Source organism: Trachypithecus francoisi, unplaced genomic scaffold (genome assembly GCF_009764315.1).
Source record: "Trachypithecus francoisi isolate TF-2019V2 unplaced genomic scaffold, Tfra_2.0 Lachesis_group2, whole genome shotgun sequence".
Classification (NCBI taxonomy): domain Eukaryota; kingdom Metazoa; phylum Chordata; class Mammalia; order Primates; family Cercopithecidae; genus Trachypithecus; species Trachypithecus francoisi.
Genome location: NW_022681465.1, coordinates 71644810 through 72221525, shown reverse-complemented (window position 1 = coordinate 72221525; position 576716 = coordinate 71644810). Strand labels below are relative to the sequence as shown.

The 576716-nt window shown below is 40.4% G+C and overlaps 3 protein-coding genes, 1 long non-coding RNA gene, 2 other non-coding genes and 2 pseudogenes across 11 annotated transcripts; 6 read left to right on the top strand and 2 right to left on the bottom strand.

The window, feature by feature from the left end:
- Window positions 1–63058: 63058 nt before the first annotated feature.
- Window positions 63059–79112, bottom strand: LOC117065040. Of its 3 annotated transcripts, XR_004429803.1 has the most exons (9): window positions 77287–79112; window positions 75962–77097; window positions 75229–75399; window positions 73877–74067; window positions 73356–73437; window positions 70193–70311; window positions 66381–67685; window positions 64587–64746; window positions 63059–64170 (listed from the first exon to the last, which is right to left on the bottom strand). It is a non-coding gene; the product is annotated as an uncharacterized LOC117065040 (long non-coding RNA). The 3 variants fall into 3 exon arrangements; XR_004429802.1 differs by having other exon boundaries at window positions 75962–79112; XR_004429804.1 differs by having other exon boundaries at window positions 66381–66494; window positions 75962–79112.
- Window positions 79113–100648: 21536 nt separating this feature from the next.
- GDNF (glial cell derived neurotrophic factor) lies at window positions 100649–128269 on the top strand. 2 transcript variants are annotated; one of them, XM_033179397.1, is made up of 3 exons: window positions 100649–101180; window positions 105875–106051; window positions 124832–128269. In XM_033179397.1, the coding sequence occupies exons 2-3, from the start codon at window positions 105901–105903 to the stop codon at window positions 125314–125316; spliced, it is 636 nt and encodes a 211-aa protein (XP_033035288.1). In that variant the 5' UTR covers window positions 100649–101180; window positions 105875–105900; the 3' UTR covers window positions 125317–128269. The 2 variants fall into 2 exon arrangements, with proteins under 2 accessions (XP_033035288.1, XP_033035289.1); XM_033179398.1 differs by having other exon boundaries at window positions 101098–101180; window positions 105875–105973; window positions 124832–126834.
- Window positions 128270–184550: 56281 nt separating this feature from the next.
- WDR70 (WD repeat domain 70) lies at window positions 184551–570690 on the bottom strand. Of its 3 annotated transcripts, none has more exons than XM_033179392.1 (18): window positions 570524–570690; window positions 570362–570427; window positions 568270–568353; window positions 555597–555714; window positions 550532–550724; window positions 510322–510381; window positions 504888–505021; window positions 470034–470187; window positions 425588–425664; window positions 332602–332776; window positions 241077–241176; window positions 237769–237853; window positions 235882–236020; window positions 217591–217691; window positions 215870–215949; window positions 213786–213902; window positions 211800–211962; window positions 184551–184741 (listed from the first exon to the last, which is right to left on the bottom strand). In XM_033179392.1, exons 1-18 carry the CDS (start codon window positions 570546–570548, stop codon window positions 184654–184656), a joined length of 1959 nt encoding a protein of 652 aa, XP_033035283.1. In that variant the 5' UTR covers window positions 570549–570690; the 3' UTR covers window positions 184551–184653. The 3 variants fall into 3 exon arrangements, with proteins under 3 accessions (XP_033035283.1, XP_033035284.1, XP_033035285.1); XM_033179393.1 differs by having other exon boundaries at window positions 555597–555711; window positions 570524–570664; XM_033179394.1 differs by lacking the exons at window positions 235882–236020; window positions 237769–237853; window positions 241077–241176.
- On the top strand, window positions 238458–238561 carry LOC117066160. The gene has a single exon (XR_004430160.1). It is a non-coding gene; the product is annotated as a U6 spliceosomal RNA (small nuclear RNA).
- LOC117065038 (replication protein A 14 kDa subunit-like) lies at window positions 281524–282187 on the top strand. Its single transcript, XM_033179396.1, has one exon. It carries the CDS (start codon window positions 281535–281537, stop codon window positions 281898–281900), a length of 366 nt encoding a protein of 121 aa, XP_033035287.1. The 5' UTR covers window positions 281524–281534; the 3' UTR covers window positions 281901–282187.
- LOC117066144 lies at window positions 317560–317663 on the top strand. The gene has a single exon (XR_004430146.1). It is a non-coding gene; the product is annotated as a U6 spliceosomal RNA (small nuclear RNA).
- On the top strand, window positions 441156–442613 carry LOC117065036 (annotated as a pseudogene).
- On the top strand, window positions 493181–493768 carry LOC117065037 (annotated as a pseudogene).
- Window positions 570691–576716: the final 6026 nt, after the last annotated feature.

The window sequence follows — 576716 nt, the reverse complement described above, 5'->3', positions numbered from 1 at the left end:
GAACCAGAGAGACGGCATCTGAAAAAGACTCAGTCAGCCTTTGCTGGCTTTGAAGATGAAAAGGGGCTATCAGCCAAGGAATTCAGGCAGCCACTAGAAGCCAGCAAATGCAAGGAAATGGATTCTCCCCTAGAGCCTCCAGAAAGGAATTTTGTCCAGTCAACACGTTGATTTTAGCCCAGTGAGACCCATTTTGGACTTCTGCCCTCCTCCGGAACTGTAGAATAATAAATTTGTGTTGTTTTAAACCACAGAGTTTGTGGTAATTTGTTTCAGCAGTAATTGAAAACGAATATACCTGGAAATCTGCTAAAAAGGTAAATTATCTGGCTGCACCCCAGACCCACTGAATCAGAAAATCTGAGGGTGGAGCCCAGCAGTCTGTCTTGAAACAAGCCCACGGGGCGATTCTTATGCCTGCAAAAGTTTGAGAACCACTCACTAGACTAAGCAATCACAGTTATTCCCCTGAAGCAAACACATTCAGACACAGATGGCCAAGAAAACTCAACACTGACAGTTAATGACTTGATTAACCATGATAAAATCTATCAGGCCCATGTCCTGCCTTGACAAGCACACAGTAGGAAACCAACCAAGTCACTGGTGATTCAGACTCCTCTGGGCTTAGGGTCCTTGCTGAGAACATCAGTGGTGAGTATGCCCTAGTCCCAAAACCTATTCTGGAAGCTCCTTTTTGAACTCCTATCTGATTCCAGCTAGACTTTTGGCAATGGGAGTCGTTTGCCTCTTTCTCACTAAACTTGAGTAGCAGGAGAAATGTGAGTAGGTGAGGGTCCAAGTAAATCAGAGATTTCTGATGGCCCATTCCAGAAAGGAGAGGCAGAGTTGACTTTATAGACTCAGACATGGAGGGTAAGAGTTCTCATAGATCATAAACTGGTTCCCCTATCTCGCATGTGGGTCCTGCTCGCCCCCACCACTGCAGCATTGCCACCAAGTGGTGAGTCAGCCTCAGGTTGAGTCTCTCCAAGAATGAGGACCTCACTACCTCCAGTGGTAAACTGTTCCATTTTGAGAGGGCTCCAATTATTAGACCTGAGGTCCCTTCATTGGGCATCTGGTTTTCTTTGGTGCTCATGCTTAATTTCCTTCTGGCCTCTGCTGACTTCTCCGAAGTCTCAGGTGCACACTCACATGCAAGACTGAGATACGACAAGGTTGCAGCCTCTACTACCACTACATGTACTCACTTGTTTTCTCAGCACTATTAGCCTCCACTGACCTCAAAGGGAAGCATGTGTATAAGCTGGGCAGGAGGTAGGCATGGGCCCTGTTAAAGGCAAAGTGCTTTAAAAGCCTTTGATGAAAGGCATTAAGGCTTGAAAGGGTTGTTTCTGAAATACTACACCTCCCTTTTAAGAACTCTTAAGATCTGGAGGGTGATACTCTCTCACCCCAGAAGAATTCAAGCATGAATGTTCTTAGAGCATCCAATTAGGAATCCAATTCCATCTCCCCAGATGCTCATTTCCACCAAAATTACCTAGTTGAATCTGCATTTTTGTTTTTTCCAAGGAACAGACCAAGCTATGCTAAACAATTTCTCAGAGTTAAATAGTTAAATAACCATTGGTGGTATTGAAAAGTAAGACATAAAGCCCAATAGCTCCACTTAATACACATAGCCATAAATAGAAAGAAAACTCCAAGGCACTCTTTTAGTACATAATAATATAGTAATCCAATTATTTTGTGCATCTACTATGTGCCAGGCACTAAGCTAAATACCAGAGAGCATGATGAAGAACTAGAAAGACATAGTAGCTACCCTCCTGGGGCCTAGAGATTTCTTTTAAACATCAACTTGCCTGTATTTATAGGCTCTTGTGGCTTCAAACATTTGTAAAATAATTTACGGAAATTTGTTTGTTGGATTGGAATTCACCTGGATCCCTGATTCAGATGGCTAAGTGATGTATGTATTTTTAGAGAATGAAGCTGGAAATCCAAGACAAAATATTCCCTGGATTTTCAGACATTGCATATTAAACATATAAAATAATCTTATTCATTGATATATTGGGTTTTTTATGGAAACAACTGAACTGGTGTGCAAGAAGGGATTTTTTAATCGAATGCATGGGGGGTTATTTTTTCTTACTCTATGTCTTGATGTTTATTTCATCCAGAGTTCAAACTTGGTGGCCAGTGTCACTTGGCTAGCAGCAGTGATTTGTGAGCCTATAGTATTCCCTATAACTTCCACCAACCATGAGAAACTGGCTCCCTCATTCCACTTATTAGCAAAAAAGAATGAACTACCCACTGCTGTCATCATCACCACCCAAATAGTTTAGATTTTACCGAAAATTCAAGACCTTTATATATATTCAACAAGAAAATGAAGAAAAGCTATGACTTGCATCATGTTACACCCTAAAGTGGAATCCAGGCTAAGAGAAATAATGGCTGAACCCCTCAATCAAACTGTCATGTAATGAAGACACTCAATAGCCCTGTGGGGAAGCCTACATGGAGAGAGGCCCACATAGAGAGGAAGGAACTTGCCAGCCCTTGCCAGCCCCACCTTGCCAGCCAAGTGAGTAAGCTACTTTGGCAGTAGATCCTACAGCTTCAGTCAAGCCTTCAGATGAGACCTCAGATATTGTGGAGCAAAGACAAGCAACCCAAATGTCCCTTCTCTGAATTCCTGACCCACAAACACTATAAGATAATAAGTGATCATTGTCGTTTTAAGCTACTAAGGCTTAATTTGTTAACATCATAATTACCACATATATATTACCACATACATCTATGTGAAAATAACTCTTTTTTAAGAAAAAATGATGAGATTCAGGATAGTGGTTACTTCCACCAAGGAAGCAAAAGGATAAGATGACACAAATAATTATTAAGTAATTGATAAAGATCTATTCTTGGTTGAATGGTATGTTCACTAAGAAAGATAGATAGATAGATAGATAGATAGATAGATAGACAGACAGACCGACCTTGCCTGTTTCACTGATGATAGTGTGTCTAGAGCCAAGGGTTGCATTTAATGTAATTGGATTGTGTTAATCCAATTCTAAGCACATGACATCAAATAAATAGGGAGTTAGTTATTACCTGGTAAAATTTGAACATGTTCCCACTCTTTACCCAGCATGTCTACTCCTGAGTGTAAACCTTAGAGAAGTTCTTACACCAGAAGACAGGTACACTATTAACAGAAGTATTTTATTGGAGTAAAAAAAAGTATTTTGTTGAAGTAAAAAAGACAGGTACACTATTAACAGAAGTATTTTGTTGGAGAAGTATTTTGTTGGAGTAACAGAAGTATTTTGTTGGAGTATGTTGTTGGTTATTTAACTCTGAGAAATTGTTTAGCATAGCTTGGTCTATTCCTTGAAAAAAACAAAAATGTAGATTCAACTAGGTAATTTTGGTGGAAATGAGCATCTGGGGAGATAGAATTGGATTCCTAATCGGATGCTCTAATGGTATATTTGGATATACCAAATATACAGCAATGATAAAATGAATAAATGCATTGTGGTTATTCAAACAGTAGAACATTATACAGCAATACATGCTAATGATCAACATCATGATAAATCTCCACTGAACATCACAGACAAATATCTAGAGGTATGCAGCCCAACGGAACTTTCTACAATGATAGAAATGTTCTAGAATATGAAGTTGACCAAAAGAAGCAAGATAAGTGATTCCATTTCTGTGAAGTTAAATACAGACAAAACTAAACAACAGATTGATTAGAGATGCAGATATGGCGTTAAAACTATTGTGAAAAGCAAATATATATACATGCAAAATTATCATAGTGGCTAGAGGAGGCAAGAGGATTTAATAGGACCAGGGCACACACAGGGATGTTCAATATTATTGGAAATATTGTCATTCTTCAGAAGGGTGGGGGTAGATACATGGATGTTCATGCTTTTATTCTTAAACTGTACACCGATGTTGTCCACACTCTTTAATATGTACAAAAAGTATAAAACATTATGAGTACAAACCAACAAAAATGAAACATCACTATTATATGAAAGAATTTCTTGTCCTCTCAATGTCCCCAGAATCAGGTCTACAAGAAAACTCCCCATCCTAGGTTTCATCTTTCCCTCCTCTGTATATAAAAACACATACTGACTAAATATTCTGTAGCTTTACAATAGCAGCACCATACTAAACCTTCACACCAGCAGTTCTCCAGCTCAGACTTGTGGACTGTTTGTCAGTTCACTATTTAATACCACATAGTGCCGTGAACACAGTGTTGGATTGAACAGCAGCATCCATGATTCTGGGGGCTGCTGAATCACTCCCTAGGCAAATCATTTCATCCTCTTTTCTCAACTACTTCAGAAGAACCACTGGGGTTAACCACAGCTGCTCCATTTTCTAATGACTTTATGTTGGACTTTTTCATTTGGTTTCTTTTTGAAGCAAAGCTTCCACTGCTTTAAAAAGGAAAAAAAAAAGAAAACACTTCAAAGACCTCTGGGCCAGATGATGACTAAGAATTTTTTTTCTGTAACATTTTAGAATTCTGTTTTGTGAAAGCTATGTTGCTGGGCCTGGAATATTACTAGATGGGTCAATTAAAAAGGACTTAAAACTAGATCACAAACTTGGCATCTTATAGGAAAAGTCTAAAAGTGTATTATCAAGAATAACAGATTATTCTAGAAGTCCTCTAGCAAAACAACTCAGATTTTCCTTCTTTGCTCCTACTTCAGAACCCACCTAGGAATCTGATGATATTTCTGACTAACGCATTTAATCACTATTAAAGAGAAATCGCGGAAGAGGGGCTGTGGTCAGGGGCATTTTCTGCAAGGGGCAGAATCAGAAGGTAACTTTCACAAAAGCTCCTGGTGGCCCACAACTCCCTCCTCTGACCCTGCTAGTCCTCCTGTGTGTCTAAAACTCAGGGGAGGGTTGCCCAGTCTCTCGGTCATGCTGTCCCCAGGGTCTTTCTCCTCTGCCCTCCACTCATTCTACTTGGGTTTCTCTTGCACTCTGCTTGGTCAATTATATTTCAAGTGTTCTAGATCAAACATCATCATGAAATCCCTATCTCCTGAGCATGAAGAATTCCAGGCACCAGGTAGAGTTGCCTGCATGGCACAACCTTCTGTCTATCTGTATATAAAGTCACCCTTGCCTGTGGTCACTGAGCCTGTTACACTCAGGACTGCCTGACAGGACAGCTTGAGAGATCCATCCTGTGGCCAAGATCTTAACGTTACTGCCTTAAAGAATTAGTCATTGAATCTTCATCACACTTTGGGGCAAAAGAAGCCCCACTTTGGGCTTTGCTCCCTGCCTCAACTCATTCTAATTTTCAAATAAAACATGTCAATTGCTGCTCTGAAGAATAATAGAAGAAAATAGTAATTTTAAAAATATATGTAGGCTTGATCAAACTGATCATACTAATGAGAAACTTAAGATTCAAAATCACAAAGAGTTCTGCAAGGTGCGATTCTGATGTGCACTCATGATGAGTGCACTACTGAAATTAAAGCTGTCATTCTTTTGTATCTTTTCCCTCCTGTACTTCATCTAGGGGATCTGAACTCCCAAGAGAATCACACAGTCACATGTCAATTTCCAGCTATTCATACTGAGTTTGAAATGAGAATATTTTTAAAGTATTGTCAGTAAAGGTAAGTAATATTCTCCTTGGGGGATAAAATCACCATAGGAGGATGCAAACTGTTTTGCATTAGCCAGCCCAGAAATAAGCAGTTTCTTCAAATCACACAAATAATTTCACTCCATTTGTTCCTATTGCAAAAAGCTTTTTTTTTTTTTATTTTTTTTTATTTTTTATGGGATGGCTACTAAACATACTGGCTTGTCCCACCCATTGTCTGGAAAATAATTCTCCCGAAATTTTAAAGACAAAATTGAGTGAAAGAGGCTCAAAGCAATCCTCTCTCTCTCACGGAAGTTATACTCAGGCCCTAAACTCCAGGATGCATGAACTCAGTGGCCAAAGAATTCAAGCTAATCCATCCCATTCTTGCCAGCTGGGTCTGGTGATCCAGATGCACATGCTCAGATTTGAAGGAAACGAGCACCATCCCATTAGAGAGCTGGGTCTACACAGAGTGGAAGACTTCCATTTATCATGTTACCTTTTTTAAAAAAGAAAAGAAAGCAACAAGCAGTATTTGATGTTTCTAATTATATGGAGAACTTCAGCCCGTTCTCCTTCAACCAGCATTCCACACTCTTAAAGCAGACCTTAGCCATCCAGCCTGATCTCCCACTGCCCCCGAGGCATTTTGCCAGGATTAAGATGTTTTTAACCTCTAACTCCAAGTGCATTTTGTGCATAACGCTGACCCTGAGAACCCTCAGAAATCCTCAAATTTAAGATTACCCAAGATGACTTTATCCATATAAACCCAAAGGGCAGAGAAGCAGCAGAACTGTCCCTCCCATCTACCAATATCTTCAGAATCCAAGGCTAGACCATACTTGATTTGCAGATGTTCAATGAGTGGCCCAGTCTCATACACCTCCTTGATGGCTCTCAAATTTGTTGCTTCATATGCCAAACAATGAATAATCTATATCCACTTAATGAGTAGACAATCAATAAGTGGTGCCTATGATTATTACCTAATTTTTTTCTTTGCTCTTTTAATCAGAAGCAGGGCTGATTAAAAATGATTTTGGACTCGGATGAGATCCTCAAGATTCAAGTTTTCCAATACCCAGCATGGATATATGCCAAAGACATAGCCAAAGGTATAAAATATAGATGGATATCAATATATTTATCAATAGATATCAATAGAAAGTTGCTATCTCTGTTCTTAGAAAATTACTAATTTTTATATTAAAATATTTTTCTCTTAATAAAACATTAGTCGTAGGGGATAGTAGCCATTGACTTATTTGACAAAATAAGAAGTCTGGAAGGCCTATATCAGTCTTCAAAATTATTTGAAAATGCACTCACCCATGAAATTCAAAGTCTAGGAACCACTGACTGGAGATGGGAGACCTCACCAACTTCAGCACTGCATGACATCCTCTCTTGCCCTTTCTATTCATTCATTCATACCTTTCTTTTTTTAAACCATCATTTATGGAAGCACTGATTCAGTGCCTGGCACTATGCCAGAGACTGGAATTACAGGCGTGGAATATAATCTTGGTCCTCAGGGAGCCCACAGTCTGGGAATCGGTAGACAGGCCAATAGTTGTTCTACAAAAAGTCATTGTTTTTATGTTCTAACCATGATAGATTCTAGAAAAGGAATGTCTGCTCCTCCAGAACTCAACCTCTCATCCTTTTAAAGGGCTCTTTCTATATACAAGGCATTTCTCACATTTTTTATATTCTAGAAGCCTTAAAAAACTAGAATTGGCCTTGACCTCTCTCCGCCTCTGAGAGGTTCTCTTTGGATGCTCAATAAACAAGTGTTCCAGGCTCATTTTGACCTTTCAGTTGTTTCCTTCAGACCCAGTTAACATTCAATAAACCAAAACATGTCTTCCTTGGTGTCCCACGATTCACCCTGGCATATGTTAATTTTAATTGTGGTACGTTGTTCCTAAAATATTTCTCTTATTATAAAACACATCATCTTTCCCAAAGGGGAAGGAAACAATTACAGGGTTATTTAAACAAGAAATACATGGCAGGTCATAATCACAAATTAAAGTCATAAAAAGAATCATAAAATTTAATGAAGACAAAAGGTAAAAACAATAAAAGCACTTCTTGTCCACACAGGAGGTAAGAAGTTCTTCCACTTCAATTTCCAACTCACACCCCGCACCCTGTGGCTGGTGAAATTTGTTTGTGACACTTCACTTTGACACTTTATAGCCCATGAGGAGTTAGTGCAGTGACATATTGGTAAGCTCGCTCTCTGAATTAAAAAGAAAGCTCTGATTTGTGGTATTTACCAATTTCCAAGGGGACAAATATTCTCACAATGAATAATTTCAAATGACCAACAGCTTAATGACCAACTTACAAAATTTCTGAATATTTAACTACCAGTTCTCATAAGCCCATGGGAGGTAGCTCCTGCACACCAGTGGATGACTGGAATTTGCGAGGCGACAGCTCCTATCCTAGATCTCCATTAGGAAGTGAGTAAGGACCAAGGGTTTTTAATGGGGCTAGGTAACTCCTTGAATTAGATGAAGGAAGCTAGCACATTAGCAGTGGTGTATTTATACATGATTGTGATGAATCCAGTCAAAGGCTTTGGGGCTAGAGTCAAGGAAAGATTGACAGTTCAAGGAGGAAATGGGGGAGGAGAGGATTGTCCAGACATTGGTGGGTATAGAAGGGCTGATTACAGCAAGCTGAAGGAGCAAAAGGGCATGTCGGGGGGCCTTAGGGAAGAGAGAAGGGGAGGGCCTGAGGGGAGAGCTGAGAGAAAGATGGCACCCAGAGAGGAGGCAGTTACAAAATTGGCCCAATTCCCAACGGTACCTTCAACTGCTACGTGTTTGCAGAAGAGAGTCCCCTGAAAATTTCCACTTGATTTCCAAGGAAAATTGCCATAAATATTTTGTTTTCTGTCCTGTGGTTTGTCCCCCCAGGAATGTGATCACGAGAATGTGAACTCAAGTTGATAGCTCCTTGATACACATATGGAACAGCTTTGGGACGGGAAAAGACTTTTGTAAACTGAAAAACAAATCCCTGAAGAGCAACTTGGCTTTTGGTTAATAGGTCTGATGATTTAAGGGGAATGAGAAGTGTGGCAAAAGGAGGTTTTTGAAAAACTAAGTGGCTCTTTCTTTAGAGCAGGGCTTTATCATTCTGTAGCCAGAGCACACACCTCCCATCCCCCTTCTTTCCCTAGGCTCCAGGAGCTGGGCTCTGCTTCCCCAAAGGCCCTCTTCAGAAAAGCTAGACTCCTGATTTCTTCCCAAGTGACTGTGTCCAAAATATGCACACATATCTCTTGTTTTTTTAAAGAGGTTTACTGAATAAGAACAGAAGCATTGCTAAAAACAGGCATTGAGAAGGTTGCAGAAAATATTTTTTAATTATGGAAATATGATATATATTTGTTATATATTTATAATTATAGAAATATATATTATATATTAATTTCTGTAATTAAAAATATATAAACAGAAAGAGATTTTTTTTTTTTTAATTATCCCTAGGAACCCTCATGTTTGCTCTTATGGCCTTCAACTGATTAGATGAGGTCCACCCACATTATCAAGAGTAATCTTCTTTACTTAAAGTGAAGTGATTGTATACATTAAGTACATCTACAAAAATATCTTCACAGCAACATCTGGACTGGTGTTTGCCCTAACAACTGGAACTGGGCACCATAGCCAGGATGAGACATAAAATTAGCCACTCCAGGTAGAACCCTAGCTCACCCTCTCTGACCCAAGGCTGAAATTTCTTCTGCAACACTTCTGTAGTCTTCCCCTGGGTCCTACCCCAGAGTCTGCAGTTAGTCGTGTGGTCATTACCACTTTGGCCCACATCAAGTCTGTTCCCTGTGGCTTCTGGGAACCCACTATTACCCTTGGGTTACCTTCTTTCTGGTGGGTTCTATTGTGAACAATTGCTCTAGCCTCTTTTGAAGCTCAGTCTCTTCCATCTTTTGTCTTGAATTAATATTTGGGTCCACAGGACCAAATACCATTACCAGAGTGCCCATCTATATCAAGTCAGCTCCCTGTAAGAACCCACAAGTATATGCTGCCTCCTTCAAAGGAAAGGTGTCTCTTACAGGTCAGTTATGGACTCTGGTCTGTGTCATCCTTGCTCTGGGACCCAAAGATGTCTGCCACCTCTGGGGCCTTACCAAACACAGTGGCAGAGGGAACATGGGAAGCCCTGTACCAGCTCTTAAAGCTTCTACTTAAGAGTGATGCACTTCCACTCACACTGCACTGGCCAGAACATGCCACAAGGCCATACAAACCACAAGGCAGCCAGGAGCCACCACCCTACCATGTGCCTGGAAGTAGATCTGGAATATTTGGTGACCAGCACTGACTGTCACCACACGTTCTCTCAGCTTACCTGCACAGCTGAGGGGCATGCCTCAAGCCCAGTGAGCTGTCAGTCCCTCTTGAATCAGACCCCCAGGCCCCTTCTCCCACCTCCCAGGTCCTTGTGGGTCTCCATCAGGCACTCCCACAACCTTCCTTCTCTGTTCCTTTCTGTTTCTTTGCCTTTCCCACCCTGCCCACACTCAGAAATGACCTTCCAAAATCAATGCTGGAATTTTATCATGGAAACATGCGTTGCACAAACAGTGTTAATTTTTTTCTAGATTTTATTTTCTTTAAGTAATAACATTAATCTTTTAATTTAAAATTTGATTTATTAAATAGACTAGATTTGCCTCAGTCCACTAAAGAGAAAAAGGATGATTTCCACACAGGTTTCCTGATCCAGTACCCTGACTCCATGCTACAAACCCATGCAAGACCAGGGCCTACCTGCCCTCTACTTACCATGCTCCTGTGTTTCTAAAAATATATAATAACAAGAGAGAATTCTTACGAGATAACATGTAAGCAAGACAATTTCTGTAATACAGAATAATCCCAATATTTTGAAAAATACATATTCATATGTGTAACTTTTAATACGTCTAAAAAGCACTTCAAAATATTAGAAGATTGTTTCTGGAATGTGGAAGGAGAATTGACTGATATTTTCTTATATTTTCAAAATAGAACTGTATGTATATTCTTCTAATTAGGAAAAAAATTTTTTTTTTTTTTTGAGATTTTTTGAGACAGAGCCTCGCTCTGTTGCCCAGGCTGGAGTGCAGTGGTGCAATCTCAGCTAATTGCAACCTCTGCCTTCTGGGTTCAAGCAGTTCTTCTGCCTCAGCCTCCTGAGTAGCTGGGATTACAGGCACATGCCACCATGCCTGGCTAAGGAAAACTATTTTTTTTTAAAGGTTCTAAAGTCATGGAGACTTTTCAGCCTCTCATTACCTTTTAGTCACTTTTATAGACAAGAACATTTCCTTACATGTAATTACACTCTTTTATGTGGTCACATAAATCTGTTTCACCCTTTTAGGGTAATTGAGGGGAGAAAAATGTCCGGGTTAGGGATGGGCTAAGAGATGTAAAATGTTCATTTAGATTACAGGAACAAACCTAGAAAATTAGCCAGGCTCATTGCCTCCATTCCCGTCTCCTCCTTTGGTTGCACAGAATCCACCCAGAGGAAGTGTTCTGCTCCTCTCCTCCCTGGGGGACCATCATCGTGCCTCTCCAAGCTTCAGTGGCACTGGGAGGTGGGGGCAGGCTAGAATGGAATAGACACAGCACAAACAATAAGCCCACCTGAGAGAAGAAGCCTCCTCAGCACCCAGGCGCTGTCACAGGTCAGCCACCCAAGGTCCCACCAGGGCTCCTGCATGTTCACAACTCTTGATTTATCCTGTCATATGCGAGGCCTCAGGCTCAGTGGGGAGTGTGGCTAGTGAGACTGTGCAGGGAGAGAACCCATCAGAGGTTTACCAAGGTCAGCAGGTATAGTGCACATTAGTACAGCTACTATATGCTCTAGGATATTTTTTTTCTAAATTTAGCTAAGAATATAAGCCCTCGGGTTCTTCTCACTTTCTATAGCCCCAGAGAAGGAGCACGAGGAGAAACAACCAATACAAAAAAGTGGAGGACACAGCAGCTTATAATGAATAATAAAAGCTAACACTTACTGAACACTTAGTCTGTGTCAAACCCGTTCTACATGCTATCCCAATACATCCCTCGGCAACCCCATGCAGCAAGGGTTATTATAACATGCATTTCTCAGATGAGGAAATGAACAGGCTGCAAGCTCAAGTGCAATAGGAAAGTGTAGTGATTGTGGTTAAGCCATGGACACAGAGGCCAGACTGCAGGAAGGAATCTGAATACTGGTTCTGCCATTTATTAGGGTCTGGCTTTTGCATGTTATGTAATCTCCTCTGCCTCAGTTTCTTTTTCAGTAAATGGAGGCAATACTCCACCTTCCTTAGAGTTGATTTTGAGGACTAGACAAGTTATTCTATGTAAAGGGCTTTGCAAATCTGTCAAGTGTTGGTTCCTATTAAGTCATTTGCCTGAGGTCACAGTCAGGAAGTGGCGATGGTAAGATTAGAAGGCCCATGGTCTAGCTCCAGAGTCCCCACACACTTCACATCTACTTTCCTCTGGACAGTGTGGCTGATCTTGCTCCCAAAGAGCAGTCTCCCTTGGCTGGCCCTTGTTACATGACTTAAAGGCATCCTACTTGGAATGGAAGGGTGCCACTGGGCAGTCATTGAAGCAACATTATATTTTCAGCAATTCTGCTTTCAACACGCAATCTAAAATAGATAGGTAGCAAAGTTTTAAGTCTCTGGTGTATCACCCATGCACAGGAAGACGAGAGAACTGTCCATGTGGAGAAGGAAAGAAACACAGAATCAAACTGTGCTCACCCCCTCTCAAGACAACCACACTGCTTGCCAGGGTCTGACTCCCCACTCCTGGGACCACTCTCCACTGGGTTTGGCTTGAGTGTCCAGCTACAGACACGTGTCAATGGGTACAGCCTGGCCACCCCCATAACCTTGACATTGGCCTATCAAGCAGCCTCAAGCAGCTACAAACATGTTAAACAGACACCCAAGGTTTCAGGCCTCACCTTGGATTGTGATGTATGTCCAAATTGGAAGCTTAGCTTAAGATAAAAAAGTCAACCGTTCCTACTGACACCCAGCTGAATAAAGGAAGTGCAGGGCCTGTGAGCACTAGCCCAGACATGAACTTCCTTTTCTTTGCTCAGCCTGGTCCTAAACTCAGAGACCTAATTACTGCCATTCACATTCCAAGGGCCTTAACTTCAATGCTGCCTCAAGCAGCAGATGGAGCCAAACTATCTTCTCTGTGTAGTTTAATAAACCCCAAGGTGCAGTGGCGGAACTGGAGATTAAGCCCCTAATCCCTCAGCTGCCGGCTGGCTGACATGGGCAAGAAGGTTCAGTTTCTTCCTCTGTAAAATGGGGATAAAACCCACCTCATAGTATTGCTGGGAAGAGTAAACCAGGACTTGGTACAGGTGAAAAGCCTCTCAGAATTTTCTAGTCCAGTCTCTATAGAAATAAGTTTTTGTATTAATCATGTTTCTTATTATCTGTATTTTATGATGCTTTGATATCTTAGGGACCTTGCTGGCTGGGGGGAGACTGCCCCTCTCAGGATTAGCTAATTCCTACAGATACCAAACAACTTGTCTTGGAGCACACGTTTATTGTGCAAACCAAGAAATCCAAAGTCCATATTCCCATCCATCTACTTTATCCAACTCTCACACACAAAGCCAATCTTTCACTGCCCTAAATCACCCCAGGGCCAGGTACCAGATAACTAGACACCACCAAAACTATAGCTCAGAACCAGCCAATCCTAAATACTCTGCCTTGCCTGCCTTGCCTGCAGAAACCATGATAAAGGCTGTGCTCATGCTTTCTGCCTCCTGACTGACCCTGGTACTTCCCCAGGTGGCTCTGTATGGCAGAGTGTGTCCTCTCCTCCTGGAAACTGAAAATAATAAACTCTTCTTTCAACGGCATCGACCCGTCTGTGTTGTCACCCAGTCACCTCTATAAATTAAGCCCCTGTACCATTGAAACACCCTTGCTATCTGAACTCTACCAAAACACAGGAAACAACTTTAGAAAATTTGCTGTTCAAACCAGGATCTAAATGATCTAAAAATGAGCAAAGGATTGTTGTATTACATATTCTGGTTCCTTAATACCCTCAGAATCAAAGATGCTGTTGGTCACTAACAGCTGTTTCACCAAAGAAGTGGCACAAATTGGGTCAGATAACAGAGCTGGAAATGTGTGAAGCTCCACACTAGATGCCTGCCCAAAGTATATAAGCCCCACTCTGTCTTCAAAAAACATATAAACTGATTGTGCAAATGACATTCAACTTCCCCAAATATGTACATGTATTATATTAAATATAATAATACATGAAAAATACCAAATGCATGTTATACACTATCAAAGTTCAGAGTAGAAAGAATGCACAAATAATGCAAATAAAAGTCAATGGAGTGGCAAGAATAACAGTTAAAAGGAAATGAGAATTTTCTAGGGCCAAGCCCAACTCTGAAGGTCATATCAACCAGGAAGCCATCCCTTGAGATGCTCTCTCAAAACTTACTCCCTCCACACATGGGAAAACCCTCTATGGGGCACTTAGTGGCATGCAGCCACTTATCTCTCAGGCTGCTATTCCCTCCGTCTTGGAAGCTCTCTCTAGCCTGAGTACCAGCCCCTTAGTGGAGGTTTTTCCTTCAATGGGTCACGGTACTCAAAGCTATAGTTCCATGAGGCTTACAGTATGTCTTCATTCCACTGTCAGTCTACTTCAACCCATCATCTAACAGCTGCCTAAGGACCCAGCTGACACACTCTTGAGGAAATATGTTCTGAGAATGCCATACCAGGCTAGAGGCTGGACTGTGTGACCATGCCTTTTCATTGATTGTTAGTACATGTTCAGAAATGTCACCAAGGAAATGGCTCCAGAAGTCAGCCACACCAACCAGAACAGGGCCGAACAGGCAATGCTCTGAAATTGACTTCTGTACTGGGCCACAGATGGGATTCTCACTGAACACACAGCATGAGACTGGCTTTTCCTTAAGAACTGAAAAGTTATCCAAAGGATTCTCCATTTCCCATTACATCCTAAAAATGTTTCCAATTTTTTTATTCACTTACTTGACACTCAGATTTGTTTGATGCTTGTTTAGTTGTCCAGTACAAGGTTTAGGACAGGTATGTCTGCATGGATGGGAACCTCCTCGCAGACAGCACATACTTCATCTGTTACTCCCAGGGCAGCACGTAGCGGAATGAGTGTGAGCAGAAGAATCAGAACTACTTGGTTGGTGACTGATTCTGTTTCTCACCAGTGGTGTGACATTGAGAAAGTCACCTCAACCCTTCTGAGCTTCTTTCTCTGTCAGTAAAATGGGAATCATGCCTACCCATAGGGTTGTTGAGGATTAAATAACATGAGTAAAATCCTTAGTACAGTGCCAGGCACATTGCAGGTGTCCAAAAATATTTTTTCTAGCATTGTACTAACAAATATTTTAAGTGCCTAATCTAAAAAGAAATGTAATAATATTGCCTTGACCTCAAAGAAATGGTAAACTGCTATTATTAAGAGATAGGGTAATGACTATGTGGAAGTATGTTTGTCAGGATAGATTAGGAGATTAGGTTATACTGCAGTAATAAACAATCTCAACATCTCAATAGCTTAAAACAATAAAGATTTGTTTCTTGCTCATATTATATGTCCATCATGCACAGGTTGGGGATTCTGCTCAACTTCATCCACATCTGGAGACACAGGCTAACAGAGACTCCATTACATAGAATGTAACTGATTATCTTGGAAGATGGCAGAAGAAATGGAGAATTGCACTCCCACTTATAAGTATGCTTCAGCACAACAACTCCACTTATTTTTTGCTGGCCAGATAAAGCCACATGGCTATACATAATTTCAAAGAGACAAAAAAGTATGATCTTCCTGCATACCCAAAAGTAGAGTGAAACCAGAGATTGATGAAAGTACTTATGATAAAAGTACTTAAGGAGGTACAAAATGTGTAATAAGATTATAAAGAAAGGAAAGCCTAAGGTTGCCTCAAGTGTCCAGAAGAACCTCTTTCAGGAAAGTAACTCGTGATAAAATTTTTAAAATGAATAGTAACTTGTCAGGCAAAGGAACAGGAAGGTGTCCCAGGCAGAGGGACTCTAGCATATGCAAAGGCTTACAGTCCTAATAAATTATAGCACTCTCTGTGAACAGATTATTCAGTGCTAATCAGTGTTAACAGGAAAAGAAAATATATCAGGTGAGTTGGGAAGAAGTAGAAAATGAAGTTGGACCAGTGCTAGATCATGTCATGATAGAGTTCAGCTTTTATTAAACAGGTGATGAGGGAGGGGGAGTAAAAGCACTGAAAGGTCGCAAGTAAGAAAGCGACAGGGTCAGATTTATTTGGTCATCTATTTAGTAGACAAATATTTATTGAGGGCCCACTGATACGGTTTGGCTGTGTCACCACTCAAATCTCATCTTGAATTGTAATAATCGCCACGTGTCAAGGGTGGGGCCAGGTGGAGATAATTGAATCATGGGGGCAGTTTCCCCCATACTTTTCTCATATGTGAATAAGTCTCACAAGATTTGAAGGTTTTATAAATGGGAGTTCCCCTGCACAGGCTCTCTTGCCTGCCTCCACGTAAGACGTGACTTTGCTCCTCATTCACCTTCTGCCACGATTTTGAGGCCTCCCCAGCCATATGGAACTGTGAATCAATTAAACCTCTTTCCTTTATATATTATCCAGTCTTGGGTATGTCTTTATTAGCACTGTGAGAACACAGTAATATGCCTACTAAGAGCAAAGCACTGTTTTAGGAGTTGGAGATATATTGGTGAATAAAGACAAAATTCCTGCCCTCATGGAGTTCAAATACTAATGTCAGGAAAGGCACTGTGGAAAAGTATGGAGAATGGGTTAGAAGAGATTGGTTGAGAGGAGAAGCAAAGAAATTAGGAAAGAAATTATTGCAATTGTATAGATGAGTAATAATACAGAACTAAACCACACAGTGAGAGTGAAGAGGAAGGGACAGATAAAAGAGGCATTTGAAAGAATCAACAGAACTTGGAGAGAATTCAGTGTGAGAGTAAAGAAACAAGAGAAGTTAAAAATGACTCCTTGTTTTTTCTGCCACTTACTGAGACTGATAACTCAGAAGGAAGAAGGGGGTAAGTAGAGATGACGCATTTTGTCATTGATGTAATTACTTAGAGGTAGTGTTTTTCCCACAGGAATTTTGATGTATCTGGAATTTAAGAGCTGGTTATACACGGAAAAAATAAACTTGGGAATAAACAGAGGGAGCAGAAACCATGGGAGAGATTCTAGGTTGATGGCAAGTATACGTCTCCTCTCCCTCCCAAGACCACACCAGCATAATACTAAGGTATTTAATAAGATGTGAACACACAACAACCAAAAGTAGATAGCAGTGAACAACACATTCAGAAGAAAGTGGCTGAGGGAAAACTGATTTTTAAATGAAAAGGCTCAATATAAAGTGCTTGCAGAGGAGCTGACCTGGCCCCCCAAAGAAACACTTAAAAAACTAAAATGCTCTTGGAAATTAAAAATGATAACTAATAAAACAATCAATAGGAAAGAAGTACAGTGATGTTGAAGAAATCTTCTAGAAAGTGTAGCAAAAGTCAGACGGAAAACAAGAACGGAAAGGTTAAAGACTTGGCCAATCAATCCTGGAGATCAAACTGCAGGCTAATAGGAATTCTAGAAACAAAACAGGGTAAGAGGATGAAGGAACTTATCAAGAGATAATATCCCCCCAAAATGTTCCAGAATTGCAGAACCAGTTTTCGGATTGAAAAAACCCTCCAAGTATGTACCCAGTGACCAAATCCTGACCTATATCAAAGCATGTAAGAGTGAAATTTTAAAACACCTAGATTAGGTTAAACACACAACCACAATCTCTTGGGAGGGGACAATGCACTTCATATACAAAGGAATGAAAATAATAATGATATCAGAAGGTGGATTATAGACCTAAATATAAAAGTAATAAAATAAGGATTCCAGAGGAAAACATAAAATATCTTTGTGACTTTGACATAACCAAAGATTTCTTAAACAGAGCACCAAATGCACTCAATATCATAAAAATGAATAAACTGGACTTAGGTAAAATTAAATTCACCACTAACAAAGTGAATAAGCAAATCATAGCCTATGAGAGGATAATCTCCACACATATATCAAAATGACTTGCATCCCAAATATATACGAAAAGTTCTTTCAAATTAATAAGGAAAACAAGTCAATATTTTTAGTGGGCAAAACACTTGAATAGGCACTTCACAAAAGAGGATAACTTCCCAGTAAACATATAAAAAGTGTTTAACATGATTACGCATTAGGAAAATGCAAATGACAACTTAAGTGAGACATCACTACTCACCCACAAGAATGGCTAAAATTAAACAGGCTGGTGATACCACATGTTGGGAGGAAATGGAGCAACCGGAACTCTAATACATTGTGAAAAGTGGCTCATCTACTTTGAGAAACTGCCCAACTCTCTCATAGTATCTCTGACTCTAGTATATAGCAATTCCACTCCCAGGTACTTACTTGAGAGAAATGAGTGTGTGTCTTCCAAAAAACATGTACAAAGGTGTTCATAGCTGCTGTATTCATAGTAGCCAAAACCAGGAAACAACCCAAACGTCCATCAACAGAAGAACAGATAAACTCTAGAATGGTACATGGTAAAAGAACAAATGAACAGCTAATACACACAATGATATGAATAAATCTCATAGGTACTTTATGGAGCAGAAGAAGTCAGGCACAAAAGAGTATGGCTCCACAGTTGAAGTTCAAGAACAGGTAAAGCTAATCTGTGGTGATAGAAGTCAGAGAGGTGGTTATCTCTAGGATGGGGGTGGGGTGATATTGACAGGAAACAGGCACAAAGGAACCTTCTGGGTTGCTGATCTGAATGGGGTTACATGGGCAAATACATCTGTAAAAGTCCATCAAGTTATAATTTAATATTAATTGCTTTACATTTTGACCTTTTTAAAAAGATTATGCCTTTTTTAAAAAAGAGAAATAAGAAAAAAAACAAAGAGCTGCATTAGACTTGTTAAGTGCCACACTGGAACCTAAAACACCATGAAGGAATGCTTTGAAAATTCCAAGAAAAAAATGGCTTTGATTCTAGAATTTCAGACCCATCCAAACTTCCAATCAATTATGAAAGCAAATTAAAGACATTTTCAGCCGAACAGGACTCAAAGAATTTTAACTCCCGTGCACCTTTTCTTTGGAAGCTTTCAGACGGTATTCTTTACCAAACGTGGGAATACTCTTGCCAATGGATTCTGAGAACAAGGGATCTGGCCAGAGTAAGAGAAGGGAGGGCTATGGCGAAAGGGACTGAGGAAAAAGGGAAGAACTGAAATATAAACAGATATGAGCAACCATTTAGAAAAAACTACTGATAGGTTTGTGACAGATATTATGCAGCATTCAGAAAAAAAAAGAGGAATAATGAATAACTACCTTGAAGAATCCATGAGAATTAGAAGTGACTATTGATTGACTCCAGGAGACATAAAAAAGATACTGGAAAGTAAATATTATCATAGTCCTCTACTTGAATTTAAAGTGAATAGTATGAATATAGTTGTGATATTATAAATGCTGATATTTGGTTAACAAAAATATAAGCATCTTGGGGTATCAGGGAGGGAAGTGCTGGGAGATCCAAGACAGTGAAATCCGAATCTACGTTAGAAGAATTTTGTTAATTTCAGAAGTTGTCTGAAATTGATAAATAAAAAATTCACAGTAGAAAATATTATATAAATAAAGAGACAAACTATCAAAAGAAACAACCAAAATAATTAAAAATCATTGTCTCCACTGAGTGAGAATGGACACAGGATAGGAGTAGTTGGTGTAGGAGATTGGTTTTCACATTTTAAGTCTTTCAGGACTATATTTAATAGAGTTTTTTAAGAAACAGGAAAAAACATAGACAAGATTATACAGGGAGGGGAAGAGTGAGAAGAGAAGAGAAGAGAGAGAAGAGAAGAGAAGAGAAGAAGAGAAGAGAAGGATACTAAGAATTCTGAGGAACATCAACATTTAAAAGGGAAATGAAGAGAAGCCTGCAAAGAAGACCGCAAAGGTAATACCAAAGTAGTAGCAGGAGAAGCAGAGAAGAGCATTGCATGGAAACCAGGGAGGGGGTGTTTACTGAGTTCTTGTTTGCAGTGGACTCAAATGTGCGTGGAGACTTTAATTATAATTGAATTATAACACAAGCTTATATCCATCTGTCCTTTACACAGGTAAGCCAAGACCTAAAGGTGGTTCTGGAATGATTCAATATTGGGCAGTTGGTAAGTACACACCTTGCCTTTGGAACATGGCTTGAGCCAACAAGGTCTCAGAAATTACTCACTGCATCACCCATTCACTGACCACCTGCACTATATCTGCCTTGCCGCTCCTACCCTGTAGGCAGTGACCTTGGGCTCCTGTTTCAAGGGTACAGTTCTGGGACTCTACTTCCTGGCTTTCTGTGGCTTCCATTCAGATGTCCTAATGCTTACTTAATCCTGAGCCTCTGGCCTTTCTTTGCCTCTTGGACTGGATCTGACATTCTCTAGGTGGTTGTCCAGGTGCCCTCCACCTGGTCCTAGGGTTGCTAACGTGTACTGCTCCCACCTCCTGTCGTAAGTGACAGGAATAGTTCACGAAGCATATGTGGCTTCACCTTTCCTGAGAGAATACCAGTCCAACACTTGTAGGGCTTGTCAATTAGCAGTCTCTAATTAAACTGCTTTACAGCTAAATAACATGGCCATGGGTATGTTTGTAAATAGGTTAATTGTCTAATTAGAAATTAAAAACCCTTAATTCTTTAGAATAGGAAGGAAGGTGATGAGATAGTCCATGACAGTACTTCCAGGCTGTTACTGAATGAACCAGAAAGTTCTGGAAGTACAGAAAGAGTGTCACTCAAGGAAAATGCCATCATATAGCACTTACAAAATGAAGAAGATGACCATATGGATGATCCAACCCAATAGATGATTTGAACAGACGTGTAATTATCTTGGAGAAGCAGATAGTACTGGGAGAGTCATTGATGATCAAGGGAATCTGTTTAAATGTAGGTATGGTGGGATAGTATAATCATAATGATATTTGTTGAGTGCTTGCTATGTGTTGGGTTGTAAAACCTTTACCTTTATTGGCTTACTTAATCCCTACAAAAACCCTGCAAGATCAGCAGTATTATTACTGTTCTTATTTTACAGATGAGGAAACTGGAGCAAGGAGAGGATTTTGCTCCAAAGTCTAATGGCTAACAGAGCTGAGGTTTGAACCCAGGCAGTAGTCACCAGAGCTGCACTCACAAGCTCAAACTGTAGTGTGAGGAAGGTGGATCACATGCTTTGGAAGTATTTTAGGCTGGGAATTCTTCCAGTTTCTGTAAGAAAGATATGATAAAACCCATAACAGAGGATATGGGAGCTGACCAAGGAAGTGAAGCCATACACATGTTCCCAGCTTCTACAGAGGACCAAATCCCGATAGGAAATTCTTTACGTGTGTATGTGTGTGCATGTGTGTGTAATTTTAAGTTCTGGGATACATGTGCAGTATATGCAGTTTTGTTACATAGGTAAACATGTGCCATGGTGGTTTGCTGCACCTCTGATAGGAAATTATGTAGCCACACACACAAGTATAGACATGGCTACTGAGTAAGACTTATGAAAAGCTAACTCTTAGCACAATTGTAAGCACAGAATGAATTTAGCAAAACTGTTCCACATCTCTGCAGACAGAGCCCTAGGTTTTTAGTACAGACAACCTGAAAGGTTACTTATCCCAATGTCAGGTGTAGCCTTGAGAAGTCCAATGATCCAACGTTCAGGAAGAAAATGTGTGAAATGTATCTCAACAAATTGAACCTGCCATTTAGGAGGCTTTGCATCCATTTTTAAGGAAAATTATTCATAACTACTCAAACCCAAGCATGCAAGTCTGTAGCTAAAGAATTCCAAGGGCAAAGGGCTCTCCAGGTGAAGCCAAATGTAACCTTTAGATAATTCAGAGTAACAATATCACAGAAAAAGAACTTCAAGCTTTGCTGCTATTGTTCAGTGTCAGCATGAAAGTTTTCATCCTGAATTGCTCTTAAATCCTGATTCATTTGAAAATCAATCCAAATGTCTTCCCACCAGCTCTTCTTCCTTCTGGTAAATTTTATTAAGCAATAAATTCACATCAAACATTATTTATTGGGAAACATCAGATGAAACCATTCAAATTTTACTATACAGTAGATACACCAAAGAAGTCAGCATTCCCCCCTCAAATTTTTTCATGAGGAGGGCCACTGAGATCTTTTCTCCTCAAGACATGACTCCCAGGAAGGGGTCTTGGCACCAATATGGAGGAGGATGCTTGCAGAGCTGGGACTTTGGCATTTTAAAAGCCACGTGGCTCTAGGCGTGCTCCAAGTGTTCCTAGCTCAAGTCTTATAGTTAAGTCCAGATTTCTCAGCTGAAGTCACTGAGCTGCAACCTTCCTTGCCAAAGGCCCAAAGCAGTAAGCAGAAGGTGCTTCCTGGCCCTGACTCAACTGGTGCAGAAGGACACTCTATTGATGGTGATGCAGAAGTAGCTCTGAGCCTTCTCTGAGTGCTCCGGAAAGCATTATCCTACCCAAAGGGGAGGAAAGTCTCTTTGAAAACATTTCTCCTAGCCTGCTCAGAGATGAAGACAAAAACCATAATGGGAAGGTCAATATCCTAAACATCACGAATATTATCTGGGTGTTCTGCTTGCAAAAACATTTTGCTTATAAAAGGAAAATGTGATCCCATCACTAACTGTCCCTAGAGCAAGTCATCTGCCCTTTCATGGTCTCAAGGGGCTCAACTGTAAAATGAAGAGATGAACTAAATGATGGTTGAGGTTCCATACTGTCTAGTAATAACAACTGTCAAAAGTGGTCACATACTGTCAATTTCATATGGTATGATGCACACACATGCACACTCACTGTGCATACACCCTCACAAACATTTATTCATTCAGTAAGTATTGCTACTATACACCAAGCATTCTTCTAGGCACTGAAGATATAGCAGCAAGCAAAGCAAAGCCCTGCTCACTTGGAGCTTATGTTCTAGGAGTGGTAAAAGCAAAAAAAAAAAAAAAAAAAAAAAGCAAATTAACTAGTATGGCCAAGGGGGTGAAAGGGGAAAGGGAGAGAGTGAGAGAGAGACACCAAGTGGGGACAGTAGGAGATAGAATCAGAAGGATCACCAGGGTCTGGTAAAGCCTTGCTTTTACTCTGAGTGAGATGGGAAGGCATTGGAGGGTTCTGAGCAACATAATAGGATACACATGCTTAAAAAAATGATCCTCACTGCTCTCTGTGGCAGACAGACTTGCAGGGACAAGAGTAGAAACAGGGAGACCAGTCAGGAGGCCGTTGCTATCACCCAGATGAGGGATGACAGTGGCTTGGACCCAGTGGCAACGGTGGAACTGAAAGTCCTGGCTGTTCTGTATTCTGAAGGCAAAGTCAGTAGGATTTGCTACTGGACAGCATGTGGAGCATGAGTGAAAGATGACACCAAGATTTTTCACTGGAATAAATGGGAGGATGAAGTTCTCATTTACTGATCTGGTAAAGACTATGGAAGGAACGTATTTGGAGCTGGGGGGAGATAGGAATCTGGATGTTTGATTTTAAGCATGAAATATTTGAACTGGCTTTTAGATACTTTATGAAAGTGTGATGTTAATACCACAGGCATCCAGAATCTTCTTTGGAGAAAAATTTTAAATACAATCCATCATAAAAACACTCATATCTTTTATTTGGGCACTCCCCAGAGAATACCTGTGACATGTGGTATGGTGGTAAACATTTAACAACATGTTCTTCAAGGAGGAAAAAAAATCCTGAATTAGTAGCATTTGCTGATTTCCGTGCTGTCAATACTCACACCATGGCCAACTTCAGGCTACCAGTGTGAAGTCACTGAGGGGAAGAGGCGCTGTCCCAAACCAGCCTGAGCAGCAGTTCCAGTATGTCCCACAGCAACCTCTCCCCAAGCCCCCCACTTTCCCCTCAACAGAGAAATAGGGGGAATCAGGAACAATCCTAGAAGGGGGGGGCGGTGTGTGTGACGACCTTAGTTGTTATCCTTTAGACACCTTCGCAGGAGTTTGAAAAAACAGGTTGTATGAGAAAGCCTGAGCCGTTTCTATTATAAACAGCTGCTTATTGTAACAACTAGATCCAGGATCTGACATTAATTATTGCTAATATAAAACAAATTTACTCTCAAATTTCAGTGGGGGTAGAGCAGGACACAGGAGGATGGATCTCTAGCCCTCCTGATGGTCCTCCAAGTCACTTTTGAACAAAAGGAAAACCTCTGTATTTCTGTTGGGTTTCTGAGCCCCATGTTCCTTTCTAAATTAGTCGGAGAATATTTGAATCACTTGCAAACCTGGAGTAAGAAAAACAATGCCTGCTTTAGGCTTTAACATGCCCCTGGAGAGAACTGTCTTCTCAGGTCAAGCAATGACATTAGGTTTGCCTTAGCAAACTCTGTTGTCCAGTCAGCAAATTAAGAATTCTTAGGAAAGTCTCTATTTCCTCCTCCACACTGGAACAAGGGTTCTTAATCCTTTCTGCATTTTAGAATTAGATCACAAAGTTGTTTAAGATATTCATACTGGGGCCCCACACCCAGAGACTCAGGTTCTGGAGTGATACCTGGGCGTGAGTATGTTTGAAACACTCCCCTGCTGATTCTAATGCATAGCCTGGGTTGAGAACCACTGCACCAGAAATTCAGACTACGTGGTTAGAATCAACCCAATCAATTTGGTGGTGGTTAAAGGAATACTCACATACACAGAAAGTGGTTCAGTGAAGAAGAAATAGCACAGGGCTAAAAATGAACAAGTCCAGGGTTCTAGTCCTACTTCTGCCATTTGGCATACATCATCAGAAAAGCCATTGAACAATCTGGACATCAGAGGGTTAGAACAGATGGCCTCTGGGCTCATTCATCCCCCTGACATTCTGAGTCTACTAAAATAGGGGAGCTATGTCATAGGATTTTCATTTTGGCACCCAGTAAGGAAACCACCTGTAGGGCCTGAGGGTGTGTTTTCATAAGAATGGCAGCATGACTGTTGTTGCTTGCAACTAACCAAAGAGCTGGTAAATATCTTGATAAGGAATGCCTAAGCAAAACAAGACTGGGCCAAATGATTTGCCCAAAATAAAGCCTGTGTCTGGGATGGTCAGGTTGATACGTAATCCTAGCCTTTTCCAGCTCTCCCACCTGATTTCAGCTTCCTGATTTTCTCACCTCACAATAATGCAGCAGAACTAATGTTCTTTAAAACCCTGAGATTTCTCACGGTTCCTGACAAAACAATAAAGCAATCAAAGGTCATTTAAGAAGTGTATTCTAAAATCAGCTGGGAGTGGTGGCTCACTCCTGTAATCCCAGCACTTTGGGAGGCTGAGGCAGGTGGATCACCTGAGGTCAAGGATTCCAGGCCAGCCTGGCCAACATGATGAAACCCCGTCTCTACTAAAAATCCAAAAATTAGCTGGGTGTGGTGGTGCATGCTTGTAATCCCAGCTACTCAGGAGGCTGAGGCACAAGAATCACTTGAACTCGGGAGGCAGAGGTTGCAGTGAGCTAAGATCACACCACTGTACTCCAGCTTGGGCAACAGAGTGAGACTCTGTCTCAAAAAATAAATAAATAAAAAGTATTTTAAAATCAAATAATGCTTAACTGCCTGATCTTTTGAGTTATTAACAGTAGGGGTACCTACCAAGAAGACTGACAATTAGTGGTCAGTGGCATCAAAACTCTCATTATATTGTAAATCTATATTTTCTTCCTGTCCAGGCCCCCAATCCCAAACAACCCCATCCTCTCCCTCTGACCCCCACCTCACTCTCTACTCACACACAGACACCAGATCAGAGATCCAAAGGAACAGAGATAACACAATGGAAAACAATACATCGTGGATGGAGAATGGATGGCGTGGGCTGGCGGTCCAAGGGGGAAAAAAAAGCCCAGAAAATGTCTGTCCTTCCAAAGAGAACACATTGACAGAAAAATCTTCCCAAAGAGCAAAGCCGAGACAAGAGTTCATCCTAATGGACCTCAAGGGGCAAGGCCACTAAAGGAATCAGAACTGGCTCCGGAGGCAATCGCGATCTCCGTGGATTGCACAAGAGACACTTCCAGCCCATCTCCCATCTCCAAGTGTGCCTCTGGGGGAAACTGGAGAGGAAGAAATGTGGAACTGCCAGTGACAGCAGAGGCTTTTGATTAAGGAAAACAAATGAAGTGGAAACTTTGTCTTTCACATTCCCCAAAACAGTTTTCCAAAAGAATAATGTATATTAAAAAAAAAAAAAAAAAGGAGTAGAAATGTTTAGTGCTTCAGCCTGGAAGGCCAGATGGGGAAGGCAAATAAATCAGTGCTTTCAACAAGAAAGGCAGTGCTGCCAAGCTAGACAAGGAATGGGATTCGCTATTGTCCTTATCTCTTCTCATCCAATGACATAAGTTACGAACTGTATGGAAATAGATGGTAGAATGAATCAATTACTTCCACTTGTTAACCCTTTTCCAAATACATACCATAGCTGGTTTAGCAAATCTGGTCTCTTGCCTATGCTGGTGCCATCTGATAAGCGCCTTCCTGTACCCCAGGGTCCAGTCCAAATGCCCCCTCCTCTGTGAGGCCTCCCTGGACTCCCCCAGGTAGTGCCTACAGCCCCTTCTCCCTTGTTCCCATGGCCTTCATCCATACTCTCCAAAGACTTAGTGTCATATTGTCATCTAGTTGTGTATCTGTCTCAAGTAAACTGGAACTCCTGGAAGGTAAAAGCCAGATCTTGCTGATTTTCTCATCTGTAGTACCTAAAAAAATGCCTACAAGGAAACAGGTGGATGGACAGATGCACAGATGCCAGGGGGAGCCAGAGGGGCCACTGTTCTGAAAAGGAATCTTTGTCAACAAGAGAGCTGCCCACCCATGAGACAGACTCCTATAGGCAGAGTCATCCTTTCTGGAAGTTTGGAAGGGCTGTCAGCAAGATCTCTGCCAGTCTCCTCTGTGTCTCTATTTATACCTTGGGGCCAGGAGACAGGATGAGGCTGTCTGAACTCAAGGATAATGATCAGCAAATAATACCCCCTCCATTTATTCTTGGCAAAGATCCCCAGAGGTTAGGTTTCCTCTAGAAAGTAGCCACTGACAGAGGGAAATTCTACTTTTTAAATTCTGTTATTTTCAAAGAAATTGACAGAAGCTTTAAATATCTTCTTGGTAGTCTTTAAGTTTCCAAAACTCACCCATAAGCAAAAGGACTACAGGCACTGCAAAAGCTGCTGACTCAAAAAATTTCAGGAGGTTAATGGAAAGGAAACACCAAAACAAAAAGAAAAACTAAAGGGGTACAAGAGCGTGCATTTTTTTTTAATCAGGAGAGAGGATGTAAAATCATCAGCCTATTCAAATATTTTATTTTTTGCAGGGATTTTGCTTTGTGTTTTAATTTCTAATTTTTGTGGGTATATAGGTGTATATATATTTATGGTGTACGTGAGATGTTTTGATACAGGATTACAATGTCTAATAATCACATCATGAAAGATGAGGTATCCATTCCCTTAAGCATTTATCCTTGTGTTACAAACAATCCAATTATACTTTGTTATTTTTAAATGTGCAATTAAATTTTTGACTAGTCACCCTGTTGTGCTATCTAATACTAGGCCTTATTCAATTATTTTGTACCCATTAACCATCCTGCCCACCCCCACCAACTACCCTGCCCAGTCTCTGGTAACCATGCTTCTACTCTCTATCTCCACGGGTTCAATTATTTTGATTTTTAGATGCCACAAATAAGTGAGAACATGCGACATTTGTCTTTCTGTGCCTGACTTGTTTACTTAATATAATGATCTCCATTTCCATCCATGTTGTTGCAAATGACTGAATAGCCTTCTTTTTTATGGCTGAATAGTATTCCATTGTGCATAAGTATATTTTCTTTATCCATTCACCTGTGGATGGACACTTAGGTGGCTTCCAAATCTTGGCTATTATGAACAATGCTGCAACAAACATGGGAGTGCAAATCTCTCTTCAATATATTGATTTCCTTTCTTTTGGGTATATAGACAGCAGTAGGTTTGCTGGATCATATGGTAGCTCTATTTTTGGTTTTTTTGAGGAATCTCCAAACTGTTCTTCATAGTGGTTGTACTATTTACATTCCCACCAACAGTATATGAGGGTTCCCTTCTATCCACATCCTCACCAGCATTTATTATTGCCTGTCTTTTGGATAAAAGCCGTTTTAAGTGGGGTGAAATGATATCTCATTGCAGTTTTGATCCGGAGCCAGTTCTGACTCCTTTAGTGGCCTTGCTCCTTGAGGTCCATCAGGATGAACCCTTGTCTGGGCTTTGCTCTTTGGTAAGATTTTTCTGTAAACGTGTTCTCTTTGGAAGGACAGACATTTTCTGGGTTTTCTTTTTCCCCTGGACCACCAGCCCACGCCATCTCATTTCTCTGATGATCAGTGATGTGCAGCATCTTTTCATATGCCTGTTTGCTATTTGCATGTCTTTTGAGAAACGTCTATTCAAATCTTTTGCCAATGTTTTAATCAGATTATTAGATTTTTTTCTATAGAGTTGTTTGAGCTCCTTATATATCCTGGTTACTAATCCTTGTCAGACGGGTAGTTTGCAAACATTTTCTCCCATTCTGTGGGTTGTCTCTTCACTTTGTTGATTGTTTTCTTTGCAGTGCAGGGTTTTTTATTTTTTAACATGATATGATCCCTTTTGTTCATTTTTGCTTTGGTTCCCTATGTTTTTGGGATATTACTCAAGAAATCTTTGCCCAGACCAATGTCCTGGTGAGTTTCCCCAATATTTCGTATAGTAGTTTCATAGTTTGAGGTCTTAGATTTAATTATTTAATCCATTTTATTTGATTTTTTTGTATATGGTAGAGATAGGAGTCTAGTTTCATTCTTCTGCATATGGATATTACATTTTCCCAGTGCTATTTATTGAAGAAACTGTCTTTTCCCCAGTGTATGTTCTTGGCACCTTTGTGAAAAATGATTTCACTGTAAGTGGGTGGATTTGTTTCAATGTTCTCTACTCTGTTTCTTCCGTCTATGTGTCTCTTTTTATGCCTGTACCATGCTGTTTTGGTTACTGTAGCTCTGTTCAAGTATTTTAATTCTGTGATGGGGCAAGTAAAAAAAAGTTTAGTAAATACTTGGGCTTATATTTAATGGATCTAAATACACACACACACACACACACACACACACACACACACAGTATAAAGCAGCTATTAACCTAAATTGCTAAAACCTCAATATGCTCCCTTTTGGGAAAAGAAGCAAAAGCTCCAATAATTAAGAGCACATGTCAGACAGACCTGAATTGATTTGCACTCCACAGCCTGCTAACTGTGAGACCCTGAGCAAGTTACTCAGCCTCTCTGAGCTTCAGTTTCTTTAGCAATAAAAGGGGTTGTTGTGAGGCTTACTGAGGTGCTGCATGCAAAAGATCTCAGCACAGTGCCAGGCACGGAGAAGACATTTAGTGGTGTCAGTGTTAGTAGTTGAAGTCTTCAAATTCATGATCATCCTCCTCACCATAATAGGAAAGCAAATGGATATCAGGAATTTACGAAGAAAGGAGAAAGTCCCAGTTGCATGAAGAATCTCCTTTCTTCTATAGCTTCATCTTCTGTTTATCAGATGTATTGGTCTTTCTTTCTATAGGATCCTCAATAATAAAGATCCAAGTGTGGTCACGGAATTTACCAGCAAGGGTAACACATTTGATCAAGCTTTTCAACCAAATGGTTGAGACAGGGTTTCTCTTTCAAGTGTCAGTTGCCAGTAAAAACCCCAAACTCTAGTAGGAGCTCGGTTCTGCAAGGTTAAATTGTTCATTGGCTTCAGGAGGCCTGAGAGACTGCTTACTCACAAGTTTCTTTCCAGAAGTCACATCAGAGTTCCCACTTGTTATGTCTCCTACAGTCTGGAGGAACAGAATACACACCCCAAAAGGAGACCTTTTTTGGCATTAAAAATGAAGTGCCAACCTCAATCACAGCCCCAGTTCATGGACTTAGTAGAATCCCTCACAATACTCTGCCACCAGAGAAAACAGCCTCCTCAATTTTGTTATAGGTTTTCAAGGGCTAAAAAATCACACATTTAAACACAGTGTATAGTGTGTGTGTGTGCATGTGTGTGTGTGTCTTTGTGTGTGTGTCTGTGTGTGTGTGTGTATGCAGACACACACAGCAAAAGTGGGTATGAGGATTATAAGCCATGACCCACACCTGGCTCTGCCTGTTAGGTCAAGGATACTCCCAACTTGCCCAAGTCAGTTCATCTATGCCAGGGAAAAAAACCAACAAGAAGAATGAAACCCAGCCAACTTACAAGTATTAGTACCAATTTTCAAGGATATGCAAATAAACCAAATGACACATTTCTACAACCTTTGTTTTTATCTGACTTTAAAATGAATAACATAGGTTGACATTGGGGTCAGTTGTTTTTGTTCTTTCCTTTCACAATTAATCAATTTTTAGCACTTTGTGGGGTAGAGGAGTAAATGACAATTACAATATAATTGCATTTCATAAGCACAGATCAACTGATGATTGCCAAATTATACTTGGTAAGAAAAAGGAGCCATTCTCAGGTGAAAAACATGTTGGATAAAAAGAGTGGATAATGGTAGATAATTGGGAGTTGGCTTCTGTCTCCATATTACACATGTGAATGTATATATACATATAAACACGTTTATGTAGCAAAGGAACTCCAATATTATGTGTGTCTAGGTATAACATTCATGTGTTAATATAAGAGTGATCTATAATGTCTATGTACAAGGAGGTTGTGTTAGTCTGTCTGTGTTGCTACATAAATATCTGAAGCTGGGTAATTTGTAAAGGAAGGTGGTTTATTTGGCTCATGGTTCTGCAGGCTGTACAAGCATGGCACTCCTATCTGCTTGGCTTCTGGCGAGGCCTCAGGAAGCTCACAACCATGGAAGCAGCAGAAGGGGAAGTCAGCATATCACATGGCGGGAGAGGGAGCAAGAGAGAAAGTGAGGAGGTGCCAGGCTCTTCTAAACAACCAGATCTCATGTGAACTCACAGAGAGCTCACTCATGACCTTGAGGATAGCACCAAGCCATTCATGAGGGATCCTCTCACAACACCCAGACACCTCCCACCAGGCACCATATTGGAAGTCACATTCAATTTCAACATACGATTTGAAGGGAACAAAACATCCAAACCATATTAGATGTATCCGTGTGGCCCTGTGCATGTCTGTGGACACGGAGCAGTTCATGTGTGTGAACGGTACATGCATGTACTCTTGGGAAGCTTCATCCTCACAAAAGAATTTGTCTCATGAGCCCTATGTGCTGCTGACATATAGCCTTGTCTTAAGAAACATGTTTTCCATTTATATGGTTTATTATCCCCTTGTTTCCTTTCTCAAGTAAAGAAATGCTAAACCTTCAGCTCCTTCCCCATTCCCCACCAGATTACCTGCCATTGCTGGGAAAGGGCAGTCCTTCTGACACTTGCAGAACCATGACTCAAACCATCCTCCTCTGGAGACATCCAAAGGCAGCCCTGTCCCAGGCCTGCATGACTGTCTCTATGGATCCGAATCCTTTCTCCTGAGGGCCTTTCTCTGCCCTAGTAGAGGGGAGATTTTGGTGGGAAGTCTCACGCAGGCAGCCTCCATGGGACGTGTGACATCTGGATCCAACAATGCCTTGTAATAAAGTACCTCCTGCAGCCAGGGATCAAGTCACAGCCCCTGTATTCATGGTGGAAGTCATCTGTCTCCCTACATTACTGAGTCTCTTAAGAGGATATGGATTTAAGGTCTGACTTTTCTATAAGCAAGGCCCTGCTGCCCTTGAGAAAATGTGGGGAATTCTGCATCTGGTGACGGATTTGTGTCCTCTATATGCCCACTCTCCTGAAGCCAGGTGTGCAGTCTGTGTTGCTCTGATTCTCCATCTCTCCTTAGCCTACAGAAGCTCTCCTGAGCACAGGGCAGAATGTTCTCTCCACCCTCTGCTTCCTTGGTTTCTTGAGAGACAAAGGGAAGAATGACTTTCCCACTGACAGTGCCACCACCTCTTTCCCAGCCATACTGAGTAAACATCAGCAGGGTACACTCTAGTCATGCCCTAGGTGGTTGTTCTTAAATGTCTCCACTGTTCCAGCTGCACTCCTGAATTTCTCCTAGGGCCCTCCCTCACACACTTAATCTCCCAACTTCAGCCCAGAGGCACTCCCTATGCTCAGTGGAGCCCCATCATCATGAATTCTCCTGAAATCTTCTCTACTCTCACCACACACGCCAGTCTTTTGAGTCCTGTGTCCCTAGAGGTGATGGGCAATGATATGTGGCTCAGTTAATGTAATTATCACCTGATGCATTTGCTAGCTAAAAGGTTACCCTTTATCAAAAGTAAAACCCAAACAAGGTAAAATTAGAGGTGAGGTTCTAAGAATTCAGTGTAGGCCAAAAAGGAGCCATTATAGGGTACAGTAATATTTCGGTTGTCTTATGCTATCCTGTGCAAAGAGTCACCAACTCCCTCCCCAACAAAGCAGGGGGGATAGATGACCACAGGGCCATGCTTCTCCAAAAAGGTTGAGTGTTCCTGATCTTCACCCCAACCCCTGACCCCGCTCAAAACCACACATGGAGCCTCTCTCACTCCCACATGGAGGGTGGCCTTCCTCACCCTGTGGTCAGGGAGTCCAGCAGACAAACAGCACTCCAGGGGCCAGCAAGCCTCATGTGCTTCCCCCAGGGCACCACCAAGGAGTCAGGGTACAGGAACTTGGAGGCCAAGCAATCAAAAACACTTTTGGCAGCAATACAAGGGCCACCAGGAAGCTAATTTAGATCCCGCCTGGCTGAATAGGGTCTGGAAGGAACAGAGAACAAGAAAATTATGCAGTGAATTGTCAGAAGGCAGCAAAGACCTGAGGCCTTGGTCTTAATCATATTCCATGTAAAGAAGTTCTGGCATGGTGCATGCATGAGACCTGCCAAATCTTGAGTAATGGGAACAACAAGGAAGGAAAGAAAAGGAGGGCTGAGATCAACTGATGGGGAGAGGGAAGTCAGTGTCTAGGTGGCGCCAAACATCTGGGTAAACTGCAAAATGTTTAAGCCAATAACCAGCCATTTTGTCTGTAGAACAGAAAATGTCTAGGTCACATCATTGTGATTTTGTTTTATTTTGTTCTTCAGTGTTTGTGCAGATGTTTGAACTTTCCTTGAGGGCATAACCAGGTTTGTTTATTTTCAGGTGTCTCCATCTTCCAGCACTTACTACATCTCGGGTCCCTAGTATGTACTCTACATATGTTTAAGGAAGGAAGAGAGGGAGGGGAAAGCCACATACAGATTATGGCAAACTCTTATATGATGACCAAAAAATTTATTATCTAAACTGGGACAACCTTGAGAGTCAAAGGGAGTGCTAATATTGGCCCAGGACAACCAGGTCAAATGGTCACCCTTCTTAATGACCAACTATGTATGAAGGAAGGAGGCATTAGAAAGGAAATTTCCTTGTTATTTTCTAAACACTGTAAGTTAGATAAGCTTAGAGTGCAGATGGAACAGTAAGAAGGTCAATGCGGCTAGAGCAGAGAGAAGAAGGTAGAGAGTGGGAAAATGAAGTAAAAGGGTCAACAGGAACTTGGACTTCTTTCTAGGTGTGATGTGGAACCATTAGGGTGTGGGGGGTTAACTGGGTGAGTGACAAATCTGATTTATATTTTACACTTGATCTTAGCCAAAAGGCCGAGAAGCGATGATTTATATTTTAAAAGATCTGTCTGGGCCACACATGGTGCCTCACGCCTGTAATCCTAGGACTTTGGAAGGCCGAGGCATGTGGATTACCTGAGGTCAGGAGTTCAAGATCAGCCTGACCAACATGGTGAAACCCCATCTCCACTAAAAATACAAAAAAATTAGCTGGGCGTGGTGGTGCACACCTGTAATCCCAGCTACTCAGGAGGCTGAGGCAGGAGAATTGCTTGAATCCGGGAGGCGGAGGTTGCGGTGAGCCGAGATCATCCCATTGCACTCTAGCCTGGGCAACAAGAGTGAGACTCTGTCTCAACAACAAATAAATATGTCTGGCTACAGTGTGGAGAATGAGTTGGAGGGACAAGGGTAGCATCAAACCATGTGGTTGTCCAAGTGAGAGAGGATGGTGACTTGGGCTGATGGGTAGCAGGGAGAGTGTTGCAGAGGAGGTGGAATGAAGGGGATGGTTTCGCAATAATTGGTCTAGGTTGAGTGGCAGATCTTTGTTCAGGCAATGGACATAGGTGGTAAGGTAAAGACAGGCATCGAGGATGAGTCCTAGGTTTAGAGCCTGAGCCACCAGCTAGGTAGAAGGCGGTATCTCTTACCTACCTGGGAAAACCATGGGAGGTTGATAAGCCGGGGAGGCCTTTACTGACCTTCTTCTAAAAAAGAATTGTAGAGTTGTAACACTATCTACAAGAGCTCTGCAGAATCATGCTTTGTGTCATGGGTTAAGCCATGTCCAAAGGAAAGTCCCTGAAAGCCAGGACAGAGACCAGAGTCACAGCTTGACTCTCATGGTCCAGATGTACTGCTTGCTGATGGCTCCACTCTGTTGTTTCTCCAAACCTTGGATCCTAAACCCTGTGTCATGTCTAAAGACTAGGACTCCTATTTTGCTCCACCTTCCTATATTCTGGACTTTTGGCTGCCAGTCTCTGGCCATACTCTGCCTCTGTCCCTTGCCTGACACAGACCTTCATCTACTGCAGGCCTATGGAATCAAAGAAACCCAACCTTCACAAGTCTACCAGCTCCTTCCTGTTTACATTTTTCTCCACCTTCCCAAATGTGCAGCTTGTAACCTACCTTAGGCCCTCTCTTGACCTTTCTTAGGCTAGTTTGAATCTAGAGTTTCTTCTCATGGAACTCCTGTACCAAGGTTCTGTTGGAAGTTTGGTAAGCAGCCACACTGGTGACTGTTTTCTCTGCCAAACACATTCTCTTGGTTCCTCTGCTGCTCCTACAGCTATTATTATCCGCCCATAAGGTCTATGCAGGCCACTCCATTTACAATTTCAACCTCCTTAAAGCCATCCAATCCCCTGAATCTTGCCCTTTTGTTTTCTAAATGACATTCTAACTACTATATCATATATTCATCTAGTATACTATTTCTTTATTTCTGCCTCCTCCAATAGAATTTAACTTCTAAGAAAGCAGGAATTTTGCCTGTCTTGTGTTTTTGATCACTCCTCAATGCCTGGAACAGTGTCTGACACATAATATTATTGAATGGATCAATTAATTAATAAGAAATTCATTGGTAGTTAAGAATCTAGTCTGTGGTCTTAGTACTAGGTTTGAATTTCACCTTCACCTTTTACTAGCTATGTGACTTAGAGCAAGTTTATTAACTTTTTATACCTCATTTCTATCTGTAAAAACAGAAAAAAATGGCAACTACTTCACAGGATTGTGGATGAGAAAATGCATGGAATGTGCTTAGCATAGTAGCTAGAATACAGAAAGTACTGTGTGGATGGCATCTATTACCTTCAACCTTGGTGGATGAATTAGACTTTGAAATAATCAAAAAGCCTCCTGGACCAAAAACTGGTAAATAAAGTGGTTGTAATATGAATGATTCTCTTCTGTGGTTCATAGACCAGCTTTACAAAAACAATTCTGGAAAGAAAAAAAATAGCTACATTTATGTTTTAATCCATTCCAACATGGCCACCTGGACGGGCAACACCCACTTGGCAGCATAAATTGACATATTTGTTAAACCAATAGAGTCCCAGTAGTAGAGATAAAAAGCCCTTGGAAGTCCTCTGCTGGACCTCCTGTTTTACCAACTCACTTTGTTGCTTTTCTGCCAAGAAGAACCAAGTATTCTCTGAGTATCTGGGTCAAGAGCCTCTGGAGAGAGTATTGAAGAGGCTTTACAGAGAGGATGTCTCAGAAAGTGATACCCTGAACCAGACCATGCAGTAACCTGAGCGTCATGAAGGTCTAGAAACCCAACCTGGGGAGTAGCAATCAGACACGGGACAGCTCATTTGCAGAACAGACTTTCTGGGGCCCGGAGGAGGAGGAAGGGCAGATTCACCCTGGATGGGCTGACCACCAGCCACCACATTGGACCTCTGCGGCCTTAATTCCTCTCCCCTCTCCTTTGACACTTCAGGGAAGAGAGGGTGAGGCTAAAGCAAGGCCCAGAGTGACACATTCTACCCTACCACCCTGAAAAGATACAAAGCGCAGGATTCTTCCATTCTAGTTGTGCCCACTGTCCTTCTCCAGGGCCAAGAATATTCTTCAAACTGTATTAGAGGATCAAAAAGGGACTTGGAGACTGTCCTTCCTCATTTTAGAGGAAGGGAGATGAAGCCCAGAAAGAAGGGTGTAGGGTGGCCCACCCATATCCCCTCAACTCACCCAGAGGCCTCCTGCAGACAGTTCTCATACCCACCAACGACCTCCTGCACCCTCTGCCTGAGGGTGTTCTCTGGCCCCGCCAGCATGTTCAGCTTACAGGCAGAACAGGCCAGATGTGCCTGAGAGTTAATACCCCAGAAGTGACCCTCAATCTACCAGGGAGATAATTTAAGATCCATTCCACAGAGTTTCTTAGAGGGTCCCAGCAGGACTGAGTCATAGTTTTCTGCACAAGCAAATCTGCACAGTTACATCCCCTTCATCAGCCTTCCTCCCTTCCCTTGCCCACCTCCCCACTCCTTCACCAGTCTATCATTTGGCTATCGCCACAACATGCTATATAACCAGGGGTATGCTGGAGCCAGCAGAGACCACACTCAAGAGTCAATTGTTTAAAAAGCCAATTTTATGAGCCTGTTAAGCACAGCTCCTATTAAAAATTAAATTCTATAAACTTACAAATTATATTTAAAACAAAGATACTCACTTATCACATCCTAATTATATTTTTCTGTTGTTTATGCTTTTTATGTCATTTACGTGTCTTGTGTTATGTAGGTCAAGCATCCCTAATCTGAAAATCCAAAATCCAAAATGTGCCAAGGTTCAAAACTTTTTGGAACTGGGAAGAGATGCTCCTCAGTATACAATGCTTCCATCATATACAATTCCACATTCTGTGACATCACAGTGGTAGCCAGAAGTCACCTATAGTGGGAATACTATCACCATTTACACCATAGAAATCAGCGTCAGGGCTTGAGATACTGCCGCGTTAGACTTAAAGTGATGGACACAATATTAGTAACATAGATTAAACTTTGTGTCGTGTTTATAATCCTTACATTATAAATACCACAATGTAATAGGAAAATATTTTTTCAGTTTGTAAAAACTGTTATCTGATTCTGCAAAGAAGTCACTCACATGATTGACAAATACATCTTAGTTGTTTCATTTTCATCATACTTGTTAACAAAAATAGCAATGAACATTTATGTCAGCCAGGAGGTTCTGCTGATTTGGGCCAGGCTTGGCTGATCTGTGCTGGACTGGTCATGCATCTGTGCTCAGCTGGTGGGTCTGTGCCAGCAGGGTCAGCTGGGAGTAAAAGCGTCTAGAATGGGCTCGCCAAGGTTGACTGGTTCCCCTCTAGGTGGCCTCTCACATCCACTTGTCTCCCATCTCCCTCCATCAGGCCAGCCTGGGCATATTGTCAGGGAACTCTCTAAGTACCAAGAGAGGAATCAAAAACATACAAGTGCCAGCAACTACTCCCTCCATTTGGTGCAACAAGGAAATTGTAAAAACAATAAGATATTATCTGTCACTTGTTGAGGACTTACTACATACCAAGCACAGTGCTAAGCAGTTTAAACATTTAACAGGAGATTAATTCGGGAATTTTCTGACCTAGTTCAGGCACCAAATTTTAAAATAATAGGGAGAAATATCTTCCTATTCCAAAGAGAACTGCTAAACCAGAGGCTGTAATCATGTTTGTTTCCTTGAACCCCTTTGGCAATTTAGTGAAGACTGGGGACCTCTTCTCAGGATAATTATTTTTAATGCACACAACAAAACACATAGGATTATAAAGGACATTAAATATGTTGAAGATCATTATTAAAATAATTTAATGTTGCAATATCATAATATGCAGACTTATTAGCACAATAAAAAGATCTAAGGAAGAATCTCACAACTACCATAATGTTAACGTTGTGATGAGCATAAATAATAGTCTCTGCAACAAGTGATATGAAAATGTGTGTGACTTCTGTTGTTGACAAAGTCACAGGCACTGCTAATACCGTGGTTTATTCCCTACATTCATAATTAAAGGAAATGGTAAGATTCAGTTAGAAGTTAGAAAAAGTAAACATGTAATTTATGTCCCATCCAAGCTTGCAGATCCCCTGAATTTTATGCAATCTTTGGGGTCTGTAAACACCAGACAGATTAAGTACCCTTATGCTAGAATATTGAGGTGAGGTTTGCTAACAGGTGACTCAAAACTGGTTTAAGAGATCCTTAGTATTTTCCTTCCCTTCCTAAACAATTCAGCCCTAACATCATTAGCTGGGGTAGAGCAAGTTAAGTTCTGCAGTGGGGATGGAGGAACCCACAGGGGCTCAGGGTGGGGCATCAGATTTCATGCAGAGTGAAGAAGGTGGCCCTGTAGAAGAGCCGGTGGCACCAGATATATACAAGGGCACTGATGAAATCAATATATTAGGAATAATGGAAGCCAGGTTTCTCACTGTTGGAAAAGAGAATTACAAATACAGAAAGGGGGTGATACATCATAATTTGTGATCCTAATGTCTTTTTTTTTTTTTTTTTTAGACGGAGTTTCACTCTTACTGCTTAGGCTGGAGTGCAATGGCGTGATCTCAGCTCACCACAACCTCTGCCTCTCGGGTTCAAGCAATTCTCCTGCCTCAATCTCCCAAGTAGCTGGGATTACAGGCATGCACCACCATGCCTGAGTAATTTTGTGTTTTTAGTAGAGGCAGGATTTTTCCATGTTGGTCATGCTGGTCTCAAAATCCTGACCTCAGGTGATCCACCTGCCTCAGCCTCCCAAAGTGCTGGGATTACAAACGTAAGCCGTACTGTACCCGGTCCCTAATGTCTTAAAATGGAGTCACTCATGTCAAGTAACATTGAGCCAAAAGTAAAGCTGCCCCCTTCAAAGTGATAAACATATATGTAATAGACTGAAGTGATAACACCTGCTGCTGCACAATACCACCCAAGACCTGCAGCGAACAAATAGGAAGTGAAAGGTGGCTGAGATCATGAGAACAGACCCATCTGGAAGGATCATAAAAGCAGCCAGGACCCAGCTTTCTTTAAGACATCCTTGCAGGCTCTTCCTGTGAGAACACTGAGGCCTTCTCCTGACTAGAAGCTGCCAACAGAGGCTCTGCGATAGGGATGATAGGGTAGAGAGAGAGAAAAACAACAAAGCCACACCCATGTCCCCCTCCAACCCCCACCCATCCCACCTCACTCTACCCCTACACCATGACTAGCATCCAAAAGGACCTCCAGACCCACTTGACTTGTCTGTTAGTGTGGTGGTCTCCCAAGCCATCGCTTTTCTTCATTACCCCCCTTTTACTACTGCCTATGTGAGTATTAACTACATGATTGATGGGCCTCACAATGTACCATGAATTTGAGCATATATAATTGGGTACTGTGTCACTGTGAAACTTCACTGACTTCTATGAGAGTTAACACACCTAAGCAGAGCCAAACTAATTAACATAACAGGGAAAAGGCTCAATGGGCCCTGGGGTTGGATTAGAACTGGAGACTTGTGTGAACTCAAGGTTTTCGATAGAGAAGTTAACACATGTGTATATATACATGTATATATACACACACACACATACATCCCCTAGCTCTGACCATTGAATGAGCCCAAGAACAGCGACAGCTCACTAGCAACAAGCACACCTAGCACTCAAATATTGGCTCCTAAATACTACTTTCTACTAAAACAGACCAGGGCTCCTTGGAGAAATGGCTGATTCAAGGGCTGGAGTACAGAAAGTACACATGAGCTTAGAGCCTCTTATTGTGCCAGAAAGGCAGGAAATGCTCATAAAATGATGGGGTTCATATTCACACAAAAGGAATACAGAAGCCAGCTTGAATGGGATCCCACTGGCCAAAACATTGACAAATTTGAGCATCAAAATAATAAGAATTTAAATTCATTCAGTATAATAGGAAAACATGAGTCTGAACAGACATAAATAAATAGATAAGTTGAATGTTTGATACAGAATGAGATGTTTATAGAGTTTCAAAATACCTCCCCATGAAATACATATCAATTACACAGGGAAAGAGTAGCTTTACAGTGGGAAAACCTAGAAGATACCAGCTTAATCAAGTAATCAAAGCTAACACCACCAGCAGTGGCATACAGAGACATTTGTACCACTTGATAGGATGCAATGAAAAGAACATTACCTAACCTCTCTGATAATCACTGCCAAAAATGCATAATCTGAACATAACCATGAGGAAACATCAGACAAATCTAAACTGAGGGATGTGCTACAAAATAATCGGCCTGTAAACTTCAAAGAGTCAAGGTGATAAAAATCAAAGAATGTTTCAGACTGAAGGATACCTAAGAGACATGACATCTTAATACAGTAGGTGATTCTGGAATATATCCTTTGTGCTCCAAGGATGTTATTAGGACAATTTTGCAAAACTTGAATGGGGTAGTAAGGATGAGATGACAGCAAGGTGTCAATGTTAATTTCCTGATTTTGATGATTATATGGTGGTTACACAGGAAATACCCTATACTCCCTACAGTGTTCTAGGGTGATAGAATACAGGTTAGAAATTTACTCTCAGAAGGTACAGGGGGAAACAGTTCTTTGTACTGTTCTTCCATATTTTTTTTTTTTCAAGTTTGGGATTATTTCAAAGGCTGTTTCTGTGACCTATGGTCTATCACTTACTTTTAGCCAATAAATAAGGGGAAAAAATTTGAGGAAAAATTGGGGAATAAATATTTCTCCAAAGAGAATTGTGAGCTGGTATTTAGAGAATCCTGCTCATTTCAGTTGAGAGCAGGGATGCACATCCCCACCTGCACACAAGCCTAGAGAATGGGTGTATCTGCCTGAAAGAGAGAGTGACATATTGCCCCCAAGCTCGATGCCCGTGAAGGAGCAGAAACTTATACAACCACTTAGCACTGCAACCAGAGCAGGGCATATAAAGCTTTGAGCACAGCCTGCCTTCCAGAGTGGGGTGAACAGAGATACAAAATACCTCCCAGAACAGTGGGCACCATGAAAGACAGCTATACTTGGGTCACCTTGAAAGGATTCAATCCCAAAGAATTTTCTGGTGGGCAAAGTAACCCCAGCAGCAAGAAGCATGGGGTGCAGGATGGTGGGATGAGAAGCAGGGAGAGGAGAATTGTAAGTGGTCAGCAGGAGACTGTACCCCACTCCCCCAAGTCAGGGAACAGGGCAGTGGGCAGTGCCTGACATTCCTTTCAGGAAACGTGATATTCTAAAAACCTATGAAAGCGCCCCAAGAGAAAGAAAGCCCGCGTTTGGCTATTTGAAACCCAGGGGGTACCAGCACTAGAGAACAAATGCTGTACCATCAGACCAAAACCATGGAGAACCCGCAGCAGCAGCACAGTCATGGGCAGAAGAGGAACAAAGGAGCAAGGAAGAGAAAGCGTAGGACAAAGCACACCCTACCCTCGCCCATAGCAAGTCCCAAGCCTGGAAGTTTTGAGTTGGAAGACAACTCCAAATTTTAATTCATATCAGTTTTTTTTAAAACCTTAAAGCATAACTAAAATGGCTGAAAGTCACCAGACACCTGTGGACTATGCCAGGAATAGGAAAAGAGCCTGTTTAAAAAGTCATGCTGAAGAAGAATGTGACTTTCTGATTTTTCCCACCCCCTCCGGCTCATTTGATGCCCTGGTTGCACATGCATTGTCCTGTTTATTCCTCACAACATCCTAGAAATTTGGCCCCCACCATGAGTCTCTTTCATTCAGACTCATGGTGCAAGGCTATCAGCTCCCAGTCACAGCACCCAGGGTGCTGGCCTTCCAGAACAAGGCATTGCTTCTCCCCTAGCTTCACTTGGGTGGTAAACAAGTGGAGGCCCACAGGAAAGCCACTAGGTGGGCAGCAGAAACCAATAGAGGGTAATGCAAAGCACAGTTGCAGGGAATTTGTTTTGCTTGTCGTGGCTTCACGGGAAAAACACAGCTATAGGGAGGATTAGCAATCAGAGGAGGGTGGTTCTTCCGTGCAGAGGCATTGGCAGAGAACACACTGGGAAAGCGAAAAGCCCAACAAAGAAAATGCTCACACCAGGATATTCAAAAACTAAGATTCTGTTCATGCACCCATTGCAGTGGTCCTTAACCTTGGCTGCACACACCTAGGACTTTTTAAAAATTCTCGTGTGTGGGCCCCAACCTCAGTGATTGCAGGCACAGGGATTTTTTTTTTTTCCAAGTTCCCTAGATGACTCAAATGTAGCCCAGGTAGAGAACCATAGCTTCACTCAAGGAACTTTGCTCCCTATCAGTTTGGGGACAAAAAAAAAATAAAAATATTCTGTATAAATTACAAATATCAACTCCAGAATAGGTTTGACTGAGCATGAGCCTCAACCCTGAAAAGTAACTAGTATGAAATTTAAACACACTAATGAATATTCAAGCATAGCCTCATTTGCTAGATATAAGTATAGCTATACAGATATAGACACAGAGATAATAATGTAGCCATATACCTTGTGCTAGTGGTAAGATATGCATTTAAACATGTTTTTCCTGCAGTAGAGATGATCACCAGTCCATCTTATCTACACTTACTTACCTGGTCCTCCTTGCAAACATACACTCGGGATTTAAGAAGTCACAGAAAAGAGCAAAGCCATTCGACTCACCAGAAGATTGAAATGGCAGGGGCGGGGCTGGGGGGTGTGGATGGGGTTATTTCGTGTAAACCGTTCTTGAGTCAAATGAATCCCCACACTAACCGCATTTCCATCCACTCATTGACAACACTGTTTCAATAAACGTAGAAAGCAAGCAAGCAGACAAGGATTCCTTCATTTACAAGACTTTCACATTATGTAACTCTGATGGCACTTTCAACTTTCATCCCTGTTTTCAGATTATTTTTAATATTTTCCCATTACTCACATGAAAAGAAAAAGATCTGATCCCTCTGCTTGGAAGTCAGGGTCCATCACAATCTGTTTCCATCCTTTTACCCTTATTTCCCTCTCTCCACGCCTCTCTAGAACAAATTATCTTTCACTAAGCTAGGAAGTCCACTCACCATCCCAAAACTTTCTAAAGCCACCGTTTTTTCTTCCATACCTTTTTTCTTCATTAAAAAGTATTCATTCAGGCCAGGTGTGGTGGCTCACGCCTGTAATTTCAGCACTTTGGGAGGCCGAGGTGGGTGGATCACAGGGTCAAAAGATTGAAACTATCCTGGCCAACATGGTGAAACCCCCTCTACTAAAAATACAAAAATTAGCTGGGCATGGTGGCACGTGCCTGTAGTCCCAGCTACTTGGGAGGCTAAGGCAGGAGAATCGGTTGAACCCAGGAGGTAGAGGTTGCAGTGAGCCAAGATCATGCCACTGCACTCCAGCCTGGTGACAGAGTGACACTCCATCTCAAAAAAAAAAAAAAGTATTCATTCAAAAAGTATTTATTTTTCCTAGTTGGGACAATACTTAGTATTTAGTCCTCATTAAAACAATAATATATTTAAATAAACACATATAATTGTCTTTTCTACAAATAAAAAGAAAATGCCACCCATATCATCAAGTACCATGATAGACAGATGACACCAATGGTTCCAATCTTTTATCCCTCTCTGGATCCTCAGGCTTTATAATGTGACTTGGCAACTTCACCTATCAAAACGTAGGGTATCTATCGCCACTCTTTCACTCTCAGTTTGCAACTTGCTTTGACCAGTGGGCAAGTTCGACAGAAGCCAAAGCATAAAAGGAAGCACTCAAGTGTTTCTACTTTTGCTCGTCTGTGATTGCTACGTGAACATGCCCAAGCTAGCCCACTGGAGGATGAGCAACACATGGCCCAGTGACTCTGCCCCACTCATCAGCCAGTCAACTGCCAGACTCATTTGAAGCCAGAAGAACCTCCAGCTGAGTCCATCCTAATTCAGCCAATCCTGGCGACTATCAGGCATACTAATGGGCCCAATGAAGACCAGAAGAACTTCCTAGACAGGCCAACCTAAAGTGCTCTCCTGAGACCATGGCCTTAGTAAATACTCATTGCTTTCAGTCACTGCATTTCTGGGTGGTTTGTTACACAGTATTATTGTGGTAATAGATAAATGATACAAGTGCTAAAATAACTGTATAGCAATAATTTAGATGAGGTAAAAACAACTGGACAAAGACTAGACTACAAAGTCTAGCAGTAGGACAGAAACTATGTTGGGTGATTCACGACTGTGTCCCCTTTGCACAGCACAGGGACAGTCACAGGTGCTCAATAACATACACTGCCGGATGAAGGAAACATCTGGTCATGACAGATCCTGGGCTGTAACAGTCCTCAGAATGGATCATTAAATCATTAACTTCCAAACTTTTACAAATATAACTGACAGACTGCTATCATTTACTTACCTTTTTTCTTTTCCAAGTCAAAATCCTTAGCCAGTACACATAAACCACACAAGGAAAAAAATATTTCTGTAAATGGCTTCCCCAAACACTCAGATGGCTCTTTGCCCCCTCACAGAAAGCCATTTCTCTGCAGCTGCCAGGTTACTTCTGCAAGAGCTCAAGCCTAGCCAGTTACAGTAGCTGGTGTAAAAGCTAATCTTAGAAAACACACATCATTTCTCCAACCCGGTAATTAAGACCAGAAATCTGTAACTGAGACATTCATAAAACTGGGGTTTCCAAGTGCCAGCTTTCCCTTAGAGTTCTCCAGAATGGGTCAGACTGGGAGAAGCCTGCCCAAAACAATTTGATGGGCAGGAGAATGGGTTCTGGATGGGCAAAGGCCAGTGGGAACAGGCCCAATCCAGTACCTTTCAAAGTCTCCTCTCCTCTCCTTCTTGCCTCTGCTTCATGCCTCAGTACTTCTCTGTCCACCTTTGACCGCTATTTAAGTGCCAGAGCTAACCAACCATTAACAAATCTACAGTAAAAGAACAAAATTCTGTGTTCAAGATTAGTAATGTGTTGGTATTTTGGAGTTCTGCCTTTATTAATGTCTCCACCGGCCAGTTGTAAACAAGAAGGCTTTTAACTTCTCAGAAGGACATTTCTATTTCCCCCATTTTATCTTTCACAGAAGGGACCAGTTTCAACCAACTTTTTCCAGTCCTGACACTTGGATTCAAGTCAGAGACAGTTATTAAACTCATTTAGACACTGCTTATTACTGAGTCCTGATTTATTCAAGTGCTTATTTACACATAGGACCGGGAACGTACAGCCTCTCCTTTTCAAAAAGCAAACTTTACTTCCGACTCCAGGCCTTGCAATTTATCTGGACGAAGTGCTGATATTGGCAGGGTACCCTTGAATACACTTTAGGAGTCTGTTTCTTTGATATAGCCAGGAGGGTAAAACTGCCATATCCACAGATGTCTTCAATTGCTGGGATATTCTCTTCCCACCGTGGAGACTTTTTCAATCTCTTTAATACTAGGGAGGAGCCAGGTTGCTATTTTGGGTTTAACTATGAAATATTTATTGGGCTCTAATTTACCAAGAGTTATTTGAAACTCCGGAACCTTAGGAATTCGATTTTATTTTTTTACAATAAAAATGAGGCTAGAAACTGATCAAGTAATGGTAGTAGAAAGAGCAAAGGCCAATCTGATTTGAAAAGGATTGGCAGACCAAGAGACTTGGATTATAAACACCTAGAGGACAGGAAGGACACCTTTGAGTGTTGCAAATACTTCTGTGGGTACAGAATGAGAATGCTACACAATACCTTACAGATCATATATTGCAAACTTTGCACTTTATATGAGGAAGCTGAGGTCCAGAGAGTGTAAGTGACCTACCTGAGATCACACAGCTAGTCAACAGCAGAATCAGAATTGATTTCTGTTTTCACTCTTTTGGAAGTTACAGGAAACGACCATGAACACCATCTGTAATGACAGGGCAGTATAAAGAACTTGGTGGTATATCTACACACACGTCAGAGGGAAGGGTCTCAGATCTTCCTGCCTCCACTCCAGGTCCAAGCTCAGCACACTCACATCAGTAACATTTCCCATTGTACATAAGCTCTCAAAAGTGGAGAATCTACTGTTTAGAGAAAGCTTTCTAAACCTCAGAACTATTGACATTTTGGTGCAGGAAGTTCTTTGTTGGGGGATTCTTTTTTCACAGAATTCTTGTTTCCTACACACTAGGTGCCAGTAGCATCTAGTTGGTTCTCCAGACATTGCCAAATGTCCCTGGGTTGCAAAATTACCCTAGTTTAGAACATTGACTTAAAGCAAAGTTCATCTGATACCAGCTCAAGACTCTACATAAGCATCATTGAGCTGCATGATTATTTGTCATAACGGTGAGAAAGGTGGAAGACTTAGCGATTTAAAGAGAAATAATTGATATCTGTTTAATTCATTGTTGTATTCTCTAGCACCTAGCACATTCATTAGTACAAAAAAAGTTGCCCTCTATCTTCTTAGAAATTAACATAACTAAAACATCCTTTATTACTAATAAGTGTTAATTTATTAATTCATAAAACTTTGAATGCTTTGGGTTTGCAATCAAATAACTTTCTTTCATGTTTATTCTAGTATACAGTAGGTATTCTTTCCCTAATGATCATTGTAGTCCTTTTAAAAATTCACAGCCTGAAGAGTACACAAAGGACACAAATGTAGAATAAAAAGAACTCCCCCAAATAAAAAAGTTAATTTTAAAAAACAAACCTCATTCACATTTGATGCTTTACCAAATTTAAATTCATCCTGATGAATGCACAAACATCCCAAGGTGGATTCGCCTGGATTAGCACAATCAGATTGCTTTCCTAGCACCCAGCAGTGGCTAGTGGAGAAGAAAGTGTTTCGGTGGGGTAGACAGGAGCAATAGGCCCTCAGTGCTCAGCAATCCCAGTTTCATTTCATGGCAAACTCTCATTCTGAAGTAATTCCAAAGGTCTAGGGAATGTAGCAATTTGTAATTTTGGTAAGGTACCAGGTTCCATTGTTCTCTACTTGCCGAAGATGTGTACAAAGTAGCTCTGACAAATTATTTGTTGTTGTTGTTGTTATTGTTGTTGTCTTTGAGACAGAGTCTTGCCCAGGCTAGAGTGCAGTGGTGTGATTTCAGCTCACTGCAACCTCTACCTCCCAGGTTCAAGTGATTCTCGTGCCTCAAGCCTCCCAAGTAGCTGGGATTACAGGCACGCACCATAATGCCCAGCTGATTTTTGTATTTTTAGTAGACACAGGGTTTCACCATGTTTGCCAGGCTGGTCTCAAACTCCTGGCCTCAAGTGATCTGCCCACCTTGGCCTCCCAAAGTGCTGGGATCACAGGCATGAACCACCATGACTGGCCTGACAAATGATCTTTTAAAATTTGTTTCTGTGTAAAAAAATAGCCATCAAATGAGGGATAAAACTTCAGGGGAAGTTGGAAAGGTAGTGAACTGTAGTTAATGAGCAAAATGAGGGTAAACACAGAAGCATTCAACTCAGTGGAAATGTGAATTAGGAGGAAACAAGAACTCATGCATACATTCTCTTATTCTTTATTCTCAAGTCTTGGAGGGGTCAGAAAGATCTGAAAAGTACAGTCTTCTGGGATGTCAAAATTCTATTGTAAACTCTTGCTTATTCAGAAACATATCCAGGAAGGGGTCTGCTGAGTGAGGGTCTAGAGCAAGGGAATTTTGAGCAGCCTGAGGCTACAGGCTTGGGGAGGAAAGTGGGAAGAAGTAGAAGCCAGGGAAGGTTCAGGGCTGCCTTCCCAGGTGGCTTTCATTTAACTTCAGAGCAGGCTCCTGCCACACTGAGCTCACTCTGGGGTGGTAGGTATAAAAGAGCAGCCTAGGGTCAGAGTTGGACCTCAGGACCTCTGCCTCCTCTCAGACCTGTCGGAGTACATTGGCTATAGAAGGATGCTAAAATGTCAGGAAAACAGATCAGGCCCGGGGAGGCCCAGGCAGTGCCCTTCCAGGGGACTGCAGGAAGCTGAAAGATACCTGTTCTCCTGCAGAGTCACTGGCTGGGGGAATGGGTGTGTTTTCCGAGACTCACCAAGCTGCTCTCATTGTCTTCCCTGCTAGAGCCACCATCAACGCCCAAAGAACCCAGACCCAGTAATGCCTTCGGCTATGCAGTTTCCTGTCACATGGCCCTTCCCTAAAACCTGGCTGAAAAGACCAGCTGTATATCTTATTTCAAAGGGTGCCTGGGGGGTGGATCGCCTGCTTGGCTACACTCCCAGCAGCCCCAAATCTCTGACTAACCATGACTCTGACTATCCAGCAGAAAGGTACTCACACTTGGTTCTACAACCATCCACTAAGCTGGAGAGAATCCTACAACTACCCTTCTTCAGAAAGAGTCATTGTCCCATTATGTGCCAGGTGCTTTACACAGCTTTATTTAGACTTTGTAACAACCTTCCTCATAATAACATAGCAAAGTGCATATTTACAAATGAGGAAACTAGGGTTTGGAGAAGTTAAGTAATTTGCCCAATGTTGCACAATCTGTAAGTGATCTGGCTGGAAGAGAATCCTGTGTTGTCTCTATGACAGCAAGGGATATCCAAAACCCAAGAAAGATACAATATTTAGGCCAAGTCCAAACAAGAGGCTCCTCTTCTGCCTGAGTTGTTACTTGGTCGGACCTGGCAAGCTTTGCCAAGGCTGTATCTCTTCATCCGCCCGCCATATTGACACTTGGGATTCTGTGGCATCCTGAGAGCATCCCTGCAAGTGCCTGTGAGCACTCCTGCCCCTGAATCTGAACTTCCTGCTACATCCAACCTAGGACCTTCTGAGATTCAGTGCAGCCAATCTCTCAAAGAAGTCAGTCCCCACATCCCAACCCAGGACCTCAGGTACAGAGACAGCAGGACACTTCTTGGAGTTGGAGACAAATGGCTAGTCTTGGTCTGACTACAGGTCCAGAGCTTCATTTACTAGTTTCCTGGGGCAATTACAACAAATTCACGAATTTAGTGGCTTAAACCAACACAAATGTATTATCTCTCAATTCTGTAGGTTAGAAATCTGACAAGGTTCCTGTTGGGCTAGAATCAAGGGGTCAGCAGGGGGGCGTTCCTTGCTGGAGGCTCTAGTAGAGAATCCATTTCCTTGCCTTTCCAGCTCCTAGAGGCCACCTGCATTCCTTCCTCTTGGCCCCCTCCCTCTATCTCCAGAGGCAGTTATAGCAGGTTGAATCTTGCAGGCATCACTCTTTGTCCATAGTTCCATCTTCCTCCCACTGTCTTCTGCCTCCTTTTCCACTTTTCAGAACCCTTGTGATTCACGGGATCCTCGCAGATAATCCAGCATGAACAACCCATCTCAAGGTCCCTAACTTAATCCATCTGCAAAACTCCTTTTGCCATGACAAGTAACGTAATCAGAAGTTCTAGGAATTAAGATGTGAACAACTTTGGAGGGGGTTGGGGGGCACACCCCATAAGGCCAAAAACTTTCCTCAGATCATTCTTGCACACAGAAGCACAGGCATTTTCCAGCTCTAGCCTGGAGCTGTCTTGGACTGTGAGCAAGCTGAGGGCAGGACCTCCCCTGTCTTCTTAACAAATGTCTGACGCATGGCAGGCAGTCAGTGGGAAGTGACAAATGAATATGTGGTCAAGAAATGGGCCTCTCCCAACTGTCTTGAACTCAGTGACCTGAGATTACTCACATCTGCCTTCTGCCTGATGGTTTACTCTCAAACATAACCCTCCTGGTCACGAGTTTCCACTCTTTATACCCACCCTCAGCATAGAGCATGAGCTGCCTTTACTCACCACATTGTTCCTTGGCCTTCAGCAGGTGGTGATGAGTTTGCAAGTATGGAGCTATTGCCATGGAAGACTCTGGAAAAGCCCGAGGGATGTGACTGTGCTGACCAACCCCCTCATGCCAGGAGTTGAAACCTACAGAAGTATCAGGTTGGTGCAAAAGTAATTGAGGTCTTTTTGTTTGTTTTGAGACAGAGTCTCACTCTGTCGTCCAGGCTGGAGTCCAGTGGCGCAATCTTGGCTCACTACAAACTCTGCCTCCCAGGTTTATGCCATTCTCCTGCCTCAGCCTCCCAAGTAGTTGAGACTACAGGCACCCACCACCATGCCCGGCTAATTTTTTTGTATTTTTAGTACAGACAGGGTTTCACCATGTTAGCCAGGATGGTCTCGATCTCCTGACCTTGTGATCCGCCCGCCTCGGGCTCCCAAAGTGCTGGGATTATAGGCATGAGCCACCACGCCTGGCCGAGGTTTTTGCAATTGAAAGTAGATTTCCTTTGCAGAAACTGCAATTACTACTGCACCAACCTAATATCTCCCTACTCTGTGAAGCATTTGGGTGACTCCACATGTGGACGTTCTTAGAGTAAAATTCAAACTGTTCAAAATACAAAATAACTGTGGCTGACGGTTTTGTAAAGGGAGGTATATGATGCCCCTCAACATCTGGCTCCTGCCCACCTCTCTAGCATCCTCTGTAGCACATGCCCCTGCCTTCTGGTTTTAAGGAACAATGACATCACACCCTCACCTTCAACATTTGGTACAACCCTCTGTGGCGTTTACCCCAATTTTGAGATGAGCAAGAGTAGATAAAGAACTTGCCCAGCGTCACAGAGCTCATACACGGGAGAGCCAAGTTTTAATCCAGCCTCTTAAAAATGAAGTACTTTCAGCCTCACTACACAGCCTCCCAAAGAGTGCAATGACACAGTCCCAGGACCTTACCAGGTGACCAGAAGTGTCTACTAAACACAGGGCTGCCTGGGCCCAGCTAATGGGATGTTAATTCTGGGCAGCCCTTTCCGTCCTATTTCCCGTTCTTTCTATGAACTTTGGGATCAAAAACTCTGTGATGAAAGTTATCATGTCTAGGACAGATTTCCCTCTAGATTTGCACATACAGTAAAAGGGATTTAGGTTAGACAGTTGGAGAACTTGCCCACACATTAAGGATTGGCTTAAATAATTGGATTAAATTTCCCAAACATAAGAAGAATGAGACACTGGAGCAGGGTTATTGAATTGTCTTTCCTAAGAATATTTCACAATGCAGGCTGCAGACCCAGTAATTAACTAATGTTATTCACAGACTTCTCTAGAAATTAAAAAGAAAAAAAGAAAAAAAAAAAAAAGCCGGGTCTCTCCAGTAGCTGGAAGTACAGGTGTGCGCCACCACATCTGGCATTTTTTATTTATTTTTATTTTTTGTAGAGACAGGATCTTGCCATGTTGCCCACGCCAGTCTCAAGCTCCTGGGCTCAGGCAGTCCTCCCGCCCTAACCTCCCAAAGTGCTGGGATTACAGGCATGACACACCACGCCCAGCCAGCCTGTGTCTTTTGCAATGACAGCACCATCATAGCGCTTTGCAGACCCGCAAGCCCCGGGTGCCTGGAAAGGAGGAGAGCAGAGGGAGTTCAGGCTGCCACCTTTCAGAGGGAACCAAATCCCAGAGTTCACTCTGGATTTGGCTCTCAAACTTTTATGGGCATCAGAGTCATCAGGAAGGCTAATGAAAACACAGATTGCGGGCCCCAGCCCGAGTTTCTGATTCAGTAGGTCTGGGGTAGGATCTGAGAATTTGCATTTCTAACAAGTTCCCATGTGATGCTGATGCTGCTGGTCTAAACTTTAGTGGCCTCAGTCCCATCTAAACACTAGGATTTAGAAGGGATCTGGGTTTCCTCCCTTCCCATAGCCTGTGAAGTGCCCCCAGGGTTGCAGGACAGCCACGTGTTTTTAGAACATTGTCTCAAGATCTTGCTGGGGCTGTGATATTTCACAAAAGAGGAGTTAGCCCTCTCTCCCCAGCACAGCTCAGATTAAGTCTTTTCTCTGAAAAGACACTAATCCTGAGCATTCACCAAGGATGGGAGCCATCTGCTTACCAAGCTGCCACCAGCTTGGCACCAATATTTGCTTAACCTCTGCTCAGCCGTCTTCTGAGGATTTTCTTGTCCCGCCCTTGGTGGGGCTCATGTTTTTCAAGTTCAGTCCTGAGAAGCCTCTTACTTACCAGTGTGAGGAATCTGGGTTTTCTTCCTGCACGTGCTCCTTCTGGATCCCCTACTTGGGCTGTTTGCCATCTCACAGCCTGGCCAGACTAGGGGATGGGGACGGCCCAAACCATCTGCCCCAGCAGGGAGGGGTAGTTTATCACTGACCGTTGGTACATGGTGATAATAAAAAGCATTTTGTTTTACTTTATTTTATTAGTATTTTTAAATGCAGCCTGCACCTGGGTCAGACAGCTCCTCCCCACCCCCACCTTGGTTCTCCAAGGCCACACAAGGTTACTATTCTAGAGGCCTTTAAGTTAAGTACCATTCCCAAAAGGGGCATAGCCACAGGGTCTCCTGGGAGCAGGATTCAGAGTCTAGAGAATACCCCCCAGTTGTCCTAAAAGACTTCAGGCTGCAGAAGGCTTCCTCCCACCACCTGCCCACCGCCTCCCAGTCTCCAAGCCCCAGCATCACTCTCCTGTGTGCTCACTGTTCCCTTCTCCACCCATTAATCAAAACCTGCCCAGCCTCCTCCCTCAACAGATCAATGATCCATCAAAATCATTCTCCTTAAGGTCTTCATGGAAGAGCAAGACTTCTCCCAGACCTTGCTGCACCTAAAAAATCAGGGCTCCTAGATTGTCTATTTGCAAAAGATCATATTGCTAATGGTGGCAATGCAGCCATTTCAGGCCCCAAAAGTGGTCAATTTGGAATAGGTAGCTTCTGACCTCTTGGATCCCCCTCTGTAGGTGAACCCTGAATATTCTATGACACCAGCCTTCTTTTAATAACCAAACAAAATGGCCCAAGCCCGTGTATTAGGTCATTCTTGCATTGTTATAAATACCTGAGAGTCAGTAATTTATAAAGAAAAGTTTCAGGCTCACAGTGCTGCAAGCTGTACAAGAAGCATGGTGCCGGCATCTGCTTAGCTTCTAGGGAGGCCTCAGGGAGCTTTCACTTATGGCAGAAGGCAAAATGGGAGCTTGCACATCACATGGTGAAACCAAGAGCAAGACAGAGACGGGTGGGGGCAGGTGCCACACACTACTAAATGGCCAGATCTTCTGTGAATTCAGAGCCAGAGTTCACTTATCACCAAGGGGAGCGCCCAAGCCATTCATGAGGGATCCACCCCCATGATCCCAACACCTTCCATCAGGCCCCACCTCCAACATTAGGGATTACATTCAACAAGGGTGGGGACATCCAAACCATATCAGCCCCTATCCCACGGGAGTACAGTGTCCTCCTGGAGAGTCCTTAGGGAAGGCAAGAGGTGGGGGGGACATATGGTCTCCTGGGACAGGAAATCTCTTAAAATTGAGTATTAGTTATCAGTGTTCTTCAAGTTGCTATTGTGGCCTCATCTCTTCCAACCTCTTTAGCTGGCTCTTTCCCTTCTCATCTTCTTCCAGTTCTCCAGCCTCTGAATCTCTGTTTCTCCCTTCCATCCCCAAATTGCTGAGGGAAAATGGAAATCTTCTGTGCTTTATTATACAAAGACGTTTAAGTCTGAACTCTCCTCTTTCCAGAGGCTTCAGGGCCTCTTTTACTCATCTGCTTAATAGGTTTTCCTTAACAAAGAACTAACATCCTTGGCATGAATTTCTTGCTTCCAGTGCACAGTGGAACTGCAACAGTCATTTTTGGTTTGAAATAGCAATTTTTCCTTCCTTGCTACCTAGGCAATTTCCTCTTTTGCCTATAAGCCTTACTTTGATTCCTAAACCATAAGAAACTTCTCTTAGGGCCAGTTCATTTTTTTCAATTATTTATGCATATGCATATATATATACACACATATATATAATTTTCTTCCATAATGTTGTAAAACCATTTCAAACATTACTGAAAAACAAAAAACATGATTCCATCACTCTAACAACCACTTGCATTTTCAAATGCTCCATTCTAGTCTCTGTCCACCCACATATATATTTTAAGGCATCTATGTTTTCCTCTTCTGCTTTTTGATTTTACATGACACAACAAACAACTTCCCATGTCTTCATTGCTACTGCTTTAATAGCTGTATAACACTCCATTGAATTATTGCCCCATAGTTTAGCTACCCATTCTCCATCACAAAAGCAGGGATCTTTGTCTCTCTTATTCAGTGATGTACCCCAAACAGTGAGATACAGTGCCTGGCACACAATAGGACTTCAAAAAATATTTGTTAAATTGGCTGAATGAATGAGACACTTAGATTGTTTCTAATTTCTCACTGCTATAGACAGGATGCAATACACATTTTTATGCATATAACTTTTTTGGCTTTTTTCCCTGATATAAATTCCCAGGACTAGATTAATAAAAACAGCAGCAGCAGCAATGATGGTGATAGCTAACATATATGAGCAGATACGACATTCCAGGCTATGTGCTGAGCACTCTACAACCATTATATCTTTGACTCTTCACAGCATCCCTATGAGAAAAGTACTAATTATCCCCATTTTACAGATGAAGAAACAAAGAACTGGTTATTTGCCCAAGGTTACACAGTTTGTACAGGGCAGAGATGGCCTTTGAATTAAGGTTTATACCAGTCCAGATTCTAAGTTCTTTATTATTATTATTATTTTTTTTTTTGAGACGGAATCTCACTCTGTCACCCAGGATGGAATGCAATGGTGCGATCTCTGCTCACTGCAACCTCTGCCTCCCGGGTTCAAGTGATTCTCCCACCTCAGCCCCCTGAGTAGGTGGGATTACAGGTGCACGCCACCACACCCAGCCAATTTTTTGTATTTTTAGTAGACATGGGGTTTCACCGTGTTAGCCAGGATGGTCTCTATCTCCTGACCTTGTGATCTGCCCGCCTCAGCCTCCCAAAGTGCTGGGATTACAGGCATGAGCCACCGCGCCTGGCCTCTGGCTCTAAAATATTAATGGCTCCTGTTGTCCTCAAAGGAGCTCAATCTAGTACAAGCAAGTGAATCACTTGATATCCAAATTCTGATGGCCATCAGTGTAGGGACACAACCTGAGCACAGGCTGATGGCAGAGATAGCCTCAAACTCAGCTCCTGCCATACACAAAGCTCAGCCTGCCTCGTGTTGGCCTCCCAGCCCCAGAAAGACACTCTTTCTGATAAATAAAGCCAGGCTTCCATGATCTGACCTAAAGTGCTCATCCTTGAAGAGAATACCTTTACACATGATATAGTAACCTTTAATTATTCATTGGAATAGAGGGTATCTAAATATCTCTTATTCTTGGCCTTTGATCAGTGGTTTAATATTTATATTTGAGATGATCTCAAAACTTATAAGCATAAAATAAAACCATGTTGCAAATTGCTGGAGCAAAAAAGGTCTTGAAAATAGCCAAAGACCTTCCTCAGCCTTCCTTCCTTCCTCCCTCTCTTCATCCTACAACAAATATATCCAGACTTTGGGGTTGGGTACCAATTGCATAAGACCCCAGGGTATCTGTGCATGCACATCAGCAGTAAAGTACTCCAGGAATTCCTAAAAATTACCTCCCTAGCATCTCATTTGTGACCAAGGACACAAATAATGAGAATGGAAAACATCCTTGGCCAGGGAAGTCAGCTGTTTCTGTTCCCTGATTTTGAATCTGTGAGCAAAGCTTTGCTGTCTTGTCTGGAATCAGAAAGGTCAGTTTAAGGTTAAGCCTGAGTGAACGGTCCATCATGAAGTAAACACAGCACAACCCAGGGCTATGTGCAATGTTATTCTTTCACCTTCTTCCTGGAATTTCAGAGGTTGTACAAATGGAACACAAAAGTGAACAAAATAATGTAACAGTGCAAAACAATGTCAGTGGAGAAATGTTTACTTGAGGATTCAAAAAGGAAACAAAACATACTTTAACTATGAATGTGCCTATCTCTCCTCCCAGCTCCCTAAGTCCCTCTTTCCTCAAAAGAAAAAATTATCTTTTCTTTCTTTCTACAAGACTATATTGTTTACAAAACCCTTTCTTTCTCCCTCTCTCTCCTAAATACACAAAGAGTAAAAACAGGACAATGGAAGTGGATGGGAAAGCTGAAAACTCAGCAAACTCAGTGCTTTTCAAACTTTTTTAAACCAAAAAATCTGATTATGGACAAAACTTATTTGTAAGCTGTATTAGACAGCTATAGCTGTGTAACAAAACACAACAGCTCATGGCAGCATGTGTTCTTGTACTAACAGATCAACAGGTTGACTATAAGTGGATCTAGGCTGGCCTCGGCTCTGTTTCAGGCTACAGGTTGCATTTAGGTCTGTTCTATACCCCTCCCCTTCTCCTTGGACCAGTGGCTCCCTACAGCATATTCTCACAGTAAACAGAAGAGTACGAGAGGTAGGCCAAACAATGCAAGTACATTTAAAGCTTCTATTCACATCCCATCCTCCCACATTTCATTGGCCAAAGTTAGTCACATAGCCAAGCCCAAAGTCAGTAGAACAAGGGAGTTATGGTTTGCTCCAAGAGGAAGAAGGAAGGGAGTAATTTTTATTGCTGACCAACAATCCAATCTATCATAGAAACCAAATATATAACACGGAATAAGTGGCTTTTTGCTAGTTGAATGAGGGATGAGGCCCTCTAGACACATGCTCTTCCCCATCCCCAAATTCCCAATGAGTCCTCTGGCAACCCCACAGGGCATCAAAGAACACAGAATGAAATGCAAGGCAACCTTCCCACTTTACAGATAAGAAAACTGAGGTGCAAATCATCCCAATAACTCATCCACCATCTGAAAAGCATCAGGTGTGAGGCCACAAGTAAGGAGATCCTTTCTATGCTTTTCCGAATGTAATGACAACTGGTCATTTTCCAGTCTCTAGTCATAGTTACAGGGATTATAATGGATACAGAGTTTACAGTTTGTGTAAATTGTTTGCAGCTGGAGAAAATGTTCACAAACCAGGTAGCATAGTAAATAAAGAAAAGGAGGAAGTGAAGAATATCATTCTGACTACTGACTGAATCTCAAACTACTCATTTCACAGTAAATAAGTGAGAACTAACTACTTCAGTCCCTGCCACCCAACTGTGATTCCATGTAAGTTACAGCAGTGACTGACAAAATAGGAAAGAATACAGTAGAGTTAAATTCTAAATGCATATCTGATGAGGAAAATTGTCAAATGAAAGAGTAAGAATAGCATCGATCACAATTCTATTTGTGGATAAATGAAGACTTCAGAAGCCAGAGAACCAGGAAGAGGGCAGAAACTGTCGCAAGGTGGCACTTTGTCAGCACTAGAGGCACTAGGGGAGCCCCCTGGTCTAAGGAGGTTAGTCACCAGGGAGACCTGAGAAGTCAAGCTGGATAATGTAGCAGGCAGATATTAGAAACAGAGAGTAGGGTCAACACTATGAAAGACAGCCACTTGAAGAGGCACCAAAGTGAGACTAGGGTCCCAAAGATGGCCAAATGTTTCAGCCTTACTCAGCCCATGATTCCAAAGTCAAGGATTGGCAGAAGAGAGGGTCCCTTTCAGTGGTTAGAGGTTAGAGGGGGAGACCAAGGTACTCCAGCATCCAGGGATGAGATGAAATGGCGAGGCTATTCCCTGACTTGAGAGTGCCAAGTTCTTCCTTGTCCAGTTCCCTGACGTGGCCCTCAGCTCAGATCTTGTCCCCCTTGCCTCTCCAGGCTTGAAATGCCAGAGTGAGTAGACAGCACAGGCCACTACAGGTGCTGAAGCTTTTCCAATCCACATGGGGACCCCTCAGCAGTGACTTGTGCTGTGCCACCAGAACTAAGCAGGAACCACATTTCCCAGAGTTCCTTCCTCTACGGTTCCAGATTAAAGCTGGCAACAAGAGAAATCTGTGAGAGGATTGGAAGGCAGAAGGGAAGCAGTAGCCATTCCACTCAGGAGGTTTAATTAGGGACCCGGCGCAGCGGCAGCTCACACATATCTCAGACCTGCTGCCTCACCTTGACGGAGCAGGGCTCCAGGATCTCTGACTCCCTGGGTCTCCTCCAGCCCAGAGTCCTGAGCCAGGTGCATGTCCAGCCCTGTGATGAGAGGCATCGGCTTTTCCTGTAGGTCACTGTGTTACCACTGCAGGAGTCAGAGACATGGTACAGTTCATTCTTGCTCTCCTGCTTCCATCCAGCTTTCTGTCCCATCTGCAAGCCCTGCTGACCTGAAGAAATGTCAAACTCAACTCCAGATACAGAGGCAATAGCCTTGCCTAGACATTTTTACTAGTTTTCATAATGGGTAAGTCTAATCCCTATGATTAATCCCTTATTCCATGTCATACACAGTAGCTCTGATTTCCTGATCAAACGCTAATTGATACAAGTTACTCCCATGGCCTTAGCAAATGCAAAGACCTTCTATCTCTGCTTCCCATGTGGTTCCTCTGATCAGAACACTGATGCTTCCTCCAGCCTTCTGCTTTCTTGACTGAACTTTTACCACTAAACCACTGCCACCATCACCACCACTGCCACCAAATCATTATAGTCATTACTACAACCACCCAACTGTCATATTCACCACCACCAAACCACCATCATTACCATCATCACTACCATTACTGCTATCACCAGTATCATCACCACCACCACCACAGTCACCATTACAACTACCACCACCATCATCACCACCACCCCTATCACTATAGCCATCACCTGCCACCAAAATCAGCACTACCACCACATCAATACCCTCATCTCACCTCAACACTGCCATTGCCATTATCATCATTCTCATTATCACCATCACTCCTAGTCATTCTCACCAGGCCACCACTACCACACCATCACCCCTCCTTTATCTCGTTCATCTTCACAGCAGTCTCACCCAGGTCAGATTATTCCTAGCTGACAAATGAGGAGAGGTTAAGTAACTTGTCAGCAATCAAGGAGAGAGTTAAACCCAGGTCCAACCTCAAATTCCCTATTCTTTCACTACACTACACAGCCTCCAAAACTATGTTTGACAGAGCAAAGGGCAGTCAATAGTTAGTGGAAAAAAGGACTGAAAGCAGCAGAACTGTGCTGATCAAGAAAGGAGGGGCAGAAGAATAGTAGCTAGAAGGCAAAGAAGGAATGGATTCAGACAAGATCCCCCAGAGCAGAGGGGCAGAAGGGGGTTCCACATGGGTGGCAGTTCGGGCCCAAAGCCTGTGTCTAGGATTCAGAGAGGAAGTGGCCTTGCTCCTGCAGACCTCAAGGCAAGCCCCAGAGGAAAGCTCACCCACTGCATGAAGGGCAGAAATCAGAGTCCGACGGGCCAGTGAGTTAAAAGGGGCGAGTCAGAAACTACCAAGGGAAGCACCTGCAATGCCACTGAATGTCTTAGCCAGGGTGGTTCTCAGTCCTGGCTGCACAATAGAAGCAGCTGGAGAGTTAAAAAATATACTAATACCCAAGCCCCACACACAACACTTCTATGATTTTTGTAATGCTTCTCAATTCATTCTAATGTGCAGGAAGGGTTGAGAAGTAATGCTTTAACCCAATGAAACTCTGGAATCATGCTTTCCTTCCACCTGAGCCCTCAGAATTCCCTCACACTCCAGTACAAGCTAGCTGGCCTCTTGAACCAAGTGTCTCCGAGTGCTAGATGGTGGTAAAATAGAAGGGAGAAACGGATCCTTCCTAGGATAGGGAAAAGATGAGTCTAATTTTAGACCAAGGAATCTACCTTTTATTTTTGGGTCACAAAATTAGATAATTAATCTATAAGTTGAAACAATAAGAAAAAGAAGGTAAGCTGAAGGAGACTCTCACAGTTTGGGTAAGGGGCTATTCCTCTCCCCAGCCTGGAGGTGAACTTGCCTTATTTTCTACTATATTCATATACTTAATAGAACAAGAGAAATTATAAACAACAAGAGCCACTGTTAGCACTTGCTGAATACTTATTGTGTGCTGGGCACTGGGTTAAATCATATAATTCTCAAGGTAACCCTATGTGGTGGATGCTAACATATTCCTCATTATACAGATGAAGAAACAAAAGCCTGGGGAGGCTGAAGAATTTGCCCAAGCTCACACCAGCAGCAGAGCTGGGATATGCACTGGTATATGCCTCCAGGGTCCACACTCCCAACTCCACACCACACAGCATCCCAATTGCCATGGGTTCTGGGATAAGTATTACTGTCCCTATTTTACAGGTGGGGAGACTGAGGCTGCTGCATCTCACTAGCACAGTCTGAATTTGGAACCTCCACAAGTAGAATATACCAGAAGAGCTGAGCAGCAGTTTGGCCTACAGGCAGAGAGGTTTCTAAATGCCCAGTTCTTCCCGTCCACCACTCCACCCTTTATGCTCACAGGCTACACAGAAATCACATGGCATGACCTTTCAAAATAACTGCATTTTTAAAAATCGACTCAAGACCCAAACCAGTATTGGTATGTGAGCCGAGTCTGAAAATGACACATAAATAGATGGAAAGGGCGAATCCAACCGCGCTGTAGGTTGGGCAAAACATCTCAAATTATTTGTTTCAAATATTTTGCAATTGGCAAGACCCAAACCACATTTTTCCAAGCATTCCCTTCTCCACCCCACCCCCACACTACCCAGTTTTACATTGTAAGCCCATGTGTATTTCCCAAAAAATGTAATCCATATGTCTCTGAGCCGTTTACACTTAACTCATCAAATTATTGTTTGCTAAAAGTTGTTTGCTGCCCATGAAGCCTTCTGAGACTGTCTGTGAGGCCTTCAAAAGCCCCTTTCTGCCTCTTTTCTTAGAAACAGGAAGCTGCATTTAGCCAAGGGCAAATGAAATTGAACATGTTGGCACTGGGAGGGAAGAGGTTCCAGGGCCAAAAAGTTTGTTCTTGTTCTCAACATGGCAGAATATCAAGGAAGGTCCCTCTGAGGTGGTATTTCAAGGCCCAGAAAACCTCTTCTCAGTGGAATACCAAGCTCGAGATTGAGTCCAGTTTTGTTTACAGCCCTGTTCACCATCCCTCTATCTGCCATGGTCCCTGTGATGGTTCAAGAAAGTCATAGAAAGCAAGCAACAAATCCGTGACCTGCTGGTGAGACCGATGATATCAACTGCTATGGTGGAAGTAATACCGGGTTTCCACCTCGGCAGCTAAAGGTCTTGCAAGTTCTGCTTTTCTATCTGCCTTTTAAAAAAGCATGCATGTATATAGGCAACAAACCAAACACTTCTCAAAACAAACCATTCCATCTGATATGGTTTAACTCATCCATGTTTTTTGGCTTTAGCAAAAGGTTTTAGTTTTTTTTTTTTTTAATTGCTTAAGTTCAGCTAACTTATGTCTCTTGGGAAAACTGATCTATGTAAACGTGATTTAACTAAAGGGGTTTGAGCCACTCACATGTGTTTTACATTTTCTAATCATCCTGAGCTCTGTATATGGTGAGCAGACTGAAAAATGATGGTGGTCTTATTTCAACATCAATTTTTATCCATTCTATCTCCCAAGAATGCCAAATGATGGCTGAAGAGAATCTCACTTCTTGTTTCCAGACAATCAGAAGCTGGTATTTATGAAAAGTTAGAAGTGTGTGAAGTCGATTGCATGGCTAGAAGATCCAAAGGAAGATGGCAATTCTTTAAGATATCTACATTCATTAAATTGGCAAAAACTTTAGAAGATATTCCTTTTAAATATTATATTTCCCTGATTAAAGTAAGTTCAGCAAACATTTAAGATGCCTACTGTATTAGGCATTGTTGCATAACAAATTACCACAACCTTACCGGCTTAAAGTAATATACATTTGTTATCTCAGTTTCCACAAATCAGGAGTTCAGGAGTCCAGGCATGGCTGAAGCAGGTCCCCTGCTCAACTGTTCATATGTTACAGTTAAGGTGTTTGTCTGGAGGCTTGACTATGGAAAAAATCCACTTCCAAGCTCATTTGGATTGTTGGTAGAATTCACTTCCTTGTGGCTATGTGGCTGAACCACCTGTTTTCTCACTAGCCGGTGGCTGGGAACTGCTGTCAACTTCTAAAGGCCACCCTCAGGTCCTTGCCACATGGGCCCCTCCATAGGCCCCCTTAAAACACAGCTACTTACTGCTTCAAAGCCAGCAGTGGACTGTCTTCCTTCAGGAAGGGCATAGTCCTCTTTTTAACGGCTTTTCCCTGATTAAGGTAGGGCCACCCAGTATAATCACCTTTGTGAGTAACTCAAGATCAACTGATCTGGGACCTTAATTATATCTGCAGAATTCATTCACCTTAGCCATATAATGTAATCTAATCAGAGAGTGACGGCCATCATATTCATAGGTCCCATTCATATTTAAGAAGAGATTTTCTAGGATATGGATGCCAGAGGGGTTGGGGATCTTGAGAGTGATCTTAGAATTCTGCATACCATACCTTCTATGTGCTAGGACATGGCAATACATTAGTTATGAATCCTACCTACAAGAAACTACCAGGCTTTAAGCCAGGAGTGATAATGTGTGCCTATAGTCCCAGCTACTCCAGAGACTGAGGCAGGAGGAGCGCTTGAGCCTGAGAAATCGAGGCTGCAGTGAGCTATGATCATACCATTGCACTTCAGCCTGGGTGACAGACTGACACCAAAAAAAAAAAAAAGAAAGAAAGAAAGAAAGAAAGAAAGAAAGAAAGAAAGAAAGAAAAGAAAAGAAAAAGAGAGAGAGAAGGAAGGAAGGAGAGGGAGAGGGAGAGAGAGGGAGAAGGAAAGAAGGAAGGAAGGAGAGGGAGAGGGAGAAGGAGAGGGAGAGGGAGAAGGAAAGAAGGAAGGAAGGAAACAAAAAGAAAGAAAGAAAGAAAGCTCACTCACAGCCTAACAAGGGCAGTGGATATGTGATAATAACTATTCCATGAGATATGTTCTACAATAGAGGTACATTTAATGTTCAGAAATAGCACAAAAGTAGTAACATAAACACTGATCTTTGTAACATAAATAGGAGTTCACGAAGGAGGCAAGCATGAGGAAGATGGAGGATGGGTTAAGTAGGATTGGCTCAAAACAGGTATAGTGTGATTAACAAATTACTAGTAATTTGATTTTGCTAAGATTTCAGCAAATGTGCTGAGCATTTTTATCTGCTGAATCTTGACTTGTCTTCTTCATTAAAACAAAGAAAGAAAAGAAATCTAGTTGTCCTAAGGACCGGTCGATGGACCTCATGTATGTGTGTGAAAATGTTGTCCATGACTCATCCATTTACAACATGATGATAATGCTGAGGGGAAAGACATATAGTCAGTTAATGCTTCAGGCCTATGAGAAAATGTGCTCCCAGTTTCCTTCTGAATGTGTGGACCTTTTACAATGAGAAGCTTTCCTTGAAATAATGTTTCATTCCAGAATGCTAGAAATGAGTCCATACCTACAGACATAACAACAGCAAAAGCTACGGCAATTGCAGAATTCCTGAGCATGAAGAACAGCAACCAAAGTTGGATGAAGCCAGGGAAATCACAGCGCCTGCGGTGACACATGCTGAGAGCTGCACCCCACAGGGTGGTGCTTTCGTAAGTTGCAATAAGATTCACTTTTGAAGCTTGAAGTCTTCTGACTCTTCTACCACAATATGTAAATACAAGCCAGAAAGCAAAAAGCCTCTAAAAATTACAGTAGCCTTCATGTCAACTCCAAAATACCTCTTGAGCCAAGAGGAAGATGACAACATTGCAAATGAAAATGCAACCATCTTGCACGCGGTTCAGCTCTGAGTGTTCCACTCCCACTGCCAACAGTCTGATGTGGGATTGTTTCTGGTTACTCAGACCTGCTCGAGTTAGTTTACCTCCCTGTGGCCTTCCTGACAAGCCATATGGATAGGAACTACAAAGTACTGGGAGACCCGGATAACAGTCTCAGTTCAATTCGTTCTTTCATTTATCCAGAATTGTTGGAGGACAAGTGAGTTTTCCACTTATTGGATAAATAAGTTTTCCAAACAACTGAAAATTTTGGCTAGCCACAAGATTTTTGCACTTTTATTGTTTAAATAGGGGAAATTCTCCTAAGATATGGAATATATTAAAAGCATGGTCCCTGGACCCTGAATACCTGGGTTTGAATCTCAGCTCCAACGCATGCTTGCAGTGTGATGTTGGGCAAGGGACTGAACTTCTCTCTGCTTCCAGGGATAATGATAGTCCCTGCTTCAGAAAGTAGAAAGAGTAAATAAATTAACCACACAAAACAGAACAGTACCTAGCACATAAAAATTGTTTCAGTAAGTATTATTGTTATTACTGTAAACAGAATGACTAACAGAAAATATGAGGCTTTTCTTCTCAGAATCATCACTATAACCACTAAGCAAAATATTGTATGTGTACATATGTATATTGTTTACATATATAATATATATTTATAAGTATACAAATATTTTATGTATTTATGTATACACATACTTTATACAACCACACACTCACTAAATATATATATATACACATATATATTTATGCATCCATCCATACATATATATGTATACACACACACTCTCTTTCTAGATGTAAATATATAAAATCATGCCCTCATAACCCACTGGAATACATTAAGGAACTACATTTACCTTAAATGACCTCAGAAGTTTTAGCTTCTAGTTTTTCACACCTTGTGTTTGCCTGTTTTAAACATTCTGGTCTCGTCTTTCATTGGCAGAACTGCTAGTAGCCGTGTCTGGCTATGTCTGACTTCTTCCTGCCCTGAGTTGTTCTTCTATTCTTCCGTGACTGAGAAACCAGATTGCAAAGCTTATTAGAATTGTGGCTAACATAAGAGCACAGAGTTCTGAATGAGAATCTCAGAGGCTCCTCTATGAAGAAAATGGATGGGCTTTAATATTTGTACACCGGATCACCTGCTATGGCTGATCTGATCACCGTGTTTAGCTTGCTTTCTGATTCTTGAACCTGTTCTTAATCTGTGCTCTTCAGCTGTGCTCACAGGACCTTCAGGCCGTGTGAGCAGATTTCAGGGGCTACCATGGTGTAGAAAGGGGTGGCCAAGGTGGGGTTTAATCTAGGAAGGCTCCAAGCCCTCCATTTTTGCTTCAACCAGAGAAGCTCTGAGATGTTTTATATAATGGGCTTCTGCATAGGATGTCATTTGCAAAAAGGCTTCCACTGTTATATTAATAAATAAAGTTGGCAACTACTGTTCTACAGAGTTATGTTTGCTAGATAAATGACATCTGGACATACACTCTTTTATGTATGTTTGAAATATTTCAAATAAAAAATGAGAGTCATAAGCCAAACCAACACTAGGGATTAAACGTAACAAAAATTCATATGTAATAAATGAGACTGGGCATCTACAGAAAACATTTCCAAATAAACCACCGTAACTATGATCTGTAAATTTTGTAATGATGTTAGGTTAACCCCACATCCCACCACAGAGCCACCATGTTAAAAGTCAATAAATGTAAAATAAGTATAATTTTAAGAAGTCTAAAATGTTAATGATGGCTACAAATAGACGGGGCTTGAGTTACATGATTGGGAAAAGGGGAATTTTAAGAATGGTTTGTCAGGGTTTTTCCAGAACTCATGAAAAGAGATTCTAATAGTTGATACTAGGTTTCTAGTCAGTAACATCCATACACTGGAAATGGACATATGAGCATGATGGAAACAATCTTCCAGCAACATTAAGCTCCCTCTTGTTCTAACTAACTCCATCTTACTAACTGTATCAGTTAGAATTGTTTTGTCTGCAAGAAACAAACAAAAACCCCCACAAAAACAGCAGTGGTTTAAACAAGACCAAAATTTATTTAGTTAGTTAGTTAGTTGTTTGTTTTTTGAGATGGAGTCTTGCTCTGTATCCTAGGCTGGAGTGCAGTGGCACGATCTCAGCTTACTGCAACCTCCGCCTCCCAGGTTCAAGCAATTCTCCTACCTCAGCCTCCCGAGTAGCTGGGATTACAGGCGTGTGCCACCACACCCAGCTAATTTTTGCATTTCTAGTAGAGACAGGGTTTCGCCATACCGGCCAGGCTGGTCTTGAACTTCTGACCTCAAGTGATCCACCTGCCTTGACCTCCCAAAGTGCTGGGAATACAGGTGTGAGCCACCACTCCCAGCCAAGATCAAAATTTATATTTATCAGTTGAGAAGCCTTGAGGGAGGTAGTCCAGGTCTGCCATGGCACTCGGTGGTGTCAGGGCCCCAGACCTGCTCTACTTTATTGCTCTGTTATGAGCATCTGCCATTCTCAAGGTCTCTTCTGGTTCAAAATGGCTGCCAGAGCTCCAGACATTGCAGCCACTTTCCAGACAACAGGGAACAGGAAGAAGAAAAGGAAATCCCTCTTCCTTCAAGGAGACTTTTAAGAAGTTTTACAGACCCCTTCTGCTTACCTCATATTGACAACAACTTAGTCACATGGCCACACAGAACTGCACAGAAGGCTGGGAATTATAGTCTGTATTCCAGACAGTTCTGTGCCCAGCCAAAACTCGGGTATTCTAGTCCTAAGAAAGAAGGAAAAATAGATATTGAATGACAACAGAAGTCTCTACCATGCCAAATTATCTCCTGATTCCTATTTCCACTTCCTGAGTGAACCCACTCACCAAGAATAGAGTGGTATCCCATTGTCTGCTTTTCTCCCAATTATATTCTTAAAAATTAATTTTCAAATCAATGTAAAGCCACAAACACTTGTTAGGTGCCTATTATGATTTATACAATGGAATACTATTCAGCAATGAAATGTAGCAAACTATTAATATATAGAACTTCAATGAATCTTGAGAAAATTATGCTGAGTAAAAACAGCCAGAAAGAAAAACAGAGTACATGTTGTATGATTCCATTTATATAAAATTCCAGAAAAACACAAACTCATCTGTAGTGACAGGAAGCAGAATAGTGGTTGTTTGAGAACAATGGGAAGAAGGGGGGCGACTTGCAAAGGGACATAAGAAACTTTAGGGATGATGAATGTGTTCATTATCTTGATTGCAGTGACGGTTTCATGGGTATAGACATATATCAAAACTCATCAAGTGGAAAACTTGAAACACATGCAGTTGATCCTACATCATGTATGCCTTGATAAAGCTGTAAAATACTTTTTTAAAAAGAACTTATTACATGCCTGGTGCTATACTAGGCATGGGAGGCACAAGATAAAGGTATAAGGTCCTGTCCTCAAAGGTCTCACAGCCCAGTAAGTCATCCTGATTAATGAATTAGGCTTGTGAGTATAGATAGGGTGAATAGATCCTGAGTCCCAACACACTAAGAAGGCACTCAGCCTACAGACCGAGGGTCAGACTTTGTCCCATAAGTACCCCCAGCCCCCAAACCCAGCCTGAAACAGGCTTCAGTATTTGACAATGAGGAGCACCATGTATACATGCACTGCTCTTTCAACCTACTTCTACTAAAGCTCTGGATACACATGGTGAACAATATGCTAATATCTTAAACATCCCACGGTAAATTGTATATTTTCCACTCTTAGAAATGGAATCCAATGACATGTTCTCTTCACTTTCCACATCTGTGTTGCAGAGCCAGGAAGGATCCATGACAAAGAAGTAGTTGGCACAAATGAATCTTCTGATGGAACAGTCTAGTGATACAGCTACTTGGAATCTGCTGTTTCCAGTGACCAATATCACTCACGTTTGACATCTCTTGGTATTGCTCCTGCGCTGTGTGCAACAGTGCAAGGGTGCAGTGTTAAGCTCTGAAGACTCCAGATGGCAACTCAGGGGGAAAATACTATAGAGCAAATTATTTTCTCTATTTCCTCCTCAATCTTTCCCCCCTAGTTCCTAGGGCTTATGAAGGTCCACAGAATGTATCCTTAGAACTGAAAGCTGTTGCTCCCACCTTTTCCACCTTGAGAAAAAAATATCATTAGTTGCAGTGCAGATAGTTTCATCACAAAAAAGTAACAAAATTGATCAACTGAAAATCCTTGCGGAAGAAGAGATTTTTTTGTTATCTCCCTTAAGCCCTTTCCATGTTGGTCTGTGGAGCCTGAACATCACTGAGTAGGGAATGTCATACAGGATTGCATTAAGTGCTCCCCACAACCCAAAATACCTCCCCTTTAGCCTAATACAACATCTGACACCCTTGCATGAATCCTTTTAGACTAAGATGCTGAGGCTGAATTGTGCTCTGAGAAAAGAAAGCAAAAACCCAACTGGCCTACATCACTGAGGAGACCTTGAAAGATTGATGTAAGATAGCCCCTGATGGAAGAGAATGGGCAGGGCCCACAAGGATGACCTGCAGAATCACTGTGGACCTGCTGGGGGGGGTGACAAAGGACAATGGGAGAAGGAGGAGGTAGTGAAAATAAACTTTAGTTGTGCCAAATTTTCTGAAGAGCCAGCACTTCTTACTGTGAAAAACTGATCTGGAGTGAAGTGATGAATTATCCCATCCAAAATTACCAATTCTTTTCAAGCACTCCTTTCACTTTTATTCAATCCCCTAATAAAAGCAGACTTGCTGTCCTCATTAAGCCCAACGTATTGGCATCTGAAGTGTACTGATGTACTACTCATATGTTATTTCCCTAATTACACTGGAACTTGCAATGCCCAAGAACTCTGTTGATGAAAATAATCTTTCTGTAATATTTCCTTTTTGACTGGGCACCTCTGGGCATTAAAAACACATTATCAATGAAAACTAGGAAGGGCTTTCTTAGTTCTTATCACATTAATCTTGTCATCTAAACTTTTCTACTGGAAAGCTAGCTTCTTCTATAAATCCTTTTCTCAAATTATTTTGGAAGTAACCTGAGATACTACATCAATGAGAAGGCCCAGAGCAGATGTGGGAGGAAAGAAAGAGGAATTAATGACAACCTTCAGCATTTATTCTTTAAAGACTAGCAGCTTAAACCCCCTAAATAGAACATGTGAATAATCAACTCACTCCTGAAGCTGAAGGGAATAGTTTTATCTGAAACAGAAGTCCCTCATTATAATATGGTTTTCATGATCAGATATTTCCAAAGGGGCAGAGAGGTAGGGGACAGGGAGACATCAAAATATATCCATCCAAACCCAACATTGAAAAGCCCACAAAACACATTTAGCTACAAGTTGGAGTCAGTTCTAATTCCCAGTATGTCACACAGGCATCTCACAGCATTCACCACAACACCCCTGTGACTGTCCCAAGCACATCCACATCTTGCCCTTGGACAAGTCACACCTTGTCTCTGAGTCTCATTTCTCACCCACACAAAGGAAAGGTTTGCCTAAGGGACCTCTGCAGTATCTCAAAATCCATCCTATAATGGATATAGGATATATCCTATAGTGGAATTACACTGATGCTCTCCTAGTGGCCCTGCTGTGTCTTAATTTTTTGGTGCCTTAAGTCCTTACAGCATGACACTTCTCAAGACTACCCAAGGAAGCACACCTTCAGTGTTTTGCAATACCACATGTTATTGTTTGGCTGTATCCCCACCCAAATCTCATCCTGAATTGTAGCTCGCACAATTCCCATGTGTCATGGGAGGGACCCAGTGGGAGGTGACTGAATCATGGGGGCAGGACTTTCCCATGTTGTTCTCATGATAGTGAATAAGTCTCATGAGATCTGACGATTTGATAAAGGGGAGTTCTCCTGCACAAGCTGTCTTGCCTGCTGCCATGTAAGATGTCCCTTTGCTCTTCCTTCATCTTCTGCCACAATTGTGAGGCCTCCCAAGCCATGCGGAACTGTGAGTCTGTTAAATCTCTTTCCTTTATAAATTACCCAGTCTCGGGTATGTCTTTATTAGCAGCATGAGAACAGACTAATGCACCGCATCCAAAATGCCAAGAGAGAACCTCTTTGGGTGCATATTCAGAGTGGTTCATGGAAAAGCTACCAATGGAGGCCTACTGCCTGCTGAATGGACCTTCTAAGCACTACCAATGCAGAATAGCCCAGAACTAAGGGAGATTTGGCCCCTCAGGAGACATCTGGCAAAATCTGGAGACAATTTTGGTTGTTACAACTTAGAGGGAAGGGGTTGCTCCTGGCATCTAGTGAGTAGAAACCACAGGTGCTGCTAAACATCCTACAATACACAGGACAGCCACCAATAACCAACAACCATTCTGCCCAAAATGTCAATAGTCCTGAGGTTGAGAAACCAGGCCTAAGTCCACAGAACCAGCGGTGCGGGGCAGCCAGCTCTTACCAGTGCATGAGAGTTAAATGTGTTCATCTCCTTCCAGTTCCACATTCATGAGGTCACTCTGGCAAGAAGAAATCTGCCATGGTGGGAGGATTTACACCACAGAAATCAGCAAATCAGCTCTACAAATCAAAGCAATTTTATGTCTGCGAGCAAGTTGTTAAACATTTATCAACACACGCTAATCCAAACTTCTAAAGTAACTCGGAAGCCCAAAGTTCTTTCAGCAAGAAGGCTATAATGTAGTGAGATGACTTTACCTACGGGCAAGAAGTGGGACTTCCTAACATTACCACAACAACCATGACAACAAGGAAGGACACAGAATGAGGGACATCGTGGGCAGGTATTGGAAGAGTCTCCTGTTCTTTGGTTCCATTTGCTTACTTATATATATGCACTGCCTTCTTCCAAAGAGCACTTGAGGGGACAATTAGGAAATACACAACAGGCTTGTTTACTAAACTGCTCAGAGGAAAAGCATAATGGAAAAATAATAATTCAATACATTTAATTTTGAAAAATTGACATACAAAAATAAAGATCAACACACAACAGGTGCCAAGACCGAGGAGCAGGCAAGCTGATCCTTCCGCCCCTAGCCCAGCTGCCTGAAAGACACATTTCCTAGTGGGTCCTGGATGCTGGTAAAGCTGGACTCTACCAGACCCCCCACGAGGAACCGCAGGGCCCCCTCTTGCCTTCCAGGGCTCCGCACGGAGGATGGAATGCCCTACAGAAACTCAAGCCACATTGTAGGGAAACCCTTTTCCAGCTTGCTCTTTATTGCTGTCTTGATATTTGCCTCTGGTTGCTATGGCAAAATCTGGCATTGGAATTTTTCTGGGAACAAATAGGAAATAGTTGTGGGGGAAGTTCAAGATCCTACATACATTTAGGTTTGGTTATAAACACTCATAGTAAAATAAAGTGTTGACTCATTAAACCCAAAATAAACCAAAAAAGGATTTTTTAAAATCCTCTTTCAAAGACTCTTACTTTGTTGCAAAGGTGACCAGCTAGAAAGTTCTTTGCCCTTAGGGACAAGATCATCAGCAAAATGAACTAACAGGGTAGAGAACCGATCAGTTGGGAAACCGGTCACCCCATGCCAAGTCACACTCTGCCTTTAGCATGTTTCATTTCTGGAGCTGGAAGTGCTCACCCTACACAGAAGAAATTTTCCATTTGCAGGAGTGGATTATTTTGTCCAGTCTCACTGAGGAATATGCCAGGACTGCAGCCATTCGAACTCTGGCACCAAGGGTCTGGAAAAGCTTAGGAGGACATGCAGGCCTGTGGCACACCTTGAACCCAGATGGACCAGGTATCGCTTTGTTAGTGTCTAGTGATATAGTTTGGATGTGTGTCCCCACCCAGATCTCATGGTGAATTGTAATCCCTAATGCTGGAGGAGGGGCCTGGTGGGAAGTGTTTGGATCACGGGAGCAGATCCCTCACGGCTTGGTGCCATATTCACAATAGTGAGTGAGATGTTATGAGACCTGCTCATTTAAAAGTCTGTAACACCTACCCCTATCCCCAATCTCCCTTGCTTGCTCCTGCTTTCAATTTGTGGCATGCCTTTTCCCCATTCCCCTTCCGCCATGTTAAAAGCTCCCTGAGGTTTCACCAGAAGCTGAGCAGATGCCAGCACTATGCTTCCTGTATAGCCTATAGAACTATGAGCCAATTTAACCTCTTTTCTTTATAAATTACCCAGTCTCAGGTATTTCTTTATAGCAATGTAAGAATGGTCTAATACATCTATCTTTCCCTAAGGCCACTATATCTGAAGAGTTCCTGAATCTCCACTTTTCACCTAAGCCCCAACTGTTCTCTCAGTTCACATCCACAGCTCATATACCCTGACTTGTCTCCTAGGGCCAGCCATATATGTGGGAAGAAACATTGCCACCCATACACAGTGAATTGAAGAGGGTGAAAGTCCTCTCCACCCTGAATGGGCTAGCCGGTGTGGTGTCCCTAGCATTCAAGGCTATCATCAAAATACGAAGCCTCCTAAGAGATGTATGGAGAGGTATCACATCATAGACTTTACCAAACATTTCAAAGGGGAGATTCTTCAAGTGCCATCTGTCTCCAACCTATCTTTTTCCCATCCCATCTCCTAATGTTCCCCCAAAAACCTAGCTCGGCTCCAGCCAAGCTCATACCTTACTATCTCTTGCATCTACCATAGATGCATCAGAAATAATGAAAAAATATGTTACTGCATACAGCAATCTTTACTTATCAGAGTATCTCTAAAAGACAACATATTTATTTGGAGTAAATACTTAGGTAAGCCATTTGGGAAGGAGAGGAGAGATCTCAAAGTTGTGTTCAAATAGCAAACAGTGGTCAGTGAAGTATTATTTATAAAATAAGGGAGGAAAGAAAAAGCAACAGGTAACAGGAGGCAGGGCCTGTGTGGGAGGGGACTAAACATGTAAGAACAACTATTTTTCTAGAAGTCACCACCACCTGACAGCGTTCCAACTTCTTTATATGAATCAACTCATTCAACTCTTACTACAATCGGATGAAGTAGTTAGTAATATTATCTCCATTGCACAGGTGGGGAAACAAAGCCCCTGAACCCTTCAGTAACTTGCCCAAGGTTACCTGGCTTGAGAATGGTGGAGATATAGCGAGTGATGGTCGGACTCCAGACTGTACTTTCCTCAGTGGGGAAGCCTCTGCTTGCAGTTGAGGAAGGACTGCAAAGCAGTAGACTTAAAAGATTTTAACAAATATAAGAAGTCACCAACATAAGACACACCATTGTCTTATGTATTGTTACCAAAGGAAACGTGCTGACAATTAGACTATGACATACCAACACAGCAAGACAGAGTCTGGTTTCCAAGATATCAAATACTCAACTAGGAAAAACGTACATATTGGAAATGATGAACACAGTATCAAAGCAGAATATGAATCTGTTTCTTGTGGGAGTTACAGTGAAACCTCCATCATCTTCCCTTTGAAACCCCACAGTAAACTCCACATTTCTCACAAATGCTTTCGTGAGCATTGATTCTTGAGAGGAGGTGGTGGCAAAGAAGAACTCCTAGAAGTGTCATTTGTGTGTGTGCGCGGGTGCCCACATGTGTGCAGAGGCAGAGCAAAGACAATTTTAGCAAATTCAAAATGTACTTACCCTATATTTAGTTACGCAAAGAAAATGTACCTCCATTATTTTCTATAATTGATCAAATCTTTCTCCAGAGTCCTTCACTTTACTAAGTAAAGAAGGAAAATTACATGTCATCTAGTCCAATAATTTTAAATGCCTTCTGGATATTTTGGTATTGCAGCACCTCGTCCCCTACCACGCTCCACTTTCCCATTTTTCTCCAAGATGACCCCTGGGGGAAGGGTCTGCTTCATGTTGGTAGGAAAGGGGAGGAAGGTCCTTGGCCCACATGATTCATATGTGCAGGTTCCTGGTCTGTCCTCCAGTTCATCTAGTTCCCACCCTAGAAGGTCTCAATACTGAAGTCTGTGGCTGATCAATGCCTGCTGTGTGCTCACCAGGGCCATGCTGACTCAGCTCCACTTAGGTCCTCACAGGAGCTGCATATCCTTCTGAGGTCTGGCTATGTCTCCCATTCTATCTCCATCCTGGGCAGTCCCCCCACTGGCAACCCCCTGATAAGCTCATCAGCTGGGACTACTTACTCATGGCACTCATGGCATGCTTGTTCAATGAGCTTGGGTGTGACTTCCAGTTCCTTCCAATCGCAGCTCCTTGCCAGCCACTACACTGAGGCTGTCATATTAAAGAAGCTAATTGCCATCCTAGATATACCAGTGATCTCCTGAGAGGCTCACCTATTGGCAGCTACCTGTGCCCAGGAGACAACAGTCACCTGAAGGGGAAACACAAACATTATACAATGTTGCAATTAGTGTTAATGGAATAAAGATCAAGATCACCTACTGAGCACATTAGCATGCAGATAGCATGTTCTAGTCCTAGTGGATACTCAGTATATTTTCAGCTTAGTCCATGATTTCAGACTGGAGTTCCATGAAGACAGAGACAATGCTTATCTTGCTCATCATTGTATTTACATGCATAATGGACACTGAATATTTGTCAGATGCAAGCTAAAGTTTAAAAAGGAAAGAATAGCAAGTCATTTACATTAAAGGATAATGTTGTCTAGGCCAGTGGTTCTTAAGTGGAGATAACTTTATCCCCCAGAAGACATTTGGCAACATCTGGAGACATTTTTGGTTGTCACAACCAGGGAGGGGACGCTACTAGCATCCAGAGATGCTGCTCAACATTCCACTATGCATGTGACACCCCCCAAAAAGCAAAGAATTATTTGGCCTAAAATGTGAATAGTGCTAGAACTGAGAAACTCTGATCTAAGGATTTGAGAGCTACAGATCATGGTGTGCTGGTAAATGTTAACAACAGGCTCTCTGGGTAAGGGAGGGACTCCTGATTCATAATGTTTACCAATTTACATGAAATAAATACTACATCCATGGCTGATTTCAAGCTCCAACAAGACATCATGAAACACACAGTTGGGAAAAGGACATAGCAGAGCACACTGTTATATATTTCCACCCTGCAGGTACAATAGACAAAAATAACCCCAACAGCATAGACAATAGTAACATATAGTAAAACAATTTGAAAGTAATGAATTTCGAGTATCATTATTACTAACTTTGTTTTTAATGAAATTTCTTTAAATGTAAGTTTAGGCCATTTCACTTTTATAATGGCTGTATTTAATAAGTGGCTCACAACTCTCCTGAAATTTTAACATTGGCCCTTTGTGAGTCCGTATGAGCAACATACCTAGTTAGGGATAATGCAAATGGGAAGAGATAAGTTGAAGCGTTGAAGGGAGGCAAGAGGACAAGCTGCAAACATCAAACAGTGCCCTTGGCCCGTGTAGCAAGAGGAGGCTGAAGAGCAACTGGGGAGACATCCTGAAGCACGGAGCACCTTGTGAGATGTGAACATGGGAGCCGCTCAGAGGAGAAAAGGTGTTGGGATGTGTTACCTAATGGGTGACCCCAGTTGCTCTACTATGAAACATTAAAAATCCAGCTTCCAGCTGGTTGCGGTGGCTCACACCTGTAATCCCAGCACTTTGAGAGGCTGATGCAGAAAGATCACTTAAGGTCAGCAGTTCAATATCAGCCTGGACAATGTAGCAAGACCCCACCTGTCTCTACAAAATAAAAATTAAACAAATTAGTCAGTCACAGTGGTGTGTATCTATAGTTCCAGCGACTCAGGAGGCTGAGGCTGGAGGATCGTTTGAGCCTAGGAGTTTGAGGCTTGCAGTGAGCTATGATTGTGCCACTGTACTCCGGCCTGGGTGACAGAGGGAGATCCTGTCTCAAAAAAAAAACAACTTACAAAATCCTCTCTCATATATCTATCTATAGATAGATTAGATAGGTAGATAGATAATATAGATGGATAGATAATAGATAGATAGATAGATAGATAGATATGGATATAGGTGATATAGATACAGATGTAGATACAGATATATTAATAGATATACCCTAGTGGTTCTGAGTAACACCATATTAAAAGCAAAAGCAAATGAAAACAGCATTCCTCAGTACCTCCCCTAACACAGAGAGAGAAGTGAATAGAATTTAAAGGAAGGGAAATGTATCTACACTTTCCTATTTTCTTAAGAATAAAACATCGAGGACTGTCTCCCATAGTGTTCTATCACATTGTGCAGGCTTAATAAATAAAGAATTTAAACCACCTACCTTCCCCAAGGGAGACAGGCAAATGCACACTGGCATGAGAACGTACTGCTCAGGTTGGAGGGCTTCTGTCCGCTCCCCCAGGAGAATCTGGCCCAGTAAAGGAAGCACTGCTTTCGTGTGTGCTTTAGACGTCTATCCAGAGCTGCCGTCCTCATGGTTGGAGAAGTGAACAGCAAGCAGAGCTGATCCTGCTAAACTGCAGCCACTTCCTGAGGTTTGGGATGAACCCATCAAGGTCTCAAGACAGAGGGCCAGGACAGCATAGCTTCTCCCTCTGTAGACTAGGGCTGCTGAATGCAGGGAAGTCCATGTAGCCCCAGAGAGCCCAGCAGGTCTCTCCACAGTCCCATCCTCCACTTTCGGTGACACCTACCATCTGCCCACCTCAGTGGACCTGCTCTCTGTTCAACAAGTAGAGTGTTTGAATTCCACATTTTCCTTTATAAAAATCCTCAGAAGGCCAAATCTCAAAAAAATATCTACATGTGAAAGTGGGATTTGGAAGAGAAAATAGAATGGGGAGGGTTATTCTTAGGCCCAGGAAAGGGGGGCCCCTAGTATTCCTCTGGTTGTGCCCTTTCTATGGGGTGAAGAGTTCAGGGGCACAGAGATGTACCCACCTGGAGCCTGCAGCCTGCATCTCCTCTTTCGGACTATGTCTTGGGTACCAGAGACCCTGAATCCCCTGTCCAAGTGATCTTAATTCCACTTCCAGAGCTTTCTCCAGGCCTTTTCTCTCCAAGGCAAGTCACACCACCAGTGCACACACCCCTAAGCTAAGGGGTGCTGTTTGTGGGGATACAGCTTGGATGTGTAGGCTAGGATGTCCACGCACATATGTGTAGCACCCCCTTATGTGGGACTGCCAGGGTGGGAAGAGATGAGGGACAGGCCACAGGCCATGGGCTAGGTGTTCACACCCTCTGAGCCACCACATACCTGCATGGTGCTCCAAGACCCCACAGATTCTCAGTGCACAGCAGCCCTTGTGCACAAGTGTCTTTATCAAGGCAGGAGGATGGAGCATCTTTTATTTAACACTTTGCCAGCTTGATTTATCACTTTCAAATATTGAGGTATGGTATATGAGCCTCTGTTTTTACACTTGCAGGGCCCCACAAAAGTTAGGAAAGGACCTGGGGAAGGAAAAACGTTTAAGGGAGGGATGGGGGATTATCAGGATCGAAAAGGACCAAAATTGTTTCTTTGCTATGTGGTGCTTAAAATAGTGCCCAGAACATAGTAAGTATTCAAATCTTTGTTGAAACGGGAAAAGTTGGAGGGGGAAGGGAGAGAGAAAAAGAGAATTCAAATCCTGTCTTTACCATTTCACTTGTGCATCTTTGGGCAAGTATTTCAACATCTCTGATCCTCAATGTCCTCATCTGGAAAAATGAGAAGCCACGCTTATCATATAGAAGAACAAATTAGTGTTAACTGCTTACACTGTTCTCAATACCATCACCATTTTCATTAAATGCTCCACCCCCTCAATCCCATTTAATTTATAAGATGTAATCTGAGTATTGATTTATTTCAAATAACCTCAGGGAGGCTATTTCTACTGACATGCCCAATGCAGAGAGAGAAATATTTCATGATAAGCCCCACCAACATCCTCAAATGCCCCCCTACCACCATAGCAGGTACTGCTGGTGTCCACCCATACCCTTAGGCACTCATCACTTCAGTACTCAGTAGTCTGACTTCCAGTTGCCAAACCAGCATTTTTTTTTTGCATAAAGGCATCCCCAGACCTCCAGAGCCCACTTAGCCACTTGCATGGCAGGACTGCCTTCAACCAGTGATGGGCAGGAGTTGGTAGGAATACCCTGGCTCTCTCACTCCTAGAGTAAGATAACTCTGCTGTGCATGTTCTACACTGAATCCCAGCAGGATCATGTTCTAGTTACCCTTAGTGATAACTTGCTTGATAATAGACACTTTGGTTGCTACACAACAAGTATGCCTGAGTATGGCCATGCCAGTTGCTACGGCCAGTATTCCTTCTAATTGCTCAGTGCTCATGCCTTATCACTTGTTAAATATTTTCCAAATCACCCCTTCACATTTAACCAACAAGTTGTTCCCCCAAGTGATTCTTAAGAAACATGAATATTGTATAAAACTAGATCCAATAGCAATTTCACCTAATAAACTACTATTTATTAGTCTCCCCTTTGTTTCTGTGATGTATGGCATTAAAAGGCAATAGTTAAACGAAGAAGAAATGGACAATAAAAGATCATTCAGTGCTTCCAGCAAACACCACAGATTTTTTGTTGCTGTTGGCAACCTTCCCACATGTGTGAGTGAAATGCCATGACTACACACAGTGTATCAAATAGGCATCTGCTCTCAAGTGCTTTTGTACTTGGCAGTGACCTCAGGGCTTGACAAATATGTTGTCTCTGTGTTTTTATTTATTATCTCATAATCCTTTGGATGGTGACAAATTCTAAGATTATAACAAATACATTACGATACCAATATGAATGTAATGTAACAAAAAGATGACCTAGATCTATGGTAGGTGAATGCCAACCCAAACAGTGGCTAAACTGAGCAGCTGTTCGCAATTAGGTCCAATTAACAAGTTTTAAACACGGCATCACTGGGAACCTCTTTGAAGTGTGTTGCTCCATGAAGGTTTTGCTTGAAAGGGGTTTCCCAATGGGAACCAGTCAAAACCCTCAGCTGAATAGCTTCACTTCCTCTTTAGACTTTAGAGCCATGTAGAGTTCACACTTTTAATACATCTTCCCCAGTTTTGTGTATAAATATATCAGACATATAAAGAAATGTCTGGAAAAGCATCTTTGCTGAAAAGGACATTGTGAAACCAGGAAGGAGGAAAGCAGGGGGCAGGGCTCCTGGGCTCTATTTGGCAATCTGTTGAAACGATGATCCCTACAGAAAAGGAAATTACAAAACAACATCTAGGTATTCAATAGGCATATGAGAGCATCGTCTACTCTGAAATAGAAGCTCCATGAGGGCAAGAACTTGGTCTGGCTCATCATTGTATCCCTAGTACCTACTAACTAGAATGGCACACAGCAGACCTACTATAGATATTAGATGAATGAATGAATGGCTCTTTACTGAATGAATAAACAAATGCTTGAATGAACTAATAAAATAAATAAAGTATATACATACGCTTGGAAAACACAGCTATTTTATAAAATCTAACTCACATGAGTACGTGTGACACAAAAGCACACAGAAGCACATATACAACACACACACACACACACACACACACACACACACACAGAAAAAGCCAGAAATTTGTCTTGATTCTCCTAATTATTTTGCTGGTCCTGCCTATTTGGTGATCATTTGGGACTTACATTTCAGCTTCATTTTTCGTATCTGACAAAAAGAAGAGAAATGCAAGGTTGGACAGAATGCACCTAGAGTGGTGTCTGGCACATGGTAAGCACATAATAAATATTTGAGGACTAATGCAAGAAAAAACTACATGGTGCTCCACCATCCCTGGCCAGAAGAGGCTCTGATATCTCTGTGTTTCACTCCTTGTGCATTTCCTAAGTCTTGTTCACTGGCTTTCCTGCAAGTCCCTCTCATTCGAGGACAACAGGCCCAGCTCCAAAAGAGAGTTTTGGAAGAAGAGACAGGGAGCCACCTTCCTTCTCTCCAGGCCTTGTGGAGACAGTGGAGTCAGTGGCTTTGTTGTAGGTGAAGTGAGATGCTTATTTAGGAGATGCTCTGCAGACAGTGAGAGATCTGCCAGGAGGTAGGACTTCAAAACCTGGGTTGCCTGTTACAATGCTGATTCCTGGGTCCCAGCCTAAAAGGCTCACACTCAGTGGGTCTCGGGCATAAACCAAGAATCTGCACAATAACAACGACCCTGGTGATTCTGATGCAGACGATAAACTACTAGAGCCACTGGGCTAGAAGGAAAGCCTTCCAGAAGGAGAAAGATGTTCATCCCAGAGTGCCTACATCTGGTGGGTTGGTGCCATCCTGAGGCATCCTTCAGGGAAGTCCTCAAGCATTCTCTAAACATGACTTTAACTGACATTAAAAGAGAAAGAACACACATTCTTTCTTTACTGTGATGGTAGGGGACACACACAATTCAGCAGCCAAAAGGTTTCAGTTCCCCAAAAGCCTAAAAGCACACTAATAAAGAAAGGGCCCTGGAGTGCACTAGCGAAGACAGGCACGCTTCCCAAGCAAAAGATCCACTTTTCCCTTAAGGGAAAATCCCAGGTTTGAAAGTATCAAAGAAACAAAAAGAAAGACAACTAGAAAACAGGAGTTGGAAATGTTGATCCTAATGAAAAGCAAGGAAGTGGGGCAGAGACACCGACATCTGAATTACCCATGTGACAAAGTCTCAGGACAGAGGGAGGGCTGACACAGAGCTAGACTCCATTAAAGTGTTAGAATGACAAGTTCCTGCAACAGGATAATTTAGAGACTTGTAATATATCTGTCCACACAATAGCTAATTTCAGAGTCAATGGTGTACTCCTTGAAGACAATCTGGAAACCTGGAAAATCCAAGACAAATGGTCTGTTAGCATAAAGGATCTCAATGGTTTAAAGCCTCTATATATCATGGCTGCATGAAAGGATTCCTCTGTAAACAGGGGAGCAAGACCACACTGCCTTATATCAAGACATTTTCAGCTTGTTTAAAAGGGGGCATTATTTTCCACTGGCAAATAGTTTCCTCACAATCTCTTCTCTCTCTCTCTCTCTCTCTCTCTCACACACACACACACACACACACACACACACACACAGAAAAAGCCAGAAATTTGTCTTGATTCTCCTAATTATTTTGCTGGTCCTGCCTATTTGGTGATCATTTGGGACTTACATTTCAGCTTCATTTTTCGTATCTGACAAAAAGAAGAGAAATGCAAGGTTGGACAGAATGCACCTAGAGTGGTGTCTGGCACATGGTAAGCACATAATAAATATTTGAGGACTAATGCAAGAAAAAACTACATGGTGCTCCACCATCCCTGGCCAGAAGAGGCTCTGATATCTCTGTGTTTCACTCCTTGTGCATTTCCTAAGTCTTGTTCACTGGCTTTCCTGCAAGTCCCTCTCATTCGAGGACAACAGGCCCAGCTCCAAAAGAGAGTTTTGGAAGAAGAGACAGGGAGCCACCTTCCTTCTCTCCAGGCCTTGTGGAGACAGTGGAGTCAGTGGCTTTGTTGTAGGTGAAGTGAGATGCTTATTTAGGAGATGCTCTGCAGACAGTGAGAGATCTGCCAGGAGGTAGGACTTCAAAACCTGGGTTGCCTGTTACAATGCTGATTCCTGGGTCCCAGCCTAAAAGGCTCACACTCAGTGGGTCTCGGGCATAAACCAAGAATCTGCACAATAACAACGACCCTGGTGATTCTGATGCAGACGATAAACTACTAGAGCCACTGGGCTAGAAGGAAAGCCTTCCAGAAGGAGAAAGATGTTCATCCCAGAGTGCCTACATCTGGTGGGTTGGTGCCATCCTGAGGCATCCTTCAGGGAAGTCCTCAAGCATTCTCTAAACATGACTTTAACTGACATTAAAAGAGAAAGAACACACATTCTTTCTTTACTGTGATGGTAGGGGACACACACAATTCAGCAGCCAAAAGGTTTCAGTTCCCCAAAAGCCTAAAAGCACACTAATAAAGAAAGGGCCCTGGAGTGCACTAGCGAAGACAGGCACGCTTCCCAAGCAAAAGATCCACTTTTCCCTTAAGGGAAAATCCCAGGTTTGAAAGTATCAAAGAAACAAAAAGAAAGACAACTAGAAAACAGGAGTTGGAAATGTTGATCCTAATGAAAAGCAAGGAAGTGGGGCAGAGACACCGACATCTGAATTACCCATGTGACAAAGTCTCAGGACAGAGGGAGGGCTGACACAGAGCTAGACTCCATTAAAGTGTTAGAATGACAAGTTCCTGCAACAGGATAATTTAGAGACTTGTAATATATCTGTCCACACAATAGCTAATTTCAGAGTCAATGGTGTACTCCTTGAAGACAATCTGGAAACCTGGAAAATCCAAGACAAATGGTCTGTTAGCATAAAGGATCTCAATGGTTTAAAGCCTCTATATATCATGGCTGCATGAAAGGATTCCTCTGTAAACAGGGGAGCAAGACCACACTGCCTTATATCAAGACATTTTCAGCTTGTTTAAAAGGGGGCATTATTTTCCACTGGCAAATAGTTTCCTCACAATCTCTTTCTCTCTCTCTCTCTCTCTCTCTCTCACACACACACACACACACATACACACACACACACTGCCTATCTGTGCACATGGAGGAAAACTCTTTTGACAGGTTTTTAAGTTATAAAGGCCTAAGCCTTTTTGTCCTACTTTGGGAAGCTTAAAGCTACAGACTAGACCAGCTACAGCCCAGCCTGGTGAGACATCAGTCTCTGTGAGCTGGCCAGCATCACCTACTCCCTGCCCCCTGCCTTCCTGTCCTGCAACCAACAGTCTAATTGCTTTTGTACCTTTCTGAATAAACAAAAGTAGTTATTTTTTGTTTAATGTCATATATAGTTTATAAAATTAAGTGGTAAGTGTAGATAATAAGCATTTTATGTCAGCTATGTAATATATGAGCTTCAAGTCTATTTCTGTTGACTCTCAACCATCAGGTTCATGGCAAAGTCTTTATGACTATAGGATAGATAGGGGTGTGTTAGCCACATACGTTGGGAGGAAGGGAAACAGGAGAAGGAATAACAGTCAGAACAGGCTGGCTTGTGCTGAGGTAATAACCATTCTCAAAATCTCAATGGCAAAAAAAAAAAAAAAAGGCATCTTTCTCACTCTACTACATATCCATCTCAGGTCAGTGGGGGGTGAGATGGCGGGTGGGACCACTCCTTACTCCTCACTCCAAAACCCAGGCTGAGAAAGTGGCCACCAGTTCCTACATTGCCAGGCATATGGCGGAGGGAAAGAAAGTTCTGCACAGCCTTGAACTGGCAATTAAATGCTTGATCTAATGGTGACACACAGCATCTCCACTCATATCTTATTGCCCTGAACTGGTCACACAGCCCAGTCACCAGTCACCCAATGACAAGGGGGCCAGGAAGTGAAATCCTACTCTGTGCCTGAAAGTCAAAGATCCAGAAAGATTTAGAGAACAGTACTAATGACTACCAAGAAGGGAGGATGGGAGAAGACCTACCAACTGACTACTGCTGACAAAGACACACTGAAAAATCCTACTACTGTCACTGACTGTACCCAGATCCTGACTCAACAGCATCTACCAATGCCTGTAAAACCTGCAAAGTAGAGGGCATGTCCCAAAAGATAATCCAGCTTTCATCCCGACATCTAAAGAAATAATCATGCACTTCTATTAAGATTGAATTTTGGCAACAGACAGGTGATAGGTGTTGCTTTGTAATTTTAAAACATAAGGATATTTTTGTTAACTATACAATATTTTCAAAATGTTTTCATTTCCCATGAAATAGGCATTCTCATATATTAATTTTAAGAACAAAGTTGGTTGGGCTTTTCTGAAATGTTATTGGCTAGGTGGCAAAGAACATTTAAAACATTCATCACCCTTTGACTCGGAAATTCTACACCTAGAAATTAATCCTAAGAAAATAAGCAGAAATGCAAATAAAGGCTTATGTAAAAGCATATCGTCTTTCTTTTTTTTTTTTTAAGAAAAGGGTCTTGCTCTGTAGGCCAAGCTGCAGTGCTGTAGCCTGATGACAACTTAGCAGCCTCAACCTCCTAGGCTCCAGCGTAGCCCACTTCAGCCTCTCAAGTAGCTGGGACTACAGGTGCCTGCCACCACACCTGGCTAATTTTTGTATTTTTTTTGTAGAGATGGAGTTTTGCCATGTTGACCCAGGATACTCCCAAACTCCTGGGCTCCAATAATCCTCCTGCCTCAGACTTCCAAAGTACAGCGATTACAGGAGTGAGCCACCATCCCCAGCCTAAAATGTTTTTATGTTTTATAGATGTTTTCTGTAGCATTATTATTAATACTCCAAACAGGAAGTAACATAAATGTCTAATAAAAGGGAATGGGTCAAATAAATATGGCTACCTTCATACAACAGAATATTGCAGATTGGTTTGGTGAAATGGCTCAGCAGGCTGGCGTGATAATACAATGAAGTACTCTATTGCCATTAGGAATCACAATTAGGGTTATCTAGAAATATGGAAAGAACTACATGAAGTAATAATAACAAGACAAAGTAGAACTCAATAATAAACATATTAAAATTCTATATGATATAAATCAGTTCTACATTAAATTCAGAAAAGATTAGGGCATATATCGATGTTCCAGAAATTTGTGTTTTTCTGATGATTTCATATGTGTTCAGATGTTTTGTTAAACTCTTGTTCAGCTGATGAAAGAAGAACAAGGAAGAAGAAATGAAAAGGGAGGGGAAGAGAAAAAGAAGAGAGAAAAAAGGAAGAAGGGGAAAGTAGAAATAGAAAGTAGAAAGGGGACCAGAAAGACAGAAAAATTTAGAAAGTTTATTGTAGCAACTACCATAACATCTCCATGCTGTCCATCCCAGGCAAAGTCCTGAGTAGGCTTTTCCTCTGTGAGCTACAAAAGAACAATGTGATTTTAGTTTACCAAAATGTAAGAATTTTTGCTGTTCATTAAAAACATGGGAAGTATAGGAAAGATCTTCAATACCTCTACATCACATTCAGATACATTTGCCACTTAGGAGAATTGAGCTTTGGCCTCTAAGCAGTGGCCTCTAAACCACCTGGGAGGTTTAATAAATACCCAGTGAACTGGCTGGGTGTTTCTGGGCTATGTGGTACTTGGTCTGACTAATTCCAATTGGTAGCATAGACCAGGAAGGCTGAGTGACAAGACTGGGTCTGGGTTTAGTCAAACTTTGTGCAGCCCTCCTTGAGGGTGAAACAGAGGACCTAGAAGCTATTATTAGAAATCTTCAAATAAACAAGAAACTTTTTTCAACTCAGTAGGCTACCAACAATGAGATACCATCAAACACCCACCACAGTGGATAAAATTAAAAAGACTGACAATATTAAGCACTGGTGAGGATGTAAGCAACTGGGCCCCTCATACACTGCTGGTGAGAGTACAGAATGGTACAACCACTTTGGAAAACCGTTTGGCCCCTTTTAATGTAATTCCACTCCTAGGTTAATACTTGAAGAAAATGAATGCATAGGTCCACAAAAAAAAGACTTGTTCAAGAATGTTCATGGTGACATCAGTCATAATAGTTCAGATTTGTTCCATGTCTCTTTTCTCTAAGATGAGTGACTTCCCAGGACATGGTTGAGTCCAGGAGCACCAAAGGGCAGAAGAAACTTGCTTTGTCTATTGAAGTCTCACTCAGAACTGACACACAGTCACTTCCATCCTTCCTATTGATCAAAGCAAGACACATGGCAAAGCACTTACTGAGCATTTACTGCAAGCGTGGCTCTTCTCATGCATTTTAATCTTCATAACAATACAGTGAGAGGGGTACAATTATTATCCTCTTTTATAGATGATAAAACTGTAAATAATTTTTCCAGTCACAAGACTAGTAAATAGCAGGGATTTGAGTGCAGAGAATTACACTCCAAAGCCCCGATACTGAACGTAGAGTTAGAAGATCCTAGATACAGAGTTTACTTATACAGCCATCACAAAAGTCTATGGAGTGAATTGGGACATAAATTTTTAAGTGGCTTGAACAAGTCACTTAACCTATTTGGCTTTCAATTTCTTCTTGTGTAAAATGAGAGTTATACTAGATTGACCTCTAAGCTCAATTCCACTTATAAATTTAATGCCAAGATTCTGTGAACTCAATGGAACATTTACCATTAACCTGATAACAAATGTAAATGGATAATTTGCTAATCACAAGTGAGCCCCAACTACCCCGATTTCAATATAAGCAACTATATTCAGGGAAGTCACAATGAGATGATTAAGTCTATATAGAACAGATACTAATTTAAATCCCATTTAAAAAAATGAATTTTGCTTTTTGGTTAATCCTAAAAGCACTAGAAAAAAAGTAATTCATTGTCAAATTAAACAAATTCCTTTGTTAATGCAAGATTTTTCTTCATTTTTTTAATGGCAAATTGCAGTTCCCATGGAAGCATGGTTATGCTGCTAGCACCTGAGTCTTATCTTCTACACTCTGCACCTTTCTCATGGGGAAAAAGTAGAGTGAGGTCGATGCGCAGGAGAGCTGCAAATCCCATTCCCATAAGAAGAAGAGCAACTGCTGAAATTGCCTCACATCTACTGTTACTTAAAATAACTTCTGAACATTTTCTAAGAATTTTTTTACCAGTGTACTTCTCTAGTCTTTCCAAATGGACTTACAGACTTAGAAAACACAGATGATTTCTATTTGTTTGCATCTTTATGATCACTTGGTACTGTACTGTTTTGTAAAACTGGATGGATGGATGGGTGGATGGATGGATGGATGGATGCACAGATGCACAGATGCATGGATGGACGGATGGATGGACGAGTGGGCTACCACACACACTGTACCTCTCTTAGGAATGCTCTTTCCAATTCACTTAGACTGTTTCACCTAATTAACTCCTATTCATATGTTGGCTCTCAGTTCAAGCATTGCTTCCTCAGAGAAGCTTTCTCTGATCCCTAGTCAAGATCAGGTTCCTTCATTATGTCCTTACCTAGTGTAGTGTTCCTTTCTTCAGATCACTAAGCTACATGGGGTTATGTATTCATCAGTATGATTACACACAAGTTTAATGTTCATCTCTTCTAGGCCATAAATTCCATGAGAGTGGGATCACATATGGGCTTTAAAAATGAATGAACAAATAAATGAATAGGTGAATGAATGAACTGTGAGCTATGAGCCTGGAACTTGGATATAAAGATAATTCTACCATAATCATAAAGTTGTAGTATTTAAGAAAAGCAGGAAACTTCAAGGTCAAATGGCACTTACATAATAAAAGAATCTTAGAGCTTTGAGGGACCTTTGGTTCAATATCCCACACAATGTGGGAATATGCACACTGAATATTTGACCTGTATGAACAAAGTGTATAATTTGTGTATGACTTGATTTTTGGAATAGGCATTTAATTCCTTGGGAAATGTCATTTGCTATGGTACCCTAAAACTCAGATGTTTAATTAAGTTCATATTAGTGTAAATTTTATTCTAAAGGATTATTTTATTCATGATTTTTCAATTAATCAATTTACAGGTCTACCTAACTCAATACAATGCAATAGGTGTGGGCGTGTGTGTGTATACACACACGGTAAATAAACTAAATTATATGGAAATCATATATTCATCAATGAAATCATTTAAACTATACCAATTATGTCACTATTTAAACACATGTTAAGATAAATTATTTAATAAAATGAATAATAGTTTAAACTTCAGACTATTTGACCTCTAATCTGTGTTTTGCAAGTCTAGATTTTTAATCCGAACTTTCTGAAAATGAGACCCACCTATATAGGCACCTACAGTTCTGGATTTTACAATGACGAGATTCCCCAGAAAAATGACTGTGGAGCATGTTATCATCATGTGTAATAGTTGAGGATTAAACTGGTTCTCTCTAGTATGTTCCAGAAGCCACATGCAGATGACCTTCAGATTCCTCCCTTCTTCTGCTTCCTTCTGAGATGGGTACTGGTTGATTGTCAATTCCATCCTGATGCAGCCTCAACTCGCAGCCTGACCCTGCCAGCCGACTAGCATGGTCTTTGCCTATTAGGTGCCCATGTGGACACCTTGTATGGCACCTGGAGTATTCACAGAAAATTAGCTTATCAACTCTTCACCCAACCTGATGCCAGACATACAATTTGTAATGGGAGAAAAAATAATAATATGATGGCCGGGCGCGGTGGCTCAAGCCTGTAATCCCAGCACTTTGGGAGGCCGAGACGGGCGGATCACGAGGTCAGGAGATCGAGACCATCCTGGCTAACATGGTGAAACCCCGTCTCTACTAAAAAATACAAAAAAAAACTAGCCGGGCGACATGGCGGGCGCCTGTAGTCCCAGCTGCTTGGGAGGCTGAGGCAGGAGAATGGCGCAAACCCAGGAGGCGGAGCTTGCAGTGAGCTGAGACCCGGCCACTGCACTCCAGCCTGGGCGGCAGAGCGAGACTCCGTCTCAAAAAAAAAAAAATAATAATAATAATAATAATAATATGATGACACTATTAGTTTCTCCTCCCTCTTCCTCACAAGCAGAACCCCGACTGTCCAGGCAGCATTGTACCCCAGTCCCAGAAGCTGATTCATGGTTAGTCTACAAGCCAGGCACATCAATCCTCCTTCCTTTCACCAGTGATTGGTCTAGGACAGGTACATGAACCAGTTTTGACCACTGAGATGTGAAGGGAAGGCTACTAGGGGGATGCTAGGAAAGACTTTCCTATCTGATTAAAGAGAGGCCTAGGCTGGGCTTGGTGGCTCACGCCTGTAATCCCAGTGCTTTGGGAGGCCGAGGCAGGTGGATCATGAGGTCAGGAGATCAAGACCATCCTGGCTAACACGGTGAAACCCTGTCTCCACTAAAAATACAAAAAAAATAGCCAGCCAGTAGTCCCAGCTACTCCGGAAGCTGAGGCAGGAGAATGGCACGAACCCAGGAGGCAGAGCTTGCAATAAGCTGAGATCATGCCACTGCACTCCAGCCTGGGCGACAGAGTGAGACTCGGTCTCAAAAAAAAAAAAAAAGAGAGAGGCCTGGAAGGAGATCTCTTTTCACTCCATTCCCTGCTTCCTTCTTGTTTGGGACATTGTACTGCAAGCACATGACTCTTGAGAGTTATGACATCCATCTTGCACCATGAAAAGAGGCATCACCAACACAGAGACATCAGTAGAATGTAAAGAGCAAGTGTCAGGTCTTTAATGACATCATCAAGCCACTACACTAACCCTAGGAACTGGTACATCCAGGTAGGTTAACTACAAATGTCTTTACGGCTTAAGCCATTGTTAATCGAGCTCTGGGCTACTTATACCAAACACATTCCTGACACAAATAATAATATAACCAATATCTTATGTCAGCATGGCACTTCATATTCTTCAAAATACTTTTAAATCCATTACTTTATGTAATCCTGCCAACAATCCAGGAAAGAGATAGTGCAACTATTATTATCCGTCATTTTTACAAATACAGAAACAGATTTAGAAAGAATCAATCGCATGTAAAAAAAAAAAAAAAAATCAAAAGAACCAGACCTAGCACTGATTCAAGACTCTTTGCTTTAGTCCAGGAGTTGGCAAACTATGGTCCAAATGTGCAGCGGTGAACTAAGAACATGTTTGGCATTTTTTAAATAGCTAAAAATATATTAAAAGAGCACTATTTCATGACACATAAAAATGTCAAATTCAAATTTTAGTGTCCATAAGTAAAGAGGTACTGGAATACAGCTATGCTCATTTGTTCATATATTGTCTATGACTGCTTTAGTGCTGAAATTACAGCACTATTTGACCTCTAATCTGTGTTTTGCAAGTCTAGATTTTTAATCCGACCTTTCTGAAAATGAGACCCACCTATACAGGTGCTGCAATGATAGCACTAAAGCAGTCAGTAGCTGTTCATGCTACCATATGGCCTACAAAGCCTAAAATAGCTACTATTTGCCCCTTTGCAGAAAAAGTTTGCCAACCTCTGCCTTAGTCCTATCACACCCACTCATAAAAACTTACGCTCCAATAAAAAACTACACAGAATGGTTAGAACACCGTATTTTACACCCTAGCTTGGTGATCTGAGGTTTAGTTGCTGTTTGTCATTTTTTTCCATTGTCTGACTATAACCTACTGACAGCTTCATAATCTCCAGACTACCCAGATAGGAGCAGGGAAATGGCTTGACTAACTGCTAATTAATCAGTCTGGCTTGAATTCTCCCTTCAGTAAACACTAGAACACATCTGTTTGAAACAATGTTTTGATGAAACAGTCCCTCAATCAAAAAGAAAAAAACTCACATCCCATGCATGCTCTGCTGCAGTTTTTCTTCTCTGAGATTTGCCATCATCTGAATGTAAATGAATCATGCTAAATCTGGTATCAAACCCACAAAAGACATCTAGGGAGATTATGAGCAACCATGTTACACAAACTAAGATTATGCAAACCATGTAGCAGATATAAAACAAGTCATTCCATATCTTAATCATTTTCTTGCTTTGATCTTTGTAACATAATATTTAATGAACACTACATTTCACTAGATGAGAAAATATATATGTGAATATTTAATAGAGTACCTAGTACATATTTTGCGCTTGTTAAAAATTAGTTGAACCTGAAATTCAATGAACCGTGAGGAAGAATATTTTTAAACCACTTAATTGTCGAAAAGAATAAAGTATGCATCTTTAGCACATAAATTCTAGGAGTCGGCAGTCTATGAAGATTTATCTCGAAATAAATTTTTTCTTGTTCTTGTGGCTTTGGTTTAAACCATTTCATAGAATCCCCAAAACACGCCTTAAAAGGTACAATGCCAGCTTTATTCCGGAGCAGGCCAACATGGTTTCACCGATTTATAAATCTTTGCATTGTTGTAAAACAGAAACAACATGCCAGTCTGCAAAGATTCTTTCACAAGTCTTAAATTTAAGTTATACTCACCCACTATAGTCATCAAATAGAGGGCCTGAGTTCTCCATGATAGAGTTTTTTTCTAGGGGTTCAGAACTCCTGTTCCCTGTCACCTGGAGAGCCCAATGTTTCAAGTTTATCTGCTCCCTCTGCTGCCCGGCTCTGTGGTAATTACCAGGCTCCCAGGGCTGGCCTAACAGCTCATGATAGAAGTACACAGGCAAAGAAACAAACAGCTGCATGAATTCTAGCAGCATTCAAACCTTAAACAACCTGAGAAAAGTTGTTGAATCAAAAATGGAATCTAAAAAAGTCAAACTCATATGAGTTGAATTTCTAGAATGGTGGTTACCAGGGGCCAGGGTGGGAGGGGTAGCAGGGGGAGGGAGGAAAAAGGTGGGAAAGGGGAGATGTTGGTCAAAGCACTCAAAGTTTTAGTTGGACCTAAGGAATAGATTCTGGTGATCTATTACACAGCATGGTGACTACCATTAATAATAATGATGTATTGTAGATTTCAAAATAGCTAAAAGAACTATTTTAAATGCTCTCATCACAAAGAAATGGTAAGTATCTGAGGTGATGGGCATGTTATTTAGCCTAATTTGATCAGTCTACAATGTATACATGTATCAAAACATCATGTTGTACCCCACAGATACATACAATTATCATTTGTCGATTAAAAGTAAAAAAAAATTTTTTGTTGAGGAACAAACTCGGGGAAACAGCACTCAAAACATTCTAGCAAAAAACATAAGAGCTACATCCAATTGGCCCAGCCTCCAAAAGAAAAGGAATTGTAAAATGTGCAAACTTATTAAGAAGTAATGGCTGAAAATGTTATTTCTTTCCTAGACAAAAGCTTTATTTTAATGATTACACATTCTCTGGGAGAATTGATAAGACACTGGTAATTGTGTTACCAGAGAAGTGAATGGCTTAAAGATGGCATGAGAGAAAGAATCACTTATCAATGAAAATACCTTTGCACCTTTTGAAAGGTATAATGTGCATATATAATCTCGTCAAGTAATTGCATTAAGTTTTTAAGATTACATATTACACACCCAACACATATCATGAGTAGACCAAAGTTACTAAAAGCACACAATGCAAGATGTGACTTCCAATGAGAGTCTTCATTCTTTCATTCATTTAACAAGTAGTTATGTGCTAGATACTAAGGAGATGAACATTTAAAATGTGGTTCCTACCCTTACAGAACATTTGGTCTAATGTAGCCATGGCTATGCATACAAGCGATTCATACAATAAGTATGAACTGCAGTAGAACAGAGAAAGGATGCCCAATAAACATTGAGACATTTATTTCTTCAAACATACGTTACAGCCTCCTGGTAGTCACCTGGAGACACCAATCACTTAGTCCAGAAATGTTGTGATTGTTTAGCATTGAGAGTTCCTCTTCTGGAATCAGTTTAAAAGCTGTATGAGTGATCTACTGCCATGACGATGCTGCATAACAACCACAAAATCCCACGGGTATACAATAAGCCTTCCTTGTTTATTCCAGACTGGTTGGAAAAGTAGTGCTGTTGATCTTTACAGGCTCATTTACATGTCTGGGGATGAAGAGTGGAGGGGAAATCAGTTGGCTCTCAGTTCATCTAAACTGACCTTGCCTGTGACAAATGGAGCAATACTGCTCTGTTCCACACGCCTCTCATCCTCCAGCAAGCTAGCCCAGGCATGTTCTCCTGGCAATGGCATAGCTTTGAAAGAGGAAGCAGAAACATGTTTACCTTGTGAGTCTTGGCTCAAAACTGGCACACTCTCACTACCATTGCATTCTACTGCCCAAGACAAGTCACGATGCCACTTCAGATTCAGATGATGGGGAAACAGACACCATCACTTTAGCAAGAGGAACTGCAGAGTCACATAGCAAAGAGCATAGATACAGAGAAGGGTGAAGAACTGAGGCCATGATTGCAATTTATCACTGAGCCATGAACAGTCTCTAAATTACCTTCTCTTGGTTTTAACACTCCTCTTTCACTAGAATTGATTTCAGATGGTTTGATCTTTGCTCAAAATTCAACCCACCCTCAAAACCCAGAAAACTGCCATCCCTGAATACAGAGATGCTGTCTCATGACTTGTTTTTGTTCCTCAGCAAGTGCCAACACAGGGCCTTATGAAGGGAGATGCCTAAATGATATTTGTCGGATGGATGAACAATTGTGTTTGCAGGTTATAAAAGTGTTTCAAGGGATAGGTGCACATTAGGATATACAGATAGTCTTCTCAGATGACCACTTTGAAACAGATGCCACATTCTAATATGTTGGTGTCCCTGAGTTTGTATAAAAAATTGACCCATTAGATTTAGGTCACATTCCTACTATTCAAGATTGTAAAGCAGATACTTATTACATTTATCTTAACTTTAGCTTTTGTTTCTTACTCAGATTTCTAAAATGTACCTCCCAATCTTTCATCCATTATTTTTCAAATAGTGAAGTCATTCTACAAATAGGTATTCCCTACTCTCATGCTGGGTATATTATCTGCTGACTTACCATTGGCTAGAGAATGCCTCTAGAAAGGATAATAATGACCTACCTTACAGGCCTCTTCTGGGAAGTTACATGATAAACTGCTCGAAGAAAGGTCTGCAAATTCGCCTTGTGTAATATTAATTCTTTACATTTCTAGAGCTGCCTTTCTCTCAAAGAATTCCAAGTGCTTCACATATGGTCCACCAGATCCTCTTAGAGTGTAAATTATGCCCCAGGAGTAAGTTAATTGCTTGCAGGGAGGCATTTAACTCTTTCAGGTCACTAGGGTTCCATTTACAGCACTGTAGGAGGGCAGTAATTTACCAAATAATACCCCAGTGACCAGAAAGTATTTGTGCAATATAAATTATTCCCAAGGAGTAACTTATGAACTCAGAAAATCTGGTTTATTATCTCATCTATTCACATAGATTCCCAGGGAGGGAGAGAAGGAGCAAGAAAAGAAAAATGGGTAGAAAAATAGGTGAGGCTACAAGTTTCCCAAGCTCCCACAGCTTTCACTGGCATGCCTTCCTCTCAACTCAAGGCTGTGGGACTTGGGGGTGTCAACCTGAAGTTTCTGCTAATCAGGGCCAGGACTAGAGTGAGGTGAGAGAGGTGCCTCGGTGGCTTCACCTGAGTCCTGGCCCTGCTGCTACATCAGTGAGATATGTATTAGCTTGAAACACTCAAGGGACCATAAAATCCACACTCACATTCACTGCTTGCTTCTATTAAATCCATAAATAATTGTTGAGGATTCATGAATTGATTGATTAGTGTTCCCATATGGAGGAAAAATGGAGACGGCAATGGAGGAGGCGGTGTAAGAGTAAAGAGGAATGGGTGTCATGTTGCTCTGTTGCCATTCTTGGAAATAGTCAAACAATTCATGTATTTTAGGTAAGAGCAGAAGAGACTAGACTGAAGTTTGTTTATTATGTAATTAATATATGGCATGGAGGTCTCTCGGAAAATTTTGGCTTAAAGATCCAAATACTGGCCAGAGGCAGCAGCTCATGTCTGTTATCCCAGCACTTTGGGAGACCAGGTGGAAAGATAGCTTGAGCCCAGGAGTTCCAGACCAGCCTAGGCAATACAGGGAGACTACATCTCTATTTTCTTTTTGCTCTTTTTTTTCCTTTTTTTTTTTTTTTTTTTGAGATGGAGTCTCACTCTGTCACCCAGGCTGGAGTGCAGTGGCACGATCTCAGCTCACTGCAACCTCCACCTTCCTAGTTCAAGCAATTCCCCTGTCTCAGCCTCCCGAGTACCTGGGATTACAGCTGCACGCCATCACGTGCGGCTAATTGTTTTGTATTTTCAGTAGAGACGGGGTTTCACCATGTTGGCCAGGCTGGTCTCAAACTCCTGACCTCAGGCAATTCACCTGCCTCGGCCTCCCAAGGTGCTGGGATTACAGGTATAAGCCACCATATCCAGCCTATTTTCTTTACAAAAATAAATAAATAAATAAAGGTCCAAATACTGAGTCCTTGTCAGAGTCAACTGACCACTGTGAATTCCCATTCTTTAGGAAGGTTCCAAAAGTGTACAACAGGAACTAGGCAGTCCACAAAAGAATTAGGATACTGGTATCTCGACTCCCCACTCAAATCTCTCTCTTCCGCCCAACCCCCACCTATCTCTGTGCCTTTGTGATGGCTGTCTAAAAGCCAATTACAAAAATATAATGGCCTCTTAAAGGGAAAAAAAAAATGTATTTAGTGCTCTGCTCTCTGCCTGGGAGTTTTGCTGTTCCAAAAGGCAGCAATCAACTTCTTTTCAAAATTCTGCTACCCATTCAGCCTGACATTAACCTCTGCCCCCAATAGAGATCCCAGTTGATTTACCTGAATTTTGACTCACTTCTTGCCTCAATAAAATATACTAAATCACAATTTGAAAGGTGACAGAACACTCCCTGTGTGCCCACTTCCATACACATACACACACACACACACACACACACACACACATACAAAACCAGTGAAATAACTGTACAGCACACTTACTTGGATGGTAAGACTGTCAAAGAGTGGCACTGGGGAGCCACTTAACCACTCTCTGCCTCCATTTTCTCCCCTTGTAAGATGAGGAGCTTGGACTAGAAGTCTCAGGTCCCTTCCAATTCTGGAGCTGATAAGTCTCATCAAAGTGATAACTTTAACCTATACTGGAGTCGGCAAATCATAGCCCTTGGGTCATATCTTATCCACTGCCTGCTTTTGTATGGTCCATGAGCTAAGAATGGTTTTTACATTTAAAAATCAAAAAAGTATTTCATGACATGGAAAAAATTATACTATCATTTACATATCATCTGTGGGTGCTCTTGCAACACAAGGCTAGAGTTGAGAAGTTGCAACAGAGACAGTATGCCTGCAAAGCCTAAAATATTTAGTATCTTCACAGAAAATATTTGCTAACCCCAGACCTAAGCCATCAGACCATTTGCATAGTAAGAAAGTCTGCTGCAACACTCTCACCTGACTGAAGTTTTATCTCTGGAAAAGAGGAATCTCACAAAGTAATTTCAAGATCCAAAAACAATATTAGTGGACAATTAGAAAATTTGATCCTTATGAAAGAAACTGCTGGAAATCACCAATAAATCTCCAACATCAGGATTGATTTCTTATGAGAAACGATTTACTCCAAAGAATTTGTCACTTCCCACTACTTGCAAAAAGGCCATTACAGTGAATTTTTCCCCTTTCCTTTTTTTTTTCTTTTCACTTTTTTTAAGTGGTGTGAAGGCAAATCTATCTTTCCTTCATGAGTAATAGGATCATTGGTGAAAATGGCTGTTAAAAGCAAGCAAGCATGGAACAAATCGCGGTCCAATAAAGCAGTGACTTTGAAAAGGAAATTTCCCTGCTTAAGTGATGGATTCTGTTTCAATCCTCACGACCCAAGTTATGAGGCAGTCCAGGGACCCGGGTCCTGGCCCTTATAGTCAAAGCAGCTGCAAAGCCCCACTGGGAACTGGCCAAGGACTCTGTGAATGGCCAAAAGCTAACCCACCCACCCCACCACTTCTTTTTTTTTTTTTTTTGAGACGGAGTCTCGCTCTGCCGCCCGGGCTGGAGTGCAGTGGCGCGATCTCGGCTCACTGCAAGCTCCGCCTCCCGGGTTTATGCCATTCTCCTGCCTCAGCCTCCCGAGTAGCTGGGACTACAGGCGCCCGCCACCTCGCCCGGCTAGTTTTTTTGTATTTTTTAGTAGAGACGGGGTTTCACCGTGTAGACCAGGATGGTCTCGATCTCCTGACCTCGTGATCCACCCGTCTCGGCCTCCCAAAGTGCTGGGATTACAGGCTTGAGCCACCGCGCCCGGCCCCACCCCACCACTTCTACAGGTTGCAGGGCTACAGGGCTACAGATGCTGAGCAAGAATGTGGCAGCACCTAGCATCCAGTCTCCTCCAGCGACCCTTTCAGCCAGCCTGGAGTGTCCCCTCACCCCTGCCTTCTCTCTGCTTACTTACTCCAATCAAGGCCTACTTTGAGTTCCATAACCTTATAATACCCTGTATTATTTTTCATCATTTTATGATTATGTTTTCTCTTCCCAAGGACTGTAAGATCCTTGAGCACAAATTGCACCCATCATTTAGACAACTTTCAGTTAGAGACAAGAAATCCTGGTGAAGAGGACGATAGCAATGAAACCGGAGATTGCAGGGCTTCGAACCTTTTTTCTCAAAGAGGAGATGGGAGGCTTGAACAATGTTTGCTCTCTCTGATTCTCAGGAATGGTTTCCTAGATAAAAAGCTGAGATCTGGGGACAACGTGAGAATCCTTAGCAGTATGCTGCTGTTGTTGCTTTATCAGAAGATGTCCTGCCTATTGAGAGCAGAGTCGGTGCTGCAAATTCTTCCCTTCTGGACTTCGCTGAGGAACAGCTTCAAATCAAACTGTTGCATTTCCTTCAGAATAGAGAAGATGGAGCCTCAAAGCTGTGGGGCTCCCTACTTTCAGCTTATGGGGGCATGAGACGGCGACATCAGGCCATCCCCTTGTTCCCAAGACACCAAATGTTTGCTTCCCATCTTAACTCTATTCAAGGCAGTCACTTCAGAAAGAACGTTTGCCGAATTCGTCTGTATGCTGTAGCCATGTAAATAAATGTTCTTTCAAAATTAGAAATATCTGCTTTAATTCTAAATAAATGTAACAGTTTCCTTTATATTACTATTTTAAGATACTTTGTATTTTGAAAGGAATTTGATGTTTTAGAGGAGTCTTAGTCCTAGAACCTATCAAAGCAGGGCTTCTTCATTTTGGTTTCAAAAAGAATCATAAGATGATTGTAACCACTGGGAAAAGATAAAGCCAATTCATTAACCTGGAAGTATCTAAAAAATCAACCGCTGAGCTCCACCCCTCAAGAGATTCTGATTTAATTGCCCTGAATGGGGCCTAAGTGTGGGACTTTTTTTTTTTTTTTTTTGAGACAGAGTCTCACTCCGTCATCCAGGCTGGAGTACAGTGGTGCAATCACTACTCACTGGAATCTCCACCTCCCAAGTTCAAGCAATTCTCATGCCTCAGCCTCCCAAGTAGCTGAGATTACAGGTGCCCACCACCACAACCAGCTCATTTTTCTATTTTTAGTAGAGACTGGGTTTCGCCATGTTGGCCAGGCTGATCTCAAACTCCTGACCCCAAGTGATCCACCCGCCTCAGCCTCCCAAAGTGCTGGGATTACAGGTGTGAGCTACCACGCCTAGCCTACAGGTCTTGGTATTTTTTGAAATCTCCCCAGTGTTTCACTGGCCATGTGAAAATCAGACTCCAGGACATGAGTTTCATACATACTTCTGTTGGAGTATTTATCACTTTATACCATCAATACTCATGTGCATATCTCCCTCTCTGTAGTGATAGTTTCTGAAGGGCTGGGAGAGGACTGTCAAAACCCAAAGTGCCTACCATTAACCCAGATCCTTCTGAAGGACCATTTGCTGTGGAGGGAAGGTGGGGAGGAACTCTAGGAAGTATCTCAAGCAAAGGTGGCCAGGCTCTTTGCCAACAACCTGGACACGTGATGCCAACAACCTGGACACGGATGATTGGCCCAGGATAGGCACCTGCCCCCAGGTCTGCGGTTATACAGGGTGTTTTGCAACCTGTAAGGAGCCTGATTCAAAGGCTCAGTCCAACTCTTACCCCTGGTGAATCCCCAGCGGGGCCAACTAGATCCTTTCACTAAAGGAGTTTAAATGTGAGATCAACTGAGAGCTGAGCAGTTGGTAGCAGGAGCAGAAGCCAAAGGACACCCAGGGAAAAACAGCGAGAGAGGAGCTGAATCACCTTGGCGGCTAAGCCTATTAGTAGGGATCGGCAGATGACTGCTGCTGAGGGGGCAGCGAGATAACCCAGTCACAGAGCTGTATCCTGAATGACCTTCCAGTTCCTGAACTTCAATCCAGTTTTCGTGAGGCCTGGCTGGGTGGCCTTTCCGGAAGGCTTTTCGGAGACACGTGGCTGAATGGTGGAGATTCCGGTCAGCCTTCCTTCCACAGTAAACTCCCATTACTTAGGGTAAACTCAGTGGTATCTGTTCCTTGCAACCCCCCCCACCCTGCCCCCCAAAAAAGTCCAATCAGCACAATGCCCAGGGTCTAGCACTTTGCCTGGCACACAGCAAGTGCTAAATATTTGCAGGTGCTTGGACGGCCTGATCATCCCCAGCAAAAAGCCTTCTGAAAATAAAGAAATCATTCAGAATAAGAATACTGATGAGGATCGTCTTCAAATTCCGAAAACAATGCTAAAAGGCAATAAAAAATTAAGCTTATTCTGCCCTCCAATTTCTGAATCTATCTACATTTCTACCATAAATCTATCAAAGAGGGAAATGTCATTTTCTGCAGAACTGCAAAGAGCATCCTAATTTCAGCTAAGGTATGTTTGGATGACTTGATTTTCACTTCGCTTAATCTTAAATCACAGCAACATTAGTAAGAACAATTTTCCTCCCACACTCGCTTCACTGACAAACCTGCAAAGTAGCTGATCTTTGACTTTTAAGAAGTTTAATAATACATGATCTTCCCCTCCACACTGCCACACGCATTTCCCCTGCCTATTGTCTGTATCAGCTACTTGAAGAATACATACTCCCCAACACCCGGATGAGTCATAAAATAAGAGGTACATGGAAGTAAACTGAGCCTGTTTACACTTTCCCTGGCCCCAGCTAATAAAATAAAAGAGGTCCCACTGAATTCAGGTCCACTGGCTTCCGGAAAGCAGGTTTCTGCTTAGCAAAGACATGCCCTATTTAGTACATTATTTTAGAGGTAGAGCCAATTCCATGCCCCATGTGAATGAAATGTATTTACGGTTATAACCATGCACAGGGTGTGTAAGGACTTGCCCTCCTCCTGTCCTCTACAAAAGAAGGTTCAGGCAGCTTCTGGTGGTGAGCTAACCAACAAAAGGAATGCCTAGAAGGTCTCACCTCTCCCATCCACAGAGCTCTGGAATGGAGGCCGGACCCCTGGTCGCTGGAAACTTAGCACCCAAGGGGGTGCTTGCTGAAGTTTCCCATCTGCATTTTTGAAAATCTGGATAAAGGCAGGTTTAGCTCAACCTCCCCTGACCCGTTCCCGATAAAGTGATCTTATGCCTCTGGAATTGAGATTTTGAATGTATGTGCCTACCCCATGTCTGGTGTTAGATTACAACAGCATGAAAATGGAGCCTAGGACTGAGGAACCGGCCAGCCTCAGAAGCCTTCTTCATTGCCTGCCATGTAATACATGATATGCAAAGCCTCTGACTTCAGCCAGCAGATATTTGGAGACCGTGTTGGCCTTAGCATGGGGACCAAACTAATATGTGTTTAGGTCAGAAAGCGAATCAGAAAAGCCACTGGAGGGCACGTCACGGAGTGAGAGCTCTATAAATTCATCCCCACTCGCAGCGTCTCCTGGCAAACACTCGGCTTCCCTCACCCGGCCGCTCCGCGCCTCTCCTTCTCGGTGCTAGAACTCCAGCTGCCCGGCAGCTCCTTTTCTCGCCGCTGACTCCTGCCCTGCGGAGAAGCGAGAGGACGAGACAACCGAGCGGGAAGGCCGGCCTTCGACAGGCGCGAGGAAAGCCCGGCGCGGCGCTGCACCGGCAGAGCGCCTCCCTCCCAGTGCGGCGCGCGGGGGCGAAGCCCGGCGCGGGCGCCGCGGTCAAGTTCGGATTGCCCCCTTCGGCTAGCCCGCGCAGAGCGGCGCACATTCCTGCCGATTTTTGATCCACCCGGAGGAGAAGGCGCAAGCCCCGCGGCGTCTCCACGCTCTCAGCGCTATCCCTGCAGCCCAGGGAGGGGCGCCTTGCGTAGCCCACTCCCACCCCGGACCTCGGCCTCGGGAACTCCAGCGCCTCCTCGCTGCTGGCCTCACCTCCCACACAGCCCGGCCCAGCCGACGCCTCCCGACCCCTCCCTCCCGGGGGCCCTGCGCCTCCCCTCCCCCACCCCGGCTCCCGGCCCCCCAGCCCGGGCTCTAGAAGACCAGCCTGCGCTCCTGGCGCCCTCATGTCTTCACGGGACTCCCCGCACCGGTTGACGTGGTGTCTCATTCGGATCTCCAGGCAAGACCTCAGCTCCCGCGGCAGCATCAGACAAGCCCGTCTTGTGCTCCCAGGCAGTGCGCCCAGAGGAGGCGCAGAGCGCCGCAGCTGCAGCTGAGCAGCCCGCAGCGCCCCGGGCCCGCGCAGCCCCAGCCAAGAGCGCGGCGCGCGCAGCCCTGTCACCTCCCCCCCACCCAAAGCAGCGGCGGCTGCTCGGACCTCGGCTTCTGGGGGTGCGGGGGGCAGGCGAGAGAGTTGACGGCAGCCCTCGCGCTGTTCGCGGCGACCGAGGCGGGAGTCTTGGCTGCCGCCTCCAGGGCGCTCTTGCTGCCCCGCGCGACCCCAGGATTGCGAACTCTTGTCCCTGACCTGTTGGGCGGGGCTCCGCGCTCCAGCCATCAGCCCGGATGGGTCTCCTGGCTGGGACTTGGGGCACCTGAAATTAATGTCCAACCTGGGGTCTGCGGAGATCCGATCCGAGGTAAGTGAGGGAGCGGGCCGGGAAGGAGGGAGAGGGTGGTGTCTGCGTCGCGGGCGGGTGCGGCTGGCTGAAGGGTGCCCTAGTCAGAGGGGTGCGTCTGGACCCCAGAGCAAGGGGTGAGAGTAGAAAGTGGAAAGACTAGAGGGAGCCTAAGCTATGCGAGGAGAGAGAAAAGTAGAACTGGAGAGAGGCCGGCCTTTCGGAAGAGTATGTTGCCCTTTCCACGTGGGCAAAGATCTCTGGAGCCCCAGATGCCCCTGGACCCCGAATGCCCAAGAGAGGCAGTTTCCTTCCCGGACTCGGCGAGGCGCTCTTCCGTCAAGTCACAGAACGATTCAGGGCTTGGGTCATCTTCGAACCCACCGCCGTCGAAAAGTATCCTCTCTGGACCAGCAGAGATACTATCATTGCCAAGGGTGCGACTTACTATTGAGCTTGTTTTGATCTGTTCGAAGGCAAAGCGCAGGCCCGGGGAGGGGCTGCTACAAAGGTGCTGAGAACCTAAAAATGGAGGTCTCACCTCCTCCGGGCGAGGTCGGGCAAAGCTACATTCCTCACCTGGCTGCCTGCACGTTCCTAACGCCCTCCACCCCAACTAACCATCCCCGTCGAGGTTAGGAGAAGGGCTTTCTTGGCAGTACTGGACTCAAATCTCAGTCCCGAACATATTCTTGAGACTCCACTAGGCCACTGAGGTTATTATTTTAATGACTCCTTCTTCTCCTGTACTCTGTGCCGCCTTCCAATAACACCCCACCACCACTGCCACTACTTTACACCATCTCGAGGCTAATTCCGCGCTGGTGGTTTGTTTCCTGCCCCAACTAAGAAAAACCAACCCTCTTCGGGCTGGAAATGGACTTCCGCGGGTTCCCGCCAGCCTCCTGGCGCCCAGCTAGTTTCGGCTTTGGTAGAATCAGCCGCCAGGACTGATGTGCGCGTCTCCGAGGGCTTACCCATCCATGAGCTCGCAACACTTTTGCTCATAGGCGGGGACAAAAGTCTTCCGGCCCCTGCTGCGATGTTAGAACGCGCTCGACTCTTGCTCAGCATTTGGAATATACGCTTAAGTATTTCAAGGAAGAGATGTTTCTTCCATCCTCTCTCACGCACCAGATCCCGCAAAGCCGTCAAAGCCGGCCTCTACCAAACTCTTACTGTTTCGCTGCGCCTTCGCTTTGGCAGGGAAGGTGGCGCCTTTTCAACAAGCAACAAGTGTCCGATCTCTGGGAAGTCCGCCGTGTCCCTAGCCCTCTCCTGCTAGCAATTCGGGTGCTCTCGGACCTGGAATTCGCATTTTAAACAGTCAGACCCCCTTCCCAGTTGGCCTGCGAGAAGTGTCCCAAATTCTTTTTCCCTCCCTCATCTTGGGCCCCGCAGTTATGGGGGATTAAGGGGAGAATAAGTCCTCTGTCAGTGAAGGACACGAAGCATAGTTAAGAAAAGCAATAGATCTTCCAGCAATTTCTGTCTCTACCTCCCCACGCCAAAAAAAAAAAAAAAAAAAAAAAAAACCCTCGAGTTTATAGCAAACCCGTCTCCCCGCCCCACCGCCTCCTCTTTCTCTCTCTGAGACCTGGATCTTGAAGGCAAAGCCCAAACAAACCTCCCAGCCTGCCAGGCACAAGAAGGTGCGGGGGCACTGACGGCGGGAGCGCTGCCTCCTGCGAAGCTGTCACGGTGACGCGGGGAAGGGTGGGGGATGGTCTAAAAGCAGGTTGCCAAGAAACCCGCTCAGGTGAAGTGGGGAGAGGAAAACCAGCGAGAATCGAGGGGTGGGAGCCTGAAAAGCAGAGATGCCGGTAAGGACCTTCACAGGTCCCCGGGCTAATAGGATTTCGGGAGGCTTGTAGAGGGAGTGATGGTTCTCCGGTTTTATAACTAAAATGATAACACAGCCTCTGGGCCGCGTGGGCGTGACGCGGCTCAGATGGTTTCTGGTGCCCCCTGCTGCGGGGAACTCAGAAATGCCTCGCGGCGAGCGGCTGCTTTTGGGAGCACTTCTGTGGCTTTCCTGGGCGTCCTTGCCTCCCCAGGCCCGGGGACCCACCAGGTGCCGGCGCCCGCGGCCTGCTGCTTTTGCCCTGCCGGAGCGTGGTGGTCCCGGACCCAGAAGGGGACCAGCCTGCCAGGCACGAGAAACGGTGCGGGGTTACCTGGCAAAGCAGAGCCCCCATCACTTCAGGAGCAGAGCTTGGTTCTCGCACGTGGCGGCGCGTGAAGCAGTTCGCACCGCGGGCAAAGGCCCATGGTTGAGGAGAAACGCGTCGGGCAGATGTAGATGTGTTCTGGGAAAGCGATAGAGAGACAAACTGAGAAGCCGAGGGGTGGAGCCCACACAGACTCTGAGAAACACGTCCTAGTAGACGCTGTGTGTCGAGTCCCTAGAACCTCCCCCGTTTTCCCCCGCCCAGCAAATACCGGGAACTAAAGAGCTGCTCGGACTGGAGCCGGTCCCGGCGGCGCTCAGAGGGAAGAATGCGCCCTCCCTGTCCGGGGGGAAGAGGGGGAGCTCGATCGTGGCGCTGGCGGCGCTCGGCCGAGGGCGGGAACCGCTGCCGGGAGCCTCTGGCGAGGCGGGGAGTTTTCCACTGTGTCGTCTTTTGCCAACTTCGCCACACTTCTAATTGAGGATCTCCACGTCCAATTTAAAAAGCCCTCCGTCGGCCAGGCAGGAAAAAAGGGAAAACCCTCTTAAGACGGAAGGGAAATCTGGTGCCTCTGTGGCTTCCTGCTGGCGGGCACCGCGATTTGGAATGGCGCGTTAACCCCGCGCCTCCATGCTCCTGCGGTCTGACCGCCAGCCATTTCGCACGCACCCGGGAGCTGGCACCGGCGAGGGTGTTGGGGGGGGGGCGGCTCGCGTTCCTCGGGTCGTAGCTGCCAAAGTACCTTTCTGGGCTCATTTTGCACGGCCTGGTGTAGTTTTCCTGTGTCTGCGCGTCGCGACCCGGAACCTAGCTTTTTCCCGAGTTTGCAGACCAGCCCACGAGGCAAGAGGCGCTGGGTGCTGCAAGTCACTAGGAGTTTCTAGTCCCTACACCCTCTCGAGCCCAACAGCTGTATAGCGAACAAACAGACGCTCAGGGGATGAAAAATGCATTCATCTCTGCAGAGGTGGGAGGTGGCGGCTGAATTAAAGGCTTCCCCGGGTTGCCTACACCGGGACAGGGGCTGGGGTTCCGGGTAGAGATGAGGACTGGAACCCTGGAATGGAGGCGGGGGTGCCTATGAACTAGTGGCTAGGAAAGGCACAGAGGTTTTTGCATTTACCTGGTTTCTACATTTCTCTCTCGCATGGGAAAAAAAATCGAGTTTTTCCTAAGAATCCGTTTTATGGAGCGGGTCGAGGGGAAAGGATAATCGACTGCATGAATCTCGCAGATTCCACTTGAGGAGATTCTCTCTAGGTCACTAGTCCCCTGGAGACTGGAATCCTAGGATTAGGAAGGCACTGGATAACACTGCGCCCCAAGATGCCTCGGTTCTTTCCTGTCTCATTGGTTGGAACTGTCCCCCGAATTTACAGCCCCCTTTTCTCCCCCACCCTCAGCCACGCGGCCCTCCTTTGTAGGGGAGTGAGGATTGAAAAGCCAAACAGAGCCCACCTCGGGCTGAAAAGAGCTGAACCCCCTACTCTGCGCCATACCACGGTCTAGGCCTTCTAATGCCAGAGCACCTCCAAAGCGTCGGAGACTGGGTACAGTCGTCCAGGCGTGACGGGAGCGCGGGGAGCCAGCGACTCCTCTGGGAGGGGAAGGGATTACGGGCAGAATCTCATCTCTCAAAGGTGCAAAAATCCAATCAAGAAAGGGTTTTCGAGTATACCACGGAGGATTAAAACTTTCAAGACAAATGCAGTCTTTGCCTAACAGCAATGGTAAAGCATTTATTGAGCTCTTACTACATGTTCCGCTAGCGCTTTCCATGCGTGATTTAATGTTCATAACCTTAAGAGGTGGGACGAGTATTTTAAATAGAATCAGTGCTTCGGAAAGTTAAGTAACTTAACTCAGATATCCCATACTGGCCAAAAGTCTCCAAGTCCCCGCTAATCTTGCTCTGGCAACAGAATACCTATTTAGGTGGGAAAAATGAGGCGTGGGCGGCAGGCGGAGTGAGTGGTACCCCCGAGCCTACCCTCGAGTAGCCAGAAGCCCGGTCGGGACCCGAGGCAGGGGAGTGCGCTTGATATTATTCCCAAAGAGAAAGACCGGTCACTGCTTGGGCAGAGGACTGGTTCCGGGGCCTATAGGAGCTACCTGGACAAGAAGGGGAGATCTCTGGTTGGGGTGGAGGACGCAGGGTGGGAACTACCCGATTGCCCCTCAGGAATGGGGGATTTTGCGCACCAGTAGAGGGCACCGGACAGGAATCGTGGTGGTGGGGATGGGGGGTTAACTGGAGGGACAGCAGCCCTGCTTGAGACTCTGGGTGACCCCTAAGACCGGGTGGTGGAGAAGGGCAGCTGCAACCTGAACCAGGAGTGCGAGCTGCTCCTGGGGCGCACTGAGGAGGGCGAAGCGAACTGGGGACTTGCAAGGAGGGCAGGAGTGCCCGGGAAGCCTCTGGCCTGCAGCGGTGCCGGAGGAGGGCGGTGATGAGGTTGGAGAGGGGCTCAGGGACCCGCGGGGAGCCCAGACTTAACGTGCTATTCTGCGGTTCTCTTCCCCACCTCCCGCCTGCCCGCGCAGGTGCCGCCGCCGGACGGGACTTTAAGATGAAGTTATGGGATGTCGTGGCTGTCTGCCTGGTGCTGCTCCACACCGCGTCCGCCTTCCCGCTGCCCGCCGGTAAGAGGCCTCCCGAGGCGCCCGCCGAAGACCGCTCCCTCGGCCGCCGCCGCGCGCCCTTCGCGCTGAGCAGTGACTGTAAGAACCGTTCCGTCCCCGCGGGGGGGGCCGCCGGCGGACCCCCTCGCACCCCCACACGCCCGCACGTACCCCAAGCCAGCCCGATGACTGTGTGGCCTACCGACCCGAGGGCAAGCAGTGCGGATGCTGAAGCCCCCAGGGGTGCCTGGCTGCCCACTGTTGCCCACACGCCTTGCGTGAAAGTGACACGCGCTGGTTTGCCCAGCACAGAGGGGATGGAATTTTTATGCTGCTCCTTTAGCATTCTGATGAACAAATATGCTCCCCACCAGCACCACCACCTCAGAAACACACACACAGCTGTCCCCTTTTCTGTTTCCTCATCTATACACACTCCAGTTTTTCTTTTATTCCAAAGCCCTTTATCTGTGTGACTGTGCCTGGCTGTGCTTAATTCTGAAAACTATTGCACTTTCATCCTAAACTGCGGCTGCAAGGCGAGGGCCGACTTTTCACAAAAGCAAGCCAGAGGCAGAGAAAACACCGAAGGGCCTCCGTTTCCAGAACAAGCGTTTGGGTAATGTCAAATCTGTTCAGAAGAGTTCCTCTGTTCTGTAAAGTTCCGGTTCTAGAAAGACTTAACCATAAATAGTGCTGGCTGGGACTAGGGACAAAGATTGTAGCTCACTCCACGTGTGACAATGCTAACTCTTGAGAAAAAAAACCCAGGTTATTCTTATTAGAAAATAAGTCTGTGATTTACCTCTCAAAAGTTAACATGTTTTAGAAGCAAGTCAATTAGGGCGTATGGGCTGTGATGTGATCTCGTTTTCCCTCGCTCCTCAGAAGCTTGTTGCATGAAGTGAGAGATGCTACATTACATGTGATAGAGGCTGTTGCAGAGGCATAATGTCAACAAAGATAGCAATAGAAAATTTCACACAACCCCAAAATAAAGCAGGAATGAGCTGTATGTAACTAGGATACCACCCTGGCTACTCTTCCCTCCCTAACCCCACCCCCAGAATTATCCCTCTAGTTACTTTGCGCTTGAAACTTACTATGGTCATAACCACAGTAGTAGTCCGGCAATAGTCAGCTGTGCACTCAGCCCCCCAAAGCCAGTGGCCTTGGCTAGGAAACAACCTAGTAAATGCAATATGTTTATTTTATGCTTAATTATAACAACAAAAGCACTTCTTCCACAAGTCCCAAGAAAGACAGAAAGTGGAGTTTTTTTAAAGGCAAATTAAGACTTCAGAAGTAAGTTAGGGAGCATGGTTAATCCTTTGAAACTAAAGTACCTGTTCCAAGAGTGTCTATCAATTAGCTGTATAAACCTACTTTAGAGGCTTTTATTTCCATCACAAATTTAGTGTATATAAATGTTCCTCCAACAGAAACTTAAAAATGCCCCTTAGTGCCAGGTCTTCCAAAATTGGCTATTCATTCACTGAAACGGTCTAGACGAGAGGGACAGGGACACAGTGGCAGATAATAGTTCTCTAACCCAGACATTGCCAAGAGAAAAACGACTGTGCCTGATTACAAAGCTGATTAATTCATGGAGGTTTAATTGCCATATTAGTGCCCTGTTTAACTAGGTTCATTTAATTCTGGCTCGGGCTCCTGGCTCTGCTTTCAAGTAACTCTGTGACTTTCGGGCAAGTTACTTTAGAGCTCAATGAATAGTCTGTAACTGTACCATAAAAAGAGGCCTTTCTACTCCACAATGCCAGTGGCTATAAGATTTGCCCCTTGGCCTTTATGCTTGTCCTAAAGTCCTTTGGGAAGTCTCCTAAGAAGAGATTGGAGTCACCTAGGCAACTTTAAAGAATACTGATGCTAGGTCTCACCCCAGGAGATTCTGATTTGCTTGGTTTGGGGTGTGGCCCAGGACCTGAGTTTTTAGGTGTTCCCCAGATGAGTCTAACGTGCAAGCAGACTTGAGCCACTACAGCTTGATAATACCCAAGAAAATCTTTGGTTCATATAAGGTACAAATAGTCACAAAGCAAGTGAGTTAGCACAGATTGCAGGGGCGAGGGCATGTTGTGGGGAAGAAGGATTGCTTCCCTTTTCCAAAATTGATGCTATGCCATCAGTCAACAAGATTCTCACTACTCTATTTACATTTGAACAGCAGAACACACCCCATTGTGTTTTGTCTAGAGAAGATCTAATAGATCCTAGAGGAAACCTGAAAAAGAAACATTCCCAAAGAGAAACTGAGCTGCATTCTAAGCCAAATTGACTTCTTTCCAGGTATGTTTGATTCGGTAGCAAGCTGTCAGTGCAGGGAAGGCAAAATAATGACAGTATGCAGACTTTGAACACTGAACCAGTGTCAACACGCCCCTGTCACAGTGCTGACATTTATATCCTGCACTGTACATGGTGCAACTGGTTAAGGCTTATGTAGAAAAACATTAAGTCACCACATTTCATTTAAAAATAGAAAGTATCGTAAATTCTGATTCCTCTAGTTCCATCCAAATACTTATAACTTAATGATTGAGCAAAAGAACTTTCATGCCACATTAACAGTCATCCTGTGCTTTTCACAGGAGGACCAGGATATATAGTTTGCACACTCACCTTTGAGATTGCATGTGTTCTGCTGGTTCCAATGTAAATGAAACATCCAGAATTCTATTCCTAGTATGACCTCAGTGTGAGATAACTGAATAGAATTCATAATTGGCCAATGGGTTTGCCTAGAGGCCGGTTGTAAAGTAAATGGCCCAGGACTGCTTCCTGTAGCAACTTCTAGCCTGTCTAAACTCAAGGACTTGTGACTTGACTTTTGGGCTACCCAAGACTTTTCTCTTTGGCTGTCTTTGTTCGTTTATTTTGCTTTTTGCCAGTATTTTGCTTTTTGCCAGTTTCCAAAGGGCAATTAGAGCGGGCATGAGGAATCTGCAAGTTGAAACTTGCAAATGTCATAGCATTTTCAAGCTGAAAGGAAACCCCTCTAGTCCTGAAACCTAAAGAAGCAAAGCAACTCGTCTATAATGTGCCACAGTTCCATGATCACAGGAGGCAGGTCTGAAGCTGGGAACAGAGTTTCCCCCAAACTACTGAAATGTACTTTATATGGGAAGGGGGGGATACTTTGTATAGGAGGAAGGTCTTGAACTAATGACTTAGACCATGGTGCACAAGCTTGTTTGAATTTATTGAAGGTTAGTTCATCATAGTCATATTCCCTATCTTAACTCTAAATGTATTTAATAAGTAAAAGCATGAAATACATGTGGTTTTAAAAATTTGCATCTAAATGCACATATATATTCACCAAATAGTTACATGTGTGCCTGTCTATGCCAGGCACTGTCCTAAGTGCTAGGGATACCTTGATACACCTAATAAACAAAAGTCACTGCCCTCATGGAACATACCTTCTAGTAAATGTCCATGCATGGTGGTTTGAAAAAAATTAACGTGAAAGAACCTCAGTCCAGTAAGGTGGGCTGAATTTTTTGTGTGACTGGAAACCAACTAAAATGACATTGAGCATTGTTAAGTTGTAATCACAAGTAATTCCCAATTTAGTATAATATAATGGGATTATATTCTACCAGTTTGATAGCAGTTCACAAAATTTCCTATGGGAACAATTTTTTAAATTAAGCTATCAAGTTTTCAGGCTAGCCCACAAAAGCCTATGTAAACCACAATATAACTGAACTGTCATTCACAATATTACTAAGTGAGAGTCTCTGCCCTGGGGGCCATATCCTATAATCTGCAAAAGGAGGGCACAGAACAAATCAGGGAGGTTTCAGCAGGCAAGAGCTCAAGGTAACACATTCAGACCAGACTAGGATTTGGACCCCAGCCTTGCCACTTCACTGAGATATTGAGCTGTTACTTAACATCCCTTAAGCTTCGGTTTTCTCCCCTGTAAAACAGGCATAATAGTAAACCAGTCTCATGGGCTGATGTGAGGGTATTGCTTTGTAAAGCCTCTGCTCCATAAATAGGGATCATAGTTGTCATTTGCCACCCTCCTACTTACAATGGCCCCTCCTTGGGCACCCAGTGAACTCCCTTCTTCCGCTGTGACATCTGCCAGGATGCTGCTCTAAATAGTGGGATTTCAGCAGCACAACAGAGTACGGAGAGTGAAAGAAATGCAGGCCTTGTGGGCAGGCTATTTTGGGCCCTATTATTGGTTGGCCAGCACGTAGGCAGGCCAGGCTTGCCTGGGATTCTGCCCCTGGGTCAGCTGCCCCTGAGTCTTCCCAGGTTTCACAGCTCCGTCGCTTCCCCAGTTTCCAAGCCCACATATTTCCAGTGGAATTTTTCTGACCAAACTCCCGTGGTTATGTTAGGGAGACCTCTTCCCTCATGGGAAGGAGGGAGGCAAGGCAAGGTAGGATCTTTCTGTGTAAGTGATAAGAGGGTTGTGAGTTGGAGGCTACCTGTATAGAGATGGAGCGTATCTTTGTAAATGATCCCAGCTGGATATTTAATTTAAGATGTTTCATAACCCTAGCAAAAAAACTTAGTAAACTGTGAGACCACCTCTATAGAGCCAAGCAAGCTTCTAGTACAACAAACTGGGTAAATGTTAAGCTTTCAAATCTAATGTTATGAAATATAGAATTTAGAATAAACAAGCACCATGTATCTATTGTGTCTTATTGCTTAGGTACTGTATGACTGGACAATACTTTAACAAAGTAACTACCTAAGCTGGAAAGGCGCTCTGCCACTTGGGAAGGGTCTCTTGGAATCAAAAAATTGCACATCAGACTCTTGTAGGAGGCACTGATTCTTTACTTGAGATCTGAGACCAACATTCTCATTCTGGTCCCAGTCTGGAAACCTATTTCAAACTGTTGCTGTTTAGAGACATCTATTTAAGGCTTAAATTGATTTTGCCAGTCTTAGGATCTCAGGCTGACCCAGGGCGTAAGCAATGTACTCAACAGGTTCTTCTTCAACAGATATAAAAATTAAAGCTCCCTGATATTTTCCCCTGCTAACATCTCTTTGTTCTTTGTTTATTTAGCGCTTGTGACCCATAGCACCTTCATTTGATTAAAATACTTGTTTTTTAGTTAATCACTTGAGCTCAATCAGGAAACAAATACTAAATATCTTTCATGTGCTGGGTGCCATGCAGTCTCAAAAAGGCTAAATTTGCAAATAAAGTTGCTGGTGATCTAGTTGTAAACTATTGCTAGGTGGATGGGCAGATGGCTGGATGGGTGAATAGAATGTCACTCAGATAGATATGTCTATTGCGTAGGGTTTAGGTGAGCTGTACGCATGCGTGGTAAAAATTCCTAGCAGTGAGCTCACTGGGATTTGGGGATCACAGCAGGGACGACTTCAGGGAAGAGGGAGGATTTGACCTGGCACTTGAAAGATGGGTGTTGGGAAAGGAAGGGAAAAGGAAAGGGGGACCTTCCATACTAGAGAGTAGCATGGGAAAATTTGTGACCATGATGTGGGGTAGGGACAAGGAGGAGGACAGACCAGTCTCCAAGTTCTAGAAAGAGGTGCTAAGAAGTGGTGGGAAATTGAAGATGTCTTGATAGGTGATTGCAGATTGTGTGACGCTAAAAAATTCAGGAAAAGGTATTTGCTCTGTTTTTGATAGCAGTGAGTCACCCATGGAGCAGGCAGGTGACTGCAGAGGGGGGGTATTGCTTCAAAGCTGTCTTGCAGCAGAAGTTACCTAAATACCCAGACTGCTTTTGAGTGGGGCCTATGCCATAAGCATGTCTTTCATTTTGAGGTATTGTGCTCTTATTTTTTAAAATGTTCTAGACATAGGCACAATTGAATCAAACTATTAGCCCCAAGTAAGTGAATAGCTGCAAATAAACACTTAATATAAAAGTTAATGACCTAGCACCTTTTAACTATCCACATGATGAACATGAACACAGTTCTTGTCCTGAAATCAAGTAAGTTTGAGCTCTACAATACAAGAGGAGATATTATTATCCCCATTTGACAGGTGAAGAAAGGAGACCTAGAGCGTTGTTCCAGGTCACAAACCTAGTAAGTGGTGAAACCAGAATTTAAACCTCAGCGTTTTGGTCCAAAACCCAATATGTCTTGACTTTACACAGACTGTGTGTGCACATTAGTGGATTAAGAAAATACAGACATTTGGCTTGCTTAAAAATGCACTCGCTAACCCTGAAACACAGATTTTCAGGAAAATTAAGCAAGCAAAGAGAAAGGAAAAGCAGAGACTATCAAATTTCCTTTAGGCCCTTTTAAATTTTCCATTTGGGCTGTGGTAGGCTTAAGCCTGTATTACTAATGACTACTTCAAAGTCCAGATCAGGATGTTTTAAGAAGAGAAACATGAATTTATCTAAGTATTCCTATAATATTGATGCTTTTTGCAATGAGAGAAGCTCCCTAACTCTTTGCAACAAAGCAAGGTCTCCTCAAGTGCTTGGTAGGCAGACAGCATTCGGGAAGCCTTGCGGGAGACTCTAGTTCTCAGATCACTCCCATACTGCCCAGCGAGGGGATGGCATCCACATGGGAACCTAGTGTGACTGCACAAGTGTCAGAGCGACAGCCTCAGTGGGAACAGGAGTATGCGTAAGTAGACTTAGGTCACCACTGGGAAACAACTGATTAGCTCAGTAGAGGCAAAACCCACTTTTGCATAACTTTGATAACATAATTGAAGCAGAAAGGCATGGTTTTAAAACAATATGTTTTTGCCTGCAATTTTTTTGCCTGCAAACCTGCAAATAAGAATGTTGAAAAACGATTATCTACTTTGAAGCTTTCTAAAATTTTTCATCATAGGTTTAAATAATTATACTAGATGTCATTTCTAGCCCTTTCAGGAACTGAATATATGCTTTAAATATTCTTTTGGCAAAACTTTGCACCTGTATATGTAGCTTATTCAGTTCATGGAAAACGATCAAACTAATCAGCCCAAATCAATTGGCTTTTTGGTCAGGAAAGGTCTGACTCCATTTTCAATTCAAATGTACATGTTAACATACACCCCATGACAACTGTCATATTTCTGGATCCCAATTGTAAGGTAAAGAGATGGATAGGTGAACAGTCAGACAAGCAGAGAAGGCACTGAGGCTTCCGAAGGGGCCTGACCAGGAGGAAATATGGAGCAGCTTGCTTCAGGATTTCTTGGTTTATTCACAAAATTATCTCCCTTTGGAAGTGGTTGTAGTACAATGAACACCCATATATCCTTCAATAAGATTAACCTCTTTTTTAGCATTTTGCCTCATTTTTTTCTGAACCACTTGAGAATTTGTTGCAAACATCAGAATGTTAAATATTTCAGTATGTACCTTCTAAGAACAAGGACAATATCTTATATAGCCACAATTCATTTATCAGTCTCAGGAAATTTAACATGGATATAATACTGTTATCCAACAGATAGTCCGTGTTCATATGTCCCCACTTGTAGCAATTATGTCCTTTATGTTTTGTTTTTTTAAAAAAAAAAAAACCCAGGACCATAAATTGCATTTGACTGTCTGGTATCTTTATACTTCCTTAATCTAAAATGATTCACGAGTCTTTTTTTCCACATGACATTGACATTTATGAAAACTCTGGGCCCTTTTGCCAGCTGTTTCCCGGACTGCCCTTCAGTTTAGATCTGTCTGATTATTTCCACATGATTAGGTAAACATCCTTGGAATATCATATTCATGGCACTGTGTCCTCACATCAGGAGGCACCCAATATCAGTTTGTCCCAAGGAGCCATTCATGCATGAATGCCTTTGTATGGCACCTGAAGGTGTTTATCCCCGGGACAGGCCCCACGATAGAATGGCAAGATGGGTGAGAAGCACACCATCTCTCAGTAAGGACAAAGGAGGATTGGAAAAGGGGACATGGGCAAGGAGAACCACAGCAGAAACATCCGCAGACAGACCAGACGTTTTAGGACACGGCGCGTGTGGAAATTGAGGAAATGGACACGGATTCCCTTTCAACCACCCATAGGCACTGCAGAAAGTCTTCATGTGCCCCCAGAGGGCCAGTTGCCTCAGTTTGAAGACACTGCTCTAAGCCATAGTGGACACAAAGATATCCCTCACGGGCTCCGGAGTCAGCTGACATTTGCGTGTTTAGTTGTCAGGCATTTTGAGGAGCACAGGAGAGCTTGCACAGCCTCCCAAGACAGGCCTGTGGCTTCTGCCCACAACCCACCATGCCAGGGGCTCCAGGCCCTGCACAGAAGTCTCTCCTCTGTAGAATATGCTAGACTAAGTAGGGACAAGTGTCTGGATCCCCTGTTGGGCAATCTTGCTTTGTCTAGAGACCGCAGAGTTGGCTTTGCGCTGCTGCCTTTTGTGCAAATATTGCTGAAGGAAGGTCCCAGATGCAGCAACCATATTGGCCTACATGAGGCACCATTTGTGAAATACTTTCTGTGGACCAGGAACTGACCTGAAATCTTTTCTTATGTTATCATATTAATTTTGACCTGAAGGTAAAGTTGTGACTAGCCCCATTTGAAAGATGGGGAAATTGAGACTTACAGGGTTAGCAACTTAGCCAGGGTCTGGACACAGGGCAGCCTGAGTCCAGCACTCACACTTGTCACCACTGCACAAGATCACTTCCTGCCAGCCCACAACACTCAGATGTCACTCTTCTGACTGCATCAAAAAGTCATCAAGGAAAAAAAATCTGGGAATGGGTTTGGCAGATAAAGTTGTTTTAGAATGATAACCATATCTCATTACCTGAAGAGTCTTTGAGATTCCCGTAAATTCACTCACTGTGAGTAGAAATTCCCTCCTTGTATCTGACCACAGGAATCTACCAAACAAATTCAAATGATAAAGAAGATTTCTTTCATCTTCTCTTAGTCCCTCCTTCTTGTTCAAATCACTGAGACCCTTACAGGCCTTTTACCCACTGCTCAGTGGGTCCCCTGGGAAGAGCTGAGGGACGCTGAGTGCAGAATCCTGCAGGGTCCTGCAGCCTCTCAGGCTGGGGGCAGGGCTTCGCTGAAAGAAGAAAGGGGAGACTCCACCACCCCCACAGCCACCTGCCTCTGATAACACCACAGGGATGATTTGCCCTAGTGGCTTTTTGTGCACTTAATTTTACAGGGTAACTTTCTCACCCTTCCCCGTTAAGTTTTTTATAAGGGCAGCAGCAGAGCTCCTGGTGTGTGCTCATTAGCTTGGGGTGTTTATTACTGACTCTGGAGTGCTTTTAGCTCACACCAGGTGTTCATGGATTAGCAACAAATGAACACCCTCTTGGGTGTTTTCCTGACTTAAAAGCTGAAGAATGGACACTTTCCACCCAGGGGCACCATGCTGTATTACTGTAAAATTATTAGCATAACTATAATAAAAGCATGGACCACATACATAGAAACCAGAGCAAGGTGATCAGAACCTGAGTAACAAAGGAATTTACTGTCTGTCTCTCCCTGAGTGGGGTTTTCTGGCTGTTTATATTCATGGAGTAATTTTCAGTCCATTTGTTACAAATTTTCTTAGTTGAGTTGTAGGATAACAGTTTAGGATATAGTACAAGTAGTATGTGCAGTGTCATTCAAAGCGGGTAGAGATAGTAAATAAGATGGCATTTTGATGGGCAAAGTGGCTTTTCAAAGTACAGCTCCTTTTTCTATATTCTAAGGTGTTTTGCATTCTGGTTGGTCTTTTTCTTCTGCCTTGAGAGAATCCAGAAATGCTTTTTTAAAACAACAAAACACTGGTGTTTTTACAACGCAAATACTTTTCAAATAAACTGATGTCATGCCTTTCTGTCAACAAACCACTGGTCCTAAAGAGAATGCACTGGTAGCTCTGGATATGGTCACAATGACTTAGTAAATTGCCTCAGCTGGTAATTGTTTTTAGGAAAAGAGATGCTGTGGACACTCCTGAAAGTTAACCCAACAGCAGCCTATGATCAGGACGGTCTATCAAACACTAGATGAATTCCGTGTCCAAAATAGGAAAGCACGGAAGGTCATTACATAATGTAAGATGCATCAGCATTCAGTGCTTACTGATCTATGGGCCTTTTTAAAAAAGTAGTTCAAATAAGTGGCAAAGACATCACTTTGAAATAGGAGCAGATGACAAAACTTTACAGAAGTTTTTCAGAGAACTGGAACATTCTCATGAACTCACAGTTAGAGTCCATTCTCATGGACTGCACATTTTAGAGGTTCCTGAAGGTCAAATAAGAACAAGAGTTGACAGTCCATAGATCGACTTCAAGGACAAGCTGATTGGCTCTCCAGATCCATTTTGTGCCACTTGCAGTGGGCAATTCTAGCCTTGGAGTCATAAGCCGGGGATGACCTAAGCATACTTGAAGCGGCAAAAAACAGAAATGAATAAAACTGGGGTTCGAAGAAGATGGTAATTTGAGTGTTTGACTTTTGGGTGATGGAGACTGAAGGAGTTGTAGCGTGTGGCTGTAGTGTGTCCTCTCAGGGGTCAGAGGGCCAATCTGTATTTTTACAGATGGAAACTGATGTTTAAGAATGCCTCGCAGGGCCGGGCGTGGTGGCTCAAGCCTGTAATCCCAGCACTTTGGGAGGCCGAGACGGGTGGATCACGAGGTCAGGAGATCGAGACCATCCTGGCTAACACGGTGAAACCCCGTCTCTACTAAAAAATACAAAAAACTAGCCGGGCAGGTGGCGGGCGCCTGTAGTCCCAGCTACTCGGGAGGCTGAGGCAGGAGAATGGCGTGAACCCAGGAGGCGGAGCTTGCAGTGAGCTGAGATCCAGCCACTGCACTCCAGCCTGGGCGCCAGAGCCAGACTCCATCTCAAAAAAAAAAAAAAAAAAAAGAATGCCTCGCAGTAGAATCTGGATGCTTTCAGGTGCAGATACAGGGTCCTTTCTACACATCTTCTACCTCTCTTAAATAGGGCACAGGAAGATGACTTGATGATTTAAGAGAAGACTGATGACGATCATTTCAAATGTAGCCGAGACATTGAGCCAAGAGGTAGAAGAGGTCCAGCACTGCAGAGTTCTGAAATACCGCCTGTGGGGTTTCCTGGACCCCCCGAGGGTACTGGCTGAGCTGAACGCTGCTGGAGTGTCAGCCAGAGGTGGTCTTCTCCCTGGCAGAGGTGACTGAAAAACCCGTGTCTGGCCACGTGTTCCAGCCAAGACTTAGACTCTCCACACTTTAGCACTGTGGAGCTGGAAAGGGCCCCAGAGAGCATTGAGTTGACCTCAGAAGGGTTAAGCGACTGCTTCCAGGGTCACGCGGCTGGTCAGGGACTGACCCGGGACTGGAATCCGGGCCTCTGTTCTCTCCAGCTCTGCAGCAAGGGCCTGGTCATTTGGTGCCAGCGTGAGTTGGAGGAGCTTCCGGAGATGGGGCCTCTCTGTCTGGATCTGCTGCCTTGCTGGCTGCGGCTTTTCCGGTTTTAACTGGGAAATCGCCAGAGCTGCCTTAGCGTGATATGCAAGAACCAGGACATGGGAGAGATGCCCCTGAGTGGCATGGCTTTTCCTTTCTTGGAGACAATTTACTGTATTTTGTGGCCCATGGCAGCCTAACGTTAGGATCTACTTAGCGTTCATACTGAATTTTTCAACAGAAAGTGTGTTTCTCACCTCCTGTGCTGACTTTGGTAAATGTGTACAGGTGAAACCAGCATGTCTTGCTCTTGTCTCAGAGTAAATTCCCATCTGCCACAAGACTTGAAGTGCTCAGTGATAGCAGAGTTTTTACTTTAAAATGAAAAGACAACAAGTTGAACTTTGAAACTGAATCACCAAGTCCACATTTGTTAGTCCTGTGGCCTTCACCAAATATTTGCCTTCTCTGAGCCTCAGCTTCCCGAGCTGTAAAGTGGAGATAGTATTCAATTTAGCCTTGAATGGAGGTTGTCAGGTTTAAAGTTAATGTTGTGTGAAAGTAGGCAATATTCCACCTTTATGTTGGTCATGTTTTTTAAGTGCTTCAAGGAAGCCCTTATCTAAGTTATAGCCTGATGAAATTTTGTAATGCAAAAAGTTTTAAGGTTAAACTCAGCCATGTGATTCTTGTAATGATATTCCAATATTAGTGAAAGAAAATCATGTTTGTATCATATAGAAAGATAAAAATAACTTATTCCAAAACAATGACATTTGTTGGGACTCTTCTTGAGAAGTTATATCAATTTTAAGTTGATCTTTTCATATATGTTTGTGTGTGTCTCTGTGTGTAGACACATATGTATGCATGCATGTGTATGTGTATGTGTTTATAGACAGAGAGAGATCTCTATATTTTTCAGACACTTGGCCTATAGAGCAATTTGCATCTTACCTGCAGTATAGGTAGGCAAAGGATACCAGATTCAATGTCTCCCACCATTAGGGGGTTTTCCATTTTCCTCCTGTCTGAAGACAGCCTTTCATAGGAAGCTCTACATGTCAGGATGGATGGCACTGCACCTCGACAGCCACAGGTGCAGCATCCTGTGGCCTCATCCTCAGCTTCCTGCCCCATCCCAAAACTGGGCCCTACCATCTGGCACTGGTTCCTGATGTATCTCTCACTTGTGTGGCCTTGGCTTAGGCAGCAGCTCACCCCGTGAGCCTCTTTAGCCCTCACCCTTCCAGGCACAGAAGCTGGACCCTTTATAGTAAAGTGGCAAGGCTGTTCTCCCCACAGCAAGAAACCCCTGAGCCTTCTCTCTGGGGCCCCTGCATCAGCCAAGCCCGGCTCATGCAGATCTCAAGCCTGGCCTTGGAAGACCTCTCCTCCTGGACAGGACCACTGTGGGTACTGAGGTCAGGGCCCCTCTCTCCTGGGTCCTTCTGAGCCTCAAAGACCTTCCCTCCACCCTCTGGATAAGGAGTTGTGTCCTCACCACTTTGTCCCTCATAGACAACTTTGTGCCACCTCCCTCTCAGGCCCACGGGTTGGGGACTTAGGATGACTTAGAATGAAAGTCAGCTTAGACTCCCTGCCTGACCAAGCTGAGGAGGGGACAACCAGCTACAAGTATTAAAATGACCCTTTGATTAAAATACGGTTAACCTGTACTGTTTTTAGACAAATATGGCATTTTAGGAAAAGACTTTGTCCACTATTGCCAGCTTAACCAATATAATGTTTTAGATTATGTAATTTTGAGTTCAGCTATTACAGGGAGGACTTGGAGCTCTCAGCCTTGTTCCTATTAAAATTCAGTTGACTTTACAAAATAGTCACTATCTCAGTCCTTTGTTCCTGAGGTGGCATTACTATTTTTTTCCCCATAATCGAGGGCAGCAAAGTCTTTGCAATGAATTGTTTGTTCCCAGAGTAGTGCCCCAGTATAAGGTTTCATTTGTTTAAGTAACACTATTTATACAAAGAACACATCAAAATTAAAATATTTTAAATAGAATAATACCAAAATATTTGGTTGCACTCTGAAGGATAGCTTAAATGCATTTGAGCATTTTGGATTTCCAAAAACTTTATCTTTTAGATGGACATGTTTTCCAAGATATATCCTCCAAGCAGGTCTGGGAAATGAGCAAAGATATGACCTATTGTTTTTTTAATGATGCTCCTCTTTTGTGGTTTGCAAGTATTTCACAATTAAAGTTAATAAATGAGGGTCATTTGCGTATCTGACATTCTGCCAAGGCTTTTATGGGATGAAGACAGAGATGCGCCAGTAAGTCTTAATTTCGGGAATGAATCCAAACTCAGACCCCTCTTCTTTTCCCTCAGCTCAGTGAATTCCTGGAAAATAGAGGCAGCTGTGGGCATCTCAGCTTCTCACCAGGAGTTTCTTGTCTGGGCTGGGTGAGAGACCTCTGCAGAAGAGTTAAGGACAGGCTCAGTGAGGCTGCCCAGCACCCTCTGCAGAGGAGTATGGCTCCTAATGTCCCCAAGTGCCTTGCATGGATAAATTGAGACTGGCTCTAAGAATGAACTCATGTAGTCGGAACAGGCAGGCCTATTTGCCCTGCAGTTTGAAAAATACAATGTTGCCCTTTCCTGCCTTCCAGAATTCATATCCATGTAAATTTCTCAGCATAAATATTTGTTGTTTGTTCTACTTTTCATGAATATGAAGGAAAACAAAACTTCAGCTAAATAAGAGTTGCCTATGGCCTGAACTTGGGGCTTAAATAATATTTCCACATTAGCAACAAAGGGTGAAGGAGACTTTCCATCAAAGGAAGGAGTTTTCATTAGCCACATGCCAGGAAGTCTTTTGTTTAAAAAAATAAATAATAGACTTTATTTTTTAGAGCAGTTTTAGGTTCACAGCAAAATTGAAAGGAAGGCAGAGAGTTCCCATATACTCGCTACCCCTACACATGCATAGCCTCCTCCACTGTCAACATCTGCCACCAGAATGGTACATTTATTATAACTGATGAACCTACACTGACACATCAATATCTCTGAAAGTCCATAGTTGACATTGTGGTTCACTCGTGGTGCTGTACATACCATGGGTTTGGACAAATTTGCTATGACGTGTATTCACTCTTTACCTGAAATTCAAATCAGGCTTTCTGTATTTTACCTGGCAAACAAAGCCTGTGACAAAACCATGCAGTCAAAATATCTTAAAAAAGGAGGAAAAATGTTTTTCAAGATCTTCCAAGTATCGAGGGCTAAGAAAAAACACTATAAGCGCCGCTTCAAATCCTTATTACTATAACTCTAGTAATACAAATTATATAACATATAGATTAATGAGTCTCTAAACCAGAATAATTTTAACTTCTGTGACTCTAATGTTTTCCCATTAGCTTATATTAAAATTTTAGTAATGTTTTACCCTCATTTCTGATTAATCTTCAGTTAATTGTTAATTGAACTTAACTTTCTATATGCCCAGGTTCCTAAATTAATGTTAATGACCTATTTAGAATTCTTGAATAGAGCCTGTGATGTGAGTCCTTTTGTAAAACAGTCTTTTTTTTAATTTGAAGACTCTTCTGTATTTTGATTAGTCTCTCCTAATATATCTGTTTTATAAGTTCCAATTTATATACAAGCATTTTTTTTTTGAAACTGGGCACATCTGTATTTATCTCCTCTTTACTAGCTTATTGTTGAAAGAAATTACTAATAGCTAAAACAGCTCATTTAAAAAAAAAAAGTCAATTGTTTCTGTCAAAGTGATTTAAAGTTGTTGTTTTCTTTTCTTTTCTTTTCTTTTGAAAGAACACTTCCTAAAGGAAGTTCAGTGAGAAAGCAGTACAAAGGAAAGGACAAATTAAGAGCACTCTTGGCCGGGCGCAGTTGTTCACACCTGTAATCCCAGCACTTTGGGAGGCTGTGGCAGATGAATCACCTGAGGTCAGGAGTTCAAAACCAGCCTGGCCAACATGGTGAAATCTCATCTCTACTAAACATATAAAAATTAGCCAGGTGTGGTGGCGGGCACCTGTAATTGCAGCTATGTGGGAGGCCAAGGCAGGAGAATCGCATGAACCCAGGAATTGGAGGTTGCAGTGAGATGAGACCATGCCATTGCACTCCAGCCTGGGCAACAAGAGCAAAACTCTGTCTCGAAAGAAAGAAAGAGAGAAAGAGAGAGAGAAAAGAAAGAGGGAAAGAGGGAAAGAGAGAAAAGAGAAAGAAAAGAGCGCTTTCCCAGGCCCCCTTAAGAAAGCATTACTCAGGGAGCAGAGAGCTTTGGGAGACTCAGGGGAGGTGGGCGCTGAGAATTAATGCTGCTGCGAAACTGCAGAAAGCTGAGGAGGAAAGGCAGTTTGGAGCTCTCTGGTGGGCAATGACTGTGCCACTCATGGCAGAGTGGCTTTCCTGAGTAATGTGGGCTGTTTATTTTGGAGCATTTCATTTCATAATGATGCAGTTTCCAGCTGAAGTCCCAGTGTCCCCTTGAAAAATTAAGAACTCTCTTTCCCCCTAGTAAAATGACCCAACTCATTCAGCCAGCAGTTACCGTAGGCCTCCACAGCCTACTCAAGCACTTGGAGATCCATCAGTGAATAAGCAGGACAGAGTTCCTGCCTCTTGGAGTTGACATTCTTTTAGAGAAGACAGACTATAAATAACAACCCTAAGAAATCAGTTAGATGGTGTGTTAGAATGTATCTAGAATTATGGTGCAGGGGGAGGCACAGGGCAGGGGTACCTGGATTAGGGGTTGAGGAGGAATCTTGTTTTAAACAGGGAGGTCAGGTGGGACTCATGGACAGTGACATTTGAGCAAAGACTTGAAGGAGATGTGGGAGTGGCCACAGGGTGGGAGACATGTAGTCTAATATTCTTTGCCTACCTATATTGCAGGTAAAATACAAATTGCTCTATAGGCCAAGGGACCAGGTGGAGAGGGGACAGCCAGCACAAAGTCCCTGAGTTCCTGACTGTTTGAGCTGTAGTTCTCAAGGGATGGTGTTGCCCCTAGGGGACATTTGCAATATCCAGTCATGACCTTGATCTGTCATGACTAGGATGGGGGATGCTACAGGCCTTATTTTAGTCCATTTTCTTACTGCTATGAAGAAATACCTGAGACTGGGTAATTTATAAAGGAAAGAGATTTAATGGACTTACAGTTCCACATGGCTGGGGAGGCCTCACAGTCATGGCAGAAGGCAAAGGAGGAGCAAAGTCACATTTTGACATGGTGGCAGGCAAGAGAGCATGGGCAGGCAGGGGAACTGCACTTCATAAGACCATCAAATCTCATGAGACTTATTCACTATTACCAGAGTAGCACAGGAAAAACCTGCCCCCACAATTCAATTACCTACCACCAGGCCCCCTCCCATGACATGTGGGGATTATGGGAGCTAAAATTCAAGATGAGACTTGGCTGGGGACACAACCAAACCGTATCAGGCCTCTCCTGGGTGGAGGCCAGGGGTGCTGCCAAACATCCTACAGTGCACAGGACAGTCTCCCACAATGAAGAATGACCCAGCCCAAAAGGTCAGTGGTGCTGACACTGAGCCCCGTGTTTGAGGAATGGTAAGGAAGCCAGGGTAGCTAGATGGGAGGGAGTAAGAGGAGAAGCAGGAGAGGAGGTCAGAGTTACGTAGTAAAGGCTAGAGGAGAGGGGCAGCCAGGTCAGGTAGGGCCTTTAGAGCCAGTGTGGATATGGGCTTTTTCTCCAAGAGTAATGGAGAGCCATTGGAAGGTTTTGAGCAGAGGGGTTTATGTTCTGCGTTTACAGTATCTCTCTGGGGGCTGGGTAGAAAATAGATCGAAGGTGGGTAAGAGTAGAATGAAGGAGCCCAGTTCAGGGGCCACTGCAGTTATCCAGGCAAGAGGTGACAGGGCTTCAGCCAGTGTGGAAACAGCTCTGTGACTTCTGTGCAGCCGATCCAGCCAATGCTAAATTTCAGAGAGCAACCAGGCATTCTATGGCTTCCAGTCACCAGTCTTTTCATTGTTATATATCGTATGTTTTACATATTACACACACACACACACTACACACATACGTGGTTAAGTTGCCTTTGCTAGATTTTGTTCTATAGGAATGGATACCTGATATTTTAACAATTAAATAGGTTAGGTTTATGACAAGACAATTTGACATGGGTTAGACATAATGTAATCTTTCTGTGCTTTAACACAATCTTGGCAAAAAACATTTACTCTTGCTGACAACTCTTCTGTGGTATATTTCTTTAAGCCACTTATAATCCTAAACATAATAAATGACCTGAAAAATGAGGTGAGGGAGACATAAAAGGCCTAATACCTAAGAAATAGGTGTTTGAATTTATTTCCCCTGTTTAGAAATTTATTACATTGTTCCATTAGTTACTTTTCTCTTCTTACTTGATCCGCTAAAGCAAACACTGAAATCCGGCAGAAAGCACGGAGAAACTGCTGATTCATACTTTCACCAAAGGTCTCAGACATCTTAGTGTCCCCGCATCCTTCCTCCATGTGATCTCCCTAATAGGCCTCTTGTCCTGCTTGCAGCCAGACCGTGGGAGCCATGTGACAGCCTGCAGCTGAGGCTGGACCTCACCCTTGGGGGCAGGGCTGCTTCTATCCACAGACAGCATCTCATTTCTTTTGTTGCTTTGATACATAAATGCCATTTTACTCTATCACTGGACTTTTTTGTTAAAGTCATGCTGTTCAAAGGAAGCGTAAATTAGTCTCTTTGTTAGTAAAATATAAACTGTTTTCCTGTTCCTTAGTGATTTTTAAGGAAGTTTTAAACTATAGTTGCATTCCTGAGCTCTTCATTTGTTCTGTCAGAATGGTTCTTGTCCCACTCAGCCACACAGAATCAAAGCAAGTTTCAGGGAGGAGCACTCAGTATTCCAGATAAAGGTAGCCATATTGGAAAACCTCACTTTTTTCGCCCTCTAAGATGGTGTCTCTCAAAGTTTGGTGCGTGGATCTTTGACATTAGAATTCCTTGGGGCTTGTTAGAAATGCAGATTCCTTGGCCCCTCCCCAGACCAACTGACTCATTGTCTTCAAGGGTAAGGCCAATAATCTGCATTCTAGTCAATATCCAGGATATTTTCCTGCACACTCACATTTGAGAACCACTACTCTAGGTTGTGTGACTAGGCAGGAAAAATGCCCCTAGAGGATTGGCCAGCTCACAGCGAGCCCTGTATGGACTTGTTAAAAATGGTGGATGTTATTCAAATGAAAACTATGCTTCTAAGGATTTGTTTTCTTCGAGGAAGTATGTCACCACCACGGTAGTCTCCTCTTCCAAATAAATCATCTTTCTTCTGTGCATTTTTGCCTCTGTTCTTGGGGATTACAACAGTCCCGTAGCTTAATCGACTAATAGTTTTGCTGTGGGTCCAATTTTTGCTGACTTTAGGGGGGCACTTTGATCTTGAAGACGGCTTGAAACGAACACGTTGTCTCATGTGCCATTTTCTCTTTTCTTGTTGAACAGCAAATATGCCAGAGGATTATCCTGATCAGTTTGATGATGTCATGGATTTTATTCAAGCCACCATTAAAAGACTGAAAAGGTCACCAGATAAACAAATGGCAGTGCTTCCTAGAAGAGAGCGGAATCGGCAGGCTGCAGCTGCCAACCCAGAGAATTCCAAAGGAAAAGGTCGGAAAGGCCAGAGGGGCAAAAGCCGGGGTTGTGTCTTAACTGCAATACATTTAAATGTCACTGACTTGGGTTTGGGCTACGAAACCAAGGAGGAACTGATTTTTAGGTACTGCAGCGGCTCTTGCGATGCAGCTGAGACAACATATGACAAAATATTAAAAAACTTATCCAGAAATAGAAGGCTGGTGAGTGACAAAGTAGGGCAGGCATGTTGCAGACCCACCGCCTTTGATGATGACCTGTCGTTTTTAGATGATAACCTGGTTTACCATATTCTAAGAAAGCATTCCGCTAAAAGGTGTGGATGTATCTGACTCCGGCTCCAGAGACTGCTGTGTATTGCATTCCTGCTACAGTGCAAAGAAAGGGACCAAGGTTCCCAGGAAATGTTTGCCCAGAATGGAAGATGAGGACCAAGGAAGCGGAGGAGGAGGAGGAAGAAGAAGAAGAGGAGGAGGAGGAAGGCAGCCATCATGGGAGCCTGGTAGAGGAAGATCGAGCTACAGACAACTGGACAGGAGAGAGAGAAAACAGCCCTCTGGATTCTCCAGGATGGCAGCCGATGTTCCTGGTTGGCTGTTGCCACCGTTTCAGCTGATACGGTCCACTATCACTGATCACCAGTGCGGCTGCGGATGCACTTGAACCAAACCAGTGTATCTCCTGTGATTTGTTTTCATGTGTCTGAAGACACCAGGGAAACAGGGATCCTGGTGTTGTTCCTTGTCATTACGTTTTACTGCTGAAAGTAAGAGGTTTATTTTTCTGTCACTCAGTGGAGACATACCCTGGAAAGGAGAGGGAAAAAAAAAAGCAAAGATACAAGAGATAATCACCTTTGCATTTGAAAGTCGAGGCCCGAGGTTTACTACAACCAGCATTTTTGCCAACAGTTGGTGATTGATTTCCATCACCGTGTGTGGGGTGGGAAGAAGTTGGCTAGGAACCAAAAAGGCTGTGCTCATGATTAAACACAAACCTGAAGGTATTTCCTTTATGTCCTTCGAAACAGGAAATGAGTTGTGGTTTTCGCCAGCATTCTTGTAGGAGAGAATCGGGGAAGGCCCCCAACTGCCTCTGGGCAGGGAGAGCACTTCGGGCCTGTTGGTTTACAGAGAGACAGATGTTACATACCCAGCTCCACTGATGCGTGGTCACCAGTGACCAGAGAAGCTACTCGATGCAATGCATCTGTTTCAGATACAGAAATATAGAGAAGATATTTATTGAGATTTAAGTTATTGTTATTTATTACCGTTCACTAATGAGTTTCTCTTTTTTCCCTTATTTATTAAAGTTTCTTTTCAAAGGTGCCAAAGTATATGTGCTCGCAAAATGTAAAGAAAGGTGACAAAAGGAAATTCGAATTGGGAACAAGGGTCCATGCTTTTCAAAGTATTAAAAAGTTTTTTGCTAGGCAAAAATCACTTACTTTACCTGTTTAAGAAAATGTCTCATTAATTTTCCCCAGCTTTCAGCATTTTCCCCAGTTTTTATTTTTAGCTTCTCAGGCAAGCCCCCTTTCCTGGAGCAGCGTTCAAAGACCACCGGCGCTTGATTTTATTTCTTCCTTGCTCCATCGCTGAACAGATACGTTGTGGGCTCCACTTCCTGTTATATTTAAGCTCTTAGTCCCCTCCATGTATACCTAGCTATACTAGGCATAACCATATATAGAAAAGGTTCAGTTCCTTTTAACAGGTAGTCCTGGATTTAATGCTGACCTAAAAGTAATGTCAACAATGCTGTCAGGTAGCTACCATTTTACCGACTCCCTCCATCCCTGCTCACCCACGGCCCTCCCGAGAATATGCCAGCTGCCCAGTGCAGCATGGGAGACACAGGGGCCTTCCAGAGGTAAGGTCTACCAGGTCCTGTACAACTCCTGGGCTGTCACCAGGGGTCAACAGCTGCTGCTGCTATATACCCAAACACCTGACAGTTCCCTGGGGAGCAGATGGCTGAGAAGGGTGCTGAGGAAGCCATGTCTGGGCCAGCCACAGCCACACACACGGAGCCTCATACTTAAGAGTGTGCTGCCTTTAAATGAAGGCAATCGGGGCCAGTGCAGCGGCTCACACCCATAATCCCAACACTTTGGAAAGCCAAGGTGGGAGGATCTCTTGAATCCAGGAGTTTGAGACCAGCTTGGGCAACATAGGGAGACCCTGTCTCTACAGAAACTTTAAAAATTAGCCAGGCGTGATGGTGCACGCCTGTGGTCCCAGCTACTCAGGAGGCTGAGGAAGGAGGATCACTTGAGTCCAGTAAGTCGAGGCTGCAGTGAGTTGTGATCATGCCACTGCCCTCCAGCCTAAGTGACAGTGCAGTACGCTGTCTCAAAAAAAAAAAAAAAAAAAAAAACAGAGGTTGGAGTGGGAGGAAGCATCGGGTGGGAACAGCCACCCCCTCCATGCCCTAGATTGTGAATTTGTCAGGCAGCCAACACACGTATGACACACTAGGCCCTATATTAGAGCTTGTTGCACATTTCATAAAAGGGATTTTCATCAAGGAGATAATCTATTACTACCTTAATGGCTATTAGTCATAAAACTATGACAGATTTAGCAATTAAATGAAATACTGGCCTCCATCAAGTAATCATGTCAGTTTTACAAAGTAACAAGAAGCAGCAGTTACCAGATATCCCGTCCCCTTCCCTGAAAATACCCAAATTCTTCACGGTTCTGCCCTTCTCTGTCTTTTCTGCTCCCCTTGCCTGCCTGGGAAATGGAGGAAAGGCCTTCTCTCTCACCTTCTCTTGGGATCTTGCTGAGAATTCAGACTGCTCGAAACAGTGACAAACTCCAGCCATCCAGTCATTCATGGAGTGCAATTTGGATGTGGCCCCAGGGGCATCTGTCCCATTCAGAGAACCCTGGCAGGTGCGATGGCCACTGTTCCCAGGCTTCAACCTCAGTGACTGTCCCACACCCACACCAGCTCCCCATGGAGAGTCCCTGCCCAAAAAAGCTGTAATATCCAATGGGTGTTGACAGCTCGTTCCCGGCATCACCTACACACCACAAGCAGGTTTTAATGGAAGCAAATTGCTCTACCAAATCCACAAAAGGGTAAAGTTTGTGATTTTTCTTTATCATTGCGATCGCCCTCTGATACAGTAAGGAGTGCACTTGTTTGAAAGTTCTGACTTCTCTGATCTGTCTCGGTCGTTTGTGTTATACAACCAAAGTTCTCTACAGACTTTATTTTTGTACAATATCATTTTGTAACTTTTTACAAATAAAAACTCATTTCTATCGCTCTCTGTACTTCTGTACTTCCTTGCATGCACTGGGCCAGGCAGGCATCCACAAGCATTTATTAGGAATCACCGCCTTCTTACCACACAGCCCACTGGATGGTTAGTGGCCTTGCCCATCAACTCCCAGCAACCAATCACCACTCAGGAGGGAAAAAACTTGCAAAATTGTTCTTCTTCATTCAGCAAACCCTTATGGTGTGCCTACACTGTGCCAGGCACTGTTCCTGGTACCAGGGCTCTAATGGTGACCAAAGCAAAAACCTCTGCCCTCCTGGAGTTATTTTATTTGGAGAGAGACAGACAACATTCAAAAAAGTAAATTATGTACCAATCCATGTGTTGAGAAATGCTAAAAGAATACAAACAGGATCCTATAATATAGACACTAACAGGGGAGCTTGCTTTAATTAGAAATGACGTTAAGACTGAAGTTAAGAAACAGATCAGGAGCGTCCCAGGCGGAGGATGCAGCTTGTATGAAACTGAGTCACGTCAGGCGACCTTGCATGGTGCTCTATGGCTCTTCTGCATAGCCCCAGCCCGGGCTGCCCCATGGACGGCATTTGTGCCGCACTAGCCTTTGCCTGAAATGCCCCCTCTTCCCAATGCACGCCATCCCTGTGTGGAGACTTAGTGGATTCACAGGTACAACTTGTGGGTTCAGACATTCAGAGTCCTTCTGCCAGAACTGGCTGGAAGAGGCTCCAGGGCGGTGCTGAGGCCAGCTGCATTTCCTCCAAGCCAAAATTCCAGTCCAAAGTCAGTGACTTGGAGTGGGAACACATGATGGTAAAACTCCTGCTTACCTCCGCTCCCTTTTTAGAGCTATTTTCCCAAAGTGTGTCCAGGATTACTTACACAGTGAGATGCTCCTCAAATTTAAAAAAAAAAAAAAAAAAAAGGGAGGAGGACATGATGGTTCTCTGATCAAATAACTTTGGAAAATATTGAGTTAAATAGCATCAACCCATGCTTTAAAGTTTAATATATAATTGTAGAGCTTATCAGAGTCTTTATTGGGCCAATGTGTTTCACAGTCCGGTGGGGGGGGTGTCATGTGCAGAATTCCCCATGTAGACGTGACCATGGGTTCGTTGTTTTATCTTCCTTCTCATCACACCTGGTGACCACCATGGAAACTATTTTTGGCCATTGTGCCTGTTCCTGTGAGCTTCATGGTGAGTCAGGAGCTGGACTAGAGATTAATAAGAGGCAGAAACTACTGGGCAGCTCCCTACTAGGAGGGCAACCCTCCCCAAACACACACACACACACACACACACACACAGTATTTGGACCCTGGTTTCTTGCTCAGCATGAATAACAAAACAATTAACCAGTGGTCAACTTTAGCAACTTCCTTCAACCAAGAAAAGGAGAATGTGCTGAGAGCTGGGAAGTCCCCAGCAACCTGGGGGCACCTGCACCGTGTTCCCCTGTTCTTCTTGGGCTGGTGCTTTGCTGGTCTGCAACCTTGAGTGTATGTCACCTCTCACTGCGATCCCCAGAGGGAAGGCCACACTTGCTGGCCTCCAGCTCTGAAATCCGCGATGCAGAGAAAGGTGGAAGAGCACTGGGTGAGGAGCCTGGATACTGGTCCCGACTGCCTTAGGTGGCTTGTGCCCACGAGATCATCTCAGGCCAGCTTTCTGCTGTGTTAAGGAGGTGCTCTGAGGGACCATGAGTGTGGAGTGAAGTAGGTTAAAGTGAACTTTTAAAATATCAATCCACTCCCGAGATAGAGGTGGAAAATCAGAATTTCCTGAACCTAAGTCTCAAAAAACAAAGATCTTCCCTTCGAACACAAGATCCTACTTGGGTCACGGCCGATGTACTATCAGACACCCGAATCCTTGGGAGGTGGACACCTGTCACCTCCACTCATAGTCCACCCAAGGAGGGGGCACGGGTTTCAGCTGAGGGTCTCTGGCTTTTTTCCATCAGGTAATGAAATGTCTGAGCCCCAAGGGACTTCTTGGGACACACATTTGTTAACAGAAGCGCTGCTAGAATCCCAGGCAATAGTTAACCCATCTTTAGTCTCAGCCTCACAACATCCTGAATGAAATTAAAACCAAATGCTGCCAAGTCATCCCTGAAAATAGACAGTTGGGGAAACGAAGGGCAAGCACACATTTACTCATGTAAGACAAGGAATACACTGCCACGTCCCTGGCCACGGCAGCTGAGTGGGATGAAGATAGGACTGCAGATGCGGGGAGGAGTCCGTGATACCCCAAAAGCAAGACGTGCAGGGAGAGGTGTGGAGAGAGCGCTAGAATGCCTCAGAGAGAGCCGCAGGTGGGATGAAGAGCCGGAGGGAATATGAATCAGAAACAGCTACAGATTAGTGTTGCCTGAGAAAATACAGGACACCTAGTTAAATCTGAATTTCAGATAAGCAGGCACAATTTCTTAGTACAAGCATGTTTCATGCAACATGTGGGACATGCGACATGTGGAACACACTCATGCTTGTTGTAACAAATAATACATATCTGTAATTTGTCTGAAGTTCAAATGTAAGTGGGCATGCTGTATTTTAATTTGCTAAATTTGGCGAAAGTTACGTTGGAGCTGGACCTTGCATATATGTAGGAATCTGTCACGTCGGTCAGGTCAACACAGGCTGGGATGGATGATAGACAGATATTCCAAGCAGGAGGAACAGTGCAACCCAAAGTGTCCAAAGGGCAGGGTGGTGGGCTCAGAGTGGAATCAGCTATTAGACACAGCAAACGCAGTGCCTAGGGACCCAAACATGTTTTAAACATTTTTTAAAAGAAAAATAAATATAACAATAATGCATATATAATAATTAACCCAGTTTAGATTGTACTTGCCTATAGCAATGCAGTTGTGTATTTTAATGGAGAAGGGCCCCACAGAGACAAAAATGCCCAGAGCCCATGAAGAGTCACCATGCAGCCCTGCGTGCACTGCTAACAGCAAATTTTCTGTGTCCTCTGCTTCCAGTTTCCTTCTAGTTTTCTCTTTTTCATGAATTATTAAAGCCAACCTTGTCCTTAAAAAAAAAAATCCCAGCACTTTGGGAGGCTGAGGCAGATGGATCACCTGAGGTCAGGAGTTCAAGACCAGCCTGGCCAACATGGTGAAACCTCGTCTCTACTAAAAATACAAAAATTAGCCAGGCATAGTGGCACACACCTGTAGTCCCAGCCACTCGCCGGGCTGAGGCACAAGAATCGCTCGAACCCAGGAGGCGGAGGTTGCAGTGAGCCTAGATCGTGCCACCGCCCTCCAGCCTGGGCGACAGAGCGAGATGGAAAAACAACCCTTCTTTCCATTCTTCAAGTTAGATTGTTTTCTCAAGATATTTGCATTTACTTCCTACTTAGCGAAGCATAAACTTAAGGCCATGCCATTGATAGTCCAAGGCTCATTCATGATTTCTGACAAGCGACAATAAGAATCAGTGGCCCAAGGGCATGACAACAGAGGGAAGAGCAGGTCAGATGGAAGGTGGACGGGATGGGCAGACCATGAGAGGGGTAGAGAGAAGACTTCAGCCTCCAGGAAACCAGAGAACCATAGAGCTGAGCAATGGCGAAGAAGGATGAGGTTTCAGAACATGTGGAATCGATTGTTTTAACTTGGGAAACTCTTCAAAGTGATACATGTAGGGGATTTTAACCCACTCCCTGCTCGCCTGCTCGGGGCCTGGGTCTCATTCATTCAATTAATTATTGAGCAGCTATCTCCTGCCAGGGGAGGATGTAAGATACAGAGACAATGCTGCAAGGGGCTTCCAGATTAGAGGGACAGAAATGGAGCATGAGAACGTGGGGGAGGGGCAGCAATGAAGGGTGTCATGGAGCTCCCTGGAGGGACAGAGAATCCTGCTGAGCCTGGGGAGCAGGGGAGGAGAGTGGGGTGGTCTGGGCGGCGTGATGCTATCAGGGACCACCTCCTGGAAGTGACTGCCAATTAAAGGATGAGTAGGAATTGCCCAGAGAGGGCATGAGGGAGGGGAGGGCATTCCAGGCTGAAGGGACACCGAGAGCTCAGCCATGACACCGAGACACAGCCTGGGGTGCTGTTGGCTTGGGAAGCTGGAGATGGGGAGAGGACAGAGCTCTGGATCGCAGAGTGGCTAAGCTTCACTGGGCTTAGCGAAGCCAGAATGAGAGAGGAGAGAGGCCTCTCGTGGGGAAAGGCAGCCGTGAGGTGGGGGAGCAGGGAGCTCTGCTCTGCCAGGCTCCAGGCTCCAGGCTCCTTGGGAAAAGGATCACTTTGGATCTTCACACCCACCCCTCCCTTTCAGACCCACTGCCTCTGCAGCCCCTCTTGAGCCCACACTTTCAAGGCCTTGTCTGCACTGATCTCATTCTCCCACAGACTCACCTCCTGGGAACATTTGCTTCCCACAGGAGACTCAGTAGGACTGCAAGGCTTCCAGACCAGCATTTCCCAAGCTGCCCAGTGGAACCCTAGGAAGCATCCATGGAGACTGGGATTCCTTGATCTTAAACATGCGAGAAATGTTACATACTTCAGTCTCCTCTCATGCAGCAGCAGCAACATCACACATTCCATATGAAGCAAGGATCTGAGAAGGCCTGTGGAGGGAAGCCCCGTTTAATCTTGTCTAACACAACATTTCGCAATCTTATTTGACCAAGGAGCACCTGTTGGCATCTAACAGAAGTGTTCTGCTAGACAAAATCTGGAAAATGCTATTCTAGAGCCAATGGAATGAATCTCTAATGGAAGAATTACACACATCAGAATTATTTCTGGCCAGGGGGATCTTCCCAGCCCACCATTTGTGGAAAGGCACACTTGGCAAGAACGACTCAACAAATGGCCACCAAGTTTTCTTTCACACATCTTTTCTTTCACACATCACACATCAGACTTGGCCAGTGAGCGTTAAACACAGCCATGTCCACATTACTTTTTTTTTTTAAACATTTTTTAATTCTTAATTTTTGTGGATATATAGTAAGTGTATATATGCATAAGGTATATGAGAGTCTTTGATACAGACACACAATGTGTAATAATCACATCATAGGTTATCCATCCCCTCAAGCACTTATCCTTTGTGTTACAAACATTCCAATTATACGATTTCAGTTTTGTTTTTAAATGTACAATTAAATTATTATTGACTATAATCACCCTATTGTGCTATCAAATAGTAGGTCTTATTCATTCTTTCTAACTACTTTTCATGCCCATTAACCATCTCCACATCTCTCCCACCATGTTCTCATCTCCCCCTGAGCTTGAGCTGAGATGACCAACCCTCCTCCCTCAGCCTCACTCTCCACCATCCTCTACCCTCACTCCACCTGGCTGACCCTGCCATGGTGCAGTTGTGGTCATCATTAGTGCAGTTCACAATTACAGATCCTGTCCACTTCTGGGCACATAGTAAGATTGTACGTTTCAGTTCCCTTGTGACTGACTGAGGTCAGTGACTGGCCAAAGAGGATGAGCAGAAGTGACCAGTGAAATGGACATTATGAGACCCTCCAGGGCCTCTTTTCCTCTGAGACAGCAGCTGGCAACATTCAAGATGGCGGCAGTTCTGTCTACTTCAAGTGCTGATGACAAACAGAGCCCCTCTGCCAACCCACAACAGGTGCAGCACAACGTGGTAACTGAGAAATAAACCTTTGTTATTTTGAGCCACTGAGATTTGGAGGTTGGTTGTCACTGCAGCCTATATTAGCCTATTCTGACAGGCACAAGCTTCTATTGTGAAGAAGTGCATTATGGGCCATGAAGAGGAGAGCAGTCCCGTAGAGATGTGGAAAAACCCAAACAGACAGGCCCAAAGCGATGGTGGAGCAGGAAGAAATAAAGCTGAAAAGGCAGCCAAGATCATGTAGAGTCTTTTGGGCCGTGGTAGCAATTTAGGATTTCATTCTGAATCAGACAGGAAGCCGTCAGAAGGTTTTAAGAAAAAGGGAGACAGGATCTGAGTGTGTTTTTAAAGGATTATTCTAGCTGCTTTGTTGAGGACAGACTGTACAGCGGCAAAAGCAGAAGCATGGAGACCAGCTAGGAGGCCCAAGTAAGAATCCACGTGGGTGATAATGGTAACTTGGACTGGGGTGTAGTGATGGCAGTGCTGACATGATGTGGCCAAAGATCAGGCATGAGGAGGACAGGAGAGAAGAAGAGAGAAGGAAAGCATCATCAGAACAGCACCAAGGCTGACGCCAGTGCAGTGACATCTCTACAAGGTGAAGTAGGGAGGGTTGGTGTCTCATCCTGGACGTTTTCTGCTGGGAAGGTAAGAAAACAGACGCTCTCTCCGGACATCCTAAGTCAGGGTAAGGCAGGAGCCAGTGCAGGGCAAGGATCTGAGGGAGCCTGCCAGCCCAAGGTCTGGAATGCCATTTAAAGTGCATGCCCGGTGCGTTGGCTCACATTCCAGGATGAATCTGCCACCACTCCCTCTGACAATGTTTAGCATGAAATAAAAAGTATGGCTTTCAAATGATACCACGAGGAAGATTCTTGAGCAAATATGGCCAAAGTTTCTCTGCAGAATGTTCTTGGAGGCTGGGATTCCATCCACTTCCAGCCTTCTTTTTCCATCCAGTCCTTCCCAGTCCTGCAGTAAGGTTTGATCAGACCATGGCATTGGCCTCCTCACAGAGTTACCTGATCTTGCTGCCAATCAAATCACTCAGACTGCCAATCAGAACCTTCACAATCTGCTCCAAACAAAACTTTTCTCTAGTTCTTGTTTGGTTTTTGTCCCTGAAATCTTCCTTTTACACCTAAACTCAACCCTTCAGTCACTATGAATGTCCTACAGAATTTCAGAATACATGTTGAGCTTGTAATTTCTCACTGTTATACCCTTGCCCCAGGCATTTCCTCTGCTGGAAATACTGTCGCTCATATCTTCTGTGCTCCAAATACTCCCGTGGTGGTATTTATCACTCACTTAACTGTGATTCTATAGCTAAAGTGCTTTATGTGTGGGTCAGACTGATGACACGAGAACTTTTTCTTGTAGATTTTTTTTTAGATGTATAAATAAGTTATGCACTGATCTTATGATCTCTGCTAAGTTGAGGGCTCCTTGAGTGCAGGACGCCTCTAAATCCTGAAGAGCCCTGGGCACTAGCCTCACAGGTCACAGATGCTCAAAAAGCATCTGTATTTGTCAGGACTTTGGCTTACAGCAGTAGTCTCCAGACTTTTTGGCACCGGGGACTGGTTTCATGGAAGATGATTTTTCCATGGACCAGTACTGGTCTGTGGCCTGACAGGTGGGGACCCCTGGCTTACAGGTAACAGTAACTCAACTCAAAGTGCCTGAGACAATGAAAGGAAATTGACTGGTTTGTGTAATGGAAAAGTCCTGGGTTGGATCTGGCTTCAGAAAAAGCTAGATACCAATGATCAGTTGATGTTATGAAGAATAGTCATGTCTTCCTCACTGCCACTTTCCTGTTTGCCTCTGTTGTTGGCTTCATTCTCAGACTGTCTTTCCCCACATGGTAGCAAAGAGGTGCAGTGGAAGCTATAGGCTTAGAAACCCACTTTCTAGAAGAATTGAGTTTCTTATTTGACAATTCCAGCAAAAATCTTTTGGGAACTCTGATTGGTCAACTAAGGCCAAATGCCAATTTCTTGACCAATCAATATGGTGTAGGGGATGGATAGTTCTGTCCTAGGCACATGCTCACCTCTGGTGCCAACAGGTGGAATGACCTCACCCAAACTGCATGGACTAAGAACATGAAAGGTGAGATACTGAAAAGGAAATGTGGGTGCTGTGACCTAAAGAAGGGATGAGGGATGCCAGGCAAGCAAGAACAACAGATGTCCCTAACAGAGTCCTTTTTCTGTGACGGCACACTACAGAAAAACAAATTGGCACCTCTTGTTACAGGTCGACCTTTACAACCATCTGCTCAAAGAAATTAATGTTCCCATTTTGGCCAACTTGTTTGGCCATAACAGCAAGTTCATATAACAATTCAAACAGAGCAGTAGGGAGTAGGTAGTATGGTTAGGCATAATTGGAAGAAATATGAATATTGGCACCTCAGTTTTATTTTACAAAGGAAAGCAGCATTGGATGAATGGGTGGATGGATGTCTGGATGGGTGATTGGAGAGATGGATGAATGAAGCAGTGTTCTATTTATTTAATTGTGCCATTATATTTAGATTAAAATCGTGTTACAGTGGACTGCATTATAAAGACAGTTCAAAGAAGGCTCAATTAATAGGAAATCCTACTGTAGCGGCTTAATGAGGGTTTACTTTTTCACATAATTAAACATTTACTAACATACACCTGGTATATGTCACAGAAATAATTTTTGCAGGTAGATCTGCCACTATGTGTTAAAATTAGTGGGCAAATGTTTGAGGAGAAGAGGATATTTGCATAATATCAAAATAGCTCCCCTAAGATACTTATTAATCACAAAGGGAAAAATCATAACTTTACTGTGGAGAAACCCAACAGGCACCACCTTAACCAAGTGATCATTGCTAAGATCACCAGTAATAAAATATGTTGATATCATGTTCCCTGATATAATGATGCACTGAGAAGGGCACAACATCACTCCTGTGTTATTTTTACCCAAAATGCAAAACCTTAAACTAGCCTTGAGAAAATATCAGACAAACTCAAATTAAGAGACATTCTGCAAAATAACTGACCAGTACTGAAGTATATGAGAGACAAGACAAGACAAAAGAAATGTTCCTAGATTGGGGGAAACTACAGAAACACGACAATTACTGGATCCCAGAGGAGGAAAATAACATGTCTTAATCCTTGGGCTACTCTAGCAAAATACAGTAGGTGACTTATAAACAACAAAAATGTATTTCTCACAGTTCTGGAGGTTGGGAAGTCTAAGGTCATGGCATTGGAAGATTCAGTGTCCAGTGAGGACCCACTTTTTGGTTCACAGAATAGAATGGTGCCTTTTCACTGTGTCCTCCCTTAGTGGAAGGGGCAAGGCAGCTCCCTGGGGTCTCTTTTATAAGGGCACTAATCCCATTCATGAGGACTCTACCCTCATGATCTAATCACCTCCCAAAGGGCTCCCTCCTAATACCATCAATTTGGGGGCTAGGATTTTAACATATGAATTTGGGAGGACACAAACATTCAGACCATAGCAAACATTAGTGGAAAAATGGTGAAATCTCTCTCTCTCTCTTTTTTTTTTTTTTAATATGAGATGGAGTCTTGCTGTGTAGCCCAGGCTGGAGTGCAGTGGCACAATCTCTGCTCACTGCAACCTCCACCTCGCAGATTCAAGTGATTCTCCTGGCTCAGCCTCCTGAGTAGCTGGAATTACAAGTGCCCACCACGCTGCCCAGCTAATTTTTTGTATTTTTACTAGAGACAGGGTTTCACCATTTTGGCCAGGCTGGTCTCAAACTCCTGTCCTCAAGTGATCCACCTACCTCAGCTCCCAAAGTGCTAGGATTATAGGTGGGAGTCACTGTGCCTGGCCAAAAATGGTAAAATTGTAATTAAGTCTGCAGTTTAGTTAATAACATTGATCCAAAGTTAATTTCCTGGTTGTATTCATTGTACCATCATTATGAAAGATATTAACAGAGGAAGCTGTGTGAAAGGTATATGGAAACTCTTCTCTTATTGATTTTACAACTTTTCTGTCAGTCTAAAATTATTTCAAAATTAAAACTTAAAGAATAAAACCATTGTGTAGGTCCTTAGATAGTTATGAACCATTGTATTGCCACCACAAATCAAAGGTTCCTAGGATTTAGTGCCTAGATAGGTGCAGACAAATGTTTTTGGAATTTAGAGGAAGGAGGGAGCTGTGCATCCTTGGTACCTTTGATGTCTCTGGGAAGAACTTCGGGCCAAATGATGTGGCTACAGCTAGAACTTCAGCTAGTCCCCTACTCCATAGGGGATCCCAACTGAGCAAAGATACAGAAATGTGAATGATGATCATGGCACGTTCTAAAAGCTGTCCAAACTTCTTTGCCAGTCAGTAAGAAGGACTCTGGGCTCTGACCTGGTCTAGAATTCTGGAATTTCAGGCTTCGTGTGGAAGTAGAAAAGGCAAAAGACTGGCTGTGGGACCTGAAATATGGGGAAATAAAGACAGCATCTTGGAAGAAATAGGTTATGGAAGAATAAGTACTGGATAAATATTTGTCTTCAGAAAGACACGAAAATATGAATGAAGTCTGAAAATGAAAGCCAGAGCACACATTAGGAGAGAGCTTTTAAGGGCACCAAGCTGATGTAGACCTTAATACCCTGGAGTGAATATTAATTTGGAAGTATAATGAGTAATATAGGATCAGCTAAGAAGCTGTACTTTTCTCAGTTGATAATGCCAAGCAGACCTCCTTCAACTTCAATGTGCATACAAAGCACCCAGGGATCTTTTTAAAATGCAGATTCTGTTTCAGCAAGTCTAGGATGGAGCCTCAGATTCTGCATTTCTAACAAGTTCCCAGATGATGCTTGTGCTGCTGTCCTTAAACCATGATTTGGGTAGTAAGGATGCAGTCCATTGGAGATGTTTGAACAGAAGGAAGACGGTGAAAGCAACAGAAGAACCCTCATCCAGAAATATGTTTAATAAGGTGGCACTGGTTCCAAATACCTTCCTGGCCTGAGCATGAGGCTAAATAGTCAAGCACAGAGTTAATACTGAAGGCTGAATACTTTGTATGCAAAGCCCTATCAGGCAAGTAAAACTGGTTAGAAGAGCAGACAGTGGCTGCCCTCTGGGAACAGATAATCCAGAGGTGACACTGCCTTGTGTCTGTAACACCAAGTAAGGGTTCCCTGATCACAATCTCACTGCCAAAAATGCCTTTGGCCTGGCCCATTTACACTGCAAGTTCATTCAAGCTGAGCTCTTCCCAGTTCTTTTCACCTGTTATCACATAGCAGGTCTCCTTTATTTCTAACTCAAACATCCCTGTTATTCAAGAAAAGATCTTCCAAGCTTCACACCAAGATACATTAAAATGCCAAAAAAATACTCATAACAAAATGTGTGCAAAATGCAGGAGATGAAAGGAAAGAAAAAAAGAGAAGACCCTTTGACCTCTCCTAATGACTAAGTCCCTCCTCCTCTAGAGGATGGATGTTAGTTCTTCTTTCTCTCTCCACCAGACAAGTCAGGAATGCCATTTCTAGAAATCCACTGGGAAGATATTTTCATTTTCTGTGGTATCTGGAAGGCAGGCCTTTTCCCTACATGATCAGATTCTATTCTCCCAAATGAGCAGAGTGGATTCTTTCTGCTGTACCATGTGATGACTAAGACACAGCCTTTGCCCTCAAGATGCTCCCAGTCTACTGGGAAAGAATGCATGGCTGCTTATTCAAATACAAGATAAAACTGAAGCAGATACCAAAGACTGAAGGAACCCCAAGGAGATAATGTCCTGTGGACTCCATCAACATTTCCAGTTAGAATCTTTGGGGAGTAGGAGTTGGAGTAGAAGTTGGAGAGATTCACCCTGAGTTAGGGAGTCTGGTGGCCCCCTCCCCAGTCCAGCCTCTGGTATAACACAGCCTTAGTGTCTGCCATCTCCCTATGGGCTGGCAACACCATGGCTGGTGGAGCTCCCCCACTTTTAGGTGGAAACTCTATGCTGGACCCCACAGACAATTCATTTCATTGTCATAAGGCACACTGTCTTGTGTTTCCCCATGGTTGGTGCCTTTTTCTTACAACTGACTGTTTCTAAATCATGGCCATAAAATCCTCCAAACCCATGGTTTGTCTCCTGTGGCCCTTTGCTCTGAGTCTTACTGTTCACTCCCTACCCTGGCTTCAGGGACATCCCTTGATCATGGATCACACACCATGGCAGCCACAGAACCTTGTCCTCTCCTCCTCCCTCCTCTCCACTCTACCCCTTTCTGAGCAAGGAAGACAAGAGTCCCCCCATTTCCACCCCACCTGCCATCTCCATCTTCCTGGTATTTGCTTCACCCTCTGCTCATACTGTGTATTGCTTGGGAACACTTTTCTCCTTTCCTATACAAATCCTAGTATTTCAGGCCTGTGTTCACTGACATAGCTTTGGAGATAAACTGTTAGAAGATTGTTTTCTACAAGCCCAAACTCATCCCTAGGTTTCTGATAGAGGTGCCAGTATCAAGACACAGACAATAACTTATTTTTGGGAAAATGTAATAATAAAGAAATTCAAACAAATTCTAAAGAGACAAAATTTGAGCTTTGTTACATTTCTCTCAAATTCTCATCTCCTTTTGTTATTTTTTTTTAAATTGTGGTGAAATTCACATAACATACAATTAACCATTTTAAAGTGTGTGATTTAATGGCATCTAGTGCAATCACAATGTTGTGCAACCACCACTTCTCTCTAGTTTTAGAACTCTTTCATCATTGCAGAAAAACACGCCTAATCCATTAATTATTCCCTAGTCCCCCTGCCCTCAATCTTCTGGTAAAAACAAATCTGCAGCTGGGCACAGTGGCTCATGCCTGTGATCTCAACACTTTAGGAGGCTGAGGTAGGTGGATCATGATGTCAGGAGTTTGAGACCAGCCTGACCAACATGATGAAACCCCATCTCTACTAAAAATACAAAAATTAGCTGGGCATGATGCTGCATGCCTCTAATCCCAGCTACTTGGGAGGCTGAGGCAGGAGAATCACTTGAACCCAGGAGGTGGAGGTTGCAGTGAGCCGAGATGGCACCACTGCACTCCAGACTGGGCAACAGAGTGAGACTCCGTCTCAAAAGAAAAAAAAATCTGCTTTCTATCTCTACAGATTTGCCTATTCTGATGTTTCATATAAAAATAATCATACATGTGACTTTTTGTGTCTGGCTTCTTTCACTTAATATGTTTTTATATTTATATCTATATTGTAGCATGTATCAAGACTTTGTTTCTTTTTATGACTAAGTAATATTCCTTTGTATAGATATATCACAATTTGTTTTATTCATTCATCTATTGATGGACATCTTGGTTGTTTCAATTTTTTGGCTATCGCAAATAATACTACTGCAAACAATTGTGTACAAGTGTCCATGTGGACATACGTTTTCATTTCTCCTGGTAAATACCTTGGAGTATAATTTCTGAGTTATGTGGCAATTTTAACTGTTTGAGGAACTACCAAGCTGTTTTCCCCAGCATATCTGTTGAGTTCCTTACGCATGGTGATAGAGAGTAAAATGTTGCACCATTTTACTCTTTCTTATCACCATCACCATTACCATTATTACAGCAGCTCATATTAACTGAGCCAGGCACAATGTTTCAAAGCAATCATTTTGTTGAGCCCATGCATAACCTCCATCCCTGCCACCATAGCCATTTTGCTCATGGGCCCACTGGGCGATGACAGGGGTGGCTGGGGAAAGAGGCTGAGTAGTTTCCACAGAATGAGTCATCCTATCCACTTGATTATTAAAATCCCCCTCTGCTGAGGTCACCCGTTGGTGAGCACCCACATGGGATACAAATATCTTCACAGTTTTTGACCACTCAGAGAGGTTCATCCACATACCTCTTCCCCAAATTTCCTTGTCATCAATTTTCCAATCATGCTTCTTCCAAGTCCCTGACCATCCAGCCAAACCATTGGCTACAGCCCTTGAATCAATATATAATTGGACATCTTGTCATTTCTCTTTCCATGTGAAGTACACAACCAGGTACACCGCTTGAAGTTCTGCCCACTGGGAAGATTTCTCTTTCCCTTCACCACTGTCCTTCAGGGATGTCCTAGAAAGGGGCTGGAGTGCTGCAGCTATCCACTTTTGGGTGGTGCCTGCATATCGTGCAGACCATCTGTGAACCAGGCCCTTGTCTTCTCTTCCTCTGTAAACTGATCATAGACAACTCCCAATGAGGCCATTGATGCAGGCCGAGGGTGAGAAGGCAGGGTGGCAGGAGTGGAGACCATGGGTATTTGAGCCACTTCCTCGTGTAACTTACTTGTGCCTTGAGGACATGCTGGAGCCCAATCACTTATACACCACTTCCATTTGATGATGGAATGCTGCTGTGCATGACCCACTTTATGGCTAGATAGGTCAGAAAGCACCCAGTTCATGATAGGCAGTTCAAGTTGCATGGTGACTTGATGACCCATAGTCAAATGTTCAGTTTCCACCAAACCCAGTAACAGGCCAAGAGCTGTCTCTCAAAAGGTGAGTAGTTATCTGCAGAAGATGGCAGGGCCTTGCTCCAAAATCCAAGGTCTCCACTGTGAATCACTTATGGGGGCCTGCCAAAGGCTCCAAACAGCATCCCTATCTGCCACTGACACCTAAAGCACTATCGGATCTACTGAGTCATATGGCCCAAGTGGCAGAGTAGCTTGCACAGCAATCTTGACCTGTTGCAGAGCCTTGTCCTGTTCTGGTCCCCATTCAAAACTGGCAGCCTTTTGGGTCACTTAATAAGTGGGCCAGAGTAATACACCCAGATGAGGAGTGTGTTGCCTCCAAAATCCAAATAGTCCCACTAGGCATTGTGCCTCTTTCTTGGTTGTAGGAGGGGACAAATGCAGCAAAATTTATCCTTCATCTTAGAAGTAATATCTCAACAGGCCCCACACTACTAAACCCCTAGAAATTTTACTGAGGTAGAAGGTCCCTGAATTTTAGTCAAATTTATTTCCCATCCTGTGGCACACAAGTGTCTCACCAATAAGTCCAGTATGTTTGCTACTTCTTCCTCACTGGATCTAATCAGCATAACATCATCAATGTAATGAACCAGTGTGATATCTTGCCAAAGCTAATAGTGATCAAAATCTCTTCGAATAAGATTATGACACAAAGCTAAAGAGCTGATATACCCCTGAGGTAGGACAGTAAAGGTATATTGCTGGCCTTGCCAGCTAAAGGCAAATTGCTCCTGATGGGCCTTATGGACAGGAATGGAGAAAAAGGGATTTGCCAAGTCAATGCCTGCATACCAGGTACCAGGATGTGTGTTAATTTGCTCAAGCAATGAAACCACATCTGGTACAGCAGCTGCAATTGGAGTCAACACTTGGTTAAGCTTACGATAAACCACTGTCATTCCCCAAGATATATCTGTCTTCTGCACAGCCAAATAGGAGAGTTGAATGGAATGTTGTGGGAATTACCACCCCTGGGTCTTTCAAGTTCTTGACGGTGGCACTAATCTCTGCAATCCCTCCAGGAGTGTGATATTGTTTTTGATTTACTATTTTTCTAGGTAGAGGCAGCTCTGATTGCTTCCATTTGGCCTTTCTCACCATAGTAGCCCTCACCCTACCAGTCAGGGTGCCAATTTGAGGGTTCTGCCAGCTGCTAAGTATGTCTATGCCAAGTATGCATTCTGGCACTGGGGAAATGACCATGAGATGAATCCAGGGACCCACTGGACACTGTAAGTTGAACCTGAGCTAAAACTCCATTAATTATCTGACCTCTATAAGTGCCTACTTTTAATAGAGGACCACAATGATGTTTTGGGTCCCCTGGAATCAATGTCAGCTCAGAGCCAGTATGCAGTATTCCCCCAAACGTCTGATAATTTCCCTTTCCCCAATGCACAGTTACCTTGATAAAAGGCCAGAGGTTTCCTTGGGGAAGGTTGGGAGAAAGATTCACTTCATAAATTGTCAGTAGTGTAGTGGGGTCCTTCCTCAAGGGGACCTGGTGTCCCCTTCATTCAAGGGGTTCTGGGTCTGTAAACTGGCTCAAGTCTGGAAATTGATTGAGGGGCCATAATTCTGTGCTTTTATAATTCAAATTAGTCTTTTGTCCATTTGACCTAGAAGTTATCTGCTTATATAAATTAACAAAAAATGCAGCAGGCTTCCTATCAATTTCATTTTAAGAACACTGTGATTAATTAGCCAATGCCACAGCTCTACATGAGTCAGACTATCATCATTGCTGCTTTGTCTCTGCTGTCCATTATGGTTGCTATGCCCACCTTACCTTTGATGGTTGAGTGCCACCACTTGGCCCCTCCGACCCCGGGATTCAATTATTCCCATTGTATTTAAATGTTGTAGTTGAGTTACTGTGGTTCCCACTGTTAGATCTGACATACAGAGAAGAGCAATTACAGGGCTCTTCAAAGATACAGGTGCTGCCCTCACAAACCTATTTCATGAGGCATTGGTCAAGGGTATATCTTCTGGATCCTCCCAGCTAGGATGAGTAGGTCTAAAGTCACTAATCCACTCCACCATCCCAATCTCCCTAAGCCTTTGGATCCCTTCCTCTACATTAAACCAAGTGAGATCAGGCATTTTAGCTCACTCACAGTGGGCCATCTTTCAATCCATATTTCAGCTAACCAAGCAAATAAACAAACCATTAGAACCTTTTTTAACTCTCCAAGCTGCAACATTAAATGTAGAGTCCCTATTTAGTGGGCTCAAATCAATAAATTCAGTCTGATTCAACTCTATGTTCCTTCCACCATTATCCCACATCCTTAATATCCATTCCCATGCCTGTTCTCCAGATTTCTGCTTATATAAATTAGAAAACTCAAGCAGTTCTTTTCGAGTGTAACACATTTTCTCGTGGGTCACACGCTCAACCTCACCTCTAGGAGCCCACTAGGACTTTAGTCTAGTTATAGGTCTAGAAGCAAACAGGGGTGTTGGGGGTGGCTCCTGAGGAGAATCAACATTATCTTGCCTGGCAACTGCCTCGGGGGAGGCCATCACTGTTGACTCAGGCAGTGCAGGGTTTATCTTCTCAGACAAAGGTGGAAAGGCTGATGGTAGCATGGGTTGGGGAGGGGTTATTGCTACTACAGGGGATGGGGAAGCTGTGTCTTCTGGCAAAAAAGTTTCATCAGAGTTTACAAACTCCGTGTCCCCAGCTTTGTCTGGGTCCTCCCACATGTCCCCATTCCAAGTCACAGGGTCCCATTCTTTTCCAATCAATGCCCTCACTTTAACAATAGACACCTGGCGAGGCTGTGCAGGCACCTTTCATTGCAGGTCAGCCACTCTCATAAGAGCTTGTGTCTGTTTTCACACAATTTCAGCTCTTTCTCTACAGGAGATAAGACTCTCACTCAGGGCAATCTTAGTAGATTTGAGGCTCAGTATCTGCTTCTGAAGTCAGAGTTAGAATCCCTGAGTTCATCATTTTCTTTCATCATTTTGTCCATTGAACTTAGGAGAAACCAACCAGCTTCATTATGTTCCTTGGTTCTCCACATATGGTCAAAGGTATCATTATGTTCCTTGGTTCTCCACATATGGTCAAAGGTATTATGTGTAGAGTCACTAAACTCCTTGCCTCTCTGGACTGGTGAATCAGGAGTATCAAATGCACTTATTTTTCATAACTCTCTAAACAATTCATGCCAAGGACTATCAGTGTTCTCCATACTATTAGAAGTAGAGTCATTAGCATTCTGGGGTCTAATCATAGTAAGCAACCAACTCCAGAAACCCCAAAACCAACAAAATAACTCTATTCATAATATTCTGTTCCTCTAGAACCACTATCTGTATTAGTCAGGGTTCTCTAGAGAGACAGAACTAATAGGATATATATAGAGAGAGATAAGTTTATTAAGTATTAACTCACATGATTACAAGGTCCCACAATAGGCTGTCTGCAAGCCGAGGAGCAAGGACAGCCAGTCTGAATCCCAAAACTTAAGAACTTGGAGTCTGATGTTCGAGGACAGGAAGCATCCAGCATGGGAGAAAGATGTAGGCTGGGAGGCTAGGCCAGTCTAGCCTTTTCAGGCTTTTCTGTGTGCTTTATATTCTAGCTGTGCTGGCAGCTGATTAGATGGTGCCCACTCAGATTGAGGGTGGGTCTGCCTTTCCCAGTCCAGTGACTCAAATGTTAATCTCTTTTGGCAACACCCTCTCAGATCGGATCTATATGTTGCATTCTTGAATCCAATCAAGTTGATACACAGTATTAACCATCACAAGATCTGAACCAAGGCAAAAATAGTTGGGGTGGGAAGCAGAGGAGAAGACCAGTACAATAAATGTACAGAAGTAATCCACAAAATTAGGCAACAGGTTAGACTTGAGGGCAGAAGGAGAAGGGGGAGTTGTGACTCATCCCCAGGTTTATGCTTGGATAATGGCATCAATGGAGTGGCCAGCCACTGGTGGGTCCAGCAGGTGCTGCTGTTCACTGATGCATTCTCCATGGTGGATATGACTCATTCAAGCCACCCTGGGGACCTGAAGGTGAAAATGGACAGCAGACAGTCCAGTCCCAAGTCCAGGAGAGAAGGGAGGGTGACAGAGAATTCAGGGTCACTGGCACCCAAGTGATCACAGACACAAGAGTGAAAGAGATTCCAGAGATATCAGGAGAAGGAGAACAGGGGCCTGGAGACATAGCCTGGGAAAGTGGAATCTTGACCAGCACTGTGCCTTTCACAATCCACTAAGACACTTACTGCTTGGTTCCCTTTTCTCAACACCTGACTTCACCAAAGCTAGTCAGAATTTAATTTGCCAGGTCAGAGGCCATATTCCTCCCTCTCCACCCCCGCGCATGGTAACATCATCATTTACTTTCTTTTCCTTTATACACAGAAGACATTTTAAGGAATATGTAAATGCCTCCATTTCTTTGTCATCCTGAATATCTGCTTATTACCTTGAATTCATTATTTTCAATCTTTGGGGAATCTATGACCTCACAGAGAAAACTTTGTCTTCTCCTTAGAAAGAAGAAGGTTCTCCTCCAAATGGGGTTGGCTGGCAATCAGAGGAGAGAGAGTTCTCACAGGTGCAGGTCCAAACAGTGGCCTCCTGTATTAGTCTGTGCTCACACTGCTATAAAGACATACCTGGGAGGCCAAGGTGAATGGATGACCTGAGATCAGGAATTTGAGACCAGCCTGGCCAACATGGTGAAACCCCATCTCTACTAAAAATACAAAAATTAGCCAGGCATGGTGGCAGATATCTGTAATCCCTGCTACCTCAGAGGCTGAGGTGGGAGAATCTCTTGAACCCAGGAGGTGGAGGTTGCAGTGAGCCATGATTGTGCTACTGAACTCTAGCCTGGGCAACAGAATGAGACCCTGTCTAAAAAAAAAAAAAAAAAAAAAACATATCGAGACTGGGTAATTTTTCTGGAGAGGCCTCAGGAAACTTACAATCATGGCAGAAGGGAGAAAGAGAAGTAAGCATATCTTCACAAGGCAGCAGGAGAGAGAGAAGAGCAAAAGGGGAGATCCTACACACTTTCAAACAACCAGATCTTATGAGAACTCACTATTAAGAGAAGAGCAAGTCAGAAATCTGCCCCAATGATCCAATCACCTCCCACCAGGTCCCTCCCCCAACATTGGGGATTACAATTCAACATGAGATTTGGGTGGGGACAACATGAGATTTGGGAGAGTCAAACCATATCACTTACCAAGGAACCAGAGCCTTGGCTTGGGGACTTCCTGCCTTTGGCCCCCAAGGGCATGGTCTACTCTGATGCTCTCCACTAACCCTTCCCCCCACCCACCATTAGACATTAGAGATTCTTCTGAGCTGGCTCAATCAATGTACAGAGGAAAAGAGCTTGCTATGCTAATGTGAGATTCCAGACCTTGTCATGGTGATTTGATTTCTCGCTGAAAATGAACTAATCTAACTCTTGTTTTCATCTCAGTCTTGGGAAGTTGAGGAGGATGGGTCTCCCCCTGGACCTGCCCTGTTGATCTGTAGGCAAAACGCAATGACAGGGCCTGCAGGTTGAGGCACAGCACGTGGACCTGGTAAATCCCCCAGGGCATGACTTCCATCTGCCTGAGAAGTTGGAAGGCTCTGGCTTTCCTTTATGTTTCCTCAGGAATGACTTAGGCTCCTCTTTTCTTCCAACTGGTTCATTCTACTTTGATCACCTGTCACCTCCTTCTGCAAACCCTCCTCCTTTCTTCAGAGTCTGCCATGAAATTGTAATTTAAATGTCAGTAACAAAAAATTATTCTAAATTAATATTTTCTAGTTTAACATTTAGGGAGGGCATTTTCAGACTTTGACTTCTGGATTGTGGAAAGGGTGCTCATAAAATGATAGTATTCACAGCCCATTTGTGTGAGTTCCTTAAAGGACCATTTCTGAATAAATGTTGCAGAGTCACAGCTTAGAAAAACAAAAGCTTCTAAATGGCTTTGGGAATGAAACCGTTTTCAGATTGGCAATAAAATTAATTTATAAAAATTGTCTCACTTTTTTCACCTTTCCCATTCAAAAACAGAACTCGATATGTAATATGTGTAGAAATGTGCTGATGCTGCTGGGGGTTGGAGAGCTGTTGGGAGGTTGCCTGGCCCCTGCTCCCAGCCACTCAATGAGTAAGTGTGCACACATGCACAAGCACGTATATACACGCACACGAATGCACACGCACCCAAAAGAATGCAATGGGCAGAACAGATGGGGTTGTAGATTTGAAATTAGGAGACAGCCAATAAGACCTGCAGCTAAAAGAAAATCCACATCAGTTGCAAGCCTGCTTCCCTTTAAGTGTACCCCTGGGGTTCACTTTGCCCTTCTGACAAATCCCTGTACTTTTTCTACCCAATGGATGACCTTTCCTGACATCTTCCCAACTGGGTTGCTCCATGCTACTGTTGTCAACATAATGTTTATGGTGCCTTCTGTTTTATCTGTATCTCATAAGCACTACCCCATTTAATCCTAAACAAACCTAGGGGAAGGCAATTAGTCCCCACATTTTACAAAGGGAAGCCCAAGGCTCAGCAAGGCAACAGAGTGAGACCCCGTCTCACTCTGGATAAATTATCTGGTCTCAGGTATGTCTTTTCTTTTCTTTTCTTTTCTTTTCTTTCTTTCTTTTCTTTTCTTTTTTTTTTTTAAGACAGCGTCTCACTCTGTCTCCCATTTCTATGACCTGTCTGGGGTCACCCAGCTGTAAGTGACAGAGCCAGGATTTAAACTCCAGGAAGTCTGACTCCAAAGTGCCTATACTCTCTTCCCATCATGTCCCTGTGACTCGAGGCAGTTTCATTTAACAGACGGCAGGACAGGTTACAGAAGTCACAGCCACAAATAAGCAGAGAAGTGAATGAAACAGAACATAATTTTGCTCATAGCTATGGCTCCCTGACCAAGTACTTCTTACCTGAAGTGGAGTTGCCCAAGTTTTTATTTGTAAGAGGTGCAGAGCAGTATAGTGGGGAAAACAGTCACCTAGTAACCAGAAATGCAGGGACTCAGTCAGGCTTTGGCACTTCTCAGTTGGGTTAACTCCATTTGTTACCCATGTTCTCTGTTGTTTCTCATCTGTAAAATGAGGATAAACAATACCTTCTTCTCAAGGCTGCCATAGAGGTCAATGAAGCAATAGAAATGAAAATTACAAAATTTGGCCGGGTGCGGTGGCTCTTGCCTGTAATCCCAGCACTTTGGGAGGCCAAGGCGGGCAGATCACTTGAGGTCAGGAGTTCAAGACCAGCCTGGCCAACATGGTGAAATCCCATCTCTACTAAAAATACAAAAATTAGCCGGGTGTGATGGTGGGCATCTGTAATCCCAGTTACTCAGGAGGCTGAGGCAGAAGAATCATTTGAACCAGGGAGGCAGAGGTTGCAATGAGCTGAGATCGCATCACTGCACTCCAGCCTGGGCAACAGAGTGAGACTCTGTCTCAGAAAAAGAAAATTACAAAATTGTCCAGAAATCATGTCATGTGTAAGTATATCTTTTTCTATGTATCCCTGCTAAAATAATATCTTATTCATTGAAGTTATTTCTTACCTCTGCTTTTTGACATAATGTTTGATTTCTCTTGGCCCCAGCTTCCTCATCTGTAAAATGTGGCCACAGGGCTCGTGGACTCCTACGCTTCTTTCCAACTCTGCCATTCAGTAGATCAATGACCCTTCCTGCCTCCTACTGTGCTTTCCAGCCAGGCCTTCGTGGCTAAGAAAGCCCAGGGATGGAACTCCCTCACACAGAGCCATGGCTCTTCTCGACCAAGAGGAAGCTGAAGATCAAAGAGCAAAGGTGTCCCTCAAGGATATTTAAATGCAAAAAATGACAGAATTAAGTTCACAAAGGAATGGTAACTTTATTCCTTCTACAATGTGTATTGACAAAGCCACATGGTGTGCTGGGAACAAGACGAGATTCAAGAAATAGTTCAGAGGAGGAGACAGATTTTAAAGAAATCTTTACCAAGGTAATTATTTCACTGGAGTTGTGATATGTTCTATGAAGGAGTAAGACTGTTTACTGGGAGTTTATACAATGGCAGAGGGATGGTCCTTATGGGAATTTCCCAAGGAAAGGACACTTCAAGCTTGTTCTTAAAGATTGATCTAGATTTGCAGGGCATGCAAGGGGGCCGAGGAGAGGATGAAGAAAGTTCTAGGTGGAAGGAACATCCAGTGCAAAAGTCTTTTAGAAGGAGAGTTTTTTTTTATGTATGTCAGTTGCTAAAAATAAGCTGCTTTGTCTGGAACACTGGTAGTGAGGGGAATAGTAGCATGACATAAGGTTCTACATATAATTGGGGATAAATCATACAGAGGCATACAGGTCAAGATTGGGAATTTGACTCATAAGAGCACAGCATCAGGTAGCAGTGCAGCTGCAAACTTCCAGAGATGCCACTGGAGGGGTCTAAGTTAGAGAACATGTCCCATGTGATCACCCAGAAAGACCATCATGGAAGCGGCCAGTCTGTTAGAGGCTGCAGGAGTGGGTGCAGTGAGCCCTGTCTAAGGCTGGGAACAGAGAAGTGGCCATGCAGACAAAGAAAAGTGGGGAGAGTTGAGAGATGCTTAAGATGGGGCATGCTAGGGATGTGGCACTGATTGGGTGTAGGGGGGAAGAAGAGGGAGGTAATTCACACATTATACATCATAACCACGGCATTGATTGGGTGTGGAGGGGAAGAAGGAGGTAATTCACACTTTATACATCATAACCGTGGCATTGATTGGGTGTGGAGCAGAAGAAGAGAGAGGTAATTCACACATCATATATTATAACCACCAGGGTTGCTGGTGCCATGAACCCCAATTTCCAGATGAACAACATCTCTGAAAGGCTGAGTGACTTCTCCAGGTTGAACAGCTAAAAAGAGGGATTCCCAGAACTCCTAACACTTAGGTCATAATTACTCCAGGTATGTCCTAAGTGATTCATCTTAAGCGCTATCATTACTTCACAGAAAACTCAATGAAGGGCCACGCATGGTGGCTCATGCCTGTAATCCCAGCACTTTGGGAGGCTGAGGCAGGTGGATCACGAGGTCAGGAGATCGAGATCATCCTGACTAACACGGTGAAACCCCTCTCTATTAAAAATACAAAAAAATTAGCTGGGCATGGCAGCGTGCACCTGTAGTCCTAGCTGCTGGGAAGGCTGAGGCAGGAGAATGGCATGAACCTGGGAGGCAGAGCTTGCAGTGAGCCTAGATTGCGCCACTGCACTCCAGCCTGGGTGACACAGCAAGACTCCATCTCAAAAAAAAAAAAAAAAGAAAAAGAAGAAGAAAAAGAAAACTCAATGAAGGTCTGATTTCACATGTATTGAATTCAACCACACCACATCCACAGCCATATGATGAGAGGGGACCAGAGTGAGTGAGTGACATCATGATCCAAACAGAGTCACTATTCAAACGTCCACTGTGGACTCCTTACACAATCACCTAATTATAGTTCCGAGGAAGCACCATACAATAATACACTGTACAGAAGCCAATGAATAATTGTCAGTGGGCCAGACAGTCCTTTTAATCAGAGTTGATATTTGGAAAATAATGTGTAGCAAGCTCCATGAGGTTTTTGTGGTGGGGCTTTTGGCTGAACAGGTCATACGTTATTCATGTCTAGCTTGCTCTTTGGACAGGCTCTTCCAAACTCCAGAACCAGCACAATGAAAAGTATGCTTTAGCACTTTCTCTCCCCATGTCCTGAAGAAAGGGAAGAAGAAGGTCACAAAGTTCACATAAATATGTGCGTATCTGATAGGAAACAAGACATTCACGAACCAGTGCTCCTCTGACTGCACTAAGCCAGCATGATTTGCCAAGATGAACATAGATTTCTTTCCAAATATTCTGGTTCCAATGACTTTAGTTGAGTAACTTCCCCGAAGTCCCATAATTATAAGAGTCAAAGTTTGGAAACTGAGTCTCCCCAAGCTCTGGGCCGGGTTCTTCCATAGCTCCATGCTGTCTGACAGCCAGTCTGAGCCTCAGGTTCCTCATCTGCATAATAAGGAAAGCCTGCCTCACAGGGTTGCTCTGGTGGTCACTACAGTGTCTCAAGATGGTTCTTACATGCAATTTGGCTCATGGTGAGATCTCAATGCATGGCCAAATGCAATGGCATTTGTGAAAACTTCAAACTGGAATTAAAATGAATATAAGATGTTATAAATAGTATATTCTGATTTATTCATAATGGCTGAGTCACATTTGAGGGTCACATGTACATTTGAACTATCATTTAACATAAAGCAGCAGCCAGTTTCCAAAACTCTTAAACAATTCAATGACTGAAATTTTACTAGTTGTACTTGCTTCACTCTGCTCTCCCTGTATGACTCATTTTTTGTTCATGATTCCCCAAGTACTTCAAGATCTTGCTATACTTTGGGTCCTTGAAAGCAGTGTCATTGTGGAAAATGCCAGCAATCATGCCAAGGCTGTATTGATGAAAAAATGTCAAACTCTGTAAAATATTTTAAAGGGTTAATTCTGAGCCAAATATGAGTGAACAGTGGTTCATGGCATAGCCCCAGGAGATCCTGAGAATATGTGCCCAGGCTGGTTGGGCTATAGCTTGGTTTTATGGGTTTTAGGAAGAAGAAGACATCAATCAATACACATGAGGTATACATTGGTTTGGTAAGGAAAAGCGGGACAACTGGAAGAGGATGCTTAGAGTTGTCTGATTCGCAATTGGTTGAAAGAGTTATTATCTAAAGACCTGGAATCAATAGAAAGGAGTGTCTGGGTTAGGATAAGGGGTTGTGCAAACTAAGGCTCTTATTATGCAGATGAAGTCTCCTGGGTAGTCACCCTTGGAGAATATAGGTGGCAAATGTTTCCTACTTAGACCTTTAAAAGGTGCTAGATTCTCAGTTAATCTTTTCTGGATTCAAAGGGCCTGGAAAAGTAAAGACCTAGTTATGCTAACAGAGATTCTTTACAGATGCAAAGTTTTCCCACAACAGCTTTCCCCCACAAAATTGCAGGGACATTTCAAAATATGGCAAAGAAACATATTTTGGGGTAAAATATTTTTATTTCCTTCTTTATCTGTCATGTGATATTATACTAGAGTCAGAGAGTCAGGATGGAATTTGATATCTTATTGCTACAAAGACTGTCTCATCCATCTTGAGATCCCTGTTTTAGTGGCAGTGTTGGTCAGTTGTGCCTGAACTCCTTAAGGGAGAGGGTGTAAAGAGGCATGTCTGACCACTCCTTTCCTGTTATGACCTTAAGGGAGGAGACCACCCCTCATATTGTCTTATGCCCAATTTCTGCCTCCAAAGAGAGAAGTGAAAACTAAAAGGCAGAAATGAAATCCACAGGCAGACAGCTCGGCACCAGGGGCCTGGTTAAAGATCGACCCCTGACCTAATCGGTTATGTTATCTATAGATTCCAAACACTGTATGGAAAAACGTTGTGAAAATCCCTGTCCTGTTCTGTTCCATTCTGATTACTATTTTCAATAGTTCCTAGTGGGGTAGGCTTACTTTGTGCCTGACCCATGCTTCTTCGAGACAAAATACCACGCGCTCACACCACACACACACCACAAAACACAGAACGGGTAAAAAGGGCACACACACACTTTTACAGTTTACACCAAACCAGAATCAAAACCAAAATCAGAGTATCCAGAATTCCAAGCCAGGTCAAAACTAAAACCAAAGTATCAAGCAATCCAAGTCAAGTCAAAAACAAAAACCAAAGTGCCAGTACAGGCACACTGTGGGTGATCAGGCCACACTTCCACTCAAATGGAGTGGGCAAGTTCCAAAGATTAGTCTTACCAAGTTTCAGATGTCTGGACTCCAAGTGCCAGTTCCTTCCCAGTGTTCAGCCACTACGTTGATCCTCCATGGGAGTCTGCCCCGAGCTGCTTTGGCGAGGTGTTTCACTGGGGCAATTGTCTCGAAGAAGCATGGGTCAGGCACAAAGTAAGCCTACCCCACTAGGAATTACTGAAAATTTTCAAGAAAGGATTTACGGGAGATTACGGTATTCCTATGACACCAGGAAAACTTAGAACTTCGTGTGAAATAGACTGGTCAGCATTAGAGGTGGGCTGGCCATCAGAAGGAAGCCTGGACAGGTCCCTTGTTTCAAAGGTATTGCACAAGGTAACCTGTAAGCCAGGGCACCCAGACCAGTTCCCGTACATAGACACTTGGTTACAGCTGGATTTAGACACCTCCCACAGCGGTTGAGAGGACAGCAGCATAAGCGGCTGGCAGAGGTAAGGAAAGACCAGCAGAGAGAGAGAGAGGAAAGAGACAGACAGAAAAAGAGGCAAAGAGAGAGAGGAAAAGATACAGAGGAAGAGACAGAGAGACAAAGAGGGAGTCAAGGAGAGAGAGAGAAAGAGAGAGGCAGAGAGAGAGAGAAAGAGACAGAAGCAAAAGGAAAGTCAAAGAGAAAAAGAGAAAAACAGAGAGAAAGAGAGAGATATATGAGTAGTTAAGAAAAAAAAAAAACAGTGTACCCTATTCCTTTAAAAGCCACTGTAAATTTAAAATCTATAATTGATAATTAAAGGTATTTTCCGTAACCCTGTAACACTTTAATACCACTTTGTTGTCAGTGTAAACAAGGGCATATCCCAAAAGCACTGAGACCTTCCTATCAAAAATCCTTAACCCGGTAACCCACAGATGGCCCAGATGCATTCAATCTGTAGCGGCAACTGCTTTACTAACAGAAGAAAGTAAAAAAAATAACTTTTAGAGGAAAACCTCATTGTGAGCACACCTCATCAGTTCAAAAGTATCCTTATAAAAAAAAAAAAAAAAAGGATGACTTAACATTAACCACTGAAAATTCCCTTAATCCAGCAGGTTTCCTAACAGGGAATTTAAATCTTAATTACCATACAAAGGTCCAACCAGACCTAGGAGGAACTCCCCTCAGGACAGGAAGATCTATGGTTCCTTCCAGGTAAGTGAAGGAAAAAAAAAAAAAAGTCATCTATACCAAATTCTAAGTCAATTTGGACTAAACAAGGTCTTATTAATAGCAAAGGATAATTGAAATCCCAAACTTACAAGGTTTTCTTTTTTTTTTTTTTTTTTTGAGACGGAGTCTCGCTCTGTCGCCCGGGCTGGAGTGCAGTGGCCCGGATCTCAGCTCACTGCAAGCTCCGCCTCCTGGGTTTACGCCATTCTCCTGCCTCAGCCTCCCAAGTAGCTGGGACTACAGGCGCCCGCCATCTCGCCCGGCTAGTTTTTTTGTATTTTTTTAGTAGAGACAGAGTTTCACAGTGTTAGCCAGGATGGTCTCGATCTCCTGACCTCGTGATCCGCCCGTCTCGGCCTCCCAAGGTTTTCAACAAAAGTAAAGTTTGCTAAAAGTTAACAGTGTAACATGTATTATTGTAACTTCTAATCTTGTGGCCTTAGACAGTCTAGTCCACAGACATAAAGGAAGTTTGCTTTGGAAAAGAATGGTTATCATCGGGGAAAAAGGGGGAGGGAAGGGGGAACAGAATTTATGTAAAAAGAATGTTATATGGTAAATTCTTGTCCTGAAATAAATTAACTGGTTGTTTAAAGAAATAAATGTTTGTAATAACTCCGAAAATTGAGGCAGGTCGAAGAATTGTCTGCAAAAGTCATGAAAGAGAAAAAAAAAAGTTTCAAAAAAAGAATTTATGCAAGACATATTGTATAATTTAAAAGTAACTAGGCCTCCTGAATGTAAAACTGTTAAAAAAAAAAAAAAAAAACAGTTTATGTGCAAGGTACGTAAGGAAATTAAAATATACCTTTGGTAAAAGGATTATAAGGAGACATAAGAATGTAAATTTTTACCTACATTAAAAGATTAAAAAAATACATATATATTGTTGAAGGTTTAAGCAAGATTTAAAACATTAATTGTAAAGAAAATTCTGTGTGTAAACATTAGCTAAAGTTAAAGGGGTATCATCCAGGTTTTCTGTGAACTGGACATTAAAGTAAAAACACAACAGGTTTTTCTTAAAGCACTAACCTACTCTTTAACAAAAATTATAAAAGGTTAAAAAGAGTCTATAAAAATCTTACCTTATGGTCCAACATTAAATATTTGATAAATATGTATACAAGGTTTTATTAAAATTAAGTTTAACATTAATAATACACTAATATAAAGGTGAAATTTAGCTTATCTGGTATAAAAAATCATACAAGAGGCATTATTAAATACAAAATGGCGTTTGGCTTTCTTTGGTATAAAAACTAATAAAGATAAGTGCTAAAGGAAATTTCTCAGTAAGAAGACACCAAAGACTATAAAGTCTGCTGTTGATGTTCCCACATTTAAAACAAAAATTTAATTTCTTAGAAATTATATTCTTGGTTTATCTTCCACTTTCCTTTCCTTCAGAACTAAAAGTCTTTTAGCACAGGTTCCACTCCTAGAATTTCCAGTAAACCAGCACCAGCCTGAAGATCACCTTCTTATCAAAGGGTGGAAAGAAGAAAAACTCGAGCCAGCCTAGGAAGGACCCTACCTTGTGCTGCTACCCCAAGAGACTGCCATTCGTACAGCAGAAAAAGGATGGACTCATCACACCCAAGCCAAAGTGCCACCCTCTCCAGAGTTGTGGGCCACAGTCCCACGGGAAAACCCTACCAAACTAAAGCTAAGAAAAATTTAACTATTTCATCTATTCTATTACTCTTCCTTCTTTCTTCACTCTATTGCTGACCATCTCGTTATTAACATAACCAAGTCAATTTTGCCTCAAACTATTGCATTTAATGCTTACCTTGTTATACCCTGTGAGGACATGCCAAGTCAAAGACAGATCTCTACTTCAGAAAATTATCTCTGTCCCTCCTGACTCTCCTCATATTGGGCATTAGTAAATTTGGACCATTTAATGCAGGGAGATTTTGATAAAGACTCCAGTGCCAACCAGGTGTCTTGCCCCTCAATGTAGAGTTTTTATGTCATAGTTGGTCCAACAATCTGTGGACCACTAAAGAGCAAGGATGAACTGCCCCAACCGTTTTTTGTAATTTCCTAAAATCATACATTCATTTTACTAGAGGATCATAGAAGTTAAAGACTTAAAACAAACTTTGGCAATTAAGACAGGATACCAAGATGCAAATATTTGATCCATTGGAATGGATCAAATATTCCATCCATTGGAATGGATCAAATATTCCATCCATTGGAATGGATCAAATATTCTATCCAAATGTTAAACAAAAGCAATTGCTATGCTTGTGCACATGGCAGGCCAGAGGCCCAAATTGTCCCCTTTCCACTAAGGTGGTCCCCCAGTTGACCAGGCCTAGGCTGCATGGTAGCTCTTTTCCAGGATTCTATAGCCTGGAGTAATAAGTCGTGCCAAGCTCTCTCTGCTATATCCCAAAGTCTGGCACCCTGCTGGTCAGCCCCCGAGGGCCATCCAGCTTCCATCTCCCCAACACTAAGTTCACTTCATGTCTCTCATGACAGGGAGGAAACAGAGTTCCTTGGAGACCTGAAGGGATGTGGTGAGCTTAAGAATTTTCAAGAGCTTATCAATCAGTCAGCCCACGTTCATCCCCGAGTGGATGTGTGGTGGTATTGTGGTGGACCTTTACTGGGCACTCTGCCAGATAACTAGAGTGGCACTTGTACTTTAGTCCAATTGGCTATCCCTTTCACCCTGGCATTTCATCAATCAGAGGGAGGAAAACTAAAGACATTATAAAGCAAGAGATGCCCCTTCTGGGTCTTTTGACTCTGACGTCCGTTTAGACGCAATTGGAGTCCCACAGGGAATACCAGATCAATTTAAAGCTTGAAATCAAAAATAGCTGCAGGATTTGAGTCAATATTTTGGTGGGTGACAGTTAATACAAATGTAAATTGAATAAACTACATCTATTACAACCGACAACAACGAGCTTTTCATCAGTTGAAAGAAAAACTCATGTCAGCCCCAGCCGTGGGGCTACCTGACCTGACAAAACCCTTTATACTCTATGTGTCAGAAAGAAAAAAAATGGCAATTGGAGTTTTAACCCAGACTGTGAGGCCCTGGCCAAGGCCAGTGGCCTATCTCTCAAAACAACTGGACAGGGTTTCCAAAGGCTGGCCCCCATGTCTAAGGTCCCTGGCAGCAACAGCCCTGTTAGCACAAGAAGCAGATAAACTAATCCTTGGGCAAAACCCGAATATAAAGGCCCCCCATGCCATGGTAACTTTGATGAATACAAAACGACATCATTGGCTAACAAATGCTAGATTAACCAAGCACCAAAGCTTGCTATGTGAAAATCCCCGCATACCCATTGAAGTTTGCAACATCCTAAACCCCACCACCTTGCTCCCAGTATCAGAGAGCCCAGTTGAACATAACTGTGTAGAGATATTGGACTCAGTTTATTCTAGCAGGCCCAACCTCCAAGACCATCCTTAAACATCAGTAGACTGTGAGTGGTTCGTGGACGGGAGCAGCTTCGCCAACCCCTGCAAAGTGACTCTGAAAAAGACGACAAGCCCTGCTCCAGTCACACCCAGAAGCTGATTGGTCCATGCATGGCTGAAGCATGAGAAAACTCATTGCGGGACTCATTTTCCTTAAAATTTGTACTTGTACAGTAAGGACTTTAACTGACCTTCCTCAGACTGAGGGCTGTTCCCAGTGTTTACATCAAGTCACTGAGGTAGGACAAAAAGTTGCTACAGTCCTATTATTTTATGGTTATTATAAGTGTACCAGGACTATAAAAAGAACTTGTTTGTATAATGCTATTCTATACAAGGTGTGTAGCCCAGGAAATGACCAACCTGATGTGTATTATGACCCATCTGAGCTTCCCATGACCACAGCTTTTGAAATAAGGTTAAGGACTGAGGACTGGTGGGGGCTCATAAATGATACAAGTAAAGTGTTAGCCAAAATAAAAGAAAAAGGGGTGCCCAAACAAGTCACCTTGAAGTTTGATGCCTGTGCTGTCATTAATAGTAATAAGTTAGGAATAGGATGTGGTTCTCTTAATTAGGAAAGAGGCTTTATGGCAGAAAATAAGTACATTTGTCATGAATTAGGACTGTGTGGAAATGAATGTGGATGCTGGTCTTGTGTCATTTAGGCTACTTGGATAAAAAATGAAAAGGATCCTGTCCACCTTCAGAAAGGGAAAAGTGGCCCTTCCTATACCAGTGGTCAGTGTAACCCCTTAGAACTAGTAATAACTAACCCCCTGGATCCTCGCTGGAAAAAAAGGGGAGCTTGTAACCCTAGGAATTGATAGGGCTGGACTGGATCCTCGAGTAAATATCGTGGTTTGAGGAGGAGTTTATAAACACTCTCCTGAGTCAGTATTTCAAACCTTCTATGATGAACTGAATGTGCCAGTACCAGAAATTCCAGGAAAAACAAGAAATTTGTTTTTGCAATTATCCGAGCATGTAGCCCCGTCTCTCAGTGTCACTTCATATTATGTTTGTGGAGGAACTGTAATGGGAGATCAATGGCCATGGCAAGCCCGAGAATTAGTACCTACAGACCCAGTTCCTGATAAATTCTCGACTCAAAAGAATCACCCTGATAACTTCGAGGTTCTAAAAGCCTCAATCATTAGACAATACTGTATAGCAGGAGTGGGGAAGGACTTCACCCTTCCTGTGGGAAGACTCAGCTGCCTTGAGCAAAAACTGTATAATAGTACCACAAAAACAGCCACCTAGTGGAGTTCAAACCATATTAAGAAAAATCCATTTAGTAAATTCCCAAAGTTGCAAACCATGTGGACCCACCCGGAGTCCCATTGGGACTGGACAGCCCCCACTGGATTATACTGGATATGTGGATGAGATCTTATGCCAAATTACCCGAACTGTGGGCAGGTAGTTGTGTTATTGGCACTATTAAACCATCTTTCTTCCTACTGCCCATAAAGACAGGTGGGCTCCTGGGCTTCCCTGTCTATGCTTCCCATGAAAAGAGAAGCATAGCTATAGGAAATTGGAAAGATGATGAATGGCCCCCTGAGAGAATCATATAATATTATAGGCCTGGTACTTGGGCACAAGATGGCTCGTGGGGATACCAGACCCCCATTTACATGCTTAACCGAATCATATGGTTACAAGCTGTCTTAGAAATAATCACTAACAAAACCGGCAGAGCCTTGACTATTCTGGCCTGGCAAGAAACTCAGATGAGAAATGCTATCTATCAAAATAGATTGGCTCTTGACTACTTGCTAGCAGCTGAAGGAAGGGTCTGTAGAAAATTTAACCTTACTAATTGCTGTCTACACATAGATGATCAAGGGCAAGTAGTTGAAAACATAGTTAGAAATATGACAAAACTGGCACATGAATTTGTCATGTGCCAAATGTGCAAGGGTAGCATGGATTTGATCCTAGGACCATGTTTAGAAAATGGTTCCCAGCACTAGGAGGATTTAAAACTCTTGTAATAGGAGTTATAATAGTAATAGGAACTTGCTTACTGCTCCCTTGTTTGCTACCTGTACTTCCTCAAACAATAAAAAGCTTCATCGCTACCTTAGTTCACCAAAATGCTTTAGCACAAGTGTACTATATGAATCACTATTGATCTGTCTTCCAAGAAGATATGGGTAGTGAGAATGAAAGTGAGAACTCCCACTATTGAGTCAGATTCTCAAAATGGGGGAATGAGGGAGGAGACCACCCCTCATATTATCTTATGCCCAATTTCTGCCTTCAAAGAAAGAAGTAAAAACTAAAAGGCAGAAATGAAATCCATAGGCAGACAGCACAGTGGCACACCCTGGGCCTGGTTGAAGATCGACTCCTGACCTAACCAGTTACGTTATCTATAGATTCCAGACATTGTATGGAAAAGCACTGTGAAAACCCCAGTAGTGTACCCGCTGCTTGCTCAATCTATCATGACCCTCTCATGTGGACTCCCTTAGAGTTGTCAACCCTTAAAAGGGACAAGAATTGCTCACTCAGGGAGCTTGGTTGTTGGAGATGTGAGTCTTACTGAAGCTCCTGGCTGAATAAAGCCCTTCCTTCTTTAACTTGGCATCTGAGGGGTTTTGTCTGCTGCTTGTCCTGCTACAACCTGAACTGGTTTTTTCAGCTTTCTTTGGAATCAGCTTGGCCAGGAGGGGGACTTAGAATCTTATTTTTGGCTTACAGTAATTTCAGACCTCTCCTGGCTTTTGCTACATTTATTTGTGCCAGACACTGCAAGGCTCTTGTGCCGGTTCAAACCCCGAGATGGCGCCAACAAACAACATGAGGCAGTGTGGAGCAACACGCTGTGTTAATGAGCTCCTGGGTGGAGGCAGGCTGAGGCCTAAAATGGCGTCAGCACCAAATGAGGACGGAGCAGGGGTTTTATAGTCTCCTGTAAACAGGAAGTGTCTCAGTCTGATGTAACTGCTATTCGGTACCCGGACGGCCTCCCTCTCGATCTTCAGGGGGTATGTGTCTTCCAGCCAGCTCTCTTCCTGCTTCTGCTCTCTTGCTGACACATGCTGTTGGCGCAAGTGGCCTTGTGCCTTGGGACTGGGCCTGAGGAGGGAGAAGTTATTCATTCCCTTAAGCTTTCAAGCCACGGGGAGAATCTTTCAGACACTGCACTGGATGCTCTACAAAAAAATGGAGGGTATGGTCATTCCCATAGCAGGGTTCACATTTCAGCGGGAGAGAGAGGCCTGTAAGCCCTGGTTAAGAGTTGAGGTGTTAAGAGCTGTACAAGCAGAAAATTTCAGCTGTGAAGGAAAAGACAGAGGGAGTTCCTACCTTGACTTCAGAAGAAAAGCCTGCCTTTCCCTCAACTCCATCATCTGAGGAAGACCCATAGGTTAATGCTCCAGCCAGTGTGGCCAGAAGTGGGTTTGTCCAGGTAAGCATGAGGAGAGTGAGCTGCAGAGCAGTGGAAAGAGCTCTGACTGAGCTGCGCAAGCACTGGGTCATATTCCGTTCTGTGTCAGATGGACACAGGGCAGAGGCAGGGCCAGCCTCCTGGAGCTGACACACACAGGCCCAGCCCCTCTCCTCGCCTCACCCCACTCTCCTCACTGGGTCACTTTCTTTCACCCTATCCTTAGCTCCTGCCACCCAGAAACTTTTCTCCAGATGGGAGGACTGGCAATCATCTCCTCTCCCTTGTGTAATCAAATATCTCACCCTGAAGATATGCTCAGACTCCCTGGCCTCCACTCAGCCCTCCCGGTTCACAGCGTGTGGTGCAGCCAGCCAGCCAGCCCACAGCCCCACTGGTTTCTAATTAAAACCCAACAAGTGTTTCTCTAGACACAGAACGAGTTCTTGGAGGAGAAACAATGGGTTCCTCTAAGGTTGGCCTTCAGGTCTCACATAGATAAGCTGTTCGTGAAGGAATCACAAACAGGCTGGTTTCCAAAAGTACAAATATGTTTTATTATAACTATTAATTATTACTATTATCCATTTTAGCTGTCCTGCTACCTGAGGCTGACCACAAAGAACTTAATTATGTCTCTGGAATGGCATTCTATAGACAAAAAAAAGAAATCCCATTATTTTAATGTGTTGGAGCTGCAAAAAATAAAAAACTAATATCCTGTCTCCCTTAGGTTGTAAAAATTTACATAATCCTCTCCACATTGATGCATTCAGCAGCATGCTATGGAGATGTAAACATTTCTGAAAATAAAACAGCTTTTATAATTAAAAGTTTGTAAAAACAAAACAAAACAAAAACCCCAACCCCAAAACCATCTGTGAGTGAACACATCCCCTGCCTTGGGGTCTATCTTGTATTTTCCTTCCCCTGAAGGCAAGAATCATCCAGTCCAGAGGTCACAGGCAGACTTCATCCCCTAAAGGTGGGGGTGATTTCAAAATACTGAACAATCCCTTTGGCCCAGGACAAGGTCTAATCAGAAAATGGATGTTGGACCTAGCACTAGAGCAGGGAGCCAGAGGCCCTGCAGTGCCAAATGAAACCTTTTTATAGACAGATTGTAAGGAAGTGCATTGGGGAGATGCTATTGGGGAATGGCCTGGAGCATAGGAGACACTAAGGGAGCTCAGGGAAACTAGTCACCAATCAGAACAGACATAATTCACCCCAGTACACACCCACTAAATATTGGCCCTGCTCAAAGGGACCAGACAAGAACCAAGGTGAGAGATACAAGCTGGCTGAAGAACTGGTGGTCTACTAAGAGGGCAGCTATGATTTGGTTTTAATCAATTGCTGCTAGACCTTCTGATTTTTCATGAGAAGTTAAAAATCTGTATTTCATTTGGCAAATAATGCACATTAAAAAAAAAATGCCATATGAGCCAAAGGTTTGCCCATGGCCATGTTACAAACTGGTGAATAGTGCAAGATCAGTGATCAAGGGGTTCAGGGCCATCTGCATCCCTGGCCACCACAAAAATATAAACCCATCAAGGTGTTCCAACAGCCCAAATTTCTTTTCTTTTTTTTTTGAGATGGAGTCTTGCTCTGTCACCCAGGCTGAAGTGCAGTGGTGTGATCTTGGCTTACTGCAACCTCCACCTCTCAGGTTCAAACGATTCTCCTGCCTCAGCCTCCCAAGTAACTGGGACTACAGGCACATGCCACCACGCCCAGCTAATTTTTCACATTTTTAGTGGAGATGGGGTTTCACTGTGTTAGCCAGAATGGTCTCGATCTCCTGACCTCGTGATCCACCCGCCTCAGCCTTCCAAAGTGCTGGGATTACAGGCGTGAGTCACTGCGCCTGGCCCCAAAAGCCCAAATTTCTTTCCACCCTCATAGCTCCTGCCATGGTTCAACTCACCTCATGCTTCACCTGATTTGCTACAGTAGACTCTAAACAAGTGCTCCCATGGCATCATGGATATACTGTTCTTTTAAACATACCCCTCCTATTGTAATGACTTGTCTACCTCACTCAGAGGCCTGTCTTGTTTATTGCTGTATCTGCAGGGCCTAGCATAGAGCTTGGCACCCAGTAGGCACAAAAAGAGAAAGGAGAGAGGAAGAAAAGTGTTCTTCAGTTACTTTCAGTCCCTTTACTATCCTGTCAAACAGTGGCACCTAATGGTGGTATGTGGCACTGCAACCCAGCTTTATTTGACTTGGAACATGCTCACTTAACCAAAGGGGAAATAAATAAAAATGTAATATCTATAGATTTTGTATCATAGGAGAAAGTCCCACATTGTAAGATGTAGCAAAGGCATGTGTAATGGTCATGGCCACCATATTAACTCTTTCTTTTCAACTCAAACTACTGAAGGGTTTTTTAAAAATTATAAAAACATAGCTCTAATTCTTAATAATTTTTTAGAAAACAGAATTTAAACTTTAGAAAGCAGATCTGTAGGCAAGATCTCCTGTAACATTTTACTTCTGAAAAATCTGTGTGTTGGCTGGGCACGGTGGCTCAAGCCTGTAATCCCAGCACTTTGGGAGGCCGAGACGGGCGGATCACGAGGTCAGGAGTTTGAGACCAACCTGGCTAACACGGTGAAACCCCGTCTCTACTGAAAAATACAAAAAGCTAGCCGGGTGAGGTGGCGGGCGCCTGTAGTCCCAGCTACTCAGGAGGCTGAGGCAGGAGAATGGCGTAAACCCGGGAGGCGGAGCTTGCAGTGAGCTGAGATCCGGCCACTGCACTCCAGCCCGGGCGACAGAGCAAGACTCTGTCTCAAAAAAGAAAAAAAAGAAAAAAAAAAAAGAAAAATCTGTGTGTTTTTTAGGTCTCAGTAGTAGCTCTTAAAAAGATATGGCCCTTGGCTGAGCACAGTGGCTCACGCCTGTAATCCCAGCACTTTGGGAGGCTGAGGCAGGTGGATCACCTGAGGTTGGGAGTTCGAGACCAGCCTGACCAACGTTGAGAAACCCCATCTGTGCGAAAAATACAAAATTAGCCAGGCATGATGGCGCATGCCTGTAATCCCGGCTACACGGGAGTCTGAGGCAGGAGAATTGCTTGAACCCAGGAGGCGGAAGTGGCAGTGAGCCAAGATCATGGCATTGCACTCCAGCTTGGGCAACAAGAGCAAAATGCTGTCTCAAAAATATGTATATATATATGGCCTTTATTTCACAATAATATGAGAGGTGTTATCTACTACTGCCAAACCGTATATGCTTTAAAATATTAAGATAGCAAATTTTATGTTATGTGTTTTTTAACATAATAGAAAATTGTGTTATATATTATATATTAAAATTATACATTGTGTAAAATTAATTTATATATTATATAAATAAAATTAATGTATAATTATATACATTAAAATATATTATTTAAACCAGAGAAATGGTCCTCAGCCACCCTTTGTCTTCAGAGCTCCCTGTAGCCTGTAATGAAGAAAGCTGGCACCAAAACAAGATAAAGTAGAACAAAGAAAAACTGAAATGAGACCCACATCCTTGGTCCTGGCATTCCATGGTCTAGTCTTCAGAACAGCTTTGGGGATAATTTGTTTCTCTCTAGTTTTATGATCCCATTCTGCAGGCATGTTCATTTATTCAGTAGGTATTGATTGAATGCCTACTCCTGAGGCTCTGAAGATATCATTAAAATGTAATATCTGTCCTTGACTTACTCTAAATCCAGATTCTAGTAAATGTACTTCCAATATACTTAGAGTTTGAAGCAGAGTAGGTGCCTGCTAAGGCCCAGGCTCTCTATAATTCATCAGTCCTTAGCAACATTCCTATGCCTGGTCATGAGATCATCAACAGGCCACATGGGAACCCCAAGACTGCTTGTAGCTAGACATGCCCACCCTTTCTCATTCACTTCCAGGCATGAAAGCAGTGTCACCATATTAGCTTTTTCCTTGCCATGCCTTGCTGTGACTGCAAGAGGTTCTGGGCTTCCTTCAGGTAGCAAAACAAAAGCTGAAAGCAAAACGAATGGTGGAGGCAGTGGGCATCCGTATATGCCAAGTGGGTAAGCAAATAAACATAACCCACTCCCAAGATTTTTTTTACAAGCCATGAGGCCTCTAGTTTCTGTGCCCCTGGAAATGTCTTATCCCCAGATTAATGGATCCTAGAGAAGGCATTCATTCATATATCCCTAGCATTCCCAGTGGCTTGGTAGGAGTTAGATTGAAGGATACTAGACCTAGAAAGTGCAGAGTAAGATTCTTCATGTTATAAATGAGGAAACTGAGACTCCAAGAGATTAGTACAATCTCACAAGCTCACAGCAAATTATTGGCCGAGCCTGGACCAGAACTCAGGTCTCCTGACTCCTAACATAATCTATGCCACACATAAGATACCCTCATTAAGAGAATGAAGGCAGACTATTCAGCTATAGCTGGTCCAGTTTCAGGAAGGAGACTCTGGTCACATAAAAGTCTTAAAAGTTTTTCTTGGTCATTTTAATGTCTTTTTGGTAAATCTCTGGATTAAGGTAATAGTACAACCCCTATCCACTAATTAGCACCAGCAGCCACATGGTACCCTGTAGATTTTATACAGAAAGGCAGGACAGTCTGCTAGGAAGACTGCCAACCTGGTGATTGGATGGTGTTCCAGTCCCAGTTCTAGTGCTGTAAGAGCTTGGACAGACAAGAGAGCAAAAACAGGAAAATGTCAGGACCAAGTTCAAGAGACCTGTCATAACTAAAGACCACAACCAAACTCCTTGGTGAGGCCTTTAAGCACCCTTCTCTAATGGCCAGTTTAAAGACCAGGACCCCAAACTTAAGTTCAGCTATGCAGTCAATGGGATAATGTTGTTACTGTTGGCTCCAGAACATATCTCTGTGCCTCAGTTTCTTCATAAGTGAAATGATTTACTGTGAAATTATATGGAGGTTATTGTGAAAATCAAAAGAAAAGTGAAAGCTATTGTTAAATTATATCTAAGTTTAAGGTAGCACACTTTTAAAAATCAACATTACCGCTATTATCATACTGTATATTTTCCCTTAAAACTGAAAGTATGGGGGTGTTTCATCTTATAGGCAGAAAACCAGAGGATCAAGAGGTTGCAGTGGGGCCAAGAGTGTTTCAGTCTTCCTAGATCAGCCAAGGTCTGGAAGGCACCTGAGGCACCAAGGATCCCAGATGCACTGAAGTTCAGAATCAGAAGAAACATGAATACTCTATATTGTCTTGAGCAGTATTTCACAGAGCAGTGTCCATGACCTCCTGTTTCAGAGTCACCCGGAACAATTGTTGCAAATGCAGATCCCTGGACCCTGTTCCAGGAACTCTCTGAAAGACTGGGGATGGGGCCCCGGATTCCATATTTCTAATGATTCCCCCGAGATGACTGATGCAGGCTAACATTTTAGAATTGCTTTGCCTCATATTTGATCACCCTTTTATGTAGAGACTCTGCACTGGAAGACTGAACCCATAGCATGTCTTTTACCCAGAGAGCTTCCCTCCAGGCAACATTCTTTCAGCAACTTGTAAGACACCACAAGCCATCAGAATGGGCTGAAAGGAGAAGGATATCACTGATGGCATTTTGGATTTCGGAAAGGGGAAGGGTCCAACTCCCATTTCCCAAAGAAAGACTGCTTCAACAAATGGCTGAGCAAGAGGTTAGTAATGCAGCCATGACCACAGCTATGTTCCACCCAGACAGATGCTGCCCCTGTGCATGACTTACGCCCCAGTCATGGCTTTGCCTTTTGCAGGGTCTCTGGCCTGCATTCTTCTAAGACCAGATCACTTTCTCTGAGCCTGTATTTGAGGGTTAACAAGATATTTATGAACAATGCCCATGAAACACTGCCTTGGGAGCACAGAAACTCTTGGCTTCAGGGTCAGCTTAGCTGTACCTGCTAGGTTAAGTCCCAGTGCCTCGGTTTCTTTAGAAGTGAAACAGAAACTCTCTGACTGTCCTGTCTGAGAGGCGTGGCCAGGATAAAGAGGCAGGATTTGCAGAAAGCTAAGTGGTGCAGAGGAGAAATCTCAGCCCACATCAGATGCCCTTGTGCGAATTATGCAATCTGGGAATTAGGTGAAAATCAGCATGCATTCTGCCTGCACACCCAGAGAATAGAACCGACGGGGAGCCAGCTGCCCCTTCTAATCCTACACAGGAACTTCCAGCATTTCAGCACTTGGACTTGTACACTCTACTCCCTCAGCACAGCCCCATGTCCCTGCACAGTTGGTGCCTTTAGTCTGGGGTGGCCACTGCAACACTATACAGCAGGAGAGCATGGGGGAAGGAGGTGGCTTCAGCAATCACTGTGGGGACACACCAGATTTTGTATGCTGCCACCTAGGTGTTGGGGACAAGCCCCTTCTCTTGCCTTCTGCACTTCCCTCTCAGGTGGTCCTGGGAGATTTCCTCATTTGATGTTTACTCTTTGCAAAGTAGTCTTGAAATTGTTAGTGGTTTAAAAAGAGAACAGAGAGAGTGCTAGTGGTTTAAAAAGAGAACAGAGAGAGTGCATTCAAGAGTGATCTCTCTCTACTCAAAATCCTTAAAAATCTGAACTCTTTAATGAGGCCTCTAAATATTTGCATTCTCCAAAGTCTATTTTTTTTTTTTTTTTTTTTGAGGCGGAGTCTCGCTCTGTCGCCCAGACTGGAGTGCAGTGGCCAGATCTCAGCTCACTGCAAGCTCCTCCTCCCGGGTTTACGCCATTCTCCTGCCTCAGCCTCCTGAGTAGCTGGGACTACAGGCGCCCGCCACCTCGCCCGGCTCGTTTTTTGTATTTTTAGTAGAGATGGGGTTTCACCGTGTTAGCCAGGATGGTCTCGATCTCCTGACCTCGTGATCCGCCCGTCTCGGCCTCCCAAAGTGCTGGGATTACAGGCTTGAGCCACCGCGCCCGGCCTCCAAAGTCTATTTTTAAAAGAACAATCTGAATCTTAACTAGATGTCTCAGCTTAAAAGAAAGACTCCAATATGACTAACAACGGCTGGGAACGTTATCAAGATAAAATGAAGAGACTGATCTCAGTTTCTCTGGACTGTCTTTGAAAAACCTATGGGTAGACAATCTAGGTCCACCTTCAAGAATCATTCAGAGATCAGCAGAAGGCAAACCAAACTGAGAAGACTGGGGGCTTAGTCTGGAACTGCTGGCCAATTCACTGTAATGAGGTCAAATTTATGTTACAGTGGAGTGATTTATGTATATTTTATTGGTCCTTTGCATAACCATAGTAACTGTCACTTGCTAAGCATTTACTGCATCTTGGCCATTGGTTAAGGTTTTTTTTTTTTAGATTAATTATCTCATTTAATCTGGACAACAGCGCCCAAGAGTTAAATATTCATATCTCAGCTTTATAGATGGTGACTGCATTGGTCAGCTCAGGGTGCCATAACAAAATACCACAGAGTGGGGGGCTTAAACAACACAAATCTATTTCCTCACAGTTCTGGAGACTAGAAATCCAAGAACAAGGGGTCAGCGGGTCTGGTTTCTCCTGAGGCCTCTTTCCTTGGCTTGCAGATGGCCACGTTCCTACCATGTCTTTACATGGTTTTTCCTCAATGTGCGTACCCACACCTGGTGTCTTTTCTTGTGTCCAAATTTCCTCTTCTTATAAAGACACTGGCCGGGTTAGATGAGGGCCCACTAACAGTCTCATTTTAACAAAATCACCTCTTTAAAAGCTCTATCTCCAAATACAGTCACATTCTGAGGTATTGGGGTTAGGGCTTCAATATGTAAAATTGAAGGGGACACAATTCAGCCCTTTACAGGAACATTGAGGCTCAGAGCAGTGGAATAGCTTACCCAAGGTCACACAATACAGGGCAGAGCTGGGATCCCAGCCTAGGTCTGTCTCATTCCCAATCAGTGATCATAGGACACTGACCCCAAGTACAGTAGAGTTAACGGAGCTTTGGGCCGGTGTCAATGACCTTGGTTATGGTCCCAGCTCTGCTATTAACTAACAGTGCATCCTGGCACGGGTGGCTGACCCTCAGGGCCCCCATTTTCTCATCTGTAAAACACAGGACTCAGACTAGATGATCTTCTGCATGCTCTCCAGGTCTAACAGTCTCTAATTATAGCTTTGTTCTTTCACATAATTCCACTGCTTTCTCTATATTTCATGGTACCTGCTTGGTCATAGCTATGACTTACAGGATGCTTAGTTCTTGACTTCCTTGGCATCCCATTTGCAACATTGTTCCTATAGGTAAAACAGAATCTGCTTGACAAGTGCCTTATTTGACACAGCACACATTATGACATAGTTTCCAAGGCATATGGAGACAAAGGTGAGAGACTACTTGTCAGACATCTCCAGAGATAAAAGGAATAACATTTGCTTTTTGTGCTGTTGTCTTCTCATTATTTACCGCTCTGTGATCCTCAGTAAAGGAGAACTGAAGGCTGACTGCACATAAATTAAAGGAATAACGTTGATTGTTGTTGACCATTTATGATGAAAAACATCTTGGAAAATGCAAGGAAATTCAGTCACAGCTAGGTGGGACCCCACATCTGGCCCTGAAGCAGATTCACAAGTCTCACCTCCAGCCCACACTGGCAGGCGAAAGAAAAAGTCAACATGTGTGATCCTCGTGAGGTTCAGCCAGCCTGGAGCTGGATAAGAGAGAGGACATGGTCCCTGAGGTACAGCAGCAGGAGAAATCAGGGCATAGGCTACAGGGCACAGGCTTCCAGGAGGAGCTATAAATGTTGGTGGACACTGAGCAGGTAGGGTTGCAAATTTTTAAAGTGAATAAATAGATCTGCAACACGTTCTTCAGGACTCAGTGTTTCAGCTCAAGCACACATTATGCTACAATGTATCATTTCTAAGAAATATCCTGAAGAGGCCAGGCACAGTGGCTCACATCTGTAATCCCAGCACTTTGGAAGGCCAAGTCAGGTGGATCACCTGAGGTCAGGAGTTTGAGGCCAGCCTGGCCAATATGGTGAAACTTGTCTCTACTAGAAATACAAAAATCAGCAGGGTGTGGTGACATGCACCTGTAATCCCAGCTACTCAGGAGGCTGAGGCAGGAGAATCGCTTGAACCTGGGGAGGCAGAGGTTGCAGTGAGCTGAGATTGCAACACTGTACTCCAACCTGGGTGACAAAGTGAGACTCCATCTCAAAAAAAAAAAAAGAAATATCCTGAACCAGAATCTCTGAAATGCCTGCCTACTACTCTGAAAAGACATGCAGTCATAAGAACATTTGTTTTATTGCTCACAAGGTGCTTTTACACTGTGATCCTCATAGCAACCCCCAGAGTCACTGGCCTCCAAAGAGATTATGTAACTTGCCGAACCTGGAATGTGAACCCACGTCTCCTGACTCCAGAGTTTTTCTCTATACTATGTATCTCTGAATAACAAGACTAGTTTCCTCAAAGGAAAAAAAGCTTTCTAATTTTTCAAACAAAAGCAGGGGAAGAAAACAGTCTCTGTACTTGGGAGGCAAGATTACTGCTGGTCATTTGTCATGGTTGACTTGCTATTTTTCATAAACAAGAGGCAATCGAGTCAAAGGGAAAGACCATTCGGTACCCAACAAAGTGAACACAATACTTTGTAATAATGGGGAGAAACAAGGACAAAAAGAAAAAAAAAGATATCAAAATAGCCTATGAGAAATACAGAAGACAACTTTCCCATTGTTCTAAATTTGGAAAGATTTCAGATGCTGTCACCATCAGCACCATAAGGACCATTGTATTGAACATGGCCAACAGTGAGGCCAACAGCAGCTAGAGGAGGGTCCCAGTTGGCTCCATGAGAAGCTGAATCAACCAGGACCAGAGCCACCCGCCCAAGGCAACCTTAGCCAAGTCTTGGATAACGTACCTCCACATTGGATGGCAACCTCTCAAACGCACAGAATCAAATTCTACCTATTGGAGCATCTTCTCTGCTTCCACAGTGATTCTCAATAATGGGGCCGATGCAGACTTGAGCTTGTTTTCTAAGAATATGCCCTTCACATACATTCATTGAAATAGTAATCATAAATAATCTCAGGTGGCAACAACTATGTTAACATATAGTCATTTCATGGTTTGCAAAGCCCTTTCACATACGTGCTCTCTTATTTGAAACATAAAACACCCTTCTGGACATAGGCTGCTTAGTATGTTACTACTGTCCTCATTACACAGATGAAGAAACTGAGGTTCACAGTTCATGTGACTTTACTCTCAAAATTACTAAATATCAATGCAGAAACATGAACCCAAAACTTCTGACTTCATATTTCATGCTACTTCCAAGATATCAGCCATGCACTGAGTAAGATTCCTTGGTTACTGTAGCACATGTTACTCCATCATCTGTTTCTCTTTTGCTTGATGAACTTGACAGATCTGAGGAGCAGCACCTGATATCTGGTCACATCAGTTCTGTCAGGCAGATAGGAGGAGAGAGGCCAGTTGTTGTCAGCCACCCACGCTTCAAAGTTACTTTATAAAAAAACAAAACAAAACAAAACAAAAACTGTCATCGGTAATTCAGCCATAGACATCGCAGAGTTTAAAAAAAAAAAAGCGGTGAGGAAGACTTACAGGCTTGTAGCCTCATGGAGACTTTGAATTAGAAAGTTACAATATGGACATCTGTCTGTCCTGAGGATGTGGGGTGGGCGGATTAGACTAAGTTTGGAAGCCACAGCAGCCTGGGTAACCACTGCCAGGCAAGTTGACCGAGGAGAAACGGGCAGCAACTTTACTGACTCAACAGAACCAAGGGAAAGAATATTACAATTGTTTCCTGCAGCTTTAATCTCTGGTTGACCTAAGTAGTTCATGACAGTCTTCCCATCCTACAGAATAAAATCTGTCCTCTCACCCCTAATCCATCAAGAAAAACAAAGTGAACACATGGCCTTAAGACAAGTTCTTAATCGGTTCATCCTCAGAAGATGGAACAGAAAGACACTCTGGACACTCAAAATGTAAGATGAATTAGCTGCATTAGAAATTGTATTCATTTTCTATTGCTGTGTAGCAAACTACTCCGAATGTAGTGGCTTACAACAGCAATCACAACTCAAGTCCACACTGAGGGAGAGAGGGGAGAATTGTAGACTTTGATGTTGAAACTTGAGGATCTTCTTGTGATTTTCTGTTTTTCTCAGCCCTTCGTGAACTGTGGGGATATGCAACCTTAAAGAGGTCCATCTGGATTCAAGTGTTCCTCGCATCATGTTGTTAGATGTGTTAGTTTCCTAGGGCTTCCTTAACAAATTACGAGCAACTGGGTTGCTTAAAACAATAGCAGTTCATTCTCTCAGAGTTCTGGAGGCTAGAAGTCTGAAATCAAGGTGCTGGCAGAGCTAGGCAGGCTCCCTCCAAAAACTCTAGGAAAGAAGAATCCTTCCTTGATTCTCCCTAGCTTCCAGTGGTTATAGGCAATTCTTGGAGCCCTTGACTTGCAATATCACTCCAGTTTCTGCCTTTATCTTTACACGGTCTTTTCCCCTCCGTGTGTGTTTCCCTCTGAGTCTCAGTGTCTTCACCTGTCCTTCTTATAAGGACCCCAGCCATTGGATTTAGGACCCACCTTAATCTAGTGTAACCTCATCTTAATTTAACTAATTGTATCTGCAAAGACCTTGCTTCCAAATAAGGTCACATTCTGAGGCTCTGGGTGGTGTCAAATCAAGTTTAGCCTAAAGCTGCCTCCCTAACATACATTAAGTTCAGCCTAAAGGTTTCTCTGTGCATTGTGAACTATAATTTAATATATATTTATATATATTCATACATATATATTTAAATATAAATATAACAGAGTCTGCACCACCACAGATTCCGTTAAAAAATTAGCCTGGCTAATTTTTGTATTTTTGGTAGAGATGGGGTTTCGCCACGTTGGTCAGGCTGGTCTTGAACTCCTGGCCTCAGGTGATCTGCCCACCTCAGCCTCCCAAAGTGCTGGGATTACAGGCATAAGCCACTGCGCCAGGCCTCGAAGAACTATTTTTCTACAAAATTTAAAAATTTTTTAATCACAAATACTAATATAAAACAGCTCAAAATTACTTTCTAGGGTTTCCACTAGAAATTACAGCTATTAAGAGTTAAAAACTACTAGATATGAGAGAAACAATTCTGTATACAGAGTATGTAAGCAAAAGCAAAATATGCATTTCGTGAGGAAAGTTATAAAGGCATAAAAATGTATGTTAAAAAATTTGCCTGGTTTAAAATTACTTAAAGTTCTCAAATTGAAGCAGTAAAAAAAGATTAAACGAGATAATATAGAAAGTTGGGGAAAATGTAAAATGGAAAGGTTTATGTAAATCTTGTGGTTAAAAGACGACAGATTTGATAAATTTATTTGAGGTTTTATTAAAATTAGTTTTAGTATTAATACACTAACACATAAGTAAAAGTTGGTATTCTCTTTTAAACAAAAATTTTGTGTAGTATTAATAAGACACTGCAATATATTTTCATTCACCTTTTGAGTAAACTGCAAAAAGGAAAAAAAAGGAGAGAGTAAAGAAGAAGAAATGGATTCTGCCTCATGCTGTTTTAGGTCTTTTGCTTGTTTAGAAAACTGAGTCTCCTTTATTAAAGAGTACAGGTTTTTGTTTTTAAAAATCTTTTAATTATGACTTTGGTTAAACGAATGATATTGTTCTACAATGATCTGTGATCCTATTTTGGTCAAGTATTTTAAACTTTTGACATATTTGTCAAGCTTCCCAAAACCAAACTTTGGCCTCAAAATTAAGTATTTATTTGACTTCTAACTTTGGGATGCTGCAGAAGGCCCCTGAGGCATCCAAAAGAGAGGTAAACAGGATTATCTGTCATGTTAAGTTACATGGGAAGCATTGTCAAATAAGAAATAATGATTAACCTTCCTCAGGTTATATTTTAATGAATGTTATATGTTCCAAAATTGTATGGGATTTCTAAAATTCTAATATGTCTGAGTATATGCTATTGATCATAACATGGTTAAGTTATTGTAGGCCACAAAAATAATCAAATTTGTCAATTTTGTTTTTAACTGACTGAAGTCATTTCCACAGTTAATTGCTTAATTTTGATGCAGTTTCTAAAAACTTCACAAGCATGCAAAATCCTAGATATCAAGCATGATATCTTTAAGGAGGTTCACAAAAGGACGGAAAGGACCCTGAAAAGCACTGTGGAAAACAAGCTTTGATAACTTTAGAATGATATCTTTTGGACTGGGTAAGAATTCCTAGAACTTCAATGAAAAGATGTTTAATGAAAAGCAGTTTATAAAACTGCTAACCCAAGCAGAACAAAAATTAATTGAATACCAAGGAGATAACTTTGCCAGATTTTCATGCTAAATCAGCCAATCCTGAAAATGTTTAGATATACATTTTGAATGAACTCCATGGTCTAAGTCAAGTTACTCATGATAGCCCATCGGTTATCAGTGCTATGCACCTAAATTGGAGAAAGAACTGGTATTCAAGAAGACATAGGTCCAATGCTAAGCATGGACTCATGGAGAACCAGAATGACTGCCTTGTCCTTCCTGATTCCTTAAAGATTTTGTCATCAAAAATTCTGCATTCCATGACTCATCATGGAAAAGGTAAAGTAATCCAAATTAAATACATATATCCGTGTGATTATTTCTAAATTGTCAAAATAGTTTATGACCAGTGTTTGGTTTGTCAAACCCACATTCCTGGGAAGACAATCAAAACTTCAGGTATATTTTGCTACCTTATTGTCAAACTCATATTCCTGGGAAGACATTCAAACTTTTAGGTACATTCTGTTCCCTGATGGGCCATTTAAACATTTATAGAGGGAGATCATTCAACTGTCATTTTCAATGCATGTTTTCTGGTTTTATGAAAGCTTTCCCATGCAAGAGGGCTGATGTTATGCACTAGCTCATTATGCAATAGTGCATTTTCACCAGGTAAAGAAAGCTTTTCATGCTTCACTGACTGAAGACAATCAACACCTTCACAATCTAGAATCCAAAGACTGGATCTTCTGAGAACATCAGAGAAAGACTGCCCTTGCCATCCACACAGTAGCAAAACTTCAGGACCTTGAACCTTAGGTTCACAATCTCACAAGTCAGAGGGATCCCTCTACACTCTTGGAACTATACACCCACTGGAATCCTTAAAGTAATGCTAACCAGGGAAGTTTCTCCCCAGAAGAAGATGGCAACCTTTATGTAGACAGCTTTTCCCCAAGATCACAGATCAAGATTTCTCTACTACCGTTAAGACTCTTATCATTTTCCCCTCTTGCTTAGGCCTCTGCAAACAATAGAAGTGAAAAGGGGGTCTGTTGTGTGCACTCGTGAGGCATAATTTTTCTTGTGAAGGATTTTGCAGCCAGCCTTCTATATGGATAACCTTATGTCTTAATAGATGGAAGGCCCAATGTAGGTGAGAAATTTTAAGGGTACATACTTTGCCTCATAATCAGTCAGAAACAGAACATTGGTCCACTCCTGTTAACCTGCTTCATAGGTTAAAGAGAACATTGCCAGGAGGTCTTCACTGTTCTAGAAGGATATCATTTGTTAGGTCGTTTTTTTTTTCATGATTTGGAGTAAATGAGGCAATAACTAGAAATTTATCCTTCATGATAGGCTCTATAGCAGATTCTACTGTAAAGGCTATGGTTACACAATGGACTTTATCTTGTGAAACTTATGCTAAATAATATAATTGCTCTACATTACTTATTGGCTAAACAGAGAAATATCTGTGTAGCTGCTGGCACTTCTTGCTGCCCATGGAGAAACACATCACATTAGGTATTATACAAGTTCAGTTGTCGGTGATTAATGAAGAGACTCTTTAAAGTGAGTAGATTACTTATCTAGCTCCTTCTCTGATCTATTTGATTTTAGGTGGTTTGCTTTCTAGGGACACCGGCTAAGGCACATACTCCAAACTCTTGGGATTGTCCTCCTGATAGTCATAATAGTCTCTCTGGTGTGCAGTATTCTCTCAACAGTTTTCAATGTTTGCATGCAGACATCTTTAGAATGTCAAATGATCTCTCTTCAACCAGATAAGAGCTAAAAGAAATGTGTGACCATGAGGACATCATTACCTATGAATTATGTGCCGAGACAGGAAACCCAAAATGATAGTACAATAACTGAGAGTGGGCTGGGCGCGGTGGCTCACACCTGTAATCCCATAACTTTGGGAGGCTGAGGTGGGTAGATCACGAGGTCAGGAGTTCAAGACCAGCCTGGCCAACATGCTGAAACATCCATCTCTACTAAAAATAAAAAAATTAGCTGGGCATGGTGGCAGGCACTTGTAATCCCAGCTACACGGGAGACTGAGGCAGATAATTGCTTGAACCCAGGAGGCAGAGGTTGCAGTGAGCCAAGATCACAGTGGCGCTAAGATCGTGCCACTGCACCCCAGCCTGGGCAACGGAGTGAGACTTTGTTTCAAAAAATAATTTTTTTTTTTTTTTTGTGACGGAGTTTCTCTTGTTGCCCAGGCTAGAGTGCAGTGGCACGATCTCGGCGGCTCACCACACCTTTTGCCTACCGAGTTCAAGCAATTCTCCTGCCTCGGCCTCCCAGGCCGCTGGGACTACAGGCGCCTGCCACCACGCCTGGCTAATTTTTTGTATTTGTAGTAGAGATGAGGTTTCACTATGTTGGCCAGGCTGCTGGTCTCGAACTCCTGACCTTGTGATCCACCCGCCTCAGCCTCCCAAAGTGCTAGGATTACAGGCATGAGCCACCGCACCTGGCCTAAAAAAAATGAAAAGTAAAAAAAATAAAATAACTGAGAGTGACATTAAGGCCTTAAATTTTGGTCACACTCTTAGATGAGAACCTGACCAGAAGAGGGTAATTTTTAAACAAAGTTACTGGAGGCCATTGTTTTGGACTAAGCTCATGCACTAAGCCCCAACAGACCAGACCAAACTAAAATGGAGTCACTCATGCTAAATGTGACATAATCAGACTTCAGGAAACACATAGATCCTAGAACAGATGGGTTTTGTTCTTCTCCTGTAAACAGAAAGTTCCAGCATAAGGAGGTACCCTCTACTCTAACCCTTACCAAAAAAAAAAAAAAAAAGTAACCTCAGGGCTTTGTTTTCGCCTTACAAAACCTACTGTTCTGCTGTTTCCCAGTGGGTTTCAAGACCAAATAAGTACATTTACAATGGTGATAGGGACATCAATGATTAAAGTTTTGGTGAGGCTGGGCGCGGTGGCTCAGGCCTGTAATCCCAGCACTTTGGGAGGCCGAGACGGGCGGATCACGAGGTCAGGAGATCGAGACCATCCTGGCTAATACGGTGAAACCCCGTCTCTACTAAAAATACAAAAACTAGCCGGGCGAGGTGGCGGGCGCCTGTAGTCCCAGCTACTCGGGAGGCTGAGGCAGGAGAATGGCGGAAACCCAGGAGGTGGAGCTTGCAGTGAGCTGAGATCTGGCCACTGCACTCCAGTCCGGGCGACAGAGTGAGACTCCGCCTCAAAAAAAAAAAAAACAAAAAACAAAAAACAAAAAAAAACCCAAACAAACAAACAAAAAGTTTTGGTGAATCTCTCAAAATTGAAAGGGTTACCAAAAGGAGGGACTGGTTAAATCCAGTTTAGCCTAAAGCTGCCTCCTTATACATTTTAAGTTCAGCCTGAAGATTTCTCTGTACATCATGAATTATAACCTATATGGAATTGTATACAGGCTGTAGCCTACTCTTGTACCAATTACCAAGTTTTGCTAAAGATGTCCAACTCTTCAAACCATGTTCAAATAGGGCATTTGCCAAGCTATAACCAATCTGGCTATTTCTGTACCTCATTTCCATTTTCTGTGCATTACTTTCCTTTTCCTGTCCATAAATCTTCTACCACATGGCTGCGCTGGAGTCTCTGAGCCTACTCAGGCTTGGGAGGCTGCATGATTCATGGATCATTCTTCACTCAATTAAACTTTTTTAATTCAGCTAAACTTTTTAACAGTGGACATGAATTTAAGGGAACACTATTCAACCCAGTAAACTAGAAATATTGCCCAGAATCATCTTTGTCCTCTCCAATTGGGCATTTACCCATAATCAGGATTACGATGACCCTATCTAACAAATGAGAGTCATACTTTTTGACCCCGCATAATTCCATTTTGGGTTACTTACCAATTCTAAGAATTCAACATAAACTATCCAAAGCAGCATTGCTTATAATAGCAAATTTGAAAATAATCTGTATTTCCAATAGGATAGTTTAGAATATATATGTATATAATGAGCCACTATGTAGCTACTAAGATTATACATGAGGTTTATAATATGGAAAATTTGCATGCTTATTTTATAAGTGAAAAATATACATTGTTCATAAATAATTCTATTTTTAAGAAGAGAAAATAAATCTGAAAACTGTATAAAAAAGAAAAAATGTGAAGGGAATTAATTAAATATTAGCATTGTTTGTATCTGAATGGTTGAATAATTTTTATCTTTTAAGTTGTTCCAGTTATATATTTCTGTATAATAAACAACCCCACAACTTAGTAGCTTCAAATGACAATATCATTTATTTTGTTCATTAATCCACAGTTTGGGCAGGGCACTGTAGGGATTGGCTCATCTCTGCTTCATGTGACAAGAGCTGATGTGACTCAACTGTAACTAAAGGATCTGCTTTCCAAGATGGCTCAATAACATGTTGCTTCCAGTTGACAGCTGTGGGAGCTCATTTGGGGTTGTTGGCTAGGGGCCTTAATTCTTCTCCACGTGGGCGTCTCCATGGGGCTGCTTGGGCTTCCTCACAGCATGGCAGCCAAGATTCAAGAACAAGTGTCCCAAAAGAAAGAAAGGAGGTGTAATTCTCTTAAGGTCTAGGCCTGGTAACTTGCAAAATATCATTTCTGCCATGTTCTATTGGTCTAGATGTCACCAAGCCTGCTCAGATTTAAGAGGAGAGAAGTGTCAATGAACTTGTGGCTATTTTTAATCTACCATTAGAAGTCAGCATTTCCAAAAGTTTCATTAGAGTATTATTACAACCGGGGTCATGTGAAGTATCTTTTAAAATGCTTTTATTAAAAAATTTGAAGACCAGTAATTTAAACTGATAATTCAGAAAACTACTTAAAATAGCAATTTCACCACTCTTTGCCCTCAAAGTTCCTTCTCCAGCTACATACTTCAACACACACACACCCCACACACAAATATCTCCTGTTGATTGCTCAGGCACTTCTCCCTTGGCCTGGTCCTCCTCTCACTTCTTTGGTGAGGACTTATTAATCAAACATTAAAGTTTCATGTGCCTTATTCCAGAAAGATAGTTTTCAAAATGTGTCTGTAAACAACCCTCTACAACTTCTTGATCTTTTCACAATAAGAAGTCTCACAAATGAATCAGGCATAACACCTCTAGGGGGCTACTGACCCAGGCTGTTTGTGTACCTGTATACCCTGCCTTTCTCCTACTCCATCTGACTCACTGATGATTAAACACTATCTCATGCCTGAGATAGTTATGTTGATTCTTTAAAGCTTGTCTCAAGTTGGCTCAAGTCTCATATTTGTTCTTAGATCACATTAAGAAAAATGCTCACACTTTTTTTTGCTGCCTTCATGTGGCTGTGAAGCTGACCTCGTTTTTTTAATGGGACAGAAAGCCATAATCTTTCAAAGAATAAATACTAAGGTCTGACTACAAAGTAATGTGACTGATTGCCTAAGATTAAATGGTAGACAGTGTATAAAAGGTTTTAGTTGGGTTGGTTTTATTTGGTACTGTGTGTGTGAATGTGTGAGAGTCATGTCCTGGTTTTCAAGTATGAATGGCCCAATTTTAGACAGTTATCCTGGGAGATGAAGGAACTACTAGCTGTACCCAATATCCTCAAATTGAGTCTAATTTATAGATTCTCTCCAGAGAAAAATGTATAAGCAAAGCATGCTGCATAAAATTTGAGGGAGTTCACAGACACCCTGCCTAGGTTAAGAATCCCCATGCTAGAGATCTCTCAGATCTTTGGTAACTCAGGGTCACATGACCTTCCCAGTATCAAGTCCAACGGGACAGGAGGCAAGTACTTGAGGATGTCATGGTGGCTCAGAACTTGCTGTGCCCTGCCAGGAATAGCACAGATAATCCTGCTTCCTCCTTGAGCCATCACAGTTAGCTGTGAATAAATCCCCACAGAGAAGAGGTAAAGCAGCCTGGATGCAGACCAACCTTCAGTACTAATGATCCTCCTTTCCATCTGCGAGGCAGCACTTCTCACACCATTCTTTTCCCATTCCTTCTTCATCTTTGCCTGTTTCATTCCCTCCCTCTGCTAAAGACTGAATAAGCCTCTTTTTAAACCCTTTCTGGGGGCTAGGGTCTAGGTATACAAATGTGAATAGAACATGGCTCCTCTAATTTATTAAACAAACTTACTGAATATTTACTGAACCGAATAAATCTACATCGTAGTGAGGAAACATGCATGTACATGCATGGGCACACACTACTGGCCCACAAGCCATTCGTGCATATACAATCATAATGAAACATAAAAGGAGGCTATAATTGAGAGATATGTAAGCAACTATCGAACCACAAACTGTCTGCTTGGGAAGGTGAAATTTATTCCTATTTCCAAAATCAAATAGGAATTTTCCAAGCAGACAAGGGTGGAAGAAGGGACAATATGTGCAAAGCCATTCATGTGCCAAAGAACATAGTAGCTTCTGGGTTCAGTGTGGCTGGGCCTCAGAAGCATGTGCCAGATCAGCAGGAGTTAGAGCATGAAAGACAGGGAAAGGCCGAATCCTGGATGTTCTCAACTGCCACATAAATGAATGAGAACTATTGACATAGAGCCTCTGGAAGGCCCTAGGCAAAGGAATGAAACGACAGATTTTGACTTTAGAAGACCAACTCTGATGACAGAATGAAAGATGGGTTAGATGAAGACCTAATGAAAAATAGGAAGATCAGTTGGGCAGGAGGCTCCTGAGTGGTGCTGGTGAAGGCTAAAAGAGGGTCTAAATTCTAAAGGGGTGGTAGGGAAAGAGAGGAAGGGCAAATATGAGAGATTCAGAAGACAGTATGGGAAGAAATAGGTAAATAATTAAATGGGCAGGAGTAGGGAGTGAGGGAAGAGTTATTAGGATGACTGCCAGTTCCTTCTTTGAGCAACTAGAAACGAAGGTGACCAAATACAAGGTTGTATGGGGGAAGATAATGAGGCCTGAGGGACATGGGGAGTGTGAGGGCCTGTAAGATAAACAGCTGTTGATGCCCATTCTGGTGACAGGATTGCAGGTCAAATGAACACACACTATTTGTCCAGTCCTGGTTCTAAGCTCCTCCCTTACCGAATTTGAAATTAAAATCCGTATGTGCATGCTGCCAATCTTCCGTGGAAAAAAATAATTCTTTATAAAACTCTAGAGTGAGACAGATCCTCTCAAACATGAAAAGGCCCAGTTGTGTTGTGGGTAACGATGAGAAAATCATCTTCGTGCGAAATTTGCCTTTCTCTCCCCTTACATCATAGCCGACTCCGCCAAGACCACTATGATCAAGTTTTTATTCCTTCCCCAACCCTCCACTGCAACTTTTGGCTGTACAAGACGAATACTTCCATATGGTGCAATGTTTATGTTGAGATGGGGGAAAATGTGAGATGCTTTCAGTAAACTTTATCCAAGAAGTAATAAATTTATACTTTCTAAGCAGCTGGAACAAAATATTGGTCTGTAATTGATTTTGAATGAAGTGTTTTTCAAAAGGAATAGAAAACTTGGGGCCATTTGTTAATCACTGATGTTTAGAGATCTTGGGTGCTGTCATGTGGCCCTCCCTGGCTGTGACCTCAGACATATGATTTGACATGTTCAATCTCTTTTGCCTCATCTGGAAAATGGGTTTAGCAATTTTACCTACTCACAGGATTTTTGTGAGGATTAAATCAGCTAACACAAGTAAAGGGCTTGGGATAGTACTCATTATATAGCAGACACTCAGCAAATGTTAGTTCTTTTCTTTTTACCTATTACCTACGAGCTGAGTCACAAGAGAAGGGGAATAGGATGAGGATGGGGGTAGGAAGGAAGGACCCAGAAAGTGTATGAGAATGCAGTTTTTAAGGATTTATCTATAAAAGAACGCCCACTGCCACCTCAGAATCTGCAGAGACAAGGGAGCTGTGTGAGTACAAGTAGTTTTAAAGTATTTTTTGGGAAGCACATGTAGGTACATGAAGCCTGTAAAACCAGGAGTTTTCTGATATACTTTTGGGATCATCATGCATTTTTATAATTATTGAATTCACTCGAACAAATGAGAGCAGGAGGGGAGAAGGCAAGTCCTAAAAAACCTGTCTAGAGGTGACTAACATGCAAAAACTACCCCATGTCTGTGTGAAACCAATGCACAGAATTTTATTCTATTGATGCATTATTATTTTGGACAAACTGCCAACTTTTGTTTTAGCTTTTTAGTCACAAAAGCACAATGATTTTTTAGAATTTTTAATGTCTTCTATTTATATAGTCTTTAAATTTACAAAGCATTTCTATACCTTTCTAATTTAGTAGTGATAAAAATCAAGCAAAGTAAATATTAGCCCTATTTTAAGAAAACAAATACTTGATGTGCATTTATTGTGTACCAGGTACTGTACTAAATGCTCTGTGAGGCGTGTCCCATTTAGTTCTTCTGACAAACCTGCAACATAGGTACTATGTCATCATCTGAGGCTAGAAAAGTAAATAACTCTCTTAAGACGACCCAGAAGTAAAGAGCAAAGCCAGGACCTGAATCCACGAGTCTGACTTCAAAGCCCACTCCTAACTCCTGACCACTGTATTCTGCTGTTGAAGGATAATGAGATACATGTTCTTTCCTAGTACGGCAATGCATTTGGTTTGAACTCAGCCTAATTATTTACGGTCATGTAAACAACTGTTGTGAAATTATACAGAAACATTAAACTTTTTGATCTCTATTTCTATATTATGATCCTAGAATTGCTAAAGACAGATGCACATCTCAATGTACATTTTCCTCTCTACGGTTATGAGAATCTGGACAAGACCAATAATTGTTGAATAAAGTTTCCAAATACCTAAAGTACTTGGTAATAGACTAAGAATCTGTTTCTTGTTTATCTGTAATCAGTTTAATAGTTGCAGGTAAGAAAATTCAAGCACAATTTTAGTGAAGCCTAGCTACCAAACTTTTGACCAGTTCAATAATGCAAAGGACAAAACCTATTCATAAAAATGAATTTTTAATTTCAAGAGCATAAAAAAAAAAACACCTCAAACCTGTCCCATATCCCTCCCACTCATGCAAACAGCTTTCAAATGAGATTCTTCAAATTTTACGTTTTTTCCATTCTGGCTCATTCTTTGCTTCCTCATCATCAGATTCAACTTGGGCAAACATGGTTTTGGGCTGAGTCCTAAAAGAAAAGTTAAAGAAGACAAAGAAAAATTTAGTCAGAAAGTATTTGTTACATTAGATTTTGCTTCCTTCATCGAGTGGGAGCAAAAGTGGGGAATAAATTACAACTCAATTATTAAATATAAATCATTAAACTTCTGGCAAAGAAAAAGATAATGGAAATTTAATTATGTTCAGGAAAAGAGCCAAAGATTCTTTTAAAGGTTTACCTACTGTGGCAGACTGTACACACTATCCTTTCCTTAAATAAAATGAAAATGGGCCGGGCGCGATGGCTCACGCCTGTAATCCCAGCACTTTGGGAGGCCAAGGCGGGTGGAACATGAGGTCAGGAGATTGAGAACATCCTGGCTAACATGGTGAAGTTCCATCTCTACTAAAAATACAAAAAATTAGCCAGGTGTGGTAGTGGGCGCCTGTAGTCCCAGCTACTCGGGAGGCTGAGTCAGGAGAATGGTGTGAACCCAGGAGGCGAGCTTCCAGTGAGCCAAGATTCCGCCACTGCACTCCAGCCTGGGCAACAGAATGCGACTCCATCTCAAAAAAATAAATAAATAAATAAATGAAAATGCATCAAATTCAGTGGAACGTCACACATCCTAACCACCATCCACCTGACCCAGGGTAACTGGGACCATATAGAAGAACAAACTATAGTCACCAAGCAAGAATCTACATGATCTTTAGTAAGACCATTTATTAAGCTCTCTGGGTTGTCCCTAGACTTCAGTAGTCCAAATATGTGTTTACAGTACACATAAATGGGAAAACCTGAGTTTTCTTATCTAATGAATTTCAGCCTGCAAAAATAAAAACCAAAGCGAACAAATGAATATCCCCTGCATTCCCACACTCAGCCCAGTGTATGGAAATACCAAGCATTTTAGGACACATCACTGGTACATGGCTGTAATACTGCCACATAGTACATCAAGCAATCTGCACAAAGACTTTCTGTGCTTTGTAAACATACCTGGTTCAATGACATCCCTTTTCACACTACTCACATAAGAAATACCTCCAAGAAAATGTCAAGCGGTTATAACGTCTGCCCCTTTCGGTCACGCTACTCTGATTCTATTTTAAAAAACAGCTCTATCACATTATGAAGAAACATTAAAGCACATCTGCAGGTTATATATTTCGGCTTGTATTTTCATTTAGAATTCAATTGTTATATCCACGTAATTCCAGAAAGGTAAAAATAATGACAACTATAATTCCTTTGATTGGCAAGAAAACCAGGATAAACCTTATATTACCTCTTGCTGTTTTTTATTATCCTAGGGAAGAAGCATAAACCATCCACAACTCATGCTGATGTTGTCTGACATAAGTCATATACTAGAACTGCTCGTGCATAAGTTGATCATTATTCCTGTCTCTCCAGTTACCTCACACAACTACCTAGAGCCCAAGCTGTCCCCATACACAACCCAGTTGGTTAAACTTCTTGTCACTTTAAGACACTGTTACGATATCTATACACAGGTCACAGCTCTTAAATTTCAAAAAGCAGCTACAGGTTTTGATAGGCCATGAGTTGCTGAATTCCTAACTGGCTCTCTAACATGCTACAACAAGGCAATTGGTGCTTGTTACATATTTCATGTTCTGGTAAAGATGCTGACCAGTTAGGTATGGACAAACCTGTTCAAGAACAAATTAGTCCAGGTTAAAAATCCTTTGAATTAGGCAATTTAACTTCTCAGGGGGAAAAAAGGAACATGGTCTTCCAAGGATATCTGGCAATGCTTCGTAAGACACCAGCTCGTCAATGATAGTTGTAATGAGATTTAAGTACTAAGAAATTGCAATGCTGGTTTCTCGGATTTAAAAAAGGAAATTAAATGGCAAATTACAGGAAGAAATGTAAAGTCTGAAAAGGCAATTTCATTTAAGGGGTTATTCTCTGCATTAGACTACTCGCATGCTGCTAACAAAGACACATCCAAGACTGGGTAATTTATAAAAGAAAGAGGTTTAATGGACTCACAGTTCCACCTGCCTGGGGAGGCCTCACAATCATGGCGTAAGGCAAATGAGGAGCAAAGTTATGTCTTACACGGCAGCAGACAAGAGAGTGTGTGCAGGGGAACTGCCCTTTGTAAAACCATCAGATCTTGTGAGATTCACTATCACAACAGCATGGGAAAGACCAGCTCCCATGATTCAATTACCTCCCACTAGGTCCTTCCCACAGTGTGGGAATTATGGGAGCTACAATTCAAGATGAGATTTGGGTGGGGACACAGCCAAACTACATCACTCTTTTTTTAGAGACAGGGTCTTTCTCTGTCACCTAGGCTAGAGTGCAGTGGCATAATCATAGCTCACTGTAACTGAGTTCCTGGGCTCAAGTGATCCTCCTGCCTCAGCCTCCCCAGTAGCCGGGACTGCAGGTGTGCACCACCATGTCTGATTACTTTTTTAAATTGTTTTGTAGAGACATGGTCTTGCTCATGTTGCCCAGGCTGGTCTCAAGTGCAGGCACTTGAGATCTGGTCTCAAGCAATCTGCCCACCCTGGCCTCTCAAAGTGCTGTGATTACAAGCATGAGTCACCATGCCCAGCCAAGATAACAGTCTTTTTAATATTCCACCTATTTCCAAAAGTATCTGTAGCAGGTTGATGGCTAACATTAAAGGGCACAGAATCAACGAAACTACATAACAGCTAGAAAGAGGCATGAGAGGATGTTTTGGTGGGATGGAAATGTTCTATAATCTTGACTGAAATGGTGATTACACAGGTGTATGCATTTGTCAAAACTTGAAATGGGTACATTTTGTATTTTATTGTATGTAAATTTTACCTCAATAAAGTTGATTTGTAAAGAAACTAAAAACAAATTGGTAGAAAATAAAGAACCAAGGAATGAAAGGGCATTTGAGCATTAAACTTAGCACTGAATTTCCTAGCAGCCATGAAAAAAGAATAAAAAAGGACAAATATTTGTTTTTCAAAGGAGATATTGCATTTTTTTTTTCACCTAGCATTGAACTCAATTAATTCATTGAGTGAACGTTTGCATCAGGGTCACTTCAACTGTCATTTCCAATCACTAAATCACAACAGTTTCCTCGGTCCCCACTAGGAATTAAAATGTAGGGAATATTAAGCTGTTTAGAAGGTAAGACAGCTGAACATCATACTCCTTCTTGCAAAACTCCATGACATTTAATTTCTACTTTTGAACTAATCATAATGCTGCCAGCAAAATGGCCACATTATGTGTATGCACAATATTTCTTTTCTTCTAGAAAAAAAAAAACAAAAAAACGGGATACATGTGCAGAATGTGCAGGTTTGTTACATCAGTATACATGTGCTATGGTGGTTTGCTGTATGACCTGTCCTCTAAGTTCCTTTCCCTCACTCCACAACCCCCAACAGGCCCTGGTGTGTGGTGTTCTCCTCTCTGTGTTCATGTGTTCTCAATGTTCAACTCCCACTTATGAGTGAGACTATGAGGCGTTTGGTTTTCTGTTCCTGTGTTAGTTTGCTGAGGATGATGGCTTCCAGCTTCATCCATGTTCCTGCAAAGAACAGATCTCATTCCTTTTTATAACTGCATAGTATTCCATATGGAATACTATACTTCTTTATCCAGTCTATCACTGATAGGCATTTGGGTTAGTTCCATGTCTTTGCTACTGTAAACAGTGCTGCAATCAACATACGTGTACATGCCTCTTTGGAGTAGGATGATTTATATTCCTTTGGGTATATACCTAGTAATGGGATTGCTGGGTCAAATGGTATTTCTGGTTCCAGATCCTTAAGGAATCGCCATGCTGTCTACCTCAATGGTTGAACTAATTTACATTCCCACCAACAGTGTAAAAGTGTTCTTATTTCTCCACAGCCTTGCCAGCACCTATTGTTTCCTGACTTTTTAATTGCTATTCTCACTGGCATGAGGTGGTATCTCATTACGGTTTTGATATGCATTTCTCTGACTTTTTTTCGTGTTTTTTGGCCGCATAAATGTCTTCTTTTTAGAAGTGTCTGTTCATATCCTTTGCCCACTTTTTATGGGTTTTTTTTCTTGTAAATATGTTTAAGTTCCTTGTAAATTCTGGATATTAGACCTTTGTCAGATGGGTAGATCGCAAAAATTTTCTCCCATTCTGTAGGTTGCCTCTTAACTCTGATTATAGTTTCTTTTGCTGTGCAGAAGCTCTTTAAGTTTAACTAGATCCCATTTGTCAATTTTGGCTTTTGCTGCAATAGCTTTTGGCATTTTTGTCATGAAGTCTTTGCCCATGCCTATATCCTAGGAATGGTATTGCCTGGGTTTTCTCCTAGGGTTTTTATGGTTTGAAATTTTACATTTAAGTCAAATCTGTCTTAATTCCTGTATAAGGTATAAGGAAGGGGTCCAGTTTCAGCTTTCTGCATATGGCCAGCCAGTTTTCCCAACACCATTTACTGAATAGGAGATCGTTTCCCCATTGCTTGTTTTTTCAGGTTTGTTGAAGATCAGATGGTTGTAGATGTGTATGTTTCTTAGGCCTCTGTTCTGCTCCACTGGTCTATATGTCTGTTTTGGTACCAGTACCATGCTGTTTTGGTTACTGTAACCTTGTAGTACGTTTAAAGTCAGGTAGCATGATGCCTCTAGCTTTGTTCTTTTTGCTTAGGATTGTCTTGGCTATATGGATTCTTCTTTGACTCCATATGAAATTTAAAATAGTTTTCATGTGTCTGTTGGCTGTATGAATGTCTTCTTTTGAGAAATGTCTGTTCATATCCTTTGCCCACTTTTTGATGGGGTTGTTTGTTTTTTTATTTTTTATTTTTTTATTTTTTATTATACTTTAAGTTCTAGGGTACATGTGCATGACGTTTATATCATGTATAACTCCCCAATGCAATCCCTCCCTCCTCCCCCCTCCCCATGATAGGCCCCAGTGTGTGATGTTCCCCTTCCCGAGTCCAAGTGATCTCATTGTTCAGTTCCCACCTATGAGTGAGAACATGCGGTGTTTGGTTTTCTCTTCTTGTGATAGTTTGCTAAGAATGATGGTTTCCAGCTGCATCCATGTCCCTACAAAGGATGCAAACTCATCCTTTTTGATGGCTGCATAGTATTCCATGGTGTATATGTGCCACATTTTCTTAATCCAGTCTGTCACAGATGGACATTTGGGTTGATTCCAAGTCTTTGCTATTGTGAATAGTGCCACAATAAACATACGTGTGCGTGTGTCTTTATAGCAGCATGATTTATAATCCTTTGGGTATATACCCAGTAGTGGGATGGCTGGGTCATATGGTACATCTAGTTCTAGATCCTTGAGGAATCGCCATACTGTTTTCCATAATGGTTGAACTAGTTTATAATCCCACCAACAGTGTAAAAGTGTTCCTATTTCTCCACATCCTCTCCAACACCTGTTGTTTCCTGACTTTTTAATGATTGACATTCTAACTGGTGTGAGATGGTATCTCATTGTGGTTTTGATTTGCATTTCTCTGATGGCGAGGGAACTGAACAATGAGATCACTTGGACTTGGGAAGGGGAACATCACACACCGGGGCCTATCATGGGGAGGGGGGAGGGGGGAAGGATTGCATTGGGAGTTATACCTGATATAAATGATGCATTGATGGGTGCTGACGAGATGATGGGTGCAGCACACCAACATGGCACAAGTATACATATGTAACAAACCTGCACGTTATGCACATGTACCCTAGAACTTAAAGTATAATAATAAAAAAAAAAAACGTAAAAAAAAAAAAAAAGAAATTTAAAATAGTTTTTTCTAATTCTGTGAAGAATGTCAATGGTAGTTGGATTGGAATAGCATTGACTCTATAAATTAATTTGGGCAGTATGGCCATTTTCACAATATTGATTCTTCCTATCCATGAGGAAGGATTTGTTTGTGTCCTCTCATTTCCTTGAGCAGTGGTTTGTAGTTCTCCTTGAAGAAGTTCTTCACATCCCTTGTTAGCTGTATTCCTAGGTATTTTATTCTCTTTGTAGCGACTGTGAATGGGAGTTTATTCACGATTTGGCTCTCTGCTTGTCTACTGTTGGTGTAAAGGAATGCTTGTGATTTTTGCACAATGACTTTGTATTCTGAGACTTTGCTGAAGTTGCTTATCAGTTCAAGAAGTTTTTGGGTTGAAATGATGAGGTTTTCTAAATATAAAATCGTGTCATCTGCAAACAGAGACAACTTATTTCCTCTTTTCCTGTCTAAATACTTTTCTCTTGCCTGATTGCCCTGGCCAGAACTTCCAGTACTATGTTGAATAGGAGTGGTGAGAGAGGGCATCCTTGTCTTGTATCAGTTTTCAAAGGTAATGCTTTCAGCTTTTGCCCATTCACTGTAATATTGACTGTGGGTTTGTCATAAATAGCTCTTATTATTTTGAGATATGTTCCATCAACATCTAGTTTATTGACAATTTTTAAAATGAAGGGGTGTTGAATTTTATCTAAGGCCTTTTCTGCATCTATTGAGATAATCAAAGTGTTCTTATTTCTCCACAGCCTCCTGGCATTTATTCTTCTTGATTTTTTAATAATCGTCATTCTGACTGGCATGAGATGGTATCTCATGGTTTTATTTGCATTTCTCTGATGATCAGTGATGTTGATCAATGATGTTTTTCACGTTTGTTGGCCATGTAAATGTCTTCTTTTGAGAAGTGTCTGTTGATATCTTTTGCCCACTTTTTGATGGGGTTGTTTTTTTTTCTTGTAAGTATGTTTTTGGTTTTTGTCTTTGGATCTGTTTACGTGATGGATAATGTTTACTGATTGATGTATGTTGAACCAGCTTTGCACCCCAGGGATGAAGCTGACTTGATGATGGTGGATACGTTTTTTTGATGTGCTGCTGGGTTCGGTTTGGCAGTATTTTATTGAGGATTTTTGCATCAATGTTCATCAGGGACATTGGCCTGAAGAGTTCTTTTTTGTGTGTGTGTCTCTTCTTGGTTTTGGTATCAGGATGATGCTGGTTTCACAAAATGAGTTAGGGAGGAATCCCTCCTTTTCAACTGTTTGGAATAGTTTCAGAAGGAATGGTACCAGTTTCTCTTTGTACTTCTGGCAGGATTTGGCTGTGAATCATCTGGTTGTGGGCTTTTTCTAGTTGACAGGCTATTAATTACTGCCTCAATTTCAGAACTTGTTATTGGTCTATTCAGGGATTTGACTTTTTCCTGGGTTAGTCTTGGGAGGGTATATATGTCCAAGAATTTGTCTATTTCTTCTAGATTTTCTAGTTTATTTGCTTAGAGTTGTTCATAGTATTATCTGATGATAGTCTATATTTCTGTGGGGTCAGTGGTGATATCCCTTTTATTATTTTTTATTGTGTCTATTTGATTCTTCTCTCTCTTATTAGTCTAGCTAGCAGTCTATCTATTTTGTTAATGTTTTCAAAAAACCAGCTCTGGAATTTGTTGATTTTTTGGAGGGTTTTTCATGTCTCTATCTCCTTCAATTCTTCTCTTAGTTATTTCTTGTCTTCTGCTAGCTTTTGGATTAGTTTGCTCTTGCCGCTCTAGGTCTTTTAATTGTGATGTTAGGGTGTCGATTTGAGATCTTTCTAGCTTTCTAATGTGGGCATTTAGTGCTGTAAATGTCCCTCTTAATATTGCTTTAGCTGTGTTCCAGAGATTCTGGAACATTGTCTCTTTGTTCTTATTGGTTTCAAAGAACTTCTTTATTTCTGCCTCAATTTCATGCTCTACCCAGGAGTCATTAAGGAGCAGGTTGTTCAATTTCCATGAAATTTGTGGTTTTGAGTGAATTTCTTAATTCTGAGCTCTAATTTGACTGCACTGAGGTCTGAGAGGCTGTTATTATTTCAGTTTTTTTGCATTTGCTGAGAAGTGCTTTACTTCCAATTATGTGGTCAATTTTAGAGTAAGTGCCATGTGGAACTGGGAAGAATGTATATTCTGCTGATTTGGGGTAGAGAGTTCTGTAGATGTCTACTAGGTCCATTTGATCGAGAGCTGAGTTCAAGTCCTGAATTTCCTTGTTAATTTTCTGTCTCATTGATCTCTCTAATACTGAAAGTGGGGTGTTAAAGTCTCCCACTATTAATGTGTGGGAGTCTAAGTCTCTTCATAGGTCCCTAAGAACTTGTTTTATGAATCTGGGTGCTCCTGTATTGGGTACATATATATTCAGTATAGTTAGTTCTTCTTGTTGAATTGTTCCCTTTACTATTATCAATGCCCTTCTTTGTCTTTGATCTTTGTTGGTTTAAAGTCTGTTTTGTCAGAGACTAGGACTGCAACCCCTGCTTTTTTTGCTTTTCATTTGCTTGGTAGATTTTCCTCCATCCCTTTATTTTGAGCCTGTGTGTGTCTCTGCACATGAGATGGGTCTCCTGAATACAGCACACCAATGGGTCTTGACTCCTTATCCAATTTGCCAGTCTGTGTCTATCTTTTAATTGGGACATTTAGCCCATTTACATTTAAGCTTAGTAATGTTATGTGTGAATTCAATCCTGTCATCATGGTACTATTTGGTTACTCTGCACACTAGATGCAGTTTCTTTGTAGTGTCAGTGGTTTTTATATTTTGGTGTGTTTTTGCAGTGGCTAGTATTCGTTTTTCCTTTCCATATTTAGTGCTTCTTTCAAGAGCTCTTGCAGTGCAGGCTTCATGGTAACAAAATCCCTCAGCATTTGCTTGTCTGGAAAGAATTTTATTTCTCCTTCACTTAATGAAGCTTAGTTTGTCTGGATATGAAGTTCTGGGTTGAAAATTCTTTCCTTCAAGAATGTTGGATATTGGCCTGCAATCTCTTCTGGCTTGTAGAGTTTCTGCTGAGAGGTCTGCTGTTGGTCTGATGGGCTTCCCTTTGTAGGTGACTTGGCCTTTCTCTCTGGCTGCCCTTAACAGTTCGACCTTGGAAAATCTAGTGATTAAGTGTCTTAGGGTTGATCTTCTCATGGAATATCTTAGTGGTGTTCTCTGTATTTCCTGAATTTGCACATTGGCCTGTCTTGCTAGGTTGGGGAAGTTCTCCTGGATAATATCCTGAAGTGTGTTTTCCAGCTTGTTTCCATTCTCCCCATCTCCTTCTGGTACTCCAATCAATTGTAGGTTCTTTTTTCTTTTTTTTTTTATGAAGTCCCGTATTTCTTGGAGGCTTTGTTCATTTCTTTTCATTCTTCTTTCTCTATTTTTGTCTGCATGCCTTATTTCGGTAAGGTGGTCTTCAAACTCTGATTTCCTTTCTTTCGCTTGGTCGATTTGGCTGTTGATACTTGTGTATGCTTCACAAAGTTCCTGTGTTGTGTTTTTCAGCTCCATCAGGTCGTTTATGTTCCTCTCTAAACTGGCTATTCTAGTTAGCAATTCCCCCTCCAACCTTTTATCAAGCTTCTTAGCTTCTTTGCATTAGGTAAGGGCATGCTCCTTTAGCTCATCATAGTTTTTTATTACCCATTTTCTGAAGCCTACCTCTGTCAGTTTGTCCATCTGATCCCCCATCCAGTTCTGCGCCCTTGATGGAGAGATGACACAATCATTTGGAGGAGAAGAGGCACTCTGGCCTTTTGAATTTTCAGCATTTTTTTGTTGATTCTTTCTCATTTTCATGAGTTTGTCTAGTTTCGGTCTTTGAGGCTACTGATCCTTGGATGGGGTTTTTTGGGGCCTTTTTATTGTTGTTGATGCTGTTGTTGTCACCTTCTGCTTGTTTTTCTTTCAATAATCACGGCCCTCTTCTCTAGGGCTGCTGCAGTTTGCTGGGGGTTCACTTCAGGCCCCATTCATCTGATTCGCTCCCGTGCCTGGAGATGTCACTCAAGGGGGCTGGAGGGCAGCCAAGGTGGGTGCCTGCTCTTCTTCTAGGACCTCTAACCTCGAGGGGCACCAACCTGATGCCAGTAGGATTGCTCTTGTATAGTGTGTCTAACGATCTCTGTTGGAGGGTCTCACCCAGTTGGGTGGCATGGGGAGCAGGACCCATTTAACGAAGCACTTTGTCCCTTGGTGGAGAGGGTGTGTTTCGCTGGAGGGAAACCCACTCATCTGGGCTACCTGGATTCCTCAGAACTACCAGGGGAAGAGGCTAAGTTTGCTGGTCTGCAGAGACTAAGGCCACCCCTCCCACTAGGGGCTCAGGCTCAGGGAGATCCCAATTCTGTCCCTGAGGGAGTTATTGGAGATCCTGCAGGGAAGCCATGCCCATTGAGGAAGAATGGGTCAGGGTTAGACCTCAAGAGGCACTCTGGCCACAGACTGCCACAGCCAGTGTGTTGGGCTGTGGGGACAAGTCTTGGGACCAAGCCGTCTAGCCTTCCTGACTCCAGCAGGGGAAAAGTGCAGCCTGGAGTTATAGAAATGGGTCCTGCCCTTCCCCTACCCAGAGAGCTTAGAGTGTTAGGCAGTTGCTAGTCCCAGTGCTAGCTGCTGCCCCTCCCCCAAGGAGCCAATAGACAGCAGGCAGCCACAGCAAGTGCTGCTCACCCCTTCCCCTGGGAGTTCGGTAGGCTTAAGCAGATTCCAGTTGAGAGGTTATAAGAATCTGCACATCTGCACATTCTGGGGTTGGGATGCTAGGCCCCGGTGGCCTGGGTCTGCAAGTAGGATCTTCTGATCTGTGGGTTGCACAGTTCCATGGGAAAAGCAGTTTCCCCAGCTGGATAGCATGCTCACTCACCGCCTCCCTTAGCTGAGGGGAGAGAGCTCCCCTTCCCTGTGTGGCTCTCAGGTGGGTCATCGCACCACATTGCCCTTCCTTCTGTGGGACACACCAGCCTTCTAGTCAATTTTGATGAGAGAACCTGGATACCTTGGTTGCTGGTGAAGGATTCACATGCTTGTTACGGTTTTTTTTTCGATGGGAGCCTCTGAACACCACTGCTTCTAGTTGGCCATCTTGGCCCTGCCCGTAATATTTCATGTGATATTTCAAGTCATGACATCTAACTTGAAAGCTGTAATGGTCCCCTTTCCCCAGATTGCCAAAACCAAGGCAATAAATGCTACATTTTCCTGGCAATTTTCCCAATGCTTGTTTACCACCTGTTTCTTCATTCTGTTGGTCAGGTAGGGGAATAATTGAGTGTAAGAACTCAGCTCCCATCAACACCTGGTGTTGGCAAGTGTATAAACTGGAACACATCAAAATTAAAAACTTCTGTGCTTCAAAGGACACAACTGACAGAGTGGAAAGGCAGAATGGGAGAAAATATTTGCAAATCATATAACTTGACAAAGGATTAATATTCAGAATATATAAAGAACTCCAACAACAAAAACATAAAAAACATTGTAAAAATGGGCAAAGAACTTGAATAGGCATTTCTCCAAAGATATACAAATAGCCAAAAAGTGTATGAAAAGATGCTCAATATCATTAATGATTAGGGAACTGCAGACCTCAACCACAATGAGATACCACCTCACCACAAGAATGGCTACTGTTGAGAAAAAAAACAAAACAGATAACAACAAGTATTGGCCAGGATGCAGAGAAACTGGAACCCTTGCATGCTATAGATAGTAATGTAAAATGGCACAGACACTACGGGAAACAGTGTGGTGGTTCCTCAAAAAATTAAAAATAGAATTGCCATGTGATCCAGGTATATATCCTCCAAAACTGAAAACATAATCTTACGGAGACATTTGCACAGTTATGCTCATGGCAGCATTATTCACAACAGCCAAAGAGTAGAAGCAACTCAACTATACATTGATAGATAAGCAAGATATGGTATATACATAAATGGAATATTATTCATCCTGAAAAAGGAAGGAAATTCTGATAACATGCTGTAATACAGATGAGCCCTGAAGACAGTATGCTAAGTGAAATTGGCCAGTCACAAAAAGACAAAAACTGTTTGATTCCACTTATATGAGGTACCTAGAGTAGTCAAATCCAGAGTTAAAAAGTAGAATGGTGGTTACCAGAAACTGGGTGTAGGGTGAAATGGAGAGTTGTTTAATGCAGGGGTCCCCAACCCTCAGACTACCATTGGTCCATGTCCTGTTAGGAACCAGGCCGCCCAGCATGAACTGAGCAGTGGGTGAGTGAGCATTACCACCTGAGCGCCACCTTCTGTAAGATCAGTGATGGCATTAGATTCTCAAAGGAGCATGAACCCTATTGTGAACTGCACATGTGAGGGTTCTAGGTGGCGTGCTCCTTATGCGAAGCTAATGCCTGATGATCTGAGGTGGGACAATTTCATCCCAAAACCATATCCTACCACTTCCCATTCCATGGAAAAATTGTCTTCCACGAAACTAGTCCCTGGTGCCAAAAAGGTTGGAGACAGCTGGTTTCATGGATATAGAGTTTTAGTTTGGCAAGATGAAGAGTTCTGGAGAGTTTGCACAACAATGTGAATGTACTTAACACTCATGAACTATATATACTTAGACATGGTTAAGATGGTAAGTTTTATCTCATGTTTATTCTACCAAAATTAGACTTTTTTAAATTAAAAAAAAAAAAAAAGAACTAGATTCTTGGGCTTGGGAGTAAGGAAGAACAAATCCCCTTCCTGGGACAAAAAGGAGGTGCCTTGGAGAGGGCGTTAGCCTCCAACCTAGAGCAGTGCCTAGGGTACTGCTTCTCAAACCATCTGTGGTGGAGGGCCAGTCTTTGTTTTCTAATTTCCAGGACCCTGCAGACAAATATTATATTTCTAGAAACATAAAATTTAAAGACTACAAAATACAAATCTAGGTTTTTAATAGATTCAACAGATATACCAAATTGCTATAAAATGTCCAAAGTGTTACTCTGAATTCTATATTACCTCATTAGCACTGGTTGGTGGACCACAGTGAGCAGTTCCTTTTGAGAGCACCATCCCTCCCCTAGCTTGGCAAAGAAGGGAGGAAAACAGGGCTTTAAAACAAGGCTGTGGAGTAAGAATCTGTCTTTTTAACAAACTTTTACACATGAGGAGCTTCTTCCAACTGGGGAAAATATTTCTCATGTCTGGAAAAGTTGGTCCTGTATGATGCTACTGAATAGTAGGAATAAAATTTGGGGTTGCACTCTCAGGCCCATCCTTAAAGGAGTGGTCTTTGATTTTGGGGAGTTAGGCACGGGGAAGTGAAGCAAAGTATGGCCCATGGAAGGAATTTTCTCTCATTCCAATCCATTGTGCCCTCAAAACCAACATTCTTACAGCATAGTTCAGAACCTTTAATAAGAGCTGTGTGTTGTTTGCTGAATAAAGACTAGGTTCTTCAAGAAAAGATTATTCAACTTTAACACACTGAACATCTCTACCAAGCCTAAGGAACACCAGTGTTTTGTGGGAGCACAGTGAAAGAATCATAGCTTTAAACATTCTAGCTATTCTTTTTAGCAATTTTTATCTTTGAATTTATTTCCAGCAGTTATTCTTTTGAAAAAGTTTAGAAATCCACATATGAGAAATATTTTAAAAATTCAATTCAGAACTATCTAGGACATTTTAAATGGATTTCTTTAGTCACCACCTTATCAAAACAATGAGGAACAGATGATTAGGCAACCTCTAGCAATGTTAGGACTACAACCAGGAGATTTCTTCCCTGGGGGATGGCCTAATTTGCCCTTGGCGCAGAAAACTACTATAAAAATAAATCGACAACATCAAGCAAAAGTAAAATGACAGATACAAAGAGATAAAATGTTAATGGATTTGAAAACACTTAAAAGCTAGTCCACAAATTCCTGCTTTTAAAGCTAACAGGAAACAAATAAAAACAATAACAACCAACAAACCCTCTATTTTACATTGTCACTGGCCACAAAAATGGATTCCTTTCTGGGATGCTTGAAGAAATGCAATTTGTACATTGAAGTTAAGAAATATTCTGTTGGAATGAGAACACATGGACACAGGGAAGGGAACATCACACACAGGGGCCAGTTGGGGTATGGGGGCCTGGGGGAGGTATAGCATTAGGAGAAATACCTACTGTAGATGATGGGTTGATGGGTACAGCAAACCACCATGGCACGTGTATACCTATGTAACAAACCTGCACATTCTGCACATGTATCCCAGAACTTAAAGTATATATATATATATATAAAGAAATATTCTGTTGGGTGCTTCCACAAGGAAGAGTGGAACACAACAAATCAAATAGACACTAAAGACATGACAGCAACATAAGAAATACACAAACAAATTGCAAGAAATATATTCCACCACTTCCAGAAAGCAATTCTGTCACCTACCCATTCTTTGTCTTCTGTCTAACAATTCCTTCAGAATTTTATACCTCATTTCTCAAGAGACAAGAAATTATCAACTCAAGCTTACTGCCTCATGGCAGATTATCTCCCTTGCCCAAAACAAAAGCCTATGAAGGGATTGACTCGAAGGAAAAGTAGGTAAGGGGAACATTCCATTCAGTCAAATATATAATCGCTGTGGGTGTGCAACAGGTTAATGGGGATCTAGCAAGCCTCACTGGAGAACCAGTGAAGTATCTACCTTAACGAAGTCAGCTTTACCCAGACTATTGCATATAGTGGTTTATGGCCCACACTTACCCATGTTTCTGATGATAAATTTAAAAACCTAAACTTACAGAGGGCTGATGTGAACCTTGCATTTTCCAGTTTGAGTAACTCATTTGGGGAAGAGTAAACATTTTCCATTTGATTATAAATGTCAACTTGTTTACTAGAGTTACCAAGAAAAGGAGAGCAGATTAGACATCAGCATGGTCATTGCTGCCAATCATTAAATAAGCAATCAAGGGAAGGCTAAAAGGTTTTTTGTTTTATTTTGCTTTAGCTTCAGTAACTCTGCATTTGCTAATAGTTAATATGATTTCATAAAGCAAACAGAAAAGCTTAAGCAATGTCTTTCTCAAATCTATAAATTCTGGATAGCTGATACTTTGTGCTGATTAATTTTCCCCTTGATACTTTTTGAAAAACTGATTGTCAAGATTATTTTTACAAAGTGAGTCTTTTCCAGCAACTGTATGCTGCAGAAAAATAACAGAAACTCAACAGAAGCTGAGTCCCACCTTCAGTGCTTCCATCCAGAGGAATTTTGTGTAGAGCAGCCAGTAATGAATAGAATCCCTGTGCAATCTTCCAAAAGGGTATTTTTGGGGTACATTGTTTGTGTGAGAGATTCAAAGTATTAACAGGACTGTCCTTTCTCTTCTGACTAAGCTTTGACCTATGTCTTCTACATGGCCCTGCTCTAGCACTCAGGCCAGAATGAAGTTGTCAAAATGTTTTCAGCTGCAGTGGAAAGTCCACAGGTCAAATTCTTTTTAATTACGGATGTTCCTCTGATATGATTCATTCAAAAAGCATAAAGTGAGCTCCAGGGTAATACAGCAATATGAGGCGAAATCACTCGCGTTACTTAGTCATCAGTACATGAGTATAAACCACAAGCTTTTTTGGCTCAGGGCCCATTGTTTATTATGAAGGAAAACCTCAAAGCCAAAGTCAATTATAGCCATGACTTTCAATCTGACACACTTGTTAACCCTGTTAGAATGAATACGGCCCAGATGAACTCTGACCCAATCATCACAATTGCAGAATTATTAAGATTAAATAAAAGCCTTGACCAAAAAATTCCACTTGAAATGGTTCCTTTTTTTTGGTGAAGAGCTAATCGAAGTTGTTTTTGTTGTTGTTGTTGTTTTTTAAATATTAGGCACACATAAGAGGCAACAAGATGTTTCTAGATAATTTGCTATTTTCTTCATGAAATGAACATATAATATTTTAGAAAATAAACACATCTCAGGCTCATAAATAGGGTATACTGACTCATTATGCTATGTGTGAGAGTTCAAAGACTGTGTGAAGATGGAAAAAAGAATACACATGAGACCTATGGAAACTGAAAATAGGAAAAAAAGAAAGAAAGAGGAAAAGAGAAACAGAATTCTACAAAATTGCCATTAGCTACCTTATCACCAAATGGATAAACAAGTTACAAAGATAAAATCTTTGAAGAACACGCAGGCTTAAGACAGCGCAGGTATCACCAAAGCACTCTCTAAGTTCCCATTTATAAGATATATAACTGTGTGCCACAATTTCTATTAAAAAACATGCACAAAAGCTGCGCATTGGTGTAGCCTTGCCCAACTTCATGGATCAGGAAAACAGCCTCAGTGAAGGTAACTCACCAGGGGTGACGGAGCTGGAGCTAAATCTCAGGACTTCTGATTCTTAGTCCAGTGTTGCCTCTGTTACACCATATCACACCGTAATCTTTTAGCTTCACTATTACTCAAGTTTTCTAGTAACTACTACCAGTTGCTTTATGATGAAAAGCAGTACACTGTACTTAGTTACAGTTATAGGCTTGATTCTGAAGCCAGAATGCTTGCATTCAAATCCCAATTTTGCCACCTGCTACCTCTGTGGCTTTGGTCAAATTATAAGTCTCAGTCTCCTTATCTGTAAAATGGGGACAATAATAACACTTGCCTCATAGGGCTGCTGTGAGGATTAAATTAATAATACATATAAAGTTTTAAAACAAGCCTGACAGAGTATAAGTAAAATAAAAGTATCATTATTATTACATATCTTACTTTGGATATCAGGTGTTCCTCACTTCATATAATAGATGTATTTCCCAAAAGCTGTATTAGAATATATTTGCTAAATTAATTTATATGTTAAACACAACATAGCAGCTTGCTATTTTTTAAAGAAAATAATTTTGTTATGCAAATAATATTTCTTCACTATGAATTTCTATAATTGAGATAATCTAGTCAGTAAATTTGAATTTTCTTAAGGGAGAATAATTTGTTGCTTGTTTTTCATAATTACTTTTGTACTATTACAGAATTATTTGTTGCTTTTCATAATTACTCTTGTACTACTACCAAACATTAGTGTGCAAAACAATCACCCAGGGTTCCTCTTAATATGCAGATTCCCACCCCCAATCCCACAAAGCCCTCTTGAGTTGGTTTAGGATGGAGTCCAGAAATCTGCATTTTTAAACAACTCCCGCCCTGCAAAAAACAAAACAAAAAACTACGTACATCACTCCGATGCAGGCAGTTCACAAAACCACTTTCAGAAACACTGGCTTCCACACAGGACTACAATGGAGAGTGACAATTAGTCACCTAAATATAACTCTGGAAAAAATATATTTTCTCTCTGTGCATTTATGATTCTTCCTGACACAAATAACAAATAAACCTTCACTTGCTCACAGAGTGGCTTCTTTAAATATTGCCTACAACTCAACATGACTTTAAATGGATCCTTTATAGGTGCGAATGATATTTTCACACATACATACACACACATATTCACATATCCAATATCAGACAAGATATGCACACTGGAAATTAAATTGACTGAACCAGCAAAAATGGCAGCCTATCTAGCAAGAAAAGTGACGTGGCTGACAGAGCTGTCATTCTGTCAGGCTGGTGGCCAGGGTCCAGGCTCCCACACACATCTATCCCTGTCTTATGTGTAAGCTAATAGCATTCTGGATCTACATCCTGCCCATTTCCTAGCCAGCTCCTTTCCTCTTCTTCCAGCATCTTCTAACAAGAAACTAAAACTGAATCTGCCTATGTGTAGCTGAACAAGAGTCCTCTGTGATCCTGCTGTGTTTGAAAATTTTCATGGCTATTACATTGCTAGGGCCAGGAATGAAACTTAAATAATCAATAAAAGTAAACTCTTCAAAGACGCTTTGTTATCATCACCAGTGGATATAGGTGAGTATACATCATGTGTAGGCAGGCACATTTGTGGAATGTCTAATTGTGCTTTTCTGTGATAAAGCAAGATACAGTAAATAAATCTTCATTTCATCACTGACAGATGTCAACTGCAGTGAAGAAAAAAAACAACCAGACACACATTATCAATTACAATGACCTTTACGAAAAGATCCTTTTAAATATTAGCTTCCTTTCAAATACTTTGCTACTTGGCAGTAAACAGTATACTCCAGCAGGTGAATACAGGAGAAATAGCACTGAAATCCTAGCTAACCAATTATATGCCACAGACAGACAGTGCCATGAACTTAGTATGCAACAAATGCAAGGTGACAAAATTGGGTGGAAGCAAAGAGATGATAGCAAAATGCAGCAGCAGAAAGGTGTGTATTAGGATGACAGTGCAGTCCTCTGGAAAGCTCATTAGGTTAGGCATCAAGAGAACTAATGTCTAGCTAGTTTCAGTCATTGTTAATTGCAGATCTCTAAGCTGCAGCCTCCTCACAAGTAAAGTGAGGATATGACATGATCTACCTACCATGCAGAGCTGCTATTATGCTAGCACAAATTCATTTGTAAACATAACGGAATCACCTCTAATGCAGAAAAATATCTTTAGATATTTTGAAAGTGAACAAAAACACTTTCAGCTTCAATTAATTCCTATTTAAAGTAAGTTGAAAATCTGAATGAATCATTGTCCAAGAAAATATTAATTACCAAGCAGCCTCAGAAGAGTCAGAAAACTCTGAATAGACTATTTGCCAGGAGGGGATGGAAAAGAGAGAAAAATTAAGGAATTACTACTCACCCTCCACTCCACAAAAGTGTTCGTATTTTACAGGTGAATTCTATCAAATCTTTATAAAATAGATAAGTTCAAATGTATTCAAAACAGTTTGAAGGTACATATAGAAAAGAAAAATAAACAAAATTTTTAGGAAGCCAGTCTAACACCTTAGAAAGAATAAACTACAATCACATGATGGTCATATCAAAGATGCCAGGATGGCTCAGTGTTAGGAAATCTAGTAATATAATTCATCCCATTCATAGATCGAAGTAGAAAAATTCTATGATCACTTCCATAGAGACGAAGGAATTCAGTAAAGGCCTCTTGTGTTCGCTGCATGCGATGCTCTTCCCCTAGGTATCTGCATGGCTCACTCCCTCATTTCACTCAGGTCAAAGGTAACTTTCGTAGAGGTTCTGCCCTGACCACTGTATCTAAAATAGCGTCTTTTCTCCCCGATCACTCTATGACCCCCTTTTATCCCTCTTTTATCTATGTCCCCCTTTTACACTATTACCATCTAATATTTATATATTTATTTAATGTCTGTCTCTATTAGCACATAAGCTCCATAAAATGGCTGTATCCTACAACTTAGAACAGTATCTAACACATAGTTGGTGTTCAGTAAATCTGTTGCATTAATAAATAAAGAATTGGATTCTTTCTTAACATCTTGTGTTTTCAAACATTATCACGTTTTATGTGGAAATACCATTAGACTGAATAATATAACTGCTGATATTTGATTTTTTTCACCTACAAAAAGGAAAATTTTGTAAGGTTTAATGTAATAGAATCATTCCTGTTAAAGTTCAAAGTGAAAAAAGGATGTGCACTATCACTGATGTTTTTTGAAATTGTTCTGGAAGTAGTCAATGCAATTAGATAAAAAGAAATAGTAGGTATAAAAATTGGAAAGAAGGAGGTAAACTTACTACTTGCATATAATTTTATACCTGTACACCCCAAGCTAAGTGAATAAAAAATTATTTAAAACATACATAAGAAAATATAATAAACAGCTTGATATAGAACTAATATATATAACACACATATAGGTAGCTGCACGGTATTTCCATATACAAATAAGTTATAAATTTAGTGTAAGAAAAGACTCTCGGGAGGCCGAGACGGGCAGATCACGAGGTCAGGAGATTGAGACCATCCTGGCTAACACGGTGAAACCCCGTCTCTACTAAAAAATACAAAAAAACTAGCCGGGCGAGGTGGCGGGCGCCTGTAGTCCCAGCTACTCGGGAGGCTGAGGCAGGAGAATGGCGTAAACCCGGGAGGCGGACCTTGCAGTGAGCTGAGATCCGGCCACTGTACTCCAGCCTGGGCGACAGAGCGAGACTCCGTCTCAAAAAAAAAAAACAAACAAACAAAAAACAAACAAACAAACAAACAAAAAAAGACTGTCTTTACAACAGCACAAAAAGATAAGTAGAAATAAACTTTAAAGGAAATGTGACAGGTCTATATGAAGAAAAAAGTACTACTGAGGGATATAGTAATGTGACTAGAAAGACAACTCTGTTCTCGGTTTGAAAGAACCAGTATTATAAATTCTGTCTAAATTAATATATACATATAACTCAAGTCTGCATCATTAATTTTTGAGGGGGAGGTTACTAGATAACTTAACAAAGTCATGGAGAACTGCAAAGATAGACACATTCTCATAAGGATAATGAGAACAGGCAGCCCTACTAATAATGAAGACTGTTTGGTACTGATATTTGCAGAGCCAGACCAACTGACAGCACAGAACAGAGAACTCAGAAATTGATTAAAATTCATAAGTACATTAGGTATAATAAAGGTATCATTTCAATTTAATGAGGAAAATTAAAATGTACAATAAAAAGTGCCACAGCAAGTGGTTAAACCAACTTGAAATAAGTAAATTAGAACTCTACTATGGTAGGTTTAAAAATGGTCCCCTTAAAGATACCCACTTTCAATCCTTGGAACCAGTGAATGTTCTCTCATTTGGAAAAAGGGTCAGTATCTTGAGATGAGGAGATAATCCTGGATTATCTTCGGTTGGCTCTAAATACTATGTAAGCATCCTTACAAGAGAGTAAAGGAGAAGACCAACACAAAGGAGAAGGCAATGTGAAGACTAGGCAACACTAAAGGGATGTGGCTATGAACCAAGGCATCAGGCAATCCTCTAGAAGCTAGAAGAGGCATAGAATGAATTTTCCCCTGGAGTCTCTGTAGAAAGTACAATCCTGCCAACATTGATTTCTGACTTCTGGCCTCTAGAACTGTGACAGAATCAATCTCTATTTTTTAAGACACCAAATTTGCGGCAATGAATACAATGACTTCACTCATTTCACTAAAATAATTCCAGGTGAATTGAAGATTTAACTCTAAAAAAAAAATCCATAAAAGTATTAAGTGGGAATCTGAGAGAATTTCAAGACTAATCTTGGATGGGAGATGCCTTCCTAAATAAAACCCCAAAAGTGCACCCCCCCACCCCATTTCTAAATCTCACCACACTAAAATAAATTTTTTTACATGAGAAAAACACCATAAACAAAGTAAAATAAAAAACGACTAACTCGGAAAAATACTTGCCATACATGAGATACAAAGGTTAACCTCCTTAATATAAATAACACAAATCAGTAAGAAAAAGACATAATAGGCAAATGAGCCCCCTTTCTACAGCCCCTCGAGAAAAGATGCTAAAAAATTATAAAAAGGCTGGTGAAAACCACCACAAATTATACATTTTCACCTATCAGTTTGGCAAAGATAAAAATTTCTACAAGTTTTGCACTTGTGGGCAAATATGTATGTCCAAAGATACTAATTTCAGTATCGTTTATGAAAGAAAAAGGCTGAAAACAATGTAACTTGTCATTCAAGAGGGTACAGTTTTTTTTTTTTTTTTTTTGAGACGGAGTCTGGCTGTGTCACCCAGGCTGGAGTGCAGTGGCGCGATCTCGGCTCACTGCAAGCTCCGCCTCCCGGGTTCATGCCATTCTCCCACCTCAGCCTCCGAGTAGCTGGGACTACAGGCGCCCGCCACCACGCCCGGCTAATTTTTTGTATTTTTAGTAAGAGGGTACAGTTTTTATAAAAGTATAATATAGCCATACAATTCAATAGTTACATAAAGTAAAAAAAATGAGCTAAATATGTCTGGATGGAGCTGGCCCGATCTTGCAACGTATACTAAGTAAAAAACAAAACCACAAATCAGTTTGTAAAACATGCTATATACCTGCATTTTTAAACAAACAATGTATCTACACGTATCTCTCTCTCTGGGAGGATATATAATAACTTGCAGCAGTTGGTATCTCCAAGTAGTAGAATGAAGGAACTGGGGATTAAGTGAAAGACAGGCTTTCAAATTTCCATTGTGTACCTTTAGTACCACTGGATTTTTTGTTTGTTTGTTTTTACCATGTGTATGTACTACTTTAGATTTCAGACATGAAAACCACATACTAAATTGAAGTTACTCCTTTATCAAAATAACTCATTATTAGATGTCAGAACAATACCCTGAAAATTCTAAGGCCAGGTTCCTGGTCTGGATTCCAGTAATGACTTGTTATCCAGCAGGTTTTAAAAGTTATCTTCTGGATGTTTCATTTTGTCCAGTGGTAAGTTAGGTCTTTGACACCTTCTAATTATGCATTGCTAATATTGCTATATTATACATTACTAATATCAACGAATAATCAGCAAACAGTATTTATATCAATATTTTTCAAGACATCTCAATGATTTGTGTGTAAACATAGACACACATATTTGGAGAAGTTAGCCATTGAAATAATGTACACCATGTTTAACAAAATTTGAACTATGACTGTTTTCTTAACAAATCTTTAGTATGTTTCTAAACAAGGTTTCTGAAGTATAAAAACAATCCCTAATAATGGAAAATACCTCATTAAAAACAGAAGTGTCAACACAGACATAATCTATAAATTTATCTGACTGCCGATGATGTGTTGACTGTTGACATGGATTAGTTTATACACACATAAATACTACTCAAATGAAGGCTAAAGCATGCTATTTCGCTGGCCAGCCTTGATATGACCTCTTAGTTGTTGTGATATTATCCAATTCACTCTTCAGAGATGTTCCATCTGTATTGTTTATTAATATAAATTGTGAACAACCACCATTGACATTACATAGTCTGTTCTGCTACAGTACATATAGCAGAGGACACAGTGCTTCCCCTCGACTGCCTCAAATCCTTTTAGCATCAGAGATGTTCCATCTGTATTGTTCATTAATATAAATCGTGAACAACCGCCATTGACATTACATAGTCTGTTCTGCTATAGTACATATAGCAGAGGACATGGTGCTTCCCCTCGACTGCCTCAAATCCTTTTAGCATTACTGAGCAATGTGCTTTCACTCGCAGCAGGAGCACCTACCTCTAAAACGCTGGAGAGCTGACAGTGCCTGAAGTGTCTTTCCCAACCCCATCTCCAACCATCACCAATGACCAACAAATAAGGGGGTATAAATACTCCAGCTGCCATGTCCCTGACCAGGACAACTCTGACCACAGTCTCCAGGGTTACCCTGCAGGATTAAGGCAAAGCGACCCTCCCTAAGACTTGGCACACTTGACGTCTTCATGACACATCTCTACTCCCTACTGATGTTCTCTGGGAACATATCCTAATAATTCATCTTTATATAAATCTTTATCTCAGGACCTGCTTCTAAGGAATGCATGCTAAGATGATGTGTTTTTATTTGAAGCAAAGTAGCTCCTAATAATGAGTAGATAGGGGACTGGGAGCAGTATAAAGGTGGAGTCGGTTAATAAAAGACTTTTTCCAGCATGTTAATGTTTTAAAAAGTAATCAGCATCCAGTTTTCTCACAATTAAAGAGAACACTTTAGGAATACATAAAGACATCAAGAAAAAAACTTGAACATACCTCCAACAATACAAAAATACATGTCTGTAAGTCTACTCACTATAGCATTTTTAGTACTTACAAACTACTGAAACAACCTAAATATCCATACATAGAAGAATGGTTGAATTAACTATGATAAATTCATACAATGGAGTACGATGCAACTATGAAAATCAATGGACTGATGTAGAGTGTTTTCTAAGGCATACTTCTATGTGAAAAAGAAGCAAAGCCAACAAAAGCAAATTAACATGACTTAATTTATATCAAGTCATACATCAAAATATATAAAAATTTTTAAGTCAATCATACCTCAATAAAGATGGGGGATGAAAAGAAGCTAAAATACTAAACTGATCAGTTCAAATTTCAAAAATGGCGTAACAAAAAAAGTTGCTGACATATTTATAAATAGTATTCTCAAAGTTCATTTAAAGTTAAATTTCATACTAAAATGTTAATGAAGAAACATTTAGATAACCAACTACTTTGTGGATAATCACAGATTAGCAATAATTTTGTGATAAAAGTTGGTTGTGGGTAGTATTTATACATTGAAAATGGTGACATTTTACTCTACACGTGTTCATATGTTGTAACTACACTTCACCAAAGATTTTCAAATGGAACTTAGACCAAAAAAAGAAAAAAAGATGATTTACATTATGCTATCCTTCATGTAGGAAATATGAGGATGTAAGAAGATACTTACATATCTGCTCAAGAAATACACGAAAGATACACCAGGAACTAAAGAGATTATTTAGCTACAAGGGTGGATAGGAAAGGGACTGAAAAAAGGAGGACTGGGAACAGGAAAAGGGGAGCAGGAATGAAGGGGAAGAGACATTTCTCCAAGTAAATCTCTTTTAAAGTTCTGACTCCTAGAAGCATAGTAATATTTCACACACTCCAAAAAAATAAACAGAATGTGAAGGAAACCCAAAAAAGCGATATAAACACTAATAAATGAACCTAACTGCATTTCAAATGACTAACATAGCCACAATCACTGGGGTGGTGAAGAAAATATACTTTAAGGCTAAAGATGAGAAGAACTGTAAACAAACCATGCCATGTAGATAGGAAAAGTGATTCTTACAGGGATATAGGTTAGCAATTCTAAAACTAGTTAATGTATATGCCAGAACTAAACAAATCAGAGCTGGGTTTCTCATTAATGGAGAAAGAAGTTACAAATACAGAAAGGGGAAAAGTTAGGGAACCTGTGATACAGGACTGAAATCAGAAACATCAATTCAAACTCATGGTTTTAAAAAATATAACTACAGATTGATACATTCAGAAACATAGATGTGTGTAGATGGGTAGCTTAGTATGCATACACGTATTTCCTAGCTTTGTCACCAGAGGGGACCTAGAAGCAATGGCACTCTAGTAGCAAGGAGCACATCCAGCACACAGCCCTTGGTTTCTAACCACCGTTCTCCAACAAAAGGAGCCACGGCTCTTTGGAGAAGTGGTCGATTCTAGAATGTGGGTAAGAAAACCAAAGATAGATCTGTAATATCTTGTGGTGCCAGAAAGTAAGGAAGTACTAAAAAAATATATAGGGGCTTGAGAAAGATGACAGGAGCCATTCTGAAGGAGCTTCTATTGACCAAAGCTGGAACAATTTGAGCAACAAACTAAATGACAGTATTGGATTTTAACTCACAGAATAAAGTAAGAGACCATACCAATATTTTAAAAATACTTGAAAAATAAATACATGTGGAAGAAGGAACAACTGTTCCTCTAGGTAGAATTCCAATTAATAAACACAGAAGGAGAGAGGGAAACAGAAAACCACCATTAAGCAAACACCATAGTAAAAACTGTTATAGGCAAATTCATTCACGGATGATAAAATTAGACAGCAAAATTGAGGAGAAACAGGATTTGCATAGTCTTAAAATATCACTTCCAAGAAGTGATCAACTGAAAATAGAATGAAATAGAAATAGAATGAAAGCAACTTTACAGTGGCGAAACTTGGCAGATAACAACCTTCAGCAAGTGGCCAAAGTTAGCATCACCAGTAATAAGACATCCACTGAGAAGGACACAACATCTCTCTTGTGTTATTTTTGCCAAACATGCATGGTCTCATTCCAAATATAAGAAAATATCAAGCAAACCCCAACTGAGGGAAAGTCTACACAATAACTGACCAGTATTCATTAAAGCATCAAAATCATGAAAGATAGGAAAGGTAACTGTTATGATAGGAGGAGACTAAGTGCGATGTGGAATCCTGGAACAGAGAAAGAACATGAGTGAAAAACTGGCAAAAACTAACTGAGGTCTATAGTTTAGTTAATAGTTTTTTGTTTGTTTGTTTTGAGGCAGGGTCTCACTCTGTCACCCAAGCTAGAATGCAGTGGTATGATCCTGGCTCACTGAAACCTCTGCTTCCTGGGTTCAAGCAATTCTCCTGCCTCAGCCTCCTGAGTAGCTGTGATTACAGGCACACGCCACCATGCCTGGCTAATTTTTGTATTTTAGTAGAGATGGGCTGCCAGGCTGGTCTTGAACTCCTGACCTCAAGTGACCTGTCTGCCTCAGCCTCCCAAAGTGCCAGGATTACAAGCATGAGCTAACGCGCCTGGCCCAGTTAATAGTATTATACTAATGTTAGTTTTATAGTTTTGATAATTAATTGTACTAAGATTATGTAAAGTGTTAAATTAGGAGGAAGCTGGGTGAACAGTATGTATGTACTCTCTGTACTATTTCTGCAACTTTCCTAAAAATCTAAAATTAAATCAAAAAGTTTAAAAATTTAGAAGCTGAAAATTCTGGTCAGGTGCAGAGGCTCATGCCCATAATCCCAGCACTTTGGGAGTCTGAGGTTGGAGGACTACTTGAGACCAGAAGTTCAAGACCAGCCTGGGCAACATAGTGAGACCCTGTCTCTACAGAAAATTGAAACATTAGTTGGGTGTGGCGGTGCATGCTTGTCACGCTAGCTACCCAGGAGGGTGAGGAAGGAGAATCCTTTGAGCTCAGGAGTTTGAGGTTACAGTGAGCTATGATCATGCCACTGTACTCCAGCATGGGCAACAGAGCAAGATCCTGACTCTAAATAAATAAGTAAAAATAAAAACGGAAAATTCTATAATAGTACCTATCTTTAATGTAAATGTAGTTGGTTTGGTGGCTTTAAGAACCGCTACCTATTCATCCATGCTAAGCGATCTGAGGGAATACGAGCAGGCAGGATCTACTCTGCAGTGTTACTTACATACGCAGCTCTATAAATAAAAGTGAGTTCATAATATCAGACCTACAAACTGCTTCATTTGCTTTTAACCCTCCTCAACTAACATAATGCACATAAGCAGTGATTTGTTTGTTGTTTTAATCATAGGCAGGATGGGCTTCACATAATGGTTTACACCATGCTACAACTTTGATGGAACAGGGCCTAGTTTTAAAATTCACGATTTTAGAGTTTTATGATACAAACAAATGCCTAGGTTTAAGGACCACGAGTATCTGGCCTATTTTTCATATCAAAGTATGAAATAAGAAATAGACAAGTTAGAACTCAAAAACAACATTGTTATGTTCTCCCCAATTCATTAAACATAACAATTTTCCTATTTAAAAAAGCTATATTCTCACTTGGAATACGCTGGAGAAACCCAATATGGGTTGTCTTCTGCTGCTTTGGCATGACGCAAAATGGCTTCCCGAGGATTACTGTCATCGGTCTTGTCCAAAGCAATGTTCTTCACAATATAGGAAGAGAGAGTGCCCCCGTGGGTTCCAACTCGGCCACCACGACCTGTTGCAAAAGAAAAAAAATCAAATTAGAAACTGAATGAGCATGAGGATACACAGGTATATCTGTGTACACTGTACTTATCTGAGCACAAATCTCAAGAGTACTTGAGTATCATCCTTTCAGCTTAGATTTATGACAATCAGAACCAAAATAAGAGATCACCAAACCTGAACTTCCCCATATTTTAAATAGGAAGAGATTTTTTTTGTTATGTTTCAGTTGCTTAAACTTACAGAATGGTACCAATATAGAAAAAATTACAGACAATGTGCCATCTATGTGCTTAAAAAAGTTCCTCTGGCATCAACATTTAGAATTCAATTAATAAAAATAACCAATATTCATTAGATGCTATTTAAATAAACGTATCTTAGGGCTTGGCATCTTCCAAATACCTTACAGGTACTTTGCTGAGTATTACAAGAGAAAACAAATAAGCTGAACATACTGATTCATGTTGCTGTGCTGTACTATAATCTCCCTAAGAAACAGGAACCTCTTTAAGGGCAGGGATTTGTTCCCCACTGGATCTCTAGCAGCTAGTATAGTGACTGGTACTCAGAAAGATGTAGGACTTTTTAGGAAGATAAACATATGAAAAGCCAAATAACACTAAAAGACTCATTTCATAAAACAAGATAAGAAGAAACTAAATAAGGCAGGAAATAATTAACTGTGAGATAATCTGTATGGCCAGTAACTATTATGGCACTTAGAGGAAGATAGCACTTCAGGCTCAGGTGGTTGAACAGGTCTTTATGAAAGAGATGGATCCAATTTGTGAAAGTTCAGGAGGTAAACAAGGTTATTTTCAACAAGCAGAATGGGTTAAGTACAAAAATACACTGCTTCAGTGGGTATTTGGGGACAGGACTGAACCAACAGTAATCTCAGAAGATCAGAGCAGGAAAGAAGTAAGGTGTAATGCTACAGGGGTAGATTTGATTTGGACAGTATAGAACCTTGAATCTCTGGAAAGACAATTGGACAGTGGGAAGGTTGTGAAGGTTTGGAGGCTGTAGCAACATGAAAAGCTAACGGAGTTAGGGATTAAAGCTGTGTATAAGACAAATAGAAGTGAGGTGGGAGAGAGGGAGTGCCTTGAGACTAAGGTGCCTAGTTAGAAGGGTTCACAATAATCCAAGAAAGAATATTATTTGGAAACTTCAGTTAGGATGGTGTTAGAAAAAAAATGAAAAAAAAATTACAATAGATATGCAAAATGTTTTCTATGCTGAAGGAGCAGACCAAATAGAAACTACATAGATGATAACAGAAAATGAAATTCTAATGAAGGTATGTGCTGTACTATTAGCCAGTGCTGCTTGGCTTTCTTCTGGTACCTACTTCTTAAAAACGCTAAAGACTTTTATCCATCTTCTAGTGATATCAACACAAGTCTAAATGATGGCCACTTTCCGCCTTATGTGAAACCTAATCCAGCCTGGATTCTGGTAAAAGTGCCCAGTGTTGTACATTAAGCCAATACTAAGAGCAGTGGTTTTAACACTGGGTTCCAAGTTCCACTGAGCCCCCAAGTTCCACTGAGGCCAGCTAGGAAAACTCAAATTGGAGACCAAGCAGAAAGGGCCCCAGTCTTCCTCCCTATTTCAGCACAGCAGCTCAATTTTTATCAGCTTTATACATCCAGATTCTGCATCAGCTCTTCTGCAGCTAAAAAGAAAACATTTCAAAAAAACACTAGCAAAATCTCTCTGAAGACAAAGAAGCATCCAGGCCCAAAAGACCGTCCCAATTTTATATCAATTACCCCACCCTGCCTCTGAACCCCCTCTGCAGGTCACTAGCTGGATCACAGTCACCTGGGCCTGCTACAGGAGGTTCGGGTTTATGCGACTTCAGGGGATCCAGTCTGTCCTTCTCCAGCTGTTTCCTTGTACTCCGTTGGCGGGGCTCACGGAACATAGGCAAGGCATGAGCTACAAGAAGTCACATTTGAAAAATTTCATTATAAGAATAATCTTTCCATCCAAAAACATAGCTAAAAAGCATGACTAACTGAAAGATGAAATGGAAGTCACAATAACAGCCTTCATGTAATAATAAAAGACAGTCTTACTGTAGCCAATTAGCCAATTTTGCTTGAGACCAGACTCATTGCTCACCTCTCCTGGCAGCTAACGGCACTCAGGAAATACTGTTAAATATTGTCACGGAAACATCGGTGAGGTTCCCCATCTCCCAAACCATGGGGAGCAGTTAAAACTTAATTACTGAGGTTTCGAAAAGAAACACATATTGGGACTGCCTCTTATTTTTTCTTACAGGACCCAAATGTAAATAATGCCAACAGCTTGCTGTCAGTCCTGAAGTCTCCTCAGATGTCTCATAAACACTGGAATCACTTCACACATTTCTGAAATGTGACCACCTCTCAGGAGGAGTTGACAACACTGAGTAATCGGAAGGGAGGAACACTTACCCCACTGAAACTGGGATAAAGGTTGCCGTGAATGCAAGGGGTGCCTAAATCTCTTAATGGGGCCTTATCCCTCCTGCTATACAGTAGCAAAATAAGAAAATAAGAACCAAAGCAATATGTGTTCTATTGCTGTTGCTGTTTACTCAATGTCAAAATTAAATTTCAGAATATAAAAGATTATAAGAATTTAAAAGGAAAACAGTATAATATTCTAGGGGAAAAGCAAAGCGTTATTAGGGAAGTATTAAATAACTCTCTTTTTCTTGCCCCCAAAAAGTACCAGCACAATTTCTTCTGACTCTTACATGCAGATTAAACCCCCTTTAAAAGAAACTTTTCCCAGGGGACCAGGGGAAGGAAGGGAAAGGTTAAAGGGAATTTACAATATCAATAAAATGTCTATAACACCTCAAACCTTCTACCTTCTACCTATACTGCCAACTAGGGGCAGACCATATCACTCACCAGTAAAACATGCCTGCCTTGAGTCAGGGGAGCTGAGAAACATAGCCACCCGTCACTCAGTTGGGCAACACAACACAACAGTATTTTTAGGAGGAGGAAAAATAGCTTTTCACTTCAAACGACTGGAGGAATTTAAGTAGGCCGCATGTAATTACATGAGCTAGACTGGTTATGACAGTGACTTTAACACTTCTACTCTTGCAAAAAGTATCATGGGATCGCTTTACTGGTCATAAGCTCCAAGGGACTTGGTCTCATATGAGACCCACCACCAGTGAAAAAAATCCGGCAGTACAGCGCCCCCTGGGCTCCAGACTGAGTCACTGATAAAGTCCACAGGGCCATCCGCTAACGTTAATCGCTGTAGCATCCATTATTTCTTTCCTAGCTGTCACCTGTTGCAGGTTTGAGATTGTGGCTCTGGAAACACGTATCTGCCAGATTAATGAGGTTGTGTGACATATCTGAGAGAAACCACTCTGCCCTAGTAACCTTTCTACTCATACCCCAAGTAGTTAATTTATTTTACAAATTCCTGTGGATCAGTCTAGCACATGGTCATAGAATTTCAGAGGAAGCTGGAACAGACCCTTCCTCTAGTTGCCGTACTCTCCTGATTAAAAGTTAAGTTGTTCAACATCACATTGCCAGTCAGTGGTGGAACTGGACAAACCCAGGCCTCCTGATTCCAAGACCAGCACTCTTTCTTGTTTACACTTAGAACAGACTGTTACTCTTGAAAAAACTGCTATAATGTATTGGGCTCACATAGGCTTTTTCCTTTTGGGTTGAAAGCTGCAGAAATAACCCTGTCCCTGTGATGAGTCACAAAAGCCAAAGAGGTTAGCTGTTAAATGACTCGTAGTCCTACCCAGATGAATGGGCAATTTTGTAATATATGCCTGAATTCTGAGGGCTTTCTCTGTCTCTAAAGCTATGCAATCAAAACCACGTGACAGTATAAGAGATGCATGATTGGAAGGCATGTTAATGACTTACGGGTGATGATGTAGTCCTGAGTTAGAGTCTCAGCTTGTTTTGCTTTCCGCTGGGTTTTAACCACACATAATTTTGCTCCCCTGAGGGGTGTAAAAGCAAATTATTTTCTTTACTTGGTCTTAGAAACAGAAAATTTCATGTTGAAAACATGAGATACTTCCAGGAACATACTCTGTGCATGTACTTCACCTACTCAAGTCCTTGACCTTCTGAGGGATGGCAACAGATGGGTTCTCAGGGATAAAAGCTTAAACTTATGGAAAAGCAAGTCTGTTAGTCAGTGGTTATTACCAAGCAAGAGGGCTGGAGAGGTAACAGGGCAACAGGACACAAGTTTACAAAGCCTACAGGAATAATGTGAAATTTTAAGATCTTAATAAAATTACCCAACCTTTTAACTCTAAAGGTCATAGGGTTAAAATTTTAGTTTATGTCTCAGATGAAAGCAACCTGGGTGGTCTACACCCCAAATGGCATATGTCCACTTTTCAAATACAAGAGTACAAGTGTCTGGAACTGAGTTGGCTTGGCAGTGTTGCCAAGGGGCTATGGCCCAAGAATGTGTAGGATTAACCAAAAATGTGCTCAGAACATTGCACTTCTCCTTAGTAGTAGAGCGTTATCCTTTTCAAGAGAAGTAAATACAAATAAGTAAATTTCTTAAAGCAAAGTTTCCACAGAAAGTGCCTTCTAAATGGGTGCTATCAAATGAGGCTCATCATTTTCTCAAGTGAAGCAGACTCGAATCCGAAGTACATTAGCATTTTTAATTTCTTTTTTAAAAAACAAATAAAATCCTATTTGTTTTCAAATACCATAAATATACTTTATTGTATAAGGCCAGGATTCCAGCTCTAGTCCAGGAAGCTCTGAAGGAAGACGGGGCTGTCTGCTTCTATTCAGAGCAAAATTATGGCCAATGAATATTCATAATAGAGGGTGGCTTTCCTCTCCTCAAAGGAGGTGGGACCTTAAAACAGGTTTATATGGGACCCCAGTGAATTTCACATGTGAATTTTAATGCTAGTTAACCAAGTCTTACTCTAAAGAAAGAGCTGATCAGTCACTGTACTTTAAGAGACAGAAACAAAACCATTTTTTTTGGGTGATGACACATATCCGTCTTTGTGCCTAAGCAAAGTGGAAATAACTGAGGAACTGACTGAACCTCTAGTTACATTTTCAGACTTTTGAAATACAGTGGTATACTTAAGTTTGAAACTTGGGTGGGCATGAGGGTGGAGGGGAAACGTATCTGTGCTGCCTTTCCTGCGGGCAGAGAATAATCTTGCCAAACACCCAAACCAGTAACTGCTAGAAGCCAAAAAAGAAAGAAGCAAAATGGACAAGCTGATTCCATTTCCTGTAAGTGGTTAGTTCCCTACTTTGTTAATCTCTTACATGTATTGCTGCTAATGCCTCTGTCCAGGGTGGTATGCAAAGTGGGCAGAACATTTTTCCCCCTTGCACTCAACATTTCAGCTAAACAACTGCAAATCTCCAGGAAACTTTCGCTTTGAATTCAGTGTGGATCAAGGGCGATATTCAAACCCTTTTTAAAGCACAATATCAGGAGTTTGAGGCTTTACTTTGTGCCAGCTGCATTTTCTAAATGGGTGGATCTCCATCAAAGTGGGAATGAATAAAAGCGGGGGGTGGGAGGGAAATCCCTCCCCCCAGTTGTTGTCATCCATCTAAAACAGGCAATACTTATGAAATACCTCTGACTCTTGTTGGGGTCGTAATAGACTTTAGCCAATCCATTTCCAGTTCCAACCATGATTTGGTTCAGCTTTGGATGCCACAGGCAGCGAACAACACTCTGCAAAGGAGAGGTGCAGTGGTTGACTAAAGAGGCCAGATAAAAATGGAAACAATCCTGCTGGTACTTTGATGGCTAGTCTACTATATGAAATATCATCCTGATGGTTTACCTCTAACTTTTATACATTTGCTTTTAAACCATAAAGTTGTGTTCCTGAAGTTTAGTTCCATTCCATCACTTATTATCTGGGTGATACTCCATAAAAATAAAAAAGATGTTCTCTTCCTGACATTATCTCCCTTTCTGGACAGCCTTGAAATCGCAAAATTAGGTTTCCCAGGTCCATTACCACGTGAGGCTGGCATCATGGAATGCTAAATCCACGTAACTCAGTTACACTTAACCACTGAAGTGGATTTCATGCTCTTACACACATACAGTATGTCCCTCTGGACGGCAGATTGAGACCAGGTGGTTATTGTTTTTAGTTCACAAAGATCCAAATCTCATAAAGCTTTTTCAGAAACAACACACATTTGCAGGCATTTAATAATGTCTCCCTATCTATGAGATAAAACAGCAGGATAACAGCAGAAGTAAAACAGATACAAAATATGAAGACTTGACATTAACCTGAATGAAAAGCAGTTTAAGAGAAGGTTCACTGGAAGTTATGATCCTATGAATTCATTACTGGTGAGGAAAATAAGTGGTGCTCTGGGACTGAAAAGAACCACAAGTTCTCAGTGAGAACTATACCCTGTTTTTAATTTTTGTCTGTGGTAAGAGGGCAGAGGTGGGAGGGGTAGCGTGGACAGAATTAAACAGAAAAAAGATGAAGGTAATGTTGGTAAACAGAAACCCCATGTACTAGGTTCTATAGAACTCACTCTGATAGAACAAGATATGAGTGGAAGCATTAAATCAATGATTATTAATAATCTATCACTTGCCAAACTATATATAGGGACTAAAGGGGAAAAGGGTACGATTAGATATTAGCATTTTATAGTTCTAGTGGTAAAATGAAAATCATGACTACTGTCTCCTAAATCTACTTTGGGCTGAATTTCTTTGTTTCCTTGTCTCTAATCATTCCACTCTTTTGTTAAGATAGAATATCTTGAAATCTCTGAGATCCTTTTTGATAGAACATTAACTCCCAGCTGGGCATGGTGGCATGTGCCTGTAGTCCCAGCTACTCAGGAGTCTGAGGCAGGAAGATCGTTTGAGCCTAGGAGTTTGAGGCTTCAGTGAGCTATGATTGTGCCACTGCATTCCAGTCTGGGTGAGAGAGTGCGAAGGGAGGGAGGGAGGAAGGGAGGGAGGGAAGGAAGGAAGGGAGGGAGGGAGGGAAGGTAAAAATTCAGACTCCCATGTGAATGGTAAAAAAAAATATGCAAAAAAATAGGTAAATGGCTACAAACCCTTACCTGATATTCCAGAGGAATTAAGGAGAAAGCTGAAAAGAGTCTACAAGACATTTATTTAATTCATATCTGATTTAACAGACTTACTCTAGAAGAGTGGTTCTTAATCTATGTACCACTGAAGAGGACTGGGATATTGTACAGAGAAAATCAAATCAGAATGGCTGTGTTTTCCCCATTAGTTGAGGGGAAAATTAAGTTAAAAGGGCAGGTTTTCACAGTTTAGGCTTTCTTTCCACAATTTTTCTCAAATCTATGGTACCTGCTACTCAGGTTAGCAAGTGCTAAAAGATGATAAAACAAATATAATAGTGAGTAAATATTAACAGAAAAACTTGAAAAAATAAGATATATTTAATTTGATAGTTTGGGTATTTTGGGGAGGGGGGGTTGTTGCTTTGTACCTATGCTTGTAAAACATACTTTATAATATATACATTAAAAAGTCACATTTTCTCCTAATAAAATTGCTCCTGGTTGGGAAGATGGAATTAAGCTTATCAACAGCTCATGGTCTACAAAGTGCAGCTTCTAGGTGCTCCACCACTGAGACTAATTTGAGATAGACCACTGGAAATTCCCAGATGGTCACAGTCAGGTATATGGAAACATGAGGAGAGTCACAAACACAACTTCATGAAGTCATGTTTATGAAACCCTCTCTAGAAGAAATCCATCTGAGTCAAGACTCATCTCTTTTAGTCTTTGCTTAAATGTCTTGCTATTCAGACCACTCAATTTAAAACAGTGACCCAGAACTCCCCTTACTCTGCTTTTCTTTTTTTTATAGCATTTATCATCTTTTAATATAATATATAACTTATTTATTAATGATGCTGATTGTCTGCCCTCCCCTCTAGAACACATGTTTCATGGGCAGAGATCTCAGTCAGTTTTGTTTGGCAACATATCCCAAGTGCCTAGATTAGTGTCTGGTGCTCAACAAATGTTCACCGAAGGATGAATTAAAAGCTACAGTTCACCCATGCCTAAATGGATTGCTCTGCTACGTAAAGCTGGAGACAATTTTCTAATTAAAATCATTACTCCATGAGGAATAATTTGACTTCCTCATATCATTATTATACTCAGGTATCCTACAAATGTAGCAGGGTTAGATTCCTCCTAATGTGGTCCTAGAGAGAGAGAATGTACATGAATCACAGAGCAATGAAAGGGGCTGTCAAAGGCTTTCAGAAATCTCAGCCACCCATAAATGGCCCAGGACAATATTAAGGGCATAGTATTAGAGTTATTTCTCTTTCTTGGTTCTCTAGAGGTCCAGCTAAGCAGTCTAAGATTACTAGTTCTCAAATATGTTTTCAAGTGAGCAGGGTACAGAATTGGAAAAGATCCACAATGTAGGCCTGATAAATTCCAAGACATCCAGCCAAACAGGCAGTTTCCAGGGGCAGCAGGTTACTGTTACTCTCTCCCTCTTCACTGAGGGTGTAAATGTTAGAGAGAAGCAACTGCACAAGCCAACAGACCAAGGTCCGATTGCTTTCCAGGGAGTCCAAGGACACCTCACCTCTATTCCTGTTCACATCCTGTACCATCCAGAGCCTTTACACACACATATAGCTGGTTAATATACGTTCTTAGGGAGAAGCATATTTACCCTCCTTTCAAGCCGAAACAGGGAGAGGCAAATAAGACCCCTTAAACTAAACAGAGCCCCATGCACTGTGGCAATGAGAAACCAAAGCAGCCAATGAGAGGCCTGTGAGCAATCTGACTTAGGCAGAGGATACTTAAGGCTCAATTACCCTAATACCAGTTATTAATCAACTACTACAAGGATTCTAAAACACGAAATGAAGAAACAAAATTTAAAGTCAAAGGTGGGTGGGCCTTTTTTGTTTATTAATATTTATTGTGTGTGTTTAGCTAACCTTTGTAAACTTTGCAGCTAATGCAGCTCCACACTTTATCCTGTCAAGGAAATGCATCTTATAGCAGAGAGCTGGCTACCTGCCAAACCAAACAATCCCTGAGACTGCGGCATGGCTGGGAAGCAAGCTGAGCTGCCACGCTGCTAACTTGTCAAACATACATACCGGGCTTTGCTTAACAACAATGCGACACGTGCCTGCTAGAAGCCTAAGGAACCATCATCAGAAGACAGATGAGCTATAAATACTTAGAAAGAGTACAATCCTTCTATCAACCAACCACCCCAAACTTTCTTCATCCTGTTCTTGAAGAAGTGCTTCTTTACTGGGAGTGTGACATACTCAGACCTATGGATTTACTGAGAAATATAGCAAATAAAGCATAGAGAGCACATTTGAATCAAAGGACCAGAGAACCAGTCAGGAACATCAAGACATGAGATCTACGGAATCAAAGAGAAAGCCCTCACATTGTATCATGAGATTCAAATAGCAAAAGGCCACTGCAGTGCAAAGAACTAGGTTCTGAAATTAGTCTGCATATTTTAATAAATTGATTTGCTTAAATAAATTGACAAAGTGTTTTATTCTTACACTAATCTACTTCAATTCCCAAAACATGTGGGTTCACTAATGGCTTCCTCTAGCTGTCGAAGCTGAACTATACATTTCAGCACAAAATTAAGCTTATTCTTTTAAACCAAAGCCCATTTTCATTTTAACCCTTTAATTTGGTAGTGGAGGGTAACCATAAATTTGCCCAAAAATAAGAGACAAGAATTGGAATAGGAGACCATAAGCATGACTAGAAGGAGTTACAAGACCTTAATGTGTTCAACGGAGAGATTTTTTTCTTCCCTGCAGAGAGCAAAGAAAAAAGAGAGGGGTAGGCCGGGGAGAAAGACAGCACGATGTCGAGCTAGCAGTGTCAAAATTCCAAAATAGGAATTTTGGAATTACCCCTTAGCAAAAGTGAAAAGGCCACAAAAATTTCCAAATAATTTATTTCTGTGGTTTTTTTGTTTACTTTTAGAGAAACCAGGGAAGCAAATAAGGGGAGGAGGAGAAGGAAACCAAAGAGAGAAATGATTTACATTTTAGGACATGGTAGAAAGGGAACTGTTAGGTACTGGAACTTTGTATTATTTTATATAATTGAGTCCTCACAACTACTACAAAATTAATAATCTCATCCCATCTCACAGATGAAGAAACTGAGGTTGTAGAGAGTGGTAACTCTCCCAAGGTCACATAATAACTTGCACATAGAAGAGTAAGCAGGTTTCTCCAACTCCACTGTTCACTCCCTTACTACTTAACCATGCAAAGCTCTATTTGGAAAGATGGGGAGGAAAGGAGGTAGCAGACATTTAATCATATCCAAACTCACCTAACCCAGTAGAAACCTTAGCAAGTTTGTATTAAAAAGCAGGAATTACTAAAATCATTTACCAAAAAAAAAAGCCCATTAGTTCCCAGTTCACAAATGTTACTATAAAAGAAATCATGCCTGCATAACATCTTAGGGATCTGCGATGCACATATCTAAACACCGCCCTTATTCTACATGCCAAAAGAAAGCCAACAGCCTTCATAATTTTATACCTTAAACACGATTATGTTGAAACCCCATTTCCGGATCCTCCACAGCTGCTGACCCATAATGTAAACCAAACTCCACCTGGTTTTTTCACGTTTGGTTTTTGTCATACAGTATCATACAGTACAAGAATGGATAAGGTAAGGCCATGATTCCCTGAACAAGCATTTTTCACAATTTTCAAATGAAAAGCCTGACACCTGACCGTGAAGGAGACTGTCACACAATTTTGCAGACTTGTATAGAGGCAGTCTTAGAGTTACAGACATCCTCGGGACTATCCAACACATTTGAATGGGTGTGTGTGTGTGTGTGTGTGTGCAGATTCCAGACACTAAGAAAGCAGATCAAGATGTGAACCCAAAACAAATAGAAAGAAAACAGGTAAGAACAAAAAAATACTGGAGAAAGAACTTTCTTCAGATTTCCACAAGCCCAAGATTTTCTTCACAGAGAAAGAACAACTATTTCTATATTAAAATATTGGGCCAGGGAAGTATAAGAGTAAAATAGGAATTGTTTCAACTTTTCCAGGCTATTTTTCCTGTCTTTGTTCCTTCCATTCTCTCCCAAAGCCTTGCTTTTCTCAGACTTGGGATGGCTTTGCCGTATGCATGGGCCACAAGACTTGGCTTCATCCCTCTAAAGTTCAGGAAGCAAATATGGTGAGTAAGCCCCAGTCTCCAATAACTAAGAGTCATCAGCACCACCTGATCTCTACAGACATCCCCTCAACGGAAAAGTTTAAAGGCAGACATTTTCTCTACACATCTTGCTAAGTGAGCATATGCCTCTCCTTTACCCCTCTTCTACATTCCCCCAATTCCAAGGAAGCTCTACCATGGGCCAGACTTGGGGCAACTGTCTTTTTTTTTTTTTTTTTTTTTTCCAGAAATCTTCTCAATCTTCTCCCTTCCCTATCCTGAAAAATTCTCTACTAGGCCAGACAGGAGTGCAATGGTGAAAAGAAAAAATGCCATAGTATTTTCATAAATGTGGGGGCTGCTGCAGAAAAACCAAGTAAGGGAAAGTGTTGCTTTGCACCTGTCATACATATTTGATACAGATGTACAGATTATGTGTTTTAAAAACTGGCATCTAATTATCAAATTAATTCCCACCAAACTCGTGAAAAATGCTTTTACTAAAATAACTCATTTACAGTCTGTGCTATAAAATAAAGATAACCACTAAAGCAGCAAAAATCTGGAACCTAGTAGTCATCCTTGGCACTAAATGAATCCCATCTGTATCTGATAATAAACCTGCCTAAAGAATTTCATCACGAGAAAAAGTTCTCAGAGAAAATGGAAGGTCTCTTGGGAAAGAAAATTAAATACAATGTTGTTCATCTAATTCAAAACAGTAAAAGTCTGCTTCAGCCCTGTTACTTGAGAAGAATCTGTGAAGGCAAAGAAGGCACAAGTAATGACTGAAGAAAGTCTGGTAATTATTCTTATTAATGATAGTCTGTGAGCAGGAAACAAACAGGAGACTGAGAACAGGAGTCCACAGGGTGAGTGACCCAGGTGGGTGGTCATCCTACAAGGCAAATGACCCCAGAGGTCCCACCCCAGGGGATTCACTTAGATGCAGCAGAGCTTCCCACTGGTGGGCACAGAATGGGATACCAAGATATGGTAGGTGTGTCAAGATATGGAGTTCATGCCTAAGAGGAGCCTCAGGCGCTGGGGCCTCAGGCTAGTCATTTCTAGAGAAGAGGCGCCTCATCTGTTTATATGAGATATTATCATTTATTATGGAGACCAGGTTGTGAAAAGGCATGAGAAGCACCTCATGTCTATTTCTGATCACTTAAGACCCACACTGTAAACCAAACTCCACCTGGTTTTTCTATGTTTGGTCTACACAGACCCGGGCTCCTTTACATTTCTTCATTTATTAACAGAGATAGGCATAAAGATAATGACCACCAATCCTGTGTTTATATATATAAAACAGTAATGCATGAAACTTATTAAATCTCTAACTGCTAGATAAAAAAAATATGTAATCAGATCTTGGAAATCATTAAGTATGTAAAACCAAGAAAACACAGGAAAAGCTGAATCTTCCTGTATAGACAAACTACACAGGATATGTAAAATATTATTTATCTTACTATAGTACAGGTAAAGATGTTTTAAATATTATACTTTTATTTAGTCCTCTGGGGGTGTCACAACCCATCCTCCTACAAGACCATTATCTATCATTTCCATAAAGGAAAAATACTATCCTGGGATACATTTTAATTATAGACCTTGTTCTTCCCCACACTATACATACTTGTGAAAGTTTGGCCAGAATTCTGATACAACAGCTGGAAAACTTGTTACCAAAGATCATTCATCAGATTCAGGCTGAGGGAGAAAAACTGTCAGAAAATCCTACAAGACATAAAGTCCTTTACTTGGTCCCTCAGTGGGATGTGATATGGTGCTAGGGTTAGACAATGGAGCTCTAGTCATTACTGTATTATTTGTTTACACATTATGAAAAGAAAAGTATCATTCTGAACATTTTTAAACATCTACAAATCAAGTTCTCTTTTTTTACATTTTATAGAGGAAGTATGTTTCTCCCTAGTGAATAAGTATTACCTAATAAGTAAATATAATAATATAATAAATAAAATTAATAAGTACTACCTAGTGGCTAATTCCTTATCTAGCTTTGCCATTCATGGCAATCATGTCTACAGAAGTTTAAATACCTATTAAATAAATGTAAATACTTATTAAATAAAATATCAAACTCTTGTGTAGAGAAGGGGGGAAAAGGTTCCTGTTTAATCAAAAGGGATACACTGACTATTTCTATTGTTTCGAAGGACTACAAATAGAAGCAGAAAAACCTTCATTTGCAAATGCTGGCACTACTAAGGAGTGGATTTTTTAAATATAGCTTGTTATGGGGTTAAATGATACTAGGAAATGGATAAACTATTAAACTGGATAAGCCCTCCTTTTGGTCCTCATTCTTTTGCTCACGAAGTCTAAGATAGCACGTGATTGGCCCTTCATCTCACATTGTAACTTCCCAAATGAGATCATTGTTAAATAGGTGGTCATAGGAAAGGACGCTTCACTGCAGGGTTTGAATCTGGATTCCTATAGTAAACGTTATTTCAAAGAAGAGAACATTGAATAGAGAATCTAAAAAACTGCACCTGAATCAAGAATGTGCTAGTTACAAAAAATTTATAAAGTTAATTGAGGCCAGGCATGACAGCTCACTCAGCACCTTGGGAGGCTGAGTTGGGTAGATCAACTGAGATCGGGAGTTCGAGACCAGCCTGACCAACATGGTGAAACCCTGTCTCTACTAAGAAACAAAAAAAAATTAGCTGGGCGTGGTGATGCATGCTTGTAATCCCAGCTACTTGAGAGGCTGAGGCACAAGAATCACTTGAACCCAGGAGGTGTAGGTTGCAGTGAGCTGAGATCACACCACTGCACTCCAGCCCAGGCAACAGAGCAAGACTATGTTTCAAAAAACAAAATAAAATTAAATTAAAAAAAAAAAAAAGAGATAATAAAGATGAGAAAAACAAAGTGATAAGTACTATATCACATCAGTATTTGTCCCGTATTCTAATGAAGAGTAGTGATTAGACTTCTGATAAAGTATCAAATTCAAAGAAACAACTTTTGCTTCAAAGCACAGAGTACAGGTTACAAAATACATCCAGGAAACATATCATATTCATTAATAGTGTAAGAATCAAAACAAATTATATTCAGTGGAGTTTAAATTACCAATATTTTAAGCATCTGCAGTAAATCTGTGTTTCCTCTAATGAACCCAAAACCTGGTTATTTGTAGTAAATCTGAAAAAATGATCATCTAAAATTTTAAGAAGTAGACAATTCCGAGACGGGCGGATCACGAGGTCAGGAGATCGAGACCATCCTGGCTAACACGGTGAAACCCCGTCTCTACTAAAAAATACAAAAAGTAGCCGGGCGAGGTGGCGGGCGCCTGTAGTCCCAGCTACACGGGAGGCTGAGGCAGGAGAATGGCGTAAACCCGGGAGGTGGAGCTTGCAGTGAGCTGAGAGCCAGCCACTGCACTCCAGCCTGGGCGACAGAGCAAGACTCCGTCTCAAAAAAAAAAAAAAAAAAAGAAGTAGACAATTAAAATAAATGCATACTTCTTTCATCAATTCTAAAAGAAAATGTGGCCGGGCGTGGTGGCTCTTGCCTATAATCCCAACACTTTGGGAGGCTGAGGTGGGTGGATCACAAGGTCAGGAGTCCAAGACCAGCCTGGCCAAGATGGTGAAACTCCATCTCTACTAAAACTACAAAAATTAGCCAGGCATGGTGGTAGGTGCCTGTAATTCCCAGCTACTCGGGAGGCTGAGGCAGGAGAATCGCTTGAACCCAGGCGACAGAAGTTGCAGTGAGCTGAGATCATGCCACTGCACTCCAGCCTGGGCGACAGAGTGAGACTCTGTCTCAAAAAAAAGAAAAAAAGAAAATACATGCACTGAAATTCCAAATTGATTTTTAAAAACTATTAACCAAAAAATAAAAACTTGAGAAGGTGGTAAGGAAAAGGACATTACAGTTAGTCCCAACAAGAATGTAACAGAATAAAATGTAATAAAAGGTAAAGCAAAATTAATAAATACATCTTCACTGAGCATCTACTATGTGCCATGCATTATGTGAATAAACATTAGTAATATGATGATGCCCTTACCACCCACATGACACCATCAGCCCTGAGGAGACCCTTACTTCAATTTGGTCACTGGAGAATTTAGAAATGGCTGAGTAGAGAGTATCAAAGACAACAGAAGTGTGGAGAAAACAAGATCCACAAGGAAATGTTAACAAACAAAAAAGAACAAAAGACTAAGTTTGGTTCCCTCAGACAAAGACAAGACTGAACAGTAACTTTATAATCTTCAAGGAAACAGAGGATATTAACCAGCTGTTCTCCAACTCCATGAGGACCAGAGCAAAGGATGTAGGCTCTAAACATGAGAATGTGAGGCTAAAAGCAAAGAAAAAAAATGATCTGACGGTGAGGGATTTCATACATAAAAATGAACTCTTTAGGGAAGCTGTAAAATCTGTTAAGTCTAATTTTTATACAGGAGAGTTATGTCATAGTGCGCAGGTAGGCAAGAGGAATGAGCTCTGGAAAATAACACTGAGAAACTGAGCCAAGTATGCTTAATACCAATGGCAGCTAATTAAGCAAAAGCCAGTAGCTCTTCCTTGTGGCATAGCTATGTCAAGGGAACATACCACCCAAGTAAGAGAGGTGACTCATTCTAGGATCAATGACATTATTTTATTTCCTACCATATGAATGTCCCTCCAAACGTGTAGCTAACTTAGAAGCTTCCTCCTAGGTACATCTGCTATAATCCGTACTGCTTCATTTTGTTTTTTCCATCACCATTGTAGACAGCAGAAACATACTCCATTCAGTCTCTCCCTCTGAATGTTGTTTAAAAACCAGGGCAGAAGGCATAGGGTACCTATCTGAGAACTCTGAAAAGTAAAGAGTAGTAGGAGGATTTGGGAAGAAGTCCAGAATTCAATGTATCACTCAAGCAGAAGTGAGTTACCATTTCCCCAACTCTAGTCTCCACCAATAATAACAGTTAAAAAATAAAAACAAAAAATCTGTGACAAACAAAACATCAACATTTTAAATAAAGACAGGATCAGTCCAACTGAGTTTTCCTTTTGCCTTAGGCTGTAATACAGCTTGGCATAGCACTGTTACTGATCCCATTTTTATTTAAAAATTTGGTATTTTATTCATCATAGATTTCTTGCGTTTTTTATATTGTTGCATTAAAATGTTATTTATCTTGATTACTAAGTGTTTTAGGGGCCCTCTAAACTTTGTGATTGAGGAAGGCATCTCACTTGCCTCACCCTAATCCTGGTCTTGTCTGTGGAAATATTGTCTTTCACAAAACCAGTCCCTGGTGCCAAAAAACTTGGAGACTGCTGATTTATATGACATTCTTGAAACCGTAACACAATAATGTTGGAGAACAGATCAGTGAATGCCAGGGCTTAGGAGTTGGGGGTGGAAGAAGGGGTGAGTGTGTAAACTATAGAGGGATAGCAAAAAGGAGTTTTTAGGGGGTGATGGAACTGTTCTGTATACTGATGGTGTTGATGGTGATTACATGAATATGTACATGCGTTAAAAATCACAGAACTGTGTGTTTTCTTAAAAAGGTCAATTTTACAGTATCATAATTTTTAAAATAATAAAAAGGAATCAGCACTAAACTAGTTCCTGTCATCTCCCCTACCTGAAAACATGTTAAGATTTTATGTCATAGATATTAACAGTTAAACCACCATGAAATCTGAGATATCTTTTCTCTTTACTCTCGTGTGCCTACAGATAAACATTCAACTGTATTCTTCAAATATGAAGAACAACTGTTCTGGAACCTTCATAATATAGATACCTCTAGGTGAATTTAGAGATGGCTGAGAAGAGTATCAAAGAAGTAATTTAATCAAGTCTTATTGATGCTGGCTTAGTAGGTAAGTCCAGCTGAATTCAAGTTTCCATTTAAACGTGTGTGCTGCTTGCTTTAGGAAATTCCCCAAAAAGGGTTTAAGTTTTTCAAGGTGGTCTTGTAGTCCAAATTATGAAGGCAGCAAAAATGCAATGTTTTTCACCATATTCCACTGGCATCTCTTTTCTCCAGTGATTAAAGAAAATACTCCTAGAGATAGTAGTACTAAGTGACCACTGCACTTCTTGACAGTAAAATACTGTCCTAATAAGCCATGCTAGAAGTTGGCTTTTGATCCTGGAAAAAAGATAGGGCCAGAGAAAGAACATGTACTGGCAAATTTACACTAAAACTCCATCATTTTCTACTTACTCTCAGTTTTCCTATCAAATATTCATACATCTTGGAAGACCAAGAAACAATCAGTGTTCTGAGACTCCACCTTTCTGTTCTCAGTGAGCAAGTGCTCCACACACCTATGTTAATTAGGTACACCGTCCTATCACTTGGCTGTGGGCAAATATACATATTTTATTAAATAAGAATATGTTACTCAGGCTCCCTCTAGGATATGCATTGTTTAATCCTCCTTTAAAAAGTGAATTATAGTAATATTTCATTAACCTGGTATCACGTTATTCAAAATAATACACATAATTCAAAGCAAATGCTATTCCCTAGTCAACCAGCTGCCTGATTGCTCTATAATAAAAATCAGATAATGGAAAGCTAGTTAATTCAGAGCCCATTTTTTCCATTTCCTTGTGTTTCACATTAAAGAGGTTTCACTATATTTTAGAAGGCAGATAAATGCCAAATGTAGTCTTTCAAGTTTATTTTCAGTTAGCATTTGCAGTGCTGATAGCTCAAGTTCTCTCTGTATACTACTACTCCTTGTATGACTCTGGGCAGAGACAATGCTTGACTCCTTTATTTTTAGAAACTTATAAGGAGGTGCAATTCTGCCTGAGTTGGGACTTTATATCAGTAAAATAGATGATTATTCTATTCCCAGTAAGAAATGAAAGAACAGATGAGTTCCTCAACTCCTTCAGAGTCAAACTTTCACAGGTATAGTATCATTAATTTGTTTGAAGTGAATTCCCAGATCAGCTATATCCACATTCAAATGTAAGAACAAAGATACATTCCAAAGCCAATTCTGAGGATTTCTGGAATATCCATTAATTTGAATTATCTTTCTGCTTCCCTCCCTAAGTACAAATAATGGAGACTGACTGTAGTCTGAATGGCCAGTATGTCCCTTACACATTATAAATTAAGATAAATAGCTAGGTTCATAACGGGTCTATTATACCATGGCTCTTTTTATCCATTTAGTCTTCCTCTTCAATCTCTCTGAATTTAAAACATCAATATTCTCTCTTAATAATAACACAAAAACTTTTTGTGTGAAATGAAAAGTGTTAACACATTCATTTCCAGAATATACACTCTTTAAATTTATGTTATGCATAATTATGTTACATGTATAACATGTGTAATTATACATCACATACAAAATGTGATGTATAACATTTACACCACGCCAGGCCTTTTCAATCAACTTGAAAGTGTTAGCACTTTCATTTCCAGAATATATGCTTTCTCAAACTATAGAGTTAGCCTCTTGAAAACAATGATGATCATAATATTTCAAACTGACAGAAGACACCAAATACTTCATATTGTGAGTTTTCTTTTTTAGAGAACATGAATGAGGCATGCATATTATACATTTCATTTCTCGCAGGAAAGGGATATTCTGAAAAACAAGCCATGATAGAAGGAAGTAAAAACGTAAGATTATCCTTGTTCTTTACTATCTAAAAAAGTCTTAAAGAAAAACACATACTATCTAGAAATCAAAAATGAGGTTTTTTTCCTTCCTTAAAAGACCTTTACTACCATATTTCTTATGTTAATATTAGGATTTTCAATCAACTTTAATTAATTAATGTATTTATTTATTTATTTATTGAGATGGAGTCTCACCCTGTTGCCCAGGGTGGAGTGCAGTGGCACCATCTCGGCTCACCACAACCTCCACCTCCCAGGTTCAAGCTATTCTCCTTCCTCAGCCTACTGAGTAGCTGGGATTACAGGCTCCCACCACCACACCTGGCTGATTTTTGTAGTTTTAGTGGAGACAAGGTTTCATCATGTTGGCCAGGCTGGTCTTGAACTCCTGACCTCAGGTGATCCACCGGCCTTGGCCTCCCAAAATGCTGGGATTATAGGCATAAGCCATCATGCCAGACCTTTTCAATCAACTTTAAAATGTCCAAGGCATATTAGTTGAAAATATCAAAGCATATTTCCTTTTCTGTCACTTCAGAGGCCATATGCTAGGTTATGCTAGATGTTATATAGCAGTGTTTTCAAAAATAAAGGTTTAGTTTTTTAATTGTTTCTTATCCTCATTTTGTTCAGCCAGTATTTACAAAAATAGAGGACTCTCACCAAAGTACCTAAGCAAACAAACAAATTAGAAAAGAAGTTAGGCTCAGGTATAAAATTCCTGGCTTTTTTCCTTTCTTCCTTTTCCCTCTTTACCCATGGGAATGCCTGCTATCTCTGAAATTATTGCCAAAAGCAAATGAGGTGCAGAGACCATGAAACAATATCAGGTTAAAACAACCTGATTAACCATGCTTAAGTTAAAAAATATAAATGGTAGTATACTGGTACAATTGCATAAACCATGTCCCTTGGTTTACACTAGTTAAAAAGAAAATTCTATTAGTCATTTCACAATAAATTATCATTTGATGAAAAACTACCAAGCTAATAATATTATTTCAGAGCATTTCCCTAAATACTGGCTCTTAAGAAAAGCTTAAAATTTAATAATTTCAGCTAAATAAAATTAATTTTAAAAACTGACATGTCATCACCAAGTTGTATTTTATCCATTCTTTCTTTCCTATGCTTTTATTATATAAAACAGAGTAATGGAAGCCCTTTATGTAATACATAAAAAGCATAACGTACTGTCTTACAAAAAAAAAAAAGAAGTGAATTTGTAAACTCAAGGTTCAAGTTATATTCTGGAATTCATCTAAGAGGCCAAGCATACTATTCAAATCACAAAGAATTAGATAATAAATGAGAGGGGGGAGAGAGAGAGGGGGGAGAGAGAGAGAGAGAGAGAGAGAGAGAGAGTGTGTGTGTGTGTGTGAGTCCATTCTCACACTGCTAGTAAAAATACACCCTAGACTGAATAATTTACAGAAGAAAGAGGTTTAATTGACTCACAGTTCCACATGGCTAGGGAGGCCTTACAATCATGGTGGAAGGTGAAGGAGGGGCAAAGGCACGTCTTACATGGCAGCAGGCAAGAGAGCAGGTGCAGGGGAACTCCCCTTTATAAAACCATCAGATCTCAAGAGACTTACTCACTATCACAAGAACAGCACAGAAAAGACACGCCCTCATGATTCAATTACATCCCACCAGGTCTTTCCCACAACACAAGAGGAGCTACAATTCAAGATGAGATTTGGGTGAGGACACAAACAAACTATTTCAGTGTATAATTTGAGGAAATGCAATTAGACTACAAGGGAAATGTCTAAAAATTTTAGCAGAGTTGTAAAATGTGTGCAAACATTGTATGATGAAACAGCAAATGTTAAAGAAATATATACCATCTCGCAGCAAACAGACTTGAGAATCTCTACACTGAATATAGAAAGGAAATTTTTCAGAGAATATGACAATGCAGAGAACAGAATTAGAACAAGTTTTGGGTTTTTAAAAAACGTTGTTTCAAAAATAATTATAGAAAATGCCCTTGCTGTAATTTTAAAAAGCTATGTTTTTGTGAAGATACTTTTTAGTTAATAGGAATAACTGCAAAGATCGTTAACATTTTCTGACTGAAAACAATGTTTGGCTCCATATACCTATACTGAGCCTGGTGTTCTAGAATATAAGCATGTAGGGGTTTATTCTGTTTTAGAAGACAGCGTGGGAAGAGCGTAACCAATCATACGTGTTCAGTAAATGAACACATCTAGGACAGACATAATACCATCACTGTCTGTGCCTTAGTCAACTAAGTACACTACTAACTGCTGATATTAAGAATCTGAGATGCTGCCTTTTATGCAAATTAAAACACACAGTTAAGTTCCTTATTACCGTGGAGTGTGGTATTTCCAACACAAAATTATAAAAGAGGTGTCTTTTGGCTCTTCTAGCAAAATGTTCACCTTTCATTCATTCCAAGAAATTTATTTATTTATTTATTTACATTCCAAGAAGACGTAAAACTTGGGACAATAGGTCAAAGGCACTGTTAAAAGCCCCTTTATTTAACATAGCATTCTAATATATAAACAGAAAAATGATACTATTTGATGTTAACAATAACAATAAGCCCTCACCCTCACTAAATCAACAATTTAATAGGACTCCTCAGGGGGTGTGGTTTTGTTCCTATTTGAAGTTCTCTCTTCATCCATCTATTAAAATAGATCTCATAATTTGTCTTCTGACTTTTTTAAGATGATTCAATATTGTATGTTCTGTTTATTTAATGAAACTTCTCCTTTCTTAGCTTCTTTTCATTTGCTCGTCTCTTAAATGATGATGCTTCTTACGGCTCATTTTTCTATCCTTTATTCCCTTACCTTAACCAAACCATCAGCAATCAACATTTCAACTATGCACTAAAAATGTTTTTACCAAACCTGTCTCTTCTTTCTCTTATGCACCAAACTTATTAAACCATCTGCATATTGAGTATCTTTACACAGAAGTCCTATAGGTATTTCAAGCTCAACATATCAAGAACAGAATTCACTTTCTTCCAAAATTTGCTTTATTTTATCTCTATGTATTTTTATGTCAATGAACATTCACCCAGTCTCCCAAATTATAAATTTCTGGCTTCATCTACACAGACTCACCAAATCTTATAAAACTAAACTTTATATTTCAACAAAAATTAACCATTTCAAAACTTAGATTCGAATGTGTCTTCCTTTGCTTTGAAGGAAAAAAAAAAAAACACAACATAGTCATTTTCTTATTGTATACAAGACCAGTTTTACCTTTCTGACTCTAGATATCTCTCTCCTGCCTCACTCTCCAAAGACACACCTATGATCTACAATATGCCTTACTTGCACTTCCCAAGTATATCTCTCACTCATTCAATGAATATTAAGAGCTATCTACGTGCCAGGCACTGTTCAAAGCTCCAAGGATACTGCAGTGAACAAAAAGTTTCTGCCCTGTGTGACTTACATCCTGGTAGAAGACGACAGACAAAATCAAACAAACATACAATATATGAGGGGCGGTGGTAAGTACTATGGAGAAAAAGATCTACCTATAAAAGTAACACAGAGAACACAAATGTATCACACTATGAGACACTGATTTTTCCAGCAAACAGCATGTTCTTCCTATAAACTACAGAAGCCCAGCATGTCCTTAAAAGTGCAATCATATGTCTACATTCCTTAATTTATTTACACTTCAACTTAAGCTACAATTTAAAAATACATCAAGTGTGATACTGAAATGTACAGTCATTTAGAGGCATAGTAGAACACAGATTACATCTGGAACAAATGATTACAATAATTTTACTTTCTGAGATGAAAGTTGATAGATTCGATTGTTTTCTTTGATTCTAGTGTTTTAGTTGGCTCCTAATACACCCAGAAAAATCAATGTGAGTGCTGGCACCTTTCAAATTATGTCATGAGATTAGAATCTATTAAACATAAGTACTCATGTAGAATTAATCTCATTGTTATTTCACTTTTCCTATAATACTCTAACTATACTGTGGTTTTACATTCAGAACCTGCAAATTAAGACTTCATAATAATACTAAAACATTAGAGACAGGAGTTTTTTGCTGGTGATTTAAAAACAGTTGTTCAATTGTCTGAGTCACTTAAGTGCATAATATGTCTCAACTGTTTACCAAGAGCTGAAACAACTGGAAAAACCTACATAAGAACATTGTTTAAGATACAGGACATTACTAAAAGATCTGACAATGAGCCAAAGAAAATGTACACAGACATTAATTGGCCTGTTTCATACTGAGAAAATTACAATGATTTGCCTTACCATGTAAATAATAATACACAGTTTAAAGGAAGTCAAATTTTCCTCTGGGAATTTTCATTCTTTATTGTATAACATGTGGCTCCAGTCTCAGTCTCAGGACATGAACAAATGAATGAATGAACAAGTGAATGCTGGTGTTTTAGTGTTCATATAAATCTGTGAAGAAAACTAATTTTTTTTTTCAAGTGTAGAAGTTAAATCTGAAATGTTTTAAATTTCCAAATAACTAAATAGCAATTAAGTTCAGTGCAAGCTGAGCCTGACTTTAATGACTACAACCCACACAAGCAGAGTTCTGTCAAAGTTTTCATGGTTTCAAGAACAATGTTAAACTTAGTCACTTCTTAACCTTTCACTTTCATCGACAATGCCTAGATCCTCACAAACATGCCCATTGTGGGGTGCTCCTTTCTGTATTCTACATGATGATCATCTTCTTCCCTCCTCAATTTGGTTGGTAGAGAGGGGGAAACATCTCAGGCCCAGCTGAAATTCCTACTAAAGTGTAGGCCCATAGGAAACACTGGGTTGTGGAAAGGGATAGGGTAGATCAGCAGTTCACAACATACTGATAACTCCTATGCTAGAGTGAAAAGCAGTTATCACCGTGCTCTCAGGGCCAGGGCTTATGTTCTACTTAACAAACAAAACCAAAAGATGGGTAAGAGGAAAACTTTATGTATTCTCAAGGCTGAGGAGAAAAGAATATACGTACCGCATCTGTGATGTCTATTTCATACACCCTTTGGAAAGTCCTACGCTCAAAGAAAACAAGTTTGCCATTGCCACATCCTCTTTGAACAGATGTACCAGTGACTATGAGCTTATCATCTGGACTGAAACAGCAATCAGTCCTACAGAAAAAAAGCATTTATGAGTATAAGCTTATGACCTCCACAACAATCTAGCAATAATTAGTGAATTAAATAAAATATAAACATTGCTGTAATAAGAGCTAACTCCTGTATAGGGCTTATGAGTCAAGCACTTGCATTAATTTGTTTAATCATCACAACAATCCTATGTGATAGTTATTATCCATATTTTACTGATGAGGAAACTGAAGAAAATAATTTAATTACACCTTGCACATGGCAACACAAGTAAGTAGTGCAGCTGGGATTCAAACTTAGGCAGTCTGACTTCGGAATCTGTGCTTTTCAACTTCTACATTGTAATGTTTTTTAATGTAAAGGGAGTGTGAAAAAATTAATATAGACATTAAGAGTGTCTACAGACAGATATATATATGACTAATGTCTAAGTAAAATGATTATTTTGGCCATTTTTTTAAAAACTATTTTTACTAACACCACTACCATCACCCCCAAATAATTTGAGTTATGTCAAGTTGAGCACCATGAAATGAGCCACAGGTTGCACTGGTGGAACCTAATTGATGGCTATGATTCCAAGGCTCTTGTTGTTAGCAGTCTGGCCATCTGCTTGCGACTAATCTAAGACATGACCCAAACAAGTTATATAGTTAGCATTACTTGCAGCAGGTATAATAGCTCAAAAAATTGTCATCAGTTATAAACTCATGTTTGTTTGTTTTAACATAAAATGCCATGGGCAGTGGACCATGTTAGAGTTAGTACCGCATTATCACAGTTTCCTTCACTTGACACTTCCATTATCTTCATGCTCTTCTCTGTTGATCATTATTTCATTTCTACCAAAATAGAACAATTTGCCTAGGTACCAACTATAGGACTCAAAGGTCAAGTTTTACCTCAGCTCCTTCAAGAAAATCTTTAAAAGTTTCAGGTGCCAGTTTAGTAGATTGGAGATAACAGTGTTCAGCAAGACAGTCTGAACAAGTGAAGCATGCTGAATTACTGATGTGAATGATTTAAAAAATGAGAAAAAGAGCTGTATCATAAATGCTCAGTAAATATTAAAAACTACTTTGATGGTATTAGAGCTCAGTGTTTTTTTTTGTTTTTGTTTTTTTTTTTTTTTGAGACGGAGTCTCGCTCTGTCCCCCAGGCTGGAGAGCAGTGGTGCAATCTCGGCTCACTGCAAGCTCCGCCTCCTGGGTTCACGCCATTCTCCTGCCTCAGCCTCCCAAGTAGCTGGGACTACAGGTGCCTGCCACCAGGCCCGGCTAACTTTTTGTATTTTTAGTAGAGACGGGGTATCACCATTGTTAGCCAGGATGGTCTCGATCTCCTGACCTCATGAATCGCCCGCCTTGGCCTCCCAAAGCGCTGGGATTACAGGCGTGAGCCACGGCACCCAGTTGACTAGAGCTCAAATTTTTAGAAACCACAAATTTTAAAAAGCCTACCTTGCCATTTATACAATATTAAAAGAACAACTGAATTTCTTAAAATACGTTTTACTACCCCAAGACTTGTGCATGCATACAATACACACAAACACATGAATAAATCAAATACATAATTTTAACTTCAAAAAAGTGAAGTCTGAAGAATGTGCAAAATATATATATATATATTTCAAAAAAAAAGATTTTGATCACTCAAGTCTCTTTTCCAGAAGATCTAAAAGACATATGATATAAATTAACATTAAGGTAAAAGTACTTCTTTTCCATTCTTCTATGCCGATCAAATATTTAAAATATGCTACTTACATGGGAAACATGGTGGGAAGACCTGAGGCTGAAAAAAGTGGCTTGTTAAATTGTCGGATGTCCCATAATTTTAATGAATCGTCACCTGACAGAGGAATGAGGGGGAAAAAAAGACAGAAAAGTGAATTGTGCAAAAAGAACTCACTCCCAGTTTAGAGTCTGCTACACTTAATGTATAACTATAAGGAAGAAAGGGAAGGGGAAGGGGAGAAAGAGGGAAGAAAGGAAGAAAGAAGCTAGATTCACACAAGCATGTTTTACTTTTTTAACTGTTCAGAGAGCTTGAAAACAGCAGCCGCAAGAACAGTTGAAAGCTATTTGATAATGAATTGGGCTTCCAGAAATTACTTTCCAGATAGATGCAAGCTAGACGGAACCCTGGAGAATCTACTCTAAAGTATGATATTAGAGCAGATGGTAGTTCCCCTGTGGTGTATTTGAGCATACATTACTTCTTGAGAAGATTTTAATTTAACAACTATCAGGACTGAAAATAGTTCAATTCACAACAGATTCCTTTTCCCACTGGTGAGTAAAGCTATCCATTAACATTAATAAGGGTGAGCCATGTGATTCCCTTCCCTCCAGTGTAATTCTACCTATAGCTATCATTCTTCACTTTGCTGGGGAGTACAGCTTTACCAAGCCATTTAAAGAATAATGAATATTTTTAAAGAATCACTTTTTGTGCTCGTTTTGGCAGACATATACTAAGACTGGAACAATACAGAGAAGATTAGCATAGCTCCTGCACAAGCATGACATGTAAACTTGTGAAGCATTCCATATTTATTTAAAAAATAAATTTTTAAAAATCCCTTTTTAATATTTCTATAGGGCTAATTCCTGAACAGAACAAAAGCCAAACTCATATAAATAATGTTTTCGCTGTTCTTTCTCCCCAGTGCCCACAGCTGGGACCTGCCTCAACCCCTTGGGTCCAATAAGGAATGAGAATCAGGTACAAGTGAGGAGAATAAAGAGTTCAGTAAAAATCCCCATTTTTACAGTGAAGCTTCCTCTGAAACCCAACTTTTGGCAGGTGCACTAATCCACAACTGGCAGGATGCAGGACCTGCTTGTACTGGGAGAACTTTGTAAGGCTCACCTTTGGAATGTTACTTTATTGCTTTTAGTCTTTTTTTTTTTTGAGATGGAGTCTTGCTCTGTGACTCAGGCTGGAGTGCAGTGGCATGATCTCAGCTCACTGTAACCTCAGCCTGCAGGTTCAAGTGATTCTCCTGCCTCAGCCTCCCGAGTAGCTGGGACTACAGACATGCGCCACTACATCCAGCTAATTTTTGCATTTTTAGTAGAGACAGGGTTTCATCACGTTGTCCAGGCTTGTTTCAAACTCCTGGCCTCAAGTGATCCACCTGCCTCGGCCTCCCAAAGTGCTGGGATTACAGGTGTGGGCCACTGCACCCGGTCTGCTTTTAGTCTTTAAAAAAAGTTACACATCCCCACAATCTTCAAATAATAAGAAAACATTAACCTGTATTAATTCCATCTAATCCAGCAGGTTATGCAGCTAGCAGAAGCACCTTGTAACACCCTGAGGATTCTGCTGAATAGACTTCTACCTGCCATACTGTATACATCCAGGAAGGAAAATGATGGAATACAGTATACATGTGGTATTGACCAATTAAGTTATCCAAAAGCTTGTGTGTGTGTGTGTGTGTGTGTGTGTGTGTGTGTGTGATGGAAGGGAAAGGTAAGAATTATCACCAAAACGGCTTTGACTGAAATAGAGTTACTTTTATACTTCTAAGGGAGTAATTATCGACTGGGTAATTACTCAGTTGAGTAATTATGGGCTCACCTATTTTATCACCTGTGAAGAATTTTCAAGCTACACTCTCCCTTTTTCCCCTCTTCTCCCCTAACTCCACCTCAGAGACTTGGATATACCATCCCAAAGATGCAAGAGTGGATGTAAGAATTCCTAAGTGGAGCACTCATCATTTGAAAACTTTCCCAGGGGATTCAGATACACTCTTGGGATGAGAACCATTGTTTTAAAAAAAGAATATACAGAATTTTAATTGGGAGTCATCTCTGAACTCAAGTAGCAGGTTAGAATTGATGGACCAAAATACATATTTTGTACATATCCACATTTGCCATGTGTATCATAGAGAATTACATGTATATGTATGGATTTTTTAAAGTTATGCAAATGAGAGTAGTTTAGATATAATAGTAAAGTTTCCCTAAAGAGAATCTGAATGAGTTCCCAAGGGTAAAAGGACAGGGACTAGTTAAATTGAGGGGAAAGCTGTGCCACTTCTCTTGCCTCTCTCTTCACTTCCACTATCCTTTACACTGGGTTGTAAAGTCTTTCAGGAAAAGGATTCTGTCTATGATGTTTACAGTTTATACCCAGCACCTAGCATAATGTTAGCTCATAGTAGATGTTCAATATACAGTAGTCGAGTGACTGAATAAATACCTAAATATAGCACTGTTAGATTCACCTGCCTAAAATGTAGCTCCTCCCTTGGTCTACAGAATAAAGGCTATATAAGGCCCTCTGTAGCACAGTTCCCACCTACTTACCATGCTATTAGTATTTCTTTTCTTTATGTGATATTTAAGACCCTCTGTAACATGGCTCCAGCCTACTTACCATGCTATTTTTCTCTCCCCACAAATGGGTCTATAGGAAAATCTTCAGCTATGTCTCATACTCTCCCATAATGCTGCCTTCACTATTCTCCATCTCCTTCTATCAATACACAACCTATCTATGTGATAAAAAATTAGGAAGCTGTATCTAAGCATATGCATGTGGATAAGTAAACTTATAATATGACCATATAGAACCATTTTTGAAAATCTCATCTAGACATAGACTTTTAAAAAAAAACTAAATTGGGTTAGTATTTGAACTGGGGAAGAAAAAAAAAAAAAAAAGCAATGGTCAAGCAACAAATAGAAGACTTTGAAGTACCAGACACAGAATTATAAAATGGTATAGAAAGAATCTAGGTGATCATCTATAAACTTCCCAAGGTAGAAGCAAAGATCATTTTTGTGGAGGCTTCAAACACTTACGGAATTTGAATCGAAATGAAAAACTTAGGCAAAAAATAAGTAAATATTTAAACTTTTTACTTGGTAATTTTTAATACAAACAATGTTACAAAGTTGGAAATGTATTTTAATGAAGAAATCAGACTGGCAAAGGTGCATTAACAAAAATCACAGCAAGCTTTACTAGGCACTAGGGTATTATTGTCATATTTGTTAAAGATGATCATTTTATATGGAGAAATACATCAAAAAGAAAGTTTTTAACCTACCTCCACGAGAGGCAAGGACATTACCATCATAGGAAAAAGTCACGCAAGAAGTGTCTGTGCCTGAGTCATGAGCCTGTTTATAGTGGAACTTAGGATGAACCTATTCACAAAGACAAGCAAAGTGTTAACATCTCACCTGAATTCAGAAGAGAACACTTTTGTGGCAAGAACATTTCACTTTATCATGATGAAAATGATACACACCTATAAGCAAAGTACTAATTTCACGTGATTATAACTTGCTTTAAAAAAAAAAAACCAAATGGCTTTTCAAAATATCCATTTGCTTTAACAAAGAACAGAGAAGGTAAGTCCTAGCAGGAGACATTTTTCCAGATTGCCCTAGCAAGCTCTGTATAAGACAAGACGACAAGACTACAATAACTTCTTCATATTATGCTTATAAAGTTATTGGGTCAATTTCCTGTCTTTATCTGAAAGAGCAAATATAAATTAAAATTACAAATTAGCACATTATTTATTTACCCCAAAATATTTATTGTATTCCTAGGATATGCCATACACTCTGCACATGGTTGGAGTTCTTAAACTATCCTTACTGTGCCTATGGAATGAATAATGATAATAGTAACAGCAGCTAACCCTTATACAATGCTTATCATATCCTAGGCACTATATGTCTTCCCTATCTTGCCTATTTAGTCCTCACAATCACTCTGTAAGTTAGGTTCTATTATTACCATCTCCATTTTATAGTTTGAGAAACTGAGGTACAGAAACTTAAAAACCTTGTCCAAGGCCACACAGTTTGTAAGTAGTAGACCTGAGGGTTTGAACCCAAAAAGACTGTTCTTAAGTACTGCATTATAATCCTTCTCTTACTGATCTATCTTAATAGTATTTTTACTTCTAATGTTGTTTCTAGACAGTTAATGACTTGTAATTCTACCACACCAATCTTGCCACTCAGTTATGACTCAGCAACCAGCACAAGGTACTAGAAGTCAATTACCTCAAGAAGTATGGTCTACATGAACAAAGACATTTAGTCCATTAAAAACTTTGTCCCCTACATAGCTGTCATTAGTAGAGTAACCTCTATAATAGCTATGTGTACGTGCGTGTGTGTGTACCTGCGTATGCACACACACATGCCAGGCTGGCTAATTACACAATGGTTCTGGGCCATTACCAACTTTCTTTTTTTTTTTTTTTTTTGAGACGGAGTCTTGCTCTGCCACCCAGGCTGGAGTGCAGTGGCTGGATCTCGGCTCACTGCAAGCTCCGCCTCCCGGGTTTACGCCATTCTCCTGCCTCAGCCTCCCGAGTAGCTGGGACTACAGGTGCCCGTCTCGTCGCCCGGCTAGTTTTCTGTATTTTTAAGTAGAGACAGGGTTTCACTGTATTAGCCAGGATGGTCTCGATCTCCTAACCTCGTGATCCGCCTGTCTCAGCCTCCCAAAGTGCTGGGATTACAGGCTTGAGCCACCGCGCCCGGCTCCCAGGAGGGACTCACATTGTGTCATTACCAGCAGTGCCCCTGTCTTTCGCTATGGAATTGGTTAGGGTAATTCCATAGCGAAAGACAGGGGCACTGCTGGTAATGACACAATGTGAGTCCCTCCTGGGAGCCACAGGTATGGTAAAGCAAGTGAGCTCATCTCCATTGTTCTAGCAGCAACCCTTAATGAAGAATGAGTCACAAAACAGAGCTTGTGCACTTTGCCCTCCAAATAATATCCCTGACACTCAGTCCCTGGGCTTACACCTAAAAAAATCCAGTAATGAGGAGTACACCACCTTACAAAAGCAGGCCAGTTCATTAAAAATAATAATAATAATCTGCATATACTGAGTGAAAACTGGCTTCTCAGTTCTTCCCCTGGGTAACAGTCTTAGAATTTTATATTAGTGATCATGCTTCCATCTTTCATAAACACAAAGAATTCATTGATTCAATTTATTTTTTATTGAACATCAACTGTATGTATTGCAGACATTCAGTTAAGCAGAGAAAACACAAATCAGCTGAGATAAACACAGCTTCTCAAAGACTGGGCAGTCCCCAGAAAGGATACAGATCAGCACACAGAGTGACAAGTGCTACAAATGGGGAAATACAGAGTAATATGTAAGCACTGAGGAGAAGGTCCTAACCCAAACTTGACAATGAGGGAGAAAAGAGGGGCAAAAATAAAGCAGAGACCTAACGGATAAAGTAAAAGTTAGCAGTTGCAGGAGCAGGAGGTGAGGGCAAGAAAGAGTACTTCAGTCAGAGGATACTGCAGTGTGGTAAGCCAAATTTTTACCCTTGTGACCTCTGACCCCTAGTGTGATGTCCATGAATACCTTACATGGTCAAAGGAGCTCGGCAGGTGTAATTATGGTTACTCGTCAGCTGACCTTAAAATAGGGAGATTATCTTGGATTGCAGGTGGGGTTGAAGCAGTTGCATGAGCTACAGTGCCGACAAGAAAGTCACAGAAATGTGATGGAAGAGGAAGTCAGAGAAATTTGAGACATAAGAGGTGTTTAACATGTCAGTATTGGCTTAAAGATGAAGGGCACATGTCAAGGAAACAGGGATCTGAATCCTGCCAACAACCATCGAGCTTGAAAGAGGACCCTGAGCTCAGATTGAGAGTCACATACCAAGGCAATACTCTGATTTTAGCCTGGTGAAACCCTGAGAAGAAAATCCAGCCACACTATGCCAGACTTCTTACCTACAGGAATTGTGAGAAACCAAAGGCATTGTGGGGAAATGATATGAACAGGCCCCAGATATCAAGGCTGTAAAAGGCATGGGATATGGTTTTGATCTGTGTCCCCACCCAAATCTCATGTCAAATTTTAATTCCCAATGTTGGAGGTGGGACTTGGTGGGAGGTGACTAGATCACAGAGACGGCTGCTTATGAGTGGTTCAGCACCAGTCCCTTTGGTACTGTCCTCATGATAGTGAGTTCTCATGAGATTTAAAAGTGTGTGGCACCTCCCTCCCTCTTCACTTGTTCCTGCTCCTGCCATGTGAGATGCCTCACTCCCCCTTTGCCTTCCACCAAGACTGTAACTTTCCTGAGGCATCCCCAGAAGCCAAGCAGATGCCAGCATCATGCTTCCTGTATAGCCTGCAGAAACATGAGCCAATTAAACCTCTTTTCTTTATAGATTATGCAGCCTCAAGTATTTCTTTGTATCGATGGGAGAACAGACCAATATACCATATTAAGAAGCTCAGATTTTATCCTGAAGGCAAAAGGAAGCTGCAAAAGGAGTTTAGGCAGAGGCGTAGCATGACTAAACTTGCTTTATTATTATTATTATACTTTAAGTTATAGGGTACATATGCAGAATGTGCAAGTTTGATACGAAAGTATACATGTGCCATGGTGGTTTGCTGTACCCACCAACTTATCATTTACATTAGGTATTTTCCTAATGCTATCCCTCCCCCAGACCTGCACCCCACAACAGGCCCCAGTGTGCGATGTTCCCCACGCTGTGTCCAAGTGTTCTCATTGTTCAATTCCCACCTATGAGTGAGAACATGCAGTGTTTGGTTTTCTGTCTTTGTGAGTTTGCTGAGAATGATGGTTTCCAACTTCATCCATGTCCCTGCAAAAGACATGAACTCATCTTTCTTATGGCTGCATAGTATTCCATGTTGTATATGTGCCACATTTTCTTAATCCAATCTGTCACTGATGGACATTTGGGTTGGTTCCAAGTCTTTGCTATTATGAATAGTGCCGCAATTAACATACATGAGCATGTGTCTTTATAGCAGCATGATGTACAATCCTTTAGGTACATACTCAGTAATGGAACTGCTGGGTCAAATGGTATTTCTAGTTCTAGGCCCTAGAGGAATCGCCACACCGTCTACCACAATGGTTAAACTAGTTTAAACTCCCACCAACAGTGTAAAAGTGTTCCTGTTTCTCCACATCCTCTCCAGCATCTGTTGTTTCCTGACTTTTTAATGATCGCCATTCTAACTGATGTGAGATGGTATCTCATTGTTGTTTTGATTTGCATTTCTCTGATGACCAGTAAAGATGAGCATTTTTTCATGTGTCTGTTGGCTGCATAAATATCTTCTTTTGAGAAGTGTCTGTGTTCATATCCTTTGCCCTTTTGATTGGGTTGTTTTTATCTTGTAAATCTGTTTGAGTTCTTTGTAGATTCTGGCTATTAGCACTTCGTCAGATGGGTAGATTTTCTCCCATTCTGTAGGTTGCCTGTTCACTCTGATAGTAGTTTCTTTTGCTGTGCAGAAGCTCTTTAGTTTAATTAGATCCCATTTGCCTATTTTGGCTTTTGTTGCCATTGCTTTCAGTGTTTCAGTCATGAAGTCCTTGCCCATGCCTATGTCCTGAATGGTTTTGCTTAGGTTTTCTTCTATGGTTTTTACAGTTTTAAGTCTAACATTTAGGTCTTTAATTCATCTTGAATTCATTTTTGTACAAGGTGTAAGGAAGAAATCCAGTTTCAGCTTTCTACATATGGCTAGCCAGTTTTCCCAGCACCACTTATTAAATAGGAAATCCTTTCCCCATTTCTTGTTCTTGTCAGGTTTGTCAAAGATCAGATGGTTACAGATGTGTTATTTCTGAGGCCTCTGTTCTGTTCCATTGGTCTATGTATCTGTTTTGGTACCAGTACCACGCTTTTTTGGTTACTGTAGCCTTGTAGTATAGTTTTAACTCAGGTAGCATGACACCACCAGCTTTGTTCTTTTTGCTTAGGATTGTGTTGGTAATGCAGGCTTTTTGGCTCCATATGAACTTTAGTTTTTTCCAATTCTGTGAAGAAAGTCATTGTTAGCTTGATGGGGATGGCATTGAATCTATAAATTACTTTGGGCAGTATGGTCATTTTCACAATACTGATTATTCCTATCCATGAGCATGGAATGTTCCTCCATTTGTTTGTGTCCTCTTTTACTTTGTTGAACAGTGGTTTGTAGTTCTCCTTAAAGAGGTCCTTCACAACCCTTGTAAGTTGTATTCCTAGGTAATTTATTCTCTTTGTAGCAATTGTGAATGGGAGTTCACTCATGATTTGGCTCTCTGTTTGTCTGTTATTGGTGTATAGGAATGCTTGTGATTTTTGCACATTGATTTTGTATCCTGAGACTTTGCTGAAGTTGCTTATCAGCTTAAGGAGATTTGGGGCTCAGACGATGGGGTTTTCTAAATATACAATCATGTTATCTGCAAACAGGGACAATTTGACTTCGTCTTTTCCTTACTGAATACCCTTTATTTCCTTCTCTTGCCTGATTGCCCTGACCCAGAACTTCCAACAGTATGAGAGAGGGCATCCCTGTCTTCTGCTGGTTTTCAAAGGGAATGTTTCCAGTTTTTGCCCATTCAGTATGATACTGGCTGTGGGTTTGTCATAAATAGCTCTTATTGTTTTGAGACATGCTCCATCAATGCCTGGTTTACGGAGAATTTTTTGCATGAAGGGCTGTTGAATTTCGTTGAAGGCCTTTCCTGCATCTATTGAGATAATCATGTAGTGTTTGTCTTTGGTTCTGTTTATGTGAGGGATTACATTTATTGATTTACATATGTTAAACCAGCCCTGCATACCAGGGATGAAGCCCACTTGATCATGGTGGATAAGCTTTTTGATGTGCTGCTGGATTCAGTATGCCAGTATTTTACTGAGGATTTTTGCATCAATGTTCATCAGGGATATTGGTCTAAAATTCTTTTTGTTGTTGTTGTTGTTGTTGTGTCTGTGCCAGGCTTTGGTATCAGGATGATGTTGGCCTCATAAAATGAGTTAGGGAGGATTCCCTCTTTTTCCATTGATTGTGATTGTTTCAGAAGGGATGGTACCAGCTCCTCTTTGTACCTCTGGTAGAATTTGGCTGTGAATCCATCAGGTCTAGGACTTTTTTGGTAGGTAGGTTATTAATGATTGCCTCAATTTCAGAGCCTGTTATTGATCTGTTCAGAAAATCAACTTCTTTCTGGTTTAGTCTTGTGGGGGGCTGTATGTGTCCCGGAATTTATCCATTTCTTCTAGATTTTCTAGTTTATTTGCATAGAGGTGTTTACAGTATTCTCTGATGGTAGTCTGTATTTCTGTGGGATTGGTGGTGATATCCCCTTTATCATTTTTTATTGCATCTAATTCCTCTCTTTTCCTCTTTAATAGTCTCGCTAGTTGTCTATCAGTTTGTTGATCTTTTCAAAAAACCAGCTCCTGGATTCATTATATTTTTTAAGGGTTTTTTGTGTCTCTATCTCCTTCAGTTCTGCTCTGATCTTAGTTATTTCTTGCCTTCTGCTAGCTTTTGAATTTGTTTGCTCTTGCTTCTCTAGTTCTTTAAATTGTGATATTAGGATGTCCATTTTAGATCTTTCCTGCTTTCTCTTTTGGGCATTAAGTGCTATACATTTCCCTCTACACACTGCTTTAAATGTGTCCCAGAGATTCTGGTACATTGTATCTTTGTTCTCATTGGTTTCAAAGAACATCTTTATTTCTGCCTTCATTTTGTTATTTACCCAGTAGTCACTCAGGAGTAGGTTGTTCAGTTTCCATGTAGTTGTGCAGTTTTGAGTGAGTTTCTTAATCCTGAGTTCTAATTTGATTGCACTGTGGTCTGAGAGACAGTTTGTTGTGATTTCTGTTCTTTTATATTTGCTGAAGAATGCTTTATTTCCAACTGTGTGGTCAATTTTGGAATAAGTGTGATGTGGTGCTGAGAAGAATATACATTCTGTTGATTTGGGGTGGAGAGTTCTGAACATATCTATTAGGTCTGCTTGGTGTAGAGCTGAGTTCAAGTCCTGGATATCCTTGTTAACTTTCTGTCTCGTTGATCTGTCTAATGTTGACAGTGGGATGTTAAAGTCTCCCATTATTATTGTGTGGGAGTCTAAGTCTCTGTAGGTCTCTAAGGACTTGCTTTATGAATCTGGATGCTCCTGTATTGGGTGCATATATGTTCAGGATAGTTAGCTCTTCCTGATGAATTGATCCTTTTACCATTATGTAATGGCCTTCTTTGTCTCTTTTGATCTTTCTTGGTTTAAAGTCTGTTTTATCAGAGACTAGGATTGCAACCCCTGCTTTTTTTTTTTTTTTTTTTTTCCATTTGCTTGGTAGATCTTCCTCCGTCCCTTTATTTTGAGCCTATGTGTTTCTCTTCACATGAGATGGGTCTCCTGAATACAGCAGACTGATGGGTCTTGACTCTTTATCCAATTTGCCAGTCTGTGTCTTTTAATTGGGGCATTTAGCCCATTTACATTAAAGGTTAATATTGTTATGTGTGAATCTGATTCTGTCATTATGATGTTAGCTGGCTATTTTGTCCATTAATTGATGCAGTTTCTTCATAGCATCGATGGTCTTTATAATTTGGCATGTTTTTGCAATGGCTGGTACTGGTTGTTTCTTTTCATGTTTAGTATTTCCTTCAGGAACTCTTTTAAGGCAGGCCTTGTTGTGACAAAACCTCTCAGCATTTGCTTGTCTGTAAAGGATTTTATTTCTCCTTTGCTTATGAAGCTTAGTTTGACTGGATATGAAATTCTGGGTTGAAAATTCTTTTCTTTAAGAATGTTGACTATTGGCCCCCACTCTCTTCTGGCTTGTAGAGTTTCTGCCGAGAGATCTACTGTTAGTCTGATGGGTTTCCCTTTGTGGGTAACCCAATCTTTCTTTCTGGCTGCCCTTAACATTTTTTTCCTTCATTTCAACCTTGGTGAATCTGACAATTATGTGCCTTGGGGTTGCTCTTCTCAAGGAGTATATTTGTGGCGGTCTCTATATTTCCTGAATTTGAATGCTGGCCTGCCTTGCTAGGTTGGGGAAGTTCTCCTGGATAATATCCTGAAGACAGTTTTCCAACTAGGTTCCATTCTCCCCATCACTTTCACGTACACCAATCAAACGTAGATTTGGTCTTTTCACATAGTCCCATATTTCTTGGAAGCTTTGTTCATTTCTTTTTACTCTTTTTTCTCTAACCTTGTCTTCTCGCTTTATTTCATTAATGTGATCTTCAATCACTGATACCCTTTCTTCCACTTGATCGAATCAGCTACTGAAGCTTGTGCATGCGTCATGAACTTCTTGTACCATGGTTTTCAGCTCCATCAGGTCATTTAAAGTCTTCTCTGCATTGTGTATTCTAGTTAGTCATTCGTCTAACCTTCTTTTTTCAAGGTTTTTAGCTTCCTTGCATTGGGTTCAAACATGCTCCTTTAGCTCGGAGACATTTGTTATTACCGACCTTCTGAAGCCTACTTCTGTCAACTCATCAAAGTCATTCTCCATTAAGCTTTGTTTCATTGCTGGCAAGGAGCTGTGATCTTTGGAGGAGAAGAGGCACTCTGGTTTTTAGAATTTTCAGCTTTTCTGCTCTGGTTTCTCCCCATCTTTGTGGTTTTATCTACCTTAGGTCTTTGATGTTGGTGACCTACAGATGGGGTTTTGGTGTGGATGTCCGTTTTGTTGATGTTGATGCTATTCCTTTCTGTTTGTTAGTTTTCCTTCTAACACTCAGGTCCCTCAGCTGCACGTCTATTGGAGTGTGCTAGAGGTCCACTCGAGACCCTGTTTGCCTGAGTATCACCAGTGGAGGCTGCAGAACAGCAAACATTGCGGCCTGATCCTTCCTCTGGAAGCTTTGTCCCAGAGGGGCACCCACCTATATGAGGTGTCTCTTGGCCCCTACTGGGAGATGTCTCCCAGTTAGGCTACACAGGGGTTAGGAAACAACTTGAGGAGGCAGTCTGTCCGTTCTTAGAGCTCAAACGCCATGCTGGGAGAACCACTGCTCTCTTCAGAGCTCTCACACAGGGACGTTTAAGTCTGCAGAAGTTTTCTGCTGCCTTTTGTTCAGCTATGCCCTGCCCACAGAGGTGGAGTCTATAGAGGCAGTAGGCCTTGCTGAGCTGTGGTGGTGGGCTCCGCCCAGTTCAAGCTCCCTGGTGGCTGTTTACCTACTCAAGCCTCAGCAATGGTGGACGCCCCTCCCCCAGCCATGCTGCTGCCTTGCAGTTCGATCTCAGACTGCTGCACTAGCAGTGAGCAAGCCTCCATGGGTGTGGACCCGCCAAGCCAGGCAGGGGACAGAATCTCCTTGTCTACCGTTGCTAAGACCTTGGGAAAAGCGCAGTATTTGGGCAGCAGTGTCCCATTTTTCCAGGTACAGTCTGTCACGGCTTCCCTTGGCTAGGAAATGGAATTTCCCTGACCCCTTGTGGTTCCCAGGTGAGGCGATACCCCGCGCTGCTTCAGCTCACCCTTCGTGGGCTGCATCCACTGTCCAACCAGTCCCAATGAGATGAACCAGGTGCCTCAGCTGGAAATGCAGAAATCACCTTTCTTCTGCATCAGTCACACTCGGAACTGCAGACCAGAGCTGTTCCTATTTGGCTATCTTAGAAATCTAAATTCGCCTCCCAAAGTGCTGGGATTACAGGCTTGAGCCACCGTGCCTGGCTGGGAGGCCGAGACGGGCGGATCACGAGGTCAGAAGATCGAGACCATCCTGGTCTACACGGTGAAACCCCGTCTCTACTAAAAAATACAAAAAAACTAGCCGGGCGAGGTGGCGGGCGCCTGTAGTCCCAGCTACTCGGGAGGCTGAGGCAGGAGAATGGCGTGAACCCGGGAGGCGGAGCTTGCAGTGAGCTGAGATCCGGCCACTGCATTCCAGCCCCGGCGACAGAGTGAGACTCCGTCTCAAAAAAAAAAAAAAAAAAAAAGAAATCTAAATTTGCTTATTTTTAAATGATCATTCTGAACACATGTGAACAGACTGGGAATATTCTGTTCCTAGAAAAAATGAAACTCTGCTACCAACCTCAATAAGGAAAATTTGCCACTTGCTTATATCCCATCAAGTTACCAACTACTAAACTCTAAATGAAACTTTTGGAAGATCTTATAAACAGTGGTAGCAGTTTACCCAAAAGTCCTGTACTTCATTTGGTCTCTCAATGAATTCAGCTTTTTATTTGTTTGTTTTAAAAGTTTTGTTTGTTTTTTAATGTTAATCAATACGTATAGATATCCAAATAGAAGAAAGACCTATCACTTCATGAGTGATAAGACAGTTTAGTACAGTAAAAAGGGCATTGGGCCAGGAACCAGGAGGCACAAAATCTAGATTCAGTTCAAGCAAAAACTAGCACTGTGACCTGGGACAAATTACTTAGCTTGTCTGGTTCACACTTGTATCTTCCATAAAATAAAGAGATTGAAGTAAATGATTTCCGAGGTCATTTACAGCTCTATGACCCTTAGGGAAAAGACAAAACAGGCAAATGCATAATACTTTATCATTCAATTAACTGATCAATTTATACTTTATTAATAAGACAAAATCTTGAATGTCAATATTTGAAAATATAAGTACACACATGCATATAGATGTGTACACATACATATAGCAGTAAGCAAAGTGAGATAAAGAACCTTAAAAGGTGTAGAATCCAGTAGATTCACATCACACAAACTTCAGTGTGAGCCCAGAGCATGCAGACAGTTCCATTTGATAGTTTTAACTGTGACACTTGTTGTTCCAGAGAAGAAAAGAGATGGTACTGTGAATCTGATGCTCCCTAAATTGGTCTTCCTTCCCTGTGCTTTTCACTACCCTGAGTGGGATTCTAAGGTTTAAAGACATATAGCCTTCCAGTTCTCAAGTAAAGAAAAAGTGATCCGTGTCTGAAATTTAAAAAAAAAAAAAATTCTGCTAGATCTAACAAGTGATAGTGTAGATACAATATAATGAACGGAATGGGAATATGGGATTTTGACTACAGGTGATTTCGTCTTACGATAGTATGAGGGGACTTCACTAAATATTCATCTGCTACATGTTTATGTCTCCTCATTTAGCATTCCCTTTAAAGGAACATTATATTGGAGATGCAATGTTTTGAAACTTTTAGAATTCATTATTTATAATGCAGAAAGAGTGAATATATGCTACAAAACAAGCCTCATCCAGTCTTTCTGAGATCCAACATATTCCATTACCCCCTTAAAGTAATAAGTAGCTGGTTATTAATAATTAAGATCCCAAGGGCGAGAGAGAGATGCACTCAAAATAATCTAATTCATTTTCTCTTTTAAAGGACCTAATAAAACAAAGAGGCACAATGTCTTTAGTTGATTGAGATGAAGACCTCCCAAATTTTATATCAAAAAGTGCTCTTCAATTGTTAGCTTTACCTTAACCAGAAACAAAAGTATATTCCAATGAGGAAAAAGAGACAAAGGTGACCTAAAATTTGCATCAAACATCAACACTTGGACAGTCCATTATGAAAAATATCCTCACACTTTGAAAACAACGTCAACCTAACTGAAAAACACTTCAGGCATAATGTCGGGAATCTAAAACTGCAACTTGTTCTTTAACTGCTGTTATAATCATCCTAAGCAAAGAATATTGTTCTTTAGGAAGTTGAAACTGATAATTAACTACCTTATATAGGCTTATTCTTTATTTTTTTGAGACGGAGTTTCGCTCTTCTTGCCCAGGCTGGAGTGCAATGGCACAATCTCGTAGGCCTCTTATTCTTAGGTGTGCCTTATACTATGATTTGGAGAATATCAAGACTCAAATATTCACCAAGATGGAAAATGCAAGCACAAAAGCCTAGAGTTTTGAAGGCCCTGTCTGGGATCATACAACACAAATTCCCAATTGGAAAAACTGTCCCTATACCTCTTTTCTCAGCAGATGGTCATGCAGCCTCTGGCAGTACAAAATGCATTACATTATAAGGAATATCATTCCATTTCTGGAGCAATCCTCCTGCCTCAGCCTCCCAAGTACTGGGACTACAGGCACAAGCCACCCTGCCTTGCTGGGTTTTATACTTTTATTTTGTAGAGCTGGGGCAGGGAGGGTGGGGGTTCTCACTTTGTTGCCCAGCTGGTCATGAACTCCTGGACTCAAGCGATCTTCCTGCCTAGGCTCTAACTGGCAACAACTTTTTAAGCTGGGCCCAAGACTCACTTATAACAACTATTCAATGGGTTCTGGTTGTCTTCTGTGGCTATGCTGACTAAATCTAGTTTTTCTTCTCTGATGCAGCCTGCCAAATTCTCAAGAGAAAACTTTGTCTCCCATAAAGTCTTTTTTTTTTTTTTTTCCTTTTCAGAGACAGGGTGTCCTTCTGTCACCCAGGTTGGAGTGCAGTGACATAATTGTGGCTCACTCCAGCCTCAACCTCCCAGGCTCAAGCAATCCTCCTGCCTCAGCCTCCCAAGTACTGGGACTACAGGCACAAGCCACCATGCCTGGCTGGTTTTCATACTTTTATTTTGTAGAGCTGGGGCCGGGGGTGGTCTCACTTTGTTGCCCAGCTGGTCATAAACTCCTAGGCTCAAGCGATCTTCCCGCCTAGGCATTGTAGTGTTGGGGGAGCTTTGGGCAAGACAACTGACTAGATGCAGCCAGGTGGAACAGCTGCCACCAAGGAACCAGGATGACTGGCACGCTCCTAGCAGATCTTCAGAGGGAAGACACTGCAAGTAGATGGAAGAAAGATATAGAAGCTGGGCTGAAGGGGGAGAAAGCTGGGAACCTGTGCAGGGTTACAGCATACTGGACTCATTTCCAGCCCCCACTGACTCCTGGGGAGCAGGTGAAGTGAAATGGCAAGGAGCAACCCATTCTTGCCATGGGCCTTTGGAATCCCAGCAGGAGGAGACCCTTCAACCACCATGGACACTTAGCTGGCAGGCAGAGCTGCTTAGAAAAGTAGTAGAGGCAGCACGCCAGCCAATAGAGAGTTTGGTGTGGGAGCATCTATAGTAGAGCACCAGCAGGGATGCCCATACCCCTAGGATTGACTTGCTTCCACAGAAGACTTTAGCTGTAGGAAAACTGTTTGACATGAACACTGTAGGGGCAATCTTGCCCACCAGATGGGGCTGGTCTGACCTGAGTACCCCTAAGTCAGCTGGCCTCTCCCAGGGCACCAGCCTGGCTGGGTCTGCTTGCAGTGCAGCCTCAGGAACCCTGGGGTCCTGTATCATATAGCTCCTGCACTGGTAGACCATGCCTGACCAGTGAAGAGCTCCAGTAGGGCAGCCCCTGTGGCCATGCACCAGCCTGCCCACTCCCTCCCCTCACTGTAGCTTCCCCCAGGCCTAAGGCAACCACCTACATCACTCTGCTGGTGTGTGTCTGCATGAGTGGATTTTGCCTTCCCTGCCCAACCAGTGTTTACCTGTAACCTGTCCTGACGCTATTATCGATAAGCGCACACACCACCTCCTCACCCCCACTGTACCACCATTGCAGTCAGTGCCTTGGTGGGCACAGAGCCCACCAGCCCCACCCCCACCAGTACCCCATCCCAGTGCCAACACTGCTGCCAGAGTGAAAACAGAGATGGAGAATATTGGACTCTCCCCTACCCTGAGCAGCCAACCCCTGGCTGCATGAACATGCACAGAGGGTGCACACAGACCTGTGCTTGCCAGCGTCCTAACTCCATGCTGGTACTACCACCAGCGTGACCACATACACACTCGCCAGTGTGAGCCCTCATGCCACTGAGCTGTGCTTCCTCCACTGCTGCTGGGAATGCCTGCACAGAGGCAGGCAACCTAGTACCTGCTAGCACTGCAGCCAGTGAGCATGCACCCCTTCACCCCTCCAGCCCACCGCACTGCTGCTACTGTTGCTGTCAGCACATGTGAACAAGGATGGATCCCACTGCCACCACCCTACAAAATGCTTTGGCTGGTACTACCCATTCAAGTGTAATGAACAGAAATCTGGGGACATCTCAGCCCCCACCCCAGCACAATGGGTTCCTAATCTCAAGGAGCCAGAAAACAAAGTTGGGTTGTGATACAAGTTCCCCAGAGTTAGAGCATGCAGTCCAGGAGTCGGGAGCTGAGCCTTAGCTCAGAAATCTTCCAGAAATGAAGCTAGTTGATTGAACCCACATTATACCAAAATCAAATCCCCAAGTCATCAAATTGGATAAAAGAAAAAAGAAATCCCAAGGACAGCAACTTCAAAGACTGAAGGAACATCAGCCCACAAAAATGAGAAAGAACCAGTGCAAGAACTCTTGACAACTCTAAAAGTCAGAGTGCCTTCTTTCGTTCGACTCTAAAAGTCAGAGTGCCTTCTTTCCTCCAAACACTGAACTATCTCTCCAGCAAGGATTCTGAACCAGGCTGAGATGGTTGAAATGACAGAAATAGAATTCAGAATAAAGATAGGAGCAAAGATCACTGTGTGCAGAACTACATTGAAATCCAATCCAAATAAGCTAAGAATCACAACAAAATGATACAGGAACTGACAGACAAAATACTACAAGAATTTCACAATGTAATCACAAGTATTAACAGCAGAATAGACCAAAATGAGGAAAGAATTTCAGAGCTTGAAGACTGGCTTGCTGAAATAAGACAGTCAGGCAAGAATAGAGAAAAAAGAATGAAAAGGAAAATATAAAACCTCTGAGAAATATGAGGTTATATAAAGAGACCAAATCTACAACTAATTGGCGTACCTAAAAGAGATGGGGAGAATGGAAACAACTTGGAAAACATATTTCAGGATATCATCCATGAGAACTTTGCCAAACTAGCTAGAGAGGCCAACATTCAAATTCAGGAAATGCAGAGAACCCCAGTAAGATACTACATGAGAAGATCATCCCAAGACACATAATGATCAGATTCTCCAAGGATGAAATGAAAGAAAAAATGTTAAAGGCAGCTAGAGAGAAAAGTCAGGTCGCCTACAAAGGGAAGCCCATCAAACTAAGAGTGGACCTCTCAGCAGAAACCCTACAAGCCAGAAGAGACTGCGAGCTGATATTCAACATTCTTAAAGGAAAGAAATTCCAACCCAGAATTTCATATCCAGCCAAACTAGGCTTCATAAGCAAAGGAGAAATAAGATCCTTTTCAGACAAGCAAATACTGAGGGAATTCATTACCACCAGCCCTGCCTTATAAGCAGTCCTGAAGCAAGTACTAAATATGGAAAGGAAAGACCATTAACAGCCACTACAAAAACACACTTATGTACAAAGACCAGTGACACTGTAAAGAAACCACACAAACAAGTCTGCATAATGGCCAACTAACATCATGACGACAGGATTAAATCCTAACTCTGATACTAACCTTGAATATAAATACTAACCTTGAATGTAAACAGACAAAACACCCCAATTAAAAGGCACAGAGTGGCAAGCTGGATAAAGAACCAAGACCAAATAGTATGTTGTCTTCAAGAGACTCATGACAGCCACAGGTTCAAAATAAAGGGATGGAGAAAAATCCACCAAGCAAATGGAAAACAGAAAAAAGCAGGAGTTGCAATCCTAATTTCTGACAAAACAGATTTTAAAACAACAAAGATCAAAAAAGACAAAGAAGTGCATTATCTAACGGTAATAGGTTCATTTCAACAAGAAGACCTCGCTATCCTAAATACATGTGCACCCAACACAGGGGCACCCAGATTCACAAAGCAAGTTCTTAGAGGCCTTCAAAGAGACTTAGACTCCCACATATTAGTAATGGAAGACTTCAACAACTCACTGACAGTACTAGACAGATCAAGGCAGAAAATTAACAAAGACATTCAGGACATGAATTCAGCACTGGATCAAACGGACCTGATAGACATCTATAGAACTCTCCACCCAAAACAACAGAACATACATTCTTCTCATCACCACATGGCACATACTCCAAAACTGACCACATAATTGGATATAGAACGCTCCTCAGCAAAAGTAAAATAACTGAAATAATAACAACCACTCTCTTGGACCACTGCATAAAATTAGGGATCAAGACAAGAAAACCACTCAAAAAGCCATATGGTAACATGGAAACGGAATAACCTGTTCATGAATGACTTTTGGGTAAATAATAACATTAAGGCAGAAATCAAGAAGTTCTTTGAAACTAATGAGAACAAAGATACAACATACCAGAATCTCCAGGACACAGCTAAGGCCATGTTAAGAAGGAAATTTATAGCACTAAAAGGCCACATTAAAAAGTTAGTTAGAAAGATCTCAACTTTACAACCTAACATTACAACTAAAAGAACTAGAGAAGCAAAAGCAAAACAACCCCAAAGCTAGCAGAAGACAAAAAATAACCAGTATCAGTGCTGAAATGAAGGAGACTGAGACACACACACAAAAAAAACATTCAAAAGATCAATGAATCCAAGCATTGGTTTTTTGAAAAAAATTAATAGACCACTAGCTAGACTAATAAAGAAGAAAAGAGCTAAGACCCGAATAAACACAATTAGAAACAACAAAGGGGTTATTATCACTGACTCCACAGAAATACAAAGAACCATCAGAGAATATTATGAATACTTCTATGCACAAAAACTAGAAAATATAGAAGAAATGGATAAATTCCTGGACATATACAACCTACCAAAACTAAACCAGGAAGAAACTGAATCCCTGAACAGACCAATAACAAGCTCTGAAATAAATCGGTAATAAAGAGCCAACCAGACAAACCAAGCCCAGGACCAGAAGGATTCACAGCTGAATTTTTCCAGATGTACAAGAACAGCTGGTACCATTCCTACTAAACATACTCAAAAAAAATTGAGGAGGAGGGACTCTTTCCTAACTCACTGCATGAGGCCAGCATCATCTTGATACCAAAATATGGCAGAGACACAACAAAAAAAGAAAACCTTAGGCCAATATCCTTGATGAACATCGATGCAAAAATCCACAACAAAATATTGGTAAACCGAAACCAGGATCACATCAAAAAGCTTATCCACCACAATCAAGCAGGCTTCAACCCCTGGATGCCAGGTTGATTTACCATATGCAAATCAATAAATGTCATTCATGACATAAATAGGATTATCTCAATAGATGCAAAAAAGGCTTTTGATAAAATTCAACATCCCTTCATGTTAAAAACTCTCAATAAACTAGTTATTAAAGAAACATACCTCAAAATAATCAGAGTCATCTATGAGAAATCCATAGCCAACATTATAATGAATGGGCAAAAGCTGGATGCATTGAGCTTGAAATCAGAAAGAAGACAAGAATGCCATCTCACATTACTCCTATTCAACATAGTATTGGAAGTCCTGGCCAGGGGAATCAGCCAAGAGAAAGAAAGAAAGGGCATCCAAATATGAAGAGAAAAAGTCAGTTTTATCCCTGTTTGCAGACAACATGATTCTGTATCTAGAAAACCTCACAGTCTCAGCCCAAAACCTCCTTAACCTAATAAACAACTTCAGCAAAGCCTCAGGATACAAAACCAACATACAAAAACCACTAGCATTCCTATACACAAAAAATAGCCAAGCCAAGATGCAATCCCATTCACAATATCCACAAAAAGAATCAAATACCTAGTAATACAGCTAACCAGAGAGGTGAAAGATCTGTACAACAAAAACTACAAAAACTGCTCAAAGAAATCAGAGACGATGCAAACAAATGGAAAAACATTCCATGCTCATGGATAGGAAGAGTCAGTATCATGAAAATGGCCATACTGCCCAAAGCAATTTATAGATTCAATGCTATTCCTATCAAACTACTAATGATATTCTTCTCAGAAGTAGAAAAAACTATTTTAAAACTATTTCAACATTATTTAAAACTATTTTAAACTATTCATATGGAACCAAAAAAGAGCACGAATAGCCAAGGCAATCCTAAGCAAAAAGAACAAAGTTGGATGCATCACGCTACCCAACTCACACTATACTACAGGGTGACAGTAACCAAAATAGCATGGTACTGGTACAAGAACAGACACATAGACCAATGTAACAGAACAGAGAACCCAGAAACAAGGCCACACTCCTACAACCATCCGATCTTTGACAAACTTGACAAAAACAAACAATGGGTAAATAATTTCCTATTTAATAAATAGTGCTACGAGAACTGGCTAGCCATATGCAGAAAACTGAAACTGGACCTGTTCCTTACACCATATACAAAAATCAACACAAGATGGACTGAAGACTTAAATGTAAAACTCAAAACTATAAAAATCCTAGAAGAAAACCTAGGCAACGCGATTCAGGATATAGACACAGGCAGAGATTTCATGACAAACGTGCCAAAAGCAATCGCGACAGAAGCAAAAATTGACAAACGGGATCTAATTAAACTAAAGAGCTCCTGCACAGCAACAGAAACTATCATCAGAGTAAAGAGACAACCTACAGAATGGGAGAAAAATTTTGCAGTCTATGCATCTGACAACGGTCTAATATCTAGCATCTATAAGGAACTTAAACAAATTTTCAAGAAAAAAACAATGCCATTCAAAAGAATGCCAAGGACATGAACAGAAACTTCTCAAAAGAAGACATACGTGCAGCCAACAAACACATGAAAAAAAAAAAAGCTCAACATCACTGATCATTAGAGAAATGCAAATCAAAACCACAATGAGATACCATGTCTCGCCAGTCAGAATGGCTATAATGAAAAAGTCAAAAAACAGCCGATGCTGGCAAGGTTGTGGAGAAAAAGAAATGCTTTTACATTGTTGGTGAAAATGGAAATTAGTTCAACCATTGTGGAAGACAGTGTGGCAATTCCTCGAAGACTTACAGGAAGAAATACCATTTAACCCATCAATCCCATTACTGGGTACATATCCAAAGGAATATTAATCGTTCTATTATAAAGACACATGCATGCATATGCTCATTCCAGCACTATTCACAATAGCAAAGACATGGAATCAACCTAAATGCCTATCAATGATAGACTGGATAAAGAAAATGTGGTACATACATACCATGGAATACTATGCAGCCATAAAAATGAAGAAGATAGGCCGGGCGCAGTGGCTCAAGCCTGTAATCCCAGCACTTTGGGAGGCCGAGATGGGCGGATTACGAGGTCAGGAGATCGAGACCATCCTGGCTAACGTGGTGAAACCCCGTCTCTACTAAAAAAATTAAAAAAATTAGCCGGGCGAGGTGGTGGGCGCCTGTAGTCCCAGCTACTCGGGAGGCTGAGGCAGGAGAATGGCGTAAACCCGGGAGGCGGAGCTTGCAGTGAGCTGAGATCCGGCCACTGCACTCCAGCCTGGGCGACAGAGCGAGAGTCCGTCTCAAAAAAAAAAAAAAAAAAAAAGAAGAAGATAATATCCTTTTACAGGGACATGGATGGAGGTGGAGGCCATTATCCTTAGCAAACTAATGCAGGAACAGAAAACCAAATACTGCATATTCTCGTAAGTGGGAGCTAAATGATGAGAACACATGGACACATGGAGGGGGGGAAACACACACTGGGGCCTGTTGTGGGGGGGCATGGGTGAAGGAAGAGAATCAGGAAGAACAGCTAATGAACACTGGACTTAGTATCTGTGTGATGGGATGATCTGTGCAGCCAATAACCATGGCACATATTTACCTATGTAACAAACCTGCACATCCTGCACATGTACCCCTGAACTTCAAATAAAAGTTGGAAAGAAAAAGGGGGAGGGGAAGAAAAGTAAAAAAATAACAGGTGCTCGTGAAGTTGCAGAGAAAAAGGAATGCTTATACACCGTTGGTGGGAGTGTAAATTAGTTCAACCACTGTCGAAAGCAGTAGCCAATTCTTCAAAGGGCTAAAAACAGAACCACCGTTTGACCCAGGAATCCCGTTACTGGGTATACACCCAAAGGAATAGACATGGTTCTATTATAAAAACACATGCATATGTATGTTCACTGCAGCACTGTTCCCAATAGCAAAAACATGGAATAAGCCTAAAAGCTCATCAATGGTAGACTGGATAAAGAAAATGTGGTATATACACACTATGGAATACTACACAAGCTTAAAAAAGAATGAGAACATGTCCTTTGAAGGAACATGGATGGAGATGGAGGCCGTTATGCTTAGCAAACTAACACAGGAACAGAAAACCAAATACAGCATGTTCTCACTTGTAAGTGGGAGCTAAATGATGAGAACACATGAACACATAGATGGGAACAACACATACTGAGGCCTACAGGAGGGTGGAGGGTGGGGGGAGGGAAAGGATCAGGAAAAATAACTAATGGGTACTAGGCTTGATACTTGGGTGAAAAAATAATCTGTACAACAAACCCCCCATGATAAGAAGTTTATCTATATAACAAACCTGCACACGTAGCCCTGAACCTAAAATAAAAGTCAGAAGATGAAGGAATGGCCTGCCCCTTAACACCTGTGGGTATTTCTCGTCAGGTGGGATGAGAGACTGAGAAAAGAAATAAGACACAGAGACAAAGTATAGAGAAAGAACACTGGGCCCAGGAGACCGGCGCTCAGCATACGAAGGACCTGCACTGGCACCGGTCTCTGTTTCTTCAGTATTTATTGATTACTATTTTCACTATCTTGGCAAGGGGAGTGCAGCAGGAGAGCAGGGTAATAATGTGGAGAAGGTCAGCAGGAAAACATGTGAGCAAAGGAATCTGTGTCACAAATAAGTTCAAGGGAAGGCACTATGCCTGGATGTGCACATAGGCCAGATTTATGCTTCTCTCCACCCAAACATCTCAGAGTAGCAAAGAGTAACAGAGCAGCATTGCCACCAGCATATCTCTCCTCCAGCCACAGGGCAGTTTTCTCCTATGCCAGAATAGAACAACGTACGATCAGGTTTTACACCGAGTCATTCGTTCCCAGGGACATGCAGGAGACAGAGGCATTCCTCTTATCTCAACCCCAAGAGGCCTTCCTCTTTTACTAATCCTCCTCAGCACAGACGCTTTAGCTTTACACGGGTGTCGGGCTGGGGGACGGTCAGGTCTTTCCCTTCCCATGAGGCTATATCGCAGGCTGTCTCAGTGCGGGGGAACCTTGGACAATACCCAGGCTTTCTTGGGCACAGGTCCCTGCGGCTTTCCGCAGTGCATTGTGCCCCTGGTTAATGAAGAATGGCGATGACTTTTACTAAGCATACTGCCTGTAAACATATTGTTAACAAGGCACATCCTGCACAGTCCTAGATCCCTTAAACCTTAATTCCATATAGCACATGTTTCTGTGAACACAGGGTTGGGGCTAAAATTACAGATTAACAGTATCTCAAGGCAAAACAATTGTTCAAAATACAGATCAAAATGGAATTTCTTATGTCTAGCTTTTCTACATAGACACAGTAACAGTCTGATCTTTCTTTCTTTTCCCCACAGGAAACCCCCTCCCTCGCCCCCCATAAAAAAAAGAACCAGCAAAGTACTGCAATTACAGGTGTGAGTCACCACACCTGTTCCACAAAGTCCTAAATATGCCACCTCTGGAAATTGTCAATAATCTTAACATTTTACAGTGGTACCAAAAGTCAGTCAGTTTATATCCAGTAGCTGCCTAGATACCAATGTTTGCCTATTACTCTAGTGTATCTATCAATGCAGGAGAAAGACAGTCTTCAAAATGGTCAAAATGCCTCTCCTAAGAAATAGAAACAGTGGAAAAACTATTACAAATGTAAGAATTTAAATTAATTACTGTCTGAAAATAGAGAAAATATTAATAGAAAGATTACTAGTCCTAGGGCTAGGACTACTTGACCTAAAATTTTAGCTTACTACATTTAAGTTTGATCCTGGCCAAGCTCCTTGACTTTTCCAGTTCTCAGTTTATTAATATCCTGGCCAAGCTCCTTGACTTTTCCAGTTCTCAGTTTATTAATCTTTAAAATAATATGCCTTGCAACCTCCCACCCCTGCCCTTCTCCCCCACTCACAAAAAGACTGAGTTACAGTTAATCTGCTATTTCCCTGCCTTATGTCAATACTACAGGCTTATTAAGTCTATCACGCATACCTCTTCTCAGAAAGTCCTAAAATGCAACTATGCTGCAAAACACAAATTCCAATAGTAAGATGAGCCAAATGCTAGGCTACCTAACAAACTGGATATACCAACATTTGACTGTCCTCTCATACCTATCCCTATGACCTCTCAACAGAATTTTTTTTTTTTCTCATTGGGAATCTATTTTCAAGCTTAGTGGTAACCAAACAATTCCAATAATTCTGTTTTCAATCATGTGTTAGGGTTAGTAACTCTACCAGGATTTAAAATATTCCAATATGCCAAGATTTAAAAAATAAAATAAATCTAGGTCTAGACTGAATATAACTTTCTCCTGTTTCTCTGATTTTAGAGACCTGTGGGAAGGATAAGGCAGATACAAGTATGGAACTGTCACATAAAGGTGCTTTGCAAATCCATATAAATTCAACTAATATTTACATGCCTGTCCCAGGCACTGGTGATACAGCAGTGAACAAAACAGACTCCATTCCATGAAGGTTTCATTTCAGTGAGGGAAAATGGATAATAAAATATCTCTAATAGATTTTGTGACATTCAAATTAATATACTATATGAAAGTATAGTATAAAGATGAAGAGCGCAGACTGTAGAGCCAGACTGCTGGGATCAAATCTTGGCTCTTACACTTACAAGTAATCACAATTACTTGTGATTCCAAGGTCACATCTATATGATCTTGGGCTAATCTTCCCATGCCTGTTCTTCAATTATTAAATGATAATAGTAATAGTACCCACTTCATAGTGGGTACTATTTAATACCCACTGGGTATTATTTACTGGGAAAATTTAATGAGTTAATGAAAATATGGCACACTCCTTTACAATATAATTTTGCTGTTCTTTTTAATCAAGATGTGGCATCTGTTTCTCTACACTTTGTATCTTGGTATGGACATGTGACTTGCTTTGGCTTATGGGAAATGTAGCCTCTCACACCTCCCATTGTGAAAAGCATAAATGACTGATACTCTCACTGCCTCTGTCACTGAGTATACTTTGCAAGGCCTGAGTGTGGGAGATAAATGGAATTCCAGTTAGCTTGGCCAAAACTTAGCATCATACTGTAGTCCAAGACCCTTTCAGCACATCCTCCCTCCCTTTTTCTTTTCTTTCAATATAACATTTTTATTGAGACATAATTCACATACCATGCACTTTGCCCACTTAAACTATGTAGCTCAATGTTTTCGGTATATTCCAGAAGTTGCGGAGCCACCACCACAATCAATTTTAGAACCTTTGCATTACCCCAAAAGGAAACCCCATACACATGAGCAATCCCTCCTCTTTTTTACTTAATATTTCAGTCCTAAGCAACCACTAATTTAGTTTCTGTGTAGATCTGCCTAAACTGAACACTTCATATAAATGAAATCATAAAATATGCTGTCTTTTGTGACTGGCTTCTTTCATTTAGCATAATGTTTTTGAGGTTCGTCCATGTTGCAGTATGTATCAGCGCTTCATTTCTTTTTATTGCCAAATAATATTTCATTGTATGGATGTACCACATTTTATTTATCCATTCATCAGTTGATGGACATTCGATATTCCATTCTTTCCCCTCTCCTTCACAAACGCATGGTCTACTTCATGGTCTGACTCTCTCCAGCCTTCTCTGGCTCCCTCCCCAATTTCCCTTCGAGGTGCTCCCCAATAAATCTCTTATACATTTAATCCTGTCTTAGTGTCCGCTTCTCAGAGGAACCATACTAACACAAGTGGTACCAGCAGTGGTCTGACAATACAGGTGGTAAGAGGAGAATCTGCAACTGCCTCACTCATTGCCCAGGAGGATAGCTTCAGTCCAGGAGTTCGAGGCTGCAGTGAGCCATTACTGCACCACTGCACTCCAGCCTGGGCTACAGAGCAAGACCCCTTGACTCTGTAAGAAAACAAAATGTTTTTAAAAAGAAAAAAAAATTATGTTCCAGGTCAAAATGTTTTCCCCCTTCCCTCCCTCCTTCCTTCCTTTCTTTTAAAGAAATAATTTAAAAACAAGGCAGTGGGATCTGACAAAGGTTTCTGAAAAGTCCATTCAGCATCCCCATAATGTAAAAGTGAAATAATGAAGTTTTTGGAATCTACATTTACAATGTCAACCATATTTACTGAGAACCTATTATACACACAACACTGAGATATATAAATAAAGAGAAAACACAGCATTTTCTTGAAATAATTTGCAAGTTGGGAAAGGGGGAAAACATGTATGACCTCATATTCTTTCATAAAACATTTATTGCACCAACTATAAACCACGCATTCTGGAGGACACTAAAATGGCTAAGAATGCTCTATGCCATTAATGGGGAAGCTCACAAATGAAAGAAAGAGAGTATGCATTTATGACCAGGGTGGAATCTTCCAGGAGGGTTCTCTACTTTCAGTCCAAGTTCACTATTGCAACCACTGGGATTTCAGAAAACAGCTATGACTTAGCATTTATTTTTTATCTGTGTTTGGCAAAGAGGTAACCCAGCCTTCATTCATAACTGGTCTATGTTGTAATTATATGCCTGTTTGGTCATCTCAAACCAGGTGACCACAATGTGTGACTACCTAGGACTCTAACTGATGACCAGCTGGAAGCTGCAGCTGTGGGAGAAAGCTCAGCCACTGAGATGTGTGAGTCACAGGCAGAATATGATGCCACTGCTCTGGAATCTTCTGGCTCCCTGTGTGCTTGCAACTTGAAATTGAAGGTGTTTACTTTAGTCTATAAAACAAACCCCTTATGGCTAATGCACAAGTTACCTTCACATTAATCTTTCTTCTTATAAATACCCTAACTGAAACCAGTTGGTATATCACTTAGGCACTCTAAATTTATGCTTCAGAAATCTGAATGCAAAAAAAACCATTTTAAGCCCTACAGAAGACCCATGCTTTTGGAATTTCGAGAAGGCATGAAATGAAACATCCTGTCTTTCTTGGACTTTGAGACCCTACTTTATAATCCTGAGACATCATACAGAATCATTTATAAAGGCAGATATTATCTGATTAGATGATTTAAATATCTGGTATATTTTACTGTTCTGATGTTAAGAAAAATATAATTTTTACTGGGAAAAATTAATACAACTAACACAATTTCATATGCTATTCAGTAGGTCTCCAAATGAGGATATCACCTAAATCACCAAGAGGAATGATTTAAAAAGAAAGTCCTTCCAGAGAGAAAGCCCAAAAGCAAAGGTTCCCAGAGAATTGTTTTGTTTGGTTTGGGTTTTTTTGTAACATCATCATATTAGCGGGCTACAGCCAAGTAAGCCTGGGAAACTAGAGTTTATTTGCACACCATGGGCTTGTCTTGAAGATTCACAATAAACATCAGTATATTAAAAGCCAGTCTTTCAAGTAGTAGTCCTAGAATAAATCAACTTCCTTAACATTTCTAAAGCTTATTTGACTGTAGAACCATTTTTTTTCAGATCGTACAGACTAGCATGGATTGAACTAACATTCTCTGGACCTTAACTGGAGAAACATATATCTAAAGCAAGGGCTAGCAAACTTTTTCTAGAAAGGGGCTTATAATACATATTTTAGGCTTTGAGGACCATACAGACTCTGTTGCAACTGTTCACTTTTCCTGTTGTAGCATGAAAGCAGCCATAGCTAACACATAAACAAATGGATAAGGCTATGCAATCCAATAAAACTTGATTTATAAAAAAGAGGACAGGCTGAATTTGGCCCACAATTAGCTCACTTTTATCCAGAAAAAACTAAAACCTTAGGAAAAGGACCTCTATTTGTCAAATCACTGTTAGCTAAGTTAAAGGCCTCCTGTGATTCAATAACAATTTTAAATGGCAACACTAAGGGTAGTGGCAATAATAATAATGATAATAACAACAGCAACAGCTATAGTTACTGAACATGTTGCTATTCAGTGCAGTAAAACATACATTTTCTAATTTCATCATTAAAAGAAAGCCTCCTGAGGTATGTGTAATTATTATCTCATTTCACAAACAAGAAAACTGAGGCTAAGTGAAATAATTCACCCAAAGAAATACAAATAGAAATTATCAGAGCAAAATTTCAAACACTGATTCTAATTATAGAACCTGTATTCTTCACCAAAACACTCCTTTATAATATGCTGCCATACCTCTTCTTTTGGATGTGTATGGTAGGTTGTTATAGTTATAGCCCTCAATGAATGACACCTCCTTGTATCCCCAGGGAGGACAGTGCAAGGAGTGAGATGGACAGCATAAAATAACTATTTTTCTCCTTCAAATTATATAATGCATTCTTTTTGCACTACTTTAGATTTCACAAAAAAGTCTAGTACAAATTCAATCTAAGGCAGAAGCTAGTAGTGTTTCATCCATACAGAGGCAATAAAAATCACCTACCAGTCACTTGTTACCTCCCTCTAGACCCAATCATGGTGGCTGGTACATAATAATAATAGCAAACATTTATTGGGCACTTACTATGGGCTAGATACTGTCCTAAGTGCATGGAATCTAATAACCCTTTGAATCTTCTCAACTGTCCTATGAGATAAGTACTATTATTATCTCCACTTTCCAGGGAGAGTATGGGGTGCAGAAAGGTAAGGTTAGTTGCCCTAAGACATGTGACCAGTAAGTGGCAGAGCCAAGATTTGAACCCAAGCAGTCTGTCCCAGGGCCTGCACACTTAACGACCACTATACATGGTACATAGTACTCATGGTTCCTCTGACTTCAGGCTACCTCTGCTCCGACCCTCATTTGCAACTAAAGTGAGCCTAGACTCTGTGCAGCAGCCTTGTTCTTCCCTTGCTAGACCAATCCTGTTACCAACCACCAACGGAATTTGAAGGTGAAAAGAAGGGAAGTGAAGCAAGAGTCACGTGTAGAATAGTGGGTTCTATTAGCACTATCCCAGTTTCTGAAAACAGATAAAATTATCATCCATTGCTAGACTCAATCTCAGGCCATAGCTAAACTGAGCCCATAAGCACAGGCTGATCAGCCTTTATTCAAGAAGATCACACCAAGAGTCCCTAAAGTAATTTAAAACTTGGCAAATGGCACAGTTACTAACTGGCAATAAGGAAAACACACTTGCTGCTATAGATCTCCTTAGTTGCCCTTTATATGATATCACCTTTTCTTCTCTATCTTTAACTCCTAAGTTTGGGGTAAGAGGGGTTGGTGGTCTTAGGCTGTCTATATCACATAAGAAACACAAGTGTGAACACAAGTGCAGATCCCAATTCGGCTTTTAATTGAAGAGGAACTTGAAAGTCACCATGCCAACACCGGAAGCACAGCGCCTTGGAATGACCTGCCTAGACGGGAGGGAAAGCCCGGCGGTGCCCCCCTTTGAAGTCCAGCTGCCTGAGATTCACTGGCAGCCGACCTTCAAAGAGAGCTGATGCTTCCTTCCCTCAGCCTGGCTGCCAAGCTTCCCGGGCAGCTGGGCAGATTTAGCCACTCTCTGCCCAGCTGTCTGTGAACCCTGGCAGCCAGTTCAAGTGAGGGATAGAGAGGTGGTAAGGAAGGGAGGGTGAGGAAGGAGGGGAGAGGGTGGCGGGCCCAGTGGCGCCAGGGAAAAGAGGATGCTGGGTTTCCTTGGAGCCGACCTTATCAAAGTCAGTCAAAAAGACAAAGCTTCCAAAGGGAGTACAATCCAACTATACTACAAAGCAACTTTCCAGAGACCAGGGAGATTTCAAATACACTTTCCTTCAAAAGCTGAGTGAATCTGAAATGCACTCTTCTAAAGAGAACCCAATCTCTATAGAAAATAGTCCTATCTCTACATAGGAATGTGAAAAACAAAGCCAAGGTGAAGCATCAAAATGTACAATTTTTCGCTGATTTTTTTTTTCCAGCAGCATGAATTTATACTTCTTAGAGACTTTTGGGGGTTGTTTGCTGATTTTGTTGTGGCAACCCTTCTGTTCCCCTGGCAGCCAACTGCTGAAACAACTTATCTGTTTCTGCGCCTGTGCAGCAGATGCTTGGATGAGACTGGCTTATTTAACATAAACATTACCAATGTGCTGTTATGTTTATCCTGTTGAACCACATGCTTGGAGTAGGGAATAGTGAGTGTTATCAGCTAGAGGGCAAAGGGGATGCAGAGTAGTTCTGTAAGTGACAACAAACTCTCAAAAGAAGTATAATCAATAACAAGACTTTAAATTTGGTAAAGTAGGAGACAAAGTGATGAGAATATAGGTGAATGGAAAGAAGAACTGAAGAGGTATAAAAAGTAAATCATCAGATTTTCATTGTAGATGAAGTCCTCTGGCAGCTATATGGCAATGAAGGAAAGGGAGATTAGAAGCCAGGGAGAAAAAGGATCACACATCTCAGGAAATCCTTTCTCTGTTTAGTAAAATTTGACTAGAAAAGGAATGCGTGGATGAGCTGGTACACGATGACAATATGAACAAAAGACCTAAATATTCATACAGACTACCTTATTAAGTCATTAGCTACAAATTTATCTTCCCTATTCTTCAGATTTCCTTGAAACTATATGACACAGCAGCCAGCACCAAGTTCAGTGATACTAAAGACATACAATCCAAAACCTATTATCTAAATTTAAAAGTACAATGCTGATCTTATAGAAGAAGAACCAATTAATATTTGCTAAAATTCACTCATTCTACAAACATTTATGAGCCCTTGGTATGTGCAAGGCACTATGCCAGGTGTGGCAGATGTCAAGATCGGTTAAATGATTCCTTACCCACAATGAGATCTGTCTAGAAAGGGAGGCAAACATTAAAAACAAGTATCTACAATAAATTGTACAAAAAAATGGCAATATCCATAAACTGTATAGTAAAAACACCAAGAGAAGTCAACTTTATCATGGTAGTATAATGGTGATAGGTTCAAAAGGAATAGAAGATGGGAAGAGAAGTCAGGTAAAGCCTGATGAGGATGCTGGATCACGGTCTTTGAAAGTTAAGCAGGAGATCTCTAGGGATACAAGGAAATACTACTCCACTAGCACATCGAATAGAAAAAAAGTCTTAGGAGTGTGAAATAGCACCTTACTTTTGGATCTACAGGTAGGACTCAATAACAGACCAGGAGAAGATAAAACTGGAGAGCCAGAGGTCAAACCATTAGTGACCTCATATGCCCTTCTATAGTGTTTACATTTTTACCTTGTGGGTAGTGTTGATTTTCTGAAGGGATTTAAGGACAGAGGAGTAATACTGTCATAAGAGTATTTTAAAAGATCACCCTGCAGTGGTGGGAAAGATGAATTGGAAAAAGGAAGACTGAAGGCAGGGAGGATGAGTCAAGAAACATCTGCAGTGTTCTAGGTGAGGGCTTGAGCTGTGTCATTAATGGAGGAGTAGGTAAGACAGCAATTTAAATTGCAGTCGGTGACTTTGGCATGGGCAGTTTCAGCTAATTTGTGAAGTGCATGTTGCAAGTATAGTCTACTCTGGGTAGAAACCTGGCAATAAAAAAAGGAAGGGTTGGAGAAGGCTTTTGTTAAATAAAATAAATAAAAAGCAGAAACTTGAGCATATTTTCTAGGAGCCAATAGGGATGAAAAGGACAAAAATACAGGAAACAGAGTAACTGATAGAATCAGGTCTCAAAGGAAGCAGGAAGGACATAATCAGGCACACAGGTGGAAGGATTAGTGGTGAACTACAAGAGAAAGACCTCTTCCTTGGAGACTGCAGGGAAGGAGGCCGAGAGACCATGGCAGTATATGCACAGAGATACATACAAGGACACAAAGTCTACCAGAAGTCCAGCCTATTGTCCCTATTTTTCCAAGTAAATGAGAGGAGATAATTGAGTAGGAAATCGGGGTTGTAACGTAAACCAGAGAAGAGTTGGGAAGTTTGAAAACACCCAATGAGATGAATGACAAGAGTTAACTGGACATAGAAAAAAAGAGACTACCAAGGCCAGGAAGACCCAGAAGAAAATAAAAATCATAAATCTGGAATGGCACTACCCTGCAAAACTGTGGGCTTCTTTTCAGGTCGGACTTAAGAGCCAGAGCAAGGAGCAAGGAAATCATATTACTGGGATAGTAGAATAGAAAACAGAAAATAAAGCACAGTTTAAAATCTTGGTAAAATACATATTACAGAAATCAAATAATCCTTTGCCTTTTCTCCAAGTACTATGTTCTGGAGTTAACTGGTTTAAATTTGCATTTTTGGCTCAAAAGTCAAAACTGCAGTCAGTATAATGCAATTTTAACTTAGTAGCTCTATTACAAAACTAAAACCATTTTCCCTTTTAAAACTCACTTTGTTAAAGAAAATGCCCTCATAATAACAAAAAATGAGTATAAATACTTTGTTTATTATGAGGACTGTATTGTTTCAAAAAAGCAAGAGTTCCAATTTACTCACTTAAGAAAATCAGTTTGAAGCAAATGTTTACTGGTTGCCTTCTGGGTCCCTGGCATTGTGCTGTGCTTGTGGGAACGGATATAAAACACAATCTCTGCCTTCAAGAAGATTACACTGTAATTCATATTCTCAATATTTTAATAACACTTTTTCCTTGTTAAAAACCTAGATTTGTTGATCCTACTGATGCAGCCCTTTCAACAAAAACCATAAAAACAATCATTAACCAAGTAGTAACTGTCAGAGTAAAACAAGAAATAAAATTGTATTTTCATTTATCTTTTTTAACTCCCAACTATACTTGGGATCATTTATTTTTAATTTGAGTAAGAGAGACAGTGGAAGAAATGAACAGGAATTTATAACAATTTACAGGCATTCAAAAAATTAGGGATTTCCAGCTTTTCCTAATAAACAAAAAGATCTAACACCCCTCACTTCCACATTGCAACAACAGGCTGATGGAGGAAAGAGACTGCCTTAACGTAACATGACAAAAGAAACTGTCTTAATCTGAAATAAAAAAGATGTTGTAACTCATTTATTAGTAGATCATTAAATACAAGCACAGGGATGCACTGAAACCATTTTAATTGAGGCGGGTCAGATCATTTCCTCCTTTGGGCGGACAAATGTGTTTTGGGAATGAACACAAATCAGTCTTTCTTAGGGATCTAAAGTTGAAATCTAAAATTTAAAAAAAAAATCTCTTTGAAGTATTTAGTGTTTACCTTTATCCTGGAAAACATTTTCTTATCTGTGAAACTGTGCTACCTCCACAAGCTCAGAATCTTCTCTTAAACTCTCCTGCTCACCTGAGTTTTAAAGGAAAAACACTGAAGCTTTGCTGTTTACCAATATGCCATGTTCTGAAAGGCTATTCATAAGTGCAATTTGTTTCTAATGAAACCGTCTTTGCAAAAATTATAACTGAGGAAATTATGGCAGTGAAAGAGATCAGACTTAACTGACTTCTTGTTTCTAACCTTTAAGTTCTCCTTGCTCATTCCTGGGTGTAGGCTGAACTAACCTTGGGAAGGAATTCAGTTTATGGTTTGACTCTGAAACAAAATAGATAATAGCCTTTTCCAGAAAAGAGCCCCTTCTTGCCTGGGGACCATTCTGCCTTTGCAGGACTAACAAATTAGTTACGAGATTAGAAATTATAGTTTAAGGGTCATGCAACCTCTGGCTGCAAGAGTCTGAACCTTCCCAAATTGCTCCTAGAGATAAAATCACTATTAATTACTATGAATAACATCACTATTGCAAAACCTAAGATCAGAGCTTGAGATATTTTACAGAGCCTGCACTTGATGGATTAGCCAACACTACCCAGACTGGTAATCTGGCTCAGCCTGTTCTGCGATCCCACCCAGGAACATAAGACAGCAAGAAAAACCTCACTTTGATCCTCTGTGATTCTATCTCCAACCTGACCAATCAGCACTCCACATTTACATTTATCTTATGTTTAAAAACTCTGATCCCCGAATGCTCGAAGAGGCTGATTTGAGTAATAATAAAACTCCGGTCTCCCACACAGCTGGCTCTGCATGAATTATTTTCTCCATTGTAATTCCTCTGTCTTGATAAATCGGCTCTGTTCAGGCAGTCCTTCAAACTATCTGCTAGTGGCAGGCACTGCTTTGGCTCAGGGCCACAGGCCAGATACTACATTCTGATATATGGCAAAAACTATCTGCCACTGACAGAGGGTCAGGAAGCCCTCCTATACCCTATCCCTTCACAGAGACAAAGAAAGCGTTTGCTCTGACCCCCTACAGACACAAAGCAACATTCAGCTGCCATCAAGACAAGGGGCAGTAAATCCTCCTATGTTCTAGAGCCATACTGTCCAATGCTGTAGCCGCCTGCCACATATATTGAGATCACTAAAAATGGCTACTGTGATTAAGAAACTAAATTTTAATTTTAACTAAGTTACATTTAAATACAGTTGTCCCTTACTATCTGTGGGTACTGGTTACAGGACTTCCTGTGGATAACAAAATCTGAGGATGCACAAGTCCCATATATAAAACGGTGTAGTATTTGCATGTAACCTATGTACATTCTTCTATACACTTTAAAACATCTCCAGATTATTTATAAACCTAATACAATGTAAATGTTATATAAATAGTTGTTACACTGTATTTTTTAATTTGTGGGGTTTTTTAATTGTTGTATTATATATTTTTCTGAATATTTTCAATCTGTGGTTGGTTGAATCTGCAGATGCAGAACCTGAAAATATGTTGGGCCAACTGTAGTTACATATATGGGACAACACAGATCTACATGCTTCAATTAAAAAGCAAAAGTTGTTATATAAGATTTTAAAAAGCAAGAGTCAACCATAGACATCTCTAAAAAACTTACTGAAGATTAGTTTAAAAGTAAAAGAACAGAAAAAGATTTACCGGGCAAATACAAATCAAAAGAAACATGGAGAAGCTATATATCAGACAAAGTAGACACTCTAAAGAATAAGAAATACTACCAGGAGTCAAGGTATGTAACATAATGATAGAAGGGTCAATTCAGCAAAAAGATATAATGCTAAATGTGTATGTACCCAATAAGAGAGATTTAAAATACAGAAAAAAAATTAACTGAAAGGAGAAATAGACACATCCACAACTATAGATGAGATTTCAATATTCCTCTCTCAGTAATTGATAAAATAAGACATAAAATCAGTAAAGATATAGGCCAACATGATCAACATATCAACCAACTTGACCTCACTGATACTGATAGGATACTCTATTCCCAAACAGAATATATATTCTTGCTAAGTATAAATGAAATATTTATTGAGATAAACTATATTTTGGATCAACAAACAAATCATTATAAATTTAAAAGTTTAAAATAATAGGAATTATGTTCCAAACTACAATGGGATTAAAATAGAACTCAATTAGCAATTGATTTCTATCAATTAACAGATTAATTAACAATCAACAGATTAATATTAGAAACCCAAAATATCTGGAAATTATACTGCACACTTCTAAATATTCCATAGTTCAAAAATAAATCACAAAAGTAGAAAATATTTTGACATAAATATTTACTCACTGAAAACATAAACATAAGATATCAAACTTTTGGAAGCTGTTATGAACTGAATGCTTGTGCCACCCAAAATTCTTATGTTGAAGTTCTAACACCCAATGTTTTAGCGTTGGAGGTAGGTGAGGCCTTTTGGAGGTAATTAGATTTAGATGAGTTCATGAGGATGGGCCACTATGATGGAATTAGTGTCCATATAAGAAGAGGAAGACGGAGCCTGTCCCTCCCCACTCCACTCCATCTCTTTCAGTCACATGAGGATGCAGACAGCAAGCCCTCTGCAAGCTAGAAGGGGGCCTCTACTAGGCACCAAATCTGGGGGCACCTGGATCTTGAACTTCCCAGTCTCCAGAACTGTGAAAAATAAATATCTGTTATCTACCTAGTCTACAGTATTTTGTTATGAAAGACTGAGCTAAGATACAAAGCAATGTTTAGAGAAGAATTTAAGGCATTTAATGTATACATTCGAGAAGATATTTCAAATAAAATTCCTATGCTTCCACTTTAAGAAGTTAGAAAATAATGAGCAAATAAGAAGGAAGAAAGTAACAAACAGTAGAAATAAAAAAAAAATAAAAATAAAAAAACAGAAAAACAGGTACAAAATCTACTGGTAACTGAAATTAAAACATCATTTTCAAGAGTATCAAAAAACATGGAATAAAAATCTATATCAAATTATGACTTCCACAGTTAATAATAAAGAAGTTACAACAAAAATGTCAGTGCTACTAGTTCATTGCAGTATGTTGCTAGGAAGTATTAATCCATTTTCTGACTCTAGAAGTATCTACCTTAAAATCTATATATAGTATATGCCACTGGGGAAGTAGAACATGTTTTCTTTTTCCCTCAATAAATTAAATAATAACATTCTTGTAAATCATTTTCTAAGAACTGGTTGAAGGGAAAACGATAGAATGAATTGTGTACAGATCATTGAGACTCCTCCGACAGACAGAAAATACGATTAGTACTAAAGAGAACCTTCTAGCATGGAGATCAGGGATTAATTTGCATTTCTAGCATGGAGATCAGGGATTAATTTGCATTTGCCCAAATGCAAACTGCCTAGGCCCCTTCCTCAGGCCCTCCCTTTAATTAAATGGTCTTCTAGTGGGACTTCAGACAAGCATTGAAAATGAAACTTCAAATGTTTAATTTTGTATTAAAATAATACAAAACAGAAACCACAACTGGCAAATGGTTAGGTAAGGGAGGATGTTAGCCTATCATTCCTGTCAAAAATCTGGACTTTTGACCATTTTGGGGTTTCTGTATTATTCATTAACTCATTCATTCTCTAAACAGTTGGAGCACCTAAGCACTTTTGAAGCTGGGGCTAAACAGATGGCACCTATTTAGGGGACCTCACAGTGGAGTGCAGGAGTACTATATGGGCTTTCATACAGGCAGATTGGGAGGAGGAAGTGACTAATTCTGCCTAGGGGACAGCAATGTCCTTACAGAGGTGATAATATTTAAGGGCAGTTTTGAAAGATAACTAGAAGGTTGCCAGGCAAGGAAAGGGCAACACATATTCTAGGCAGATGGAACATTATTTTCTAAGGCAAGGAGTGGGAAACTGCATACTGTGTTCAGAAATGACAACCAATTGTTTGGTAGCCTAATACTCATGCTGCTGTTTCTCAACATTATATACGACTACAGGTTTGTCAATAATGGAATTTCCACTAAAAATGTATCTTTTGTGAATATGTGTCTTTTTAAACTAGCATCTACAGCTGACCTTTGAACAGCACAGGTTTGAACTCCAGGGTCTACTTATATGCAGATTTTGCCCCACCTGTGCCACCCCTGAGAAAGCAAGACCAACTTCTCTCCTCTTCCTCCCCCTCAAACTACTCAATGATGATGAGGATGCAAGACCTTTATAGTGATCCACTTCCACTTAATAAATATGTTTTTTCTTCCTTATGTTTTTCTTAATGACAATAACATTTTCCTTTAGCTTACTTTACTGTAAGAAGATAGTACATAATACATATAACATATAAGTTATGTGTTAATTGACTTTATTTATTGGTAAGGCATCTGGTTAACAATAGGTTACTAAAGGTTAATTACTGCGAGTCAAAAGTTACACATGTATTTTTTATTATGTAGGAGTCAAAAGTATGGAGGAGGGGAAGTACATGGTATGGTTTGGAAACATTATACAGACTTGTTTGGATAGAATACAGAAAAGTAAAAGGCAAGGCACAGAAGACTTATTGGAGTCTGATTATCAAGGGTCTTAATGACAGGGCACAACTTGTACAATCCTACCAGATGGTCCTGCTCCAGTGGCAAAGACTAAAGGATTTGAACTGCAATATACATCTGATGCCCAGGGTGACATCGGCTGAATGGTTCTCAACCTTTTTCATTATCAAGACAAGTTTAGTGCCAAACTCTCCAAATCATGATGTATAAATGACATGGAGAGGGAACTATCCAGAGATAAAAGACCCTCTCATTACCCTTTTGAAATTCATAGTAAGTAGCAGTTCACTCCTTTAATACTATGCCTCTATAAAAATGAAGGCCGGGGTGGCTGGCAAGATGGCTGAATAAGAATAGTTCCGGACAGTAGCTCCCAGTGAGATCAATGCAGAAGGTCGGTGATTTCTGCATTTCCAGCTGAGGTACCCGGCTCATCTCATTGGGACTGGTTAGACAGTGGGTACAGCCCACAAAAGCGAGCAGGAGCAGGGTGGGCTGTTGCCTCACCCAGGAAGCGAAAGGGATCAGGAAACTACCTCCCTTGGCCAAGGGAAGCCATGAGGGACCCTGCTGTGAGGAATGGTGCACTCCAACCCAGAGACTACGCATTTCCCATGGTCTTCACAACCCACAGACCAGAAGATTCCCTCAGATGCCTAGAACACCAGAGCCCTAAGTTTCAAGCACATAACTGGGTGGCCAGTTGGGCAGACATCAAGCTAGCTGCAGAAGTTTCTTTTCATACCCTGGTGGCACCTGGAATGTCAGCGAGACAGAATCGTTCACTCCCTGGGAAAGGGGGCTGAAGTCAGGGAACAAAGTGGTCTAGCTCAGCGGATCCCACCCCCGCGGAGCTCAGCAAGCTAAGATCCACTGGCTTGAAATTTTCCCAACCCCATGGAGCTCAGCAAACTAAGATCCACTGGCTTGAAATTTTCCCAACCCCATGGAGCTCAGCAAGCTAAATTCTGCTGGCTTGAAATTTTCCCAACCCCATAGAGCTCAGCAAGCTAAGATCCACTGGCTTGAAATTCTCACTGCCAGCACAGCAGTCTGAAGCTGACCTGGGACACTCCAGCTTGGTTGGGGGAGAGGCACCCTCCACTACTGAGGCTTGAGGAGGTGGTTTTCCCCTCACAATTTAAACAAAGCCACTGGGAAGTTCGAACTGGGCAGAGCCCACCACAGCTCAGCACAGCAGCTGTAGCCAGTCTGCCTCTCTAGATTCCTCCTCTCTGGGCAGGTCATCTCTGAAAGAAAGGCAGCAGCCCCAGTCAGGGGCTTATAGATAAAACTGCCATCTCCCTGGGACAGAGCACCTGGGGGAAGAGGCAGCTGTGGGCACAGCTTCAGCAGACTTAAAAGTTCCTGCCTACCGGCTCTAAAGAGAGCAGCAGATTTCCCAGTACAGCGCGCAAGCTCTGCTAAGGGACAGACTGTCTCCTCATGTGGGTCCCTGACCCCCATGTCTCCTGACTGGGAGACACCCCCCAGTAGGGGTCAACAGACACCTCATACAGGAGAGCTTCAGCTGGCATCTGACAAGTACCCCCCTGTGATGAAGCTTCCAGAGGAAGGAACAGACAGCAATCTTTGATGTCCTGCAGCCTCCGCTGGTGATACCCACGCAAACAGGGTCTGGAGTGGACCTCCAGCGAACTCCAGCGGACCTGCAGAAGAGGGGACTCACTATTAGAAGGAAAACTAACAAACAGAAAGGAAGAGCATCAACATCAACAAAAAGGACGTCTGCACAAAAACCCCATCTGAAGGTCACCAGCATCAAAACCAAAGGTAGATAAATGCTCGAAGATGATTAAAAAAAAAAAAAAGAAAGAAAGAAAGAAAAAGAAAAAAAAAACAGGGCAAAAAGGCTGAAAACTCCAAAAACCAGAATGTCTCTTCTCTTCTCAAAGATCACAACTCCTCGCCAGCAAGGGAACAAAACTGGATGGAGAATGAGTTTGACAAGCTGATAGAAGTAGGCTTCAGAAGGTGGGTAGTAATGAACTTCTCTGAGCTAAAAGAACATGTTCTAACCCAATGCAAGGAAACTAAGAACCTTGAAAAAAGGTTCAAGGAATTGCTAACAAGAATAACCAGTTTAGAGGAGAACATAAATAACCTGATGGAGCTGAAAAACACAGCACAAGGACTTAGTGAAGCATACACAAGTATCAATAGCTGAAACAATCAAGTAGAAGAAAGGATGTCAGAGACTGAAAATCAACTTAATGAAATAAAGCATGAAAACAAAATTACAGAAAAAAGAATGAAAAGAAATGAACAGAGCCTCCAAGAAATATGGGACTACATGAAAAGACCAAATCTACGTTTGATGGTGTACCTGAAAGTGATGGGGAGAATGGAACCAAATTGGAAGACACACTTCAGGATGTTATCCAGGAGAACTTTCCCAACCTAGCAAGAGAGGCCAACATTCAAATTCAGGAAATACAGAGAACATCACAAAGATACTCCTCCAGAAGAGCACCCCAAGACATATAATCATTAGATTCACCAAGGTCGAAATGAAAGAAAAAATGTTAAGGGCAGCAAGAGAAGAAAGGTTGGGTTACCCACAAAGGGAAGTCCATCAGACTAACAGCGGATCTCTCTGCAGAAACACTACAAGTCAAAAGAAAGTGAGGGCCACTATTCAACACTCTTCAAGAATTTTCAACCCAGAATTTCATAACCAGCCAAACTAAGCTTCATAAGTGAAGGAGAAATAAAATCCTTTACAGATAAGCAAATGCTGAGAGATTTTGTCACCACCAGGCCTGCCTTACAAGAGGTCCTGAAGGAAGACTAAATACAGAAAGAAAAAACCAGTACTGGACACTGCAAAAACATACCAAATTGTAAAGGCCATCAAAACCATGAAGAAACTGCATCAATTAATGGGTAAAATAACCAGCTAGCATCATAATGACAGGATCAAATTCACACATAACAATATTAACCTTAAATGTAAACAGGCTAATGCCCCAATTAAAAGACACAGAGTGGCAAATTGGATAAACAGTCAAGACCCATCAGTGTGCTGTATTCAGGAGACCCATCTCATGTGCAAAGACACATATAGGCTCAAAATGAAGGGACGGATAAATATTTACCAAACAAATGGAAAGCAAAAAAAGCAGGGGCTGCAATCCTAGTCTCTGATAAAACAGACTTTAAACTAACAAAGATCAAAAGAAACAAAGAAGGCCATTACAACATGGTAAAGGGATCGATCAATGCAAGAAGAAGAGCTAACTATCCTAAATATATATGCACCCAATACAGGAGCACCCAGATTTATAAAGCAAGTTCTTAGAGACCAACAAAGAGACTCAGACTCCCACACAGTAACAGTGGGAAATATTAACACCCCACTGTCAATATTACACAGATCAATGAGATAGAAAATTAACAAGGATATCCAGGACTTGAACTCAGCTCTGGACCAAGTGGACCTAATAGACATCTACAGAACTCTCCACCCCAGATCAACAGAATATACATTCTTCTCAGCACTACACTACCCTTATTCTAAAATTGACCACATAATTGGAAGTAAAACACTCCTCAGCAAATGCAAAAGAACGGAAATCACAACAAACAGTCTCTCAGACCACAGTGCAATCAAATTAGAACTCAGGATTAAGAAAATGACTCGGCGGGGGGGGTGGTGCAGGGCGCACAAGATGGCCAAATAGGAACAGCTCCAGTCTCCAGCTCCCAGCGTGAGTGACACACAACACGGGTGATTTCTGCATTTTCAACTGAGGTGCTGGAGAATCGGTGCTGGTCAGCTGGTGCAGCCCAAACAGCAAAAGCTGAAGCAGGGCGAGGCATCGCCTCACCTGGGAAGCGCAAGGGGGAAGGGAATCCCTTTTCCTAGCCAAGGGAAACTGAGACACACAACACCTGGAAAATCGGGTAACTCCCACCCTAATACTGTGCTTTACACCAAGGGTCTTAGCAAACGGCACACCAGGAGATTATATCCCACACCTGGCCCGGAAGGTCCCACGCCCACAGAGCCTCCCTCATTGCTAGCACAGCAGTCTGAGATCTAACTGCAAGGTGGCAGTGAGGCTGGGGGAGGGGCGCCCACCATTGCTGAGGCTTAAGTGGGTAAACAAAGCCACTGGGAAGCTTGAATAGGGTGCAGCCCACTGCAGCTCAAGGAGGCCAGCCTGCCTCTGTAGACTCCTCCTCTGGGGACAGGGCACAGCTAAACAAAAAGCAGCAGAAACCTCAGCAGAGGTAAATGCCCCTGTCTGATAGCTTTGAAGAGAGCAGTGGATCTCCCAGTACGGAGGCTGAGATTTGAGAACGGACAGACTGCCTGCTCAAGTGGGTCCCTGACCCCTGAGTAGCCTAACTGGGAGACACCCCCCACTAGGTGCAGACTGACACCTCACACCTCACACGGCAGGGTACACCCCTGAGACGAAACTTCCAGAGCAAGAATCAGACAGCAACACTCGCTGTGCAGCAATATTCTATCTTCTGCAGCCTCCACTGCTGATACAGGCAAACAGGGTCTGGAGTGGACCTCAAGCAAACTCCAACAGACCTACAGCTGAGGGTCCTGACTGTTAGAAGGAAAACTAACAAACAGAAAGGACACCCACACCAAAACCCCATCAGTGGGTCACCATCATCAAAGACCAAAGGCAGATAAACCCACAAACATGGGGAAAAAGCAGTGCAGAAAAGCTAGAAATTCAAAAAATCAGAGCACATCTCCCCTCCAAAGGAACGCAGCTCATCACCAGCAACAGAACAAAGCTGGACAGAAAATGACTTTGACGAGTTGAGAGAAGGCTTCAGTCGATCAAACTTCTCAGAGCTAAAGGAGGAACTACGTAACCAGTGCAAAGAAACTAAAATCCTTGAAAAAAGAATGGATGAATGGATAACTAGAATAATCAATGCAGAGAAGACCTTAAAAGAACTGACAGAGAGTCTTGGACCATAATCATGGTGGACATGATGGAGTTACCGAGGTCGCGCATCAACGCCGGCATGCTAACTCAGTTCATTGACAAGCCTGTCTGCTTGATAGGGAGGCTGGAAAAGATTCATCCCACCGGAAAAATGTTTATTTTTTCAGATGGAGAAGGAAAAAATGGAACCATCGAGTTGACGGAACCCCTTGATGAAGAAATCTCTGGAATTACGGAAGTGGTTACAAAAGTAACTGCCAAGGCCACCGTCTTGTGTACATCTTATGTTCAGTTTAAAGAAGATAACCATCCTTTTGATCTTGGACTTTACAATGAAGCTGTGAAAATTATCCCTGAGTTCCCTCAGTTTTATCCTTTAAGGATTGTGCAACATGATTGATCATGATGGATTTTCATACAATTGCAAACGAGCTATATTAAAGACTATTAAAGGAAGCCCCTCTTGTTTCAGGGAGAGATTTCTGTGCTTTCTCATATTTAATTTACTCTTTTTAAGATATTCCAACCTAGAGTTTTTGATGGAACTGATATATTGACAGTTCTCACCTAAGTCCTTTTATAAAGAATTGCTACTCCAATATATGGTCAGATTAGATGCAAGAATAAAGGAGTTGTCTGAGTTTAGGTTTCTATTTTGTTAATAAAAACTAAAATGGTACATAAAAAAAAAAACCTGATAGAGATGAAAACCATAACACGAGAACTACATGACAAATGCACAAGCTTCAGTAACCGACTCGATCAACTGGAAGAAAGAGTATCAGCGATTGAAGACCAAATGAATGAAATGCAGCGAGAAGAGAAACGCACAGAAAAAAGAGTAAAAAGAAATGAACAAAGCCTCCAAGAAATATGGGATTATGTGAAAAGAACAAATCTACGTCTGATTGGGGTGCCTGAAAGTGAGGGGGAAAATGGAACCAAGTTGGAAAACACTCTGCAGAATATCATCCAGGAGAACTTCCCCAACCTAGCAAGGCAGGCCAACATTCAACTTCAGGAAATACAGAGAACGCCACAAAGATACTCCTCCAGAAGAGCAACTCCAAGACACATAATTGCCAAATACACCAAAGTTGAAATGAAGGAAAAAATGTTAAGGGCAGCCAGAGAGAAAGCTCGGGTTACCCACAAAGGGAAGCCCATCAGACTAACAGCAGATCTCTCGGCAGAAACTCTACAAGCCAGAAGAGAGTGGGGGCCAATATTCAACATTCTTAAAGAAAAGAATTTTCAACCCAGAATTTCATATCCAGCCAAACTAAGTTTCATCAGTGAAGGAGAAATAAAATTCACAGACAAGCAAATGCTTAGAGATTTTGTCACCACCAGGCCTGCCCTACAAGAGATCCTGAAGGAAGCACTAAACATGGAAGGGAACAACCGGTACCAGCCATTGCAAAAACGTGCCAAAATGTGAAGTCCATCGATGCTAGGAAGAAACTGCATCAACTAGCGAGCAAAATAACCAGCTAATATCATAATGACAGGATCAAATTCACACATAATAATATTAACCTTAAATGTAAATGGACCAAATGGTCCAATTAAAAGACACAGACTGGCAAATTGGATAAAGAGTCAAGACCCATCAGTCTGCTGTATTCAGGAGACCCATGTCATGTGCAGAGACACACACAGGATCAAAATAAAGTGATGGAGGAATATCTACCAAGCAAATGGAAAACAAAAAAAAAAGCAAGGATTGCAATCCTAGTCTCTGATAAAACAGACTTTAAAGCATCAAAGATCAAAAGAGACAAAGAAGGCCATTACATAATGGTAAAGGGATCAATTCATCAGGAAGAGCTAACTCTCCTAAACATATATGCACCCAATACAGGAGCACCCAGATTCATAAAGCAAGTCCTTAGAGACTTACAAAGAGACTTAGACTCCCATACAATAATAATGGGAGACTTTAACAACCCACTGTCAACATTAGACAGATCAACGAGACAGAAAGTTAACAAGGATATCCAGGACTTGAACTCAACTCTGTAGAAGCGGACCTAATAGACATCTATAGAACTCTCCACCCCAAATCAACAGAATATACATTCTTCTCAGCATCACATCACACTTATTCCAAAATTGACCACACAGTTGGAAGTAAAGCACTCCTCAGCAAATGTACAAGAACAGAAATTATAACAAACTGTCTCTCAGACCACAGTGCAATCAAACTAGAACTCAGGACTAAGAAACTCAATCAAAACCGCTCAACTACATGGAAACTGAACAACCTACTCCTGAATGACTACTGGGTACATAACAAAATGAAGGCAGAAATAAAGATGTTCTTTGAAACCAATGAGAACAAAGATACAACATACCAGAATCTCTGGGACACATTTAAAGCAGTGTGTAAAGGGAAATTTATAGCACTAAATGCCTACAAGAGAAAGCAGGAAAGATCTAAAATTGACACCCTAACATCACAATTAAAAGAACTAGAGAAGCAAGAGCAAACACATTCAAAAGCTAGCAGAAGGCAAGAAATAACTAAGATCAGAGCAGAACTGAAGGAGATGGAGACACAAAAAACTCTCCAAAAAATCAACGAATCCAGGAGGTGGTTTTTTGAAAAGATGAACAAAATTGATAGACTGCTAGCAAGACTAATAAAGAAGAAAAGAGAAAAGAATCAAATAAAAAATCATAAAAAATGATAAAGGGGATATCACCACCGACCCCACCGAAATACAAACTACCATCAGAGAATACTATAAACACCTCTACGCAAATAAACTAGAAAACCTAGAAGAAATAGACAATTTCCTGGACACTTACACTCTCCCAAGACTAAACCAGGAAGAAGCTGAATCCCTGAATAGACCAATAGCAGGCTCTGAAATTGAGGCAATAATTAATACCTACCAACCAAAAAAAGTCCAGGACAAGACGGATTCACACTCGAATTCTACCAGAGGTACAAGGAGGAGCTGGTACCATTCCTTCTGAAACTATTCCAATCAACAGAAAAAGAGGGAATCCTCCCTAACTCATTTTATGCGGCCAACATCATCCTGATACCAAAGCCTGACAGAGATACAAAAAAAAAGAGAATTTTAGACCAATATCCCTGATGAACATCGGTGCAAAAATCCTCAATAAAATACTGGCAAACCGAATCCAGCAGCACATAAAAAGCTTATCCACCATGATCAAGTGGGCTTCATCCTTGCGATGCAACGCTGGTTCAACATACGCAAATCAATAAACGTAATCCAGCATATAAACAGAACCAAAGACAAAAACCACATGATTATCTCAATAGATGCAGAAAAGGCCTTTGACAAAATTCAACAGCTCTTCATGCTAAAAACGCTCAATAAATTCAGTATTGATGGAACGTATCTCAAAATAAGAAGAGCTATTTATGACAAACCCACAGCCAATATCATACTGAATGGGCAAAAACTGGAAGCATTCCCTTTGAAAACTGGCACAAGACAGGGATGCCCTCTCTCACCACTTCTATTCAACATAGTGTTGGAAATTCTGGCTAGGGCAATCAAGGCAAGAGAAAGAAATCAAGGGTATTCAGTTAGAAAAAGAAGAAGTCAAATTGTCCCTCTTTGCAGATGACATGATTGTATATTTAGAAAACCCCATTGTCTCAGCCCAAAATCTGCTTAAGCTGATAAGTAACTTCAGCAAAGTCTCAGGATACAAAATTAATGTGCAAAAATCACAAGCATTCTTATACACCAGTAACACAAACAGAGAGCCAAATCATGAATGAACTTCCATTCACAATTGCTTCAAAGAGAATCAAATACCTAGGAATCCAACTTACAAGGGATGTAAAGGACCTCTTCAGGGAGAACTACAAACCACTGCTCAGTGAAATAAAAGAGGACACAAACAAATGGAAGAACACACCATGCTCATGGATAGGAAGAATCAATATCGTGAAAATGGCCATACTGCCCAAGGTAATTTATAGATTCAAGGCCATCCCCATTAAGCTACCAATGAGTTTCTTCACAGAATTGGAAAAAACTGCTTTAAAGTTCATATGGAACCAAAAAAGACCCCGCATTGCCAAGACAATCTGAAGCCAAAAGAACAAAGCTGGAGGCATCACACTACCTGACTTCAAACTATACTACAAGGCTACAGTAACCAAAACAGCATGGTACTGGTACCAAAACAGAGATATAGACCAATGGAACAGAACAGAGTCCTCAGAAATAATACCACACATCTACAGCCATCTGATCTTTGACAAACCTGACAAAAACAAGAAATGGGGAAAGGATTCCCTATTTAATAAATGGTGCTGGAAGAATTGGCTAGCCATAAGTAGAAAGCTGAAACTGGATTCTTTCCTTACTCCTTATATGAAAATTAATTCAAGATGGATTAGAGACTTAAATGTTACACCTAAAACCATAAAAACCCTAGAAGAAAACCTAGGTAATACCATTCAGGACATAGGCATGGGCAAGGACTTCATGTCCACAACACCAAAAGCAACGGCAACAAAAGCCAAAATTGACAAATTGACCTAATTAAACTAAAGAGCTTCTGCACAGCAAAAGAAACTACCATCAGAGTGAACAGGCAACCTACAGAATGGGAGAAAATTTTTGCAATCTACTCATCTGACAAAGGGCTAATATCCAGAACCTATAAAGAACTCAATCAAATTTACAAGAAAAAAACAACCCCATCAAAAAGTAGGCAAAGGATATGCGCAGACACTTCTCAAAAGAAGACATTCATACAGCCAACAGACACATGAAAAATTGCTCATCATCACTGGTCATCAGAGAAATGCAAATCAAAACCACAATGAGATACCATCTCACACCAGTTAGAATGACAATCATTAAAAAATCAGGAAACAACAGGTGCTGGAGAGGATGTGGAGAAATAGGAACACTTTTACACTGTTGGTGGGATTGTAAACTAGTTCAACCATTGTAGAAAACAGTGTGGTGACTCCTCAAGGATCTAGAACTAGAAATATCATGTGACCCACCCATCCCATTACTGGGGATATACCCAAAGGATTATAAGTCATGCTGCTATAAAGACACATGCACATGTATGTTTACTGCAACACTATTCACAATAGCAAAGATTTGGAATCAACCCAAATGTCCATCAGTGACAGACTGGATTAAGACAATGTGGCACATATACCCCATGGAATACTATGCAGCCATAAAAAAGGATAAGTTCGTGTCCTTTGTAGGGACATGGCTGCAGCTGGAAACCATCATTCTCAGCAAACTATCGCAAGAACAGAAAACCAAATACCGCATGTTCTCACTCATAGGTGGGAAATGAACAATGAGATCACTTGGACACAGGAAGGGGATCATCACACACCAGGTCCTATTGTGGGGAGGGGATACGGGGGAGGTATAGCATTAGGAGATATACCTAATATAAATGACGAGTTAATGGGTGCAGCACACCAACATGGCACATGTATACATATGTAACATGTATACATATGTACCTGCGTGTTGTGCACATGTACCCTAGAACTTATGGTATAATAACAACAACAACAACAACAACAAAAATCACTCAAAACCACGCAACTACATGGAAATTGAACAAACTGTGCCTTAATGACTACTGAGTGAATAACGAAATGAAGGCAGAAGTAAATAAGTTCTTTGAAACCAATGAGAACAAAGACACAATGTACCACAGTGTCTGGGACACAACTAACGCAGCGTTTAGAGGGAAATTTATAGCGCTAAACGCCCACAAGAGAAAGCAGGAAAGATCTAAAATCAACCGCCTAACATCACAATTAAAAGAACTAGAGAAGCAAGAGCAAACATACTCAAAAGCTACCAGAAGACCAGAAATAACTAAGAACAGAGCAGAACTGAAGGAGATAGAGACACGAAAAACCCTTCAAAAAAAAAAAAAAAAAAATCAATGAATCCAGGAGCTGGTTTTTTGAAAAGATTAACAAAATATACCACTAGCTAGACTAATAAAGAAGAAAAGAGAGAAGAATCGAAGAGACACAATAAAAAATGATAAAGGGGATATCACCACCGGTCCCACAGAAATACAAACTACCATCAGAATACTATAAACAACTCTACGCAAATAAACTAGGAAATCTAGAAGAAATGGCCAAATTCCTGGACACATACACCCTCTAACGACTAAACCAGGAAGAAGTCAAATCCCTGAACAGACCAATAACAAGTCCTGAAATTGAGGTAGTAATTAATAGCCTACTAACCAAAATATGTCTGGGACCAGATGGATTCACAGCTGAATTCTACCAGAGGTACAAAGAGGAGCTGGTACCATTCCTTCTGAAACTATTCCAAACAATAGAAAAAGAGGGACTCCTCCCTAATTCATTTTATGAGGACAGCATCATCCTGATACCAAAACCTGGCAGAGAAACAACAAAAAAAGGAATTTTAGGTCAATATCTTTGATGAATATCAAAGCGAAAATCCTTAATAAAATACTGGCAAACTGAACCCAGCAGCACATCAAAAAGCTTATCCACCACAATCAAGTTGGCTTCATCCCTGAGATGCAACGCTGGTTCAAGATACATAGATCAATGAATGTAATCCATCACATAAACAGAATCAATGACAAAAAACACATGATTATTTCAGTAGATGCAGAAAAGGCCTTCAACAAAATTCAACACCTCTTCATGCTAAAAACTCTCAACAAACTAGGTATTGATGAAATGTATCTCAAAATAATAAGAGTTATTTATGACAAACTCACAGCCAATATCACACTGAATGGGAAAAGGCTGGAAGCATTCCCTTTAAAAACCAGCACAAGACAAGGATGCCCTCTCTCACCACTCCTATTCAACATATTATTGGAAGTTCTGGCCATGGCAATCAGGCAACAGAAATAAATAAAGGGTATTGAAATAGAAAGAGGGGAAGTCAAATTGTCTCTGTTTGCAGATGACAGATTGTATATTTAAAAAACCCCATCATCTCAGCCCCCAGTCTCCTTAAGCTGATAAGCAACTTCAGCAAAGTCTCAGGATACAAAATCTATGTGAAAAAATCACAAGCATTCCTATACACCAATAAAGGACAGAGAGCCAAATCATGAGTGAACTCCCGTTCACAAATGCTATAAAGAGAATAAAATACCTAGGAATCCAACTTACAAGGTATGTGAAGGACCTCTTCAAGGAGAACTACAAACCACTGCTCAATGAAATAAGAGAGAACATAAACAAATGGAAAAGCATTCCATGCTTATGGACAGGAAGAATCAATATCATGAAAATGGCCATACTGCTCAAGGTAATTTATAGATTCAAGGCCATCCCCATGAAGCTACCTTTGACTTTCTTCGTAGAATTAGAGAAAACTACTTTAAATTTTATATGGAGCCAAAAAAAAGAGCCCACATAGCCAAGATGATTCTAAGCAAAAAGAATAATGCTGAAGGTATCACGTTACCTGACTTCAAACTATACTACAATGCTACAGTAACCAAAACAGCATGGTACTGGTACCAAAACAAATATATAGACCAATGGCACAGAACAGAGACCTCAGAGATAATGCCACACATCTACAACCATCTGATCTTTGACAAGCCTGACAAAAACAAGAAATGGGGAAAGGATTCCCTATTTAATAAATGGTGTTGGGAAAACTGGTTAGCCATATGCAGAAAACTGAAACGGGACCCCTTCTTTACACCTTATACAAAAATTATCTCAAGATGGATTAAAGACTTGTAAGACCTAAAACCATAAAAACTCTGGAAGAAAACTTAAGCAATACCATTCAGGACATAGGCATGGGCAAAGACTTCATGACTAAAACACCAAAAGCCAAAATTGACAAATGGGATCTAATTAAACTAAAGAGCTTCTGTACAGCAAAATAAACTATCATCACAGTGAACAGGCAATCTACAGAATGGGAGAAAATTTTTGCAATCTATCTATCTGACAAAGGGCTACTATCCAGAATCTACAAGGAAATTAAACAAATTTACAAGAAAAAAACAACCCCATCAAAAACTGGGCAAAGGATATGAACAGACACTTCTCAAAAGAAGACATTTATGCGGCCAACAAACATGAAAAAATCCTCGTCATCACTGGACATTAGAGAAATGCAAATCAAAACCAGTGAGATACCATCTCACGCCAGTCAGAACGGTGATCCTTAAAATGTCAGGAAACAACAGATGCTGGAGAGGATGTGGAGAAATAGGAACACTTTTATAGTGTTGGGAGTGTAAATTAGTTCAACCACTGTGGAAAATAGGGTGGCGATTCCTCAGGGATCTAGAACCAAAACTACCATTTGACCCAGCAATCCCATTACTGGGTATATACCCAAAGGATTATAAATCATTCTACTATAAAGACACATGCACACATATGTTTACTGCAGCACTATTCACAATAGCAAAGACTTGGAGCCAACCCAAATGCCCATCAATGACAGACTAGATAAAGAAAATGTGGCACATATACATCACGGAATACTACACAGCCATAAAAAAGATGAGTTCATGTCCTTTGTAGGGACATGGATGAAGCTGGAGACTATTATTCTCAGCAAAGTAACACAGGAACAGAAAACCAAACACCACATGTTCTCACTCTTAAGCGGGAGCTGAACAATGAGAACACATGGACAGAGGGAGGGGAACATCACACACTGGGGCCAGTCAGGGAGTGGGGAGGGTAGGGAAGGGACAGCATTAGGAGAAATACCTAATATAGATGACGGGTTGATGGGTGCAGCAAACCATCATGGCATGTGTATACCTACGTAACATACCTGCACATTCTACACATGTATCCCAGAACTTAAAGTATTAAAGAGAGAGAAAAAAAAAGGAAGCCCACTCTGTAGATTGCAGTTCTGAAAGGAAGTTTTGTTGAAGGAAATGTTGCGTTTCAAGGTAGAATTTTAAAAAAGAGTGGGTGGATGGATAGCAGACAGAGTTATAAAGGACAGTCTCTTTTCTTCCTCAAAATAGGGCCCAAAGCACAGGAGGGAGAGTTTGTAAAGGAGCAAATATATGCATGGTTTTCCTCTTAAATGTCTGCTCTCCCCTCCATACCCACTGGCCCAAGAGCTCAAGAATGCAAAGGGCTTCAATTACCTACCATGCAAATAATCCCTAAATTCAAATCTCATTCTATTTCATACCTTGCTCTCAAACAAAGCCTTTTATGCTAATGACACTGAATATCTCCACTCACATGTACTACATCTCGTCCAACCAATATTCCTAGAGCTAAACTCATACATTTTTACTTCCAAAGCATCTCCCAGTCTTATTTCCTACTTTTTTTTTTTTTTTTGGGTCGGAGTCTCGCTCTGTCGCCCAGACTGGAGTGCAGTGGCGCAATCTCCACTCACTGCAAGCTCCGCCTCCCAGTTTCACGGCATTCTCCTGCCTCAGTCTCCCGTGTAGCTGGGACTACAGGTGCCCGCCACTGCACCCGGCTAATTTTTGTATATTTAGTAGAGACGGGGTTTCACCGTGTTAGCCAGGATGGTCTCGATCTCCTGACCTCGTGATCCGCCCGTCTCGGCCTCCCAAAGTGCTGGGATTACAGGCGTGGGCCACCGCGCCCGGCCATTTCCTACTTTTTCATTAATCTCCAATACTTTTCTAAGTCATTAAGCATCATCTCTGACTCTTACCAAGTAGTCCTTGACATCATCTGTCTCTCATATCCAATACTTTCTTTTTCTTTCTAAGACAGAGTCTTGTTCTGTCGCCCAGGCTGGAGTGCAGTGGTGCAATCTCGGCTAACTGCAAGCTCCACCTCCTGGGTTCACACCATTCTCCTGCTTCGGCCTCCCTGGGACTATAGGCACCTACCACCACGCCTGGCTAATTTTGTTTATTTTCAGTAGAGATGGGGTTTCACTGTGTTAGCCAGGATGGTCTCGATCTCCTGACCTCGTGATCCACCCACCTCAGCCTCCCAAAGTGCTGGGATTACAGGTGTGAGCCACCATGCCCAGCCCAATACTTTCTTTCAGTAACTAGTAATAATGTTCTACAAACCCCTGATCTGCCAATAAATGATGATAATAACATAATAAGTAATATCATCCTGAATGTATATGAGCTTCACAGTTTACAAAGCGCTTATATGTGTACTATAACTTTTCATGCTTATGACAACCCAGTGAGACAATCAGAAAAGATACTTGTATCACATCTATAGTCCAGAGGCAAACCACAAAAGATCAGAAAGCTTAACTGACCTGCCCAAGATCACAATTCCCAATTCCCATGATTCTTCCCCCTCCCTTCAACTCAATTGTTATGATAATCTGAATTAAGGAAGGGGCAATCCCCTTGCTCTCATCCCACCCATCTTGTATGCCTCACCAAATCAATATTCCTAAAACTTTTTGTGGAACATGTTACTTCTAAATGTACAGACCTTCAAGAAAACAAGTAAATAAATAAAAGCAGGCACAATGATACTCATACTCTTCCATAGTCTGGTCCCAACCTATATTTCTGGTCTTAATTCCTACTCTCCCAGTGAAAATCCTTTACTCTAGATACAGCTGAATGGTCACTATCTCTTGGAAAGACTTCCATCTTCCACTTTATATCTTTATCTAAGCTATCCTTTACTTTGAGAACCTTCCTCTCTCCTCTCTGCTTGCCTTATACATCTTAGTCCAGGCACCTTTTCCTACATGAATCTTTTCTAGTGTACACACAGCATCCTTTTCAATATCTTATTTTGGTTTGATTTTACAAAGTTGGGCACAGCAAGATGCCATTAGGTGGCTTATCATTCAGAATTAACACTATTCAGCTTTACATCATTCCTAAACAATATCTAAAGATCATTTTGAAAATCATTGAGTCCATTGACAATATTAATGAAAAATTAATGTCTTAAACTAATAAGAAGCAAAATTGAATAGGACCAATGGATGTTAAAAGAGATGAAGGTAAAAAAAGGTAGAGAAAATTCTTGCTCCAAATGAACATTTTTATAAATGGAATAAGATCTTCACATTTGAAAACTCAAGTTACTTTTCCTTCCTTAAAGACAACAAACTTAATTTAGCTATAATTCAAAATCCTATGAACAACAAACTACAAAGAAGTGGGAAGTACTCAACTTGACAGTGTTGTTTTATTTAAAGCCGAAGATATGTCCTCAACCACAATTTTTATCCATAAACTCCAGATGGCACAAGATTGGTAAAGACCATGTTTGTTGGTGTTTTATTTTACAGTGAGTTCTAACAACTGAACTACCAAGAGATTACCACTGAAAGAATAGTTCTCTGTCTCTGGAAAGTAAAACTATTTTTAAAAAGTTATTAAGTAGTTCAAGTCAATATTGAGATAATCATAATGATCACCACTCTTTACAGTGGACTGGCTTCAATGAAAACAGTAGGATATTTGGCATAAAAACAGAAGGAAGGCTGACATGCCTGAAAGACATGGTATGGTGTCTTTTAGGAACAGAAACCAAGGGCTTAGAGCTGGAGATACAGCAGAGACAAGACAGGCAAAAATCTCTGCTTTCATAGAGCTCAGAGGCTATCTTGAAGCATCCTACAATTTGGAAGTAAAATACATTAAAATATCTTGCAAGTTTATCTGCATTATCTTTACATTAGATTTAACATATACAAAATGGCTGAGTCTCACCCTATATAAGACTTCTTTCCAACACAGATAAAGAACATGCCTACAAAATGATAATAAAATACCATATAACACCTAATATGGCTTGACTCTGTGTCCACACCCAAATCTCATCTCAAATTGTAATCCCCAAGTGTCAAGGGAGGAAAGATTATGGGGGCAGTTTTCCCCATGCTGTTCTTGTGATAGCGATTTCTCATGAGATCTGATGGTTTTATAAATGGTAGTTTTTCCTGCGCCCTCACACTCTCTCTCTTGTCTGCTGCCATGTAAAACACTCAGCTTCAGGTCTGACCAAGCACAGTCCCAGTGGTGGTGGCCATAAGCATCTTGTGCCATCCCTCCTCTAGCTCCAGGCAGCTCAGCACAGAGAGACTCTGTCTGTTTAGGAGAAACAAACAGAGTAAGTTTGGGAGTAAGGAAAGAGAACAAAAGTCTCTGCCTGATAATCCAGAGAATTCCTTCAGATCTTATCCAAGATCACCAATGAGTATGCGAGAGCCACCACATTAGAGGGTTTGGGGTGCCCTAATGAAAATATGACTACAGTGATCAAAAACAGAGATAACAATACCCAAGTCCCTTCAAATGCCTGAAAAGCCTTCCTAAGAATGGTGGGTAAAAACAAGCCAAAACTACACGATTACAATAAATACCTAACTCTTCAATTCCCAGACACCAAAAAAAAAAATCCCCAAGCATCAAAACCACCCAGGAAAACATTGCCTTACCAAACAAAGTAAGGCACCAGGGAACAATGCTGGAGACAGAGATACGTAACCTTTCAGATGGAGAATTCAAAATAGCTGTTTTGAGGAAACTCAAACAAATTCAAGATAACACAGGGAAGGAATTCAGAATTCAATCACATAAATTTAACAATCAGACTGAAATAATTTAAAATAATTACATAGAAATTCTGGAGTTGAAAAATGCAACTGACATGCTGAAGAATGCATCATGGTCTCTTAACAGCAGAACTGATCAAGGAGAAGAGAGAATTAGTGAGCTTGAAGACAGGCTATTTGAAAATATTCAATCAGAGGGAAAAAAGGAATAAAAAAGCATGAAGCATACCTAAAAGATCTAGAAAACAGCCTCAAAAGGGCAAATCTAAGAGTTATTGGCCTTAAAGAGGAGGTTAAAAAAAATAGAGATGGAAGTAAAAACTTTATTCAAATGGGTAATTACAGAGAACTTCTCACCCCTAGAGAAATATATCAATATTCAAGTATAAGAAGGTTATATAACAACAAGCAGATTTAACCTAAAAAAAGAGTAGCAGAAGACACGTAATAATCAAACTCCCAAAGGTCACAGATAAAGAAAGGATCCTGAAAGGAGCAAGAGAAAAGAAATAAATAATATACAACAGGGCTCCAATATGCCTGGCAGCAGACTTTTCAGTGGAAACTCTACAAGCCAGGAGAGAGTGGCATGACATTTAAAGAGCTGAAGGAAGAACAGTTTTACCCTAGAATAGTATGGATGTGAAAATATCCTTCAAACATGAAAGAAAAATAAAGAAATTCCTAGACAAACAAAGCCAAGGAATTTCATCAACACTAGACCTGTCCTATAAGAAATGCTAAAGGATTCTTCAATCTAAAAGAAAAGGATATTAATGAGCAAAAAAGAAATCATCAAAATGTACGAAATCATCTAAAGTACTGGTAATAGTAACTACGCCAAAAACATACAATATTAAAACACTGTGGTGTGTAAAGTACTAAAAGATGAGCCAATCAAACATAATAAAAACAATTCTTCAAGACATAGTACAAAAAAATATAAACAGTAAAAACAAAAAGCCAAAAAGTGGAGGGATGAAGTTAAATTGTAGAGTTTATTGGTCTTCCCTTTGCTTACCTGTTAGTTTATTTATGAGATCAGTGTTAAGCTGCCACCAGTTTAAACAATGCGTTATAAATGTCACAGTAATTGCAAGCCTCACGGTAACCTTAAATCAAAAAAACATACAATGGAAACACAAAAAATAAAAAGGAAAAAATTAAAACATATCACCAGAGAAAATCACCTTCACTAAAAGAAACAAAGAAGGAAGAGAAGACCACATACATACAAAAAAAATTTTAAAATGGCAGGAGTAAGTCCTTACTTATTAATAACATTGAATGTAAACGGACTAAACTCTCCAATCAAAAGATACAGACTGGCTGAATGGATGAGAAAACACGACCCAGTGACCTGTTGCTTTCAAGAAACACACTTCATCCACAAAGACACACAGAGAATGAAAATAAAGGATGGAAAAAGACATTCCATGCCAATTGAAACCAAAAAGCAGCAAGAATAGATATGTTTATATCCGACAAAATAGATTTCACGACAAAAATTGTAAGAGACAAAGAAAGTCATTACATAAATGACAAAGGGGTCAATTCAGCAAAAGGATATAACAATTGTAAATATATATGCACCCAACATTGGGGCACCCAGATATATACAGCAAACATTACTGGAGCTAAAGAGAGAAAGAAACCCAACACAATAATAGTTGGAAACTTCAAAACCCCACTTTCAGCACTGGTCAGATCTTTCAGACAGATTTTCAATAAAGAAACATCTGACTTAATCTGCACTATAGACCAAAAGGACCTAATAGATATCTACAGAACATTTTGTCCAATGGCTGCAGAACAGATAAACTTTTTGTTAGCACATGAAAGACCATATGTTAGGTCACAAAACAAGTCTTAAAACATTCAAAACCCTGAAATAATATCACACATTTTCTCTGACCACAATGGAATAAATCTAGAAATCAGTAACAAGGGGAATTTGGAAATGATACAAATACATGGAGATCGAAATGAAACAATATAACATGCTACTGAATGATCAGTGAGTCAACAAAGGGATTAAGAAGGAAACTGAAAAATTTCTTGAAAAAAATCATAACAGAAATATTACATGCCAAATCCTATGGGATATAGCAAAAGCAGTACCAAGAGGAACATTTATAGCTATAAGCACTTACATCAAAAAAGAAAATTTCAAATAAATGACCTAATGATACACCTTAAAGAACAAGAAAATCAAGAGCAAACTGAACCCAAAATTAGTAGAAAAGAAAGATCAGAGCAGAAATACACAAAATTGAAATGAATACAAAAGATCAATGAAATGAAAAGTTGATTTTTAAACAGATAAACAAAATTGACCAATCTTTAGCCAGACAAATTAACAAAAAAAGACAGTTGACCCAAATTAATAAAATTAGAAATTAAAAAAGAGATATTAGAACCAATACTACAGAAATTCAAAGGATTATTAGTGGCTATTAAGAGCACTTATATGATAATAAATTGAAAAATCTAGAAGAAATTGATAAATTCCTAAATACGTAACCCTTACCAAGACTGCACCAGAAAGAAATCCCAAATCTGAACAGAACAATAACAAACAAAAGGATGAGGCCATAATAAAGTTTCCCAGCAAAGAAAAGTCTGGGACCTGCTGGTTTCACTGCTGAATTCTACCAAACATTTAAAGAACTACTAATACCAATCCTACCAAACAATTCCAAATAATAGAGAAGAGACTACTTCCAAACTCATTCTACAAGGCTAATATGACCCTGATACCAAAACCAGACAAAGACACATCAAAAGAAGAAAATGATGGGCCAATATCACTGATGAATGTTGATGCAAAAATCCTCCAGAAAATACCAGCAAATGAATTCAACAACACACTAAAAAGTTCATTCATCAAGACTGAGTGGGATTTATCCCAGAGATGCAAGGATAGTTTAACACATGGAAATCAATGTGACATGTCATATCAACAGAATGGAGGACGAAAAGAAATCATCGTTTCAATTGGTGCTGAAAAAGCATTTGATAAAATTCAATATCCCCTCATGATATGAACCTTCCAAAAACTGGGTATAGAAGGAATATGCCTCAACATAATAAAAGCCATATAGACAGACCCACAGCTAGTATCATACTGATTAGGGGAAAACTGAAAGCCTTTTCTCTAAGATCTAGAACACAACAAGGATGTTCACTTTCACCACTGTTATTCAATATAATATTGGAAGTCTAACTAGAGCAATCAGACAAGTGAAAAAATAAAAAACATCCAAATTGGAAAGGAAGAAGTCAAATATATCTTTGTTTGCTTGCAGATGATATAATCTTATATTCGGAAAAACCTAAAAGACTCCATCAAAAACCTATTAGAGCTGATAAACAAATTCAGTAAACTTGCAAGATACAAAATCAACATATAAAAGTTGGTAGCATTACTATATGCTACCATCAAACAATGTGAAAAAGAAATCTACAAAGTAATTTCATTTACAAGAGCTAAAAATAAAAACTAAACACTTAGGAATTAACCAAAAGAAGTGAAAGATTTCTCTAATGAAAACTATAAAACACTGATGAAAGATAATAAATGGAAAGATACTCTACGCTCATGGATTGGAAGAATCAATATTGTTAAAATGTCCATACTATTCAAAACAATATACAGATTCAATGCAATCCTCCAAATACCAATGACATTCTTCAAAGAATAGAAAAAAAAATACTAAAATTTATATGGAACCACAAAAAACTTAGAATAGCCAAAGCTATCCTAAGCAAAAAGAAGAAAACTGGAGAAATCACATTATCTGACTTCAAATTACACTACAGAGCTAGAGTAACTAAAGTAGCAAAGTACTGGCATAAAAACAGCCACACAGACCAATAAAATGGAATAGTGAATCCCCAAATAAATCCATGCACCTACAGTGAACTCATTTCCGACAAAGGTACCAAGAGTATACACTTGGGAAAGGTAGTCTCTTCAATAAATGGTGCTGGAAAAACCAGATATCCATATGCAGAAGAATGAAACTAGACCCCATCTCTTCGCATATACAACAACCAAATGAAAATCAATTAAAGACTTAAGTCTGCGGCCGGGCGCGGTGGCTCAAGCCTGTAATCCCAGCACTTTGGGAGGCCGAGACGGGCGGATCACGAGGTCAGGAGATCGAGACCATCCTGGCTAACACGGTGAAACCCCGTCTCTACTAAAAATACAAAAAGTTAGCCGGGCGAGGTGGCGGCGCCTGTAGTCCCAGCTACTCGGGAGGCTGAGGCAGGAGAATGGCGGAAACCCAGGAGGCGGAGCTTGCAGTGAGCTGAGATCCGGCCACTGCACTCCAGCCCGGGCGGCAGAGCGAGACTCCGCCTCAAAAAAAAAAAAAGACTTAAGTCTAAGATCTCAAATTATAAAACTACTACAAGAAAACATTAGGGAAACTCTCCAGGACATTGGTCTGGGCAAAGTTTCTTGAGCAATACCCCACAAGCATTGGCAACCAAAGCAAACATAGACAAATGAGATCACATGAAGGTAAAAAGCTTCTGCAAAGCAAAGAAAACAATCAACAAAGTGAAGAGACAACCCACATAATGGGAGAAAATATTTGCAAGCTACCCATCTGACAAAGTATTAATAACCAGAATAGGTAAGAAGCGCAAACAATTGTATTGGAAAAGAACTAATAGCCTGACATAAAAATGGGCAAAATACTTGAATAGACATTTCTCAAAAGAAGACATACAAGTGAGAAACAAATAAATGAAAAGGTGTTCAACATCACTGATCATCAGAGAAATGCAAAACTACAATGAGATATTATCTCACTCCAGTTAAAATGGCTTTTATCCAAAAGACAAGAAATAAATGCTGGTGAGGATGTGAAGAAAAGAGAACACTCATATACTGTTGGTGGGAATGTTAATCAGTACAACCACTATGTAGAACAGTTTGGAGCTTTCGCCAAACTGATGTAACACAAAGAAAGGACATATGTTTTGTTTTTAACACATATATCCTTTTAACACTTTTTGTTTGTAACACAAAGAAAGGATACATGTTTGAGGTGATGGATATCCCATTTACCTTGATGTGATTATTATGCATTATATGTCTGTATCAAAGTATCTCATGTAGTCCATAAATATGTACCTACTATGTACCCATGAAAATTAAAAACATTTTTAAAATATGTAATGTCAAATATAAATATTCTTATTTTCTAAACTTAAAGAATGTAATTACTATCTTCAGTCAATAAGAAGATGAAGAGATGGAAGAAGAAAGAACAAACTTACTACGTATTTGCAAAGAAAAAATAGAGTTAATATAGAAAGGAGCAGAAGAGCAGACAGGGTACTATGCGTGAGGGTGAGGGATAGTATCAGAGGGCTAAGATAGTTAAAAGGTGAAATGAATCATCACCAGTTAGTTGATCTCAAAAGACACACTTGTTAAACTTGCATAAGTGTAGGAAGTTTATACTATTAAAGGATACCCACACTAAGCAAACAGGTACCAAAGGATACCCACTCTAAGTAAACAGGTACCACACTTACAGCAATCATCCTTTCAATTCCTAAAGGTGTATGTAAATCAAATCCTGTATTACTTTTTAAAGTTACTACATTTAAAACTTTTAAAGTAACATTTAATTACAACCCCAAACCCATCAATTCTCTTTGGCCACAGAACAGACCTTTCTAAAATAGTTGGTATACAAAATACGCTACTACAGAAAAATAATCAGTATGCAAAAGTAAGTGTTTCAGTCACCAGTACCTATAGCAGAGAAATGAGCCTAATGTTTATACTTACAGGAACTAGGCAGTATTAGGTCAGGAGAGGCTGGAGGAGAAAATCTAAGTATGTGAGGCCAGGCGTGGTGGCTCATGCTTGTAATCCCAGCACTTCTGGAGGCCGAGGGGAATGGATCACCAGAGGTCAGGTGTTCAAGACCAGCCTGGTCAACATGGAGAAACCCCGTCTCTACTGAAAATACACAAATTAGCAGAGCATGGTGGCACATGTCTGTAATCCCAGCTACTCGGGAGGCTGAGGCAGGATAATCACTTGAATCCATGAGGCAGAGGCTGCAGTACCATTGCACTCCAGCCTGGGTGATAGAGGGAGAGTCTGTCTCAAAAAAAAAAAAAAAAAAAAGTATGTGGCCAGACGTGGTGGCTCATGTCTCTAATCCCAGCACTTGGGGAGGTTGAGGTGGGCAGATCACCTGAGGTCAGGAGTTCGAGACGAGCCTCACCAACATGGCAGAACCCTGTCTCTACAAAAAATTAGCCAGGCATGGTAGCATAGGCCTGTAATCCCAGCTACTCAGGAGACTGAGGCATGAGAATCACTTGAACCCGGAAGGGGTGGGTTGCAGTTGCAGTGAGCCAAGATCGCGCCACGGCACTCCAGCCTGGGTGACAGAGTGAAATGGTGTCTGGAGGGGGAAAAAGCATGCTGTGAATAAGGGAAATAAAAGAGAAAAGGCTAAAGGTCATTAGTATGTAGTGATTGTAGAACTGAGGAAAAATAGCTCCAAAGACCCACAGCAGTTTTCTTGTAATGAAGAGTACTGGGAAGCAAGTGAATGGATGATTATGCTAACTCAGTGAGGCAGGCTGTAGCCTACAGACATTCTCTTTTTCTACCATCATCTGGTTAACCTATAGAGAATTTAAGGATGCTACCCAAACCTCAATTTTATTCAAGTGAAGATAAACTTCTGTATTTTTTTTAACTGTCTCATATTGCTAGCTTAGATCACTGATAGAAAGAAACGATCCAATTCTTCAAGGAGACAGAACAGAAAAGTGCCAAACTTGTTTCTTTAATTTTCTCCTTTAAATGACTGGTGATTTTTCATTTCATACAGAATTTCCAAATTTGGAAGGACAATTTAAAATTTACTGAAGTTAAGAATAAATGCTGCTTTAAGATCAAAAGGTAAGCTAATACAGAGAGCAAGTATCTGTTCAGAGTTTAAATCCAAAGTATGACCCACTTTTAAGACTTTATAGCCTAGAGGAGAAAGTCTTTAGATCTAAATGTCAGCATGTTCTTTTAAAATTATTATTGTGATTATTTTTAACTCCATCATTCTCTCAATGGAAAAAACCACACACAATATAGCCTATTTATTAAAAACTAGTGAATACCACATCAGAAAGAGTAACACATATCTATAGAAGAATTATCATGGAAATAAAAAATGTATCAGCACTGACAGCAGCCGTCAGGAATGTTCGCTCCCATAGTCTAAACAGCATTAAAAATTGAAACAACAGGTTTTTCACAATGTTAGATACGTGGAATAGGTACTTGAGGAATTTTAAAATAATTTTTACTCCTAATAAAGACACATCAGTGAAATGCTCATTTTTCAAGGTTATACTATTACAATCATGGTAACTGTAAGCAGTGTATTTATATAAATTGATTGGCCAAATTTAGGTTGCACACCTGCATTCTCACAATACAAAGAGGCCAGGAAAGTGTGCATTTGCCATTCTTGGCTTTTGGAGTGAGAACTGTGCTCCACTTCCAAGAATTATGTACTCTACAATCCATTTAGTGGCATCAGGAGACGTGATTGTCTTCCAGATGTTGACTCTCAAAAGCTGAGTCATTTATATACATACATATGCTCCCTGTGCATGTTCTTAAGCTTTTAGTAATCCTTAGGAATGTTAAAGACCAAAAGTTTATCCCTTCATTTATTAAACAGACCTTCTTGATGTCCTAAAATTGTCTTTCAAAATTTTCAAAATCTATTAATTTTGGCATTTTCAGGTTAGCATGTAGGTATGTGAGACAGGAGGGCTTATGTGAGCTGACTTAACCCTGTTATGCTGACACCAACAAGGGTATTTCAAAAACCTGTTTAAGATTAAATACTATCTAAAAATCTTATTTTATTTTATTTTGAGACAGAGTCTCGCTCTGTAACCCAGGTGATCTTGGCTCACTGCAATCTTCACCTCTCAAGTTCAAGCGATTCTCCTGCCTCGGCCCCCCAGTAGCTGGGATTACAGGTGCCTGCCACTGTGCCTGGCTAATTTTTGTATTTTTAGTAGAGAAAGGGTTTCACCATGTTGGCCAGGTTGGTCTCGAACTCCTGAACTCAAGTGATCCCCCGCTTCAGCCTCCCAAAGTGCCGGAATTAGAGACGTGAGCTACCGTGCCCGGCCTAAAATTCTTTATTTTAAACATACCAAAAAGTTGTTAAAAATATTACAGAGAGGTCCCATATCACAGCTTCCCCTAATGTTAACATCTACCACGATCATTATATAATTATCACAAAAAAAAAAAGAAGAGTAACACTGATAGAATTCTATTAGCTAATCTACAGACCTTGTTCCAATTTCACCAGTTTTCCTACTAATGTGCTTTTTTTCTAGTCCACAGCAAATACAGGATCTCACATTACATTTAGTTATCACATTTCCAATCTAGAACAGCTCATGATTTTGATATGTGAAAACTAGTGGCCAGTTATTTTACAGACTACCTCTCAAGTTGGGTTTGTCCGGTGTTTTCTCATTATTAGGTTAAGGCTACACATTTTTGTAAGAATCTAACAGAAGTGTTGTTATGCCTTCATATGCATCATATCAAGATTTATATGATGTCAATATGTCTTATTATTATAGATGATGTTATCTTTAATGTCTCTGTTAAGGTGGTATCTGGCAGGTTTCTTCAGTGTAAAGTGACTAATTCTCCCTTTGTAGCTGATAAATATCTTGTGAGGAAATACCCTGAAACTATGTAAATATTCTGCTTCTCAACACAGCTTTGCTCAACTAATTTTAGCATCTATTAATGATTCCTGATTACAGTAAGTATTACTATTGTATCTGCCTCATGGTGATTTTCTATTATTCGTTCTACATTTATCAACTGGAATTATACTGTAAGGAAGAGTTGTTTCTTATCTACTTATTAAATTATTTCTATTAGTATGGATTTATGATATTTAACTTATTCTATGGGTTACAGTTCACAGACTTGGCCCAGATTCGGTCATAGGGAGCTCCTTCCAGTTAGCTCCTGTGTCCTTCTGACATGCCCCCTTCGTTTTGTTAAACAAATTATCCCAACTTGACTAATATCATTGTATTAGTCCATTCTTGTGCGGCTAATAAAGACACACCAGAGACTGGGTACTTTATAAAGGAAAGAGGTTTAATTGACTCACAGTTCCAGAGGGCTAGGGAGGCCCCAGGCAATTTGCAATCATGGCACACAGAAGCAGCAGCAAACACACTCTTCCTACATGGCAGCAGCAAGAAGTGTAGTGTGAAGAGGCGGAAAAGCCCCTTATAAACCCATCAGATCTCGTGAAAACTCACTATCACAAGAGCAGTATGAGGATAACCACCCCCATGATTAAATTACCTCCCACCAGGTCCCTCCCATGACACAAGGGGATCATGTGAACAAGAATTCAGGATGAGATTTGGGTGGGGACACAGCCAAACCATATCAATTACTGAGAAAATATATTCCCGAGTGAGCTCAATCAGGGTAACTTAATTCCTTTGTCAATTATCTTTACCATACAAATGAATCATTTGCAATTTTTTTCCTTTTCAGTTTAATTTTACTGAAATTTTTCTCACTGAGATTCAGTTGTCCATTTAACTTCTATACCAAATATTTATCTGTTTTTAAAAATTCATTGGGAATTTTCTTTTGTGACCACAGTTCTACCAAATCCAATTCTGCAGAGTGAAATACTGCAGATGAAAATTGTAAGAAAAATTTTTGCAGCTGGAGATAGAATTTTAGAGGTCCTTTAGCCCAATCTACTCATTTAACAGAGCAGAAAACTGAGGCAAGGAGAGGTCAAGCACTTTACCTTAAACAGCTAGTTTTGAAGCAGCAGTGGCACAAAAGTTAGTACAGTGCTCTTCTTCTACACTACAGTGCAGGGTCCTCTCCTAACCCTTATCAAAATTAGTCCACACACATACTGAGAAACGCATCCCTACTGAGGATAACTGTACCATTTCACTAAGGATATGCATCCAGAAGGAAGTTTAATCTAAAGTTGAGTAAGGCAGGAAGAAAGCTAGTTAAACATGGGCCAGAGGTCCTAAGCAAAGTAATAATATAGGTAAAAGAGGCACAGGGTCAAGGCATGAAAAGACAAGGGAACTGTAGAGGAAAAAATTAGACCTCAGTGAGGTTCTGCAAACAGAAATCCAGCCTCAAGTCAAAAAAATTTGGGCATTTTTTTAACTAGGATCTAGGGAAAGAGGCATGGACACAAGCCCCCAAAATCAGTAAATTAATTCGTTTACTTATTCAACCGAGTTGGATATGGACCTAAGAATTTTGTGACTCAACACATCCAAAACAATTCATTACAGCCTTCCCTGTCCCCCAACTTCCATGGGCAAATCTCCTTACCTTGACAGGTAGAATGGCTCTCTAGTTACTTATTCTCATAAACTCGTCCTACATTCCTTACATACAAACATTTACCAAGTTGTGTATGTGTCCTATATCCTAATATCACTTTAGTACATTCTCTGTTCTGCATTCTCACTCCACATATTTGGTTGAGGTTCTCATCATCTCTCACTTAAGACTGGACTTACCCGGTATCTCTGAACTGACCTCCTGCCTACTGCCTTATATCCTCGAATCTGTCCTTCCTTATAGAACAAAGTCATTTCTAAAAAATGTAAGTCTAATCACAGACTTCCTTCTCCATATCACACCACTCTAATGCCACCAAAAGAGGTAAGGTTAGAGATGTGTGAGGTAAGGTTAGAGAAGAATTTGAAAAAGTATATTCAATCTATCCACTGTTTTTGTAACATACAGAGCACAGAAAGCAAAGCTTAATAAAGTCTTCTTAGATAATTAGGAAACACAAAATATGTACTCATTTGTTTGTTTTTTTGAGATGGAGTCTCGCACTGTCGCCCAGGGTCGAGTGCAGTGGCGCGATCCCAGCTCACTGCAAGCTCCGCCTCCTGGGTTCACACCATTCTCCTGGCTCAGCCTCCCAAGTAGCTGGGACTACAGGCGCCTGCCACCATGCCTGGCTAATTTTGCATATTTTTAGTAGACATGGGGTTTCACCGTGTTAGTCAGGATGGTCTCCATCTCCTGACCTCGTGATCCTCCCACCTCGGCCTCCCAAAGTGCTGGGATTACAGGCGTGAGCCACCGCGCCCAGCCATATGTACTGGTTTTTAAATTATTGAAAAATACTCTCCTGTAGAATAACATAGAATCACTTGGTCCAAGTCTATCTTTATAAATGGGGAACTCCACACAAACTGGTGGTCACTATCAAACTTGAACATACACACAGCCCTATATGTTTCAGGTTTATATAAGAGGAGTACTGTGTAAGCATGTAGATTTGGGAATATAGTAGGGAATGCTTTTTCTTTGGCTTACTATATCTTCTTTAATAAAAATATTCTTAATTTATCAATATAAAAATAATACCTATCATGGATTTTGCTGTTAACTTCAAACTACTAGTCAGTGAAATGTCTAAAATATATTTTCCTCTTTGAGACACATATTTAATGTGTGGGAAGACATTTAAGCTCCATTCAAGTATCTCTAGTATTTCCATGTTTTAACTCACAGCATTTAGAAAGCTTGCTCTGCTAATAAATGGTTTATAGACAAACCTCCTAGGTTTAAAAATAAAAATAGTAAAATGCCATCTGGCTACTAGATCTAGTGAATGACAAAAAATTTCATTTAAGTTATGGACATTTAAACTTAGCAAAATGTTTTAATTTTACACCATTTCTATAATCTTGATTCACTATCTCAGTAATAAAATATATAACATATAAATATAGTATAGAATAAATTATTTCCTTCAATGTATATGGGCTTGACATATTATTTTCCTTAAGGGAAACAGATAAAAAATTTAGAAGTACTTCTAATCTAGTCAATTTAAGAGATAGTATTTGGAAATACAGTGAAGGGGAAAAACCTCTGGTAGTCACTCCTTGCCTAATCACTGCCATGGGTCACTAAACAATGAGAATAGGTGTGTACTTATACAAACATAGACAGTAAGGCGTATATGGAATAGCCTATTGCTCCTAAGCTACAAATCTATACAGAATATTACTATACTGACTACTACAGGCAACTGTAACATCATGGTCAATATTTGTGTATCTAAACATATGTACACACAGAAAAGGTACAGTAAAAACATGGTATAAAAAGTAAAAAATGGTATACCTGTATAGGGCACTTACCATGAATGGTACTTGCTGGACTAGAAGTTGCTGTGGGTGAGTTAGTGAGTGACTGAGTAGTTAGTGAATGTGAAGGTCTAGGACATTACTGTACACTATTGTACACTTTATAAACACAGGGAGCTTAGGCTATATTAAAATTACTAAAAGTGTTTTTCTTTCTTCAATAATAAATTAACTGTAGCTTACTGTAACTTTTTGAGTATATAAACTTTTAAATTTTTAAAACTTTTGACTCTTGTAATAACACATAAAACACACATTGTATAGCTATACAAAATATTTTCTTTCTTTATATCTTTATTCTGTAAACATTTTTCTATTAAAAATTTTTAACTTTTAAAACTCTTTTGTTAAAAACTAAGAGACAAACGCACATGTTAACCTAGACCTACACAGGGTCAGGATCATCAACATGAGTGTCTTCCACCATAATATATTGTCCCACTGAAAGGTATTCAGAGGTAATAACAGACATGGAATTGTCATCTCCTACGATAACAATGCCTTCTTCTGGAATATTTCCTTAAGAACCTGAGGATGTTTTACAGTCAACTACTTTTTTAAATAAGTAGAAGTAGACTCTAAAATACACTAAAAGTATAGTATAGTAAATGCATAAACCAGTAAGTCATTTATTATCAAGTATTTTGTACCATGCATAACTGTATCTGCTCTAGTGGCAGCATAATAGGTTTGTTTACACCAGCATCACCACAAACACATGAGTAACACATTGTGCTGTAATGTTAAGATGGCTACGACATCACCAAGTGATATAAATTTTTCAGTTACATAATAATCTTATGGGAGCACCACTGCATACACAGACTGTCATTAACTGAAATGTTGTTATGTGGTACACGACTGTACTTGAGTCTAAACTGACCTCTCTTCTTCAACTTGTATTCAATTTTGATCCTTATTAACTGTAATAGGGGGTCCAGGACATTATCTTTGCAGTATGTCCCCTCTGCCTCTACTGGCTCTCCTCCCCACTCACCTGGCTCTGCTGCTACTCTGCAGGTGCACAGATAAGAAGTAGGATTTTTCTATATGAGCCAGATCCTCCAACAGACAATTTCGCCTGTGATAATATATATTCCCTGGAACATATATTTGGAACAACCTGTAGAGGAGAATGAGCCCTCTAGAGTCACTCCCTTGCTGATGGCCCTTCACTTAGGCTGGATGAATGGGATCCCACACACTGAGAAGCCCTAGAGATGTTGGTTAAAAGTACAGACCCTGGAGCCAGACTGCCTAGAGTCAAATCCCAGACCTACCTGCCTCTTACTGTATGTCCTTAGGTAAATTACTGAATCTTAGTTAACTCATCCTCAAAATAGGGATAAAAATACTAACCTCAAATAACTATAAAATGAGCAAGTACATTGAAAGCATTAATAACAATTCCTGGTACACAGTGGGTAGACAATGTTAGCAGCTATTAAAATAATTATTATTACTACTGTCACTACTGTTGTTATCACCACTATTGTTACTAATGATGAGGTAAATAGCAGTGAGAAGGAGGTGAATTATCTGGTCAGGCTCTATATGTCAAATTGCAATAAAGCTAACTGCCTTCATTGGGCAAACTCTGTTGATTTCGTTCTATAACATATTTACAAGACTATGAAGGTTGGCAAGATGGCTAACTAGAGATGCCTGGCATTTGTCCCCCCAGACCAAAAAGGACCAAGGCTACAAAGAAACAACTAAGATTTGATTTGAGTGTTGAAGGGAGAGTGCTGGAGTACAGCAAGGGAGTGAAGATGCATCTGTAATGACAGGAGGGCAGCATGGAAGCACACAGCCTCTATAATCCCATCTCCCCAACCTGGATCAGATCTGCCTGGCGTCGGAGGGAACTTTCCATCATGGGAAAAAGGTAAGCAGAAAATCACTACCAACCCCCATTGCCACCACAAATGCCTACAGTCCTTACAAAAGAAGAATCCCATGGTCCTTGCAAGCTCTCAGCTCCATTTGGAGAAATGCCGGGAATTCATGCAGTTTCACTGCTCCAGATTAGGAGCACAAGGTGAGACAAGCCACTGCAGCACAGTGCCATCTTGTGACCTGTGGCACCTCCGGAATGCTCCTTGCTCAGGGAGCCAGTAGCCACTGCACTTCTCCAGCACTGGGGTTTCATATTCATTATGCCAAGCCCATACATTATATATGAATGCCACAACCCCAGCTGTACAGAGTATGGGCCCAGGATTGGCTGAGACTACGGTCCTACACAGCAGGTAACCAACTCCTGGGGCCACACTCCCAATTGGACTAAAAGCCTACGAGTCCTGCCTAGGACAAATCCATCCACTGCATGCCCTCTGCCACGTGGGAGAGGCCTACAAGTCTGCAAGCAGCTGACATAGCCCCGGGCCGGTAGAGTGGCCAAGTGCCCACACTCAGGGATCCGGAAACAGCCCCACAGTGCCCTCTTCCCTCCCCAGACATGACCTGCCCAACTCCCCCACATCCTCAACAAGTGCCTGAGAAACAATGCTGTAGGCCACCCCTGGTGGAAATATTGCAGACTGATGAAACAGGCATGAGCCTAAATACATGGCTGAGAAACAGCCCTATGAGCCGTCCCCAGCTGACATGCCTTAGTCTAGCCAAGCAACCCCAAGCATGCCTGTGTTCCTGGCTAGAGTAACATCCCTGTGGCCACAACCCCAGTGAGCCAGACTCCAAGCTGCTTGACCCACTGTGTGCATGAACAAATGCCCAACCTAAGAGATAGTCCAGTGAGCCCAACCCTGGCAAAGCTGCACTACTGTCACCACAAACTCTCTCAGCCTAGGCCACCGAGAAACTCTCAAACGCCCCCAGTATGGATTACAGTTGAAGAAATTTTATGAAGACTACACTACTGTGTCCACCTAGAACCAAAGCCAATGCCTTCCATCAAATCAAGAACCCAAGATCCATTCATATGAGTAAGTCTCTCCTTATGACACCTAGTGAATAAAATTGGAAGAGGCGACTGGGCCACCAGATTCATAGAAATTAACACAGAGACACAAGAACAATGAAAAAGCAAGGAAACATGTCACTTCCAAAGGAAAACATAATTCTCCAGTAACAGACCACCATCATAAGGAAATATATGAAATGCCAGAAAAAGAATTCAAAATAATAATCTTAAGGAAACCGAGTGAGATACAAGAGAATACAGATAAACAATTCAACAAAATCAGGAAAACAACTTATGATATAAGTAATAAATTTAACAGAGGTAGATTATCACAAAAAGAACCAAAAAGAAATCCTAGAGCTGAGAATTAAATGAATGAAATAGAAAATGTAATTGAGAGCTTCAACAACAGACTATACCAAATGGAGAAAAAAATTTGTGAACTCCAAGACAGATCTCTGAAATAATACAAGCAGTGGTAAAAATGAATTTAAAAGGAAAGTCTAAAGGATTTATGAGACACCATTAAGCAAGCAAATTTTCACACTGTGGGCATTCCAGAAGGAAAAAAGAAGGGTACAGGTGAGGAAATCCTATTTAATGAAATAATAGCAGAAAATTTCCCAAGTCTTGGGAGAGAGATGGGCATTTAGGTCCAGGGAGATCAAAGAAACCCAAACAGGTCCTCTCTGGAGTCCAACCTAGTCAAATTGTTGTAAGTAAAAGACAAAGAATTCCAAAAGCATGCAAGAGAAAAGACTCAAGTCATAAATAAGGGAATCTCCATTAGGCTAATGCAGATATCTCAGCAGAAAGCTTACAGGCCAGGAGAGAATGGGATGATATATTCAAAGTACTGAAAGCGAGGATGGGGAAATCCTGCTAGCTAAAATTATTATACTCCACAAAGCTATCCTTCGGAAATGAAGGAGAAATAAAATCTTCCAATAGAGAAGCAAAAACTAAAGGAATTTATCACCACTAGTTCAGTCTTATAAGACATGCTCAAGGGAGTCTTACATTTGGAAGTGAAAAGACAGTAACTACCATCATGAAAACATGTATAACTATAAAACTCACTGGTAGAACTGATACAAAAGGAAGAAGAGAAAATAATCAATCCTTATCACTACAGAAAACCACCTAACCATTAAAATAACAAGTAAGGGAATAAGGAACAAAAGATATGCAAAATAACCAGAAAATCAATAAAATTAAAGGAGTAAGTCCTCACCTATCAATAATCTTGAATGTAAGTGGATTAAATTCCCCCATTTAAAACACATACACTATCTGAACGAATGAAAAATCAAGACCCAAACATATTCTGCCTACAAGAATCTCACCTCAGCTGTAAAGACACACTTAGACTGAAAGATATTTCATGCAAATGAAAATCAAGTGAGCAGGAGTAGCTACGCTTATGTCAGGAGACAAAAAAGTACATTATATAATAACAAAAGGATCAATTCAGCAAGCGAATGTAACAATTGTAAATATATTTGCATCCAACACAGGAGCACCCAGATATATAAAGCAAACACTATTAGATCTAAAGGGAGAAATGGACTTCAATACATAGCGGGAAACTTCAACACCCACTCTCAGCACTGGATAGGTCATGTAGGCAGAAAAATCAACAAAGGAACATAGATTTAAACTGCACCACAGGCCAGAAATGGAGGCTTACGCCTCTAAACCCAACACTTTGAGAGGCCAAGGCAGAGGATCAGTTGAGGCCAGGAATTTGAGACAACCCTGGGCAACATAGTGAAACCCTGTCTCTATAAAAAATACAAAATAAGCTGGCTGTGGTGTCATGTGCCTGTAGTCCTAACTACTAAGGAGGCTGAGGAAGGAGGATCGCTTGAGCCCAGGAATTCGAGGCTGCAGTGAACTATTATCACGCCACTGCACTCCAGCCAAGGTGACAGAGTGAGACCTTATTTATACACAAACTGTACCATAGACCTAAAAGACATTTACAGAATATTTCACCTAACAATTTCATTCTTTTCAGCCGCACATGGAACCCTCTCCAGGATTGACCATATGTTAGGACACAAAACAAGTCTCAATAAATTTTTAAAAATCGAGATATGACGTATCTTATCTTGCCACAATGAAATAAAACTAGAAATAACAAAAGGAACATCCAAAACTATACAAACACATGGAAACTAAACAAAATGCCTCTAAACAACCAATAGGTTAGACCTGAAATTAAGAATGAAATTTTAAAATTTCTTGAAACAAATGGAAATAGAAACACAATGTACCAAATTTTATGGCACACAGCAAAAGCAGTATTGAGGCAAGTTTATAGTAATAAATGCCTATGCCAAAAAAATAGAAACACTTCAAATAAAAAAAACTAACAATTCACCTCAAAGAACTAGAAAATGAAGAGACAAAAAAAAAAAAAAAAAAAACCAAACCCCAAATTAGTAAAATAAATAAACAGTATCAGAGCATCAATAAACAAAATGAGACTGAGGCCTGGTGTGGTAGCTCACGCCTGTAATCCCAGCACTTTGGGAGGCCAAGGCAGGAAGATCATTTGAGCCCCCAAGTTTGAGACCAGCCTGGGTAACATGGTGAAACTTCATCTCTACAAAAAAATCAAAAATTAGCCAAGAGTGGTGGCACATGCCTGTAGTCCCAGCTACTCAAGTGGCAGAGGCAGGATGATCACCTGAGCCCAGGAAGCTGAGACTACAATAAGCCAAGATCTAGCCACTGCACTCCAGCCTGGACAACAGAGTGAGACCCTGTCTCAAAAAAAAAAAAAAAAAGACTAAAATAATACAAAAGATCAAACAAAAAGTTAGTTCTTTGAAAAGATAAACCATTAGTGAAACTTAGAAAAAAAGAGGAGACTCAAATTTGAAAAATTCATAAACAGAAGAGGATATGTCACAATGGACACAATAGAAATACAAAGGATCATTAGAGAGTACCATGAACAACAATATGCCAATAAATTTGAAATTTTAGAGGAAATGAATAAATTCCTGGACACATACAACCTATAAAAACTGAACCCGGAAGAAAAAGAAAATCTGAATAGACCAATTACAAGTCATGAGAGAGAATCAGTAGTAAAGTCTTCCAATAACAAAAAAGTCCGAGACCAGATGGCTTTACTGCTGAATTCTACCAAACCTTTAAAGAAGAATTAATACCAATTCTTTCCAAACTATCCCAGAAAATAAAAGAGGAAGGAATTCTTCCTAATTCATTCTATAAGGCCAGCATAACCCTGATACCAAAACTAGATAAGGATACAACAACAACAAGCAGAAAACTACAGCCAGTATCCCTGATGAACACTGTTGCAAAAATCCTCACCAAAATACTAAGAAGCCGAGTTCTAACAACACATCAGTAAGAGGATACATCATAATCAAGTGGAGTTTATCTGAGGAATGCAAGGATGTCTCAACATATGCAAATCAATAAACATCACACGTATCCACAGAAAGAAGGACAAAAACCGTAAGATGTAGAAATAGCTTTTGATAAAATTCAACATCCCTTCATGATAAAAACTCTTAATAAATTAAGTATAGAAGAAATATACCTAAACATAATAATGGCCAAATATGACAAACCCACAACTGACATCTTACTGAACAAGAAAAAGCTTTAAGCTAAGAACTGGAACAAGACAAAGACGCCCAATCTCAGTACTCTTATTCAATATACTAATGGAAGTCCTAACCAGAGCAATTAGGCAGCAGATACATAAAAGGCATCCAAATTGGAAAGGGAGAAGTCAAAATGTCCCTGTTTGCAGATGACATGATCTTAATATATGGAAAAACCTAAAGACTTTACTACCAAAAAAAAAAAAAAACCCTTAGAACTGATAACAGAATTCAGTAAATTTGTAGGGTACAAAATTAAATCAGTAGCATTTTTATACATGAATAATAAACTACTCATCCAACAGGGGATTAACATCCAGAATATACAAAGAACTCAACAGAAAAACCAACAAATAAAAACAAATCCAATTAAAATATGGGCAGGCTGGGCACAGGGGCTCACGCCTGTAATTCCAGCACTTCAGGAGGCTGAGGCAGGCAGATCACCTGAAGTCAGGAGTTCGAGACCAGCCTGGCCAACATGGTGAAACCACATCTCTACTAAAAATACAAAAAAACTAGCCAGGCATGGTGGCGGGCACCTGTAATCCCAACTACTCAGGAGGCTGAGGCAGGAGAATTGCTTGAACCCAGGGGGCGGAGGTCGTAGTGAGCTGAGATCACACCGCTACACTCCAGCCTAAGTGACACAGCGAGACGCCGTTTCAAAAAAACAATAAAAATAAAAACAACAACAAAAAATGCGGGCAAATGATCTGAACAGATAGAAGATGACATACATATGGTCGACATGTATATGAAAAAATACGAACACCACTAATCATCAGGGAAGTGCAAATCAAAACTATAAAAAGATAACATTTCATTCCAGTTAGAATAACTATTATCAAAAAGAAAAAAGTAATAATAAATGCTGACAAGGATGTGGAGAAAAGGGAACTCATACACTACTGGTGGGAATGTAAATTTATATAATCATTATGGAGAACAGTTCCTCAAAAACTACAAATGGAACTACCAGATGATACAGCAAGGCTACTACTAAGTATACATTTTCTGGGGCTCAGAAAACAATATCCCAAAATGAAAGTATCAGAAGCAGCCTTGAAGCAAACATTTTTCTCTTTCTCCCGCCCTCCTGTCTCTCTGTCCCATTCTCCCCAGAGGCTAGCCATAGAAACTAGAATCCCTGGCCCCCAAGGTGGATCATAGAAACCAGAACCCCTGTTCCTCAAAGCTAGTCATAAATCCTATAAATAGTACTCCAATTTTACCTCTGGTTTTCACTGGAAAAACTGACCACAAAGGAATTATCTGACTTATGTTGTTTGTCTGTAGGTTGTAACACTCCTGTTCTAGAGAGGGTCCTGTCCCATACCCGGAAGGAAGGAATGCATACTCAGAGAACCCAAAAAGAATCTAGACAGACGGCCCTCCTGAGTTTCCCCAGTCTATTAGTATTAGATCACCCCTTTTTGTCCAATCATATTTCTACATGACTGTCCATACTTTGTTGAACCTTTCCCCTGTATCTTTTGATAATTTCCCCTGTATCTTTTGATCTTTATTCCAAAGGCTCCTGTGTATATACGATGAATAAATCTGTATGCCTTTTCTCTAATTAATCTGCGCTTTGTGAGTTGATTTTTCAGCAAAACATCAGGGGACCAAGGGAAAGCTCTCCCTTATCCCCTACAGTATCCAAAGCAAAAAAAATCAGTACGTCAAAAAGATAACTGCACTCCCATGTTTACTACTGCCCTAATCACAATAGCCAAGATATGGAATCAACCTAGGTGTCCAATAATAAATAGATGAAGAAAATGTGATATAGATGCACTATGGAATACTATTCGGTCATAAAAGAGAATGAAATCCTGCCATTCACAGTAACATGGATGGAAGTGGAAGATAAGTGAAATAAGCTGCAAACAGAAAGTTAAACACCCTATGTTCTCATTCATGTGAAAGAAAAATAGTTGATCTCGTAGAAGTAAAAAGTAAAACAGAGAATACTAGAGGCTGAAAAGAGTAGAGGGAAGGGAGGGTTAGGAAGAGATTTGTTAACAGATACACAAAATTGGAGCTAGATAGGAGAAATAAGTTTTAGTGTTCTGTCCCACAGCAGAATGACTACAGTTAACAATAAATATTATATACTTTCAAATAGCTGGAATGAGGATATTGAAAATTCCCAACAAAACGAAATAACAAATGTTTGGGATGATGGATGTTTACTTAACATGATTTGATCACTATACATCATATGTATCAAATATATCAATATAACAGTGAAGTGACAGAAAGGATGAATTCATCACTATGTATGCCCTGGATATGTACAATTATTACTTGTCAATTAAAAAATTAATTTTAAAACGGCCATGAATATGAGTAACTGAATAAATAAATGCACACTTAACTGACCTTCAACCAAGTACCAGGGACTGTGCTGTGTACTTACACAAAGGTTATCTTATTTGAACTTTCTAACTAGGTAAAGATTAAGTTTATTGTTCAGATGAGGAAACTGAAGTTTGTGATGCAAAATACTATTTTTATCATACCAGAACCACCCCAGGAGAACCTGAAGATATAAAAAGATAAACCATATGGTGCTAATCTGGAATATTCACAATAGCTGCTATTAACTTGATCTCTATGAAACAGTATAAAAGTTCCAAATAATTTAAACCAGATAACTTTTAGAACACAATCTACTTGTCTATTTAATATTATCAGTTTTATATTCTAAGTGTTAATTGTGTATACAATTAACAACACAACAAAGATTTATATTATTTGGAAGTAGTATCTGTATCTTTCCTTTAAAATTCTGAAAGCGTCCAGTTTACTACTTGGTAAATAATGGATTTTATATGTTTGAGGATAATAATGAAAACTGCAATCACCAATATTTAGAACACACTCTCTGAATTCCAGGAATTCAGTTATAAAGGACTCTGGGAATAATATGCAACCCCTTTAATAGAAAAGTGAAGGAAAGGATGAATTCAGCTGTATCAAGACAAATTTTAGATGTTATTTAAAGGAAATGACACTAAATAGCAGTGAATCTCATAGTGAGAAAGGTATATTTTTGAAATTTCCTTCAATTCTTTCAGTTTGACCAAGCAGAAAGTCTTGATTTAGCATTGATTGGTCTTTAATACCTCCATAACTTTTGCCTATATCCCTTTTTAACATAGAAAAATCTAAGACACAGAGAATTAGTAGATAACAGTATCTAGCTAGTATCTGGCTAATGATTGTTTTATTTTCAGAATTTGCTGTGTTCTTTTTAGAGTCATATTGCTTTTTTACATTTTTGATAGTGTTAGAATGTTTCTTTTTTAAATGGGGGAATGAGGAATGATTACTTAAGAGGTATGGGGTGTTTTTATGGGGTGATGAAACTTTTGAAACTAGAGAATTGGTGGTTGCAACATTGTGAATACACTAAATACCAATGATTGTTTGCTTTAAATGATTAATGTCTGAAGTTAATCACAAATTTTTAAATTATTTGGAATAAATCCATTTCTAACAATTTAAAAAATAATATGGTGATGTATACATATGACAAGAATTATAAAAGTAGTATGCAAATAAGTGAATTTTGGGAAATAGACTTACCTCGAGAAATTGGACTGGAATGGTATAGATGAGATTTCTAGAGGTAGACTGTAAGAAGCTGATGGGTAGAGCCTTGCAAACTAATTCTGGTAGCTTTTTAAGATACCAATAATCTGGTAAATTTTAGCCTCAGGTGATTTCTAGTGGCATACCAGATGTCTTCAAGGGCTTAGGCAAAAATCCTGAGGCAAATAAAACATCTTCTACATCCATCTGCTTTCTGTTCTAAATCTCTGCAGCCCCTCTTCATCTCCATCACCATTCAAGTGTACACTGTGTTCATGATGACCTCTGCTCATTCAACACCCTAAATCATTTTTTCGGTTTTCAATTCTTTAGTCCAACTTCTGTTTTCAAAGTGTAGGCTTTAGCTATGTTTGAAAAGGGTTAATATTAGCCTTGCCTATCTCACAAGGCTTCTGAAAAGATCAAATTATATTTGAGGCATGCTCTAGAAGTGTTTTTCAAATTCTGGATTCTTACTCATTAGCGGGTCCTAAAATCAATGTAATAGGTTATGAACAGTACTTTAAACATGGAACAAATCGGGATACAAAAAAATGGAGTGCACACTGCAATAGGAATTGCTATGGTTAACTCCTTTTTCAGTTTCATATATGCCTGTGTGTCTGTGCAAAGATATGTGTATAGTCAGTCACAATATAAAATGTTAATTTTCTGTGATTAAAAAAATACAGCTTTATAAGACAAGTATAATAGGTCTTTTCTGCTATATTTTCAAATAGAAAGCATATAAAAACTGTTTTTCAGAATAAAACAGGGTTACTACCTGACAAATGCAGTGATTGGCTCCTTAGCCACCTGCCCCATGAGCATCAATGCAGCATCAGTGTTTACTACCCAGGTTAAAACCTTGATGGCAAAAAACAACAAAGCAGCAAAACAACAAAACAAACAAAAACAGACTACTCAGTGAAAACACCACTCAATGAGAATAGTCCTTTCTGTAATTAACTAAAAAATTGGGGAAGTAACTTTAAAATTATATCTGAATTAAGATTTGATCCTTGCATAACTTTGTAGGCTAAAGCTGAAAGCCATAAAAACTGATAAAGAACAAAACTGGTAAACACAGTGTTCATGGCAGCATATATACTAAAATTGGAATGATACAGAGAAGATTACCATGGCCCCTGCGCAAGGATGACATGCAAATTTGTGAAGCATTCCACATTTTTAAGACAGTTTTGTATCATTTTGCAGACTATTACCGGTTTAAATCTGTGCTAAAAAAAAAAAAAAACCTGGTAAATATTTAAAAATATTCTAAAAGGTTGAGGTTTAACAGAATCTTGCAGCTCTTTATTTTGGAACTAACATATTATAATAAACATTTCTGAACAGTTTTAAGAAATTTGATAAATTACTATGGCGTGGGTAATTAGTAGAAGAAAAAACAAAACAAAACAAAACAGGGAGGACTCACTGCAGCACCAAGAGCTTTGGAGTGCAAATCATCACTGGTTGCATCACTTCTCCAGTTGCAATGAATCAAAGAGCAGGTTAAAAGAGAATGCACACAGACCAGAGAACTGTTTCACATTTTTGGCTCAGACTTCACTTTGTGTATATAAAAAGCCCTACTAGTGGCTCTATTAAGTGAACATTTAACATTTACTATTTTGTTTATAATAGTTAAAACAGTAATGTTTGGCCTTGTCCGCTTACAAAATAAATCATAGCTGTCCTGATGCTGAGAAACATGGCTCAGGAAATATCTCTACTAGAGAGAGGCATCCCTTATATAGGCTTTTTAGAGACTATAGTCATCCTGCAGAGAGTCTGACCATTTTAGATGACATAGCCCTATCTAGATAACCATAGAGGACTAATTGTGCTTTGTAACATGCCAAAAGTTTTTTTGTTTTTTGTTTGTTTGTTTAAGATTTAGGGAGTATTTACTCCATATTGCCAAATGATACCAGATAATAACAAAAATAAAATTAACTGATCAAAATTGGCTAGAATAACACAAATTCAAAACATGCTTCCCCTATTTCATGCAACCCAAATTCTTCACTCTCAAAGAGTCCATTAACCATTAAAAAATAAGGAACCATGACAGGGAATGAGCAAATGTGTTTTATGAAATCATTTTCCAAATTAAATTATCTATTTTATATGATTGCCCAGCTCTTTTTTTTTTTAAAGGCATAATTTAAAACACTGTAAAAAAAACGAGCCTACATTATCCATTTGCTAGTTCTGGCTTCAAAAAATCTTCAGAACCCAAACATTACCTTCACCACTAAAACCCTTGTCCAGGAATTTACCTTTATGTCTAAAATAGACCCTCATCTGTCTCCCTGCTTCCACCATTCTCTCCCTGTAGTTATTCTCCGTGCAGAACAGCCAGAATGATTCTTTTAAAAATGTAACTTGAATAATGCCAATCCTCTCCTAAAATCCATGCAATGGCTTCTCATTACCCTCAGAAGAGTATCTAAACTCTACATAGCCAAAACAGCCCTATTTGATCTGATATATCCACCCACCTCAACCTTTTTCCACTTCCTCCTTCACTTTTCCCTATGTGAAGGCTGAAGCTGGTAGATCACTTGAGGTCAGGAGTTCGAGACCAGCCTGGCCAACATGATGAAACCCCATCTCTACTAAAACCATGAAAATTAGCCAGGCTTGGTGGTGGGCACCTGGTAATCCCAGCTCCTTGGGAGGCTGAGGCAGGAGGTTGCAGTGAGCCGAAACTGAGCTACTGCACTCCAGCCTGGGCAACACAGCAGGACGCAGTCTCAAAACAAACAAACAAATAAAATCTTACTTTTTTAAATAAATTTTTAAAATTTTTGACCTTTATATTTTGACTACATTCAAGTCACTAAATAGTGACAAAGTGAAATTACATCCTTCTCTTGAATCTGCTTATTCAATATAACGAAAATATAAGATTATATTAACTGCTTGCTTATATTTACACATTTGACTCTATAACAGCATCTCTTATGGATATATTTTAAACTGAAGTTTTTGGTTCATGATTGATTTCCATTTTTTCTGTCCTAAATATCAATACACATCCATAAATATTCATATGTTTTCTATTCTGCCATGTTTAGCAGAAAATTTTAATTCTTCCAACTTTGTGAGCCCCAATGTTTTCAGAAGACTTTTAAAAATCTTTATAAGTAAACACTTATGTTAATTCAATTTTTCTTCTGGCTTCCTCAAGCAACTCTGATTAATATGTAATCATATTAATCTACAAAGTTTTATACATAATGTTTTCATCAGTTACATTTTTCCCTTCTATATGTTAGTATCTATGCATCTAGGCAGTGTATATGTTTTACCTTTTAAGTATACTGCACAAGGTCTGTATTTTAAAATTAGACTATGAAAGCCAGGATTTCTGAGGATACAATTTAAGTATCTACAGTGCAGGTAAATAAAGCTCTTGAGATTTAATTCAACAAATACTTATCAAGTCCCTGCTACGCATGGTAGCAGATCCAAAGGTAAGGAAGAAAAAATTCTCACCCCCAAAGAGCTTGTAACAGTGACATATAAACTTTTGTGTCCTTAGCCAACTTAGGCAAGGCACAGATTACCTACTTCACCCATTCCCATATTTCAGTGGCAAAAGAACTCAGGACTAAAAGTTCCACTGTACATGAAATATTGAAAAAAATTATAATGCATTTTAATAAGAATATAGATCACCCACTTTTTAAACATCTTTATCAAATTATAATTTAAGACCATAAAATTCACCCATTTTAAGTGTGCAACTGAATGATTTTTAGTTAATTTACAGAGTTGTACAACCATCACCACAATCTTGTTTTAGAATATTCCCAACAGGGTCATTTATGTTTGAACCATATAGCAGTGAAATTTTAGAATGCATATTCTAGAGTCAGAGTTCCTGGCTCCAAAACTTACTAGATGCATGATCTTAGGTGAGTTGTTAAACCCTTCACTGCTGTACTTCAGTTTTCTCATCTAAAATATGTAGTTAATGGTAGTACTTAATTCACAATATTGTTCTGAGGGTTAAATGAATTAAAACATATACAAAGCACTTGAAACGGTCCCTGGAACAAAGTAAGTGTTCAGTAAGTATCGCTTATTGTTAAAACTATATGCTTTAAAATCTAATTATTGGAAAACAACAGGCTAAAAATACTACTGATGCAAATAGGTAGTATTTAGCCTATCTATTTATAGCCTACACACTGACGGCTAAAGCAAACAAACAACTTATAAAATGCACTTATTTGATAGTAAGTTTAAGGAACAATAATTTAAAATTTAAAAACAACAATAAAGCAATTGAAAACCAAACTCATTTAACATAAAACCTATAATGCTCTGATAGCATTCACTCATTTATTCAACAAATATTTATTAATATGTCATGCTCATCTTGGACACAGAGAAACAGCAAATAAGACAAAAAGTCCCTGACCATATTAATCTTAAAGAGAAACAAAATAAACAACCAGGCAAACTAAAAATAAAACAAAATATTTTCAGGGTTAATATCCCTAGATACGTAATCTTTTAGTCCCTAACAGAGGATCATAGAGGGAATGGCATGTGATTGGGCCTTCTTCAATGGATGTTGGATAGTGGATGGTGGCCATTTCTACCAGCAGTGGGGGGCTTGTGGGAGAGGCATACAGGATGGAGTGTTTAGTATAGGAAAAGGCACCAAGGTAGTAAATCAGACGATAATCGTAAGGGAACAAAGTATAATCTAGTCTGAGTAAAAAGTTTTGTTATTTAGGCTGGGTGCAGTGGCTCCCATCTGTAATCTCAGCGCTTTGGGAAGCTGAGGTGGGTGGATCACTGAGGTCAGGAGTTTGAGACCAGCCTGGTCAACATGGTGAAAAGCTATCTCTACAAAAATTAGCTGGGCATGGTGGAGAGCGACTGGAAGCTGAGGTGGGAGAATCACTTGAATCTGGGAGGTAGAGGCTGCAGTAAGCCAAGATTGTACCACTGCACTCCAGCCTGGGTGAGTGAGACCCTGTGTTAAAAAAAAAAAAGTGTTTTGATTTATGGAAAGTTATGAGATACTCAAAGGTTGGAAAAAGGTACAAACTGAAAGGCTAGAAGTGTCAGTCTGAGAAAATTTGAACTTTATTCAGCATATGACAAGTACTGAAGTAGTGTATTGCGTTTAACGTGATTTAAACCAGGGCTAGGTTTATCAGAACACGGACAGAGAAAGGTGAAGATATCCAGCATCGCAAGTTAAAGATGATGAAAATATGAAGTAGAATGAAAGCGAGAGATGAAATTGAGGGAGTGGATGTGAGAAACACTAAAACACAGAACTGATAAGACTGACAACTGGTTATAGGAGGTAAAGAATATTCTGAAGTTCTAAATGGAAAAATAATAAAAATAGCAAAGTCAAAAGAAAGAATGAGTTCTAAAAGAGACAGGTTGTGTTTTGGGTATATTAAGCTTAAGTTCTGGCATATAATCCCGGTGGGTTGTTCCACAAGTAGCTGAACGTATGTCTGGAATGAATAATGCTTAGGACAGAGTTAAGAAGATTTGGTGAGCAGTCACTAAAAGTAATATTACTGAACTTAAAATATTTCATCACCTCAACAGAAAAATGAGAAAGACGACATCCCTTTGCACTAATACAGAACCCAAGGTCTTACATTTGAGCAACTGTCTTACCAACATCCCAAATTACATGGTCCTATTATTCTTGTGTCACGTGTTTCCTATTGTATTCCCTGTGAGTAAAATCTTCTCTATATTCCTGGTGTCCTGAAATTTCATGACGCATGGCTTGGTGTGCATCTTTTTCATTCTTTCCAGATGAGTCCTTCCTCTCTGGAAAGTCGTGTTTTTTCAGTTCTGAGACCTCTTTATTTTTAGTAACTCTTTCTTACCTAATTCCATCCTTCCTCTCCTGTATTTTCATTAGAACTTTCTAGTCAAATACTAGACCCTGAATTGACACTGTAAGTTTCCTATCTTTTTTCTATCACTGTCTTTTATTCTACTTTCTAGGTTTCCTCGACTATATTTATATATACTCTCCAGGAGATTTTAATATTCCTAGGGATTCCTTCCCTTATACTCCAATTAAATATTTACTTTGCAAGAGATCTTCCTTAATCTCTTAACATTCAGATTTTTTGGTAGTAATCTGCTTTAGTTTCTTGGTTGTACTAGTCTCTGTTTTCTCTCTGAGAATATCAGTTATAGGGGTTTTTTCCTTGAAAATTTCTTCAGTTTTCTACATTATCTCTCTCTCCTCTGATTTACTTATCTTGTTTAGTATAAGTTTAGTATAAGTTTGTATAGTATAAGTTTTGTTTAGTATAAGAAACTCTATGTCAGGGGTCAAATTCTTTTTCTGTAAGAGGCCACATAGTAAGTATCTTTGGCTTTGAGGATCATATCCTCTGTTGCAGCTACTCAACTCTGCTAATATGATACAAAAGCAGTCACAGATAATATACAAATGAATGAGCAAGGCTGTTATAATAAAATGTATGGACACTGAAATTTGAATTTCATGTAATTTTCATGTGTCACAAAATATTTTTATTTTGATTTTCTGAATCCATTATGATAGGCTGAGTAACACTCCCAAAGATTTCCACATTTGAGTCCCTGGAACCTGTTAATATATTACCTTAGGTGGCAAAGGGAAATTAAGGTTTCAGATTGATTTAATGCTGCTAATCAGCTGACCTTAAAATAGGGAGATTATCCTAGATTATCTGAGTAGGCTAGATGTAATCACAAGGGTCTTTAAAAAGTGGCAGAGGGAAGGAGAACAGAAGGTCGCAGTGTTATGACGTAAGAAGGACTCAACAACGTTGCTGGCCTTGATGATGAAGGAAGCGTGCCAGGAGCCAAGATATAAGGGTGGCCTCTAGAAACTGGAAAAGCAAGGAAACAGATTCTCCCTGGAGCCTCCTGAAAGGAACAATGTCCTGCTAACACCTTGATTTTAGCCCAATGAGACTTTAGCCTATAGAATTGTAAGATAATACATTTCTGTTATTTTAGCCACTAAATTTGTGGTAGTTTGTTGCAGCAGCCATAGAAAAATAATACAACCATCTAAAAATGTAAAAACCACTCTTAGCTTGCCATACAAAAACAGGTAGTGGGCTAGATTGGTACATGGCCATAGTTTTTCTGACCCTTAATATAGACTCTTAAGCCAGACTGCCTGGGATTGAACCTCAGTTATGCCACATACGAACTGTAGTTTTTAGTAGGCAAGTCAATTTCTTTGTTTCTGGGTTTGTTTGTTTTTTAATCAGTAAAACGATAATGATAGCATTTATAGCATAGAGTTGCCGTGTGGATTAAATAAAATATTACAAATGCTTAAAATATTGCCTGGTTCACAGTAAGTACTCAGTAAGTACAATAATAATAATAATAATAATAACAAAAACAACAATAATAACAACAAAGGGGGAGAAGGAGAGGACAAACAACTCTACATGAAGATTTTCTTTGCCTGGAATATAGGGTCTCTTCATTAGGCCCACTTTAAAAGTAATTCTTTTGTCTTCTGTGATGGTAGAGGGACAGCAGTGATTTGGCTGCACAGCGCAGAGGAAGGAATTATAAGACAAATCAGTTTGCCTTTTACAGGCTTCTCCTACCACGGCTAAGGTTTCAGCTTTCTCTAGGTAGCTAAGTCACACACCATTTATGCATCTGGCTTCCACCTTACAAATGAATCTTGATATCTCTTTTCTGCTATCATCTCCTCTCTAATTCTCTTCATCCATTTGAGTTTATGCTTTAAAACGGGCCTTTCCTGTCACTTTAGTGAGGTTTCAGGAGGAAGCATGGTTGAACAAACGTGTTTAACCTGCCATGTTTTAACTGGAAGTCTTAAATTATTATATATTCATAGTCTTAAAAAACAAGGATAATAATCATCCATATTTTCCAAAAACCTTTTACCCTAACTTTTTCAAAAGCCAGTATTTTTTCATTTAGTAAATGTTGCTTCTAACAGCATGTGTGACAAAAGCATTTACAGGAGCATTTTATAAGAGCATTATTTACAAGAGATTATTAAAACTTTATATAACTCTATGAAAATAATTGACAAATTAGAATTTAAGTTTAGTGCCTGCAAGTAATTTGCAGTTTTGATGGTTATTTTTGTGTTCAGAATCAATGATATACTTTTTTGGAAATGTAACCATTGAAAAATAGGCATGTGAAAGCACTATAGAATAGTTAATATGTCATACGTGTTCTGTTGAATATTTGTAAAAAGGTCATTATAATTCATGTATCTACTCAGGCATAACTAAAACATGGGTCCATAGCATTGTTACTTATTGATGGTAGTTATATTTGCATAAAATGAATGACTGGTTGGAGCAAAGCACCTACACTCTTTATCTTCCTAAACCAAACCTTTAGTCACCAAGAAATCCGTCAAACTTGGATTCGTAAGATGTTCACAGCCAGAGTTAAATAGTATCTTTAGGTCTAACTTTACCATTCTACAAAAACTGTAAGTAGCCTAGGAGTTAAAAAGAAAAAAGAGGAAGACCAGCAGTTATTAAGAACCTGTTATGTGCATGTCCTATCTGAATGTTTTACATATATTACCTAATATAATCCTCAAAATAACATGACATGGGGGCATCATGCCCTCATTTTGTAAATAAAGAAAATGAGAAGAACAAGAGTTTAGGAAAGTCAGGACTTACAGACACGAAATCTGAAGTAAAATATAATATAATTGTATATCTCAGGTGTCATCTATAAAATGTGCTATAGAACTATGCAGTAGACATTTAGCTGTCAATATATACATATATATTCTTCTAGATTCCCAGCATTAAGTCTATTAAAGGGACAAAACTTTGAATTTCTAGCATTGCTCTTTATATTTCACACAGAGATAGATGATCTTTTTTCTCAAAAGAAGATACCAGAAACATTCTCTAAATCATTTGGTATTAAAAAAATTGTTTAAAAAATAAAATATAGTTTTTTTTTTCTCTACAACTACTCTCTCTCCTTATAGTGAATACTGTGCTACTTTAACTTGAACACCTATTATTAGGTAAAAGTTGTGAATTATTGTTAAATGATCAGTCTTTGCAGAAAGAAAGGAGAAGACACCGAGATGAGGTCATTAGTCTGGGCTGCAAGCACAGTCTTAGCCATTGGAGGTCATGTTTAACTTATACAAGTCTTTGATGATATCACTATCAGGGAAATAAAGGGTATTTATCGACTATAGAATAATCAGAATTTAAAAAGCTCTCCAGACATCATTCCCAAGATTCATAGCTAAAATGGTATGTCAAAGAAGTTTTTAAAAAAAAAAAAAAAAGGCTGAAATCAAAATATTCTCAAATGAAAATTTTGAAATGAAACAAGAGTTCTTCAAGCATCTTCACAGTTGCAGACGGCAGTAAATAATGAATAACTATGTAATAAAATGTTTTCCAAATCAAAGTCATATGACTTTAAAATTATGCAACAGATGACAACTTTATCACAAACAAGACTGGAAGCATTAAATGCTAAAAATATTTCAACGCATTATTTTTTTTTTTAATCTCCAAAATCATGAATACCAACAGCTTAACACTCAGTTTAGGGAGTTTAGATTGCTCTAATAGGTAATAATGAAAAATATAAAGAAAATATTAAGAGCACGCTGTCATAAAATTCTTCCTTCTTGCTAATAAACTGGCTTAGTACACAAACATACAGAACCTCCATAAAAGTAAATACTGCTAGACGGGTGGATCACGAGGTCAGGAGATCGAGACCATCCTGGCTAACACGGTGAAACCCCGTCTCTACTAAAAAATACAAAAAACTAGCCAGGTGTGGTGGCGGGCGCCTGTAGTCCCAGCTACTGGGGAGGCTGAGGCAGGAGAATGGCGTGAACCCGGGAGGCGGAGCTTGCAGTGAGCTGAGATCCGGCCACTGCACTCCAGCCTGGGTGATAGAGCCAGACTCCGTCTCAAAAAAAAAAAAAAAAAGTAAATATTGCTTTCATTTTTAGTGGTTATGACAGCTTCATAAGAATATCCCAAAAGCAACAAAAAGAAGCAATTACCAGCCATTAAAAAAAATCACTACAGAAAGTAGTTAACAAATAGTATGAGAATTTGTCTTAAATTAGTTTACTTGAGGTGTGAGAGAAGAATGTTCAAAGCTGCATTACGAAAATTTAACCAAAAAAACTACTAAATTTTTTAATTGTGAAAATTATTGTTAGTGTAAGGCACAGCAGATGGTGTCCAACAGTGAGGAGTGACTTCTAAGAGACTTTAAGTAACTTAAGGGCACCCAGGGACTCAAGTGCCACCTTTCCCACAAAACATTATCTTTATTCTGCTTTACTTTTCTTTCATTGTATCAAATTAGCTTGCTGGTGATTCTAAAGAGAAGATTCAAGACTGTTTTGGGAAGTAAGAATCTCAAAAGATGCTTTAGTATCATTTTTATATGCAGAATAGCTCACTATTTCTGCTTTGTTTAGTAAACAATGAATATTATTACTCTGTAACCCCCATTAATCCTGTTGCTCATCCAAACTGTGCACCTTTCAGAGGCCCTATGACTCCCCACCTGACCTCTGCCTTCCCTAACTCTTCCATATGATGGGCATTATACAAAGCAGCACCTGGTCATAAATCACCTCACAGATCATTCCCTGAATGTTTTACAAACTACTTACAGGTTTAAATTTCTTTTGTCTTATTCTCAGTGAGGTGACAGTTCCTCAAAAATACCAGTTGAAATGTTCCAGATGTGAAGAGATACAGATATACAGATATGGAGAAAACCACAAAAGGATACCGATCAGGTAATTTACAAGCATTAAGGGATAGAGAATGGGACAATGACATAGGAGAGGAGTGGTATAGAATAAAATAATAATAAACCAAAAAACCAACATTTTTTGAAAAGCACATATTTCATGTAGGTAAAATTACAGGATCCCATTTAAATAACGACATTTTGAAAAAAAGCAAAGAAATCAAGCTATATTTACTATTTTATGCTTTCAAATTTAAAAAGCAAGCTTCAAATTCTCTCTACATAAAAACAAAACTTTTTCTTTTTTTTTTTGAGACGGCGTCTTGCTCTGTCGTCCAGGCTGCAGTGCAGTGGCGTGATCTCGGTTCACTGCAACCTCCACCTCCCAGATTCAAGCGATTCTCCTGCCTCAGCCTCCCACGTAGCTGGGACTACAGGCACCCACCGCCACACCTGGCTAATCTTTTTTGTATTTTTAGTGGAGACGGGGGTTTCACCATGTTGGCCAGGCTGGTCTCGAACTCCTGACCTTGTGATCCGCCTACCTCGGCTTCCCAAACTGCTGGGATTACAGGCGTGGGGCACTGCGCCCAATCTATGTATCTGTAAATACATGTATTAATAAGAAGAAGGGTGTAGAAGGACATAAAGTAATCTTTTAACATGGGTTATCTGGCAGCAACTGGAGACATTTAAAGATTTGCTGTGTGCTGGATATTTGTCTCTTCTTCGTATTTGTTGTCTTATTAGCCAGAAGTTGATTTCCTGATATGATTACTGTCTTTGTCTCAGATTCCTCTGTTCCACTTTCTGGCATGGCTGAAAATGGGGGCACTGAACAGCCAACTGAGCTGTGGAAATCTTGCGGCTTTCTTGGTAAGGCATTGCGCTGTGTGGTGATTTTCCCAAAGGAACAGCCCAAGAATATGGGCAAGGGCTTGCAGGCCAAAAGGGCAATAGGAGGCCGTCAGATAGAGGGGGGGTCAAGTTGCTAGTGGTGCCTATTGCAAAATCAAACAACCTCAAATATTATTCCCTTCCATCACCCGTGACTAGGGAGAGCAACACTCCATGAATAAAATGAATCCCAATTTTCCTGACAAAAACTTAGCCTACAATCAGTAATTGCAAGATAAGAAAATACAGTATGTAATTTTAGTCAAGAGTCTAGTATATTGTAGATTCCTGATAGATACTAAAACACAGAATACAGTGCTTTGTGCAAAGTCAAAGAATAAATCTGATAGGCATTTTGATATGAAGAGAAGTTACTAGGTATTCATGAGACTATACATGCTGAATTATTTGAAAACCCAGAAATTATAAAGAGACATGAACACAGTTTTTAAAAATTTGCCTGTTATTAGCAAATCCAAAATCAGTCACATATACAGATTAATATATTTATATATCATTAAGAATACACCAAAAACTACCTCAATATCTTTCTCCTCTCCCCCTACCCCAAAACTCGTACACATACCCAACTCTATCTAACTGTGTATTCATATAACTAGGATAGTTTTTTAATGCTACTATTCATTAAATGTATTCTTAGAACTAAACTGACCATTTCATTTTATGTTACTATTTTAGAATACATCCATCCATTCATTCATTCAACAAATAGTTACTGAAGGTCTGGTATATAGTAGGCACTGTCTTTGCTCTGGGAATATGGTAGGGAGTAGAACAGACAGCAGTCCTTTCCCTCATGCAGCCAATATCCTACTAGAAGGAAACAGCCAATAAAGAGGGCCAGGTGCAGCGGCTCACGCCTGTCATACCAGCACTTGGGGAGGCCAAGGTGGGAAGACTGCTTAAGTCCAGGAGTTCAAGACCAGTCTGGGCAACATAGTGAGCCCTCCATCTCTATAAAAAAGTAAGAAAATTAGCTGGGCATAGTGGCGCACACCCATGGTCTCAGCTACTCGAGAGGCCGAAGCAGGAGGATCAACTGAGCCTGGGAAGTCAAGGCCACAGTGAGCTGTAATCGTGCCACTGCACTCTAGCCTGAGTAACAAGAGTGAGAACTTGTCTCAAAAGCTTAAAAGAAAAAAAAAGTGAAACATACAGTATCGCAGATCAGACAGCTATCAGCACTATGGAAGAAAATAAAAGGGGTAGAGAGTACCACGGCAGAGAGAAGGCTGCAATTTTAAATATGGTGTAGTCAGGATAGGTCTTACTGAGAAGAAATTTCAGTCCTCTGAACTGAAAGAGGGGAGAGAAAATGCCGTATGAATAGAGTGTTGCAGAATGGCCAGGGGTGGTGGCTCACACCTGTAATCCCAGCACTTTGGGAGGCCGAGGCAGGCGGATCATGAGGTCAGGAGTTTGAGACCAGCCTGGCCAATATGGTGAAACCCCATCTCTACTAAAAATACAAAAATTAGCCAGGTGTGGTGGCGTGTGCCTGTAGTCCCAGCTACTCTGTAGGCTGAGGCAGAAGAACCACTTGAATCCGGGAGGCAGAGGTAACAGTGAGCCGAGATTGCACCACTGCACTCCAGCCTGGGGGACAGAGCAAGACTCTGTCTTAAAAAAAAGAGTGTGCAGACTGACAGGTTCAACATGTACAAAATCAGAGTGTATGCTGTTACCACTCCAATGTCATCTCCCACTATTCTGTCCCCCTCTCTCACATCATGCTAAGGCAACAGATGGCTTGCTGTTGCTCAAACTATGCCGGTGAATGGGAAGCAGAGAACCAAGGAGGCAATGCAGATCCACAGAAGCTTCTCTGAAGAGGACTTCTTCTCACATGAAAGGCTGACCATCATTATACGAATAAAAAGAATCTTGGGCAAACAACCACTCCTCTTGAGGAGCAATGTCCAGTGAACTTTCTGCAATGATGGAAATGGTCTATATTGTCCATTAAGTAGCCACTGGTCACATGATACTACTGGGTACCTAAAAAGTGGCCAGTGTGATTGAGAAACTGAAATTCTAATTGTACTTTATTTTAATTAAAACTAAAGTAGTCAAATGTGGCTAGTGGCTAGTGTACTGACCAATGTAATTCTAGAGTAAAGGTAGGTCTTGACAACACAGAAATACATCATTAATAGAGATACCTTACTTCTAAAGAAATATGTTTTGTTTAATTTACTAAAGTTCAAGTTCGTCTAATGAAAATTCTAGGATTAAATACGGCAATTATGAATGTTTTACTTAATCATCTCAAAATACAGATTAACCATTACCTGTCACATAATTATTTAACTACTGCATGGAAAAACTATTGTTATTGGGCATTCTCACTTCAGCTTTAGTGTTTCCCTATGGATGGTTTTTTTTCTTGCTGAAAAAAAATTAAGAAATTTTTTAAAAATCCAGGTTGGGTGCAGTGGTTCACACCTGTAATCCCAGCATGTTGGGAGGCCAAGGTGGGTGGATCCCTGAGATCAGGAGTTTGAGACCAGCCTGGACAACATGGTGAAACACCGTCTCTACTAAAACTACAAAAACTAACTGGGTGTGGTGGTACACACCTATATGTAATCCCAGCTACTCGGGAGGCTGAGGCATGAGAATTGCCTGAACCCAGGAGGCAGAGGTTGCAGTGAGCTGAGGTAGTTCCACTGCACTCTAGCCTAGGTGACAGAGCAAGAAAGAAAGACAGAAAGACGAAAGGAAGGAAGGAAGGAAGGAAGGAAGGAAGGGAGGGAGGGAGGGAGGGAGGGAGGGAGGGAGGAGGGAGGGAGGGAGGGAAAGGAATTTTTAAAAAATCTGTTTTCAAATCAAGCTGTGTTTCCTGCTGGCAAGTTTTTCTTTTCAACTTGATTTGTTTCCAGCTGACACACATTTGCATCCAAATGTAAAAAATATGAATAAAATATAACAAATGAGATATGTTATAATAAACTTACATTCATTTATTAAATACATTCTAACAAAACAATCAAAGACTAATTAGCTGAATGGCTTTAAGAGGTATTTCTTAGAAAGTGGCGTTCCAATGGCCTTTTTTTCTACAAAACTGAAAATAGGAGATACTCCTTATTTTAAGATACACAAGACAAATCTTTAAAAAGTATATTCAACTTTATAAAAATATATGGGTTCTAAGAGAAAGTCACATATATATACGCTATACAAAAAACACTACTATTAAAGCTACACAAGAAAACTGCATGTTTTATAATTTCTGTGTTTAAGTCAACAGCACCCAGAGATGATGAAAACCAGTTACTAAAAAATTTACTGCTTGGTTAAAACTCAGTTTACAATTCAAAGAAGTTTTTAAGATCTCTATGCTGTTATGAAGCTTTATGAGGTTTACAGTAGAGATGAAAACAGAAATAAAAAGATCTGACAAACAGAAAATGTCAAAGATGTTTTCAGTATTATCAGTATGGATTCTTTTCCCGTCTATCATCACTTTTTAATCGTCTTCCAACACATCTACCTGAAAAAACAACTGTGTTTCTTGGGATCCCCTTCAAAATGTAAATGTTTGATAGACAAAGGTGGAATATATGCATATACATTTAACTAGAATGAAAACTCCATGAGGACAGGAATTTTTGATAAGTATTATCAGTGCCTAGAGTAGTGCCTGCAGTATGTACTAAACATTTACTGACTAATCTGGCCAGAAACTTATATAAAATAAAGATATCCAAAATGTGTTTGTGTAGAATTTTATTCTAACACTGGTGTCTAGACTCATTCCATTTAACAAACATCTTTGTTTTACCATCCATACATAAAACAAGAAGCTTTTTACAGCTTATTGATAATTGACAGAATTAGCCAAGGGCTTTTGTATTCATTATTTATATGGATTCTATCATTCTTTCCAATTCCAAACTTTATTTATTCTACTAATAGTTTGAAACTGTAAAGAAAAAACCTGAAACCTATCTAAATGAAATGTCATAGAATATTAAAATATTACTTAAATTACTAGAAAAATAACTACAAAACAACTGATGGCTCATCTTGGACTTTTCACCTTTTTCTTAAATCTTTTAAAGGGTATTTTCTAGTTTTCTGCTTAGTCTTGCTTTATACTACATTAAACACTTCACTTTCAAAATCAAATAACCTGAGATGCCATATAATAAGCTGCACTACGGTTTTTAAATTTTATACCAAAAGAGTACATTTATTATAAAAACAAAATATGTACTGAAAAATACAGAGTTGAAATGTCTGCAGAAATGCTGTATACTATACTACAAAAATCCCGATGTTTGATCACCTAACACTGAAGTTTAAATTAGGTCTATATTCAGGAAATTCACCTTCATAATATTTTAACACGTTTGTCTTTGTAAGGTGGCCATCTTCTAAGGAAAGATTTAAGGTGGCCATGTTCTAAGGAAAGATTCAACTTACAGTCAAATTTCGGTCCCAGATCTGTATGCTTCCATTCTGGCAGGCAGCTGCTATGAGGTTTCCATCTCTACTATATGTGCACGTAGTGGGAATGACTTTTTTGCCCTGCATCGTCCGAGGTTTAAACACACTTTTTTGCTTCTTTGGATTTTCAACCTCCCACGTCCTCACAGTCCTAAAAAGGATCAGGAGATTTTCATTTATTAAAAAATAAAAGGGGGCGGGGGTTAAAATAGGGAAGAGTCCATAAAGACTGCTTCGCCATTTTGGCACATAAATCTCATAATTATTTTAAAATATTAATAAGACATGCACTGTAAAAGATTCTCTATTTATAAATAAGGTTACTCACAGAAATAAAGTAAGCCATCTGAATCATGTTGTCATCAAATTGAACAGAAAGAGGCAAATTCTACTTCCAATCGATCCGAGTTATTAATTCTGTCCCTCTAAAGCAGTAAGTGGCCTCCAAATTATTCTGACTTTACCCCCGATCAGCCAAACTGTTGAATGTCTGCCCCCATATAGGCACGTATTCGTAAATCACTTACATGTGTGAATGCACTGTTTTTAACATACACCAGAAAACACACTGAAAAATAAGTTATTAAAAGAATAATACACCTCTCTAGAGGCCAAGCGAAGATCTCATTCCTCTAGGGGAGAAGTAGAAATACACCTGTCTGTTTCTGAGCTTTTGCCAACCAACAAGCAACAACAGCCTAGTCCTGGAGCAGAGGTGTAAAACACCCTTGTACTCACAGTCCTAAGTGAAGGAGCACTGTCAGTAAGGGAGGGTAGAACAAATGCCACATGACCCAGAGGGGGAATTTCAAAAGCTTAAAATACAGAAAAATAAAGATAAGGTAAGTTTCTTGCCAGAAACTACACAAGCCAAACCACTATGGAACAACATCCTTAAAGTTCGAAACGAAAAAACTAATTGTCAATCTAATATTCTAGAGCCAGTCAAAATATATTTTAAAAATAAGGTGAACTCAAGACTTTTTCAAATGGACAAAAGCTAAGGCAATTCACTACCATCAGACATCTACTAAAATAAATGTTAAAAGACATAGGTAGAATAAATATGACAAAAGTGGAAATCTGAATCTACACAAAGAATATTACAAATGTAAAATGCATTTTTAAAAATGTTCAGATATCTTTAAAAAATAAATTCATGTAAAGCAAAAATAGTAAAAAACAATGCACTAATGTACTTTGAGTTTTATAACCATATCCAAGTAAAATGTATGACAATAATTGCAAAGTTTGGGAGGAGGAAGGAAAATACGTTGTTTTATACTATACTTGAAATAGCACAATATTATTTGATATGTTAAAGATGTACATTACAAACTCTAAAGCAATTGCTATCATATTTTTAAATCAATACATAATAATGAAGATACAATGAAAACAAATTGATTTTATCAAAAACAAGAAAAGATAAGAAATCAAAGCAATGTGATAAGTACAAAACAAAAAGCAATACGGCAGATATAAATTGAACCTCATTGATAATAAAATTAATTAGAAATGGTCCAAAAATTCTAATTGAAAGACAAAGATTAGAAGCTTCTTAGTTTCACGCAATCGCTTTTGCCTATTTTTGTTTTTATTGCCTGTGCCTTCGGGTCATATATAAAAAATCTAAGCCCAGACGAATGTCACAAAGGTTTTTGCCTGTTTTACAGTCATTCTACAGTTTCAGGTTTTAAACATTTAAGTCTTTAATTCATCTTGAGTTGATTTTTGTATATGGCATGAAATAAGGGTCCAATTTCATTCTTCTGCATGTGGATATCTAGTTTCTTCAACACCATTTATTGAAGAGACTGTGTGTTCTTGGCATCTTTGTTAAAAATCAATTGACTGTAAGTACCTGGGTTTATTTCTAGACTATATTCTGTTCCACTAGTTGATGTGTCTTGTTTTTATGCCAGTACCGTACACCATACTGTTTTGATTACAATAGCTTTTATTTTCAAATCAGGGAGAGTGTGATGTGATGTCTCCAGCTTTGTTCCTTTTGTTTAACACTGCTTTGGCGATTTGGGACCTTTTGTGGTTTCATATGAATTTTAGGGGTTTTTTCTTCTATTTCTGTGGAAAATGACATTGGAATTTTGATAGGGATTGCACTGAATTTGTAGATCACTTTGGATTGTTTTGACATTTTAGCAATATTAATTTTTCTAATCCATGAACATGGAATACCTTTCCATTTATTAGTGTCTTTTTTTCTGTTTCGTTTTTTTTTATTATTATACTTTAAGTTCTAGGGTACATGTGCATAACATGCAGGTTTGTTACATATGTATACTTGTGTCATCTTGGTGTGCTGCACCCATCAACTCGTCAGCACCCCTCAACTCGTCATTTACATCAGGTATAACTCCCAGTGCAATCCCTCCCCCATCCCCCCTCCCCATGATAGGCCTCGGTGTGTGATGTTCCCCTTCCTGAGTCCAAGTGATCTCATTGTTCAGTTCCCACCTGTAAGTGAGAATATGCGGTGTTTGGTTTTCTGTTCTTCTGATAGTTTGCTCAGAATGATGGTTTCCAGCTGCATCCACGTCCCTACAAAGGACGCAAACTCATCCTTTTTTATGGCTGCATAGTATTCCATGGTGTATATGTGCCACATTTTCTTAATCCAGTCTGTCACTGATGGACATTTGGGTTGATTCCAAGTCTTTGCTATTGTGAATAGTGCCGCAATAAACATACGTGTGCATGTGTCTTTATAGCAGCATGATTTGTAATCCTTTGGGTATATACCCAGTAATGGGATGGCTGGGTCATATGGTACTTCTAGTTCTAGATCCTTGAGGAATCGCCACACTGTTTTCCATAATGGTTGAACTAGTTTACAATCCCACCAACAGTGTAAAAGTGTTCCTATTTCTCCACATCCTCTCCGGCACCTGTTGTTTCCTGACTTTTTCATGATTGCCATTCTAACTGGTGTGAGATGGTATCTCATTGTGGTTTTGATTTGCATTTCTCTGATGACCAGTGATGATGAGCATTTTTTCATGTGTCTGTTGGCTGTATGAATGTCTTCTTTTGAGAAATGTCTGTTCATATCCTTTGCCCACTTTTTGATGGGGTTGTTTTTTTCTTGTAAATTTGATTGAGTTCTTTGTAGGTTCTGGATATTAGCCCTTTGTCAGATGAGTAGATTGCAAAAATTTTCTCCCATTCTGTAGGTTGCCTGTTCACTCTGATGGTAGTTTCTTTTGCTGTGCAAAAGCTCTTTAGTTTAATTAGATCCCATTTGTCCATTTTGGCTTTTGCTGCCGTTGCTTTTGGTGTTGTAGACATGAAGTCCTTGTCCATGCCTATGTCCTGAATGGTATTACCTAGATTTTCTTCTAGGGTTTTCATGGTATTAGGTCTAACACTTAAGTCTCTAATCCATCTTGAATTAATTTTCATATAAGGAGTAAGGAAAGAATCCAGTTTCAGCTTTCTACTTATGGCTAGCCAATTTTCCCAGCACCATTTATTAAATAGGGAATCCTTTCCCCACTTCTTGTTTCTCTCAGGTTTATCAAAGATCAGATGGCTGTAGATGTGTGGTATTATTTCCGAGGACTCTGTTCTGTTCCATAAGTCTATATCTCTGTTTTGGTACCAGTACCATGCTGTTTTGGTTACTGTAGCCTTGTAGTATAGTTTGAAGTCAGGTAGTGTGATGCCTCCAGCTTTGTTCTTTTGACTTAGGATTGTCTTGGCAATGCGGGCTCTTTTTTGGTTCCATATGAACTTTAAAGCAGTTTTTTCCAATTCTGTGAAGAAAGTCATTGGTAGCTTGATGGGGATGGCATTGAATCTATAAATTATCTTGGGCAGTATGGCCATTTTCACGATATTGATTCTTCCTATCCATGAGCATGATATGTTTTCCCATTTGTTTGTGTCCTCTTTTATTTCACTGAGCAGTGGTTTGTAGTTCTCCCTGAAGAGGTCCTTTACATCCCTTGTAAGTTGGATTCCTAGGTATTTGATTCTCTTTGAAGCAATTGTGAATGAAGTTCATTCACGATTTGGCTGTTTGTCTATTACTGGTGTATAAGAATGCTTATGATTTTTGCACATTAATTTTGTGTCCTAAGACTCTGGTGAAGTTTCTCATCAGCTTAAGGAGATTTTGGGCTGAGACGATGGGGTTTTCTAAATATACAATCATGTCATCTGCAAACAGGGACAATTTGACTTCTTTTCCTAACTGAATACCCTTGATTTCTTTCTCTTGCCTGATTGCTCTAGCCAGAACTTCCAACACTATGTTGAATAGGAGTGGTGAGAGAGGGCATCCCTGTCTTGTGCCAGTTTTCAAAGGGAAGTTTTCCAGTTTTTGCCCATTCAGTATGATATTGGCTGTGGGTTTGTCATAAATAGCTCTTCTTATTTTGAGATACGTTCCATCAATATTGAATTTATTGAGTGTTTTTAGCATGAAGGGCTGTTGAATTTTGTCAAAGGTCTTTTCTCCATCTATTGAGATAATCATGTGGTTTTTGTCTTTGGTTCTGTTTATATGCTAGATTACGTTTATTGATTTGCGAATGTTGAACCAGCCTTGCATCCCAGGGATGAAGCCCACTTGATCATGGTGGATAAGCTTTTTGATGTGCTGCTGGATCCGGTTTACCAGTATTTTATTGAGGATTTTTGCATCGATATTCACCAGGGATATTGGTCTAAAATTCTCTTTTTTTGTTGTGTCTCTGCCAGGCTTTGGTATCAAGATGATGTTGGCCTCATCAAATGAGTTAGGGAGGATTCCCTCTTTTTCTATTGATTGGAATAGTTTCAGAAGGAATGGTACCAGCTCCTCCTTGTAACTCTGGTAGAATTCAGCCGTGAATCCATATGGTCCTGGACTTTTTTTGGTTGGTAGGCTATTAATTATTGCCTCAATTTCAGAGCCTGCTATTGGTCTATTCAGGGATTCAGCTTCTTCTTGCTTTAGTCTTGGAAGAGTGTAAGTGTCCAGGAAATTATCCATTTCTTCTAGATTTTCTAGTTGATTTGCATAGAGGTGTTTATAGTATTCTCTGATGGTAGTTTGTATTTCTGTGGGGTCGGTGGTGATATCCCCTTTATCATTTTTTATTGTGTCTATTTGATTCCTCTCTCTTTTCTTCTTTATTAGTCTTGCTAGCGGTCTGTCAATTTTGTTGATCTTTTCAAAAAACCAATTCCTGGATTCATTGATTTTTTGGAGGGTTTTTATGTCTCTATCTCCTTCAGTTCTGTTCTGATCTTAGTTATTTCTTGCCTTCTGCTAGCTTTTGAATGTGTTTGCTCTTGCTTCTCTAGTTCTTTTAATTGTGATGTTAGGGTGTCAATTTTAGATCTTTCCTGCTTTCTCTTGTGGGCATTTAGTGCTATAAATTTCCCTCTACACACTGCTTTAAATGTGTCCCAGAGATTCTGGTATGTTGTATCTTTGTTCTCATTGGTTTCAAAGAACATCTTTATTTCTGCCTTCATTTTGTTATGTACCCAGTAGTCATTCAGGAACAGGTTATTCAGTTTCCATGTAGTTGAGCGGTTTTGATTGAGTTTCTTAGTCCTGAGTTCTAGTTTGATTGCACTGTGGTCTGAGAGACAGTTTGTTATAATTTCTGTTCTTTTACATTTGCTGAGGAGTGCTTTACTTCCAATTATGTGGTCAATTTTGGAATAAGTGTGATGTGATGCTGAGAAGAATGTATATTCTGTTGATTTGGGGTGGAGAGTTCTGTAGATGTCTATTAGGTCTGCTTGCTGCAGAGATGAGTTCAATTCCTGGATATCCTTGTTAACTTTCTGTCTCGTTGGTCTGTCTAATGTTGACAGTGGGGTGTTGAAGTCTCCCATTATTATTGTATGGGAGTCTAAGTTCCTTTGTAACTCTCTAAGGACTTGCTTTATGAATCTGGGTTCTCCTGTATTGGGTGCATATATATTTAGGAGAGTTAGCTCTTCCTGTTGAACTGATCCCTTTACCATTATGTAATGGCCTTCTTTGTCTCTTTTGATCTTTGATGCTTTAAAGTCTGTTTTATCAGAGACTAGGATTGCAACCCCTGCTTTTTTTTTGTTCTCCATTTGCTTGGTAGCTCTTCCTCCATCCCTTTATTTTGAGCCTATGTATGTCTCTGCATGTGACATGGGTTTCCTGAATACAGCAGACTGATGGGTCTTGACTCTTTATCCAGTTTGCCAGTCTGTGTCTTTTAATTGGAGCATTTAGTCCATTTACATTTAAGGTTAATATTGTTATGTGTGAACTTGATCCTGCCATTAGGATATTAACTGGTTATTTTGATCGTTAGTTGATGCAGTTTCTTCCTAGCCTCGATGGTCTTTACATTTTGGCATGTTTTTGCAATGGCTGGTACTGGTTGTTCCTTTCCATGTTTAGGGCTTCCTTCAGGGTCTCTTGTAAGGCAGGCCTGGTGGTGACAAAATCTCTAAGCATTTGCTTATCTGTAAAGGATTGTATTTCTCCTTCACTTATGAAACTTAGTTTGGCTGGATATGAAATTCTGGGTTTAAAATTCTTTTCTTTAAGAATGTTGAATATTGGCCCCCACTCTCTTCTGGCTTGTAGAGTTTCTGCCGAGAGATCTGCTGTTAGTCTGATGGGCTTCCCTTTGTGGGTAACCCGAGTTTTCTCTCTGGCTGCCCTTAAGATTTTTTCCTTCGGCCGGGCGCGGTGGCTCAAGCCTGTAATCCCAGCACTTTGGGAGGCCGAGACGGGCGGATCACGAGGTCAGGAGATCGAGACCATCCTGGCTAACATGGTGAAACCCCGTCTCTACTAAAAATACAAAAAACTAGCCGGGCGAGGTGGCGGGCGCCTATAGTCCCAGCTACTCGGGAGGCTGAGGCAGGAGAATGGCGTAAACCCGGGAGGCGGAGCTTGCAGTGAGCTGAGATCCGGCCACTGCACTCAAGCCTGGGCGACAGAGCGAGACTCTGCCTCAAAAAAAAAAAAGATTTTTTCCTTCATTTCAACTTTGGTGAATCTGGCAATTATGTGTCTTGGAGTTGCTCTTCTCGAGGAGTATCTTTGTGGTGTTCTCTGCATTTCCTGAATTTGAATGTTGGCCTGCCCTACTAGGTTGGGGAAGTTCTCCTGGATGATATCCTGAAGAAGTGTTTTCCAACTTGGTTCCATTTTCTTCCTCACTTTCAGGCATCCCGATCAGACGTAGATTTGGTCTTTTTACATAATCCCATACTTCTTGCAGGCTTTGTTCATTTCTTTTTCTTCTTTTTTCTTTAGACTTCTCTTCTTGCTTCATTTCATTCATTTGATCCTCAATCGCTGATACTCTTTCTTCCAGTTGATCAAGTCGGTTACTGAAGCTTGTGCATTGGTCACGTATTTCTCGTGTCATGGTTTTCATCTCTGTCAGTTCGTTTATGGCTTTCTCTGCATTAATTATTCTGGTTATCAATTCTTCCACTCTTTTTACAAGATTTTTAGTTTCTTTGCTCTGGGTATGTAATTCCTCCTTTAGCTCTGAGAAGTTTCATGGTCTGAAGCCTTCTTCTCTCATCTTGTCAAAGTCATTCTCTGTCCAGCTTTGATCCGTTGCTGGCGATGAGCTGTGTTCCTTTGGAGGGGGAGATGTCCTCTTATTCTTTGAATTTCCAGCTTTTCTGCCCTGCTTTTTCCCCATCTTTGTGGTTTTATCTGCCTCTGGTCGTTGATGATGGTGACGTACTGATGGGGTTTTGGTGTGGGTGTCCTTTCTGTTTGTTAGTTTTCCTTCTAACAGTCAGGCCCCACAGCTGTAGGTCTGTTGGAGATTGCTTGAGGTCCACTCCAGACCCTGTTTGCCTGGGTGTCAGCAGCAGAGCCTGCAGAAGATAGAATACTGCTGAACAGTGAGTGTACCTGTCTGATTCTTTCTTTGGAAGCTTCCTCTCAGGGGTGTACTCCACCGTGTGAGGTGTGGAGTGTCGGTCTACCCCTAGTGAAGGATGTCTCCCAGTTAGGCTACTCAGGGGTCAGGGACCCACTTGAGCAGGCAGTCTGTCCATTCTCAGATCTCAACCTCCATGTTGGGAGATCCACTGCTCTCTTCAAAGCTGTCAGACAGAGTCGTTTGCGTCTGCAGAGGTTTCTGCTGCTTTTTTCTTGTTGTTGTTGTTGTTGTTTAGCTGTGCCCTGTCCCCAGAGGTGGAGTCTACAGAGACTGGCAGGTCTCCTTGAGCTGCTGTGAGCTCCACCCAGTTCGATCTTCCCAGGGCTTTGTTTACCTACTTAAGCCTCAGCAATGGCGGGCGCCCCTCCCCCAGCCTCGCTGCTGCCTTGTGGTTAGATCGCAGATTGCTGTGCTAGCAATGAGGAAGGCTCCGTAGGCGTGGGACCCTCCCGGCCAGATGTGGGATATAATCTCCTGGTGTGCCCGTTTGCTTAAAGCTTGGGGTGGGAGTTACCCGATTTTCCAGGTGTTGTGGGTCTCAGTTCCCCTGGCTAGGAAAAGGGATTCCCTTCCCCCTTGCGCTTCCCAGGTGAGGCGATGCCTCGCCCTGCTTCAGCTCTCGCTGGTCGGACTGCAACAGCTGACCAGCACCAATTGTCAGGCACTCCATAGTGAGATAAACCCAGTACCTCAGTTGAAAATGCAGAAATCACCTGTCTTCTGTGTCGGTCACCCTGGGAGCTGGAGACTGGAGCTGTTCCTGTTCGGCCATCTTGCTCCCTCTTTTTTTTTTTTAGACAGAGTCTCGCTCTATCGCCCAGGCTGGAGTGCCGTGGTGCAATCTCGGCTCACTGCAACTCCTCCTCCTGGATTCAAGCAATTCTCCTGCCTCAGCCTCCTGAATAGCTGGGATTACAGGCACATGCCACCATGCCCGGCTAATTTTTGTATTTTTAGTAGAGACAGGGTTTCACCATGTTGGTCAGGTTGGTCTCAAACTCCTGACCTCGTGATCCACCCACTTCAGCCTCCCAAAGTGCTGGGGTTATAGGCGTGAGTCACCACACCCGGCCTATTTGTGTCTCTTTTCAATTTTTTTCATCAATGTTTGATAGTTTTCTTTTTTTTCTTTTTTTCTGAGACAGAGTCTCACTCTGTCACCCAGGCTGGAGTGCAGTGGCGAAATCTCCACTGAATGTAGCCTCTGCCTCCCGGGTTCAAGTGATTCTCCCACATTCAAATGATTTTCCCATCTCAGCTTCCCAAGTAGCTGGGATTACAGGCACCTGCCACCACGCCTGGCTAATGTTTATATTTTTAGTAGAGACAGGGTTTCACCATGTTGCAGGCTGGTCTCGAACTCCTGACCTCAAGTGATCTGCCTGCCTTGGCCTCCCAAAGTGCTGGGATTACATGTAGGAACTACCGTGCCTGGTCAATACTTTTCAATGTTTGATCATTTAACTCCTTCAAGTTATTCCTAAGTATTTTTTAAGGTTATTGTAAATAAAATTATTTTCTTAATTTCTGTTTATATATATACTTCAAGTTCTAGGGTACATGTGCAGAATGTGCAGTTTTGTTACACAGGTATACACGTGCCATGCTGGTTTGCTGCACCCATCAACCCATCACCTACATTAGGTATTTCTCCTAATGTCATCCCTCCTCTAGCCTCCCAACCCTCTACAGGCCCTGGTGTGTGATGTTCCCCTACGTCCATGTGTTCTCATCCCACTTATGAGTGAGAACATGCAGTGTTTGGTTTTCTGTTCCTATGTTACTTTGCTGAGAATGATGGTTTCCAGCTTCATCCATGTCCCTGCAAGGGACATAAATTCATCCTTTTTTATGGCTGCATAGTATTCCATGGTGTATATGTGCCACATTTTCTTTATCCAGTCTATTAATGATGGACATTTAGGTTGGTTCCAAGTCTTTGCTATTGTGAATAGTGCCACAATAAACATACATGTGCATATGTCTTTTTTAGATAGATTGTTGGCAGTGTGGAAGTAGAAAATCTGACCAGACCAACAACAAGTAAGGAGACTAAATCAGTAATAAGAAGTTAACCACCAAAAAAAAAAAAAAAACCAGGACCTGATGACTTCACTGATAAATTTTACCAAAGAGTTACAGAAGAATTAATACCAATTTTTCTCAAACTCTTCCAAAAAAGTTGGAAGAGAAAGGGAATAATTCTAACCCCATTTTACAAGGCTAGCATTGCCCTGATACCAAGCCAGACAAGGATACTATAAAAAAGAAGGCTACAGAACAATATCCCTAGTGAACACAGACGCAAAAATCATCACAAAAATGTTAGCAAACCAAATCTAACAGCTTATTAAGAAGATAATTCACCATGATCAAGTGGGATTTATCCCAGGGATGCAAGGATGGTTCAACATATGTAAACCAATAAATGTGATTACCACAGTAACAAAATTAAGAACAGAAATCACATGATATCTCAATAGATGCATTTGATAAATTCAACATTGTTCATCATAAAAACTCTCAACAAAACAGGTATAGAAGGAATGTACGTCAACACATTAAAGGCCATGTATGATAAGCCCACAGCTAACATCATACTCAACAGTGCAGAGTTGATAGCTTTTTCTCTAAAATCAAGATCAAGAAAAGGATGTCCACTTTGACAATTTCTACTCAACATAGTACTCTAGTCAATTAGGAAAGAAAAAGAAATAAAAGTCATGCAAATAGGAATGACGTGAAATTGTCTCTGTTTGTTGATGACATTATCTTACATACAGAAAACTCTAAAGACTCTACCAAAAAAACCAAAAAAACTGTTTGAGCAGAGAAACAAATTCAGGAAAGTTGTCAGTTACAAAATGTTTGCTATTTTATGAAACTTTACAACTGCTTTCCAGAGTGGCTGTACCCTTTTACATTTGTACCTGTAATACGCAAGTTTTAGTTTCTTTGCCTTCTCAATAGTTTTGTCTTTTTTACTATAACCATTCTAGTAGGCATGGAAAATGTCACTGTGATTTTTATTTGCATTTTCTCAGTAACTAAGGATGGCAAGCATCTTTTCGTGTGCTTACTGGGCATTTGCATTATCTTTCTTTAGTGAAATATGTACTCAAATCTTTTGCCCATTTAAAAAATTGGGTTGTCATTTTATTGAATTCTAGATGTTCTTTAAATATTCTGGATATCAGTACCTTAACAGATAGGTTATTTGCAAATATCTTCCCTAACTCTTTGGCTTATCTTTCTTTTCACTTTCTTGATGGTATCTTTTGAAGTGCATAAACTTTTAACTTTGATGAAGTCCAACTTATCTTTTTTTTCCCTCTTTCATCCTGTATGCTTTTGGTGTTGCATCTAAGAATTCACTGCCTAACCCAAGGTTAAAAATATTTTCTCCTAATGCAAATCAAAACCACAATGAGATACCATCTCACACCAGTTAGAATGGCAATCATTAAGAAGTCAGGAAACAATAGATGTTGGAGAGGATGTGGAGAAATAGGAACACTTTTACACTGTTGGTGGGATTGTAAACTAGTTCAACCATTATGGAAAACAGTATGGCGATTCCTCAAGGATCTAGAACTAGATGTACCATATGACCCAGCCATCCCACTACTGGGTATATACCCAAAGGATTATAAATTACTCTACTACAAGACACATGCACACGTATGTTTATTGCGGCACTATTCACAATAGCAAAGACTTGGAATCAACCCAAATGTCCATCTGTGACAGACTGGATTAAGAAATGTGGCACATATACACCATGGAATACTATGCAGCCATCAAAAAGGATGAGTTTGCGTCCTTTGTAGGGACATGGATGCAGCTGGAAACCATCATTCTTAGCAAACTATCACAAGAAGAGAAAACCAAACACCGCATGTTCTCACTCATAGGTGGGAACTGAACAATGAGATCACTTGGACTCGGGAAGGGAACATCACACACTGGGGCCTATCATGGGGAGGGGGAGGAGGGAGGGATTGCATTGGGGAGTTATACATGATATAAACGTTATGCACATGTACCCTAGAACTTAAAGTATAATAAAAAATAAAAAAGAAAAAGAAAAAAAAAAAAAAAAAAATATTTTCTCCTATGTTTTCTTTAGGACCGTCTTTACATTTAAATCTATAACTTATTTTGAGTTATTTTTATATGGTAAAGTATGGTAAGTAAGGTTCCAAATACATCTTTTTTTTTTTTTTTTTTGAGATGGAGTCTTGCTTGGTGGCCCAGGCTGGAGTACAGTAGTGCAATCTCAGCTCACTGCAAACTCCACCTCCCAGGTTCAAGCAATTCTCCTGTGTCAGCCTCCTGAGTAGCCAGGATAACAGGCACGCACCACCATACCTGGCAATTTTTTTGTATTTTTAGTAGAGATGGGGTTTTGCCAGGCTGGTCTCGAACTCCTGACTTCAGGTGATCCACCCACCTCGGACTTCAAAAGTGCTGAGACTACAGGTGTGAGTCACCACACCTGGGCCCCAATTTCACCATTTTACATATGGATAACCACTTATCTCAGCATCATTTGTTGAAAGAACTACTCTTTTTACATTGAATTGTTTTGGAATCTTTGTGGAAAATCAATTGGCCACAAATGTAAGGGTATGGTTATTTATTTAGCAATGATTCCTAAGTCTAACTCTAAATTTCATAAGGCCTTTTTATTTTTCCAAACCCTTTGATTGAATGAATATTCTGTGTTATGTTCCAGAACCATATAACTTAAGTAACTGTAAGGAGAAAACATGAGCACCAAATAAATTTCTCCTAAATGCAATTGTATTCGTAGTGCAATTACTGTGTACATGCATAAAAATTGTGTCCAAAGTGTTTATAAAAATTACTGTGGGTTTTATATAGAAGTTAGAACATTTTCCCATTTCTGTGAACTTTAATATCTTAATATTTGGGCATTTTTTAAAAGAAGGTCTTCCTTGATAGATTCATTCTGCCAAGCAAGCCTGCAAGTTTTAGACTTTTATATCACTCAAGTTGCTTATGTAGTCCTTCAAGAAAAATTAAACCAAGATCTCTAAAGTGATTTCCATGCAAAATTAATGCTTCCCTTTACCTCTGCCAAACTCTGTGATGCATTTATGCAGCAGATGCCAGAAAGTTTAGAACTTGTAACTGGAAAGAATTCAAAATTTTAAGACAGAAAGCATTTGTGCCTGGGGCAATGTAATGATCCCACCTGTGTCGTTTTCTTGTCTTCTGGATGTTTTCATTGTGTGTCCAGAAAGGCCCAGGCAGATCCTTCTTCTATTTTTAAATCTTTTTTATGAAACACAGTTTTAATTTTACAAGACCAGATCTCACTCCAAGTTTCAAAATATGTGTTCTTCAGCATAAAATGTTTTGACAGATATCTAATGGCCTAGCACTTTAGCATCCATTTTTTAGGCATAGATTCAGAGAATTGGAGCCATAAAATCATAGTGTAATTAGTCACTATCAGATGCTGGATAAATTTGTACTTCTAGGTGAACTGTTTTCTTTCCCTTTCCCTTATTGTGAAAATTGTCTCAATCTGTTAATATACCACTGAAATAAATGGAAATATCTGTTGGACTTACTAGCTTTGATATTTCATTTATGGTCTAAGAAGAATAGCAGAAAAGATGTGGTATTTATTGAGTGCCTACTATGTTCTCCAAGTATTATCCTAGATATGTTTATATCCCTAATCTCACTTAATCCTCACAAACCCTTATTGTTGTATTATGATCCCATTTTTAGAAATGAAGAACTTTAAATAAGCCAAATAATGATGCTTTATGCCTGTGTGTGGTCTTTCATATCATAATTCTAAAATATCATCTGGTATTTGTGACGTTCAGTTATTTAAAAAACTATCATAATTTATATCCACCGTTGCAGAGCTGAGGGTGGAACGAAAAGACAAATGTGGTATTCAACTTTTTGTACTTATTATTTTTGGGAAACATAGCAAAGAGACATAAGAGCCAAGTAAGCGATACAGAATACACTCAATAGGGTGAAGGCTGTATAATTCTCAGATACAAATAGTGCTAGAACAACTGGATATCCATATGCAAAAAAAATCAACTTTGAGTCATACTTCATACTACATACATATAAAAGCTAATTTAAATAGTTCATAGATCTCGTTGTAAAACTTAAAATTGTGAAGGACAATGTCTACCACCTTGGGTAAAGCAAAGATTTATTAAATACAATCCCTAAAAATACTGGTAAATTAGACTGTCTTAATCATTTTGTGTTGCTATAACAAATATCAGTGGCTGGATAATTTGTAAAGACAATAGGTTTATTTAGCTCATAGTTCTGCAGGCTAGGAAGTACAAGAAGCATGGTGCCAGTATCTGCTTGGCTCCTGGTGAAGGCCTCATGACTTGCATAGTGAAAAGCAAAAAAGCAGCAGGTAAGTGCAAAGAGATCACACGGTGAAAGCAGCAGCAAGGTAGAGAACCCAAGAAAGCCAGACTCTTTCCGAAAACTCACGCTTTTGTTAACTTGTAACCAGAATATCTAAAAAGCTCTGAAAATTCAACAAGAAAAATAAATCAATATTTAAAATGGGCAAAAGATTTTCACAGACACTTCATCAAGTTAGAGAAACATATGATAAATAGTATATGGGGAGATCCTTAACATAACTAGTCATTTCAGAAATGCAAATTAAAATCACAATACACTATTACTACAAACCTGTAAGAATGGCTTTAAAAAAAAAAAGCTAACGATACCTAGTGCTGATCAGGATATGCAGCAACTGGAATGTGCACACATTGCTTGTGGGAATGCAAAATGGAACTGCAACTTTGGAAAACAGTTTCTTATAAAGTTAAATATATACTTCCCATATAACCAGCAACGTCATTTCTAAGTGTTATCTAAGAGAAATGAAAATTTATTTTTTAAAAAACAATAAAAAGCTGTACAGGAATCATTACAGCAGCTTTGTTCACAATTGCCCCAAACTGGAAACAATTCCAAATCTTCATTCTGTTAATGCATTAAAAAAAGTGGTACATCCATAGAGTGAAATTTTATTCAGCAATAAAAAGTAATAGAGTACTGACACATATAACAACTCAAATACATTATGCTTAAAGAAGCCACACTCAAAAGGCTACATATGATAATTCCAGTTATATTAATATTCTGAACGAGTCATAACTACAGGGATAAAAAATAGGCCAAGAGTTGCCAAAGGTTAAAGGTGGGGATGGAAGGGTTTCTATAAAGGGGCATCAAAAGGGAAGTTTTTAGAGAGACACAACCATTCATTTGTCAAATCACACAGACCTACACATGTAAAAAGGCAAATTTTAGGTATATTAGACTCCAATAAACGTAACATAATTATATATACAATATACATATATATGTGATAAATATCAATAAAACTACTACTCTCTCATTAAGAGAAATCTAGACTTAGTTACTCCAGAGCTAGTCTGGTGGTTCCAGAGTCAAGAACCAGGGTACCTTATATTCTATTGCTCTGACAAAATGCTGTTTGTGCGCAGCCATCATATCCACATTACCGGCAGAGGAAAGAGTAAAAAGGAAAGGGTGAAAAGGGTCTGTAACCTTCTTTGGGAGACTTCTTCAAAGTTTCACACTACCCTTTCATTATACCTCATTGGTCAAAACACAGTTGCCACATTTAATCACATCTAACTGCAAGAAAAGCTAGAAAATACAGAATTTGAGAAAAAAGGAAATGTATATTGGTTTCTAGATGCCAAGGTGTCTTATAACACTGGGGTTCTGTCCCCTTGCTCTTCAGTAGGTTGCTTTATATCTTGGAGTTACGAAGTGCCTCTCTATTATTCCTGTATACTGTTTCCCCAGCCCTTTTTTGAGCCTAAATTTTGGTAGTTATTAGCTTGTAAAATTTGGTTAGCGCAGTCTTAACATTATGTCAGGCAATGGATTTGATAGCTCTGAAAACTGATTTTTACTAATGTTAAGCAATTAAGTCCCCAAATAAAGCAGAGATGAAAGCTTGCAGAAGTAATTTATAAACAAAATCCCTAAAATTTCATTTGGAATATATCATAAATATCTGACAGCTTCAAAGAAAGCACTGCCTATTCAAAATCTACACATTTAACATTCAGTTGTACCTCAATGTACATAGATTAGACCTCAATAAAGTTGATTTCTAAATTGGTTGGACAGAAAGTGAAATTATTTCCTTCACTCATGCAACATTTATTGAGGACCTAGTATTTACGTTCCTACTATATTCAAGAAATGGTGAAGGCCCTAGGCATACACAGATTAAACAAAACAAAACAAAAACAAAATCCTTGCTCTCAAGGAGCTCTTCTTGTAAAAGAAATAAATGTTAATATGTGTAATTACAATTTACGTGACCTGGATAAAGTGAGTTCTCTAGTTTTGTACTTTTTCAAAATTGTTTAGGCTATTCCAAGTTGTTTACATTTGCAGATGAATTTTAGAACCAGCTTATCCAATTTCTATCCCCAAACATTCAGCTGAAATTTAATTGAGATTACATTAAATCTAAACATCAATGGGAAGAACTGAAATATTAATAGTATTGACTTCTGATCCATGAATACAGTACATCTTCTCATTTATATATATCTTTTAGTTCTCTCCGAAATGTATTATGGTTTTCAGTGTATAAATACTACACACATACATTGTCAGATTTCATATTTTATATGCTGTTAATGACTGGTAGTATTTTCACAATTTTAATAACAATTTTTTGTTGCTAGACAATAGAAATAAAATTGACTCATAATTATTGACCTTGTATCCTGTGACCTTGCTAAACTCACTTATTAGTTCTAATAGCATTTCTGTAGATTCACAAGGATGCCCTCCCTCACCACTCCCATTCAACATACTGTTGGAGTTCTGGCCAGAGCAATCAGGCAAGAGAAAGAAATAAAGGGTATTCGGTTAGGAAAAAAGGAAGTCAAATTGTCTGCTTGCAGATAACATGATTGTGTATTTAGAAAACCCCATCGTCTCAGCCCAAACTCTCCTTAAGCTGATAAGCAACTTCAGCAAAGACTCAGGGTACAAAATCAATGTGCAAAAATCACAAGCATTCCTACACACCAATAACAAACAGAGAGCCAAATCATGAGTGAACTCGCATTCACAACTGCTACAAAGAGAATAAAACTAGGAATACAACTTACAAGGGATGTGAAGGACCTCTTCAAGGAGAACTACAAACCACTGCTCAACGAAATATAAAGAGGACACAAACAAATGGAAGAACATTCCATGCTCATGGATAGGAAGAATCAATATTATGAAAATGGTCATACTGCCCAAGGTAATTTATAGATTCAGTGCCATCCCCATCAAGCTACCAATGAATTTCTTCACAGAACTGGAAAAAACTAAAGTTTATATGGAACCAAAAAAGAGCCCGCATTGCCAACACACTCCTAAGCAAAAAGAACAAAGCTGGAGGCATCACACTACCTGACTTCAAACTATACTACAAGGCTACAGTAACCAAAACAGCATGGTACTGGTACCAAAACAGAGATATAGACCAATGGACCAGAAAAGAGGCCTCAGAAATAACACCACACATCTACAACCATCTGATCTTTGACAAACCTGACAAAAACAAGAAATGGGGAAAGGACTCCCTATTTAATAAATGGTGTTGGGAAAAATGGCTAGCCGTATGTGGAAAAGCTGAAACTGGATCCCTTCCTTACTCCTTATACAAAAATTAATTCAAGATGGATTAAAGACTTAAATGTTAGACCTAAAACCATAACAACCCTAGAAGAAAACCTAGGCAATACCATTCGGGACATAGGCATGGACAAGGACTTCATGATTAAAACACCAAAAACAATGGCAACAAAAGCCAAAATAGACAAATGGGATCTAATTAAACTAAAGAGCTCACACACGGCAAAAGAAACTACCATCAGAGTGAAAAGGCAACCTACAGAACAGGAGAAATTTTTGCAATCTATTCATCTGACAAAGGGCTAATATTCAGAATCTACAAACAAGTTAAACAAATTCACAAGAAAGAAACAAACAACTCCATCAAAAAGTGGGCAAAGGATATGCACAGAGATACTTCTCAAAAGAAAACATTTATGTAGCCAACAGAAACATGAAAAAATGCTCATCATCACTGGCCATCAGAGAAATGCAAATCAAAACCACAATGAAATACCATCTTACACCAGTTAGAATGGCAGTCATTAAAAAGTCAGGAAACAACAGAGGATGTGGAGAAATAGGAACACTTTCACACTGTTGGTGGGAGTGTAAACTATTTCAACCATTGTGGAAGACAGTGTGACAATTCCTCAAGGATCTAGAACTAGAAATATCATTTGACCCAGTGATCCCATTACTGGGTATATACCCAAAGGATTATAAATCATGCTGCTATAAAGACACATGCACACGTATGTTTATTGCGGCACTATTCACAATAGTAAGGACTTGGAATTAACCCAAATGTCCATCAATGATAGACTGGATTAAGAAAATGTGGCACATATACACCATGGAATACTATGCAGCCATAAAAAAAGGATGAGTTCATGTCCTTTGCAGGGACATGGATGCAGCTGGAAACCATCATTCTGAGCAAACTATCACAAGGACAGAGAACCAAACACCCCATGTTCTCACTCATAGGTGGGAACTGAACATTGAGAACACTTGGACACAGGGCGGGGAAAATCACACCCCAGGGCCTGTCATGGGGTGGGGTGGGGTGCAGGGGGAGGGAAAGCATTAGGAGAAATACGTAATATAAATGACAAGTTCATGGGTGCAGCAAACCAACATGGTACATGCATACCTATTTAACAAACTTGCACGTTGTGCACATGTATCCTAGAATTTAAAGTGTGTGTGTGTGTACAGAGAGAGAGAGAAAGAGAGAGAGTGAGACAGACAGACGGACAGACAGGGTCTTGCTCTATTGCCAAGGCTGGAGTACAGGGGTGTGATCATAGCTCACCATAACCTGAACTTCTAGGTTCAAGCAATTCTCCCACCTCATCCACCTAAGTAGCTAGGGCTACAGGCACATGGGAACATGCCTGGCTAATTTCTGCTATTTTGTGTAGAGGTAAAGTCTCACTACATGTTACCCAGACTAGTCTGGAACTCTTTGCCTCAAGCAATCCTCCTGCCTTGGTCTGCCAAAGCACTGGGATTACAGGGGCAAGCCACTGTTACTGGCCGAAATTTTCTACATAGACGATTATGTGGTCTCTTTAATAAATACAATTTTATTTCTTCCTTACAATCAGCAAGCCTTTCATTTTTCTGTCTTACTGCACTCGCTGGCAATTCCAGTATATAGAAATAATGAGAGCTAACATCATTGCTTCTTTCTCAGACACAGGGGGAAAGTATTCAGCCTTTTTCCATTAAGTATATTGCAGATTGAACATCCCTAATCCAAATATCCAAAATCCAAAGTGCTCCAAAACTTGAAATTTTTTGAGCACTGACATGACACCACAAGGGAAAATTCCATACCTGATTTCACGTGCTGGATCACAATCAAAATGCATGTACACAACACAGAGTTCATTCAGTCTGTCATTGTTTGTTGTTGTTACTGTGTAACAGTTGATAAACGTATTCTGGTGATGCTACTGTGCTGCGCAGTTAACCTGAACACATTTATTATATTAATGATATGTCATATTTTTCAGTTAAGTACTTATGTATGAAGTACATACATATGAATAAGTATAAGAAAATGCTTATCGATGACACATAAATTCAGAGTCAGGAAGGATGGTGATGCCAAAACACTATAGTTCTCCACATGTGTAACTGAGACAACGACACTTTTGCTTTCTAATGGTTCAATATACACACACTGTTTCATGCACAAATTTTTTAAAATATTACATAAAATTACCTTCAGGCTATATGTATAATGTATTATGAAACATAAATGAATTCTGTAATCAGACTTGGGTCCCATTCTCAAGACATCTCATTACATATATGCAAATATTCCACAATGTGAATCCCAAACCCAAAACACTTCTGAGCCCAGCCATTTTGCATAATGGATACACGACCTGAACCTGTAGGTTTTTCATAGATGCCCTTTATCAGAATTAAGAAATTCCATTCTATTCCTAGTTTGCTGAGAGTTTTTATCATGAATGAATGCTGGATTTTTTTCAAATGCTTATTTTACATCAATTGAGATGATGACATATCTTTTCTCTTTTTTAAGTCTATGCCTTATATATTGTCTGATTTTCAATCCTTTCAATCCTCCTTTGCACTCTTGGTTTAAATATGACTTAATCATGATGTATTATCCTTTCAATAAACTGTTAGTTTGAATTTGCTGATGTTTCGTTAAGGATTTTTCTTCCAGTTCATTGGGGTATCAGTCTATAGTTTCCTTTTTCTGAAGTGTCTTTGTGTTAGGCATCAGGGTAATGTTGGCCTTATAAAATAAGTTGGAGTGTGTTTCTTCTTTTAGTTTCTGGAAGAGTTTGTATAGAATTGGAATTTTTTTTTTTTTTTTTGAGACGGAGTCTCACTCTGTCGCCCAGGCTGGAGTGCAGCCGCCGGATCTCAGCTCACTGCAAGCTCCGCCTCCCAGGTTTACGCCATTCTCCTGCCTCAGCCTCCCGGGTAGCTGGGACTACAGGCGCCCGCCACCTCGCCCGGCTAGTTTTTTGTATTTTTTAGTGGAGACGGGGTTTCACCGTGTTAGCCAGGATGGTCTTGATCTCCTGACTTCGTGATCCGCCCGTCTCGACCTCCCAAAGTGCTGGGATTACAAGCTTGAGCCACTGCGCCCGGCTGGAATTTTTTCTTTCTTAAAGTAGAATTCAACAGTGAAGTCATCTAGAGTTTTCATAGTGGAAAGGTTTTTAATTATATATTCAGTCTTTTACATAGGACAAGAATATCTCAATTATTTGTGTCTTATGAATGATCTTTCATAATTTGTGTCTTTCAAGGAAATTTGTCCATTTCATCTAAGTTATCAAATATATTTGTGTAAAATTGTTTGTAAAATTTCCGATTATCTTTCAATGTCATTAAACTCTACAGTGATGTCACCTCCTTCATTCATGATATCGGTGTCTGATACTGCCTGCAATTCTTTTTGAGACTGAGCAGGCTAGAATACAGCCGCATGATATCGGCTCACTGCAACCTCCGTCCCCTGGGTTTGAGCGATTCTCCTGCCTCAGCCTCCCAAGTGGCTGAGATTACAGGCACAAGCCACTATCCTGGCTAATTTTTGTATTTTTAGTAGAGAGGGCATTTCACCATATTGGCCAGACTGATCTCAAACTCCTGAGCTCAAGTGATCCACCCACCTTAGCCTCCCAAAGTGCAATTACAGGGGTGAGCCATCACACCTGGCCTCCTTTTTAAATTATCAATACAGCTAGAGAGAGATTTATCAATTTGATTTGTCTTCTCAAATAACCATTTTTTTCTTTCTTTGTTTTTTAATTTCAATTTTATTCATCTGCTCTTTCCTTTTTATTATTATCTTCCTTCCGCCTACTAGGTTAATTCTCTCTCTGTCTCTCTCTGATTTTTGTTCTGTTTTGGTTTTTTGGGTCTCCAGTTTCTTAAGGTTGAATCTTGGAGTTCAAGACTGAAGTGAGCTATGATGGCACTGCTGCACTCCAGCGTGGGCAACAGAGTGACTCCCATCTCTAAAAATAAAAATAAAAAAAAAGTGACCTTAAATATAGTAGGGAGAGTGGGGGAAAAAAAGATAGTTAAGGTGGATGGAGCAAGGAAAATGAGCGAAGGGGAGGGCAGGGAAGGGAACTCAGATGTACGTTCTATGATGTTGACGTGATTGGGTTTTTTTTTTCCCTCTAACCTCTTTTAATTTAGCCTATCATGAAGTTCACAAAAAATATAGCACCATGTTCTAAGATAACACCCTTAGGTGTAGATGCTAAGAACTATTCTGCTCAGAGTTATAGCAAAGATGCTTCATATTTTTTTCAAAATAATCTATAGAGAACTTCATACACTTTCCAAATGCCAAATTAACATCTTCCAGTTACCCATTTTGACTTCCTTTCTTTTCTTAATATGTAGCATAGTTTTGTACAAATAATAGGCTTTGACAAATTAAAATCCTATACCAGATGTATACTATATGTCTTAGTATCGATCTATCTATTGATTTTAATACAACCCTATTCTTAAGTTCTCCTGAAATGTCCCTCAAAATAATCTGCTTCAATTAACTTTGGTTAAGTCATAAACACTGTTCCTTGGCCCTGAAGAAACACGGATGAATAGAATAGGACTTTTGCCAACATGGCGAAACCCTGTCTCTACTAAAAATACAAAAATGAGCTGGTGTGGTGGTGTGCGCCTGTAATCCCAGCTACTCGGGAGACTGAGGCACGAGGATCACTTGAACCCAGGAGGTGAAGGTTGCAGCGAGCTGAGATCACGCCACTGCACTCCAGCCTGGTAGACAGAGTGAGGCTCAGTCTCAAAAAAAAACAAAAAACAAAAAAGAATAGGGCTTTTGCCTTCACAGAAATCACAGACTGGCTGATGAAAATGTTTTGTAAGTCTAAGCCACAGGACTACAATTCAACAAACATAAATTAAATACTTTCCACAAACCAGGTACCTTGGTGAATACATGGAGATACGAAAGTGTCTGTTCTCCAAGAATGCATAACCTGATGGGGAAGAGGGAAAAACATGCCATTGCCTCATGAGACAGTCACCCAAAAAAAGAGGTATTTCACTGGGAAAGATCTAGGAAGGATTCTATAGCGGTGTGACTTTTGGGGAGAGCTGAGATTCTGTGGGTGAAATTTACAGACTGGAGATGGGGATAAAAGTGGAAAGGGTTGTGGGAGTGGGGAGTGCATCCTAGAAATTGGTGTAAAAGATGCAAAGATGGGGGGCTTGAAAATGCACAGTCTATATAGGAAAAAAAAAAGTAGTTTGGTTTGACAAGAGGATGAAGTACACAGTGGGCACAAGTAGAAGATGAGGTTGTAAAAACATGGGCAAGTGCCGGATTGGAAAGGGTATCCTGTGAGATGTATTGAGATTACAGGCTTTATACTCTAAGAGACTGTGAAGCCACTAAATAGAAGAGTGACTTAGGTTACACAATCAGACTTGTGTTTTAGAAAATCACTTGGATGGCACTAGGGGAGACTGGAGAGGACAAGTCTGTAGGTTGGACAGTCCAAATGAAAGATAATAAAGGTCTGTTCTAAGGCAAAGGAATGGGGAAAGTGAGGAGAAAACATTACTTTGAGGTGGGCTAGAGTCATGGTACTATTCAGTGAAGCAGAGCTGTGGAAGATATGGTATAAGATAGAAGGTAATAATTTTAGTAGAAGTGGCAATTACAGGTTAAGATTCAGAGAGCCGGGAGGCCGAGACGGGCGGATCACGAGGTCAGGAGATCGAGACCATCCTGGCTAACACGGTGAAACCCCATCTCTACTAAAAATTACAAAAAAAAACTAGCCGGGCGAGGTGGTGGGCGCCTGTAGTCCCAGCTACTCGGGAGGCTGAGGCGGGAGAATGGCGTAAACCCGGGAGGCGGAGCTTGCAGTGAGCTGAGATCCGGCCACTGCACTCCAGCCTGGGCGACAGAGCGAGACTCCGTCTCAAAAAAAAAAAAAAAAAGATTCAGAGAGCCGTGTGACATCCAGGTGGGGAATCTTGTTTTATAGGGTCTGGATGAAAGAAATAAAATTAGGAATCATTAGAATGTAGACAGAGATATGAAACCATGGGAACTGCAAAAGGCAGACCCTCATGGAAGAGATACTGAAAGAATAGGCAGCAAAAAGGAAAAGGAGCTAGGCAGGAAATAAGAAAGGGATACAAGGACAGGGAAGTGTTAGGAAGCCAAAAGAGAATACTTTTAAAAAGAAGGTGTGTGCATGTTGTCACTCATAAGTGGGAGCTGAACAATGAGAACACATGGACACAGGGAGGCGAACATCACACACTGGGGCCTGTTGGTGGGTGGGAGGCTAAGGGAGGGAGAGCATTAGGAGAAATACCTAATGTAGGTGACGAGTTGATAGGTGCAGCAAACCACCATGGCACATGTATACCTATGTAACAAAACTGCACATTCTGCACATGTACCCCAGAACTTAAAGCATAATAATAAAAAAAAAGCTGTGATCATGAGTGTCAAATTCCAAAGAGATGTTAAGTAAAAAGAGGACTGAAAGGCCTTCACAGGATTTAATAGACAAGAGCTCATAGATGACTTCTGCAAGAGCAATGTCAGTAGAATGATAAGGGTAGAAGTCAGAAAGCTACGGCATTAGGATTGGGAAATGATGAGGGAGAGATATAGCAGGCGAAGAATGTTCAAGCATAAAATACTATGTAAGTACAAAAGGGAATCAATAAAACCTGGTCAAGACAAAGAAGAATGGAATTGAGGATGCCAGGCTGAGGAGAGAAGGTAACATTCGATTTGGCTCCTAAATGATATGAAGGGTTGTAAGGTAGATTTGAAGGAAGGAGTTTATGGCAAAAGGAAAACCAAGAGTAAAAGGCCTTGAAAGGAATGGTAAATAATCTGATACCTGATATAGTTACAACTCGAGGGGTAGGAGTGGGAGGAGGGGCACACCTATCTGGAGATGATCATGGAAATAGGTTAGTACTAGATTGGGAAAGACCTTGCAAGCCATTAGGGATTATGCACAGTACTCTGTAAACCTTGGAAAGGCAACAGATAACATAAGTAAGGGGTTTGAGCTTATGACAGGCAGGGCAGGAACCCAAGCAATGTGCCCCAAAGTCAGCCTAGACTGATGCTCCAGTAACAGAGCCTGACCCATGGCTACAGAGTACGGGTCTAAAAAGGAAGGAAGACAGTGTCTCAGACAAAGGTACTGGATCGAGAGCAGAATGATGGTATTTTTCACATAAATGGAGAATTGGAGAAGACAGAAAGACACTAAAAAATGAAATGAAAATAGTAAAGATCTAGTGTTTCTAATAGTACAAATTTCTGACCAGCTGAAAACGAAAAGGAAGAAGTCACTGATAGAACTCCACTGGATTCTCAAGACGGCACTGAGAACAAACAGAATTCTGTAATTCTCCAACTGCATTTCTATGTTGTACTTGATTGAGGAGTGGAAAACTCACAATGAATCCATCTGGGAACATAAAACAAGTTACTAGGTCTATTCCACTAATTAATTACTCCTAAACAGGTATCAAGATAAAAACTTGTATGTGTATTTGGCCTTAAAATGTGGACAAAGCAGCTGGGTGTGGTGGCTCACACCTGTAATCTCAGCACTTCGGGAGGCTGAGGCGGGTGCACCACGAGGTCAGGAGTTTGAGACCAGCCTGGCCAACATAATGAAACCCTGTCTCTACTAAAAATGCAAAACATTGGCTGGGCGTGCTGGTGTGTACCTGTAATCCCAGCTACTCAGGAGGCTGAGGCAGGAGAATCGCTTGAACCCGGAGGCAGAGGTTGCAGTGAGCCAAGACTGCTCCACTGCACTCCAGCCTAGGCAATAGAGTGAAACTCCATCTCAAAAAAAAAAAAAAAAAAAAAAGGTGGGCAAAGATCCAGTAACTCTGCAACTACAGATGACTGTTTTTTATTTATGTTAAGAAGTAATGCCATGTTACTACCTTCTGACAGGAGCAAAGCAGAGCTGGAGGTGGAGTATGGGATATTTGGGAACAGAGGAAAGAGATTCTGGTGGTCAGCACAGGGCAAAGTGGATAGAACAAATCTTACAGGAATCTGCTTCTATCCACCCCTTTACTGTGAGTGCTGCCAGGGCTCACTAGGGCTTCTGGAACAACTTCTTCTTGGGTATCTGCAGGTGCTTATGGCTTCTCAACAAACTGCAAAAGTTTAACATAATTACAGCTATTATTCTTTATTTTTAATGCCTCTAAAGTATAATACATATATAAATTTTTCACTCGACCAAGTTTAAAAGCACCAGACTCTACATCTGCAAAACAGATTTGAAAGATAAAATTTTATATGCCAAAGAGCGATTCAGTGCAAATCTGAAAATGAGATAAATATTCATCTTTTGAAAGGGAATTGATTATTCCTCCTGACTGAAAAGTTAACAATATTTAATCAAGTCATAGAGTTAAGTAATGAAGTCAATATTACCTTAGAAGTTTACACTAAAAGTAACGAACCTTTTTGATATCTCTAACAAATTAATCTACAACTCTGGTACGTGGAGAATTATTCCCGGAAATCGTGAAATGTCAAAATGTGTTTGATAATGAATTCAGAATACCGGACTAAGAATCTGAATAAGATTCTTGTAAGACTCATAATCATGATAGCCAACATTTAAGTACACATAATGAAGCATGCACTATTCTAAAAGCACTTTATCATTTAATTCTCACAACTCTATGAAGAAGGTACTACTATTATTTCTATTTTATAGAGACAAAAGGTATAAAAGGATTAAGTAATAATTAATGTAAACATTCAGTTGAGTGAAATAATCAACTAACAGACCTAATGTGCTGTCATGGCACATTACTGTCTACCTCACATTTCATAGTACTGTCTATATGAATCCATGAAAACAAGTAAGGTCATAACAATTTTGGATTTGCATGCTATCAATATTGTTGGTTCAAGTAGTACTTTCACTTGAGGAAGAATACTGCAAATTTTCCATATCTATAAAAGTAATTCAAAATAAAGTTGAATATTATTTGCTTTTTGCATCTTTTAGGGATAATTACTCTGAAAGTCTTACTAATGTGAAGTACGTTAAAGAAATGTAGTCCTTTCTCTTTAACAAAATGAATACCAACTTTTCTCCCAATTAAGATAATCAATGAGAAAACACTTCCAAAGGACACAAGTATAAGGGACCCCACCTACTATGACTGCTTGTCTCCATTTCCGATCATCCCTTATGCTTTCTCCCCTCCATATCTGTGATACATTTGTTCATAAGCCAGGCATGTTTCCCTCAATAAGCTCTGATCTATTCTCTTTTTTTTTTTGAGACAGTGTCTTGCTCAGTCGCCCAGGCTGGAGTGCAGTGGCATGATCTCGGCTCACTGCAAGCTCCACCTCCGAGGTTCACACCATTCTCCTGCCTCAGCCTCCTGAGTAACTGACACTACCGGCGCCCACCATCACGCCTGGCTAATTTTTTGTATTTTTAGTAGAGATGGGGTTTCACGGTGTTAGCCAGGATGGTCTCGATCACCTGACCTCGTGATCCACCCACCTCGGCCTCCCCAAGTGATGGGATTACAGGTGTGAACCACTGCGCCCATCTATTCGTTTAAATTACTCTAGGGGGACAAATTTTCTATGTGTAAGGGAGGAAGAACAGCATGTAGGAGAAAAATCAGCAACAGCTAAGGCACAGAGTTCAAATGAAAATATAAACAAAGTAGATCCAGAAGAGCTTTTAAAACTTTGCACAGAGGCTATGAACTACTAGAATCAACAGAGCGAGAAGAACCACCTAAGTAGCATTTTGCCATCAGAAACAGTCTATTTTGAGAAAAAGCAATGGTGGGGACATCCTAAGAAGTATTACGCATAAGGACAGCCCATGCTGAAACAAGATGAAACTTGGCATGCTCTACACATGCCTTCCACTTACTTAAGACCTTTAGGATTACACCAACAATCACAGAGATGCTCATTGCTTATAGCTCCACCATTAGGTACAATAATATGAATAAAAGCTAAACATGTATTAGGTCTGTATTATACCAGCACTATGCTAAGGGCTTTACACATGTTATCTCATCTAAGCTCACCATTTTACCATGGTTACCTTGATTATCCCCATTTGAGAGATGACGTGAGAAGTTATATAATCTACCCATGGTGACAGTTAGTAGTAGCAGAGTTAGGATTCTAATCCAGGTCAACCTGGTTGCAGAGCATACCCTTCTACTTTAACATCTAAAGGATAACTGTGTGTGAGTCTATGGTTGTATAATCATTATATAAAATTGGGTCAGACGCTGCTAAGCAAGCAAAGCATTCTTATGTTATAGTGCTGATATACGGAAATCTGATATACGGACTTTGAAAAGTATTACTACAATATTGTTAGTCCAGTTTCCAGAGGCTGTAATCAATACATGTCTCCCTGAAATATTAAAAGGCTTGCCTTCATAGTTTGGTTTTCACCTATCCCTATAGTTAACTAGTCTAAATGAAATGGAAAGCACAACACTTAAATTTACTCTAGAAATGAGGACCAGAATGCAACAGTAAAAACGACCCATTCTAAAAATGACCCATTCTATAACTTAAAATGACCCTTACTATACCTAGTAACTATTAGTTACTAATTAACTAACAATGTAACAAATAAAAACTGTAAGTAGTGAGACCATCAAACGTCAAACATATGAGTAAGGCAGGTACTACTAAAGATTTTTTTTTTTTAAGTTTTCAAACATTTCCCCCAAACCCAGGAAATGTCTGAAGTACTATGAGAGCTAGGATTTCCAATTTAGTGAAATCTCTTCTGACTTAGGCCTTATGAAGGGACATGCCCGCTAATATTCAGCAGCCAGTCAAAGCAACACAGCGGTCCCCATGTAAAACACTTGGGATTATCAGACGAAATTCTGATAGCCTTGTCTCTCTGTGTATAGTTTTGTGCACTGGGGGTTAGGGGAAGAAGGGTCTGTGAGGTACCCAAAATCATATGCATGTGTACTTTTCACACAGAAGGTCTATGGTTTCCCCTTAGATCATCAGAGAAATCTAACAAACATTAAAACACAGCTCTAAACTTTACCCCTACCCAGAGAGCTGATTTTATATTTAGACTGCATTGCTTTGATCTCCTCTTAGGATGGCTTTTCATTTTTAGGTTCTGCTTGGACTTGTGTTAAAGAGTGCAACAAAAAATAACGACATGAATAACAGTATAGAAAAATGATTGAGGATGAGGACAATGAAGTCATTTTGCCTGTTTTTAACTCCTCTCTCCTAACTTGTGATACTGAACGAGTCAGTTGACCTCTCAGAGCCTCAGCCTCCTAATGGGAAAATAATACTTACTTTATAGTTATTTTAAAGAATTGAATGAGAAATAAATGCAAAGCATTTAGCACAGTGTCTTGCCCATAGTAAACGCCCAACTGTGTTTATTGTTCAGGATACTGTCTACATCCACCAGTGTCCTCTATATGAAGGTCCCTGGGAAAAGTGTTTCTTTCTCACTCTGTTGAAAAGAAAAGTCTATTTTCTCCTCTTGGAGATCCTGAGGCTCTTTTAACTGAATATGTCTCCATTTTTGTCATAGTCACTAGACAGCTTGGAGATGAATCTACAATCTAACTTCTCACACTGAGCAGCAAGACCTTCTCCTAATAATTCTTTGTGAACTAACTTTATTCCTTCACCCTAACCCTCCCATGGCCCTGAATGTTTCATATATTGTTGTACTACATTTATTGTTTTAAATTTCTTCAAAATTGTTCTTGGAATGAGGTAAGGTGTGTGGAAACAAGCAATCAATTAACAAATCAAAAGAAAAAATAGTGCTATTTTGAACTGATAATAATTTGTGTTGAAAAAAATAAAGTTCCTTTCCTAATTCATGGATGTATTGGCTACACAGGGGAAAAACTTAACTCTCTGGACTTCTTTTTTTTTTGAGGCGGAGTCTCGCTCTGTCGCCCGGACTGGAGTGCAGTGGCCGGATCTCAGCTCACTGCAAGCTCCGTCTCCCAGGTTTACGCCATTCTCCTGCCTCAGCCTCCCGAGTAGCTGGGACTACAGGCGCCCGCCACCTCGCCCGGCTAGTTTTTGTATTTTTAGTAGAGACGGGGTTTCACCGTGTTCGCCAGGATGGTCTCGATCTCCTGACCTCGTGATCCGCCCATCTCGGCCTCCCAAAGTGCTGGGATTACAGGCTTGAGCCACCGCGCCCGGCCTAACTCTCTGGACTTCTAAAAATAAGATCTGCCCTAGACCAGTTTAGTCTCTCAAAGGAAATCTGAGCCAAGAGACATCAGTCAAAAAAACAAAACAAATCTGGTATGATAATGAGAACTTAACATGAAGAGTGATGAAGCAATCAGAGAATATAGCAACACGCTATTCCTTTGAGGTGGGTGCTTATATGTTCTGAAAGTTAAGTAACATCTCGAATTCAATGAGGGGTATTTCACAGTAGTGGGTTTAACTTCTATTCCTGGGAAAAACGAAGTTTCCATCTTTTACTGTATCAGACCCAGAGCAATGGTAGGTAATATTCAGGCTGATTTGAAGGCCTCTTTATTTTCTGACCCAGATAAATGGAAATATGCCATAGCTGTCGTGTGTTAAGCAGATGGGACACCAAAGGGGTTGAGCTGTTGGCCAAAGACAAAGGAAAAAAATTTCAAAATGTAAGCCAAAGCTTTCCATAGCTGCTTGGCAATACAGCTTCCAAATAAACTATCTTAATTTGATTCACATGCAGAGAGTAGACAATTAAAAACAGAACAGTGAATAAAAATTAAGTGAATTCATTAAATAGATAAAATTATAAGGCAACATATATTGATATCAGGAATATCTGAGTTTCTATGGACAGTATAATTTCATATTTATACTAAGTTATATATTGTCTTGGGCACATGACAGATAAGATATAAATTTTTGAGAAGCAAATGCTTTTCCAAGAAGAGTATGACCTCTAATGAATCAATAAGATAGAATAGAACCCAATAATTTTTAAGTATATTAATCTAAAAGTCCTAGGACAGCAAAATTAAAATGGAGTGTTAAGGAAATACAAAAGAGAAGAAATTGAAGACATGGTGGAAATGATCTAAAGAAAAACAATATAAAATGTTTGGGGATGTCTTGTTTATAAAAGTTGCTTATCACAAAAATTCCATTGTGGGTGCCCAGTCTACTGAAAACTCTAAGAAAGAAAGTATCACATTGGAATATTCACAATAACAGAACAGATTTTTTAAAATACACTGAGATTCAATTTTTTTCAAACAATAATTAAATTTCTATTTTAAATGTCTAAGTATTCATTGTCAGAGTTTTTTTTTTTCTTTTTTTTTGAGACAGAGTCTCACTCTGCACTAGGCTGGAGTGCAATGATGCAATCTCGGCTCACTGCAACCTCCGCCTCCCAAGTTCAAGTGATTCTCCTGCCTCAGCCTCTCAAGTAGCTGGGACTACAGGCGCCCACCACCATGCCCAGCTAATTTTTGTATTTTTAGTAGAGATGGGGTTTCACCATGTTGGCCAGGATGGTCTCGTGATCCACCTGCCTCAGCCTCCCAAAGTGCTGGGATTATAGGCATGAGCCACCACGCCTGGTCAGAATTGGATTTTGTGTCTTTTTTCTTTTCATTACTCTTCCAGAAGTGAATACATTAAAAATGTCCTTTCTTCCTTCTCTCCCTACATCTTCCTTCCATTCAGTCAAAAAGTATTTACAGACCCAGGGGTATCCCAAGCACTCCTCTAAGTGCTGGAGATAAGGTGCTAAACAAAACAGACAAAAATCCACATCCTTCTGAAGCTATTAGTCTGGTTACATGCATTGATTCATTCACTTGTTCCTTCATTTCAATATTTCTCTTAATTGTGTGCCTTCAAAGAATAGAGAGTTTGAAGAAACACTTACCACAGGAATTAGAGAAACAGAATAGCAACATTAAGATTAAAATTACACAGGAAAATTAAAATCTCAAATAAGTTATTTAAACAAGAACACAACATGTGGAAGAGATATGGGTCAGGTTCAGGTCAGTGCCCACCTGTTGAAATGTATCTAGGCTAAATGTATGACTTTTTCTGTGTTTCTGTATGTTTGAGTGTATTACACTCCCTTCCTATAAAACTTGTCATATCACATTATATTTTACACTGTACATTTTTCTCTCCCACATTACACCATGAACTCTCTGAGAACAGAGTCTAATTAGCTGTGCCTTACAAATAAGCTCAAATAATGTTATTGAATTGACGGCATTTAATTATAGGAAGAAAATTACCCAAAATATTGTGTCTTAATCATGAAATAAGAAAAACAACACAAATTTGCTTTGATTTTCAATAAAACTGAGAAACATTAGGTACACAGCCAATCAATCAGTTAAGTGTGTTATTAAAATTTCATAAATAGGAAGCAATTCCAGCTGAATAGTCAACTACCGAACAAAAGATGGCTTCCACATGTTGACTACACTACTACTCTGCAACTTTCTAACATCCACTACTAGTGGGTTTGTTACACTTAGAGCTATAAAATAAAATGGTAATGCCCTAGTACAGAGTCCAAAAAAAGGCAAAGAAAAATTCCTAAAACTGTTGATCTGTTTATAGTTATTTAAATCATTAACTTCATTCTTCCTCTCCACTCTGCCTATATTCATGAACCATCCTTAATGATACAGCCATTATTTCCACCTCTCTACACCTCTTCCCTTCTCTACCGACACTTCTTTCACATTTTCCATGCAGCCTTATTTTCTGTCTCTGCCACTTTACTGAAACTAAATTCTGAGAGAGACCACAATGACTGCCTGGCTGCCAAATACAACAGTTATGCACATCCTTCACCTATGTATTCCTTGAAGCCTTTTCCTCCCCTGATGCTCAGTTTTCCTGTCCCTTCTACATCTGACTTTTGTCTTTAAAAAGCTAGTTTGTGGGCCGGGCGCGGTGGCTCAAGCCTGTAATCCCAGCACTTTGGGAGGCCGAGACGGGCGGATCACGAGGTCAGGAGATCGAGACCATCCTGGCTAACACGGTGAAACCCCGTCTCTACTAAAAATACAAAAACTAGGCGGGCGCCTGTAGTCCCAGCTACTGGGGAGGCTGAGGCAGGAGAATGGCGTAAACCCGGGAGGCGGAGCTTGCAGTGAGCTGAGATCCGGCCACTGCACTCCAGCCTGGGCGACAGAGCGAGACTCCGCCTCAAAAAAAAAAAAAAAAAAAAAAAAAAGCTAGTTTGTGTTCCTCAGTATTCTGACGTAAATGTACCAAACCCTCTGGCTTCAAACACCACCTATACAATGTCTCTCAGGTCTAGGTTTTACTATCCATGTGTCTATCGATTGCCTGGGCTGCAATTCTATATTTCCAACTAACAGCCAGACGTGGTTTTCCTGCAGGCAGCTACAACTTAACATGCCAAAAATAGAATGTAATATCTTTCCCCTCGTACCGGCTCTCCTCCTACCTTCCCTGTCTCACTTGGGGAGAGTCAGCATCAACATAACTGTTCAAGGAAGTGGTCTCATTCATCCTTGACTCCTTCTTCTCCATCCCTACAATGCACATGCAGCCTTCTCTCTAGAATATCATTTTGCCTCACAGGCATTTCTCTCTCCTCCTCCATTCTCAATTAAAACATTATCTCCCTGGGAAAGTCTTCCCTGACCTCTTCTAAATCTCAAATTATTATTTTATATGTATATATGTGTGATTTAACTATTTTTTTGACCGATTGGCTGGCAGGGTATCACTTGTCACCCAAGCTGGAGTGCATTTAATCAGCTCACTACAACCTCAAACTCCTAGGCTCAAGCAATCCTCCCACCTCAGCCTCCTGAGTAGCTAGGACTGTACGCATGTGCCACCATGCCTGGCTTATTCTTTTTTTTATTTTTTGTAAAGAAGGCATCTCACTCTGTTGCCTAGGCTGGTCTCAAACTCCTGGCCTCAAGCAATATTATTATTTTATCATTATCATCATCATCATCCTATACATTTTATCCTGTCAGCTTCAAAGGATTGCTTGTAAACTATAATTATTACTTCATTTAATTTTTCTCCCTGACTAGATTGGGAGCTATCCTGCTCACTAACATCCCTTAGAACCTGGCTCAGGGTATAACACAGAGTAAGGGCCGATAACCCATGACTGAATGAATATCTGATCAGACGATAAGAGCTGATGAATCCCATTTTGAAGTATGCCACACATTTGTCCCTTCTTTTCCACCAACTTGCCACAAGTGTCCAATCCTTTATTCCTGTTGTGTAGACTCCGTAACTAATCTTGTGACCGAGTTGAACTCCCTATCTTTAGCCTAGCTCTTCTTTGCCCTGTCATAAAAATGATCTTTTTATTACAAAAAATAAAAATAAATTTGATGATGTCACTCTCCTGAGGAAGTCTCTGAGGGTGTAGAACACAGCAAAAAAAAAAAAAAAAAAAAAAGACTACCAAATATTTACGGTACAGCACCCAAGGAGCTTCCTAAAATGATCATAAATCTACACTAAAGTTTCTAGGATCTGGTCTAGCTACTTTGGGTTCTTCATTTTAGATACACTGGAGGCTAAGAAAGCGTTCTTTGATAGATAGGACTGGAAGGAAGCGCTATCGATTAATTAAAAATTAAAGAGCCTAGTTGTTCTAATGTCCTAAGTGAAAATAAAGTTTAGAGACTAAACAGCTTGAAAAATTAATTGGTTCTTCTAATTATTAATTTTTTATTACTAAATAAAATACAAGTATATAACAAAATCAGAGGAAAGGTCCCAAATTACATACAATGGACAGAAAAAGAAGTATCTCTGAGGCGATGACATTCTGGAATTTGACCTGAATGATAAGGAGGTATTATCTTGCCTTAGAGCACACCAGGAAGTAGAACAAACAAGTGAAACCTCCTAATGTGGGAAAGAGCTCAGTGTGAGAAATGGAGATAAGCTGTGGCTGGAGCATAGTGTAATATGAGATAAGGTCAGTGAGGTAGGAAGGAGCCAGATGGAGGAGAATCTTGCAATCTGGATTCTATTCTAAATGGATAAACCACTGGGTTTTAGGGAGGGAGGGAAGGAGGAAGGGAGGAAGCAAGGAAGGAGTGAAGGAGGGAGGGAGGGAGGGAAGGAAATCTGTTTTTTATACTGGTAACACTTCTGACACAAAATGTGTGTGTGTTTTTCCATACCAACAAACAATTATCCGGCAGATACCAACTGGGCATCCTACAATTCAATTTAATTCTGACACTATCTAACTGGAGTTAACGTCAGACACAAGATTAGGACTCAATCTCACAAGACAGCCCCCACTTTAGATGCCAACCGCAAGTTTGGTTTGTTGGTATTTCTAACCAATTTGGCTACAACCCCCTTCTCAGGTTTAGTAATTTGCTATAAGGGCTCACAGAACTCAGGGAAACACCTGACTTACATTTACCAGTTTATTATAAAGGATACAGATGAACACTCAGATTGAAGAGCAGTATGTAGGGTAAGGTCTGGAAGTTCCTGAGTGCAAGAGCTTCCGTCTCTCTGGAGTTGGGTAGGTTCCTGGCATGTGGTTGTATTTACCAAACTGGAAGCTCTCCCAACCCCATAGTTTTGAAATTTTTTTATGGAGACTTCATCACACAGACACAATAAATTATTAACTCAATTTCTATCTTCACTCCTCTCCCTGGAGGATGGGGGTAGAGCTTAAAGTTCCAAATGTCTAATCATAGCTTGGTTTTTCAGTTGACCAGCCCCATGCTGAAGCCATCAGGAAGTCAACCAAGAGTCACCTCATTAGCACAAAAGATGCTTCTATCACCCAGAAAATTCCAAGGATTCAGGAGCTCTGTAGAAGGTGCGCCATCATCCCATCACCCAGGAAATTACACGGGTTTTAGGAGCTCAGTGTCAGAAACTGGGGACTGAAACCAAACACATATTATTTTATTATGTCACAGCAAGAAAGAGCATAATCTGATTTATGTTATAAATTCCAACTAAAGAAGTGATTCATTCGATCTTTATACATTTGACAAATATTTAATGAGTATCCACTCTGTACCAGATAGTGTTCTGGGCACTATGGACACAGAGATGAGTAAAACAGTTAAAGCCCTTGCCCTCATGGAGCTTTCATTCTAGGAGAGTCTGGGAAGGCAAAAAGAAAGCAAACAGTCCAGTTAAGATACTACTGCAGAGTCCACATGAGGGATTATAATGGTTGTCCAATAGGACAACATGGGTCATTGTGGAACGGGAGAAAAATGGACAAGTGTTATATTTTGGATGTACAACAGATAGACTTGCTAAGGGATTTAACAGGAAAGGTAAAGAAAAATCAAGAATGACTCTCACATCTCTGGTCTAGACAATTATTAATACATGGATGGGTGTAGTGTTATTTACAGAAATGAGGAAAAACAGGAGAGCTACCGGTTTGGAGACGAAAACTAGAGTTTTATTTTAGTCATATAGCTTAATGTATCTGGTTAGACATCCAAAGAGGAGTTAACCAGCAGGCTATTGGATCTGTAAGTCTGGAGGTCAGTGGAGCGGGCAGAACTAGAGATGTAAAGGATTGAGGCATAGAAATGGGATTTAAACCATGGGACTTAGGAAGAGAGTACAAACAAGGGCAGAGTCCAGAATCAAATCCTGACATATGCTAACTTTCAAAGGTTGACAAGAAGAGGAGAAGGAAACAAAGGAAACTGAGAAGAAGTGATGACTAAGGTAAGGAAAAGACAAAGAAATACGCATCACGGTAGCAAGCCTTGGAGGGGGTATGCTGCTAGGATGTCCTTTCAAGAAACAACTTGCCATTAAGCTGTAAAGAGTACAGTTAACTCACAACCTTCATCTGTTAACAGCCTTAGGATCTGCTTTGCTTTTGTGTCAAGGACAAATACTTTCCTAGCCAATAAGAGAGCACACTGTGGGTAGTATGACCTGACCAAGTCTACCTAACATGCGTTTCCTCTAATAAGCAACCTTTGCTCCAAAGGTCCCAGTGGGTTGTCAGATACCTTGTTAGATCTGCATTATGGTCTTCCCTACCTAATCCTGCTTCCACCCCTCTCAACTTCTGTAGGTGTTGGATATTTGGTCTGAATGCTTGACCAATCTTGCTTTGCTCCTCTTTCTCGTTCATGGACAATCCCCTCCCCTCAAAATCTTGCCAGCCTATCTCCATCTCAGCTCTTGCAGCCTGGGAGATCACATTAGTCACAAAAGTCAAGAGGAAAGAATGCTTCAAGAAGGAACCGGTCCAGTGTGGTGAGAGTTGCTGAGAAGTCAGGAAAGGAGAGAGAACTAACCAGTGAATTTGGCAAAATGAAGGTAATTTCAGTGGAACAATGTGAATCAAAGCTTAACTGAAAAGGGCTCTGAGGTAAATGACAGACAAGAAATGAGACAGAGACTACAGACAACTAACTCACTTTGGAACTTTTGCTGTGGGAGAACAACAACAAAAAAGAGGCAGTAACTGAGGGAGAATTAGTGTGAACAGGGGCCTTCTGTTATTCTTACTGTTTATTGAGAGCTACTGACGGATATTAATAAGTTGATTGAAATGAGCCAGTAAAGAAGAATGACGATTTGGAGAACTGTAGGAGTAAAGCCTTTAACGCAAGATGGGAAACCTGAACTTTCAAAGCAGAAGAAAAAAATCACAGGAGAGAAAAACCCACAGGTTAGCTTATATAACTTCCAGCTTTAACAAGTGCTGTTAAAGAACAGTACAAGAATTTCAAAAAGTATAACAGAGAAACTTCACTTAGACTGAGGATCCCTGAGGGAGTCAAGTTAGTCAGAAGAGTGAAAATAAGAGCATTCTAGGAAGAAGAAAGAGCAGGTGCTAAAGCTAAGAGATGGAAAAGAGTTTAAATTATTGGAGGACAAGAAAATCAGTTGCTGTGATGAATTAAAGAGAGCCAGAACAAGATTATGGAAGATCATGTGGGAAGTAATAAACATTTTGGATTTTAGCCCAAAGCCTAGAGGTTTTAAGTTGGGGAGTTACATGACTTGATTTGTGATTTTTAGAAAATATCACTATGTTTGCAGTGGGAGGAAAACAAGTGAAAGATCTGTTGAGAAATGATAGTGATTTGAACTTAGGCAGTTGAATGCATTTATTCCCTCATTCAAATAATATTTAATAGTGAGTAAGGTGCACTGATTCAACATGTATTTTTAGAGGTAGAATCTACAGAACTGGCGAAAGTGGGGTTAAAAGAAAGGAAGGTGAGGGTGGAAGGGGGTGGATGATAGGAGGTTGGCTTGGTGGGTATAATGTATGTTTCTCCTCTGATGGATACACTGAAGGCCCTGACTTCAACATAATACAATATATCAATGTAGCAAAATTGCACTTGTACCATATGAATAGATAAAAAGAAAAAGAAGAAGCTATCAAGGATATATTCTAGGACTCTGGCTCATTCAACTAAGCAGAACTGCTTATAATACTCAGCAGAAGTACACCAACTCCCCAGGGGCCCCACAGACCATACAGATCCAGCAGCCTCTTTTCTTGATGGTATACCAAGGCTTTCCCAGTCCCACCTCAACAGTCACAACATCAAATGAATTGTACAACACAGGCTTACACAGTGTATTTCTCCTACAATGTTCAACTACCTCATTTTGTGCCTGAGGGAAGGGACTGCCTACTGAAGTTGGAATCTGGCCACGCATATTAATGCTGCTCTCTTGCCCTTTATAGTTAATTTTACACATGTTTTAGTAACAGAATATAATTCCTCAGCTCAGCAATTTATTTATGGGCAGTTTCTGAAGCTGTTATCACTGGCTTCTCCTTCTGGCCTTCACAGGAATTAGAAATCCTTACTTACTGCAGTGGGTCCTTACTCCTGTTATCTAAGACAATCATTCAATTCCATAAACCAGATCTTAATACCACTCAGCCTTTTGTTTTTCTGACTCCAGATGACTCCAGGCATCATTCTTTTTGCTCCTATATTAGAAATATCCTTTACATAGAGGCACAACAAATAAGGCCCTAAAATCCCTGCAATAAAATGTCAGAAAAGGTGTAGAAAAGAATTTGAGTAAATTAAGCCCACTTAAAATACCAAGAGGAAGGGAGAAGGAATGTTACCAATTTTCAAAGTTAAAACCAAAAATACAAGGCATCTATCTATCTATCTTTTCATTCAACATCAATGAGTGTTGCATGCTAAATCAAAGGTAACCTTTAACCCTAATACACTCCAGTGGATTTTAAGAGTAACTCTCTTCCAATGTAAACCCCTGGGGTAACTTAATTATTCGGTAGGAAGTGGCTTAATATACTTAACTTAAACAAATGAACACATGGACTTAAAATAATCCTCCAGAAGTTATCAAATTTATTCCAACATCTAGGCAACAACAGACTCTTTGACTGACTGTTACATATTGTGGCACTTTCCTAAAAGATCCTTTTGGATCCAAACACTTACTAGAGAATACAAGACTAGTCTATTCTTGGCCAATTATAGATTATTACCTATCTACCTCCTTCTCCTATGTTCAGTAACAATGCATCTTTTGGAGTAGATTCCAATTTGTATTTGAATGTTGTTAGAGAAAGAAAATATGATAAAGTTCATCCAATAGGCAGCACTATTTTGGTTTTGAAGTGACTTTTAATACGCAATTTGAAATGCTGCTTTTTGCTTAGCGCCATATTCAAAATCAAGCATTCAAATCCACAAACATTTTCATGCACTACCTACTTGCCAGCCACTATGTGGAACATTAAGAATAAAAATATGAGTAACACAAGCTGCCAGTCCTAAAAAATTTCATACAAACTTGATGAACTCAAGAATTAAATATCTTGTCAGGGCACAGAGATGTACACAAAATCATCTATGAGAACCTTATATGTGCTACTATAGCTATTTAACTAGGGCAAGAAAATAATTTTGCTGGGAAAGGCTTCATAGAGGAGGGACTATTTGAGAAACATCTGGAAGGAAGACTGGGTGTTCAGTAAGTACAGAAATGGGTAAAGAACATTCTAAGTGGGAGGAACAACTTGTGCTTAGAAACAAAGGATACGAGCATGTTACTAAAACCAAAAGACATTTCTTCAGATATCGCTTTACTTGGCCTCGTAGCAGCCTTTGATCTTGATAACCATTCTCAGATCCTTGACACATTCTCTTAGTTCTGTGACAGTACTCTCTTGGTTTTCCTTCTATTTCTCAGTTCATCTTAGCACTCTGTGGACTCCTCTTTGTCTCTTAAATATTGTCATTTCCTCCGGATTCAGTCTTGGGCCCTTTTCTCAAACTGAAAAGCTCCCTGCCTGGTTAATCACATCCCCTTTCCATGATTTCAATTATCAAATACTTATGACTCTCAAAGCTGTATCTCCAGAACAGATATTTCCTGAGTTTCAGAGGCAAAAAACTAGCTATTTTCTGGCACTTATCAAAAGTTTGTCATGTACTTCAAACTTGACACTTTGAAAATTAAATTGTCTTCCTCCCAGAGCCCCTTCCTGCTATGATACCCCTCCACCTCAGTGAATCATCAGCTAGTTGTCCCAAGCAAAAAACCTGAACATCATCCTTGATTCCTCTATCTCCATTATACTCACCACTGAGTCAGACCCTATGTCCTGTCAATTTTGCCTTTCACTAGAATTCATCTACTTATCTTTATCCCAACTGCTAGTGCCCTAATTTACGGTCCCATTGCCTCTAGTATAAATTACTGCAATGCCCTCCTAATTGGCCTCTCTGCCTCTAGTCTTGCTTCCTTTCAGTCTACCCTCCACAATAATATGTCTTATAGCACCTTGCATAACCTGGTTTCTAATCATACTCTGAACTCATCTCCTGCTATTAGTCCCTACTTCTTCTGTATTTCCAGCCATAATTACACAGTTATCTTGCCTTTAGGTCTTTCTACATACATTTTTCATGCATCAAGTGCTATTTCTGTTCCTTTTCTACAATTGCCACTTCATCCTTTAGGCCTAAAATTATGTATCACTTCTTCAGGGGAACACTGATCCCTCAATTGCTTCCTCTTATGTGTTCCTATCATTAGAATTTCTATTCCACTGTATTTTACCTTGCTGTTTACTAGCCAGTATCTTCCCAGACTGTAAGCTCACAAAAGCCCTAGGCAAGGTGCCTATGCATATTCTGAATGCTCAAAAGCAATCTGTGGTATGACTAAACAAATGAGGAAATAAGTCTTAACACACTTCATCAAAACATTGAGCACACGAGACTGAAAAAGGAGAACAAGATGACAAGGGACGTCTTGTGGTTTCCCCAATAAGATCAATAGAACAAATAATACATGAAATGCTATTAGCAAAGGCCATCAAAACAACAACAAAGCAATTATTTGCAAGAGGGCAATTTAATTCAACAAACACCTAAGGGTAGCAAACAACCATAGAAATAAGTTATTTTTGTGTCTGATTCACTAATTTTGCAAAAAATATCATTCACGACAATTTTCTGAGAAAGCAGCAAGTGACTTCCCACCCCCTCCAAGGAAACACATTCTAAGACCAATCATTATGTAGAAGTTAGACACTGATGCATTAATAAACTACCCCAAACACAGTAGCTTAAAACAACAAACATTTCTTGCTCTTAACTCTACAAGTCAGCTAGAACTTTCATTTTGGCTATGCCTTCTCAAAATTCTGCAACAGCCTGACAGGTTGACATAATTCTCATAATTATGCTTTCTCAGAATTCTGAAATAGCCTGACAAGTTGGCTAAGACTGGCTTATCCAGAATGGCCTCCCTCATGTATATATTGCGGCTGGCTAGCTCTTGGATGGGGTGACCAGTGAGAACACATCCAGCAGGCTAGCTCAACGCAATTCTCATGTAGGTTAGGCAGGGTGCTCCATGAGCAGAGGTGCACACAGTTCTTAGGGCTTAGCTTCATAATTGACATACCATCACTTTTGCCACTTCTATCAGCCAAAGCAAGTTATAAGGCCAGTCCAGATTCAAGAAGTAAGGAAACAGACTCTACCTCTACAGAGTTATATTGCAAAGGGCACAGATAGAGGGGGGAAATAATCAAAGTCATTTGTACAATCAGTATCCCACTCACTGCTTGGTACCTACCTGACCCTACGCACGCATCTATCTCGAGCAGTACAATTCTGTGTAAGATATTCATAATGATGATTCTCATATAGCAGAAAGTTCAGTAACACTCAGTGTATTATAAAGACAGAAGAATATTGTAAAAAGCATGGCATGATCAGAACAAAGGTTAAGATTTGCACTCGATAAGTAACTTTATTGTGGTGCCTTGCCACTGATTTCAGAGAACAGTGATTGTAATATAGTGCATTCTGTTTATTCACTGTGAGTGTTCTCAACAAGACCTGAAAAAGTTAATAGGACAGTCGATTGAATTACTGGTGAAAGGATTCAATTAAAATAAACAAGCGCCAAACCAAAGTCAGATTTTTTAAATATATTTTTTAAACTTGCATTTATAAAACTTAAGGTAAGGACCAGGTCACAGACCTTCTCAACAGCTGCCACTTCCCAAACACCACACCTGCCAAACACTTCCCACATACCTACTACAGAGATAAAACTCTCTTAAAAAATTCACTGAATCACTCACTACACCGCTGTACCATAAGAAGGAGCCAGGTGAGTGGACGGGTGGGTAGGGCTAAATGAGGAGGTCCTATGGCAAATACGCATAAACCTGGCAACCTACTGAAAAGAAAATTAGATGAAAACTTTTACATATGCAAACTAACATCAGTGAGGTATTTTTCAGCAACCACAAAAACTGTGTTGGACTTGAATAGGTAAATAGAAATCAGACCAAATAACAGATAAGCTTAAAAGCATGCAGATCTTCAAATCCAAGTGATATTACTGGGGGCACTTGATCGTTAGACTATGTGGCCTAGTTTTGCTGGATGACCCTCTAATTTCTGAAAAGTGCTACAGGATCCTCCTGACAACGACCTCTCCTAACTCCAACATGGGAACTCTTAGCATTTCCGATGTGGATTTTACAGACAAAGATAGAACACTGTGATCTGCCAAGGCTGAAAAGGGTATCACTTTCAAAGGTTAAAAAAATCTCCCCCCTCTCCTTTTTTTCATGATGACTACCCAATTACACAAGCCAGGCATGATAACTGGGAGCCGTAAAAGAAATCTTCTGTAGCCATGCTCAAAACTCATGTCCAAACTCAGTGAAAAGGCCCATGAGACACAGTAACACAATGCATCTTTGGGGGGCTGCACATGGAGTAGTTAATCTAGCATGGAAAAAAAAAGTTAACATAAAAACAAAAAACTCAAAACCAGATTATATTGTTAGCACTTCTTATCAGAAGCTATTTTGTTATTTTTAAATAGTTTAGGTTTTCATTTCTTTTAATTTTACATAACAGCATCAAGTTATACAAGAGATTTATTCTTAAAATTCTGTAGGCAGAATAAAATTTTGTAAAGTGAAACCCATTCTTCCTCTGAGAGCTATTATAAAATCCACCATGTGTATCTATATATAAGCATGCTCCTGAGACCATGGATTTAGGTTATATTTTTGTGTACCACAAAAAAAGTTGTGGTGTGATGACTATGTGTGTGATCATACTCATTTTCCACGAGCCCAGTTGATCCAGACTCCAGGTATCTTTTATCAATATCGAGCAATGGCACTGCTCATTTATTTATTTCAGCCCTCATTTATTTACAAATAATAACTAATATCCTGATTTCTATGTCTGGGGAGAAAATTGAGAAAACAGCTTATTACAGGAATAGTCACAGTAACAACTACTGTACTATTATTAATTTTGGAGACCCCAGGTTCTGACATCACTTCCCAAGATGAGTCAGAGAAGCCTTATAGTGATTTTCCTCAGACATGTCTTTCTCCCAGAAATCTAATAACAATCTTAGGATGATTCTGACAGTTCTCCTCTGAACTAAATCCCTGGTGAACTATACAGCATATCTCCACATTAACAGAATCTTTGGTCCAAGTACAAATTTCAAAAAATATTCCCTTTACCTCTTACTCTCAACCCTTGGATTAAACCAGGCAAAACTAGGCCTTATGTATTAGCCTTGCAGCTTTCTAATCGCTAATTCACTAGTCATTCAAACAATCAAGTGGCACAGCTAGCAAGGATCTTGAGTTTGCTCCAGGAAATAAATAAGCATGATCTGTAAAAAATGCCAATCACTTGTGTGCAAAAATGGGGTGTTTCTAAGACTGAGAAAAATTGCAAAGTTTATTTGAAAAGTAAACATTATTTCTAGTATAATTACTATATAAATAGTTGTTTGGACCATGAAGGAAAAGTATTCTAAGCAAAGAAAAAATACAATTAAGTTCATTGTGTTTGTCCCTATTTGGGAGTTAAAGAAAAAAAACACTTATCTCAAATTTTCAAAACAAAAACAAAAAAGAGGTAGATTCAACAAGCTCCTATTAAATAATACTGGGTAATTAATGATATACTATCATATCTAATTAAAGCATACAGTGATGATAAGCTACTACTTACCACAGGAGGAAAATAAAACTTTAGTAACATACTAAACATACTACTAACAAGTATTTAATGCATATATCATTTAATTACATAATTTCATTAACATGAAGGATCAGTGGTACTAAACTATTATTTGTTTCACCTTCAATGCATCATTTTAAAATTCAAAGTAAATTAGTGGTTGCTACAGACTGAAGTAAAGGGAAAATGGCATGTGACTGCTAAGGAATACAGCGTTTCATTTTGGAGAGATGAAAATATTCTAAAAACTAGATGATGGTTGCACAACTCTGTGAGTATACTAAAAACCACTGAATTGTATACTTGAAAGGGTAAATTTTATGGTATGTGAATTGTGTCTCAATAAAGTTGTTATAAAAAGCAAGTAATACTAACATTTTTATTAATTACATGAATTCCTAAAAACAGGTACTGATTCCGTATCTAATATGCTGAACATATTCAAGTCTTCTATTTATAAACTGCCTTCTCTATTATTTTCTAAAATATTATACCCTGATTATCTCTAATATTATCTCTAATAATCTAAACAGCCACAGGCTTCTAACAACTTTTCAAAACATAGAAATGACACTAAACGATTGAAGATTTTGACATCTTGAAGAACCCATTTAAAAAAATGTTTAAATTCCAGTGGGCCACATAATATAAAGACACCTGTTTTCCTGGGAATTAACAGTTGTAAATACAGACAACATAAGTAATTTCACACATCAAGTTGATGTGTAATAAAATAAATCTACTCAAGGTTCTTCTTTCATCAAGATAACAGACTCTAAGGATAAATTACTACAGCTCATCTTGTTAAGATCAAAAGAGAATGACTTTTGCAGCAAAATATGTCTACCAGCTAAACTATTTCACCAGCTCAGTTACTAATGACACAAAAGCAGTCTTACATTAAGCAGCAAAAAAGAAGAAAGAGAAGATATCAAAAAGGGATTTTTAAAAGACCTTAAAAGGAGTTTGTCAAGATTGCCAAATGCTTTGTAATGTTTATTTAGACTTTAGAATTTTATGTATCCAGAGGAATATCTCTGAATTGTGCTGATAACACAATAAATTTTTCATTAACTGTAAGCTCTCTGCAGAGCTTACAGTATTTCAAACTCACAAAAACTAGAGCAATATTAACAGTTCCTTCTTATTCCCACCTTATAATACCAAAGTCAGTTTGCCACTATTGAAACACCCAGAAAGAACAAGATCTGTAAGATCTTCATCTTTTGTTGTTATATACAATGTCATGTAAAGCGGTTCAGTTTATTATCATGGTATTTCTAAAAGGCTATGTAATAATTTATTTTGTATTTTAATCTTAGCTACATAAGTAACTACAAATGTTTATGTGTAAAAACATGAGCTGTACTTAAGGTGCCTTTGAAATAAAATAACTAGAAAAATATCAATTAACATCAATAGAAAAACTTTTTTCAAAACCATAATCTAGAAGTACTCAAATGAAAAAAGCTTTTTAAAAAAAGGCTGTAAGTGAAAACTGTAACTAACAGTATAAATGGATAAGTTCATTCTTTTTGATATCATAAATTTTACTGGATCCTATACAATTGTCATACCAAGGGGAGTCTCACAATTTCATCTTAGGAAAGGAAGTAAAAATGTTTTTCTATTTGCAGTCTAAAGAGCTAAGTTGCCTGTAAAAAAATCTAACTTGTCCACATTTGATGGATAAGAGAATTAAACTTCAAAGTCATTAATTAACTTGCAAGACTTAAGTATTCTAATGTTTCTAGAATGTCATTTTACTTTTTTTTTTTTTCTTTTGAGACACAGTCTCACTCTGTCAGCCAGGCTGGAGTACAGTGATGTCATCTTGGCTCAGAGCAACCTCTGCCTCCCAGTTTAAGCGAATTTTGTGCCTTAGCCTCCCAAGTAGCTGGGATTACAGGCACGTGCCACCATACCCAGCTAATTTTATATTTTTTAATATAAAATTTTATATTTTTAATAGAGACGGGGTTTTGCCATGTTGACCAGGCTGGTCTCGAACACCTGGCCTCAAGTGATCCACCTGCCTTGGCCTCCCTAAGTGCTGGAATAACAGGCATGAGCCACTGCGCCCAGCCTAGTATGTCATTTTAAAACACAAAGAAAATTTTTCACTTAATGATATAAAATTTTTAATATGCATTTGGTGTCACCTCCTCATATGCAGACCCCAGAACCATGAGACAGCATCATGGAATACCTCATATGCCTCTTTTTCTATTGCCACTATTTCCTTCAGCCTTAATTCTCTAAATCCACAAGTTCTTCCTTTTCCACAATAACACACGAAACAATATTTACATAAATAGCAAAAGGACTTACAATTGCAGATGCTATCTTTAGGTTAAATCAACAGAGAACCTTTTTAATTTACTACTAAAAAAGCAGTAAGTCACAATATGAACTATAATAAAAGGGATTCTACCCACCAGAGGATTAAGCTTTGCCAATACAATGAGATCTATTTTATAAAAATAACCCTCATTATGACATGGCCTGTTGCCAAGACCCTCCTACAGCAGGTCCTGTCCTTGCTGGGGATAAAACAAGCTTTAGCACCATGCCAACAAAACAGCTGCCAAAAATGAATTCTTCCTGATTCTAGAGAACTATCACTCCATTTCCCCACCAAGGTGGCTAACCTTATTTGTTGTTAACATGTGTTTTGGCTACATAGCTTAAATATTTTATGCAATTTAAATTAAACAGTTGTTTTAGCATAGTGTATGCCACTCTGTGATATTGATGAGGAAGACTTTATTTCTAAAAGAATTCAAAAATATGGATTTATAGATTGACCAAAATAATCTTATCCCTTAGTTTTCTACATTAGTTAGATCGACCCATTTTTCTAGCACTTTGAGAGAGAGGATAGAGGATACCGAGAAGTACAAATTGTCCCGTCTTCGTGGCACTTAAAGTATTTTTTAAAGAGATGTCTTTTTTCCTGTAATACCAGTGAAACGAGACATGGCAAGTCTCTAATAGCCAATCATAGCCATCTTCTTAGTAGATTTCCCCTGACAGTATGTATAATAGACTGCTTTTCATGGAATTAAAAGAATGCAGTTGATTCGGTAATAATGACATATACATGTGCCTGCCAGTCATAGGTGTACTACATGGCTGGCTCAGCCAAACTTTGACTTGTATTTTTTTCTTCCAGATTGGCTTCTTGGTGGTGTGCGCCTATAGTCCTAGCTTCTCAAGAGGCTACAGAAGGAGAACAGCTTGAGCCCAGGAGTTCAAGGCTGCAGTGGGTCATTATTGCACTAGTGCAATCTGTCTGGGTAACACAGCAAGACTCTGTCTCTCTTTAAACCAAAAAAAAAAAAAAAAGATCTGCTTCTGCAAGCCCTGTTCATGTAATAAAATTAATAACGAAGAGCTAGTAGGACGTCCAGGGAAGGCCCAGTGAACACCCAGTGATTTCAAACGTCACAAAGCTTCTAGCTTCTAACAAAGAGGCCTAGTCTCTTTTTTATAAAGAACTATTGAAGCATATCAGATAGGTTCATTTACAATTTGGAATAGGCACTTGTGTAACTTGAAGAAATTATGGTAGGAATTAGCAATAACTAATAAATATTAATTTATGTTTGGTCAGCAGAGTGCATGTAATTTAAATATTTGAAACACAGAAAAGAAAGAAGGAAAAGTGTCAACTATAGACATACAGCTTACCAGGCAGACTCTCATATTTGACTTTAAACTGAGAGTTCTGGAGAGGAGTGCCCTGTAGCTCGTAAGATACATCCTAACAGAAGGAGCTGAACTAGATGAAGAGAAAACATATGGACCAACAGGTCAGAGAAATAACTTTAAATAAAGTAAAATAGAAAACAATTCATTGAAAGTGCAAAATCTATTAACCATTTTGAAAAATATCTGGCCCTGATCTGCTTCCCCAAACAATACAACATTAGCAATTTATAATATTTACATTTAAAAAATGTAGTGTCTCTCTCTCTCTCTTGAATTATAGAAACTCATAATTCAGGCTAAATGGAAACAATTATTAGTTTTTCTTGGTTTTAAGCTCTCTATCACTAGTTTGCTTAAGTTGGCTAATTAAAACATCAAAATTTTATTCTGCTATCTAGAAGAAATTATTCTAAAAAACATTAAAAAACTAAAAGTTATTAGCATAATCAATAAATACAATAAAACAAACCCCATGAGTCAAAAAAAGAAACTAAAACAGGTGACATTTTTAAATATAGGAAAAACAATGAGTTTATGTTATTAAGGGACAGAAAGAGTCAATTCATAATTTCCTAAGGCTTTCAAAAAGCTTTTTTTTTTTTTTAACTGAGTTTTGCTCTTGTTGCCCAGGCTGGAGTGCAATGGCGTGATCTCAGGTCACGACAATCTCTGTCTCCTGGGTTCAAGTGATTGATTCTCTTTCCTCAGCCTCCCAAGTAGCTGGGATTACAGGCGTGTGCCACCATCCCAGCTAGTTTTTGTATTTTTAGTAGAGACGGGGCGTCACCATGTTGGCCAGGCTGGTCTTGAACTCCTGACCTCAGGTGGTCCACCCGCCTTGTCCTCCCAAAGTGCTAGGATTACAGGCATGAGCCACTGCACCCAGCCTCAAAAAGCTTTACACTCCTACTGACTAACACATTTCTGGCAATCAACACCCAAATAAATCAGTATTTCTATAAAACTTTACAGGAATATGCTCTGGATTAATATTTGTGTTAAGTGAGATGAAGGAGGAGGAGAATGGGTAAAGGAAAAAGCACTAGAGAGGAAAAATGGGGGAGGAAGACAGAAAGAGAGAGAGTGGAAGAGTAGAGAAGGGGTAAGAATAAGATATGATAAATTATGCAGGCCAAATTATAAGAAAAGTTCAATACATCTTGCTTAGTGATGAGGATAGTGGAGAATAAGAATACACAGAATCGGCCAGGTATGGTGACTCACACCTGTAATCCCAGTACTTAGGGAGGCCAAGGAGGGTAGATGACGAGGTCAGGAGTTTGATACCAGCCTGGCCAACACAATGAAACCCTGTCTCTACTAAAAATAGAAAAACTAACTGGACGTGGTGGCGGGCACCAGTAATCCCAGCCACTCGGGATTACTGGTGCTGAGGCAGGACAATCGCTTGAACCTGAGAGGCAGAGGTTACAGTGAGCCAAGATCACGCCACTGCACTCTCCAGCCTGGGCGAGAGAGCTAGACTCCATTTCAAAAAAAGAAAAAGGAAGAAAAAAAAAAACACACACAAAGAATATACTGAATTATAACAGTAAGGATCAGGGGAAGATAAATTAATAATCCAGCTATGGGAAAGAGGTAAGGATGGGAATAAGTAAGAAAAGGACAACAAAACTAGGCTTACTAACTTGAAAATGAGATCACTGTGGAGCCACCCACCTGCTTTCTCTATAGAGGAATTAAAAAGTATCTATATAAATAATATAGATGGCTGACAGATAATGCAGAACAGAGAAATAAACTTTTGTAAAGAATTGGGTATTTATGAATCAAAGAAAAAACAAATGGTTTAAAGAATCAACGTGGGCTGGGTGCAGTGGCTCATGCCTCTAATCCCAGCAGCTTAGGAGGCTGAGGCGGGTGGACTGTTTGAGCCCAGGAGTTCACGACCAGCCTGGGCAACATGGCAAAACCCCATCTCTAAAAAAAAAAAAAAAAATTAATTAACCAGGACGGTGGTGTGCACCTATAGCCCTAGCTACTTGATAGGCCCAAGTAGGAGAATCACTTCAGCTTGGGAGGTCAAGGCTGCAGTGAATCATAATTCTGCCACTGCATTCCAGCCTGGGCAACCAGAGCAAAATCCTATCTCAAAAAAAAAAAAAGTTAAACACACTGTGTTCAAAATAAAACATTCAGGACAAACTACATGCAATTCAGGATCTTCAAAACATAAATATCAAACTATGTCAGAAAATCTAGACAGATTATATCATATCAGTATTCCTAAACACAGAATGGCAGATATCTCTGTTGAAGGTACATTCAGAAGGGCTTTCCTTGTATCTAAAAACAAACGAAATTCTTATAGAATTTTAACTACTACTGAAACCTGAATAGCCAAGGCAGTTGGCATATTTAGAGTAAAAGAGTGGTCATGCTAGTTCTTATAGAAAGTGTAATAAGCCAATATTAGTTTCACAATCATTCCTTTCACATACATTTCATAACACCTAATAAATATATATAATACACTTCAAAATAAATCTGAAAAGGAAAACTAAATTAGATGCTCATACAATACAGAATATAAATAATTTATTTTTTATTATATAGCCAACTGTGGCAAGGTAGATTACCTGATGTACGGATTAGCCATGAAATACATGTTTATTTAATAAGATATTTAGAATTACCATGAACCAGAGTTAGATGTCCTTATTAAAAGATACCTCACACTTGAAACTAATTACCAGAAACTCAGCACTGACTCTGCTACAATGTTGAACAACTCTCACCACTAAGACTGTAGTAACTCCCACCCATTGCCAACAGTGTGTCCCAAAATAATTACTTGAGATTCCCATACAAAAAGCAAGTGAGAAAGAGAAGAAAAAAGGAAGGCTCTTGCAACTGCTGATCTTGTGAGAGAGTCATATGAGTTACTACAAAGTGCTTATAAGAGTTCACCTGGCACACAGCAAGTGCTCGGTAACACTGGCTACTACCCTCATACAAAAACTGTCTCAAGTCCTAGTCTCCACAAAGTCTCCAGGAAAAATAAATAGCCCATATTTGGCAAACTTATGGTTAATCTATTCAGGGTTCCTGTCTTGCCAATGGTCTTCAGAACCCATCAGCATTAATTACAATAGCTACTTGGCTGGTCATTAACATCACTGATTTTGCTAATCTTTTTTTTTTTTTTTTTTGCTTTTTTTTTTTTTTTATTATACTTTAAGTTCTAGGGTACATGTGCATAACGTGCAGGTTTGTTACATAGGTATACTTATGCCATGTTGGTGTGCTGCACCCATCAACTCGTCAGCACCCCTCAACTCGTCATTTATATCATGTATAACTCCCCAATGCAATCCCTCCCTCCTCCTCGCTCCCCATGATAGGCCCCAGTGTGTGATGTTCCCCTTCCCGAGTCCAAGTGATCTCATTGTTCAGTTCCCACCTATGAGTGAGAACATGCGGTGTTTGGTTTCTCTTCTTGTGATAGTTTGCTAAGAATGATGGTTTCCAGCTGCATCCGTGTCCCTACAAAGGACGCAAACTCATCCTTTTTTATGGCTGCATAGTATTCCATGGTGTATATGTGCCACATTTTCTTAATCCAGTCTGTCACAGATGGACATTTGGGTTGATTCCAAGTCTTTGCTATTGTGAATAGTGCCGCAATAAACAAACGTGTGCATGTGTCTTTGTAGTAGAGTAATTTATAATCCTTTGGGTATATACCCAGTAGTGGGATGGCTGGGTCATATGGTACATCTAGTTCTAGATCCTTGAGGAATTGCCATACTGTTTTCCATAATGGTTGAACTAGTTTACAATCCCACCAACAGTGTAAAAGTGTTCCTATTTCTCCACATCCTCTCCAACACCTGTTGTTTCCTGACTTCTTAATGATTGCCATTCTAACTGGTGTGAGATGGTATCTCATTGTGGTTTTGATTTGCATTTCTCTGATGGCCAGTGATGATGAGCATTTTTTCATGTGTCTGTTGGCTGTATGAATGTCTTCTTTTGAGAAATGTCTGTTCATATCCTTTGCCCACTTTTTGATGGGGTTGTTTGTTTTTTTCTTGTATATTTGTTTGAGTTCTTTGTAGATTCTGGATATTAGCCCTTTGTCAGATGAGTAGGTTGCAAAAATTTTCTCCCATTCTGTAGGTTGCCTGTTCACTCTGATGGTAGTTTCTTTAGCTGTGCAAAAGCTCTTTAGTTTAATTAGATCCCATTTGTCCATTTTGGCTTTTGCTGCCGTTGCTTTTGGTGTTGTAGACATGAAGTCCTTGCCCATGCCTATGTCCTGAATGGTACTACCTAGATTTTCTTCTAGGTTTTTATGGTATTAGGTCTAACATTTAAGTCTCTAATCCATCTTGAATTAATCTTCGTATAAGGGGTAAGGAAAGGATCCAGTTTCAGCTTTCTACTTATGGCTAGCCAATTTTCCCAGCACCATTTATTAAATAGGGAATCCTTTTCCCCATTTCTTGTTTCTCTCAGGTTTGTCAAAGATCAGATGGCTGTAGATGTGTGGTATTATTTCTGAGGACTCTGTTCTGTTCCATTGGTCTTGATCTCTGTTGTGGTACCAGTACCATGCTGTTTTGGTTACTGTAGCCTTGTAGTATAGTTTGAAGTCAGGTAGCGTGACGCCTCCAGCTTTGTCCTTTTGACTTAGGATTGTCTTGGCAATGCGGGCTCTTTTTTGGTTCCATATGAACTTTAAAGCAGTTTTTTCCAATTCTGTGAAGAAAGTCATTGGTAGCTTGATGGGGATGGCATTGAATCTATAAATAACCTTGAGCAGTATGGCCATTTTCACGATATTGATTCTTCCTATCCATGAGCATGGTTATGTTCTTCCATTTGTTTGTGTCCTCTTTTATTTCACTGAGCAGTGGTTTGTAGTTCTCCTTGAAGAGGTCCTTTACATCCCTTGTAAGATGGATTCCTAGGTATTTTATTCTCTTTGAAGCAATTGTGAATGGAAGTTAATTCCTGATTTGGCTCTCTGCTTGTCTGTTACTGGTGTATAAGAATGCTTGTGATTTTTGCACATTAATTTTGTATCCTGAGACTTTGCTGAAGTTGCTTATCAGCTTAAGGAGCTTTTGGGCTGAGACAATGGGGTTTTCTAAATATACAATCATGTCATCTGCAAACAGGGACAATTTGACTTCTTCTTTTCCTACCTGGATACCCTTGATTTCTTTCTCTTGCCTGATTGCTCTAGCCAGAACTTCCAACACTATGTTGAATAGGAGTGGTGAGAGAGGGCATCCCTGTCTTGTGCCAGTTTTCAAAGGGAAGTTTTCCAGTTTTTGCCCATTCAGTATGATATTAGCTGTGGGTTTGTCATAAATAGCTCTTATTATTTTGAGGTACGTTCCATCAATACCGAATTTATTGAGCGTTTTTAGCATAAAGGGCTGTTGAATTTTGTCAAAAGCCTTTTCTGCATCTATTGAGATAATCATGTGGTTCTTGTCTTTGGTTCTGTTTATATGCTGGATTACGTTTATTGATTTGCGAATGTTGAACCAGCCTTGCATCCCAGGGATGAAGCCCACTTGATCATGGTGGATAAGCTTTTTGATGTGCTGCTGAATCCGGTTTGCCAGTATTTTACTGAGAATTTTTGCATCGATGTTCATCAGGGATATTGGTCTAAAATTCTCTTTTTTTGTTGTGTCTCTGCCAGGCTTTGGTATCAGGATGATGTTGGCCTCATAAAATGAGTTCGGGAGGATTCCCTCTTTTTCTATTGATTTGAATAGTTTCAGAAGGAATGGTACCAGCTCCTCCTTGTACCTCTGGTAGAATTCAGCTGTGAATCCATCTGGTCCTGGACTTTTTTTGGTGGGTAGGCTATTAATTGTTGCCTCAATTTCAGAGCCTGCTATTGGTCTATTCAGGGATTCAACTTCTTCCTGGTTTAGTCTTGGGAGAGTGTAAGTGTCCAGGAAATTATCCATTTCTTCTAGATTTTCTAGTTGATTTGCGTAGAGGCATTTATAGTATTCTCTGATGGTTGTTTGTATTTCTGTGGGGTCGGTGGTGATATCCCCTTTATCATTTTTTATTGCGTCTATTTGATTCCTCTCTCTTTTCTTCTTTATTAGTCTAGCTAGCGGTCTGTCAATTTTGTTGATCTTTTCAAAAAACCAACTCCTGGATACATTGATTTTTTGGAGGGTTTTTTGTGTCTCTATCTCCTTCAGTTCTGCTCTGATCTTAGTTATTTCTTGCCTTCTGCTAGCTTTTGAATGTGTTTGCTCTTGCCTCTCTAGTTCTTTTAATTGTGATGTTAGAGTGTCAATTTTAGATCTTTCCTGCTTTCTCTTGTGGGCATTTAGTGCTATAAATTTCCCTCTACACACTGCTTTAAATGTGTCCCAGAGATTCTGGTATGTTGTATCTTTGTTCTCATTGGTTTCAAAGAACATCTTTATTTCTGCTTTCATTTTGTTATGTACCCAGTAGTCATTCAGGAGCAGGTTGTTCAGTTTCCATGTAGTTGAGCGGTTTGGATTGAGTTTCTTAGTCCTGAGTTCTAGTTTGATTGCACTGTGGTCTGAGAGACAGTTTGTTATAATTTCTGTTCTTGTACATTTGCTGAGGAGTGCTTTACTTCTAATTATGTGGTCAATTTTGGAATAAGTGCGATGTGGTGCTGAGAAGAATGTATATTCTGTTGATTTGGGGTGGAGAGTTCTATAGATGTCTATTAGGTCCGCTTGGTGCAGAGATGAGTTCAATTCCTGGATATCCTTGTTAACTTTCTGTCTCGTTGATCTGTCTAATGTTGACAGTGGAGTGTTGAAGTCTCCCATTATTATTGTATGGGAGTCTAAGTCTCTTTGTAGGTCTCTAAGGACTTGCTTTATGAATCTGGGTGCTCCTGTATTGGGTGCATATATATTTAGGAGAGTTAGCTCTTCCTGTTGAATTGATCCCTTTACCATTATGTAATGGCCTTGTTTGTCTCTTTTGATCTTTGATGGTTTAAAGTCTGTTTTATCAGAGACTAGGATTGCAACCCCTGCTTTTTTTTGTTCTCCATTTGCTTGGTAGATCTTCCTCCATCCCTTTATTTTGAGCCTATGTATGTCTCTGTATGTGACATGGGTCTCCTGAATACAGCAGACTGATGGGTCTTGACTCTTTATCCAGTTTGCCAGTCTGTGTCTTTTAATTGGAGCATTTAGTCCATTGACATTTAAGGTTAATATTGTTATGTGTGAACTTGATCCTGTCATTATGATATTAACTGGTTATTTTGCTCGTTAGTTGATGCAGTTTCTTCCTCGCCTCGACGGTCTTTACATTTTGGCATGTTTTTGCAATGGCTGGTACCGGTTGTTCCTTTCCATGTTTAGGGCTTCCTCCAGGGTCTCTTGTAAGGCAGGCCTGGTGGTGACAAAATCTCTAAGCATTTGCTTGTCTGTAAAGGATTTTATTTCTCCTTCACTGATGAAACTTAGTTTGGCTGGATATGAAATTCTGGGTTGAAAATTCTTTTCTTTAAGAATGTTGAATATTGGCCCCCACTCTCTTCTGGCTTGTAGAGTTTCTGCCGAGAGATCTGCTGTTAGTCTGATGGGCTTCCTTTTGTGGGTAACCCAACCTTTCTCTCTGGCTGCCCTTAAGATTTTTTCCTTCATTTCAACTTTGGTGAATCTGGCAATTATGTGTCTTGGAGTTGCTCTTCTGGAGGAGTATCTTTGTGGCGTTCTCTGTATTTCCTGAATTTGAATGTTGGCCTGCCCTACTAGGTTGGGGAAGTTCTCCTGGATGATATCCTGAAGAGTGTTTTCCAATTTGGTTCCATTTTCCCCCTCACTTTCAGGCACCCCAATCAGACGTAGATTTGGTCTTTTTACATAATCCCATACTTCTTGCAGGCTTTGTTCATTTCTTTTTCTTCTTTTTTCTTTTGGTTTCTCTTCTCGCTTCATTTCATTCATTTGATCCTCAATCGCTGATACTCTTTCTTCCAGTTGATCGAGTCGGTTACTGAAGCTTGTGCATTTGTCACGTATTTCTCGTGTCATGGTTTTCATCTCTGTCATTTCGTTTATGATCTTCTCTGCATTAATTAGTCTAGCTGTCAATTCTTCCACTCTTTTTTCAAGATTTTTAGTTTCTTTGCGCTGGGTACGTAATTCCTCCTTTAGCTCTGAGAAGTTTGATGGACTGAAGCCTTCTTCTCTCATCTCGTCAAAGTCATTCTCTGACCAGCTTTGATCCGTTGCTGGCGATGGGCTGTGCTCCTTTGCAGGGGGAGATGCGCTCTTATTTTTTGAATTTCCAGTTTTCTGCCCTGCTTCTTCCCCATCTTTGTGGTTTTATCTGTCTCTGGTCTTTGATGATGGTGACGTACTGATGGGGTTTTGGTATAGGTGTCCTTCCTGTTTGATAGTTTTCCGTCTGACAGTCAGAAGGACTGTCTGTTGGTCTGTTGGAGATTGCTTGAGGTCCACTCCAGACCCTGTTTGCCTGGGTATCAGCAGCAGAGGTTGCCGAAGATAGAATATTGCTGAACGGTGAGTGTACCTGTCTGATTCTTCCTTTGGAAGTTTCCTCTCAGGGGTGACTCCACCCTGTGAGGTGTGGGGTGTCAGACTGCCCCTAGTGGGGGATGTCTCCCAGCTAGGCTACTCAGGGGTCAGGGACCCACCTGAGCAGGCAGTCTGTCCGTTCTCAGATCTCAACCTCCGTGTTGGGAGATCCACGGCTCTCCCCAAAGCTGTCAGACAGAGTCGTTCGCGTCTGCACCGGCCCCCGCTGCTTCCCCTATTGGACTTCAGCTGTGCGCTGTCCTCAGAGGTGGAGTCTCAGTTGAAAATGCAGAAATCACCGGTCTTCTGTGTCGCTCGCGCTGGGAGTTGGAGACTGGAGCTGTTCCTATTCAGCCATCTTGCTCCGCTCCTCTCTTTTTTTTTTTTTTTTTAAAGAACTTCACAGATTTCAAGCACTAACTTTGCTGTTTTGAAACAATAGGTAACCATGCTGGCTAGCCACATATTTCATTCCATATTCAAGTACCACCAGATAAGAGTTAATTCAATTTACCTGATCTTTTATTTTAGAAGTTACGCAGGTCTAAAATCAAAATCTCAATGACTTCATCTCTCGCATACAATTTTAAAACATACATTTTACATCTCTACAAATATTTACATCTCTAACGTACATTTTAAAAAGAAAAAAATATATTAAGCCCAGTGAAATCCCTCCATATTACTCCTTCTTCCTTAATGCTAATTTGGATAACACACAATTGGCAGTTGGCTCCCAACCTCCACAACAGGCTCAACCCCATCAATTTTATTACATAACCCTATGTTTAAAGTCATCTCATATTTTATACAACTGAATATTTGGGGCTCCTTTTATAGTGTTATAGAAGGGTTTTACTGTATCCCTAATTGACACATGACATTCTTATGTTTAAATTCCGCATTGTTCCTGCTCTCCAAGACCAACCAGTCCACCCTTCCCTATTTTCCTCTAATTGCTACTGCAATTTCCCACAGTCCCAAGGCACCTGCCTTGTTAAAAGGAATGTTAACAGCTACCTAAAATTATAAGATGAATTGAAAAAATCATTAAAAAGAGGTAGTACTCTATTGAAAAATGTGGAGATGAATAAAGCATTTGGTATTTCAAACATCATTAATAAGTCTGCTTAAGATCAAGGACCTCTAAAAGAAAATATGGCTTGTGAGTGAAGATAACATATGTTTATTATAGAAATTAAATATTTCAATTATCAGAGCTAGAAGAGAAACCAAGTAATTTTAAAACTTTTTTTCAAAATCAATAAATTAGCTTTTTCAAACATGAATATTATATAGTACTATAAGTGTTTAACTGTACATAGCACATATTTATGCATACCCACAAACCATTCTTGCAAACACGCTTACCAGCAAGAACCCTAATAATTCAACCAACTATAGAACATAACACTAACACTCAAAGATCAAGCTCCTCCCCAGGAATATCAACTAACACAAGCATTCATTTATCGTACATAGCACATTTAAGTCAAAGAAATCCTCGTCACCACGGATACTCTCCCCTCAGTCAGTGATCTCTTGCTCACCATTCTCCGTGAAATCAATATCCCACATGAGAGTGCTACTCTCCTCGCTCCGGGCCCATCACACTTAGGGGTAGCTACAGTGAACTGTATCCGGTATCTGGTTCTTACCTCAGGGCCATTAGATTAAGATCGCGCACACGTTCCCCTTAAATAAGACATCTCGATGGATCACAGGTCTATCACCCTATTAACCAGTCACGGGAGCTCTCCATGCATTTGGCATTTTTTATCTCGGGTGTGCACGCGACCCCATTGCAGAAAGCTGGCCCCACTACACCGTATGTCACAGGATCTGTCTTTGATTCCTAGTACATACCATTGTTGATCGCACCTACGTTCAATATTCCGGGTCTGCATCTAAATATGGACAATAATCATATGCTTTTTGTTTAAAAAAAAAAAAAAAAGAAGAGGAAGAAAATCCAAAATATGGAACAAGTTGCATATGTAAGGTATTTAACAATATTATATGCAATACAGAAAGTGGGTAACAATGGCTTGGTTGATCATAATACTTAAAACTGAACACTGGCTGGGTGCAATAGCTCACACCTGTAATGCCAGGACTTTGAGAAGCTGAGGCTGGTGGATCACCTGAGGTCAGGAATTGGTGACCAGCCTGGCCAACACAGTGAAACTCCATCTCTACTAAAAACATAAAAATTAGCCAAGCGTGTTGGCATGTGCCTGTAGTCCCAGCTACTCCGGACGCTGAGGCAAGAGAATTGCTTGAACCCAGGAAGCAGGGGTTGCAGTGAGCCGAGATCACGCTACCGCACTGCAGCCTGGGCGACAGAGCCAGACTCCATCTCAAAAACAAAGCAAAACAAAAAAACTGAACATTATACCACAAGAACTATATCACAGCAAGGAAAGGGGCTTCTGGAATAAGGTTAAGGGGAAAAAGGTGAAGTTTTATGTAACTATACTTATCGCATGCTCAAGTACATGTAAAAACATTCTAAGGTATTTCCTCCTCTCAAAACATTCTAGTTCTGAACTATTAAAGCATGGGAATCAGGGGTGAAAGCTTGCCTCATTAAACTGCCCAAGATTTCTGTAATGTTTTAATACTGCTTTTAGATATAAGGAAATACAAAGGGAACCAGAAAAAAAAAAATAGACTTATAACCTCATAACCTGAAGAAATTCATTCATCAATCTATGCATTTGAGAACTTCATCTCTTTTAATGTTTATATTATGAGAATGTTGTGTTGAAGTGGGGATAAAATAGAATTCATTTAATGCTTATAAATCATAAATAATAAACATCATTAATAAGTGTTTTAAGAGTCTAGGAAAAAAGACTGCTTCATATCACTACATTATACTAATTATGCTGTGAACTGGTTGGGCTTTTCCTGTCAATTTTTTCTGTGAATTTTTCAATGCATTTGTTGCCTACAATTCTAGCAGCTGCCATTAGGTGGTGCCTTCTCATGGGAGCTAAGGCCTAAATAAAGAGAAGAGGTAAGGTACACAACACAATTCTATAAACAGTAGAACATATTATCAATAATCATAATAAAATGTAGCTAACTATTCACTCTAAGAGATGGCTGGCTACATAAGAAATATAATTTAAAGAAATGTAAATAATTCCCTAATACATATTTAAACCATATATTTAACCTTCATTTTTTCCATTAAGTTCCTGTAAAAATCTGCAACTAAGACAACAGAGGCACACACCTGTAGTCCCAACAATTGAGAGGCTGAGGCAGGAGGGTCATGCGAGTCCAGGAGTTTGAGGCTGTAGTGTACTATGATTACACCTGTGAATAACCACTGCACTCCAGCCTGGGCAACATAGCGATACTCTATTTAAAATGCGTGTGTGTGCATGCGTACGTGTGTGTATGTTAGCCTAAAAGGTAACAGCCTACTGTTTATTCTGTTCACTGCTTCTGCTTATTTCTGCCTTGCTTTGACCACTTTAAGACTTCTGGGATTTAGAGCTGGGTATGAAATCTTACTGGTGCCTGAAATTATTTTCCTTTAGCTACTTTCCTGGACTTCCATTCATTTTTCAACCTCAATCTAAAACATTATTTCCATTGTGAAGCCTCCCCTGATCATCCAAGCAACATCTTCCTCCAAATCTCTCACAGAACTTGAGTCAGGCAGACCTAGGTATAATGTTTATTTAGCCCTCTGTAAGACAGTAGGCCAGGACATATACATACATTTTATGAGCCAGCAATGCTGGCCTATGACCAAGATTACATCAGCCTATAAAGTCAGCCAGTTCTTTATAGGCCAAGACCTAGTAGAGACAGGCTCACAATTTTCCACAATAGCTCTTAACAGATACATGACTTAGTAGCTGTCTTTGGTAATGCTGGTTAAGTACAAAAAAAACCTGAGTATACTTAAAAAAAAAAAAAAAAGGAGTATTGCACTAAACCAATGGCAAAGTTTGCAACAAATTAATTAACCAAATGGATCAACTGTCTCTGTGGAAGGCTGTTGTTAAAGCAATATGTCCATAATCCCTCTAAAACAGATGTTTATAAACCTTTCAATAACACTAATAGTAATAACAGCAACTAACTTTTATGGAGTGCTACCATGTGGTGACACTATTCTTAGCACTTTAAGTACATAAACTCAATTAATGCTTGCATAATCTCATTTTATAGAAGACAAAATAGAGGCATGGAGACATTAAATAACTTGCCAAAAGTCTCACACTTAGTAAATGGCAGAGCCTAGATTCAAACCTAGATATTCTGGCTCCAGAGCCTATCCTCAGAACTACTACATTATACTCCCTTGCAGCTAAAAGAAATACAGAATGTTTTCAAAATCTGGAGAAAAGACACAATAATTAACTTGTGACTGCATACTATATTCAATAAAGGTAGTGATTTGCATATAGAAGATACATTTTACACAGACTCAGCACATGTACAAGCACACACACGCACATGCAGACACATACACACCTGAAACAAAAACTTCAGGAAACAGTACTGCTTGTGACATACACTGACAATTTCTACTCTATTTTATTTTGTAGAAAATGTTGGTCATGACGCCAAAAAAAATCTTAACATTCGGTTTGAAAAAGCACTGCACTACCACATGATCAGCTTTAGTACACAACTATCCATTCTGAAGGAAGATGCAGTGAACAGGATACAGATGGTTGTGGACTTAAGATAACAAAGGCCAGAGAAGGAATGTGGTATAATGGAGCCAGATGTGAGTTCCAGTCCCTAACTCCACCCCTAAATAAATGTGTAATGTAGCAAGTTACTCCCTTCTTTGAACCAATGCCTTGAAGATTAAGTTAGGGTATACAAAGCTCCCGGTCCACAACACTCATAAAGAAAGGGCTATTTTCTTCCCCCACACTAACTATCAAGTTTACTCTGTTGGCTTAAAGTCGTTTTTATTAAAGCAGGGGCTGAGGTTATTCTGAAGTCAGAAAAGATCCAGAAATTGACAATAGGACTTACTGAAGATTCAAGCACTCTCTTATCTGCAGGGAACTTTCACAGGCGAGTCCTGAACTAACTTGCACGCTGAAAAGTTTCCTACAGGAAAACTCTGCTCTTGCACTATGGAATCTGTGTCTCTTGACAATTAGGGCTTCCTGTTACTCTGAAGAAACAATCCAGAATGAGCCACTTCCATCCCACTGCTATAACTTAGCATTATAAGTGTCCAGTGATCACAGGAGACAGGAAAGCACCCTGGAGAGTAAGGACCATGTTGTTTTTATCTCTGCATTCAGCTCAAGGCTGGTGCCAAATGTAGCAAATGACCCAAAATAGTAGACATTAAAAAAAATGTTTGTCGAGTTTAACTGAAGAAAAATTTTCAACTCTGGCAAGTGGAGAAAGGGCACTCCAAATGCAAACCTGTATCTATCATCTGTTTCACTTCTGTAGGACCCCTTTTTTGCGTCTTCTTCCTGCATTCAAACAGAAGGTAACCATTCCTGGTAATTACTTTTACGCCACCCACTGCTTTCACTCCTCTTTGCTAATCAAAGTCCTTCCTAACGAAAATTTACCACTGGCTTCCTTCTTTGTAGTTTAAACATTCTTTTTAATATAGATAACAGGTATTTCTTTAAAGGTCGGGAATAAATTAATGTAGTCTAAGTCTTATTTTACAGATAAAGACACTGGTTCAGAAAGGACAAATATGTTGCTTAAGCTTAGACAAGAAGTAGATGATAGATGTTGACTAGATTTATGTTTCAAGCTTTGCACGATAGTAATAGCAAACTTGGCCTTTTGTATTTAAAATGCATCTGGTTGAAGGAAACAACAGAATAAATGGAAGTAAATATATTAAGTATCTACTATGTGCCAAGTACTGTGCCCTCTATACATCAACACATTTAAAGCTTGCAACAAACCTACAAAGTTGTACAAATATTTATCTTACAAATTATCTGGTTGACATAAAAAAAAAAAATGGAGCTCAGTTGGCTGGGTGTGGTGGCTCAAGCCTGTAATCCCAGCACTTTGGGAGGCCACAGCGGGCAGAATATCTGAGGTCAAGAGTTCGAGACCAGCCTGGCCAACTTGGTGAAACCCCATCTCTACTGAAAATATAAAAATTAGCCAGGCGTGGTGGTGGGCGCCTGTAATCCCAGCTACTTGGGAGGCTGAGGCAGGTGAATCACTTCAACCCAGGAGGCAGAGTTTGCACTGAGCCGAGATCACACCACTGTACCCTAGCCTGGGCGACAGAGTGATATTCCATCTCAAAAAAAAAAAGACAAAACAATGAAACAATAAAAAATAGTACCTTTTTTTTTTTTTTTTTGAGATAGAGTCTCACTCTGTCACCCAGGCTGGAGTGCAATGGCACAGTCTCAGCTCACTGCAACCTCCATCTCCCGGGTTCGAGCGATTCTCCTGCCTCAGCCTCCCGAGTAGCTAGGACTACAGGCATGTGACACCACACACAGCTAATTTTTTGTATTTTTAGTAGAGACAGGGTATCACCATGTTGGCCAGGTTGGTCTTGAACTCCTGACCTCGTGATCCACCTGCCTCAGCCTCCCAAAGTGCTGGGATTACAGGTGTGAGCCACCATGCCCAGCCAAAATAATAACTTTTTCAAAACATAGACAGCACAATAAGATATAAATAGTAGTAACAAAAAGCTAAAAAGCTAGGGGACTATGTTAAGGCACAATCTTCACTAGTTTCTGTTTTTTGTTTTTTGGGTTTTTTTGAGACAAAGTTTTACTCTTGTTGCCCAGATTGGAGTGCAATAGTGCAACCTTGGCTCACCGCAACCTCTGCCTCCCAGGTTCAAGTGATTCTCCTGGCTTGGCCTCCCGAGCAGCTGGAGTCTGACTACAGGCATGTGCCACCATGCCCAGCTAATTTTTTGTATTTTTAGTAGCGTCGGGATTTCTCCATGTTGGTCAGGCTGGTCTTGAACTCCCAACCTCAGGTGATCCACCTGCCTCGGCCTCCCAAAGTGCTGGGATTACAGGCGTGAGCCACCACACCCAGCCAGTCTTCACTAGTTTTCTTTTGCTTGTTGATTTTTTTATGCAAATAATGTTAACCTGCTATCACCTTAAAATAATGGGTTATAAGATAGTATCTGCAAGCCTCATGGTAACCTCAAACCAAAAAAACACACAACAGATACACAAAAAATAAAAAGCTAAATCATATCACCAGAGAAAATCACCTTCACTAAGAGATAGACAGGAAGGAAAGAAAGGAAGGAAGGAAGAGAAGACCACACAATAACCAGAAAACAAATAACAAAATCATAGGAACAAGTCCTTACTTATCAATAACAACACTGTATGTAAGTGGACTACACTCTCCAAACAAAAGACATAGAGTGGTTCAACAGATAAAAGAACAAGACTCACTGATCTGCTGGCTACAGGAAACACACCTACCCTATAAAGACACATGTAGACTGAAAATAAAGGGGTGCAAAAAGATATTCCATGCCAATGGAAACCAAAAAAGGGCAGGAGTAGCTAACTTTGTTGACAGAAAAGCAACAAAGAAACATCAGACCTAATCTGCACTACAGACCAAATGGATCTAATAGATATCTACAGAACATTTCATCCAACAGCTATAGAATACACATTCTTTTCCTCAGCATATGCATCATTCTCAAGAACAGATCATATGTTAGGTCACAAAACAAGTCTTAAAACATTCAGAAAAGCTGAAATAGTACCAAGTATCTTCTCTGCCCACAATGAAGTAAAACTAGAAATTAATAACAAGAATAATTTTGGAAACTATACAAATACATGGAAATTGATACATTATATCAACAGAATGAAGGACAAAAATCGTATGATCATTTCAATTGATGATGAAAAAGCATCAATTTGATAAAATTCAACATCTCTGCCCAGGCAGAGTGGCTCACACCTATAATCCCAGCACTCTGGGAGGCCATGGCAGACGGATGTCTTGAGGTCAGGAGTTCAAGACCAGCCTGGTCAACATGGCAAAACCCCATCTCTACTTAAAAAACTAAAAAGCAAATATTAGCTGGGCATGGTGACACACGCCTGTAATTCCAGCTACTTGGACAGTTAAGGCACAAGAATCACTTGAAACTGAGAGGTGGAGGTTGCAGTGAACCAAGATGGTGCCACTGCAGTCTCCCTGGGTGACAGAGTGAGGCTCTGTCTCAAAAAAAAAAAAAAAAAAATCCACATATCTTCTTGATAAAAACCCTCAAAAAACTGAATATAGAAGGAACATACCTCAACATAATAAAGGCCATACAGCTAGTATCATACTGAATAGGAGAAAGCTAAAAGCCTTTCCTCCAAAATCTAGAACACAACAAGGATATCCACTTTCACCACTGTTATTCAACACAGTACTCGAAGTCCTAGCTAGAATGATCAGATAAAAGAAATATATAAAAGGCATCCAAATTGTAAACAAAGAAGTAAAATTATCCTTGTTTGCAGATGATGATATAATCTTATGTTTGGAAGTCTAAAGACTCCACCAAAAAACTATTAGAACTGATAAACAACTTCAGTAAAGCTGCAGAATACAAAATCAACATAAAAAAAATCAGTAGCATTTCTATTTGCCAACAATGACCAATCTGAAAAAGAAATTTAAAAAAAAACTTATTTACAGCAGCCACACATAAAATTAAATACCTAGGAATTAATTTAATCAAAGAAGTAAAAGATCTCTACATTGAAAACTATAAAAAACTGATTAAAGAAATTGAAGAGGACACCAAAAAAAATGGAAAAATATTCTGTGTTCATGGATTAGAAGAATCGATATTGTTAAAATGTCCATACTATTCAGAGCAATCTACAGATTCAATGTAATCCCTATCAAAATACCAATGACATTCTTCACAGAAATAAATAGAAAAAACTATCCTAAAATTTACATGGAACCACAAAAGACTCAGAATAGTCAAAGCTATCCTAAGCAAAAAGAAGAAAACTGGAGGAATCACATTACCTGACTTCAAATTATAACCAGAGCAACAGTAACCAAAACAGCATGGTACTGGCATAAAAACAGACACATAGACCAATAAAACAGAATAGGGAATCCAGAAACAAATCCACACACCTACAGTGAACTAATATTTTACAAAGGTGCCAAGAACATACACTGAGGAAAAGACAGTCTCTTCAATAAATGGACTGGGAAAACTGGATATCCACATGCAGAAGAATGAAACTAGCCCCTATCTCTTGCCATATACAAGAATCAAATCAAAATGGATTAAAGAATTAAATCTTACAGCTCAAACTATGAAAATACTACAAGAAAACACTAGGGAAACTCTCCAGGACATCGGTCTGGGCAAAGATTTCTTGAGTAATACCCCACAAGCATAGGCAACCAAAGCAAAAATGAAGAAATGGAATCGTATCAAGTTAAAAAGCTTGTACACAGCAAAGGAAACAAACAAAGTGAAGAGATAACCCACAGAATGGAAGAAAACACTTGCAAACTACCCATCTGACAAGGGATTAATAACCAAAATACCTAAGGAGCTGAAACAACTCTACAGGAAAAAAAGTCTCTAATAATCTGATTTTAAAATGGGCAAAAGATCTGAGTAAGCATTTCTCAGAAGAAAACATACAAATTGCAAACAGACATATGAAAAGGTGCTCAGCATCACTAATCACCAGACAAACAAAAATAGAAACAATGAGATATCATCTCACCCCAGTTAAAATGGTTTTTATCCAAAAGGCAATAACAAATGCTGGCAAGGATATGGAGAAAAAGGAACCCTCATACTAATTTTGGGAATGTAAATTCATAAAACCACTACAGAGAACAGTTTGGAGGTTCCTCAAAAAGCTTAAAATACAGATACCATATGATTCAGCAACCCCACTGCTGTGTATAAACCCAAAAGAAAGGAAATCAGAATATCAAACAGCTTTCTGCACTCCCATGTTTGTTGCAGCTCTGTTCACAATAACCAAAATTTGGACGCAAACTAAGTGTCCGTCAACAGATGAATGGATAAAGAAAATATGGTACTCATACACAATGGAGTACTATTCAGCCATAAGAAAGAATGAGATTCAGTCATTTGTAACAACAAGGATGGAGCTGGGGTTAATTATGTTAAATTAAATAATCCAGGCAAAGAAAGACAAACTTTACATGGTTCTCACTTACTTGTGAGATCCAAAAATCAAAATAACTGAGCCCATGGAGATAGAATAGAAGGATAGTTACTAGAGGTTAGGAAGAGTAGTTGGGGGATTAGGGAAGAGGTAGGGATGATTAATGGGTACCAAAAAAATTTGAATGAATAAATAAGGCCTAGCATTTGATAGCACAACAGGGTGACTACTGTCAATAATAATTTAACGGTACATTTACGAATAAAAAAGCATAACTGAATTGTTTGTAGCACAAAGGATAAATGCTCGAGGCGACAGATATCCCATGTTCCATGATGTGATTATTACACTTTGTATATCTGTATGAAAACATATCATGTACCCTATAAATATATACACTTACTATGTACCCACAAAAAATAAACTTTAAAAATAAAAACATAATAGAAAAGAAGGGATTTAGAAATAGTATACAAATAAATTTGCCATGTAGTCACAGAAACTTAGAAATTAAAAGCACAGTTTTAAAAAGAAAAATCACTTATTAAAATATGCAAGTCTTTGCAGAAAAGTCAGAGTCAAAGAGATATTTTAACTTTATGAACTTCAAGAACTGCAAAGTCCACAATATGGAAATACCTTTATTTCCATCCCTGCAACTAAATTCAATTCATGAATTTTCATAGGAACAGCATTCTCCTTCATATACTACTATTTGATAAATGGCCAACAGGGTCACCACACACAAGAATACTGGTGCATCACACATACAGAGATTTATTTAATCATGTGTGAATTTAAACATGCAGTAGATTGGTTGTACTTGATGCTACCTTGCCTGACCTAGAAATCCCTAGAAGAAATTCAACCCATCCCCTATCAAATCCTCTCTTAATATAGGGATACCAGTAAACAAGCAAACTCTTCAACTCTTTGGAGACGTCTACATTCTTCCTTAAAAATAAATGCATACTTTTTTTTTTTTTTTTTGAGACAGAGTCTCACTCTGTCGCCCAGACTGGAGTGCAGTGGCATGGTCTCAGCTCACTGCAACTCTGCCTCCCAGGTTCAAGCGATTCTCCTGCCTCAGTCTCCCGAGGAGCTGAGACTACAGGGTGTGCCACCACGCCCGGCTAATTTTTTTGTTTTTAATAGAGATGGGGGTTTCACTATGTTGGCCAGGCTGGTCTTGAACTCCCGACCTCAGGTAATCCGCCCACCTCAGCTTCCCAAAGTCCCGGGATTACAGGCGTGAGCCACCACACCTGGTCTAAATTCATAAATATATATTTTAAAATCAAATTGACTTAACACTTCAAGATGTACTTATGATAATATTAACAATATTTTTCATATTGATTTCAGACTAAAAAAGAAAATACTGATTTGCTCCTTTCACAGTATATAATCCCTATATAGGTCATTGTTCAGCATTGATGTTCATGTAGCCAAAAGAAGTTACTGACTAAAAGTGGTGAAAAGTGTATAATATAGTAAAACATAACAAACTTGAACTTTATCAAATTTTCCTCCAACATTTTTGAAAGTGTAGACATCTTAACCTTGTTACATATGGCAATACAGAACACGTGAGCAACATTCTATGTAAAACTTACATAAAACTTACAGCAAGGTTAATGTGACATTAAATGTTTTTTCATTCCTAGACATATGAGGTCAAGTTTTACATATTAAACATATGATAAAAATATGTCTAAGTAAGCTGAAAGTAGTAGAAAAATATAAACAAAGGCCATCCAAACATTACAGAAGTAACCATGTACATAAAATTTAAAGGCTTAATTATAAATAACTCTTCCCTGATCAATACATTTAACTCCTCCAGTAATATTTTATTATCTTAAATTGGATATAAAATAAAAATCACAGTAATAATTCTGCATCTACTTTATTAATAATGCTGAAAAATCACATTATACTTTTTTGAGACATTATAAATCAGACTTTTTAGTGGGCTTAATTATGTCACCAGTAAACACAATAATGCAAATAAAGTCAAAGCTATTAACTTTTTAAGTGTTGGTAACGATTTAAACAGACAGTTACTAAAAAGCACCCTTGGCTGGGCACAGTGGCTTATACCTGTAATGTTAGCACTTTGTGAGGCCAAGGCGGGTGGATCACCAGAGGTCAGAAGTTCTAGACCAGCCTGGCCAACATGGTGAAACCCTGTCTCTACTAAAAATACAAAAAAATTAGCCAGGCATGGTGGCGCATGCCTGTAATCCCAGCTACTCAGGAGAAAATGCTTGAAGCCGGGAGACGGAGGTGGCAGTGAACGGAGATCGACCACTGCACTCCAGCCTGGGTGACAGAGTGAGACTCTTGTCTCAAAAAAAAAAAAACAAAAAAACAAAAAAAAATTAAATTAAATAAATAAAAATAAAAAGCACCCTTATGGCTTTAAAATGAAAAATTATGAGATTATGTTAAAGAATAACTTAGATTTAAAAAACCAAAGAATTAAATTAGTTGCAAGCTATATCAGACACTGCAGGAACGTAAACAGTATATTTTCCATTTCTATGAGGGTATCAAAAAATCACACACTATGCCAACTGTTTATGCCTTCCTCTGCACTATTTCTAAACAGTTAGGACCACCACTACCCTATCTCCATTGTATTAGAAGCAGAAAACTGAAGGAAAGACTGAGGTATTTCTATAGAATTGTCATACCAACAGCTGCAAGAAGTAACAATTTAAAAGACAGAAATTCAAAAAATAAAAATAGCAGCTAATAACTCAAAAGCTATAAACAGGTCTACATTGTCAAGACATATTATACCACAATAAAATATATTATAAATTAGAGATGCTAAATTATATTCAAAACACTCATGAATAATGTAGGAAACTAGTATACTTTTTGTTTCCCCCCAAAACACTTAAAATACAGAAGAAAAAACTTTCAGTTACAGAAAATTTTACTTTTCTGAGATTCATTTATGTGAATCATTGTTCTTTATAGAATTTTATAATTATGTTTACGTTATTATAAAAATCAAATGATATCAGCCTAGCAGCTTTCCAGCAGAAGCTTATTATGATCTCCAACATGCCCCACACCTGCTCAAATAATAGATGCTCATCAAGATGTAAGAGAAACCCTCACATCCAAATGAATCCAAGGCTAGTTTTATATATGAATGCCAACTATACTCAAGGCTTTACACATTTAATTCAAATTAGAATCTTGGAAATCAAGTATTATCCCATTTTACAGGAATCTAAACTTAGCAGTGAATTTCTTCGTCAAAAAGCTACTGGTGGAGCACCCTAGTTCCTCTGGTTCTCACTACAAAGTCACACTCTTTCCATTATGCCATGCCATAATTTATCAAAAACTTTAATTTTATAATTCATCTTTATAAGCTATAACCAATTTTTAAAATATTTATAATTTACTGAAGCCTATCATCAAAACCATTTACTACTGACAATCTTTATTTCTCCAAGTGTATTCCTAAGAACACTACACCTCAAGTATAAAACATCATTAACTATGGGAAGAGAGGGTAATTTGTATCAAAATATCTGGAAAATGCGTGTTTCTTTTGTTAATATAGCTCTCAGGATGTTTAATGTACTTACTCTTTGGCACTGTGCCTCTCCAAGTGGAAGATTAAAGAACTCTTTCTCCATGGATATCCTATAGTTACAAGCAGTCTGAGGCATGGACTTAGGAAATCCTGTTATGTATAATCCAATGCAGACAATCCCTGGCCACTGGGTTCTCATAATCTAAACCAGCACTGATATGCAGAAACTTAAAATACACTGAAAAGATAGCCCCAAAAAACCTGATTAAGGACAGGTGTGCTGGTTAACTCCTGTAATCCCAGCACTTTGGGAGGCTGAGGCAGGCAGATCCCTCGAGGTCAGGAGTTCGAGACCAGCCTGGCCAACATGGTGAAACCCCGACTCCACTAAAAATACAAAAAAAGATTAGCCAGGTGTGGTGGTGGGCGCCTGTAATCCCAGCTACTCAGGAGGCTGAGGTGGGAGAAACGCCTGAACTCAGGAGGCGGAGGTTGTAGTGAGCTGAGATCACTTCACTGCACTCCAGCCTGGGCAACAGAGCGAGACTCCCATTTCCAAATAAACAAACTTGATTACATAGAGTGCAACTAACTACAATCTTTATGACCCTTTTTTTCTCTATCTCAAATTCAACTTTTAAAGGAAAAAAAGGTGAGGCTGGGGGGATGACATCCAAATAAGCCAATATTAAGAAATTCTCCCAACATTTTGTTTTGAAAAGCTTCAAAGCTACAAAAAAAGTATAAATAGTACAATAAACGTGTCCTTTTCAACAAACACCATATATCATAACACTTCATATCTGTATTCTCAATCTCTTTCTCTGTCTCTCTCTCTATATATATATATGCACACACACACCACCACAAACACTTTATTTTTGCTATACCATTTAAAAGAAAGTTGCATATTTCATAATATTTCACAACTATTGATCAGCTGGTATCTTCTAAGAACAAAAAACATTTTTCTTCATAACCAGGATTCTACATAACATGATTCAGTAATATTATATCAGTTTACAAATGATGCATAACCAACCATTCCCAAAATTCAGTAGCTTAACATAACCATCATGTATCATTGCTTACACGTCAACCAGCCAGCTAGGTAGTTCTGTCCTAGCTGGGTTAACTTATACGTCTGTGGTGAATTTTGCTAATCTAGGCTAAGCTCTCTGACAAGTTTGGGGGTTGGCTGGATATAAGATGGTCTAGGATGGCCTGAGCTGAGACAACTGACCTTTCTCCTACCAACTCTTTCACCCTCCAGGATAGCTAGGGCTAGATCAGACAGCAAATGTCATAGTTCCCAAAGGAGTATAAGCATGCAAGAACTCCTAAAATGCCTGTGTTCCAAACGGACACACCATAACTTCTGCCACATTCTGTCGACAAGCTCGGATTTGTGGGGTGAAGAAATAGAGATGGCCCCGTAAACGGAGTAGTTGCTAAGTCACATTGCAAAGGGCATGGATATAAGCAAAGATGAAGAATTGTGGCCATATTTGCAATTAATCAGTCATATCACCTAATAATAAAAATTTCCCCAACGAAAATGTATCTTTATTGCTGTGTTCTGGTCTTTTCTTCCTTTCTTTCCTTCTTTTCTTGGGAGAAAAGAAGATGAGATCAAGGTTCACAAATTACAAGATTTGTGTAATGCCTGCCATGATTCCTTAATCTAGAGCAGCTCCTTATCTCTCTTTCCTTCATGATATTGACATTTCATGACACTCAGTTGCTCAAAAGAAACTAAAGTGGGCCAGGTCACATTGGCTCATGCCTATAATCCCAGCACTTTGAGAGGCCAAGGTGGGCGGATCACGAGGTCAGGAGTTTGAGGCCAGCCTGACCAACATGTGGTGAAACACCGTCTTTACTAAAAATGTAAAAAATTAGCCAGGCGTGGTGGCACACGCCTGTAATCCCAGCTACTCAGGAGGCTGAGGCAGGAGAATTGCTTGAACCCAGGAGGCAGAGGTTGTAGTGAGCCAAGATCAGGCCACTGCACTCCAGCCTGGGTGACAGAGCAGGACTCTGTCTCAAAAAAAAAAAAAAAAAGAAGAAGAAGAAAGAAGAAAAGAAGAAAGGAGGAGGAGGAGATGAAGATGGAGATGGAGACAGAGATGGAGACAGAGACGGAGATGGAGAAGAAACTGAAGTGACTAGATTTAATGTCTCTAAATATTCATTTCATAGTATATAAAATAAATCCAAATATGAAATTATGTCTTTTACTTAGAGGTAAAATCATCTAATCATGGTTGACTATGTATTTTTTCATGCTCTAGATGGTATATCATTGAGGGCCTAAATCAGTATTTCTCTATATTCTTCAGTAAGTACATCTCCTAATTCCCTACTTTTTCATAAAAAGAATTTATACCAATACACATATTTCAAACTTCCATGTGACACTTTCCCTAATTCTCCCAAGAAGTAATGTTAGCAACTCTTCCTCTATGCTCCCAGTATCTATGTGTTGCTATTGTCAGTGAAAGTTTTTAATACTGCATGTTCAGCCTAACTTTCCTCACCATTGCATCCTGGAGTAAAAGTTATGCTCAATTTGATTTTTTTTTTTAAAGTATCTGGTTCTTTCTTCTACTAACTATTGGGAATTCTAAACCTCAAAGACTTATTCAGTACTTGGAGGTCATTTTTCACAAATGCTTACAAATGGATCCTATGGCTATTTTGTGACATCTGTCAGTTCCTCCTCTCTTATTTCACCCTAGATCCACTTTCTCCACACCCACCTTTTTAAAAAAAATTAGAATGGGCCTGCCACTGCCTCACTATTCTTCCATATTTCCTCTCTCTTCTGACTATGGAAAAAAAACATAATTTTCCTGCTTTTTCCTCCTTGTTAACCTATTAAATGCACAGATAAACATTTCACAATGAGTTACTATGGAAAATAGGATTAGATAAAAATAGCAAACATTGAGGAGGTAAAACTTCACAAAAGTACTTTTTTAAGTATTGGGAAGTTATTCAAAACTTTTTCTAAAATGCAAATAGTTGAAAGTTTTCTTCAAAGCTCCTCCCTGTCTCTGTCAAAAGCACAATTCCCCACAGCTGAAAGTTTTGCTGATTATTCATCAGTTAATAGGAAAACAAAATCATTCATTAAGTCCTTTACTGGTTTACTTTTGCTTTCATTTCAAAAGTAATCAATTCTTCCATTAGGACTACACAAAGTAGAAGGCACAGTTAAAATGGGTTAAGTCACTCAGAGTGAAGGGACTATTCTGCCACAAAGAAGGTGGACAAACATAAGCACCTCAGTTTCCCTTTTTGAAAAGTGAGGCAATTAACTCTGTGGTAGTTAAGACTCTTGTCTAAAATTTCTAAGTTTCTTACTTACACACAGAAGGTATTTAATAATAATCTGCTGAATTAAGGATTGTATTACTACACCAATAGATGGGGAAAGCACGTGAAAGCTGAGTTTTATAAACCTTCATCAACATTTGGTCTCTAATAAATTATTAAGTAGATTTTTAAAAAAATATATCAAAACATATAACAAGTAGATTCACAAAGAGTGAGAAAATCATGACAAAAGGCATCATGAAACACATTTCTACTCCAAGTTCTAGACAGCAGAAACTGTTTTTGAAAATGCAACTTAAAATCATGTAAAAGAATACATTTTAAAATTATGGGAAATAAACCAATTCTAACTATTTTAGATGTTACAAAAGAATGACATTAGGACAGTGGCAGAGGCTCACGCCACTGCCAGCACTTTGGGAGGCTGAGGCAGGTGGATCACGAGGTCAAGAGATCAAGACCATGCCGGCCAACATGGTAAAACCCCATCTCTACTAAAAATACAAAAATTAGCTGGGCATGGTGGTGTGCGCCTGTAATCCCAGCTACTCAGGAGACTGAGGCAGAAGAATGGCTTGAACCTGGGAAGCGGAGACTGCAGTAAGTGGAGATTGTGCCACTGCATTCCAGGCTGGCAAACAGAGTGAGACTCTATCTCAAAAAAAAGAACAACGTTAGTAGAAAATGAATGATATATAACAGTAGGATAAGTCTAACTTTTAAGATTTGTGAGAAGGCAGATATTCTTAATTGTGGAAAGGCAAGGAAATTCACAGCTTTACAGCCAAACATCAAGCATTCTTACAATCATTCAACAAATGTATTTGTTCTGGGTCCTGAGTGTTTAAAATATTTCACTGTGTTTTATCCCGAGGCTGTCGATTATAATCAACTGTCAGTTATTTATCAATTATAAATCTCATCAATACTCCATGTAGGCTTAAATTTTAAATGGCAAAAAGAAAATAAGAAGCATTCTAAATTCTGGTAACAATTTAACATAAAGCAGTCAAAAAAATAAAGAATTGTTGCTACCACTCACTTTTCATAATCAAACACTGAGTAGATCAAAAGTCACAAACTTTTTTCAACTGAAATCAACACCACCACCACAAAAATGTGTAGGTGAATCTGCCTTCCATTTAATGTGATCACTAAAAGACAGAATTTTGGGACTTCAGGGCAAACATAATCTGGTGAAGGGGGGTAATTCTAGATGCCTATTATTCCTGTGTTGTAATATTTATCCTTATTGGGGAAATAACGGACAAGGTTTAGTGATTTACTAATGTCTCTCAGCAATAGGCAGACTAGCCAAAGGCATATAAAGTAGAATGGTAAGACGTCTCAAACAAGGGACCCCGAACATTCCATTATTGGGCACATTTCTGTGCACAGGTTTGTACATGTGTGTAAGTCTTAAGTTCCTCTAACACTTCCCCCTCTATATTAGTTTGCTAGGGCTGCCACAACAAAGTGCCACAGACTGGGTAGCTTAAACAACAGTAATTTATTGTCTCACAGTACTGGGGGCTAGAAGTCCAAGTTCAAGGTGTCAGCAGGTTTGATTTCTGAAGCCTTTTTCCTTGTTTTGCTGATAGATGGATACTTTCTCACTATATCCTCACATGGTCTTTTTCTCTGTGGCTGTGCATCCCTGGTGTCTGTTTGTCTTCTTATAAGGATACCAGTCATACTGGATTAGGGCCCACATTCACAGCCTCACACTCTTTAAAGACCTTAACCCTAAATACAGCCAATTAAACCCATAACACCCTCTCCTCCCCGAAATGTTATGGCAACAACTCATAAAAATCACAGTGTATAACAAGAATAGTAGTGGGAAAATTAGAGGTGGCAGAAGTATCAAAAATCTTATTACATCAAAGATGTGAATATGACAATTAGCTGGATATGGAGGCGAAAGCAGTTGTAACAGATCTGAACCAACCTGGAAATATAAATTCCTAAGTAGGTAATTAAAAAACCCTTCAAATAAGGAAAGCATCTGATTCACTCACCAGTACCAATGGGCTGAGCTCTGTGCTGAGTTGGAACTGGCTTAGTACAAATTCTACACTATGGACTCAGATTATACCAGCACCATTTATGTTCTCACTTGGTACACTATTACAATTCAAATTACAAAATAGTTCCTCATCAGATCATAGAAATTCACAAGTAGAAATTACTTCCTTTGGATAAGTAAGCATTTTTTATCTTCATTATCATCTGGTTTTTCATTAACATTTACTTCCAAATAAAATTCAGTACGTTCTATTAATACTTCATCATTAATTTTCATTCCGGTAAACTTAAGAAAACCATGGCCTGGCGCGGTGGCTCAAGCCTGTAATCCCAGCACTTTGGGAGGCCGAGACGGGCGGATCACAAGGTAAGGAGATCGAGACCATCCTGGCTAATACGGTGAAACCCCGTCTCTACTAAAGAATACAAAAAACTAGCCGGGCGACGAGGCGGGCGCCTGTAGTCCCAGCTACTTGGGAGGCGGAGGCAGGAGAATGGTGTGAACCCGGAAGGCGGAGCTTGCAGTGAGCTGAGATCCGGCCACTGCACTCCAGCCTGGGCGACAGAGCCAGACTCCGTCTCAAAAAAAAAAAAAGAAAAGAAAACCAAAAAGACTGCCATCTTGCCCTCTTCCTCTTCATTTCATTCCTACACTGGCCTCATCTCAGGTTTATGTTTTATACTGAAAACTCCTGGAATTAAAAAGGTAAAGCACTAGCATCTCCGACTCACACTCAGAAAAGATGTCCACAGTTTAATTTACTATACATGAGGCCAGAACAAAACAATGAGTGCTAGCTTGGCCTTCAATGGAATAGTTTTTCACAAATGCCATCTGACTCATCCCTCCAACTACATCTAAACCAATTCACAGTATGTGCTATTTACATGAATGTCTCGTACTGACCTAGTCAGAGCTCTCCATCCACTACAATACTAGCAACAGCCATAGCCTTGAAAACATTCATCATGTGTATAAAGCAGTAAGTGCATAACACTGTGATGACACAGGAGGTGTTGAGATGAATAAACTTCTATCCAGAGGCTATCTACACCATGGTCATAGTATTCAAAATACACAGCTTCCAGTTGCCCAAAATGAGAGGCAGGAGGAGAGGATAGAAAGAATGAGAAAAAGAAGAAGATATTACTATTATGAATACAACAGAGCCTGCTAAAATGGTCCTAATTAAAACCTCAATGAAGTCTTCCAAGGGAGTGAGGAGTTTATAAAATGTGCAGTTGATGTTTCTCTCTGTCATGCTAACCAACAAGAAGAGAATAAGATAAAGCAATGAAAAGCAGTCACACTCTGATATATAAGATACTCTAAGAAATATAGAGCGAATTTTGCACAAAGGCCCTCACTGAACTAATTCCTGAATCAAAAGAGTACTTCTTAATCCAAAATGAACTTTCTAGTATTAGACCTACGAATTCTGATGATGCCTGATCCGATGCTAGTTGTTCTTAACAATCCATGCAGTTTTCCAGTATGAAGGAAAGTAACAAATATACCATGGTTATTCTTATTTCTTTCTGAAAGCTATTTAGCATATTTTACAGTGTCGTGATAAAATATTCATTTGACAATCACACTGAAGTATAATCAAAAGTATTAGCAATTTTACTTTGTTTATCCTGTTAATCCAGAGTTTGCTCAATAATAAAATTAAACCATTTAATAAAACCAATGATAAAATTAAAAGCTTTTTACCCTAATGTCTTAGGATAAAAAAAAAGAAAACCATGATTCTGGGTACTAATTGCCTATTTTAAACAATAGAAGCTTTTGATCTCCACGGATAATATATGTACTCCTCCTAACATTTTAGAGTAGATAGTGGCAATTATTTTTAAATATTACTAGCTCAATTCAAGTCATATTCTTTCTCGGACTGAGAAAGACCTGCAAGTACATTTTAATCAAACTACTATTCATCAGATTGTATTTATAAGCCCACAGATCCCCTTCCTGTGCTCCTTTGCCTCTCCTTCCTACTTCCTATGTTTCCATGTCCAGGTCTACTCACCTTTCCTTTATGGGAACACTCAACCCAGATGCAATATGAGTACACTTTCTTATATCATGGATATTTTCCCAAAATGTTTGTCATATACAGCATTTTCTTCCCAATTGCTTCTGCTTACTGCTAAAATTTCTTCTAGATTTATTAAATATACCTTTTCCAAAAAACATCTGAAAAACTAAACTTAAAAACAAAGCAAACTTTGAAAAACAATTCTGTATTCCCCGGGTTTGGATTTTAATTCAAATTTTTAGATGACCTTGGAGGTTCCATGAGGTTATTTATGGCTGTGGTTATAAAATCCAACTTCTGGAGAAATGGGAAACTTGGACATGAGGGCCAGATAACAGAAAATGAAGGAAGCAGTCTTCATTTTAAGAGGCTAGTATCTCTGTTCCAAAGTCCAATAAACGCATTACAAAAAGAATTTTAAAGTCCTCTAGAGAGGAAAAAAAAATTTTTTTTGTCAACATAAGATTGAAATTGTAAATAAAATACAAAATTCCTAAATAGAGCAGAATTTTGTTTTAAGTGAAAAACTATGGTTTACTACAGGAATGTAAGACTAGTTTAACATCAGAAAATATATTAATAAACTTCTGCACATTAACAGACCAAAAGAAATACAACAGCAAGATTACATCAAATATTAGGAAAAACCATTTGATGAAGTTCAACATCTATGATAAAATTAGAAATATAGGTTGAGTGTCCCTAATCCAAAAATCCAAAATCCTCCAAAATCTGTAACTTTCTGAGTGCTTTCTGAGGCATTATTTATTTCAGATTTTCAGTTTAGGGATACTCAACCAGTAATACAAATATTCCAAAATCTGAAAAAATCTGAAATCCAAAATACTTCTGGTTCCCAGCATTTCAGGTAACATTTATTCAACTGTAGAATGAAATTTCTTTATTTTAATAATGTTATGTACCAAATCCAACATACTTTAAGAAAAAAATACCTCAAAACAAAGCCATGTATTAGGATTGGAAGAGAAGTGACGAAACTGCTTTTATTTGGTGACTATTTTCAATTTCATCTGCTCTCTTCAGCAAGAAGGAATATACATATAGCTTACCTAAAAGAAATATCAGATTGCTAAGAAACCATGGGAACACAATAAAACCCAGTCCTACTTATACTGATGAGATCTTGGAGATGAATAAGATAATCCTCATCACAGTCAGACAACGTGGTAGCACCATCACTGTGATGCCCTACAAGAGAACTTCAAGGCAAAGGAAATTTGTCCTTCCAAAGGGGAGAATACTGCAACATGTTTCTATAAAGTAAGTTCTTGTATCCATTACTTATATGAAAGAGATCTGTAACTTCTGCCTTTATCTGTAAATCAATCATCATCACATTTGTGACAACCATTCATAAAGTGTACAAACCACTCAGTGGGTTCACATTCTGGCTCATGTTATCCCAGTAACACTTAGAATCATGTGTTCTTGGGAAAAATATAATCAGTTTCTTCATTTAGAATATGTAAAAACATTACCGCCTACCCCACTGCTATGAAGAAAACATAATATAAAGTGCTTCAGACATATAATGTGTATTGCACAGTGCTGGTGCATATTAAGTTTTCAATAAATGTTAGCTGTTATGAGCTAGTATCCCAATGTTACCTCACTGGAAAATGTTAAAACCTGTAAAGAGACCATTTCGATTGACTTTGACTTTCCAATAATATTATGGTACTTCTAGAGAGAGGCAAGAGTCAATTTTTTAAATTTTAATTTAATTTTAAAAATACAGTACAGATTTAGTACTCTTCAATGGCTTGGCTTGTCATTACTTTAAAATTTTAGCACTTTATATTTTAGCCCACAACACCTTATTTGAGTGGCCCTGTCCTCTTTTCCAAACTCATTATTTCCTATCACTCTCACTTTTCCTACCAATCTATGAAATGTCAACTACTATTCTTTTCTTTCCCTCAAACATGCCATATTGCAATTCACATTTCAAGGCCATTAAATATAATATCATTTTGTCCAGGAAAGTTATTTCCCTGTGGCTGCCTCCTTTGCATAATTTAAGGCTCAACTTAAAAAAAAAAAAAGTCAACTCCTAGGAGTTTTCTCTGACTCCTCTACATGCAGTAGACCCCTCTCTCCTATTCTTTATCCTTTTGCTTTAACTTTACTCTTAACACTTACTACTAGAGAAACAATCTTATTTATTACTAGCTGTACCTTATCTATCTCCCAGCACTCATCTATACTAGAAGGCGGAAACTTAGATCACATAGTGAGCACACAATATCTGCTGAGTGAAATAGGCAACTGGGCTGATATTCCACAGCTTAACTTATAACTAATTACTACCCTCTGAGTAGAGAAAAAAAAAATCAACCAAACAGCAAACCATCTGAATTTATTACTGGTAGATTTCTCTAAATGATTATAAAGAATATATATAATGGGAGTCTACAATTAAAGATCCCTGATCCTCACACAGAACTATGGCTGAAGAAAGCCTGACTTGTGGCCAGGCGCAATGGCTCATGTCTGTAATCCCAGCACTTTGGGAGGCTGAGGTGGGCGGATCACCTGAGGTCAGGAGTTCAAGAGCAGCGTAGACTCTACTAAAAATACAAAAATTAGCCAGGCATGGTGGTGGGCGCCTGTAATCCCAGCTACTCAGGAGGCTGAGGCAGGAGAATTGCTTGAACCCGGGAGGCGGAGGTTGCAGAGAGCCCAGACTGTGCCTCTGCACTCCACCCTGGGTGACAGAGACAGACTTTGCCTCAAAAAAAAAAAAAAAAAAAAAAAAGCCTGATTTGTACAGTATGGGGGGGAAAAACTGATATGCATTTTCAAAGATACAATATACTACTAAGTCAATGATTTGGACAGGGAACTAAAGAATTATCTTTTAAAGGAATAGGATAGTGCCGCAATAAACATATGTGTGCATGTGTCTTTATAGCAGCATCATTAATAATCCTTTGGGTATATACCCAGTAATGGGATGGCTGGGTCAAATGGTATTTCTAGTTCTAGATCCTTGAGGAATTGCCACACTGTCTTCCACAATGGTTGAACTAGTTTACAGTCCCACCAACAGTGTAAAAGTGTTCCTATTTCTCCACATCCTCTCCAGCACCTGTTGTTTCCTGACATTTTAATGATCGCCATTTTAACTGGTGTGAGATGGTATCTCGTTGTGGTTTTGATTTGCATTTCTCTGATGGCGAGTGATGATGAGCATTTTTTCATGTGTCTGTTGGCTGCATAAATGTCTTCTTTTGAGAAGTATGTTTATTGTGGCACTATTCACAACAGCAAAGACTTGGAACCAACCCAAATGTCCATCAATGACAGACTGGATTAAGAAAATGTGGCACATATACACCATGGAATACTATGCAGCCATAAAAAAGGATGAGTTCATGTCCTTTGTAGGGACATGGATGCAGCTGGAAACCATCATTCTCAGCAAACTATCCCAAGGACAGAACACCAAATACCGTATGTTCTCACTCATAGGTGGGAATTGAATAATGAGAACACTTGGACACAGGAAGGGGAACATCACACACCAGGGCCTGTTGTGGGGTGGAAGGAGGGGGGAGGCATAGCATTAGGAGATATACCTAATGTAAATGATGAGTTAATGGGTGCAGCACACCAATATGGCACATGTATACGTATGTAACAAACCTGCACATTGTGCACATGTACCCTAGAACTTAAAGTATAATAATAATAAAAACTAAAAAAAACGGAATGGGATAAACTACATTTTATATCCAGTAAAAGATGTCACACCTATGGAACTGTTGTTTAGAGGATTAATACAGTTAAATAAGTTTCCTTATACCCTATTCAAAACCTTTTAAAAATGGATCTTTAAGATGGTGAATAGGAGGCAGGACTAGCTTGCAGCTCCAGCTCAGAGAGGCAGAGCAGTGTGTAGAGACTCACATCATGAACAGTGTTCATGAACAGTATTGCGCAGAACTTCAGGCTGGTACTCGGGTGTGTCCGCAAAGAGTCTTGTGATATGATTCATCTTCAGGTCCTGCAGCCCTGGATAGCAGCACCAAGAACTTCCACAGGAACATACCAGGAAAGCCGAGAGAATCCACAGACCCTTTGAGGTAACTGGATCACCACTGCAGGCTCCCTGAGACACCAAAAAACTGTAGTCTGCCTGCTTTCTCAACAGGGAGGTTCGTGGTCTGGGGCAAGTTCTCAGCCCTGGTCACCAGCTGCCTGGAAATAGACTCGATGCAGTTGAGGGGGCACGGCAGGAATGAGACTGGCCCTTAGGACTGGGGGCTGCGTGGGAGTGGAGAGAAGTCTGTGACTGCAAGCTTATCCCCACTTCCCTGGTGACCTGTATAACTCAGCAGAGGCAGCCATAATCTTCCTGGGAATACAACTCCATTGGACTAGGAACCACAACCGCATCCCCCACAGCAGCCACAGCAAGCCCGATGCCCAAAGAGAGGCTGAGCACAGACACACCTATCCCTTCCCCCACCTGCTGGTCTTTCTCTGCTTGCCCAGGTAACCAAAGACAAAGGTCATAATCTCTTGAAAGCTCTACGGCCCTGCCCACTGCCTGAAAAACCTGTACTTAACCAGGTATCCCTAGAATAAGGTGGCAGCGGTGGTAGTGGTGGTGGTGGTGGTGGTAGTGGTGGTTGTGGTTGTCATTGTTGTTGTTTTAAGTAGAGACAGGGATTCACCATGTTGGTCAGGCTAGTGTTGAACTCCTGACCTCAAGTGGTAACGCCCATCTCAGAGTCCCAAAGTGCGGGGATTACAAGAATAAGCCACTGTGCCCAGCCCTAGGGCAAGTCCACATCCTCTCTATAGGACCACAGCTGATGAACTCTTGAAAGCAACCTCCTGGCTGGAAGCCAACCAACACAAAATCAGTACACTAAACAAAAACACAACCAATGATGCTCACAGAGTCCACTTCACTCCCCTGCTACCTCTACCAGTTCAGGTGCAGATATCCAGGGCTGCAAGACCTGAAGATGAATCACATCACAGGACTCTTTGCGGACACACCCCAGTACCAGCCTGAAGCTCAGTAGCTCCACTGGACGGCTAGACTTAGAAGAACAAAAACAATCACTCCAGTTCAGCTCTCAGGGAGCCTCATTCCTAGGGGAAGCGGGAGAACAACACATCAAGGGCACATCCCGTGGGACACAAGAATCTGAACAGCAACTTTTGAATCCCAGATCTTCACTCTGACAAAATTTACCCAAATGAGAAGGAACCAGAAAAACAATTCTGGTAATATGACAAAACAAGGGTCTTTAACACCCCCAAAAGATCATACCAGCTCACCAGCAATGGAGCTAAATGAAAATGAAATCTCTGAATTGCCAGAAAAAGAATTTAGAAGGTCAATTATTAAGCAAATCATGGAGTCACCAGAGAAAGGTGAATTTCAACTTAAATCAAAAACATGATACAGGATAGGAAAGGAAAATTCTTCAGTGAAATAGATAGCATAAGCAAAAACCAGTCACAACTTCTAGAAGTCAAGGACACACTTAGAGAAATGCAAAATGCAGCCGGGCGTGGTGGCTCAAGCCTGTAATCCCAGCACTTTGAGAGGCCAAGATGGGCAGATCACGAGGTCAGGAGATCGAGACCATCCTGGCTAACTCGGTGAAATCCCGTCTCTACTAAAAAAATACAAAAAACTAGCCGGGCGAGGTGGCAGGCGCCTGTAGTCCCAGCTACTCAGGAGCCTGAGGCAGGAGAACGGCCTAAACTCGGGAGGTGGAGCTTGCAGTGAGCTGAGATTCGGCCACTGCACTCCAGCCTGGGCGACAGAGCAAGACTCCGTTTCAAAAAAAAAAAAAGAAAGAAAGAAAGAAATGCAAAATGCACTGGAAAGTCTCGGCAACAGAATTGAACAAGCAGAAGAAAGAACTTCAGAGCTCGAAGACAAGCCTTTTGAATTAACCCAGTTCGTCAAGGACAAAGGAGAAAGAATTTTTTAAAATGAACAAAGCCCCAAGAAGTCTGGGATTATGTTAACAAACCTAAAAATAATTGGTGTTCCTAAGGAAGAAGAGAAAACTAAAACTCTGGAAAACATATTTGAGGCAATAATTAAGGAGAACTTTCCTGGCCTTGCTAGAGATCTACATATACAAAAACAAGAAGCTCAAAGAACACCTGGGCAATTCATCACAAAAAGATCATTACCTAGGCACACAGTCATCAGGTTATCAAAAGTCAAGACAATAAAAAGAATATTCAGAATTGTGAGGCAAAAGCACCACGTAGCCTATAAAGGAAAACCTATTGGATTAAGAGCAGATTTCTCAGCAGAAATCCCTCGAGCTAGGAGAGACTAGGGTCCTATTTTTAGCCTCCTCAAACAAAACAATTTTCAGCTAAGAATTTGTATCCAGTGAAACTAAGCTTCATAAATGAAGGAAAGGTACAGTCTTTTCTATATTAAAAAATGCAGAGAGAATTTGCCACTCCCAGGCCAACACTGCAAGAACTGCTAAAAGGAGCTCTAAATCTTGACACAAATCCTCAGAACACACCAAAATAAAGCCTCCTTAAAGCATAAATCTCACAGGACCTGTATAACAAATAGCACAATGGGAAAAAAAAAAGGTATTCATGCAACAAATAGCATGATGAATAGAATAGTACCTCACATCTCAATAATAACATTGAATGTAAATGGCCTAACCGCTCCACTTAAAGGTACAGAATGGCAGAATGGATAAGAATTCAACAACCAAGTTTCTGCTGTCTTCAGGAGACTCACCTAACACGTAAGGACTCAACATAAATTTAAGGTAAAGGGGTAAAAAGGCATTCCATGGAAATGGATGCCAAAAGCAAGCAAGAGTAACTATTCTTATATCAGACCAAAAAAAAAAAGAAAAAAAAAAAAACTTTAAAGCAACAGCAGCTTAAAAAGACAAAGAAGGACATTATATAATGATAAAAAGACTAATCCAACAGGGAAAAATCACAATTCTAAATGTACATATACATCTAACACTGGAGCTCCCAAATTTATAAAACAATTCTACTAGGCCTAAGAAATGAGATAGATGGCAACACAGTAATAGTGGGGGACTTCAATACTCCACTGACAGCACTAGTCATCAAGGCAGAAAGGCAACAAAGAAATAATGAACTTAAACTATACTCTACAAGAAATGGATTTAGATATTTACAGAACATTTTACCCAACAAATGCAGAATATATTCTATTCGTCAGTACACAGAACATTCTCCAAGACAGACCATATGATATGCCACAAAACAAGTCTCAACAAATTTAAGAAAATCGAAATTATATCGAGTACTCTCTCAGACCACAGTGGAATAAAATTGGAAATCAATTCCAAAAGGAACCTGAAAACCATGCAAATACATGAAAATGAATAACCTACTCCTGAATGATCCCTGGGTCAACAACGAAATCAAGATGAAAATTCAAAATTTCTTCGAACTGAACAATAGTGACACAACCTATCAAAACCTCTGGGATACAGCAAAAGCAGTGCTAAGAGGAAAGTTCATAGCATTAAATGCCTACATCAAAAAGTCTGAAAGAGCACAAACAGACAATCTCAGGTCATGCCTCATGGAATTGGAGAAATAAGAACAATCCAAACCCAGCAGAAGAAATAACGAAGATCAGAGCATAACTCAATGAAACTGAAATGAAGGCCGGGTGCGGTGGCTCAAGCCTGTAATCCCAGCACTTTGGGAGGCCGAGACGGGCGGATCACGAGGTCAGGAGATCGAGACCATCCTGGCTAACATGGTGAAACCCCGTCTCTACTAAAAACTACAAAAAACTAGCCAGGCGAGGTGGCGGCGCCTGTAGTCCCAGCTACCCGGGAGGCTGAGGCAGGAGAATGGCATGAACCCGGGAGGCGGAGCTTGCAGTGAGCTGAGATCCGGCCACAGCACTCCAGCCTGGGTGACAGAGCGAGACTCCGTCTCAAAAAAAAAAAAAAAAAAAAAAAAAGAAATGAAAAAAAAAATACAAAAGATAAATGAAACAAAAAGCTAGTTTTTTGAAAAGATAAATAAAATTGACAGACCATTAGCAAGACTAACAAGGAAGAGAGAAAATCCAAGTAAGTACAATTAGAAATAAAACGGGAGATATTACTACTGATACCACAAAAATACAAAAGATTATTCAAGGTTACTATGAACACCTTTATGCACATGAACTAGAAAACCTAGAGGAGATGGATAAATTCCTCGAAATATACAATGCTCCCAGATTAAAGATAAAAAAATTCTGAACAGACCAATAATAAGCAGCGAGACTGAGGTGCTAATAAAAAAAAAAAATGCCAACGTAAAAAAGTCTAGCACAGAAGAATTCACAGCTAAATTCTATCAGACATTCAAAGAACTGGTACCAATACCATTGACACTGTTCCACAGGATAGAGAAAGAGGGAATCTTCCCTAAATCATTCTATGAAGCCAGTATTACCCTAATAACCCAAAACAGGGAAGGACATAACAAAAAAAGAAAACTACAGACCAATATCCCTGAGATGCAAAAATCCTAAACAAAATACTAGTGAACTGAATTCAATAGCATATCAAAAAGATAATCCACCATGATCAAGTGGGTTTCATACCAGGGATGGTTTAACATCCGCAAGTCAGTAAATGTGATACATCACATAAACAGAATTAAAATCAAAAATCACATGATCGTCTGAAGAGACGCAGAAAAAGCATTTGACAAAACACAACATCCTTTTATGATTAAAACCCTCAGAAAAACTGGCATAGAAGGGACATACATTAACATAAAAAAAGCCATCTATGACAATCCCACAGCTAACAGTATAATGAATTGGGAAAAGTTGAAAGCATTCCTCCAAGAATTGAAACAAGACAAGGATTCCCACTTTCCCCACTTGTATTCAACATAGTACTGGAAGTCCTAGCCAGAGCAATCAGACAAGAGAAAGAAATCAGGGGCATCCAAATTCGTAAAGAGGAAGTCAAACTGTCACTGTTTGCTGATGATATCATCATATACCTAGAAAACCCTAAAGACTCATCCAAAAAGCTCCTAGAACTGGTAAATGAATTCAGCGAAGTTTCAGGATACAAAATTAATGTACACACATCAGTAGCTCTGCTATACACCAATAGCAACCGCACTCAGAATCAAATCAAGAACTCAACCACTTGCACAATAGCTGCAAAAAAAAAAATGCTTAGGAATTTACCTAACCAAGGGCATGAAAGATCTCTACAAGAAAAATTACAAAACACTACTGAAAAAAATCTTAGATGACACAAATTGAAATACATTCCATGCTCATGGATGTGTAGAATCAATGTTGTACAAATGACCATACTGCCAAAAGCAATCTATAAATTCAATGCAATTCTCAACAAAAGACCACCTCATTCTTTACAGAACTAGAAAAAACAACCCTAAAATTCATAAGGAACCAAAAAAGAGCCCACATAGCCAAAGCAAGACTAAGCAAAAAGAATAAATCTGGAGGCGTCACATTATCTGACTTCAAAGTATACTATAAAGCCATAGTCACCAAAACAGTGTGGTACTAGTATAAAAATAGGCACACAGACCATGGAACAGAATACAGAACCCAGAAATAAAATCAAATACTTACAGCCAACTGATCTTTGACAAAGCAAACAAAAACATAAAGTGGGGAAAAGACACCCTATTCAATAAATGGTGCTGGGATAATTGGCAAGCCACATGTGGAAGAATGAAACTGGATCCTCGTCTCACATCTTACACAAAAATCAACTCAAAATGGATCAAATACTTAAATCTAAGACCTGAAACCATAAAGAGTCTAGAACATAAAAAAAAAAAAAACCCTTCTAGACATTGGCTTAGGCAAAGACTTCATGACCAAGAACCCAAAAGCAAATACAACAGAAACGAAGATAAATAATTGGGACTTAATTAAACTAAAAACCTTCTGCACAGCAAAAGAAATAATCAGCAGAGTTAACAGACAACCCACAGAGTGGGAGAAAATCTTTATCATCTATGCATCCGACAAAGGACTAATATCTAGAATCTACAAGGAAGTCAAATACATCAGCAAGAAAAAAAAATCCATCAAAAAGTAGACTAAGAAGATTAATAGACAATTCTTTTTTTTTTTTTTGAGACAGAGTCTCGCTCTGTCACCTAGGCTGGAGTGCAGTGGCATCATCTTGGCTCACTGCAACCTCCGCCTCCTAGGTTCAAGCGATTCTCCTACCTCAGCCTCACAGGTAGCTGGGACTATAGGCACGTGACAACATGCCTGGCTAATTTTTTGTATTTTTTGTAGAGACAGCATTTCACCGTGTTAGGTAGGATGGTCTCAATCTCCTGACCTCATGATCCGCCCGTCTCAGCCTCCCAAAATGCTGGGATTACAGCTGTGAGCCAACATGCCCGGCCAGAATAGACAATTCTTAAAAGAAGATATACAAATGGCCAAAAACTATATGGAAAAATGCTCACCATCACTAATGATCAGGGAAATGCAAATCAAAACCACAATGCGATACCACCTCACTCCTGCAATAATGGCCATTAAAAAAAATCAAAAAATAATAGATGTTGGCAGGGATGCACTGAAAATGCAACGCTTACAATCTTCACACTGCTGGTGAGAATGTAAACTAGCACAACCAAAGTGTGAAGATTACTTAAAGAACTAAAAGTAGATCTACCATTTGATCCAGCAATTCCACTGCTAGGTGTCTACCCAGAGGAAAAGAAGTCATTATACAAAAAAGATACTTAAACACGCATGTTTATAGGGTCACAATTTGCAATTGCAAAAACATGGAACCAGCCCAAATGCCCATCCATCAACGAATGGATAAAGAACATGTGGTGGGGTGTGTGTGTGTGTATAGGTGTATATATATGTGTGTGTATAGGTGTATACATATACCTATACACACACATATATACACACACACATATACATACATATACCATGGAATACTACTCAGCCGCAAAAAGGAACAAAATAATTGCATTCGTAGCAACCTGGATGGAAGTGGAGACTATTATTCTAAGTGAAGTAACTCAGGAATGGAAAACCAAACATCATATGTTCTCACTCACATGTGGGAGCTAAGCAACGAGAACACAAAGGCATAAGAATGATACACTGGACTTTGAGGACTTGGGGGAAAGGGTGGCAAGTAGCGAGAAGACTACCCATTGGGTACACTATAAACTGGTCAAATGATGGGTGCACCAAAATCTTAGAAATAATCACTGAAGAACTTATTCATGTAACCAAATACCACCTATTCCCCAAAAACCTACTGAAATAAAAAATTTTAAAAACTTACTTTTAAAAACTTTTAAATGTTTGTTGTGTATCACTAGTCTTGGAATATAAGATTCAAAGCTTCTCAAATTTATTTGACCACAGAATGCCTTTTGTCAGACTTCTGATTTACATAGCCTGGAAATCAATTTGGGAAAGGCTACTGTAGTGCTCATAAAAGTTAAAACATTATCAACTATGAGAGCCCACCATTCATACTGATCCATTAATAGTTTTGAGAACAATGTTTTTTTCCCAACTGCTCTATTCAACTTAAGTTTTAACCAGAATAGCCCAAGTCCTCTGTGGTCCTGTAGTGTATTTGTTTTCTTCTAACATTAATATCAATTATTCATTTTCTTATCTTAAGACACTATACAAAGCCTCTGCTGCATAAGTCTCTAAGTAGTTGTGGGCATCACTGTCTTGTTTCCTATTTAAATGCAAGTAGCTTCAGTACTCCAATATTTAATACAATATTTACTTTAAATTTTAGTCACTAATTTTTATCAGATTTGGGTAATTTCTTCCTATCTGCATTTTACTTAGAACTTTTGCTGGGAAAGATTAAATTTTATCAAATGTCCACTTTTATCAGATTTAGGTAATTCCTTCCTATCTGCATTTTACTTAGAACTTTTACTGGGAAAGACTAAATTTTATCAAATGAATCACATGATTTTCACCTTTCATTTGCTCAGTAATGCAGTATACTGAAATATCCTGGTGGTAAAATATCCTTATATCCTAGAATAAACCTTACCTAGTCATGCTATATTATTAATTTAGATTGCTGATGAAGTTCATTCCCTAACGCTGAAATAAGAAACGTAGCTTTAAACAAACATACCTTAACTATTTGGAAAGGTAATTATGCAGCTAAAAAGACTAAGGTAGGAAAAGAAATTAACACTACATAATCTGATTTACCAGAAATTTTAATCAAATGTATTTATTTTATTTTAGTCACATTCTTATTTGTATAGATCGACAAATTTCCATTTCTTTTAGATCAAGTTAATTTTTTGATTCCCCTATTAAAATGAAATTATGTCATCTGTCTTCTAAAGATATATTTCAGAAAACATAAAGAATATGAACAGCAACTGTGAATGTTATTAAGGCAAATTTAAGTATCAGAAAGTTGAAAGATGAAAAACAAAACAACCTAAGAATAAAAAAGTTCTTTCTTAATTAATGATTCACCTAAATAATACCACCTATATGTTTTTAACTTACAAGATTTTTTATTGTAATTTTCTCTGTAATCATACAACGTACATTCTTGTGAACTACTTTTTTTTTTTTTTTTTTTTTTTTGAGACGGAGTCTTGCTCTGTCGCTGGGGCTGGAGTGCAGTAGCCGGATCTCAGCTCACTGCAAGCTCCGCCTCCCGGGTTCACGCCATTCTCCTGCCTCAGCCTCCCAAGTAGCTGGGACTACAGACGCCCGCCACCTCGCCCGGCTAGTTTTTTGTATTTTTTAGTAGAGACGGGGTTTCACAGTGTTCGCCAGGATGGTCTCGATCTCCTGACCTCGTGATCCGCCCGTGTCGGCCTCCCAAAGTGCTGGGATTACAGGCTTGAGCCACCGCGCCCGGCTGTGAACTACTTTTAATACAACAATGAATCATACAATGCAACAATACAGGGAAAAGTTGCTCAAATATTTCCTATAATATTCTTGAGTCATGGATGAGCAGATATAAATGCAAAAGAATCTTAACCATTTAATCACTGGCAAGGATGTTGAGAAAAAGGGAACCCTCATACACTGTTGGTGAAAATGTGAATTAGTAAAACCATTATGAACAGTTTGGAGTTTCCTCAAAAACCTAAAAACAGAGCTACCATATGATTTAGCGAACCCACTGCTGGGTATATATCCAAAACAAAGAAAATCAGTACATCAAAACGATATGTGTGCTCCTATGTTGGTTGCAGCACTGTTTGCAATAGCCAAAATTTGGAAGCAAACTAAGCATCTATCAACAGATGAATGGATAAAGAAAATGTGGTACATACATGCAATGGAGTACTATTCAGCCATGAAAAAAGAATGAGATCCAGTAACTTACAACAACATTAATGGAGCTGGAGATCATTACATTAAATGAAATAAGCCAGACATGCAGACAACCATTGCATGTTCTGACTTATTTGTGAGATCCAAAAATCAAAACAATGGAACTCATGAACAGAGAAAGAAGAAGGATGGTTACCAGAGGCTGGAGAGGGTAGCAAGGTATGGGAATGAGGTAAGGATGGTTAATGGGTTAAAAAAAAAAAAAAAAAAAAAAAAGAAAATATATACATATATCTATATACGTGTGTGTGTGTGTATATATATATCCGTGTGTGTGTGTGTGTGTATATATATATCATGAATATGGCCTAATATTTGATAGCACAACAAAGTGACTATAGTCAACAATAATATAACTGTACATTTTAAAATAACTAAAAGAGACCAGGCACAGTGGCTCATGTCTATAATCCCAGAACTTTGGGAGGCCAAAGTGGGTGGATCACTTGAGTTCAGGAGTTCGTGACCTGCACAACATGGTAAAACCCCATCTCTACTAAAAACATAAAAATTAGCTGGGCATGGTGGCAAGCACCTGTAATCCCAGCTACTTAGGAAGCTAAGGCAGGAGAATCACTTGAACCCAGGAGGTGGAGGTTGCAGTGAGCCAAGATCGTGGCACTCTAGCCAGGGCGACAAGAGTGAAACTCCATCTCAAAAAAATAACATAACATAACATAACATAACATAACATAACGTAACAAAATAAAATAACTAAAAGAGTTTAATTGGATTGTTCGTAACACAAAGGATAAATGCTTGAGAAGATGGATACCCATTTTACATGATGTCATAATTATGCATTGCATGGCTGTATCAAAATATCTCACATACCCCATAAATACATATACCTACTGTGTACTCACAAACATTAAAATAAAAAAATTTTAGGGTCTGGTGTTGTAGCTCACGCCTATAATCCCAGCACGTTGGGAGGCCGAGGCAGGTAGATGACCTGAGGTCAGGAGTTTGAGACCAGCCTGGCCAACATGGTGAAACCCTATCTCTACTAAAAATACAGAATTAGCCTGGTGTGGTGGTGCACGCCTGTAATTCCAGCTACTTGGGAGGCTGAGGTAGAAGAATCATTTGAACCTAGGAGATGGAGGTTGTAGTGAGCTGAGATCACGCCATTGCACTCTAGCCTAAGCAACAAGAGCAAAACTCCATCTCAAAAAAAAAATAATATTTAATAACTGAGAAAATTTAATTAATTTTCTTCAATGTGATGCTGGTATATATGAACTGAAATTACACCAAATTTAATCAATTTCCTTGGTTATTCCTTTCAAAATCAATCTGAGCCAATAAGCTTATGTTAGCTATTAGACTCAGATGGAAATAAGTCTTTATTATAAAAAGTAATAATTAGTCACAACTTCAAAGCCCTTTGAGTACACTTAATAGTATCAATCTGATCCAACCTTAATAAACTCTACAGGAATGTATACCACTCTCGCTTTCACAGTGTCCATTTTTGTTTAATCAACTACTACACTATCAGATAAAATCAAAGTAAAGAACAAGAATATATAGGCTACGCGCGGTGGTTCACGCCTGTAATCTCAGCACTTTGGGAGGCTGAGGCAGGCGGATCATTTGAGGTCAGGAGTTCGAGACCAATCTGACCAATATGGTGAAACCCCATCTCTACTAAAATACAAAAATTAGCCAGGTGTGGTGGTGGGCATCTGTAATCTCAGCTACTTGAGAGGCTGAGGCAGGAGAATCACTTGAACCCAGGAGGTGGAGGTTGCAGTGAGCCAAGACTGTACCACTGCACTCCAGCCTGGGCAACAGGGCAAGACTCCCTCTAAAAAAAAGAATATATAACGTCAGAATTCCTAATATTCCACTTACTACTTTACTGCCAAGATTGTAACAATACAAATGTTAAATACCTAAAGATATGAATGTATTAGATGAATTATCAACAATACTCACGCATCATTTGAGCAAGTCATAAATTCTCCCTTTATTTTGGGATGCCACGAGCCAGTATGAAGCATTGCTGTATGACCCTTAAAAATAAAGACAAAGGGGAAAAAAAGATGTTTTAGAAAGGTAAAAAATAAACTGACTAGAAACTGACATGTCATTTTTAAATGTAAAAATTTTTAGTTCCCCCAAAAGTGTAAAATTTTAATTATAAACCTATATTATTTTATCCCAATTTTTTCTCATAACATGCTTTGTTTATTTTGCTTTAGCTCTTTGTGTACCACCCCGTGCCCACCTCAGGAATGAACTCAGTGCTTGTATGTAACAGGTGCTTAATAAGGTGGGAAATGGAGAGGAAAATGACATCCTTTCTTCAGGGGAAAAAAAAAAGAAAGGTAAAGCCATAATAAGAAAGACAGGTCCTTCTTCAAAGATCGTAACTCCTTTCTTCAGTGGAAGACAATCAAGAATAGAAAGCATTTACAAATAAGCAAGGTGAAGGCAAGAGATTGGGAGGGAAATCCGTATTTCCTAAAAATGTGTCAACAACCTTGATTCTACAATGTCTCTGTAAAAATATGTATGTGAGAAAAGGAAGAGGTAGACTCTACCTCTGCGGACAGCGCACAGCTGCAGTCCATTAGGGGAAAGAGTGGGGCCGTGGCAGACGCGAACGACTCTGTCTGACAGCTTTGGGGAGAGCCGTGGATCTCCTAACGCGGAGGTTGAGATCTGACAACGGACAGACTGCCTGCTCAGGTGGGTCCCTGACCCCTGAGTAGCCTAGCTGGGAGACATCCCCCACTAGGGGCAGTCTGACACCCCACACCTCACAGGGTGGAGTCACCCCTGAGAGGAAACTTCCAAAGAAAGAATCAGACAGGTACACTCGCTGTTCAGCAATATTCTATCTTCGGCAACCTCTGCTGCTGACACCCAGGCAAACAGGGTCTGGAGTGGACCTCAAGCAATCTCCAACAGACCAACAGACAGTCCTTCTGACTGTCAGAAGGAAAACTATCAAACAGGAAGGACACCTATACCAAAACCCCATCAGTACGTCACCATCATCAAAGACCAGAGACAGATAAAACCACAAAGATGGGGAAGAAGCAGGGCAGAAAAGCTGGAAATTCAAAAAATAAGAGCGCATCTCCTCCTGCAAAGGAGCACAGCCCATCGCCAGCAACGGATCAAAGCTGGTCAGAGAACGACTTTGACGAGATGAGAGAAGAAGGCTTCAGTCCATCAAACCTCTCAGAGCTAAAGGAGGAATTACGTACCCAGCGCAAAGAAACTAAAAATCTTGAAAAAAAAGTGGAAGGATTGACAGCTAGACTAATTAATGCAGAGAAGATCATAAACGAAATGACAGAGATGAAAACCATGACACGAGAAATACGTGACAAATGCACAAGCTTCAGTAACCGACTCGATCAACTGGAAGAAAGAGTATCAGCGATTGAGGATCAAATGAATGAAATGAAGTGAGAAGAGAAACCAAAAGAAAAAAAGAAGAAAAAGAAATGAACAAAGCCTGCAAGAAGTATGGGATTATGTAAAAAGACCAAATCTACGTCTGATTGGGGTGCCTGAAAATGAGGGGGAAAATGGAACCAAGTTGGAAAACACTCTTCAGGATATCATCCAGGAGAACTTCCCCAACCTAGTAGGGCAGGCCAACATTCAAATTCAGGAAATACAGAGAACGCCACAAAGATACTCCTCCAGAAGAGCAACTCCAAGACACATAATTGCCAGATTCACCAAAGTTGAAATGAAGGAAAAAATCTTAAGGGCAGCCAGAGAGAAAGTCGGGTTACCCACAAAGGGAAGCCCATCAGAATAACAGCAGACCTCTTGGCAGAAACTCTACAAGCCAGAAGAGAGTGGGGGCCAATATTCAACGTTCTTAAAGAAAAGAATTTTCAACCCAGAATTTCATATCCAGCCAAACTAAGCTTCATCAGTGAAGGAGAAATAAAATCCTTTACAGATAAGCAAATGCTTAGAGATTTTGTCACCACCAGGCCTGCCTTACAAGAGACCCTGAAGGAAGCCCTAAACATGGAAAGGAACAACCGGTACCAGCCATTGCAAAAACATGCCAAAATGTAAAGAACATCGAGGCTAGGAAGAAATTGCATCAACTAACGAGCAAAATACCAGTTAATATCATAATGACAGGATCAAGTTCACACATAACAATATTAACCTTAAATGTCAATGGACTAAATGCTCCAATTAAAAGACACACACTGGCAAACTGGATAAGAGTCAAGACCCATCAGTCTGCTGTATTCAGGAGACCCATCTCACATGCAGAGACATACATAGGCTCAAAATAAAGGGATGGAGGAAGATCTACCAAGCAAATGGAGAACAAAAAAAAGCAGGGGTTGCAATCCTAGTCTCTGATAAAACAGACTTTAAACCATCAAAGATCAAAAGAGACAAAGAAGGCCATTACATAATGGTAAAGGGATCAATTCAACAGGAAGAGCTAACTCTCCTAAATATCTATGCACCCAATACAGGAGCACCCAGATTCATAAAGCAAGTCCTTAGAGACCTACAAAGAGACTTAGACTCCCATACAATAATAATGGGAGACTTCAACACTCCACTGTCAACATTAGACAGATCAACGAGACAGAAAGTTAACAAGGATATCCAGGAATTGAACTCATCTCTGCACCAAGCGGACCTAATAGACATCTATAGAACTCTCCACCCCAAATCAACAGAATATACATTCTTCTCAGCACCACATCGCACTTATTCCAAAATTGACCACATAATTGGAAGTAAAGCACTCCTCAGCAAATGTACAAGAACAGAAATTATAACAAACTGTCTCTCAGACCACAGTGCAATCAAACTAGAACTCAGGACTAAGAAACTCAATCAAAACCGCTCAACTACATGGAAACTGAACAACCTGCTCCTGAATGACTACTGGGTACATAACGAAATGAAAGCAGAAATAAAGATGTTCTTTGAAACCAATGAGAACAAAGATACAACATACCAGAATCTCTGGGACACATTTAAAGCAGTGTGTAGAGGGAAATTTATAGCACTAAATGCCCACAAGAGAAAGCAGGAGAGATCTAAAATGGACACTCTAACATCACAATTAAAAGAACTAGAGAGGCAAGAGCAAACACATTCAAAAGCTAGCAGAAGGCAAGAAATAACTAAGATCAGAGCAGAACTGAAGGAGATAGAGACACAAAAAACCCTCCAAAAAATCAATGAATCCAGGAGTTGGTTTTTTGAAAAGATCAACAAAATTGACAGACCGCTAGCAAGACTAATAAAGAAGAAAAGAGAGAGGAATCAAATAGTCGCAATAAAAATGATAAAGGGGATATCACCACCGACCCCACAGAAATACAAACAACCATCAGAGAATACTATAAATGCCTCTACGCAAATCAACTAGAAAATCTAGAAGAAATGGATAATTTCCTGGACACTTACACTCTCCCAAGACTAAACCAGGAAGAAGTTGAATCCCTGAATAGACCAATAGCAGGCTCTGAAATTGAGGCAACAATTAATAGCCTACCCACCAAAAAAAGTCCAGGACCAGATGGATTCACAGCTGAATTCTACCAGAGGTACAAGGAGGAGCTGGTACCATTCCTTCTGAAACTATTCAATCAATAGAAAAAGAGGGAATCCTCCCTAACTCTTTTTATGAGGCCAACATCATCCTGATACCAAAGCCTGGCAGAGACACAACAAAAAAAGAGAATTTTAGACCAATATCCCTGATGAACATCGATGCAAAAATTCTCAATAAAATACTGGCAAACCGGATTCAGCAGCACATCAAAAAGCTTATCCACCATGATCAAGTGGGCTTCATCCCTGGGATGCAAGGCTGGTTCAACATTCGCAAATCAATAAACGTAATCCAGCATATAAACAGAACCAAAGACAAGAACCACATGATTATCTCAATAGATGCAGAAAAGGCTTTTGACAAAATTCAACAGCCCTTATGCTAAAAACGCTCAATAAATTCGGTATTGATGGAACGTACCTCAAAATAATAAGAGCTATTTATGACAAACCCACAGCCAATATCATACTGAATGGGCAAAAACTGGAAAAATTCCCTTTGAAAACTGGCACAAGACAGGGATGCCCTCTCTCACCACTCCTATTCAACATAGTGTTGGAAGTTCTGGCTAGGGCAATCAGGCAAGAGAAAGAAATCAAGGGTATCCAGTTAGGAAAAGAAGAAGTCAAATTGTCCCTGTTTGCAGATGACATGATTGTATATTTAGAAAACCCCATTGTCTCAGCCCAAAATCTCCTTAAGCTGATAAGCAACTTCAGCAAAGTCTCAGGATACAAAATTAATGTGCAAAAATCACAAGCATTCTTATACACCAGTAACAGACAAGCAGAGAGCCAAATCAGGAATGAACTTCCATTCACAATTGCTTCAAAGAGAATAAAATACCTAGGAATCCAGCTTACAAGGGATGTAAAGGACCTCTTCAAGGAGAACTACAAACCACTGCTCAGTGAAATCAAAGAGGACACAAACAAATGGAAGAACATACCATGCTCATGGATAGGAAGAATCAATATCGTGAAAATGGCCATACTGCCCAAGGTTATTTATAGATTCAATGCCATCCCCATCAAGCTACCAATGACTTTCTTCACAGAATTGGAAAAAACGGCTTTAAAGTTCATATGGAACCAAAAAAGAGCCCGCATTGCCAAGACAATCCTAAGTCAAAAGGACAAAGCTGGAGGCGTCACGCTACCTGACTTCAAACTATACTACAAGGCTACAGTAACCAAAACAGCATGGTACTGGTACCACAACAGAGATATAGACCAATGGAACAGAACAGAGTCCTCAGAAATAATACCACACATCTACAGCCATCTGATCTTTGACAAACCTGACAAAAACAAGAAATGGGGAAAGGATTCCCTATTTAATAATGGTGCTGGGAAAATTGGCTAGCCATAAGTAGAAAGCTGAAACTGGATCCTTTCCTTACCCCTTATACGAAAATTAATTCAAGATGGATCAGAGACTTAAATGTTAGACCTAATACCATAAAAACCCTAGAAGAAAATCTAGGTAGTACCATTCAGGACATAGGCATGGGCAAGGACTTCATGTCTAAAACACCAAAAGCAACGGCAGCAAAAGCAAAAATTGACACATGGGATCTAATTAAACTAAAGAGCTTTTGCACAGCAAAAGAAACTACCATCAGAGTGAACAGGCAACCTACAGAATGGGAGAAAATTTTTGCAACCTACTCATCTGACAAAGGGCTAATATCCAGAATCTACAAAGAACTCAAACAAATATACAAGAAAAAAACAAACAACCCCATCAAAAAGTGGGCAAAGGATATGAACAGACATTTCTCAAAAGAAGACATCCATACAGCCAACAGACACATGAAAAAATGCTCATCATCACTCGCCATCAGAGAAATGCAAATCAAAACCACAATGAGATACCATCTCACACCAGTTAGAATGGCAATCATTAAGAAGTCAGGAAACAACAGGTGTTGGAGAGGATGTGGAGAAATAGGAACACTTTTACACTGTTGGTGGGATTGTAAACTAGTTCAACCATTATGGAAAACAGTATGGCGATTCCTCAAGGATCTAGAACTAGATGTACCATATGACCCAGCCATCCCACTACTGGGTATATACCCAAAGGATTATAAATTACTCTACTACAAAGACACATGCACACGTATGTTTATTGCGGCACTATTCACAATAGCAAAGACTTGGAATCAACCCAAATGTCCATCTGTGACAGACTGGATTAAGAAAATGTGGCACATATACACCATGGAATACTATGCAGCCATCAAAAAGGATGAGTTTGCGTCCTTTGTAGGGACATGGATGCAGCTGGAATCCATCATTCTTAGCAAACTATCACAAGAAGAGAAAACCAAACACCGCATGTTCTCACTCATAGGTGGGAACTGAACAATGAGATCACTTGGACTCGGGAAGGGGAACATCACACACTGGGGCCTATCATGGGGAGGGGGGAGGAGGGAGGGATTGCATTGGGGAGTTATACATGATATAAACGTCATGCACATGTACCCTAGAACTTAAAGTATAATAAAAAAAAAAAAAAGAAAAAAAAAAAAAAAGAAAAGGAAGAATATATTTTAAGTGATTGGGGAAAATTAGCCCCGCTAAGTATAGAGAATACAAAAATACTATAATTAAAACAATGTGATGCTGGTATATATAAACTGACATATACATCAAATCAACTAGAGTACATAGTAAACATAAACACACACATATACACAAATGCCTAATTCCCTTACGCAGCAAACTCAGCTAGAGTGGTCTCATACAGCAAGTCAGATGTATGTGGGACAGAAAAGAGCCTGGTCCTTTTTAGTATAATAACTGCAGTATCTCTTACTCTGACACACTTCAAAATAAAACTATGATTAAAGAAGTAAAATGTACACGTTTAAATGACTTACAAGAAAAAGAACAGTAACTCTCTGGAAAGATACATGGGCCTGGAGATCATCTTCAGCCAAAGTTGTCTACAATGCCTCAAACAGTATCTGGCCAAGGCCTGCCATTCTGTTTATGTTTACAGAATACAAATGAGGGGAGGTGGAGACTCTTAGCCATGTTGGAGGCATGAATTGAACCAATACCTGGAAGGACTAGATGGCAAGTCTGAGATCTCATTTTCCACCCCTGAACTCAACGCCTGCACATCCAACTATCTACTTGACATTTCTATCTGTTTATCATAGGCATCTGGAACATAATAGGTACAAGGGAAAATCTTGATTCCTTCTGTCCACTTTATTTTCTATCAGTTTCTTTCCTAGTAGTTCAAGCTAAAAACGTGGGAGTTGTTCTTAAATATTCCCATAACCATAGCCCTAAAACCTTCTATCTACACAGATTCAATTCACCAGCTATTCCTGCCAATTCTGTCCAAAGTATATTCTATTTCTATTCACTTTCTAAAATCTATTCACTTTTCTCTTTTTCATCACTATCACTTATTCTCTCACAACATTCTCTCATGCTTCTGCATCAGTTAATAGGTACTGTAACAGGTTTGTTATTAATCTCTCTGCTTTTTCCTTTTTTTTTTTTTTGTTTTCTTGAGACAGGGTCTCACTCTGTCACCCAAGCTGGGGTGCAGTGGTGTGTTCACAGCTTACTGTAGCCTTGGCCTCCTGGGCTCAAGTGATCCTCCTGTCTCAGCCTCCCAAGTGACTGGGATTACAGCAATGAGCCACCATGCCTGGCTAATTTTTGTATTTTTTGTAGAGACAGGGTCTCACCATGTTGCCCAGGCTGGTTTTAAACTCCTGGGATCAAGTGATCCACTTGCCTCGCCTCCCAAAGTGCTAGGATTATAGGAGTGAGCCACTGCACTCACCTCTGCTTTCATTTTACTTCATGCGCTCTACATAGCAATCAGCATAATCCTTTAAAAATATAGTTCTAATGCAGGAACAGAACACCAAACACTGCATGTTCTCACTTTTAAGTGGGAGCTGAAGGATGAGAAGATGAGAACACATGGACACATTGTCAGAGGAACAACACGAACTGGGGCCTCTCGGGGGCGCAGGGTGGAGGGAGGGAGAACATCAGGAAGAACAGCTAATGGATGCTGGGGTTAATACCTAGGTGACGGGTTGATCTGTGCAGCAAATCACCATGGCACACATTTACCTATATAACAAACCTGCATATCCTGCACATATATGCTAGAACTTAAAATAAAAGTTAATGGAAAGAAAATACGTGTGTGTGTGTGTGTGTGTATAGTTCTAAATATGCCATAATGTCAGCACAGTGGCTCATAACTATAATCCCAGCACTTTGGGAGGCTGAGGCAGAATAATCACGTAAGGTCCACAGTTTGAGATCAGCCTGGGCAACAGAGTGAGATCCTGTCTCAACAAAAAATAAAAATAAAAACTTAGCTGAGTGTAGGGTAGACATCTATAGTTTCAGCTATTAGGGGACTAAAGTGGGAGGATCACGCGAACCCAAGAGTTGGAGGTTACAGTGAGCTATAACTGCACCAGTGTACTCCAGCCTAGGTGGCAGGGTCAGACACCATCTCAAAATAAATAAACTGATCAATTTAATTAAATTAAAATGCCACTTCACTGCATATAACCTTTTGCTGGCTTTATAACCTCTTACACAGTGTGATGGTTAATACTGAGTGTCAACTTGATTGGAGTGAAGGATACAAAGTATTGATCCTCAGTGTGTCTGTGGGGATGCTGCGAACTGAGATCAACATTTGAGTCAGTGGGCTGGGAAAGGCAGACCCACCCTTAATCTGGGTGGGCACAATCTAATCAGCTGCCAGTTCGGTTAGAATATAAGCAGGCTGAAAAACGTGACATGAGAGACTGGCCTAGCCTCCCAGCCTACATCTTTCTGTCATGCTGGATGCTTCCTGCCCCCGAACATCAGACTCCAAGTTCTTCAGCTTTGGCACACAGACTAGCTTCCTTGGTCCTCAGCATGCAGATGGCCTATTGCGGAACTTTGCAATCATGCCAGTTAATACTTGATAAACTTCCCTATATGTATATTCCATTAGTTCTGTCCCTCTAGGGAACTCTAACATACACAGTCCACAATGAATTTTATTTTCTGGCTCCACATTTCTTGCAACTTCACTTATTTTGTGTTCCCTCATGACGAACACGTACCAGCCACTTCCTTCCTTTCAGTTCCTCCAATACGCTCAGCTCTGCTCCATATCAGGGCCTTCTTATATGCTTTCCCATATGCTGGAAAGCTCTTTTTTCCACTTTCCCATGACTGACTCCTTCTCATTATTTCAATCTCAGTTGATATGCCACTTGATCAAATAAGTATTCCCTGGTCCTCTATGTAGGTAAACATGGCCCATGAGATTGTTCTTTACCTTAGTACCTGTGCGTTTCCTTAATAATAGCCATCATAGTTTGTGGTTCTTTATTCATTTTTTGACTTTTGGAACAGTGTTAGCATTTTACATATTCAGACGAAAAAATAAGGATGGGACAACCAAAAGCTGAATATAAACAGGAACAAATCAACCTTACATTTAAAATGAATAACACATATACTGAAAGAATAAACAGAAGGTAATATCCCAGAAAACTATCTACCCTATAAGTGGGTTGATGGCCCCCAAAAAGATATGTCCATATTCTAATCCCAAGAACATGTAAACATGACCTTATTTTCGGAAAGGGTATTTGCAGATATAATTAAGAATATCGGCTGGGTGCAGTGCCTCATGCCAGTAATCCCAGCTCTTTGGGAGGCCAAGATAGGCAGATTGCTTGAGCTCAGGAGTTCGAGACCAGCCTGGGCAACATGACAAAACCCCATCTCTACAAAAAAAAAAAAAAAGAAAAAAAAAATTATCCAGGCATGATGGCACACAATGGTAATCACAGCTACTCAAAAGGCTATCACAGCTACTCGAAAGGCTGAGAGGGGAGGTTCTCTTGGGCCCAAGAGGTTGAGGCTGCAGTGAGCCATTATCACACCACTGCACTTCAGCATGAGCATGAGCAAGACAGCAAGACCCTGTCTCAAAAACAGAAACAAAAAAATCCAGATGTGATTCTGTGCAGGCTCTAAATCCAATGTCCTTATAAGAGACAGAAGATAAAGAGATAAATCTAAATGTCCTTATAAGAGATAGAAGACAACTGGGCATGGTGGCTCACACCTATAATCTCAACACTTTGGGAGGCCAAGGCAGGCAGATCACTTGAGCTCAGTTAGAGACCAGCCTAGGCAACATGGCTAAACCCCATCTCTACAAAAAACACAAAAATTAGCCAGGTGTGGTGGCAGGTGCCTGTAGTCCCAGTTATTTGGGAGGCTGAGGTGGAGGATGGCTTGAGCCCAGGAGATGGAGACTGCAGTGAGCCGAGATCACTCCACTACACACCAGTCTGGGCAACACAATGAGACCCTGTCTCAAGAAAAAAAAATCAAAATAAAATTTAAAAAAGAGAAGAGAAGACACAAAGAGAAGGCTATGTAAAGACAGAGGCAGAGAATGGAGTTATATAGCCACAAGCCAAGGAATACCCCAAGTCACCAGAAGCTGAAATGGGCAAGAAAGGTCATTCTTGCCTACAGCCATTGGAAAGACCGTGATCTTGCCAACACCTTGATTTTGGCCTTCTGGCCTCTGTAATAGTAAAAGAATAAATTTCTGTTGTTTTAAATCACCAAGTTTGTAGTAATTAGTTAAAATAGCCCTAGGAACCTAGTACATATTCTCAGTCTAAGACCAAAAGAACTGTAAATAAATATTGAATTCTAATTAATACTTTTGTTTCTTTTTTGCAGCGGTATACATTAGCAATTCTGAAACTGCCTCTAATATAATGAAGAACTAAGCCAAGAAGGAAATGTATTGGGGATAATTGGAGTAAGGGTTAGCCCTGTTGGAGAAGATAGTTACAAAAGTGAAAAGGGGGAAGACTAGAACGAACTCTCTGATGTTAAATAGAAATTAGGGATAACAATGTGAACTCATGATTTTTACTAGGTAGATAAAATTGTTATATATGTATATATGTGTTAGTTATTCTCTAGTTCTGTATGTTAAGAATGTCTAGAAGTAATATACTCCAGCAAAACTAACACAGAGATCCTGGTCTCTAACAATCACCTCCTCCTAAAAGGAACCAGGGCTTCTTGCAAAAATTATTGATTACAGAGATGGAATAGGAAAGGAGCAAGATGAACGTGGAACATTTTGTTGTATTAAAAAAAAAAAAGTACTACAAAGATGATGGACACGTGTTAAAAGGATAAAGCACATGTTGAAGAGCCTTCTGCTGGCTAAATCTGCAATAGTTAAGGCATCAAGATAAATAATGATAGTAACGAATTATAAACCATTGACTAAGACAAGAACCATTGAGTGTTTACTAATATAATAAATATACAAACAAAGAAAGCTCTTCCTTTTAGTAGAATGCTACTGATAAACATAAAATGAATGATAGAGTTAAAAGATCAGCATTTTGCAATCAGTAATAACTGATTCAGGAAAGAATCAATAGATGCTAAAACTGTGGAGGAAAGTTTGAAAACGATTATTTACAAAGTCTCAAAATCTCCCTGCAAATTACTTAATAATTGCAATGAGAACACAGTAACTTTATAGTGGAAAAACCTGGTAGACACCACCTTAAACAAGTGATCTAGGTTAACATCACCAACGCAAGGACAAACTGAAACTGACATCACATACTTCCTGGTATGACGAAGAAATAAGGACACAATACCATTTCTGTCACAGTCCTTCTAAAAGTGCATAACCTGATTCAAAGTATGAGGTAAAATCAAATTCTACATTTTATCAAATCACTGACCTGTAGTCCTCATAAAATGTCAAGGAAAAATAAAGACCAAATAATGCAGAGAAGCCATTACCAATTAAAGGAGACAACAGATACGATGATTATACACAATGTGTGATCTTGATCAGAGCCCGCAACTGGTGAAAAAATCATTAGAGAGACTGTTGAGATAATCAGTGAAGCATGAATATGGAAAGTGATTTAGATAATAGTATTTTATCAGTGCTAAATTCATGGCTATCCACCAGGCATGGTAACTTGTGCCTGGTAGTCCCAGCTACTAGGGAGGCTGAGGCAGAAGGACTGCTTGAGCCCAGGGATTCTATTCCAGCCTGGGCATCAAAGCAAGACCCTGTCTCTTAAAAAGAAAATTATGACTATGTATGAAAATGTAATGTTATTAGGGAAACCTCACTGAAGAATTTAGGAGTAAAAGAGCATGACATTTACAACTTACTTTCAAAAGATGAAAATTAAACACACATATATGTGATTTATATGTATATGTATATGCATATACATATATATATATATGAGAGTGTATATACAGGCGGAATAGGAAGGTGGGTTAGTCTGTATTAGTCAAGGGAGGAATGGAGGAGGGAAAAGGAAGGAAGGGGTAAGGTGAAAATAAAGCAATGAGACAAAATGTTAGCAATTGGTAAACCTGAAAAAGAAGTATAAAGAAGCTTTATACCCCTTTTAACTTACAGCTATTCTGTAAGTTTAAAATTATACCAAAATAAATAATTTTATTAAGTTTTTTTTTGAGGGGGGGTTTGTTTACAGATGAGAGTCTCACTTTGTTGCTGAGGCTCAAGTGCAGTGGTGCGACCACCACAGCTCACTGCAGCCTCAACCTCCTGAATTCAAGAGATCCACCCACCTCAGCCTCCCAAGTAGCTGGGACTACAAGGCAAGCATCACTACACCCAGCTGATTTTTTATTTGTTGTAGAGATGCGGTTTCTGCTATGCTGCACAGGCTAGAAACTAAATGCTTTTTAAAAAATATTCTGGCTGCTCAGTGAAGGCCTGTTTAAACAAACAAACAAAAAGAATCTATAGGGCTGCTCAGTGAAGGAAAGCCTGTTGAAAAAAGAAAAAAAAATCTATAGGTCCAACTGGGAAGATGTTAATATGAGTCATGCAAAGATCGACAGTAACTTTGACTAGGCAGCAGCTCTAAGTGTTGACAAGTGAGTTCACATTCCTTACAAGTGCACACAAAATATGCACTAAAATCATATTCTAAGTCACAAAACACACTTCATCAGATATTTCAAAAATTAAAATTATTCAAAATATGTTTCCAAGGGCTGGAAACATATGTGATGGCTCATGCCTAGGGATGTACTTTGGGAGGCTGCCAAGGTGGGAGGGTCACTTGAGGCCAGAAATTTTTTGTTGTTTTTAATTTTTTTTAAAGTATGTTTCTAGATCATAAGAGAATTAAATTAGAAGCCAATAAGAAAAAAGTCTCTAATATTTGTATATTTAAACATCACACTAATAACCCATAGGTCAAAAAGGTAATCCCAAGTGAACTGAATAAAAATGAAAATATAACATCTCAACGTTGTAGGACACAGTTAAAGAAACGCTTAGAGCATTTCTATTAGAAAATAAGAAAAGTCTCAAATTAATAATTAAAGCATCCATCTTAAAATATTAGAAAAAGAAGGCAAGTAGAAGGAAATAAATCAATAAAGTTGATAAACTTTTAGCCAGAACAAGAAAAGGAAAGAGAGAAGACACAAATTACCAACCAATTCAGGGAAAATTAGGAGATATATCACTACTGACCCCAAAGAAATATTACTATTGGCCGGGCGCGGTGGCTCAAGCCTGTAATCCCAGCACTTTGGGAGGCCGAGACGGGTGGATCACGAGGTCAGGAGATCGAGACCATCCTGGCTAACACGGTGAAACCCCGTCTCTACAAAAAATTACAAAAAACTAGCTGGGCGAGGTGGTGGGCGCCTGTAGTCCCAGCTACTCGGGAGGCTGAGGCGGGAGAATGGCGTAAACCTGGGAGGCGGAGCTTGCAGTGAGCTGAGATCCGGCCACTGCACTCCAGCCTGGGCGACAGAGCGAGACTCCGTCTCAATCAAAAAAAAAAAAAAAAAAAGAAATATTACTATTATAATAATCTTATGCACATAAATTTGGTAACTTAGAGGAAGGAATAATTCGAATAGTCCTATATCCACTAAATATACTGAATTCATAGTTAAAAGCTTTCAAAAACAGAAAAGAAAACCCCAGCCCAGTTTGCTATACTAGCAAACGCTACCAAACATTTAAGGAAGACATAACACCACTTTTTCACAACAGTTTCCCCAAAAGAGAATTGGACGGTACACTTCCAAATTCATTTTACGAAGCTAGAATTACTCTGATACTAAAATCAAGTACAATATGACATAAGAAAGCTACAAAACAACATCCCTCATCAACATAAAAGCTAAGATCTTTGAAAAAATATTAAACTAGTATGTAAAAGGAATAGTACATTGCAACCAAGAAAGCTTTGTTCCAAGAATACAGGTCTGGTTTAACAATCAAAATCAATGTAATTAACCACATTAACAGAATAAGATAAAAAACTCAGAAAACGCATTCGACAAAACTCAACATCCATTCATGATAAAAATTCTCAGCCAATCAGTGATAGAAAAGAACTTACTCAATTTGATAAAGCATATTGTCTTAGTCAGCTAGGGCTGCTATAACAAAAGACCACAGACTGGGTGGCTTAACCACCATATATTTATTTCTCATAATTATGGAAGTTGGTGAGGGATCTCGCCCCGGCTTGCAGATGGGCCACCTTCTCCTGTATCTTCATACGGTCAGGAGAGTGGAGGCTCTGAAGGGCACTAATCGCATCATAGAGAATCCACCCTTATGACCTCACCTAAACTAATTACCTCCCAAAGGCCCCCACCTCCTAATACTATAACATTGCAGGTGATGGCTTCAATATATAAATTTTTGAGGGATACAAACTTTCAGTCCATAATAGGTACATACAAAAAACCTACAGTTTAACAACATATTTAATGGTAAAAGACCAAATATTGCCTCTAGAAGTCAGGTTTTAAGCAAAGATACCTAACCCACCACATTCACATTCAGTATCAATCTGGAAGTCCTAGTAAGTACAATAAGGCTAGAAAAAAAAAATAAAAAGCATTCAGATTGTAAAAGGAGAAATAAAACATTCATTCCAAGACACAATGACCATTTATGTAGAAAATCCCAAGGAATCTATTAAAAAAAATTTTCAAAAAAAGCAATAAAATTTCTATGCACTACCAATGAAAAGTTAGAAACCAAAAACTATTTTAAACAGTCCTATTTGTAATAACTCAAAAAAACAAAATGCTTAGGTATAAATCTAATATAATCAGGATCCCTATGTTGATATACTATAAAACGTATGTGAAAGAAACAGAAGGCCTAAATAAGTGGGGAGCTATACTGTGCTGATAAATCAGAAACCTCAAAATAGTGAAAACTTCAATTCTCCAAATTGATCTTTAGACTCAAAATAATTCCAAAGAAAATTCCAACAGGGTGATCTTATGGAAGTAGAGAGACTAGAATGATAGTTACCAGTGTCTAAGAAGTGTAGGGGAGGGGAGAAGATAAAGAGAAGTCAGTTGATAGGTTCGAACACACAGAAAGAATAAGTTCTCATGTTTGATAGCACAGTAGGGTGACTACAATTAATGACAATGTCTCGTGTATTCTAAAATAGCTAGAAGGGAAAACTAGAAATCTTCCCAACACATAGAAACAATAAATGTTCAAGGTGATGGATACCTCAAATATTTGAACTTGATTACATATTCTCTACATACATCAAAATATCACATGTACCCCATAAATACGTACAAAAAGAATGTATCCACAAAATAATTCTAACAAGATTATTTGTAGATACAGACAGGGTGATTCTAAAATTTACATGAAAAAGTAAAGAAATTAGAATAGTCAAAACCATTTTTAAAAAGAAAAAAAGTTGGAAAACACCCTACCAAATTTAAATTTATGTTTGCTAATGTGTAAGAAATATTTAAAAGCTGTAGTAGTAGGATGACTGGTCAAGCCCTGGGTGTGGGACAGAGTGTGTGTGTGTGTGGCGCGTCCCCAAGGGCAGGAAGGTGGCAAAGGGAGGTGAATCCGAGTGGGTGGAGGGAACGGAAAGGCGGGAGGAGAAAAAGGTGGGAGGAGGACCAGGTGGGACGATGGTGGCTCAGTCAGGACCCAGCGGGGCAGCGAAATGAGGCGGGTGACCCTGTTCCTGAACGGCAGCCCCAAGAACGGAAAGGTGGTTGCTGTATATGGAACTTTATTTGATTTGCTTTCTGTAGCTAGCAGTAAACTCGGCATAAAAGACACCAGTGTGTATAAAGAGAAAGGTGGACTGATTGATGATATTGCTTTGATCAGGGATGATGATGTTTTGTGTGTGAAGAAGAGCCACTTATTGATCTTTAGACAGATTCTAAGCCTCCTGAAGGATTGTTAGGATTCCACACAGACTGGCTAACATTAAATGTAGGAGGGCGGTACTTTACAACTACATGGAGCACTTTAGTGAATAAAGAACCTGACAGAATGCTGGCCCACATGCTTAAGGACAGAGGTGTCTGAGGAAATAAGCAGGATCATAGAGGAGCTTTCTAATAATTGACCGAAGTCCTGAGTACTTTGAACCCATTTTGAACTACCTGCATCATGGACAGCTCATTGTAAATGATGGCCTTAATTTATTGGGTGTGTTAGAAGCAGCAAGATTGTTTGGTATTGACTCATTGATTGAACACCTAGAAATGGCAATAAAGAATTCTCAACCACCGGAGGATCATTCACCAATATCCCAAAAGGAATTTGTCCGATTTCTGGTAGCAACTCCAACCAAGTCAGAACTGTGATGCCAGAGTTTGAACTTCAGTGGTTCTCATCTTTCTCGTTGGGACCTTCGATACATTAACCTCAAAATGGTCAATTTAAGCTGCTGCAGTCTTGCACATGTAAATCTTTGCTGTGCAAATCTTGAATGAGCTGATCTCTCCGGATCAGGGCTTGACTGTGCAAATCTCCAGGAAGTCAAGATGCCCTGTTCTAATGCAGAAGGAACATCTCTGAAACTGTAATTTTGAGGATCCTTCTGGTCTTAAAGCCAATTTAGAAGGTGCTAATCTGAAAGGTGTGGATATGGAAGGAAGTCAGACGACAGGAATTAACCTGAGAGCAGCTACCTTAAAAATGCAAAGTTGAAGAACTGTAACCTCAGAGGAGCAACTCTGGGAGGAACTGATTTAGAGAACTGTGATCTGTCTGGGTGTGATCATCTTCAAGAAGCCAACTTGAGAGGGTCCAACGTGAAGGGAGCTATATTTGAAGAGATGCTGACACCACTATACATGTCACAAAATGTCAGACGAGAATTTTAGGGGCTGGAGGAAGATGTACAGGATGAAAACACTTTCCTTATCACTTTTCTTTCTTCACCCATTCAGTTGTCTAGAAGTAACACTGCAAGGAAATTTTTAAAAAACATTTAGAGGATTAGGCTTGTTTCTCAGTGGTGCGTAAGGGAAAAAACTGGCCTTTTTTCCATATTCTGATTTTTAACAGAAAAGCACTCATTAATAGGTGTAGGGAAACCAGATATTGCTGCCTTCTGAACGGGGTAGGGGGGTTTACCTGGTTTTATGACCAGGAATAGTATTTATTATATTTGCTTTTAAATAGGCATGATGTGGAAATACCATCTTGGTTTGAGATGCATTTGAGCATTTTAATTTATGGAAAGCACAACATATGCAATTTTATTTATTGAATACCTAGAAGCAGTATGGATATTTAAATTGTTAAAACTTTATGAAAACTTTGAAAAGTTCAGGTTTATAAATAGCTTTAGTGATGCCCCCCCTCTTTAAATACCTGCCACACCATATGAAAATGGTGAGATCAGACTCCCTAAGACTCCTTTCAGGTTCATTTTTCTAATGTTTACTTTTTAGAACAAAACAGTGGCTGAATTAAAGTAATATCCAGTTCTTACCGATTGAGACAGAGTGGAAAGAAAGACATCATTGTACATCACTGTCATTCCAAAGGTACAGTGGAACTCTGGATGGAAGAAGAACTTACCTATCACTACAACACTATCTATAAATGAGCATTTCTCAAAATTTCATTCTAGGCAAGTTCCACTCAACACCAGACCAAGCAATTTTATTTACACTATTAGCCTAGTTTTCCCATACAATAGGCACAAGCATAGGAATATACTTCAAAACCAAAAAACCAAGGTACATCATTAATATTCATTTAATTCAAATACCAAATAATTTACCAAATGGTATTTTGGTATTTACCAAATACCAAATAAATAAAAAAATTTGTGCAACCAAAGTACTAAAAAATAAAATGATTTAAATCCAAAGGATTTCCAAGGGTACCATTAATCTCTTTTGAAAGGGTCCCATTAATCTCTTTTGAAAGCAGAAATTTGTCAGCCTATGCTTAAGAAAAAAAAAGTTTTTTAAAAAGAGAAAAAGAAAATACCTATTATCAAGGGCAAACAACTTCAGGGCAAAGAAATAGCTCATTGTACTCCCTCACAGTTCTCAGTATAGATAAATTTGGGCCAAAGGCCAGATTGAATGCAGAAGGAAAGGAAAGGGAAGAGGGAAGGGAAGGGAAAAGGGAGGGAAGAGGGAGGAGGATGAAGGGAAGATGGAGGGAGGGGGTGAGAGGGAGGGAGGGAAAGAAGGAGGTAGGGAGGGAGGAAGGGAGGGAAAGAAGAGGAGTGAAAGAAAAGAAAGAAAACAATTTCTAGTCACTAGCGGTTAACAGGGATCTGGTCTGATTTTGCCTCATTAGATAGCTGCCTCTGAGCCAGGAAAACGGTACATGATTTGCAATAAAAGAAACATTCCAATAATCCAAGACATACCCAGACTTTGAGGACTCAGATTCTAAACTACCTTGTCTTCCCCAATCTTGTACACTACGCTGCACTCTCATTCTCCTCCACTGATAACTAAGCTCCATCTCCACTGACATCTCTGCCTAGTCTCTTAATCCAATGCACAGCCTGCTTATCTCCCAGTCAGTTCCTAGTTTACCAGCTTCCTCTCCTCATTCCCAGACTCAAGAATTCTACAGACGGCTGCTACTCAATTCCAACCTTAGAACCATACTTCTTGTACTTTGTCTAAACAGCAACCCAACAACTCACTTAACCCATGCAGGTCTTAAAGGCAGACCCCAGAAAGCAGATCTTTTACTGATATTTATTGCTTAGAGTTGAAATATCATCTTGGAATAGAAAGGTTATTTTTTAATAAAAGAAAATCACCCCTATTGCAGAAGACATTAGCGTGTCCGGAATTGGTTCCTTCCGGTGGGTTCTTGGTCTTGCTGACTTCAAGCATGAAGTCACTGACCCTCAGCAGTGAGTGTTACAGTTCTCAAAGATGGTGTGTCCACAGTTTGTTCCTTCAGACGTTCAGATGTGTCCAGAGTTTCTTCCTTCTGGTGGGTTCGTTGTCTCGCTGACTTCAGGAGTGAAGCCGCAGACCTTCGCAGTGACTGTCTCTTAAAGGTGGCACATCCGGAGTTGTTTCTTCCTTCCGGTGGGTTCGTGGTCTCCCTGACTTCAGGAGTGAAGCCGCAGACCTTGCAGACCTTCACAGTGAGTATTATAGCTCTTTATAAAGGTAGTGCAGACCCAAAGAGTGAGCAGCAGCAAGATTTATTGTGAAGAGCCAAAGAACAAAGCATCCACATCGTGGAAGTGGAACTTAGCGCATTGCCACCGCTGGCTCGGGTAGCCAGCTTTTATTCCCTTATTTGGCCCCACCCACATCCTGCCGATTGGTCCATTTTACAGAGTGCTGATTGGTCCGTTTTTACAGAGCGCTGACTGGTGCGTTTACAAATCTTTAGCTAGACACAAGCGCTGATTGTTGCACTTACAATCCTTTAGCTAGACAGAAAAGTTCTCCAAGTCCCCAACCCAACCCAGAAAGTCCAGCTGGTTTCACCTCCCATTAGGATAAAAGGACATGTGGTCACCTTCGCTGTTAAGTACCCAGAATAAGAACACAGATAGTAGATTAAACGGAAAAAATCTACAAGACTGTGAATGTTGTTTCTTATTTGTAAAGACAGGAGCATGACAAAGGCAATGGGAATGTTAAGTGCCCTTGTGTTAAAACACTGACCAAAATTAGTCATAACAAAATGAAGTTCAACTAAGGATTCTTAAATGGATCTAAACAGATTCAGTACTATGACTAACATTAGTGGAAAAACTTTTAAAGAGACACCTATTAAAGAACAGTTAGTGACTAAACACTTTTTCATCAAATAAACTACTTTTTCTCTCTTCTTCCCTTATCTAAACATAGGCACTCCTGAAAAATATCTCTTCATTTAACAGCCTTAACTAGAAATAGCCTAGAAGAAAGAATTAAGCAACTATTTCTCATAATATGCTATACTTTGAGAGAGGACATTAATTATCCATGACCAACATTGGTTTCCGGTTTCCTCAACACACACACACGAGAGAGAGAGAGAGAGAGAGAGAGAGAGAGAGAGAGAGAGAGAGAGAGAGAGATTGCCGATAATCTGCCTGTACTCTTGTGGCTGCCCCAATGACAAGAGTTACAAAAACAGCTCCCTTTGTAACACTGCCATCTGTAGTTACTGAATGATTTGGGGCTCCATGACCCACAAAATAAAAGTACCCATGTCTCTGGCATGATGAGCTAACAAAGCCTACCCCTAAGAAGAGACGAAATGCAGCGGAAAACAGCAGGGAATATAGCAGCAGGACTCAGGTCCAAAAGTTCTTAACTAGATTCCAATCACCAGCTTTCAGGAATTATCAGATCTCCTGAAATGGTCAACAAAATTTTGAGTGAATACATTTCGCTGGGGAGAATATTCATACCTTAAATGCAGGAATATGCACACATTTTTTCTAAAGCATCAGGTCACATTTTAGGCTTTGTGGGCCACATGCTCACTGCTGCAACTACTCAGCTCTACCACTGCAATTCAAAGGGAGCCACAGGGAATAGTAAATTAATGGATGTGTCTATGTTCCAATAAAACTTTTATTTACAAAAACAGGGTGGTGGCTGGATTTGCCCCAAGGCCATGGTTTGCCAACCCCCAACACACTCTTAGTCATTTGCTTGCATAAACCAAGGATTCTAAAGTCCAAGTCTAATTCCTGAGTAATTTTAATATCCATTTGAATACCTCAAAAACAAATTCAATCTTCCTTGGCCTACTCAATTCTGATGACTTGTTACAAGATATTTCAGCAGTGCCAACTATGGCTAATTCTGCCACTACCATGAATGGTCATAATATGCTTCTAAAATCCTGAACTCTCAATATTTACTGATTTAACAAATATTTATCACCAAATATGTTTCAGGCTCTAGATATTCCACTTACTGGCCACACAACCTCCTATCTTGCAGTTTTTTTAATTTTTAAATTTTCAATATCCTAAACTTTAACCACTCTCTCAGTAGAATCCTGAGTGTCCTTTTGTTGAATCTACAATGAAGTGTTTTTATCCCAAAATAACCTCCCCCTGTTCTCCCTTGCAGTCACTGTAGTCCATCCAAATACCTAGGCTCCTGAATAAGACTCAAGAATAGGATATGAACATGCAGAATGATTGTTTCTACAAATTTACATTTCGTAGCCCATAATACTTCCATAATTCTTCCAGTAATGTTTCTCTTACAACCATCAAAAGCTATTCTACATCTTTACAATTCTGCTGAAGGCCCTATCCCAGTATCTCCCAATACAAAACTAGGACATGATTCTGCTAATAGATGGTGGCATTATTCATTTCCTATCTCAGGGTACCACTTGTAAATATAGCTGCATATGAGATCATTCTTATCCCTTCCATTTCCAGTGCAAAAGTACTCTGGCCAGGTGCGGTGGCTCACACCTGTAATCCCAGCACTTTGGGAGGCCAAGGCAGGTGCATCATTTGAGGTCAGGAGTTCGAGACCAGCCTGGCCAACATGATGAAACCCTGTCTCTAATAAAAATCCAAAAATTAGCCAGGTATAGTGGTGGGCGCCTGTAATCCCAGCTACTTGGGAGGCTGAAGCAGGAGAATCGCTCGAACCCAGGAGGCAGAGGTTGCAGTGAGCAGAGATCGTGCCACTGCGCGACAGAGTGAGACTCCATCTCAAAAAAAAAAAAAAAGTATTTCCTCCTCCTACCCAAAGGCTAACTCCTGCTCTTTGTTTGATCACAATCCCTAACAACTCCTCAAGGACTTTCATCCTTACTTAATATGTTTGGTTTTTACAGAACTGCATTAGTTTTCCATTGCTCTGTAACAAATTACCAAAAACCTAGGGACTGAGTACATCTCTGATTTATTACCTAACAGCTGCGTAGGTCAGAAGCCTGGCACAATGTAGCTAGATTCTCTGCTCAGGAGCTCACAGACTGAAATCAGGATATTAGTAGGACTGTACTATTTTCTAGAGGTTCTGGGAAAGAATCTGCTTCCAAGTTTATTCTGGTTGCTGGCAGAATACAAGTTCCTTGTGGTTGTAGAACTGTGATCTCTATTTGCTTGCTGCCTGTCAGCTGGGGCTACTCTTAGCTTTCTAGACACTATGTGCAATCTCCACTAGAAGCAACATGAGAAAGATTCTCCTTTGCTGACCTTGAAGACAGAGGGATCTACGTGGCAAGGAATGTACTAGGAATGCTGACCTAGTAGAGTGCAGTCTTACTAACATCCTCATTTCAGTCTGTGAGACCCTCAGCAGAGAAATGTAGCCACATTGTGCCAGACTTCTGACCTAAACAGCTGTTAGGTAATAAATTGGGGTGTACTAAGTCCCTGGTTTTTGGTAATTTGTTACAGAAAATTAATGCAATTCTGTAAAAAACAAACATATTGAGTAACGATAAAAGCCATGCCCACAAATCTTTGCAGAACAACCTGTTTTTTATCTATAGCTGTTGTTTAACTGATTAAGGAGCAATACTCTTAAGCTTCCTAGACATCACCTGGTTTGGCTAAGAAGATCTATGAGGCACACCCTTAATTTCTTGGAAGAGTCCAATGTGACTGAATACTCTCACCTTTTGAAGTTATTATACAGCCACATCTCTGGCTTTCTCCACACTATGCTTTCAGAAGTTACTGCTGTATGTTAGCATCCTTTGTCATCTTGATAGGCTAAAAATTAACTAAATCATCTAGTCTTGGTTCCCTTTTAACAAAACTTCCCTTGGTTTTCTCATATTTCACTATAAGAAGCAAGAAGAAACCAGGCAGCAACTTCAACATTTTGCTTAGAAATCTCCTTGCCTATATATTCAAATTCATCACTCACAAGTTCTGATTTCATGTTCAAAACCAGCAGCAGAGAATCTCCCTGACACCAAGTCCCTCCTACACTTAGAATACCTTTTGCCAGGAACAGCCCAACTGCTTTTAAGTGCTCACCTGATGAGGCTGGATCCACTGAAGGCAATCTTCCTTTCTTAAAGTCCATCGTGTCATATAATGTAACCATAGGAGTGACTAGCCCATTATACTTATAGTTCACAACTACATTCAAGGAGAAGTGCCGGGACTCTTAGGAGCCATCTTAGAATTCATACTACAACAAGAGCTTTGGGTGTAGCAATTCTGAAACTACTTTCCATGTACTGTAACACTGAACAAATGAGTAAATATAATTATGATGTTAAAAGCCACGTTCTTCACTGTTGGGAGAAGTGAATTACGAATATGGAACGGGAAAAAGCTAGAAAGTTGTATTAGAATTAGATGTATCCAAATGAACTCATAATTTTTTACATATTTTAATTTTTAGATTGGTTTATCTCCCTCCTAGCTTTGTCTTTCGAGGCTAGAAGCAATGGCACCCAACAGCAATGAATATATCCAGAGTACCAAATCTTAATTTCTAAATTGACTTGCCTGTTGAATGAAGCCACGGATCACTAGAAAAATAGGTAGGATCAAGTCAGGGAAAATACAAGATGACCCTGGAACATCTTGCTGTGCCAAAATGTAAGAAAGTACTCCAAAAATGATGGGGATGCGTCAAAAGGGCAGAAGCCAATGTTAAGAAGTTTCTATTAGATAAAAGCTTCTGTAAATATTTAGAATATGGAAAGAAATAAAATGTACTTCAAATCATTCAATTTTTTAGTTATATCTATTATTAGAACCTTAAGTTAACAGTTTTCTTTTACTTAAGAAAACAAAAATAAACCCAAAACAGTTATTTTAATAAAAGTTAAATATTTTAAGATCTTAAGAAAAAGTATTCACCAGTAAAAAGACATGACTAATATATTTCATCTCCAAATAATAAGTGCCATTTTTTTGGAATGGCTGGGTATCAGAATGACTACATGTACTATTCAAAAATAAATAAAACATTTGAAAACTCTTCTAACTTCCATGACTAAGGTCCACTAATGGAGATATCTCCCACTAAAATGTCCAAGCATTCTGAGGTATCCTGAACCTGCCTTCTCCACCTTAGTCATGTAATTTAAAAATAAATGGCAGAAAACTGCTTTCATGTTGAAAAGAAAAAGAGTTGAAGACAATCCGGGAGAAAGGCACTTAACAATATCAGCTCTAGATGAATTGATAAAAGAAAGCTTATGGGGGACTTCAAGATGGCTAACTAAGAAGCACCAGACACTCACCTCCTCTATAAAGAAAAGCTTAATGAGTAATCACACTTCAAATACAGCATCAAAGAGAGAATGCTGGAATTCAGCAGAGAAATGGGAGGCACTGAAGAAGAAGAAAGCAAGGCACACAGCCCAGCCAGGACCAGCTGGGAGTCCTACGGGGCTCCTCAGTGTGGGGAAAAGGTGAGTAAAAGATCCCCAGCATCCAGATTCTCCCTGTAGATACTTGCAATCCTAGCCATAGCACAGCCCCTTAACCCTGACAAGTTGAGGCTGGTAAAAACAAGCTTCTAAAGAGGAAGCTCACAATAGGTTCCACACACACCTGGAAACCCAAGCACCTGCAGCATGGCACGAATTTGAGAGCCCAGACCCCACCAGTCTGCTTTCTGTTCTGGGGCCAAACAGTACCTGCATCTCAACATCTCTGGAGGCCCAATGACATCCCCTCACATCCACTGGGAGGGTTGTAGCACATGACACCAGTTACACCCAGCATAGCAGCAATATCCCCAGCACTCTAGATCACACAGCATCCAGTACACTGAAGAAAGGACAATGGAGAGCTCTGTGGATGCTGCCTCTAGGACAAAGGGAGCCAAAGTGCACACTCCCTAGAGCCCAAACCCACCTGCCTCAGGTCATTGCCACTGAGAGTAACCTTGCCCACCCACCACCCCCAGCAGCAAGGCCCCAGCACACCAGCACATGCCCTGAGGGTAGGCTCTCCCTGACTGCTGCTGCAGCCAGGGACCAGAGCCTAAGAATCACCTGCCTGGGGCAGGAACCACAGACAGCAACCCGGCCACCCACAACAGTAGGACTGTGGTACATGTGCCTTGAGGACAGGCTCACCCCAGCCAATGCAGCCAGTGCCACAGGGAATAGGGGAAGTGGAGACAAAGCATGTGCTCTGCAGAGATTGAGATGTATCTGCCTGAGATGGCTGCCACTGGCATCAATCTCCCTCACCACCACTGTCACGGCACCTTCCCCTTAGCAGAGCTGTTCATGTCCACATGCTCTGAGGATAGGCTCTCCCTGCCTACTACTGCTGCTGCAACCACCACCCAAGGACACTACCCAGGACATGGGGATCACCCAGCCCTGCCCAACACAGCCTCCATCTGTGCAAAACATCAGAGGCCTTAAGGATAGTCTCACAAGGCCTGGCACCAGCAATCCCAGTGCTCTCTATCACACTGCTCAGGGGCCTGTGGATTCCCCTGCACCATCAGTCACCTCAGGCACACACACATAAAGAGACCAAACAGGGGGACGGAGCAAGATGGCCGAATAGGAACAGCTCCAGTCTCCAACTCCCAGCGCGAGCGGCACAGAAGACCGGTGATTTCTGCATTTTCAACCGAGGTACTGGGGTCATCTCACTAGGCAGTGCCGACATCGGTGCTGGTCCTGCTGCAGCCTGACCAGCGAGAGCTGAAGCAGGGCGAGGCATTGCCTCACCTGGAAGCGCAAGGGGGAAGAAATCCGTTTTCCTAGCCAGGGGAACTGAGACACACAACACCTGGAAAATCGGGTAACTCCCACCCCAATACTGCGCTTTAAGGAAACAGGCACACCAGGAGAATATATCCCACACCTGGCCGGGAGGGTCCCACGCCCACGGAGCCTCCCTCACTGCTAACTCAGCAGTCTGCCGCGATCTATCCGCAAGGCAGCAACGAGGCTGGGGGAGGGGCGCCCGCCATTGCTGAGGCTTAAAAGTAGGTAAACAAAGCCGCTGGGAAGCTTGAACTGGGTGGAGCTCACAGCAGCTCAAGGAAGCCTGCCTGTCTCAGTAGACTCCACCTCTGGGGACAGCCCACAGCTGAAGTCCAATAGGGAAAGCAGCGGGGGCCGGTGCAGACGCGAAGGACTCTGTCTGACAGCTTTGGGGAGAGCCATGGATCTCCCAACACGGAGGTTGAGATCCGAAAACGGACAGACTGCCTGCTCAAGTGGGTACCTGACCCCTGAGTAGCCTAGCTGGGAGACATCCCCCACTAGGGGCAGTCTGACACCCCACACCTCACAGGGTGGAGTCACCCCTGAGAGGAAACTTCCAAAGGAAGAATCAGACAGGTACACTCGCTGTTCAGCAATATTCTATCTTCGGCAACCTCTGCTGCTGATACCCAGGCAAACAGGGTCTGGAGTGGACCTCAAGCAATCTCCAACAGACAGTCCTTCTGACTGTCAGACGGAAAATTAGCAAACAGGAAGGACACCTATACCAAAACCCCATCAGTACGTCACCATGATCAAAACCAAGACAGATAAAACCACAAAGATGGGAAGAAGCAGGGCAGAAAAGCTGGAAATTCAAAAAATAAGAGCGCATCTCCCCCTGCAAGGAGCGCAGCCCATCGCCAGCAACGGATCAAAGCTGGTCAGAGAATGACTTTGACGAGATGAGAGAAGAAGACTTCAGTCCATCAAACTTCTCAGAGCTAAAGGAGGAATTACGTACCCAGCGCAAAGAAACTAAAACTTGAAAAAAAAGTGGAAGAATTGACAGCTAGACTAATTAATGCAGAGAAGATCATAAACGAAATGACAGAGATGAAAACCATGACACGAGAAATACGTGACAAATGCACAAGCTTCAGTAACCGACTCGATCAACTGGAAGAAAGAGTATCAGCGACTGAGGATCCAATGAATGAAATGAAGCGAGAAGAAAACCAAAAAAAAAGAAGAAAAAGAAATGAACAAAGCCTGCAAGAAGTATGGGATTATGTAAAAAGCCACCAAATCTACGTCTGATTGGGGTGCCTGAAAGTGAGGGGGAAAATGGAACCAATTGGAAAACACTCTTCAGGATATCATCCAGGAGAACTTCCCCAACCTAGTAGGGCAGGCCAACATTCAAATTCAGGAAATACAGAGAACGCCACAAAGATACTCCTCCAGAAGAGCAACTCCAAGACACATAATTGCCAGATTCACCAAAGTTGAAATGAAGGAAAAAATCTTAAGGGCAGCCAGAGAGAAAGCTCGGGTTACCCACAAAGGGAAGCCCATCAGACTAACAGCAGATCTCTCGGCAGAAACTCTACAAGCCAGAAGAGAGTGGGGCCAATATTCAACGTTCTTAAAGAAAAGAATTTTCAACCCAGAATTTCATATCCAGCCAAACTAAGTTTCATCAGTGAAGGAGAAATAAAATCCTTTACAGATAAGCAAATGCTTAGAGATTTTGTCACCACCAGGCCTGCCTTACAAGAGACCCTGAAGGAAGCCCTAAACATGGAAAGGAACAACCGGTACCAGCCATTGCAAAAACATGCCAAAATGTAAAGACCATCGAGGCTAGGAGAAACTGCATCAACTAACGAGCAAAATAACCAGTTAATATCATAATGACAGGATCAAGTTCACACATAACAATATTACCTTAAATGTCAATGGACTAAATGCTCCAATTAAAAGACACAGACTGGCAAACTGGATAAAGAGTCAAGACCCATCAGTCTGCTGTATTCAGGAGACCCATCTCACATACAGAGACATACATAGGCTCAAAATAAAGGGATGGAGGAAGATCTACCAAGCAAATGGAGAACAAAAAAAAGCAGGGGTTGCAATCCTAGTCTCTGATAAAACAGACTTTAAACCATCAAAGATCAAAAGAGACAACAAGGCCATTACATAATGGTAAAGGGATCAATTCAACAGGAGAGCTAACTCTCCTAAATATATATGCACCCAATACAGGAGCACCCAGATTCATAAAGCAAGTCCTTAGAGACCTACAAAGAGACTTAGACTCCCATACAATAATAATGGGAGACTTCAACACTCCACTGTCAACATTAGACAGATCAACGAGACAGAAAGTTAACAAGGATATCCAGAATTGAACTCATCTCTGCACCAAGCGGACCTAATAGACATCTATAGAACTCTCCACCCCAAATCAACAGAATATACATTCTTCTCAGCACCACATCGCACTTATTCCAAAATTGACCACATAATTGGAAGTAAAGCACTCCTCAGCAAATGTACAAGAACAGAAATTATAACAAACTGTCTCTCAGACCACAGTGCAATCAAACTAGAACTCAGGACTAAGAAACTCAATCAAACCGCTCAACTACATGGAAACTGAACAACCTGCTCCTGAATGACTACTGGGTACATAACAAAATGAAAGCAAAATAAAGATGTTCTTTGAAACCAATGAGAACAAAGATACAACATACCAGAATCTCTGGGACACATTTAAAGCAGTGTGTAGAGGGAAATTTATAGCACTAAATGCCCACAAGAGAAAGCAGGAAAGATCTAAAATTGACACTCTAACATCACAATTAAAAGAACTAGAGAGGCAAGAGCAAACACATTCAAAAGCTAGCAGAAGGCAAGAAATAACTAAGATCAGAGCAGAACTGAAGGAGATAGAGACACAAAAAACCCTCCAAAAAATCATGAATCCAGGAGTTGTTTTTTGAAAAGATCAACAAAATTGACAGACCGCTAGCTAGACTAATAAAGAAGAAAAGAGAGAGGAATCAAATAGACGCAATAAAAAATGATAAGGGGATATCACCACCGACCCCACAGAAATACAAACAACCATCAGAGAATACTATAAATGCCTCTACGCAAATCAACTAGAAAATCTAGAAGAAATGGATAATTTCCTGGACACTTACACTCTCCCAAGACTAAACCAGGAAGAAGTTGAATCCCTGAATAGACCAATAGCAGGCTCTGAAATTGAGGCAACAATTAATAGCCTACCCACCAAAAAAGTCCAGGACCAGATGGATTCACAGCTGAATTCTACCAGAGGTACAAGGAGGAGCTGGTACCATTCCTTCTGAAACTATTCCAATCAATAGAAAAAGAGGGAATCCTCCCTAACTCATTTTATGAGGCCAACATCATCCTGATACCAAGCCTGGCAGAGACACAACAAAAAAGAGAATTTTAGACCAATATCCCTGATGAACATCGATGCAAAAATTCTCAATAAAACTGGCAAACGGATTCAGCAGCACATCAAAAAGCTTATCCACCATGATCAAGTGGGCTTCATCCCTGGGATGCAAGGCTGGTTCAACATTCGCAAATCAATAAACGTAATCCAGCATATAAACAGAACCAAAGACAAGAACCACATGATTATCTCAATAGATGCAGAAAAGGCTTTTGACAAAATTCAACAGCCCTTCATGCTAAAAACGCTCAATAAATTCGGTATTGATGGAACGTACCTCAAAATAATAAGAGCTATTATGACAACACCACAGCAGCTAATATCATACTGAATGGGCAAAAACTGGAAAATTCCCTTTGAAAACTGGCACAAGACAGGGATGCCCTCTCTCACCACTCCTATTCAACATAGTGTTGGAAGTTCTGGCTAGGGCAATCAGGCAAGAGAAAGAAATCAAGGTATCCAGTTAGGAAAAGAAGAAGTCAAATTGTCCCTGTTTGCAGATGACATGATGTATATTTAGAAAACCCCATCGTCTCAGCCCAAAATCTCCTTAAGCTGATAAGCAACTTCAGCAAAGTCTCAGGATACAAAATTAATGTGCAAAAATCACAACATTCTTATACACCAGTAACAGACAAGCAGAGAGCCAAATCAGGAATGAACTTCCATTCACAATTGCTTCAAAGAGAATAAAATACCTAGGAATCCAACTTACAAGGGATGTAAAGGACCTCTTCAAGGAGAACTACAAACCACTGCTCAGTGAAATAAAAGAGGACACAAACAAATGGAAGAACATACCATGCTCATGGATAGGAAGAATCAATATCGTGAAAATGGCCATACTGCCCAAGTTATTTATAGATTCAATGCCATCCCCCATCAAGCTACCAATGACTTTCTTCACAGAATTGGAAAAAACTGCTTTAAAGTTCATATGGAACCAAAAAAGAGCCCGCATTGCCAAGACAATCCTAAGTCAAAAGGACAAAGCTGGAGGCGTCACGCTACCTGACTTCAAACTATACTACAAGGCTAAACTACAGTAACCAAAACAGCATGGTACTGGTACCACAACAGAGATATAGACCAATGGAACAGAACAGAGTCCTCAGAAATAATACCACACATCTACAGCCATCTGATCTTTGACAAACCTGAGAGAAACAAGAAATGGGGAAAGGATTCCCTATTTAATAAATGGTGCTGGGAAAATTGGCTAGCCATAAGTAGAAAGCTGAAACTGGATCCTTTCCTTACCCCTTATACGAAAATTAATTCAAGATGGATTAGAGACTTAAATGTTAGACCTAATACCATAAAAACCCTAGAAGAAAATCTAGGTAGTACCATTCAGGACATAGGCATGGGCAAGGACTTCATGTCTACAACACCAAAAGCAACGGCAGCAAAAGCCAAAATGGACAAATGGGATCTAATTAAACTAAAGAGCTTTTGCACAGCTAAAGAAACTACCATCAGAGTGAACAGGCAACCTACAGAATGGGAGAAAATTTTTGCAACCTACTCATCTGACAAAGGGCTAATATCCAGAATCTACAAAGAACTCAAACAAATATACAAGAAAAAAACAACCCCATCAAAAAGTGGGCAAAGGATATGAACAGACATTTCTCAAAAGAAGACATTCATACAGCCAACAGACACATGAAAAAATGCTCATCATCACTGCCATCAGAGAAATGCAAATCAAAACCACAATGAGATACCATCTCACACCAGTTAGAATGGCAATCATTAAGAAGTCAGGAAACACAGGTGTTGGAGAGGATGTGGAGAAATAGGAACACTTTTACACTGTTGGTGGGATTGTAAACTAGTTCAACCATTATGGAAAACAGTATGGCGATTCCTCAAGGATCTAGAACTAGATGTACCATATGACCCAGCTATCCCACTACTGGGTATATACCCAAAGGATTATAAATTACTCTACTACAAAGACACATGCACACGTATGTTTATTGCGGCACTATTCACAATAGCAAAGACCTTGAATCAACCCAAATGTCCATCTGTGACAGACTGGATTAAGAAAATGTGGCACATATACACCATGGAATACTATGCAGCCATAAAAAAGGATGAGTTTGCGTCCTTTGTAGGGACGTGGATGCAGCTGGAAACCATCATTCTTAGCAAACTATCACAAGAAGAGAAAACCAAACACCGCATGTTCTCACTCATAGGTGGGAACTGAACAATGAGATCACTTGGACTCGGGAAGGGGAACATCACACACTGGGGCCTATCATGGGGAGGGGGGAGGAGGGAGGGATTGCATGGGGAGTTAGACATGATATAAACGTTATGCACATGTACCCTAGAACTTAAAGTATAATAAAAAAAAAAAAAAGAAAAGAAGCAACAGAACTTGATTTGTAAAGGATTTCTTGTGGCAAATTCTAATACATAAAACAGACAAAACTGGAACTTCTCTGACTGAAGGAGAAGGTCCCCTATCCCTCACTCCCATACACCCCCCACTGCAGCCCAAGAGACTTGCACATAATCTCAAAACTGTAAAACACGCAAAATGTGACTCCAACCAATAATTGACACAAACATTATGGGGTGATCAGAAAATGTTTTTTAGACACATAAAGAAAAACAGACATACAGAAATTGAAATATGAATAGTGATTATATTTGAGTAATAAAATTATGAATGTTTCTTTGAAATTTTTCAATATTTTCTATAGTACAAAATGAATTACTGTTGATATCCATTAAACATTATTTATAAAAGGTAAAATGAAAAACCTTTAGCCAGACTAACTAGGAAAAAAGGAGAAGACCCAAATGAATAAAAACCGATAAAAAAGGAAACAAGATAGCAGATACTGCAGAAATTCAAAGGATAATTTGAGGCTACTACAAGCAACTATATGCCAATAAATTGCAAAACCTAGAAGAAATATATATATCTCCATTTCATATATATCCAGACATACATAACTGACCAAGATTGAACCATGAAGAAATCCGAAACCTGAACACACAATAGCAAGTAATGAGATCTAAGCTGTAATAAAAAGTCTCCCAACAAAGAAAAGCCCAGGATCTGATGACTTCATCGCCAAATATTACCAAACGTTTAAAGAAGAACTAATACTACTCCTACTCAAATTATTCCAAAAAACAGAGGAGAAATGAATACCTCCAAACTCATTATACAAGGCAAGTACTACCTTGCTTGATACTAAAACCAGACATCACATCAAAAACACACACACACACACACACTCACTTCAGCCTGGGTAACAGAGCAAGACTCTGACGAAGGGAAGGAGGGAGGAAGAAAGAAAAGGGAAAAAAAAGAAAATTACAGGCCAATATCCCTATAAACAATGATGTAAAAGTCCTCAACAAAATACTAGCAAACCGAATTCAGCAACTCATTTAAAAGATCATCATGGCCTGGTGCGGTGGCTCAAGCCTGTAATTCCAGCACTTTGGGAGGCCGAGACGGGCGGATCACAAGGTCAGGAGATCGAGACCATCCTGGCTAACACGGTGAAACCCCGTCTCTACTAAAAAATACAAAAAAAAAAAACTAGCCGGGCGAGGTGGCGGGCGCCTGTAGTCCCAGCTACTCGGGAAGCTGAGGCAGGAGAATGGCGTGAACTCGAAAGGCGGAGCTTGCAGTAAGCTGAGATCCGGCCACTGCACTCCAGTTTGGGCAACAGAGCGAGACTCCGTCTCAAAAAAAAAAAAAAAGATCATCATTACCAAGGAGAATTTATCCCAGGGATGCCAGGATGGTTCAACATACGCAAATCAATCAATGTGATACACCATATCAACAGAATCAAGGACAAAAACCATATAATCATTTCAATTGATGCTGAAAATCATTTGATAAAATTCAACATCCCTTCATAATAAAAACCCTTAAAAAATGGGTATAGAAGAAACATAACTCAACACAATAAAAGCCGTATATGACAGACCCACAGCTAATATACTGAATGGGGGAAAACTGAAAGCCTTTGCGCTAAGATTCAGAACAAGACAAGGATGCTCATTTTTTTACCACTGTTATTCAACATAGTACTAGAAGTTCTAGCAAGAACAATCAGACAAGAGAAAAATATAAAGGGCATCCAAACTGGAAAGGAAGAAGTCAAATTATCCTTGTTTGCAGAGTATATAATCTTATATTTGGAAAAACCTAACACGTCACAAAAAAAATGACTAGAACTGATAAGCTCACTGAGGTTGTAATATACAAAAATCAGTAGTGTTTCTATATGCAAATAGCAAACAATCTTAAAAGGAAATCAAGAAAGTAATCTCATTTATAACTGCTACAAAAGAAATACCTAGAAATAAATTTAACCAATAAAGTAAAAGATTTTTGCTAGGTGTGGTGCTCACACCTATAATACCAGCACTTTGGGAGGCCGAGGCAGGCAGATCACAAGGTCAGGAGTTCGAGGCCAGCCTGGCCAACATGGTGAAACCCCGTCTCTACTAAAAATACAAAAAATAATTAGCCAGGCATGGTGGTACGCGCCTGTAATCCCAGCTACTCAGGAGGCTGAGGCAGGAGAATTGCTTGAACCTGGGAGGCTGAGGTTGCAGTGAGCCAAGATCACACCACTGCACTCCAGCCTGGGCAACAGAATGAGACTCCATCTCAAAAGGAAAAAAAAAAAAAAAAAGTGAAAGATTTCTACAATGAAAACTATAAAACACTGATGGAAAAAAAACTGAAAAGGACACCAAAAAGATGAAAAGATATTCCATGTTCTTGGATAGGAAGAATCAATATTGGTAAAACGTTCATACTACCTAAAGCAAACTACAGATTCAATGCAATTGTTATCAAAATATCAACGGCCAGGTGCAGTGACTCACATCTGTAATCCCAGCACTTCGGGAGGCTGAGGTGGGTGGATCACCGGAGGTCAGGAGTTCGAGACCAGCCTGGTCAACATGGAGAAACCCCCCATCTCTACTAAAAATACAAAAATTAGCTGAGTGTGGTGGTGCATGCCTGTAATCCCAGCTACTCGGAAGGCTGAAGCATGAAAACGGCTTGAACCCAGGAGGCAGAAGTTGCAGTGAGCCAAGATGACGTCGCTGCACTCCAACTTGGGCGACAGAGAGAGACTGTCTCAAAAAAGAAAAAAATCAACAATTCTTCTATTTCTTCAACATTTCTATTTCTTCATTTCTTCTATGTCTTCAACATTTCTATTTCTTCATAGAAATAGAAATAACTATACAAAATTTTATATGGAATGACAAAAGATCCAGAATAGCCAACGCTATCCTAAGCAAAATGGAGAAAACTGGAAGAATCACATTACCTGACTTCAAATTATACTACAGAGCTATATTAACCATAACAGCATGATACTGACATAAAAACAGACACATAGACCAATGAAACAGAATAGAGAACTCAGAAATAAATCCATACATCTACAGTGAACTCATTTTCAACAAGGGTGCCAAGAGCATACATTGGAGAAACAACAGTTCTTCAATAAATGGTGTTTGGGAAAACTGGTATCGATATGCAGAAGAATGAAACCAGATCCTATCTTTTGGAATACACAAAAATCAAATCAAAATGGATTAAAGACTTAGGTCTAAGACCTAAAACTATGAAACTACTAAAAGAAAACATTGGGGAAACTCTCTAAGACATTGGTCTGGGCAAAGATTTTTTGAGTGATACCCTACAAGCACAGACAACCAAAGCAAAAATAGACAAATGGGATCATATCAAGTTAAAAAGCTTTTGCACAGCAAAGGAAACAATGAACAAAGTAAAGAGACAACCCACTGAATGGGAGAAAATATCTGCAAACTACTCATTTGACAAGGGATTAATAACCAGAATATATAAGGAGCTCAAACAACTCTATAGAAAAAGAAATCTAAAAATCCAGTTTTTAAAAGGGCAATATATTTGAGTAGACATTTCTCAAAAGACGACATACAAATGGCAAACAGGCATATGAAAAGGTGCTCAACATCATAGATCATCAGAGAAATGCAAATCAAAACTACAATAAGGCCGGCACAGTGGCTCATGCCTGTAATCGCAGCACTCTGGGAGGCCGAGGCGGGTAGATCATATGAGGTCAGGAGCTCGAGGCCAGCCTGGCCAACATGGTGAAACCCTGTCTCTACTAAAAATACAAAAAGTAATTAGCCAGGCATGGTGGCGGGCACCTGTAATCCTGGAAACTCAGGAGGCTGAGGCAGGAGAATCACTTGAACCCGGGATGCAGTAGTTGCAGTGAGCCAAACTCACACCACTGCACTCCAGGCCTGGGTGACAGAGTGAGACTCCATCTCAAAAAAAAAAAAACCTACAATGATATATCATCTCATACCAGTTAAAAAAGTTTTTATCCAAAAGATGGAATAACAAATGCTGGCAAGAATGTGAAGAAAAGGTAACCCTCGTACACTGTTGTTAGGAACATAAATTAGTACAATCACTATGGAGAAGAGTATGGCAGTTCCTCAAAAAACTACAGATAGAACTACCATATGATCCAGCAATCCCACACTAGGTATATACTTAAAAGAAAGGAAATCAGTATATTGAAGAGATATCTGCACTCCCATATTTACTGCAGCACTATTCACAATAGCCAAGATTTGGAAGCAACCTAAGTGTCCATCCACAGAAAAATGGATAAAGAAAATGTGGTACATATAGACAATGGAGAACTAGTCAGCCATAAAAAAGAATGAAATCCTGCCATTTGCAACAATATGGACAGAACTGAAGGTCATTATGTTCAGTGAAATAAGCCAGGCAAATAAAGACAGACTTCTCAGGTACTCACTCATATAAAAATTAAAACAACTGAACTCACAAAGATGTAAAGTAGAATGATAGCTACCAGAGGCTGGGAAAGGTAGTGGGGGGATGGGGGAGTGGGGATGGTTTCTTTTTTTTTTTTTAAGACGGGGTCTTGCTGTTGTCTCCCAGGCTGGAGTGCAATGGCGTGATTTCGGCTCACCACAACCTCTGCATCCCAGGTTCGAGTGATTCTCCTGCCTCAGCCTCCCTCCCGAGTAGCTGGAATTACAGGCACCCGCCACCACACCCAGCTAATTTTTGTATTTTTAGTAAAGATGGGGTTTCACCATGTTGGCCAGGCTGGTCTTGAACTCCTGACCTCAGGTGACCCACCCACCTTGGCCTCCCAAAGTGCTAGGATTACAGGCGTGAGCCACCACGCCCGGCCGGGGATGGTTTCCATAGGTAGAAAATATAGTTAGATGGAATGAATAAGACATAGTATTTGATAGTGCAACAGGGTGACAACATTCAATGGTAATTTATTGTACATTTCAAAATACCTTAGAGTATAATTGGGTTTTTAGTAACACAAAGGATAAATGTTTGATGTGATGGATAACCCATTTACCCTGATGTGATTATTATGCATTGCATGCCTGTGTCAAAATAACTGATGGGCTGGGCATGGTGGCTCACACCTATAATCCCAGCACTTTGGGAGGCCAAGGCAGGAAGATAGCTTGAACCCAGGAGTTCAAGACCAGCATGGGCAACATACTGAGACGTCGCCTCTATGCATACACAAAAATTTTTTTTTAATTCGTTTGGAATGATGGTGTATACCAATTGCCCCAGCTACTCGGGAGGCTAAGGTGGGAGAACAGCTTGAGCATAGGAGGAGCAGGACACTGCACTGTAGCCTGGGCATAAGGGCAAGCCCCTATCTCAAAAAACAACACTTCATGTACACCATAAATATATACACCTACTGGGCTGGGCACGGTGGTTCATGCCTGTAATCCTAGCACTTCGGGAGGCTGAGGTGGGCAGATCATGAGGTCAGAAGTTTAAGACCAGCCTGACCAACATGGTGAAACCCCATCTCTACTAAAAACACAAAACTTAGCCAGGCATGGTGGAGCGCACCTGTAATCACCAGCTACTCAGGAGGCTGAGGCAGGAGAATAGCTTGCACCCAGGAAGCAGAGGTTGCAGTGAGCTGAGATCGCACCACTGCACTCCAGCCTGGGTGACAGACTGAGACTCCATCTCAAAAAAACAAAAACAAACAAACAACAACAACAAAATATATATACCAATATGTACCCACAAAAATTAAAAACAAAAAATTGTTTAAGGTATGAGTGTAAATACGTTCCCTATAATGCACTGGGTCATAGACCAGTATGTATTTCTATACCCCTACAAGTACTCTTTTTTACAAAATTTATTATTATACAGTAGCATAATATATAGTTTTGTTGTTTTAATTGTGGATGCCTATTTTGGTTTCAGATTTCTTACCATGTCAATATACCAGGTCCATCTCATTCTTTTTCAAGCACAACATGTATATATTAAGTATATTAACCCTGTATTACTTTTCCCTGTTTGTAGTCTGCCTTTTAATTTTGATAACTTCTATGCTTGGACAGTTATCTTCCTTAAACTAGACAGCAGATAAACATTTATCTAAAATTTCATATAGTTTTCTTATGTTGTTTGTCATGTATTGATATTATTTTGTTGCAGAGGATAGGTAAAGTATCTTTTTTTCACTCTTATTTTAGGTTCCAGAGTATATGTGCAGGTTTGTCATACAGGTAAACTGCATGTCACAAGGGTTTGGCATAAAGATTATTTCATCGCCCAGGTAAGCAGCATAGTACCAAATAGTATGGCATATATACACCATGGAACACTATGCAGCCATGAAGAAAGAATGAGACCACGTCCTCCACAGCAACATGGATGTATCCTAAGGACATTATCCTATACAAACTAACAGAGTAACAGAAAACCAAATACTGCATATTCTCACCTATAAGTGGGTATAAGTGGAACCTGTAAGTATTCTTTCAAAATACATACATATAGGCCAGGCGCGGTGGCTCACACCTGTAATCCCAACGTTTTGGGAGGCTGAGGCAGGCGGATCACAAGGTCAAGAGATCGAGACCATCCTAGCCAACATGGTGAAACCCCACCTCTACTAAAATACAAAAAATTAGCCAGGCGTGGTGGTATTTTATTGTACATTTCAATAAATGTAGTCCCAGCTACTTGGGAGTAGTCCCAGCTACTTAGGAGGCTGTAGTCCCAGCTACTTGGGAGGCTGAGGCAGGGGAATCACTTGAACCCAGGAGGCAGAGGTTGCAGTGAGCCGAGATTGTGCCACTGCACTCCAGTCTGGTGACAGAACCAGATACCTTCTCAAAAAAAAAAAAAAATATATATATATATATAATATATATTTATATATACATAAACATATAAAATGATATAAAGAATAGAGATACAAATTTAATAATATAACAATTTAACAATATAATTAGGAGGGCCTGTTTATATATGAAGTATATTTTATCATGATAGATTAGATACAGTATTAATAAATTGCTTCCTTTAACACCCTATTCACTGAATTTTTCAGTAAACCACGATTACTAATTATTCCTGGAATCCGAAAAGAGGTTAAAAAGATTTTATAACAGTATCCTATGAAATGTACTACTTTCAAGTAATAGTAGTTGAATTACCAAAACCCATCACTCAAGCCAATGACTACAATTAAGATATCAGTAACACTTCCTAGACAAATAAACAGTCAATTAATTATATTTACATCTGAGAAATGGAGAAAGTACATATAAGCCATGATTCCAAAGTCAAAAGAGAGAATATTTGGCAAGGAGGGGTGAGTTATAGCAGTTTTTTGTATGCTGGTAATTAATTTTAATTTCCCACATTTTTATGTAGATTTCTGCTATTCTTGTCCTACTTTTCTAATCATCTTTCTATATGGATGACTACGTAAGTCTAAGAATGCCAAAAGAGACAGACACAGAACCAGTCGGATTCCTTTCTTCTTAAAGCTTCTGCGCAGCAAAAGACACTTTAACAGACAACGTAGAGAATGGGAGAAAATTTTTACAAACAACGCATGTGACAAAGATCTAATGTCCAACACCGATAAGGAACTTAAACCAATCTACAAGAAAAAATAATCTCATTAGAAAATGGGCAAAGAACATAAAGAGACACTTAAAAAGAAGACATACATGCAGCCAATAAGCATATGAAAAAAAGCTCAATATCACTGATCATTAGAGAAATGCAAATCAAAACCACAATGGCATACCACCTCACACCAGTCAGAATGGTTATTATTAAAAAGTCAAGGCCGGGCATGGTGGCTCACGCCTGTAACCCCAGCACTTTAGGAGGCCAACACAGGCAGATCACATGAGGTCAGGAACAGCCTGGACAACCTGGCAAAACCCCGTCTGTATTAAAAACACAAAAATTAGCCAAGCGTGGTGGCGGGCACCTGTAATCCCAGCTACTCAGGATGCTGAGACAGGAGAATCGCTTGAACCCGGGAGGCGGAGGTTGTACTGAGCCGAGATCATGCCACTGCACTCTCCAGCTTGGGTGACAGAGCTGGACTCTGTCTCAAAAAAAAAAAAAAAATTATATTTGAACTTTGTTTGAATCGCTAACACATACTGGGCATTCCATAACAAAAGAAAGGACATGAGATTGTGATTCTTATTAGGGTTTGAAAGGCACTTCACTAGGGTTCAACATAGAGCAGTCTGAAACATACTATAATAATTTAATCCAATGGCTCATCTACAGCACCTAAAAAGATTCCAGCAGATTCTCATTATTCAGTGTAGTTACGGTCTATTTCCATGAACACTGAATTAGTAAATAAAAAGTTAGGTTTCAGCAAGCCACTGGTCACATTTTTGTAAACTTACGAACACCTAATTTTGTTGTATGTGTGCTTATTTAGTATATATTGTTGGCTAGGCGCAGTGGCTATCGCCTGTAATCCTAGCACTTTGGGAAGCCATGGCAGGCGGATCATTTGAGGTCAGAAGTTCGAGACCAGCCTGGCCAACATGGTGAAACCCCGTCTCTACTAAAAATACAAAAAAAAAGAAAAAAAATTAGCCAATCATGGTGGTGCATGCCTGTAGTCTTAGCTACTCAGGAGGCTAAGGCAGGAGAATGGCTTGAACCCAGGAGGCAGAGGTTGCAGTGAGCCAAGACTGCACCACTGCACTCCAGCCTGAGCAACAGAGTGAGACTCTATCTCCAAAAAATAAATAAATAAATAATATATATTGTTGATTCATTAACATTGAACTCACATCCAATGGCACTACAGCATTCACGCCTGAATTAAGTTTATTTAATGCATGTATTTTCTCTGTAAGGCACATCACAGACATCTCGGACTTATGAATGCAAAGCAGCACTTCAGCACTATATGCTTGGGGGCTAATTTAAATGGCAAAACAACCAACAAACTACAAAAATAGGAAAAGCATGGCATTAAATAGACAACAAAAACGATACCTGGCTATTGTATGAGAGCTGAAAAAGAAGGCAGAATATCACCCTGTTCAAACTCAAATTCTTTGTCACTCTGTGCAAGCACATGACTATGAAAGTGCTATGAGTACTGATTTGGGGATTACAAAAAATAGTAGGTCAGTTCACAAATACGAAAGCTGCAAACAAAGAGGATCGACTGTATTTTTGTAGACAATCTAATCTCATAGAAGATTTCAATTCAGACAAAAATCATGAGAATTACTGTATTAGAAAAGGGTACTAGATAGGGGGAAAAGAATAAAAATCAGAATTAAAGGCTCAAAATTCTGCATCAACCATATCCAGTTACACTTTAATATGTTTGTGACAGACTACATTATTGTTCCCAAACCATCACCCCTCCCTATATCTACAACCTTTCCCCAAGACAATGCAGTTCCTCCTGCTAGAGATCAGGTATATTTATCTATACTATCAATGTTAGCCATGGACAAGGTATGTGTTTTGGCTGACTGAATGTTAGTGGACATGATATACGCAATGGCTTAAAATGTACTTCCTGAACTGGAGTTTCCTTGTGATTCTATCACTGTGACAAAAACGCATCCTCATGTAGTCCACTGATCCAAGGGGGAACAAACACACAGAAAACATACCTAGACTTTATCTGTAGCCTGGAGCCTCACCAAGCCAAGAACAGTCAACTCACAGACATGTTAGCAAAAATAAATGTTTTTCGTACCTTAAGTTTTATATAATTATTGACCTATAGTTAAATGATATATAATATACATTGATTTTAAAATATCATTATCCCATTAAAAATATTTACATTAAAAACTGAGATCACTTTCTATCCTTTTTTTTTTTTGAAATTAAGACACAGGGTGTCTCAGTGTTGCCCAAGCTGGAGTTCAGTGGCTAGTGGCTATTCACAAGCACGATCATCGCACACTACAACCTCAAACTCCTGGGATCAAGCAATCCTCCTGCCTCAGCTTTCCAAGTAGCTGGGACTACAGATGTGTACCACAGCATGTCAGCTGTCTCTCCCCTTCTTGACCTAAAGCCTAGCACAAAAATTAGCTGAAGAGAATGTTTCCAAAGATGCCTGAATCAATATCTCCCATCCTACATAATTTCTGTTTGATTTTGCCATTCACCCATAAAATGGTGGGATCTACCTCCCCTCCCAGCAAATTTGAGCTGGCCCTCTAATCCTACGATCTGAAGCCAGATATTAAGCTACTTAATTAATTTCCATGTTTGTCTTCCATGCAACCTAGCAATCAAGTAAGAAGTCAAAACCTACTGATACGGTTTGGATGTGTCCCCACACAAATCTCACCTTGCACTGCAATAATTCCCATGTGTCAAGGACAGGGCCAGGTGCAGATAACTGAATCATGGGGATGGTTCCCCCCATACTGTTCTCATGGTAGTGAATAAGTCTCATGAGATCTGATGGTTTTATAAATGGGAGTTCCCCTGCACATGCTCTCTCTTGCCTGTTACTATGTGAGACATGATTTTGTACCTCCTCGCCTTCCACCATAATTGTGAGGCCTCCCCAGCCATGCAGAACTGTGAGTCAATTCAACCTCTTTCCTTTATAAATTACCCAGTCTCAGGTATGTCTTTATTTGCAGTGTGAGAACAAACTAATACAATAAATTGGTACCAGTAGAGTGGGAAGCTGCTCTAAAGATATCCGAAAATGTGGAAGCAACTTTGCAACTGGGTAACAAGGAGAGGCTGGAACAGTTTGGAAGGCTCAGAAGAGGATAGGAAAATGTAGGAAAGTTTGGAACTTCCTAGAGAATTGTTGAATGGCTTTGACCAAAATGTTAATAGTGATACAGACAATGAGGTCCAGGCTGAGGTGGTCTCAGATGGAGATGAGGAATTTGTTGGGAAATGGAGTAAAGTCACTCTCACTATGCAAAGACACTGGAGGCATTGTGCCTCTGTATTAGAAAAGGGCACAAGATAGGGGGAAAAGAGTGAAAATCAGAATTTTTTTCTAGAGTTCCCTAGAGATCTGTGGAACTTTGAACTTGAGAGAGATGATTTAAGGTATCTGGCAGAATAAATTTCTAAACTGCAAAGCGTTCAAGAAGAAGCAGAGAATAGTTCAGAAAATTTGTAGCCTGATGATGCAAGAGAAAAGAAAAACGTATTTTCTGAGGAGATAGGTTGTAGAAATTTGCCTAAGTAATGAGGAGCCAAATGTTAATCACCAAGACAATGGGGCAAATGTCTCCAGGGCATGTTAGAGATCTTCACAGCAGACCGTCCCATCACAGGCCTGGAGGCCTAGAAGGAAAAAACGGTTTTGTGGGTCTGGGATCCCCTGCTGTGTAGAGCCTAAGAACTTGGTGCCCTGCATCCCAGCTGCTCCTGCCATAGGTAAAAGGGGCCATTGTACACCTCAGGCCATGGCTTCAGAGGGTGCAAGTCCCAAGACTTGGCAGGTTCCAGGTGGTGTAGAGCCTGAAGATGCACAGAAGTCAAGAATTAAGCTTCGGGAACCTCCGCCTAGATTTCAGAAGATGTATGGAGACGTCTGGAAATGCAGGTAGAAGTTTGCTGCAGGGGCAGGGCCCTCATGGAGAACCTCTGGTAAGATGGTGTCGAAGGGAAATAAGGGGTTGGAGCCCCCACAAAGAGTCCCCACTGGGGTACTGCCAAGTAGAGCTGTGAGAAAAGGGCCGCCATCCTCCAGACCCCAGAATGGTAGATCCACTGACAGCTTGCACTGTGTGCCTAGAAAAGCTGCAGACACTCAATGCAGTCAGAAAGGGGGCTGTACCCTGCAAAGCCACAGGGGCTGGGCTGCCCAAGACCATGGGAACCCACTTCTTGCATCACCTAGATGTGACACATAGAGTCAAAGGAGGTCATTTTGGAGCTTTAAGATTTGCCTGCTGGATTTTGGACTTGCATGGGGCCTGTAGCCCTTTTGCTTTGGCTACTTTCACCCATTTGGAATGGGTGTATTTACCTAATGCTTGTATTCCTATGCATCTAGAAAGTAACTAACTTGCTTTTGATTTTACAGGCTCATAGGTGGGAGGGACTTGCCTTGTCTCAGATGAGACTTTGGACTATGGACTTTTGAGTTAATGCTGAAAGAAGAGTTTGGAGGACTTTGGGGAAGGCATGATTGGTTTTGAAATGTGAGGACATGAGATTTGGGAGGGGCCGGGGCAGAATGATATGGTTTGGCTGTGTTCCCACACAAATCTCATCTTGAAATGCAATAATTCCCATGTGTCAAGGGCAGGGCCAGGTGGACATAATTGAATCATGGAGGCAGTTCCCCCATGCTATTCTCATGGTAGTGAATAAGTCTCACGAGATCTGATAGTTTTATAAACGGGAGCTCCCCTGCAAATGCTCTCTCCTGCCTGCCACCATGTAAGACACGACTTTGCACCTCCTCGCTTTCCACCATGATCGTGAGGCCTCTCCAGCCATGTAGAACTGTGAGTCAATTAACCTCTTTCCTTTATAAATTATCCAGTCTCGAACAGGTCGTTATTAGCAGCATGAGAACAGACTAATACACCTACTAAGACACTGTAAAAAGACCCAAACTAGACATGTGGCAAGAGAAAAAGAGAGAGAGAGAGAGAGAGAGAGCACCAGCAAGAAGGGAAGGGGTGGGGTAGAAGTAAGGAAGAGGCAAAGACAGAGAGAGATGCCATGGAGCAGGACATCGACTGCAAATCATCTGGGCCCATTTTGTATCTTATAGCCATCCTAGTGCTCCAGCTGATACTGTATGAAGCAGAACTTCCCAGCCAATCCACACAATTGTGAGAACAAATAAATTGCTATTGTTTTATGACACTAACTTTTGGGGTGAATTATTACATGATAACTCAAATAGTTGTTAATAAATGTGTGCTGAATTAATTTAATTCATTAAAATATTCTGTTTCATGCTTACCTTGGTGTTGGCCATGTCCACAATATACTGGTCTCCTTTTATACATTCCATTACTTCAAAACCATCTCTGTCAATCACCTTGGCCTGAGAGCTTCCAGATACAACAAGAATCATGTCTCCTGTGTTACTATACTGTAATGACTTGATCTGGTGGCTGTACAAAAAGAAAAGGAAAATTGATAAAATACTGAGCACAATGTTTATAATTTTACTACAGTAAGTATTGCCAGAAAAAAAATGTTACACAAATGCACAAATTGATAATTTCACAAAATCAGGAACATCAACCTCAAATGCATTCTAAATACCCACTGGCGGCCGAGTGAGGTGGCTCATGCCTATAATCCCAAAACTTTGGGAGGCTGAGGCAGATGGATCACCTGAGGTCAGGAGTTCAAAACTAGCCTGGCCAATGGTGAAACCCTGTCTCTAACAAAAATACAAAAAATTTGCGGGGCATGGTGGCAGGTGCCTGTAATCCCAGCTACTTGGGAGGCGGAGCCAGGAGAATTGCTTGAACCTAGGAGGCAGAAGTTGCAGTGAGCTGAGATCGCGTCACTGCACTCCAGCCTGGGCAACAAGAGCAAAACTCTGTCACAAAAAAAAAAAAAAAAAAAAAAAACAACCAACCAACCAACCACTGGCTATTCTGGTAGTTCTCTCTTCCCACTCTCCACTGCAATCTATCTTCTGGCTCTTTCTCAGAAGAAACAAGAACTGCCTCAACTTCCTCTCATTATCCTTATAAACTTATCTTTACTTGAACTTTCTTCCTCCTCCTCTTTCATTACAATGGTAGAAATGAACCTCTTCCAGCCCATGGCAAATCATACTTATATCCTGGATCTCATCTCTCCCAGTCTCCTCAGGAACTTCTACCGACTATCTTCTCTCTCTCCTCCCCTTCACAGCTAAGCTGTTTGAACAAGTTTTCAAGCCTCCTCATCTCCTCCTTTAATTCTCTAGCACTACAATATCTTTCCACCCTCACCACTTCACCAAAACTCATGTTGCCATTGTGGCTGTAGTGAATACAGTGGTGTGCTACCCAGAACTCCCCCTTCAGAAGTGAAGTGCTCATTATCCTAGCTTCTGGGATTTTGCCTACTGATGGCTAATAGCTGGACCCTCAGGAATTTCCCTGAGTTGCAACTCCCTCACCAAAGGTTACACTATTATACCACCCCAAAACAGCCCACATTCAATGACTGACAAATATGCAGTAGAACAGTCTATTCCTGGAATATCTCAGAGGGGTTATTCTAGCTTCAGATCTCCCTGTGGAACAGTTGTTGCTGCTATGGCAATTACATGGCAATTCAATTTCCCCATCTTCCTAATGCTGTTTCCCTTGTACCCTCTCTTACAGGGATTGACCCCAGAAACACTCCCCAATATAAACTTCTGTCATGCAAACACAGACATTTCAAAGTGTGTTTTTGGGAAACCTGACCTGGGAGAGTTGATACCAAAAGTGGTCCTATGAAGTTTTGACTCCCAATGAGAATTTGATGCTGTATCAATCAAAAACTGGCTAGCAATGAGAAACCCATTACTGGTGGCACATAGTCCCTAACATGCCACAGCAGGGCAACCACAATTGCTGAAACTTTTGTTGGTGAAAGAGAAGCCACGGCAGGTGCAATGTTTCAGGCATTTGTGAAGTACACAGAAGTAATTAAAAGGACTAGGAATTGGATAGCTGTTGCTAGGAGCAGTCGATGCAACGGAGAAAAACAATGAAAGGGTGAGAGTGATAAATCACCAATTAAAGACTATAATGTGAAATCCAGAGAGTCTCTCTGGCAGCATATAAAGACGGGGTTATTGGTCTCTGTCAGATAAGCGGTATGCAGTCATTGATCTCATGAAGCATTTTTTCTACCCCTGTTAAGGAGGACTAAGAGCAGCTGACAGTCACATCCAACTAACAACAGCATACATTTACACGCATGAATCAAGGCTATTATTAATTTTTCAGCCTTTAGAGTCCCAAGGGATACGAACAATCCAAAGAAATTCATGTTGATCCATGGTCTAAATATCACATTAATTCAATCAGGTGAGCAAGAAGGAGCACATACACTGGTAAGATACAATCTTCCCAGAAAATGAGAGATAAACCCTATAAAAGAACAGGAGATTGAGACAAGGAGATGAGGAGAAGATGCATGTAGACAGACATATGAAAGGGGACAAGTATGAAGCTTTTTGGGTCACAAATTAATCCCAGAAAGCATCAACCTCAAAAAAGGCAATGAATAACCATGCAAAGTGACTTGGTCAGTTTGGCTGACGTCATCCACCCCACTGTTAATAGGCTTGTAAATGAAATAGTCATGGTGGCATCAACAGAAGTTATAGATGAGTCCAACAGCAACTCTTAACTTGACCTAACTATTGTTGCTGCTGAAGATCCAACCTGCCAACTCTGGTGAGCCCTTCCTCACAAAATCAATACTAAGCTAATAAATAAGTAAAATATATTATATGAAAAATGGTAATAAGTATGTGGGAGAAATAAAGCTAGGAAGGTAAGAGACAGGGATAAATATTTTAAATAAGGAGGTCAAGAAATAAGTGAGTAGCTAGAATTACAGAATCACTTAAAGTAAAGGCAAAAATAAAGATGTTTTCAGAAAAACTAAAACTAACAGAATTTGTCAACAGTTGACTTGCTTTAAAAGAGGTATTACACAGAATTCTCCAGGTAGAAAGAAAATGATCCCCAATAAAAGTACAGAGTATGGCACGAAGAATAACAGAAAGGGAGAATATACAAGTAAATGAACAAATAAGTTATGAATACTGACGGCATAAAATAACAATACCATCTGAACAGTTTAAAATGCACATACCAATATGTAAAAGTACAAAGGACCCTTGAACAACACAGGTTTGAACTACACGGGTCCACTTTTACACTGATTTTTCTCAACCACATACAGATCAAAAATACAGTATTCTGCCAGGAACAGTGGCTCGTGCTCATAATCCCAGTAATGCAATGAGCTATGATGGCGTCACTACACTCCAGGCTACGTGACAGAGCAAGACCCAATCTCTAAAAAAAAGAAGAAAAGGTGGGGCACAGTGACTCATGCCACGGTTTGGGAGGCCGAGGTAGGTGGATCACGAGGTCAAAATCAAGACCATCCTGACTAACATGGTGAAATCCCGTCTCTACTAAAAATACAAAAAATTAGCCAGGTGTGCTGTCATGCACCTGTAGTCCCAGTTACTTGGGAGGCTGAGGCAGGAGAATTGCTTGATCCTGGGAGGCAGAGGTTGCAATGAGTCAAGATTGCTCCACTGCACTCCAGCCTGGCTGACAGAGCGAGACTCCGTCTCAGAAAAAAAAAAAAAGACGAAGAAAAAAGAAACAATAAAACATCGTATGTAGTATTCACTATAGTATTCACAGGATGCAAAACTTGCATATACAAAAGGCTGGCTTTTCCCACAGGTGGATTCCTCAGGACCAACTGCAGGACTTGGGTATGCACAAATTTGAATACAGACAGGGATCCTTGCCTATACCAAGGGGATAACTATGTGTGAGAACAGTAGCAAAACGGCAGGAGGGAGTAACTGCCGTTACGTGTAGTTAATAATCCAAAGTCTTTGTATGTGACTGGGAAGTAGTAAAAGTACTAATTTTAACAGACTTTGTTAAGTTGTAATCTTTAGGCTAACGACTAAAAGAATAGTAAAAGACAATAAACTAACAAACTGACAGAGACGAGAAAACATAATATTAAAAATTAATGCAGACCGGGCACGGTGGCTCACATTGTAATCCCAGCACTTTGGGAGGCTGAGGTAGGCGGATCACCTGAGGTCAGGAATTTGAGACCAGCCTGACAAACATGGAGAAACCCCATCTCCACTAAAAAAGCAAAAAAAACTAGCTGGGCGTGGTGGTGCATGCCTGTAATCCCAGCTACTCGGGAGGCTGAGGCAGGAGAATCGCTTGAACCCAGGAGGGCGGAGGTTGTGGTGAGCCAGATCACACCATTGCACTCCAGCGTGGGCAACAAGAGTGAAACTCCATCTAAAAAAAAAAAAAAAAAAAATTCAAGGAACAAGGATGCGTGCCAAGGCTCATATCTGTAATCCCAGCATTGTGGGAGGCCAAGGCAGGTGGATCACTTGAGGCCAGCCTGGTCAATATAGCGAAACCCTGTCTCTACTAAAAATACAAAAAATTTGCCAGGCGTGGTAGCGCACACTTGTAATCCCAGCTACTCGGAAGGCTTAGGCATGAGAATCACTGGAATCTGGGAGGTGGAGGTTGCAATGAGCTGAGATCATGCCACTGCACTCCAGCCTGGGCAATAGAGCAAGACTCTGTCTCAAAAACTAAAAATAAAAAATAATAAAATAGGCCGGGCACAGTGGCTCAAGTCTGTAATCCCAGCACTTTGGGAGGCCGAGGCGGGCGGATCACGAGGTCAGGAGATCGAGACCATCCTGGCTAACATGGTGAAACCCTGTCTCTACTAAAAATACAAAAAAATTAGCCAGGCGTGGTGGCACATGCCTATAGTCCCAGCTACTCGGAAGGCTGAGGCAGGAGAATGGCGTGAACCCGGGAGGCAGAGCTTGCAATAAGCCCAGATTGCGCCATTGCACTCCAGCCTGGGTGACAGAGCAAGACTCCGTCTCAAAATAATAATAATAATAATAATAAAATAAAGGAACATTACTGGAGATAAACAGGACCTTTCACCATTATCCTCAGCAAACAAATGCAGAAACAGAAAACCAAACGCTGCATGTTCTCACTTATAAGTGGGAGCTGAATGATGGAACACATGGACACGTGGGGGAACAACACACGTAGGGGAACAACACACATTGGGGCCTGTGTGTCAGGGGGAGAGCATCAGGAAGAATAATTAATGGATGCTGGGCTTAATACCTAGGTGATGGGATAATCGGTGCAGCAAACCACTATGGCACACATTTACCTACATAACAAACCTGCACATCCAGCACATGTAGCCGCAGAACTTAAAATAAAAGTTGAAGATTAAAAAAAAATTCATAATAACAAATGGGGAAATCTACCAGGCAGATACAATAATTCTAAGTGTGCTCATGCCTAGTGACAGTCCTCCAAATACATAAAGCAAAAAATCACAAAACTAAAAGGAGAAACAGGCAAATCTACAATCACACTGGGAGATTTTAACATCTCTTTTCCAGTAACTGATACTACCAGCCAATTTTTAAAGATCAATAAGGATAGAGAAGATTAGAACAACACAATAAACTTAATTTACCTATGTTGGATGCACAACAAAAAATGCATTCAAGTATACAAATAATGTTTAAAAAACTGACATATGCAAATCTGTAAATCAAGTCTCAATAAATGTCAAAAACCTAAAATCATATACAATATGTTCTCTAATCCTAGTGGAATCGTTACAAATAAATTTTCAAAAATAATCTGAAAACCGCTGAATGTTTGAAAAATAAAGCAAGATACCTACAAGTAATCCTCAGATCAAAGAAAAAAACACAATAGAAATTAGAAAATGTTAACTGAATGATAATGAAAACACAATGAATTAGAACTTGTGACATGTAGCTAAAGCTATTTAATAGAAAATTTACGGAGTTAAATACATACATTACAAACAACTGTTTTAATCAATGATCTAAACGTATGTTTCCAAAAGCTAGAAACAGCAAACTATATCTATCTCTCATGAACACAGATACAAAATACTCCAAACAAAATATTAGCAAATGGAATCCAGCAATATATATAAAAGGAAAAGATATCACAATCATGTAAAATGTATTCCAGCAAAGCAAGATGGCTTTAATATTCAAGTCAATTCATGTGACTTTCTAAAAATCCTGCATAAAGGAAGAAAAGTAATTCAGGCATCTGATAAAACATCAACATTAAGAATATAAGGCCAGGCGCGGTGGCTCACACCTGTAATCCCAGACTTTGGGAGGCAGAGGTGGGCAGATCACCTGAGATCAGGAGCTCGAGACGAGCCTGGTTAACATGGTGAAACCCTGTTTCTACTAAAAATACAGAAAATCAGCTGGGCGTGATGGCACACACCTGTAACCCCAGCTACTCGGGAGGCTGAGGCAGGAGAATCACTTGAACTCAGGAGGCGGAGGGTACAGTGAGCCGAGATCATGCTATTGCACTCCAGCTTGGGGAACAAAAGGGAAACTCAGTCTCAAAAAAAAAAAAAAAAAAAAGAGAGAGAGAAAGAAAAAAAGGATATGAATAGACCAAGCTAGAGTAGGAGAAAATATTTGTAATGCAAAAGATTATTGCTCTGTGTGTATGGGTATCTCCTAAAATACATTAATTACAAAAAAAAAAGAATAAAAAGACTAACAACCCCTAAAAGTGTAAAAACATAGATACTTCACAAAATATATTCAAGTGCTCTACAAAAACATCAAAAGGTGCTTCACATCATTAATCATTTGTGAAATGCAAAAACAAAAAAACACAAGGTATCATGTTATATTCACCCACTAAAATGGTTAAATCAAAGATACTGACAATATCAAATATTGTCAAGAATGTGGAGCACTTAGAATTCTCATACACAACTGGTAAAGTGTAAGATAAAAAAATAGGTTGGAGAACTGTTTGACAGTTTCATATAAAGGTAAACATGTACCCATCCTATGACTCAGCAGTTCTATTCCTAGGTATGTTCATAGCACACAAAAAGGCTCATACGAAAATGTTCAAAGCAGCCTTATTCATTATGTCCAAAAGCTGAAAACAATAATCTAAATTGTACACTTGGCCAGATACAATGGCTCACGCCTGTAATCCCAGCCCTTTGGAGACGGGCGGATCACTTGAGGCCAGGAGTTTGAGATCAACCTGGCCAAAGTGGCAAAACCCTGTCTCTACTGGAAGTACAAAAACATTAACCAGGCATGGAGACGAGTGTCTGTAATCCCAGCTACTAGGGAGGCTGAGGCAAGAGAACTTCTTGAATCTGGGAGGCGGAGGTTGTAGTGAGCCAAGATCGTGACACTGCACTCCAGCCTGGGCAACAGAGTGAGACTCCGTCTCAACTAATCAATCAATTGTACACTTTACATGCTGTATATATAATTTGTACATTTCGTATATTCATGCAATGAAATACATGGATAAATGTCATAAGCATTTTATTGAGTAAAACAAAAAAGATACACACTATACATGATATAATCCCAATTACATCAAGTCAAAAAATAGGAAAATATTATGGCAATAAAAATTTTAAAGTACTTGCCTCTATGGGAAGGAGGGACATGGAATGAAAAGGAATCGAGAACTTTCTGAGGAGATGGGTATATTTGTTTTCAGTGATACTTAAGCAAGTGTATGCAAATATCAAAGCATTCAAGTCAAGCCCTTAAGAATGGCAAAATCTTGCATACAAATTGTACCTCAATAAAATTTGTATTTAAACTTGGGATATTCACTAATAATTTCTTAAAATCTCCTGGCAAATTAGGAAGGGAAAGGTTATATTTGTTTTCAGTGATACTTAAGCAAGCGTATGCAAATAACAAAGCATTCAAGTCAAGCCCTTAAGAATGGCAAAATCTTGCATACAAATTGTACTTCAATAAAATTTGTATTTAAACTTGGGATATTCACTAATAATTTCTTAAAACCTCCTGGCAAATTAGGAAGTAAAGGGAAAGTTCTTGATTTGATAAAGAGTATCATTTTAAAAAAACTATAACAAGTATCTTCCTTAATGTTGACATGTTAAAAACATTTCCTCTGACATCAGGAGCAAGATAAGAAAACCTATTTTCAACACTTCTATTCAACATATAATAGAGGTCCTTGACAGTGCAATATGACAAGAAAAAGGCCACTTGATTTATGACAAAAATGATGAAAGAAGTCTTTTCAATGAATGATGCTGAGTCAATTTGACATTGTAAATAACAAATCTTTGTCCTTATTTTACAACACACATAAAAATCAATTCCAGGTACAGTGTAGACATTAATTATTAACTTTTAAAAGTAATATATCTAAATTTCTGGAAGATAAAATTGACAACACAGGGTTAAAGAAAAATTTTCTTAAACAGAAAACAAAAAAAATTCTAACCATAAAAAAACAGAACGCAAATGTTACCTTCATCAAAATGAGGAATTTCTATTCATCAAAAGACATCACAAACAGTGAAAACACAAGCCAAAAATTGTGAGTGAATATGTGCCTCCTATTTAATCAATGAAAGTCCCTAGATCCACCATATTTTTAAAATCTATTAAATGGTACTAAAAAAATAAAAAAAGGCAACCACCAGAAAAATGACCAAAAGATTTATCCATTTGAGAAAGGATATCCAAATACCCAATAATGTTATAAGAAGTTATCTAATCTCATCATGCATCACAAAAATTCAAAATAAAGCTACAATGAAATACTACTATATATCCACCAAAATGACTAAAATTTAAAAGGCTGACAACACAAAGTGTTAGCAAAGATGTAAGGTAACTTTTGTGGACTATGGGTAGGAGGGTAGACTGGTACAATCATTTTCAAAATCTATTAGAAATACCTGCTAATGGGCGGGTGCAGTGGCTCACACCTGTAATTCCACCACTTTGGGAAGCCGAGGCAGGTGAATCACTTGAGTTCATGAGTTTGAGACCAGCCTGGCCCACGTGGCAAAACCCTAAAACCTAAAAATACAAAAATTAGCCATGTGTGGTGGCTCATGCCTGTAGTCCCAGCTACTGAGAAGGCTGAGGCAGAAGAACTGAACCCAGGAGACAGAGGTTGTAGTGAGCTGAGATCGTGCCACTGCACTCCAGCCTGGGAAACAGAGTGAGCCTCAGTCTCAAAAACAAACAAACAAACAAAAAAATACTTGCTAAAGCAGAATGTATGCATAATCAATGACCTAGCAATTCCACTATCAAGTATATACCCAACAGAAAACCAAATATGTGTTCCAAATGACATCTACAAGAATGTTCACAGAAAAACCACTCATAGTAGCCCCAAACTGGAAATAAGTCAAATGTCCATAGGCAGAAAATAGCTAAGTAGATGTATATTCATACAGTAGCACACTGTATAGCAATTGAAATGTACAAATTTTTGCTATAAACAGTATGGATATATTTTACAAATATAATCAAGTGAAAGAAGCCAGACAAAAAAAAATATGCTGTATTCACCCATTTAAGTAATATTCAAATATAGGCAAAAGTAATCTATGGTGCAAGTAGTCAAGATGAGAAGATTGTGAGTAATATCTGGTAAACAGGTTTCTGGCACTGGTAACACTACTTCTTCTATTTGGGTAGCAATTACAGGGATGTATTCATTTTATGATTAGTCCTCAAGCTATAGCCTTAGTAGTATCATAATTTTCTAAATATTATATTTTAATTTAAACATTATAAAAATTAGAGACATCTGAAGCAATTTTATATTAAGGCCCTTAATTCACCAGTAAGGATATCAAATGGGAACACTACTGTACTTTACAGTATAATTTAATTCTTGAAGGCTAGAAAATTCTCAGAATAAACTAGTAAGTACATGTAAAATGTTTTGTGGTTTAAATTGTTTGAGGGGTTAGGGGTTTTTTTGGTGTGTGTTTTTTTATTTTTTTTGTTTACATGGGCATCCTTCAGTTTTTAATAATGTAAAAAATTATATTTCCCCATTGCCAATGTGTATACATTAATCTGCAGCAATTTTATACAATAAAAGGTGAACTTCTATGCAGTAAACAGTAATTTAACAAAAAATGTACAGGAAGAAGAATGTTCATTACACATACAGGAAACATAAATATTACCAAATATTGGCAAGCACCAAAATTTTCAGAAATAGAAGTCTCTTACAATTATAGCTCTCTCAAGCAAAAAAATAGCAGAGAAAAACTTAATTTACCTTAGGGACTATTTATTTACTTAGAGATTTCTTAAAAGGTCAAATGGGGTCACACAGAGTACTAAGAAGGGCTGTTCATTCAGGCCTCACTAAGAACTCTTCTTCATTCAGTAGCTATATAGTAATATGACAACTGCTCTTACAACCCAAAGAGGAACTACAGCAACTACTCGTTAGAATCTGTTGCTCCCAACTCTGTTTTGCAATTATATGACTCAAGTATTCTGTCTCTGTTAACTATTACTTCTGTTACTCCCAATTAAATTCCCTCTAATTCTCCCACTCTGCCTATTTAAGCGTTCTGCTGCCTCATGGCTTCAGTTCCATCAGAGTTATGCATTCTGTTTTCTCTGTACATTTTTGCTCTGCTTCCATTGCTAATTTGCTAGTAAAGTGTTGTATATTCAAAGTTCCAAAGAAATAGAATATCCAAGACATCGTCAATCATCCAAAAAACAGTGTAGGAGGCCACAGTTAAGAGAAGCAAGACCATTAGCTTTCTTTATAGGCTCAAGAACAACAGGATGCTTTGGTCCTGTATCAACAGGATGCTTTTCGGGCAGATCCTACTGCCACCCTAGCTATGGGCACATGTCAGAGTCCCATGTAATAAAGGAGACAAAAGGAAATCCATCACAAGTATAAACTAAGAAAAGTACTACAAGGTTTCTAAGAATGGAGCTGTACAACTCACTCTGCCCCATTTGTTACTTCTCCATGGCACTTACCACCATCTATTATATATATTTGGTTTATAGTCAGTCTTCCCTCATTAGAATGAAAGTTCCGTGAGGATAGGACTATACAGTCATCCCTCAGTATCCATGGGGGACTAGTTCCAGGATCTCCTGAGGATAACAAAGAACACTCAAGTCCCTGATATAAAATGACATAGTATTTGCACATCACTTTGCACATCCTCCCATATACTTCATATCAACTCTAGATCACTCATAATATCTAAAGTAAATGTCATGCAAATAGTTACTGTACTATATCGTGTAAGGAATAATGACAAGAAAAAAGTCTGTACATGTACAGTACAGATGCAATTTTTTTCCCAGTATTTCCAATCCTTAGTTGGTTTAATAAACAGATGTACAACCCAGGAATAAGTTCTGGTGTCCTATTGCATAGTAGGATGAGTATAGTTAATAATAATGTATTATATATTTGAAAACAGCTGGAAGAGTACCGATTGTGAATTTTCTCCCTACAAAGAAATAATTATGCAAATTACCGATTTGATCATTACACATTGAGTGCATGTATTGAAACATCATACTGTACCCCATATATATGTACAATTATTATGTGTCAATAAAAATTTAATGTCAATATGTGAAATAAAATGAAAAAATATAACTTTTTAAAGCAGTAATTATCTCTATGTGGTAGGAATATATACAATCTGAAATAAAAAATATGTTTGTTAGGACAAAATAGATTATAGATTATTTTAAATGTGGAAACTATAAATTATAAAATTCTCACAGAACCTGAAAAATTATTAGTATTTAAATATTTAAAAATCTGTCCTTGGAGAGAAAGCAAGTTATCACATTTACATCAACAAGTGCAACATATGAGCCTATTACCATCTGCTACAGACTGCACGTTTGTGTTCCCTCAAAATTCATATGATAGGCCGGGCGCGGTGGCTCATGCCTGTAATCCCAGTACTTTGGGAGGCTGAGGTAGGTGGATCATGAGGTCAGGAGATCGAGGCCATCCTGGCTGACATGGTAAAACCCTGTCTCTACTAAAAATACAAAAAATTAGCCAGGTGTGGTGGTGGGCATCTGTAGTCCCAGCTACTCAGGAGGCTGAGGAAAGAGAATGGCATGAACCCAGGAGGCGGAGCTTGCAGTGAGCTGAGATTGTGCTACTGTACTCTAGCCTGGGCGACAGAGTGAGACACTGTCTCAAAAAAAAAAAAAAAAAATTCATATGATAAAGCCCTAACCCCCAAAGTGAAGATATTGCGAGGCGTGGCCTTTAGGAGAGAATTAGGTATAGATGAAGTCATGAGAACAGAGGCCCTATGGTGGCATTAGTTCCTTTATAAGAAGAGACACCAGAGCTGCTTTTCTCCCTACCATGTGAGGATACTAAGAGAGGATTGCCATTTCCAATCTAGGAAGCAGGCCCTCTTTTAGAAACATAATTTGCCAGCACTTTGATCTTGCACTTCCAGACTCCAGAACTATGAGAAATATCTATTGTTTTCTGTTTTGTTTTGTTTTTTTCAGACAGAGTCTCACTGTGTCGTCCAGGCTGGAGTGCAGTGGTGCAATCATGGCTCACTGCAACTTCCGCCTCCCGAGTTCAAGCAATTCTCCCACCTCAGCCTCCCAAGTAGCTGGGACTACAGGCGTGCACCACCATGCCTGGCTAATTTTTGTAGAGACAAAGTTTTGCCATGTTGCCCAGGCTGGTCTCAAACTCCTGAGCTCAAGTGATCCACCTGCCTCAGCCTCCCAAAGTGCTAGGAATACAGGCATAAGCCACCACACCTGGTCAAATCTACTGTTTAAGGTACCCAATTTAAGGTGTTCTGTTTCAGCAGCTGAAGCAGACTAAGATATCATCTTATATGCTACTGACCAGCACTATCCGACAGAACTTTCTATGACAAGGAAATGTTTCATATCTGTGCTATCCATTATGGTAGCCACTAGCCACATGTATCCATCAAGTATTTGAAATATAGCTAGTGCAACTAAAGAACTTAATCTTTTTTTTTTTTTTTTCTTTTGAGATGGAGTCTCACTCTGTCCCCCAGGCTAGAGTGCAGTGGCGCGATCTCGGTTCACTGCAAGCTCTGCCTCCCAGGTTCACACCATTCCCCTGCCTCAGCCTCCTGAGTAGCTGGGACTACAGGTGCCTGCCACCATGCCCGGCTAATTTTTTGTATTTTTAGTAGAGATGGGGTTTCACCGACTTAGCCAGGATGGTCTCGATCTCCTGACCTCGTGATCCGCCCGCCTCAGCCTCCCAAAGTGCTGGGATTACAGGCGTGAGCCACCACACCCGACTAATTTTTATTTTATTTTACCTTATTTAAATAACCACATGTGGCTAGCGGCTAATGTATTGAACACTGCAGCTATAGATAACACGAAATAAATACAAAGCAGTCTCAACTTTAGAAAAACAGAAGACTCTTACTGCCTCATAATGTAGATGCAAAATGAAATACTAAGTTAAGTAAAATGTTCTTTAAAGAACAAAAACAAAAGAAAACCTAATGAAAGCTATAAGAGTCCATTGGATAATAATGCTACCAGTACTAAGAAAGTACAGCCCCTAAAAGTGACGTGCAGTCACAAATATAAAAATGACTATTCAAGTGAACTCCTGAGGTAAAAATTTGTTATTCACCATGCTCCAAAATGGTCTGTAATATTCTTCAGAGATGGTATGGTAAACTATGATACAAGGGTAATACTAACATTATGCTGTCACAGGTGCCATTCTCTTAAAAAAGAAATCCCAAAACAAACACAAACCGAAAGCAAATAATTAAACACATTAGAGATTATTATAAAAATCCATAAGGAATTCTGGTAGAGAAACAACTTAATAATCAAAACCCCAAATATAAAATTTGCCTATCAAAAATGAAAATGTTGATAGCTTCTTGCAAAAAAAAGTTTAGAAATTTTTTTAATATAAATAAATAAGAACATCTTTTTAAACAAAATCTTAGGCTGTTGAGTCCCATTTACTTTCTACACCTCTAATTCCAAAGCTGAGAAAAAAATGGATACATCAGAAAAAAAAATTAACTCATGACAATTTGTCTTTTGGACACAGAATACAAAGGAAAAATAAAACTTATGCCTATCTGGCCAGACCTCAATAGAATTTTTCCTCCTAGCTGGTTCCTAAATCCAAATCAGATACTTATCAATAAAACTGCTTTTCTGCACAGCTACCACTAGCTAGAAACTCTTCTCTTCTCCAAATGTATACTGACCATTTCTTCTAAAATGTTGAAATTCTAGCTGATAGTTTTTAAAAAACCATTCTTAATGTACTGATTCCAGAGTACTGATTCCAATGGCCAAAAAAATTCAAAAAGATTTGATTGGTCTCTGAGATTAGAATGTGTGACAATATGAAGCATTTCACTACAATGCCCAAGATTAAAGTGTCAAAGCAGATGAGGAAATGAAGCTTTCAAAACAGATGCCTATGAGAAAGGAGCCCAGAAAAGCCAAAGGGGCAGCAGCCCAGGACCTTCCAAGGAAGAAAACTGGCTCTGGCTCCATGGTATCCTTCCTGAAATATTGGGAAAGAATGAAGTCCTTAGCAAAATTCTGGCCAGGATCCCAAATTTAAACGTAAGCTTGTAAGGAAAACACCTATGGACTTGTGTTTAAATTTGTCTATCTAAGATATAAAATTATAAGTTTGACCAAATGTGCCAGTTGTCCACTTATTGTCTCTCAGCTCCGAATTCACCCTTTCCAGTCTGCTCTGCAGAAAAGAACTCGGGACCCTTTAAACATTTTTCCTTTGCTAGTTGGCATGATGTTAGATTGACACTGTAAGAGGAGGAAATTTTCCTCTTATTTCCAAGAGTCTTGTATGTTCCTCTTTGCAGGCTCCTGTACTGCAACACAGCTTCTCCAGTGTCCAGATCCAGCACCTGTGCAATTCGCTCCATTGTCAGGCTCCTGAAGTACATAGCAGTCAGCATCATCCAGTATCTTCCACCAGTACCTCCACAAGGCAGTATTATAGCAGAGTGACACTGATAAGACAGATTTTTACCACAGCAACTTCTCTTCATTCAGTGAGCCACAGCCATGCCCCCTCAAACAGTGTCTGGATCTTAATCCCAGAGGCCTTGGACGTTGTATCCCAACCCCAGGGGTTGATGCTCCTTTTATCTGTTATTCTTATATTCCTTAGAGTTCTCTTTACTTTTTACTGGCCAATCCTCATTACTCCAAAACCCTGTTACAGCTAGCAATTCTTCGTATTAATCTTTCCTTGTTCAAATTATATGTGATTTCTCTATTCTAATCAAACACTGACTGATAGATCAAATTTCAGGCAATTAATCAGAAACTGAGAAAACTATAGGGAATTATGTCTAATTGGTTATTTTATATCTTAGCAAACACATGAGATCTGATAATCAGAAAGTTCAGAGTGCTAACGAAAGTCTTTGAAGAAAGAATGGAATGAATCCGTTCACAGGATATATCCTTGTTAATGCTACTCCCATTTGGGGGAAGTGTAATTTTCTCCAGTAACCATGAAAAATAAGAGATCACTTTGTTTCTTCTGGTGATTTATTTTTATTTTAAAAGGGAAATGAAAATCTAAAAAACAGAAAAGTTTAAGAAGAGAAAGTAGAAAGAGTTAAAGGCTCCATTTCTCTGGCCAACTAATCAACCAAACTGTTCTATCTACATTTGGCGGGAAACCCAAAATTTCAGTGATCCCACACTAATATTCACATTGTTTTCTGCTATATAGGAACACTTTTAACATTTTCCCTCTGTCTCATTGTTTGTCATGTACTCTCTGTAGACTACTTTGCCAACATTAAAATGAAATGTTCACCATCAAGCTCATCATTCCTGCCTCACTTCACTCTGAAATCTGCTAGACACAGAGTTAAAAGGACAGGATTAAGAGTCATTAGACACAGTACTAAGGAGAATTAAAGGGCCTGTTCAAGGGGCGTAACATCTGCTCCTCAAATTCCTGTCTAAACAACTAAGATTCCGATCAAAGAGAAGAGAAGGAAAGTCAATCTGACCAGTAAACCGGAGTCACGAGGAAGTGAATGTTCTCTCAGGGAGTAACTCTGACACCAGAGAAAGGCTTAGTGACATTGCACAATTGTTTCTGTGAAGTTATTCATGGGGCAAGTGGGAGTATATGAGTGTAAGTGGAAGAGAGTGGGAAGGTGAAGACTGAGGATCCTTTTAAGTAGTTTTTGCTCAGCTAGCAAAACAAGCTGGGACATGCAAGACAGATCAACACAGCTGTTTGGGGCTGTCACTTGGGGCTCAGGAGCCAAGGTGTCTTGCTGTAGTGAAAAGTGCACCGGAATGTGAGTCAGGAGTTCAGGGATCCAAGTCCTCATTCTGCTGCTAACTAGCTGTGTGATGATGAGCAAGTCTACTGGCTTCACTAGACTCGGTCTCTCTTTTTTTTCTTTTTTTGATACAGAGTCTCGCTCTGTCGCCCAGGCTAGAGTGCAGTGGCACAATCTCAGCTCACTGCAACCTCCACCTCCTGGGTTCAAGCGAATCTCCTGCTTCAGCCTCCTAAGCAGCTGGGATTATAGGCGCATGCCACCAAACCCAGCTAATTTTTGTATTTTTAGTAGAGACAGGGTTTCGCCATGTTAGTCAGGCTGATCTCAAACTCCTGACCTCGTGTTCCGCCCACCTTGGCCTCCAAAGTGCTGGGATTACAGGCATGAGCCACCGCGCCCGGCCTCAGTCTCCTTATTTCATGGAAAATGAGGAGACAAGACTAGATGGCAGCACTATACAGAGATGCTCCTGAACCACAGAGTTCACATACTAGTTAATATAACTTTGCTGAGTCCTGGTTTCCTCCACTGAAAAAAAACATGAGAAATAATACTTTTTATAAAATTGGGTGAGGATTAAAAATAATATACATAAAGACACCTAGTACAGTAACTGAAACAAGTAATTATTATTATTACTCCTTTATTTCCAAGGTCTAAGATTATTTGAGGGGTATAAAATCTTGGTAGCCAAATGCAATGTTATTTCAAATGCACTACAAGTTAGTATATGTCTAGTACATGTCTTAATTATTGCTAACCAAAATATTCAAGACTCAGAAATTAAGGACTTGTAAATGTCACCCAAAAATGTAAAAATATATTTTGTCAATATAAGGTTGATTCTTCAGAGGGTCCAAAAAAAAGAATATAAATAAGGAATCCTTAAGAATTTGGAAATAGGAAATATAGAAGACTTCTAAGGAAAAAGAGCTAAGGACTTCAACAGACGTCCCTATTCCAAATGCCAAAAGAAATAACCTAGAAAAATATAAAATCGGGATAAATGAAAGTACTACTAAAAACTGGAAATTATCCAGAAATTTCTATTAGGAAAAGATCAGAATGATTAGGAAAGCACCTTGCAGAAAGAGTGCAACAGCTTCATGTGAAACTACCCAGCAACCATGAAGTCCAGGGACGGTTCGCTCTCAAAGCAGCAAGGATGTCCTTATGGAAGCAATTGTCACAAAAATTAGGCAGCAGGCACAAAAAACAATGTGGAAGAGATAATATAGGGTAAATAAAACAAAGATACATAGTCATAAACCCATTATCTTTCCTAAAAACACAGCATACAGGCCGGGCACGGTGGCTCACGCCTGTAATCCCAGCACTTTGGGAGGCTGAGGCGGGTGGATCACAAGGTCAGGAGATTGAGACCATCCTGGCTAACACGGTGAAACCCCATCTCTACTAAAAATACAAAAAATTAGCCGGGTGTGGTGGCGAGCACCTGTAGTCCCAACTACTGGGGAGGCTGAGGCAGGAGAACAGCGTGAACCCGGGAGGCAGAGCTTGCAGTGAGCCAAGATCGTGCCACTGCACTCCAGCCTGGGTGACAGAGCAAGACACTGTCTCAAAAAAACAACAACAAAAACACAGCATCCATCACATAGAGGAGAGACCCACACACATACACACACAAGGATTACTCTCAGCCCTAGCTCCCTCAAACTTCCTAAGATCATAGGCACATTCCACTGGCCACAAGCGGTGAGTTTAAGAAGGTAAGGAGATACAAGAAGAATCTTTTCAGCCTGTATCTCACCAGGCAGAGAGAGTAAATAAGAAGAGTAAAATAATAAGGGGTTGTGAAGAGCTTTTACGATAGGGTCAGCAAACTTTATGTGAAGGGCCAGATAAATATTTTAAGCTTTGCAAGTCATATATGATCTCTGTATCACATTCTTCTTTATTGTTCTGGGGTTTGTTTCACAACTCTTTAAAATTGTAAAAATCATTCTTAGTTCAAGTGTCATACAAAAACAAGCCATGTGGGAGGCTGAGGCAGGAGAATGGCGTAAACCCAGGAGGCGGAGCTTGCAGTGAGCTGAGACCGGGCCACTGCACTCCAGCCTGGGTGGCAGAGCGAGACTCCGTCTCAAAAAAAAAAAAAAAAAAAACAAGCCATGGACTAGAGTTCGGCCACTGGCTACAGTCTGTACTGTTCTAAGATATAAAAGACAAAGAACATAGCAGTGGAATTTTTTCAAAGGAAAAAGAACATATTATCAGACTGTTATTTTGTGCCGAAAAAATTTCAAGAAAATATGTGTCATCATTATATACAAAGCTGTAATAAATAAACTTGTTCCTGGTTATTTCCACATATGTGGATATATCTGTCAGAGGAATTCCTAAAAGTGGATTACTTGGTCAAAGGGTATACGCATTTGTAATTTGGAAGAGAATGCCAAATTGCTCTCTATAAGATGGTACCAATTTACACTCCCACCATGCCTGATAGTACTTGTTTCTCCAAATCTTGCCATCATAGTTTGCAGTTCACATCAGAATAAGATACACTGGCTGGGTGCGATGGTTCATGGCTGCAATCCCAGCACTTTGGGAGGCCAAGGAGGGTGGATCACTTGAGGTCAGCAATTGAACACCAGCCTGGCCAACATGGTGAAACCCCATCTCTACTAAAAATCCAAAAATTAGCCAGGCATGGTGGTGCATGCCTGAATTCCCAGCTACTTGGGAGGCTGATGCATGAGAATCGCTTGAACCCAGGAGGTGGGGGTTGCAGTGTGACAAGATCGCGACTCTGCACTCCAGCCCAGATGACAGAGTGAGACTCTGTCTCAAAAAAAAAGAAAGACATTACCAAATTGTTATGCGGAAAAAAAAGTCTGGTCATTTATACCCCGATCTTAGCCTTCTCACATTGAATAGTATATGTTCTCTTCACTTTTGCCAATCTTATAGGTAATAAATAGTACCTCACTGGCACTTTAATTTTTCCTTCTTTATTAATGAAGCTGAATATCTTTATGTTTATTGACTATTTGTATTTCTTCTGCTGTTACCTATTAATTCATTTCCTTTGGCTAGTATTAGTTTTCAAATACCCCTTGCTTTATTTACAGAAACTGTATTATGGATAGTAGCCCGGTGCTTTCAATCTGTGTTACAATTTTTTGTTTACAATTTGTCTCATAATTTTGTTTTTGATGTCCTTTGTTTTCTTAAGTGTTAAATATCTTTTTAAATTGTAAAAGTAATTCATGCTGTTTTGTTACGTCATATAAAAATATAAAATGAAAGTTCACCAATACCCCCACATAATACACTTCCATTTCTAGGACATAACCTCTCAAACTTTCCCTAGTAACTAAAAAATACAAATACATAAATTATATATTACAAAAGTGGATTTCTTTTTAAAACTAATTTCTATTTAACAAATATTTATGGAACTCTTTCTATTTAAGCCACAGATTGGGATATTTGTGACATACACATCTTATAAAGAACTTTATCAACCAATCCAAGAAAAACAACCCAGTTTTTAAAATGGGCAAAAATTTTTGAACAGTTGTTTCATCAAAGAAGACATATAAGCTCAATATCACTAATCATCAGGGAAATTCAAATTAAAACCCAATAACATATCACTACATACCCAACTGAGTGGCTAAAATTTAACATACTGACAGTACCAAGTATAGATAAGGATATGAAGTAATTACAATACACATTGCCTCTAAGAAAGCAAAATGATAGGGCATTTTTAAAAAGTTGGGCAGTTTCCTATAAAGTTAACACTCACATACCATATGACAAAGCAAATCACACTTAGGTATTCACCCAGGGAAATAAAAACACCTATCTACAAAAATGACCTATACAGGAGTATTTATAGAAGCTTTATTCCTTATACCTAAAAATTGGAAGTAAGTCAAATGTCTATCAAGTGGTAAAGAGATAAACAAACTGTATGTAACATAGTCATACAAAAGAGTACTACACAGCTATAAGAGGGAACAAAACTATTGACAGAGGCAAAATCAGATCAGTGGTTACCTGGGGGCCAGAAGGAGGGACTGACTGCAAAGAGGCTAGAGGGAACTTTGGAGGATAATCATAGTGTATGACTATGACTGTATGCATTTCTCAAGATTCATAGAACTGTACAAATAAAAAGAATAAATTTTACGAAATGTAAATTATACCTGAATAAATGTCACTTTTAAAAAGTTCATTTAAAAAGTAGAAAATTAGTAAAGTGAATTGGCTTAAGTTTTCACAAATTGTAGCAAAAAAGAAAAAAAAAAGAAAAAAAAAGATAAAGAGAACCGAACCAGAGAGAGAAAAAGGGAAATTGAGAACAGATAACAGAGAGCCAAAGCTAAATAGCCTATACTCCCAAAACACAAATCACGGCCAGCGTGGTGGCTCACGTCTGTAATCTCAGCACTTTGGGAGGCCAAGGCAGGTGGATCACTTGAGGTCAGGAGCGCAATACCAGCCTGGCCAACATGGTGAAACCCCGTCTCTACTAAAAATACAAAAATTAGCCAGGCGTGGTGGCATGTCTTAATCCCAGCTCCTCAGGAGGCTGAGGCAGAAGAATCACTTGAACCTGGGAGGCAGAGGTTGCAATGAACCACGATTGTGCTACCGCACTCCAGCCTGGATGACAGAGCTAGACAAGAAAGAAAGAAAGAGAGAAAGAGAGAGAGAGAGAAAGAGAGAGAGAGAGAAGGAAAGAAGGAAAAGAAAGAAAGAAAGAAAGAAAGAAAGAAAGAAAGAAAGAAAGAAAGAAAGAAAGAAAGAAAGAAAGAAAGAAAGAGGGTGACAGAGAGAGAGAGAAAGAAAGAAAAAAGAAAAAAGAAATCAGGACAGGTGACAGTCTTAAACAGTAGTCTGATTTTTCAGAGGTAAAATGCAATATTACAATACTAAGAAAAACTCGGAAATGGAAAGTAATACTTGAAAGAGATGAGAGGTAAAATTAAGAATCTGTGCACTGAAATTCCTTCATATTAAATAAATACTAGGTGAGTTATGATCTACCGAATGCTTTACTAGGTGCCAGGCACTGTGCCATGTACTTTATGATGTATACACTATTTCATTTAATCATCAAACAGAACACCAAAAAACTAGTATTATTAATTCTATTTTACAGGCAAGGAAACCAAGGGTCAAAGTGATTAAAATGACATGCCTAAAGTCATACAGCAAATGAACAAGCCAAGACATAATTCAAATTCAGACTTCTATGAGTCAGAATTCATGCTCATATCCACTATGCACATTAAGTCTATAGTTATACTTAGTTGTAGAATTAAATTTTACAACAACTAATATGCTATAAAAAAGAAAGGAGGAAAAATGCTTCAGTGAAAATCTAGGAGAGTAATCTCCCCCCCATCCCACTAAAACTGATAGTTATGGCACAAACTCAGTTAAATTAGCAGAGAAGACAGTGTATAACACCTAATGACTAGAGCACTGACTCATCCATTCTGATTTCCAGTAACAGAAATTTTTAAATTTCAGAATCTAGGATTGGCACAGAAATGCAAAAGAGTAGGTATCTGTTTTTTCTTTTTTTATTTATTTGAACTCTGAAACTCTTTAATCAAGTAACTGTTCATACAGAGCAAGAACTACAAATACCATTTGAATAGATGAAAATCTGCTCAATGGCAATCACTTTTAATAGAAAATGAATGGAAATCATAAGATGCAATAAAACTCACTAATCAATCATCTTGAGAATACATATCATATTTTTGTTTTTTAAAAAAGCTAAAGAGATCAGCCTTAAGCCTGTAATTCAAGGTGTCACCTACAGTGCAGAGCCAGTGATTTCAAAAACTATTCCTTCTTGCCCTGAACTGATAGGGTTTAAGCCAAAGATTTCAGATATTCCAGAAAAAGAAATCCTTATGCTTCCTTTTTTTTCAAAAAGGTGGGTACATCTTGCTGAAAATAGTCTTCTGCTCTGTTTCTCAACAGAAAATTACTGAAAAAAATATGAAACACTATTATTGTAGGACTTATTTAATGAATAATAAGTTCCAAGTATATCCCAAACACTGTTTTAGGTGCTAGAACAGAAGTAAACAAATGTGAAAAACACATCATTTCTGATCATTGTAAAGTGCTATAAAAGAAATAAATCAGGGTAATGGGTAGAGTGGGTGGCAGTAGAGCTACTTTTGACAGGATGGTGAGGAAAGGTCTCTCTGAGGAGCTGACATATGAGCTGAGACATGACCCAAGAGAAGATCACTGGATCTTAATAAGATAAAATTTTAAAATTATGTAACTTGATGACAGTTATAGAGGGAAGCAAAAACCAGGAAATTAAGTAAAAGGCTATTATAAATAGTTTACATAATTTTGCCATGAAAATGTCAAAGAGAAGGAAAAATATATTCAGGTAAATAATGTATATCAAATAATAAACTGTGCTTTCCCACATACCTCTTCACATCATATTAAAGCTTTCTGTTGATGCACATGGATAACAACTCCACAACAAGCCAACAATATCCTCTCCACTTAATAAACCAAAAAAAAAGCCCAACACCACCAGGACTATCCTGACATCCACGAGAATGACTTGTGATCGCATTAACCCACTCCATTTACAACTGAAGCCATCTCTTTTTTTTTTCTGTCTTTTTTGAGACAGAGTCTCACTCTATCACACAGGCTGGAGCGCAGTGGTGCAATCTCGGGTCACTGCAACCTCCGCCTCCTGGGTTCAAGTGATTCTCCTGCCTCAGTCTCCCGAGTAACTGGGATTACAGGCATGAGCCACCACATCTGGCTAAGTTTTGGATTTTTAGTAGAGACGGGGCTCGTCTCCAACTCCTGATCTCAAGTGATCCACCCACCTTGGCCTCCCAAAGTGCTGGGATTACAGGTGTGGGCCTACACCTGGCCAACTAAGGATTTTTTTTTTTTTTGAGACAAAGTCTCGCTCTGTCACCCAGGCTGGAGTGCAGTGGCGCAATCTTGGCTCACTGAGACCTCTGTCTCCTGGGTTCAAGCAATTCTCTTGCCTCAGCCTCTTGTGTACCTCCAAAAATATTTTATGTGTATATAAGCAAGTACTATATGCTATTTTTTCCAAGTTTTTATTAAACTATATACTATCCTGAGATGAATGTGGCTGTTAGAAGCTGCAGTAATCCCGAATGGCTACTCTAATCTATGTTGATAAGGAAAACGGAGAACCAGGCACCTGTGTGGCTGCTAAGGATGGGCTGAGGTTGGGGTCTGGACCTTTAATCAAAGCCTTAGATGGGAGATCTCAAGTTTCAACACCATGTTTTGGCAAAACGGTCGATGCTCCCCCAGCCTTACCTAAGGCTACAAGAAAGGCTTTGGGAACCGTCAACAGAGCTACAGAAAAGTCTGTAAAGACCAAGGGACCCCTCAAACAAAAACAGCCAAGCTTTTCTGCCAAAAAGATGACTGAGAAGACTGTTAAAACAAAAAGCTCTGTTCCTGCCTCAGATGATGCCTATCCAGAAATAGAAAAATTCTTTCCCTTCAATCCTCTAGACTTTGAGAGTTTTGACCTGCCTAAAGAGCACCAGATTGCGCACCTCCCCCTGAGTGGAGTGCCTCTCATGACCCTTGACAAGGAGAGCTTGAAAAGCTGTTTCAGCTGGGCCCCCCTTCACCTGTGAAGATGCCCTCTCCACCATGAGAATCCAATCTGTTGTAGTCTCCTTCAAGCAGTCTGTCGACCCTGGATGTTGAATTGCCACCTGTTTGCTGTGACATAGATATTTAAATTTCTTAGTGCTTTAGAGTTTGTGTGTATTTGTATTAATAAAGCATTCTTTAACAGAAAAAAAAAACCTATATACTATCCTATACTATGCTTTCTTCATTTAATATATTTTAAAGATTGCCTTACAGTTTAATCTTTTCTTGATGCCTTAGCTCAGTGTTTCCCAAATTCAAGTAATAAACACCTTCCTTTTATGGGAAAATATGTTTAGAGATCACTTTGCGATGATATAAATTATTTTTATTATAACATTACTTAAGTATGAGTATATAAGTAGACTCCTTGTGCTTACCAAGCTACATAAATATCTAAAACTGAAAAATAAAAAATAAATTCAAATTTGGCTGGGCGCAGTGGCTCACACCTGTAATCCCAGTACTTTGGGAGGCCAAGGCAGGTGGATCACGAGGTCAGGAGTTCGAGACCAGCCTGACCAACATGGTGAAACCCCATCTCTACTAAAAATACAAAAATTAACTGGGTGTGGTGGCAGGTGCCTGCAAGCCCAGCTACTCAGGAGGTTGAGGCAGGAGAATTGCTTGAAACAGGAAGGTAGAGGTTGCAGTGAGCCAAGATTGCACCACGGGACTCCAGCCTGGGAAACAAGAGTGAAACTCCATCTCAAAAAAAACAATTTAACAGTAAATACTAATCACTTCACATGCACAGAAACAACTATCATCAAAAAGAAAGTAACAAATGTTGACAAGAATGTAGAAAAACTGGAACCCTTATATATTGCTAGTGGGAATGTAAAATGGTACACCCCATTTTGGAAAAAAGTTTGTAGGTTTATTAATATATTAATCATAAATTTACCATATGACTTAGCAATTACAAACCTAAGTATCTGCCTAAGAGAGAGGGAAGCATGAGAACACAGAGTACCTAGCTATTTTTAAATGAGTGGAAGATAAGAAATTCTTAACTTGGGTTACCTAAGTGATCCAAAAACTCTTAATAGTGTATGAAAACTTTTATTCTATCTATATCTTTTTTTGCATAGAAGGTGTATCCAAGGGGTCTGCGATCTCAAAGATTCTGATTTTTGAACCTACTCATATAATTATGAATCCACTACTGAAAATCTGAGGCAACAGAGAAAGTGAAAGGGAACTGACTAGCAGACTAGTTTAGAGAAAATACAGTACTAATTTTCAGTAAATGGGACCAGAGAAAGATTTCAGAACCTAGACATCCACAAAACTAACATTGATGCCAGGCAAAAATCCAAAACGAATTATTATTTTTTTTATTTTTTTTTATTTTTTTTGAGACGGAGTCTCGCTCTGTCGCCCGGGCTGGAGTGCAGTGGCCGGTTCTCAGCTCACTGCAAGCTCCGCCTCCCGGGTTTACGCCATTCTCCTGCCTCAGCCTCTGAGTAGCTGGGACTACAGGCGCCCGCCACCTCGCCCGGCTAGTTTTTTGTATTTTTTAGTGGAGACGGGGTTTCACCGTGTTAGCCAGGATGGTCTCGATCTCCTGACCTCGTGATCCGCCCGTCTCGGCCTCCCAAAGTGCTGGGATTACAGGCTTGAGCCACCGCGCCCGGCCCAAAACGAATTATTAAAAGGTTTCAAAATACCAAAATGAAAGATGCACCAAAAACAAGTTTAACAACAAAAGAAAAGCTTTTTTTTTTTTCAATTCAATTTTTACACTGGTAAACCAAGAAAAAAAACACCTAACGTCAGTCTTTTTAAAGTGTGCTAGGTGAGTGAGAAAAAGGCTAAGAAAACTACAGCACCAAAGAGCTCTTCTGGAGAAATTTGTCAGAGATGCCCAAAATCCAGAACACTTCACCTCAGCTTCACTCCTAGACTTGGACTTCTATCTCCCTTCCTGAATAGCTACGTGAGCGTTCTTTGCATGTGACTGCCTCTTTGATATCCCCTTACTCACCATGAGGCTGCCTCTTGGATCTCAGACAAATTCTGATGTTTGCTATCCCAGGTGAGGAGATGGTTTGAAAACATCATACTATGTTTCCATATCTTCAAGATAGTACACAAACTCCCTCAAGTAATCTTCGTGGGTAATATAGGAATAATACAGATCAGTGACAAAAAGATGTAGGGGAATTTAGCTGAGTTATAGGCAGGTGTAGATTCTCACTTGGGTGAAAAATATAATTTAAAAGGTTAACAGATCAATGTCGGGCCAGGGCACGGTAGCTCACGCCTGTAATCCCAGCACTTTGGGAGGCCGAGGCAGGCAGATCACCTGAGATCAGGAGTTCAAGACCAGCCTGGCCAACACGGTGAAACCCCGTCTCTACTAAAAATACAAAAAATTAGTCGGGCATGGTGGCATGCGCCTGTAATCCCAGTTCGTCAGGAGGCTGAGACAGGAGAATCACTTTAACCTGGAAGGTGGAGGTTGCAGTGAGTCAAGATCGTGCCATCGCACTCCAGCTTGGGCAACATGAGAGAGACTTCATCTCAAAAAAAATAAATAAATAAAAATAAAAATCAGTGTCAAAATAAAGAAAGGCTTCTAATGGCATACAAGAGTCTGACTCTCCCATATTCAATTATCAACTGAATGAGAATTTACTGTACATTCACCAAATTTGCAATTGGCAAAACACAAGCAGTGATCATTAACATACACATTGGGTGTTACAATCAGAAACTAGAACAATGATCCAACAAAATAAGGAGAATAAAACTGAAGGGGAAAATAAATATACAAATACTTATGTTTCACTTTTTTTCTGTTTCTTTTGTTGTTGTTGTTGTTGTTGTTGTTGTTGAGATGGAGTCTCACTCTGTTGCCAGGCTAGAGTGCAGTGGCGCCATCTCAGCTCACTGCAACCTCTGCCTTGCGGGTTCAAGCGATTCTCCTGCCTCAGCCTCCTAAGTAGCTGGGACAACAGGCGCATGCCACCACGCCCAGCTAATTTCTGTATTTTTAGTAGAGACGGGGTTTCACCATGTTGGCCATGGTCTTGATCTCTTCACCTCGTGACCCACCCACCTCGGCCTCCCAAAGTGTGGGGATTGCAGCCGTGAGCCACCGCACCCAGCCTCACTTTTTTCTTCATTTAAAAATCTATTTTAAACTTTAGTGAGTTTTTGGTAGTAGCATTCCTATTTTTGAACTTAAGCCACATATTTTTATGTCTAGAGGTACCTTGTTACCTACCATAGTAGTCTGTGTGTGCTGGATTTGGCCACTTAAAGGCAGGCTCAAGATATACACTATCCAATACAGCAGCGACCTAGCCACGTGTAGATATTTACACTTTAATTAAAATTCGATTTTAAGAAATTTCAGTTCCTTAGAATTAGCAAACACATTTCAAGTATTCAGCAACCCCATGTGACAAGTGACTACCATATTGGATGATACAGATATATAATATCTCCATTACCACTGAAAGTTATATTGGACAGCACTCTTAAACGACTGGAATCATCAAGTGATGGCCCTTGGAATACTCAATCAAACAGAAATTACAGCTAGAAAATGATTGTATTTTCTTTCTTAACCAAAGATCAAAGGCATCAAATCAGACTTTACTGTCTTTTCTTGAAAAAAGTAGGCCAGGGGCAATGGCTCACATATGTAATCCCAGCAGTTTGGGAGGCCAAGACAGGCAGATCACCTGAGGTCGGGAGTTCAAGACCAGCCTGACCAACATGGAGAAATCCCGATTCTACTAAAAATACAAAATTAGCCAGGCATGGTGGTGCATGTCTGTAATCCCAGCTACTCAGGAGGCTGAGGCAGGAGAATCGCTTGAATCCAGGAGGTGGAGGTTGCGGTGAGCCAAGATCACGCCATTGCACTCCAGCCTGGGCAACAAGAACGAAACTCTGTCTCAAAAAAAAATGAAAAGAAAAAGAACATGTAGGCCGGGCGCGGTGGCTCAAGCCTGTAATCCCAGCACTTTGGGAGGCCGAGACGGGTGGATCACGAGGTCAGGAGATCGAGACCATCCTGGCTAACACGGTGAAACCCCGTCTCTACTAAAAATACAAAAACTAGCTGGGCGAGGTGGCGGGCGCCTGTAGTCCCAGCTACTCGGGAGGCTGAGGCAGGAGAATGGCATAAACCCGGGAGGCGGAGCTTGCAGTGAGCTGAGATCCGGCCACTGCACTCCAGTCCGGGAGACAGAGCGAGACTCCGCCTCAAAAAAAAAAAAAAAAAAAAAAGAAAAAGAACATGTATACACTCACACTAACACAGACACAGACACAGACACACACACACACACACACACACACACATATATACACACATACAGATAAATTTAACAAAGACCATTTGTGACCTGTAAAGCCTAAAATGCTATTTGGCCCTTTATAAAAAAAAAAAACTTTGCCAACCCCTTGACCAGTAAGTGTTTTCTTATAAATGAGTTCTATCTTTTAATTTGAATATCAAAATAAAAGACATTAAGAAAAACGCTGGGCCGGGTGCGGTGCCTCACGCCTGTAATCCCATCACTTTGGGAGGCCGAGGCAGGCGGATCACAAGGTCAGGAGATCGAGACCATCTTGGCTAACACGGTGAAAACCCGTCTCTGATAAAAATACAAAAAAAATTAGCCGGGCGTGGTGGCGGGCACCTGTAGTCCCACCTACGCAGGAGGCTGAGGCAGGAGAATGGCGTGAACCAGGCAGGTGAAGCTTACAGTGAGCCGAGATCGCGCCACTGCACTCCAGCCTAGGTGACAGACCGAGACTCCATCTCAAAAAAAAAAAAAAGAAAAATTCTGTAATGCTAAATTTAAATTGGAACACAGGTAAAATTAACAATTCTTAAATTGCTTTACATGTATACTGAGGCTGAATAAGTAAGTAAATGGATAGTGGAAGCTAGGTTTCTCACCACTGGAAAGTGATGATACAGAAAAGCAGGAAGGTTAGAATAAATCAATATAGTACCGGATTAGAATTAGAAACATCAGTATGAACTCATGTTCAGGTTAACAAGGATGTAGAGAGATGCAAAAACAGTTAGAAACATACTATATACACAGGTTAGTATAATATATATGCATATATTTCCTAGCTGTGTCAGCTGAGTCAGCCTAAGAGCAGTGACATCCCAGGAGCAATGAGCATATTAAGAACCTAGATCTTCTAGAGTCAGAAACACCATTTAACCCAGCAATCCCATTACTGGGTATATATCCAAAGGATTATAAATCATTCTACTATAAAGACACAGCACACACATGTTTATTGCAGTACTGTTCACAATAGCAAAGACTTGGAACCAACCCAAATGCCCATCAATGATAGACTGGATAAAGAAAATGTGGCACATATAAACCATGGAATACTATGCATCCATAAAAAAAGATGAGTTCATGTCCTTTGCAGGGACATGGATGCAGCTGGAAACCATCATTCTCAGCAAACTTTCGCAAGAACAGAAAACCAAACACATGTTCCCACTCATAAACGGGAGCTGAACAATGAGAACACATGGACACGGAGGGGGGGAATATCACACACCAGGGCCTTTCGGGGGGTGGGGGGCTGGGGGGAGGGATAGCATTAGGAGAAATACCTATGTAGATGATGGGTTGATGGGTACAGCAAACCACCATGGCACGTGTATACCTATGTAACAAACCTGCACATTCTGTACATGTATCCCAGAACTTAAAAGTATAGTAAAAATAATAATAATAATAAAGAACGAACCTAGATCTTACTTGCTAATATACTTCTCCTGGGGAAAATAACTGATTCTAGAACTGGGGCAGGGAAAATACAAGCATCTATAGCCTGGAGCATTTTTTTTTTTTTTTTTTTTGAGACAGAATTTCACTCTAGGCTAGAGTGGAATGGCGCGATCTCAGCTCACTGCAACCTCCACCTTCCGGGTTCAAGTGATTCTCCCGTCTCAGCCTCCCAAGTAGCTGGGATTACAGGTGCCCACCAACATGCCCAGCTAAATTTGGTATTTTTAGTAGAGAGGGGGTTTCACCATGTTGGCCAGGCTGGTCTTGAACTCCTGACCTCAGGTGATCCACTCACCTCGGCCTCCCAAAGTGCTGGGATTACAGGCGTGAGCCATCGCGTCCGGCCTGGAGCATCTTGTAGTATCAAAACTTAAGGGAAGTATTTCCAAAAACAAAAGAAAGGAGGCATGTCAAAGGGACACAAGACCAACCTAAAAGAGCTCCCAATCACCACAGTTTAAACAAGCTGAGCAACAAAATGAATACACAAGAATACCAAAAAGGTTTTTTAAATACCACTCATTCCAGGAAGTGGAGCTGAATTTTTCCACTGCCTCTAGTTGGAGCAGTACTCAGTGGCTTGCAGCCAAAGAACAGTATATGGAAAGGAAAGGAAACAGTAACTTTACCATGAAGAACCTAAAAAAACATAATAGAAGTATCCCGGATATGATGTAACAAGAAAGTCACTTCACCACTATGATATTCTTCCCAAGGACTCATAATCTCAATCTAACCATGAGAAAAGCATCAGACAAAAGCAAACTGAGAGACATTCTACAAAATACCTGATCAATACCCCTCAAAACTGTCATGGTCATGAAAAACAATGAAAGACTGAGAAACTGTCAGGGACTGAACAAATATAAGGACCAAAGGTTATGCGGTATCCTGGAATCATTAGTGAAAAAAAGAGTGAAATCCAAATAAAGTTTGGAGATTAATTAATAGTAACTAATGTTAGTTTCTTAATTGTGACAAATGAACCATGGTAAGATAAGATGTTAATCATAAGAAAAACTGTATGAAGTGTACGCATAAACTCTGTACTATCTTTGTAGCTTATCTATAAATTTTAAAGCATTCTGAAATTTAAAAGTTTACTAATATTTTGAAATTGAAATAGAAATATCAATGTGACCTTGTAATTTAAGCATAGACACATATATGCATGAATATACATGCATCTGTATTTTCTACCTGTTTGCATCAAAAGGTCACAAGCAATGACATCCCAACATCAACGAGCATGCCCAGCAACCAGATTTGGTCTCTAAATATAATTCCCACAAAAAGAAAGGAGGGCTACTTGGGGAAATACTGATTCCAGGACTTGGAAATGAATGTAACAGGAAGCCTACATCATATTGTGCCAGAAACCAAGTAAGTTTTAAAGACTAATAAGGTCATATCAAAATTATACAGCAATCAAGGACTCCTACTAGACAAATCTAGGACAATTTAAACATCAAAAAGAATAATGACTGCAATTGACTGAAACATGAAAATTTAAAAATCATAAATACTGATACTTAAAAAAGAAACAGGCCGGGGGTGGTGGCTCAACCCTGTAATCCCAGCACTGTGGGAGGCCGAGACGGGCAGATCATGAGGTCAGGAGATCGAGACCATCCTGGCTAACACGGTGAAACCCCGTCTCTACTAAAAAAAATACAAAAAAACTAGCCGGGCGAGGTGGCAGGCGCCTGTAGTCCCAGCTACTCGGGAGGCTGAGGCAGAAGAATGGTGTGAACCCGGGAGGCGGAGCTTGCAGTGAGCCCAGATCGCGCCACTGCACTCTAGCCTGGGCAGCAGAGGGAGACTCCGTCTCAAAAAAAAAAAAAAGAAACAGAAATCATCACCAACAACAGAAACAACTCATTTATCACCACCAGCCCTTAAGCTAAAAATGGGCCATTAAAGAAAAATAACTGAGCTTTTATCCTGCCTCTTCAGTAGTAACTGTATTTCAGGGTAACCAAATAACATCAGAAAATGAGGAAAAGTTTTTCTTTAAGAAGATGCCAGGAAATAAATGCAGATGAAATAACAGAATGAGAAAATCACCAATTTGTAGCCCTCAATGACATAACTGATTCGGGAAGAAATCATCAATGGACACTAAGCTCATTAAGTGAAAGAATGATGAGTATCTGGATAGTTACATAGCACCAATCTATCTCTCCACAAAGTTCTTGTCTATCTCAAGTATAAAATATTAACTTTACAATGAAGGAATCAGATGTCACTACCTTAATCCAGGGATCTACCTTAATTTCTAGTCACTAACAATGAAACAACTAGACAATACATGCCATCTGAAGTGATACAATATAATTATGATAAAGCCTTTGATATTCAATAGGAAATACTGGAGAGGAGATAAACAAACAAGTTAAATCAGGAGTCCCCAAAGCCCAGACCATGGACTGGTATCAGTCCGTGGCCTATTAGGAACCAGGTGCACGGCAAGTGTTGGGGGTGGTGAGCGAGCATTACCACCTGAGCTCCAGCTCTTGTCAGATCAACAATGGCATTCGATTCTCACAGGAGTGTGAACCCTACTGTGAACTAACTGCGCATGCGAGGGATTTCTAGGTTGCACAATCCTTATTAGAATCTAATGCCTGATGATCTGAGGTAGACCAGTTTCATCCAGAAACCACGCCACCACCCCGACCTCCACGCTACCCCCAGTCCATGGAAAAATTGTCTTCTGCAAAACCAGGCACTGGTGCAAAAAAGGTTGGGGACCGATGAGTTAAATGATACCATAAGAAAGCAATATGCCAAAAGATCAGATACAGTCAAAAACAGAAAAGAGAGTGGCTTATGGGCCAGGCCAGGCACGGTGGCTCATGTCTGTAATTCCAGCACTGTGGGAAGACGAGGCAGGTGGATTACTTGAGATAAGGAGTTTGAGACCACCCTGGACTACACGGTGAAACCCCATCTCTAACAAAAAAATACAAAAAAACTAGCCGGGCGAGGTGGCAGGCGCCTGTAGTCCCAGCTACTCGGGAGGCTGAGGCAGAAGAATGGTGTGAACCCGGGAGGCGGAGCTTGCAGTGAGCCCAGATCGCGCCACTGCACTCTAGCCTGGGCAGCAGAGGGAGACTCCGTCTCAAAAAAAAAAAAAAGAAACAGAAATCATCACCAACAACAGAAACAACTCATTTATCACCACCAGCCCTTAAGCTAAAAATGGGCCATTAAAGAAAAATAACTGAGCTTTTATCCTGCCTCTTCAGTAGTAACTGTATTTCAGGGTAACCAAATAACATCAGAAAATGAGGAAAAGTTTTTCTTTAAGAAGATGCCAGGAAATAAATGCAGATGAAATAACAGAATGAGAAAATCACCAATTTGTAGCCCTCAATGACATAACTGATTCGGGAAGAAATCATCAATGGACACTAAGCTCATTAAGTGAAAGAATGATGAGTATCTGGATAGTTACATAGCACCAATCTATCTCTCCACAAAGTTCTTGTCTATCTCAAGTATAAAATATTAACTTTACAATGAAGGAATCAGATGTCACTACCTTAATCCAGGGATCTACCTTAATTTCTAGTCACTAACAATGAAACAACTAGACAATACATGCCATCTGAAGTGATACAATATAATTATGATAAAGCCTTTGATATTCAATAGGAAATACTGGAGAGGAGATAAACAAACAAGTTAAATCAGGAGTCCCCAAAGCCCAGACCATGGACTGGTATCAGTCCGTGGCCTATTAGGAACCAGGTGCACGGCAAGTGTTGGGGGTGGTGAGCGAGCATTACCACCTGAGCTCCAGCTCTTGTCAGATCAACAATGGCATTCGATTCTCACAGGAGTGTGAACCCTACTGTGAACTAACTGCGCATGCGAGGGATTTCTAGGTTGCACAATCCTTATTAGAATCTAATGCCTGATGATCTGAGGTAGACCAGTTTCATCCAGAAACCACGCCACCACCCCGACCTCCACGCTACCCCCAGTCCATGGAAAAATTGTCTTCTGCAAAACCAGGCACTGGTGCAAAAAAGGTTGGGGACCGATGAGTTAAATGATACCATAAGAAAGCAATATGCCAAAAGATCAGATACAGTCAAAAACAGAAAAGAGAGTGGCTTATGGGCCAGGCCAGGCACGGTGGCTCATGTCTGTAATTCCAGCACTGTGGGAAGACGAGGCAGGTGGATTACTTGAGATAAGGAGTTTGAGACCACCCTGGACTACACGGTGAAACCCCATCTCTAACAAAAAAATACAAAACTTAGCCAGGCATGGTGGTGCACACCAACAGTTCCAGCTATTTGGGAGGCTGAGGTGGGAGGATGTCTTGAGCCCAGGAGGCAGAGGTTGCAGTGAGCCAAGATCTCGCCACTGCACTCCAGTCTGGGCGACAGAGCCAGACCCCGTCTCAAAAAAAGAAAAAAAAAAAAAAAAAAAGAGAAAGACTGACTAATTGTAGCAACATGGAAGGCCCTTTCTAACAAAATGCTAGCTGACCATACCTAAACAGTACAAAATGGATTGGCACCTGGATAATGGCTTATGTTAACTTCTCATCTCAGGATTAATTGGAATGTTTTAAAACAAAGTATTTTTTTTTTTAATTTTTTTGTTTTGAGATGGAGTCTTGCTCTGTCACCCAGGATGGAGTGCAGTGGCGCAATCTTGGGTCACTGCAGCCTCCACCTCCTGGGTTCAAGTGATTCTCCTGCCTCAGCCTCCCAAGTAGCTGGGATTACAGGCATGAGCCACCATGTCTGGCTAGTTTTTATATTTTTAGTAGAGATGGGGTTTCACCATGTTGGACAGGCTGGTCTCAAAACTCCTGACCTCAGGTGATCCGCCCACCTTGGCCTCCCAAAGTGCTGGGATTACAGGCATGAGATACCACGCCCAATCTTTTGTAGTTTTTTTTTGAGACGGAGTCTCTCTCTGTTGCTGGGCTGGAGTGCAGTGGTGCAATCTCAGCTCACTGTAACTTCCACCTCATAGGCTAAAGCAATTCTCCTGCCTCAGCCTCCCAAGTAGCTGCATTACAGGCATGCACCACCACGCCCAGCTAATTTTTGCAATTTTAGTAGAGATGGGGTTTTGCCATGTTGTCCATTCTGGTCTTGAAATCCAGGCTTCAGGTGATCCGCCTGCCTCAGCTTTCTAAAGTTCTGGAATTACAAGCGTGAGCCACCACACCCACCCTCAAACACTGGTTTATGAAACAAAAGAAATGTGAGGCTCATTTTACTTCATTTAAATTACGAAGGCAGTATATCTTGATACAAGTCATTGTAGATGGGATTCCAAAGCCAAAAGCACTATCTTCCAATGTGAGGATATGAAGTAAATATGAAGATATTAAGTAAGTGAATACATACCACTCACAGGGCTGAAGGGATCGAAATGCCTTAAAAGAAGCATCCATTCCAGCAAAATCCCAAAACTTAACATCATAGTCATATCCTCCTGTCACCAAACGGGCACCTGAGGGATCCAGACCCAAAGCAGACACCTGGTTTTAAAAAAATAAAATAAAATGACTGGAGCAAAATCACATATGGTCATTTATAAGCCCCATTTCTGTTCTTTAATCCCACCCCCTATGTTACAGGCCTTGGAAGCACAAACCATCAACTACTGTTACTTCTGAAAAGTGGGAATGGATGGTGCCTTCTATATTATTAGACTTTGTTACTAATTATTTTGTAATAAAGAAAAACACTTTAAATCTATTTGACAATTTTGTCCCAAATCATCAACCATGTACTCAGAATAGCTATCACTGCAATTCCATAAGATAAACTAAGTTGCCTTAGTATACAAGTAGAAATCTTACAAATAATTACAATAACTCAGCATTTTCAATATACAATCTAAGGAAAACTTTTAAGATAGTTTAACCATAACTGAATGAAGACCATATGAATCTTAAATTACCAAAATGAGTAACACCAAGGGAGCTTTAAGAAATCTATTTAACAAAGTAGAACAAAGCAGAATTATCTGTTCCTTATGGTCAAATGGCTCGGTATATTCACCTTAAACAATTATTTTTAAAGCTGAATGTTTAAGTGACTAATCACATTATAATAGTACTTATATTGATTCCATAAAATATTTGCTTTCCGCCGGGCATGGTGGCTCATGCCTGTAATCCCAGCACTTTGGGAGGCCAAGGCAGGGAGATCACTTGAGGTCAGGAGTTTCAGACCAGCCTGGCCAACATGGAGAAACCCCATCTTTACTAAAAATACAAAAATTAACCGGGCGTGGAGGCACGTACCTGTAGTTCCAGCTACTATTCCAGAACTTGAGGCAAAAAAAATCGCTTGAACTCGGGAGGTAGAGGTTGCAGTAAGCCAAGATCATGCCACTGCATTCCACCATGGGCAACAGAGCAAGACTCTGTCTCAAAAAAAAAAAAAAATTTGCAGGTCAGGCACCGTAGCTCACCCCTGTAATCCCAGCACTTCGGGATGCTGAGGCAGGCAGACCACCTGAGGTTGGGAGTTTGAGATCAGCCTGACCAACACAGAGAAACCCCATCTCTACTAAAAATACAAAATTAGCTAGGCATGGTGGCGCATGCCTGTAATCCCAACTACTAGAGAGGCTGAGGCAGGAGAATTGCTTGAACTCAGGAGGCAGAGGTTGTAATGAGCTGAGATCGCGGCACTGCACTCCAACTGGGCAACAAGAGCAAAATCCTGTCTCAAAAAAAAAAAAAATTGCTTTCCCTGTGAACTTTCTTAGGTCTAATTCACGCGTCAATATCCAATGTGTAACTCATTGTTCCTGAGATATATGTAGCCTTCTCTCAAAGCAGAAAGTCCCTAGATCTACTGCCCTCTGAGAAGAAAAGAACTGCATTAAGAATATTTAATGTGATTATCATACATTGGACGCAGTAAAAGAATCAAAAGTTTTTTTTGTTTTGTTTTGTTTTGTTTTGAGACAGAATCTCCCTCTGTCATCCAGGCTGGAGTGCAGTGGTGCAATCTCGGCTCACTGCAACTTCTGTCTCCTGGGATCAAGCAATTCTCCTGCCTCGGCCTCCTAAGTAGCTGGGATGACAGGCACTCGCCACCATGCCCAGCTAATTTCTGTATTTTTTAGTAGAGATGGGGTTTCACTTGTTGACCAGGCTGGTCTCAAACTCCTGACCTCAGGTGATCTGCCCACCTCAGCCTCGCAAAGTGCTGGGATAAGAGGTGTGAGCCATGGTGCCTGGCCAAAGTTTTATATAAAGGAAGCTTCTATAAATCAGTTATCCTAATAAATAGACTTGAAATGTAATTAATATAATTATAATTAAATAAGTCAGATACTGACAAAATAACTTATATTCATTTCAATTAGCACTTGCAAACACTGATTTCATAATATAAGGTAAACTTACTATGTTAAAATTAGACATGAACTCCAAAGATGTTAAAGAAAATATACAAGTGAAAACAAAATCATTTTTTATGCCCGAACAATAATGTCTTAAAATAAAAAACAATCAAAATCAAAAATAAATGAATAGTAGTTTTAAAAACCTAGGAAATGGCTTCTGCTACCACCACCTACAAATTCACTTGCCTCTATATGCATTATGCTATCTTTCTTCCCTCCTGTTGCAATTTAAAAGTTATTTATTCTCCTAATAAGGCTAACCCCACCAGTGTTCATCTCACTACAACACAATATGAAATTACAACTTCATCTGTGGTTCCTCTATTCTGTACCTGTCCTGCCCTCAAGAGTATAAGCACCATATGGACAGAGACCTTGTCTGTGCCCAGCACTGGACCTGGCACAAAATATAAACTCTACTAAACATTTGTTTAAAAGAAAGGAGAACTAAAAATTGTAAAACCTTATGTAAAACAAACCTGCAGTCTGACAAATATGAGATAAATTCCTTTTTATCAAGGAAGAACAGAATAAATTGCAAACTTGACTGTTCTCCTAGCTAAGAAGAAAGATGACAAATTCTAAAGCAAAGTTACAAAATGAGGCTTTCAACGCAGCCATTCACTGAAGTATCAGGATCTCTGCTGCTGACTGTATACATGATTCATCATTTACCAAAAGGATATGAAGGAGGTAATTAGAAAGACAGAAAATAGAGCTCAGAGGCTGGGTACAGTGGCTCACGCCTGTAATCCCAGCACTTTGGGAGGCCGAGGTAGGCGGATTACCTGAGGTCAGGAGTTCAAGACCAGCCTGGCCAACATGGCGAAACCCCATCTCTACTAAAAATACGAAAATTACCCGCTGTTGTGGCAGGCACCAGTAATCCCAGTTACTTGGGAGGCTGAGGCAGGAGAATCGCTTGCCCCTGGGAGGTGGAGGCTGCAGTGAGCCAAGATGGCACCACTGCACTCCAGCCTGAGTGACAAAGAGAGACTCTGTCTCAAAAAAAAAAAAAATATATCTTGTTCCAACTTGAGAATGAGCACAAATTTTCAGTTTTAACATTTAAATTAAAAGAATTAATGTGTATCACCCTCTCCTTCCTTCAAAAAGCTTTAGACTTTATCATCACATTCACTGGGAAGGGTTCAGTTGACTATTATGCCACAGTAACTATATTCACTAAATGAATATACATGTTTCTTCAGTGGCAAGGAGAAAAAGAGCACAAAAACGGTTATAAATTTAGAGATATAAAAAATAAAAATAATGATAACTCTCCTGAGAGTACATCAGACATCATTAAGAGACCAATTTGAACAAACTGACTCTAAAAAGATGTATGGGAAAACTGGGGAAATTTGAACACTAATGAGATATTACATTAAATAATTATTGAAAAAAAGATATAATAAAGATGGTATTATGTAGGAAAGAGTGTATGCGTGCACATTCAGAAAGAGGGAGACAGAGACAGCCCAATATTATCTCTTAGAGATTCATACTGAAATATTTACAGACGAAATCATATGAAGTCAGGTATTTGCTTTTAAATAATCCTGTAAGGTTGGGACAGGCAGGACTAAAATGTAAAGTATATAGGAAAAAAATAAGATTGGCCTCATGGACATTTTTAAAATAACTCGTTTAAAAGAAAAAAGATCAGATAGAAAAGTCACCCTCTAATCCAACATTTATTTAAAAATAAATTTATTTGCATGTAGGACAAAGGCAGGATTGCAAAAAAAAAAAAAAAAAAGAGTTAACCCAAGAGTATAATTAGACACTCTAATTGATTTTCAGTGTGTAAAACATACTGCAGTATTTTTAAAGTTATGATTCTCTACAAGATAAAACTTGATTTACAAAAAAAAAGGAATATTTAAATCAAACTTGATTAAATCAACTGAGAAATTCATGACCCATCTCTCAGTTGTAAAATTCTCCAGACTAGATGACAGAAAAGCTTCCTTTTAATTACTCAGTCTACAATGTTTTCCTTATTTACTTAAAAACACAAAAAGTAGAATTCCTTCATAATTTCAGAATAAAAATATAAAAAGCATGATTTAAGAAAAAATATATTAAGAATTAGATGGAAATGATTTCTTAAAGCAGCAATTCCCACATAGTTTTGTTTCAAGACTCTTTACACTCTTAAAAAATTTATTGAGGACTCCAGGCCTGGCGCATTGACTCATGCCCGTAATCTCAGCACTTTGGGAGGCCGAGGCAGGTGGGTCATGAGGTCAGGAGATCAAGACTATGCTGGCTAACACGGTGAAACCCCATCTCTACTAAAAATACAAAAAAATTAGCCAGGTGTGGTGGCAGACATCTGTAGTCCCAGCTACTCAGGAGGCTGAGGTAGAAGAAAGGCATGAACCCAAGAGGCAGAGCTTGCAGTGAGCTGAGATCACGCCACTACACTCCAGTCTGGGCGACAGAGCGAGACTCTGTCTCAAAAAAAAAAAAAAATCTATTGAGGACTCCAAAGAGGTTTTGTTTATGTGAGTTATATGTATCACTATTTCCACTAGAAATTAAAACTAAGAGATTTTTACATCTTTTCCATTTCATTTAAAATAACAACAAACCCATTATATTTAACATAAATATTTTTATGAAAACAGTATTTTCAAAAGAAAAAACTGTAAGAATGACCTGGTTTATATCATTTCTGGGTCTACTTCTATTAATTGACGTTTCCCTCTTATTATGGGATGTATTTTCTTAGTTCTTTACATGTTAGGCAATTAGAAAAAAGTAGTTTCATTGAAAAGGGAAAGATAATTTTTTTCATTTCATATGAACGTTTCACTCATTTAACTACCACTTTTTAGTGGTTTTGCAATAAGATACAATGATTTCACCTTACATCTCAAATATTTTATATTATTCATCTTTATATATTTTAGAATACTCAAACATCAGTAAATATAACAATATAAACATGCAAACTGTAAACTAAGTATTAATGAATACTTAGAGCCATACGGTAACTACTTAAAGTTCATTTCTTATCTTAACATTCATCTGAAAAATGAACAAACTCATGCCTTTTACTGATACAGAAGTAAAGCAAAGGGTAGTGAGAAATTTTCCCACACCATAAAAAGCAAAATTGTGTTTGAGTTTCATTTCTTTCTTCCACTTATAATGTTCCTATATTAAAAAAATAAGAGGTTTTTAAAGCCAACAATAACAGTGACAATAAGTGTTTCTATTTTAACTAAAAGGAAATGGCTATTTTGACTGAACATAAAAGTAATCTATTTTTCCTTAACGTCTATAGCTTTTATGTCATCAGCTGATTGTATAATTAGCCTTAATACAAATGTATCTTATCAGTTCACTTTTCCATGACAGTCCTGTAATTTGAGAGGGAAAAAACTAGATTTTTAAACTTACTGTTTTAGTGCCATGCTTCAGCGTTATCTCATGCGAGTCAGGAATCTTGTGAACAGGATTCTGAAACAAGAAAACTCCATGACATTAACGGTAAAATAACATATTTGTGGGGAATACATACCACATTAACAGGAAATACAATTTTTTTTAAATTGTATCACTGGCTTTTAAACACAAAGTTTAAAAAAAAACAGCAAAAAAGTGTGAGGGTATCTTTTTTCTACACTTCTAGATACACTACAATGGGTCTCTGATGATAAATTGATTTTAAATACCTAAAAGGATAAACCTAAGAAACTCATCAGGTTCTGTAAAATTATCTCTTATTGTCAACATAAATTGAAATTTTAATTTAATCCAAATGTAAAAATAAATCAGTAGTTGTTATTAGTATAATTAGAAATTTACTTTTCCTTTAAATCACAGCTTATCAAGAGGAGCGAAAAGGTCGATATCAGGCTGGGCACGGTGACTCACGCCTGTAATCCCAGCACTTTGGAGGCCAAGGCAGGCAGATCACCTGAGGTCAGGAGTTCGAGACCAGCCTGACCAACATAGTGAAACCCCGTTTCTACTAAAAATTAGCTGGGTACAGTGGCACACGCCTGTAGTCCCAGCTACTCAAGAAGCTGAGGCAGGAGAATTACTTGAACCCAGAAGGCGGAGGTTGCAGTGAGCCGAGATCGCACCACTGCACTCCAGCCTGGACAACAGAGTAAGACTCCATCTCAAAAAAAAAAAAAAAAAAGGTCTGTATCAAAATATCTGGAAAAACTTTAAAGATTCTCCATTTAAGTGTACTCTGATATTTAAGGTAAACAAACCATGTAACTTTGGCATAAATTTCAAAATTCTGTATTATAAAAATCAAACAGAATCTAACAGACTTAAGGGAAAGAATAGACTAAATCATTATTATTCATTGCAACTGGCATTTTTAAATGCCCTAACAATTATGAGTGCTGATAAATTTTAAAACACTGATGCCAAGGTAATAAACAATAGAATAGAACCATATTTTACATTAAAATTTGGTTATGTCTTACTAAAATACAATTCTTTATTTTTCTGTCTTACTATGCCTAGAGAAAAATCTCACAAAGAGCAAACCACCACAAACTGAAAGAAAGTAATAAAGGCTATTTTATTAATTTCTGCTTACCATATTTTAATATCAAAATTATTTTAAGCATACTGTAACCTATATATAAAATAATAATTACAGATTTTCCTAAAAAATAACCAATAAGGTCCTTTCAACATCGAAAATTTTTAAAGTTCTCTATTTAGCTATTCTGGGGCATACCTTAAAGTGTTAAGTACTTAATTTCTAACAAACAACAAAACCTTCACAGGGTAACAATATACCTTTTAACCCTTCAAAGTTAAAAAGAAAATTGTTCAAAAATGGTCAAAATAAGAAACTCCAAGTCATTCACTGATTCATTGGTTCGATAAGCATTTACTGAAGTGAGATTGTATCAGTTGTTAGGTGGCAGCAGACATGGTCTCTTCTCATCCCTCCCACACAAGAAGCATATGGTCTAACAGGGCGATATCAATGACTCTACTTCAGTATAATGAATGCTATGATAGACAGCAGTATGGGCAGAATAACTGAGGGAGAGTAAAGAGGAATGCATAAAACAGACATAAGAGGTTACAGTGATCATTTAAATCAGAGGTTTCATTGTTTATTCAAGTCTCATTACTCAAAAGCAGGCTAATCCTACTATAATTATATGTCCATTACAAATTCAAGAATCATCTCACCACCTACTTAATTAAACATGTGACCTAACACCTCTTTCTTTTATATCTTCAGTCTTTACCCTGCTGTAGCTCTTTCTCTTCAACATATAAACAAAGTATTAGTACTTCCCATATTAAAAAAAAAAACAAAAACTAAAAGACTACTGACTTCCCTTAAAATTTATTGCTCAATCGTTACTTTTTCCTCCGCAATCCAGCTTTTTCAAACTATGGCTTCACTTAGTGTCCCTACTTTCTTTCACCCTCTACCTCAACTTTGGCATTTATCATTTTATTCCTGATTCTTAGCACAGTTCTTGGCACATAAGAGGCTCTCAGTAAATAGTTCTAAATGAACAAACAAGTCACTATAAATCTCTCTGCACACTTTACAGAACTTAATCTATATATGTGAACTTTCAACAGCATGGTAACTATTTATCTCCTCCATCTTGAAACTGTCCTTTGCTGGGAGGAAACAGCCTGCAGAAAAAGCCAGAAACGCTAGTTTTTTAAACTAGCAATGCCATTAATTAACCATGTGATGACTTGAGCAAAGTTATGACTCAGTTTCTTCATTTGCAAACTACGAATAATAGCACCTGCCCCACAGGTTATAGTGAAGTACGTGGTTTCAAACTCCTAACACAGTTTGGCACATGGTAGAGCTCAATAAATGACAGTCACTATTTATTCCAAGGCTTACCTCCTATATTGGTCACATCATCTTAGTGTTTTTCCAGGCTTCTTTTCCTCTTTACTTGGCTAATTTCTACTCATCCTTCAAATCGCAATTCAGTTGTGACCAGCTCTCAAAGCACTTCTCAACATTTCAAACTCTGGGTTAAATGACCCTCTTATGCATTTCTATGACATTTCCTTACCTCAATCACAGAACTTATGGCAATACATTGTAATTTTTTACCTATCTCCCCCACCAACACCCCCTTACCAAACTGCAAAATATAAGCTTCTCAAAGACTACATCTATTTATCATCTCTGGATCCACTATGCACAAAAAAGCTGGTATAGGGCAGACATACGTACACACAAACAGAGGTTTTAGAAATGAATAAATCGCCCACTGTCTACCTTGTTCATCACACTAGATTGTAATTTTTAATTAACTCTCAAATTTTAGAGTAATGATTATGTCCACAAAGAAAAGCAGGTGCTATCACATTAGGCCAGTCTGGTAAGTGAGAGGCAAGAAATAACTGAAGATTTTCAAAAGCTGAAAACCTTTTAAGACCAAATTATTATATCCCAGACTAAAAGCAGATTGAAGATTGTAACAATATAGAAATAAAGGTAGTTTTGTTTTAGATTGTCAAGACATAATTGGGGAATTTGCAGTTTATTTCAAGACAAAGACATTACTGTATTGTTTAGTATATTGTGGAAAGTGCTGCACATATCTCTTTCAGAGATATCAATATTCGAACACAAATTCCAAAACAATTTAAAGGTCAAATTCTGGACTATTTCTACACTGAATAATCTGAGTCACTACTCCCTTTGCAGCTGGCCACATTTGAACACAATGAAAACATCTATAAGTGCTAAATATTCTTCCAAGAACCAAGAGAATACCTGAAATGTTCTACTTACAGAAGAATCTATCATAGTTTATACCTCATTTCATAACTAATTACTTTTTCATCACTCAGCAAATAGAAATACTGTCACCCAAAAGATAGGATGAAAATTATTTCATTTATTTCAATGCAGAATGTGCCTATATATAGACAATTTCTAACATTTAAAAAAAATTTACAAGAATACACAACTTAGTATTTATATTAGGAGTGAATTAAACATTAAAATAAATGTTTACATTTAAAATCAAAGTTTTACTGGAAGTCATGCATGGCATAACTCATAAAAATCCCATACAATTGGCACAGCTAAATCATCTAAAATAGTAGCAATCCATCTTTTGGTGGCATATCACTCGATGGTGACTGTTCTTTTTCCAGAACTTAGTTACTAATGACTTTTTGAAATACAGCTTAGTGTGAAATTTGCTGTAACAGTAAAATATTTTCAAGATTTTCCTGCCAAGGAACATCATAAACTATTTGACTTCAATGGAGTAATTTATTACCAGAATTCATAACAAGAGCTACAGTCCTAATGGAAGAGAGGAAAATATACCATTTTTTGTTTTGGCTTAATTCTGAAAACCAACCAAAGGATTATTTCCCAGGCTCTGGGGTCTACCCCCAATAACAATGATGGCAAATATATCTAAAATAATATGAGCATTTCTATCTGATGAGCATTTCTACCCGAACATCCTTACAGAGATTTCAAATGACTTACAAATCAGAAACAACCCTTCTAGACTAAGGTCACATACAACTATAAGCCATAATAAAACCTCTACCCAATAACAAAGATCTACCACAAAGTTGCTGGGTGCTGGGGGAAGAGTAAAGACTGCCAAAAAGAAGCTTGAAAATGAGTGCTATTTTCTCGCAGAAATCATTTAAGTACAGTTACCAGTGCAGGCAACCAGAATTAGTCTATTCTAGTGCAACTATGGAGATCTATAACACTAACTTAACATTAATTCATTTCTTCACTGATATGGTTTGGCTGTGTTCCTACCCAAAATCTCATCTTGAATTGTAATCCCTGCATTCCCAAGACCAGGTGGAGGTAACTGGATCATGGGGGCAGTTTCCCCATGCTGTTCTCCTGAGAGTGAGTGAGTCTCACAAGATCTGATGGTTTTATAGCATTTGATATTTCCCCTGCTTGCATGTCGCACTCTGTATTGCCACCCATGAAGAAGGTGCCTGTTTCTCCTTTGCCTTCTGCCATGATTATAAGCATCCTGAGGCCTCCCCAGAAATGTGAAACTGTGAGTCAATTAAATCTCTTTCCTTTATAAATTATCCAGTCTTGTGTATTTCTTCATAGCAGTGTGAGAATGAACTAATACCTTCATTTACTCACTAATTAAACACTCACTGAACAAACATTTATTATTTAATTACATACCACACACTAGGTACCACAGTTAGATTAATGATAAAAGAACTACTAACAAAGACTCTGCTTACACAGAACTGTCAGTCCAGAAAAGCAAAATAAGACAGGTAAACAAATGGGCAAATGAGTATGTTTCAGTTGCTGTAACAGGAGTATACACAGGGTTCAGTGCTCAATTCCATTCTGCCTAAGAAAGTAGGTGGTTAGAAAAGAGATTTCTGGTATCTTTCAAAAAACAGAGGTTCTCTAGATGAATATGAAGAACATCTAGGAGAGAATAATACAAATCTTGACACTTTCTGAACTTCAAATATTTTTCCCTCACTAGAGTTTGAATTGCTAGGGAGAAAATAGAGCAAGGGTGTATGTGTTATATATATATACAGCACTATGTCATTTTATATAAGGGATTTCAGCATCCTTGGATTTGGGGATCAGCAGGAGAGTCCTGGAGCCAATTCCTCTCAAAGGGCCAACTGTATATGTATACAAGCCAAGAGAGAGAGTTACAAACCAGGTTGTATACAATTCCAAAACACAGAAGTTTAAGCTCTGAGTCACAGAAAGTAATTTCATAAAGTCTGAGATTTTAGGCCAAGCACGGTGGCTCACGACTGTAATCCCAGTACGTTGGGAGGCCAAGGTAGGCAGATCACTTCAGGCCAGGAGTTCGAGACTAGTCTGACCAACGTGGTAAAATCCCATCTCTACTAAAAATACAAAAATTAGCCAGATGTGGTAGCACACGCCTGTAATTCTAACTACATGGGAGGCTGAGGCACATGAATCGCTTGAACCCAGGAGGTGAGGGTTTCAATGAGCCAAGATCGTGCCACTGCACTCCAGCCCAGGTGACTGAGACTCTGTCTTAACAACAACAACAACAACAAAAATCTGAGATTTTAAAATATTGCCAAGGTGTTCTGGGCATCAAAAGCAATAATCAATAGAGTAAAAAGACAATCTACAGAGAAATGGGAGAAAATTTGTGCAAATCATATATATAAGGGATTAATACCTAGATTACCTTTCTTTTTTTTAAATTTCTACAGCTCAACAACAGAAAAAAATTAACTATCTCATTTTAAAATGAGCAAAAGGCCAGGCACAGTGGCTCACAACTACAATCCCAGCACTTTCGGAGGCCAAGGTGGGCAGATCACGAGGTCAGGAGATCGAGGAGATTGAGGCCATCCTGGCCAACATGGTGAAATCCCGTCTCTACTAAAATACAAAAAAGTTAGCCAGAAAGGCCGGACACGGTGGCTCAAAGGCGGGGCACGGTGGCTCATGCCTGTAATCCTAGTACTTTGGGAGGCTGAGGTGGGTAGATCACAAGGTGAGGAGATGGAGACCATCCTGGCTAACACAGGGAAACCCCATCTCTAGTAAAAAAAAAAAAAAAAAATACAAAAATTAGCCAGGCGTGGTGGCACACGCCTGTAGTCCCAGCTATTTGGGAGGCTGAGGCAGGAGAATCGCTTGAACCTGGGAGGCGGAGGTTGCAGTCAGCCGAGATCACGCCACTGCACTCCAGCCTGGGCCACAGAGCAAGACTCCATCTCAAAAATAAAAATAAAACGAACAAAAGACTTGAATAGGCATTTCTCCAAAGAAGGTAAACAAATGGCCAATAAGCACATGAAAAGATGTTCAGCATCACTAATAATTAAGGAAATGCAAATTAAAAGCACAATGAAATATCATTTCACACTCACTAGGATCAAAAAACTTTTACTATCAAATAAACAGAAAATAACAAATGTTGGTAAGGAGGTAAAGAAACTGGAATCCTTGTGCAATGTTGGTAGGAATGTAAAATGGTATAGCTACTATGGAAAACAGCTTAGTAGTTCCTCAGAAAATTAAAAATATAATTACTATATGATCCAGCAATTCCAATTCTGGGTATATACCCAAAAGAACTGAAAGCAGAGTCTTGAAGAGCTATTTGTACATCCATGTTCACAGTAGTATTCACAACAACCAAGAGGTGAGAAGCAACCCAAGTATCCACTGATGGATGAATTAATCAACAAAACGTGACATAAACATAAAACAGAGTATTTTTCCAGTCTTAGAAAGAAAATTCTGACACATGCTACAACATAGAGGAACCTTAAGATATTATGTTAAGCAAAATAAATCAGTTACAAAATGACAAATACTATATGGTTCCACTTGTATGCACTAGAGCAGTCCGATTAATAGAGACAGAAAGGGCCGGGCGCGGTGGCTCAAGCCTGTAATCCCAGCACTTTGGGAGGCCGAGATGGGCGGATCACGAGGTCAGGAGATCGAGACCATCCTGGCTAACACGGTGAAACCCCGTCTCTACTAAAAAATACAAAAAAGCTAGCCGGGCGAGGTGGCGGGCGCCTGTAGTCCCAGCTACTCGGGAGGCTGAGGCAGGAGAATGGCGTAAACCCGGGAGGCGGAGCTTGCAGTGAGCTGAGATCCGGCCACTGCACTCCAGCCTGGGCGGCAGAGCGAGACTTCGTCTCAAAAAAAAAAAAAAAAAAAAAAATAGAGACAGAAAGCAGAATGGTTGCTGCCAGGGGCTGGGGGCAGGAGGAAACTGGAAGTTGCTATTTAATGGATATAGAGTTTCAGTTAGCAAGATGAAAAAGTTCTGGGGATTGGTTGTACAATAATGTGAATATATGTAACAATACTGAATTATACACTTAAAAATGGTTAAGATGGTAAATTTTGTGTTATGTATTTTTAGCACAATACTACTAATAATTAAAAAAATCAAAAAATTTTTAAAAAATCATCATGGCTGTGGTGTAGAGGCTGGACTAGAAAATTACTAGTATAAGGTAAATGCCAGCGTAAGCACAGGGAAGTCTATTAAAATCTTCTTGCAATAGTCCAGAGAGGACCTGAATTGACACGATACAGTGGGAATGGAAAAAAGAAAAAAAAAAAAAAGAATTATATAAGAGATCCTAAGGACTTAAGATGTGAAGAAATAAAGATAGCTCTGTTACTCTCCACCCAAAGCCCCAACATCACTCTTATAATTAACTATTCAATAAACATTTATTGAGTACTGCTTATGCCTAGCACTGACGGTATTCTGGTTATCAAGAAAGAAGGTTCCTGCCTTCATGAATCTTGCAATCCTATGACAGTCAGAACTTTAAAAATATACGGCCAGGCGCAGGGGCTCATGCCTGTAATCCCAACACTTTGGGAGGCCAAGGCAGCCTGATCACCTAAGGTCAGGAGTTCCAGACCAGCCTAGACAACATGGTGAAACTCCATCACTAGTAAAAATACAAAAAATAGCCAAGCATAGTGGCAAAAGCCTGTAGTCCCAGCTACCCAGGAGGTTGAGGCAGGAGGATGGCTTGAATCCGGGAGGCAGAAGTTGCAGTCAACCGAGATTGCGCCACTGTACTCCAGCCTGGACAATAGAAGAAGAAAAAAAATGTATACACAGGCTGGGCACAGTGGCTCGCGTCAGTAATCCCAGCAGTTGGGAGGCCGAGGCAGGTGGATCACTTGAAGTCAGGATTTTGAGACCAGCCTGGCCAACATGGTGAAACCCCGTCGCTACTAAATATATAAAAATTAGCTGAGTGTGGTGGTGCAGGCTTGTAATCCCAGCTATTTGGGAGCCTGAGGTGGGAGAATTGCTTAAACCCGGGAAGTGGAGGTTGCAGTGAGCCGAGATCATGCCACGGCACTCCAGCCTGGGCAACAGAGAGACTCCGTGTCAAAAAAAAAAAACGAAAAGAAAAAATTTATATACAAAGTATTAATTACAACAGTAAAAACTTCATTAATACAGGGTGATTTTAATCACTGTGGAAAATGTATTCAATACACTAGTCTTTCATTTTCTTTACCATTATTCAGCCATCTACCCTCATGTCCAATTCTGGAATTAAGTGACACCCAGTGCTGCTTTGATTCTAAAACCACAAACCAAGCTATTCAAATCTTTAACTACAACAGTTCTCTCTTCAGATCACACTCAGTCACACTGTTTTCTACCTCATTAGTAAACCACTTTACTTTCATCTTATCACTCCCTTTCTCTGACCTTACATCCTAATAAAGATATTTTATAAAAAGATGTATTGGAACTAGGTTTACCTCTAAGAGATATATTAGTTAGGACATTGGAACGTTCACAAATAAAACTTAAAACCAGGCTGGGTGCTGTGGCTCACGCCATTTAAGATAATATAAAAAACATTAAAACTTAGAAATAATTTTTTTAAATATGTGCAAGACCTGTACACTTAACACTATGTTACTGAGAAAAATTAAGAGAACTTAAAATAAATGGAAAGATACATAATGTTTATGGTTTGGAAAACTTAATATTGTTAGGAAAGTAAGTCTCTTAAAACTAATCCATAGATTCAATACAATCTGAACCAAAATCTCAGCAGGCAGTTCTGTACAAATTTGCAAGCTAATTCGAAAACGTATATGTCAATTTGAAGACTAAACAGTTTTCAAAACAAACAAATCAGAGAACTGTACACTACATGATTTCATGTATAGAGCTATAGTAACTAAGACAGTACTGAGCTACAGTAACTGAGACATTGTGATAGTAGTGTAAGAATGACTATGCATATCAATGAAATAAAGAAATCAGAAATTAATCACACATATATAAATTTGTTTTCAAGAAAAGTGCCAAGATAATCCAAATAAGAAGACCTTTTAAACAAATGATACTCAAATAACTGGGTATCAATCTGGAAAAAATAAAAAAGGAACGCCAATCCTTTCCTCACACCATACACAAAAATTAACTTGAAACAGCTAATAGACTGAAACATAAAAACTAAACCTATAAAACAATGAGAAAATATAGAAAACATTTTTGCAATCGTTGGTAAGCAAAGATTTCTTAGAATACAAAAAATACACACCAAAAAGAAAAAAAACGGACAAATTGTATTTTATCAAAATTTAAAATTTCTATCCTCAAGACATGATCAGGAAAATAAAAGGCAGACTCGGACTGGAAAAAGATATTTACAATACATTTATGTGACAAAATACTTCTATCCAAAATATTTAAGCTCAAAAATAAATTCAAAACTCTAAAACTCAATAAAAAGGTAACCTGATTTTTCAAATTGACAAAAGATTTGAACAGACACTTCACAAATGATGTACACATTAGCCAGGCATAGTGATGCACATTGCAGTCCCAGCTGCTCAGGAGTCTAAGGCACAAGGAATTGCTAGGCAACACAGTGAGACTTCATCACAAGAAAAGATGTTCAATGTCAGTCAACAAGGAAATGCAAACCAAAGCCATAATTTAACAGCACTACACACTTACTAGAATAGCTAACATTAAAATTACCAACAATACCAAGTGTTGACAAGGATATGGAGGTAGCAGAATTCTCCAATTTTGCAGGTGAGAGTGTAAAATGGTATAATCACTCTAAAAAAGTTTGCTAGTTTCTTATAAATATACACTTACCACATGATCTAGCAATTTTGCTTCCAAGAGAAATAAAAACATGTATCTACAAAAGACCTGTACAAGAATGATCATAGTAGCTTTATACAGAATAGCCAAAAACTGAGAACAAGCTATTCGTCTATCAAAAGATGAATAAGCTGTGGTAGATTCATAAACAGATTACTACTTAGCAATAAAAATGCACAAAGCACTAGCATATGAGACAAGATGGGCAAGTCTCAAAAGCATTATGCTGTGCAAAGTCAAACGCAAAAGAGTTTAAACAGTGTTTCCATTTATATAATATTCTAGAATGGGCTAAATTAACCTATAATGACAGAAAGCAGATTTGCCTGGGATTAGGGGTAAATAAATGGAGGGAAAAATGGATTGACAGCAAGGTGCCTGGAAAAAAACATTTTTGGAAATGTTCTAAATCTTGATTGTAGTGGTGATTACTCAGATGATTACATTTATTAAAATTTCACAAACTATACTCATAAATTGGTTGCATTTTACTGTGTGTAAACTACACCTCAATAAAAATAATTTTTACTTTTTTTGCTGATATCTGCAGAAAAGCTAAACTGGTGTTTTTTTTAATGAAAAAACAACAACAACAAAACAGAAGCCTGATAGAATTAGTTTTGGCTGTAACAGAAAACCCAAAATAAAGTCAGGACTGACATATGTCTAAGACAATCAGGACCACAGCTTGCTGCCCTCATAAATTCAAGAAGTCTAGGTGATCGTCCAAAAGACTGCTGTGGTTTCCAGACAGCAGGGGAAAAAAAAAAAAAAAAGCAGGATACATCTCTTCCCATTAATTTTCCTCTCAAAAGTTGTCCCTATTCTTGCACTTACATTTCACTGTCCAGAACTAAGCCACAGAGCCATACCTAGCAACAGGAGAAGCTGGGAAATGTATCTTTTTTTTTCTTTGAGACGGAGCTTCACTCTTGTTGCCCAGACTGGAGTGCAGTGGCATGATCTCAGCTCATTAAAACCTCCCCCTCCCAGGTTCAAGCAACTCTCCAGCCTCAGTCTCCTGAGTACCTGTGATTATAGGCGCGCACCACCACGCCCAGCTGTTCTTTGTATTTTTAGCAGAGACAGTTTCATCAGGTTGGCCAGGCTGGTCTCAAACTCCTGACCTCAAGTGATCCACCCGCCTCAGCCTCCCAAAGTGCAGGGAGTACTGGTGTGAGCCACCATGCCCAGCTGGGAAATGTATCTTTTATCCTGAACAGTTACATACTGAGAATCCTATTAGGAATAAAAAGAGAATGTATGTGTGCGTGCATGTGTACATGTGTATATGCATGTGTGTGTACATGTACGTGTATGTACATATACACGTCTGTAAGAATATGTCTATGTGTGCATATGTATATGAATCAATGAAATGACCTGTTTCTTTTTAAAGAGTTCAAAAATCTAGATAAAGCTGAGCGTGGTGGCTCATGCCTGTAATTCTAACACTTTCAGAGACCAAGGCAGGAATATCACTTGAGCCAATGAGTTTGAGACAAACCTGGGCAATACAGCGAAACCCCATCTCTAAATAAAATTTAAAAATTAGCTGGGCATGGTTGTGCACACCTTTATTCCCAGCTACTCAGGAGGTTGAGGTGGGATCATTTGAGCCTGGAAGGTCAAGGCTACAGTGAGCTGTGACTGTACTCCAGCCTGGCAAGAGAGACCCCATCTCAAAAAAAAAAAAAGAACCTAGACTAAGCTTTAGGTGGATATGTTAATTAGTCTCCAAAAATGGTATCAAGAAACCGTATCTCTCAATATTCACACCCTTGTTGTCTTCTTCCATGCAGAATCATTAAGTAAGAAGTCTGGATACACTGTTGGAAAGACTAGAGAGAGAGAAGGTGCTTTCCCCAAGTTTCAACTAAGCCAGCCTTCCAGCTGTCCCATCATGGCACTAGCTATTTAAGTAAGGCCATGGTGAACGTGCTATATGCTAACTGCAGCTACACAAGAGATTCAAAGTAAGAACAGAAGCAGCAGCTAACCTCCAGTCAATTTATAGTCATGTGAAAAATTATAATGGCTATTCTTTTAAGTCACTAAGTCTAAGGTGGTTTGTTACATAGAAGTAGATAAACAAAACAGTAGAGATGTTTTGATTTGGCAAAAAAACAAACTGTGAAGTAATCTCATATAATCTGAATTACTGCTTAAAGTTAAAATAATTACACTTTGTCATTAAATATAATAAAGATACTTCTCATTTTACTTTATCTCTCTATAATTCTGACACAATTGACCACACATTTTTTCCTAACACAATCTTCCTTTTGGTTTCCATGATGCTTATTACCCTGATTTACCTTCTGCCTCCTTCTTGGCCACCTGTGCAGGATCTTCCTTCTCTACCTGCCCCTCAGGGTTCTGACCTGGGCTTTCTGCTCATCTTGTTCATTCTCAGAACTTCAATAGCCATCCATATGCTGATGATTCTAAAATCTATAACCCCAGGCTAGATGTCTCTCAAGAACAAACCTATATTTCTAGTAGTCATCAGGATGCTTTGCCTGGATGTCTCAGAAATACGTCAACTTAATTGTCCAAAACTGTATTTACAATCATCCCTATCACTCGGCCTCTAATTCTGCTCATCCTGTTTTCTATCTCAGCAACCACTGTCACTGTCTACCAGCTTCAAAACTAATAATCTTGATGAGTCCCTCTCACCACACATATATAATCAATTACCAAGTTATTTCCATTCTTCCTAAAAAACATCTTTAAAATTATGCCATTACTAAGCTCAAAAATCAATACAATTATAGACAAACTAAGGCTTAGAGAAAAAAAGAAAAAAAAAAAACCATAAAAGGAAAAGCCTTTACAATTGCCTACAGGTCCTCCTGTTAGCATTCTGATGTCACTCACCTCCTCCCTTCCTCCCTCTTGTTCATTCTGTTCCAGCCATACTCGCCTAAGAGCTTTTTTCATGAATGTGCCAGGCACATTCCGGCCTTAGGGCCTGTTCCTTAAGCCTGCACTGTTCTCCCAGATATCTACATGGTCAACTTCCTAATCTCTTTCAAGTCTTCTCAAAGGAGGCCTACTTTGATCACCCTATTTTAAATTATAACCTGTCTCCCAATTAGCACTTCTGATCCATGTTATCATGCTCTACATGTTCCCTTTCCCTATAGCACTTACAGCTTTCTATTGTTTATATTTATCTTTTTTGTTGTTTTTTTTAACACAGGGTCTCACTCTGTCACCCAAGCTGGAGGGCAGAAGCACGATCATGGCTCACTCACCGCAGTCTCAACTGCCCCAGACTTAGATGATCTTTCCACCTCAGCCTCCTGAGTGGCTGAGACTACAGACCTGCATGACCACACACAGCTAATTTTTATATTTTTTGTAGAGACAGGGTTTTGCCATGTTGCACAGGCTATTCTTGAACTCTGGGCTCAAGTGAGCCCCACGCACCTTGGCCTCCCAAAGTACTAGGATTACAGGCGTGAGCCACTGCACCCAGCCTTTATTTATTATCTATTTCTCCCTATTAGAAAGCAAGTTTCATAAAAGCAACATTTTTTTTGTCTGTTTTGTTCTCTGATGTATCTAGGCACCTAGAACCATGTTCAGCTTATAGTAGGCACATATTAAAAAAATACTTTTTTAGGAGAATGGCGTGAACCCAGGAGGCGGAGCTTGCAGTGAGTGGAGATCGCGCCACCGCACTCCAGCCTGGGCGAGGGAGCGAGACTCCATCTCAAAAAAAAAAAAAAAAAATCAAAAAATTAGTCAGGCATGGTGGTGTGCACCTGTAATCCCAGCTACTCAAGAGGCTGAGGTGGGAGGATAGCTTGAGCCTAGGAGGTTGAGGCTGCAGTGAGCTATGATCATGACACAGCACTCCAGCCTGGGTAACAGAGCAAGACCTTGTCAAAAAAAAAAAAAAATACGTTTTTGACAAAAAGCTAGAAAAAATTACAAATTAAATATAACTATAAAACAAATAAAATGTTAATTCACACCAACACAAAGTTAATTTGATGAGTGATAGCCTGTTGAAACTACACTGTTGGTTGGGCATGGTGGCTCATGCCTGTAATCCCAGTACTTTGGGAGGTGAGGCAGGACTGCTTGAGTCCAGGAGTCCATGTCCAGCTTGGGCAACAGAGCAAGACCTCATCTCTACAAAAACAAAATTTAAAAAATTAGCCGGGCATGGTGGTGCGCACTTGTAGTTACAGCTACTCAACAAGCAGAGGTGGGAGGATCACTTGAGCCTGGGAGCTTGAGGCTGCAGTGAGCCATGATCACACCACTATACTCCAGCCTGGGCAATAGAGCAAGACCCTGTCCCTCAAAAAAAAAAAAATAGAAAAAAACTAAATTGTCACTTGCAAAGTGCAGTACTGATGCCACCATCTGGCATGTCTTTTGGTCAATAAGATCCATCTAGTAGCCTTTGTAATTACATTTAGTATTACTGTATGCTACCTAGGCAATTCTAGAACTGCTAAGCACACAGAGACATTTGTAAGAACACTTTAATTCCAAAAACAGACAAGCAGCAATATATTTATAAATAGATAAATTTTTTTTGGTTTGGGGTTTTTTTTTGTTTTTTTTTTGTTTTGTTTTTTTGAGACGGAGTCGCCCTCTGCTGCCAACGCTGGAATACAGTAGCGTGATCTCGGCTCACTGCAACCTCTGCTTCCCGTATTCAAGCGATTCTCCTGCCTCAGGCTCCCGAGTAGCTGGGATTACAGGCATGCACCACCTCACCCAGCTAATTTTTGTATTTTTAGTAGAGGCAGGGTTTCACCATGTTGGCCAGGCTGGTCTTGAACTCCTGGCATGAGCCACTGCACCCAGCCTTTATTTATTATCTATTTCTCCCTATTAGAAAGCAAGTTTCATAAAAGCAACATTTTTTTGTCTGTTTTGTTCTCTGATGTATCTAGGCACCTAGAACCATGTTCAGCTTATGGTAGGCACATACTAAAAAAATACTTTTTTGACAAAAAGCTAGAAAAAATTATAAATCAAATATAACTATAAAACAAATAAAATGTTAATTCACACCAACACAAAGTTAATTTGATGAGTGATATCCTGTTGAAACTACACTGTGGGCCGGGCGCGGTGGCTCAAGCCTGTAATCCCAGCACTTTGGGAGGCCGAGACAGGTGGATCACGAGGTCAGGAGATCGAGACCATCCTGGCTAACACCGTGAAACCCCGTCTCTACTAAAAATACAAAAAAAAAAAAAAAAAAGAAACTACACTGTGATGTAGTCTCAGGTGATCTGCCTGCCTTGGCCTCCCAAAGTGCTGGGATTATAGGCATGAGCCACCATGCCTTAAACAGGCTGGGTGTGGTGGTTCACACCTGTAATCCCAGCACTTTGGGAGGCGGAGGCGGGTGGATCACGAGGTCAGGAGTTCAAGAACACCCTGGCCAATAGTGAAATCCCATCTCTACTAAAAATACAAAAAAATTAGCCAGGCGTGGTGGCGGGCGCCTGTGATCCTAGCTACCTGGGAGGCTGAGGCAGGCAAATCACTTGAATCTAGGAGGCAGAGGTTGCCATGAGCTGAGACAGCGCCACTGCACGCCAGCCCAGGCGACAGTGCAAGACTCCATCTCAAAAAAAAAACAAACATTTAAACAATCTAAGCAGCAGCAAATCAAATTTATGTTTCAATTTATAATTCTGTCATGATTTTTAAAAAGCAATGATGACTGCCAATGAAACTATGAGTTGAAAATCATGCAAGAAATCCTGTATTAGCAACTCTTATTTTTCTTCTCTTGTGTTTTCTTTTTCTTCCTTTTTCTTTTTTTTTTTGTAATGTTTTTGTTTACTATACTGGCCATGAACACTCTACCATGGTAACTCTCCTTCTTATTTGCTTCCTAAGTCAAAAGTCCTGGAATCTAGACAGGACTCTACAATTAACTCTACTTGTAACCTTCAGTAAGTTGTTTAACCGCACCAAACCTCAGCTTTCTCAATTATCAAAGTGAAAGAGGTTACCAAGAATTTTATGATGACACAATTTACTTTGAATTTATTCACATCTGGAACTGTGAACACTACCTTGTCACTGAGAAGTCCTCCCCTCACTTCCATCCTCTTCACTTCTTTCCACATTGCTCTCTACAATATTATTCTTCGTAGGTCGTTTTTCATCAAAAACCTTCCATGGCTCTCCATCGTCTTGGTAGCAATCAAAAACTTTTCACAACATTCCCACACTTTGTTTTAGAAAGTTTTCTACATTTGGCCAGGTCCAGGGGCTTATGCATATAATCCCAGCAGTTTGGGAGGCTGAGGCAGGCAGATCAATTTGAGCTTAGGAGTTGGAGACCAGCCTGAGCAACATGGCAAAACTCCGTTTTTACAAAAAAATACAAAAAAAAAAAATTAGCCGAGGCCTGGGCACAGTGGCTCATGCCTATAATCCCAACACTCTGAGAGGCTGAGGAGGCAGGCGGATCACCTGAGGTTGGGAGTTCAAGACAAGCCCAGCCAACATGATGAAACTCTGTCTCTACTAAAAATACAAAAATTAGCTGGGCGCGGTGGCAGGCGCCTGTAATCCCAGCTACTTGGGAGGCTGAGGCAGGAGAATCACTGGAACCCCAGGGGCGGAGGCTACAGTAAGCCAAGATTGCGCCACTGCACTCCAGCCTGGGAGACAGAGTGAGATTCTGTCTCAAAAAAAAAAAAGAAAAGAAGAAGAAGAAGAAACACTTTAAGGTAAAATGAAACATGAATTAAACAGCAAAGAGGTGGGGGTTTTATACAGGAAAACATAAGGAAGTGAAATGGGAAATGAGAAATGAAAGTGAAAGATTTTTAAAAAGGAGCATTACTTTATAGAAATTACTGGGCCCATCATGGTGGCTCACACCTGTAATCCCAGCACTTCGGGAGGCCAAGGCGGGCAGATCCCTTGAGGCCAGGAGTCTGAGACCAGTCTGGCCAACATGGTGAAACCTTGTCTCTACCAAAAGTACAAGTATTAGCCAGGCGAGGTGGCAGGTGCCTATAATCCCAGCTACCCAGGAGGCTGAGGCAGGAGAACTTCTTGAACCTAGGAGGCAGAGGTTGAAATAAGTCAAGCCAAGGTCATATCACTGCACTCCAGCCTAAGTGACAAAGAGACTCCATTTCAAAAGAAAAAAAAAAAAAGAAGAAAAATTACTAATGATAGTAAATATCCTTGGGTAACAGAAAAAAAGTTTTTAGAAAAGTACTAGGTATGCATAGATTTTTGAAAACTGAACAAGAGTTCTGTGAATACAGAAGAAGGCACATGGCTATAAGAAATGATAAATGATACAAAGGAGAACATCCTAACTTTATTTCATGATTGTAAGAGAAGTAGTCAATTAAAAAGGAGATTACCATCCTGGCTAACATGGTGAAACCCCATCTCTACTAAAAAATAGAAAAAATTAGCCAGGCGTGGTGGCAGGCGCCTGTAGTCCCAGCTACTCGGGAGGCTAAGGCAGGAGAATGGCATGAACCCGGGAGGCAGAGCTTGCAGTGAGCCGAGATTGTGCCACTGCACTCCAGCCTGGGCGACGGAGCAAGACTCTGTCTCAAAAAAAAAAAAGAGAGAAAAAAAAAAAGGAGATTCAAATTTTCACTGAAAAGGGGGCATAAAAAGATTACACTAAAATATCTTAAAATAAAATTTAAATTTTTAGGTCAAAGTTATTTAATCCTGAATAAAATTCTATTCATAATTCAAAATTTAAGTCATAACAAATCTCAGAATATAGTAAATGTTAGAATTCACAAAGAATGAATCAAGTATTATTTTATAGAAACGTCTTCAATTTTTTCAAATGCTCTTAAATCCTATGATATTCAAATCATGTATCTTCTTGTCAATTTTCTCTTTTCCAATCAGGAACTAACTGCTCTAGTTCAACCAGTTCCTCACTTTACAATGCTTTGGGTGGAGTGGAGAACTTCTTTAACATCATTTCCACTTACTTAATGGCACAGATATACTACATCTGCAAGTTTTGCAATTTGCTATATATACACTAAATTGACAGATGTTTACCAGAGTTTAATGCTGAATACCTGGACATTAAAATAACTTGTGTTGGGCACAGTGGTTCATGTCTATAAGCCTAGCACTTTGAGAGGCCAAGACAAGAGGATCACTTGAGCCAAGGAGCTCAAGACCAGCCTGGGCGACATAGCAAGACTCCATCTCTACAAAGAATAAAATAATTAGCTCAGCATGGTGGTGCATGCCTGCAGTCTCAGCTACTCAGAAGGCTGAGACAGGAGAATCACTTGAGCCCAGGAATTTGAGGTCACAGTGAGTTAGGATTGTGCCACTGCACTCCAGGCTGGGCAACAGAGCAAGATGCTGTCTCTTAAAAAAAAAAACAAAAAAAACCCAGAGCAGGGACAGTGGTGGCCGGGTGTGGTGACTCATACCTGTAACCCCAGCGCTCCTGAGCCCAGGAGTTCGAGACCAGCCTGGGCAACATGAGGAAACCCCATCTCTCCAAAACACAGACAAATTAGCCGGGCATGGTGGCGCCCACCTGTAGTTCCAGCTACTAGGGAAGCTGAGATGGGAGGACTGCTTGAGCCTGGAAGATCAAGGCTACAGTGAGTTGTGAGCATGCCACTGCACTCCAGTCTGAGTGACAGAGCAAGACCCTGTCTCAAAAAAAGAAAAAAACAAAAACTTGTCAATAAAGAGACTATAATGAAAGTCAGATAAAAACTACCCCCGTATTTGTCACTGCACTTAAAGTATGCTTTGGATTATCTGCATAACTTAGTCCATCTTCCTCAAAGTATCCTCATTTTGATCCATACTAGCAGTGTCCATTCACATAGCAGATGCACAAAATATTTGTTGAGCAAAATAAAAACCACTGCTCAGAGGCAGAAACAACCCTTGAGAGGATACAAAAGCTTATCTGGAAAGGGAGCTTTAAAAAGACTGCACCCTTTTGACATAACTGTGGAGGACTAGCCCAGAAATGTGTAAGTGGAGTATCAGCTTCTCTGTTTCTAAAGAATAACTGTGGCTGGGCACAGTGGCTCACACCTGTAATCCCAGCACTTTAGGAGGCCAAGGTTGGCAGATCACTTGAGGAGTTTGAGACCAGCCCAGCCAACATGGCAAAACCCTGACTCTATTAAAATTACAAAACTTAGCCAGGCATAGTGGCACATGCCTTTAATCCCAGTTACTCAGGAAGCTGAGGCACAAAAATCGCTTAAGCCTGGGAGGTGGGGCTTGCAGTGAGCCAAGATCATCCCATTGCACTCCAGCCTGGGCGACAGAGGGAAACTCTGTCTGAAAAAAAAAAAAAAAGAATAATTGTGACTAGATCTAACTTTGATTCAATGAAACGTTTAGGAAGAAAGTAGCCATGCCCACAGTCAAGGATGGCCATTCCATTCATTCAACAAATATTTCTTGAGTATCTACTATGTGCTAGGTATCTGTCAAGCCACTGAGGATACAGCAGTTTAAAAAAAAAGACTGTCCTCATGGAACTTACATTTTTATGTGAAGAAAGACAATAAACCAATACACAAAAATGTCAGATAATGATAAGTACCATAAAGCAGTGACAGGAAAAGAGGTGGGATGGGGAGCGGGGGGACCTACATAAGATGGACAGAGAAGGTAACACTTGAGCACAGATCCAAGCAAAATAAGGAGGCCATGTGAAGTTCTGAGTATTATTCCATGTGGAAGAAAGAGTAAATAGAAAGTTTCCATGTGGGAATAAGAATAGAGGTCTTCAAAGAAAATCAGAAAGATCAGTGTGGCTACAGAGGAGTGAGCAAGTTAGGGAGTAGGAGGGGATAAAGTCAGTGTGATTTGCAGAGGCCAAGGCAAAGAATCTGAAGTGATAGGAAGAAACCGGAGGTTTAGAGCAGAGAAGTGACAAGATCTAATATATATTTTCTTTTTCCTTTTTTTTTTTTTTTGAGACGGAGTTTCGCTCCTGTTGCCCAGGTTGGAGTGCAATGGCGCAATCAAGGCTCATCGCAACCTCCACCTCCTGAGTTCAAGTGATTCTCCTGCCTCAGCCTCCCAAATAGCTGGGAATACAAACATGCACTCCCATGCCTGGCTACTTTTGTGTTTTTAGTAGAGATGGGGGTTTCTCCATGTTGGTCAGGCTGATCTCGAACTCCCGACCTCAAGTGATCCAGCCGCCTTGGCCTCCCAAAGTGCTGGGATGACAGACATGAGCCACTGTGCCCGGCAAGATCTGATATATATTTTCAAAAGTTTGGATTACACTAATGATCACAGAAATAAACTTTATTTGACTTCATAAACTTCAATATTAAAGTATGAGGAAGCTATCCTTAAAATTCTCACATACGAATCTTTTTTTTTTTTTTGAGACACAGTCCCGCTCTGTCGCCAGGCTGGAGTGCAGTGGCACAATCTCGGCTCACTGCAACCTCCGCCTCCCTGGTACAAGCGACTCTCCTGCCTCAACCTCTCAAGTAGCTGAGATTACAGGCACACGCCACCATGTCCAGCTATTTTTTGTATTTTTAGTAGAGACAGGGATTCACCATGTTGACCAGGATGGTCTCGATCTCCTGACCTCATGATCTGCCCACCTTGGCCTCCCAAAGTGCTGGGATTACAGGTGTGAGCCACGGTGCCCGACCAGGAATCTGTTACTTATCTAAAAAGCTCAAGATAAAATTTTAAATACATTTAAGAGAATTTTTCTGCATTCTTCTTCAGAGAAAAAAAAGTAATTATTCCAACACTAATCTGAATCTCAAACTCACTTGTTCCAGTCTGTAGAAGACATTATTTATAAAAGATTCTTTTTTTTCCTTCCACTATAGACAGGCAAGGGGAAAAACTGGATGCTTGCCAAAGAGCTTCGATTGCCCCCTGGTGCCCATTTTAAAGAATGAAGATCTTCACACATTAGCAGTTTGGAAACACCAAGGAAGATATTCACTGGATTTTGGAATACAGCTTCTAGCATCCTCTGCTGACAGAACCTTGCAGGTGTAATTAAATTACTCTGTTTTAAAGGACATTAATTCTACTTTGAAGTTAAAATCATTACGTTTTCTCACACCAATTTTTAAAAACTTTTCTTCTTGAAGTCAATTTCAATTAAATTAAAATTGGTCATTGATCAAATATTGGTACTGAATATGAAAACAATGATAAAACCCAGCAATTCTGAGTGCCTAGTGTTGCATGTTTACATGAATCATTTTATTCTCACATCAACTCCTGAGAACTAAAAGATAGTTTTCTCCCGCTTTGAATTCTTCAGCTCTCCCCATGTATGAGGGAAAGAGACTGACTGATACAGGTGGCTGGCAATGACCAAGGCCAAGGGGATGAGATGCCTCAGACCACAAGATAAAGCAGCACAGAGGTGGCCCAAACTTGGACTCTCCACCACAGAACGTGCCAGCCAGGGAGTCAGACAGAGTTCATGGAAAACAGGTGCTCACAACTAGAAAATTGCTGTTACATACAGCCCTTAGTTACAGTCATAAAATTCCAACTTTCCATTTTCTGTAGTAATGAAAAACAGGATAGCAAAGATAATTAAAATCCTCAGTAATCCTACAGTTTCCATTTAATTATGAGTTATAACCTCCTTCATCCCTAAAAAAAAAGAAATTAGAATCATGAACAAGTAATAGAAATGGTTAAAAGATGGGTTTTCTGTGGTTTTTCTAGTTTTTGTTTTTTGTTTTGAGATGGAGTCTCCCTCTTGTCGCCCAGGCTGGAGTGCAATGGCGCGATCTCAGCTCACTGCAACCTCCATCTCCCTGGATCAAGCAATTCTCCTGCCTCAGCCTCCCGAGTAGCTGGGATTACAAGCATGCTCCACCACGCCTAGATAATTTTTGCATTTTTAGTAGAGACAGGGTTTCACCATGTTGGCCAGGCTGGTCTCGAACTCCTCACCTCAGACGATCCACCCACCTCGGCCTCCCAAAGTGCTGGGATTACAGGCATGAGCCACGGCATCTGGCCAAAAGATGATTTTTCACCTCTTTTCTCTGATACTTCCCACTTGAATATTTTTTTACTTAGGTCTAAGAAAAATAATCATAATCCTTCAAATTCTGCTGGAAAGAACAACTTTATTACCATTACAGATAAGCAAACTGGAATAAAATAAGTAAAAAAAAAAAAAGTTTATCAAAAGAAATTATAATTAATATTTTTAATACAATGCCTTTAGCAGTAAAAGTAAATCCAACTACTAACTAGTAACTGAAGTAAAATACATAAAAGAAACAAAAAAATTAATCACAGTTGGGACTCTGGTAATTTTGCTCCCAATTCTAGAGCTATCAAAAAATCTTTTTTGTTTTTTCAAATCAAGATGGAGTCTCATTCTGTAGCCCAGGCGGGAGTACAGTGGCATATCAGCTCACTGCAACCTCTGCCTCCCAGGTTCAAGCGATTCTCATGTCTCACCCTCCCGAGTAGCTGGAATTACAGGTGCATGCCAACACACCTGACTAATTTTTGTATTTTTAGTAGAGACAGGGTTTGGCCATGTTCGCCAGGCTGCTCTTAAACTCATGACCTCAAGTGATCCACCCACCTTGGCCTCCCAAAGTGCTGGAATTACACGTGTGAGACACTGCATCTGGCCAAAAAAATAAATAAATAAATCATTTTTAAACAAGTATTGTAATTAGGAGGGGCACAAGGAACTACAGGGATGACAGAAATGTTCTGTACCTTATTTGGGATGGTGGTTACACACAATATATGTAACTGTCAAAACTCACCAAACTGAATTAGATCTGTGCACATTATTATATTAAATTACACTTTAAAAGCAGGGTGTGGTGGCTCACACCTGTTATCCAGCACTTTGGGAGACTGAGACAGGAAAGTTGCTTGAGGCCAGGAGATGGAGACCAGCCTGGGCAACACAGCAAGATCTTATCTCCACAAAATAAAAAATAAAAATAAAAAACAAATATTTACACTTTAATAAAAACAATCACACTTTTTAGAAAGTATTGTGTGACTGTTTTAAGGAAAGAAAACTACAACTTTTTCTGACTCATTTGCCAGGTAGGTTCATAAGCTATCAAAATAAAGTAAAAATAAAGTTTTAATCTATAAATTTAACTAATTAAGTAATCTCTATCTTGAGGCAGCTCTTACAATTATTAAACTATAATGTTATCTAAATTGTAATGTTAGGGCAAGGCATGTACAATGGTTCTTATGGAAATAGATGTTTATTTACATTTCTATGCTCACATTTCCTTTGTTCACACTTCTATACCTACTTCCATTTTCCATATAGAAACTAAGGGCTATGTGTCATAAAGAGAAAACACATTTGAATGTCACAAGCTTTTCATTTATAAAAACCAAAAATGTTGAATTCCATTTGACAAATATTTACTCTGTCATACCATTTATAAGGTATTGCATTAGAAGATACAGGACTTTTTAAAAATTACCATATCTTTTATACAAAAGTTCCTGTACTTGAGGTCTTAATATATGATTGGAAAAGAAAGGTAAGGGAGTTAGGACAAGCACACAAGTAATGATTTAACAACAAGAAGCCAGAAACCAAGCCTGGGAAGTAGCGCATGCAGCTAGCATCTGGAGAGGTTGCTTAGAGGAAATTATATTTCAGATGGTCCCTAAAGGGTGCACAGAATTTTAACAAGCAGAAACTGGAGGAATGCGAAAGTAGCATTAAAGTTTTGATCAGTACTCAAGTCAGAACTAGCAGACTCAGGCCAGGCACAGTGGCTCACAACTATCATCCCAGCACCCTGGGAGGCCAAGGCAGGCAGATTTCTTAAGCCCAGGAGTTCAAGACCAGCCTTGGCAATATGGGACGACCTTGTCTCTAAAAAAGAAAAAGAAGGCCGGGCGTGGTGGCTCAAGCCTGTAATCCCAGCACTTTGGGAGGCCGAGACGGGCGGATCACGAGGTCAGGAGATCAAGACCATCCTGGCTAACACGGTGAAACCCTGTCTCTACTAAAAAAAATACAAAAAACTAGCCGGGCGAGGTGGCGGGCGCCTATAGTCCCAGCTACTCGGGAGGCTGAGGCAGGAGAATGGTGTGAACTCGGGAGGTGGAGCTTGCAGTGAGCTGAGATCCGGCCACTGCACTCCAGCCTGGGCGACAGGGCAAGACTCCGTCTCAAAAAAAAAAAAAAAAAAGAAAAAAAAAAAAAAAACCTAACGAACTCCAAGCTGGATGGACTCACATTCACCTGTAGTCCTAGCTACTTAGGAGGCTTAGGCAGAAGCACTACTTGAATCCAAGAATTTTAGACCAGCCTGCGCATCATAGCAAAACCCTATCCCTTTAAAAAAAAAAAAAACCCCAGTTGACCCCTTTGTCAGAGAAAATGAATAGGCAAAATAGGGATTGGTGAAGTCTGAAACACTTATGCATCAGGTCTTCTATATATTTGCCTATTGTGATGAAAGACTTGTCATGTCTTTGAAAAACTATTCTGAATTACTGATAGAGCCACTGCTAACTGAGGAATGAATTATAATAATTGTAAACAAATAATGGGAAAGAGTAAGCAACTAAAATATTCTCTTAAAAAAAGCCAGTTTCTCGGGGGGCGCGGTGGCTCACACCTGTAATCCCAGCACTTCGGGAGGCTGAGCTGGGTGGATCACCTGATGTCAGGAGTTCGTGACCAGCCTGGCCAACATGGTGAAACCCTGTCTCTACTAAAAATACAAAAATTAGCTGGGCATCGTGGCACACACCTGTAATCCCAGTTACTCGGGAAGCTGAGGCACGAGAATTGCTTGAACCCAGGAGTCGGAGGGTGCTGTGAGCCGAGATCGCACCACTGCACTCCAGTCTGGGCAATAAGAGTGAAACTCCATCTCAAAAAAAAAAAAAAAAGCTACTTTCTCATATTTGTTAGCGGGAGCAAGGAAAAAGGCAGTTTCTATACCTTTATTTCCCTTATGAGTGCTTCAATGATCCTCAATATAAACAAACCTGACAGATACACAATCAAACTTGACTAAAATCTCATCTGAGGTTAATTTTTTGGAATCGTCCCTTAATAAAACAAACCAAAAATATTACATCTCATTTCTGAAGAGACACAGTAGAATAACTACACAGCAGAACCAGACAGACACAAAAGAATTCAAATTAAATTTAGTCAGGCACGGTGGCTCACGCCTGTAATCCCAGCACTTTAGGAGGCCAAGGCGGGTGGATCACCTGAGGTCAGGAGTTCAAGAGCAGCCTTATCAACATGGTGAAACCCCGTCTCTACTAAAAATACAAAAATTAGCTGGGCATGTGGCCGGCACCTGTAATCCCAGCTACTCGGGAGGCTCAGGCAGGAGAATCGCTCAAACCCAGGAGGCAGAGGTTGCAGTGAGCCAAGATCACACACCATTGCCCTCCAGCCTGGGCAACAAGATGAAACTCAATCTAAAAAACAATAATAAAAATGAAATTCATACATGTTAATACTATGACCAAACCTTAAGAGTTTAAAGATTGCATTAGTACCAATAAACTTTACACTTTTTATTCTTTTGGAGAAAGGTAGCTAATGTTCACAAGTATGAAACAAAATCAAATAAGCACGCATGCTATATATATATTATATATAACACACACACACACACACAATATTAAAGAACCACTCACAGGCCGGGCGCGGTGGCTCAAGCCTGTAATCCCAGCACTTTGGGAGGCCGAGACGGGCGGATCACAAGGTCAGGAGATCGAGACCATCCTGGCTAACACGGTGAAACCCCGTCTCTACTAAAAATACAAAAACTAGCCGGGCGAGATGGCGGGCACCTGTAGTCCCAGCTACTCGGGAGGCTGAGGCAGGAGAATGGCGTAAACCCGGGAGGCGGAGCTTGCAGTGAGCTGAGATCTGGCCACTGCACTCCAGTCTGGGCGACAGAGCGAGACTCCGCCTCAAAAAAAAAGAACCACTCACAATGTCTAAAAAGACCCAAAAAAATCCAAAGTAAATAAATAATTTGTCATTGCTATAACTGAAAGCAACAAATACTGAATATAGATACTCACTGCTCAGTTGCTAGTTGCCCCTTATTATCCATTCTTTGTATTGGAAGCATTAAATTTTAGGCAGACTCCTGCCCTCCAAAAAAGAAAAACTACTACACTTCTCAAGTTAAACAAAGATACAAAGTTCAAAATGAGGAGGCTTCTTTATCCTTATCCCTCTACCTTCTTTTTTTTATTTTTTGAGCCAACTGTCTCGCTCTGTCACCCAGGCTGGAGTGCACTGGCATGATCTCGGCTCACTGAAATCTCCATCTCCTGGGTTCAAGTGATTCTCCTGCCTCAGTCTCCTGAGTAGCTGGGATTACAAGGGCGTGCCACCACACCTGGCTAATTTTTTTATATTTTTAGTAGAGATGGGGTTTCTCCATGTTGGCCAGGCTAGTCTCAAACTCCTGACCTCAGGAGATCCACCCACCTCAGCCTTCCAAAGTGCTGGGATTACCAGCATGAGTCACTGTGCTTGGCCTTGTCCCTCTACCTTCTTGCTGACAAAAATGCAAAATTAATGGCTATAGCTACAGCATCTAACTTGAAGCCTGTATACTAAAGATGGCAGGAAAAAAGACAGAAGCAGACGAGATCTGAGATATCCTGGACCTGAAAACTAGTTCTATTCCATTTAACTCCTGATTCATTAATGTGAGGGAGAGAAAAGACTATTATCTTGTTTAAGTCACTGTTGTTTTGCATTTTCTGTCACTGGCAGCCAAATTAATAATACACTAACCAATACACATTTAAAACAGGCTCCAGGATCAATTCCACAGGCTTCTAAGTATGGGAAGCAGCACCATACTATAAAAGCATGGTTAGGCTGGGCACAGTGGCTCACCTGCCTGTGGCTCACACCTTTAATCTTAGCACTTAGGAAGGCCAAGGCAGAAGGATATCTCGTAAGACCAGAAGTTTGAAACAAGCCTAGGCAACATGGCGAGACTCCATTTCTACAAGAACAGACTAGAAGTGTAAAAGAAAAAAAAAAAAGCACAGATAGCCTATGTGTGCATAACAACTCTGTCACTTAATAGCTAGATTTAAGTAGGCAAATAAATAAATTGGACTAATTATTTTACCTCTGTAGGAAAAAACTGAGAAATATTTACCAATTATTTAGTGATTCTGACTTATTTCAATTTTTTTTAGGATGGAATCTCACTGTTACCCAGCCTGGAGTACAATGGTACGATTTCAGCTTATTGCAACCTCTGCCTCCCAGGCTCAGGTGATCCTCCCACCTTAGCCTCCTGTGTAACTGGGACCACAGGTGCTCACCACTACACTCAGCTAACTATTTTTTGTATTTCTGGTAGAGATGGTGTCTCGCCATGTTGATCAGGCTGGTCTTGAACCCCTGAGCTCAGGAGATCAGCCCCCCGCTTGACCTCCCCAAGTGCTGAGATTACAGGTGTGAGCACTAAACCACTCTGACTTACTTAAATTTTATGTCTTGAAAAGCTTTATACTATTCTTTATATTCAGGCCCATCTCTCCCTAACTTTATTGCTTTTGAGACAGAGTCTCACTCTGTCCCCAGGCTGGAGTACAGTGGAGAAATCACGGCTGGCTCACTGCAATCTCAAATTCCTGGACTACACCTAATTATTTGTTGTTATTCCTGTTGTGAAAAAGTTATCTTCTGGCCGGGCACAGTGGCTCACGCCTGTAATTCCAGCACTTTGGGAGGCTGAGGTGGACGGATCATGAGGTCAGGAGATCGAGACCATCCTGGCTAACACGGTGAAACCCTGTGTCTACTAAAAATACAAAAATTAGCCAGGCGTGGTGGCAGGCGCCTATAGTCCCAGCTACTCAGGAGGCTGAGGCGGAAGAATGGCATGAACCTGGGAGGCGGAGCTTGCAATGAGCCAAGATAACCTCACTACACTCCAGCCTGGGCGACAGAGCAAGACTCCGTCTCTTAAAAAATAAATAAATAAAGTTATCTTTCACATTTGACACTTTAAACTGAACATTATTAAATGAATCTAACAGTTTTGATTAATTATTTTTGTTTCATGTAGAGTCATATAAACTACACCAATATTCCCACCTCTTCCTTATAATGCAGTCTTGATCATTTTAATTGGCAAAAATGTCTAGGATAATATTAAATAATAATATGACTGTTACCTCTATTGCTCCTTAATTATGTACAACACTGACTGTTAGTATGAAGCATGAGTGAATTACTTCACATAATATGAAAGTTTCCTTTTAGTTTAAGTTTTGTATTAGAAATCATGTTAAATTTGTTTTTCAATTCCTCCTTTGCTATCTATTGAAATAAATGACCTTAATGATAATAGCTAACACTGAACACTTTAAATACCAGGTACTATTCTGAGGGTTCTGTATACATTAATTCACTCATTTAATCCATCCACACAATCAGAGTGGATAATTTTATCAGTCCCATTTTATAGAGGAGGAAAGACAGACACAGAGGTTAAATAATGTGCCCCAAATCACACAGCTTTAAAGTGAAGGAGCCCCATCTGGCTCCAGAACTCACTCTCTTAATCACTATTCTATATTGTCTCCCTGTATCTGTATTTTGCTACTTTTTCTACTATAGTAGTCCAGTCAAGAATGGAAGCTGGGAGACTTTAGTGGCCACTAACACTGAAGTGATATAGGATTAGACTAAAGTGGTAGTAATGGAGACAGAGAAGTGGAGAGATCTGGTAATATGCCTTCAAGATAGAGCTAGTAAGACTTAATGGATGAGAGATTGGATGTAAGGTATGAGGGGAAGAGAGGAATAGTGGCAACTAGGTTTTCTGGCCTACCCATAGCCAGGTATTTAAGACTCTGTTTCTCATGTTTTATATTAATTAACTTTATTTGTTTTCCTTGGTTTTCCAGTTTCCCTTCCTTCTTCCTAATTTATGCATTTCACTTCATTAAATCCTTTTTTGTTTTTGAGACAGAGTCTCACTCTGTCATCAAGCTGGAGTACAGTGGTGCAACCATGGCTCACTGCAGCCTTGACCTCCCAGGCTCAAGTGATCCTCCCACCTCATTCTCCTGAGCAGCCGGAACTACAGGTGCACACAACCACACTTGGCTTTTTTATTTTTTGTGGAGATGTGGGTCTTACTACATTGGCAAGGATGGTCTCAAACTCCTGGGCTCAAGTGATCCTCTTGCCTGAAGCTCCTAAAGTGCGGAGATTACAGGCATGAGTCACTGCAACCAGTCCATTAAATCCTTTTTGAGATGAGGTAAAATAAAAATAAACTTATTTACTAGTACTTAAGACTCATTCTATATTCATGTTCAATATTTTTTTTTTGGGTTTTTTAATCTGTTCTAGATTTTTGAATTGAGGTCTAAAAATGAAGGACAATAACTGTTTATAACACCAACAATTGTTTCTGATTATGAGCACAGCTATGATCAATGAGGAAACTGGAAACATAAAAAAGTATGAGGCAGGGCTGGGCACAGCGACTCACACCTGTAAATCCCAGCTACTTGGGAGGCTGAGGCAGGAGAATCGCTTGAACCCGGGAGGCGGAGGGTGCAGTGAGCCGAAATCGTGCCATTGCACTCCAGCCTGGGCAACAAGAGTGAGGGTCCGTCTCAAAAAAAAAAAAAAGTATAAGGCAAAAGAACATATTATCCTCATTCACACAATCTAGAAGCAAGCAATGGGAGTACTTTGTTCCACACATATCTATCGTTTAAATTATTGAAATAATACTGTCTATTCAGTTTTACATCTTTTCCTAGTGCTACTAAAAACCCTTATTGGCCGGGCGCGGTGGCTCAAGCCTGTAATCCCAGCACTTTGGGAGGCCGAGACGGGCGGATCACGAGGTCAGGAGATCGAGACCATCCTGGCTAACATGGTGAAACCCCGTCTCTACTAAAAAAAAAATACAAAAAACTAGCCGGGCGAGGTGGCGGGCGCCTGTAGTCCCAGCTACTCGGGAGGCTGAGGCAGGAGAATGGCATAAACCCGGGAGGCGGAGCTTGCAGTGAGCTGAGATCCGGCCACTGCACTCCAGCCTGGGCGACAGAGCGAGACTCTGTCTCAAAAAAAAAAAAAAAAAAAAAAAAACCCTTATTAAACATGTTTAGTGACTGCATAACATTTTACATGACCACAACACAATTTACTTGTCCTTCTCCCTATTACTAGGTATTTATATTCTTTCTAATTATTCTAATATTTCACATGTTGGTATTTTCAAACACGTTCAGACTTGGAACTCTTTCATCAAGAGAAAGTTCTGTGGAAGCCTAACATAGAAATGGAGCTGACCTGGCCAAAAACTGATAGGAGGGACCCCATCCCACCATACCACACCCCCAACAGTAATTCCAACACCTTCAGAAAACCACAATTCTAAGTACTAATGTGACAATTATTTTTGTGCATAAAGCTTTGTCCAAATCTTGCATTACTTCCTCTGGATAGAATCCTAGAAAGGCTATTGAGTTTAAAGGAAATGAACGTTTTCGAGGCTCTTGATACTAAATAATAGAGTTTCAATAATAAAAACAATAACTTACAGAAGGAACATGATTGAAAAATAAATTAATTAAACTTGATTTAAAAAAAAAAAAAAACTGTCAGAGCTACAGGCTCAGTTTCCCGAATATCCACATGTTCATGGCCCTTCTGAGAATACGATTATGATTTAATAGGTAGAGTTAATTCAGGCACTACAAGGATATAAAAATGAACGAGATTCAAAAAAACCAGGAGCTTATGGCCTCTGCCATGTCATCTTCAGAAAAAATTCAACACTAATGCTTCAGAGATACTAACATGCACCTACTATAGAAAAAATATTTTTTCATAAAATACTGATCAAAATATATTAACTCTGAGCTATATGAAAGGGTATATGAAACCTTTAAAGTGGCTTCACTATCATAAAAAAAGCAATAATTCCATTCCCTTTTTTTTAAGAAGAAATATTTTATAAGCAATATCCCATATACTTAGGTATCCATGATACATGATACAGATCATAATCTGCAGAGGTAGCCTAATGTAGTTACCCTATGACCCCAACTGTGATTAAGTAAACAGCACAACTAGACTGGGAAGAAATCCATTAGAATTACCTGTGGAGCCTTTGGTTATAAATAATACAAATTGCAAGAGTTAAGGCAAGTTCCACGCAGGAGTTAAGGCAAGTTCCACTACAGTTATACTGAATCAATCTCCAGAGTACAAGACCTAAGCATGCATATTTTTTACCTGCACCAAAGCTGATTATTACATTCAGATTAAGAAACACTAGGTTAGCTGGGTGCAATGGTTCACACTTGTAATCCCAACACTTTGGGAGACTGAAGTGGAAGGATCACTTGAGGCCAAGAGTTCAAGGTCACACAGGCAAGAGAGCAAGACCCCACTCCACAAAAAATATAAAAAGTAGCCAGATGTGGTTGTATGCACCTGTAGTCCTAGCTACTCAGGAGGCTGAGACAGGAGCATCACTTGAGCCCGAGAGGTTGAAGCTGCAGTGAGCTATGATTACACCACTTGAATGAAAGTCAAAAAAAGTCACTGCACTCCAGCCTGTTTGAAAGAACAAGACCCCATCTTAAAATAAAAAAATATTAATTTGTTTAAAAAGTTAACACTAGGTTAAAGGTTCTTTTTAAAAATATTACCCCATTAATTTCAACAATATTTGCTAAAATACCTAGCCACTCAACTATGTGAAATTGGTTGCTTTCCTATTAAACAGACTGTGAAAAAAGCCACAGCGATTACGACAACAAAAAACTCAAATCGGATTCAGAAATTGCCAGATGGAGTCCTGTCCTGCTGTGGTGGTGGTTTTCCCTCATTTAGGGAATTAGTACTATTAGTTGCAATGTGACTTGTGTTACAGATAGTTTAATCTTGCTGCAGTGGGGAAAGGGGATTAAAACAGAAGACCCTTGAGACAAAGAGACCAGCTAAGTGGCTACAGCGAAAGTTCAAGTAAGACAAAGTAAAAGCCTAAGTTTTATCTTAGATGTGTTGAATTTAGAATATTGTTGGAGTTTAAATATGAACATAATTCATGAGTGGTTAGAAAGATGGATTGGGGACTGGGCACAGTGGCTCACGCCTGTAATCCCAGCACTTTGGGAGGTGGAAGCAGGCAGGTCACTTGAGGCCAGGAGTTCAAAACGAGCCTGGCCAACATAGCGAAATCCCATCTCTACTAAAAATACAAAAAATTAGCCAAGCGTGGTGGTGCACAACTGTAATTCCAGCTACTCAGGAGGCTGAGGCACGAGAATGGCTAGAGGCCAGGAAGCAGACGTTGGAGTGAGTCAAGATCGTGCCACTGCACTCCAGGCTGGGTGACAGAGTGAGACTCTGACACAAAAAAAAAAAAAAAAAAAAAGGAAAGGGGAGGGAAAGGAAGGGAAGGGAAGGAGAGGGGAGGGGAGGGGAGGGGAGGGGAGGGGAGGGGAGGATTTTACATGCTCTTACATGAAGTAGATCTCATGAAGAGAGATTAGTGACTACTAGAGGCTGGGAAGGTTCAGGGGCTGGGAGAGATGAAGAGAGGCTGATTAACAGGTACCAATATACAGTCAGATAGAGAGAATAAGACCTAGTATTCAAAAGATCAGTAGGGTGACCATAGTTAACAATAATCTTACTGTATATTTTAAAACAGCTAGAACAGAATAATTTGAATGTTCCTAGCATAAGAAAGAGATAAATATTTAAGCTGATGGATATCCTGAATATTCCAATTACCCTGTTTTAATCTGTACACATTTTATAAATATATCACAATATACATCAGATATATCCCAAAAATATATACATTATCAATTTTTTAGAAAGTAAAAATAAAACTATCATAATCCAGCAACCCCACTAATGAGTATATATCCAAAGGAAAGGAAATTCACATTTGATACCTGCACTCCCCTTTTCACTGCAGCACTATTCACAATGACCAAGATACGGAATCAATCTACATGTCCATCAATAAATGAATGGATTTAAAAATTTAATACACACATACACATACACACACACACACACACAAATACTATTTGGCCAAATTTAGAAAGTATAAAATCATGTCACATGCAGTAACAAAGATGAGTTTACAGGACATTGTGTTAAATGAAATGAGCCAGGCACAGAAAGATTAATACCACATATTCTCATTCAGATGAAGCGAAATAAACTGATCTCATAAAAGTGAAGAAAATAGTAGAAACAGAAACGAAAGGGTGAAAAGGGTATGAAAAAGAGGGGTATAGGGAGAGTTTGGTTAACACACAAAATTACAGCCAGATAGAATAAGTCCTAGTGTTCTATAGCATTGTAAAGTCACTATAGTTAACAATTATTTACACGATATTTTCAAAGAGCTAAAAGTGAGGATTTTGAACATTGCCAACACAAAGAAATGATCAGTGTCTTAGGCAATGGATATGCTAATCACCCTGATTTGATCATTACACTCTGTATACAGATGTGGAGGATCACGCTCTACCCCAGAAATATGTACAATTATGTCAATTAAAAATAATATTTAAAAATGTAATCTTGGCCAGGCACAATGACTTATGTCTGTAATACCAACACTTTGGAAAGCCAAGGTGGGAGGATGGTTTGAGCCCAGGTCAGACCAGCATGGGCTAGATGGTGAGACCCCACCTCTACAAAAATTTAAAAAATAAAAAAATTGGCCCGGGCAAGGTGGCTCACTCCTGTAATCCTATCACTTCAGGAGGCCAAGGCAGGTGGATTACCTGAGGTCAGGAGCTCAAGACCAGCCTGGCCAACATGGTGAAACTCCATCTCTACTAAAAATACAAAAACTTTGCTGGGTGCAGCGGCACGTGCCTGTTATTCCTGCTACTCAGGAGGCTGAGGCAGGAGAATCACTTGAACCCAGGAGGAGGAGGTTGCAGTGAGCCGAGATTGCACCACTGCACTCCAGCCTGGGTGACGGAGCAAGACTCCGTCTCAAAAAAAAAAAAAAAAAAAAAATTAATCTTTGGGCGGGCAGTGACTCCCGCCTGTAATCCCAGCACTTTCGGAGGCCAAGACAGGAGGATCGCTTGAGCCCAGGAGTTTGAGACAAGCCTGGGCAACGTAGTAAGACCTCATCTCTACTAAAAAAAAAAAAAAAAAAGCTAGGTGTGGAGGCACATGCCTGTAATCTCAGCTACTCGGGAGGCTGAGGTGGGAGGATTGCTTAAGCCCAAGAGGTCAAGGCTGTAGTGAGCTTTGATTGCACTACTGTACTCCAGCCTGGGTGACAGAGAGACCCTGTCTCAAAAAAAAAAAAAAAAAAACTGTAATCCTCTACAAAGCTTACTCAAATTCCACATCCTCCAGAAAGCATTTATTCATACTTTCTGGATCTGATCTCATCCTCCTCATCTTTCTACTTTCTCCTAGTAAGAAAACTCAGCCATGCACTAATCAGGTGCAATTTCACGACCATAGCTGTATTTATATACATTTGGGTCTTCACTGTAGCAATTTTTTTCTGGCTTACAATATGCTTCTTTCTTCCCTTCTGTTTATCAGCCAGCAGTCAGCCTTGCAAACCTTATTAGCTCACACAACCATAAACAAAATACCACAGACGGGGTGACTTAAAACAATAGAAATGTATTTGCTGACAGGTCTGGAGGCTAGAGGTCCATAATCAAGTGTGGACAAATGTGGTTTCTGGTGAGACCTCTCTTTCTGGCTTGCAGACGACCACTTTCTGCTATGTCCTCACAAAGCCATTCCTCCTTTCCCGTGGGGGAGGAGGAGTTAGTGCATGCTTTCTGGCGTCTCTTTTTATAAAGACACTAATTCTATCAGATCAGGGCCTTATGACTTCATTTATCCTTAATTATTTCCTTAGAGGGCCCATCTCCAAATACAGCCACACTGGGGGTTAGGGCTTCAACATGAATTTTAGAGAGACACATTCAGTCCATTACAAAACCCACTGTCACATTCATAGCTAAATCTAAATCTTACTTACTCAGTGAACTACCAAAAATAATGAAACATATCTTCCTCATGTTTCCATAGTAGTTAATGTTTCCATAGTACTTTAGGAACTAGATATGTTTGTTTTTCACTGTCCATTTATGCTTAAAATGTTGAACGAGGGCTTCAATATACATTCAATACGTTAAACTTTGTTCATTTGTATCCTCCAAATCTGTCTCCTTACTGTCTTAACAATCTCTCAATCTCTGATTATGACTGTATATTGTCCATTTCTCCTTGTAATTTTGTCAATTTTTGCTTTATACACTTTCTTTTTTTTTTTTTTTTTTGAGGCGGAGTCTCGCTCTGTCGCCCGGACTGGAGTGCAGTGGCCAGATCTCAGCTCACTGCAAGCTCCACCTCCCGGGTTTATGCCATTCTCCGGCCTCAGCCTCCCGAGTAGCTGGGACTACAGGCACCCGCCACCTCGCCCGGCTAGTTTTTGTATTTTTAGTAGAGACGGGGTTTCACCGTGTTAGCCAGGATGGTCTCGATCTCCTGACCTCGTGATCCACCCGTCTCGGCCTCCCAAAGTGCTGGGATTACAGGCTTGAGCCACCGCGCCCGGCTATACACTTTCAATGTACTGTTAAATGCATAGAGGTTGAGGACTGCCAATTTTTCCTTCAAAATAAACTGTTCCTTTTACCATTAAGGAATGTCACTTTTATCATTAATTGGTATTATGACTTAAAGATTTGAATACCAATTTTATAATATTAATCAGCTATCTTTTGGTTATTTTCCGCTATATTCTACTGCTTGACATCCAACCTTTCTGTATAATTATAATTTAGGTATAACATGCATGTATACCTAAATTTTTTTAACCCAATCTGAGAATTTTTGTGTTTTAAGTGGTAAGTTTAGTCCATTTACATCTATTAATACTGATATATTTATATTCATACCTACCATCTTATTTCATAATATCTATTTACCAAGATTATCTTCCTCTACCTCTTCTTTCTCCTTTCCTGTCTTTTATTGCAATGAGTGAATTTTCTTCAATGGCATATCAAGAGAATTAACAGTGGAAGTAACACAGACAATAAGAGGGTACAGCTTTTCTGTGGAGAACTTAAAAACAATAATAAAATCAAGTAAAGATAAGCCTGCTTTTTATTATCACCTTGTGATGGCAATTATAAACAATGTTAGCTTAGATACTACTTAATGTTCTTTTTGCTACAGTTCCTGTTGAGTTTTAATAACATATATGTGAACTTCAATTAGCATGCTTTTATTACTTATCTTTCAATAAACACTTTATTCTGGCCAGGTGCAGCAGCTCACACCTGTAATCCCAGCTCTTTGGGAGGCTGAGGCAGGTGGATCACCTAAGGTCAGGAGTTCAAGACCAGCTGGGTCAACATGGTGAAACCCCATCACTACTAAAAATACAAAAAATTAGCCAGGCATGGTGGCAGATGCCTGTAATCCCAGCTACTCAGGAAGCTGAGGCAGGAGAATCACTTGAACCCGGGAGACGGAGGTTGCAGTGAGCTGAGATCATGCCACTGCATTCCAGTCTGGGCAACAGAATGACACTCCATCTCAAAAATAAATAAATAAATAATAAAAATAAATAACCACTGTATTCTACATGAAGTTAATTTGGAGAACTCCCAGTTATCTGCACCACACACATGCACAAACACACTCAGCTACTCAGGTCTCTACATACTGTTTTTCATGGTTCAGAATCATTCAAGCTTACTTCAATGGTAACTTCCTATCTCCAATCTCTGTTGTACTATGTTTCTGCATTTAAATACTAGATTCAAAATAAAAAAAGATTATAAAGACAAAGAAACAAAATGCTAAGCAAATCCAATTCTGTTTTCTATGGATGCCAAAAGAAAAAACAAAAGACATGGTTGGCAAAAGAATTTAAAAGGGTAAATGTTTGAATACCTCAGTTTTCACCAAAAGCATTCTAAAGCAATGGATCATTAAATGGCAATGTTTGACATCATGTAGCCATTTTCTCTGATTTTTAGAGAAAAAAATTTAGAAGTTTTTACCAAATATAAAATGAATTTTCTGTAAAGACACTTTCATGAAAAAAAAATTTTTTTTTTGAGACAGAGTCTTGCTCCGTTGCCAGGCTAGAGTGCAGTGGTGCAATCGCGACTCACTGCAGTCTGCCTTGCGGGTTCAAGCAATTCCCCTGCCTCAGCCTCCTGTCACCATGCCTGGCTAATTTTTTGTATTTTTTTTTTTTTTTTTTTTGTGAGATGGAGTCTTGCTCTGTCGCCCAGGCTGGACTGCAGTGGCGCCATCTCAGCTCACTGCAAGCTCCACCTCCCAGGTTCATGCCATTCTCCTGCCTCAGCCTCCCAAGTAGCTGGGACTACAGGCGCCCGCCACCACACCCGGCTAATTTTTTGTATTTTTAGTAGAAACGGGGTTTCACCATGTTGGCCAGACTAGTCTGGAACTCCTGACCTCAAGTGATCAGCACTCCTCAGCCTCCCAAAGTACTGGGATTACAGGCGTGAGCCACAGTGCCCAGCCAAAATATTTCAACCTACAGAGATATTTAAAAGCCACTAGAATTGATAAAAGAAAAAATATACAATCAACATTGCAATTTCTGGAACTTACTGTAAAACAAAAATTTTAATGAAACTGCCAAATTTATTCTTATTTTATTCTTGTTTCTTTTCTTAATTTTACATATGCACACACATGAATGCACGTGCAAGTGTGAGTATATATACTATAGATCTGTTGTTTCATGTGAAAGAAAAATGTACAAAATTGAAATCAGAAGCTTTATTTGATGAACTACAGACAGACACAGATTGACAAATTTGCTACACTATGTACTGAGGAGGAATATGCAAAGACTACCGATTTTGACAGTCATTGACAGATTTACAAAAGATGTTGCTTTTCTGATTATTTTTCATTTCATTTCATAATTATTACTAAAAATAATTCATCACATAAAGAAGGGAGGTGTTAAAAAATTATCTACCCCAGGTGTCAAATACAAAAGTACACCATTTCCTTTAGCATTCTTTCCTTTTAGTATTTTGGAGATTATACCTTTTTTTTTTTTTGAGACCAAATCTCAGCTGTCACCCAGGCTGGAGAGCAGTGGTGCAATCTTGGCTCACTGCAACCTCCGCCTCCCAGGTTCAAGTGATTACCCTGCTTCAGCCTCCCAAGTAGCTGCGGCTACAGGCGCGCGCCATGACCACGCCCGGCTAATTTTTGTATTTTTAGGAGAGATGGGGTTTCACCATGTTGGGTAGGACGGTCTCAATCTCTTGACCTCATAATCCATCCACCTCAGCCTCCCAAAGTGCTAGGATTACAGATGTGAGCCACCGCGCCCTGCCAGGTGATTACTCTTAAAATTGTAAACTTATATACTTGGCTTAAACTAATCTTTTTTTTTTTTTTTTGAGATGGAGTCTGGCTCTGTCACCCAGGCTGGATGGAGTACAGTGGCGTGATCTCGGCTCATTGCAAGCTCCACCTCCCAGGTTCACGCCATTCTCCTGCCTCAGCCTCCCAAATAGCTGGGACTACAGGCGCCCGCCACCACGCCTGGCTAATTTTTCTATTTTTAGTAGAGACAGGGTTTCACCGTGTTAGCCAGGATGATCTCAATCTCCTGACCTTGTGATCCACCCACCTCAGCCTCCCAAAGTGCTGAGATTACAGGCTTGAGCCACCAGGCCCGGCCGGCTTAAACTAATCTAAGGTTAACCGGTATGTCTGGCCTCCTCCCCAATAGTATCTACAAACCAATAAACTCTGATTTCACTCTCCCATCCTCCACTTTATTGTTGACAATAATTTTAGATTCACTTTGCTTTTAAATCCTCCCAAATTTACCCATCATTATTACTGACACACAATGCATACATAGATTTTTTTTTTTTTTTTTTTTTTTGAAACGGAGGCTCTTTTTGCCCAGGCTGGAGTGCAATGGCACAATCTCTGTTCACTCCGCCTACTAGGTGCAAGTGATTCTCCTGCCTCAGCCTCCCGAGTAGCTGGGATTACAGGCATGTGCCATACCAGGCCCAGCTAATTCTGTATTTTTAGTCGAGACACGGTTTCTCCATGTTGGTCAGGCTGGTCTCGAACTCCTGACCTCAGGTGATATGCCTGCCTCAGCCTCCCAAAATGCTGGGATTACAGGTGTCAGCCACCATATCCAGCCACATATGTAGATTTAACAAAATGTTTTATCCATTGATTTCTTTTTAACACATTGCTTTCAGTTCTCCATTTATTATTTTTTAGTTGTTTTCTTCCTCCTGAAGTTCTTTCAATACAGGCTGTCAGTAATAAACTCCACAGTTATTTTCCTCAGGTTTTTTGCAGGGGGCGGCAAAGGGTGTAGTTTGAGACAGGGACTCACTCTGTCACCCAGGCTGGAGTGTCATCCGTCTACCTCAATGCAACCTCTGCCTCCTGGGCCCAAATTATCCTCCCACCTCAGCCTCCTGAGTAGCTGGGACCACAGATGCACGCCATAACACCCGTCAAATGTTTGCATTTTTGTAGAAACAGAGTTTCACCATGTTGCCTAAGCTGGTCTTCAATTCCTGAGCTTAAGCGATCCGTCCACCTCGGCCTCCCAAAGTGCTAGGATTAGGTGTGAGCCACTGTACCTGGCCTTTTTCCTTGGTTTGGGTTTTTTGTTTGTTTGTTTTTTGGAGACAAGTCTGACTGTCTCCCAGGCTGGAGTGCAAAGGCACAATCTCGCCTCATTGCAACCTCTGCCTCCCAGGTTCAAGCGATTCTCCAGCCTCAGCCTTCCAAGTAACTGGGATTACAGGAGTAAACCTTTCCTCAGTTTTTAAAATGGCTCTTACTCATGAACAACAGTTTAGCAGGACTGATCTCTACAGTACTTTAAAGATATTACTCCACTGAATTCTTAAATTACCACTGAAATACTTACTTCCTCTTCCTCCTCCTCCTCTTCTTCTTCCTCTGCTTCTTCTTCTTCATTAAGAGGTGGAGGTAAAGTACCGAGGATATCTTCGTCCATAAAATTAACTGGTTTTCCTACCATTTTAGGGGGTAAAGGAGGGCCAATTAACTCATCACCAGAAGAGTCAGAACTCTCTTCACTTTCACTGCTGCTTGTATCCCTGAAAACACAGAAACAGAAACTCTTTGCCTCTGCTGCAATAAAGAGCACACTTTGGAAATAGTACTCGTTTCTCAGGAAACTTTTCCTCTCCTATTAACAACAATTGGGTATTTTTTAATTTTTTCAAATTTGTAGTTCAAACATTAAATGTTTAATGCAAATATTATTTTATCTTAAGAAAGTTTAAAAAAAAACTGTCTTACGCAAACAAAGTCAAAAATAAGGGTCACAGCAATTATACGTTAGCGGGCCATTAGACCATTAGCACTCATAAAGAGACAGGTGAGACTGAGTGCAATGGCTCACACCTGTAATGCCAGCACTTTCAGGGACCTAGGCAGGTGAACTGCTTATGCCTAAGAGTTTGCGACTAGCCTGGGAAACATCGCAAGACCTTATTTCTACAAAAAATAAAAATTAGCCAGGTGTGGTGGCATTTGCTTGTGGTACCAGCTACTCAGGAGGCTGAGGTGGCAGGATCACTTGAGCCCAGCAGGTCAAGGCTACAGTGAACCATGACTGCATCACTGTACTCCAGCCAGAACAACAGTGAGACCCCGTCTCAAAATACAGATATATAATAAAAATTTAATTTAAAAAATTTTTAAAGAGACAGGTGAACAAGGACATACAGAAGAAAAACTACAAAATAGTAATGGACAAAAACCACTGAGATGGCCAGTGCCTCAATTAACTATATTTGAAGGCCGGACGCGGTGGCTCAAGCCTGTAATCCCAGCACTTTGGGAGGCCGAGACGGGTGGATCACGAGGTCAGGAGATCGAGACCATCCTGGCTAACACGGTGAAACCCCGTCTCTACTAAAAATACAAAAAAAACTAGCCGGGCGAGGTGGCGGCGCCTGTAGTCCCAGCTACTCGGGAGGCTGAGGCAGGAGAATGGCGTGAACCCGGGAGGCGGAGCTTGCAGTGAGCTGAGATCTGGCCACTGCACTCCAGCCTGGGTGACAGAGCGAGACTCTGTCTCAAAAAAAAAAAAAAAAAAAAAAAACTATATTTGAATCCAATCCCTGATTGCCACAGTAGCAAATAATGCCAGTCATGTAAGGAAGTTAATATAACTCCCCCAAAAAATTTCCGAAATACAAGTTATTTCTCACGGCTAGTCCAAGTTTGCCACTTTGCCAAACATTAAATGTAGCGTCCTTGCATTCTAAAAACACCATACTCTAACCAGGGGTATCCAAGGGACAGAATACAGTCATAGGTTCTTAATTTCTGTTTCCAGTTGGGCCAGTGAAGCCATTTCCTCATCCCTCTTTTCTACTTATCACTAGAGACAGAAACTAAAAACCATGGCTTCAGGATGCTAAAAGTCTAAAAGAAATCAACAACAGTATAAGGCAAGTTGGACAGGCTTGAGAGTCTAGAGCATAGCATACTGATTCCCAAGTGGTTTCCTATCTGCCACACCTGAGGACTATTATACACTCTCATTAAGGTCTCTAGCAAACACCTGTAAGTATAGCCCTCACCATCCACCACCCCTCCACCTGCCTCCAGAGCTGAGAATTCAGCATTCTTAATTGTATCAATTAATCTTTCAAATATTTCATAAGATTAAAAGTGTCACTGGCTTTTAATGAAGTATCTCTGGTATGTAAGCTCCAGGAAAGCACAAATTTCCGTTTTGTTCTAGCATCTAACACATTTCTAGCATCTAAAAAATGCTTCACCTATAAGAAGCACTCAATATCTACTGAAGGAAAAACATGAGATTTTTCTTTTTGTTTTCATCTAGGTTAAACACTGAAAAGAATATTCTCACATTTAGGTTACCCTTAAACAGAGATATATGAACTAGCAAACCTCCATGAAGGACTGAGTTTCTAGATTTGAGCCACTGCCTAGCTCAAATCTCTACTCCAAGGCCTTCTAATTGAACAGGTTAAGTTTAGTTCATAACAAGGTCTTTGCACTTGGGAGTTCCGTTGGCTGACTTATCCTTCCCATAGATTGTTACATAGCCTCTTTCTCATTTTTGGAGTTTCCTCAAATGTCTCCTCCTCAAAGAAGCCTAAGGGCACACCCCTTTTAAACCTTCAGGCACACTACCACTTCCCATTACCTTAAGTACCTTTATCTTCATTACATGCCTGCTAAGTTTTTTTTTTTTTTTTTTTTTGAGATGGAGTCTCGCTGTCGCCCAGGCTGGAGTGCAGTGGCCGGATCTCAGCTCACTGCAAGCTCCGCCTCCCGGGTTTACGCCATTCTCCTGCCTCAGCCTCCCGAGTAGCTGGGACTACAGGCGCCGCCACCTCGCCCAACTAGTTTTTTGTATTTTTTAGTAGAGACGGGGTTTCACCGTGTTAGCCAGGATGGTCTCGATCTCCTGACCTCGTGATCCACCCGTCTCGGCCTCCCAAAGTGCTGGGATTACAGGCTTGAGCCACCGCACCCGGCCAAGTTATTTTATTTGGTTATTTAGTTATTTGTTATCCATCCCTTCAAATACTCCCACAACACTGAGAGCTCAATGAGAACAAAGGTCTCATCTGACTTGCTAATTGCTGTATCTCAGTGCCTAAAATACTGTGTAATCCACAGAAGATACTCAATAAGTAATAGCTACATGACTAAATAAATTTATATTAAGCTATTCATACTCCAAAATTTCCCCCTTATGATTAACGCACAAGTTTCCAGCTATACTGTTTTAAAACAGATTTTTTTTTTTTTTTTTTGAGACAGAGTCTCACTCTAGAGTGCCAGGGCGTGATCTTAGCTCACTCCTCAGCCCAGGTTCAAGTGATTCTCTTGCCTCAGCCTCCCAAGTAGCTGGAATTATAGGCATGAGCCACCATGCCCAGCTAATTTTTGTATTTTTAGTAGAGACGGGGTTTCATCATGTTGGCCAGGCTGGTCTCAAACTCCTGACCTTGTGATCCACCAGCTCGACCTCCCAAAGTACTGGGATTACAGACATGAGCCACCTTGCCCAGCCCTCAAGTATCTTTTCTAACCACAACAAAATAAAACCAAAATCAGGCCAGGCGCAGTGTCTCATGTCTATAATCCCAGCACTTTTCGAGGTAGAGTGAGCGAATTGCTTGAACTCAGGAGTTCAAGACTAGCCTGGGCAACATTGTGAAAGACTGTCTCTACAAAAAATACAAAAATTAGCCAGGCATGGTGGCACACACCTGTAGTATCAGTTACTTAAGGAGATGAGGTGGGAGGATCACTCGAGTCTGGGAGGTAAAGGTTGCGGTGAGTTAAGAATGTGCCACTGCACTCCAGCCTGGGTGACAGAGTGAAACCCTGTCTCAAAAGAAAAATAAAAAAATCAATAACAAGAGGAACCTTGGAAATTGTACAAATACACGAAAATAAAACAACAGGCTCCCAAATGACCAAAGGGTCAATAAAAAAAAAATTTTTTTTAATTTCTTGAAACAAAAGAAAATGGAAACAAAACATATCAAAACCTGCAGAAAACAAAGAAAACAGTACTAAGAAGAACATTTATAACAATAAACAACTACATAAAGAGTAGACATACATCAAATAAACAACCTAAGGATGTACCTCAAGGAACTAGAAAAGCAAGAATAAAGCAAACCAGAAATTATTAGAAGAAATAAAAAAAATCAGAGCAGAACTACAAATGACACTGACACTAAAAAAAGAATAACACCGGGTGCGGTGGCTCACGCCTGTAATCTGAGCACTTTGAGAGGTCGAGGTGGGTGGATCACAAGGTCAGGAGTTCAAGACCCGCCTGGTCAACATGGTGAAACCCAGTCTCTACTAAAAATACAAAAATTAGCTGGATGTGGTGGTGGGCGCCTGTAATCTCAGCTACTCAGGAGGCTGAGGCAGAGAACTGCTTGAACCCGGGAGGTGCAGGTTGCAGTGAACCGAGATGGCACCACTGCACTCCAGCCTGGGCAACAGAGAGAGACTCCATCCCAAACAACAAAACAAAGAATAAAAAAACATCACTGAAACAAGCGTTGATTTTTTGACAAGATAAACAAAATCAATGTGTTAGGCCACTGCTGCATTGCCAAAAAGAAGTAACTGGGATGCCAGGCATGGTGGCTCACATCTGTAATCCCAGCACTTTGGGAGGCCAAGGCAAGCAGATCACGAGGTCAGGAGCTGGAGACCAGCCTGACCAACATGGTGAAACCCCATCTCTACTAAAATACAAAAAAATTAGCAGGGCATGGTGACCTACACCTGTAATCCCAGCTACTTGGGAGGCTGAGGCAGGAAAATCACTTGAACCCAGGAAGTGGAGGTTGCAGTGAGCCCAGATCAAGCCACTGCACTCCAGCCTGGTCAAACACTGAGACTCCGTCTCAAAAAAGTAGTAACTGGAGGCCGGGCCCAGTAGCTGACACCTATTATCCCCGGACTTTGGGAGAATGAGGCAGACAGATCATGTCAGGAGTTTGAGATCAGCCTGGACAACATGGTAAAACCCTGCCTCTACTAAAAATACAAGAATTAGCCAGCAGTGGTAGTGCACCTCTATAGTCCCAGCTACTCAGGAGGCTCACGCCTATAGCCCCGGCACTTTGGGAGGCCAAGGCAGGCGGATCACCTGAGGTCGGGAGTTCGAGACCACCCTGGCCAACATGGCAAAACCCCATCTCTACTAAAAACACAAAAACTAGCCAGGCGTGGTGGTGCATGCCTGTAATCCCAGCTATTTGGGAGGCTGAGGCAGGAGAATCATTTGAACCCAGGAGGTGGAGGTTACAGTCAGCCAAGATTACGCCACTGCACTGCAGCGGGCAACAGAGCAAGACTCCGTCTCAGAAAAATTAAAAAAAAAAAAAAAAACTATGAACACCTAGAAACTGATGGTTTAATAGAAGTCTTTCATGAAAATCAGGCACCTGGAAGATGATTTGGAGCAATCTCTGACCACATTTGATCTTGAGGATGTTGGTTCAATATCTTCATTTTGTCTTAATTCTTTCTCTCTGCTCATTTCTTCCTCTTTTTCTCTTGCTTCTGAAAAGATTTTTAAAAAATTAACAAAAAAATTCCAACCATTACAATTCAAAATTTGCTAGTATTAGAAAGGCTAAAAATTAACATAGCCACAAAGACATAACTTAGAGTGCTAGCAGTAACAGCAAAAAATTATCAACCACAGCTACTGTGGAAAACAATATGGTGGTTCCTCAAAAAGTTAAACGTAGAATTATCACGTGATCCAGCAATTCCACTTCTAGTAAATATCCAAAGAAACTGAAAGCAGGGTCTAAAAAAGATACTTGTATGCCGATGTTCACAGGAACATCATTCACAACACCTAAAATGTAGAAGCAACCAAAGTATCCATCTATAGACAAATGGATTAGCAAAATGTGGTATATCCACACAATGAAATATTATTCACCCAAAAAGGAAGGAGACTCTGTAATATGCTACAACTCGGATAAACCTTGAGGACACTATGCTAAGACAGACAGACTACTCACAGAAAGACAAAAAGACAAATATCGTATGATAACACTTACATGAGGTAATCTAGAGTAGTCAATGTCAGAGACAAAAAGTAGAATGGTGGTTAACAGAGGCTAGGAGGGGTAATGAAGAATTGTTTAATATGTATACAGTTTCAGACTTACAAGACAAACAGTGTTATAGATGGTGGTGATGGCTGCACAACACTATGTACTTAAATATTAAGATGGTACATTTTATGTGTATTTTATCACAATTTTTAAAACTAGAAAAAAAAATTTATCAACCTAAATGGCCAATGTGGTAAAAGAATTGAACGAAATTACTGCATAGCAATATAATACTAACTGCAGACAATAAAAACAGTGATAGAAAACAGAAATCTGGGAAAACATTTTAACAGATATGCTAAGCAAAATTAGCATAATGTGAATGGTGATATATTTTTTAAAACGTATTCGAAAGTGGTATTTTAGGTGATTAACTTTCTAATGTTTTAAAACATAAATTTAGCACTTCTTGGCCGGGCGCAGTGGCTCACACTTGTAATCCCAGCACTTTGGGAGGCCGAGGCGGGCGGATCACCTGAGGTCAGGAGTTCCAGACCAGCCTGACTAACATGGACAAACCCCGTCCCTACTAAAAAGAAAAAATTAGCCCAGCCTGGTAGCACATGCCTTTAATCCCAGCTACTCAGGAGGCTGAGGCAGGAGAATCGCTTGAACCCGGGAGGCGGAGGTTGTGGTGAGCTGAGATCGCGCTATCACACTCCAGCTTGGGCAACACAAGCAAAACACCTTCTCAAAAAAAAAAAAAAAAAAATGCAGCACTTCTTTTCTGAATTTTCTACACTAGAATTTTGGTTAAAGACTAGCTATCAAAATCATAATAAAATTTATACTAGCCTGACGCAGTGGCTCACGCCTGTAATCCCAGCACTTTGGGAGGTGGAGACGGGCGGATGGCGAGGTCAGGAGATCAAGACCATCCTGGCTAACACGGTGAAACCCCATCACTAGTAAAAATACAAAAACACTAGCCAGGCGTAGTGGCGGGTGCCTGTAGTCCCACCAACTCGGGAGGCTGAGGCAGGACAATGGCATGAACAAGGGAGGCAGAGCTTGCAGTGAGCCAGATTGTGCCACTGCCCTCCAGCCTGGGTGACTGAGACTCCATCTCCAAAAAAAAAAAAAAAAAAGAAAAAAATTTATACTATAGGCTGCTCTGTCTACAGAGTAGCCATTCTTTTATTTCTTTACTTTCCTAATAAACTTGCTTTCACTATATTTAAAAAAAAAAAAAATCTACTACATTAATTTTCCAGAGTTGTTTACTCTAGAAAGACCAAAAAAAATATTTAAAATATTAACTTTTTTCCCTCTGATAATCTCACTCTACAATTGTGGGGGCACTAGGAAGAAAAAGGATTATGTATGAATAGTTTGATACTCAATTGCCACCATCCTCAATAACCTGAGATAATATTTAACATTTTTTTCCTTCACTTAATAATGAAATACAATATAACTCAAGTTAAGCAGCAGCAAAGGACACTTATCAAGTGGAATGTTGTAGTCTGCAGGGTCTTTAGTTGCTGGGACATGGAAGATGAGGAAGAGAGTTACCCAGCAAACATCAACAAGGAACTACATAGTCTTTCATGTCAAATATGGAAGACAAAACCCTCCAGGAAGAAGTAAGGCAAATATTACAGCTCTAGATCATGTTATCTTTTTCGTGTCTTCTGGGCTGAGGTGGGTCAAGAGTCAACAATTCTACATTCTGATACTAGAGACTGGAAAAAAATTAAAGAGAAGCATAGTATCCAGAATTAAGAATCGGCCTGCCAGGCGCGGTGGCTCACGCCTATAATTCCAGCACTTTGGGAGGCTGAGGCGGGCGAATCACGAGGTCACAAGATCGAGACCATCCTGGCTAACAAGGGGAAACCCCATCTCTACAAAAAATTTTTAAAAATTAGCCAGATGTGGTGGCGGGCACCTGTAGTCCCAGCTACCTCGGAGTCTGAGGCAGGAGAATGGCGCGAACCCAGGAGGCGGAGGTTGCAGTGAGCAGCGATTGCGCCACTGCACTCCAGCCTGGGCAACAGAGCAAGACTCCGTCTCAAAAAAAAAAAAAAAAGAATGGGCCTGAAGCCAGGCATGGTGGTTCACACCCATAATCCTAGCACTTTGGGAGGCCGAGGCGGGTGGATTGCCTCAGCTCAGGAGTTCAAGACCAGCCGGGACAACATGGTGAAATCCTGTCTCTAGTAAAATACAAAAAATTAGCCGGGCATATCGGTGTGCACCTGTAGTCCCAGCTACTCGGGACGCTGAGGCAGGAGAATCACTTGAACCCAGAAGGCAGAGGTTGCAGTGAGCCGAGATCATACCACCATAATCCAGCATGGGCCACAGAGTGAGACTCTGTCTCCAAGAGAAAAAAAAAAGAATAAGCCTGCTTAGCTCCTAGCTCACCCTGTTTTTTCAGCCAATCCCTCCAGACCTCTGGGGGTGGCAGCAGCGTTTGTACTCTAGGCTCATCTTCTCCCTCAGGTCTTACAGTCAATTATATTACTAATCAGGAAAAGATATTGAGGCTGCCTACTCAGCTGCCATTTCCCTCTTTTTTACTTTCTATTTTTTTTTTTTTTAAATAGAGACGGGGTCTCACTATGTTGCCCAGGCTGGTCTTGAAATCCTGGGCTCAAGCCATCCTCCTGCCTCAAGATTTACAGATGTAAGCCACCACACCATGCCAGTCCTCCCTCTTTTTCCCTTAGTTTTTCTTTTTGTTTTTGTTTCCGTTTTGAGACGGAGTCTCAATCTGTCACTCGGCATGAGTGCAGTGGCACAGTCTCAGCTCACTGCAACCTTCACCTCCTAGGTTCAAGCAATTCTTCCGCCTAAGCCTCCCGAGCAGCTGGGATTATAGATGCCAGCCACCATGATCACCTAATTTTTGAGTTTTTAGTAGAGACAGGGTTTCACCATGTTTGCCAGGCTGGTCTCGAACACCTGGCCTCAAGCAATCCACCTGCCTCAGCCTCACAAAGTGTACTAGGATTATAGACGTGAGCCACTGCCCCCAGCCTAGTATAACACTTCTAAAAAAAAAAAAAAGTCTGTATTTTGGCTGGGCACAATGGCTCACATCTGTAATCTCAACACTTTGGGAGGCTGAGGCGGGCGAATCACGAGGTCACAAGATCGAGACCATCCTGGCTAACAAGGGGAAACCCCATCTCTACAAAAAATTTTTAAAAATTAGCCAGATGTGGTGGCGGGCACCTGTAGTCCCAGCTACCTCGGAGTCTGAGGCAGGAGAATGGCGCGAACCCAGGAGGCGGAGGTTGCAGTGAGCAGCGATTGCGCCACTGCACTCCAGCCTGGGCAACAGAGCAAGACTCCGTCTCAAAAAAAAAAAAAAAAGAATGGGCCTGAAGCCAGGCATGGTGGTTCACACCCATAATCCTAGCACTTTGGGAGGCCGAGGCGGGTGGATTGCCTCAGCTCAGGAGTTCAAGACCAGCCGGGACAACATGGTGAAATCCTGTCTCTAGTAAAATACAAAAAATTAGCCGGGCATATCGGTGTGCACCTGTAGTCCCAGCTACTCGGGACGCTGAGGCAGGAGAATCACTTGAACCCAGAAGGCAGAGGTTGCAGTGAGCCGAGATCATACCACCATAATCCAGCATGGGCCACAGAGTGAGACTCTGTCTCCAAGAGAAAAAAAAAAGAATAAGCCTGCTTAGCTCCTAGCTCACCCTGTTTTTTCAGCCAATCCCTCCAGACCTCTGGGGGTGGCAGCAGCGTTTGTACTCTAGGCTCATCTTCTCCCTCAGGTCTTACAGTCAATTATATTACTAATCAGGAAAAGATATTGAGGCTGCCTACTCAGCTGCCATTTCCCTCTTTTTTACTTTCTATTTTTTTTTTTTTTAATAGAGACGGGGTCTCACTATGTTGCCCAGGCTGGTCTTGAAATCCTGGGCTCAAGCCATCCTCCTGCCTCAAGATTTACAGATGTAAGCCACCACACCATGCCAGTCCTCCCTCTTTTTCCCTTAGTTTTTCTTTTTGTTTTTGTTTCCGTTTTGAGACGGAGTCTCAATCTGTCACTCGGCATGAGTGCAGTGGCACAGTCTCAGCTCACTGCAACCTTCACCTCCTAGGTTCAAGCAATTCTTCCGCCTAAGCCTCCCGAGCAGCTGGGATTATAGATGCCAGCCACCATGATCACCTAATTTTTGAGTTTTTAGTAGAGACAGGGTTTCACCATGTTTGCCAGGCTGGTCTCGAACACCTGGCCTCAAGCAATCCACCTGCCTCAGCCTCACAAAGTGTACTAGGATTATAGACGTGAGCCACTGCCCCCAGCCTAGTATAACACTTCTAAAAAAAAAAAAAAAGTCTGTATTTTGGCTGGGCACAATGGCTCACATCTGTAATCTCAACACTTTGGGAGGCTGAGGAGGGAAGATTACGAGGTCAGGAGTTCATCCAGCATGGTGAAACCCAATCTCCATTAAAAATACAAAAAATTAGCCAGGCATGGTGGTGCACGCCTGTAATCCCAGCTACTCAGGAGGCTGAGGCAGAAGAATTGCTTGAACCCAGGAGGCGGAAGTTGCAGTGAGCCAAGATCGCGCCACTGCACTCTAGCCTGGGCGACAGAGCAAGACTCTGTCTCAAGAAAAAGAAAAAAAAAATCTGTGTCCTGCACATACTTATAGCTTTCAAGAACACAAAAAACATTTAAAAAAGAATTTGTACGATTATCATTTCCAGACCCTTCACAGCACGTATTTTATTGGGGTTTTATAGTAATTCATCCTTTCCACTAGTGCATTTAGCAATCAAGACGGCTCATAACCCCATATACAGAAAAACTTGCTATTAAAAAGGTCAAAGTCTTAGCTTCCTCAAGCGTACTATCAATACCCAGGGAAAGACTCCAATACCAAGCATGAGATAAATAATGCCCATATGAGAATTTCCAACTTTTAAAGAAAAGTAAGTCAAACTGTCTTATGGTAGGAAACTAGGGTTCCTGCAACCCCTCTCTTCAATTTCATCATTTGCTAGGACAGCTTACAGGGAATCATTTTTAATTCCACAGTCTAAATGTAATCTAATTGCCAAGTCTAGAAGAACACGAAAAAAAACAACTCTTATGAATAACTTCCCATATAATGATGAACACTACTTCCATAAATTATCCCAATGGTATTTTCTACTGCTAAAGCTAAGTAGATCTTTCAAAGAGATCATCAATTTAGATTCATATATTTAGATCGGAGGTATAAATTGCCATCCAAGGATGTAATACTAAATCAAGAAAGTTCAATAATTTATCCACAAAAATCAAAGGAGACCATAGTCTTGAGACAATTTTTCAAAAATTTAAAAATTCAATAACTCGGCCGGGCGCGGTGGCTCAAGCCTGTAATCTCAGCACTTTGGGAGGCCGAGACGGGTGGATCACGAGGTCAGGAGATCGAGACCATCCTGGCTAACACGGTGAAACCCCGTCTCTACTAAAAATACAAAAAACTAGCTGGGCGAGGTGGCGGGCGCCTGTAGTCCCAGCTACTCGGGAGGCTGAGGCGGGAGAATGGCGTGAACCCGGGAGGCGGAGCTTGCAGTGAGCTGAGATCCGGCCACTGCACCCCAGCCTGGGCGACAGAGCAAGACTTCGTCTCAAAAAAAAAAAAAAAAAAAATTCAATAACTCACCAAGTTCCTCTTAGGTAAAATGTATACATGCTTTACTAAGAAAAATTACAGGAATTTAATAAAGTACTTTGTTGTTTATAAGCTACTGTACCCAACATCTTAATCTCTTCAAGAAACTTCCAAGGTAGATGATACACATACAACAGGGTTATGAAGGATCAGAAATTGGAAAAACCCACCCAATGTTACTCATCTAGTAGACTGTGGGGCTGGGCCTCAAACCTAGGTCCCCCAATTCCAAATCCCAAGCTCTTTCCAACAGATTGTGCCTGTTTTTTTTAAGATGGAGTCTTGCCGTCGTCACCCAGGCTGGAGTGCAATGGCACGATCTAGGCTCACTGCAACCTCCGCCTCCCAGGTTCAAGCGATTCTCCTGCCTCAGCCCCCCGAGTAGCTGGGACTACAGACGCCCGCCACCACACCCGGCTAATTTTTGCATTTTTAGTAGAGGCAGGGTTTCATCACGTTGGCCAGGCTGATCTCAAACTCCTGATCTCAGGTGATCCATTCACCTCAGGCTCCCAAAGTGCTGGGATTACAGGCATGAAGCCACTATGCCCAGCCCAGATTATGCCATTTTAAAATATTCTCCAAGGCCGGGCACGGTGGCTCAAGACTGTAATCCCAGCACTTTGGGAGGCCGAGACGGGCGGATCACGAGGTCAGGAGATCGAGACTATCCTGGCTAACACGGTGAAACCCCGTCTCTACTAAAAAACACAAAAAACTAGCCAGGCGTGGTGGCGGGCGCCTGTAGTCCCAGCTACTCGGGAGGCTGAGGCAGGAGAATGGCGTGAACCCAGGAGGCGGAGCTTGCAGTGAGCTGAAGTGAGCTGAGATCCGGCCACTGCACTCCAGCCCAGGCAGCAGAGCGAGACTCCATCTCAAAAAAAATAAATAAATAAATAAAATAAAATAAAATAAAATATTCTCCAAAGCAGCAAGATTTCATTTTTTTAACAAGACAGTATTACAGGTCTAAATTCAATTCAATCTTCTCAAAATATTACTGAGAACCTATTTTACAAAGCAAAGTACTAGGGACTATAAAACTTACATACCCGCCGGGCGCGGTGGCTCAAGCCTGTAATCCCAGCACTTTGGGAGGCCGAGACGGGCGGATCATGAGGTCAGGAGATCAAGACTATCCTGGCTAATACGGTGAAACCCCGTCTCTACTAAAAAATACAAAAAACTAGCCGGGCGACGAGGCGGGCGCCTGTAGTCCCAGCTACTCGGGAGGCTGAGACAGGAGAATGGCGTGAACCCGGGAGGCGGAGCTTGCAGTGAGCTGAGAGCCGGCCACTGCACTCCAGCCTGGGTGGCAGAGCAAGACTCCGTCTCAAAAAAAAAAAAAAAAAAAAAAAAAAACTTACATACCCATAATATATACATCTATGGACCCACAAAAATTGAAAATGAAAAGATTAAAAATAAAAAGCTTCACTTTGGGAGGTTGAAGCAGGCAGATCACTTGACTTTAGGAGTTCGAGACCAGCCTGGCCGACATGGTGATACCCTGTTTCTACTAAAAATGCAAAAATTAGCAGGGTGGTGGTGGCACTTGCCTATAATCCCAGCTACTGGGGAGGCTGAGGCAGGAGAATTGCTTGTACCAGGAGGCAGAGGTTGCAGTGAGCCTAGATTGCACCATTGCCCTCCGGCCTGGGCGACCTAAAAAAATAAGTAAGTAAATAAAAACAAAAAGCTTACATAGCCAAATAAGACAATTCTGTTCAAAACATGTTGTATTATACGCTTAAAATGGTAAATACAAGGTACCTACACTGTGATAGTACAAACATTCACTAAATTGTTTAAAACATTTGTAAATGCCTCAGATAGCATGTCTTTGTCTATCGTTTGAGGATATTAAAATTGTTTTTTGATGTGATGATATTGCGGTATAATATTAAATATATTTGGCCGGGCGCAGTGGCTCATGCCTGTAATCCCAGCACTTTGGGAGGCTGAGGCGGGCAGATCACGAGGGCAGGAGATCAAGACCATCCTGGCTAACAGGGTGAAACCCCGTCTCTACAAAAAATAAAAAAAATAAAAAAAAATTTAAAACTTTCTTGAACAGGATCTCACTGCGTTAGTCCAGGTTTGTCTCAAACTCCTGAGCTCAAGTCATCCTCCTACCTTGGCCCCCAAAGTGCTGGGATTATAGATGTGAGCCACTGCATCCAGCCTAGACACTCTTGAACCACTAGATGTGATTAGCTTCAGGGTAGCTGAACACAGAGGGATGCTGGGGAGCTGGTGCACCCAGAGAGGCCACAGAAGCTCTGCACCTCTCCCACTTCATACCTTGCCCAATGCATTACTTCATCTTGGCTGTTCATCTGTATCCTTTATAACATCCTTTATAATAAACTGTTAAAACTAAGTAAAGTGTTTCCCTGTGAGCCGTCCTAGCTAATTATCAAACCAAAAAGAGGGGTCATGGGAACCCTGATTTATAGACAGTAGATTAGAAGCACTGGTCACAACCTGTGACTTGAGATTAGTGTCTGAGTGAAGGCAGTCTTGTGGTAGTCTCCAGGCAGACAGTGTCAGAATTAAAGTGAGTTACCGAATACCCAGTTGGAAAACTGGTTGATGTGTCGGGGAAAACTCCTATATATCTGGTGTCAGAAATAAAGTACTGGTTCACACCTGTAATCCTAGCACTTTGGGAGGCCAAGAGAGGTGGATCACTCGAGCCCAGGAATTCAAGACTTGCCTGGACAACATGGTGAAATCTTTTTTTCTTTCTTTTTTTGAGACAGAGTTTCGCTCTGTCACCCAGGCTGGAGTGCAGAGGGGCAATCTCGGCTCACTACAAGCTCCACCTCACAGGTTCATGCCATTCTCCTGCTTCAGCTAATTTTTTTTTTTTTTCTGTATTTTTAGTACAGACGGGGTTTTACCATGTTAGCCAGGATGGTCTCACTCTCCTGACCTTGTGATCCACCCGCCTCGGCCTCCCAAAGTGCTGGGATTACAGGCGTGAGCCACTGTGCCCGGCCAACATGGTGAAATCTATCTCAACTAAAAATACAAAAAATTAGTGGGGTGTGGTAGCACTAACCTACAGTTCCAGCTATTTGGGAGGCTAAGGTGGGAGGATTACCTGAGCCCGGGAAGTTGAGTCTGCAATGAGCCAAGGTCACGCACTGCACATCAGCCTGAGCAACAGCAGTGAGACCCTGTCTCAAATCAAAAAAAAAAAGGAGTAAAGTACTGAGAGGAGTGTGAGAGGGTAGGAAACAGCTTGGTCTTTTCTATCTCTTACAGGTATCTTGGTTAAGCTTTTTTTAAAACAATTCTTACCGTTTCAAACTGCATACAAATTTTTTTTTTTTTTTTTTTTTTGAGACAGAGTCTTGCTCTGTCGCCCAGGCTGGAGTGCAGTGACCGGATCCCAGCTAACTGCAAGTTCCGCCTCCCGGGTTTACGCCATTCTCCTGTCTCAGCCTCCCGAGTAGCTGGGACTACAGGCGCCCGCCACCACGCCCAGCTAATTTTTTGTATGTTTTTTAGTAGAGATGGGGTTTTGGCCGGGCGCGGTGGCTCAAGCCTGTAATCCCAGCACTTTGGGAGGCCGAGACGGGTGGATCACGAGGTCAGGAGATCGAGACCATCCTGGCTAACACGGTGAAACCTCGTCTCTACTAAAAGAATACAAAAAAACTAGCCGGGCGAGGTAGCGAGCGCCTGTAGTCCCAGCTACTCGGGAGGCTGAGGCAGGAGAATGGCGTAAACCCGGGAGGCGGAGCTTGCAGTGAGCTGAGATCCGGCCACTGCACTCCAGCCTGGGCGGCAGAGCGAGACTCCGTCTCAAAAAAAAAAAAAAGAGATGGGGTTTCACCGTGTTAGCCAGGATGGTCTCAATCTCCTGACCTTGTGATCCGCCAGTCTCGGCCTCCCAAAGTGCTGGGATTACAGACTTGAGCCACCGCGCCCAGCCACAAAAATATTTATGAGTAAAATGATGTCCAAGATTTGCTTCAAAATCATCTGAAAGGGGAAACAGAAGTAACATTAGCCATGAACTGTTACAGTAGTTAAATCTGATTGACAGGTACATGGTAGTTCATGACTATACTTCTGTGTTTGAAATTTCACATAATAAGGGTTTTTCTGGGCACAGCGGCTCACACCTGTAATCCCAACACTTTGGAAGGCTGAGGCGTATGGATCACAAGGTCATGAGATCGAGACCATCCTGGCTAACACAGTGAAACTCCATCTCTACTAAAAATACAAAAACAAAATTAGCCAGGGGTGTTGGTGGGCACCTGTAGTTCCAGCTACTCTAGAGGCTGAGGCAGGAGAATGGCGTGAACCCAGAAGGCATCGCCTGCAGTGAGCCAAGATCGCACCACTGCACTCCAGCCAGGGCAACAGAGAGAGACTCTGTCTCAAAATAATAATAGTAACAATAACAATAATAATAATAATGGGTTTTGGCCTGGCACAGTGGTTCACGCCTGTAATCCCGGCACTTTCGGAAGTGGAGCTGGGCGGATCACTTGAGGTCACAAGTTCGAGACCAGCCTGGCCAACAAGGCGAAATCCCAGCTGCACTAAAAATACAAAAAACTTAGCTGGGCGCGGTGATGGTCACCTGTAATCCCAGCTACTCAGGAGGCTGAGGCAAGAGAATCACTTGAACCCAAGAGGCAGAGGTCGCAGTGAGCCGAGATCGTGCCATTGCACTCCAGCCTGGGCAACAGAGCAGGACTCCATCTCAAATAAAACAAATAATGAGGAGTTTTTTCAAAAAATAGTACATGTAGATAGCTTTCTTTTCACCACAAAAAAAGTTTTCTTCCAAAGACTGAAAATATTTTTTGTCAGGCATGCTGCCGCACACTGCCAAATACTGGATATTGCTGCTGTATAATACTTTATTTATTTTAGCTATTTTATTTTATATTTTATTATATATTTTATTTTATCTTATTTTATTTTGAGATGGAGTTTTGTTCTTGTGGCTTACTTTTTTATTTTATCTTATTTTATCTTATCTTATCTTATCTTATTTTATTTTATTTTGAGATGGAGTTTTGCTCTTGCCGCCCAGGCTGGAGTGCAATGGTGCGATCTCAGCTCACCACAACCTCCACCTCCTAGGTTCAAGCAATTCTCCTGCCTCAGCCTCCCTAGAAGCTGGGATTACAGGTGCCCACCACCACACCTGGCTAATTTTTCTATTTTCAGTCGAGACGGGGTTTCACCATGTTGGCCAGGCTAGTCTTGAACTCCTGACCTTAGGTGATTCGCCTGCCTCAGCCTCCCAAAGTGCTGGAATTACAGGTGTGAGCCACTACACCCAGCCCATTGTTGGTTTTAAAATGATAAATTGGGCCGGGTGCAGTGGCTCACACCTGTAATCCCAGCACTTTGGGAGGCAGGCAGATCACGAGGTCAGGAGATGAGACCATCCTGGCCAACATGGTGAAACCCCATTTCTACTAAAAATACAAAAATTAGCTGGCTGTGGTGGCACACACCTGTAGCCCCAGCTACTCAGGAGGCTGAGGCAGGAAAATTGTTTGAACCGGGGAGGTGGAAGTTGCAGTGAGCTGAGATCGCACCCCTGCACTCCACCCCGTGATAGAGCGAGACTCCATCTCTAAAAAAAAAAAAAAAAAAAGGCAGGGGTGCAGTAACTCCGCCTGTAATCCCAGCACTTTGGGAGGCCGAGGCAGGTGGATCACAAGTCAGGAGTTCGAAATCAGCCTGGCCAACACAGTGAAACCCTGTCTCTACTAAAAATACAAAAAATTAGCCAGGCGTGGTGGCATGTGACTGTAGTCCCAGCTACTCAGGAAGCAGAGGCAGGAGAATCACTTGAACCCAGGAGGTGGAGGCTACAGCGAGCCAAGATCCCGCCAATGCACTCCAGCCTGGGCAACAGGGAGAGACTCCATCTCAACAACAACAAAAAAACCAACAACGACAAGTAGCATAACAACACTTTTTTTTTTCTCTCTGAGATGGAATTTCACTCTTATACCCCAGGCTGGAGTGCAATGGCGGGATCTCAGCTCACTGCAACCTCCACCTCCCGACTTCAAGCAAAGCAACTGCCTCAACCTCATGAGTAGCTCAGATTACAGGCCCCAGCACCATGCCCAGCTAATTACTGTATTTTTGTAGAGATGGGGTTTCACTATGTTGGCCAGGCTGCTCTCAAACTTCTGACCTCAGGTGATCCGCCCACCTCGGCCTCCCTAAGTGTTGGGATTACGTGTGTGAGCCACCGCGCCCAGTCACATTCTTTTTTCTTTCTTAATATACTTGCATGAGGTATACACAGTACTTAAACCAATAAAAGGACAAATATCTGAACTTCTTACCCAGTGTTTTGCGACTTCTTTCCACAGCTGTTCTTCGAGTTTGTTCAAACATTGCTTCCAAGTCAAATGTGCGAGCTTTTTTACCTAAAACATGAACAAATGGCAGACTGTGATTGCCTTGCAATAAGTTGGCCAAACTTCAGGTGATCAATACTGATCAATAAACACTTAGTTTGTCTAGTTTATAACATAGCTCCAATATAACCATAAAATATCACAGAAGGAGCTTGAGTCACAGATAACTTTTGATGACAATCCCTTCACTAAGTACTATTAACCAGTCAACTTTCCCATCCTCCTCTAATTTACCTAGATCCCTACCCTAAGAAACAACAACACTAACACAGGAGGCAGAATGGAGAATGTCCCAAAAGTTACCCTTTGCAGATGTAATTAAGGTTATGGACTTTTAAATAGGGAGACTATCCTAGTTGGCCCTTAAAGGCAAAGATGCAGAACAGCTATGGCAGAAGAAGTCTAAGAGATCCAATGTTTGAGAAGGATTTGAGGCATTGCAGTTTCTTGAAGATGAAAGGGGCAACATGAGAAGTAATGCAGGTACTTTAAGGAGCTAAGAGGAAAACAGAAATCTCAGCCCTATAACAAGGAACTGTATGAGCATGGAAACATTCTCCTCCTCCCCCAGTAACTAATTTTCCCCTATGTGGCACAAACATGTGGACACTTTCCTCACTTCCGAGTAAAGGAATGAAGTACTAAAATGAAGGATTTATACCGGGTGGGGTGGCTCATGCCTGTCATCACTTTGAGAGGCTCAAGTGGGCGGATCGCTTGAGCTAGAAAGATCAATCAGCCTGGGCAACATGGTGAAACCTCGTCTCTACCAAAAGTATAAAAAATTAGCCAGGTGTGGTGGCACACATCTGTGATCCCAGTTACTCAGGAGACCAAGGTGGGAGGATGGCTTCAGCCTGGGAGGTGGAGACTGCAGTGAGCCAAGATCGCACTAGTACACTGCAGCCTGGGTGACAGACCAAGACGCCATCTCAAAAAATAAAAAAAGAATAGAAAAGGCCAGGCACGGTGGCTCACGCCTGTAATCCCAGCACTTTGGGAGGCCGAGGCGGGTGGATCACGAGGTCAGATCAAGACCATCCTGGCAAAAACGGTGAAACCCCGTCTCTACCAAAAATACAAAAAAATTAGTGGTGGGCGCCTGTGGTCCCAGCTGAGGCAGGAGAATGGCCTGAACCCAGGAGGCGGAGCTTGCAGTGAGCCGAGATCACGCCACTGCACTCCACCCTGGGCGACTGAGCCAGACTCAGTCTCCAAAAACAAAAAAAAGAATAGAAAAACTACAGAACTAGTAGGTGTGAACACAATCCAAGGTCAATATGTGTAAGTCTATTATTTAGTCATTATCATAGAATTAATACAGCCTGGTCAAAAGAGTACAAGACCACCCTGAGGAAAGGTTCAGGGAAGTTAGAATCCCAATGTTTGGATGAACAGCGTTTACAATTTTAAAATGCAAAATAAAGAGAAAACATTTTTCATGTATCAGTCTAGTAAACTTTTGTTTTCATTTTTTAAATAATTTTCTTTTTAAACAATACCTATTCTGTGTTGGTAGGGATATGGTAAAAATGGCATTCTTAAATTCTGTTAACTTTGGTATAACCTGAAAACAAGCTTTTTGATGGGTATTACAGCAACAAGCAGCAAGAAGCTTTATAAGGCATATACCCAATTTTTCAGCTTTTTAAATATTTATACTTTTGTACAAACTAGGCTCTCTTTTAGAAATCTACCCTACAGAATTACATATTTTTTAAAATCCTCGTACAAATGCTATTATTTACAAAAAATGTTCATCTTAGCATTATTGGTGACTTAAAATTAGAAACATCTTTTCTCTTCCTCTCTCTCCAGGGCCCTCATAACTGTCTTCTTAGTTGGTTCCAACGGATACGCAGAATAGAAGACAAATGGGAGAAGAGCATTGACAAACTGCAAGGTATGCACCCGGGCTACAGGAATTCCGAGTTGACAGCTCGATCTCCCCTCCCACTCTGTGGTTCTTCAAACCTCTGCAAAAGGAAAAGGAGCTCTGCCTGGAACAGTCACTCACCGAACCCCGTAAAGCCCATGGTGACCGCAAGCTGCGGGTCCGGTCCCGACGCATCTGAGCCTGTCGCTGGAGCAAGAGGAAAAGAGAGGAGGCCTAGTTAGTGCTGCGCCCCTGCGCCCCCGACACGGCCCACCACGCCCGGACTCGCCTCATGAAACCCACCTTCGCTGGGCCCAGAGCGCTCCATCGCTGGCCGCACACCGCAAAATGGGCCACAGTCACAACTGTAGAGGAACTTGCCACTAACCCGCGGCAAATCCCGGAGGAAGTACCGCCTCCAAGCGACAGCGGCGCCGCCGAAGCCAAGAGCGGCACCTTCCGCAAAGGGACCGCGGCTTTCTGCGCGGCGCCGCCCTACCGGACAGGCGGGAAAGCGCCGCGCAACTCAGACCACTGGAGAGGAGAAGTAGTATGAGGAGTTTCCACAACATAACATCCTTTCCTTTTTTCTTTTTTTTTTCCTTTTTTTTTTTTGAGCCAGAGTCTCTGTCGCCCAAGCTGGAGTGCAGTGGCACGATTTCAGCTCACTGCAACCTCTGCCTCCCGGGATCAAGCGATTCTCCTGCCTCAGCCTCCTGAGTAGCTGGGATTACAGGTGCCCGCCGGCTAATTTTTGGTTTTTTTGTTTTGGTTTGTTTTTTTGTTTTTGTTTTCAGACGGAGTCTCTGTCGCCGAGGCTGGAGTACAATGGCGTGATCTCGGCGCACTGCAACCTCTGCCTCCCGGGTTCCAGGGATTCTCCTGTCTCTGCTTCCCAAGTAGGTGGGATTACAGGCGTCCACCACCACACGCAGCTAATTTCTTTGCATCTTTAGTAGAGAGGAGGTTTCACCATTTTGGCCAGGCTGGTTTTGAACTCCTGACTTCAAGTGATCCGCCTACTTTGGCCTCCCAAAGTGCTGGGATTACAGGAGACACCCTTTGCTTTTGTTTTGTTTGTTTGAGGTGGAGTCTCACTCTGTTGCCCAGGCTGGAGTGCAATGGCCAATCTCGGCTCACTGCAACCTCTGCCACCCGGGTTCAAGCTCTTCTCCTGCCTCAGTCTCCTGAGTAGCTGAGATTACAGGTGCCTGCCACTACACCCCGCTAATTTTTGTGTATTTAGTAGAGACGAGGTTTTGCTATGTTGGCCAGGCTGGTCTTGAACTCCTGACCTCAGGTGATCCGCCCACCTCTTCCTCCCAAAGTGCTAGGATTACAGGCCTGAGCCACTGCGCCCCAACTTTTTTTTTGGCCAAGTCTCCCTCTGTCACCTTGGCTGGAGTGCAGTGGCGTGATCTCAGCTCACTGCAACCTCCTCCACCTCCTGGGCTCAAGCAATTCTCTTGCCTCAGCCTCCCGAGCAGCTGGGACTACAGGTATGCGCCACCACCCCCGGCCATTGAGTATTTGAGACTACAGGCACCTGCCACCCTGCCCAGCTAATTTTTTGTATTTTTAGTAGAGACAGCGTTTCACCATGTTAGCCAGGATGGTCTCAATCTTCTGACCTTGTGATCTGCCTGCCTCGGCCTCCCAAAGTTCTGGGATTAAAGGCGTGAGCCACTGCGCTTGGCCTGTCAGTCTGAAGTTTACAAGGCTAATCATGTGCTCAGGATTGTCCTTCTTAAATAGAATGTGGGAGTTCAACACTTCAATGTTCAGAAGGTGGAGAAGAATCTATTTCTCTCTTTTTGAGACAGAATCTCACTCTGTCACCCAGGCCGGAATCCAGTGGCACAATCTTGGCTCAATGAACCTCCACCTCCTGGGTTCAAGCGATTCTTGTGCCTCAGCCTCCTGAGTAGCTGGGGTTACAGATGCCTGCCACCACACCCGACTAATTTTTCTTTTTTGGGACGGAGTCTCACTCCATCGCCCAGACTGGAGTGCGGTGGCGCGATCTCAGCTCACTCCAACCTCCGCCTCCTGGGTTCAAGCAATTCTCCTGCCTCAGCCTCGCGAGCAGCTGGGGTTACAGGCCCTGCCACCACACCCGGCTAATTTTTGCATTTTTAGTGGAGAAAGAGTTTCACCATGTTGGCCAGGCTTGTCTCAAACTCCTGACCTCAAGTCATCTACCCGCCTCAGGCTCCCAAAAGTGCTGGGATTACAGACGTGGGCCACTGCACTCAGCCTATGAAAGAGTATCTTATACCAAACCTTGTACCTTTGGCGCTAAGCTGGATATGAAGTGAGCATCTGATCAGCCAAGTCCGCTGCTCCATATTGTCACTATAATCCACAATGACACATGGCTTCTTAGTTTTCTTTCCATCTGTTGTCTACTTCAATCACAGTATCATTGTGGAATATTGACAATATTGTGCCCACCTTGTTGTCACACCATTTCAGTGCCGTAAGTTCACCACGGAACTTATAACATCACACATAGGAATGCTATGTTTTCTACGATTTGACATTTTCAGCGATCGAGAATTACTATATTTTGTAAATGGAAATTCCACTATTAAAAACAGAATGCTATAAATAAAATAATGTATTTTGTTTCCAAAGTCAATATAATAGAATGATGTAAAAATAATAAAATAGTAGACACAAACTTTGGTTGTTAGGTTGGGACCATAATCTGTGAGTTATATTGGGGTAATGGCTGCAGCAGCAAGCACCATCAGCCGAGTATTCTCAGGGAAAATGGGAAGTGGGTTAACAACGGGTAAATCTGCGGATGCCTGTAGCGAATTCTTTTTTTTTTTTTTTTTTTTTTGAGACAGAGTGTCGCTCTTGTTGCCCAGGCTGGATTGCAATGGCACAATCTTAGCTCACTGCAACCTCTCCCTCCCAGGTTCAAGCGATTCTCCTGCCTCAGCCTCCTGAGTAGCTGGGATTACAGGCATGCGCCACCAGACCCAGCTAATTTTTTTTTTTTTTTTTTGTATTTTTAGTAGAGATGGGTTTTCCCCATGCTGGTTAGGCTGGTGTCTAACTCCTGACCTCAGGCGATCCGCCAGCCTTAGCCTCCCAAAGTAGCTGGGATTACAGGCGTGGGCCACCACGCCTGGCCAAATTCTTATAATTTTATGTTGTCTTAGCATTTATTTTGAAAATAAGTTGGACTTTCTCATATCAGAAGCAGGGTTCAGTCACCCTTGACACAGTTTGCAGTCCTACACCTCCTCCCCGTTCCTCAATGTGATCAATCCAGGTATCTATTATATAAAACTTCCTCCTGGTGCCCACCTCCCCATAGGATAACTACATACAGCCTACCTCACCAGCCCTGCTGACCCTGATGTCCTACATGGACTGTGCAGATATGCCACAGTGACTACCTCGATCACAGCATGACTTCCAACAACAGGGGTGTCCAATCTCTTAGCTTCCCTGGGCCACAGTGGAAGAAGAAGAATTGTCTTGGGCAACACATTAAATACACTAACAATAGCTGAGAGCTTAAAAAACAAAATCACAAATCTCACAATGTTTTAAGAAAGTTAACAAATTTGTGTTGGGCTACATTCAAAGCCATTCTGGGCTGACGAGCTTGTCCTCAAATTTGTGCGTGATTGCTTTAAATCCACCAATTAAAGTGTGGGAATTCCTCTTGGGAAATCTATTTGGAAAACACCATGAAACCAATGAATGCATTGGCTCATGAGTCCTTCTTTCTCTTTCCCTGACTGCATTCCTTGACCTCCAGGTGCGCCAGATGCACCCTGGGCCTGTAAGTAATAAAATCTTTACTTATATCTGTTTCTCCTAATCATTGAAGAAGCATGCTCTATCTTAAAATGCCTAAATTAAAATAGTGCCTTAACATAAATCAAGGCAGTAGGATTCCAAATGTTGTAGTCATCTCTGTATTTACATAGGCATTTAAGCAAAATCAGTTTCCCTTAAGAATATCCTTAATAAAGCCATAAACAGTATTCATTTCATTAAAACCTGACCCTTAAATAGTCTTTTTAACCCTCAGTATGACAAAAGGAGAAGTAATCATTAAGTATGGTTTTTTTGTTTGTTTGTTTTTTGAGACCGAGTCTTGCTCTGTCACCCAGGCTGCAGGGTAGTGTTGCAATCTCAGCTCACTGCAAGCTCCACCTACCAGGTTTAAGCCATTCTCCTGCCTCAGCCTCCCGAGTAGCTGGGACTACAGGCACCTGCCACCAGGCCCGGCTAATTTTTTGTATTTTTAGTAGAGATGGGGTTTCACCATGGTCTCGATCTCCTGACCTTATGATCTGCCTGCCTTGCCCTCCCAAAGTGCTGGGATTACAGGCATGAGCCACCACGCCCAGCCATCATAAAGTATGGTTTTAAAAACATTTCTTACAGATAGGGTCTCACTATGTTTTCCAGACTGGAGTGCAGTGGCTATTTACAAGTTCAGTCATGAAGCACTTTAGCCTCAAACTCCTGGACTCAAGCGATCTTCCCCTGCCTCAGCTTCCTGAATAGATGGGACCACAGGCACATGCCAACATGCCCAGCTAATGCATATCTAAGTACGATGGTCATCTAAAAGAAAACCACTTGTAATTGAGTTGTTAGATTTTTTTCATGAAACATTATTTTTACTTGAAAGAATGACTCACAAAGTACAGTTGTTCAGATTTAAGTATTTGGCAAACATTTTCTCAAAAATAAATGAAATGAGTTATCACTTTAAGAAAAACAGGTGAGGCGTGGTGGCTCACACCGGTAATCCTAGCACTTTGGAAGGCGGGGTGGGAGGATAACCTGAGGCCAGGAGTTCGAGACCAGCCTGGCCAACATGGTGAAACCCTGTCTCTTCTAAAAATACAGAAAATTAGCCAGGCATAGCTGGGCATGGTGGCTCACATCTGTAATCCCAGGGCTTTGGGAGGCCGAGGCGGGTGAATCACCTGAGGTCAGGCATTTAAGACCAGCCTGACCAACATGGTGAAACCCCCATCTCTACTAAAAATACAAAAAACAATTAGCTGGGCTTGGTGACATGCGCCTGTAATCCCAGCTACTCGGGAGGCTGAGGCAGAATTCCTTGAACCTGAGAGGCGCAGATTGCAATGAACAGAGATCATACCACCGCACTCCAGCCTGGGCAACAAGAGCAAAACTCCATCTCAAAAAAAAAAAAAAAAAGAAAATTAGCCTGTAATTCCAGCTACTTGGGAGGCTGAAGCAGGAGAATCACTTGAACTTGGGAGGCAGAGGTTGCAATGAGCTGAGATCACACCATTACACCCCAGCCTAGGCGACAAGAGCAAAACTCTATAAAAAAAAAAAAAAAACTGACTATACTTGTTGCCAATTATTAAAATACTTCTACTTTTCCTAAATATGTAACTGAGGCCAGCTTTTCTTTCCCTTTTTTTTTTTTTTTTGAGATGGAGTTTCGCTCTTGTAGCCCAGGCTGGAGTGCAATGGCACGATCTCGGCTCACTGCAACCTCTGCCTCCCAGGTTCAAGTGATTCTCCTGGCTTAGCCTCCCGAGTAGCTGGGATTACAGGCTTGCGTCACCATGCCCAGCTAATTTTTGTATTTTTAGTACAGACGGAGTTTTACCATGTTGGCCAGGTTGGCCAGGCTATCTTGAACTTCTGACCTCAGGCGATCCACCTGCCTCGGCCTCCCAAAGTGCTGGGATTACAGGCGTGAGCCACAGTGCCCAGTGAGGCCAGCTTTTCTTTCTTTTTTTTTGTCTGAGATGGAGTCTTGCTCTGTCGCCCAGGCTGGAGTGCAGTGGCGCGATCTTGGCTCACTGCAAGCTCTGCCTCCCAGGTTCACACCATTCTCCTGCCTCAGCCTCCCGAGTAGCTGGGACTACAGGCGCCTGCCACCACGCCCGGCTAATTTTTTGTATCTTTTTTAGTAGAGACGGGTTTTCACCATGTTAGCCAGGATGGTCTTGATCTCCTGACCTCGTGATCTGCCCGCCTCGGCCTCCCAAAGTGCTGGGATTACAGGTGTGAGCCACTGCACCCAGCCAAGGCCAGCTTTTTAAATATATTATACTTCAATTAAATAAGTCACAAAATGTTGATATGCTAGACAAAGTAATAGACATAAAAAACCAGGTTTGCTCATTCTGCTTACTAGCAGAACTTAACAAAATCCTTTGCCAGCAGAATTTCACAAAGCCCAACTCAATGACTGAGTATAGACCTCTAGGAGAATGCCCTGGAAACAATAAGCAGGTTAGAGCACAGGTTCCCACATCTCTTGCTTGAATCAATGCATTTTTTTAAAAAAAGGTAAGTTCAGTGTTCCCACCCCTTGCCTCTTCCACTATATAAGATAGTGTCCCACAGGATTCATGGTTATGCCTCTGTAATCTAATCTATAACCAGATGTACTCTTACACCCAAACTTGGATGAGATTTTGCTGTAATGTAATTTATGACTTTTTTTTTGAGACAGAGTCTCACTTTA

Coding starts and splice junctions, on each gene's coding strand:
- LOC117065038 (XM_033179396.1), top strand. CDS start 281,535: ATGGTGGACATGATGGAGTTACCGAGGTCGCGCATCAACGCCGGCATG.
- GDNF (XM_033179397.1), top strand. CDS start 105,901: ATGAAGTTATGGGATGTCGTGGCTGTCTGCCTGGTGCTGCTCCACACC. Junction 106,052..124,831: donor CTTCGCGCTGAGCAGTGACT/GTAAGAACCGTT, acceptor CTTGTTGAACAG/CAAATATGCCAGAGGATTAT.
- WDR70 (XM_033179392.1), bottom strand. CDS start 570,548: ATGGAGCGCTCTGGGCCCAGCGAAG. Junction 510,382..550,531: donor AGGAGGAGGAGGAAGAGGAA/GTAAGTATTTCA, acceptor TTCTTGTTTCAG/AATCCTGTTCACAAGATTCC. Junction 505,022..510,321: donor TGAAGCATGGCACTAAAACA/GTAAGTTTAAAA, acceptor TTTTAAAACCAG/GTGTCTGCTTTGGGTCTGGA.